The sequence below is a fragment of the Dasypus novemcinctus genome, chromosome 21 (assembly GCF_030445035.2).
Source record: "Dasypus novemcinctus isolate mDasNov1 chromosome 21, mDasNov1.1.hap2, whole genome shotgun sequence".
Taxonomy (NCBI): domain Eukaryota; kingdom Metazoa; phylum Chordata; class Mammalia; order Cingulata; family Dasypodidae; genus Dasypus; species Dasypus novemcinctus.
Window position 1 is genome coordinate 82,167,612 of NC_080693.1, and position 485,551 is coordinate 82,653,162.

Consider the following 485,551-nt stretch of genomic DNA (forward strand, 5'->3'; position numbering starts at 1 on the left):
ATGGGGGATGGCCTTCCAATACTTGAAGGGCTGCTAGGTAGACAAATGAAGGGTCCCAGGACCCCATGGCCCCAGGGCCCTCGGGGGATGGCATTGGAGGGAACAGCTTTAGCACAATGACTAGAACTTCCTTGTACCTAGAACTGACTCACCCTAGAAGGGCTGTCTCCACCAGGATTGAGGTCTGCTCGCTGAGAATATTCAGGCGGAATGCGCTCCCACCTGCCAGGAACAACGTAGGTGGCGCGGGATCAGCCATTGCTTCCAAGGTCCACCCAGCTGCCCCCAGCATTCTTCTGGGGCTCTTCCTCGCATAACCAGGCCCTGCTCGCGTCTCAGCTTCCTCGCCGGCCGCACGTCTCTCTGTGTCCCCCCTCCAGAGCCCCTCAGGACCACGTTCCCTCCCTTCTCCCGGCTTCACACCCACTGACCCCTCCGCCTCTCTCCTACTCCTTTGCTTTTCATCATAGGTATCACTTCTTCCAGGAAGCTTCCCTGACAGGGCTAGCGACGCCCCCCTTTTCCTTATCACCTGGAATTCTTTTTGCTTGTTTAAAAGCCTGTGTCAGGGGAAGGGATGTGGCTCAAGCGACTGGGCTCCCGTCTACCCCATAGGAGGTCCATGGTTCAATTCCCGGGGCCTCCTGGGAAGGCAAGCTGGCCTGTGCCGCAAGCTGGCCCAAGCTGAGAGCTGGCACACACAGGAGTGCTGGCTGGCACAGGAGCGCTGGCCCACATGGACAGCTGGCCCAGCAAGATGATGCAACAAAAAGAGACACAGAGGAGAGAAAATAAGAGACACAGCAGACCAGGGAGCTGATGTGGAGCAAGAGACTGAGCGCCTCCCTCCCACTCCGGAAGGTCCCAGGATCAGCTCCTGGTGCAGCCTAAAGAGAAGACAAGTAGGCACAGAAGAACACACAGTAAATGGTCACGGAGAACAGAGAGCAAGTGCAAAATAACAGGGGGGGATAGAAATAAATAAATAAATCTTAAAAAAAATAAAATAAAACCTTGCATTACTACAATAAACCCCAATGGTCATGGCATATTACCATTAAAAACAAGTGTTGCTGGGGAGCCAATGTGGCTCAGCAGTTGAGCACAGGCTTCCCACATACAAGGTCCTGGGTTCAATCCCCGGTCCTGGTACCTCAAAAACAAAAACAAAAAAGCCTATGTCCCTGTGTCCCTGTAGACCTTCAGCAATGCAACTTGGGTCAACTCAGTCTTGACCTGCCCAGGGAACAGCACAGGACCTGGCACGCAGCAGACACTCAATAACACTGCTGAATGAATGAATGATGTCAGGATGGTGCCCCATTGGTCCCTCTGGATGCCTTTTCACCCCACCGATTCCTCTTGGGAACCTTAGATCAGGAAGATGATCTCAACAGAGGGAGCTTCAGAGCAGTGAGGGTTGAATGAAGCAGAGGTTGCCGATGGGGGCGGGGGGCACAGGGAGAGGGCAGAACTGAGTAGGAGGCAGGCAGCTGGCTGAAGCCTCCGTGAGTTAGTCCACCATGCATGTGATTTTCTTGTTGTTTTCACCTTTCTATTTATTTATATATGAACCCTCGTCTTTTCCCAGAGGCTCCGAGGCCAGGCAGCCTGGTGTGATGGATAGCACTGCCCAGGAGTCGGGCAGCACAGGTGCTAGTTAGGGACCGGTTCCTGGGGGGGCCTAAGGTGATGACAGCCCCTCTCTCTGGAGTTCAATGTCCCTGACTTCAAACTCCCAGCCCTGGGCAGGAGGATTTCCCAGTCTCACATCCTGGGCTGGCGGCCATCCTTGGGATGGGAAGGCCGAGGCTGAGAGCGCGTAGGGTCAGGGCCTGGACCGGGCTTCTGGCTTCCCCACGGTTCTTCAGCGCCGCTCTCTCAGACCACCTGAGAAAACACTGCCAAGTTCCTGTCCAGGAAATGGGCCTGGCTCCCAGGGTGCCCGTCCTCCCCGGAGTTAGCAAAGCGGGACAGGGAGCATCTGCGCTCCCAGGCCCAGGGGCCGGGGCTGGGGTCGCTCGAGCCCTGTCCTTCTCCACCATAGGCAGTGTGGCCCAGGGGCTTGGCGCGGGGCCCTGGCCCAGGATCCCTGCGTTACTCCCACCCCTGCTTCTTACCAGCTGTGAGACTGCGACACCGAGGGCTGATGCTGCGTGGTTGTGGGTGTGCATGCATGCAAGGCCTTGCGAGACGGTCCCTGGGAGCACCAGACTGCACAGCTGCATCAGGCAGGGGAGCTGCAGCGTGGCTGTTTGACAAGCTTCACAATGTGCGTGCTCCCCAGGATTCTAATTTATAACGACTTATGCTCCTATCTTTTTTTTTTTTAAGATTTATTTTTTATTTATTTCTCTTCCCTTCCCCCTGCCCCCATTGTCCATTCTGTGTCCATTTGCTGTGTGTTCTTCTGTGTCCACTTGCATTCTTGTCAGGCGGCACCAGGAATCTGTATCTCTTTTTGTTGCGTCACCTTGCTGTGTCAGCTCTCCGTGTGTTCGGCACCACTCCTGGGCAGGCTGCGCTTTTCTTTTCACACGGGGTGGCTCTCCTTGCAGGGCGCACTCCTTGCACGTGGGGCTCCCCTACGTGGGGGACACTCCTGAGTGGCACAGCACTCAGCACTCCTTGCGCACAGCAGCACTGCGCATGGGCCAGCTCACCACATGGGTCAGGAGGCCCGGGGTATTAAACTCTGACCTCCTATGTGGTAGGCAGACGCTCTATTAGTTGAGCCACATCCGCTTCCCTCACTCCTATCTTGAAGTGCAAGCTGCGCCCCCCCCACCTCCTTCTCCTGGGCTCTCCTTCTCGGGTCTTGTTGGCCGAGCTTTGGACCGTGAGCTAAGATCCAGCTCCTGATCTCCAGGCCTTCCCCACCCAGTGGGGGGACAGACACCTGCGCAGATCACCCGAGGACTTGGCAGACCCTCGAGAGCCAAGGTGGGGGCCAAGGGAGGCCTGGGTGATGATGGCGGATTGGGGGTGCTTGGCAGGGGAGGCGGGGCTTGGGGTGCATTTTGAAAGCTAGGTGATGGGGGTCCCAGATGGCTCGGCTGTAATGCAGAAATCTCCCTGCATCTGCCCTCAGCACCCTGGTACCCAGGGGGCTCTCTCCTGGGAGGAGAAACTGGTCATGCCTAGCCTGGCTGTGGGCGCCACAGGTGCATCTGGGAAACTGGGCGAGGCGGAGAGGAAGGTGAGGAGGACCCAACAGCCCTGGAGGGGGCCTGGTCCCCAGAGATAACGAGGTCCGTACTCGAAGGCTCCAGACCAGGCTCACCTGCGGGCATGTACCTGCCTTGGAGCCAGGTAAATGGTTCTCCTGCACCTGCACCTCTGGAAGGCCAGGCAGCCCCACTCTGGGGCCCCGTGTGGCAGCAGAACACAGGGGCTGGGCAGAGTTCCTGCTCTTCCCGAGAAGGCAGGTGAGCATCCATGGTCCTGGCACAACGTCAAAAGGGGAACGGAGACGGAGGCCAGGAGTGGAGGACAGAGAGCAGGGCTACCCACTGAGGGCACGCGAGGGGCCCCGGGACCCCCAGGGACACTGGAAGGGGAGAGAGCCTGTTCTAAGTGAGCACACAGGCGGGGGTTGACACGCCAGCACCATTTGTTGTGAAAGTTTCTGTGACCCATTTATTCCCACAGGCTTAGAAGAATTGGCGACACCCGATACTGAGAGGCGCTCCATTTCAGTGGGTTGACATGAAGGGAGGAGTTTCCATGTGGAAGACAGAATTTCAAAGTCCATTAAATTCACAAGAACTCCTTCTTTTTTAAACCAATGTAGATGAACAATGTAGATGCTTGGTGCGGTAGGTTTAAAATGACCACAGTTCACTGTAGGTGGGAATGCAGAATGGCACAGCCCCTGTGGAGGACTCTTTGGCAGTTCCTAAGGAAGATGAATATAGACTTGCCACTTGACCCGCCAATACTACTACTAGGTATATACCCAGAAGAACTGAAGCAGTGGCACAAACAGACACCTGCCACCAATATTCATAGCAGCGTTATTCACAATTCCCAAAAGATGCAAACAACCCAGGTGCACATCAACTGAAGCATGGATAAACGAATTGTGGTGTATACACACGCTGGAATACTATGCAGCTGTAAGAAGAAATGAAGTCGTGAAGCATATGACAGCATGGATGAACCTGGAGGACATTATGCTAAGTGAAGCAAGCCAGACACAAAAGGACAAATACTGTACGATTGTCCTTTTATGAACTAAACATGTTGTGTAAATTCATTGAGTTAATAACTAGAATATAGGTCACCAGAAAATAGAATGAGGCTAGAGAATGGAAAGTTGAAGGTTAATCTGTGCAGAATTGGTTAAAAGGTTGTTCATAAATCTTTAGGAATGAATAGAAATGGTGAAAGCACATAATAGTATTTGTAACTAGGCGAGCTAATATATGGGTACATCAGTGGTTGAAAGGGAAAGTCTAAGGTCACGTATATTACCAGAAGGAAAGCTAAAAAATGGAAGATGGGACTGTAGAGCATAGCAAAACCTCATGTGAAATACGAGTATGGGTAATATTGCATATAGAAGACTGTTTTTCTTTGAAACCAAACAAATGTATGTTAATGTTACAAGATTTTAATATCAGGCGAAAATACAACCAAAGCAAATTATGGACAGTAGTATATAGTAGTGTATTAATAATCCTCCTGTAAGGGTTAAAAAGAGAGAGAGAAAAAACTAGACACAAGGTACTACATACTGCTTGACTCCATCTACACAAAATATAAAAACAAATAAACTAGAGAGACAGAAACAGAACAGCAGCTATGTGCAGCAGGCAGCACAAAGAGATTGAGAGGTGATGAGTTTTTCTTTGTTTTTTGTGTGTTTTTTTTTTCTATTTTACCGTTATTATCATTGGAATAATTAAAATGGTCTAATAATGATTGAATTGATGAATGCACAATTAATGATTACGCCAAATACTATTGTTTGTACACATTGGATGGATTGTATGCTTTATTAATATGTATCAATAAAATTGAATATTTTTAAAGAAGAAATTTTGCCACTCCTCCTATTAAGAGGCAATGTCTGGTTCTTCTCCGGGGAACAAACTCTGGGAAGAAGCTGCAAGGCTTTTTATGCCCAAAACATCTTTATATTGGTCGAGGAGTCACCAGGACTTCCCAGATGTCTTGGAACACTTGCCTGGAAGAAGGCAGCCGCCATGTACGAAGCCCAGGCCCTCTGAGACTGTGTGCTGCGAGGAAGCCCCAGCTAGCCATGTAGAAGGGTGTGTGGAAAAAAGAGGTGACTGGCCAGCTCCAGATGTGCCAGGGAGCCCAGCCCAGGTGACTGGTGTGGGAACGAAGAAGCCACCCTGCAGCCCCAGCCGATGCAACATGGACAACGAGGAACTCAGAGTACAGCCCAAAGCAGTTTTAGCTGAGCCATCCCAACCATGGCCAGCTGTTGGAACCCCCGCAGCTAAGAGCCATTCTCTCTGCGCCCTGCCTCAATTCCAGACCCACAAAATTGTAAACACAACAAAACAGCTATTTTATACCATTACCTTTTGGTGTTTTTACAAAGCAATAGAGAACCAGGTACTAGGTAAGCAGGAAAGAGAAGACCCACAGGCCACTCCAGGTGGGACTGACCAGCATAGACCAGGCTCAGGCTAGGGCAATCTAAATCCTTCCAAAAGCAGCACTTCCGGAATGGCCCTGGATGTTCAACCACACCCTTAGCCCAGGGTGTGGGGGCAGGTTGTACAGGAGGGGCTGGTCAGGGGACCCAGGGGGAAGCATCTTCCCGGAAGGCAGTCTTCCCCAGTCAGGATCCTTCTCCCAGAACAGGGCCAGCCTCAGCCTGCATATCGTCCTTGGCTTACAGGTAGAGCAGCACCGTGCCAGGTGAGTTCTGAAAGAGGCTTTCACTTGTTTTCTTACCTCTCTGCAGACACAACCCTCCTGGCCTCCCTAGAGTCACCCTCCTCATCCCTTTACCAGGCAAAGCTGCTTCCAGAACTCTTCTTTAGTGGCCAGGGGAATTTGTCCCTACAGGTCCCTGGTTTGTTTGTTTTTTTGACACTCATTTAGATATATACCCCAGCACCTGTTTTCAGGTCAGTTCTGAATGTGCCTTTTATATTTTAGAGGAATCTTTCTTGTGCCACCCATAGCCTTGTTGTCCTATTCCTTTATTCATTCATGGGAAACTTGCAAGTGAAGTCAAGGAGTTCTCCCCTCCAAACCCAAACAGGGGCTCACTCATTCATCCATCCAACCACCCATCCACCCATCTACCCATCCATAGACCCATCCATCCATCCCATCCATCCTCCACCCATCCACTCATCCACTCACCCTTCCATCCACCCATCCATCCACCTATCCCCATACTCAGCCACCCACCCATCCATCCACCCATCCATCCATCCACCCACCCATCCCCACACTCACCCACCCATCCATGCAGCTAGCCAGCCAGCCACCTATCCATGTCTACCCTGCCCTTTACCTCTGACCTAGGAGAGCCACAGCTGAATCCACCATCATGGTACTGACATCCAGTAGGGGAAAGTGACATTTCATATGCAAATGGGTAAACAACTATAAGCATTGAGGAGTGCATAAAGGAAAAGCCCCAGGAGCTGTAAGGGGAAGCCCCAGGGAGCTCATCTAGACTGGACAGCAAGAACAGCAGCTGCTCGGGAGTATCTGGGTGCTAACATGGCACCCAGCAAAATGGAAGCTGTGTTTTCAAACCTGCTTCTTCACAATGCATAAGCAACCTGAAATCACTCAATAAATGGTCTACAGTGTCCCAAGTCCAAGTCCAGCTTGTGAGCGGCTTTCAGACAGCTGAAAGCCCGCTGAAGCAGGCAGGCGGCGATGCCGAGAGCCAGAGGCAGCCTCTCCAGATGCAAAGAGCGCCAGGAGCCCCGGCCCACCAGGGCCTCTTTTCCTGCAGTTGCATCATGGGCTGAGCCCTCTGTGCCAGCAGGAGGGCGGGAGAGGGAGGAGGAGGAGGGAGCGCTGGGCTGCGCACTCCCCAGGGAGGCAGAATGCTGCTGTATGCATCAACCCACGTCGAATCTCAGAGCGGAGCGATGAGGAAAAGAAGGATCCGACCTGTTTCCCAGCCTTTTGCATTTTCTGCTCTGGGATCTAAGAGGAGCCCAGAACATTTAAAGGGTGGTTCTGTCCGTGGTAGAAGCCCCTGCACCACCGTCACACCTCTGTAGGTTACCTGGCTGGGCTCCAGGAGGAGGCCCCGCGAGCTCAGCCTGCCAGGTCCCTGGGCTGGGCAGAACTGGTCCGACTCCCCAGGCGCCCCACCCCCACCCCGTTCCCGCTCAGCAGGTTGGCAGTTGTCATCCACTCTTCCCTCCCCGCAGCCCACCACCAGCCGCGGCCCTTCTCCCACCTTGCCCAGGACAAGTGCTCAGAATGGCTGGTGGACCCCCCACACCCAGTCTTTGCCCACCCTAAACCCTCACCTCCGAATTCTCCTAATCCTTAACTTGATTCCATCCGCAAAGAGCCTAGATCCAAAGAAGGTAACATTCGTCCTTCCAGGGGCTGCGACTCAGACACGTTCTTGGGGGGGAGGGGGCAGGGGGGCACTGTCCAACCCCTACAGTGAGCAGAGCCCTCGTGGCAGAAGCCCTCACTCAAGACACACACAGCTCGCGCCAGGGAGGGCTGGCCGGGCCGGGCCGGCCTCTGCGAGCTCCGGAGCAATGGGCGGCGAGTTGCTGGCTGCTGGCGGAGCAGGTCCCAGGGGTCGCAGCTGGCCCTCCGCCCCGCCTGTCTCATCAGCCAAGGACGACTTCCGTCAGGGTCCCTGCTCACATCCTGTCTGCTTCTGCTGGTCTCATCGTGACCGAGGGGCAGTGGGTCGCAGGAGTGGGTAAGTATGCGGAACACAGGATGGGGTCTGGAAGGGATGGCAGGTGCGCCCTGAGGGCCACGGACCCCTGGGGGGCTGCAGAGCCTTTCCACAGAGACCACAGTCCACACCCCCAGCCTGCCGGGGCAGACCGAATAAATAATGCTGATAGGCGGGCTTTTTTCAAATGCATATAGACACAGTTGAGAATAATCAAATACAAATTGATTTTAAACTGCCACTGAATTCAAAGCAGCTTTTTGTCATTGTGAGTTTTCTCAACCAATGAATCCTAAAAATAAAAGCATCAGCGCGTGGGAGATCCTCAAAGGGTTTGGACATTAAAATGCAATCCTCAAGCTCGGCGAGATGGGAGCCAGGACTTCACTGCAAATCCCTCCAGTTCTGGAAACAATGGAGCCCAGAAGGGTGTAGAGGGCCACCCCTGATGAGGGCTGCGGGCGTGCACCTGCCCGGACTCACTTCAGACCAGGGCGAGGACTTCAATTCCTCTGCATCTCCATTGCCTCCTGCGTAAAATGGGACTGTAGGAGGATTCAATGAAATAATCTGGGCACAATGCCCAGCACGGAGGAGACTCTCAGTACACGGTCGCCATCCTCCTCGTCGCCTCCTGCACTTGCCCTTTGTATCTAAGCCACGCCAACCCTGTGAATCAGCCAGCCACACACGCACATTGGAGCTGGGCAGGCAGTGTGGTTGGATGGCACGGTCCCCTTTAGCACCACCCCATGTGGGAGGTGAGAAATCAACATCCTTCAGCAGGGATCCCTTGCTGCGAGCTCCCATGGCAACCAGTACTTTTTGTGCAGTGACACAGCTCAGTTCAGATTGCCTTGGACTGGGTGTCGGTCTGGGCCCCACAGCAGGGAGCAAGCAGAATGGGGTGGGGAGCCACGCCAACAATTCACTGGCTAATGCCTGTACTTGACAGAGTGACGGATGGATGGGTTGGTGGATGGATGGATGGATGAATGGGCAGATGGATGGATGGATGGATAGAAGGAAAGATGGATGGATGGATGGATGGATGGACAGACGGATGGAAAGATGGATGGATGGATGGATGGATGGATGGATGGAAGGAAAGATGGATGGAAGGAAAGATGGATAGATGAATGGATAATTGGATGGATGGATGGATGGAAGGAAAGATGGATGGATCCAAGGAAAGATGGATGGATGGATGGACTGATTGCTCAGGATACTCACTGCAACTCTGGAGAAAAAGAGATTAAGCAAGAGGGTGAAGAAGTCAGCCGTGGCACTTCAGCCAGGCTTCAGATAACATTTCCGGAGAGGCTAACACTGCCAAGCAGCTGAAGTAGGCGGTCAACTGCCCAGATTCTAATATCTCTGTCCACCCACTGGGTGGTGCTGCCTTGCAGATAAGGACTGAGGGTCAAGTGAGGAATAGAAGGAACCCGGAGAACCCCAAGTCAACCCTAGGAACAAGCCACCTCCATCCTGAACAGCGACAAGCACGAGAGGCGAGGCCTGTGCGGCCGAGGGAGGAAGAAGGCCTTTGGTGACGGGGGAATAAATGCGGCAGGCAGCAGGTGGGGAAGGGGACCTGAGAAGGACCTCCTGGCCCCGGCCCCGGGCCTGCATTAAGGTTGGGGTGGGCCTCCCCCCCCAGCTCAGGCCACAGAGCTGTCCCTGCCGGCCGCGGCCTCCTGCAGGCTCCTCGGCCAGCGTGTGTCTAGCCCAGCCAGCTTGCTTTGTTTGCTCGTCTTTTTGGCTCCTGCGTCCCAGAGGCCCCGCGTGCTTGGTTCTGATGGAGTGTGGATGCGCGGGCTCACTGCCACCGCTGCCTCGGGCCCCACCGCGGCAATGACAGCTGGAGGCCACCCCACACACACGCACAACACATGTGCACAGTGCACGCGCACCCGCAAGGTGCCCACCCACTCCTGCGGCCCTTCCCCCCTCTGCCTGCCCCGCCCATCCTGTACCCTCTCCAGTCGCGCCCCAGCCCCTAGCCGCCCTCCCACCCGTGCTGACCCATGTGCTTTTACCCAGAAACTTGTCTCTGAAACGGCCGCACTGGCATCGGATGTTCCAAATCAAATCCCTTTAGGGGCTGAAGCTCCACCTCCTTCACAAAGGAAACCTTGCAGCAAGGTCACGGGCGAAGCGAAAAATCCGTTTTGTACGCAGAGACTTGGCCCCTCGGTAACCTATTCTGGGGGCTCAGAACAGGGGACATCAGAGGCTAATCATCTCCCAGAAATGGTCCATCCTGGGAGAGATTTGGGGGACCTCGAGTCTCACTGTCAACTCATAGGGGTCTCTCGTGGGCTCACATCTGGACTTTTGGGGGTGCTGGGAGGTGGCCCTCCCGTGTCTGCCTGGGTCCTCTTGGAGCAGACCCTGGGAGGGTTTGTCCAGCCCAGCCACGTGCTCCCTGGGGTTCAAGGTCCCTGAACCAGACCACCTCCCACCCGCCTCAGAGAGGAGGTGGGCTCCTGCCACCCATCGGGGGAGGGTGTCCCTGAGAGGAGTGACCTGCCAGCAGAGGATATGGGGGGGCAAGGGGGACAGGGGCAGGCTACCCAGACCTTCCAGGGAGCACCGAGAGTGGGAAGGAGTAAAATTGGGGTAGGCATCTTGGGACACCCCCCCCCCCACCTCACGCAGGAAAACCCGGACCAGGCCCAGACATTGGCAAAGGAGATGAGCTTGATCTAGAAACTTCTTGGGTAACCCTCCTTAGCAGGCATGGGCAGGTGGCCTGGGCAGTCCCACCAGGGGAGAAGCTCAGGTTGGACTCCAAGGGCTGCGCAACATGGCAGGAAGGCCTTGGCGAGCACGGCGGGAGAGGGGTCCGCAGACCCAGCACCCTCCGCCAGCGCCCTGGGCGAGCAGGGACAGGGCAGGCGACTGTCCCCTCTGGGCCTCAATAGAAGGTTGGACAAGGGCCCTCCCGTCAACCCAAGTGGAGAGTGCAGGGTCCTGCCAGATGCCCATCTAGCAGAGACGGGGAGTAACGGCCCGTCTGGGGCAGGCCTGGGGCTGCCCGCCGCGCTCAGCCCGGCCTCCCCCCAGAGACCACCGCTTTCTCTGCCATCAGAACCCTCGGCCACAGGTGCCGCCCAGCCCTCCTGGGAGAGGAGCTTCAGGGACCCTGGCAGGAGAAGGAAGCTTAGCGCATGTGGCAAAAACAAGCAAGACTCCTGGCCACCAGCGGGAAGAGATGCCAAACTGCAAAGGCCCACCCAAAATGGACACAAGTTGCCCCACTTCTCCGTCTCACCAAGTGCCCGGGGGGGCCCCAAGGCGGCGGGGGTCTCGGCCCTGTGTTATGGAGGCGCCCCTGGGCTGGGCTGAGTAAAGGTCTCGGCGTCGGAAGGGGGATTGGGGGCCCTGAGCTGTAGGATATCCCAGGGGCAAGGTGTCCCCTGAGAATTCTTGGAGCGGAGATTGGTCTGGGTAGAAGCGCTGTCTCACTCGCACCTATGGGCCCGGAGGGGAGAGCTGAGCTCCCTGCAGCCCCCCACCCACAGGCAGAGGGGTGCCGCACCCCCCTCAACTGACCCAGAGGCCCCTGCAGCCAGAGTGACTCTCCAGGGTGGGGGCCGGGGGGACACTACTCAGCCAGGCATTCAAGCTGATGCCCCCCCCCACCTGGCACCCAGAACAGACCAGGCCTCTGAGCTGCAGAGATTCAAAGACGACCCACGACGGGGGCACAGAAGGGAGACGCGGAGGAGCTCCAGGGCAGCTGGTTCAGCTCGGGCGGGGGTGATCGACGTGGGCGCGGGCGCCGAAGGCTTTTATGCAATAGCCAGGCTCGTTTTCCCTTAAGTCCACCCGCCGTGCACAGACCTGACGCTGTGTGTGTGTGTGTGGTGTGTGTGTGGGAAGTGCCTCTTGACCATTTTTTCCCAGGAAGAGAAGAAAATTACCAAGAAAACTGGCCACTGCAACACAGCCCCTCTGGCCAGTGCTTCCACTAAATTAAGTAACCCCCCAGAGAACCTTGCAGGTGTGTGGGCGGGTCTGTGCGTGAGTGTGCGCCTGCGTGTTTAGAGGCAGGCGGGCGCTCGTAAAGATGCTGCTCTTAGGCGGACACTGATGAAGCTGCCGACAGGTGCCCAGACCGCGGCAGGAAAAAAAAATGAAAACCCCTTCGGATGCACGGCGAGGCTGGCAGAGCCGCCCGTCGAGAGGAAAGAGCTGGCGGCTGCAGAGCGGTGGGAAGTGTGATAAACCCGTCGCTCTGAAGCCACCCGCTCGCCGAGACGCTCGTGGCCGATCGCACTGGACAAGACTCCGAGGGGCCGGGGCGGGGAGGACCCTACTCGCCCTGCTGCGTGAGGTCACACCTCAGTGGCCGCCATCCCCCTCCCGGGGCCACCTCCAGCTCCCGGCTGAGCCCATTCCGCTCAGCCCCAAGTGCTGGCGGCTTGGGGCGCTCCTGCGGGAGGGGGCCGGGCCCAGCCGCTGCCTCCAGGACCCCCAAGAGGACGGAGCCGCGGGGAAGCCGCCAGCCCAGCATGAGCGCGGAGGAGGTATCTGCAGGGCGCCTCCCCTCCCTCTCCAGCTGGGCTGACCCCAAGCCGGCCCTGGGCGCCTGGGGGGTCTTTGTCCTCACCCATCCCCTGAACTGCTCGCAGCTTGGGGTGAGCGGTCTTTCTCAAGAGGCAGGAGAAAGCAGCCAACCTTGTAAGAATGCTGCTGACCAAGGCCGCGGGAAGTGCCACGGGGGCTCCCAGGCCCGCCCGAGTATCAGGGCCACCAGGAGATTCTGTTTTTTAAGATTTATTTTTTTATTTTCCCCCCTTCCCCTCCTCCTGCCCTGCTGGTTTTTTTTGTTTGTTTGTTTGTTTGTTTTTTGCTGTCTGTGTTGTCTTCTCATTTTCTCTCCTCTAGGATTCACCAGGATTCAATCCTGGAGACCTCTGATGGGGAGAGAGGTTCCCTGTCAATTGCACCACCTCAGTTCCCGGTCTCTGCTGCACTTCACCTTGACTCTGCCCTTGTCTCTCTTTTGATGCATCACCATTTTGCTACATGACTCACTTGTGCAGGCACTGGCTCACCACTCAGGCACTCATACGAGCACTGCCTCACTGTGCAAGCACGCTTTCTCTTCTTTTTCACCAGGAGGCCCCAGGGACCTAACCCAGGTCCTCCCACATGTAGGTGGAAGCTTTATCACTTGAGCACATCCACTGCCCGGGAGATTTTTTAAATACAGATTCCCAGTCCCAGCCCAGGCAGCATGCTCAGAAATCACCGGAGATGCAAAGGGGCATTTTATTTGGGACCACAAGGCCGAGATGATTCCCAGCTCACTCACCCCTACCCTACCACCGACCTGCCAGGTGAGCCAGAACGAGACCCCACCTGCTCGCCATCTCAGCTTTCCGCCTCTATCACACAGGAATGGCCATTTCCCCTCTGCCAGCCCTGACAGGCTGTGGGCAGACCAGGGGAAAATGGGACATGAATGTGTTTTGTAAACATCTGGTGCTGGGCAAATCTAAGACACTGGTGTGGTGGGGTCACCTCCCACGTGCGGTGCTCAGAGCAACGCCAGCCCACCTGGGGCCAACCCACCTGAGCGCTGAAAGACCAGCCCCTCTGCCAGTGCCTGGCTTCCCAGCCTCCCCTGCCAAGGCCGTGTCACCAGAACCTTCCATACCCTTCTTGCTTGCATTTATTCTGCAGCAACTGATAACAGTAATAATGTGAATAGCTGACCTCTGTCAAGTGCATGGCACACATCAGCACACTTCATTCTCCCAACAGCCCCATTTTTCAGATGAAGAAACTGAGGCTTAGAGAAGATCAGAAATTGGTCAGGGTCACAGCAGGCCAGGGGTCCAGCTGGGTCTCGGCCTCAGATCGGCGCCTCTGACCACCATGCCAGACTGTGCAGCATTTTTCCTTCACCTGATTTTTACCAGATCCATTCCCACCTATACAACTATCTCATCCATTTATTCATTCACTCTCAAAAAATGTTTTTCGAGGACCTACTATGTACCAGGTGCTGTTTTAGGGACTGTAGATACAAAATGCAGAAACCAGACAAAAACGCCTTCCTGCGTGGGGCTTACCTTCCAGGGCTAGTACTATTTTCAACCTATTCTTTTTTAAAAATCACAGTTACTTTTAAAGAAAAGTTCACAGTGCTACTACTTGGATTTTCTGAGTCTGAGGACCCGTGTCCTCAAAATCTTGCTACATACCGGTGCCTCCTGTCAGTCTGGGTCCTGAAGCCGGCGCCCGTTTGATTAAAAAGGGAGGTTTCAGGAAGCAGACGTGGCTCAAGCGCCTGGGCTCCTGTCTGCCCTACGGGAGGCCCTGGGTTCGATTCCCGGGACCTCCTGGTGAAGGTAAGCTGGCCTGCGACCGCAGAGAGCTGGCAGCCCACACCTCAGAGACCTGGCACAGCAGGGTGACACAACAAAGGAGAGCCACAGGGGAGAGACAGTGAGAGATGCAGCAGACCAGGGAGCTGAGGTGGCTCAAGCAATTGAGTGCGTCTCTCCCACACCAGAGGTCCCGGGTTCAGTTCCCAGTGCCTCCTAAAGAGAAAGATGAGAAGAAAAGACAAGCAGACTTGGAAGAACCCACAGTGAATGGACATAGAGAGCACAAAAACAACAGACAAGTGGGGGGAGGCAACAAGGGGTGGGAGGGAGATTTCCGTGCCTCTAAGTTAAACGTAGACTGGCCGTAGCATCCAGCTATTCCACTCCCAGGTATGTACACATCCCAAAGAACTGAAAACGGGTATTCAAACAAGCCCTCGTCCACCAATGGCGTGGAGGTATGATTCACCAGAGCCAGAAGGTGGGAACAACCCCAGTGTCCATCAATAGATGAGTGGATAAGGAAAGTAGGGTCCAGCACACAGTAGGACAGTTTTCAGCCATAAAAAGGAAAAGGAGTAAAGTTCAGCTCCACATGACAAGTGGATGCGCCTTGAAAATGTGATGCTGAGTAAAATATCCAGGGGAGGCAAATCCACAGAGACAGAGAGCAGATGGGTGGCTGCCAGAGGCTGGGGGACCAGGTGGGGAGTGGCTGCTCACGGTGCAGGGTCTCCTCTTGGGGTGCCTTGGATGTCTTGAAACTAGATGGAGGTGATGCCACACAACACGCCACTGAACGGTACGCTTGAAGGCGGTCCCCTCTGCTACGTGAATTTTTTCTCAACAAATGATGGAGGGAGATTGCCGTGTTAGCAAGCTATTAGACCATCCTTCTCCGACTCAGGCTTCTCCCTTCGTGGAATAAAAAGGCAGGAAAGGAAGCGGACTTGGCCCAGTGGTTAGGGCACCCGTCTACCACATGGGAGGTCCATGGTTCAAACCCCGGGCCTCCTTGACCCGTGTGGAGCTGGCCCTTGCGCAGTGCTGATGCGCGCAAGGAGTGCCCTGCCACGCAGGGGTGCCCCCCGCATAGGGGATCCCCACGAGCAAGGAGTGCGCCCCGTAAGGAGAGTCGCCCAGCACGAAAGAAAGTGCAGCCTGCCCAGGAATGGCGCCGCACACATGGAGAGCTGACACAAGATGACGCAACGAAAAGAAACGGATTCCCGTGCCACTGACAACAACAGAAGCGGACAAAGAAGAACAGGCAGCAGATAGACACAGAGAACAGACAACTGGGGCGGGGTGGGGGAAGGGGAGAGAAATAAATAAATAAATAAATCTTTTTTTTAAAAAAGGCAGGAAAGAGCCTTCTGTGTTGCCGCCACATCCCCATGGGCCTCCTGCCTGCAGGGCCTCGTTGGCGCCTTGTGAGCACCTTAGACTTGGAAGGAGCGCTGGTTTCAGGTGCCTGAGGAGAAGACGCAAAGAGGCCAGGTCCAGCCCCAGCGCTGGGGGCAGAGGCCAAGTGCTCTGAGCCCCCAGCTGAAGATGTCCTATCCCCGCTGCACCTGGTGGAGTGGTCGACCGCAGGGGCCACCAGTGCTTTCCCCAAAAATGCCCCCGTGGGAGCAAGGACATCCCAGCTCCCTCGAGCAGCCCCTCCCGACCCCCGCTGGGCTTTGTGAGGCTCCAATCCAGGCTCAGGAGGGGTGTGGGATTAACTAATCAGATTTAATGACCTGCAGGGAGACTCTCCTTCTGTCCACATACCTGGTGGAAAGGTGCCGGGGAGGATGCACGGGCCAGCCCAGGAGGTTCATTTCCTGCGTTGGCACCTGGAGAAATTGATAAGTAACAGCCGCGCGTTCAGAATGCAGAGTCAGGTCTTTGTTTAATATGCATCTTTCTTCTCCAGGCATCAAGGAGATTAATTTCCTAGAATAAACAGACATCAAAACAGGATTTCGTCCCTGGAAGCCTGTACCTGATTTGGCAGGCCTGGCTCCCGCTGCCCGGAGCCTAATCATAATCACGACGTGAGTGGATGAAAGAGAGGGGAGACAGCGGAGGGGACGCAGGGGAGGGGAGCGGTGGTGCTGCGGGAGCCGCGCAGGGGCCAGCCTCGCCGGCTCTGTCCTGCCGGGGAAGCACAGACCAGAACCGAGACTGAGCCCGAAACAAAAGGCACTCAACAGCCAGAGTGTGGGGCTCCCCCTGCTTCTCCCAGCCCCGCTGCCTGCAGCCATTCCCCAAGGGGGCCAAGGAGGCGCCTGTTCCATCCTGGCTGTTTTAAAGGACGTCGCTTGAAAAGATGCTCTTCTGGGGACAGGACTTTTCTCGGGATTAGCCAGTTCGCTCCACCCCACGCAGTGCCCCCCTTTCCTCTACAAACGGCCCCTCCATTCTGCTCAAACCAGAAACCTCTCTGTGTCCCTCACCCCTGCAGCCAGCCACCAAGCTTGCAGTCTTTCCCTGGGCAATTCGTATAACGCCCCTCGTTCCTGCAGGGCCCCTGCTTGCTCACCTGCCCCCCCACCCCATGCCTCTGGACCTGCCCTCTCCCAGCCCCCACACAGCCAGTGCCTGGGCCCTTCTGTCTTGAACACACTGAGCTGCCTCCCCAGCCAACTCCTACCCCTCCTTCAGAACCCAGCTGGACCATCGCCACCCCCAGGAAGCCTCCCCACACCGGCCTGCAGGCTCCTGGAGGACCTGCACTGTGTGCTGCTGGCTCTGTACACCCCTAGCACCAAGCACAGCTGAACAGATGCTTGATGAATGAGTGAGTGGATGAATGAGAAGACTTGTCTGCTCAAAGACAAGGCGTCGGAGCATAGTGGGAGTTTACAGACGCCGTCAGGGTCATTGGGTGCTGGGCTCAGGAGTGACCGCCCCTCGCCTGTGAGGACACGGCTCGTCAGTAAAGGGCAGCCCCCTGGTCACCCTGGCAGGTTTGGAAAAGGACTGAAGACCAGCCCGCCCCAGCCACCACCCCTCAGTCCCTGGGTGTAAACGCCACACAGAGGCTCTTCTCAGGCACCCCCTCCAGGGAGGTCCTTTCGCTGGCAAGTCCCAAAGTGGGGAGGACTCTTAGGAAAGCGGGTCTGGTTCCCTTCTGCTCAAACATCTTGAAACAATTGGAGGGAGGAGAAAGCTCTTGGCCTCTTTAAAAAACAGTTTCGGGCTGACGTCCTTGAGGCCACCCGCTCGGGGCTGTAAAATGCCAGCTGCTCCGCCCGCCGAGGCTGAGCGCCTGCCCGTCCTTGCCAGCGAGAAACCAGCACCGGGGCTGGCTGCAGCCGGCGGCCACGCCCCGACCTCCTCCCAGCGTAGGTGCCGGGGGCCGCGGAGGGGCCAGCAGAGCGCATGGGGGGAAAGCGGCCGGCAGGAAGCTGCAGGAACAGACCCGGGGTTCTTTCATGATCCCAGGCATGGCCCCACCATGCCCTTCTGTGTGATCCTGGGCTGCTGCCCCCTGTCCTGGGGTTTTGCAGGCTTTTGCCCTCTCCAGATGCCCCGGAGGTGGGACTTGCCTGCTCCCTGCTCACCCCTGCATCCCTTCTGCTGAGCTCGGGACATGAATGAATGAGGGACTGCAGGAATGAAGGAATGACGTAAAGTAGTAACGAGGCATGCCGAGAGCGAGCCCCTGGAGTGTGTCTGCCCAGGGCTCGGAGGGGCGCGGCGGGGAGACTGGTCACTGTGGCTCGAGACCAGAGCCGGCTGTGGAGCAAGGACCAGAGGGGGCCAAGCCGTCCAGCAGGCTCGGGAAGTCCAGGGAGCCTTGTGTGGCCGCGGGCGGGGGCCCAAGGCCGAGCAACTGAGAGAGCAGGCTGGGAAGGCAGACCCACCGCTGCGTTTCCCCGGAGGCCCCCTGGGCTGCTCGTCAGAGGTGCCGAGGCCCTGGGGGGCGGGGGCGCTGCCCCTGCTGAAAGGGCAGAGGCAGGCTGACCGCCCGAGTGCGAAAGGCCGCGTCCAGGACTTTTGGAGCTTGAAGCTTATACACACGCGGGGGCTCTTTAAGAAAAAACGAGCACAACACCTTACTTCTCCAAATTTTACCAAACCGTACACCTGAACTCCGTGCTGGGTGCCACCCGAGCTGGGGAGCCCAGGCGCATCGAGCCCTGGAGCTCCTGCCCTGCGTGGTGGAGGGGGCCGCCTCGGCCTGGCGCCTCCTGGGGACGGCGTGGTTTTCTCCTGCTGACCCCTCGCCCGGCTCGCCCCAGCTGGGAACACAGCGGCCCCCCTTGCTTGGGTAATGTGCTCCGCTTCTTGGATCCTCGGTTTCCCCACTCATGAAATGGGTACAGTCTTAGGACCTGGGTCGCGGGTTTGCTGGGAGGCCTGCGTGAGTTCACACCTGGAAAGGGCCTGGCCCGAAGCACACAGCCCCTGGGAGCCGTGGGTTCCCGGCTCCTCCAGCTCCCCTGGGTCCCAGAGGCGCTCGCTGCTGCCGGTCACCTGACACTGAACTAGCAGCGAATCATTACCTGGTGTTCACGGGGCCACACCTGCTCGCCAGGTGGATGTTTACTTTGAGATCTTTTTATGGAGGCTCTTGGTGTACATTTTGTTCTGGTCTTAACTCTGAGACGAGCTGTCCCCATTGGTTTCTAGCCTATAGATGTGGTGAAAGGTTTAAGGGACCTGGTTTCCAGATTTCCTTGACTCAGTAAATCCGGGCCCACATTCCGAAACAAAAATGAAAACCTAGCCGGGTTGTGGTAATGATCTTTAAAAGCGGCATTATCTTTTAGAGGCACAAACTCGAGCACCTATATATTATCTGACACGTGACCTGGGATTTGACAGGTGTGGCTGCAACTTGACGGCTTTTGGAGCCCAGTGACGGGACCCCTCTCAAGTCTCTCTACTCTCATCTGTTTCAAGCTTCCCTTAATTAGAAGTTGTTGTTGTTGTTTTTCAGATTTATTTATTTCTCCCTCCCCCATTGTTTTGTGCTCGCTGTCTGCTCTCTGTGTCCGTTCGCTGTGCATTCTTCTGTGTCTGCTTGTCTTCTCTTTAGGCAGTTCCGGGAACCGATCCTGGGACCTTTTGGAGTGGGAAAGAGATGATCACTCTCTTGCACCACCTTGGCTCCCGGATCTGCTGTGTCTCTTATTGTCTCTCCTCTGGGTCTCTTTTTGTTGCATCATCTTGCTATGCCAGCCTCCACATTTGCCAGCACTCCTCATGGGCCAGCTCTCCACTCGGGCCAGCTTGCCTTCACCAGGAGGCCCCGGGAACCAAACCCTGGACCTCCTACATGGTAGACGGGAGCACAATCGCTTGAGCCACATCTGCCTCCCAGAAGTTTATTTTTTAAATTATCCACGTCGTCGTGTTTCTGCACACCTTGCTCTCAGCAGTACTAATTCTGCTTCTCCCTCCTAAGTGGTCAGTACTTATATCAAACAATGATGCACACATGTAAAAAGCACCAGTGACTCAATCACAGCCCGTTGTCCCGATGTTCCCTGGCCCATCATCCCATACGCCCCAAGGGCGGTCCCTAGAGCCGGGGCAAGTGGGGTGCCCACAGAGGGGCAGTCTCCCACGAGCACCTGTGCCATCACCATGGGTGGATCCGGAGCCCCTAACTCCTTTCTCCTCCCGCCCTCTGGCCTCCACAGCCTTGGCTTGGCTCGCGCCTTCTTGAGGATGGGGTCCACAGTGGCGGAACACACCGCGTCACAGCAAGACCAGCACAGCCAAACTGGTGGAAGCCCCTCCATCTTCCCTGGTGGGCAGCCAGAGGCTGGACGGCGCTGCACGCCAGGCCACGCTCCCGCAAGGCCCAGGGCCCGCCGTGCCTCTCCCCCAGGGCCTAAGCGCCGCGGGCTGGTTTCCTCTTATGAAGGACAGAGACGCTGCCCGCACCGCCCTCGGGATGGCACGGCGTGGTGGGGTGGTGGAGACCGCCTCGCACAGAAGGAGGGTGGCATCACTAACTCCTGCCTTTCTGCCCTGTGCCTCCCGCCCCGTTCCTAGCTCGGCCAAGCGGCACCCTTCTGGCTTCCGGCCTCCACGCGGAAGTTCCCCCTGGGACCTTCTGCCCAGGGACGCTGCCTGCTACCTGGGCTCCAGCCGGGCCCCCCGAGCCCCTGCTCATGCTAATTCTGCCAGAAAGACCTGCCTGCAGTTAGAACAGCCTCGAGGCTTCTAGAGAACCCACCTGAGAAGCGGAAGCTGTTTGCCAGTCCATGAGTCAATGGTTTTCCAGTTGATCTGGGCTGTGCCCTGATGGAAGCAACCACCTATCTGCTCTCCTTCTAGAAGGAAAAAAAAAAAGTTTTCAAGCCAGGGACACACCTTTTCTTTTTCTAAATAAATGACTCCGGTTGCTTTTTTCTGACTACCCAGGTATCTGGCCCTGAGCTGGGAACCGGTGGGGGGCCTGGGCTGGGCTGGAAGGGTGGGTGGGTGAGGCAGAGCAGGCATGGAGCCAGCGGCGGACTAGGCAGGGAGAAACGAGTTTGGGGCCGAGGGCTCTGGGTCCCCTCCAGCTGGACGACGTGCCCCTCAGACGCCTTGGAGCAGAAATAGCAGGGAGATAGGTGGCCGCGTAGGGCTGGCTCTCAACACGGCAGGAGGGGCAAGGCAAGAGGCGGTCAGCCCCGGTGAGGCACCGCCCACATGGGACAGGATGCACCGCAGGGAGCGTGCGCAGAGTTGAGCACGTGAGAGCCACGGATGGAGCAAGGAGAGGGAGCCTGGAGAAGGGAAAATGCCAGAGCAGTCTGGAGAGGATGGGAGGGAGGAGAAGCCGCGGGAGGGCCCGTGCCCAGAGGACAGTTTAGCTGAGGCCTGAAGGAGTCCGTTGGATTCGGGACTTAAGATGTCATTGTCATCGATGAGTTCACGGCCTCATGGCAGTGGTCACCTAACTAGAGAGGGGTAGAGCATGAGCCGGTGTGCGTGGTGTGTGTGTGTGCATGCGCGGTGTGTGCACACGGTGTGTGTGCTAGGTGTGTGCACATGGTATATATACACATGCATGCGAGCGTGCAGAGAGTCGAGGCAGCTATCGGATGCCCTCTATTGGGGAGCTGGGCCTGGAGGGAAGAGCGGGTGCTGCTTCCCATCCTTACAGACTCCTTTCTCGCCAGGGCTCAGCCACGAGCCCACCCAGCAAAGCCCACTCCCCTCCTCAGCAGGCGCATCCATCAGAGAGCCGCGCAGGGGGCAGGAGCCCGAAACTCTGCGTCGTCGTTTCCTCCCTTAGGAAGTGGAACGAAGGACACGGAAGCTGCCCGCGCTTGAGGAGCACTGCTGGAAAGAAATAAAATGGAGGACTGAAAAACTAGCAGGCCAAACACGAACCTAAGGAAGTTTCCTTATTAATACTGCCATTCAAAGGCAGGAGGAAGTTGGGGTCCCTGCAGGCACCCGCACCCCCTAAAGTGTATATAGAAAAGAAGCTTTAGAACTCCAGGCTCGCCCGTGCACAAGGCTCTGAAGCTCCCCGGGACCCGAGGCCCTCCCCATGCCCACAATCAAAGGCTATGCTAACAGCCTGCCCAGCCGCGGCCCCCGCCAGGATTCCTCCGATTTGTAGGTAAAGCTGAAGACGGCTTCGGCGACTCAGAAGGAAAGCTGTTTCTACTGCTTATCGAAATCCCATTTTCTGCCTCCACCATCGGTGGCTTAAAATCAGTGCTGCGTCCTGGACCTGGAGGAAAGGGCAACAGGAAATGAGCCTGAAAACATCTTAAAAGTCGTAGCTCCTGGAGTCAGATGCCCGGCAGGCAGGTGCCTGAGCGGGGCTGCGGCTAACCTCAGGGAGAGGGGCCAAGGGGCCGACGGAGGGCAGAGCCCCTCTCCTGCCGGCTCCCGCTTCCAGGGGCATCCACGTGGTCTCCCCGGCACACGCCCCTCCCTTATCCTCCCCCAAGCAGCTCTCCTTCAGCTCACCTTGCGTCCCGGAGCCAGAGGAAGAATGAAATGAGTGTGACAAATATGCAGAGATGGAGGAAGGCGTGAATATGCATGCATGTGTGTGTGTGTGAGAGAGAGAGAGAAAAGGGGAGACAGAGGTGGGAGGGGGCTGAGGAGAGAGGCAGAAACTCAGGGTCACCCTCCAGGGCAGCTGGCCTGGGTCCCTCCCGGGGCCCTGCAGGCCTTTCTGTGAATGCCCTGGGAGAGCTGAAATAAAACCCACGACGAGCCAACCTAAACTGAGCCCCCAGGTGACCAGAACCGGCTGCAGACTCCTCTCCTGCCTTCGGGTCTTCTGTGCCCCCTCGCCATCCCCTCATCTACTGGTCCCCGGTGAGTCTGGTCCCCCACCTGATCTTGGCAGAAATCTGTACCCGTCTGTCTCTGCCTCAAAACCCTGCGGAGGAGGAGGTAAGGAAGAGGCCCAGGAATTCAAAAGGGACTACCCAGCCCCTCTGTGTACGGGGGGCGGGCAGAGGGGCAGCCCCGGAGCTGGATTCCCACCAGAGCCACCTCCTGTCATGGGCAGTTTGAAGCCAAGTCTCTTTGAGCCATTCGTCTCAGATGCGGTGAGCATCAGTGATTAAAAAGGACTTTCAGGCATTTCTCTCCCCTTTGATCCTTTTTTTCCTCCCTCCCCTTTATTTTCTTCTTTTTAAAAATGCTCATAAAAAGTTAGCATGAAAAGGGGTGAAAATGAGACTCAGAAGGAAAGCATCACGGAAGTGGATGTGGCTCAAGCAATTGGGCTCCCGCCTACCACACGGGAGGCCCCTGATTTGGTTCCTGGTGCCTCCTGGAGAAGACAGCGAGCTGGTAGGACGGGCAGGCGTGGCGAGCTGACGCAACAAGAGGTACAAGAAGAAAACACAATGAGAGACACAGCAAAGGAGGGAACAGAGGCATCTCAAGGGATTAGGCATCTCCCATATCGGAGGTCCTGGGTTCGGTTCCCAGTGCCTCCTAAAGAAACAAGATGAACAGACACAGTGAGTGCAAACAATGAGTGGATGGGGAGAAATAAATAGATAAAACAAATCTTTTTTAAAAAAGAAAGAAAGAAAGCATCGGGGGGCAGGGGCAACAGCTCTTCCCCCCTAGAAGGAGCCCCGGCCACTGGCCATTCCCGTCCTGGGCCTGGGTCCGGCCTCCGCGCAGGGCCGCCCCTGGCTGTCCATGTGCAAAGCAATCGCTCGCCTTTGGGGATCTGGGTCCAGGTGCCCACGGGGTGCAGGGGCTGCTAGAGGGTGCAATGCTGGCTAGCCGCAACCTGCCCAGTGGGCAGAGCATGGGCTCTGCCTTCCCGGGGTTCACGTACCAGCCCCCCGCTTACTCGTGCTCACTGCGTCATTGCAGAGCTGCCACCTGCAGAGCACCTGCACGGTGCCTGGCCCCAGCAGGAGCACGGCAAATGCGTGTGGACAGGGGCCCAGGGCAGCACCTGAGCTCTGCATCGGTCTCAGCCAGGACCCCCAACAAGCCCCGGCCACGCCTGGCATGTACCTGCAGCCCCCTGGCCCAGCCCCTCAGCTCCAACAGCTCAGCCTCCACCCCCCACTCCTGCACCCAAGGCCTCCTCCCCTGGGACCAAGGCAGGGCCGGGCACGTTACCCCAAAGAACGTGGTCATCGGACCAGAGACAGAAAGCGGGCTGTGGGCCAGGGGGCTGGGTTGCTGCCTCGGGTTGCCCACACTGCGCAACGCCAGGGACACCATTTACACCCTGTGGACAACCTGAGCAACAGGACACGGAGGCCCCTGGAGAAAGCCAGGGCTCGCTGGACACCAGAGGACGCTGGAAGGGCCCAGGGTCCCGAGCAGGAGAACCCAGGGCAGGGGCGAGTGGTGCCCACAAGCCGTTTGCCAGCCCGGGAGCGGGGGAGAACGTGGGTTTTCCTTCTAGAGCGGGACAGCCCAGCTGAGCCACTGAGGCTGAGAGGAGGCAAGGAGCAGCAGCTGCACACACTGCTCTTCCCAAAGCGGGGCTTCTTGACCTTTTCTGGTCCCCGGACCCCTCTGCCTGCCAGGCGAAAACCGCGGGCCCTTACTAAGAGCGCGCTGCCCTGGGTATTATCTAACAGCTACATCACACCCGCACCCACACATCTGCCCCACAAGAAGAATGTATTTTTAAATTTCAATTCAAGACCCCTGGTTAAGAGCCCTTGCCCTAAAGCCTTTTGCACCCACCTCGAAAACGGCTCTCACATGCACACTGCCCCAGCACCCCAGAGAGGCAGGAGCTGCAGGGGCCCCAGAAGAGGCCTCCGCCCCGAAAGACTTCCCCTCCACCACGGCCAGCTGGGGCCGAGATGTGCGCCAGTCCCCATGAAGCCTCCTGCACTCTGGGGAGGACAGACACACAGACAGGGCGCCAAGGCTTGGCGGGCCCCTGCCTGGGAGGGGGTCGGGGACCACAGGTAGGAAACAGTGGCTTTGAGCCGGCAGGAGACGCGTTTCCTCGGGCAGTCGTGCGCCCTTAGGAGCATCCGCAGCTGCTGCCTACGCCCAGGGCCAAGGGGGTGTTGCTACAGGTGTGTGTGCAGGGGGAGGGGCGAGGGGAGGAGAGAGGAGCAGGCAAACACCCTAGGTCCAGGCCATGCTGCCCGGCAGAGCGGCAGGGGCAGGTGTGCCAGCTCTGCTGGCCATGCCCCCCAGGCCCCCTCAGCTCCTGGCACACGGTAGGGGCACAATGAAGAGCCACCCGTCAGCTCACGCAGGTCAGACCGGAGGTGCAAGGCCACCCGGAAGTCCCTTCCGCAGGATGTGGTCGCTGAGCTTCCTCCCACCCCCAGCTCCCCCTCGCCTGCGCCAGCCTGCCGTCCCTTCCCGCGGGGTCAAGGCCAGCATGCCCAGGCCTCCTCCTCCGAGGGGGGGTCTGCTTGTCTTCGCTCAGTGGCCAGCTTCTCCTGGCCCAGGAACAAGGGGCTTCCTGACAGTGTCTTTAGACAGGGTGACTCCAGCTGTTTTCCCAGCGTTTAGCTGAGGAACCTTCCAGGCGCCTGTGGATGAACGCGGAGGCCTGCGCGGCCTCCAGAACGGGGAGAAGATCGTTTCTGTTGCTTTAAGCCCCCAATCTGTGCTAACCTGAAACGGGGTGAAGTGCGCAGGCTGCTGCGTTCACCCTCCTTCCCAGGACAGGAGAAGGGGCCAGCCTCGGAGCCCCATGGGGGACAAGCTGGGGGTCAGGACAAGGGCCGAGTGTCCCCTCCCCACACCACCCTCTTCATTCCCTACTTAGGAAATCACTTTCAACTGATTTGCGACAGTTAAGTAAAACCCACGAGAAACTTCTGCCTTCATTTTAAGAGTCTACTTCAATAGAAAAAAAAAATAGAGGGAGGAGAAGGGTGGGAGAGGGGCAGGTGCAAGCTCTAGGGGTGTCCCCCCTTTTCTCTGGCTGCTCTGCCCCTTAGCACAGCTCTGCTGAGGCCGTATTAGAGGCTAGGGGAGTTGAGAGAACCCTTGGGAGCCCCCCTGGTTCTCAGGCCCTCCCATTCTTACGTCCAGGCCCCAGTCCCTCCGGGCCCTACTTGACTCATCTGCAAAATCACTCGTTTTAGCAGCTACTTCCCAGGGCTGCTGGAGAAAGGACCCTGGCAGATGTAATGATGGCGGGATCATCCTCGATTACCCAGGCAAGCCCTAAATCTGATAACACATGCCCTTACAAGAGTGAGACAGGAGGAGATTCCAGAGAGAGGAGGCAGTGGCTGTGCCCCCAGCAGGGCAGCGGTCAGTCACCGGTCGGGCCCATGTTCGGAGCCACCCAGAGAGCTGCTTTTAGAATCCGGGAAGCACAGCCCCAAGAGGCCCAGCAAGACTGGATTCTCCCAAGGTGCCCCGGAAGGATGGGGTTTCTCCTGGTACAATGAGGTTAGGAACTGAGCTCTGCAAGGGCCGGAGACACCCCACACCCAGCCCGACCGCCGACCCAAGGTTTCGCAGCACTGGCCTGGGACGTGTGCCCTGGGCGCTCCTGAAATGAACCAGGGAGGTGTGCCCCAGGCAGCCCTGGGTGGTAGAGGACAAGCAAGTGCCCCCCCCCGCCGAGATGGCCCTGCAGGCAAGGCAAGGGGCTCCTCCAGGGGCTCCCCAAGGGGTGTCTACACAGCCCCCTCTCCTATCAAAAGCCCACCCCCTGGACTATCATCCTCGCAGTCGAGGACTTGTCATGGGGGAGCTCCCGAGACAGTATCCTGGCAGGCCCCGCAGTCCCCTCCCCTCCTACTCTGGGCTCCAGGACCCAGTGATCTGACTCAGCCCTGCCCAGAAGCGGCTGCCACTTAAGGCAGGAGGGAACCCGGGCCCTGGTGCCTCTGGTGGCATCACAGACAGGAGCCACTGCACGGGGCGACTCTCCTCGTTGCCAGGACGTGGAGGACGGGTGGAGCTGCCTCTACCAGGGCGGCTCCCAGGGCCCCATCGCGGCCTGGCCGCGCAGGCCCGGCCGCGCAGGCCCTTCCTTCTTCAGATGTAACACAAGGCCTTTCTGTGTCGACCTGGGCCTGGAGTCTCACCTCCCTCCAGCTGCACCTGAGCAAGGACTGGGGGAAGATGGGGCGGCCCAGGTAGACAATAGAAAGGTCAAAGGCACAGCCCCTCCACCCAGGAGGAAAGGCTAAGCGGATGAGGTGACCTGCCAGGCTCACACACCGTAGGAAGGAGACATGGTCCGAGCTGGTTGTCAGGCCAGCAGGAGGGCAGCGCCACTGAGGGCTGGCTGGTCGCCATGGCAACAGTGATGCACCTGCATCTGCTGCTTGGTGGAGCCCCAGCCTCCAGGCAGCCTGCCTCGGGGTGCAGCGCTGGCGGGGCCATGACAGGGGGCTGCTGGGTGGGCGTCCAGATGGAGATGTTAGCTTCCCTATCCAGGCAGGCGACCGGTCCAAGCTACACTCCCCAGGCCCCGCACAGGCAAGTCGGGGCTGCCAGGCACGGGGCACAGCACGCTGCGCTGGGAAAATGGCTTTAGTCCGCAGGCACCCCCGTCCAGGCACGGGTCGGGTCTCCAGCCTGCCCCCCGGGGGCTTGTCCATCAGGGAGAGAGGAAGGCAGCCAATCAGCATCTCCCATCCTCCAGGATCAACGCCGTGCTGGTGGGAGTCCGGGTGCTGCACCAGCCTCCCGGAAGGAGCACCCTCATGCCATCTGAAGGATGAAGACAGCGGTGGAGGCGGGGTGAGGAGCCCAGGCAGAGAAAGTGCCAGCAAGGTGCACCTGGGATGGGCAAGGAGCTGAGTGCAGGGAGATCAGCGAGAGGGGCGGTCAGGGGGAGGGCGGCGGGTGCATCCTGGGGTCCAGGTAAGGAGAGGGGCAGGTCTGTACCTGAGGCTCTTGAGGACAAGAACATGTCGCAATTCTGCCAGGGGCTGGCTCCTGGCTCCAGGGAAGTCGGGGCTCCGGGGCCAGCCCGGGGGGGAAGCGTGCTCCCAGGGTGGGGCTGAGCGCCTGCAAAATCCACCAGCATCTTCTCCCCAAGGCTACCTCAGGCCTGCTGCTGGGCAGGGGAAGCTTGGCCGTTCATTTCCAGCAGGAGATGGGAAGCTGTCCCTTTCATCAAGTGAACGCATGCCTAGGAGGAAGGGAGGGAAGGAGAGAATGAAAGAATCCTTCTTGGAGCGAAGGCCCACAGATGTCATGAAACCATCTTTCAAAATTCTGCCTCCCCTCCCTCCCTGTTCCCCAGCCTGGAGAGAGTTGGGGGCGGCGGGAGGGGGGCTGCCCAGGATGACGGAGCCTTGGAATCCCAGGGCCCAGTCCTCTGGAAGCTTCTACGGTAGAGAGTTGAGTTGAAGAGGAGGCCACCCATAACTTTGCCCCTTGGGTCCCTCCTGAAGCTCCCCACACCATCAGGGTCCCCCCTGCTGCATGGAAGCCAGAACCCTGTACCCCTGACCCCCAGGAAGGAATCCCTGCCCCCCAAGTCGCCCCAGCCCCACCACCTCCCCCACCCACAGCCCCACCCTGCGAGGGCCAGGACTCATTATCCGTCTAAAGAGATTCGGAATGATTTCATTAACATCCCGGCCGGGGCAATCAAGACGAAGTGACGCGAGGAAAGGAAAGGAAGGCGCTGCCTCTGCAGGGTGCAAGGGGGCGCGGGCAGCCCTCCGCAGCGCCGGGAGGGGCTGTGAAAAGACACGCGGTGTGCGCCCCTGCTCTGCCGGGATGGACAGAAAGGTGCTAGGTAAATTGAGAGCAGAGGTGACTTGGTGAGCTCCCTGGTGAGGATAATGAAAAGAAAGAATCGCCTCACTCTTTTAGACCAGCTAGCTGTGTAACAGCCCAGAATTATATATTTGAATGGTGTTAAAAAGGGGAAATTTTAGGTTGAATACATGTTACTGGAATAAAAATGTGAAAATAAAAAAATCCAAGGAACTGCACAGCACAAACCATGGCCCTGCATTAAGCATGGACTGTAGTTAAGAGGACAAGTATGAAACTGCGCTTTCATCAGCTGTGACAACCGTACCGCGAAAATGCAAGGTGTTACTAGTAGGGGGCAGATGGGAATCCTGTATTTTACACACGATTGTTCTGTAAACCCACAACTTCTCTAATGAAAAAATAACTAAAGGAGCAGATGTGGCTCAAGCAGTCGAGCGCCCACCTCCCACGTGGGAGGTCCCAGTTCCAGTTTCTGGTGCCTCCTGAAAAAATAAAAAACAAATAACAAACAGAAACAAGTGTAAAAACCAATTCAGGGAAGCGGATGTGGCTCAGTGGTTGAGCTCTGGCTTCCCACATACAAGATCCTGGATTCAATCCCAGCCTCCAGTATCTCAAGGAAATAAATAAGTAAAATTTAATTTAATTGGGAAGCAGCTGTGGCTCAATCTGCTGGGCTCCCATCTACCACAGGGGAGGCCCTGGGTTCGCGTCCGGGGGCCTCCTTGTGAAGGCAGGCTCGCCCGCACGCTGTGGAGGGCCAACTCAGCAAGGTGACACAACAACAACAAAAAAGGGGAGACAAGCAAAAACAGAGAAAAGCACACAACGAATGGACACAGAGAGCAGAGAGCAAGCAAAAAGCCGCGGGGGGGGGGGGCGGTTAAAATTTTTTTAATTTAATTTTTTATAAAAAGACCTGCCTGCTTCCCGAGGGCTTTATTTAACCGCCAGTGATCTAGGAGCTGTGCCTGTACCGGCTCTCGCAGGGCAGGGCACGGAGCCCCTCGCTGAGCTTTGCCTGTGGCCAGGGTGCGCGCGCAGCGGCGCCAGAGTCTCCACAGAGAGCTCCGAGCTTGGTCAAGTTCCTCCCCACAGAGCCTGGCGTTTTGACCGGTTCACATGATCCACCCTGTCTGTCTCACGATGAGAAAACAATGGCATCTGGCATGATTAACGAGTTGGTTGACAGCTTGCTCCTAAACAGTGGCCTATCTTGGAAGTTTTTATTTTAATTTGTCTCAAAGCACTTGCAGACACCCACTGGCCAATGGGAGCCGGCATCGTAATAGCCGTAATCCCTAACTGCTGGCAGTGGGCGTCTCGGGGAAGAACCGACGACCCAGGGCTGCCCCCATAGGCGCACAGAGCCTGGTTTTCAGATCAGCAGAGCAGAAGGGAGGGAGCAAGCCACCGAGGGTCTCCTGAGCCCGTCCCTCTCCTCTCTTGGCCTCTCTTTCTTCAAGAATGAAATGAAGGGGACCTGATGTAGCTCAATGGTTGAGCACCTGCTTCCCATCTACAAGGTCCCAGGTTTGATCTTCGATACCTCCTAAAAGCAAACAAGTGAAAAAAAATCAACTCTTATTGTGGAGTGGATGTAGCTCGGTGTTGAGCACCTGCTTCCCATGTACAAGGTCCTGGGTTCATTCCCCGGTACCTTCTAAAAAACAAGAGAAAGAGTGAAATGAAGAGGTCATAGGCGGCGGACTTGGCCCAGTGGTTAGGGCGTCCGTCTACCACATGGGAGGTCTGCGGTTCAAACCCCCAGCCTCCTTGACCTGTGTGCAGCAGGCCCATGCGCAGTGCTGATGCGCACAAGGAGTGCCCTGCCACGCAGGGGTGTCCCCGCGGAGGGGAACCCCACGCGCAAGGAGTGCACCCCATAAAGAGAGCCACCCAGCACGAAAGAAAGTGCAGCCTGCCCAGGAATGGCGCCGCACCCACGGAGAGCTGACACAACAAGATGATGCAACAAAAAGAGACACAGATTCCCATGCCGTTGACAACAACAGAAGTGAACAAAGAAGACGCAGAAAATAGGCACAGAGAACAGACAACTGGAGGTGGGGAAGGGGAGAGAAATAAATAATAAATCTTAAAAAAAAAAAAAAGAGGTCATAAAACTAGATGGCCAAGGCCTCTCCCAGACCTGGAATTTGAAAACGAGAAGAAAGAGGAGATGGACATTGCCACACACCCAAGGACACAGCAGGACGAGCCTGAGAGCTGGGGCAGATGTCCAGGTCTTCCTCAGGGAAGCTGTGTGACCTCGGTTTCCCCATTTCTGACCTATACCTTCCTCCCAAGTGCTGTGCAAATTTTGTTTTGTCAGGAGAACCTTTTGGAAAACACCATCTTACTCAGGACCCTGATATACAACACAGATTTTAAAAGAGCATTCTGGGTGAGAGGTGGGGCATCCCAACTCTGCTGGGCCCCTGAGCTGCAGGGTACAAACTTTCTCTTGTCTCCCCACAGCTTGAAAGCCACTGCTGTGTTAGAGCAGAGTCCCCTTGAGGCCCCTTGCTTTTCCAGCTCCTCGGGGCAGCATTCCTGATATATGGAAGGTACTTAGTGTTTGTGGAGTGGATGAATGACCCATGAATTAGTCAGCTATGGCCACATACTGCTGCGTAACATACAATCCCCAACATTGCAAAAGTTTATAACAACGAACATTAATTTTTCTTCTTATTTGTGATCTGCAGGTCAGCAGGGTCTGGTTTCCAGGTGCAATTCCAGGGTTGAGTCCTTCCTGGAACTCGTAGCTCCCAGGGGCCAGTTCTGCTCAAGGTGAATGGAGAAGCACACAAACCCAATGTGAGCACATTTTAAACCTCTGCCTGGGTCACATCCACAAACATCCCACTGGCCAAAGCAAGTCATGAGTCACGCCCAGCACCAAAAGGGCAGAGAGCCATACTGCACCCCACCCAACCTGGTGCAGGGTGCAAATGTGAGGGAGGCCTTGGAAACGAGAATCCAGCTTCCACAAGGCGTACAATGGAAACAACGACACTCCAGTGTCCCAGGCAGCCCGCTGTGGTAGAGCACACATCAAGTATGCCGTAAATCACCAAGCACTTGAGAAATGCTAGCCTTTTCTTTTATAACAATGTATTGTCATTACAAATGTCCCCTCCACTGTGGTCCCATGACCACACAGAGATCCCACTCTGACAGGCGGCGCTGGGCGCTGGACAGAGGGGCTGCCTCACATGGGGCCTGATGCTGAGGATTTGGCCCAAAGCCCCTGAGCTGCTGGCTCCTCCAAGAAGCACCTGCTAGGAGAGGAGAGCGGGGAGCTGGCCTGGCCTTTCAAAACCCGTTAGGATGGGGAAAAAGGGGCGGGGGTAAGCATGGTCATGCACCCTCCAGGTCCAGGAACCCCTGAATTGGGGTGTGTGAACATTGAGCTGGAAGGGCTGCCGCTGGAATCCCGGGGGTGCCCAGGGCTGTGGCGAGGGCAGGGGGCCTGGCCCACCCTGCCCGGGCCGGCCCCTCCTCCCGGCCCAGGAGGCACAGCACCCAGGGCCCACGGTGCCCTTCGGGGGCCCATGGACATGTTTTAATTTCTTTCAAAATCAGAAGAGGGAAGTGGATGTGGCCCAGCTGATAGAGCATCCACCTACTACATGGGAGGTCCAGGGTACAAATCCAGGGCCTCCTGACCCGTGTGGAGCTGGCCTGTGCACAGTGCTGCTGCACTCAAGGAGTGCCATGCCACGCAGGGGGCCCCACACGCAAGGAGTGCACCCCGTAAGGAGAGCTGCCCAGAGCGAAAGAAAGCGCAGCCTGCTCAGGAATGGCGCCGCACACACGGAGAGCTGATGCAGCAAGATGATGCAACAAAAAGAAACACAGATTCCTGTGCCGCTGACAAGAATACAAGTGGACACAGAGGAACACACAGGGAATGGACACAGAGAGCAGACAACTGGGGGCGGGGGGAATGGAGAGAAATAAATAAATCTTTAAAAAAAAAATCAGAAGGAAAAGTGAATCTCGTGAGAGTGACTATGCGGAATGGCTCAGGCTGCGTGCTGTGTGTCTGGCCGTGACGTAGAGCTACACGATGCCACACAATAAAGCTTGCCATGGCTTTCACGGAGGAAGGGACCCTGAAGGCAGAAGCACCCACCTGGCCACCCCACCCCTTCTGCCCGGCGCCACCTCAGGTTCCACGGCCAGCGCTCGCCGCCTCTTGCGCTGGAGTCCTCTTCTGTCCATCCTCCCCCATCTGCTGCCCTCCTGCCCCGCACCTGCCAGCACCCGTCCTGATTCTCCTTCCAGCCCGAAGTCCCGACCTTTCCGGCTCCTTGCTTTCCCCTCACCTGGAAGGCAGGTAGCCCCAGAATTCCATCCTCCTTCCCTTCTTCACACCTGCTTCCCCCAACAGCCTCACCTTCCCCCAGCCCTCCACGCCCCAAGGGCTTCAACTCTCACCTCCAAACATGTGGCCCCCAAATCTCTTCCCCAACCCCGCTCTCTGGCTTGGTCTTCCCTGGGGCTAAAGTTACAAGCTTATCCTGTGAGCTGGGGTACTGGGTTGCATGGTGGCCCCCCAAAAGCCATGTGATCTTATTTGGGAAAAGGCTCTTCACAGATGGAGTTAACCAAGCTGAGGTCATCCCTCCCGGAATCGAGCGGGCCCTAAATTCAACAACCGATGCCCCGTAAAGAAGAGCAAGATGTGGACACAGATGGACACGGGGCAGAAGGCCAGTGGGCAGTGGAGGGCCACCGAGGAGCGCCGAGACCCCCCGGAGGCTGGACGAGGCAAGGACCAGACCCTCCCCTCGAGCCTTCGGAGGGAGGCGGCCCTGCCCCCAGCTGGGAGAGCCAAGGAGCACCTGCTGTTTTCCGTGACGTGCTACGCGGCCCTGCGGAGCCCATCTACCTGGAGGCCTGACTTCTAGCTGCCTGGACAAGAGGGTTTCCCAGGGCAGCTTGGCCCCCCAGCCCTCTGTGGGGGTCAGAAGCATCATCTCTGTGCAGGAGGTGGAATGAGCTGACATCGTCTCTTACTTGCTGGGTAAGCCCCAGATGCTCACCCCAGCCAGTTCCTGTCTACGAAGTGAGAGCCACAAGACATGCCTGGAGGCTGTGCCAAGAATGCACAATGAAAGCCTCTCGGAAAGCAGAAATGGCTAAGGCAACTGGGCCCCTGCCTACCACACGGGAGGTCCCTGGTTCAGTTCCCGGTGCCTCCTAAAGAAGACAGTGAGCTGGTACAGTGGGCAGGTGCGGCAAGCTGATGCAACAAGAGACACAAGAGAAAACGCAATGAATGAGAGACAACCAAGCGGGGAACAGAGGCAGCTCAAGTGATTAGGAACCTCCTTCTCATAGCAGGAGTCCTGGGTTCAGTTCCCAACACCTCCTAAAGAAACAAGGGAGAAGCAGATGTGGCTCAAACAACTGGGCTCCTGCCTACCATACGGGAGGTCCAGGGTTCAATTCCCGGGGCCTCCTGGTGAAGGCGAGCTGGCCCACATGGAGTGCCGGCTCAGCAAGACCCAGCAGACCAGGGAGCTGAGGTGGCACAAGAGACTGAGCCCCTCTCTCCACTCCGGAAGGTCCCAGGATCTGTTCCCGGTGACACCTAAAGAGAAGGCGAGCATTCTCAGACGAACACACAGCAAATGAACACAAAGAGCAGACAATGGGGTGGTGGTGGTGGTGGGGATAAATACATAAGCAAATATAAAAGAAACAAGGAAGACGAGCAGACACAGCAAGTGCAAACAATGCGGGGGTGAGGAGGAATAAATGAATAAAATAAATCTTTCCCAAAAAAAAAGCCTCTCGGTCAGTGTCCAGCAGGTGAGTGTTCTTGCCACCGTCAGTGCTGTAGTTACAATGTCTCTATACGTATGAAATTATGAAATAGGACCCAAGGGGACGAGGCACTCGTGCAGCTGATCTCTTTTGAGGTACCGGGGCCAGAAATTGAACCCAGGACCTCCTATGTGGGAAGCCAGTGCTCAACCACTGACCACATCAGCTCCCCCAGGCTGGCTTTTTTGTTTGTTTACTTGCTGTTTTGTTTCTTCGTTTTTAGGTGGCACCGGGGACCAAGCCCAGGACCTCCCAAGTGGGAAACGGGCGTTCAACCGCTTGTGCCACATCCGCTCCCTGCTCTCCCTTCGCCAACGGGCTGCCAGGGGCGGGATCCTTCGGAAGCTTCGTCTGTCAATACTCGGGAGGAGAGCTCAGAAGAGCCAGCAGGCACGGCCCGCCGGTCCGGGATCTCGCCCCTCTGAGCCAAGGGTCCCCTCTGGAAAGTGCAGGTGAGGTTCACGCAGCCGCGTGATGAGCTTCAGAAAGGCCGTGGCCGGCTGCTGATGCCTTTGAACTTGCCCCAGGCCCCGCGTGGGCTCATGAAATCCTCCCTCGTGCCCGGGAGGTGGGGGACAGAGGCACTGTGTGGCACCGGGCCTGGCTCGGCCCAGAGGCCCTGCCTAACCCCTCCGTGCCACCTGGCCGTGCCCGCGGAGGCTCGGCAAGTGCGTGCCAGCCTCGGAGCAGAGCTGGCCCAAGGTGGTCCCAGGCAACCGGAGGCAAATGGAGCAACCGCTGTGCACCGCGATGGTACCAGCGGCTTTCGGCTTCACCGCTCCTCAGGAAGAGCAGAGCGGGGGGCTCTGCGCGCGGCGGGCGGGCGGGCCAGCCTCCCTCGGCTCGAGCTGCCCCCTTAGCACCTGCAATCTGGCCGAGCCCGCAGTTCCAGGGCCCTCGATGTGCAACCGGGCCCACGCCCTCCTCTAGGGCCCTCCCCTGGGTGCCACCCCGAGACCGCCACCGCTGGGCTTCAGCGACGGGGCCCCCTCCCCATACTGTGCCACCTTCAGCCTTCCCTCCTCTTCCTCAGCGGTTGCCCACCTCCTTACACGCTCTGCTCACTGACGTGTCCTCCCCGATGCCCGGCAGTGAAGTCCAGCCTCCAGTTCAAAGCAGGTGTTTCAGGGCAGTTTCCCTACCTTGGGAGAAGGGGGTGTTGGGGGGGGAGGATGGTGGCTATCGAGCCCCCATTCTGTACCAGGCACCACACCAGGCACTTCCCGGCCATGGCAGCCTCTCACCCTCTGTGAGTCCTGGGAGGTGGGAGTTACTCTCTTTTTACAGATGGGAAGATGAGGCTCAGAAGCCCAAGGATGGCGCAGGGTCACCCTCTAATAAGAGGTGGAGTCAGGATTCGAACTCGGGTCCACCTGCATCAACACTGAAGCTCCTGCTCCCCATTGCTCCGCCTCTCCCCGAGGGACAAGCAGGTCCCTCGGGTAATAGACGAGCCCACCGGGCGGGGTCCTGAGTCAGTGGGCTCCAAGGGCAGCCTGAGAGCCTGGGACTGATGCCCCTTTCCGCTCTCGCAGTGTAGACAGGGCTCTAAGTCAGGTCTGAGCTGGCTCCAGCTCTGCCCTGTCCCACTTCCTCACTGGCCAGGGACGCCAGCAGTGGCCTCTCAGCCCAGGTGTCTCCCACTGTGCCCCAGTGCGGGCAGAGGGGCTCCCGGAAATCCCAGGACACTTGGCACATCTTGCTGGGGTACTCCTTATTCTCAGAAGACGGGGTGGAGCTGATGATGTAACTAGAAATAGACCTTGAATAAAAGGGTCAACTCAGACCAGCAGGATAGCTCAGCCTACATGTAATATCAGGTGTTAAAAACTGCTTTAAGACTTTGGATAAAAGGGGGAACTAGAAAGGACAAATGCGTTCATATGGCTATGAGTCTCCAAAAAAGAGCCGGGAGGTCATCAGAGGGGTCGCCCTTACACACACCTCAGCAGAGTTCCAGAAACAGCTAAAGCAGATACAACCCCAGGTATTGGTTCTTCTGAGGGCTACAGAGACCCACAGGTTCTATGGTCATGGCAGATGGCTCTGGAGTTCAGGGCCATGTCAGTTGGCCATACTTTGGAGTTTGTGTTCCTGAGTGTGATGGAGCTGGACTCAGATATGACCTTTCTACACATGCCTCTTCTGTTACTTTTACTAGACCTATGGTTGGTGCTGGGGTTGGTGTATACTCAGGAGACCTGAATCTCTGGACCGTCCATGTGACAGCCAGGCCCTGAGCCTCAGCAGACTTGCAACTCCTACTCTCTGGTTTATTGGACTTGCGGCTGGCCAGCTAACAGGGAGGGGAAGAAGGTCGACCACCACACCAGGGAGCCAAGAGTGCCTACAACTGCAAGCAGGAGAATCTAAGCCCCCTCTCGATACAGAGGTGGAGTGGACATAACCATCCCAGGGTCCACAGAATGGAGGAATAGAGTATGGGTTAGAGTAGACTTACTGATACTCTATTCTGGAACCATTGTGATTAGCAATGGAAGTAAATGTAGCTTTGATGTGGAGAAAGTGGCCACGGTAGCTGCTGAGGGTAGGGAGAGGGAAGAAGAGATGTGGTGTGGGGGCATTTTCAGGACTTGGAGTTGTCCTGGGTGGTATTGAAGGGACAGATGCTGGACATTGTATGTCCTGCCATAGCCCACTGGGTGGACTGGGGGAGAGTGTAAACTACAATGTAAACCACTATCCACGTGGTGCAGCAGTGCTCCAAAATGTATTCACCAAATGCAATGAATGTGCCACAATGATGAAAGAGGTTGTTGATGCAGGAGGAGTGGGGTGAGGGGGTGGGGGGTATAAGGCAACCTCATATTTTTTTAATGTAACATTTAAAAAAATAAGAAGAAGAAGAAAAAAAAGACGGGATAGGTGGTGATAGATAATTCCATACGTAAATAATGTAACGGGTTGAACCATGGCCTCCACGAGCATATATGAAAGTCCTGGACCCCAGGTCCTGTGGATGGCGACCTTATTTGGAAATGGGGTGTTTGAAGATGTGACTAGTTAAAATGAATCAAACTGGATCGGGGTGGGCCCAAAGTCAACCAATGGGTGTCCTTAGAAGAGGAGATTTAGACACAGAGATAAATGCAGAGAGAAGGTGACTTGACAATGGACACAAGAGATCAATGTGATGCGGCCACGAGCCAAGGAATGTGCCAAGGAATGCCCAGGAATGCCCAGGAATGCCCCTCCAGCTCCTTGAGTTCAGACTTCCAGCCCCCAGAACCAAGATAATCAAATTCTATTGTTTTAAAGTTACCGATTCTTCATGCCTTGTTAGGGCAGCCCTGGGAATCGAACATGTAATTCTTCTACTAAGACACAGGGGAGGGAGCAGGTGTAGCTCAGCAGTTGATCACCTGCTTCCCAGATACGAGGCCCTGGGTTCAATCCCCGGTACCTCCTAAAATTAAAAATATATAAAAATTTAAAAGTTTTTTTTCTTAATTTTTAAAAAAAGAAGACATGGGATGCTATTAGGAGGCAGGATGTAAACAGCACATGAATTTTAAAGACAAAACGGTCTGTCCGCTCTAGCCTGCCGCTGCAGACCCATGGGGGGGGGGGTCCGTTTCCGCTCCCTTCTGCTAGAAACACCTGGCAGAAGCATGAGGCGCATCCGGCCCCCTGCAAGGGGATTTTTCCTCTGCAAGAGCAAGGAGCCCCTCGGCCCTCCCTCCAGGCCCCGTCCCAGACCCTCAGCCTCCCCTCGGCCCAGGAGAGCTGGTCCCAAGAGCCCATCGAGAGCAACCAGAGGCACCTTCCCAGTGCAGCCACTGCGCCCCCGGTCACGCTTCTCCCGGTGCTGGCAGGCCTTGGGCCTCCCGTGGGTGCCATCTAAATACACTTAACCAGGAAGCGGATTTGGCTCAATGGATAGAGCATCTGCCTACCAATGGGAGGTCCAGGTCCAAACCCAGGGCCTCCTGACCCATGTGGAGCTGGCCCATACACAGCGCTGCCGCACGCAAGGAGTGCCGTGCCATGCAGGGGTGTCCCCCGCGTAGGGGAGCCCCACGCACAAGGAGTGCGCCCCGTAAGGAGAGCCACCCCGCATGAAAAAAGCGCAGCCTGCCCAGAGAACTGACACAACTAAAAGAGACACAGATTCCCAGTGCCACTGACAAGAATGCAAGCGGACACAGAAAAACACACAGTGAATGGACACAGAGAGCAGACAACTGGTGGGGGGCGGGAGAGAGGAGAGAAATTTTTTTTTAATTAAAAATATTAAAAAATAAAAAATAATAAAAAATTGGGTTAAAAAAAAAAACACAACTTTCAGCAAGCCTGGGGGCCCAGGTAGGGGGAGCTGGGAACCCTCCCCCACGAGGCAGCTCCTCCTCTGCTCCTCGCTCTCCCCGGCCATCAAGGAAGAGGAGAAAGTTTAAAACAAGGAAGAAGAGCTCGAGGTAAACTTAGCCCCATCCCTCACACTGACCGCGCTCAGCCACCAAGAGGCCCAGGGGAGGTTTTCCGGCGGGACAAAGGCCGATGAAGGGTGTTGGGGGTGACTGAGCTGGCTGTCGCCATCACAGGGGCCTTCCCGGGGCGGGCAACTACAGAGAGGGTCCCGAGCTGGGGCAGGGGTGCCGCCTGGGGCCTGACACCCCGGGGGCCTGTCTAGCTGGGCCGGAGGGCACCCCCCTCTCATCCGCCTTTCCCACCTCCTTCACTCGTTCCAGCCGTGGCGCCGGGTTCCGGGGATTCAAGCAGAACGATTTACGGCCTCTGTCCCCAGGGGACTCGGGTGGGCGTGGGGTGGGAGGTCAGGCCTGTGAGAAACCATTTCCAGCAGGTGCAGTTAGTGCTGCCATTCCTCCCCTAGACAGATGCAGACCCCAAAGAACCGAAAGCGGGGGCTCCAGCAGGGAGCTGCACCCCGATTGCAGCTTCAGTCACGGCAGCCAAAGGGAGAAAAAACCCCCGTGTCCATCAACGGATGGGGGACGAGCAGAACGTGGTCCAGCCACACGAGGGAATATTTTCAGCCTTAAGAGTGAAGTTCAGCTCTGGTCACAGCATGGCTGAACTTGAAAACATGACGCTGAGTGCAAGAAGGCAGACACGAAGGAGAGATATTGTATTCTTTACTTACGTGAAGTATTTAGAATAAGCAAATTCACAGAGACAGAGAGTAGATTACAGGTCCCCAGAGGTGGCAGAAGGGCGGGTGGGCCGTTAATGTTTAGTGGGCGCAGCGTTTCTGTTCAGGGCAATGAAAAGCCTTGGTAACGGGTGGAGGTGATCGTAGCGCAATATTGGAAATGTCACTGAATTATACACCCCAAAACAGTGAAAATGGCAGATTTTATGGTATAGCTATGCTTCCACATTTTATAAAAATTAACTACGTGCTAGGATGGGGTAGGAACAAGGCAGCATGAAGAGGTGACAGGTGGCGTCGGAGGTGGCATTTGAGTCGGGCCTCGCCGCATGAGGAGGAGCCCACCAGGCAGACCAAGGAAACTTGAGTGGAACGGCCGGGGTGCAGGTGGCAATGAGATGGGGGCCATGGCCCGAGCCCTAGCCTGCCCTCAGGCCAGCAAGCCAGCCCTGAACAAGGCCACAGGGCAGCAGTCACCGGGCTGTCCCTCCCATGTCCCCCTACGATGGACGAGGGTTTGTCCCAGTGGCCAGGAGTGGTGGCACAGGCGGCCCCCCAGCTGCCAGTGCCCAGGGATGGCGTCAGCCGCAAAGAGGCCCCTCGCCCAAGGTCACACGCCCACGGCCTGTCTTCGTGGGGTAGGAAGGACAGGCCATCTCCATCCAGCTCAGGACAGCACTGACGAGCCCTCTCCTCCCCGGCCTCCCCCTGCCCGCACCTGCTTCCTTCCACTACTTCCATTCTCTACTAAGATCCTGCAGGCTCTGAGGCCGCTTCCGGGTAAACAAACCCACGACACAAATACGGAGCGAAGGAAAGGCCGTCATTTAGAAATAAAAGGTTAATAAGCCAGAAATACAAGTTCCCTCTAGGTACATACCCGAAGAAAGGGAAAACGGAGTCGCCAACAGATTGTTGCATGCCGGTGTTCATCTCAGCCTTGCTCACAGCAGCCAAAAGGTGGAATCAACCCAGATGCCCATCAACAGAGGACTGGGTAAGTCAAACGTGGTAGATACACACGATGGAATACTACTCGGCCCAAATGAAGAACGAGGTGCTGAGACCTGCTCAGCACGGAAGAACCTGGAAAACACCATGCTCAGTGAAATAAGTCGGACATGCAAGGACAAACATAGTATGATGTCACTTCTAAGAGATGGCTAGAAATAGCAAATTTGCAGAGATAGGAAGCAGATTCGCGGGAAACAGATGTGGCTCAAGTGGTAGAGCTTCTGCCTACCATATGGGAGGACAATGGGTTCAATCTCTGGGGCCTCCCGGTGAAAAAGAAGAAGAGAAAGCGTGCCCACGCAGTGAGCCAGAGCCCACGCGAGTGCCCGCATGGTGAGCCAGTGCCCCACACAAATGGGTCACGCAGCAAGATGATGGCACATCAAAAGAGAGACAAGGGAGAGTCAAGGCGAAGCGCAGCAGAAACCAGGAACTAAGGTGGCACAATTGACAGCGAACCTGTCTCCCCATCAGAGGTCTCCAGGACTGAATCCTGGTGAATCCTAGAGCCAAGAAAATGAGATGACAACACAGACAGCAAAAACAGCAGTGGGAGGAGGGTAGGGGAGGGAATAAATAAATCTTAAAAAAAAAGGAAGAAAGTAGATTCACGGTTCCCTGGGGATGGGGGAAGGAGGCTATGGCGTATGTGTAAACAAAATTAATAAAACGGAAGTGGACTTGGCCCAGAGGATAGGGCGTCCGCCTACCACATGGGAGGTCCGCAGTTCAAACCCCGGGCCTCCTTGACCCGTGTGCAGCTGGCCCATGCGCAGTGCTGATGCGCGCAAGGAGTCCGTGCCATGCAGTGGTGTCCCCTGCATAGGGGAGCCCCACACTCAAGGAGTACGCCCCGTAAGGAGAGCCACCCAGCACAAAAGAAAGTGCAGCCTGCCCAGGAATGGCGCCGCACCCACGGAGAGCTGACACAACAAGATGACGCAACAAAAAGAGACACAGATATCCATGCTGCTGACGACAACAGAAGTGGACAAAGAAGAACACACAGCAAATGGACACAGAGAACAGACAACTAGGGCAAGGGGGGGAAGGAGTGAGAAATAAAAAAATTAAAAATTAACTAATTAATTTTTTAAAAAATTAATGAAGTACTTTTGAAAAAGAAAAAAATGTTTGCATAAAGCAAGCACAAACCTATTTCCTTTTTTCTCTCTTTCCAAAACACCCTCCTTGGAGAGCAGCCCGAGACGGAGGCCTCCCAGGGAAAGCTCCGGGCCCTGGGTCCCCACACCCCATCCGTTCCCCGCACAGGCAGGACATTTGCACTCAGCGAGAGGCCGTGTCCCCTAGCAGCACAGGGATGTCAGGATCGTGGGTGCCAGAGATGGGAATGATAGTTCCCCATGACGATGATGCAAGGGGTGCAAACGGATGTGCCCCCCAATCTTAAACGTGCGCAACATCTCAAAAACACTGAGGGAGCCACGGGGCTGCTGCCAAACGCAGGCGTGTGTGCACACCTGGCTCCAGCTTGCTCCACGGCTTGCTCCCCCGACTCCACTCCAAGGGCCAAGGGGGTCACCGTGGCAGCGAGGAACCAAGAACCAGCGGGGACCCTCAGGGCAGGGAAATCCAGAGAGAACAGGGTTCACCTGCTCTCCACCCTCTCCTCCCCAGAGTCCCGGCTGAGAAGCTCGAGGTTGGAGATGAATTAATTTGCCCTCAGGTGCTTGAGGTGCCCACCCAGCCAGTTCCTCCCCTATGAGCCCCCCACAGCCTCCCGCCCCTGGGTGAGCGCCCACCCAGGGCCCGGCTCCAAGCGTTCGCGTGTTTATCGTGAGGCGGCCCAGCGGCCGGGGATGTGTTTGGTAAGGCCCTGGCCTGCTGCTCGCTGACCTGGGCCACCTGACCCGCTCTGCCATCCTGCCTCACCTGCCGAGCTCACCAACAGCTGGCAGGTGCCAAGCCCTGCAGGGAGGCAGGGGGCACCCGTGACTTTGGTTGGTGGACACGGCTTTTTCCCCTTCTCCCCTCCTCCCCGCCAGACCTCAGGGGTCCCACAGGCAAGAGGCATGATGAGCCACCCAGGTAGGGGGGAAGAGGCCCACACTGGTGAGACCAGCCAGGGGACCCGACCTGGGCCACGTGGGCCCTGGGCGTGGGTCTCAGCCGCCGCCCTCCCAGCTGGGGCGAGGCCAGGGTGAGATGCTCCCAGAGCAGCCCGGGGCCCGCAGAGGGTCCCTGGAGCTGGAGATGCATCCAACGGGCCACCACGGAGCCCGAGCACGAGGCCTGGAAAACCACTGGGACACGGTTGAGGGCCACAGAGGGCCACCCATGATATGGGGTGGCAGAGTGGGCAGGGCGAGGGGAGTAGGTCCTTCCTGTGGCATGGGTGAACTGCAGGAGCAGGTGTGGTGTCCCCTGGGGCCACCATGGGCAGGTCCCACTGTGACAGGCAGGTGAGCACAGGAGGGGCCTCCCAGCAGGTCCGGGCCTCACCCGGGGGCTGCGCTTCAGTGGGGGAGACCAGCCAGCCAGAGTCTGGACATCAAGCACCCATCCCAGAGGAGGTGGCCGGGGCCAGGGCCGTGGGGGCCAGGCCTGGGAACAATGCAGGAGGGAGCGAGAGGGCCTTGCCTTGGGGACCCCCACATCCAGGGTGGGAGAGCCAGGCAGGACGCGGGGCGTGAGCCAGAGCCCAGCACACAACTTCTCACGTGTAGCCGTCACCAGAGATGCTCCTGAGAGAGGGCCCCTTCCCACCATGCCGTCCCCAACCCTCAGCAACCCCAGGTGTGTGGCCTGGGAGTCCGCTTTTTTTTTTTTTTTTTAAGATTTATTTTATTTATTTCTATCCCTTTTCCCCCTCCCCCTCCCCATTATCTGCTCTCTTGTGTCCATTTGCTGTGTTTCTTCTGTGTCCGTTTGCATTCTCCACGGCACCAGGAATCTGTGTCTCTTTCTGTTGTGTCATCTTGCTGCGTCAGCTCTCTGTATGTGCAGCACCATTCCTGGGCAGGCTGCACTTTTTTCGCACTGGGTGACTCTCTTTGTGGGGCGAACTCCTTGTGCATGGGGCTCCCCTACATGGGGGACATGCCTGCGTGGCATGGCACTCCTTGCATGTGGCAGCACTGCGTAGGCCAGCTCATCACAGAGGTCAGGAGGCCCTGGGTTCAAACCCTGGACCCTCCAGGTAGTAGGTGGGCGCTCTATCAGTTGAGCCACATTGGCTTCCCCCAGCTTTTTAATGAGCATCCCCCAGGGGGCTTCCGGAACACGCTAACGTGTGAGGACCAACGATGCCAAGCCTGAGCCACAGGTCGCGCCTGGGTGCAAGTGCCCCACCAGGCCCTGAACCGCCTAAGCTGATCTGAACCTTCACTTCCCCATAATGAAGTAAGGAATATTAATTATTAATAGCTACCTCCTAAGGTGGCTGTGATGATTTTTAAAAGGGTTTACTCATCAAGTGCTTAGCACAAGGTCAAGCAAATGGTAATGCCCCAACATGCTTTATAATAGTAATAATTATTATTGTTACTGCCAGCTCCCTAATGGCAAGCCCTGCAGCACAGCCACGTTCTCGCTCCGTATTTGTCTGAGTCTCGGGTAGAATGGCATTTGGAGGTTCAGGGGTGACCGGCGACTCCGGATCAGAAGAGTTGGGAAAGAGACGGGCCGAGAAGCAAGGCTGACTCCACTAGACCCGGAACCTTCCACGCTTCTGTCCCTCGATGGGTGGAGGCATTAACGCCAGACGTGGCAGCGGCTGGCCCATGGGCCGCTCCAGAGCACAGCCAGGGACCCGTCTTGGGGCTGGGGGAGCAAGACCAGGCAGCACTCTATCTCCTTGGAGACTTACCTTCCATTCCCAAGAAAATGGAAACTGCTTGGGACAGGCGGGGAGCCCCTGCCGCCCCCTCTCGCACCTTACTTCTTCCCATCTCGCCCCTGGGGAGCCGGGAGCCAGTAGCTGGAGGGGGCTATGCCGGGCCCGCTGGCCGGGGTCTGTGCCCCTGGGCCCCTGGCCGGCGGCTCCCCTCCCCGCCTTCACACGACCCCGAGAGCCCACTCCAGCCTCGCCCTCCCCCGAGTGCCCTCCCAGCCCCCACTGTCAGCCGGGGACCCCGGGAGCCCCTCCGGGGAGCGTCAGGAGCCTGGCTCGCCCTTGGCTCCATGGAGCCCCTGCCACACCTCCCGGGCAGTTCCCCGAGCGAGGGCAGACTTTGCCGGCTTCAAAAGAGACACTAGAACAAAAACACAATAAAATAAAACGAATGTTTTCTCGGTAAAAATCCATTAGATGAGTTACTGCTGTAATTTAATAATGAGATGGGAAACTACAGCAAATTACCGAAGTACATAATTAAAGTAAATCTATTTTAAAGTCCTTTATTGCTTGGTATTTTTCAGATCTCACCCTCGCTTTCCTCTCCACCCACCCCTCCCTACACCCCCGGCACTCCCCTTCCCTCTTCCCCTGCGTGGGGACAGGATGGGAGCTGGGGAGGCCTCGGAAGCTGGGGCCACCACGGTGGCAAACGCCTCTTCCCTGCGCTTTCGGATGCAGAGGACGATGCACCTGAAGCCTCAGGCGCCCTGGACTGGCCCCCCTGGCTGCCCAAGGCGCCCCGAGACCTGGACTACTTCTGCTAGCTGCTCGGAGGGAGGGGGCATTTACCCCAAATGCTGAACCGACCAAACTGCTAAACTGATAGGTTAGAATGTCCACCCCAAGGTTCCCCTTCATAAAGGACAGGGCCCCTGACCCCTGGATTGGTTCCCCAGTCCGGGAGCTCAGAGAGGTTAAGTGCTTGCTCAAGGTCACACAGCCATCATCTGGCAGAGCTGGGATTTGCTCTCCAGCACTTGACACGGGGCTGGCTGTCGCCCAAAGCTCCCAAGTCTGAGATTCCTGCCTGCCTGGCTGGAGAAGCCCTCCTTGTCACGAGCCTGCGAGCCTGCGGGTGACAGTCCGTTTTCAAAGGGAGGAAAGAGCAGAGCTGAGAGCCTCCTTCCTACACGTGAGGTCCTGGGTTCAATCCCCAGCACCGCCTTAAAACAAAATAAACAACAAGTAAATGAAAAAACCAACCCGGGGAGCCGATGTAGCTAAGAGGCTGAGCACCAGCTCCCCCCATACGAGGTCCTGGGTTCAATTCCCGGCCCTGGTACCTAAAAAAAAAAAAATTGGGCAGCTAAGGTTTCTATGATTTTTCTCTCTTGCTAGAACTCAGTGTAAGGGGGTGGGTGGGAGCCCAGGGTTGGCACCAGCAGCCAAGCCTGTCACCGCTTCTACATAGGCTTCTCTCCCTGGCACGGCCTTCTCCCCACCTGCTCTGGTCCACCTGGCGAGGCTAATCACCTTGGGCCCTCGGGGGTGACTTGCCTCCCCACGAAGGCCCAGCAGAGGTCCTGGAGCTCCCAGACCTTTAGCTCGGCCAGTCCTGCCCTGGGAAGGGTCTCCAGCTGCCAGACCACCTGGGGTCACCCCAGGCCCTCGACACAAGAAGGTTTGTCGTTCACTCAAACCCAGGATGCTGCGTTTCCCCCTTTCTACGCCCTTGGACTAGACAGAAAAGCGAGTGACCCGAGCAGAGGTGCAACCGCAAGGGCCGCTTCGGGGCCACAGCAAGCTCTTGGCTTCAGAGAGAAAATGACCCCAGACAAGGAAGGGCGGCTCCGCAGCAGGGCTCCCGGGGAGAGGGGGACCTCAGGGAGCCCACTGCACCCAGAACACCTCGCCCTGCCCCCTCCCCGGGCAGGACCCCTGGGACCCTCCCGGCTCCTCCAGCAAGAAGGTGGGGAGCCTCCGGGCAGGAGAATGGGGGAGAGGTGTGGGCTTTGACAGGCTGAGTCCTATGCAAATGAAATGCAGAGTGCATGCAAATCGGAGCTGGCTCTCCTGTGGCCATCTGGCTGCTGGGACGCTGTCTCCTTCCAGCTCTCATCCTGCAAGGACAGGGAGCCCTGGCGGGTCGGGGGCAGGTGAGCGTGGCTTCCTGGGGGATGCCAGAGCCGGCTGCCACCTCCTTCTCGACAGCCCTCCTTTCCAGCGCCACCCCCAAAGACCCGGGGGAACGCCCCCCCCATCCCGAGGCGCCTCTGTGTGGAAGGCACCATGGAACTCAAGCGCCCTCCCCGCCCCTCTGCAAGGGGGAGGTGCTGGCCACTGGGTGCAGTGCTGACAGTCAAGTTCCCAGAGGGCTCGGGGCTGCCAACTGGGGGAGCAGCCCCCACACCAGGCCTCGCGTTCCAGAAACCACACTTCAGGGGTGCTGGGCCACGCCCTCAGGCCTCAGTCCCCAGGCCACCTAAACCTGCTAGAAAGAGCTGCAGGGCTCTGCAGGGCAGACAGAGCCGAGACAACGGTGCTTAATGACCAGTCGTTTTCAAAGGTGCTGCGTGGCCACGCTCACGTGGGTGGGGACGGAGGAGGCAGAGGCCGAGAGGAGAGGCCAGCCTTGGGCTGCCGTTGGCAGGCTTGGGAAGGGGAGGCCCTGGAGGGGAGGGGGCTCTGGGGGCAAGGAGAAGCAGACAGTGGAAGAAAACTTCAAAGGGAGGGGGCCCAAAGGCAAACCCCTCCCCCAAGGCCCAGCATTGTCTTGAACCTGGCTGCAGTGCCTGATGCATGAAATAATGAGGGGCCACAGCCCTCGGGGTCCCAGTGCAGCTCGGGCTCCCCAGACAGGGTCAAGGTTCCAGCTCTGCTCTACACCCAACCCCCACTTCCTTGTCTGCAACCAGAAAGCGGTGGGGTTGGAGGGCAGATGGTGGGAGAACAGGCCCAGCGGCCTCTCTTTCTTTTTTTTTTTAATTAATTAATTTATTTATTTTTACTGTTACATTAAAAAAATATGAGGTCCCCATATACCCCCCACCCCCCTCACCCCACTCCTCCCATAACCACAACCTCCTCCATCATCATGGGACATTCATTGCGCTTGGTGAATACATCTCTGAGCACCACTGCACCACGTGGTCAATGGTCCACATTACAGTTTACACTCTCCCCCAGTCCACCCAGTGGGCCATGGGAGGACATACAATGTCCAGTAACTGTCCCTGCAGCACCACCCAGGATAACTCCAAGTCCTGAAAATGCCCCCACATCATATCTCTTCTTCCCACTCCCCACCCTCAGCTGCTACCATGGCCACTTTCTCCACATCAATGCTATATTTACTTCCATTACTAATCACATTAGTTCCAGAACAGAGTATCAGTAAGTCCACTCTAATCCATACTCTATTCCTCCATTCTGTGGACCCTGGGATGGTTATGTCCGCTCCACCTCTGTATCGAGAGGGGGCTTAGCTTCCACGTGGATGATGGAGGCAATTCTCCTGCTTGCAGCTGTAGGCACTCTTGGCTCCCTGGTGTGGTGGTTGACCTTCTTCCCCTCCCTGTTAGCTGGCTGGGGTAAGCCCAATAAACCAGAGGGTAGAGTCGCAAGTCTGTTGACTGCCTCTCTTTCTGATACTCAGCCTTCACTGAACCCCACAGTACTGGCTTGGCTCTGGGGGGTAGGGGGAGAAGGTTGTAAAAGCTACAACCCCTCCCCTCAAGGGTCCCCCAGCCGCTGGCCTCTTGGAGCTCCAGACAGCCTCAACTCTCTGTTCCACGCTCTTCCCAATGCGCCAGAGCACGAGGGAGCTTGTCCAGTCGGTGGATGTGAGCGCTCCCTGCACCCCTAAGCTCTGCACAAACAAGCCTGTGCTGAACCCCCGCATGCCGGCCGGCCCCGGGGGTCCCAGACAGTGGGAGATTTCCTGGGACACACCCCCCCCTCCCTCCCACCAAAGCCAGTGCTGGCTCCACGCGCTGCAGCTAATTTCCAAAAGCAGGAGATTCCCCGCTGCTCCAGGGCGAGCACCGCAAGTGGGGGCCGGCACAGGCACAGCCCCCTAAGTCAGCGGGAAGAGCACAACCCGCCAGAAAGCCAGGTGCTCCCCCAAACCAGAGGATGGGGAAAGCTTCCTGAACGTTGGCTGTCGCAGACAGGTCTAAGCGTGCTTTTTAGAGCTAATTAGTGCAGACGTAGAAATTAGGATTGATCCAGAAGATGGTCCCATCTCGAGAAGCAGATCTCATCTGCCCAGAAGCCCAGGGCAGGAGATGGCCTGGTGGCTGCCCAGAGCTCGTCTTCTCTGCCGCACCGCGGGGCATGCTCTGCTCAGGTCTGGGCACGGCCGTGCTCTGCCTGGGGCAGTGGCTGCCAGCCAGTGTGACGGGGGCACAGCCCAAGATGCGTGTCCCTGCAGCCGCAGGGGGCTTTCCAGCCCAGCCGGTCCTGCATTACACAAGGCAGAGGAAGGACCCACAAACAAAGCCTGAACCACATGCCCCACTCCCACCCCGCATGCGCAACCCACCTGGGCAGCCCCTGTAAACCCTGCAGCTCGTGCCTCTTGGTTTGGGAAATGCCATAATTGTCCCCACTGTAAACAGGCTGGGTGCAGGAGACAGCTCAGGGGACACACACTGTTAGGAGTGGGGACGTGAGGTTCTAGGCCAGCTGCTCCTCTAAAGAGTTGTGTCACCTTGGGTGTGCTGTTCAACCTCTCTGATTTTACGCCAGCTGCTCCTCTAATTAGCTGTGTGATCTTGGGCATGCTGCTCAGCCTCTCTGGATGCATCTGTAAAACAGGTGAAATCCTACCTTACAGCTTTGTTTTGTAGATGATATTGTTAACTATGCAACTAAAACTGTGCTTTACTGAGCCCTTTCTTTGGACCAAGCACTTCCTTATACCCATACATAATGTTTCATTTATTCACGAGGCAAGGAAAGCTACTATTTTTACCTCTATTTATGTGTGAGGAAACTCAGGCTCACTGAGGCCGGCTGATTTTTCCAGTACATGCCCCTAATAAGCTGTCGAGTGGACTCCACACCTGCTCTCCTGCATCACCGTCTCCTGTTTAAACACCTGGACAAGCACCTGGTACTAGAAAGCTCTCACAAAGGGTGGCCACTGTTCCCATCCCCGCCTTGTTGTGGCAGCGCTGCCTGCGGTTTAACCCCTCGCCTCCACGCAAGACTGAATTTATTGGTTTATTGGTTTCCTCTTGACACATAACAAATTACCCCAAAATTTATCAGCACGTAACAACACATGTGGTATCTCGGCACTTCCATGATCCGAAGCCCAGGTCTGGCTGAGCTGCATCTTCTGACTCAAGGTCTGACAAAGGCACAGTCAAGGTGTGAGCTGGGGCTGCGGTCTCACCCGAGACTCGACTGGGGAAACCACGCGGCTATTGGCAGAATTCAGTACCTGCAGGCTGTCGGACTGAGGGCCTCGGTTCTTTGCTGGCTGGAGGCTGCCATATGGCCCCCTCCGTAGGGCACCTCACGACATGGCCACTTGTGCGTCCAAAGCCAGAGGAGAGAGCATTTCCTGCCAGACGGCACCGTGATCTTACGTCGCGGGGTCACGTGAGCGTAATCATCAACATCCCGTCAGTCACAGGTCCCCCCCCCATGCTCCAGGAGGGAGGATCACACAAGGAGGTGATCATTAGCTGGCAGGACCACCCAAGAGTCAGCCCACCAAAAGTGACATGGTGACATGGTGATCACAGATACTCAAGGTCCTGGTGGAGTAGGAATGGTAAGGGCAGGTGAAGGAGTCACCCAAGGCTGTCTGACCGCTTGGCTTCCGGGGGTGACTATTTCCAGGGTTCTCACCAACACCTGTGATATTGCTCAGGTGTACAGAAACATCTAACGGATAAAGGCGGTGCCTGCTATGGCGTCCCGATGGAGGCAAGCCAGGACCAAAAATGGTCAAGGTCACTTACAAATCCCAAGGCAGCCTACCCTAGACTATAAGCGCCAAGAGAGCAGGAAGCATGTTGGAATCACTGCTGTATCCCCAGCACCTAGTAGTGCTAGCATGTCGTAGGTGCCCAATCAATATTTGCCAGATAAAAGGAATGGATTGGCCAACAGTAGCAGGTGGCTGTTGGACTGGCTTCCGTCCAGATGGTGGTTTGTGGGGAGGGGGAGAAAGACAGAGGCGGGGGTTGGGGGAGGTGGTCCAGGGCCCAGGTCTCTCTCCCCAGGCCCATCGTCACAAGTGAGGAATAAAAAGTGAGTGGATGATTCAAGAAGCCAGATGGTTCTCCCAGCACCTCGTCAGTCTGGGCTGCTTGGGAAGGTCCAGAGGTATACTCCAAACACAGGTGACCTCAAGTCGAGGAGGACAAGCAGGGAGTTGGATTTCCCTGGAGCCTCAACCACCCTTCCAGCCACTAGCAGGACCTCAAAGGAAGAAAGAAAAGGCTTCGGCTCTCAGAGTCCCCTTTAATGAGAAGGAAATGCAGTCTAGTCAAAAGCACAGGGTGGTAGCACTTCCCTAAGACAATACACGCTGGGGACAACGGCTAATGAAGACTTTTATGATAGGAATGTAATTGTGAAAAAAAAAAAATTTTAAATTGGATTCACTGCTTTGTGATCCGGGTTCATTTGTTTCCTTATTCATGCACTAAATAAGCCCCTAATTAATCTTGAACCTTGGAGAAAGGAGACTAGATTGCCATTTTCTCCATAAGGACGCACTTCACATTTCGGAAAGTTTGAAGAGGTTCTTAAGAGTTTTCCTTTAGTGGTATTTTATCAGCATTTCAGAGAGGCTTCATCAGGCTGCCGAAGCTGCTAATTGCATTACCATATTTTTAAACCTCACGGGTGCAGGTCAGGATCCTCAGTCTCCAAATTCTCCGATGAATTCGCTGGTTTGATGTGTCAGAGACGGAACACTCTGGAAGAAGGGGAGATGAGATGGGGGCTAATGCCAGCTGCTCTTCTCCACTGCTTTTTATTTTCGGCAGAAAATTTAGCTTCAACTGCAATGTTGCCTTTCCTAGGAAGGAAATAAAAAGTACTCCAACTTCCTAGCCAAAAAAGTGAAAAAGTGTGTGTGTGTGAGTGTGTGTATGGTGTATAGCGATAAACAGATGATATTGAAAGACGTATGATAGAAAAATAGGTGGGTAGATAGATATTGGTATAGCTATAGATACATATAGAGAGAAATGGACAGGTAGGAATATACATGTATACATGAACATGTACGTGTGTGGGCACGTGTGTGCATGTGTAGTTAGCCACGATGCTAAAGTTTTATCTGGCTTTCCCCCCTACCCCCTTTTTAAAGAAAATTTTGGTGGAAAACTCCCCCAATCCTGGGCAGCTGGACAGACGGTTCACACGCTTTATTCGTGTAGTCCTCACTAACCCTTCTGAAGCCGTGGCTGCATCGCCTTCATTTTACAAAGAACGAAATGGATTCTCAAATGGTCATAGAGACATAAGGACTGGGCCAAAATCTGAAGCAAGGCCCTCCGCCTCGGACGCCCGCAGCTTTGCTGCTGAGAGCACACACAGGAGCCGGCAGCCGGCCCACACCCCAGCCCTGGCCCTGGAGCAGGGGTCTTCACCCTCGAGCCTCAGTTTCCCTCCTGTAAAAGGGGCTCGCCATGCCCACCCCATGGGGAAAGGACGTCGGACCGCAGTAAGAGCGCGCAGTGCAGGCCCCTGCACTGGCCTGGACCCGCCGGCCTTGGGCCAGCCTGGCTGCTTGTCCCGGAGCGGCCTGGGCAGGCCACCTCCAAGCAGCCCGGGGACTTCCCGATGGCAGACGAAGGCACCACCAGCCTCCCTCGCACTCGAGACACGGACGGTCCCTGGCCCCTGCCTGCTTCTCCCCCGCCCTCATCCCTGGGGTCCAGGGGATGCTCTCCGGGAGCAGGGACCCTGCTGGGCGGGGGGACTTCTTGCCCTCCGTGCTCACTGTTGGTCTCCTGGGCGCCCAGGACCTAACGGCTGTCCTTCATGCACAGCGCCCGCCCTTGACGTCCCTCTGCTTTCCCTCTGCTCTAACCCCACCCTGGGTCCCAGGCACCTGCAGAAATCCTGCAGCTGGGGTTCCAGGACCAGAAAGGGGCGACTGAGGACCTCCTCAGCCAGGCCACGGCCTCCTGCTCCCTGAGGTGACAGCCTAGGGGCCGCCGGCAACACCTGGGGAGGGGTTTTGTCTTTTTTTTAAAGATTTGTTTTATCTATTTCTCTCCCCTTCGCCCCCCCCCCGAGTTGTCTGCTCTCTGTGTCCCTTCGCTGCACTGTGTGTTCCTCTGTGACTGCTTCTATCCTTATCAGTGGCACCAGGAATCTGTGTCTCTTTTTGTTGCGTCATCTTGTTCTGTCAGCTCTCCGGATGTGCAGCCCCACTCCTGGGCAGGCTGCACTTTCTTTCACGCTGGGCGGCTCTCCTTACGGGGTGCACTCCTTGCGCGTGGGGCTTCCTTACGTGGGGGACACCCCTGCGTGGCAGGGCACTCCTTGCGCGCATCAGCACTGCGCATGGGCCAGCTCCACACGGGTCAAGGAGGCCCGGGGTTTGAACCGGGGACCTCCCATGTGGTAGGCGGAAGCCCTATCCATTGGGCCAAGTCTGATTCCCACACGGAGGGTTTTAATCACCCAGACAGGGTGGGGGAGGAAGCGCCTAGCCCAGGAGAAAGGCTCCCTGCGATGAACCCCAGATGCAAGCCCCTCCAAGCTGGGAACAAGCGGCCTCCAGGCCAACGCTGCCGAAGGGCCGCCGGGCTGGCTGCTCTGCCTGGGGAGGAAGGGACAGCAGGGCCGGGGGAGTGTGCAGGGAGCCCAGGACATGAGTCCTGACCTCCAGCTGCTGGCCGCTGGCTTGGCCCAAAGGGGTAGGGGGTCCGCAGGGGGTCTGATGCCCTGGGAGCCTCCAGCTGGCCAGACTCACCTGCTGGGTTAGCAGTACTGAGGAGTGGGCAGGGGCTTTGCAGGGAGCTGCCCAGGACCCCTGCGCCCCCGTGTCTTACGGGGGAGGTGGCCTGTAAGCCCAGAAGCCTGCCTAGGATCCCGGGATCAGAGAGGGACGGCGTTTCCAGCCTGAGCCAGGCAGCCCTGGGCACAAAGGAGCCTCCGCCACGTCCTACCCGGGTGGCCTTGGCCAACCAGGTCACCCTCCAGAATCCTGTTTCTTCACTTGCAAAATGCAACTAAAGGTCATTGCCACCCCCAGGACTGCAGTCAGGAGTAAACAAGAGCAGGCCTTCAGCAAACCTCCGCTGAGCCCCCTCCCTGTTCAGGGCCGGGGACACGGGTCCCTGCGTCCGGCGAGGGCACAGTCTAGGGGACAGTCAGGAAAGAAGCTGCAGGGGTTGCATCGTGTCCCCCCAAGAGACATGTCGAAGCCCAGACCCCCGGTACTTCAGAACGCGGCTTTATGTGGAAACAAGGGCATTTGCAGGCAAAATTAAATTAGAACGAGCTATAGCGGGCTAGGGTGGGGGCGAATCCAGCATGACGGTGTCCACCAAGAGGAGCTCTGGACACAGAGACAGACGGACACGGGCTGCCGGGAGCCGCAGGGGCAGGACGGAGCGGGCTCTCAGGAGCAGCGCCGCCGGCCGGCCGGGGCTCGGGTTTGGCCTTCGGGCTCCCACACCGTGAGGGAGCGTGGTCCCGCTGCCCCGGAACCCGCAGCACCTAAGAACTAACTGCAGGGAGCACAAGAGAGCCAGAGAGCCGAGAGACAGTGGCGAGTGAGGCGGGCCGGGCTTCCCGGGCTCGGGGGTCAGGGAAGGCCGCGGGAAAGGGTGCGGGGCGCGGCGGGCGCGGGAAGTGGGCGGCGAGCCATGCCCAGGCCAGTGGAGGCAGCCAATACCGTGCACCCCCCCTGCAGCAGGAGCTCCTGGACAGCCGCCGCCGCCCACCCAGCGCCCCGACCTCTGGAGTCGCCAGCGCCAGCCCACACCCCAGCTCATCCAGCCTCAGGGAGGGTCAGCAAGCCCTGAGCCCAGGCGTGTGTCCCCAAAACCGTCCCCTTTCTCCTGTCAGGTCTATTTGTTATTCCGAGTTCTCTTTTGGCTGAGCTCAGTAGGAACTCAAATTAAACAAAAAAGGAAAGGAAGGGAGGGAGGGAGGGAGGAATAAAGAGAGAGAGAGAAAGAGAAAAGAAAGAGAGGGAGGGAAGGAGGGAGGGAGGGAAAGAGAGAGAGAAAGAGAAAGAGAGGAAGGAAGGAGAGAAGAATGGAGGGAAGGGAAGAGAGGAAGGAAGGGAGGGAAAAAACAAAAACCCGGCCCGGTGCAGTGGCGCAGCCCTGTCCTATTTATTCCTGGCCGCCTGATCCCTCCCGCTCCCTCTCTCTTACATACACAAAATCGAGGCCAGCCGTAGTGGAACATCCACCCTAAGACTCGGCGCGACACACCCATTTCCACACCAGGGCCACGGTCCCAGCCTCCCCGTGCTTTTTTCTCCATCGCAGGATGCTTTCTAAAATGCGTGTCTCACAGCTAAAGTAGATAAAACCCCAGGTACTGGTGCTCCTGGGGGCTACAGAGACCCACAGGTTCTATGGTCATGGCAGATGGCTCTGGAGTTCAGGGCCATGTCAGTTGGCCCTACTTTGGAGTTTGTGTTCCTGAGTGTGATGGAGCTGGACTCAGATGTGATCTTTGTTCACAAGCCTCTCCTGTCACTTTTACTGGACTTGTGGTTAGCGCTGGGGTGTAATGTATACTCCAGGGACCTGAATCTCTGGACTGTCCATGTGACAGCCAGGCCCTGAGCCTCAACAGACTTGCAACTCCTACCCTCTGGTTTATTGGACTTACCCCACTCAGTTAACATGGAGGTGAAGAAGGTCAACCACCACACCAGGGAGGCAAGAGTGCCTACAACTGCAAGCAGGAGAATTGCATCCAGCATCTATGTGGAATCTAAGCCCCCTCTCGATACAGAGGTGGAGCAGACATAACCATCCCAAGGTCCACAGAATGGAAGAATAGAGTATGGATTAGAGTGGACTTACTGATATTCTGTTCTGGAACTATTGTGATTAGTAATGGAAGTAAATGTAGCATTGAGATGGAGAAAGTGGCCATGGTAGCTGCTGAGGGTGGGGAGTGGGAAGAAGAGATGTGATGTGGGGACATTTTCAGGACTTGGAGTCGTCCTGGGTGGTACCACAGGGACAGATGCTGGACATTGTATATCCTGCCATGGCCCACTGGGTGGACTGGGGGAGAGTGTAAACTACAATGTAAACTATAATCCATGAGGTGCAGCAGTGCTCAGAGACGTATTCACCAAATGCAATGAATGTCCCACGATGATTGAGGAGGTTGTTGTTACGGGAGGAGTGGGGTGAGGGGGGTGGGGGTTATATGGGGACCTCATATTTTTTTAATGTAACATTAAAAAATAAATAAAGACAAAGAAATTTTTAAAAATAAAATAATTAAGTAAAACGCATGACTCTAAGAGAAAGAAGCCAGTCTGAAAAGGTTCCACATTGTGGCAGCCTGGAAAAAGTCAGAGTGTAGAGGCAGAAAGAGAGAAGAGAGAGAGAGAGAGAGGGAGGGAAGGAGGGAGGGAAGAAGGAAGGAAAGAAGGAAGGAAGGAAGGGAGGGAGGGAGGGAAGGGAGAGATCAGAGGCTCCCGGCAGGGGGACGGGGGGGGGGGGCAGGGTATTTTTAGGGAGTCAAAACTATCCTGTACGACACAATACTGGTGGATTCCTGATGTGGCACATTTGGCAAAACCCTTGGAAGTGCCCTCGGCCAGGGCTCAGAGACCACCTGCTTAGGAAGACGGCCCTCCCCCGTCTCATGGGGGCAAAGGCGTCAGGCCGGGAAGTATGGGGGGCAGGAGACGCTGCTGGGGGCAGAGGCTGAGCTCCTGCCCAGCGCCGGCCAAGCGTCCTCACGCAGAGCCCTGCTGCCCCCACACCCCTGGGCGTCCGTCACCGGGCGCCCCTCTGTGCCCGCACTCAGCCGTCTTCCAGCGAGGACCCCAGCTCGTGGCTCTTCCCCCGCTGCACCCTGGGGGGGAGAGAAGACCAGCTTTGAGGCTCTCCCGCCCGGCCGTGCCCTCGGCCCTCCACCCTCCCTCCTCGCAGGGGTCTCAGCCAGCAGCCGAGAGTGGAAGGTCCTCGGGGTGAGCCACTGGCCGCTCCACGGAAACCGTGGCACTGAAGGCCAAGTAGGCAGCCACCCTGGACTGGAGAGAGAACCAGTCACCTCTGAAGCCTGGGCAGCTGGACGTCGGAATCCAGGGTTTTACGCGCTGCAGACCAGGGAAGCCGCCCCAACACTTGTCCTTCTGAAATGAAATGTCCCTCAGTTGGTTCAGAGCTGGGGCCGGCTTCGAGCCCGACGCCCTGGGTCCCAGTGCTCAAAAGGACCGCTCGGGGGCCAGGCCACTCCCAGGCTGCTCGGGAGGTTGGAGGAGACGCCGATGCAGTCGGCTTCCTCGCCCAGCGCGGGGCTGTGCGGGCTCACCGGCTCGAAAGACGCAGCTGCAGGCGTTTCTCTTTCCAACGCCCCATCTCTCCCTTCCCGCTCCTCTTCCTGGGTCCCCCTTTGCTGCCCACCAGCGCCTCGGCTCCAGGAGAGCAGGCTTGTCGCCAGATCCCTGCCGGATCCCCCCCATCCAACAAATATACGAGGGTCAACTGACTAAATACATGCACTCAGGTACATGCACCCCCATGCAGTGCCACGTCCCCCAGGTACTCCAGCTGCGGCACGTGGCGCTGTCTCTACCCTTCACTCTCTGCCCCACTCTCCCCAAGGGGGACACCCTACCTCCCATAGGTGACGGCCCCCTGCCACCTCCACGCCACTCTCTGAACCTGGCTTAGAGGGTTGCTCTGGAGGTGCTTTGTGGATCGGTTGGCATCCACAATCAGTTGACTTTAAGTCAACGAGGCAATGAGGGTGGGCCTCACCCAACCAATCGAAAGCCCTAGGAGCAAAATGGGAGGGCTCCTGGGGGAGAAATTCTGCCTCTGCATAAGGCTGCAGCATAAAATCCCACCTGGGTTTCCAGCCCTACGGGTTTCAAACTTGCCAGGAGCCAACTCCTTGAAATAAATCTACTCGTTCTGTTTCTTGGAGAACGCTGACTGGTGCTGCCTCCCTCGGGGGCTTCCTGTCCAGCATGTATTCCTGCAGTGTAAAGTGCAGGTCTAACCGCGGGGGTGTGGCCGTGGGATGACCCCGTCACGCAGGACCTCAACGGGTCTCAGTCTCCTCATCTGTAAGATGGGGTAATAATGGCACCTCCTCAATGGGACCTTTTAAGAATCTATGGTTTGGTATGTGTGAACCCGTGGAACAGTCCCTGGTCCATTATATGCGTTAACTATTATTATTATCATTGCTTTTATGCATGCACAGAAAGGGGGGCTGAGAGCACAAGTCCGTGCTGTAGCCCGCTGCACATCTGACCATCTCTTTCCCCTCCGTGGTAAAGTTCTGGCACCACACTACAAGACGGGTAAGCCTTGAAGATGTCATGTTGCAACAAATAAACCAGGCACAAAAGGACAAGTATTGTATTAGCTTGTGTATCTGAAATATCTAGAACATGCAAATTTATAGAAAATAGACTAGAGGTTCCCAGGAGCCGGAGAGAGAGTGGGGAATGGGGGGCACGGAGCTTCGGTTTGGAATGATGAAAGTTTTGGTACTGGATGGTGGTGAAGATGGCACGGTGCTGGGAATGAAATTAACATCATTGAATGGTACACGTGGAAGCAGTTAAAACAGGAAATTTTGTGCTGTCTATGATATCACAATAAAAATTAAAACTATCTGAAAGGCTCCGCAATGCCCTGAGGTCAAGTCTGTCAGGCCTGTCCTTGCTGACCTCAGCAAGCTCCTTTTGCATCACTCTCCCCACCCATGCAGCTAGCTGCACCAAACAGCTCCATGTTGGCGGGGGTGGGGGTGGGGGGGCACGGGGCGGGGGGAGGATTAAGAATGCAGACATCCTGATTAAGTAGGGGCGAGGAGCTAATGTACTCAAGTTCTTTTTTAAATGCACGTTTTTTTCTTTTTGCAAATTGTTTTCTTGGGTGTTTCTTGATGACTGATATGATGTGTTCTTGGCTTTCAGAACAAGAAAAGTCCTCTGGGTTTCATTTGTTATGTTTCTGCCAATAGAAATAAATCTCAGCAGCCGCTGAGGCGGTTTCTCACACCCTCGGAGCCCCTGGGGGTCTGAAGGGACCCATCCGTCGTGGGCAGGCCCAGCAGATACGGGGTAAGATACTCTTTGGCCTTATTGATCACCAGCCTCCTTCATTACTTCTATGAGGCTGCAGATCAATAGACGGGCCCACAGAAACATAATAGATTTTTTAGAAAAATCAATTAAACAGAATATTTTTACAGAATCGGGTTGGCATGGCTGTTGTCGTTGCTGGGCAGTTGAGCATTTTAAAGGCAGTTTCCCTCGAAAGGCTGCCTTAGAGTGAAGAAAGACTTGCTTAAAAGTTCATGCATTGCAGGACAAATGGGTGGAATTTGAGGAAAGGGGCGAGAATTCCTGGGGGAGCAGGGGCCCCAGCTCCTCACCGAGACCCCGGCTCGGGGCAGCAGCTTTGCTAGAAAGCAGCGGAGTTGGGGACCCCGCCCTCTCCCTTAGCCTCCCCATGTGGGTGAAGTCTGCTGGCGTGCCCCTTCTTGGTCTGAAAACGTGGAAGGGAACATTCTAGAAAGCCCAGCCACTGCCTGCGTTCCCGCCTCTGCAGGCAGAAGGAAGCCGTGGGCAGCGCCAGGCAGGTGCAAGCAGCAGCTGGAGGCTCAGGACAGCAAAGGGACAGCCGCTAACCCCGGAGCACTGGCCCACGGGCCATGCACGGCTGGCCTTTTTTAGGTCACAATTTACGCAAGCAAACCTCCCCCCCACCAACCCAGGCTGGCGGCCGGCAGGTTTCGGCCAGCGCGGCGCTCCCAGAGCGTGGTCCCGAGCCATCGTGGCTGACACCGCTTGGCTTCGGCCTTCCTGCCGCTTTCTCCTGGTCTGGATGATCCTGAAAGACATCCATAAAAATGTTCTTTCCTGCAATTGATTCTCCTTCCGCGTCTGGCGACTCTAGGAAGGACTCCCATTTGCGTGGCGACACAGTATGTGCCTCGCAGGATAGCTGACCATAGGGGACTCTCAGCGCCGCCGCGCACAGGAGCTTGGCGTTCCTGGAGGTCCACGTAAGCACCAAAGCTGACGCTGCACGTGGGCGCCGGGGCGGAGCCGAAGACCCTCCCTCAGGCTCCCTCGGGGCTCAGGCCCCCGGAGCACAGGATGGAGACTCAGCTCTGATTTACGCCCTTTGGGGGTGACTATTATTTAACACCGTTTCCTTTTGTCCATCTCTTGTCATCTCCAGTCTAGTCTTTCAATAAGGCGGGGGGTCCCCACTCCCGGGGAGGTCCTGGCCAAGCCCCAGGAGCCGTGCTCTCTGCCTCCTTAACAGCAGAACGACGTGCATGAGAGTCACTTCCCTGTGCGTTCTCCCCATTTCCAGTTTTTATGGGTTTGTGTGTGTGTGTCTTTGTTTGCCACGAAAGTTGAAAGATTCTGAATTGAGTCACAAAATCTGGGGCGAAATATGAAATCCTGATTCCTTTACGCAGGGCCAAAAGGAAATCAAAAAGATCCCCAACCCGGCCCGGGCAGCAGGCTGACCCTGCCTGCAGAACAAGGTCTGCGCGGAGTGGGGACCCCCTTCCACTCGCTTTGCTCTGTTCCTCTAGCCCCCCATCCTGATGGAGAGATGGGCTGGGCCGGGTTTCCAAGGGTAGGGGGCAGCGGGCCTTGTTTAGAGAAAATGGAGCATTTGAAAGAAGAACCAAGTGTGAGGGCCGAATGGAGGTTTCTCAGAGCCAGTGATTTGGGGAAATTACTCTCAGATCACGTTTTCAGTCCCGTTAGATTTCATGGTCCGGGGCCAAACGCGTCTCAGCAAACCACAAATGGTTCCTCCAATGAGCTGCTTTAAAACGCCCACGTGTGACTGTTCAAATTTCCAACCTGGAATCACCATAGACTCAGGATTCCAAGACTTTTAGGGAACTTTAAAGGAAAAACACCGGCATTGCCACAATAAACAGTGTGGAAGCAAGAAAATCCCTCTGTGTCATCTGCTGAGATATTTTTACTTGGAGAGCCGTAACTCCAAATTCTTAGGTCTCAGAAACAGCCCCAACAGGGCATTAACTCATTCGATAAATATTCACTGAGCCCTGCTGCGTGCCAGGCACTGTTCTAGGGAGACGGCAAGCAGCTAATTAGCCAGAAAAAACGTGCCTGCCTATGGGTGAAGCAGATAATGAACAAGTACGTAGATGGTACGATACAAACTCCAGGAGCGCAGGGGTTTTGTCTGTTTTTTCACAGCTAAATCCCGTGTCTGGGCACAGAGAGGGCCCTTGATAAGTTGTGGACCTGACTGAGTCTATCAGTGTGTAACGAAGCATGAAGGTCCTAGGGGGGCTGAGCTTAAATAACCTTGACCTGGGGGTAGGACCAGCTTTTAAAGCCCTCCCAATAGCCCCACACCTGCCCTATGCAGACCAATTAATCAAACCCCACAGACCACACAAACACACACACACAAATACACACACATGTATCTTGGCTTGTATCAAAATACTTCACCCAAACCTGGGTTTGGTTCCCAATGCCTCCTAAAGAAGATGAGCAAGACAGCAAGCTGACTGGATGGAATGGCATGGTGAGCTGATGCAACAAGATGACAAAACAAGGAGACACAAAGAGGAAACACAATGAGAGACATAATAAGCAGGGAGCGGAGGTGGCTCCAGCGATTGGGCACCTCCCTCCCACCTGGGAGGTCCCAGATTCAGTTCCCAGTGAAGAGGACCAGACACAGAACACACAACGAACAGACACAGAGAGCAGACGGTAAGCGCAAACAATGGGGGAGGGGCAGAATAAATAAAATAAATAAATCTTTTTTAAAAAGACACAAAAAACCTCACTCCATCTGCAGCAGAAGTGTCCCCCTTGGCAGCCCTGTGCATTTCACACTTAGGACGGATCTTTATTTAGCCCCACTTCCCACCCTCTCTTAGTTTGCCAAAGGCTGCCGATACAAAGTACAGGAAACGGGTTGGCTTTTATAATGGGGATTTTATTTCGAGTAAAATTTACAGTTTCAAAGCAGTGAGATATCCAAATCAAGACATGGAAAGAGATACTTTCTCACCAAAATCAGCTGCTGGTGGTCCTGGCATGCTGCCACATGGTGAAGCAAGATGGTGGCCAGTCTCTGCTGAGGTCCCTGCCTTCCCCTGCAGAGTCTACCAACTCTCGGAGCTCAGCTGTGGGCAGCCAGGCATCGGGCTTGTCTCCTGCCAGTCCTCCTTTCTCAGTCTCCCGGGGCTTCTCTGCCTGTCTGAAGCTGTAGGCAAACCTGGAGTCCTCTCTCAAATGGCAGGATCAATTACGGCAGCTTCCTTTCCTCGCTGTGTGTCTCCACCTATATCAGACCCAGCAAGGGGGCGGAGACTCAACCTGCGTCACGCCTCACTGACAGTCCAATCAAAAGGGCCTCACACCCACGGCAATGGGTTAGTTCAAAAACAGAATCATTTTCTTTCTGGGATTCATAAAGGAACTTCAAACTGTCATACAACCCCTGCCACCAAATCGCTTTTGGTAACTCTGGTAGGCTAAAAAATGTGTCTAAAGATACCCGAATCCCTGGAACCTAGGAATGTCACCTTATGTGGCAAAAGGGAGTTAACTGGTGTGATTAAACCAAGGATTCCGCCCCCACCCTCACCCCCAGATTGTGGGAAAACAGCTTGAATTTGAATGTGGGAACCTGGCCTGAAGTTGAAATGTTTCCATAATGCAGATAAGAAGTGTGGGCTTAGGAACCCCGGCCTTGACTAGACAGAACGCTGTCTGGTCAGCATGAAAATTGTTTGCACATGGAGACGTTTGAACTTTGTTATGGCCTGCTCCCTGGCATTGCCGGTGCTACAGCTTTAATAATAAGCAGGCTTGAAAATAAACATAGATGACTACTGCTTTGTAATTTCTAATAAGTACGACGTGGAAACTTGGGTCGAGGCTCTCAGTTCCAGAAGCTGTTGAGTCCCCTGGTCCCATCTGTAATTTCTCTCTTGTGTCTTTCTTTCTGTCCTTTTATTTCTTCAGTTCTGCATCGCCTTCCCTTCGTGCAAACCTATTGCTGAGCTGGTCTCAGCACCAGATGGCTCCCTCCTCTGCCTGCTCATTGTCAGCTCGCTGCATTTGCTCACAGGTCTGCTGGTCTTTTTTAGGAAGTGTCTAGAACCGAACCCAGGACCTCCCACGTGGGGTGGGTGCCCAACAACTTGGGTCATATCTGCTCCCTAAATCAAGGATTTTTGAGATAAGAAATTTTATCCTGGATTATCTGGGTGAGCCCTAAATGTAATCACAAAGGTCCTTAAAAGAGGAAAGCAAAGGGAGATTTGACAGTAGAGGAAAAGGCTCTGTAATGACGAAAGCAGAGACTGGAGTGACACGCTCTGAGGGTGCAGGAAGGGGCCACGAGCCAAGGAGTGCAGGTGGCCTCCAGAAGCTGGGAACGGAAGGGAAATGGACTCTCTCCTAGGGCCTCCAGAAGAAACAAAGGCCTACCAGCATCTTGATTTTAGCCCAGCGAGACCCATTTCAGACTTTCAGCATCCAGAACTATAAGACAATAAATTTGTGCCGTGTAAGCCACCAGATTGGAGGTAAATTGTTGCAACAGTCAAAGGAAACTAACACAGTAGTAATGTATATAATGGTCATTATTTTCTTGATTTATTTAAAACAATAGTTTTAAAAGAATAAATTTTAATTTTAAAGGTATTAATCAAATTCAGTAAAATATTTCATGTTATGAGCTAAAATTTTTATTTCCAAACACAAGTACAACTTATCATAGTTCTGCTTCACCATGTTTCATTTTAAACAGAAATAAAAAGTGTATGTAGTCCTACAGTCAGTCCTAGGACAGAATTGATATAAGTCACGTTTTGGTTTTTCACTTTGATAATCACTGCACCATTATTGTTTATTTCTAATCTACTGCTTAAACGCAGGAAAATGCAATACAGAAGGATTGGAAACCCAAGCTACACCCAAAGCCATCTTGAGCAATTCCAAACTGTTATGAACTTACTGTCAGAAAGATCACGTGTGGTCAAGTCTGTGTGGGAGCCAACTGTGCAACTGGACTTTTCCAAATTAACTTCCACAAAGGCTAAAATGTTTATGAAAGGATAAGTGATTTTTAAGAAGTGCTCATTTGAGGCTTACATGTCCATTATTAGAATTGGACAGTCAGTAATTATTTAGAACTTAGACCAATAAAAAAATATTTCTAGTGAGTATTTTATCAGTGACACTGTCTAGAATTCTGGGAGCATGACAGCAATAAAAGCAGACCAGAGGAGCGGATGTGGCTCAAGCAATTGGTCTCCCACCTACCACATGGAGTCCCTGGTTTGGTTCCTGGTGCTTCCTAAAGAAGACAGCGACGTGGCGTGACAGGCAGACACAGCAAGCTGATGCAGCAAGCTGATGAAACGAGAGACACAAGAGGAAAAATATAAGGAGAGACACAACAAAGCAGGGAAGGGAGGTGGCTTAAGCAATCAGGCACCTCCCTCCTGCGTTGCAGGTCCCAGGTTCAGTTCCGGGGCCTCCTGAAAGAAACAAAGACAAACAGACACATCAGGTGCAAACAAAGAGGGGATGGTGAGAGGTAAATAAATAAAATAAATCTTTAAAAAAAGAAAAAGCAGATGAACTTTTAGCCATGTTTATTATTGTTGGTAAATTCCCTTAGCCAGAGGACATCTCCTGACTGCCTGCAGGCGGAACAGGTGGTTCTCCTGCCCTGCTGTTGGCACACCTCTGATTTCTCAGTCTGGAAAAGGGCAAGGCCATCCTATTGGCTTGATTGGCCAACCCTTCCTCTCACCCCACTATGCCAGAGGGCAGAGCAGCACATCCAGGGCAGTGCCAGGTCCTCCAGGCTTATTTGTGGCCAAAGCACAGGTGAGAGGAGGAGATTCCATAAAAGGACCCCAAAGCCCCTGCTGGCTGCAAAATAGAAGCAGGCCCCCCTCTCCTCCCAAAGGGGGTGGTTCGTGTGGGGCAGGAAGGAAGACCCAGCCTAGACAAGCTAGCACGGGTTCTGGGCGGATGCATCCTCACCTTCTCCCTGGGGTCCCCCAGACCTACTGAGCCCGGGCTCCTGAGATCCTTGCCAGTCCCTGCCCAGGCCCAGATCTGGCCCACACTGGCCTTCCCGCAAGGGACGTACCCTCCCCAGCTCAGGGCTCAGGTGGCCACTGGCCAATCACTGTGTCTTTAGCCAGGTGTCCCTCCCCCAAAGTGGCTGGCTCAGCAAATTGGGGGGACCTAGATGTCTCCACCTGCGGCAGAGCCAGGCTGGAGGGGGGAGGAGGCCACCAGGGGGCAGAAGCAGCAGGGGCAGGCTGCCGGCAGGGGTGAAAGCAGGCTGGCACTCATGCCCGTCAATGGCATCTGCCCAGCGCCCGCATGCACCCTCCACCAGGCCACGGGCACGTGGCTATCACAGGCCACCACCACCCACTGCCCCTTTGTCCCTGATACACTTGGGTTCAGGTGGCCTCTCTGCACCTCCGAAAACTTGGCAGTACTTGTGGATTTTGGAGTCAGCAGCACTGTATTCAAGTCCTGCTTCTCTTCAGGCTGTTTGCCCTTGGGCGCTGTCCCTTTCTGGTAAACAGGCTGGGATCCTGAGCCTGCCTGCGGGTTGACGAAAATATGGTGTCCAGGAGGGTGCCAAGCTTAAGGGCAGAGAGTCGCCCCCCCCCTTTCCTCCTCCAAGCTGCCCGAATCCTCACTGGAACCCCCAGTGCCGTTGTCCGGAGCCCGCTCCTCCCCCCAGGACGGGTCTCACTTGCCCCTTCGAGGCAGGCAGCTTTGTCTGTTTTAACAGGGGCCTTGCGGCACACGATGGCCATTTTCAGCAGGGCTGGGCAGGGTAGGCGTTCCCGCAGTTCCGGCGCCTAAGGAAGGAGAGGGAAAGGATGAGCAGGGGAGCAGAGAGCCGAGACGCCTTCCCGCCCCTCCAGTATGCAAATCACTCCCCGCAGGAGATGAATGATCCGGCAGGAAGGCAGGCAGGGTTCCCAGCGGGAGCCATTTGTCATCTCTCCTCCCGAAGACCCGAAGCGAGCCAGCGCGAGCTGTCCCCTTCCCTCCCCCTCATCCAGGTACTTCCCTCCCTCCCATCCAGGTAGCCGCCCCAAGGCACAGGTGCCCCAGCTTCCTTGACCTCTGCCTCCCAGGGCTGGGGAGGGGCTGCCCATCTCGTGCTCGCACAACTTTACACTTGAGTTGCCACCCACAGTGGAAGCCGCTACTCGGCAGCGGCAGCGAGTGGAGTGGGCCCTTTGTTTCCTGGAAGGACACCATGGAAGCACCAACCCCTTTCTCCTGGTGGTCAGCTCACCGGCTAACTGACAAGTGTGTGTCCTGTGCAGGCGCTGCTGAGAGTTTCCCTGATGTCAGCGGACGGCATCCGGGCTTCACCCCGCAGGCCTGGCACGGAGCAGAGGAAGGGTCAGGCTAGGTTCTGTTCCAGCGAGATTTTGTGCGATGCTTGGACCCCGTAGGCACGTTGATAATGGTCGATGAGCTGAGAGGTGAATCCATCAATCCTGGAGATTTTGAAATTGCCAGAAATCCAGTCCAAGCCACCCTGTCCTTTCCTTTTTGGGGCTCCCCGTCTTGAGAGCAAAGGCTTGAGAGCATCACACTGGGCAGGACTCCGAAAATTTTGTCTGGAAACAACGAATGCCGGGTGGTAATGATTTTGAAAGCCAGAAAATGGGCAGCCCTTCCTCGCTCCTGGAGGTGGCTCTGAGGCAGGTTAGGACAGGAAACAAGGAGAAGATGAGTGAGCCACAACATGGCCAGCAGACCTTGACCTTGACCTTGACCTTGAGATCCCAGTTGGGACTCTATCCGGGGTTGAGGGGAGGCCCTGGATAATCCCAAGCAGGTCTCCCCATTGGTCCCGGATAACCCCCCAAAAAAGGCCTCCCCATTGGCCCTCACCATTGGTGGGGTAACCAGTAACAGCTAGGGCCCCTCCCCTTAGCATGAGCAAAGGGAGGGATAATTATAGCTTAAAAGGTGACCACCCGAGCCAGGGCTCGCTCACTCTGCCTAGAGGAACCCGCATCAAATCTCAGTGGGTATTTCCTTCTTTCTCTCCTGCAAGCAGTCAGAGAAAGCCCCTTGTCGGACCAAATAGCACGAACTTAATTCCAGAAAGGAGTAGAGCTCTTTAGCACAGTCAGGGGCTGAACCCACACCCTTGAGACTGAAAGCAGACGGCCCCCCTGGCCTTTCATTCATTCATTCAAGAAGTATTTATTGTGTGCTCAGCACTGGACGGTGATGAGTCCCCGGGGTCATGGGTTGCCAACAAAAAGGATCCTCGACAGGGGTCCGTGAACTCTGCTATCCTTAGCTAGTTAGTGCCAGGAGCTCCAACGAAGGGCCCATGGCACACGGTGACCCTGGACACCGACAGGCTCTGCCAACGTCATGGAAAATCTTAGCAGCCCATGCACAGCACACACACTTGCCCATTAGCTGGCAAGCTCACATGCCAAGAGAAAGAGACTGATGCTATCACATTGCCCTTCCAAGGGCAACTTGCCATGGCCAGTGACCAGCACAACCCTGGCTACCTGCGCAGTGGGGCTGTAGCAGTTTGATATGGTTATGAATTCCAAAAATAGATATTGGATTATGTTTGTAATCTGGTCTGTACCTGGGCGTGATTGAGTTATGATTAGGGCTTTTGATTGGGCCACTGTCATTAGGGCATTGAGTCCCCACCCCTTAGTGGGTAGGGACTCACAGATAAAAGGCATGGCAAAGGACAGAGTTGAGGGTTTTTTGATTTTGGAGTTTGATGCTGAAGCCTTAAGCTGGAGCCCCAGGAAGTAAGCTCACAGAGGAAAGAGAAGCCAGCCCCAGGAAGAGAGGATCTGAACCAGGAGAACACAGAGGAATAGAGAAGACTCCTTAGACACAGCAGGTACCCCAGGGAGAGAGACTGAGCCGTTTGCCTGATAATCTACAGCTGACCTTGTGGAGAAAACAGAGTAGCTGAGCCCAGAGGAACCCAGGAAGCCTGAACCCTGGCAGGTATCGGCAGCCATCTTGCTCCAACACGTGAAAATAGACATTGGTGAGGGAAGTAACTTACGCTTTATGGCCTGGTATCTGTAAGCTCCTACCCCAAATAAATACATAAAAACCAACCAATTTTGGTATTTTGCATCTACACCCCTTTGGCTGACTAATACAGGGGCTCTTCCCTTTCTTTTCTTTCTTTTTTTTTTAAAGATTTTATTTTTTATTTATTTCTCTCCCCTTTCCCCACCCACCCCCTCCCATTGTCTGCTCTCTGTGGCCATTTGCTGTGTGTTCTTCTGTGTCCGCTTGTATTCTTGTCAGCGGCACCAGGAATCTGTGTCTCTTTTTTGTTGCGTCATCTTACTGCGTCAGCTCTCCGTGTGTGCGGCACCACTCCTGGGCAGGCTGTGCTTTTCTTGTGCGGGGCGGCTCTCCTTGTGGGGTGCATTCCTTGCGCATGGGGCTCCCCTATGCAGGGGACACATGAGTGGCACGGCACTTCTTGCGCACATCAGCACTGCGCATGGGCCATCTCCACACGGGTCAGGAGGCCCCGGGTTTGAACCATGGACCTCCCGTGTGGTAGGTGGACGCCCTATCCATTGAGCCAAATCTGCTTCCCTCTTCCTGTTCTTAATGGGAGAAGACCAGATGGGTTTGATACCAAGCAAAAGTGGGTTCTTTTCAGCAGATACATCTTCAATTTTTTTTTTTTTTTGAGGAACAAGGGGCAGGGGATTGAACCTGGGACCTCGCATATGGGAAGCTGGCACTCAACCACTGAGCCACATTGGCTTCCCTGGGTTGGTTCTATTGCTTTTCATTTGTTTTAAATATATTTTTTATTCATTTTTAAAAGATACATAGATTACATAAAATATTACATTAAAAAATATATAGGAGATTCCCATATGCCCACTCCCCACACCTCCCACTTTTCCCACATTAACAACTTTTTTCATTAGTGTGGTACATTCATTGCAATAGATGAATACACTTTGGAGCATTGCCACACAGCATGGATTATAGTTTACATTGTAGTTTACACTCTCTCCCACTCCATTCAGTAGGTTATGGCAGGATATATAATGTCCTATAATTGCCTTTGCAAAGTCAGTCAGGATATTCCAAGTCCTGAAAATACTGCCATATTACACCTCTTTTTCCCTCTCCCAGCCTTCAGCAACTCCAGTGGCCACTGTCTCCACATCAGTGACATAACTTCTTCCATTGCTAGAATCACAATAAGTGTATAGTAGAATACCAATAAGGCCACTCTAGTCCATATTTTATTCCCCAGTCCTGAGGATTCTGGGAGGGTGATGCCCACGCCACCTCTAATTGAGAGGGGCTATCATTTGTTTTGCTTGCAGTTTGTTTTTGTTTTTTTTCAGGAAGCACTGGAATCAGGACCTCCCATATGTGAGGCAGGTGCTCAACTGTGTGAGCCACATCTGCTTCCCCCCATATGTCTTTAAAAACAATTCCTGAGACACTGGGGTTTCGACGAGAGGAAGAGTTTATTTGGTTGTGCAAGCAAAGGCCTACAGGGGCCTCATGGCCCAAAACAGTCTCCCTGATCTTCAGAAACTCAAATCTTTTAAACATTGGGGTACTAATGAATAACTGGGGTGGAACTGAACACAGGTTCCCTCATTAATAAACATGAAGGGCTGAACGGGATGGAGGCAAGGGCGGGCGTGAGCTCTGTCTGGGATAGGGCTATGCAAAACAAAAGTTAGTTACAGGGTTTTTCGAAAGATTAATAAACAGAAGGGCGGAGCGGTTCCCTTCCCAATGGTAAGCAAGCACAAGGGTGAGCCTCATCCATAAACCAGGGTAAATGCTGTCTAGATTTGCCAACACAGCAGCAACCACTGGGAAGCAGATGGGGCTCGAGTGACTGGGCTCCCGTTCACCCCAGGGGAGGTCCCGGTGTTACTGGATTTTATGTAGGTTCTTGGCTACGCTGCAGAAATGAATTTCAAGAGCAAGCCAGGTGAGTTAGGCCAGTAATTCATTCAGGTAGGGAGGGAAGAGAAATGGGAGAAAATAACAGATCAGGGGTCCCAGGTAGAGAGGAAGGGGGGGAAAGAGATGAAGAGGGCTGATTTACAGGCTACAATTCCCCATTATAGAGTATAAATCCCCAAGTTTACTTGCGTGGCCACATGGCAGAGGAAAAATGGTGAAAGTGGCGCACAGAGGGCAAGAACGGGTCCAGAGGCAGGGAGTGGGGCGACAGCGGGCTCCGGTCTCATGGTTTGCTTTATAAACTATTAATTATTCTGCCCCTTTGCTAATGGCAGGGGAGGGGCTCTAGCTGTTTGCTGTTTTGATTGATCACCCCTCCCATCAATCCCCTAGTGAGGACCCAATGATAAAGTCCCTAGGGAACATCTGGGGCTTTTCCTTGCTCCCAGGAGAAACCTTTTTCTGGATAGCAGAATCCTGGGGGTGGGGGTCCTCCAGCAGCCATCTTGGGGGTGATGTCCACATGGACTCTCTGCCAGGTTCCAGATCTGTCTATTAATTCCCTATCTTACTAGCCTGCTTCACTGGGTTCGATTCCTGGGTCCTCCTGGTGAAAGCGAGCTGACCTGCGTGAAGAGCTGGCACAAGATGATGCAGCAAAGGAGACACAGAGGAGAGACAATGGGAAACGCAGCAAACCGGGGAGCTGAGGCGGCTCAGGAGACTGAGTGCCTCTCTCCCACACTGAAGGTCCTGGGATCAGTTCCCGGTGCCTCCTAAAGAGAAGAAGAGAAGAGAAGCAGACACAGAAGCAAATGGACACAGAAAGCAGTGAGTGCAAAAACACAACGAGGCAGGGGGTGGTGGTGGTGGTGAGATAAATAAAATTAAAAAAAATAAAAAGTAAACATACACAAGGGTGAAAGGGTGAGCCTAATCTATAAACAAAGGTAAGGCCAATCTAGAATCACCATCACAAAGGTAAGAATACGCAAGGGTGAGGTGAGGTCTAAAGTATAAACAGGAGTGGGACCACTCTAGCTAGCTTCGGTAATTTCAGATATTAACCTTTGACTATTTTATAATATAAAGGCATCTAGATAGTGATTTCATAATCATAATTATTTGTTAATTCTCAACCCTCGGTTACAGGTTTACCATGTCTTACCAGAACACCCTGAACCTCTCTACCCCCGCAAAATTTGGGAGAACTCCAGATACGCAGGGCTGATTCCACTTGCACCAATGACACGTTGGCACAGGGTGCTAAGATTAAAACCACCAAAGATCAGGCCTGGAGGAGAAAGGCACCAACGAGAATCTCTCGTCTAACACTAGACTCCAAAGCGGGTGACTCAGTGCTATAAAAGGAACACACCATAACCAAATAGCACAGTTTGGCAATAATGATGAACGGCGACATTACTGCGCGCTCCCTCAGCACGAAGCCTTTTACAGGCGTGGTTCACTTCCGTTCACGGGAACTCCGTGAGACGGCGCTCTCATTGCCCCATTTTATAGAGGAGGAAATTGAGACTCAAGAGGTCAAGCAATTCACCCCAGGTCAGACAGCTAGTGACTAAGCCCTTTGACTTTAACTGATCTCAGCTGCCTGGAAAACCAGATGGATCCACTGGCCCAAGTTTGAACACGGCCTGGCCAGCCAGGCCATTGCTCTGATAATCAAGGAACGTTCTGGGGGTGGACTTGGCCCAGTGGTTAGGGCGTCCGTCTACCACATGGGAGGTCCGCAGTTCAAACCCCGGGCCTCCTTGACCCGTGTGGAGCTGGCCCACGCACAGTGCTGATGCGTGCAAGGAGTGCCCTGCCACGCAGGGGTGTCCCCCACGTAGGGGAGCCCCACGCACAAGGAGTGCGCCCCAAAGGAGAGCCGCCTAGCGCGAAAGAAAGTGCAGCCTGCCTAAGAATGGCGCCACCCACACGGAGAGCTGACATAACAAGATGATGCAACAAAAAGAGACACAGCTTCCCATGCCGCTGACAACAACAGAAGCAGACAAAGAAACAAGATGCAGCAAATAGACACAGAGAACAGACAACCGGGGTGGGGGGGAGGGGAGAGAAATAAATAAATAAATCTTTAAAAGAAATGTTCTGGGCTTGGGAAGTGGATGTGGCCTATGCAATTGGGCTCCTGCCTACCACGCGAGAGACCCCTGGTTCGGTTTCCAGTGCCTCCTAAAGAAGAGAGTGTGCTGGCGCAGCAGGCAGGCGCAGAGAGCTGATGCAACAAGAGACACGAGAAGGAAAACATAATGAGAGAGCAACAAAGCAGGGAACAGAGGTGCTGAAGTGATTAGGTGCCTCCTTCCCACACTGGAGGTCCTGAGTTCAGTTCCTGGTGCCTCCTAAAGAAACAAGGACGACAGACACAGCAAGTGTAAACAATGAGGAGGTGGGAGAAATAAATGAAATAAATCTTTTCAAAAAAAAGGAACAAGGGGCTAGGCTTTCTGGAAAAGCTGGGGAGCCCAGGATGTGACCAACAGGCTGGGGGAGAGTTGAGCAATAAGGGAGGAAGGTAGAGGAGGAGAGAAAGAAAGGAGGGGAAAGGTAGAAGGAAGGGGGTCTTGGAGTCTGAGCTCATGGGATGGGGTGCAGTTCTTAAGGACAGTGGGGCAACAAGGGCCCAGCTGTGCTCTGTGGCTGGCATGGAGAATGGAGGGATTAAGTGACTGAGATAGTGGAGGCTGGAAGCGACTGCGAGAGCGCCGCAGCAGGAGGTCTGCAGGATGCCACTCTCCAAGACAAAGTCAGCAGATGATAGAGATGACAGTGATTTCCTCAAAGGCAGAGGGGCTGGGAGCTGGGAGCAGCGGGAAGCACCCATGGGAGGGAGCTGTCACGTGTCTGTTCCCACCCTGGCGGGTGCGAGGAACAGAAGTGACATCATCGCCCAGGCCTCTCCTGGGGGGGAGGTGCCGCAGGTTCCCAGGAAAACGGAAAGATGGGGCAGCTCAGGACAGAAGGGGTTGGCGGGTGGCCCAGGCTGGCAGGTTGGAGGAAGACGAGCTGGAGAGGGGCAGGGGGACTTCAGTACACCAGGTAGCATCGCCTGCTCCCTCAATGCCACCCCCTACTGAGCTCTGGCAACAGGCACGCACCCTGTCCAGCTGGGATCCCAAAGCCACCCGGGCAGCCAAGATAGCTGCCCTCTTGGAGCTGCCGTTCCACTGGGGGAGACAGGCAATGGGCAAATAAACCTACCAAGTTTAGTGATTGTACCTGTTCTGAAGATGAGCCAGCAGGTAAGGGAGGTGGGCCAGCCATGCGGGGAAAGAGGATAGAGATGCACGTTTGAGGGACTGCAGAAAAGGTCTCCTGTCTGCTAAGACAGAATAAAGCTGCCGAGACACTGGGCCTGCCAGCCTCCTGGCGCTCCTCTTGGGGGCCACACCACCAGCCCACCCCAGATGGCTCCATGAAGGCGTAAGCATGGAGTAGCCGGCTTTGCACTGGGCTCTTGCTCTCTGGGACTCTGGGGTCCCGGCTGCCCCCAGAGGCCTGGCCGTTGGCCCTCCTCGCTGCCCCAAGTGCCCCCACGCCACCGCAGTTGGGCCCACTGAGTTTGATCAGAGCCCTGCCCCAGTGGGTGGCGGTGGGCCCGGCAGGGCGCCCCAACTCCAGCCGAGACAAAAGGCCCTTCTCCAATCGCGGCCTCCCTGCGCCCCGAATGGACGCCAAAGCAGGCCTGCGGCTCCAGGAGAAGCAGCCGCAGGAAGCAGCGCTCCTTCCCAGGTCCAACCTCAAAGAGGCCCGGGGCGGAGCAGTTCTCCCTCAAGGGACCCAAGAGATGAGGCTGGGGAAGGTGGGCCCCGCCGGCCTCTCCAGCAGGGATGCCATGGAGAGGTGAAGCCACAGGCCCAAGGCCACACAGCAGGCGAGAGCTGGCGTCAGCTCCAAAGCCCGGGCTTGGGCTGTGCTTGGAGCCGCTGCAGGACCCTCTTCGTTCTTGGGCACCAGAAGCTCTGGAGTGGGGGTCCTCCGGCTAGTTCAGCCCACCGGGTCTCTCCCCCGCCTCACCCAGGCCTGACGCCCCTGCGGGGTTGAGGGTGTGGCCTGCCGCTCTCTCCGTGCCCAGAGTCTTGGGCTCGGAAACCGGGGCCTGCGGCCTCCGTCACAGCTTCCTGGCTGCCCCGCAAGGCTGGGCGTGTGCGGGAGGCCCCTGGGGGGCACAGTGACCAGAGGGCGGGAGCGACCCCAAGGCACGCGGCAGCAGAGGGCAGCCAGGGGCAGCGGGCCACCTTTCTAAGGAAGGCCAAGGACCCGGGGCTGGGCTTCCACCCCCACCCACCAGCCTCCTTCCAGGAGCCGGAAAGAGTCAAGCCCCCTGCCGCGCCTCAACGTCCCTTTTGTGAGGCAAATGGTTCCAAGGCCAGGGCTGAAAGCCCGGCTTTGAGGGTACCCGTTTCCCAGCCCCCGCATTTGAATCCTCCTAACACACAGTTCCTCCGCTAGCCAGGCCGGCCCAGGCAGCCTCCCTCCCCACCCCGCCCCCCCCACCGCCGGCCTCGGCCCCGCCCCCACCGGCCCACCCCACCCCACTGCCTCGGCCCCGCCCCGCCGCCTCGGCCCCGCCCCTCTGCCTCGGTCCCGCCCACCGGCCCACCCCGCTGCCTCGGTCCCGCCCACCGGCCCACCCCGCTGCCTCGGCCCCGCCCCGCCGCGCCAGCCCCGCCCCGCTGCCTCGGCCCCGCCCCGCCGGCCCACCCCACCGCCTCGGCCCCGCCCCGCCGCGCCAGCCCCGCCCCGCTGCCTCGGCCCCGCCCCACCGGCCCACCCCACCGCCTCGGCCCCGCCCCGCCGCGTCAGCCCCGCCCCGCTGCCTCGGCCCCGCCCCACCGGCCCACCCCACCGCCTCGGCCCCGCCCCCGCCGGCCCCGGCCCGGGCTCCCGCCCCTCCGCCTGGTCCTGCCGCCCACTCCGTGGGGAGGCCCCGGCTTGGTGGGGATAATTACTGCGTTAGCCCAGTGGCCTGAAGAAAGAGGGGGTGGGGGTGGACTGAGAACGGGGAGAGGAAGGTTCTTTATTAAACGCAGATGTTTTTAAATCACTGTAATTAACTGGAATGGATACCGCGAATCACAGGCATAAAAGCTAAATGGGCTTTTGTTTTAACTGTTTGTCATATATTTAAAAGGGTCATTGGAGAATATAACACAGAGAAATGTTCTTGCCCTCTTCCTGTTTGCTTTTGCCTGGCAGACGCCTTTTTTGGGCACGTGCCTGTGCACACTCACACACACGCGCGCGTGCCTCTCGCTCTCAAACGCGCACACATACACGCCTCCCTCCCTCCCCTCTCGTTCGCGGCCTCCTCTCCCTCCCTCCCTCCTTTTGTCTCCTCCCCCTTTCTCTCTCTCCCTCTTACCCTCCCTTCCCCCTCCCCGCCCTCGTTTTGTCTCCCCCCACCCCCGCCCCCTCTCACCCACAGGCAGCCCCACCAGCCCCTCAGGAAAACTGCCTCAAAGCCCTCTTTCTCGGGGTCAGCCAGTGGTGACTGCAGCCAGGGGACGTTGCTCCGGGCAGTTAAACTGGACACGGTTCCTCAACATCATAACGTCATGGGGTGGGGTGGGGCTGGCAGTTTCCACTCCCGCTCCTGAATGGGGTCTTTGTCTCCCCGAGGTTCCAGGAATTCCAAGCCCGCAGTCCCCACACGGGCTGGAGAGAGGAAGTGGGCTCCCCTCGCCGAGCTGTGGAGGAATCTGGCAGCGCCCCGCTGGAAAGCTTCCTCAGAGCCAGGTGGCACGCGCTGCGCCAGAGGACGCTCGGGGCACCGGGCGCTCCTCGGAGGGGCCCAGCTCGGCCTCTGGTCGCAGAGGGGCAAGAGGCACGTCCCCGGAGACTGGCCGCCCCACCCCCTCCATGTCCCATTATAAGGTGGAGGATGACGCAGCCCCCTCTCTCCCCGGGGACGTCGCGGCCCCTTTGGCTACTTGGGCACGTTCCTTCTCAGCTTTAGGGGAAGGAGGCAGGGCCAGGCTGCAGCTGCCCCGCAGGGCAGGTGGGCTTCAAGACACTGGCAAGACCCCTCTGGCCGAACACCTCTCCCAGGGCCTGTACCTGACACCCTTGGAGGAGGCAGGGCCCGCAGCAGCCCAGGCTCCTGGGAGAGCGGGAGAACCCCTGGGAATACTGGGCAGGCGAGCCTACAGCTGCAAGGGCGGGGTTCTCCTGGGCATCTCTGGACCAAACAGGAAAGAAGAGCCTCCGTCAGCCCTGCCCCCCTCCAGGAGACCACGCACACCTACCCACCCACACACACACCCAACGGGCCAACGTGTCCTCAAACCACGCGCCTGCCGCTGGACGCTGCCCGAGGCCCTGGGACCTGACCAGCATCCCAAGCCCCTAAACCCCCACCCCTCTCCAACCCCTACGCCTGTGTCCTCCTGGAGCAGCTAAGTTTCCCCCTTTATACTCTCTCCCTCTCCTCCCTCTCCTGGGCCTTGCCAAACACCAGCCAGTGGAAAAAGAGAGGGGACCGGGAAGGAAAGTGGGGTGCGGCTCCCTAGACTGTGGGGGAGACTGGGGATGGAGCTGTCCCCGGAATGCCTCTTGGAACCCCTGCTTCCCATAGAATCACATCCTAAGGCTAGGTCCTCTGGTATTGCATTTAAGGTTGCAATTTAGCTACATCCTGAACCACGCCAGGTCCCCAACCACCCCCGAGAACGAGCACCGATGGGCGATGAATTCTGGACACACTCGGTGGCACTTCCAGGCCTTTCCTTTGTGTGCGATCGGCAGAGAAACCCAAGTTTCCAATTTCCAGGTCTGTTCCCCAGTTTCCCTCCCACCGGGCTCCCCTAGTCCTCCCCCCAACCTTAAGAACTCCTTCTTTTGAGGCAAAATCTTCTGTCTGGGTGATCTGGGCCAGTAACTTTCCAGCCTTCTTGGCAGAGACTCACACTCAGAAATACATGTCACATCACCGCCCAGGAACACCTGCGTCGTGGATGTCACCACCTGAACCCACACGTGGGAGAAGGGCTCGCCTTAGCCGGACCTGCTTTCTGTTATTCCCTGTTCTGCTTTATTTTGCTGTATTTGTAGCATTCGCTTTCCTGTTCTGGACTATTACTATTTTTTTTACAACCCACCACATGGATTTCACCCCCTCATGGGCCGTGCATGAGCCGCTGTCTGAAAACCACTCCTCTAAGCCCGTTCTTCACGTTCTCAGGGAAGCAAGCTCCAGAAAGGTCTCTGGCTTCAGACAATGTCACTGCTTATAGACATCTTGCAATCCTGGTTTTTCTCTTTCCTTTTTTGTAACCTAGTCCAAACACCCCAGGGACAGTACTTACTTTCAGAGGGCAGGTCACCCTTTTTATTTTTCGTCCTTTCTCTCCAACAGTGGCTGCCCTTTGTTCTCCCGGCATCACTAAGCTCCCTCTGCGTTGCCCCCTTCTTCATGGTTCCTTCCAGATTTCCAGACTCTTGGCAAGCTTCTCCGTTATTCAGGGACTATGACTTGGGTCTCCACACCCTTGAGATCTGATGGTCAAGAAGTCCAGCTTCTTTTTAATATGGAAACAATATATTTGCCTGCCTGATGCCCGTTAAACTATCCCAGGCCAGGCCTGCAAGGAGTTGTTCTCAATACGTCCAGGATTTTGCAGGAAGGAGAAGAGCAGTTACCATGTGCCTGGCGTGCGCTCTCCCTGGAGTGTTTTTGTTTGGTTTTGTTTAAAGATTTATGTTATTTTATTTCTCTCCCCTTCCCCTCCCCCCCATTGTCTGCTCTCTGTGTCCATTCTGTGTGTTCTTCTGTGTCCACGTGCATTCTTGTTAGCAGCACCGGGTATCTGTGTCTCTTTTTGTTGCGTCATCTTGCTGTGTCAGCTCTCTGTATGTGCGGTGCCACTCCTGGGCAGGCTGCACTTTTTTCACGCAGGGCAATTCAATGCAGGGTGCACTCCTTGCACATGGGGCTCCCCTACGTGGGGGACACCCCTACGTGGCACGGCACTCCTTGTGCACCATAGCGCTGCACATGGGCCAGCTCACCACACAGGTAAGGAGGCCGTTGGTTTGAACCCTGGACCTCCCATGTGGTAGGCAGAATGCCCTATCCTTTGAGCCAAATCTGCTTCCCATCTCCCTGGAGTTTTAAAAGTATTGTCTCCTTCACTGCTCTAAGATTTATTTTTATTTATTCTATCCCCCCCACCTCATTGTTTGCACTAGCTGTCTGCACTCTGTGTCCATTTGTTGTGTGCTCTCTGTGTCTGCTAATCTTCTCTTTAGGAGGCACTGGGAACCGAACCTGGGACTTCCCATGTGGGGGAGAGGTGCTTAATCACTTGAGCCACCTCAGCTTCCTGCATTATTGTGTTTTTCACTGTCTTTCCTTTTTGTGTCTCCTTGATGTAGCATCTTGTTGTGTCAGCTTGTCGTACCTGCCTATCGCACCAGCTCGCTGTCTTGCTCAACTTCTCCAGTAGGCACCGGAAACCAAACCCAGGACCTCCCGTGTGGCAGGTGGGAGTTCAATCGCTTGAGCCACATCCGCTTCTCTCAAGAAGATCTTTATGAAACAGGATCTCATTACCTGGGCTCCATCAGGAGTCACGGAGAAGGGACATCAGTTACCCAAGGCCACCAAGCTAAGGCAGGGATGGCAAAGCCATGTTCTTCCCAGTGGGAAGGTGGTGGGGGGAGGCAATCGGATGGCAGGACTGGTCTCCAGGCAAGTGGAGACCATTTTGCTAAGTGAACATGGACCGTCCTACCTAGCAGCTCCCATGCATTCCTCCCAGTCGGGAATTTCCAGGCTGAAGTCAACTGTTCAACTGTTGTTGAATGACAACAACAAAAAAGAAAAGAAGGAAGAAGGGAGGGAAATAAGGGATGGAAAAAGGGAAACAGTGAGAAAAAGAGAAACTCTGAGAGACAGTGACAAAATCATACACTCATACCTTTTCATATCTCATTTCCTAAGTTTGAAACTGAGCATTTTTTCACCTTTTAACGATCATGAAATTGAGGTGCATCTTATAATCAAAGTCAAGGGAATCTCGCCCGCTGGTAGTACGTCTTACAATGGTGGTGAATTGGAATTAGAGGGAAAAGAATGTAGTTCAAGGTCACCTCTGGAGCTCACCAGGTAAACGTCACCGTTGGTGGTCTACATTCCTGCAGCTTCCAGATATGTGCAGACTTTCCTAGACTGTCATGCGAAGGGCTTAACATAATCTGGTTATGTGCTTTTAACCACGCTGATTTAGGGGGAAGGCAACTTTGGGGACAATTGACTTGCATGGTTTATATCTATTTTCAAATGTATGTTCCCGGCAATTTTTTTTTTCCTTTGGTAGCAGCAATTAACCTAATAAGCCCCCTTTTCATTGCTCTGCATGTAAATTAACCACTTCAGAGAATACCAGATAAACATGTTGCTTTGCCTTCGTGCACCATCTGAGAGAAGGCGGCTGTTTCGGGAGCCGGGCAGAACAATGCGGGTTATTTTAACTGCGCAATCCTCATAATTAGAGCGAAGAGGCCCCTCAGGTAACTGCTGAGAAAGGTCCCTTAATTTGACCCCGTTTCACACAGTCCAATTTTCAATAAAATGAGGCTCTTCAGTGCAGTCCCTGAGGAAATCACCTCAGAGCCTATAATCCCTAGATCTTCGCAGGGTTTATTCCATCTCAAGTCCTCTTTTCTGATCTGTTTGCATCAAACCGAGCGGGCTCTCCTCCTGCTAGGTATTTACTGAGGGCCGCTTCCCTGACCCCAGCCTCCGTGCCCTTTGGCAATTTCAGTCGAGCCGCAGCCGCGTTTATTTTCCTCCCTCGGTTGGCACCACAACGTCCCATCATTATTTTTGATGATCTGCTTGGATTTGCTTCTCTTTCAGGCTGTCAGTGCAAACCCAAAGCAGAATTTGATGGTTTATTCATTATTTACTTATTTATTGAACGGTACTTCTACTGCAAAGGCTTTTCTACCAGAAGTAGAAAAATACCCCGGCTCCTGGCCCCCAAACTGCCCTCCCCTGCCCAAGACTGGTACGTGGTGGAGATGCTTGTGACCCACAGAGCCCGCACTCCCCCTGAAGTGCTCGGCCCCCCGGTGCGTTAGGTTCTACGCTGGACTTTTGTCCCCAGCTTTCCCTCCTTGAATCCTGATCTGCTGGCAGCCTTGGACCGTGACAGCAGTCAAATACAACCTCTCTGCAGGCAGAATTCTCTGCAGATGAGCCATGGAATTTTCCATTCTGGTGCCCAGGAAACACGGGCTCTTTCTCCATTCGGCCTCAGCGCTTGCCGCCGTGTGCCCGGGCTGCTCAGACAGGCCCCTCGGCCCCCTGGGCGCCAGGTGCGAAGGAGCACATCAGGGAGACCGGCCCAGCTGTCCCCGGGCCTGACACGCACTGCCCGGGACTGGCCGGCTCTTCCTTGATGAAGATGCCCGGAGCCAACCAGCCGCCGTCGCCATTTCCTTGACCCCTGCCATCTGTCCCAGCATCGGATGCTGGAAACGCTCTGAAGGTCAGCGAACGCCGAATCCATTTGCGATTGGTCTGTGCCGCACCCCACATTCTTGGACACACAGGTGGGAGCTCCCTGGGCTAGAATGGGGAAGATGATGGCGATTATCTCATGTTTACCTAACATACTCGTCTTTTTGCTTTCATTCATAGAAATGAGTCGTTCCTTAATCAAAGCAGCACACTGGAAAGAAATCTTTCAGAACACAAGGGTCCATGCAGCTAAAAGTACTGCCAGACACCTTTGGTGGTGAAAGGCTGGACACAACTAATCTGTTAGGAACTTTGAATCCACGGAGGCGCGTTCTCATCACCGACTCCCCCACCTGCCTTGAGCTGCCCCTGCCCTCCCATGCATCTTTTTAAAAATATATATTTATTTATTTATTTCTCTTCCCTCCCCCCCCCCCCACCGCAGTTGTCTGTTCTTTGTGTCTATTTTGCTGCGTCTTCTTTGTCCACTTCTGTTGTCGTCAGCGGCACGGGAATCTGTGTCTCATTGTTGCATCATCTTGCTGTGTCAGCTCTCCGTGTGTGCGGCGCCATTCCTGGGCAGGCTGCACTTTCTTTCGCGCTGGGCGGCTCTCCTTACGGGGTGCACTCCTTGCGCGTGGGGCTCCCCTACGCGGGGGACACCCCTGCGTGGCAGGGCAGTCCTTGCACGCATCAGCACTGCGCATGGGCCAGCTGCACACGGGTCAAGGAGGCCTGGGGTTTGGACCGCGGACCTCCCATGTGGTAGACGGCCGCCCTAACCACTGGGCCAAGTCCGCCGCACCCCACTGCATCTTTTGATAACTGCTCCCTCTCCTCTCCCTTGCTCAGAATCCTCAGTCTCTTCCTGAGTGCCTGTCCTTAGCCCCACAACGTCCACGCTGAACAAGAGGCCAGAGCACCCATCCCTGCCACCTCAAACCACCCCTCCTTCGGCTGCACCACTGCCTATCTCTCTCCTTCCCTTCCCGGGTGCCTAACTGCCCATGAACTCGTCACCCCATGCTGTGGACAGCCCCCTCCACTGTACCCAACTGTCCTGGCTTTGGGCGCCCCTGACCCGAAGCCGCCTCGTCCAGGGAGCGCTGTCCAGTCCTCATGTCGCAGGGCATCCGGCACTGCTGACAACTCACTCTGTGACAATCCCTCCTTCCTGTCATCTCCAGCACTCGCCTCTGCTCCTCTCCTCACTCTGGCCATTCCTCCCCCTCCTGGTGCTGGCTGCCCCCTCCCTGCTGGCCCCTTAAACTAGCTGTTCTTTAGGGGTCCCCTGTCTGAGTGGCCCCCCTCATCACCCCATCTCTGTGTGTGGATGGCTCCCTCACTCTCGTGTTAAACCAGCACTTCTGCGGCGTGGCCTGGTCCTGACGTGGCCCTGGGCCCCCCACGGCACTGTCTCGCCGCGGTCTTGATTTGTAAGGCTCCCGGGCCCTCCCCTCCTCAGGGCCTGGGGTTCCCCCAATAAATGTGAACTTGTATCAGTGTGTTATTTCCCCTGTCACTAGACAGTTCCCTAAATGATGTGGAGCCTGCGGACCTCAGTTGTACAACAAGATGATCTAACTTCACTCTAGTCCAGCAGGTTGACTCGAGGCGCAGCTGCCCTGGGTGGAACGCAAGCGTGCGGGAAGGTTCCCCCAGACACCTGGAAAGGACCGGAGCAGGACAGCCCGGGCTGCCTCTGCCGGTGCAGCCCCCTTCCCCAGCACCAGCCCGGGTGGCACCCTGCCTTCTCCTTCCCTCTCTGGCAAAGGAACTCACCCCACTTTTCCCCAGAACTAGGTAGAAAGGAAAGCCACGTGGAAACTTGCCCGTGCTTCCCGTCCTCTGCTTTTCACCCTTGTGGGCACAGACAGACAACCTGCTTCTGCTACACTCCTGGAACTACACGCCTCGGTGGCGTCCCGCCCCCACACCGCACACCCCGCACTTCCTCCTTCCGTCATGGGCGCTCAAGCCCTAAGCCAGGCTCGGGCCGGCGGTCTCCAGGCCCTCCTGGCTTACATCCTGGACACCTGGACGTTTCTCCAGCTTTCTCCTCCTCGCCGCCCTGGGCCGGTCCTCGTGGCCTTCAGCCTAAACCTTTGCCTTCTAACTCATCTCTTCGAGGCCCTTTTGAGCCCGTCCTTCAAGCTGCTGGGAGCCCACTGCAAACCGCGTGGCAGGATGACCACCTGGGCCCTCTCAGCCTTTCCCAGCCTTGTGAAACTCATCTGCACAAATGTCTAATGAAAGGTTTGCTGGAAGCCCCAGGTCCCCAGCAGTCACCACTCAAGAGGGAAACAGGGGGGAGCAGATTTGGCTCATCGGATAGAGCGTCCACCTACCACATGGGAGGTCCAGGGCTCCTGACCCAGGTGGTGAGCTGGCCCATGCACAGTGCTGATGTGTGCAAGGAGTGCCATGCCACACAGGGGTGTCCCCGCATAGGGGAGCCCCACGTGCAAGGAGTGCACCCCGTAAGGAGAGCCACCCTGCACGAAAAAAGCACAGCCTGCCCAGGAGTGGCACCGCACACACGGAGAGCTGACGCAGCAGGATGACGCAACAAAAAGAGACACAGATTCCTAGTGCCACTAACAAGAATACAAGCGGACACAGAAGGACACACAGTGAATGAATGCAGAGAGCAGACAACTGGAGGAGGGGGGCAAGGAAAGGGAGAGAAATAAAAAATAAATCCTTAAACAAAAAAAGATGGGAAGCGGACTTGGCCCAGTGGTTAGGGCGTCCATCTACTACATAGGAGGTCCATGGTTCAAACTCCTGACCTCCTTGACCCGTGTGGAGCTGGCCCATGCGCAGTGCTGATGCGCACAAGGAGTGCTGTGTCACGCAGGGGTGTCCCTGCATAGGGGAGCCCCATGCGCAAGGAGTGCACCCCGTAAGGAGAGCCACCCAGCGCAAAAGAAAGTGCAGCCTACCCAGGAATGGCGCCGCACACACAGAGAGCTGACACAGCAAGATGACGCAACAAAAAGAAACACAGATTCCCGTGCTGCTGACAACAACAGAAGTGGACAAAGAAGAACATGCAGCAAATAAACATAGAGAACAGACAAGGGGGGCGGGGGGGAGGGAAAAGGGGAGAGAAATAAAAAAATAAAATAAAATGCAAACTTTTTTTTTTAAAAAAAGGGGGAACAAAGAATGCCACTGAAGGCAGCTGGCTCTCAGGAACAATTTCCTTTTGGCCACCAGGATTTTATGAACAACAAGCATTCAATCTTAAAGTGGACTCAGGAATACAGTGGAATATTGTTATTAGCTACTTTCGTCAAGACTCAGTTCTATAGCAGCTATTCATTAAACACTTGCCTTTAAAGTTTACATTTTACTAAATAAAAACAAGCATATGGCTTATTAGATAAACTTTTAAAGCAATACTTTCTCGTTCTAGAAAGTCTTAAAAATACAGGAAAGCATAAAAAATAAACAGTTGTCAATAATTTCACCACCCAAAGACAACAGCTACTAATACTTTTTAGATTTTTTTCCTGAGAGTATTTTTTCTGTATATAGATATTTTTACCTATATGAGATTGTTATCTGTATGTTCGATGCCTTTTTTTTTTTACTTACATTAACTTCTGTAAGCATTTAACAGCTGAGTAATAATACATTGAGATGATATATATTAACCTATTTAACCATTTTACAGTATGCTGCTTTAAAATATATGCTATGGTAATAATGCAGCCTGAAGCATTTTAAAAGACTGAATTAGGTATAAGATGGAATTCTTTATTGGGCAAAAATCTGTCCACAGAAATCCATCATGGAAGACTTAGATTTCCTGAGACAACTCCTCAGTCTACCTCCTCCTGCTTTTCTTAGAAGTGTGCTAAAGAGAGGGCCTTCTGGGGGATTCTGAATATTCCCAGACTCATCCAGGGAACCACACTGGTCTCTCTGGTGAAAAATTCATCTGAGGGATGTGGTTTTGCCCCTAAAATTCTATTCAGGGAACCATTGTCCAAGGCCATCCACACTGCTTAATTGACAACTGTCTTTAATGGGCTGGGATGATGGGACAATGGCTCTTTAAGCCACAGATGATGACTGATGGAGTTCCAACAGGATAAGGTCCTCACTTTATTCTCTCCTTCATTATTTTACTATCTCTCCGAGTGATGGTCGTTAATGGGTTGGTATTGCTGTAAAACTCCATGAATGGTGGGTGGGAGTCTACAAATCCCTCAGAATCACGCGAGGTCCCCTCCATTTGATTAAGGCGGCTACAAAGAGACTGGCATAAAAGTCTGCCCAGCCTCAGGAGGTTGAGGACACTTGGAGAAATGTGCATTAGGCATGACAAGATGGACTTCAGCTTCTCCCAAATGGCTCCGAAAATCGTCAAATTGTATTTACTCCTTGTGGGTTGGGGTAAGAAGCCAAGTTAAAAATGGCAATTTGGAGATTGAGAAGAATACAAAGGGTTGTGAAGAATTCATCACTAAATTGCCCGTTGTTGATTCATTCACTCCTTTCACATTTTATTGAGCCAGTTGGTCTTTGCCAGGTGCTAGGGCGGGGCCCTGGAAAACCAAGATAACCAGCATGTACCCAGGCCTCCAGGGTCCCACTGCCTCGAAGTGGAGGAAATACCTACTATCCAACAATGACCAAAATGACAAAAGAGCTATTGACATGCCAGCTTTATGGGCACGCGCCCCATGGAGTCACACGGGCCCCGCACTCAGAAGGGACTCGTGCTGCAGTTAATGCTTTGCTGTCAGCATCCTGAAATCCTGAGTCATGTTTAAACAAGGGACATCCCCCACCCCACCCCCAATTTCATTTTGCACTGGGCCCTGCACATTACGTAGCCAGTCTTGCAAACAGAGGTCACGGAGGCGCGGATAACTACTTCCTCTTCAGGTTTTACAGAGGGAAAACCTGAACGGTCTTGAAGAATGGCAAGGCCTCACTGACACTGGACCTTCCCTGGCCAACGTAACCAAGACCCAGTGACCTCCACGTTGCTAAATCCGGCAGTCAATTCTCCGTCTCATCTTCCTTGATGTGTCCGCGGCGTCCGACAGGCTCCATCCCTCCCCGCTCCTCAGCACACTTCCTTCACTCGTCTTCCAGGATCCCACACATTCCGCCGGGCTGTCCATCCTTCTCAGTCTCCGTGGCTACTCTTCCCATTCCCCCCAGCCCTCTCACAGCTGGTGGGATTCAGAGCTCAGGGCTTGGTCTCCTGCTCTTCTTCACCTACATCCACTCTCTTGTGGTTTGAATCCTAACCATGCACTACTGACTTTCAGTATATATCTCCAGCTCAGTTCTCCCTCCTGAACTCAGATTTGCATATCCAACCGCCTTCTGAATATCTCCATTATCAGATACTTGGAGCCATGAGAGTTGATAAGAACCATATCACCTGGAAATACATTTCGCTACTAGAAACAGAACCCAGCTGGCAGCAGCTTTAACAAATAAGAACTTATTTTCCTCTTCTGAGAAGTCCAGAGATAGATGCTTGCTGGCCTTAGTTCTTTCTATCTTTCCAACATCCTTACTTAGCGTGTTGGTCTCTTACTTCACAATCCCAAAAAGCCTGTTGTGATTCCAGCCATCACATCCACATTCAGGCAGTACAAAAGAGGTAAACTTTCCCAGAAACCATCAGCAGACTTCATCATATGGCTCATCGGTCAAAACAGTCAAGCAGCCACCCATAGCTGCAAGGGAGGCTGGGAAGGCAAGTATTTAACTAGATATTTTGCCATCCTACACAAAACTGGGGCCCTTCTGGCAAAAAAGAAGAGGGGAATGAAATTATTCCAGGGCCAGGTATGTCCTAGAAGAAGTACCAGGAGAAGCATGAGTTCAGTTGCAAAGGTAGGGAGGAGTCAGATTGTAAAGAACAATGACTCATGGCAAAACATCTGAAGAGCAGGCAGAGGGAGGTGATTCAGGAGAGGCTGAGCAGGAATGGCCTGTGGAATGGGGGAAGAATCAGCCTGGAATCATCTCAGGCCACACTGTGGTTTCCAGGTACCCCCCTTGGTTGTTCTGCTCTGATGAGTAGAGAGAGATGTGAAGGGGAGCGCTGGCTCTGCTCCCCGCTCTTGCCCTGCTTCCGTGTCTTGACTTCCAGCTACAGGGCAACAGGTGGCAATGGATCATCAAAGGCACTCCTGCCCACGTGGGAAATTCCTATAGTCACTTCTCCCAGATAAAGCAAGACCACAGCCTCTTTGAAAGGTCCTGGCTAAAACGGCTGGAAACCCCACGCAGAAAGCATTTTGGTAAGCAGGGCCCTTCGGTGTGACAAAGAGTACCGTAAGCACAGGGGGAAGTGAGTGTATGCATCTCCTATTGCTGCCGTAACAAATAACTCCACAGCGAGAAGCATAAATTGACAAAAATGTGTTACATTACCGTTCTGGGGACTCTTTGGACTAGCAGTGCGGTGGCTGCAGGGCCGCGTTCCTTCTGGAGCCTCTAGGGGAGAATCCGGTTCCTTGCCTTTTCCTGCTTCTAGAGGCTGCCCGCCTTCCCTGGCCTGGGGCCTCGTTCCCCCATCTCCAAAGCCCACAAGGTCACCCCCCTCAGACAATTCTTCTGTAACCACATCTCCCTCTGACCACAGGCAGGAAAGTTTCTCCAGTTTGAAGGACTCGTGGGATTTGACAGCCTGGGTCAATCTCCCCATGTCCGGGTCCTTAATCCCATCTGCAAAGTCTCTGTGCCAGGTAGCATGTTCACAGGCTCCCAGGATCAGGGGACTAGGGTGTGGCTGTATCTGGGGGCCCTTTCCTCTGCCTCCCACAGAGAGCTGGGATGTCGAATGGCAAAGACCAGAGCCATAGGGTAGAAGGAGAAAGATGGCTGGGAGATTGGGAGCCTGTGTGTGGAGCCCTGGGAGGCACTGCCACCCTCCAAATCATCCGTCATTCCACAAGGACTTATTGAAGTCTCCTCGGTGCCCAGCCCCTTCACTCTGCTCTTAGTGCAACAGATGACAACAAATAACTAAGTGGAATCCAGACCAGCGTCAGATGGAGCAGGTGCACGGAGGGGAAGGGGGCAGACCATGGGCTGAGGGCAAAGTCCTACTGACCCCCTACTATGTGCCACTGCCCCTTGCATCTGGGCAGGGCACAGGGCACAGTCACCCTCTTAGTTCCTGGAGCCACCAAAACAAAGCACTCCAAACTGGTGACTTGAAATGGCAGAAACTTATGCTCTCCAGCTCCAGAGACCAGAAGGCTAAACATCAAGGTGTCGGTTGCACCTGGCTCCCTCTGGCACCTGTTGGGGAGGGTTCAGCTCCAAGTGGGGGATGCTGGCCACCCTGGGTGTTCCGTGGCTTACATACCTCTCACCCCAATCCCTCCCCCTGGCTTCACTCGTGTGCTTCTGTGGCTCTTCCCTTCTTACGAGGAGAAGCTTTCGAATTAGGTTAGGGCCACCCTAATCCAGGCTGGCCTCTTCTTAATTAATCACATCTTCGAAGACCCTATTTCCAAATAAGGCCATATTCATAGGACCAGAGGTTAGGACTTGTCTCCTTTTTTTTTGGGGGGGGGGACACATAACCCGTAACAGGCGCTGACTCTGCCATTCTCCCCATCTCCAACCTTCACTGGCTGCCAGAATCAGGGTACAAAGGGAATGGGGACTACTGGCCCCAAGAATGCATGGAAAGACTCGCCTTCTGGAAGTTTCTACCAAACAGCTGTGGGAGCCTCCCTACCTGTCCCAATAGTCTGGCCATAGGTACCTTCTCATTTCCCTCTTTCCAAGACCCCCATCGCTCAAGCCCCGCACATCTCACTGCACCAAAGGAGGCTGCTGGGACATTTGTGTGCATAGAATGGTTTTCTCTTTCTTCCTGGCTGCAACGCTGCTTGGTTTGAGTTGGACCCCAGGATGGAGGGACCTTGTGGTAAAAAGGGCTCTTAAATCAAGCTAGGTCATACCTTTGACGCTGCTAATCAGTGCCACGGTTTGGCACTTCCAGCACTTCCAGAATCACTACAAAGCAACTGTGCCCACTGAATGCAGGGAGGTTATTGCCGGAGTTGTTTGAACAAGGTATAACAAGGCCTTTTAGCGATAAGTACAGGACTCTCCAAAGAGATCCGTCCTGAAATGTCAGACTCAGATATATACATATTTTTTGTACATTGAAACACGTGTCTTTGCTCTAGAACTGTGTTGTCTTCTGGGAACACACACAGAGGCCCATTGTTTATGCTGCCAATTAGGAACCACGTTTGACCCCAACACACAAAGGCTCGGTTGTGCCCCAGCGGCTAGGGGAAGTGTCTGGGACTTTTTGACACAGGTCCTTCCACTGAAAGGCCTGGAGGCCCCCGGCTGAGCCGTGTCCTGCTGCCCAGCCGAGCTGGACATCCAGCCTGGAGCTGGGGGAGTCCAGGTGAGCGCCGGTCCCCTGTGGCACTGCTCAACTGCCGGTCCCAGCCCTCAGCTGGGCTGTTCCTGGGCAGCCTCTCAGCACGGCGGCCACTGTCCCCAGGCCATGCAGCATCTCCTCCCTGCAGAGCTGGAGAAGGAAGTTGGGTTTTGAAGGAACAGCAGGTAAACTGAGCCTGCCCGAGGCCCCCTGGCCCAGCAGGGGGACTATCTGTACACTCTTGACCAACGGGCATCTATGGCCACCACAGGGCCGGCCGTCGAGGCCACACGCGGCCTTCGTGAGCAAGGCCCTCAGCGTCCACCATGTCCTCGGCACGGGAGCCAACCCACTTCTCCGCCTGCTTTGGAAATGACAACTAAAGGGAGTAAGATTTTCCCAGACAAAGTGCAGCCATTACTAAAGCAGGCTCGTCAGGGGTAAATTTCAATTGTTAAATGGGTGGAAGAAAGCAAGGGGAGAATATTTTTCTAAAGAAATTCTTGCGGTAAGACAGTACTGACCCCACAATTCATCATCTCCATCCTTTGTCAGCATCCGCACACTATGTGGTCCAATTGGAGATTGGGACTTGGATCCAATATCCTTTTCGCATCTAGTAAGGGATAAGTTAAATAAATTATGGCAATTTCATTTGATAAAACAATACGCTTGTCATTAAAACGGCTTTATACAGAGTTTATTACAGTAACATGAAAAATTATAATGTGAAAAAGTTTCTTGCTCCTAGATTAAGCACGTTTCTTTTTTCCCCAGCGAGAAATTCAAAACGATATGTACAGAGCAAACATACCTGTGAGGTTTTTTGTTTTTAAGTTATGCTAAGAAATGAATCTGGAAAGAAATACTTTTAAATATTAACATAGGCTTCTTTGAGGATTTGGACAATGTGATGTTTTTCTTCTTTCTGTCTTTTTATATTTTCTACATTTTTCATAAAGAGTGTATATTATTTTGTAGATGGAAAGAATAAAATAAACAAAAATTTTAAAAAGCTACAATGAGGAGAGAATAGGGTGGGAGCTCCATTACCTAGCCTGTCCCTTGTTTCCATGTCATGCTGTACCCATGGGCATGACAACCCTGCCCAGGCCACACTCGATGGACATCCAGACCTCATGGCTGACAATCACACCAGAAGCCAAATTTAGAGGCATGGTGACCCCTGAATCTCACCAGGTTTGTTTTTTTCTTCAGCCCCCCCCCACACACATTTGGCTAGCTATGCACACACACACATGCACACTTACCAGAATCTACAGGGTTTTGTCTATGGAGTTTAAAATGGAAAGAGCAGGTTTTACAGGGAAACTTACATGGCCTCTTTGCAGGAAGATGGACCATTTTAGCAGTCACTGAAAGCCCAGTTCTGATCTTCTCCAAGGAACACTGAATTCCTGCAGATGAGACAGATTCCACCAGTAATTCCCAAAGAGACATGCTTTCCAAGATAAAGGCTACGTGCCAGGGACGTCTTTGAGAGTCAACACAGGTACCTCCCCAGGACTTCACCCCATTTGTCTAAGGGCACACTCAGTGCCCAGGAAGACAGGAGCATACTCATATCCCAGAGTATGAGCACATACCGTGGCAGACTCCAGGTAAACCTGCCATCGTGTCTAACCTTCAGTCTGTAATTTGGGCAGCTGCAAGAATGCTCAGCCCTGCTCCTCCAATTATTCTACCTATTGACTTCAGCAAGAACTGCACCTGAGGATCTGAGGTCAGTATCGCTTTCAAGTACCCAGACTGCAGAGCAGAACCTGCTTCTGTTATCCAAACCGGACTTCTCACCTTCACATACGTGGAACCCTGAGCCTAGCAGGCTTGTCTACCCTCATTTCCTGCCTACACACCTACACCTCCTTTCCATGGTCATCTCCTGAATGCAGCCTTCCCTGATGTCCACACGCAGAGGTAAGCCAGGAGCATCTGGTGTATAAGATTCTTTCATTCACCTGGCAAATATTGCTGAGCACCTGTTATGTACCACGCACCAGGGTTGTGACTCTGAACTGGTGAGACATGGTTTGCTCACGTGAAATCTGTTAGACGTTTAACAGAATGGCCAAAAGGAAACAACAACAAACAAAAGGCCAAAAGCAGGAATCCAGCCCTCACTGCCACAGCATGGCAGGGTCATCGAGGGGAACCTGACTCCACTGGGGAAAATAAAATAAGGAAACATATTGGTTCGGCCGGGGCAGAGGCTCCCTTGGCTTGACTTTAACAACAGACTGAAAGTGGCCTGTGGTTTGCTTAATCAAATATTATTAAAGATGAACCCACCAGTCTCCATCACACCCTTATTCCAGCTACTGGATCTGCCATTCTCTTGACAACACAGGCTCCTCATCTAGAGTCACTTTAACTCCTTGTCTCCTGCGTTGGCTGCAATTAGCAGCCAAGGACACATCTGTCTCTGAAATGTCTCCAACCCTTTTCGTATTCCCACGACCACTTATCTCCACATTGCCAAGGTCCATCTTTCCTCCCTTCAACCAACGTGTATTAAACACTCAGTGCAGGCCAGGCACTGGGCCAGGTGCAGGGATAGCGCAGCGAGCCAAAGAGGGAGCACTGCTTCTGCTGCCGTAGACATGCAGACCAGAGGGAGAGAAGGGCATTAACCAAGGCTCATTCGTAACTGTAAATGAGAAATTTAATAATGAAAGGATGGACAGATGGACAAATGGACAGATGGATGACCACTGCTTGGGCTATCATCTGATCCCTGCTCTGATCCTGCTCAGGTCACTCGTCTGCCTAAATCTTCCACCAGCTCCTTTCTGCACACTAAACCAAGCTCTCATTCCCTGCTCTGGTCCCAACCTACCTTTCTAGCTTTATTTTCTTCAATCCCTCTAGGAGGAGCCTGTGGACTCTTTTAACTATGGCTATGATCATTTGTTTTGGCTCTCCAGAAAGTTCACCCCCAACTGTGCTGTTGAAATCTTATCTATCCAAGAGAAGGGAAGTGTGTGTGGTGGAAGACGATGTAGACAAGCCAAATTCTCATCTATGGCAGGAAGTCATCAATTATGTTAAATTGAGAAGTCAAGAAGGGGGAGTGTGGGCTATTATTTAGAAATATGCAGGTAGCAGTTAACGCAGAAAGAAGAGCGAAAGGAGTTGAAGGTGGTTGCCTCTGGTGACAGCAATCAAGAGTAAGCAAGGATGAGGCATGAGACTGTTTTTGTTTTGCTTTGTTTTGTTTTAGGTACCCGGGGCCAGGGATTGAACTTGGGACCTTGTGTGTGGGAAGCTGGCACTCAACCACTGAGCCACATCCGCTTCCCTGAGTTGGTTTTTTCACTTCTTTTGCTTGTTGTTAGTTTTTGGGTTTGTTTGTTTGTTGTATTTTCAGGAGGCACCAGGAACCAAATCTGGGAACTCCCCATGTGGGAGGAAGGAACTCAACTGCTTGAGCCATACCTGTCCCATGTTTTTTGTTTGTTTTAAGCCGTGTAGTATATAATCACCTTTTAAAACTGTGAACATTAATGAATTTGTTTTTTAAAATTATCTTTAATGCATACCATGTAGCAAGACAAAAATATAAGTAAGAACTAAAAATGTAAAATGAGGTGATATATATAAAGTGCACAGTGCAATGCCAGGCAGGTAATAAGCTAAGAATAAAAGGTTTTCATTATTTTTTTCTCTTCTCTGAACACTGCCACTAAACAGAGGTGAGGATGGGAAGTGCTTCTTCACATTATATCATGTGTAAATCACTGCAACAGCTTCCTAACTAGTTGCTTTACCTAGTTCCTCTCCCTTTATTATAGCATACCAATGGCATATTCATCTTCCTGAAACTCTTTTTCTTTTGAAATCCCTAAAGACTCTACAACGATACTGTGTGCTAGGGTATAGTAGTTCCTGTAACAAACTCCAGACTCTCAAGTGCTTTCCCTAATATAAGTGCATTTTTCACTCATTTAATAGCCCACTTTGGTATCCCTAGCTTGCAGGAGATTTTCCTCCTCTTGGTGTCTTAGGAAACAGGCCCTTTTCCATCCCTTAGGGTCTTGGTGTCCCCTGTATCCAGGCAGAAGGGGAAGGAGAGAGAGATGGCTCAACTGCTTCTCAAATTGCCTTCGTGTAGAGTATCTCTTCTGCTCATGTTCCATTGGCCAGAACTAGTCACATGACCCCCACATTAGAGTGGAAGGGGCTGCTGGGAAATGTAGTACCTGGCTGGACAGCCCCCTTGTGAAAACTCACACTACGCAAGGGCCTTCTCTCTCATTCAATACCTGTAGAACCACGCCTAAACTCTTGATTCAACCCTATGCTTCACTCACTTATTTGAAATGACAGGTTCCTGCCTGCCAGCGGGAGTCATCTCTAGTTCCAGCTGCCAGATCTTGCCATTCTCTTTCCCACATAGTTCTGTCCTTCAATGCAGCACATTCTAAACCAACTAAAGACTGTGGGATTTCTCAAGCACAAATCCCATCTCCTCCTTGAAAACTTTCATTTCTATAGCCATCACTGACGGAACCACATGTTTTGACACTGAACTTCTGAGTCATAGAGCTTGAGAGTTGGATGAGTCCTTTCCGATGCGCTTTGATCCTGTTGATATGCAAGTGGGGAAATGAAACCGAGGAAGGTGAAGGGACCCCGAAAATCACGGCACACACAGCAGACCTCTGTCCCTTGCATGTCAGCTATTAGGCAGGAACCTCAACGTCCCTCGCAGCTCAAGACTTGACTTTCACAGAGCCATGAATCTGAAGCTCAGGTGGTGCTCAAGAGCCTCGCTGGCCTCCGGGCATTTGCATCTCAATGTGGATTCGCTCCGTCGTAGCCAGACGCCACAATGGCCCCCATGAGGATACCCGCCCTCGTGTAGGGTTTCCACTCACGTAGTGCCCCTGTGGCCTATGTAACCATAGAGTGCAGCCGCCGAAGGGAGAGGATATCTCTTTGGAGATTAGGTTATAAAAACCGGCTTCTGTCATGGAGCCTTTTGGAGAACCCTCGTGGCAAGAAAATAAAGTCAGCCTCCTGCCAAGAGCTGAGTCAGTGAGTGGGGAGCAGATCCTCCCACCGCAGTAGATCCTGTAGATCCGACAGCCAGACTGAAACCTCAGGAGAGACCCTGAGCCAGAACCGTCCAGTTCAGCCGACCCTGGTTTCCTGTCTCAGAAACTGGGTTCCATAATAAACGTCTGGTGCTCTAAGCTGCTGCATTTGGGAGGAATTTGTTACTCAGCAATAGATAACTAAGTCATTTCATTTTTGTTGTCTGTTCACAATCAAGGATGCATTTTGGTTGACTTGAGGGAAGGGAAGAAAATTATATATTAAACTTTCTGTAGAAACAAAAAAACTGGGACTTTACCAAGGCCTCAGGAAAGATCTGTTGTAAACATCAAATGTTCTCCCAAGAGTTATCCTAAATCCCCAAGTAGTTGGTAAACTACTAAGAAAAAAGAGGAAGAGAAAGAGAGGAAAGGAGTGAGGGAGGGAAAGGAGAGATGGAGAGAAGGAGGAAGGGAGGGAAAGAGGGAAGGAAGAGGAAGGAGGGAGGGATGAAGACAGGCTATCTTGAACATCACCTCCTTTATGGAACTTTCCCTGATCCACCTCTCACACCTAATTTCTAGATGTGATTCCTTGTATTGCCCTTTGATTTTCACTTTCTTAGGGCATTTATCCTCATTTATTATTGTTCATTCATTAACTCAACAAAGAAATATTTACTGAGCACCCCAGTGACAGCTCTGTTGTAAGGGCTAGAGGTATATCAGTGGACAAAACACAAAGATTCTGGCACTCTGGCACTCGTGTAGTTTACATTCTGCTGGGGAAGGCAATAAACAACAAACACAATAGAAAGTAAATTACATGGCTGGGAGGGTGATAAGTACTGTAGACAAAAGAAAAAGTGGATCAGGGAAGTAAAATGGTTTATATCTTTATTGGGTCCTCTCTCAGATTATCAGCAGAACCGAGCCACCGAAGGCTGGAGAGGATGTTGGCCCAGCCAGCTTGGCGCGACTGCAGAGCTGTACGTATCCTAGGTGCTGACGAGTATTTGTTTAATTAGCGCAAGGATGAAGGCGTGAGCCCTCGAATGAGGCGTTCACTCAGACCAAGTGGGCGAGTGGCTGGCTGCTGACCTAAAGCCGCACTCGCTGACTTGGGATAAAAAGGAAAAAGGGGATTCCAAGTTATCACCAGATCTATCAGCAGGATTGGGGCCAGAGCGAAGCTGCTGCCTGACCTTTCCTTCTGCCCCAAATGAAACCCTGCAGCTGCAACCGCCTTATCTTTCTCCCTGATGCACCAGATTGCCAGCTTGGCAAAAGAGGATGAAAGAAACAGCCGTGCCCTCAAGCCACCTGGACGGCATTGAAGGGCCTGGAAAAAGGAGGCCATTTAAAGGCTGGAGCCCCTTGTAGAGGTGACATCCCTGTGCTCCCAACCCAGATGACCTTGCACAAATTTTCACCCCTGAGTCTCAAAGGAAAGGGCGCAGGAGAAAGAGACCACTGTTCAGCACCCACACGCCCGCCGACCCAGGCCTGCCTCCAAGACATCAAAATGTCTTTTTATGACTCAGACCCAAAGAAACAAATGCCAAAGAACTATGCCTCCCATGCTACGGGTGATTTGGGGGCTGGAATTATTTTTAATAGCAGGCAAAATACAAACAATGAACTCTAATGTAAACTATGGACTATAGTTAGTACAATTATAATAATATTCTTTCAGTAGTTGTAATGAACGTACCACATTAATACGAGGTGTTTATAATACGAGGGATGTATGAGAATTCTGTATTTTCTTCATAATTTTTCTGTAAACCCATAACTTCTCTAATAAAATATACATATGTATATATTTAAAGACTAAGTAGTAATGGTCTCCATTTTTTTTGTTGCAAATCACCCCCCTAACACATACACACACACACCTGCCCCTGCAGCTCTTTCTATTGCCTCCCTCTGGCCTCAGAAAGAACCGTCCTCTCCCTGCCCTTGGGCACAGCCCTCCTCCCCCCATCCCCTCCATCTTCCCGAAGTTCTCTCTTACTCCGTCACTCAACCCCTTTAAAAAAAACACAGGGGTGGGAAGCGGCTGTGGCTCCATCGGTTGGGCTCCCGTCTACCACATGGGAGGCCCTGGGTCCGCATCTCGGGGCCTCCTTGTGAAGGCAGGCTCGCCCGCCCGCTGTGGAGAGCCGCCAGCCCGCAAGCACCACGGAGAGCCGACTCAGCAAGGTGACACAACAAAGAGGGAGACAAGCAAAAAAAAAAAAACATACAGAAGAGCGTGCAGCGAATGGACACAGAGAGCAGACAACAAGCAAGACACAATGCGGGGGGGGGGGGGATTAAAAAAAAACAAACAAAAAACGAAGGGGAGCCAGTGTAGCTCAGTGGTTGAGCACCGGCTTCCCACATACGAGGTCCTGGGTTCAATTCCCCGCTCCAGTACCTCAAAACAAAAAGCATACCAACTTCCTCTCCGCTGCTTCCCTTCAACTGACCCTTTCTGCTCAGCATATTAACAGGCTCCAATCTCTTCTGCCCAGAGACAACATCCCGCCACCCGAACAGAGCGAGACTTAGAATCATTCCAGGACTCTATGCTATGTTCAGGATAAAATCCAAACTCCTTGGTGTGACATGAGATGCAGGTGTGATCTGGCCCCTGGTGGCCCCTTGCAGACACCCGAAAGCACCGTGTGGCCCTTAGACTGCCAGACCTTCACAGCCGCTCTTCCTTCTCTCCCCAGTGCTTTCCCACTAACTTCTGACCATCACTTAACTTCCATCCTCCCTGACTCAGATCACCGACCCCTCCGCAGGGGATGGGGGTGGGGGGTCTGGGTGGGAGCAGGGGAGTCTTCCGAATCCCTCCAGAGCGAGGGGGACATCTCCTCCTGCCTCCATCAGCACCCTATCCATCTGCCTACGTTGGCCATCAAGATTCACGCATGGCTTTCAGCCTTAAATCTCCAGCACCGAGTCCATGGCCTGGCACATCATGAACGGTCAGTAAACGCCCAATGAATGACTCCAATTCAACGTGGGAAAAGAAGTCCAAGGCCCAGAAGAATGCCCAAGGTCAAACAACTAGTGGCTGGTAGAGCTGAGATTCATCTTTACTCTTATTTTAAGGATCTTTATTCCAATATTCCTCAGTGTAACAGAACAATTTGCATCAGAATCACCTGGGAAGCTGGTCAAACATGCAGATTCATGGGCGGAGGCCCTCAGATCTACATGAATCTGCATTTTAAACAGGTTACCTGGGTGAAAGCCCATCTCACTTTTTAGGGCCAAATCTGTTGCTGTCTCTTGATGACAAGCAGGGAGAACAGAGCCCCACAATACCCACTCCTCCTCCGTCATTCCATCATTCCAGCTTCATTACCTTTTCATTGAAAAGCAATCATTTGTTTGACTCCCCTTGAGAGCCCACCATTAGAATGCAAATGCTGCTCGCTGAATCCGGGGCTGTAGAAAGTGGCTGGAGGAAGCAGGGCAGCCCTGTGGGTGTGATAGGACAGGCTGGGAGGGGAGGGGAGGCAAGCCTTGCACACACACAGAGTGCCAAGCAAAGATGCCCTCTTTTAACAGCTAGAGCGGGGGTCTCCAACTTGAGCATCAGAATCACCTGGAGGCCCCCTCGGCCCCAGCGCCAGGGCTTCTGATACCGGAGGTCTGGGTTGGGAGCCTAGAAACCACCTTTCCGACAACCTGTCAGTTGCTGATGCTGCTTGTCCAGGACCCTACTTTGAGAACTACTGTGCTCGTTGCCTCGTGTTTCTTCCCCCAATGCAGTAATCTACTCTGCACTACCCATGGAGAAATGGGTGGAATCACCAGGTTTTCCCACAAGTGTGCATCTTCTCACAGGTCAAGATGGAGTTCCTATGGATAATTCTCATGGTCCATCCTTGACCTGAGCCAACATCTGTCCCAATACCTTCCACTCATGGCCCTGGATCTGCCTCCCATGTCCTAACAGAACACATCTCTGCCTCGGTGTAGGTGGGAGCTCCATAAGTGTTTGAAGACAGCCAGCATCTCTAGCCTGTCTCGACTCTACAGCAACGTTTTCTGCTCTTGCAATCGTTGCTCAAGGACTGGAGTTTTCCACCATTAACCACTGCCTCCTTGAGACAGTCTCCAAGTTTGTCAATGTCTTCCTTTCAAATCATAATGCCCAGAACTGGACAGAGGACCCCATAGGGGGACTGGTTCGCTCGGAGAGCAGTCTTTTGAACTGGACACTATTTTAAGGTAGCTTGTGTTTCTTAAATGAAGTATTTTGCATGTTTAGTGATGTTGGGAGCACGGTCACTTACAGTTAGATCTTTTTACATGAGCTACATCTCCATCCTGGCCTTAACTAGTTGATTTTTTAACTCAAGGACTCCACATAGCTTTTATTTCTCTCAAGCACCACTTTATTAGTTGCGTCCATCTTTATACATTAAAACGCCTTCGTGATAAGGTAGTGGAGGCAGGGCTAAGGGGATCACAGATCGTAAATCTGAAGGAACCCATTTCACAGTTTTGTCTAAAACAGCCACCAGTCAATGGATGTTTTGCTCTGCATTCTCCACACCACGGCCATCACGCGCAGCAGTGTTTCCTGGTCAGCTCTGATTTCAAACGTTCTTTTCTACTGCCACAGGCCCACATGCCCAAGCACGGATCTCATTTTGGGGTCTGAAAATGTGGTCTCTAGGACTCTGCCTCTTCTCCAGGTGTTTATAGTTTAAGATAATAGGAGGAACGTAAGTATTTTGCTGGTTTAAACTGAGGGAGGGGAATAATAAAGGAAACCAGGCAGAGAAGTTGAGAGGTTAAGGTCACAAATTCAACATCAAGGAAAAGGATTAAATAATGTAATTTGGGTTCCATTTCTTTAAAGGCGATGTTCCGTTTATGACAATTCTTGATCCACCCAGAGACCCAGACCCCTCGTCGATTTAGCAACTTTAGTGGATGCTGTGTGTTTTGAAGATACAACTTTGCACTCACTCCTGGACTCTGACAACACATCTACCTTCGAGAATTACAAAAGATGCAGGCTCCTCACAGCCAGGAGTTAAATTATTATCAATCAAATGTTGAGTACAAAGGGCAGAAACCTCATGTCAGCTCTCTCCGGCTTCAGGTCCTTCGAAATGATGTAGGTTTGGGGGAAAGGAACCACACGATGTGGACATTCGAATACTGGAGAGAGAGGTTGGTGAATCTGACTACGGGAAGCTTCAAAACACTGCAACAAGAAAGGCGTGCGCCGAGCTCTCTGGGCCCTGAAGGGAAGAGGGAGCCGGGCATTTGTCGCTTGTCTTTCCTCCACAGACTTTTCAAAGCATGACACGTGGTAACAAAACTGCATTGAGAAAGAAGTGCTCTTCCAGATGGGGACACGGGGCAGGGAGTGGCCTCTCTCAACAGGAGCAACTTTCGAGCAGCCCGGCGCCGCGCGAAAGGCGAGCCTGCGCCCCCGGCCCTGCAGGAAAATGGAGAATGTTCTCGTGGACTGACCCTAAATTCAAAGGGACTTTTCCAATGAAACCCTGCGCCCGATTAATGAATAATGTATATACAGGAAGGGCTGCGGGGTGGGGGGGCGACGACGGTCACCCAGCACCGGGAAGACGAGTGCCGGGGCCTGCGTGCCCGGAGGGAGCTGGGGTGCTGGCGCCGCGGGGAGAACGGATGTCTCCCGGGGATCCGTTCCGCAGCGAGGCTGGTTTGGCTCGCGGCGGGGAAGCCCCCGGGCAGCGGCTGCGCGCAGGGACAGGCGGGCGGGAGGCTCCGCGAGAGGGATGCTTCGGGAACCGGGATGGTGTGCGTGCGTGTGAGGGCACGGCGGAGAGGGCTCGGGGCGTGGGCTCGGCACGGGCGGGCGCCGCGCGCGGCTGCACGGCGAGGCCGGAGCTCGGGGTGCAAACGCCGCGCAAGGCTCGGGGCGGGCGGCCGTGTGGCCTGGGTGCGCGCCTCGACCGCGCCACGCGGTACCGCAGGAGCCCCAGTAGGGAGGGGGGCGGTGGCAGGGGATGGACACCGAGCGGGCCCCACACGCGGCACCGCGGGAGCAGACAGCACAACCAACCTTCGGCGCGCTCCCCGCGCGGTCTGGGGAGCCACCGCACGGACGGGTATTAAAAGGGGCGACGGGGGCGTGGCCCTGCTGGAGGGAGCCAATGGGACGTGGAGGGGCGCGCGGGGGCGGAGCCCGAGCGCAGGGCGCCGGTTGGCCGGCTCGCCCTCGGGTATGCAGATGCGGCGCGGTCACGTGCCAGGGCCCTGGACGACTTCCTGTTCGCCGGCGGGGCGGGGCGGGGGCGCGAGCGCCCCGTCTGGCTGGAGCGGGGGGAGGGGGGTTCTTGTCAGTTAGAGCAACAAAATGGCCGCGGTGGCAGCTCCGCACCTCAGCGCGACGGCCCCGGGAGCCGCAGCCGCCGCCGCCCGCGCCGCCGCCGCGCAGCCCTGAGCGCCGCCGCGCCCGCGCCCGCCGCCGCTGACAGGCCCGTCCCCGCGCCCGCCGCGCCGCTGCCGACGCCGCGGGCCCGCCCGAGCCGCCGGCGCAGGGAGCGGAGCCGGCCCCGCGCCGAGCGCACCCGCCGCCGCCGCCCGCCGCCCGGGGCCGCGCCGCCGCCGCCGCCGTCCCGCCCGCCGGAGCGAGGAGCCGGGCGCGTCGCGGCGTCGCCGGGCTCGGACCTGGACCTGCCGGGCCGCGCCGCCGCCCACCCGCCCGCGCCGCCGCCGCCGCCGCCCGCGCGGGGACCTGAGCCCGCGGCGCCGGGGCTGAGCCGGCTCCCGCCGCCCGAGCGCGCCCGAGGCCTCCGCGCCGCCGCCGCCAGGCCCGCGCCGCCGGAGCCCCGCGGAGGAGCCGCCGCCGGGGCCGGAGCCCAGGTGAGCGGGCGCGCCGGGGCCGGGCCGCGGGCCCCTCGTCGCGCCGCAGCTTCGCCCGAGCCGCTCGCGCTCCCTTTGTTCGGCCCGGGCGGAGCGGGAGACGGCCCCCGCCCGAGCGCGAGGGCAGCCGGAGGGAGAGCGCCGCCGCGGGCCCCGGGCCCGCCGCCCCGAGCGCCGGGGGCGGCCGCGGGGGCCCCGCTCTCCCGGGGATGCCGCCGGCGCGTCCGCGGAGGCGCGCGCCGAGAGGCGGCCCCGCGGCCCCTGGCCTGCAGCGGATTTTTTTGGTTTTTTTTGCTTTTCCTTTTTTTTTTTGTCTTCGAGAGGGAGCTTTGGCAGATGTGGAAGTGTGCGTTCGAGGCCAACGTGATTGGAATGGAGGGTTTGGAACTAGATCGCTCCCCACCTCCTCTTTTTTTTTTTTTAAACTGATGCAGTCGGTGGAATTCGGCTCTTCCTCGGGGCGGGCACCCCCGGCGCTCGCCTTTCCCGAGGCGTGCCCGAATCCCAAGCCTTTTAGGTGTAGGACCTCCTACCTCCACGGCCGGGGGGCGGGGGGCGGGTTCCGGGCGACCTCCGGGCGGCGAGGAAGGACCTCCGGCGCCCCGCGGGTCGGAAATCAGGTGAATTTCTAACGGCGCTGCAGACTGCGGAGTAATGCGTATGAGGAAAACGAGCCGTGCGACATCTGCCCGCTCTCGCAGAACGTAACCCGAGCGCCGCGGTCCCGCCTCTGCTTTAAGCGACGCCTCATTTGCACCTTTACCTTGTGGGGCGGATTTAATTAATTGGTTGATAGCGATTAAAACGGGCGTACGTGAATAGAGGGGCTCTCAGCGCCCTAACCTGGGGGGGAAACAGTTCGCTGGCATGTGAAACGGAGCTTGAGGAATCTTCCCAAAGGTGAAGGAGGGCTCCTTGGGTGTTATGCTGGGGCGGGGGAGGAGGGGCCGCTAGGTCTCGGTGGGATTTTTAAGGCGTTGGACGGTGTCAGTGGTTCTACCCATCAGGAGTCGAATGGTCTCAAACCTTGGCCTCTGCCAGATTCAACCTCCATTTGAGTGGTCTGCTCGGTAATTTCTAGGCATGAACTGCAGATTCCGAACTCAAAATGGTGCTCCGTAGATGTCCAACTAAGCGTCTTGAAGGAGTTGCAAGTTGGAAGCTTCGGACTGGCGTAATCCATTGTGTGGCCGAAGCTGGTTTTCCAGCAGGATCTGGTGTGCACGTCCGGGCGCAGCTGCCGGAATCGGTGGTCAGGCTGGTGATGTTTTCTGTGTAGAGGCTCCTCCGTCTCTGAATGTGTTTTATGCAAGTTGTTTCCTACGTTGAGATTTGGATAACTGTGGGAATGCAGTGAGACACTGGAACAGTGCCAGAGGGGATTTCAGGGGACCGGGTGGCCAGGTTGATCTCAGCAGGGGTTGCTGAGGGGTGTATGCATACGTTCCAGAATTCCTTCCAGACGAGTGAAAAAGCCCACGATAAGACCCAGCCCCAGGCCAGGTGAACTGGGCTGGCAGAGGGCACCTTGAAGGAATTTATGTTACTCCAGAAAAACAGGTGGTGACGGTCCTTGTACACATTTCAGTATGTGATGCAGAATGAGAATTTAAAAATGACTAATTCCGTTTTATTATCTGAATTCCTTTGGTGGTTAGTGTTTACAGGCCATAATAATGGTCTGAATTGCTGTTATTTTGCTTACCTCTACTGGAAATTTTTAGTATTTGTATTTTCTTAAGAATAGAGGTTCTTGGACTCTGTTTTTCTTAGACTTGTTAGGGCACAAGAAATTGATAGCCCAGTAAATGACAGTGGTCAAATATTGGTTAAGTTAAATTATACTTTCTTATGGTGATACAGAATAATTTCTTAAGGGCAGCACTTCCTCAGGTAGCAGAATGGGTCTGTAGGTCCCAGATGTATATAACTTTGAGATATATAGATTTTATTTTACTAGGAGGATGAAGTTTTACTCTTTACTTCCATATTTCTTGTCCAAAGACGTTATTGGCCTGTACTTCAATATTACTATTAAAAAATGAAATTAAAGTAGACACTGCAGTTGTCATAGGGTGTAATTGATTTATTTCACTTTGGATTCTGACATTTAAATATTCTGGTAATGCCCTGGGGTACATGTAAAGGTGGATTTCAGATTTGCCCCCTTCCATTGTTTTTTGTTGTCTTTTTTTTAAGTGGCATGTTTTAACACTTTAACAAAGATTATTTTGTAACATGTTTACATTTTTACTTAGTTGGTTCAGGAATTTGGAATAAATAAATAGTTGCCCTTTAAATGCTGATTATGAGGGGAAAGTGAAATAAATTGTTTCATGTGACTCTCCATGATTAAAAAATAACAAAACCACGTGGGAAATATATAAAACTTTAAATTACAGTATTTCCCGCCACTATTGCCACCACCTTTTTGTTAAACATCTGGCTTTGCAGAGATAAATTTCTGCTTTTTTCCAAATGCTGTCTTCTGGCTCACTTCCAAAACGAAGTTGGAGGAGGAGGCCAAGGGTGGAGTAGGGCAGCCTTCTTCCTTAGTGGAAAGAACTGGAAGATAACATGCCTGTGTCCTGGCTGAGAGTAGGGTGGACCTATCCAGTGTGCCCGCATGCTAGGGGGGATATGGGCCTAAATATAAACTTACTCTTCGTGGGCACAAGAAAGTGATGCTAGTTTTAATATTAAAAATGATTGCCAATTCAAATTGGGTTTATTTAGCCATTATCTGATAGGAGTATTTAGAACGTCCTTGGCATATAGAACTTCCCAACATTTCAAGGTTTTAAGGCCATTTTAAGACTATCAATTGGTCCTTTTGGCTTTCCCCAGTAAGAAATAGTTCCTTTAGATTACAAGTTTGTGTTTTAGAGGACTTTGTACCACTCAGTTTATTGTGTAAAGGTAATATTTGAGAAGACTTTATAAGAAAGAAATTAGATTGGCTGTGAAGCCTGAGGCTAGTTTGCATGCCAGGATAACACAGGAGACTAAGAATTGCAGATGGAGCAAGTAAAGATGATTTAACCAGAACTGAAGCCTCTGGGCCAGCAAGTATAATGGAGAGGAGACAAGGTAGAGAGGTTGACAGATGTCCTGGGAATCCGGAGGATGTTGAGAGGCAGCGGGAGGTGGGGCTTCGGACAAGCAGTGCCTGGAAGGGCCTGAGGAATTGGGGAAGTACCAGGTTACTTAGTTTGACTTGTCTGTTTTTGTTTTCTTTGAGATTGTTTTGGCTTCCCAGTTGTGACTGAAACAATCTAATGGGTGTTTAACCTCTTAATTTTGTTTGAGGATGTCAGCAGAAAGTCATTTGAGAACTGACCAAAATTTTTGTTGATAGACTTTGCAGGTTTTCTTTCTTTAAGCCAGTCTAAATACTTTCTAAATTTGTACATATTAATATTTAAATTACTGTGCAGTCATGATTGCATTCTTTATTTTGCAAAATAATATACACTAGCCTTTCTCTAAAACAACTTTAATGCAATAAAATGGTCCCCATTTATAAATATTCAGTTTATGTACAATTTTCAGGAATATAATTACTTAAAACTATTAAAGGTTACTTGTCAGAAATTACTATATAACCTTGTGTAGAGATAGTGTGTGTGACATTGAAACTGAGAAAGGTGTAATCCTTACCCAGCTAGAGTCTTTGAATAACTCATTAAAATAATCATAGAAGCTTTCTGTTGTACAAACCATGCATTTGAACTGTAACTTGTTTAGTGAAAAGTAGATGTAGCACAGTTTTGCATATTAAAAACACATTTAAAATCCATATCCCTTGTGCTGGTTTTTTGGAGTTCTACTAAAACAAATTCTTTTCTTAGCCACAGTTGCTTTCAGAGAGTGAAGAAGCTGTTGCAGGGATGGAGAGCTGTTTAAGAATGCATTCCTCCTCTGTAGCCCTCAAAAGACCATAGCCCTGTGTGCAGAGCTAGACAGTTTGGGCGTCCAGCCATGAAACATCCTCGCTGTGGCGCAGATAGCTGTTCGCACTCTCTTAGCCCTCCGAGGCTGCAGACCACAACAGAAGGAATGGCCTGGGGAAAGGGTACTCGCTGTGGTTTTGAATGTTCTGGGTGGTTCTCTGAGTCCTACCTATGCACTGAGACTTCAGTTTTCCAAGATTTAGTAAAGATTACAGTTGGGCAAGAATACAGCTTCTGGGATATATGTCTTATCTAGGTAAATGAGTTTAAAACTTTGCTCTAGGAAATAAAGAATTAGCGAGTTATCCATCCCACTGTTTCCCTGACCTCTTGCCTCTTTGTCACAATACTTCTTTCCTGTTGGACGAAGATTCATTGACTCACTGGGTCATCTGGAATCTGTCTTTTCAGGGAGCCTATGGAATGGATTGGTCTGATGTGGCTCGTTTCCATTCTATTTCCTCATAAATCTTTTTTCACACAACAGATTTTAAAAGTTATTTTGCAAAATATATGAAAATGATCTAGAGTGCACAAATAAGTCAGCTTACCATCATTGTGCCTACAGCATTTTCTGCGACCGGTATCTATTTGTATGAATCCCAGTGGTTCCTGTGATCCTCCAGAATGCAAACACCTTGGCAACTGATGTTTCTTTGAAGACCCTCTCTGTGTTCCTTCTTTAGAATGCTTTTGTGGAAATTAACCCTCAATTATATTTTTCAGTGTCCTTTGTCTGGAAGCATAAAGTACAAACCTACAATATCAAGTCAAGTCATTTCCAGCCATTGTATAATCCCTATCTATAGTTGAGTCCTTTATTAACTGTAGACTGTCTTTGACGTGACCACTGGTGCCAAATGCAGATTGATGCCTCAGTGGTTATTGGGAATGTGTGCTTTGTTTGATTCATTATGTGTACAGTCTAGCTTATTAAAAATAAGATCTTTCACACTAAGTCATTTGTTTGGTTTGAGCCTGGCACAGGTATTGTTTACTTTTTATTCCCAAAGCTAATTTCCTTTTAATTGCTCTTTTAATAAGCAAGAAAAACCTCAGTTAAAATAGCAAGCAGGCATTGAATTTAGATCTGAAATTGGGCACAATATACCACCTTCCCAACCATTCTTGCTTTGAGAGGATATCTATAGCAGAATTGTGCAGAAATGACAAAGGGGGAATACAAAATTACTTTGTGTTTTGTTTTCTTGTATTACAAATGAAAGATGAAATGCTGAGGGGGAGAGAACTATGTAGGGAGGGAATTTAATAGGCTTTCTTCTTCGGAGGCTGTGGGCTGATGTTTCAAGCAAGGTGTTTTCTTGGGGGCTAGGGAGGTGAGGGAAGGGAAGCATGTGATGGTAGTGTGGGACCAAGTCTATTTATTTATTTGTTTGTTTATTTATAGGAAGTACTGGGGATTGAACCCAGGACCTTGTGCATGGGAAGCAGGCCCTCAATCATTGAGCTACTTCTGCTCCCCAGTGAGAGTTCGGTTTTGTTTGTTTTTTTTAGGAGGTGCTAGGGATTGATTCTGGGACCTCATATGTGGGAAGCAGGGGCTCAACCACTTGAGCTCCCCAGAACAAGTCTATTTGACATCATTCAAGATAATTAGGAATTGTGAGATGGGGTGGGAGTAGTTAGAAAGCAATCTTTCAGTTAAACAAATCTCCATTTAAAAATAATCTTTGAATAGGTCCAACCACTGTTTGAGCATTTACTGTGTGATAGTATGCCACATACATGAATATTATCTTATTTAATCCTCACAGCACTTCTGTAGAGTGGCCACTTTATTATTCCCACTTTACAGCTGAGGAAACCAAGGCACAAAGAAATAAGTACCTCCCATGAGATCCTGCAGCTTGTGGGAGATGAAGCCAGGATTAAACTCAGTTCACTTCAGAGCCCTGACACAGGTAAAGAGTTAGGATTATGCAGTGGCTCTTAGTCTCTTCCTGTGGCCTCCTGTAATAATGGTGGTCGCGGCAGCAGCTGCTTCTGCTAATGTTGACTGCATGCTTTCTCCTGGCCTGCTGCTCGTCTGAGCACTTTACCTGTTATCTCAGCCATTCCTAAACAGCAACCCGGAAGGTAGGTACTGTCGTTACGTTCAGTTTTTAAATGAAGAAACTGGGCTGGTGGAGGTTGAATAATTTGCCAAGTCAGGGCCTTAATAGACATGTCTACATCCTCTGAGCGTGGGCTCTTTATCATCCCAGTGTCTCTTTCATAAGCCCAAGCCTGGCCATTCTTCCTTCCCTCCACAAAAACTTAACACCTTCCATGGGCAATTGCAACAGTGAAATTGACCAGCTTCTCCCTGCTGCCCTAGAATCATCCTTCTGGTGAGGGAGACAAGTGCCAAACAAGTTTAAAAAAGAAAAAAATGAGATAAATTCTGTAAAGGAAATAATATGCACATGTTTAAAAGTTAGTGTATTAACGTTTAGTATATTATATATTAGTATATTAGGGGAGCGGATGTGGCTCAAATGATTGGGCTTCTGTCTACCATATGGGAGAACACAGTTTCCATCCCTGGTAAAGGCGTGCCTGCGTGGCAAGCCATGCAGCAAGATGATGATGCAACAACAACAAAAAAAGACGAAAAGGAGAATCAAGGCAAGAAAGAGAGACAAAGGGGAGAGTCAAAGCAAGACACAACAGAAACCAGGAACTGAGATCGTGCAAGTGACAGGGAACCTCTCTCCATCGGAGGTCCTCAAGATCGAATCCTGGTGAATCCTAGAGGAATAAATGAGAGAAGACAAAAAGAGAAAGAGACGCAGAAGATCACACAGTGAATGGACACAGATAGCAAAAACAGGAGGGGGGGGGGAGGAAAATATATATACTCTTAGTGAAGTATATAAATAGCTATATATCCCTTTTTCTCCCCTTGAGGATTCATATTAACTTACTAGATGTTTGAAGAAGTCTAGCAGCAAAAGAAATGCCCAGCATTTCCCAAAATTACGTGATTGCCAAAACGTTTTTTCCTCCTTTGTTCCATCTTTTAGCTTATTGGAATGGACTTCAAAAAATGTATAAAGGGAAGCAGACTTGGCCCAATGGATAGGGCATGCGCTTACCTCATGGGAGGTCCACAGTTCAAACCCCAGGCCTCCTTGACCCGTGTGGAGCTGGCCTACGCACAGTGCTGATGCACGCAAGGAGGGCCCTGCCACTCAGGGGTGTCCACCACGTAGGGGAGCCCCACGCGCTAGGAGTGCACCCCGTAAGGAGAGCCGCCCAGCATGAAAGAAAGTGCAGCCTGCCCAGGAATGGTGCCGCATACACAGAGAGCTGACACAACAAGATGATGCAACAAAAAGAGACACAGATTCCCGGTGCCGCTGATAAGGATAGAAGCGGTCACAGAAACACACAGCAAATGGACACAGAGAGCAGACAACTTGGTGTGGGGGGGAAGGGGAGAGAAATAAATAAAAATAAATCTTTTTAAAAAATGCATAAAGATTAAGTGCCTAGGCATTCAGAAGGAGGGAGGACCTGTTGATTGCAGTGGTCTGCCAAGAGTTCACTTGAATTGATCCTGGAATGTTGATAGAATTTTGTTGGATAGAAGGGATATTCTCCTTGGAAATAGAGACATGGGGAGAAGAGGGGGCATTCTATGTTTGGGGAAATTTTGGAAAGTGCCTAGCATAGTAGCTGAGACATACTAGGCATTCAGTGATAATTTCTTGAAAGAAAGAACACTGAGACCTAGCAATAAGAGGAGGTTTGATGTAGTAGTAAGGTTCAGCAGAGGCTGTATTGGGCAGAACCTCAATTCTTAGGCTAGTTAGGAACTAGTGGTTGTCATTGATGGGCATGACGTGAACCAAGATATAGCAGATGGTTTCAGAAAGGAAGTCAGAAGCTTTAAAACCATAGCTATTGTAGTTATGCCTGTGAGACTGGAAAACCTCAGCTTGCCTCAAGCTTGGACTAGGTGATGAGGAAGAATCAGCGGGACAATGTGATGCAGGATCGTCGATGTGGGTTCTGAGAGGGTAGGTGTATGGTACTTGATGCTCTTCCTGCACTGTGCCGCAGGGGCTTTAAAACAGGTAATGAAAGATAGGTAATGAAGCATCAACTATTAAAATGTTTGGTTAAAAACATAACAGTGAGTCCTATTTTACTGCCAATAGGGAAAGCACGTAAGAGAGCAGTTTCAGGAGAGTATTGTATGAGGTTGGGTTGTGTTCTGGGGTAGAGATTTGACTCAGCATAAATCAAAGTATGTAATAAGCTATGTGATGATAGGGTTCTATTAATTAGAGTGAATACCCTCAAAGAAATAGAAATTTCTTCATATCATACCCCCAAAAATACTTAACTCAGACTTTATGTAACAGTCCCAGATACATTGTAAACTTTATGAGATACTGACAAAAGAGAAAACAAAAATCTCCAATGTCAAGGAAACATGAGATCAGATTATATTATAAATAGTATGCCAGTTTTAGTAGTGGCAGTGTAGGAGTTTGTAGAACTTTTTATTTTTATTTTATTTTTAAAAAAGATTTATTTATTTAATCCCCCCCCCCCCCCCCGGTTGTCTGTTCTCTGTGTCTATTTGCTGCGTCTTGTTTCTTTGTCCGCTTCTGTTGTCGTCAGCGCATGGGAAGTGTGGGCGGCGCCATTCCTGGGCAGGCTGCACTTTCTTTCATGCGGGGCAACTCTCCTTACTGGGCGCACTCCTTGCGCGCATCAGCACTGTGTGTGGGCCAGCTCCACACGGGTCAAGGAGGCCTGGGATTTGAACCGCAGACCTCCCATGTGGTAGACGGATGCCCTAACCACTGGGCCAAGTCCGTTTCCCTGTAGAACTTTTTAAACATTAAATAAATCTAAGAGATTCCTTAAATTTAAGTGATAATAGATTCTTTTTAAATTAAAAAAAAATAGACTTTTTTATTCCTTTAGGGTGGGGTAGGGAGAGCTTTAAAACAAACTATTATTTATTTTTACAAGTCAGGTGATGAATTCATGTTGTATTTTTTTATATATTATGGTTTTGTATTTAATTGAGCAAGCATTATTTCTTCTTTCCTATTCATTTTCTTTTTTCTTTTTTCCTATTCATTTTAGACTTTAAACCCTAGCATAGTCTACTGCAGATTAGTGCTTTACAAAAAAAATTAATTATTATGCTTTTTTTCTCTATTAGATTTTGAATTACTTGAAAGCAGAGATAATGACATGTTCACCTTTATAGTCCCTACAATATTTACAAGTATGTTAGGGATAAGATAAATATTTTCATTTTTATTTTGAGTCTTCTGGGGTTTTTTGCTATTCTTTTGTTTATTTTCAGAGCTGTGCTTCCATAGATGGAAGTGGTAGGGAAAGGAAGGGAATTGGTAAGGGAGCCTTTTTCCTCCTCTTTTTTTAGTCTTTTAGAATAAAATTATCACATTTTCACTTAGTCCACGATGTGGGGATGTGCCTGCAGATTTGAGGACATGAGGAGAATGGCGCCAAACCACCAGTCTTGAGCATGGCCCCTGGCACTGGGCTGTCTATGGGGCCCTTGAGAATGAGGAGCTCATTTTCCCTGAGCCCCCTGGGTACCTTTAGTAAGTGCCACTGACCAAATTGTGAGTAATCTGTGATATTTCTGGACATTTAAATTGTAGTTATGATAGGTGAATTGCAAGATAACTCCTTGTTTGCCTTTTGCAGATTTGGTGACTGTCTTCAGATACTAGCCCACTAGAAAAATTGTGTTATGACTAATAGAATCATTCTGACAGTCTGGTTAGAATATCTTAAACTTATTCTGTTCTCCTTTAGGAAGGACTCCGTGGAAGCAGGATAGGAGTTAGGTTGTTGTTGGTTTTTTAAAGATATTTTAAAAAGATGTTAATAATAGAATGGTATATGGGAAAAAATACACCTAATGTAAACTATGGACTATATGGAAATAACTAATATTTCATGTTTTTCATCAGTTGAAAAAAGGTACCATGTCAATGCAAAGTTTCAACAGTAGGGGGAGGTATATGGGAATGTTACCAGTTTTACATGACTTTTGTGTAAACCTACAATTTCTCTAGTTAAAAAAAAATTATGCTAAGTGAAAAGAAACTAGGTACACAATACTACATATAGTATGATTGCATTTGTATAAAATGTAAATATAAATAAATCCATGGAGAATTAGATTGGGGGTTTTGTAGGACTGGGGAAGAATAGAGGGATTGAGAGGTGACTGCTGGGGGGTATGGGGTTTTTCTTTTTGGAGAAATGAAAATGCTCTAAAATTGATTGTGGTAATTATACTAAAAGTCATTGATTGTATGCTTTGGATGAATTGTATGGTATGTGACTATATATCAATAAAATGGCTTTAAAGTGTTACTTTAAAATGATAACAAAAATAAAAATACCCAAATTGAAAATAATGGATAAAGGCATTAACAGACAATATAGATGAGGGGGGTGAGGGGGTATATGGGGACCTCATATTTTTTTAATGTAACATTAAAAAAAACACAAATTTTTTAAAAAACCAAAAACAGACAATATAGAAATAAAGAAAAATAAATGGGCAATGAAATTAGGTAAAATACTGTTAAAACAAACTTGTAATAAAGCGTTTCGGTTTTTAAAAAAAGATACTGGGGAGAAAATCCTGAAATCAGTTTATTTTTACTAGTAATTTAAATTATTCCTTAAAATTTTGAGCACCTATTATATGACATGATTTTAGTACATATTTAAAAAATTAGATGTAGCTGTTTAAATAGCTTACATACATGCCTATTTAACCTTAGATGGCAGAATTTTGCTTAGACCCAAAGTCTTAACAAAATGAGTTTTTATCTTTAACCTGTTACCTTTCCACTGGATCTCAAATAAATGGACATTGATCTCAGAACTCAGCCTTTAGGAACACTCTAAAAAGTTGTCATTAGTTTCTCTTGCCTTTTATTTGTCTTTCCCACAACCTTTCCCCCTTTTTTTCATTTGCTCTTTTCATGTTCCCCATTTTTCTTATTCGCTCTCCCCAGTCTCTGCACTTTAGGCCTGTTTTGGAAGGAGCAAATCAGTGGTCTGCTTTCTTACATTTCTGTGTGTTGTTGTATGACTAATCCTGTAACATCTAGGCACAAATTCACAGCTGGAGAAAGGATTCCAAACTTCTAGCTGTAGTTGATGGAGTGCTCATGATGTGCCAAGTACAGAGAGCTTAGTATATTATCTCACATACCCTCACCGATAGATAAGAATCAAGGGGACCCTCTGGGAGCCTAAATACCTGACTACAGTGACCATGGTCTCGGCTGCCGTGTCAGCCACTTCATTCAAACTGACTGACTGCTTTTTATTCTCTTTAAAATTCTGAGAGACTTTTTGGGTTTCAGATTTGACCTGTGACCTCTTACCTATTTAAAAATACATAAAATATTACATAAATAGCCTGTGTCTAATGAATTAGACGTTCAGAGACCCAAATAGTTTCAGTTGGAGCTCTAAAAATATCTTAAGAGAAAATGAGCTTTGATGTGTTTATAAGAAGCATTTATTTATTTTTGAAAGACATGATGGTAAATTGCCTTTTCTTCCTGATTTCTAAATTTCCTTTTCTCCCTAATTTCTAACTCTGGCATCTGGCATGCAGCTTCTGCATGAGTGTGCCTGTGAAAAGAATAGGGTTTTTTGTTTGGTTAGTTTTGCTACAGCAGCAGGTTTTTCTTGGAATATTATTTGAAAATTAACTTTACCAAAAATTGTAGACGATTTAAAGAGATTATAGTTTTGATCTGAATTATAAAAAGAAATCAGAGGACATATCTGTAAAATTTTTGTTACCTTGAAATTAGAAGGCTTTAGTTAATGAAGTAAAGCTAGACATAAGCTGCTTTTGATTCAGAAGAGCAGCAAATGCATAGGTGATAAACTGTCTTTCTAATGTCTAATTCAAGGACTTCCTATTCCATCTCAAGGGAGAGAAGCAGTTTCCCTTACTTGACCCATTTCTCTTCCGCATTGTATCTTTTTTCTGGGTCTTCTACACAGAAAGTTTGAAGGAATGGAATGGTGTAAACCCTTACAACTAAAAGGTTTAGGCATCTAGTTTGGGATAAGCATATCCTATTTTCTGCTTTGTTATTTGGCTGTCTGGTTAGGAGATAACAATTTCGCTTCTTTTGATATCACAGTTTTCAGGAAAGATGTTGTTATGATTGTAGATAGGCACATGGGTGTAGAAAAATACATGGTAAAAGGCTCTTGTTTTAATAACATGGGCAATTTATGGATATTTTAATTTTAGTAAATGCGTACAGAATAAGCTTACTATTAGTATGTCCATATTGTAAATGCCTGTTTCTCTGGAGTCCTGGGTCTCTTGAATTTGTCCCCAATATCAGTCTATTAGTGATATCAACACCTCCATTAGTCACGAGTGTGGCGTGCTTTCATGTGATAACATTTATTTCACAGCCATGGCTTATAGAGTGCTTGAATTGGCTTCTGTCCTTGCCAGATCACATTCTCAACTTCCTAAAATACCCAACATAAAATCAGTCTCCTTTATGAAACCTTTTCTTCACTCATGGTAAACCTTTTCTTCTCTTCCCTGTCTACATTCATTCCTTTGATCTCATTCAGTCTTTTTTTCCCCCTCCCCCCTTCTGTTTTGGCTGTCTGTGTCCATTCACTGTGTGATCTTCAGTGTCTGTTTCTTTTTGCCTTCTCTTCTTGTTTTCTCCTCTAGGCTTCACTGTGATTCGATCCCCAGGACCACAATCTGAATCTGTCTATTGCGCCACCTCAGTTCCTGGTTTCTGTTGCTTCTCACCTCGCCTCTCCCCTGAATCTCGCTTTTGTTGCGTCATCATCTTGCTGCATCACTCACCATACAGGCCTGGCTCTCCTCACAGGCATACCTTTGCCAGGAGGCCCCGGGGATCGAACCCTGGATCCTCCCATATGATAGACGGAAGCCCAATTGCTTGAGCCACATTCGCGTCTCTCATTCAGTCTTGTGACTTTACATACTATTACCTTAAAGATAATTTGAAAATAATAATAAAAATAAATAAATACTACACTGAAGACTCCTAAATTTTATTTTGTCAGCCTGGATTGCTCCTCAGACTCTATTTGCATATTCAATTAGCTACTCCATATGGTTCTCCTTGACTTCTCTCTTTCTCACCCTGTGTCCAGACCATCAGGAAGTTCTTTTAGCATTCTTGCCTTCAGGATGCAACCAGAGTCTATATCCATCACCTCTTTTGCACCACTAATCTCACCCTATCATTTGTTGCTTCAGATGTTGTTTTTACCAAGCCGCCAGAGTGATCCTTTAAAACTGAAGTTACATCATGCCACTTCTCTGCTTAGAGCCTTTTGGTGGCTTCCTGTCCATTGAAAGAAAAATTGTACAGTAACCTATACGCCCTTAGCTATCTGAATCCCTTCCACCCCTTTACCTCTAGGACCTCATCTCTTATGCTCTTTCCCTCACTCTGTTCCTACCCTGCTGGCCCTTGCTGTTCCTTTCATCTTCCAGGTATACTCCCACTTTAGGCCTTTGCACTGGCTTTTCCCTCTGCTTGGAACGCTTTTCCTCCATGTCTCCATGGCTCCTTCTCTCACCTCCATTAAGTCCTTGTTCAGAAGTCACTGCAGTTTAGTCTACCCTGATCATCCCATTTAAAAGGTCAGATTTCTCCTATTTTTGCCACTCTTGCATTACCTATTTCCTTTGTATGCTTTACTTTTTGCCCTAGAACCTATCACTTTTGTGTGTATGTATATAATTTAAATTAAATTATTAAAAAAATCACCTCATTCCCCAAACCCCATCAAGGGCAAGGAATTTTGTCTGGTTTACTGCTGCATCACCAGAGCCTGGCTAGATCAGGGGTTCTATTTTTTTTAAACATTTATTTTTTATTTCTCTCCCCACCCCGCCCCCAGTTGTCTGCTTTCTGTGTCCATTCACTGCATGTTCTTCTGTGTCCACCTGTATTCTTGTCGGCAGCACCTGGAATCCTTGTCTCTTTTTGTTGAGTCATCTTGCTGCATCAGCTCTCCGTGTGTGCAGAGCCATTCCTGGGCAGGCTGTACTTTTTTCGCACTGGGCAGCTCTCCTTACGGGGCGCACTCCTTGCATGTGGGGCTCCCCCACACTGGGGACACCCCTGCGTGGCACAGCACTCCTTGCGTGTATCAGCACTGTGTGTGGGCCAGCTTATCACATGGGTCAGGAGGTCCTGGGTTTGAACCCTGGACCTCCCATGTGGTAGGTGACGCCCTATCCATTGGGCCAAATCTGCTTCTCTGATCAGGGGTTCTTAACCTTTTTTTAAAAGATTTATTTATTTCTCCCTACCCCCATTTCTGCTGTTGTCTGCTCTCTGTGTCCATTCATTGTGTGTTCTTCTGTGTCTGCTTGTATTCTCATTAGGCAGCTCCAGGAACTGATCCTGGGACCTTCTGGAGTGGGAGAGAGGCGATTACTCTCTTGCACCACCTCAGCTCCCTGTTCTGCCTCATCTTCTTATTTTCTCTCCTCTCTATCTCTTGTTGTGTCATCTTGCTGTGTCAGCTCTCCGTGTTGGCCGGCACTCCTGCACAGGGCAGCAATCCTGCTGCATGGGCCGGCACTCTGGTGGGCCAGCTTGCCCTCACCAGGAGGCCTGGGCATTGAACCCTGGACCTCCTGTAAGGTAGATGGGAGCCCAATTGGTTGAGCCACATCTTTTTCCCAGGTTCTTAACCCTTTTTGTTCCACAGACCCCTTTGCCCTTCAGGTGAAAACCACAGACCCCTTACTAAGTCCACACTAGGTATTGTTTAATAAATGTATCACCCACACCAACACGTCCCCCCAAGAATGATGTTTTTTTAACTTTAATTCAAGCTCACAGATCCCTTGTTAAGAACCCCTGGCCTAAATGGTGCCTAGCATGTAGTGTGTATTCAATATTTATGGGGAAAAATTGTTTTTAAGGTTTATTATATAACCTATATGCTTTAGGGTAATTTTATTTACCAAGAGTTCAGCTTGGTAACTAACATTTTCTTTCAAAGTATGTCTTCCCTCTCCCCGCTGTTTTGTTGTTTTTGTTGTTTTTGGTTGTCACCACCCCCATCCCCCGCATGGCTCCCTTGTCTGTTTGTTCATTGTTCTTTGTCTCTCTCTCTCTCTCTTTTTCTTGCTTGCTGTTTTTTTCTTTAGGAGGCACCAGGATCCAAACTTGGGACCTCCCATTTGGGAGGCAGGCACTCAACTGCTTGAGCCATATCTGCTCCCTTCCCCCTAATTTTATTTTACTCTTTTTTTTTTTTTTAAACCATGAAGGTCAGACTTGCTTCTCCTGATCTGGTTGGGGCAAACAACAGACCAGCCAGAAATTTAGCCTCGAGATCCAGGGACGAGACACCAGAGTGGTAGTTTATAAGCTTTCACTTATTCCTGGTAGTCTGGAAGGCTGCACACTTGTGCAAGGTTATTCATACCCTTGAAAGAGACTGCAGAGTGTCCTGACTATATACTGATACAAGGCCTCTGTGCATGTGCAGAAAGTAAAAGTAGGAGCAGATTTGTAAACTCCTGAACTTTGAATGTGTTACTTCACCCATGTATGTATCCACTACCTCAAGATGTTAAAGCACACGTCTGACCAATCATTCACTGATCTCTAAGCTGTGCTGACCCGTGTGCAACCCCTAGGAAACCAGTCTTAAAAACAAAAGCAAGATTTTTTCTTTTTAATTAAATAGAAATGTTTGTGACAACATACTTCATGGAAGACAGAGTTCAGAAAAGTCAACAAACAGAAGAGCAGCAGCAGCAACAGCACTTGGAGAAGAGAGGAGCTCAGAATTCAGAGTTGCTACCATATATTATCTAAATTGTCCAATTTTCAGCCAAAAGTTAGGGATCATGGGGAAAAAAAATTTTGGTATGATCCAGTTACTGGGGAGAAATGGCAGTGAATTGAAACTCTCTCTTAGGATCATAGATGTTGGACTTAGTAGACAAAGACGTCAAAGCACCTATCATAAAGATGTTTAAAGAACTAAAGTCAACCATGTTGAAAGAACTAAAGAAAAGCATATGACTCATCAAATAGAGAACTTTTTTTTTAAATGATAAATTATAAAATCCAAGTTGAAATTTTGCAGTTAACAGGTATAACTGAAATGAAAAAGTACTAGAAGGGGCTCAACAGAACAAGAAAGAATAAGCAAATTTGAAGATAGAAAGTTCTCAATCTGAATCACAGAAAGGAAAAAAAAACAATGAAAAAATGAATAGAAGCTTACAGATGTGTGAGGTACCATCAGGCATGCCAGCATATGTGTAATAGGAATCCCAGAGGAGAGGAGCTAAAGGGACAGAGAGATACTCCGAGGAATAATAGCCCAAAATTTCCCGAAATTGATGAAAATCAGTCTACAATTCCAAGTAGGAGAAGCTCAAGTGATCCATACCTAGATGTGTCATAGTCAAAACTGTTGGAAGCGTAAACAAAAAAGAAAATCTTGAAAGCAGAAAAAGAAAAATGACTTATCACATCCAAGGGAACCATGGAACTGACTTCTCAGTGGAAACACTGAAGGCCAAAAAACTATAGGGTGACATATTCAAAGTGTTAAAAGAAGCAGGGGGACAGTGTTCTCTAGTCAGCAAAAACTATCCTTTAAAAAAAAAAGGTGAAATAAAGACATTCCAGATTAACAAATACTGAAAGAATGCATTGCTAGCCGACTTGCCTACAAAAATTATTAAAGGAAGTCCTGCATGCAGAAAGGGAATAATGCCAGAAAGTAACTCATAACCCATGCAAAGAAATAAAGAGCACCAGTAAAGGTAATTACATAATTGTAAGAGATTATAAATATTTTTCTCTTCTCTTGACTGATTTAAAAGACAATAATGTAGAATAATTATAAAATTGTATTCAGCTTTATCAGAGTAAGATGTAATATATATGCCAATAATAGCACAGAGGAGGAAGAAGGAAATGGATGTATGTTATAAGGCAGAGTGACCCTATTTTATTAGAATCAAGTTAGTATTAATCTGAAGTCAGGGAAACGGACTTTGGCCCAGTGGTTAGGGCGTCCGTCTACCATATGGGAGGTCCGCGGTTCAAACCCCGGGCCTCCTTGACCCGTGTGGAGCTGGCCATGCGCAGTGCTGATGCGCGCAAGGAGTGCCGTGCCACGCAAGGGTGTCCCCCGCGTGGGGGAGCCCCACGCGCAAGGAGTGCGCCCGTGAGGAAAGCCGCCCAGCGTGAAAAGAAAGAGCAGCCTGCCCAGGAATGGCGCCGCCCACACTTCCCGTGCCGCTGACGACAACAGAAGCGGACAAAGAAACAAGACGCAGCAAATAGACACCAAGAACAGACAACCAGGGGAGGGGGGGAAATTAAATAAATAAATAAATCTTAAAAAAAAAAAAAATCTGAAGTCAGTTGCCATAGTTTAAAATCTATAATTTTTAGTGCAACCACTTTTAAAAACCCTAAAAGATATAGTAAAATAACAAAGAAATTAAAATGGTACATTAGAGGATATCTCTTTTACATGGAAAAAAGAAAAAAGGACTAAAGGAGAACAAAGAATAAGAGACATGAGACAGAAAACCACAAAATGGAAAATGAAATTACATTAAATGTAAATGAATTTTAAAAATAATCAAAAGGCAGAGATTGTCAGAATGGGCTAAAAATACACTGTACATTGAAAGACGTAAGTAGATTGAAAGAGAACGGATGAAAAACTATACCATGTGAGCAGTAGCCATAGAGAATTGGCAAGGCAATATTCATATTAGAGTAGATTGTTACGGTTAAAAAGTTACTAGAAACATTTTATAATGATAAATCATCAATAAAATAGGAAAATATATTTACACAGCTAATAATAGAACTCAAAAATACATGAAGTAAAACTAATAGAATTGAAGAAAGAAATGGACAATTGAATAATAGTAGTTGGAGACTTTTCATATCTCACTCTCAATAATAGATCCACTGGACAGAAAATCAGCAAGGATATAGATGATGGGAACAAAACTATCATGTCAACCAACTTGATGTAACATCTGTACAACATACCACAACAGCAGAATATATATTCTTTTCAAGCACACATGGAACATCCCAGAATAAACTACAAGCTAAGACAAAACCTGTCTCAAATTTAAAAGGATTAAAATCATGCAAAGTATATTCTTCAACCACAATGGAATTAAATTAGAATTCAACAATTCAAAAATTGGGGAATTTCAAGAGGAAATTGGCAGGGAACCCTGGATTAAAAAACAACAACAACAGTATATCAAAATTCATGTGATAGAGCCAAACAGTACTGAGAGGGAAATTTATGCTTTAACTATCTATATTAGAAAAGCAGAAAGATCCCAAATCAAAAACTTAGCCTTCTACCTTAAGAACCTAGAAAGTAAAGAACAAACTAAACCCATCGCAAGGAGAAGGAAAGAAATGAAGATTATAGTGGAAATCAATGAAATAAAAAATACAGTAGAAGATCAATAATACCAAAAGCTGGTTAATTGTAAAGGTCAGCAAAATAGCAAACATGTAGATAGACTGACCAAGAAAGAAACAGAGAAGGCTCAAATTACCAAAATCAAGAACCAAAGAGGGGACATAACTACTGACTGATCTTACAGAAATCAGATGACAAGGATTATAAGGTAATACTATGAACAATTTATGCCAATAAATTAGACAATTTAGATGAAATGGACAAATTTCTAGAAATAGACAAATTACCCAAACTGACTCAAGAATAGAAAATCTGAATAGACATATAACAAGTAAAGAAATTGAGCTAGTAATTAAAGATCTTCCCACAATGAAAAGTCTAGGGGAGCAGATGTGCCTCAAGCAGTTGAGGGCCTACCTCTCACATGGGAGGTCCTGGTGCCTCCTAAAGAAAAGAAGCAGACAACAAGCAAAAACAAATGAGCAACATAGATGAGGGAGCCAACTCAGGGAAGCTGATGTGACTCAGTGTTTGAGTGCCATCCTCCTACATACAAGGTCCCGGGTTCAATCCCAGTCCTGAAAAAAGCCTAGGGCCCAGATGGCCTCACTAGTGAATTCTTTCAAACCTTTAAAGAAAAAATAATACTGAGTCTTCACAAACATTTCCAGGAAATAAAAGAGGGAACACTTCTCAGTGGTTTCTGTGAGCCAGTAATACCGTGATATCAAGCCACAGTGATCACAAGAAAATAAAGCTATTGTCTTAATACCCCTAATGAATTAAAACAACCACCATCCACTCTGACTTATTACTTCATAAAATGAAGAACATTCCTATGCAAGGAAGTATAAGGGAAACCATAAGAGGAGATTAATCTCATGAAAGTTTATCTCATCCTGTGTAATTATGAAAACTTTCCCATCAACTGATAACTAGCATTTGAGAGCAATATGTATATGCATAGTCTTGGAAAATGTCAGTTCTGGGTTAGATTCCTGGGAACGCCACTTGTTAGTGAGGTGACTGAATTTATATAATTTCTCTTTGTCTTTGTTTGTCTGGAATAATTGGATAATAATGGCTGCTGGCAGCCAAAGTTATTGTAAGGATTAAATGAGATAATATATAAGTTTGGCATATTGGAGGTACACATTAATCTTCTTTTTATCAGCCTTGCAAAGTCAATAACTTACTATCACATATTTGCTCTGTAATTACTTATTTGTGTGTATAAGACTAATATCAAAGGAGTTATTAAAATATAGAGAGTGGAATTATTTAAATCCTACCATAGGCATGACTGTGTTAATCTCGTTGGTATGTGTAAGGGATGGGGGAATATTATGTTTTTGGTTGTTTTTTTTTGTTTTTGTTTTTGGTCAGTTGTTTTTTAGGAGGTACCAGGGAAGCAGGTGCTCAAACGCCAAACTACAGCCATTCCCCAATGAGAGTTGGGTTTTGTTTTATTTAAAGATTGACTTATTTATTTCCTCCCCCTGTCCCCTTCATTGTCTGCTCTCAGTGTCCATTCACTGTGCATTCTTATGTGTCTGCTTGTCTTCTCTTTAGGCGGCACCAGGAACCGATCCTGGGACCTTCTGGAGTGGGAGAGAGGCACTCAATCTCTTGCGCCACCTCAGGTCCCTGGTCTGCTGTGTCTTTTATTGTGTCTCCTCTGTGTCTCTTTTTGTTGCATCATCTTGCTGCGCCAGCTCTCTGCTTGTGCCAGCACTCCACTTAGGACAGCTTACCACTAGAGCCAGCTTGCGGTGCGGGCCATCTTGCCTTTGCCAGAAGGCCCTGGGAATCAGACCCTAGACCTCCCATATGGTAGATGGGAGCCCAATTGCTTGAGTCACCTCTGCTTCCCAAGAGTTGGGTGTGTTTTTGTTTTTAGAAGGTCCTGGGTTTGATACTCGTACTTGGGGTGGGAAGCAGGAGCTCAACCGCCAAAGCTACATCTGCTCCCCCTGGAATATTACCTTTTACTCTGAAAACACCCACTAATGTTGCATATAAAATTATTGTTTGAGCAGAAGATGTGGGATAGAAATTGAATTTGGGTTATTAGGCTATTAGGATTTGTTCTTGTGAGGATCATATTTTCACTGTATTTCGCACAGAGCAGCCCTAGTCAGAGTTCTAGAAGAGTGTATTAATCTGTCTTCTGTGGGATTGAATTATCATAGTGGGGTGATGTTGGGATCTTCATCATCGAAGCCAATTATTCAAGTAAAGCTTTAGTCAGTAAGATCAGATACTTAAGAAATATAGTCAGTTACTTTGTATATATAAAGCTCAGTTTCTCCCTTCATTTTTTAGAGGTAGGTTAAAAAGAAAAGGTAGAATGCTTAACATATTATGTATTGGCATACAAATTGTATAAATTATCAGATGACAGGTGTTTCCAGTTAATATCTATCTTATGGTGCTTATGGCTTTCTCCCTTTTAAAATGTTTATAGACATACATTTTTTTCTGCAACTAGATTTTAAACTTCTTAGGGTTAATGTTTGGTTCATCTTTTCATTTTTATAATATTTAGCTTATTTAAATATAGTGAACACTCACTGAATATTGTTTGGATGATTGAAAACTAAATCTTACTATGTATTTGACTTCTGTACTGGTTGCTACTAGACCAACTCTCTTTTCAAAGTTTGATAAGATTCCTGGTGAAGAGGAAATTATAATAAGCAATAATATCGCCCTTTTCAGTTCCACTAATATCTTTCCCAGATCTTAAACTCTAGTAATTGTAAAGCTTTGTATAATGAAAAGCAATTCCCTTTCTCAGAAATGGTAGATTTGTTTTTATGACCTGATACAAAAAGCAAAAACAATTTTTAGGTCAAAAGGAAACCAGTATTTGTGGAGCCTTGGCTTTGTTCTAGGCCAGGATCTTAACTTTTTAAGTAGCATTAGACCCTTTTGAGAATCCAGTGCACCTGAAAAGGACAAGGAAGAAATTCTAATTATAAAAGAATTTCTCTGGGAGCGGATGTAGCTCAAGTGGTTGAGTCCCTTACCAGGTACAAGGTCCTGGGTTCAAGCCCTGATGCCTCCTTAAAAAAGTTTTTTTTTCCTCTTAAAAAAAAAGATGGGGTTTCTCCTTTTCAGATAGTTTTAGTAGATTAATTTTTAAATACTTTTTAATGTTTCCTGTGTAAATTGTTTTAAAACTTAAGAAAGCTCATTTTATGTAGCTAGCATAACTATGATATAAGAACTTGAAAAAGGTAGTCTCCAAAAGCTAGCTTTGAACTTTTCTCATGTAAATATAAAGAATTGTAAGTAATTTGCTAAAAATATAAGTAATCAATTTTGAAATTTTTTTTTTTTAAAGATTTATTTATTTATTTAATTCCCCACCCTCCCCCGGTTGTCTGTTCTCTGTGTCTATTTGCTGCGTCTTGTTTCTTTGTCCGCTTCTGTTGTCGTCAGTGGCACGGGAAGTGTGGACGGCGCCATTCCTGGGCAGGCTGCATTTTCTTAAGCTCTGGGCGGCTCTCCTTACGGGGCGCACTCCTTGCGTGTGGGGATCCCCTACGCGGGGGACACCCCTGCGTGGCACGGCACTCCTTGCGCGCATCAGCCCTGGGCGTGGGCCAGCTGCACACGGGTCAGGAGGCCCGGGGCTTGAACCGCGGACCTCCCATGTGGTAGACGGACGCCCTAACCACTGGGCCAAGTCCGTTTCCCCAATTTTGAAATTTATTTAAAACTTCTTTCTAAAGAAAATTTAAGACAAATCCAACAGCATATTAAAACAATAGAATATTAAGGCCAAGTAATTTCAGATAAGAAAAGTAGGTCAAGTAAGAAAAATCATAAAATTTTCCCAGTTGCTACCAGAAAAGTCGTTCAGTAAAATTCAACATTCTTTTGGACTTCTATGTCTGGTCAAGGCCTACTAGTTATGCCAGATAAACTCTGCAGCCAAGAACTAGAAAAGCTAGGTAGAATATTAAAAGAAATTTGAAGACCACAGAAACTACCAGGACAGCAAGCACTTGAGATGAGATCTGAGAGAGAAGTCCAAAGAGGTGAAAAAAAATACTTGGTACCACATGGCTCCAGAAGCATTCACTGATTTTACGGTTGTGCCTAGAAGCTGAACAGAAAACAGGTTGAGAAACAGAGTAGAGTTTTCAGCAGACTTAAGAGACTGGGGCACAAAAACTAGAGATCAGGAGCCACAGGGGAGGCAGGTCTCTGGTAAAACATCCCAGGTTTTTGGTTGGAACCACCTGCTCCCTCAAAGAGTTTTACCCTAGGGTTAGTGGTGAAAAGAAGGGTGACCCTGAAATCCAGACCTCTCAAAAACTAGAACTCAGTTTAGATTCAGATGAAATAGATTAATGTGATTCAACCCTACTCTTAAGTATGTGTCAGAAGCAAAAGTAAATATTTTCTAAAGGAAGAAAACATCATTCAGGGCCTCAGATTATCTCCACAATTTTTTATATGCAGTGACTAGCATTCAGTAAAAAAAATAGGCACTTAAAAAGGCAGAAAATTAAGAGAAACGTCAGGCAATAAGGACACCCACAGGAGATCCAATTTTTAGGGTTATCAAACTCAGACTTTAAGATAAACCTGATTAATATATTTGGTAAACTAGCTGACAGAGGGGGAGCTTCAGCCAAAAACTGGAAACTATGAAAAAGTATTAAATTTTTTTCATGGAAATTCTGTAATTGAGAAATACAAGAGAGAATTAGTGAGCAGAAAATTTGGTCAGAAGAAAATATCCAGGCTGAAGCAGAGTGAGACAAAAGGATGGCAAATGAATGAGAGAGAGAAGAAAAGAAAAACACATTAGAGACAAAGGGGTCACTGTTAAAAGTCTAAATTACTTATAATTGGAGTTTCAGGAAGAGAGGAGAAAGAATGGATCAGAAGTGATATTTAAAGAGATAAGGCTGAGAATCTTCTAAACCTGAAAACTATCAAACCACCATTTTAAGAATCACTGTGGACCTAACCAAAATAAACACAGAAACATAACATACAAAACAAACAGAAAAATCATTTAGGCACATCAGAGGAAAAAATGCTAAAACAAAGAAAAATATTTTCATCAATTTTTTAAAAGTTATTTTTCTTTATTAGAGCAGTTGTGCATTGTGTATTTATGTAACAGGCATAAAATACAGGAATCCCATATACCACCCTGTATTAACACCTTGCATTGCTGTGAAACATTTATTATAGTCGATAGCACATTTTTATAATTGCACTATTAACTATAATTCATGGTTTAACTTAGGGTTCACTGTATAGCTCCAAAGATTTTAAGACACTTTTATTGTTACTGTAAATGCAGCCTAACATTTCCCCTTTTAATCACACATTCACATACATATTTCAGTACTGTTAATTACATTTAGTGTTGTGCTGCCATCATCACCATTCGTTACTAAAACATTTCCATTGTTCCAATAGGAACCCTGAATATACATTTTAGTACTTAATTTCCCATCCCCTAGTAACCTACAGAAAAATTTAAAAGTAGCCAAAGGAAGGAAAAGATACATTACCTTCAAAAGAGCGACAATCAAAACTGGTAACTGTCAACCTAGGAATCTAGCAAAATCTAGCAAAAATCTTTCAGAAATGAAGGCAGAATAAAGATATCTTTAGACAAAGACTTGAGAGAATTTGGCTCTAGGGATTGGCATTGGGTGTCCTGTTAGTGCTCACCTCACTGGCAAACTCATGGACCAGCTCTGGTGAGGGGTTCTCTTCCAAGTTCTTAGCACCTTCCTTAGTCACACACCCTCACCTTAGAGGCCATGGTATCTGCTTTCTGTATTTGCTACTTCTGTACCCTTAAATACCTCTTTTTACTCTTAAAACTTAACCACCTTTTACTAGTTAACAAATCTTTATGACATTTACCCTGTGCAGATTATTGGCATGGTTTCTAACTCCTGAGTGTTTCCTGATTGCTGAGATTCACCAATAACATTATCTCATCTTTAGTATTGCTCTCAAGTCCATACCAGTTAAATAAGACATGTACATTACTTTCCTGTTGATGCATTACAAATTATTAGAAACTTTATAGTTTAAGACAAGCAATTGGGGAAGCGGATGTGGCTCAAGCAATTGAGCTCCCACCTACCACATGGGAGGTCCTGGATTCAGTTCCCCATGCCTCCTGGAGAAGATGAGCAAAATAGTGAGCTGGTGCAATGGACAGCTGATGCAACAAGGGGACACAAAGAGGAAAGACGAGGAGAGACACAACAAAGCAGGGAACTGAGGTGGCTCAAGCGATGGAGCACCTTTCCCATATGGGAGGTCCCAGGCTTGGTTCCCAGTGCCTCCTAAAGAAAAGATGAGCAGACACACAGAGCACACGGCAAATGGACACAGTGAGCAGAGAGCAAGCGCAAATAACAGGAGGGGGTGGGGAGCATAAATAAATAAATCTTGAAAAATAAATAAATAAATAAAACAACCAGTTGTTGGTTCACAATTCTAGGGAGCAGAAGTCCAGTATAGCTGGCGGAAATCAGGTATCAACTAATCTTTGGAGGCTCTGGGGAAAAAATCTGTGTCTAAGCTAATTCTTTTTCTTTTTTTTTTTTTTTAAGATTTATTTATTTAATTTCTCCCCCTCCCCCGGTTGTCTGTTCTCTGTGTCTATTTGCTGCGTCTTGTTTCTTTGTCCACTTCTGTTGTCGTCAGTGGCACGGGAAGTGTGGGCGGCGCCATTCCTGGGCAGGCTGCACTTTCTTTCACGCTGGGCGGCTCTTCTTATGGGACACACACTCCTTGCGCGTGGGGCTCCCCTACTTGGGGGACACCCCCGCGTGGCAGGGCACTCCTTGCGCGCATCAGCACTGCGCGTGGGCCAGCTCCACATGGGTCAAGGAGGCCTGGGGTTTGAACCGCGGACCTCCCATGTGGTAGGCAGACGCCCTAACCACTGGGCCAAGTCCGTTTCCCTAAGCTAATTCTTATTGTTAGCAGAATTCAGTTCCTTGTGGTGGTAGGACTGAGGGCCCTGTTTTCTTGCTAGTTTTCAGCAGAGACCCACTCTCAACTCCTAGAGGCTGCCCATGTTTCTTGCCACATGGCTTCCTCCATCTTCAAGCCACCAGTAGCCTACTGAATCCCTCTCACACTTAGAAATTCTTTGGTGTCTCTGACCTCCCCAGATTTCATGAGCTCACATGGTTAGGCCCACTTGGATGGTCTCCCTGTTTTAGGGCTTTAATTACATTGCAAAATCTCTTCACAGCAGTACCTAGATTAGTGTTTGAATAACTGGGAGAAGGTGCATGTATCCCAGGGCCATTCTAGAATTCTGACTACTACACGTAAAACAGAAATAAGAAACCAGGAGATGAAAATGGTTATTATTTACAAAATATATGCCCAGAACACCTGAAATGATCACTTAAAAAATGGGGAAACGGACTTTGGCCCAGTGGTTAGGGCGTCCGTCTACCATATGGGAGGTCCACGGTTCAAGCCCCGGGCCTCCTCGACCCGTGTGGAGCTGGCCATGCGCAGTGCTGATGCGCGCAAGGAGTGCCGTGCCATGCAAGGGTGTCCCCCGCGTGGGGGAGCCCCACGCGCAAGGAGTGCGCCTGTGAGGAGAGCAGCCCAGCGTGAAAGGAAAGTGCAGCCTGCCCAGGAATGGTGCCGCCCACACTTCCCGTGCCGCTGACGACAACAGAAGCGGACAAAGAAACAAGACGCAGCAAATAGACACAGAGAACAGACAACTAGGGGAGGGGGGGAAATTAAATAAATAAATAAATCTTTAAAAAAAAAAAAATGGGGCAATCTAGATAAATCAGTAACTTTACTCGGTACCTTGTAACCATTTAGGGAATGTAGTAAAAATTTGATTCTTTGCATAGTAACAATAACATAAAATACCTTGAAATAAGCTTAACATGTATAGGACATCAATATGAAGAAAATGACAATTTCACTGAAAGAGGAAAGAAACAGAAGTGTTCTCAAATGGCAAAATCAAATCCTGCAAACCTCTCAGGTTAATTAATTTGTAGGTTTAAAGCACCTTTAATTTTTAAATAATAGACTTTCTTTTTTTAGAGAAATTTTAGGTTTACAGAATTTGCCACCATCCCACAGCTTCCCCTATTATTAGCATCATGCATTCCTGTATTGCACTTGTTACATTTGATGAACCATCATTGACACATTGTTTTTAACAAAAGTCCATAGTATATAGGGGGGCTTATTCTTTGTGTTGCACAGTTTTGTGGGTTTTGTCAAATGCACAAGGCCATTTATGCACCATTATAGTATCATACAGAACAATTTCACTGCCCTAAAACTCCCCGGCTTCCACCTGTCCATCCTCCCACGCCCACTGATTTTTTTTTTTTTACTTTATAGTTTTACCTTTACATAGTCTTTATAGTTTTACCTTTTCCAGAATGTCTTCTCATTGGAATCATACAGTAGGTAGCCTTTTCAGACTGGTGACTTTCACTTTGCAATATGCATTTAAAGTTCCTCCATATCTTTTTGTGACTTGACAATTCATTTCTTTATATCACTGAATAATATTCCATTGTATGGATGTACTGGCAGTAAAACCATCTGGTCTGAAGTTTTCTTTGTTGGTAGGTGTATTAGCCAAAGGGTGCTGATGCAAAATACCAGAATTCACTTGGCTTTTATAAAGAGTATTTATTTGGGGTAGCTGCTTACAGATTCTAGGCCATAAAGCATAAGTTACTTCCCTTACCAGTCTTTTGCCACGTGTTGGAGCAAGATGGCTGCCGACACCTGCCAGAGTTCAGGTTTCCTGGGTTCCTCTCTTCCCAGGTTTTGCTTCCCTCTGGGCTCAGGGTTCCTCTCTTCTCAAGGCTTGTTTCTTTCCGGGCTCAGGATTTTTCTCTTCCTGGGGCTTGCTTTCTCTTTCCTCTGTGTGCTTGCTTCCTGGACCTCCTTCTTAAGAATTCAGCATCAAACTCCAACGTCAAAACCCCAACACTAAAAACCCTCCAACTCTGTCCTTTGATATGTCTTTTAACACCTTACTGATGTGCCCCAATCAAAGCCCTAATCATAATTTAATCAAGCCCAGGTACAGAACAGTTTTACAAACATAATCCATTATCTATTTTTGGAATTCATAACTATATCAAACTGCTACAGTAGGTTTTTGATTATTGATTCAATCTCTTGTTATAGATCTGTTGATTTTCTATTTTTTCTTGTACTCTATTAGGTAATGTGTATATGTGTCTAGGAATTTTCCCTTTTATCTAGGTGTTCTGATTTGTTGATTTATAATTGTTTATAATACCCTCATATAACACTTTTTATTTCTCTAAGGTCACCACTTTGGATCCTGATTTTAGTTACTTGTATCCTCTCTTTCTCTTTGTTAATATGGCTAGCAACATCTTATTGATCTTTTTGTTAAAAAGCAACTTTTTCTCCCCCAAAAAACTACTCTTTATTCTATATTTCATTTATGTCTGCTCTAATTTTGACTATTTCGTTCCTTCTACTAATTTCAGGTTTAGTTTGCTCTGCCTGGTCTAATTTCTTTAGGTGTGTGAAGTAAGGTTATTGATTTTTGATCTTTCTTTTTTAATTGTCATAGAGCTATAAATTTTCCTCTAACCACTCTCTTCATTGCATCCCATAAGTTTTGGTATGTGTTTTGTTTTCATTCATCTCAGGATATTTTCTAATTTCTCTTGTGATTCTTCTCTGGCCCATTGGTTATTAAATAGTATGTTGTTTAATCTCCATTTGTAAATTTTCCTGTTTTCTTTATGTTGATTTCTTGATCTATTCCATTGTGGTCCAAAAAGATACTTCATATGATTTTTTTTTTTTTTAATTCGTTAAGAATTGTTTTGTAGCCTATCATGGTCTCTCCTAGAAAATATTCCATGTGCAGTTGAGAGTGCCCATTCTGTTGTAGTTGGGTCAAGTGTCCTATATATTTCATTAGAACTAGTTGGCTAATAGTGTTGTTTAAGTCCTCTTTCCCTTATTGTTTTTCTGTTGTGTGTTCTATCAAATATTGAAAGTAGTATACACAAGTCTCCAACTATTATTGTAGAACTATATATTTCTCCCTCCATACTGTCAACTTTTGCTTCATATATTTTGGGGCTCTGTTGTGAAGTACATATATGTTTATAATCATTATAACTTCTTACTTGATTGAACCTATTATCAATATATAATATTATTTTCTCTTGTAATTGTTTTACTTTTAATAAAAGTCTGTAAAGGACAATAATATAGCTACTCCAGCTCTCTTTTGATTATTGTTTTCATGCAATATCTTTTTCTACTGCTTTGCTTTGTGTCTTTGTTTCTAAAATGAACCGCTTGTAGACAGCATATAGATGGATCATGCTTTTTCATCTAACCTACCAAACTCTGTCTTTTAATAAGGGAATTTAATTTATTAAATTTGACAACTGAGAATTTACTTTTGCCATATAGCTATTTGTTTTCTGTAGTCTTCTATGCTTTTGTTCCTCAATTACTCCCATTACTGCATCTCCTTTTTTGTATTTAGATGCTTTTTTATAGTGTGCCATTTTCATTTCCCTTTTTCTTTCCTTTTCTTTATGTTTTTTTTAGTTATTTTCTTAATGGTTTGTAACTATAATGACTGTCTTAAACTAATTACAAATTAGTAGCAAGGTAGTTTCAGTAGTATACAAACTCTCCACCCCTGTATATCTCTGTCCTTTCCTGTTCATACTGTTATTGTCTCAGATTACATCTTTATACATTATGCCCATTAATATAGAATTAAAATGCTGTTTAACACTTTTGCTTATTAAGTTATATGGGAGGAAAAAGTAGTTCCAAACCAGAGTATAATAATACAGGATTTTATATTTACTTTTGTATTTACCTTTACCATTGTTCTTTATTTCTTCTTACGGCTTCAAGTTACTGTGTAGAATTTTGTATTTCAGCCTGAAGGACTCGGACTCCCTTTGACATTTCTTATAGGGCAGGTCTTTTGGTAATGAACACTTTCAACTTTTGTCTATTTGTAAATGTCTTGTCTTCTCTTTTCACTTTTGAGATATCATTTTGCCAAATATAAAATTCATCGTTGACAGGTTTTATTTTTTTAGCAGTTTAAGGGTGCCACCCCACTGTCTTCTGGCATCCTTGGATTTTTTTGTGTTGTTGTTGTTGTTTTAAAGATTTATTTATTTATTTCTACCCCCCGTTGTCTGCTCTCTGTGTCCAATCGCTGTGTGTTCTTCTGTGTCCGCTTGTATTCTTATCAGTGGCACTGGGAATCTTTGTCTCTCTATGTTGCATCATCTTGCTGTGTCAGCTCTCTGTGTGCAGCAACAGGCTGCACTTATTTCACACGGGGTGGTTCTCCTTCCGGGGCGCACTCCTTGCACTCCTACACGGGGGACACCCCTGCATGGCATGGCACTCCTTGCGCACATCAGCACTGCGCGTGGGCCAGTGCAGCACACAGATCAGGAGGCCTTAGGTTTGAACCCTGGACCTCGCATGTGGTAGGCAGATGCTCTATCCATTGAGCCAAATCCACTTCCCTGTTTTGTTTTGTTTGTTTTTTGTTTGTTTGTTGTTTTTGAGGTACTGGGGGACAGGGAGTGAACCTGCGTCCTTGTGTGTGGGAAGTTGGCACTCAACCACTGAGCTACCTTGGCTTCCCTGAGTTGGTTTTTTTCATTTGTTTTGCTTGTTGTTTGTTATTGTTTTTCTTGGGAGGCATTGGGAACCAAAACTGGGGCCTCCCATATGGGAGGTGGGCACTCAACCCCTTGAGCCATATCCACTCCCCTCCTTGGTTTCTGATGAGAAATCTGTTGATCTTATTGGGGAATCCCTTGCCTGTGACAAGTTGCTTCTCTATTCCCACTTCCAAAATCCTCTCTGTCTTTGAATTTTGACCATTTCATTATAATGTGTCTCGGTGTAGATCTCTTAGAGTCTATCCACTTGGAGTTTGCTGCATTTCCTGTCTTTTGTTATTTTGGGGAAGTTTTCAGCCATTATTTCTTCAAATACTTTTTCTGCCCCTTTCTCTCTTGTCCTTCTGGATTCCAGTGGTGTGTGTATGTTGTTACACTCGATGGTATCCCACAGGTCCTTGAGGCTTTGTTCATGTTTCTTCGTTTTTTCTTTCTGCTCCTCACACTGTTTAATTTTGATTGTCTTGTCTTCAAGTTTGCTGATCCTTTCTTCTGCCTGTTCTAATCTGCTGTTGAATCCATCTAATGAGTTTTTCATTTCAACTAATGTACTTTGCAGCTTCAATTTTGTTTATGTTCTTTTTTTTTTTAAAGATTGATTTATTTATTTCTCTCCCCTCCCCCCCCCCCACCCTGGTTGTCTGTTCTCTGTGTCTATTTGGTGCATCTTGTTTGTCTGCTTCTGTTGTCATCAGTGGCACGGGAATCTGTGTTTCTTTTTGTTGCAAAATTTTGTTGTGTCAGCTCTCCATGTGTGCGACACCATTCCTGGGCAGACTGCACTTTCTTTCACGCTGGACAGCTCTCCTTACGGGGCGCACTCCTTGCACATGGGGTTCCCCTACGCGGAGGACACCCCTGCATGGCAGGGCACTCCTTGCGTGCATCAGCCCTGCGCATGGGCCAGCTCCACATGGGTCAAGGAGGCCCGGGGTTTGAACTGCGGACCTCCCGTGTGGTAGACAGACGCCCTAACCACTGGGCCAAGTCCGCTGCCCTGTTTATGTTCTTTTTGTTCAGAAACTTCCAAATCTACTTTAGTTCTTTGTATATGGATTCCTTTGACTCATTGAACATATTTTAGACATTTGATTTAAAATCTTTGACCAGTAGTTCCAATGTTACGAGCTTCCTCAGGGAGGTTTTGGCACATTCTTTTTTTCCTGTAAATGGGCCATACTTTCCGGTTTCTTTGTGTGTTTTAAAGTTTTTTTTTTTTTGTTGAGAACTTGACATTCTGAATATTATGTTCTCCCACTCCTCTGGGATTCCTAGGAGTGCTGGAGTTATCAGTTTGTAAATTTTCCAAACTCCTTTTGTTCCAAATTAGAGAAAAGGAGAGAGAGAGTTAGTCAGAAAGAGAGTCTCTAGCAGCTGCTCCCTCTTTTAAGACTTCTGACACTTGCCTGGGGGAGTTGGAATAATGGCTATCTTTAAAGCTTCCCCCCATTTCCACCCCCAGTGATCTGAAATAGCTGATCAAAAACAGTGATCCACAATCTACCATACACACCCAGCTTTTTAAGTCCTAGATCCTTGTGGTGTGAATTTGGGTAGGTTATGCTGTGCAATTTTTTGATCAAGCAAGCACTGGTCTGATTGTTACTATGAGGGTATTTTGTGGATTTAAATCATTACTCAGATTTTATCTATGACTGATTACTTCTATAGTCAACAAAGAAGATTGCCTTCAACAGTGAGAGAAGTCTCATGCAGTCAGTTGAAGGCCTTGGGGAAAACTGATGACTTCAGCAGTCTTTAGGAAGAATTTTTTTCTCTATTTCAGCCAACCAGATTCTCCTGGGGATTTCATTGAAACCTTCATCAGAGTTCCCAACTTGCATCCTGCCCTTTGGAATTCAAATTTGCCAGTCCTCACATTTGCAGGAGCCATTTCCCATGATAATCTTGTAATATTTACATACATATACATGTACACATACATATATACATGTGTATGTAGGTATCTCCTGCCACTTCTGTTTCCCTGGAGAGCTCTGACTAATACAGCCCTTATAGCTCACCATGGCACCAGCAGGCTACACCATGAATCCATGCTGCAGTTTCCATTGCTGCCTGCCACACAATTGGGGCATGAGGGTTGGTAATGGCTATGCAGAGGCTGAAATTCACTGATATTTGCCAATTTTTCAGCCCCTTCCTCCACTTCTTCCCTGGATCCTGCACAGTGTTTTACTAGACTCCAGACTTCCAAAATAGTTGATTGAGATGGTCCCAAGCACTTCAATACTTTTTTTGGTGGAGGGACTGATTCCTAGAGTGTCCTAGTTCCCCCATCTTCCCACAGTCCTCTTCAAGAAATATATCCAGAGGACACTGTATTTTGGGGTCATTTTGTTCTAGCACCTTAGCCTGTACTCTCACTAATATATCGTCCAAGAGTGTCTTTTTTAGGCTCTTCAGTTTCCCCAAAAAATGAGATCAGTTCTTTGACATCTGAAGCATATATGGCTTTTCCCTCTCGGTCTACAGTGAAGACTGCATGCACTTTAGGGATGCGGTGTGGGATAATGGATGGAACATATGCTTGGGATTCAGTCCAGCCTTCACTTGATTGACAGCTGTGTCACTGTGTGTGTCACTTTGGGCTACTCTCTGAGGATCTCTGAGATCCTCTGAGCTCCAGACTCCTCTCCTTTCAAATGGGATGAAGTCCCCTTCAGCAGGATTGTTCTGAACAGTCTTCCTGGCCCAGTGCTTAGGAAATTATAACTATTTTGATAGTCAGTTTTTCCAAAGAATATAGTCTCACACTGCCTTAATTCAGTTGGAACTTGATACTTATAGAGAATTGTTTGATTTTCTAGGTTTTATCTTTGGAATAAGCCAAGCTATCAAAAATGGTCATAACTGGACCATGTTGCCTTGGTTCCCCAGATTAATTGCTCAGTTTTTGAGAATTCAGTGATTTTTCCCATTAACCTTTTGGCCTTCAGGATGTTAATGCTGCAGGAGATGGTTTAATTAAGCCTACACTTGCACATGCTCTAGGGCAGGGTTCTTAACCTTTTTTGGCCCATGGACCCCTTTGCCAGTCAGGTGGGAACCACGGATCCCTTACTAAGTCCACACTATACTGTGTATTATTTAATTAGTAGATCACACCCGTACCAACATGTCCCCACAAGAAAAATGGTTTTCTGAATTTCAGTTCAGGCTCATAGACCCCTTGTTGAGAACCCCTGCTCCAGGGTGTGAAGGAAACTGACCAATGCTTTACTTGTCACCTGTGCCAGGTATACCTGAAAAACTTCTTTTTGGACCTGAGTGCTAAGAAAACCTTTCCTTCTCTTATAGACACTGGTGTGTGTTTTCATGGTTAATGAGAGTCCACAAAGCAAATCCACAAAGAGAATTCCACAGAGAGAGCAGTTGAATGTAAATACTAAAACATAATTTGGTAAATTGCTAATTGTTTTTCACTATAGGATACAGGGATAGGACTAATTGTTGGCTCTGAGTATATTTATTTATCAATATAGTTATTAGTTAGATGTGGTTCCACTAAGGTCTTTTGAATAAATAAGCTCTAAACTATTTTTTAAAGAAATCAGAAAGCCAAAGTGGTGGCAGCAAGCAATAAGTTGACTTCGAGGGCAGTAGGACTTTTGCCTTTTAAAATTGTCATATGGGGAAGTGGATTTGGCTCAACTGATAAAGCGTCCGCCTACCATATGGGAGGTCTGGGGTTCAAATCCAGGGCCTCCTGACCTGTGTGGTGAGTTGGCCCACACGTGGTGCCAGTGTGTGCAAGGAGTGCTGTACCACGCAGGGGTGTCCCCCATGTAGGAGCCCCATGTGCAAGAAGTGTGCCCCACATGGAGAGCTGCCCTGCACGAGAAAAAAAAGCACAGCCTGCCCAGGAGTGGCGCCGCACACAGAGCTGATGCAGTAAGATGATGCAACAAAAAGAGACACAGATTCCCAGTGCCACTGACAGGAATGCATGCAGACACAGAAGAACACAGAGAGCAGACAAGGGGGGGATGGGGGATTGGGGGAGGGGAGATAAATAAATAAAAAATCTTTTAAAAAAAATTGTCATATGAGCATAGTATTGGTTATACAGTCCATACAAGTTTAAATACTTTGGGTATTAGAGTTGTTGATTTAAGACAGTAGTTCTGGGAAGCAGATGTGGCTCAAGTGATTGGGCCCCCGTCTACCATATGGAAGGTCCAGGGTTTGATTCTTGGGGCCTTCTAGTGAAGGCAAGATGGCCCGAGCAGAAAGCTGGCCCAAACAGAGTGCTTGCCCGTGCAGAACTGCTGGCTTGTGCAGCAAGCTGGCCTGAGTGGAGAGCTGGCACAGCAAGATGCTGCAACAAAAAGAGACACAGAGGAGAGACAATAAGAAGCAGCAGACCAGGGAGCTGAGGTAGCACAAGAGGTTGAGCACCTCCCTCCCACTCTGGAAGGTCCCAGGATCAGTTCTTGGTGCTGCCTAAAGAGAAGACGAGCAGACACAGAAGAACACACAGCGAATGGACACAGCAGACAATGAGGGTGGAAGTGGGGTGGAATACATAAATAAATAAATAATACAAAGAAAAGACCATAGGTCCCATGCAGTATTTTAAGTTACAGAAACAATTTGTAGCTCCTACTTGTCAGACAGTGTACAAAGTGTGGGATTAAATAGGTTGGGGTCTCCAGTGTGATCTGTTTGGTCCAAATAAACATGACACTGCTCTGTGTTTGTTGAATGAATGACTACAGACTAAAGCTGATGACATAAGGACAGTATGGCAAATTATAGGATACTTGTTTCTCTTAATTAGGTAGTTCTCCTAAACCTCTACCTAGACATTTTTCTTATCCTGCCAACCTGGTATGTGCCTAAAAAATAAAATAGAAGATTAAACATCTTTCTGTAATTAATATTTTTCAGATAGATTTTCTTCCCCATCCTTATAAAATACAGGTTTTTACATCTCCTATTCTCAATGTGAAGTATCAACAAACCTTTAGCACCTGTATTATTATTATTTTTTTAGCACAATTATAATTGGGACAAGTTTTTTTACTTGTGTCATCCTAGAAGCTGCTCAGGCTGGCATGTGAGAGCTTTACAGCTTGTAGCCCCAGCTGCAGCCTTGAAGCCTTCTCTCTCACTAGCCTTACACACAGACCCCGGGTTTCTCTGTCAGGAGGCTTGGGAGATAGATGGTGGCATTGGCTGTTATATTTAAAGATTTATTTATTTATCCCCACCCCCCACCCCCATTGTTTGTACTCATTGCCCACTCTCTGTGTCTGCTGGTCTTCTTTTTCTTAGGAGGCACCGGTAACCAAACTGGGACCCCCCATGTGGGAGGGAGGCACCTAATCGCTTGAGCTACCTCTGCTTGCTGTTTGTTGTGTCTCTCATTGTGTTTCCTTGCTGTGTCTCTTGGTTGTGTCCTCTCATTGTGTCATCTTGTTGGGTCAGCTCACTGTCTTGCTTATCTTCTTTAGGAGGCACCAGGATCTCTGATGTGGTAGGGGGTACCCGACTGCTTGAGCTACATATGCTTCCCATCATCTCTCTCTCTTTTTTTAAAGATTTGTTTATTTCTCTCCCCTTCCCCACCAACCTCCATCCCCCATTGTCTGCTCCCTATGTCCATTCGCTGCGTATTCTGTGTCCGTTTGCATTCTTGTCAGCAGCACCAGGAATCTGTCTTTTTGTTGCGTCATCTTGCTGCGTCAGTTCTCCGTGCGTGCAATGCCACTCCTGGGCAGGCTGTGCTCTTTTCGCGTGCGGTGGCTCTCCTTGTGGGGATGCACTCCTTGTGCATGGGGCTCCCCTATGTGGGGGACACCCCCGCGTGGCATGGCACTCCTTGTACGCGTCAGCACTGCACTTGGGCCAGCTCACCACATGGGTCAGGAGGCCCTGGGTTTGAACCCTGGACCTCCCATGTGGTGGGCAGATGCTCTGTCGGTTGAGCCAAATCTGCTTCCCCCATCATCTCTTTTTATACTTGTCTTTTCCCTTGCATGGATTGTCATAAAACTATTTCTGCACAGGTCTTGTACACTTGCCTGCTTTCCCAAATTAGAGTCCTACTTTGAGCACAAGTTAGTTTAATGGCTCCTGAAACTGAATCTGCATAATTAACAGTCATTTTACTTCACAGAATTGCAGAATTTTAAAATAGAAAGTTACTCTAGCGATTATCTCCAGTTCAGTTCTCATATTTGGTAACTGCCTGTAAATCTCCATTTCATCCCTGAAATGAATGACCTGCAGTTAAACTTTGCTGGGACTTTGTCCTTTTTTTCCCATAATCATGAAGGAAAGCCTTTTCTACACTTTCCCAAACATGCCACAAGTTTTGGAACATAGAAATATCATGGAGTTAGCAAAATTCAGGCAAATAGAGTCCTTTTACCCTGTGTGTCAGGTTTGATGTTTTAGTCCAGTGTGTTATTAATTAAATTTAACTTTTATATGTTGATGTAAGTTATTCATCATTTAGGCAAATCTGTGAACTTTATTGGTGTACTAGTTATTGTAAAATGCCTCCAGTTTATTGGCAGGGTTGAAATGGCCCTAACGTAGGGATTCCTCTATCAGTCTAGGTCCAGTGGAGTTATCAGGGAGACAGAGTCATGTTCTGAAACGGGTTAGAGTGAAGAGGGTCTGGGGAGTAAGAAGTGAAGAGAATTCTAAAGAATGTGGGATGGACACATAAGAAGTCCCCCCTGTGCCCTAGGGCTGAAATGGACCCCCCATTGAAGAGGCCACAGATGTGATGCTATGCCTGTGGAACGTTCCGGAATTCTCTCTCTAGGGTAAATGCCGTTCCTGGGAGAGTCTCACCAGAACCACCCTGCTACAGAACTATCTGAGCAGGAGGTGACAGGGGAAGCTGCCAGCCACTAGGTGCTAGAGAAGTTGAAGCAGGAGCTGAATGCTTGGGACACTATGCCTGTTGCAGGAGCCCGCCAATAGGGGGCACATTGGAGCCACAAGCCATGCCTTTTCTCCCACCATGTCTCTCTCGCTCCCTCTAGTGGAAAAAAGCTTAACCTGCCAGCTGCATCCTGAATTTTCAGAGCAGGCAAAAAAAAGTCGAGTTTGGAGCTTAAGAGGCAATTAATCAATACCCAGCACAGTTCCCCACCTCCAAACTCCTTAGTAGTTGCAAATAGACATTTTTTGGGAGAATATGCTTATCTTTTGTCACAAAGCACATATTTTAACATAGTCTACCAAATAATGAAATCTTTTAAAACACACTTGTATTCTGTTCATTGTTATTAACTATTCTAGCACACTATGACACAACAATAAGGACTTCTATGTCTGAGAGACTAGTCAGAGTTTTTCCTATTATTTTAAGCATATAAAGTACATATATCCAAGTGTATGTAAAGCAACTAAGAAAATTGAGCTCTATTAAAAATTATAGTGTGTATCTATACCATTTAATGAATCTCTGGTCATCTTTGTATCTTTCTGAACTCTAGAAAAACAACTGAATTAGCAGTTGGAATTAGAGGCAATTTTTTAGGAGCAATGTTTCCGTAACTTTTTTTCTGTTCTTTGTTTTTTTGTGGATTTGAGATAAGGTTGTTAATAAATAAAGTAATACAATTTTAAAAAGCATTGTTTCATTTTTTGACTAAATTTGAGGCTCCTTTAAATTCAGAAGTGAAATTTTAAAAGATTTTTGTAAAACAGAACTTAAAACTTATACTGTGACCTGCTGACTGCAGCTTGGTGGCTGTGTGGTCCACTCCACAGATGGACAGATCAGCTTGACCTTGTGACGTTTGGGGTAGAGAGGTGCATTCGTTCCAGCTGCAGTGGAATAGAGATGAGGAAGCCTTAGGCTGCAGAAGAGACACCTTTAGAAGGTAGACTTAGCCAAGCTGTAGCTCTGCTTTCTTCCCTTCTACAATGGCATTCCCCCATTTGTTGTCATCATCTTCACTACACTGAGTGTATATTCATTTGGGGATTGACATTTGAGGAAACAAAACACAATTAGCACCCTAAGTCAACCCCAGTAAGGGTCAGTCTTTGTTGATGATTGATCAGGTTTGGAGATTTGCTGAGGTTTGTATTGGTAGAGGTTTTCTGCATGTGATGCATCAAATCCTGTCCCTCACAAAGACGTGTTCTAAGCCCAGTCCTGTGGGTGTGAATCCATTTGCAAATAGGACCTTCAAAGATCCTATTAAGAGGAGGCCAAATTGAATGGGGGGGGGGGGGGGGGAGGGTGCTTAATCCCAGTGTGGCTGAAGTCCTTAAAAGCAGTAGAACTTTGAATGCAGTCAGTTACTAAAAACCAGAGGAGACATGTGATGGAGGGTTGCTGGAAAGCCAGCCCCAGAACACTGCAATGTGCTGTGAACTTGAGGGCACTTTTTCTTTAAAAAAAAGATTTATTTATTTATTTATTTCACTCCCCTTCCTCCTCACCTCCAAGGCCCGGTTGTGTGTTCTCTGTGTCTATGTGCTGCGTCTTCTTCTTTGTCCCCTTCTGTTGTTGTCAGCGGCACAGGAATCCGTGTTTCTTTTGGTTGCGTCATCTTGTGTCAGCTCTCCATGTGTGCGGTGCCACTGCTGAGCAGGCTGCACTTTCTTTTACTCTGGGCGGCTCTCCTTATGGGGTGCACGCCTTGCGTGTGGGGCTCCCCTATGCGGGGGACACCCCTGTGTGGCACTCCTTGCGCGCATCAGCACTGCACATGGGCCAGCTCCACACGGGTCAAGGAGGCCCAGGGTTTGAACTGTGGACCTCCCTTGTGGTAGACGGACGCCCTAACCACTGGGCCAAGTCCACTTCCTTGACGACACCTTGATTTTGGACTTCTGGCTTCCAAAACTGTGAGACAATAAATTCCTGGTGTTTACCAAAACAAAAAATAAAAAAACCACCAACCAAAACTAACTTGTAATTAACATGTTAATATAATAATACTGAAAAATTTTTAAAGTGGTAAGAACATTTACCAAACCTGATTAGTTTTGAGACAAATCATAATTAAATTGTGCTGAACCCCGTCAGTTTTTCCAACTGCTGAGTAAGCCTAAGTTTAAATAAATAGATAGGCAGAAAACTGTATTTATCAGGGCGCTTCAGATATAAGCACCAGAAAGTGACTTTAAAATTTAAGGGTGGAAAAGAACTTTTGGGGAGAATACGAGATAGCTGACAGAATTGAAGGATAAGCGGGAAGAGCTGGGCTCAAAAAGGATAGGGGCCTGTAACAGATCTAGGTAGCAGGCACTAGTAGACGGTCATTTTAGGGTGAGTCTGCTCCATTCAGGATGCAGATTCCAAGGAGTGTCTTGGTTGACCAAACATGAATCTCATACTCACCCGTTGGCCAGGGCAGAGCAGGGCAACCAGCAATTCAAGGATCTTGAATACGTAAGTTTATGTTTGTCATCAGATTTGGGGAGTTTTCAGCCATTGTTTCTTCAAATATTTTTTCTGTACCAAAATGTTTTTTCTGTACTTCTTTTCCTCTGTACTTCTGAAATGCCTTTCCTCTGTACTTCTGAAATGCCAGTGAAATGAATGTTGGACCATTTGACATTGACCCACACGTCCCTACAACTCTGTTCATTTTTTCCCCCAATATTTATTTATTTCTTCAGATTGGATAATTTCTATTGCTCTGTCTTCCAGCTCAAAGACTCATTTCCTCTGTCATATCCATTTTTTTATTGTTGTTGAGTCGTCCAGTGACATTTTTAATTCAGTATTTAATCTTTTATTTCTAAAGTTTCCATTTGGTTCTTTTTTAATAGTTTCTATTTCTCTGCTGTGAGAGCCTTATTCCCATTCATTTCAAGTATATTTACCTTTATTTACCTCTTGGAGCAGAGCATAGTTAAAATAACTGTTTCAGAGACTTTCTTTGATAATTCCAACATCTCAGTCATCTGGGGCTCGGTTTTTGATATGTCTTTGTCTCTACATTGGTCACATTTTCCTGGTTTTTAAATGAGGAGTGATTTCGGATTATTTTTCCTGGACATTTTGAATATTATGTTGTGTAGTCTTTGAATCCTATTGAACTCCTCCGGAGAATGTTGATCTTGTTGTTACTAGTTTTGTTTTTGTGTAGCAGGCAGTCAGCCTGGTTTGATTCACACCACAGTCTGTTTCGCCTTCCACGGGCAGTGGTCTCAATATCAGTTCAGTTTTCAGAGCCTTTGCTTTGCTGGTTTGGGTCTGTCTCTCCCATGCATAACTCAAGGCTAAGCCCAGAACTTATGAAGATTCACACACAGAGCTGGAGGGTCTCCATCTCCAGCCTGTTCCTGTCTGGGATTCCCAGACGCTCTCTGGTTCACAGGCACTCTTCACTAGTCTTCCAATCAGAAAGGTGGGCATTCTCTCGCTTTTAGCTGCGTGAACCAGCTCTGCCTCAGTGCCGCTCTGACTGGGGCCCACTCCCTAGTGAAAGCTGGGCGCAAAGGAGAGGGTGAGGGATGAAAAGCAGGAAATTCATCCCCCATGCAGGTCACTTCTCCAAGTTTTGACTCCTCTCCCCAGTCGACCTGCTTTTGTTTACTTTTTATTTGTACTTTGAATTGTTTTTATGTTTATATTATATTTTTCCCAGTTTTTGTTTTAACCGGTGGGAGAGGCTGTAATGGACTTATTCCTTCTAGTTTGGCACCAAATGTCCAAATCCCCACCTGTAATTTTTTTCTATGCTATACAGCTAGTTATCATGAACTTAATGCCTTAAAACAATACACGTTTATTATTTCACGGTGTCTGTGGGTCCGGAGTCTGGCCATGGCCTAGCTGGGTCCCTTAAGGCTGCAGTCAAGGCCAGAGGTGGGTTTTCATCTGGAGACTTGAAGGGGAAGGCTTTTCTCCCAGGCTCACTCAGGTTGTTGGCAGAATTCATCTCCTTGCAGCAGGCGGCTTCACGACAGCTTGATTCTTCAGAGCCAGCAATAGAGAGGGAGAGGCTGAAGGCAGCCTGCTAGAAAGAAGAAGTCTTAAAGGATTTGGCCAGGGAGAGATGTGCCGTCACCTTTGCCGCATTCTGAGGTTAGAAACAGGCCCCGCCCATACTTACGGGACGGGCCTATCCCAAGGCGGGAACATCAGAAGTGGGTCATGGAGGTCCCCTTATTGTTTCTCAACACTACCCTTTGGGGCTCAAGCAAGACTTCCCTGCCCCGCCTTCTGTTTGTCAAGTCCGTTTGGTGTAACTTCCCTTTCCCACCCCAAGTCCTGGTGTCATGAGTGACTTAATGGTTCCTGTTGGCAGTCGTCCAATATCAGGCCTGCCCGGTTTTGACCTCCTGCATTCTGCTGACCTTTGCTTTAGAACCCATTCCTCATGGCTCTAAATCCAAACACATTCTCTCCCTTACAACTGGTTTCTTTCCTTAGCCTATATGTAATTCATGCCTTACCCTCTCTTTCCTGTTAGATTATATGCCCTTGAGGTCTAAGACTTTTTTGTTGTTGTTCTTTTTTTTTTTTCAAGGTACCAGGGTCCGGGGATTGAACCCAGGTTCAGGCTTCCTGGGTTCCTCTGGGCTCAGCTCCTCTGTGTTCTCTACAAGGTCAGCTGTAGACTATGAGGCTCTCTAGGCTTTGCCTCTCTCCACAAGGTCAGCTTAGACCATCAGGCGAACAGCTCTCTCTCTCTCTCCCTGGGGCTCCAGCTTTAGCATCAAACTCCAACAGCAAAACTCCAACATTAAAAGCCCACAACTGTTTCCTTTGCCATGCCTTTTATCTGTGAGTCCCTACCCACCAAAGGGTAGGGGCTCAATGCCCCATTGGCACAAGAGGTTTACATGATTACTTAATCAAGCAAACCTCTGAATCCAATAGAATCTAATATGCCCAGAGGAAAAGACCAGTTTACAAACATAATCCAGTATTTCTTTCTGGAATTCACTAATAATATCAAACGCTATACCACCCTTTTTAATTTTTTTAAATTTTTTTAAATTTTTTAATTTTTTAATAGTACATAGTATTTGATATTTATTTATCATGAGAAATTATTCCATAGCCTACATATTCAAGTTACTTAATTCAGGAGAATAGACAGGTCAGTGACAAACATCCACAGAATTCAATCCAAAGAAATTCTTTATGTCCCAAAATCACTTTGCATTCAGAAAGATACCAGCTTTCCTCATCTCCTCAAAATCTTTCATGGAATCATAGTTTCTGTAGAAATCTGCATATGCCTTTTTTCTTGATTCATCCACACCAAACTTAGAGAAAGCTGCAAACCTCTGCTACACAACAAATGCTCCAACAGTATGAATTCGCAGTTGCTTGGCCAAAAGGCACTGGAAGGTATGGTAGTTATTCTCCCTAACACCAGTGTCCTTCCCTACAGACAGAGAGACACCCTTTTTTAATTAAATCCTGTTCTTTTGCAAATACAGGGAAGTGGTCAATTAACAAAATACTTTAGAAACTTAGAACATTTTTCACCCCTGATAGTTTTTCATGTGATGGCTAGATTCCCCATCCACCTACATAATTACATCTTTTAAATCACTGTTCATCTAGGAAAATGGACAGTTTTAACGGGAACACTTAAGATGGTACCCACTGGAGGCCTGTTGGAGCCTCTCCTACCTCCTTCCCTCTCCCTTTAGCTGCCTCTGAAATGAGTGTTGCTTTCTTTCTCTACCCAAAGCTACCTAATCTGGTGATTGCTAAACTATTTGGGAATAAAAGAAACATGTATTAAAAGCCCAAATTATTAAAAAATTTTCTCTCAGTACAGTAGGGACCCACTACAGTATGAATTGCCATACAAAGCATAGGTAATTTATGTCCAATTTTGCCCTTGAGGCTTGCCCTAGGCCCAGAAATTGATCCCCAAAGCAGAATTTCTCCTTTCCTTGTTACTGCTACTATTGAAACATAAACTGTTCCACCAGCCAAGGCAATGCTATTTTCTTAGCAGCAACCTGGATAGAAAAATTTCAGTTAATTGTAGTGGCAATAAACTTGAAACAAAATGAATGCATATCAGTAGAGAAGTGGTTGAATAAAATATAGACATTCACACTATCATATATTATGTAGCCATTAGAAATAATAGATCTATCAGTTGGGGACTGGGGAAGGAATTTTTTTTTCTCCACATGCATTGAATGACAAGAGCAAGATGCAAAAAAGCTTATATAACATCCCAATTTTTAAAAACAAAATCCTTTTAAAGACGTTTATATGTATGTTTGCATATAATTATTTGAGCATGGAGAAAAACCTAGGAGGATATGAGCTAGATGGTTAATGTCGGTTACCTGAGGGGGAGATGGAGAGAGTGGCCTTTTTGATGTAGATGTAGAAGGAGAAAAAATGGGAAAGTGATGCCAAGCAAAGCAGATAAAATAAAAGCAAAGATTGTATGGAAAAACAACCATAAGATTACATTTGTGGACATATGTGAAATTGTGTACTTAAATATCGTTTTTGAAGGAAAAAATCTTATGATTAAAAATATTGCTCTCCCACTCTTCCCACCTCTTTTCTTTATTCTCTTTACAGATTGACTTAGAAGTCCATCTCACAGCTTCTTCACATAGAAAAACTGTCAGTTGATTCTCAGTATAATAGGTACATATTTGTTTTTACCTCCAACAGTGGATCTAAATTTATATAATCTTTCTAACCCTTCAAGGCCAGGACACATGGTCATCCTAACTCTAAGAGAAATATAATATGGGCAGGAGAGTTTCAACAGGTAGACTTTGGTATTTACTCGTTTATGTACTTACTGCATTTTATACATATGTCACTGTCATAGTCATGATAATTTCTTTTGCTCAGATTACTTATATGAATATCCTTGAGAGTAAATGCACTATCCCTTAGACACTATTGTAACCCAGACTCATTGTTAAAAAAAATATATAGGGAAACGGACTTGGCCCAGTGGTTAGGGCATCCGTCTACCACATGGGAGGTCCGCGGTTCAAACCCCGGGCCTCCTTGACCCGTGTGGAGCTGGCCCATGCGCAGTGCTGATGCGCGCAAGGAGTGCCCTGCCACGCAGGGGTGTCCCCCGCGTAGGGGAGCCCCACGCGCAAGGAGTGTGCCCCGTAAGGAGAGCCGCCCAGCGCAAAAGAAAGTGCAGCCTGCCCAGGAATGGCGCCACCCACACTTCCCGTGCCGCTGACGACAACAGAAGCGGACAAAGAAATAAGACGCAGCAAATAGACACAGAGAACAGACAACCGGGGGAGGGGGGGAAATTAAATAAAATAAATCTTTAAAAATATATATATATATATATATATTTCCACATTAAATTTCTTTAATTCATGTCTTAACTATGCAGCATGACTGGTTTAGCTAGATACCAATGAACCAATCACAAACACAGGGACCTTGCAACAGTGGCTAGGTTGAGAATTAATAGTAAGAAGAATGAGTTGAATAGATAACTAAGAAAGGAAGTAAAGAGAGAAAAAAAAAAGAAGGAATAGTTACAGTTAGAAAACAGAAAGAGAGGTAGGAAGAGTAGAAGTCAAAGGCACAGGGAGTGGCAGAAAGATAGAAGCACTGAGAAGTCTAGTGTTAAGACTCTAATGTCAAAATATTTGTATTTTGAACTCAGCATTCAAAAAATATTTGTAAATGAATCAGTCATTCCTCCCTATTTTGCCCCTGATTTCTACCACAGTAAACCAGCTATATATACATTAGTTGTATAGTTTCTTAGTGATTGAATTAGTGGAGGTAAAAAATTACCTTGAGATTTGGGCTTTCTAGGAAAGAGGCTGGTGAAAAATAGCTTAGAAGGCAATGGGAGAATCAGGAAACAGGAGGGGTCAATGTAAATAAAGAACAGATATGGTAGGAAAAGAGTAGAGATAAGTTATGGTCAGAAGGTAAGATAATAGCATGTAAAGTTTTAGCAGTGGAACAATTCTGGATGGTTAAGGTCTAGTAGCTAATACTATAGATAAAGTACCCTGGTAATCACAAAAAACCTTTATGTTTTGGCATTTGAGGCTCCTCTAGCAAAATAGCCAGCTCCCTACCTGATCTCTATAAATCAAAGCCTCCTGCTAAACAAAGTCAAGCCCGTGCACAGAAAGCTCTAATTGGTTTTCTTTGCCTCACTTTTAAGCCTGAACTGACCACCAAGGATTACCAGACAGTTGAGGAAAGGCTTTTCTCCATCAAGGAGTCTAAAAGCCGAAGAGAGTCTACAGAGGAAATAGAGGTAAAGCAGGAAAGAGAAAATACCTCAGAAAAACCCTAGTCATTATCCTTAGATATATAAAGATGATCGTGCATCCATAAAATCAGGAAAAGATGTTGTGGGAAAGGAACATTCAGAGAAAAAGAAAGTTATTTAGAAAACTAAATTGAGTCAAGTGCCCAGAAAACAGAACAATAACAACAAAAAAAGATATAGAGCAGAAAAAATAAACGTTATAGAGTAGCAATCCATAAGGTTCAATTTGTCATTATTTAAAAAAACAAAAGGGAAGACATGTTCAAGAAAATAGCTGAAAGATGCATCTCTATTTTGAAAGTGTTAACCAAATGCTAAGTACAAATAATGCGGGGAGGGGGGATGACACCAAGGCACATACTGAAATTTCAGAACCCTAGGAACCATAGGAAAAAATGTTTACATAACCTCCAAAGAACTGAGAAAATGACAACAGACTTTTCTTGAGTAGTACTGGATGCTAGACCACCGTGGCACAATGCCTTCAAAATTCATTTCAACCTGGCATTTTATACTTAATTAAGACACCAGTCAAAAAAAAAAATTAGCCTAAAGCTATTTTCAGACATGTATGATCTCCAAAAATTGACCTCCGATGCACTCTTCCTTGAGGAGATTCTTGGGGATGTTTTCCAGCAAATTGAGTAAGAAATTAAAGGAGGAAGAAGACCAGAGAAGTCAAGGTGATTGAGTTAATAAACTCAGATCAGCTTTAATAGATGGATGGTCATGTTTTGCTGAGTTGTTTGCAGTGTTGTTCCTTCTGTTTAGTCTTGATTCTCCTTTCCACGTATTTGTGTGGTTTCATCCAGGAGATAGAACTCACATAGTGATACAAACAAAGTTTAATATAAAGAATAGTTAAACTGTGATAATAGAGTGACTATATAGGATATAAGAAAACTCTAGCAGAGATTGTTCCTAGCCTAGATTGAGCTGAACTGAAGGTTCCAAAGAGGAGATGGGGTGGGGGTGGGGGGTAATTTTTTAAAACTTTGGTGGGAAAGCATAAAAAACAAATACAGGACTTTTATAAGGGAAATACTGCGAGAGGAAAAGAAAAACAATTAACAACTAGGAAAAAACAGCTACACAAAAATCACAGTATATTAACTCTGCAACAAACATTTGCATACTCTTTATAAAGTAAATGCTGGTGGTGGACTTGGCCCAGTGGTTAGGGCGTCCGACTACCACATGGGAGGTCCGCGGTTCAAACCCCGGGCCTCCTGACCCGTGTGGAGCTGGCCCACGCGCAGTGCTGATGCGCGCAAGGAGTGCCACGCAGGGGTGTCCCCGCATAGGGGAGCCCCACGCACAAGGAGTGCACCCCGTAAGGAGAGCCGCCCAGCGCTAAAAAAGTACAGCCTGCTCAGGAATGGTGCCACACTCACAGAGATCTGACACAACAAGATGATGCAACAAAAAGAAACACAGATTCCCGTGCCGCTAACAGCAACAGAAGCGGACAAAGAAGACGCAGCAAATAGACACAGAGAACAGACAACTGGGGTGGCAGGGGGAAGGAGAGAGAATAAATAAATAAATCTTTATAAAATTTTAAATGCTATTACAGATTTAAATAAAAGTAGCGATGGGCTGGAAAATAGGTACTGTAAGAGCCAAATCCATGTCTAGCATTACAGGAAACATTGCTAATATTTCAAATAGGTAGGTCAAGAAATAGCATTCCAAGCATATTATTTAGAGACACAGAAGAATTTATCCTCCTTGTCCATATTGGAGTGTATAATTAAGTGAAAAAAAAATAATGTAGAAGAAATGAATAGTATGCTCGAATTTGTTTGTTTTTAAAGAGGCATATATGCGTAGTCATATAAAGAGAATTTTCATAAAAGACAACCAAGAAACTTAACATTTGTTATCTCTATAAAAAGATGACCTGGGGGCATGGGGAAAAGCAGTTTTACTTTTTATTATATATTTATTTACTGTGTATGTTTTTCCCAGGAGCATGTGTTACTTTTATGAAGTGAAAATAATAAACTGTTGATTTTTAAAAATTATTAATGAAAAATGGCAGAAATAGAATACCGGGAGTTAAAGGAAGAAGAGACTGCTAGCTAGGGGAAAATTAGATAAAGCTTTGTTAAGGAATATATATTTGGATTCACTTTTGTCATATAGACATGAACACAAGCAGAAGGGTGAAAAATATCTGTGACTCCTTTTTTATAGTATTTTATTTTGCTGTTACAGTAAAATCAACTATTGCTAAGGGAATAGCTGGCTCTAAGTCAGAGATTAGAAGAGTTAAGCAAAAATCCTTTTTATACATCTAATATTATATATTTCTTAAATGTAGCCTGTATTTGCCTACTTTATTAGGCTTAATATCTGAGGATAATTTAAGGGTCTCATCTCCTAGTAGGTGGGTGACTATTATGTACCTGGTCTTCGCTTGTTCACTTCTCTAGGTGGGGGGCAACAGGTGTGATTTCACTCCCAAATGTTGCCACACCTTCTAAGAATGTTGTAAATGCAGATTTCTTAGTGTCTCTTACCTTTGCATATGAAAACATTCCCCAAAAATAGCATTTCTAATAAGGAATAATAACTTTTTCAGACTTGGAAAATGTGCAGACCTTTAAAACCAGTATTTCTCAACTTTGGCTGAACATAGGAGTCATCTGGAAGCTTTAAAAAATGCTAATAACCTAAGTTATATTCCCAGAGATTTAATTAACATTGTTACAGGCTTGGTATTGTAAGTTTTTTAAGTGGCCGTAGTAATTTTGATGGGCAGCCTAGGTCGAGAACCATTGTTTTAAAGGAAGAATATTCTTACATACTTGCCTCCCTATGCACCCTTACCCTTGTTTAATTATTTAAGGACCATTAAATAAGTATAAACTAATACTAGGTTGACATTCCTTTTGCATATAGTTGTAAATAAGACACTTTTACAAATTAAAAACAAACTCCAACATGAATAAATTGAAAAGCCACATCAATGGATGGGTGATGAAGTGTTAGTGAGCCCTTTGTGTATAACTCGCGTCCCTACCTCTGTCAATCTAGGTCCAATCAGGAGATAGAGCCATACAGTGATATAAACGGGGGGAAATAATATAAAGAGTAAACTGTGATAAGAGAATAACTAAAGAAAGTATATGGTACCCTAGGGCTGAGAGAGAGTAGCCACACAATGACAGACTTGGAAGGGGGACCCCCTCTCCTAAGCTGAGGTTGAGACCTCCTTGAAGGTGCACTTGTAGGCAAGCCGCGGCCAGATGTTCGGCCTGGGGGTGTGCCGAGGGAGTGGAGGCAGCAGGTGGCAGAGCATGCAGCGTCCTTGTCAGGAGGACCCCAAGAGAGAGTCCTGGCAGGGGCAAGTGGGCAGGAGATCTGAAGCTCACAGTGTCTATGACCAGAGGGTCACAGGGCCAGGGCTGTGGGGTGCTGAGGGACCTCACAGTCTGGGCACACGGCCAGGGCAGTGCATCAGAGGTTGTCCTCACCCCGTGGCATCCAGGAAGGCTGGAGAGCCCCTTCCTCCCACGCCCTCTACCGAGAAGGCCTGGTGCTCACTCCTACCACAGAGCATGTCATGAAGAGGAAACTTGGAGCTGACAGTAAAACTGGAAACAGGCACAACGGCTCTTGCCAGCCCGATTCCTTTACAGCTTTGACCTTGGTTCTCGGGCTGCCTGATTTGGGGCAGCCACACTCTCTGTTGCGTTCCAGGTAGACCTTCTGGACACGCACAGTACTGCACAGGAATCTGTTCAAAGAATGGTGGTTTATCGAACAAACATGTAATTTAGTTCCACAAAAGAGTCCCTTCCAAAGATTCTGATTTGGTTGGACTGGAGTAGAACCCAGGAATCAATAGTTTCAGTTGGTACCCAGGTGGTTCTGATGATGGTACCTTGAGCAATACTGGTCTGGTGCTGGACAATTGGAGCTGCGTCTTGCTCCCTTTTGCTCTCATCTCCTGATACAATGTTTGATAGTAGGTTGGTGCTCAAGAAACGTGGGCCAAATGAATGAGACAACTTAGCCATAACTTGCCATAGTCCTAGAGAAATTTATCCAGATTTGCAGGGAAATGGCCATTTCTAACACCTCTTCTTACAGTGTCCCGGTCCGTGTGGGACTCTGCCCAGCTTACAACTTTCTAGAGCTAATACTTTTTCATTGTTTTATTTAAAATGGGTGTCATACTAATACTACTTTTCTATTTTCAGGGAGAAAGAACAAGAAACACAAGGAGAGGAACGTTTGATGGAAGAAAAGAAAAAGAAAAAGCAGGAAGAAAAGAAAAAGAAGGAAGGTGCTCAGAAAAAGGTTTGACAAGAGTCACTCCTAATCTTCATTGTCTTTGTAATCATCGTGTCTCATAGACATTATCATAGCCATTGCGTGACTAAGTTTAATTCTATTACTTTTGAAAATCAATATGCTAAATTTATAATTAATAATAGATACTGTGTAAGTGGTATTTTACTAGGGTGACAGCCACAAATTGGCTTTCTTAAAGAGCAAAACTAGAAATACTAGAGCTGTGTTTTAGAGAAGTTTCATTTAGTTTGTGACAATAAAGAATGTTCATGACATTCTACTAGAAAGAAATTGTATAGAATAGCCATATCTAAGAGATGAAGAAAGGCCATTTAACTGATTTCATTAGAAAAGATAGAAATGTTTTGTAGTTTTTGTCAGATTTTCTTTTATAAATTCTGTTAGTAAATATTAAAAAATAAAATGTCCCACTATAAACTTTGTAGTCATACTTTGAATTTTATGGCATTTAAAACTAACTTATGCCTTTATTTTTGTTGTTGCCTTGTGTAAATATATTTTGTAATTTGAACTGAATGCCTTTTAGACAGTATAATATAGAGCTCACATGGGTTCCATAATAGAATTTTTTTGGCCTTTAGAGCATTTTTGACATGTAATTAATAGCATGTAGACAATTGTACATTTTTTCTCAGTAATAAATTATAATAAATCAACTGGGACAAAACTTGTTTATAAAATTTCTAATATTAGAAATCTGCTTATAATTTTCATAGATGTTTATATCCTACACATTATTCCTAAAGAGTTTCTGATTTTTTTTTTCAGGCTGCTGATCAAAAAACCAAAGGTAAGTTTATTTCTATTTGGGGGAAAACATTTTATGGCAGCATAACTTTTTATGATGAAGGTGACTTATTTTTTTAATTGATGGTTAAAAACAGAGAATCTAACTCAGCTTTTCAGTCTACTTTTTATTATTCACTGTGAAATTCATCATTTATCACTGGTTTTACATTTGCATCTCATTGGCATTTACTTAATCTAAAAATGCCTGAAGAATGTTGTTAGTTTTGTAAACCTGATTTTTAGTTTTCCTTTGGTTTGATTTCCACCAAACAAGGATTCAATTTATAAAGTTGATAAGGACTCAATGTATAAGTTAATAAAAACGAAGAATACTGATTTTTTTTTAAAGCTTCCAATTTCTCGTTGTCCCCTCTTAGGGTAAAAAGAATTATTTTCTTTCTTTATTCCCCCTTTGCTTACTGATATGTAAGTTTCCTTTTTTTTTTTTTAATCCTCCCAAGTTCAGAATTTCTTATTCTTGAATTTGTGGGTATATTGATTGAAACATATGTCGTTCTCATGATAACTTTGGCATCCCTGTGATTTGTTGGAGATGTAGAAGGAGCGAAAATGGAAGCCACTCTCTAAGCCTCTTCATTTTATATTTGATATGTTTAGGAACCTTTGAGTGGTTAATACAACTCACTCCGGAGTCACTCTACCAGTTCTGTTTAATTTGGGGCAAGCTACTTCACTTCCTTAAGCCTCAGGTATTTCCTATTTAAAATGAGAATGGTAATGGGACCTGCCTCAAAAAGTGTTATGAAGACTAAATGAGAGCATGCCTGAAAAGCACTTAGCTTAGTGCCTAGCACATAGTTGGTGCCCAATAAAAGTTAGCTGTAATCAATAGTCTTAATTATTTTAAATTTTTTACTTTAAATTGGACCATCACATGTTTACAATTGTACATGCAGACACATGCACTATGAAGATTTTTGTGACATCGTTGCCTTAGGCAAAACCACCACTAATATTCTACTTGTGTTTAGTAGTTTGTAATTTAGAAAGTGTACTTTATGTGTATTATCTTACTTGAACTTCCTAATTGAGTAGGACAGGTATTATAATTTACAGATGAAGAAACTGAGGCTCATGTTATGAGTTATGTGGCCTATTCTTGGTCTTGCAGTTAGTGGCAAAGATGGGATTCAAGTGAGCCCACACCTCCTGACCCTTGGCCTTGATGCCTGTATACTAGTCACATTAAGAGATATATAAAATAAATATTAAAGGACAACATAATGAAACAATATTTTCTGCCTTCTACTCTCAAGAGCACCAATTTTTCATAAGACTTCTTTTTAGAAGTGTACATAGGGTCATAGTATATAGTTAAATTTGAATTTATGATCCGGAATGTAAAAACATTGATTTCTTATTGATATTAAAAATACAGAATTATTGAATTGTTATCCATTTCCTTTTTCTTTTTAATGTTTTGAGTTTTTAAACCTGATTCTGTTTCATTGTCCTTATAATTGTTTTCTTCTCAAATTGCATATTGTTGTATAGTGATCATGAATTGCATTGCCCTGACATTTTATACAGTTATTTTTTTCTGTTACTGTTCTGATGAGTATTTTCATTGCTTACTCCAAACTCTACTGGGTTTTTAATCTTCTCCTTTTATCTTCTCTAAAATACTGCTCCTTTGAGTACAGTTTGTCAGTAACTGTGCTAACTATAGCCTTTGAACAGGTTGTAATAATGATTATAAATATCCTTATAAACAAAAAATGCTCTTCAAATTAAAAATAGCAGTTCTGCTTGGTAGTTCGTTCATGAATACAGCAGCATCAAGGTTTATATTATTCTCAGTTTCTCCATTATTACTGCCTCAAATCAATATTAACTGCCTGTGAAACAGTGGTTTTGAGTTTCCAACTGGACATTTGAATTAGACAATGCAGGATGGACCTGACTGAGTATATGGAATACACAGTAGGAATAGTATGAATACTCATATTCACGTGTAAGATAGAAGCACTTTTCCAGCCTCCTAGCATTTGAGTCTGTTTCCCTGCTCTGTCCTGTAGGCCACAGGCACTGGGGCTGCATGGTCCTTGTCACTCTGCACCCCCAGATCCCAGGACCACGTACCATCAGCCAGTCTTCGATCCGCATCCTCATTTGTCCACCACTGTAGGGCCAGCCTCTGCCCCTTGCTTGGCCCTGCTTGTTTCTAATTGTCACAGCTGTGTACTGGTGAGGACACGCTCTCCAATAAGAAAATGAGTAAACTGGAGCTGTGAACGCTTGCTGAGTACCCCCAAGGCTGCCTAACTGGTGAAAAGCCGGTATGATGAGCCCAGGGTCTTCCTGCACTTACAGCATCCAGGAACGGTGCACCACAGCAGGCATTTCAGTGTCTACTGTGGCTCAAGTATCTACTGTGTTTCAGAATGACCTTGTAAGACAAGAAAAGGAGGCTCAGAGGAAAAATAACAGACCAGGTCACTGTGCTAAGGGGTGGCAGAGTTGGCCAGATCACACTGCCTGCATGAGGAGGTGACCCGCCCCAAGTAATCACCCAGAGCTGGAGAGCACTGCTTTCTCTAAGAAGTAGCTCCTATAAGTCTCAGTCCCCTGAGCTGTGTGAATGTGGAAAAGAGTTAGCCATTTGAGAGAGCCCAGGAGTTGAATACTTTTAAGAGAGAGGCTGGAATTATGAATTATATTGTACAATATACTGAATCCAATCTGTGTAGTAGAAAGAAGTTTAAATTGCTTTGGTTTTGATAATTAGCTTAAACTAGACCAAACCAATTAATACTTTTTTGCTCTATGATATTATACCCCATTCTCTTGATAGAGCAATAGTTGTATTATCCAGCATTGTATTTTATTTAATTTTCTCAATAAGTGAAACTTAACCTCTTTAAATATTGTTTTATTTTAAATACTTTCAGAATATATTAGACACACATTATACCTCTCTGCTTTCTTCCAGAGAGTATTAGCTAGTCTAGTCTGTTCTTTTTTTTTTTTCCTCTCCCCTTCATCCCCGTTGTCTGCTCTCTCTGTCCATTCGCTGTGTGTTCTTCTGGGTCCACTTGCATTATCCGGTGGCACTGGGAAACTGCATCTCTTTTTTTGTTGGTGTGTCATCTTGCTGCGTCAGCTTTCCGTGTGTGCGGTGCCACTCCTGGGTGGGCCGCACTTTTTTTTTCACACGGGGCAGCTCTCCTTACGAGGAACACACCCCTATGCAGGGGTGCCCTTGGGTGGCATGGCACTCCTTGCGCACAACCGCACTGCATGTGGGCCAGCTCACATGGGTCAGGAGGCCCTGGGGATCAAACCCTGGGCCCTCCGTATGGTAGACGGACACTCAGTCAAGTCACATCTGCTTCCCTAGTCTGTTCTTGATAGATCAGTCTTCACTATAATGTTAATTATGCTTATGAGCTTTTAAAAAAATCTGGCTGGGAAACGGACTTTGGCCCAGTGGTTAGGGCGTCCGTCTACCATATGGGAGGTCCGCGGTTCAAACCCCGGGCCTCCTTGACCCGTGTGGAGCTGGCCATGCACAGTGCTGATGCGCGCAAGGAGTGCCGTGCCACGCAGGGGTGTCCCCCGCGTGAGGGAGCCCCACGCGCAAGGAGTGCGCCCGTGAGGAGAGCCGCCCAGCACAAAAGAAAGAGCAGCCTGCCCAGGAATGGCGCCGCCCACACTTCCCGTGCCGCTGACGACAACAGAAGTGGACAAAGAAACAAGACGCAGCAAATAGACACCAAGAACAGACAACCAGGGGAGGGGGGGAAATTAAATAAATAAATAAATCTTTAAAAAAAGAAAAAAAAATCTGGCTATAACCACTGAACTTGAACTGTGAACCTTCATGTAAAAGACTAATGCAGAACTGAATTAATTAGAAATTTATCTTTTGTGAATAACTTATTCTAGTATATAGTATGTTTTTCCCCTTTCCACAAATCTAAAAACTAGGTTTCTAGAAAGTGTGCTTTGCAAAATTACAAATAAATCAGAAGTTGTATCCCCCAGTGGTGTTTCTTTGTAGAGGTATTTCTCTCTCTTTTGAAGTTTCTAGTCAAGAGAGCAAGTTTGTGTGAAACACTAAGCTGCTGCTCCTTGCGCCCTGCATCCTGCCCTGATGTGGCAGTGGGAGTGACGTCCTCTACAGCTCCGAGGTCTCAGTTCCAGTAGGGAGGGCACGCTGGCCTCCACAGGTCCTGCCTCCTCCCTTTCCGCTGGAATCTCGGTGCAAACGCACCAATAAGAATCTTCCTGTGGGTGGGCCATGAGCTTATTGATATGTCTGAGGTCCTGTCCACCTTCAGGCCCTTCATTGCAGAGGGGGTAGTTTTGTTGTCATCTTGTCCTTATTTATTTTTTCTCCACTAATGAAGGCATGTAAGTAGTATATTGCCACTGAAAATAATTAGAATATTATCTAAAAAGAAGAAATTAAAGTTTATTTGAAATCCCTCCATCCTGAGGTATTCACCAGTTAACCATTTTGTTGGCCATCCTTGAAAGCATCTATTTATTTTTTAAAAAGATTTGTTTTATTTGTTTTTCCTCCCCATCCCCCTCATTGTCTGCTCTCTCTGTCCATTTACTGTGTGTTCTTCTGTGTCTGCTTCTATTCTCATTAGACAACTCCTAGAACTGATTCTGGAACCTTCCAGAATGGAAGAGAGGAAATTACTCCCTTGTGCCACCTCAACTCCGTGTTCTGCTACATCTTATTTTCTCTCCTCTATGTCTCTTGTTGTGTCATCTTGCTGTGCTAGCTCTCAGTGTCGGCTGGCACTCCTGCATAGGATGACTTTCCCATGCTGGGCGGCATTCCCACGCAGGGTAGCACTCCTGCGCAGGGCAGCATTCCCACGTGGGCCAGCTCGCTGCGTGGGCCAGCTTCCCCTCACCAGGAGACCCTGGACATCAAACTCTGGACCTCCTATATGGTAGACGGGAGCCCAATTTGATTGAGCCACCTCCGTTTCCTGAAAGCATCTCTTTATTAATGCTTTATTAATGTCCATATCTTTTCATATGGACTCTTCACTGTCCCCCAAACTTGCATTCTCCTGGCCCCAGCCACTCAACAGCAATTCGAAAGCCCCTGCACTGGTGTATTCATAAACAGAATAGCCCTTCATAATGCCTCCTGAACATAGTCTTTGCACTGGGAAGAGAGAACTGTCTTGGTGACTAAGATCCTAGGTGCTGTCACTCTGAAGAGGAAGAGGAAACAGGTAGAAACCTCTTATGAAATAGCATTAACTTGTATATTAGTTTTTCTCTCCTGTGGCACTCATGGTGCTGGACACTTTAGACTCTAATTGGCTTTGTTTTGGTAACCACTAATTTCTTAATTCTGGGCACTGTCCTTAATTTTGGCACAGGTAGTAACTTTATATGTGATATAATGACTGTGAGCCGAAATTCTCCATATTGTTTTCTGGGGATTTGTAAAGGATTCATTTTTATTTTAAGATTAACTAGAATAATACACTTAAATGGGAATTTAACTTAATTCAGTGGTGATGGCCAGATTTTAAAAATTCATAAAATAGGAAAATTTTTCCATATAAAAAATTCAAAGTTAAGTCATATCATATATGAAAACACATATCTTGATGACCCATTATGATTCAAATTCCCTATGATGTATGATTTTGGGCTATGTACTTTTATTAATTCACATACTTTAATTGTATCCTGATCATGCTTGTAAGAAGTTGAGTTTCGGTTTTGTAGCCAAGTATCCAACTTAGCCATGCACCTAGTTTGTAATTGTTAATTTTAAGAAAACCTTCTTGTGTCCTTGTTAATGTGATCAATTGAAAGCATATTCTTTAAATAACCTTATATTGAACAGTGTAGCAGTTTAATATTATTGATGAATTCCAAAAAGAAATATTAGATTATGCTTGTAATCTGATCTGTAACTGGGCACAATTGATTTATGATCAGTTTGGTGGGTGGGGACTCACAGATAAAAGGTATGGCAAGGACAGAGTTGAGGATTTTCTGATGTTGGAGTTTTGATGTTGAAATTTAATGAAGACTTAAGCTGGAGCCACGGGAAGTCAGCACACAGAGGAAAGAGAAGCCAGCCCCAGGAAGAAAGGAACTTTGGACCCAGAGAAAAGCAAGCCCCAGGAACTTCGTAGGAACCCAGGAAGCCTGAACCCTCGCAGATGTCAGCAGTCATCTTGCTCCAAATCAACTTTGGTGAGGGAAGTAACTTAGGTTTTATGGCCTGGTATCTGTAAGCTCCTACCCCAAATAAATACCCTTTATAAAAACCAAACCAAGGAAGCGGATTTGGCCCAACGGATAGGGTGTCCGCCTACCACATGAGAGGGCCAAGGTTCAAACCCAGAGCCTCCTGACCCATGTGATGAGCTGGCCCATGCACAGTGCTGATGCAGGCAAGGAGTGCACTCTATAAGGAGAGCCGCCCAGCGTGAAAAAAGTGCAGCCTGCCCAGGAATAGCGCCGCACACACAGAGAGCTGATGCAGCAAGATGACACAACAAAATGAGATGCAGTTTCCCAGTGCTGCATGACAAGAATGCAAGTGGACACAGAAGAATACACAGCGAATGGACACAGAGAACAGACAACTGGGGTGGGGGTGGGCAGGGAAGGGGAGAGAAAATAAAAAAAACAAAACAGAAAACAAACCAATTTCTGGTATTTTGCATCAGCACGCGTTTGATTGACTAATACAAATGGTAAGGGTTTTGGGGTCACACACTGTAGGGCAGTATGCTATCCTGCTCTTAAGGCTCATCCTGAACGTATGTTTATGAAGCTTTTTCTATGACATAAGTGAAAAGTAGTGAGAACTGAGGTTTGAAACATGCCTTTCCAATTTCATAGATTAAGATGAAAACAAAGAGAAATGAGAGCTCATTATGTCTGCACTTGACTAATTAAGTGGTACTCCTGTTTTGCTGAGGCAATGGACTGCTCTTTGCCAGTCTCTCAGGAATGTCAGTAAAATAATCAGCAGTTAGTATTTGTGAAGCTTCAGATGCATGTTTCCCTGGGTTACACAGTATAATAAAATTGGGCAGTTTCCTTGAGGATTTTCGTATCCACAAAATCAAACCAAATGTTACTTTAAATATATGAGTTACCCTTAGAGGCAGTAGCTGAAAGTCTATTCAGCAGTTAATTGTTTGGTACAATATATATATTTTTTCCAAATTTATTGATACATATTAATAAAGTATACAATTCATCCAAAGTGTACAACCAGTGGAATTTGGTATAATCACATAGTTGTGCATTCATCACCTCAGTTAGCATTAGAGTATTTTTTTTAAAAAACAAGTATGTTTTATTGACATCTTAATAAAGCCCACACATCATCCAAAGTGTATAATCAGTAGTATCTGGTATAATCACATAGTTGTGCATTCATCACTTCAATCATTATTAAAAGTATTTTCATTATTTCAATAATAGAAAAACTAACAAAATTCTTCACCCCTCAATCTCTCTATGCTACTCCTGCAGTACATAGCTACTATTTCTGGCTATTCTTGCACAATAAGTTATTTATTAAGCAATTTTATTAAGATATATTCCTATACTGTATAATCTATCCAGAGTGTATAATCAATGGCTTTTAGCATAATCAATGTTATGCATTCATCACTACAAAATTTTAGAACAATTTCATTACTCCAAAAAGAAAAACTCCATACCGCTTAGGAATCCTTCCCCAGCCCTATATAACCACTAATCTAATTTCATCTTTACCAACTGATTTATATTTACCTTTTATATAAACGGAATCATACAATATGTAATACTTTGTGCCTGATTTCTTTTACTTTGCATAATGTTTTATATCTGATATTAACATCTTATAGTGTTAAAATGTATTTGTTCAAATTCAAAGAAAAAGAGTCATATATGTAATTTTACTCATTTCACGTGCAGTTTTACTATGCTATAGTCATGTTCCATTTTTTATCTTTCCTTTTAATAATATACAAAACCTTAGATTTTCCCTTTAAACCCCTTTCATACCCATATAATAGTACTGCTAGATACAGACATGTTGGACTTTCACCTTTTCTGTTCATTTCCATAGATTAACACACGTCCTTTTTTTACCAATTCTGCGCAAGTTAACCCTCAGCTTTCCATTCTCTAACCTCATTCTATTTTTTAGTGACCCATATTCAAGTTATTACTCCAAGAGATCAAGCAATATGTTTAGTTCATAGTAGTGCAACCATACAGTATTTGTCCTTTTGTTTGTGGCTTGCTTTGCTCGACATAATATCCTCCAGGTTCATCCATGTTGTCAAATGTTTTAGGACTTTGTTTCTTCTTAGAGCTGCATAATATTCCATTTGTGTATATACCACAATTTGTTAATCCATTCATCAGTGATGGACACCTGGGTTATTTCCATCTTTTGGCAATTGTGAATAATGCCATTATAAACATCGCTATTCAGAAGTCTGTTCATGTCATTCCTCTCAGTTCTTCTGGGTGTATACCTAGTAGTGGTATTGCCAGGTCCCTGGCAAGTCTGTATTCAACTTCCTTAGGAACTGCCAAACAGTCCTTCACAGTGGCTGTACCATTCTACATTCCCACCAACAGTGAATAAGTGTTCCTGTCTCTCTACATCCTCTCTAGCACTTGTCTTTTTAACAGTGGCCATTCTGATAGGTATAAAATGATATCTCGTTGTAGTTTGATTTGCATTTCATCAGTTGCTAGGGATGTTGAGCATTTCTTCATGTGTTTTTTCACCATTTATATTTCTTCTTTGGATAAATGTCTAGTCAAGTCTTTTGCCCATTTTTCAATGTTTTTTTTAAATCTTTTTATAGTTGAGTTGTAGCATCTCCCTATATATTGTGGATATGAAACCCTTATTGGACATGTGATTTCCAAATATTTTCTCCCATTGAATCAGTTGCCTTTTCACCCTTTTGACAAATCCTTTGAGATGCAAAAATGTTTAAGGAAATCACATTTATTTATTTTTTGTTTTATTGCTCATGCTTTGGGTGTAAGGTCCATCGCTTTCCACAAGGTCTTTAAGATGTTTCCCTACATTTTCTTCTAGTAGTTTTATGGTCCTGGATTTTATATTTAGGTCTTTGATCCTTTTTGAGTTGATTCTTGTATAGGGAGTGAGATAGGGGTCCTCTTTCATTCTTTTGGTTATGGATGTCCAGTTCTCCCAGCACCATTTGTTGAAGAAACTGTTTTTTCTCATTAACATGGCTTTGGTAGGTTTGTGGGAAACCAGTTGGCCATAGAGGTATGGATTTATTTATGGTTTTTCAGTTCTATTGCACTGACCGATATAGCTATTTTTATGCCAGTACCATGCTATTTTGTTTTGTTGGTTTGGGAGTGGGGTGCACTGCTTTGCCGTGTGGGTGTCTGCACCTCACAGCTCAGGTCTGGGATGCCTTTTTTTTCCCTCTTTACCAGGAGGTCTTGGAGAGTGAGACTGGGTCTTCCATATGGTAAACGGGAGCTCAGTTGCTTGAGCCACAGCCTCTTCCCACTGTGCTGGGTTTTTGGGTTTTTTCCCCTTCTTTTTTATTTTTATTTTTATTTTTTTAAATAACACTTTTTAAAATTAAAGTTAATAGATCACACAGAACATTACATTAAAAGAATAAGAGGTTCCCATATAACCCACACCTCACCCCTACCCCCATCTTTTTTATAAATTGTATTTTTTTGAAGATGCATACATCACAAAAAAGGTTACATTATAAAAAACATAAGAGGTTCCCGTATAACCCCATCCCACCACTCAACTCCTCCCATACCAACAACCTCCCCATCATTGTGGCACACTCATCACACTCGGCAAACACATTTCGGAGCACTGCTGCACCACGTGGATAATAGTTTACCCTATAGATCACACTCTCTCCCAGTACATTCAGTGGATTATGGCAGGATATATAATGTCCAGCATCTGACCCTGCAGTATCATTTAGGACAACTCCAAGTCCCAATAATGCCCCCTCATCACATCTCTTCTTCCCACTTCCTGCCCTCAGCAACTACTGTAGCCACTTTCTCCCCATCAGTGATACAATTTCTTCTATTAGTAGTACAATAGTTTTATAGTAGAATATCAGTAAGTCTACTCTAATCCATATTTTATTCCTCCGTTCTGTGGGCCCTGGAATGGTGATGTCCACTCCATCTCTATATTGAGAGGAGGCTTAGATTACACATTGATGATGGATGCAGTTCTCCTGCTTGCAGTTGTAGGCACTCTCAGTTCCCCGGTGTGGTGGTTGACCATCTTCACTTTCCTGTTAGCTGACCTGCATTAAGTCCAATGAACCAGAGAGTAAGAGTTGCAACTCTGCTGAGGCTCTGGGCCTAACTGGCACATGGACAGTCTAGAGAGTCAAGTCTCCTGAGTAAACACCAACCCTAGCACCAACCAAAGGTTCAGTAAAAGTGACAGAAGAGGCATGTGTAGAAAGGTCACATCTGAGTCCCAACTCCATCACATTCAGGGACACAAATTCCAAAGTAGGGCCCACTGACATGGTACTGAAATCCAGAGCTGTCTACCATGACCATATCCCTGTGGGTCTCCATAGCCCTTAGGAGAACCAGTACCTGGGGTTGTATCCACTTTGGCTGTTTCCGAGGTCCTCCTGAGCAGTGTGTAAGTGTGACCCCCTGATGACCTCCTGACTCTTTTTTTGAAGACTCTTAGCCATATAAACTCATTTGTCTTTGCCATTTCCCCCTTTTATTCAAGGTCACAAAGCAGTTTTTAACACGTGATCCTACATGTGGGCTGAGATATTCTGCTGGTCTGAGTTGACCCTTTTATTCAAGTCTTTTTCTATTTACATCACCAGCTGGTGCTTGGTAGTAATCCCTCAGCATCAGGGAGGCTCATCCCTGGGAGTCATGTCCCATGCCATGGGGAATGTAATGCATTTACTTGCTGAGTTTGGCTTAAGAGAGTGGCCACATTTGAGCAACATGGAGGCTCTCAGGAGGTAATTCTTAGGTACTGTGTAGCTCTAGGCCTAGTTCATATTTCAGGCATAAAGACTCATAAACATAGTCATCAGTATCAAGGGCTCATTGTTGGAAAATCCTTCTTTGTTGGTCTTTGCCGTTGCACTTGGGGGCCCACCATGCTGTTTTGACCACGGTAGCTCTGTAATGTGTTTCAGGGTCCTGCAGTGAAATTCCTCTCATGTTGCCCTTTTTTATTTTTAATTAATTAATTAATTAATTTCCCCTTCCCCCCACCCTGCTTTTTTTACTGTCTGTGTCCATTAGCTGTATGAGCTTCTGTATATGTTTCTCTTTTTTTCTCATCTTTCTCCTTTAGGATTCACCGGGATTTGATCTTGGGGACCTCTGATGTGGACAGAGGTTCCCTGTCAGCTGTGCCACCTCAGTTCCTGGTATCTGCTGTGCCTCACCTTGACTCTCTCCTTCATCTCTCTTTTTGTTGTCACAATCTTGCCGCGTGACTCACTTGCATGGGCACTGGCTCACCACACGGGCACTGGCTTACCTTGTGGGCACTGGCTCACCACACGGGCACTGGCTTACCTTGTGGGCACTTGGCTCACCACATGGGCATTTGGCTTGCCTCATGGGCACCCGCTCACTGTGCAGGCATGCTTTCTCTTCTTTTTTACCAGGATGCCCCAGGGATTGAACCTGGGTCCTCCCACATGGTAGGCAGAGGCTTTATCACTTGAGCCACATCTGCTTCCCTTGCCCTTCTTTTTTAGAATGCTTTTGACTATTTGGGTTCACTTTCCCTTCCAAATGAATTTGGTAATTGCCTTTTCTATTTCTGTAAAATAGGCTCTTGGAATTTTGATTGGTATTACATTAAATCTATAAATCAGTCTGGGTAGGATTGACATTGTCACAATATTTAGTCTTCCAATCCATGAACACGGAATGTCTCTCCATTTGTTTAGACCTTCTTTGATTTCTTTTAGCCTTTTTTTTTTTTTTTTTTGTAGTTTTCTGCATATAAGTCCTGTACTTCTTTTGTTAAATTGATTCCTAGGTATTGGAGGCTTTTTGTTGTTACTGTAAATAGGATTTTTCCCTTGATGTCCTCCTCAGTTTGTGCACAGAACTAGTATACAAAAACATTATTCATTATTGCTTGATTTTGTATCCTACCACTTCGCTGAACTCATATATTAGCTCAAGTAGCTTTGTCATCAGCATTTCAGAATTTTCTTAGTATAGTATCATGTCATCTGCCAATATTAAGAGTTTTACTTCTTTTCCTATTTGGATGCCATTTGTTTACCTATCTGTCTATCTAACTACCTATCTATCTATCTAATTGCTTTAGCTAGAACTTCTAGCACAATGTTGATTAACAGTAGTGACAGTGGGTATCCTTGTCTTGTTCCTGATCGTTGAGGGAAAGCTTTCAGCCTTTCTCCATTGAGTATGATGTTGGCTCTGGGTTTTTCATATGTGCCTTTTATCATATTGAGTAATTTTCATTCTAGTCCTATCTTCTTTCAATGTGTTTTTAATCAAGAAAGGATGCTGGATTTTGTCAAATATCTATTTTGTATCGATCTTGATGATCATATGTTTTTTTTCCTTCAATTTGTTAACGTGATCTCTTCCACTGATTTTCTTATGTTGAACCTCCTTGCATACCAGGAATACATCCCACCTGGTCGTGATGTATATAAGTATTTTGATATGCTGTTGGATTCTATTTGAAAGTATTTTGGTGAGAATTTTTGCATCTATGTTCATTAGAGAGATTGGTCTGTAATTTTCTGTTATTGTAGTGTCTTTATCTGGCTTTGGTATTAGGATGATGTTGGCTTCATAAAATATTTTGGGTAATTTTCCCTCCTTTTCAATTTTTCGGAAGAGTTTAAACAAGATTGATGTCAGTTCTTCTCGAAATGCTTGATTGGATTTACCCATGAAGCCATCTGGTCCTGGAATTTTCTTTGTTGGGAGATTTTTGAAGACTGATTCAATCTCTTTAAATGTGATTGGTTTGTTAAGATCTTGTATATTTCTTACAGTGTCAGTGTAGGTTGTTTGTGCATTTCTAGGAATTTGTCCATTTCATCTAGGTTGTCTAATTTGTTGGCATAGTTTCCCATAATATCCTCTTACAACCCTTTTTATTTCTGTGGAGTCAGTCATACCCTCACCCCTTACATTTCTGATTTTATTTATTTTCATCTTCTCTCTTTTTTTCTTAGTCTAGAGAGGGGTTTGTCAATTTTATTGATCTTCTCAAAGAACCAGCTTTTGGTTTTGTTGACTTACTCTATTGTTTTTTTGTTCTCAATTTAATTTATTTCTGCTCTAATCTTTGTTCTTTCCTTCCTTCTGCTTGCTTTGGGAGTGGTTTGCTGTTCTTTTTCTAGTTTCTCCAGTTATTCAGTAAGATCTTTGATTTTAGTTCTCTCTTTTTTAATATAGGCATTTAGGGCTAGAACTTTCTCTCTCAGAACTGCCTTCTCTGTATCCCATAAGTTTTGGTAAGTTGTGTTCTCATTTTCATTCATCTCAATATATTTATTATACTACTAATAATTTCACTTAGAATTTCTTCTTTGATCCTCTGATTATTTAGGATTGTGTTGTTCAGCCTCCACATAGTTGCAAATTTACCTCTTGCTGTCTATTATTGATTTCCAGTTTCATTCTGTTATGAACTATGAAGTGCTTTGAATAATTTTAATCTTTTTATGTTTATTGAGACTTGCATTATGACCTAACTTGTGGTTATCCTAGAGAAAGATCCATGAGCACTTGAGAAGAATGTATCACCCACTGAGTTTGGGTGTAATGTTCTGTATATGTCTGTTACACATCTATTTTATCATGTTTTTCAAGTTCTCTGTTTACTTGTTGATCTTGGGTCTAATTGTTCTATCTAATGATATAAGTGGCATTTTGAAGTCTCCAAGGATTATTGTAGAAATGTGTATTTCTCCCTTCAGTTATCTCAGAGTTTGCCTCATACATTTGGGGGCACCCTGGTTAGTTGTATAGATATTTATGGCTGTTACTTACTCCTGGTGGATTGTCCCATTTATTAATATATAATGGTCTTCTGTATCGCATAACTTTTTTGCATTTAAAGTATGTTTGTTTTTTTTTTGTCTAATATTGATATAGCTACTCCTGCTCATTTTTGTGTACCATTTGCATAAGTATCTTTTCACAAGCTTTACTTTGAGCCAGTTTGTATCCCTGGGTTTATGATGAGTCTCTTGTAAGCAGCATATGGATGCCTCATGTTTTTTATTCATTCTGTCAGCCTATATCTTTTGACTGGGGAGTTTAATCTGTTTACATTCAGTGATATTACGATAAATGCTTATTTACCATTTTACTCTTTGGTTTTCATATGTCATATCTTATTTTCATCTTTTTACTCTCTTGGTTATCCTTTCTTCTATTCTTTTTTCTATATTCTCCTCTAAGCCTCTCTCTCCTGTCTTTTTCTTTCAGGTTCTAAAGGCTTTCTTTAATATTTCCTGCAAAGATGGATTCTTTTTTACAAACTCTCTTAGTTTTTCTGTTGGTTTGTGAAATTACCTTTGTATTTCAAGGACAGTTTTTCTGGATAAGAATTCTTGACTCACAATTTTTCTTTCGGTGTCCTAATTGTATCACACCTCCACCTTCTCGCTTCCATGGTTTCGATGAGAAATCTGCTCTAAGTCTTACTGGGAGTCCCTTTTATGTGATGGTTTGCTTCTCCCTTGCTGCTCTCAGAATTTTTTCTTTGTCTTCGGTATTTGACATTCTGAGTAGTATGTGTCTTGGAGTAGGTCTATTCATATTTATTCAAATTGGAGTACACTGCTTCTTGGCCATGTAAATTCATTTCTTTCGTGAGAGTTAGGAAATTTTAGGGCATTATTTCCATAAATACTCATTCTGCCTCTTTTCCCTTTTTTCTCCTTCTGGAATTCCCATGGCACCAAGGTGGTTAAGCTTCATGTTATTCTACTTTCTGAGCCCCTGCTCAATTTTTCACATTCTTTTTTTTCTCTGTTCATCTCTCTTTTCAATTTCAACTGTTTCCTCTTGATCACTTATTCTTTCTTCTATCATTTTGAGTCTGCTGTTGTATGCCTCTAATGTGTTCCTATCCCCGCTCCCCCGTGATGGCTCCCTCATCTGTTTGCTCATTATTTTTGCTCATTGTCTGTCTGTTGTCTGCTTGTTTTTTTCTTTAGGTGGCACTGGGAACCAAACCTGGGACCTCCAATATAGGAGGTGGATACATAAGTGCTTGAGCCACATATGCTCCCTCTAACTTGTTTTTGATCTCATCTATCATGTCTTTCATTCCCATGAGCTCTGTTAATTTTCTATTCAGGTTTTCAAATTCTTTGTGCTTGCTCAGTGTCTTCTTGATGTTGTTTATCTCTTTAGCCATATTGTCTGTCATCTCATTAATTTGGTTTTGGAATTTTGACACGTGTCTTATTGTGCCTGGCTACAAATTAATAAAAATCTTAACAGTTCGAAGGATCCTTAGAAATTATCCAATTCCTGTGTTAGATAAGAAAAAATCTATAAGGATTAAATGATTTGTACAAGATGCAATAGGTCAGTAGTGACAGAACTAGCAGAACTAGCAGTATAACAGTTCATTTTAGGAAGTAATTTAAGGACATGGGATCTTTTCAGTAGCAGAAAGAGATTCCCAAGAGAGTTAATGTATGAGGGATCGTTACAGGATGTCTTCTTAAATATTTTTAAATATTAGATGTATCTTTCTTTAGTCGTGTTTGCTCTATGTTTAAAGTATGTATTTAATTTTATTGTTTAATCCCAATGGTACAGGCTAATAAATTTCCCCCTAGGAACAAAAGAAAGAGTATGAAGATGTGTGTTTTCCCCTAATGTATATATAGTGTGTTCTAGGCAATTTAAAAAGTTGAAAATTTATTGTTGGAAAAAAAAGTCCTAAACAGGTACATGTTTGCACAAATTCTTTAGGCAATAATCCAGCAATAAGAGGAAAGCAGCCCTCAGTGCTTCTTTGTTACAAATTCCTCCAACAGCATGTTCCTTAGGGTGCTTCTGTTAAGTTTCAGATAAAGTGAAAGTGTACATCTCTATTTAATATAATTTTTCAGTAAAAAAAATAAAAATCTTTAAACATAATGGCAGTTTCCAAGTTTAGAGAAAGTAATAGTATATAGTTCTAAAGGCACCTCTCTAATCTGCTTTTTTTATTATCTGTATTAGTCAGCCAAATGGGTGCTGATGCAAAATATCAGAAATCTCTCGGCTTTTATAAAAGAATTTATTTGGGGTAGAAACTCACAGTTACTAGGCCATAAAGCATAAGTTGCTTCCCTCACCAAAGTGTATTGCTATGTGTTGAAGCAAGATGGCTGCCCATGTCTATCAAGAGTTCAGGCTTCTTGGGATCCTCTCTTCCCAGGGCAATCGACTTCCCCATCATTTACTTCTAAGACTTCATAAAGTCTCTTTAGAGTCCATATCCCTATCATCAGTCTCTGCCTTTTCCATCAAGCATTCACAATTCCTCTAAAAAATGCCCCTTGCCCATTTATAAAACTGTTCCAGCATTTTGGTAATTGCAAAGCACTACCCCCACTCCTGGTACCAGATTCTGTGCTAGTCAGCCAAAGGGGTGTTACAGGTGCAAAAATACCAGAAATCTGTTGGCTTTTATAAAGAGTATTTGTTTGGGGCAAAAGCTTACAGTTATCAGGCCATAAAGCATAAGTTGCTTCCCTGACCAAAGTCTGTTGCCATGTGTTGGGGCAAGATGTCTGCTGATGTCTGCCAAGAATTCAGGCTTCTTGGGTTCTTCTCTTCCCAAGGTTCTGTTTCTCTGTTTGCTTGGCTCCTGTGCTCTCTCCCCAAGGCCAGCTGTAGACTATCAGGTGAACAGCTCTCTCTCTCTCTCCAGGGCTTCTGCCGCATCTAAGAGGCCATCTCTATTCCTCTGTGTTCTTCTCCTGTACATTCACTTCCCAGACTCCAGCTCAAAAGCTCCCAACTCTGTCCTTTGCCATGTCTTTTATCTGTGAGTCCCCACTCACCAAGAGGCAGGGACTCAACACCCTACTGATGCAGCCTAGTCAAAGCCCTCATCATAATTTAATCAAGTAAAAGTGAAACCTCAGACAGACCAGTTTGCAGACATAATTGCATAGTTCTTTTTGGAATTCATCAATAATATCAAACTGCGACATTTTTATTTTTTAAGGAGCTTTAGATTACATAAATGTTACATCAGCTATACAGGGGATTCCCAAATATCCTACCCCCGCCCCCTCCCACACTTTCCATTAACAACATCTTTCATTAGTGTGGTACATTTTTTACAATTGATGAACACATATTGAAGCATTGCTACCAGCCATGGTCTGTAGTTTACATTATAGTTTACACTTTGCACCTTATAATTTCATAGATTTTAACAAAATGTATAATGACCTGTATCTGTCATTGCTTTGTCTTGCAGGGTAATTCCAGTGTCCCCAAAATGCCCCATGTTACACCTATTCTTTTCTCTCCCTCCCTCAGAACCTCTGCCTTTATATCAATGATACAAGTTCTTCCATTGCTAGAATAATAATAAGTCTACTTTGGTCCTTAGTTACATTCCCCACTTATGTTTGTTCATTCCTCTGTCTTGAGGATTTGGGGATGGTGTTGCCCACTCTGCTTCTGATTGAGAGGGGCTTAGGTTCCTTGGGGAAGATGACTGGAACTGTCTTGTTTGCAGTTGTAGATACTCTGTTTTTTGGGGATGGGTATTATCCATTATCATCCTTTAGTTAGTTGTCCTGGGCAAGTCCAATGAGCTGGAACAATCTGCTTTCTGAGAAATAAAATGGCTTTACTGAGTTATAATCAGTGTACAGTAAACTGAACATATTTAATGAACAATTGGAAAGTTTTAGGCCTGTATACACCTATGAAACCATCACCACAATCAAGATAATATATCCATTACCTCTGGAAGTTTCCTTGTGTCCCTTGGTAATCCATCTCTCCCGCCTCCTTCCACTGTCTAGCTCTAGACAAATTTGATTGCCTTTGTCACTATTGAAAAGTTTTTATTTTTTAGAGTTTTATATAAATGAAATCATACAGTAGGTACTCTTTGCTTCTTTGACTCAGCCTAATGCTTTTGAGATTCAACCTTGTTCTATCAGTAGTTCATTCCTTTTTATTGCTGAGCAATATTTCATTGTATGGATATATCACAATTTGTTTAACATTTGTTCATGGACATTTAAGTTGTTTCTAGGTTTTGGCTACTATAAATAAACCTTCTATGAATACTCATGTACAAGTCTTCGTGTGTACTTAGACTCTCGTTTCTCTTGGGTACATTCCTAGAAGTGGAATGGCTAGATCATATGGTAGGTTTATGGTTAACTTCCAAAGTATTGTACCATTTTGCATTCTCACCCAGAGTACATGAGAGTTCCAGCTCTTTACATCCTCACCAAACTTGGTCTGGTCAGTTTTTATGACTTTAGCCATTCTAATAGGTATGTTGTAGTATTTTATTGTGGCTTTAATTGGCATTTCTCAAATGACTGTTGACGTTGAGCATTTTTTCATGTGCTTATTTGCCATTTCTGTTTTGTTTTTGTTTTAGTTTTTTGATGAAAACTCTGTTCAAATATTTTGATCATTTTTATTGGATTATTTGTTTTCTTATTCCAGATTAGTTTCTGATATTAAATTGGCATCCAGTGTTGACAGAAAGACCCAGCATTTTAGTTTGATTGTCTGTATGACTGAGTGAATCCCCTTTCTTTCTGTTTTCAGTTTTTTGTAATAGAGTATTATCAGAAAATAAGCACTTTTATATATGTACAGTTTATCTAGCTTTTAGCATGCCTATTGTTTTAGTTTCCTATACTGCTTTAAGCAGATACCATGAAATGGTATTAGCTTACAGTTTAAGACTGAGAAAGTGTCCAAATCAGGCCATCATCAAGGCAATGCTTTCTTCCTGAAGACCAGCTTCCAGTGATCTGTGACTCCTCTGCCTGTGGCAAGGCACATGCTGGTGTCTGCTCTTCTCTCCTTTCTCTTCCAGGTTTCATTGCTTTCAGCTTCTTGCTTCTGTGACTCTCTCTCTCTCTCTGTTTATAAAGGACTCCAGTAAGAGGATTAAGTCACATCCTGATTGAGGTGGATCAAACCTTAACTAAAATAGCCTCTTCAAAAGATCCTGCTTACACTGGGTCCGCACCTACAGAAATAGATTAAATTTAAGGACATCTTTTTCTGGGATACATACAGCTTCAAACAACCACACCTATCAAAGATTTCACTAATAAATGAACTAAATATTAGTCACATTTTACTACCTAGTTGGCTAATTAGTTAATTAAATAAAGTTAATAAATACCTGCCAACTTGTCATATACCAAAGATAAATGAGGTGAGTTCCATGTTTTCAGAGAAAACAAAGCAAATGAATGCAATAAAATGTTCTGGGTGTTATGATTTATTTATTCTACATCTTCTACCTAAAAGAATTTGGTCATCTTTTCATCAAATATTTATATCAATAAAAATAATTTGAGAAAGCTGGGGGTGGGGAGGAAAATACTGCTAAGAATTAGATAAATGCTTGCTAGAGATGAGCCGTCTACCAGTAGAGCCCTAAATTAGCTAGTGAAAACAAAGACAAAGGGAGATTCCTTGTCCCAGTCATTCCAAACCATCCAGTTAGGCCATTAGCTCTCTTAACAGCCTCTCCTACCCAAAAATGGAGTCAACACTAGAGAGGTGGAGGGCAGGGAGAATTCTTTTCTGCCATCTTAAGGATTTTAGATTTGATCTTATAGACTAAATAGAGCAATTAGAGAGTTTTCATGGGAGAGTGACATCAGAAGATTTATATCCTAGAACAATCACTTAAGACTTTTAGGGAAGCAGATATGGCTCCAGCAATTGGGCTCCCATCTACCATATATGAGGTCCAGGGACTCCTCGTGAAGGCAAGCTGGCCCATGTGGCAAGCTGGCCCACAGAGTGCTGGCCTGCACAGAGTACTGCCCTGCACAGGAGTGCTGCCCTGCGCAGGAGTGCTGGCCCATGCAGAGAGCTGGCATAGTAAGAAGACGCAACAAAAAGAGACATAGGGGAGAGATAATAAGAGACACAGCAGATCAGGGAGCTATGGTGGCACAAGAGAATGATCGCCTCTCTCCCACTCAATACAGTCCCAAGATTGGTTCCCAGAGCCCCCTAATGAGAATACAAGGAGACACAGAAGAATACACAGCAAGTGGACACAGAGAGCAGATAAAGGGGGGGGGGGTTGTAAATAAATAAATCTTTTTAAAAAAAGAATTTTAGAAAAATCACTCGAGATGCAGATTCGAAGATGAATAAGGAAGCATACATGGCTCAACTGATAGAGCGTCCCTCTACCATATGGAGGGTCCAGGGTTTGATCCCCAGGGTCTCCTGAGCTGGTGGTAAGCTGGCCCATGCATAGTACTGCTGTGTGCAAGGGGTGCCATGCCACGCGGGGCACCCCTGTGTAGGGATGCCCCATGCACAAGAAGTGCGCTCCGCAAGGGAAAAAAAAAGCATAGCTCACCCAGGAGTGGCACCGCACACACAGAGAGCTGATGCAGCAAGATGATGCAACAAAAAAGAGACAGTTTCCCAGTACCGCTGGATAATGCAAGCAAGCAGACATAGAAGAACACACAGTGAATGAACACAGCAGACAATGGGGGAAGGGGAGAGAAATAAATAAAAAATACATTTTAAAAAATGAATAAAAGAACTTGGGAGTGAGAGGACTGGGGGCAGTGAGTGCAGTTAGACTTAGAGTAATTCAGACTCCAGATGACTAAGCTCAGTGGTAGGGATGGAGAGGAGAGGATAGTGTTGATGGAATAAATTGGGTTTTTGATCCAGTGGATATCCACTGGATATTGACTCTACTGTGTACCTGGTACTATGCTGGTTGCTATGGAGATAAAATGGTTTAAAAAAATAGATATGCTTCCTACTCTCCAGATTTAAAGTCTAAGGGGAAATGGACATAGTCATTAATCCCAACAATATGTGAGATTTTTATTATGAAGGAAAGGAACATTGATTACCACCAAGAGCATAGAACAAAGAAACCTGAACTAGGCAGAGAATTAGAAAGGCACCTCTGAGTAATGCTTACATTGAAATCTGAGCAATGAATGTAGTTAATGAGGCCAGAGAGACTAGAGAGAGGGTTAAGGATGACTTCATACAGAGGGAACAGCATTTGTAAAGGGTGAGTGGCTGGAGAGAGAGTGGCAATTTCAGGAACTTAAAAAAAAAAAAAAGCCAGTCTAGCAGTTGAGTAGTCAGGAAGAGAGAGTAGTATGAGATGAGGCTGAAATGGTAGAAGGGAACTTGCACCTACAGACCGTGGTAGAGATGTTCTTCCTAAGAGCGATAAGAATGGTTTAAGTAGAAATCTGACATCACCTGATCCGTGTTTTGGAAAGCTGAATCTGGCTTCAGTATGGAGTATAGCTTGGAGGGGGTCCCAGTACTGACAGGGAAGTCTGAAGGCTGTTAATACTAATCCGTGTGAGAGTGCATGATGTTTAGACTATTGAGGTGTATGGTAAGGGTAATAAGAGATGAGAGAGGTGAACAGATCTGAGAAGTATTTGAGAATATTTTAAGAAATATTTAACTTCCCTTGGTGATGGATTGAATATGGAGTATGAGAAGAAAAAAAGGATTATTTATGATATTGGATGGATGGTGATGTTTACTGAAAGAAGAAATACTGGAAGAGGAACAGAATTGGTAAAAAGAGATTAGTTCTGTTCTCTACGAGATTAGTTTAAGATGCCTCTGAGACATCCAAATGGATATCCAGTAAACAGTAAGATACATGGTGATGGAGCTCAGAAGTAAAGATCTGCCCTGAAGAGAGGTTTTTATCATTTCCATATGATTAGTCATTAAGGCCATGGGGTTAGATGAAATTGTATGGACTAAGAAGAGGATTGAAGACCACATTTTAGGAACATCAATATTTGAAGAGCTGGCAGAGGATGCCTACAATGGAGTAAACATCTTTCCCCTGCAAGCCATGGCTCATATCAGCTAGCCAGATGTCTTACTAAAACAATGTTATATTTTGACCAGAAACCTTTGTTAGCACCTCAGTTCCTTCAGATTGTACTTCTAAGAAAGGTATTTATCCTCCATGGTTGCCCAGCTTAAACCTTTCTAAATTATATCGCTCACAATTATTAAGTTCTCCAGCCAAGTTGGCTCCCTAAGTACCATGCATACACCTTTGACTCTGCATATGTGCTCATTTTGTTCCTTTGACCAATTCCTTACTCTTCCCTATTTCTGTTTAATTATTTTCTCTCTGAATAGCACTTTTCATATTGTTCCTTGCTATGCTTCTTATACTTTTTTTTATTGTATTTCTGTACATTTGTGTACTGAGATTATAAGATCTTGAAGTGGGAAAGCAGATGTGGTTTAAGCATTTGGGTACGCACCTACCCCATGGGAGGTCCTGAGTTTGGTTCCCAGTGCCTTCTAAAGCAAGACAGCAAGCTGATGCGACAGGCTGGCATGGTGAGCTGATGCAACAAGATGATACAACAAAGAGACACAAGGAGAAAAACACAATGAGAGTACAACAAGCAGGGAGTTGAGGTGGCTCATGTGATTAGGCACTTCCCTCACATGGAAGGTCCCAGTTTCAGTTCCTGGTGCCTCCTTAAAAAAAGGAAGACAAGCACATAATAGCAGACAGCAAGCGCAAACATTGTGTGTGTGAGGGGGGTGGCGGTAAATAAAATAAATCTTTAAAAAATAATAAGATCCTGAAGGGCAAGATGCATCTTAATCTTTTGATGTCTGCACAGTTTTTCTTAAAATAGTCACTCTGTAAATATTTTTGTTGTTGTTTGGGATTTTAAAGTGGAAGAAAGTTTTAAGAGCATTTCAATTTCCAGTAAAGGCAGAGTAGCTTGATCAGACTAATCCTACTGTAGATGGAAATTATATTATAGAATATTTAAAAACAGCTAATTGAAGCAGTTCAAAGCAACCCGAAACCAGGCATAAACTTCAGAGGAGTCTTCCTTTGAAAGATGAGAGCCTCAAAAATGAGATTTGCTATTTGTGACTTTTTGCCTAAAGGCATCCCTCATTCTGCAGGAGGTGAGGCAGCAGAATATCACAGCACACCAGCTTGACATGTGGGAGGACAGGTGTCTGGGCTGAAAGAAAAGCTGGAAGTTAGAGGAAAAGAGGAGTGAAACCCTAAAATCTGTGTATAAACTCTGTCCAAATCCTTTGCAGATTTCTAAACTATGTGTGCACAGGGAGGAGTTGGAACCCGATGAAAGAGATTAGGTATCTGGAAGCTGAAAAAACTAAGCAGAGATTTCAGCTGCTATCCATCACAAATAGTTTAAAATTTGAGTCCATATAAGTTAATTGCCTGCTTGAACAAAAATTACTCAACAGGGCATAGCAGAATCTAGAATCTCTATAGTGTATCATTTATAATATTCCGTTTATGATAAGAAATCACAACATATGCAAAGAAAATGGAAAATATAACCCATACTAAAAAATAAAACAGTCCATAGAAGTAGATCCCAAGATAACCCAGTTATTGCAGAAAGCAACTAAGGACTATAAAGTAGCAATTATAAATGTGTTCAGTAACTTAAAAATGTAACAGATAAACAGATGGGGAATCTTAGTTAAGGTGTGATCCAACTTAACGAGATTGGGTCTTAAGATGGATTACCATAGGCCTTATGTAAAAGAATGCCACAGGGAGAACCTGGAAGAAAAAGAAGTCTTATCACCATGTGATGTGAGGCAGGGCTTCAAGCCGAGGAACCCCAAGGATTGTGGCAAGTCAGCACAGGAATGCTGCCAACCCCAGAAGGAAGCAAGCCTTTTCGCTTCCAAAACCATGTGTATTAGTCAGCCCAAGGGATGCTGATGCAAAATACCTGAAATTGGTTGGTTTTTATAAAGGGTATTTATTTGGTGTAGGATCTTACAGATACCAGGCCATAATGTGTAAGTTACTTCCCTCGCCAAAGGCTATTTCCATGTGTTGGAGCAAGATGGCTACCGATGTCTGTGAGGGTTCAGGCTTCCTGGGTTCCTTTCTTCCTAGGGCGGGCTCCTCTTTCCTCTGTGAGCTTGCTTTCTGGGGTTCCAGCTTCAGGTTTCAGCTTCAAACTCCAACACTAAAAGCCCTCAACTCTGTTCTTTGCCATGCCTTTATCTGTGAGTCCCCATCCACCAAGGGGTCAGGACTCAACACCCTAATCGTAATCATGCCCAGGTACAGATCCAATTATAAACATAGTCCAATATTTCTTTTTGGAATTCATCAGTAATATCAAACTCCTACTTCGTGAGACAGTACATTCTTGTTGTTTAGGCCAATTCATTGTGTGGTATTAATCATAGCAGTTGAGAAGACTAAGACATTAGCAAACAAAAAATATTTAAACAAATGAAATTCTAGAGCTGAAAAGCACTTCACTGGATGACATGGGTTTATAAGGAAATAGAAGATAACAAAAGAGTTAATGAAGGAACATAGAATAGAAATTTTTCTAGTCTGAAAAACAGAAAAAAATATTGAAAAAAAATGAACAGAGCTTATGGGACAGCAACAGTGATGTAGGTATCTCCATAATCTTCAAGCAGTATTCTCTCTGTCATACACACATACATACACACACACACACACATGCACACACATATAGTGGAGGCCAGGAGACCAGAAGGACATCCTAAAGTCCTGGGGGATGGGGATTTTGGAGGGAAATCTCTCAATTCAGAATTTCATATTCAGTGAAACAATTCTTAAAAAATAGAGACAAAATAAGGAGGACTGTGGTGGTTTGGAGAAAAACATGTTCTTAACCCATTCCTGTGGGTGTGTGCCCATTTAAAATTGGATCTTTTGATGATGTTACTTCAGTTACAACGTGGCCCACCTCAGTCAGAATGGGTTATCATCCTATTACTGGTATCCTTTATAAGAATGAAATTCACACAGGGAGAAAGTCTCAGAGGGAACAGCCAGAAGCCAAACATCACCGGAACCTGGAAGAGAAGGGAAAGACCAGAAAATTTGCCATGTAACTAGCTAAGGACCAAAGATGGCTAGCAGCCAGCCCCAGAATGCCACAGTTCTCAGGAAGAAAGCATTACCTTGATGACATCTTAATTTGGACTTTGAAATGTTAGACTCAAAACCATGAGCTAATAAATTCCCATTGTTTACCATGGCCCATTTCATGGAATTTGCTTGAATGGCCCAGGAAGCTAAAGCAGGGACATTTTCTGATAAATAAAAACTGAGAGAATCTGACACCAGCAGATCGTACTATAAGTAATGGTGAAGGTAGTTTTTTAATCAGGAGGGAAATTATTCCCAATGACATCTTGGACCTTAAAAGAAATTATGTGGAACACCAGGAATGGAAAATATGTGAATAAATATAAAATACTGTGTTTTCTTTTTCTTTGTTTACCTTAAAGGTGCATTAGTGTTTAAAGCAAAACTTGTAATACCATATTATATTTATGACATGAATATATACAATAACAATAAAACAAAGGAATGCGGTAGAGTACATTATTCATATTTTATTCATATTTTACATGGAGATAAAAAATATTCTACATAGATTGTGCCAAGCTAAAAATGTATATTGTAAACCCTAGAATAGCCACTTAAAAATAATGTGAAGAGGGGTATTGATGTGGCTCCAGTGATTGTGTGCCTGCTTCCCATGTATAAGGTCCTAGGATTGGTCCCCCGTACCTCCTTAAAAAACAACAACAACAACAACAAGAAAAACCAACTCTGGGGAGCAGAGATAGCTAAGTAGTTGAGCAGCTGCTTCCTATGTATGAGGTCCTAGGTTCAATCCCCAGTACCTTCTAAAAAAATTTTAAAGTGTGAAGAGATTTGGCTAAAAAACTAAAAGAAAAAGAAAAATGGGATACAAAAAATAATAGAATAATCTAAAAGAAGCCTGGAAAGAAGGAACAGAGAAACAACTGATGAGACATATATGAAATACATAGGAAAATATTATACCTAAATCTATCCACTGCAATAATTTACATTAAATGTAAATGGATTAAACACACCAATTAAAAGACTTCAATTAACAGATTGTCAGACTGGGTTGGGGGGGGAATCCAATTTTATATGCTGTATATAAAAGATGTATCAAAATATATAAAGCAAAATAGATTGAAATTAAAAGAATGAATAAAGGTATACCATGCAAACAGGAAGCATAAGAAAGCTGGATTATCTTTATTATTATTAGACAAAATGAACTTCAAGGTTGCATAACTATGAAGACAAAAAAAATTTTTTTAATTTTTTTTAAAAGTTGCATAACAAAATTACCCCAAAATTCAGAGTCAAAATCTAGCCATTTATTAGATTCGTGGAATCTGTGGCCAGTAATTTAGAGAGGACACATCATCATAGGTGCTTGAGAGAAAGGTTGTCTCTGCAGCATACCACCTGGGACCTCTGCTGGAAGATGCAAAGGTTGGTGGTAGGAGTCAGCTGATGAGTTTATCTAAATTAATGACCACTGCCAGCTGATTTTTCTTAGATACTCTCCACATTGGCCCCTCCATGTGGTCTCTCAGTGTCAGCTACTTTAGATTTCCTCCTAGCATAGATGCTGACTTCTGCTAGAGTAAGTGTTCCAAAGAGAGAAAAAGAAGCTGGTCACATTTTATGATCTAGCCTCAGAAGTCACAGAGCATCACTTCTTCTGCTTGGTTAGATGGAAGTAAAAGGCCTGTCCAGATTCAAGAGGAGACATGGACCCCTCGGTGGGGGGAAGGTCAAAGTCACATTGTAAGAATGGGAAATATTATGGTCATTTAGAAAAATAGTCTGCCACTCACCCCTTTCTCAGCAATTGATTGAATAACTAGAAAAAATATTAGTAAAGGTATGAACAGCTAAACCACCTTAACCTAATTTATATTTTGGAGACCATTCCAGCAATTACAGGATATACCTACTTTTCAGATGTGCATAGCTTGTTCTCTAAGGTAGATTATATACTGGGCTATAAAACAGTTCTCAAGGAATATAAAAGGATAACAATTTTAGACTACGTTTTGTCCCACAAAAGAATCAATTAGAAATGAATAATCTAGAAAATACCCCAAACTTGAATATTAAACAATATAATTCTAAATAAGAAATTCAAGGGAAATTAGAAAATATTTTTACTGAATGGTAATGAAAGCACAAAATACCAAGATTTGTGGGATGCACCTAAAGCAGTGCTTACAGAGAAATTTATAGACTGTAGACTTATAGGAACATGCTTAGGATATTCAGAAGAAAAGTTCTTTATGGATTTGGCTGCAGCTGAAAATTTGTGTGAAAAGTAGAGGGAAGGACTCTCTGAGAGCATGAAATGCCTCAGTCTTTAAACTTGAGAGCAGCATATGGAAGTCATTGAGAACAGAGGCAAGGAAACAAAATGATTAGCCCAGCAGAAATGTGGAAAATAAATAGAAAAAGCAAAACCAAACAAGTTGACAATTTAGGGAAAGGGAAAGGAAATTTAGCATTTATTAGGCAACTTAAATACATTGTCCCATTTAATAGTGAAATTTTAATACTTTTAATAATGGGTTGGACTTTTTATCTGTCAGGGTCCTGGCAGGGAAAAGAATGCATCACACTGGCTGTTATCAGCCCATAGGTAAAGGCTTTTACCACATCTAGGCCAAAAGGGTGATGGAGGGCTGCGCCTGGAAGAAGAGAGTAATGTGTGGAGGGCCATCTTGACACAAGCTGTTGCCTTTGGTTAGGGGACGCAGTGGCCCAAGGTAACCCTGCTGGGGCTTGCCATTGGCTCACTCCAGCTAGACGTGGGAAGGCAAGCGTCCCCATGCACACCCGCCTCCCAGTGCAGAAAGCACAGCGAGAGTGGATCTGGAAGGCAAGCAGAATACCCAGCATCTCTCACAGAACCAGTTGGCATGAAACGGGAAGGCCATGAGCTTGCGGTGGTAAGTTTGGTAACTAACCTGTTGAGGGAGGGAAGAAGCATCATTGTAGGTGCTTGAGAGAGTGATCATCCCATTGACAGAGATCAGGTAGTTTGTTGTTCATACGTGGTTGTCAGTTCAGGTTATGTGCCCCTTCCGTTATAGTTTTATGAAGTATGTGCATTTCACTTTATAGATTGTAGTCTAAAACTTCAATTAGAAATCCATAATTTGGAACCTGGAATATATTTTCCTTTGTCATAACGGTGCTTACCTTCCCAGGCTAGCCCCCAGAAGTCTTTTTAACCCATAAATAGTTGATCTGTAGGACCCAGCACTTCAAAACATGGTTCCTTCTGTAAAAGTGCTTTCAAGTTTCAGTTTTAGGGCATGAGAAACATTCTCTTCCCACCATAGCATTCAAAGTAATAATTGGTAGGTAGTTCTTCAGTATCATTTTGCTTGGATTAGTACACATACACAATCCAATGTTATGTTTCTGCTTAGATAGTACTAAATTTTCATTTGTGTTGCCTGTGCATATCAACTTTGCTAAGTGGTAGCCCAACTTTAACAATTGCTGTGGATAATACCAGTGTTGAGCCATGTAGTTAATACGAGTTACCATTTAATAAGCACTTGATATTGGGGAGGCCCTACGTGAAGCACTTTTTATATGGATTAACTCATTTAATCCTCACAACAACGTAACAATATGCTGTAGATGCTATTACTGTAGCTGCCTTATGGAAGAAAAAAATAAAACAGGAGCTGAGCCACAGAGAAGTGACTTGGCCTGAGCACACACAGCACACAGAGGGCAAAGCTGGGATTTGACGCTGGCTGCCAGGCTCCTGACCCTGTTCCATATCACTCTGCTATACCACTTAAATCCTAAATGGCATGTGTTATTCATACTTTGCCTGTCTTCAAAACAGCTTTGAGGCAGTGCCTCTGGCCTTAGAGAATTTTAACAGCCTTAAGTAATTTGTTCATGCTTAGAGACCAAGTTGGTGATAGAACTGATCTCAGGATTCTTGGTTTCTGAATTCTCATGCTTAGAATTAATGTTCTTCACTCCTGAACCTTGTCATTTGTACAACTGAAATACTTATTTCTCTATGTGTTGCAAGAAAGAAGTGGCCTCCCACATTCCCTTGGGTATGTTAAGGAGTTAAGGGTACAGCAGCCTCTCCAGCAGCATGGCTCTTGGAAATCTGGTGTCAGGGCACAGTTGTAGCTTTGATCTTCTATACAGTCAGCTTTGATGGACTTTTCTGTTTTTTTTAGATTTATTATTTATTTACACACACTCCCACCCCTTTGCGGCTTGCTTGCTATCTGCTTTCTGTTCTTCTGTGTCTGCTTGTCTCCCTTTGTTGTGTCATCTAGCTGCGCTAGCTCTCCGCAGGCGCAGGCCATCAGCTCTCCATGGACAAAGACCAGCTTGCCTTCACAAGGAGACCCTGGAACGTGAATCCAGAGCCTCCCAAATGGTAGACCGGAGCCCAGTCGATTGAGCCACAGCTGCTTCCCAGCTTTGATGGACTTTTTTTTTTTTTTAAGATTTATTTATTTATTTAACCCCCCCCCCCCCCCCCCCCCCGTTGTCTGTTCTCTGTGTGTATTTGCTGCGTCTTGTTTCTTTGTCCGCTTCTGCTGTCAGCAGCAGCTTGGGTGTGTGTGGCGCCATTCCTGGGCAGGCTGCACTTTCTTTTCACGCTGGGCGGCTCTCCTTACGGGACGCACTCCTTGCGCGTGGGGCTCCCCTACGCGGGGGACACCCCTGCGTGGCAGGGCACTCCTTACGCGCATCAGCACTGCGCATGGGCCAGCTCCACACGGGTCAAGGAGGCCCAGGGTTTGAACCGCGGATCTCCCATGTGGTAGATGGACGCCCTAACCACTGGGCCAAGTCTGTTTCCCTTGATGGACTTTTAAAACCAATTTGGGTAATTTTTCTCCCCTACCTCACTAGCCCTCTTGTAGCTAACTGTTGGATTCCTTCCCTTGGCAGGTTGTAGGATTCTGCTTTTAAAAAAAAAAATCTTCGGATTATTGCTATTCTTACACAATGTATTAATTTAGAAAAAACACATACACAAAATCCTTCTGTAGAAGGCAACATACATGTCTTGAGAGAACACATTTGGGACATAATTCCAATTAAACCTTCAGATAGTTCTAGTATGAAAAGAGAATGAGTCAGGAAGTAGTTCAGGGAACTGAAAAACTACACTTGGTGTACTTTCTTTACCCTTAATGTGTTTTGGGTGCTGTCTAATTTGGGGACTATTTTCATTGACATATAGATGGATCTATATAGACATATAGATGGAAAAGGTTACAGCAGAGCCAGTTTGTGTTAATATATCTGTTAAATTGGCTTTAATATATGCTGTTATCAAAATTTTCTATTTTAGTCTTCTAAATTATCCTGTTGTTGTTTTAAAAAACTTAGAAATACTTGCCTGTAGGATTGTACATTTTCTTAGAATAGAAGAATCCAAGGGCCAAATCCAAGTAATTTTTAAATGAAATGATTCTTATTCTTCATGATCATTATTAAAACAATTTTATTTTCTTTTAAATTTTGTTATACTTTATGATATATTAGGAGTGGCATTTAAGGCATTTAATTTTGTTTAATTTAGTATCTTTTTAGAGAGATAATTGTCATACATTAGATAGGAAATACCTCTATATAGCATTTCTCATTAGCAGCATACTCCTAAGGTGATGTAGTTTATAGTTAGTAAGTTTTTGTTCATTCTAAGTTGGGCTCCAAAAGTTGTTGTAATAAGTAGATCAGCCAGAAGCAGGCTGCTGAACAGACAGAAGGCCGCCACACTGGCCTCACAGGACTGCTGGTCAACACGAGGACTCATTGCTCGCAGCCACCTTCTCCTGCCACATCATGGCTCCAAGGAAGCTTGTAGACTTGAAGAGAAAAATCTTAAATGATGCCTCTCTGCATCCTTTAGCTATATGGCTAAAATATGCTACAAAATACTTTTTCTGTATGAGAGTTTTCAGTCACTGCTCAAGAAAGCCAAATAAAGTTTTAACTTAGACATAGGGGTCTGAAGGGATTCCTTGTAAAAGAGTTCTCCAGGAATCTGTGCCGTCTTCCTCCTGTAGTGTTTAAAAGAGGGCGAGTGTTAAGGTTAGTGATGAAAACACTACATCTGTTCCTCTTATCTGTGCACTTTTAGTAACAGTGTTTCAGCTAGGCAGTCAGCACTTTGAAGTTTCCTTCACAAATTCCAGAATGTTCTCATGATTCTGAGGCCAGGAAAGGTACTCCTTTTACTAAAGGAAAATATGATCTTACAAACAGGAAAATAAGAGATAATAGCCTTGTCAATAAATTGCTTTTCAATTTACAAAAGGGTGTATTGACATTCCTTTCAGGGGTATATTTACAGGCTTCATGTGAAATGTCCCTTTTCTGAGCATATTTGTCTTGTAATTAATTATATACTTTAATTTCTATTATAGGTTTCCTTATTTGGAAGAAGAGGGTTGTTTATTGTGATTTGAATTATGGAACTCAAAAGATTTTTAATCAAAGTCATGAGGAACTTAGTGATTGTTTCAGCCCATCCTCTTTTTTTTTTTAAAAGATTTATTTTTATTTCTCTCCCCTTCCCCGCCCAACCCCCACCCTCCCACCCCCAGTTGTCTGCTGTCTGTGTCCATTCGCTGTGTGTTCTTCTGTGTCCACTTGTTTTCTTCTCAGTGGCACCGGGAATCTGTGTCTCTTTTTGCTGGGTCATCTTGCTGCATCAGCTCTCCGTGTGTGCAGTGTGGGCAGGCTGCCCTTTCTTGATGCTGGGCAGCTCTCCTTATGGGGCACACTCCTTACACGTGGGGCTCCCCTACGTGGGGGACACGCCTGCATGGCTCAGCACTCCTTGCGCGCATCAGCACTGCACGTGGGCCAGTTCATCACATGGGTCAGGGGGCCCTGGGTTTGAACTCTGGACCTCCCATGTGGTAGGTGGACCCTCTATCCATTGAGCCAAATCCACTTCCCTAGCCCATCCTCTTTAGATTCTCAGGCTTTATTTGTTTGGTTTGGTGCTTTAAGCCACTTGTGAGCTCTAGCAAGTTATAGCAAATAGCTGGAAATGGGAGACCCAAATTCTGGAGGGGGCGGGGGTTGAGGGCCAGACCAGAGATCTAACCCTCTAATTCAGGCACTGTTCTAAGCACTTTGCATATATTAACATTCAGTCCTCAAAGAACCCTGCAGTGAAATATTTTATCTTCCTTCTATCCTTCACTTACCCACATTTTTCAGATGGGACAAGTGAAGCACCCATTGGTTAAATAACTCACTCAAGGTCACCAGCTAGTAAGTGGCAAAGCTAGATTTAAACTTAGAACCCATACTCCTTCTCAAGAGAAGGACTACATGAAAATGATAAACACAAATTCAGGTTGGTGGTTTTCTCTGTAGGGAAAGGTGGAGTACACAGTCAGGGCATGGGGGTGGGAGTCTCGTGGGTTGCCCAGGAGGCTTTGGTAAAATTGGCGTCATTTTATTTCTTAAGCTGGAGAGCAGTTACATGAAAGTTTGTTGATTATTTTTTGTCTTTTTGTACATCTTAAATATTTCCAGGTAAATTGCTTGAGTAAAGAACCTCCTAGTAGTATGAACTGGGTAGTTTAGTGAAATGAAAATACCTCAGTGTGCTGTGTACCCCATGCTCCCCTGCTGATAGGCCCTGGTGAGGAATGTGAGGTGGACAGTGGTGGAAGCTTATCCCCCAAGCACAGCTTGTGGGCCTAAACGAGGAGGGTGCTGCCACTGGGGGCTGTGACTCCCAGGTTGAATCCCTTCCCCGTGGAGGATGTCAGGCAGGACTCCACGGCTCTGCGGCCCGCACAGTCTCTTGACCAATGGTGGTCACGCCAGGTCAGCTCTCTGCAGATTTTCCACCAGGTATCATAAGGAAGAGCAGGAGCCTGTGCCTAGAGAACTTCTCCCTGGAATTGGAGGCTCCAGACTGCCAACCTGAACCAGCTTCTTAATCTTGTGCAGCCAGAACAGGGATACTGTGGAGTTGCCTTTTGTCGGGCTGCGTGCAAGGGCTGTCCCAGCTAGTGGCCAAGTGATGGGGTCCAGAGTTCTTACAGGGCCTGTGCCTCTCCGGCCTCTTCTCAAAGAGCCCTCCCCCAGCCACCAAATGCCAGTCACCCTGGCCTTGTTTCTAGTCCCTTGCACTGTGCTCCCAGGCACACAGACACACGTGCCTCACTGGGTTAGCACTGTCACACTTCTCCAGAGTCACCTTAACTGTCACTTCCCCAGAGGAGCCTTCTCTGAGTCTCTGGCCTAAATTAGACTCTTTTGCCCCACAATTACTTTTATCGTACTCATCACAATTTCTAATTGTGTATTTGGGGAATCAGTTTTGTTTTTTTAGGCAGTACCAGAGATTGAACCCGGGACCTCATACATGTGAAGCAGGTGCTCAGCCACTGAGCTACACCCACTCCATGGGCATCGTTTTTAAAATAGCATTTATCTCTTACTGTATTATAAAACTCTATAAGGACAGGAACCATTTCTATTTATTTCCCACAGTACCCCCAGTGCCCAGCACAAAATAGGCTCACATTAAACATTTCCTAAAAAATGAGCAGGGGTAAAGAGAGTATGATGGGGAGGTAAAGTGAGAAAACAGGGCTTTTTTCTGAGCCCTCATTTATTCTGCCCTACTTTCCCTTCTTCCACAGCACTTAAAGCCTTCTGGTGAACTATATATCTTACTTAGGTATCACGTTGTTATTTGTCTTCTGCTGCTAAAATGTGAGCTGCTCTAGGGCAGGAATGGCCTTTGTCAGTCTGTCCGCAGCGCCAAGAACATGCTATGGACTGAGTGCGTAGCTTCTCTCTCAGTTAACAGACATTCAGATCATACATTGAGAGGGGGAGCTGGCTAGTACTGGCATTTTGCAGAGTGTAGGAAAGGTTTTAAGCACTTACCATGGGGGATTTTCAGCAGTCCACCATTAGATTAATATGAGAAATTCTTAGTAGCAGCGAGGGCTTCTGATGGCATAATAAGTGGATCTCTGAGACTATGTGGCAGTGCTGGGCAATCTAGAAACCAAACCTGAAGATTGGGTTGAAACAGAAGTATGGATTGCATAGTGCAAGGAAGGGAGGTCAGGTATCCTAAGGATTATAGACAGCAAAACTGAAGCTTCTAGGTGGGGGACACAGGCAAGGCACCAGCCAGGGAAGCAGAGCACGTAAGAGTCTTTCGCGCCTGGTGGGGTGGAGGGAAGTTGGAGGAGGCTGCCAGCAAGGGGAGCCCTCTACTTCCACCTCTGAGAGATTGCAAAGTTTGGAAAGGAGCTCCTTCAAATCGACTGCCAAAGCTCTGAGGCTTTGAACTTCCTGTCCAGACTGTCATCTATTGTTCTAGAAAAGCAACAGCAGGAATTTCTAAACTATTTGGACTCTATTATGACGGTGCTACCTGAAAATTAAGTGAAAGCAGAGCAATGTTTCTTGAAAAGAAAATTGTAAAAGATTGTTGCTCTTTTATGTAATGATTTATCACCTACCTTTTCACCAGCAGATGTCGCCCTCATTTTTTCAAAAAAGATTTAAATCTTACTAAGCAAAAGAGACTAACCAAAATTTGACTTGTTGGACTTTTTTCAAAAGCTAAGTAGTTCTTAACTGGTTGCTATCTTAATTTTTTCTATATAAAAATGATTTTTTTGACCATCCATCAACAAAATCAAGCACAAATTCCCATTGTCTTACTCTGCTTTCTTCTGTGTAAAAAATGACATGAAAAAATATACTCATATGTGAGCCTTTATCATTGAGGGGTAGCCTTAGATTGGGTTCCTTGGAAGAAGAGGAAGTCAAGATTTGCTTTGTTGCTTTATTTCTTTGGGCAGCAGTTTGGATCTGAAGAGAGTGTATAGCTAGTCAGAAACTGCACATTTGATTTATCTGTAAGTATAGACCCAAATTTTGAGAGCCTCCTATTACTTGTTAGAGTGATCATAAATTCATTTTAACAGTGAGATTATGTTGGTTGTCTGCTAGATACAAAGAGCTGAAAAATATTGGCTTAAACTAGAGACAGTTTTTCAATGTCTCATAAAAAAGAGGCCCACAAGTACAGTGACCATGTCAGAAGGACCATATCCTTCTGTCTCACTGCTCTGCTAAGTGGGGCTTCTTTCCTTTCCTTAGAGTCCAGGATGCTCGTAGACCTCCAGCCCTTGCATTTCCATCCAGGCACCTGGACAGGCTCCTGAGTGTCCTGTGCTTGCCTTGTACTCCAGGAGCCCTCGGCTTTTTCTTGTTTGTGGGATCATGTGCCTAGGTGCTGCAGTATAGAATACAGTGTCCTCAGGGGAAATCCTTAACCTTAAAAAGTGTATAATCACCACAACTGCTGGTTTCTTGATCTCTGTTTTACTCTCAACCCTTGGGGAAAATGCCCTCTGATTATTTAAAATTTACATATTTCTGAGGAAGCAGCTTGAACTTTGTTTCAAGCAGTCATTGCCATTTCCAAACCAGTGCTCTCTAATAGAAACATAACATAAGCCACAAATATGAGCCATGTAATTGTAAATAATCTAATAGCATTTAAAAAGTACAAAGAAACAGATAAAAATACTTTTAATATAGTTAACTCAATCTATCCCAAGTATTGTTATTTCAACATGAAATCAATATAAAATTATTAATATTTTACTTTTTTTTTTTTTACTAAGTCTTCAAAACACAATGTCTTAAACACCATAGCACATCTCAGTTTGGATGAGCCTCATTTCACGTGGTCAAGTGTGGTTAATATAGCTGCCATGTGGTAGAGTGAATGGTCCTCTCGCCTCTCTAAACCCCTATGAGACTTCCAGCCAATTCCATAACTTTTAAATACTGTCTTGCCGTTTTAGATTCCCCAGTTGATTGCTGTTTCATTTAGGTGAGAAACCATATCTTATGCTTCAGGGCCTCCTACCGCAATCAACACAGTCCTGGGCTCAGACCCAGGAAGTTCTTGTTTGACTTCAGTATTTTGAGTTTGAAGGGTAACAGTTTCCAAGTAGCATAGTCTAGTACCAGCTGAAGAGTGAGTCTTGACTTAGAGCTAGAGGGCAACACTGAGGCAGTGCTGGGGACCAAAAGCAACATAGAGATGGTTTTTTAAATCATGATACAAACAAACAAACAAAATTTTTGAAAAAATTTAAAAAGGACAACAAAAAATAAAAGTCATGAGACTAGATGACCTCTCCAGAGAGTCCAAGGCAGAGGAATGAGTGCAGAGATGCGATGCCTGTTTGGAGTGAGAGGGCCAGAGGAACACAAAGAGCCTCTGAAGGAAACCGGAAGGAGCTGGGCATTCCACCCAGGCAGTCTTCTACCAACAAGTCTAAAGTAAAGTGAATTTTATTTTATTGTAGCTCAGTGCTGTGATATACTAAAAGTACCTGGATTTCCAAGAGAATAATAATCTCTAAACTTAAAATGTTTCTATTTTTTCTTGATTAATAGCATCATTGACTTTTGATTCAGTAACCATAAGAAAGATTATCCTCACATTTAGAGAGGGCATGGAACAAAGTATAATCAAAATAAAACAACACATAAGGGAAGCGGATTTGGTTCAACTGATAGAGTATCCGCCTACCATTGGGAGGTCCAGGGTTCAAACCCAGGGCCTCCTGATCCATGTGGTGAGCTGGCCCATGCACAGTGCTGATGAACGCAAGGAGTGCCCTGCCACACAGGGGTGTCCCCCGCGTAGGGGAGTCCCACACGCAAGGAGTGTGCTCCATAAGGAGAGCCACCCCATGCGAGAAAAGTGCAGCCTGCCCAGGAGTGGCGCCACACACATGGAGATCTGATGCAGCAAGATGACACACAAAAAGAGACACAGATTCCTGGTGCCACTGACAAGATTGCAAGCGGAGTCAGAAGAACACACAGCGAATGGACACAGAGAGCAGACAACGGGGGGAAGGGAGAGAAATAACAAAAGAAACACATAAGACTCTAGAGTCATTGATGGGATTTCCAGTATTAAAATTAGTTTCTATGCCCCACATCAGGGGCCAGGAACCTTCTGTAAAGGGCCAGATAGTATTTTAGACTCTGCATACCGTATACAGTCTCTCTGTCACGTAGTTGTCTTTGTTTTCTCCCCCCACCCTTTAAAAATAGAAGCAGCATTTTTAGTTCACCTGCTGGCCCCTACCTTACTCAGATTGCAGTTATCCAGGGAGGAAAGGGTGTAACACTTTACATACCACTAAGAAAGGAGGGAAGGAGGAAGGGAGGGCATCAATTATAACATGCAACTATGTTGGTTCCATGGAAGGGGGGAGCACAGTGACCCATAGGCAAGAAGTTCAGAATAGTGAAATTAGAGGAAAGACAGGCAACTGGGAATTAGGGGCCTCTCACTGCTCATAAGGAATTTGGTTTTTAGCCTAAAACCTTGGAAGGAAAGAGTTTTAAACTGGGGTAAAGGTCTGCATTTCAGAAGGCTCCCACTATAGATGATGGACTAGACAAGAAAAAGAGGTGACCTGGGCACTAGTTGTGGCAGTGAATGTGGAAAACGGGTAAATTTGAAGGATGTTTAGGAGCTGGAAATGACAAGGTTTGTGATTGATTAGATGACATACTTAAAAGGAAGAATTACGACTGAAGCGCAAGTTGCTTCTCCATCTACCAGAAGAGTGATAGAGTCAGGTAAGAAAGCCGATGAATAGTATTTGGGACATGTTGACTTTGAGGTGCCTGTAAGACATCCCAGTGTAGAATCTAGTAGTTATTGGGGGCTCAGATCATGACCACAGGGGTCTGACAAAGCCGCAGGTAAAGATCAGATGATTCAAGATGAGTGTACCAAGCTTTGTTGGCAGCAAAACCCTAGAGAAGGGTAGAGAAGAGGAAGCCTGCCACGGAGACAGGAAAGAGTGGCCTGAAAGACCAGAGGAAATCTAAGAAAGGATTTCCAATGTCATGGAAGCCAAGAAAGTGAGTGTCTTAAGAAGGCAAGAGTGGCCGTCTCTGATAAAGACAACTGAGAGGTCAAGAAAGATAAAGAGCAAAAAGTGCTATTGGGTTTTAGCATCAAGAAAATAATTGTTAACCTTGGGTGGTGTGGTTTCCATGAAGAGTAGGGTGAGAGGGAGTGGATGAAGGAGCAAATGAGTGAAGGGGAAACAGTAAGAAACAGTGTAAATAAACCCTAAGAAGTTTGACAACAGGAAAGAAGAGAATGGAGAAGTAGCTGGAGAGGGATTGGGAGTCTAGGAGAGTAATGGTTGCTGCCATTTTTGAAGATAATGGAGATTTAAATATGGTTAAATGCTGATGAGAAGGAGCTAGATACAGAGTGGCCACCACACAATTTCTAGACAAGTTAGAAATTGGAAATGTGCTGTCCTCTACTTTGCACACAAGCACTGGTGATCAGAATGTCTTCTCTTGTATATTCAATTTTGTGCATCATAATAAAGCCCTAACTTGAAAAAAAAATTTTTATACAACAAAGAATTAATCTAAGACAAAATTTTATGCTTTGGGACTTTGTGTCCTCTCTGGAGACAGTCGTGGGTTGAAGCCCAGGGCACTCAAAGCATTTGAAGCCTCTGAGAAAGGGCCTGAGCCTTGGCTGGAACCATCCTGCATTACCTCTCTGATCCCGTGGATTGTGGGATGCAACGTTATTTCATATACCACTAAGAGAGGGAAAAAAACAGTGCCTAGTAAAATGACATGTCACTGATTGCCAGCCTGATTTAAGAGATGGTAAATGGAAAAATGTGACTCTTAGAATTGATGAACTACAGTATTAGCCTTAGACCGGAGTCTTGGATGCGTGCGTGGGACCAAGAATGTGGTAATGCTTGGGTATTTGTAGTGGCAGGAATTGAGGAAGTTTTTACCCAGAGGCATTTATTTCTTCTGGACAGTAAAGATGGGGTGGGGGACGTGGGCATAGGGAGGCAAGGCGATCCAAGGCCCCAGAGTGGAAGACCTTTAAAGAGTCATTGACAGCAGCGGAAGAAAGCAGACCCAGGAAACTGTAGAAGGGAGGGGACGCACTGAGGCTATACTTGATGTTAGGGACCAAAAATTCATGGTGGTCCCAAGCTGCATGGTTGTGTGGTTTTCTTGAGTTTCTCCACATCTGAGTCAGGTTGTGGAGAGAGTGGACGGTACCTTCATCTAGGATCGAGGTTAGCCAGACAGGGGTGACAAAGGCCTGAGGTACTGACGATTAGTGGAGTCTTTATGGGAGAGACAAGTAAAGAACAGACAGACTGGAGCTGATAGTATAAAGGACAGAAAAGAAAATCTTATGGACCCCCAGGGCTGACGTAAAATATTTTTTCTAATGTTACCTACACATATAATACATAAACAAAACTAGGTTTAAGCTGCTTTTGTACATAGCTTTTATTCTACTATAAAGCCAAAGATATTTACTAATCAAGGAAAGAAAAACACTGTCTAGTGTAATCTTCTGGATAAGGATGTTTCACTTTCAGATGAACGTGGGTCCACCTGCTGCTGCTCAGTTCTCCTGCGTCTGGCCTGCTATACCATCCAACAGGCTAGCACTGATCTCTCCTGCTCCTTTTTTCTTCTTAAATTTCTGTGAAGCTTCTGTTTATGCTACATACTCTGACATCATTTTGGACCGTCACTTAATGCACTTGCATCATTTGCAAAAGATTGCATTCTTTTCCAACAAATCTGTGGTAAAGTATAGTAGTGTTACCAGGTACCAACACCACAAATGCTGACACCTATGCTTGGTAGTATTCAGGTTTCATTATTTAAGTAACCTAGAATGTCCCAGTTTATTTATTTTTTCAGATTTTTTGTTTCAGAATTAAAACAAAAATAAATAAATCCTTATGAAGAGTTTGTGGACATCTCAAGGTCTCCTGAATGAGGGCACTGGTTCTCAGGCTGTGGCCTGGGACCAGCACCTCTTTCTCAGCCTCTCTCCCCCTCCATCCTGCTGATGATCTGAGCTTTAATCAGCCGCCTAGGGATGAAGTATGATAACTGCTCCTCAGCTGAAATTTCTTCATCCTTATTTTACAGATAAGGAAACTAAGGCACAAGAGAGGGGCAGTAGCTTGCTGCAGATTGCAGCTGGTTTATAGGAAATCTGGGCTTCTAACCTGGGACTCTCGCTTCAGTCCAATTCTGTATCCAAAGTACTACATTGCCGTTTTTCTTCTCAGTTTTGTGTTTTGTTTGGTTTCAGTTGGATTTTAAGGAGGTGTTACTAAAGTTTTGGAATTCTTTTTCATTTCATTCTCTGTAGTGCCAGAACCTACTAAGACCTGTTCAAGCCAGCCCCAACCTGCCGGTACCGGTACCAGTCCTTCCACCAGCACACTCTCCAGCAGCAATGGCAAACGTGCATCTGCCAGTGGCCAGCAGCCAGCTGCATCCCGTTACCTGCCTCGCGAGGTGCCTCCACGCTTCCGCCAGCAAGAACAGAAGCAGCTATTAAAGAGAGGTCAGCCATTGCCTACTGGGACTCTGACCAGTGTAAGCCCATCCCAGGGTGCCGGGCCCGCAGGGGTAAGCCCTCCTCCCCTCCCTGGAGCCGGTGTGCAGCAGCAGCCCAGTAAGCTCCCACCAGGTAAAAACCACAGAGAACAAGACATTCCTGCTATCTGAGAACTGGTGTGCTATTTCTAAGCTTTGCTGCTGAGTAACAAATTAGATAGATTTTGGTCCATATTCACTATGGAGCAGACAGACTGAGAGATAGATACTTATTCCTAAAAGTTCCATTTCAACTAGGTTTTAAATTTTAATTGTTTTCCCCTGTTTATGTTTATTTCTCATATACTTTCAGATGGCATTAGTTCCTAGTGCTACTTCAGCTAAGTTTGTTTCTACCAGAAACTAAAGATCTGCACATTAAAGCCTATAACTCTGTCAGGGCAGAGGCTTTAGAGTCCTGCCGTCAAGCCTTTCCTCTCGGTTTCTTAGGCTAGCTCAAGAACACACAGGCACCTTCTTTGCAGAGAGGTGGTAGAGAATGTTCGGGTTCCTTATTCCGACGCCTTGAGCCTTGAGCCTTGAGCTCCTGGCCCTGAGCCCCATTATGTCCAGAGCTCTACTCTACATCTCTCCAGACAGCTTCCTTGCCTAGCCACAATGAGGTGTTGCTTTCTCTTGGCACCAAAAAAGTATCACCACTTGGTCATTTGCTTTCCAGCTTCCAAAATGTTTGCAGATCTCATCTCTTTTCATCTCCTTTTCTAGTCTACTTGACCTTATGGATTTAAACTTTTTAAAAAATCTTTTTACTGTCATTTTAAAGGAATTTGGGGGGAGAAAACAAAGCAAAGAACATTTATCCAACGGCCATGTTTCTGTTACTGATTTTTTGTTTCAAGTAATTTAACAATTAGCACTGGTTCTAGAATAGAAACCATATTTGCTGATGGAAGTAAAATTCAGGTCTGTAATTAGAGTAGCAAGGAGGCTTCTTGTATTAGATTGGAATTTTAAAGCAGTTCCCAAGTCATGAATATTTGTTTTCTTGCATGTGCTGCCTTTTTATATAGGGAATAATTCTAACACGACCTGGAAGTATTTAGAGCAGTGTTTTTCAAAACCATGATTTTGTGGTATATTAGGAGTTAATATTTTTAGAAGGCTCTGCCATATCGGGTTGTCTTGCCCCTCATCTGCTAAATGCTTGATAGAGGGGATTAAAGTCAATGATTGTTCCCTAAAAAGCAGTGAAGAAAGGAAATAAATATCCTCATTGTCCAAGAATGTAGTGTCACCTACTCAGCTGCAGGTAGTTTGTAATCAAGCATACTGGTTACTTTGTACACTGAAATATCTGAAAATAATACTCTTTAATAAAATATTTGTCTCTGTAAATGTAATATCCTTCTCCAGGAAACTATTTCTAGTTCATAGTTCACTGTCCTTTTAAAAAATATGTATCAAAGAATATAAATTATTTTATGTATAAAAATTGAGAAAACAAGTGTGATGAGCATAAAATATCATTAATTCTTGTTTCCCAAACCAAAGTCTTCATTTTATACAAAATCCATCTCTTCCCCAACAGTCTCCGATTTTACAACCAGGTGAAGCTTTCTAATTCAGCCCCTTTCACTGATGAAGAGGGCCCTACCGACACCTGTACTAATCTCCTGTTCCCTAATTCACAAAGTCTCTGGTTTTCTGCCCTGATCTCAGTCTTTCACGGTCTCGTCTGTCCAACATTTTTTCCTTCCTATTCTCCATGTGCCTACTTTTGTTCTACTTGGGACTATTTCCTTGCTTTCTCACAAATAGGCTATGCTCAACATCAGGTTTTTCCCTATAATGCATACATTTGATTACCCTTCCCCTTTCTTTCTCTCCACATCACTATCATGCTCCTCCTTGAAGCCCCTAGATACCTTTCCATCTTCATTGTTCTCTGTGGAGACGTAAGGCACTGAGTCAGCAGCATACAGCTTAGACTCATCACATACCTGTATGTTTTGCCAGTTAGTTGGGAGTCTGTATTAGTCAGCCAAAGGGGTACTGATGCAAAATACCAGAAATTGGTTGGTTTTTATAAAGGGTATTTATTTGGGGTAGGAGCTTACAGATACTAGGCTATAAGCATAAGTTACTGCCTTTACCAAAGTCTCTTTTCACATATTGGTGCAAGGTGGCTGCCGACGTCTGGGAGGAGTCAGGCTTCCTGGGTTCCTCTCTTCCCAGGGCTTGCTTCTTTCCAGGCTAAGGGTTCCTTTCTTCTTGGGGCTCCAGCTTAATTAAGGCTTCAGCATCAAACTCCAACATCCGAAACCCTCAAACTCTGTCCTTTGCCATGCCATTTATCTGTGAGTCCCCACCCACCAAGATGTGGGGACTCAATGCCCTACTGGCATAAGAGGTTTACCTGATTACTTAATCAACTAAACCTCTGAATCCAATGTAATCTAATATGCCCAGAGGAAAAGATCAGTTTACAAACATAATCCAATATTTCCTTTTGGAATTCATCAATAATATCAAACTACAGAGTCTTACCTCTCAACTAAACAAAGTATCCTGTAAAGAAAGCACCTGAGCTTTGTATTGTATGACTAGCTTAGCATAGTAGAAAGAACTTGGAGTGTAGGTAAAGACCTGGAAGCCAGTACTGGTTATGCCACCAACTGTACTTCCCATTTTCTCATACAAAATGACAGTCTGAACCTCGCATGACCTTTGATCTCCCTTTAATTTCTGACTCAAACACTATTCCAGAGAATTTGTTGATTTTGTTGACGGCGTTGCCGAGAACACGCCCCGTGTTGTTGTGGAATCTGCGCAGGGCTCCCAGCTGAATGTCAGCATGCGCGGAGGCAGTGTGGCAGAGGAGGCAGAGTGCACGTGCCTGATGCCGTTTCTAAATCTGCAGCCTCCTGTGTGATCTTTTCTTATTTTTTATTTTTTTATTTCTCTCCCCCCATCCCCTCCTTTGTCTGCTTTCTGTGTCCATTCGCTGTGTACTTTTCTGGGTCTGCTTGTATTATCAGGCAACACTGGGAAACTGCATCTCTTTTTTTGTTGCATCGTCTTGCTGCATCAGCTCTTCATGTGTGCAGCACCATGCTGGGCAGGCTGTGATTTTTTTCACGTGGGGCACACTCCTTGTGCCTGGGGCCCCCCTTCACGGGTATGTCCCTGTGTGGCACGGCACTCCTTGTGCACAACAGCACTGCACATGGGCCAGCTTACCACACAGGTCAGGAGGCCCTGGGGATAGAATCCTGGATGCTCTATCAGTTGAGCCATGTCCACTTCCCCCATGTGATCTTTTTTTTTTTTTAAGATTTATTTATTTATTTATTTCTCTCCCATCCCCCCTCCTCCCCCATTGTCTGTTCTCTGTGTCTATTTGCTGCGTCTTCTTTGTCCACTTCTGTTGTTGTCAGCAGCATGGGAATCTGTGTTTCATCTTGTTGTGTCAGTTCTCCGTGTGTGCAGTGCCATTCCTGGGCAGGCTGCACTTTCTTTTCATGCTGGGTGGCTCTCTTTATGGGGTGCACTCCTTGAACGCGGGGCTCCCCTATGCGGGAGACACCCCTGCGTGGCAGGGCACTCCTTGCACGCATCAGCACTGCACGTGGGCCAGCTCCACACTGGTCAAGGAGGCCCAGGGTTTGAACCGCGGACCTCTCATGTGGTAGGCGGACGCCCTAACCACTGGGCCAAGTCCGCCTCCCCCCCATGTGATCTTGACTGAGTCACTTGGACTCCCTGCACTTTAGATTCCTCATCTGTAAGTTTAGGAGAATTCCTCCATCGTAGGAATTGTTTCCTTTCCAGAAATTGTTTCCTTTCCAGCACAGGGTCTTTCCAGGGAAAAAAGTTGATGGCTGTTAATGCAGGACTTGTGAGAATTGGGAACAGGAAACAAATATGCACCCATCTTTGAAACACTGTTATGAAGCAACAGTATTTTTCCTTCTAAAAAAACTCACAAAATCTTGAATTGACTAAATTCTACAACAGTGCAATAAAACTTCCACATTACTCTATGACGTGTGTGTATTTTGACATTTTAAATTGTCCTTCCTAGACTTAAGTATTCTATAACCTTATATTTCATGGCGCGAGTTATTTAATGAATTCACATTCGAGTGAAATTCTATTAGTGTATTCCAGAAGAGGACCCGCATTTTTTGCTGCAGTGAAATATTATTCTAGTACTGCTTGAAGTAAAAGTTCTTGTAACAATCTTTAAATTAATACATGGGTTTTCATTGTCTGTGTAAGCAGGTTTAACTCCTGTAGTCATTCCTGTGTTAATATGAAAAAATATTGTTTTGTTGATGATTACATTCCTCTAACTGTATGGTTAACTTTTTAAAAAAGTATGAATTCTGGGTCAGCAGAACTAACATTATATTAACCAAGCAGGCAGCAGGTAAGTAATTTAACAGCAGGCCATTTCTAGTGAAGGGGAAAAAAAGTGAAATTGGGAATTATTTTAGTCCAGTATATTAATTTCCGTGTTTCCCCCAAATAATATGTGTATTTGGACTCTTTTTATCCCCCTAAGTTTTGTGGTTTTTTAAATATTTAATAGAAGATTGTTAATATAATACTGTATACTACTGTCCGTGGTTTACTTTGATTCTATTTTTGCCTATTATTAACATTCTGTAACATTAACATGCAATTTGTTCAGTTTCAAAGAAAAGCAGTTTTATATATGCAGTATTACCCATACTCATTTTACATGCTATGCCATACAGTCAGTCCTATGTTAAATTTTTTAGTTTTCCTTCTAGTAATATACACGACCTTGGACTTTCCCTTTCAACCACTGTCATGCTGATATAATAGCTCTGCTAGTTAAAAACACTGTTGTACCTTCACCTTTTCTATTCATTTCCAAAGATTTATGAACAACCTTTATACCAATTCTGTGCAGATTAACCCTCGGTTTTCCATTCTCTAACCTCATTCTATTTTCTGGTGACCTATATTCTAGTTACTAACTCCATGAGTTTACACAGTATGTTTAGTCCATAATACTGCAATCAGAGAGTATTTGTCCTTTTGTGTCTGGCTTGCTTCACTTAGCATAATGTCCTCTAGGTTCATACAAGTTGTCATAGGTGTCGCGGCTTCATTTCTTCTTACAGCTGCATAATAATCCGTCATATGTTAACAGTACAATTTGTTTATCCATTCATCATTTGGCAGACACTTGAGTTGTTTCTAACTTTTGGCAATCCTAAATAATGCCACTATGAACATTGGTATGCAGATGTCTGTTCATGTCACTGCTCTCAGTTCTTCTTGGGTATATACGTGGTCATGGTAATGCTAGGTCATGTGGCAAGTCTATATTCATCTTCCTTAGGAACTGCCAAACAGTCCTTCACAGTGACTGTACCATTCTGCATTACCACCGACAGTGTTAAGTGTTCCTATCTCTCTTCATCCTTTCCATCACTGGTAGTTTTTTGTCTTTAGTGGCCATTCTATTAGGTGTGAAATGATATCTCACTGTAGCTTTGATTTGCATTTCCCTAATTACTAGTGATTTTGAACATTTTTTCATGTTTTTTTTTGCCGTTTGTATTTCTTTTTTGGACAAATGTCTATTCAAGTCTTTTGCCCATTTTTTAAATTGGGTCATCTTTCTTTTTCTTGAATCGTAGTATTTCTTTATATATCAAGACTATTAAACCTTTTTTTTTTTTTTTAAATATGGAACGCTTCACGAATCTGCGTGTCATCCTTGTGCAGGGGCCATTCTAATCTTCTCTGTATCGTTCCAATTTTAGTATATGTGCTGCCAAAGCAAGCACCAAGAATATTAAACCTTTATCAGACATGTGATTTGCAAATATTTTCTCCCATTGAGTCAGCTGCCTTTTAAGCCTTTTGAAAAAGTCCTTTCAGGTGCAAAAGTGTTTAATTTTGAGGAGGTCCCATTTATCTGTTTTTCTTTTATTGCTCATGCTTTGGGCATAAGATCCAAGAAACTACCACCTGCCACAAGATCTTGAGGATGTTTCCCTAGATTTTCTTCTAGTAGTTTTATGGTCCTGGCTTTTATATTTAGGTCTTTGATCCATTTTGAGTTGATTCTTGTGTAGGGAGTGAGATAGGGTTCCTTTTTCATTCTTTTGCTTGTAAATATCCCATTCTCCCAGCACCATTTGCAGCACCATTTGTTGAAGAAACTGTTTTGTCCCAGTAATGTGGACTTGGTAGGTTCGTCAAAAACAAGTTGGCCATAGAGGTGAGGGTCTATTTCTGACTCTGAATTCTATTCAACTGATCAATGTTTCTCTCTTTACGCCAATACCATGCTGTTTTGATCACTGTAGCTTTTTAATACGTTGCAAGGTTGGGCAGTGAGAGTCCTCTCACATTGCTCTTCTTTTTAAGAATGTTTTTGGCTATTTGGATACCCTTTCCCTTCCAAATGAATTTGGTAATTGCTTTTTATATTCCGTAAAGTAGGCTGTTGAACTTTTGATTGGTATTACATTGAATCTGAGATCAGTTTGAGTGGAATTGACATTTTCACGGTATTTGGTCTTCCAATTCATGAACACAGACTGTCTTTCCATTTCTTTAGGTATTCTTTGATTTCTTCTAGCAGTGTTTTGTAGGTGTTTGAATATACATCCTGTACATCTTTGGTTAAATTGATTCCTTAGGTATTTGAGGCTTTTTGTTCTACGTAAATGAATTTTTTTCCTGACTTCCTCCTCAGATTGTTCAATACTGTATAATAGTGTACAGAAACATGTTGATCTTGTATCCTGCCACTTTGCTGAACTCATTTATTATCTAAAGTAGCTATGTCATAAACATTTCAGAATTTTGTAAATATTGGATCATGTCATCTGTGAACAGTGAGAATTTTACTACTTCTTTTCCTGTTTAGATGCCTTTTTTTTCCATGTCTAATTGCTCTAGGTGGGAATTATAGCACAGTGTTGAATTACAGTGGTGACTGTGGGCATCCTTGTCTGGTTCCCAATCCTAGAGGGAAAGTTTTCAGCCTTTCCCATTAAGTACAACGTTGGCTGTGAATTTGCCATATATGCCATTTATCATATTGAGGAACCTTCCTTCTATTCCTATCTTTTGAAGTGGTTTCATCAAGAAAGGATACTGGATTTTGTCGAAAGCCTTTTCTGCATCAATCGAGATATTTATGTGGCTTTTTTCCCTCCAGTTTATTAGTGTGGTGTATATTATGCTAACTGATTTTTCTTATGTTGAACCAGCCTTACATACCAGGAATAAATCCCACTCAGTCATGGTATATAATTCTTTTTCTTTTTTTTTCTCTTATCAGTTTTATTTATAAACATCCCAATATAGAAATATTTGAAATTAGAAGATAAGAAATGGCTAATGCATCTAGATACTGCTTTAAATAATGGTCAGAATTGTGTTTTAAGTTACAGCAATTTTGGGGATGAAATTTAATATTTTGTAACTTGCTGTGATGATACATTTTCATATGTAAATACAGTATAATGTTTGAACATGAACTATAAAATACATGGTTCAATACTGACAGCTAGGTATTGCTTTAAGCATTTTGTTGGAAATACCAGTTGCTCTTGCCTCAATAAAGCAGTTTCTCAAGAATAAAATTCATAAAACTAAGAACAATAATCACTCAAGGAATTTGGTCTAATTTGGCATTACTGTCAATAGAACAAAATTATATGAAAAGCTTGATAACATAATTAGTAAATATTCTGAAATTAAGTCAAGAAAAGTAAATTCTACAGAATAAATATGACCATTTATGAATTACTTATGTCTCCATTTTATTACTCTTCCTAATATCACCAGACCTTCCGCAGAACACTCAGATGTTTCATGTTTGATGCTTTGCCAACTTTCAGTTAAACCAAAACCATAGAATTCCAATATCTTTTTATATTTTGTAGGCATAAAGATGTATTTGTCAAAGTAGGAAGATAGAACATATTTTACTTAAAAATGTGTAGTATGAAATATAACTTTGAAATAATTAGACACATGGTATGTGGGTCTCCGTCTGTATTCTTACCCTGAGCCCTGCAACTATTACAGGTGGCCTGGTGTAGCCTGATGACATTAGTGGCCTCACTGTACATGGCAGTGTTACAGGTCTCACCACTGGGGAAATTAGGGGTGTGACGGGAGAGAAGAAAAAGCACGGGCAAACCATCCTCCTACATAGTTTGTTTTTCTGCACAGCATCATGGAGTTTCAGTCCATGAAGGATCCTCTCCTCTTTATTCACTCAGTTGATTCCTGTTCATCCTTCTTGTGCCACACACTGTTTCCAGGAAGACTCCGTTAACAGCCCAGGTCTGGCTTTATATTGTCAGAGGAAGTGGACTGAAAAGTAGAAAGTGGCCTGCTAGAAGCTTCTAATTCAAAAGTTGTTTCTTCTCTGCAATTGGGAAGAGCCACATGCAGACTCACAGAAGCAGCGAGCCCTCCTGATATTGTTCCAGTATCCAGCTGTCTAGTCAGACCGGCAGAGCCATGGCTGATTCCTGGTCCCTTCCAATTCTCCCCTTTTGGAAAGCAGCAAAGTTGGCCAGCAGCTGCGCGTGGTCTAGGAAAGGCAGCTGATCCTAATGCTTGTTCATCTGCAGAACAGACCCGGCCTTTGGCTCCGGGGTGATTCCACCAGATGCAGCGGCTCAGCCTTCCTGTGAGCGCGGGCATCCCCGGTGCCCTCTACCTGGCCTATAATTCTTTTAATATGCTGTTGGATTCTATTTGCAAGTTTTTGTTGAGAATTTTTGCATCTATTCATTAGAGAGATTGGTCTGTAATTTTCTTTTCTTGTAGTATCTTTATCTGGCTTTGGTATTAGGATGATGTTGGCTTCATAAAATGTGTTGGGTAATTTTTCCTCCTCTTCAATTTTTTGTAAGAGTTTAAACAGAATTGGTGTTAATTCTTCTCAGAATTCTTGGTAGATTTCACCTGTAAAGCCGTCTGGCCCTGGACTGACTTTATGGGATTTTTGATGACTGATTCAGTCTCTTTAAATGTGATTGGATTGTTGAGTTCTTTTATTTCTTGTAGAGTCAATGTAGGTTGTTTGTGCATTTCTATGAATTTGTCCATTTCATCTAGGTTGTCAGCATACAGTTTCTCATAATATCCTCATCCTTTTTATTTCTGGGGTCAGATGTAATATCCTCTTTCATTTCTGATTTTATATATTTGCATCTTCTTTTCTTTGTTAGTCTAGCTAGGGTTTTGTCAATTTTATTGATCACCTTAAACAACCAGCTTTTGGTTTGTTGATTTTCCTTTTTTTTTTTTCAATTTCATTTGTTTCTGCTCTAATCTTTACTATTTCTTCCATTCTGCTTGCTTTGGGAATGGTTTGCTGTTCTTTTCCTAGTTCCTCTAGGTATTGAATTAGGTCTTGGATTTTAGCTCTTATGTCTTTTTTAATGTAAGCATTACATTAAAGGCATTAGCACTGCCTTTTCTCTATCCCATAAATTTTAATAAGTTGTGTTTTCATTTTCATTCATCTCAAGATATTTACTAATTTCTCTTAAATTTCTTCGGCTCATTGATTGTTCAGGAGTATGTTGTATTTACTGAAACCTGCTTTGTGACGCAACATGTTGTCTACTCTGGAGAAAGATCCATGAGCTAAGCACTTGAGAAGAATATATAACCTACTGATTTGGGATACAAAATGTTCTATATATGTCAGTTACGTCTAGCTTGTTTATCATATTGTTCAAGTTCTCTGTTTCCTTGTTGATCTTCTGTCTAGTTGTTTGTTCTATCTAATAATGTGAGTGGTGTATTGAAGTCTCCACCTATTATTGTAGAGATGTCTATTTCTCCCTTCAGTTTTTGCTAGAGTTTGCCTCATGTATTTGGGGGCACCCTCGTTAGGTGCATACAATATTTATGACTGTTACTTCTTCCTGGTGGATTGACCCTTTTATTAATATATAATGGCCTTCTGCATCTCTTACAATTTTTTTTGCATTCAGAGTCTTTTCTATCCAATATTAGTACAACTACCCCTTCTCTCTTTTGGTTACTGGTTATGTGGAATACCTTTTTCTAGCCTTTCACCTTCAACTGATTTGGATCCCTGGATCTAAGATGAGTCTCTTGTAGATAGCATATGGGTGGCTCATGGGTTTTTTTTTCCCCTTCTGTCAGCCTATATCTTTTGATTGGGGAGTTTAATCCATTCACATTAAATGATATTTCTGTAAATGTATTATTTCTACCATTTTATCTTTGACTTTCATATGTTATAGCTTATTTTCATCTCTTAACTCTTTTGGTTTTCCTTTCTGATAGTCTTCCCTTCTCCACTTTCCTCTAAGTCTCTCTCCTGTCTTTTGGGCTGTAAGATTCCCTTTAATGCTTCCTGCAAAATCTGATTCTTTTTTTATGAATTCTTTTAGTTTCTATTTATTTGTGAATATTTTAAACTCACATTCATATTTGAAGGACAATTTTACTGGATAGAGAATTCTTAGCTTGCAATTTTTCTCTTTCAGTATACTAATTATATCATAGCATTGTCTTCTCACCGCCATGGTTTCTGTTGATAAATCTGCGCAAAGTCTTACTGGGCATCTTTGTATGTGATAGTTTACTTCTCCCTTGCTCCTTTTAGAATTTTCCCTTTATCTTTGGTGTTTGACGTTCTGAGTAGTATGTGTCTTGGAGTAGGTCTATTTGGGTTTATTCTGATTGGGATACGCTGTGCTTCTTGGCCATGTAAATTCATTTCTTTCATGAGAGTCAGGAGATTTTAGGACATTATTTCCTCAAATACTCTTTCTGCCCCTTTTCCCGTTTCTTCTCCTTCTGAAATTTCCATGACACGCAGGTATTGTACTTCATGTTATTCTACTCCCTGAGCCACTGCTCAGGTTTCCCCATTTTTTTCCTCTCTGTTCATCGCTCCAGTTTTAACTGTTCTGTCTTCAGCATCACTTATTCTTTCTTCTATCATTTCAAGTCTGCTGTTGTATGCCTCTACCTCTGTTGTGCTTTTTATCTCACCTATTGTGTCTATTATTGCCATAAACTCTGGGTTTTTTTTCTATTTAAGTTTTCAAATTTTTTATGCTCACCCAGAGTCCTCTTACTTTTTTTTTTTTTTTTTTTTTTGAGGTACCAGTGGGCAAGAAACTCCTATGTAGCAAACCAGAGCTCAACCACTGAGCTACATTGGCTTCCCTGAGTTGTTGTTTTTTGTTTTGTTTTGTTTTCATTTGTTTTGCTTGTTGTTTGTTTGTTTGTTTTTCCAGGAGGCACAGGGAACCAAACCCAGCACCTCCTGTGTGGGAGGCAGGCGCTCAACTGCTTCTGCCACATCCACTCCCACCAGTGTCCTCTTAATGTCCTTTATCTCCTTAGCCATATTGTCTTTCAACTCATTGATTTGATTTAGGAGATTTGTATGAACCTTGCTGATTAGTTGTCTCAAATTGTGTGTCTCCTCTGGGGCTTTGATATGTTTCTCTGCTTGAGCCATATCTTCCAGTTTCTTCGTATGGCTTTTAATTTTTTGCTGATGCCTTGGCGTCTGATTATGAAGGTGAGTGTACTCTGATGCTCAATTTATCTCTCTTGCATTGGATTTTAGTGATGGGTTTTAGTGTGTTACTGCTGTTTTTTCGATTCTTGGTTCAGACTGTTCTAGCTCTTCAGGATTATCCATGTTTAGTTGCTCGAATCTGGGCCATGGGCCTAGTAATGGGTTGCAGACCCACTTTCAAAGGACTTCTGGAGGAAGGCTGTAAGGGGCCAAAAAAGCCTTCCGTTTTTTAATTTTTCATTTCCTAACATGCACTTCCTTCGTCTGCCAGCAGATGGTGCTCTTCAGCAGCCCTCTGATTTCAAAGCCTGGTCAGGGTGTGTTAGCTGCTGTTGATCAGATCATTGTGCCAGAGGATCCTACCTGGAGGCTATTCAGAGCCTCACAAATCAAACTTCTCAGAAGCTACTTTTCCCCAGGCAGTCTCCCAAGGTAAACAGTGATGCTCCTCCCACCCTCCCCCCTTCCCAGCCTGAGGGCTCGTGGGACATAGTAGACCAAATTTGTTGGCCAAAAGCGGAATCATCCTTAGGCTGTATCCCTGTCTGTCCTGTTTCCCGGTGAGGTGGATCCCTGCAGTCAGTCCCCTCTCTGTGTAGCCGCTGGCCCCAGGCCGGAAAATTCAAAATTATCTACTCAAAAGGTGGGGTAAGGGCGAGATTTTTTTGCCTGTGCCCCTCTCTCTTCTAGGTGGTGTCCAGCCTTCCCCTGGTGTCCTAAATCCTAGGACATTTTTTGCAGGCTGTTTCTTCCTGTCCTCTAGCTATTTCTCTCGGAGAGAAGTGAGTTCTGTGTCTCTCTAATCCTCTGTCTTCCCAGAAGTCCCTCTCTTCACTGTCTCTTAATCAATTATGATTATTTTCCTCTCCTTAATGCGACAGAATGTCTAGGTTGCAGTGCCTCTCTTAGCTTGTATACCTCTGAGAAGAGAGCAGAAGACACTAACCTTTCAGAGATATAGTTTCTTCATGACTGTTTCCATTAATTCATTGAGCAAAACATGTATTTAATGCCTATTAGATATCAGATACTATGCTAGGCATTAGGGATACACAACTCAAGACTAAATATATTGGATGAGAAACTAGTAAAATAGGAAATTTAGGTACCCTCTGTGGACGGCAAGTTGGCAATATTTATCCAAAATTTAAGTGATCATTTCTTTTCTTTTTTTTAAAAGATTTTATTTAACACCCCCCCCCCCACTGTTGTCTGCTCTCTTGTGTCCATTCGCTGTGTGTTCTTCTGTGTCCACTTGCATTCTCTTCAGGGGCACCAGGAATCTGTGTCTCTTTTTGTTGCATCATCTTGCTGCTTCAGCCCTCCATGTGTACGGGTCCACTCCAGGGTGGGCTATGATTTTTTTCACGCGGGGCGTCTCAATGCAGGGTGCACTCCTTGCGCATGGGCTCCCCTACACGGGGGACACCCCTGTGTGGCAGGGCACTTCTTGTGCGTGGGCCAGCTCACCACACGGGCCAGGAGGACCTGGGTTTGAACCCTGGACCTCCCATATGGTAGACGGACACTCCATCAGTTGAGCCACGTCCACTTGCCTAAGTGAAGTATTATTTATAAAAAATTAGAAAGAACCTGAGCTTTCATTGGTGAGGGAATGGTTAAATTTTAGTTCTTCACACTAGGTATTGACATTTAAAAGAATGAGGAGGATATGTTTGTACCACAGTGAAATCATGACCATGCTACGCTTTTCATGCTCATAATAGCAAGTTGTTAAACCAGATGTGTCATCTCATTTGTGACAGAAAAACAAAAAATCCTGCCATGTGGATCAGGTGAGCGATTAGGTTTGGGGTTCTTAACCTTTTTTGTTCCACAGACCCCTTTGCCAGGCAGGTGAAAATCATGGACCCTTTCTCAGAATGTAGTGGCAGATAGTTTTATGACAGTCAACATGAGAGGTCAGAAAAAATAAAGATAATTTGATTTTTTTTCAATTCAAGCTCACAGACCCCCTGAAATCTTTAAAGGACCCCTTGGTGGTCTGTGGACCCCAATTAAGAACCCCTGGATTAGATGGTAGCTGTGCCCTGTGATTACCTTTGAAGAGGAGAAGGCTTTCACTTTTTACTTTATAACTTTTTAATTTTTATATTTAATTCACATCTGTTCCTTTTGTAACCTTTTTTAAAAAATGAAATGATAAATGTTTTGACAAATCTCAAAATAAAATTTCTTTCATATAATGCAATTTTTATATTATCTGATCCAGATTCCAAATCTAAATCAGTAATATGCCTTTAATTTATCAAAACTTATTTATGCCACAATTATCGTATTATTTTCTCGTAGCTATTGCTATGAAAAGATAACTTTTCTCAGAATCGTTTGTTTCTTCCACAGTGAAACTGAGATTTTATTTCATGAATTGTTGCCTATGAAAACATGACTGGAGAACACCAAAGCATCATTTGAAATCTGGCTGCTGCTAGTCAGTCACTAGTTAAATGACCAGTGGGATTCACCTTGGAACAGTCACAACATTGTGTATTATGATGTGACCTCAGAGTGAGCAGGGTAGGGAGGACGTCCCTGCTGGGATGGGGTGAAGCAGTGGCAGCCTGGCACCTTGTTTCAAAGACCAGGCAGCCTAAGGAGAACTTCTTTGCAGGGCAGTGGCCTGGCACAGGGGTTCATAGCCTGGGCAGGCTGAGGAGGATATCACAGTGAGGGCCAGTAGCAGGGCCCATGTGGGGCATTGGAGCCTGAGAGGGATGAGGCCTTCACTCAGAGGGCAGCACAGCACCCAGTGTGAGCGGTCAGCGCCCAAGCAGGGTGATGTGGGTACCCATGGGGATGGAGGGAACAGCAGCAGTGGAAGATTGTCACATATGGAGGTGCTGATCAAATGAAAAATCATCTAAGGAGATAGATATATAAATAATATTTTGGAGAAGAGAGTTATGAAATGGAAAGGGCAAAAGCTAGAATAATCCCTGTAGTATTAGATTGCAATGGGAAAAATCAGTGTTTTTAATGTACGTAGTATTAGAAATAAAAATAAGTATAGGTATGAACGTTTAGATGTATGAGTATAAATACATGTATGTATGCCTGGGTGTATTTATATACATATGTTCTCTCACTCTGTTCTCTGAGAGGGCCAGTAACAATGAGCACACTCACACTCAAATGCTGGTTTCCATACCCCATTCTCCACTAACAGGAACCAAGGCTCTTTAGAGAAATTACAGATCCCAGAGATAGCACAGGGAAAATACAAGATAAGCCTGGAAGCCAAGAGCCAAGAAGGTGGTCAAGTAATGCTGAAGATATGTCAAAAGGACACAGAATCCATCTTGAAAGTTCTCCTGGTGGTCAAATCCGGGACAATTTGAGCATCAAAATAAGTAATGTTAGTAACAATTGAATAAACTCACGGAATTAAATTGGGATCCGTGAATACATTGGAAGTTTGATGAAGAACAGAATGTTCTCTCAGAGTACCTTCCCCCAGAATCCAAGGGGTGAAGAACAGCCTCACAGCAGAGAAGCCCGGCCAACACCATTTTAACCTTAGGTGACTCAAGGAAGCAGCAAGTGACACAGGCTGAAGTCCTGCAGAATCTGAAGCCAACTGTGAGAAGCATCAGACAAACCCAAAGGGAGGAACTTTCCACAGAATAACTGGCCTGTAATCTTCAAAGGTGTCAGGGCCATGAAAGTCAACCAAAGATTGAGGGGGGCTGTTGTGGACTAAGAAGACTAAAACTGCATGACAGTGGAATGCCACATATAATTCTGAACTGGATCCTTTTGCTCATAAGACCTTATGGAGACAACTGGTTCCCTTGAGTGGGCTGTGAAGATTAGGTGGTGGTCATGGAGAAGTGTTAATGTCCAGATTTTGGTGGTGACTTATTGGCATCCAAGAGTTTTTCCTGTTTGTAGGGATTGCATACTAATGTATTTGGAAGGGATGGGGCAAGGTTGGCACTTATTGTAACACAGGTGTAAAAGACACTACCAACTGCCAGTCCCGGCAGAGAATATTCTCACAGGCCAAAACTGGTCATCAGGGTATAAAGGGTGTTTGAAAGGAAGAAGATGGAGTTGTCACTCACTGTGTGTTATGCGTGGGGAGGCCAGGTGGCTGAGAGTAGTGGTCATGAGCCTTGTTTGGGCCACAGGACCCTTCCTCCTTCCCCTGTCTCCCCTCCACTAACCCGCCTGTCTTTACATGCCTGCAGTGGAGCTCTGGATTTACTGTTGATTAGCAGGGACTTGAGCTCACATTTATGAGCTGGGAAATCATTCAATTCTCCCAACCTTCAGTATTCTCGTCTGTAAAGTGAGGATACTAGTTATATCTCAAGGTTGTTTTAAGGTTTACATGAGCTTAGGTATTTGAATGCACCTTAGCTTAGTAATTGTCATATATTTGGTGCTTAATAAGTGCTCTGCAATGGCCCCTAACATCTAGTTATGTGAAGTACTATTATTCTAAGTATGTCTGCATAAAACTCTCTCTATTTGGTAAGTATAAATATCTATTCTCATAGTTTGTTTTCTTTACTTTTATTTGCCCATCTAACGTGCATCAGTTACTCTTTGCCCTGCAGCATGAACCTAGTGATAGACAAGTGAGATCTGTCAGAATGCAGTAAGGAAAATAACTGAGTTGAATGTTGCCTCTTTGAAACATTTATGGGTATAGGTAGGATTAATTTTCCAGTGACCAACATCTTGCTTAAAATGTGATAGTAGAGAATACTTGGCGCTTTAGGACCTGTTTTGGACTTGTGCTAGGCCTCGCATCCCCACAGAATGACCATGTACATACTCTCTCCCATTGCCCATGAATTTCTGGCATAACTGCCCCTCTCTGTGTTGGCCCCTTGTTGATTCAGTTACCACGTTAACTCTGGGCTCTGTGGACAGGCTCTGTCAGTCTTACAGCATTCAAGTCAACATTGAACACATTTTTTAAGGTAACCAAAATTTATGATACTAGCATGCAAAACTAAGTCTTGGCTAGGTTTTAAGGTTCGGGAATGCTAATGTTGAAGTGAGACTCAACCAAGTTTAAAGCAAAAACAGGCTTTTTTTAATGGACGACCACTTCAAAATAAGGAAAATTTTCCAGCGCCAATACTATTGTGCTTCTACTTTTAATATGTCCTTTGGGTAACATCTATCACAGAAAACACATGTTCTCAGGAGGACACTGACGACCAAGTGTGCGCAGAGCAGCCACAGCAATAAAGGCCCAGAGATGCCTTTATGAAGGGGGACTCCAAGAGGAGCTTCAGCAGGAGGAGGGCCTGCCAGCACGGCGGTTACAGAAGGTTCCTCTGAGAGCCCAGGAGGTAGCTGGCTGGGGTCTCCACAGGTCAGAGGGGCGACTAGTGGGGCAGGCTTCAGCCTTGGGCAAGAGAACTTTGCGTTCCTTCCCTCATCACTGGCAGTATCCAAATGGAAATAATCATGTGATGCCACTAGTTGAAAGTCTTCTGCCAGATAGAAAGGCCAGTGTCCCTCCCAGCCCTTGTTCCAGATTCTCTTTAAATAATGACAATATATCTGGGAAAAAGCCATCTAATAAAATAATACAGGAAGAAATGGACTTGTAAATTCATGTAGTGATTTGGAGAAAGGAGCTCATTTAGCCACTTGGTAGACATTTTTTTTTACCAGGAAGATCAATGTTAGTCTATAAATGTGTAATTCACTCTGTTAAGGTCCCCAAAAATGTCATTTTATCATGTTGTTTTTTATTCTATCTTTTTACAAGTCTGCAAGATAACTCCAGCTTGCAACACTTGAGAACTTTTTTTTTTTTTTTAATCTTTTTTTCATTGTGCCCAGAATAGTGTACTATTTTGGGTGGCTGCTTTGTACATTTATAAACACAGAGGCTTTGATTAATATGCAGTAGTGTTTGCTTAGATCTTTTTCAGATAGAGGCAGGAAAGTAATTAAGAAGCTGGAAACTTGCCAATTACATACGGGGCTCATTAAGAATATTATTGCTAGTGTTGGTATGCCAGGTGTTTAGGAGTGATTGAGGAAAAGAGAAAGAGAAGGAACGTAAAACAAAGGCAACACAAAAGAGCAGCAGTTTATTTGTGTGCAACCAATATGCCGTTATTCTTTTGGCTGATTTTCAGAAACAGAAGAAAAGCAGCCATGGTGCTAATTGTAACTGGTTCCTGCAGTGAAAATGTTTGTGACAGTTGGAAGAATTTAAAGAGGAGGGGAAATTGGTTTAATGTCAGCCGCAATTAGATAATCAAAGCTTTAAAATTCCATATGTCAATGCCACCACCCCAAGCTGCAGGAGATGAATCAGGTACCTCCCTGTGTGGACAGGGCAGTGCCAAATCCTGCCCAGCTCATGGCCTGAGCGCGCCTGCAGGTGGTCTGGGCACAGGCTTGCAGCGGGAGATTTTCTTGGCAGCTCTACAGGATGAGGCTCTTGCTGTACACAGCCGACATATTGGAGTTGAGAGCCCAGACGAGCCTAGATGCAGGCGTGGAGGCAGCTCTGCACGCAGGGGAGCGTCCCCTAGGATGGTTGGGCGGCACCTTTCTGCAGGTATTTCATTACCCGTCAGCCCCTTGTAGAACAGGAGAAGCAAAACAAGCAAATAGCAAATAGCGTCTGCTTCTGCTAGATGAGCTTATGACGTAACATTCCAGAGTCTGAGCAGTAGCTCTGTGTCCTAAGCTCTTGGCTGCAATTCAGGTTTGATAAAATGGCGTCTTCATAAAGAGCTGCTTGCTAAAGATACGCTGTACCCAACAGAAACATGAGAATGGCATTTCCACTGCCGCTTTCCTCTGCTTTGCTGGCCTCTTGCCAGCCCTCACAAGTTACAAAGCCCCCAGTTTTATTATTGTATTAATTAGGTTCTTAACCTTGAGGAAACAACATCATTTTACTGCCATTTTAAAGAAAAAGAAGGAGCAAGAAGCTTGTTCTTTTGAACATGATCATGGTTATGTCCGGGAAACATTTTATTCTATCTGCCTTTCATAATTCCTTTCATTTATAGCAGTTGACAGATGAGATGTTTAGTTGGAGTCTGCTCAGCAATGGAATTTTATTTTCAAAATCTTTCTCCACAAGATTTTTACACACAGTACATGCAGAGGGGAAAAGGCATCGTTGGTTCTTAAAAGCTGAGAACTATTATAGTGTTTTCCTGCCCCTGAAAATCAAGTAGCAAGTAAATTGTATTAGTCAACATTTATTTCCAACTATTTAAAATTTTAAATTATTTTTAATAATTTTTAACTTACTATTTTATAATTTCACTTAATAGGACTGTGTGCAAAAAGAAAGGGTGTACGTACAACTGGTCCGTGTCTGTGCCAATTAAGCAGTCGGCACACTTCTCCTGAGTGAATCTTGTCCACACTTCCCTAAATGATTAGTGTGATACCTAATTAAAATTTTGCTTACTGTAGCTTTTAGAAGTTCTTGGTTAAATACTATTCATGGGGGAAACAATCTTTATATGGTAATACCTTGGAATTTTAAAAAAAAAAGCTCTCTTTAAACCATGCTATTACATAATCCTTTTTAATTTAATCACTTAAGGCAGTTATGTTACTTAGATTTTTATAGAGGCACCTATTTATAGACTGTATAAACCATTTAAACAGTAGTAGGAAAGGTGATTTAACATTATACGTGAACTTCACTTTTTTTTCCTTTTCTAAGGCTTTTGTAGGAAAAATTATTTTGAAAATTGAGTAGCTTAGTAGAAAGACCACTAGAATTTTATTCTAAAAATGTTGAATTTCAGTTCCATCCTTACTGCTCATTAGTTATTGCACCTTGGCAAAGTCACTTAACCTCAGTTTCCCTACCTGTAAATGGTCATTTGTTTGTAAGGTTCAGTTAAGCCAGTGTATATAGAAATACACGAGTTAAAAGTGCTATGAAACATGTCTTAAGGATATGAAGATTTTACCTCTAAACTCTTTTGGACTTGCTCTTGTCAGATACATGTGGACTCAGCGTTTTAACACTCTGGTGAGATACTGGCAAGTCTAGGATACCTACAAAAGAGTTCAGCCTGGTTTCATTCTACTCTTGCATTCATTTCAGAATGCCTGCCCTTAGAAGTCACTTATCTCTACATATTCTCATATAGTAGTCTTAAAGACTACTTAGGGCCTTGACTTAATAACACAGTCAAGAGACTTCTATTCCTGAAAAGTGTGTTACTCAAAAAATTTTTTTTTAATTTAAGATTTATTTTATTAATTTCCCTACCCCCTCGTTTACGCTTCTTGTCTGTCCGTCTTCCTTTTTTGGAGGTACAGGGAACTGAACCAGGGTCCTCCTGTGTGGGAGGGAGGCGTTCAGTCACTTGAGCCACCTCCATTCCTTGCTTTGTTGTGTCTCTCATGTTTTCCCCTTGTGTCTCTTGTGTCATCTTGTTGCGTCAGCTCACCGCATCAGCCCATTGCATTAGTTCATTGTCTTATTCGTCCTCTCTAGGAAGCCGCGGAACCAAACCTGGGACCTCCCATGTGGTAGGCAGGAGCTCAGTCTCTTGAGCCACATCTGCTTATCTATTCAAATTTTTTCTCTTCCTGCCCCCCCTGCATCCCGCACTGCTGTTTTTGCTGTCTGTGTCCCTTTGTTGTGTGATATTCTGTATCTTTCTCTTTTTGTCTTCTCTTCTCATCTTTCTCCTCTGAGATTCACTGGTATTCGATCCTTGGGATCTCTGATGTGGAAAAAGGTTACTTGTCAATTGTGCCACCTCAGTTCCTGGTCTCTGCTGCGCTTCACCTTGACCCTCCCCTTTGTCTCTCTTTTGGTTCATCATCATCTTGCTGCATGACTCACTTGTACAGGCACTGGCTCTCCGCATGGGCACTTGGCTTGCTGCGTGGGCACTCTGTTCACCATTGGGCACTGGCTCATCTCACGGGCACTCACGCGGGCACTTGGCTCACCACGCAGGCACTCAGCTCACCACATGGGCACTGGCTCACTGCGCAAGCATGCTTTCTCTTCTTTTTCACCAGGAGGCCCCAGGGATTGAGCTCAGGTCCTCCCTTATGGTAGGCAGAGAGAGACCTTATCGCTTGAGCCACATTGTTTTCTTATTCAAATATTTTTGAAATTATATTTTCCTAAGATGAATGCTTTAAACATAAAGAGAATAATAGGGTTTTGTTTTTTTTTACATTTTCATTTAAAGAAATCCTGGTGTTCCAATTAAAAGAATATGGCATGGTGGAATGATGGGTGGTGGTAGAGGTGTTGAGACAATGATGATGGTGGTGATAGTTCAGTGACTGGCCAGAACAGAGCTGTTCAGGCTGTACTCCTCAGCCCGATGAAGAACTTGAGTAGCATCTAAGTGGGGAGGCACAGTGGGGAGTAGGGAGAGCCCAATTGTTCCAAAGCACTCCAGGTTTGACTCTTTCATGTGTGGGGCTTCTTGTAAGATTTGATTGGATATGGGTTCTGCTGTTTTGCTTTTTGTGTTTGTTGTGCTTTACCATGGCACCCAGAAAATGCCAGCGAGTGGTATTTTCAAATTTTCAAATCGACTTGAGACTCCATTTGAAAACCATAAATATTGCATTAATATCATAACTCTGCTTTCTCATTTTTAGAATTTCCAGCTTTTAAATACATTTTTATTTTAAAAAAGATTTATTTATTACTGCCCATCCCCTTATTGTTCCCATTTGCTGTGTCTCTTTTTGTGTGCTGGTCTTCTTTTTAGGAGGCACAGGAAACTGAAACCAGGACCTCCAATATGGGAGGGACTTGCCTAATTGCTTGAGCCACCTCTGCTCATGCTTCGTTTTATCTTTCATTGTGTTTTCCTCCTTATGTCTCTTGTTGCATCATCTTGTTGCATCAGCTCGCCATGCTAGCCCTTTGCATCAGCTCTCTCTCTTACTTGTTCTCTCTAGGAAGCACCAGGAACCAAACCTGGGACCTCCCATATGGGAGGCCAATCACTTAAGCCACTTCCACTTCTCTTAAATACATTTTTATGTTTAAGATTTTTTAATATATATATTGAAGTACATAGGACACGGTTGATCCATATCTTAAAACTTCTTAAGAAGGATAAAAGGGTAAAACAAAATAAGAGCAAAAGAATCAGAGACTCTAAAGCAAGGAGTGGAGCCCACATGTATCATGCATTTGTCTAGCATGGCACAGAAAGGTCTTTTGAGAACAGAGACCAGGTCTTACTCATCTGTGCAGTCTGTGGAATATCAGGTTCAACTGCATGTCTTGGGGAATTTTTAGATGAGGACACTATACCCAGGAGTCAAATGGGTCCTCAAACATAGGAGAAAGGAATTTGTAAAGAAAGCTCCTGGGGAACTAACCAAGGAGCAAGGCCAAAAATGAGAATTGTAGAGACACATCGCAGAGCATTATTTACTGTGCATTCTTACCTTTTTGGGTTTTATATTTTTAATGTTAATTTTGATTCTCATAGTGCCCCCAAAACTACTTTTCCTGGGAAAATGCTTATATTATTTTGAGGTTCTTAAAGTTGAACCACAATGAAATGCATCATAGTAATTCTCTTTCATTTTTTGCCCTTATATTTTCATTATACCTAAAAACACATTTAAATGGAAAACTGTTGTTAACATAGCAATGACACAGATCACATGCACAGCAAATTAATTTGTTGGCCCCATCTTAAGCCCCTTCAAAGAGTTCCAGATATAAGGATTGCCATTCTTTGCAGACTTTAAATTCCTGTGGACAAAAGTCTTCATTTCAAAACAGACTCTGGAATTTTGACGCACTCATTGGACTTGATCCTCTCGCAATTTCTACAATAGTAGTAACTTGCTTTGCTCTGGTCCTTCTATGCCAAAACACTGGTGTAGACAACCTATTCAAGTATAATACTTTAAAAGTTTCTTTAGGCATTTCATCATCCCTGCTTTTATCTCTTTCTCTCCTTTTGCTGTCTTTCCTGGACTTTGCTTTTTTAATCCTTCCCACCATTAGCATCCAGTTCCAGAAAGTTTCATTCACCTCTGCTTATAAGCCACTTATATCTTGACGTGTACTATTTGCAGATTTGTTCTTCCTTTTGAGACACGGGGTACTCCTAAACTAGGAAATGAAAATGCCTACATGTCTCAGTTCTTTTTAGGTGTATCCCCTACTTGATCAGGCTATTTCATTTAGGGAGGAAAGAGGTACTTGAGGGTGATAGAGAAAGGTGAAGACGAATGGAAGGTGCCGTTATTGGCCTTCTGCGAAGCTAGATAAAGCACCTGCGAGGAGCGTGTTCATTAGTGTATGGGGGAAAGGGGGGCGGCAGGACGACAGGGACAAGGGCACTTCACTGTGCTCATGGATTCTGAGCGTTTGTCTCCTGTCCAGACTACAGCTGAGCTTCAGGCTTATTTCTCCTACAATTTTTGGATGAGTCATAAACACCCCAAACTCAGTTTGTCCAAATCTGAAACCATCGCCCTCCCTCTTTTCACTCTCAAAATTGCCTTTCCTCCGTGCTCCATGCTCAGTGGCCAGCACTGTGCCCATCATTCTTGAATTTTTCCCTCTTGGGCTCCCCATATCTCATTTTTCACCAAGTCTTGTCAATCCTGCCACCTAAATACTGTTCCAGTTTCCCCATTTCCCACAGTAGGTTCCCCAAGTCAAGTTGCCATTACCTTGGCCTAAACCCTTGATACCAAAGTAGAACTTATTTTTATCTTTTAATATAAAAAGTTTGAAATTTTGTGTTTTTTTTATGCTAATATTTACCTATGGCCTGATGTGTGGGTCCTCCATTGACAGTCCAGTCCCGGGTGTCACTCCCCCTCTAATTGGTGAGGCCTCTGGGTAGGCAGAGTTATCCAAAGGCCACACTGACCCCTCTGTGAGCTTTGGGTCAGGGTCAGCTTGGACAGACTCAGGAGTTTTCAAGGATTTTATTGATCTAAATGGCAGGATCCTGGTGGTACTACCTTGTGATAAGATGGGGAATAATGTTGAAAATCTTTTGCTCCAAATAGGCTCTTCTGGCAGTGTCATGGTCAAGGAATCAGGCACCGTCAAACTCATTTATCTTTGACAAAGAATTAAGTGGTCCAAACTTATTGTGTGGGGGTAAATTAGAACTTTTGTTCATTTTTAATATAAAACTACAGAGACAAAGCTTCACTAATATTTGCTATACGGCCCGGGCCTTCTAGTTAGTCACCCAGACCCAGGTTTCATTTCTTATATATGCTTGTTTGTGTGTTTAGTGGGAACAGCACTTGAAAGTAAATTGCATATGTCTTCACCCTTTCCTCCAAAATATCTCCTAAAAACTAATATTTTACATAATCACAGTACAATTTTAAATTTAGGAAATTTGACATTGATATACTACTAGTACCTACTATAACATTATCTAATACTATTTATAGTATTTCTAAATTTATACGCTTAAAATTGTCCTAATAATGCCCTTGATATCAATCAAATTACCTACGTATGTTGTTGCCCATCCCCAAAACTGCAAAGTAAAACAATAAAGAATACTACCTTAAAACTGTTTCTGGTAATAAAATAATCACTCACAATAAGGTTTCCCTGGGAAGCAGCTATGCCTCAAGCAGTTGGGCACCCTTCTACCATGGCGGGGTGGTCCCCAGATTCCGTGTCCCTGGTGCCTCCTAAAGAAGACAAGCAAGGCAGCAAGCTGACCACCTAGATGACACAACAAAGAGACGCTATGAGAAAGTACAATGAGTGGTGTTACAAGCAGGAGCAGAAGTAGCTTGTAGCAGTTTGATATGGTTATGAATTCCAAAAATAGGTATTGGATTATGTTTGTAATCTGGTCTGTACCTGGGCGTGATTAAGTTACGATTAGGGCTTTAATTGGGCCACGTCATTAGGGTATTGAGTCCCCACTCCTTGGTGGCTGGGGACTCACAGATAAAAGGCATGGCAAAGGACAGTGTTGAGGGTTTTTGATGTTGGAGTTTGATGCTGAAGCCTTAAGCTGGAACCCCAGGAAGTAAGCTCCCAGAGGAAAGAGAAGCCAGCCCCAGGAAGAGAGGAACCCTGAGCCCAGAAAGAAGCAAGCCCTGGGAAGAAAGGAAGGAACCCTGAGCCCAGAGGGAAGCAAGACCCTAGAAGGCAGGAACCCAGGAAGCCTGAACCCTGGCAGATGTCGGCAGCCATCTTTCTCCAACACATGAAAATAGACTTTGGTGAGGGAAATAACTTATGCTTTATGGCCTGGTATCTGTAAGCTCCTACCCTAAGTAAATATCCTTTATAAAAACCAACCCATTTCTGGTATTTTGCATCAGCACCCCTTTGGCTGACTAATACATAGCTCAAGCCATTGGGCACCTCCTTCCCACATGAGAGCTCCTAGGTTCGGTTCCTGGTGCCTCCTAAAAAAAAGATGAATAGACACAGATCACACAACAGACACATCAGACAGCGAGCACAAACAACAGGGGCAGGTGGAGGGGCAGGTGGAATAAATAAATATTTAAAAAAATAAATAAGGTGTCCCTGGTTTTGTTTTGGTTTTTTATATTCATAATTTTCAGAGAAATACATAGAATGTGCTCTTGGAAAGAGAACTTTTCAATGTTAAAATAAGCATAAGAATAACTTCTCTTTCCTATATATATATTTTTGTCTCTATGTACTGCCACTGAATTTTCAGTAAAATTATTTTTTGGAGACCTGGGTTATTTTTATGTGATCAAAGAGCCAGCAAAGGAAGAAACAAGAGAACAGCTGTTCCCTATACAAGAATCAACTCAAAATGGATCAAAGACCTATTTATAAAAGCCAGGACCATAAAACTACTAGAAGAAAATGTAGGGAAACAGCTTCAAGACCTTGTGGTAGGTGGTGGTTTCTTGGACCTTACATCCGAATCACGAGCAACAACAACAAAATAGACAAATGGGACTGCCTCAAAATAAAACACTTTTGTACCTCCCAGGACTGTCAAAAGGGTGAAAAGGCAGCTGACTCAATGGGAGAAAATAGTTGGAAATCACATATCTGATAAGGGTTTAATATCCAGGATATATAAAGAGATGTTACAACTTAACAATAAAAAGACAAACGACCCAATTAAAACATGGCCAAAAGACTTGAATAGACATTTGCCCAAAGAAGAAATAAAAGTGACAAAAAAACACATGAAGAAATGCTCAACATCACTAATGATTAGGGAAATGCAAATCAAAAATACACTGAAGTATCATTTCACACCTATCAGAATGACCACTATTAAAAAGGCAGAGAACTGCAAGTGTTGGAGAGGATGTGGAGAGATAGGAACACTTATTCACTATTGGTGGGAATGGAGACTGGTACGCCCCTGTGGAGGACTGTTTGGCAGTTCCTAAAAAAGTTGAACATAGACTTGCCATGTGACCTTGCAATACCATTACTGGGTATATACCCAGAAGAACTGAGGGCAATGACACGAACAGACATCTGCGCACCCATGTTCATAGCGGCATTATTCATGATTGCCAAAAGTTGGAAACAACTCAGGTGTCCATCAACCAATGAATGGATAAACAACTGTGGTCTGTTCACATGATGGAATATTATGCAGCTGTAAGAAGAAAGGAAGTTGTGAAGTATATGACAGCATGGATGAACCTGTAGGACATTATGCTAAATGAAGCAAGCCAGACACAAAAGGACAAATACTGTATGATTGCATGACTATGACCCAAATATATTGTGTAACATATTGTATGATTCAAAAAATTTTTTATGTATCCAATACATTTAATTGAGTAATGGAGGTTTTTATTCAACTGTGGGGGAAGAAAAGATAACAGCTGAAATCAGGGAAAGAAGGAAAAAGGAAGAGTGGACATCCCAACGATGGCAGGCCAGCCCTGTGTGCACTCTGGCTGCACTGGTGCTTGCCTAGAGGCTGCAGCCTTGTCCCAGGAGAAGACAGGAAGGGTGAAGAGAAGACACAGGGTAACTGCTGGAATGGTATATCATTAAGGAGAATGTTTTAGATAAAGATTTTAGTTTCTCGGTTGAATTTTTTTTTTCTAAATAAGAATTTGAACTACCAGTTCTTTTTCTACTACTTTGTCTGAAAAGATAACCAAGTGGTTTTTTTTTTCTGTATTAGAGAAGTTGTGGGTTTACAGAACATTCATGCATACAATATAGGCTTCCCATACATCACCCTATTATAAACAACTTGCATTGGTATGGAGCATTTGTTAAAACTGATGATAGCACATTTTCATAATTCAACTATTAACTCTGGTCCGTGATTTAACTTAGAGTTCACTGTTTATGTAGTATAGCTCATAACTATTTTTAAAATTTTTATTGTTACCAAATTATACCATCTAACATTTCCCCCTTTTAAGCACATTCAGATAAATACTTCAGTGCTATAAATTATATTCACAATGTTGTGCTATCATCATCACCATCCCTTATGAAAACATTGCCATCATTCCAAATAGGAACCCTGTATTTTTTTTTTAAGATTTATTTATTTATTTATTTTTCTCCCCTTCCCCACCTACCCCGGTTGTCTGTTCTCTGTGTCTATTTGCTGCATCTTTGTCTGCTTCTGTTGTTGTCAGCGGCACGGGAATCTGTGTTTCCTTTGGTTGCGTCATCTTGTTGTGTCAGCTCTCTGTGTGTGCGGCACCATTCCTGGGCAGGCTGCACTTTCTGGAGAGGCTGGGCGGCTCTCCTTACGGGGTGCACTCCTTGCGCATAGGGCTCCCCAGCGCGGGGCCACCCCTGCGTGGCAGGGTTCTCCTTGCGCGCATCAGCACTGCGCATGGCCAGCTGCACATGGGTCAAGGAGGCCCGGGGTTTGAACCGCGGACCTCCCATGTGGTAGATGGAAGCGCTAACCACTGGCCAAATCCACCACCGGAACCCTGTGTTTTTTAAGCCTTAACTTCCTATTCCCTATCTCTACCCCATCCCTTGGTAACCTATATTCTAGGCTCTGACTCTGTGAGTTTGCTTATTCTAATTGTTTCAGATCATTAAGATCATACAGTATCTTTTTTGTGTCTGGCTTCAACATGATACTGTCAAGGTTCATCCATGTTGTCACATGTATCAGGGCTTCATTTCTTTTTAAGGCTAAATAATATTCCATTGTGTATATATACCCTATTTTGTTTATCCATTCATCAGTTAATTGACACTTGGGTTGCTAGTTCTTTGGGGTATATACCTACGTGTGGGATTGTCAGGTCATATAGTAGTTCTATACTTAGCTTTCTAAGGAACTGCCAGACCATCTCCCACAGCACTATTTTATATTGCTACCAGCAATGAATCTGTGTACCTGTTTCTCCATATTCTCTTCAACACTTGGATAAGCAGATACTTTTTTCCAAATAACTCCAGGTATGGTGGAGTCAACATGACAACCTCAGCTTAATCATTTCCTTGGCCTGCTTCTTGGGCTGCTTCAGGGGCTTCTTCTTGCCACCTTCACGGCCGGACATGGCACCTACCATGCCTTCCCCAGAGCCTGCTGCTGGAAGCCCGCGTCCTGAAACATTTTAACCTCTGGCCATTTCTCCACAGGGATTTCCATATGCCCCACTACCTGCCCCTTCCACATTTTCCCATATTAGCAGCATCCTTCATTAGTGTGGTACATTTGTTAAAATCGATGAGCACATTTTGAGGCATGGATTTAAGTGAAAAAGTTGTAGAGTCCTCCAGTACTTAACAGGCCTGACTTCATCGGGCATGGGGTTTACTTGGGCTTTGGAAAAGTGACCTTATGTCCAGCCGTTATTGCCACATCAGTGTTGATCTTGCTGTACCATACTTGAGAGCTTTATCTCCAACCCTAGGAAGGAATGAGCAATGGGAACTTTATTGCTGTGGTGATCATTCCTTCAAAACATGCACAGACTTGTTATAAACATCCCACACAGAGATACCTCTGCACCCTGCATAAACCTGGTGTCACTTCTTAAAATTACCCAATGTTTATAATATTTTTCTTGAATTTGGGATTTTTTAAAATTTATATAAATGAAAAAAATCCTGTTTCTCACAGGATTATCTGCCTAATTCTAAAATTAGCCTTTGTTTGGTCCTTGTCCCTTATTTGTTTTTGTTAAGCTCTTAAGGGCAAAGGGCTATTCATCAAAGTACAGAATTTAAGGTATATCAGCACATTGATAGTTTGCCCAATTGTCTACCTAATTTTCCTTCTTCTTTTTTATTCTTTCTACCCTTTTCTGCCTTGGTTACTATTTTTTAGTTACAATTTTATATTTTGAGTACAAATATTTGCAGAAAATCCCAAAACAAAATCATCTGAGTTGGAGGATGGCATGTGTTGGAATTGGTTAATAGAAAACGATTGGTTTTGTTGTTTTTTATCTCTAAACAATGTAGATCTTTGTCTTTGGCTCTGTTCACTTTAAACAGAATAAGTAAATTTGATTATAAAAATATCTTTTATTTAATGTTGTATTTAAGATTGTGCCAAATATGTTGCTTGATATTTTTTGTGATTATCATGTTATTATGCAATATGCATAAGCTCTAGAAATCAAATTTTAGAGCTGAGGGCCTTAAAGGTTATATAGTTCAAGATCATCTTTTTAGAGTTGAGAAGTGACTTACTTCAAATTGTTGAGCTACTTGATGACTAAATTTAGGTGGAACTCAGATTTGGGGTATATACATTTATTCTTTTGTTCAGTTAGGAAGCAATTATTGGGTCCCTCATGTGACAAGCATTATGTGTATAAAACTAAAAGATACTATCTGTGCCCTCAAACTCACCTCAAGAAATTAGATTCTTGGGAAGCGGACTTGGCCCAATGGATAGGGCGTCTGTCTACCACTTAGGAGTTCCATGGTTCAAACCTCAGGCCTCCTTTACTCATATGGAGCTGGCCCATGCTCAGTGCTGATGCACGCAGGGAGTGCCGTGCCATGCAGGGGTGTCCCCCGCGTAGGGGAGCCCCACGCGCAAGAGTGCGCCCCATAAGGAGAGCTGCCCAGTGAGAAAGAAAGTGCAGCCTGCCCGAGAATGGCACCGCACATGCAGAGAGCTGACACAACAAGATGACGCAACAAAAAGAAGCACAGGTTTCTGGTGCCACTGATAAGGATAGAAGTGATCACAGAAGAACACACAGCGAATGGACACAGAGAGCAGACAACTGGGGGGAGGGGGAAATAAATAAAAAATAAATCGTAAAAAAAAAAAGATCACTCTTGTATCTCTATAGAGAATGGATTAGGGGACAAAAACAGAGAAAGCAAAGAAAACGGGAGGCTGCTGTCATCCTTCAAGCAGAAGTGATGGTGGCTTGGTCTAGAATGATGGCAGAAGGAAGAGAAGTGGATTGGGTGTGGGAGTAAGATTAAGAGATAAAAAGAGGAATTGAGGCTTTTTTGCGGGCCTCTCAGTGGGTGGCGGCAACACTTACAGAGATGGGGACGATGGCTGCCACATTCAAGAAAAGAACATTAACATTACTGATGCTTCCAGCACTGGCCAAAATAAGCTAAATCCACAATAGCTTAACCCTCCCACTGATTCCAGTTAAAAAGTTTAGAAACAGGGGAGTGGTTGAACACCCGCATCCCATGTATGAGGTCCTAGGTTCAATCCCTGGTGCCTCTTAAAATAATAATAATAATAATTAGACATAATACAAAAAACAACTATCTGAGCATTCTGAAAGTAAATAGTAACCAGCAAATTGGGGTAGATAAATCAGAATTTTAAGAACAACTGATACAGCAGTGAGTTTCTTGGTAGGTTTTCCTCCCTCTGTCTCCTGGTCTTGACCTGAGTATGGCTCAAGTTGTGGAAATGCACAGTGGGTGCAGATACCACAGACTCCCAGAGAAATTCATTTTCTGACCAGCGGATTGGGGGAAAGGAGGCTCTATAAGCTGGGGGTCTCATTTGCTTTCTTTGTTTCTCTTTTCTGTCTCCCAGCCCTGCCCTGGGGTCGTTCTCAGCTGTGGAGATGCACAGTAGCAGTGGCGCCAGCACTGAAACCCTTGTCCAACCAGAGGGGCTGGGAAGAGTGGCCCCTGTGCCCAGCATATAGGAGGAACCCCATCATGTTTTCTCTTTGCTCTCCCCGCTTTGCCCCAGGGGCAGCCCTAGTGAGGGAAACTGTGTGATAGTGCTGGTAGTAAAAATTCTGAGAGAAACTGAGTCTCCTAGGACTGCCCTAAAAAAGGAACCACAAACTTAATGGCTTAAAAAAAACAGAAATTTATTCTCTCACAGTTCTGGAGGTTAACAGTTCAAAATCGAGGTGTCCAACAGGGTCACACTCTCTCTGTCACCCCAGCCCCTGCTTCCGTTTTCATATGACCCTCTCTCCCTTGTGTCTCTGTGCCTGTGTCTCTTCCCTTTTTATAAAGACACCCATCATAAAGGTTTAGAGCCCACCCTAATTCACTGTGACCTCATTTAACTCGACTGTATCTGCAAAGGTCCTGTTTCCAAATAAGGTCACTTTCACAGGTACTGGGAGTTACAACTTCAACATATCGTTTTGGGGGACACAAATCAACCCATAGCAGAAACCCATCTTTCCGACCAGAGAAACCAGGAAATGGGGCTTATGGGAACCATAGAGTTTGGGAGAAATCCCTGATTGGAGAGCACTGGGAAGAAAAGGATCCTTTCATTATTTGTTTGAACTCACACATCCCTGGGCTTATTGCCAAGCAGCACATATGCAGAACATTCAAAAAAACAAAGCAAAGATTTTGAAAACTCAACTATGACATAAACCACTTCCCAGGCCCTCTCAAACCACTGAGTGGTGCCTGGATGGGGACAGACCCATGCAGCATGGCAGAGTCTTCAAAATTTTTCCTTAGAGGGAAGTGGACGTGGCTCAACTGATAGAGCATCTGCCTACCATAGTGGAGGTCAGGGTTCAAACCCAGGGCCTCTTGACCCGTGTGGTGAGCTGGCCCACACGGGGTCCTGCCATGCACAAGAAGTGCCGTGCCACGCAGGGGTGTCCCGTCCCCTGTGTAGGGGAACCCCACGCGCAAGGAATGCGCCCTGCATTGAGCCACCCTGAGTGAAAAAACTGCAGTCCACCCAGGAGAGGCACCGCACAAACAGAGAGCTGATGCTGTAAGATGACGCAACAAAGAGAGACACAGATTCCCAGTGCTGCCAAGAATGCAGGCAGACACAGAAGAACACACAGTGAATGGACACAGAGAACAGACATTGGGGGGGTGGGGGGAGAAGGTGAGAGAAGTAAATAATAAAATCTTAAAAAAAAAATTTGCCTTAGAAGGCAAGGTAGCACTTTCAATTTGAACCTAGCTGGTTTGATTGCCTGCTTTAAGAAAAATAAACAAACTTTGTTTCCAGAAAACTTTAAAGGGCCCAGATACTCATGGCATAATATTCAAAATGCTCATTATACAATTCAAAATTACATGTTAAAATATAAAACCAGGAAAATGTGATCAGTTCTCAAAGGTAAAGACAATCAACAGATGACAACCCAGAGATGAATCAGATGTTGGAATGATCAGACAAATCTTAAAATAGTTGTTATAACTGTGCCTCATAAAATAAAGCTAAACACTTTTGAAATGAATGTAAATTATGTTTTTGGCAGAAAAACTTTTAAAAAATGGAAACTTTAAAACTGAAAAATACAGTATCTGTCATAAAATTGACTGGATGTGCTCAAAAGGAGAATGGAGATGATAAAAGGAGTAGAAATTAATCTGAACGAAAGAAAAGGTATGAGAAAAAAAATGAACAGATCCTCAGGAACCTGTAGAACAATAACAAAAGGTCTAACATTTCTGTGATTGGAGTCCTAGAAAGAGAAGAGAAAGAATGTGGTTGCTAGAGAAAAAAAAAAACTGAAAAAATAACTGAAACTTCTGATGTTGACAAAAGATAAAAATCTGAGAGAACCACAAACAAGATCAACTGAAAGAAATTCTCAAATACGCGTGTCATCATCAAACTGCTGCAAAATCAAGAAAAGTAAAAATCTTGAAAGTAACTAGAGAGAAACAACATATTACCTAAAGGGGAACAACTATTTGAATGACCAGAGATTTCTCATTACAAACCATGAAGGCCATAAAAAGTGGCACAATGTTTTTAAAGTGCTTAAATGAAAGAATAACCATCAACCCAGAGTTGTATATCCAGTGAAAATATCATTCAGGAATGAAGATGAAATAGATGAAGAAAATCTAAGAGAATTCATAACCATTAGACTTGCACTAAAATTATTGCTAAAGGAAGTTCACCAAACAGAAGAGCAGTGATACCAGTGGGAAACATGGAACTGCAGGAAGGAAGAACAGCAGAAATGGTAAATATCTGGGTAAAATAACAAGACTCTTTTTTTCCTCCCGTGCTTTCTAAAATATTTTTGATAACTGAAATCAAAAAGTGTAACATTGACTGATTTCAGTGTACAATAGGTATAATGCAAAAGACAACTGTAGCAGAAAGTTGGGAAGGTAAAGAGATCTAAAAAGTGCTAAAGTTTATACATTCCACTGTAAATACTGATTCTAAGTTGATCATGAAAAGTTAACTGTATTTTGTTAAGCCCTACAGCGACCTCTAAAAAAAATAGTGCAAAGAAATATAGTTAAAATCACAATAAATATAACATGGAATGTTACAAAAATTTTCAGGTAACTCGAAATGAGAAACAGGAATAAAGAAAGAGAAAACAAGCAGAATGTAGTAAATTTGGATTTAGGTAGACTTATTCCAAACAAATCAATAATTATATTAAATGCAAATGGTCTAAATGCACAATCAAGAAAAAAATTCTCAGAATGGATTAAAAAAAAATGACCTCACTGGATGTTATCTACAAGATACTTCAAATATAATGATATCAGTAAATTAAAAGTAAAAGGAATTATCATACATTGCAAAATGGTAGAGCGACTATGAAAAACAGTGTAGTGGTTTCTTACAAAGTTACGCATGCACTTTTTTTATGCCCATCAATTTTGTCCATGGGTATCTGTTCTAGGGAAATGAAAACATGTTTATACAAAAACCTACACAAGGGGGAAGTGACTATGGTTCAATCAGTTGGGCTCCCATCTACCATATGGGAGGCCCTGGGTTCGTGTTTGAGTGCCTCCTTGTGAAGGCAGGCTCGCCCGCATGCTGCAGAGAGCCGCCCGGCCCGCAAGTGCTGACTCAGCAAGGTGACTCAACAAAAAGGGAGACAAGCAGAAAAAAAAAACAGCGCAGCAACGGACACAGAGAGCAATGCAGCAACGGACACAGAGAGCAGATAGCAAGCAAGCTGCAAGGGGGGAAGGGAAAATAAATAAAATAATACAGACACAGAAGAACGCACAGCAAATGGACACAGAGAACAGACAGCACGCAAAAAGCCACAGGAGGGGCCAAATTATATATATATATATATAAATTATTTGTTAAAAACCTACACAGGAATGTTTATAGCAGCTCTATTCGTAAGAGCCAAAATCTGGGGAAAAAAGTAAATGTCAACACATGAATACTAAACAGATTATGATATGTCCACTCAAAATAATATGACCCAGTAGTAAAAAAGAATGAATTATTATTGATTCACACCACTGATATAGATGAATCTCAGAATAATTACCCTGAGCAAAAGAAGCCAGACAAAACGAGTATAACTATGTGATTACATTTATATTATCTATAGAATGCAAACTAATCTATATAATAACAGAAAGCAGATCAGTGTTTGCCTAGGGGTTTGCCTGAGAGTTGAGAATGGGAGGAAGAATGGATTACCTAGAGGCAGAAGTGAACTTTCAGGGGTAATCGATATTTTCATTATCTTGACAGTGGTGAAGGTATCAAAAATACGTATACATGTTGAGATGTATCGAACCATACACTTTTTTTTTTTCCCCTTCCCCCCACCAGTTGTCTGCTCTCAGTGTCTATTCTGTGTTCTTCTGTGTCTGCTTTTTTTTTTAAATTCTTGTCAGCGGCACCTTGAATCTGTGTCTCTTTTAGTTGTGTCATCTTGCTGCGTCAGCTCTCCGTGTGTGCGGCACCACACCTGGGCAGGCTGAACTTTTTTCATGCGGGACGGCTCTCCTTATGGGGTGCACTCCTTGCACATAGGGCTCCCCTACACGGGGGACACCCCTGCATAGCAGGGCACTTCTTTGCACTCATCAGCACTGCACATGGGCCAGCTCACTACATGGGTCAGGAGGCCCTGGGTTTGAACCCTTAACCTTCCATGTGGTAGGTGGACGCTCTATCTGCTGAGCCAAATCCACTTCCTAATACACTTTAAATATATGCAGTTTATTATATGTCATCATACTTGCATAAAACGGCTTTGTGGTGTTTCACCCCATGTTAACACTGATCTAAAGAATGCTGAAGTGACTCAATATCAGTTAACCACTGGTCTGTCAAAACCCACAGAACTGTACACTCCAGAGTGTAAAAAAAAAAAAAAAGATATTTTTAAGAAATGTTACAGGTATCCCAATCCACTCTCTCCCCAGAAGGAACTGCTGTCCTCAAGTTAGCATGCGTCATTTCCATCCAATGTGCAAATATCTTACTGGTTTAAATTATATTTCATGATTGTTAATGTTGATTATTATCATGTCAGCAGTTTTTCTGCTTTCCTTTTCTCTGAATTACCTGTTCCTATATTTTTCCCATTTTTTGTTAGATTATTAGTCCTTTTTCTTATTGATTTGTAGGAGTTCTTTATTCTGATAATCATCCTTTATCTGGTATATCTTTTCCCTCTGTGGCTTGTTTTTTTAACTTTCTAGATGGATTATCTTTTGCCACACATAATCAGATTTAATATTAACATAGTTTTTTCAGTTTTATATCGCTTAAGCATTTTATGTCTTCTCCAAGAAGATACAGCATCCATCATCTTAGAGATGTTCTCCTTTATTTCTTTCTTAAGCTTAAAAATGTTTTGATTTTATAATTAGGTCTTTAATCCCACTGAGGACTTATTTTTTATATGATATGAGGTAGGAATCTATTTTTAGTTTTTCTATGTGGAGTCAGTTGTCTAGCAGCATTTAGTAGCTCAAGTTTCCCTCCTCCACTAGCTTGTCATGCTAGCCTTCAAGTACATCAGGGTTTTCCGTATGTAGGATAGAAGCACATTTTTTAAACCTGTTGTACAACTCATGATCTCTAAAGGTACTATGTGATAACCAAATGTGAGGCTATCAAATTGGGGGCTGAGGAATCATCAAATATCCAGGTATACCACTGACAAAGTGCTGATCCTTTCACAATATGGCATATTATGGAATGGAAAAGTTATACTGCAAATACAGTGCCCACACTCACAGATAATGAGGCCTGAAAAGGAAGGTGTGGGTAAGCCAGGCCAGGGCCCTCCTGCCTTCTGGGTGTGGGATATGGTGCCTCATCTAGAGGCAGGTGCCTAGCCCCCGGGAAGCCCTGTCCCTGTGGGCAGCATGACTGACGCAGAATGAACTGTTGACGTTTTTGCTGATAATAAGCCATAATCTGTTTAACTTGATCATATTTTCTGTTATATAATGAATGGCTCGTTTTAACCTCTATAAATTAGTTATTACATAAGCTAGTTTTTTATAGTATATGCAAAACCAAGGGAGCAAGACATCAGAGACCAGGGCTGTAGAACCAACACCTACTCTTGGGCAATAAAAATTCTAATTGTCCTATACAAGATATGTATGTAAAGTTTCTGTTGTCCATATTCATTTTTCCTTTGTAGGTTTCACCTACAGTTATCAACCTATCCTGGAATCTCCTAGAGCGTAATTTAAAATTCATTACATCCCTTTAAAATAGGGCAATAAAAATTGCTTGTTTTTTTCAAAAGGTTGATATTTGCTTTAGAATGTTCCTTTTAGTGGTAGCAATAGTTCTTGGCATGTTTCCTTTTGTTCCTTTAGTTCAATCAATCTTTAAAAGAAAATTTCTTTGGGAAATCCATGTTTTACTGGCCATGAATAAAATTCTTCTCATTAAAGTCAATCTGAAGAGAACATAATGAATAAAATAGCCTGAGTGGGGAAAAAAAAATTTACTGCAATTTATCTTTGCATCGTAATGTAAAGAAACTCTGCCAAGGATTTCTTTGGTTGTATGAGTTTATTGTATGTTTAGGTAAAATGATTTTTTTAAGATTTATTTTATTAGCCACCCCCCACCCCACCCCCATTTTTTGCACTCGCTGTCTGCTCTCTGTGTCCATTTGCTGTGTGCTTTCTGTGTCTGCTCATCTTCTCTTTAGGAGGCATCGGGAACCAAACCTGGAACTTTCCATGTGGGAGAGAGGCATTCAATACCTTGAGCCACCTCCACTCCCTGCTTTGTTGTCTCATTGTGTTTCCCCTTTGTGTCTCCTTGTTACATCTTGTTATATTGTTGTATCAGCTCACTGTCTTGCTCATCTTCTCCAGGAGGCACCAGGTACCAATCCTGAGACCTCCCATTTGGTAAGTGGGAGCTCAATCACTTGAGCCGTATCTGCTTCCCTTAAATGATTTTTTTTATCCCACAGCTTGCTTGCTGTCTGCTCTCTGTGTCCATTTCACTGTGCATTCTTCTGTGTATCTGTGTTTATCTCCCCCCCCCTTGCAGCTTGCTTGATGTCTTCTCTCTGTATCCATTTGCTGCTCACTCTTCTGTGTTTTTACTTGTCTCCCTTTTTGTTGCGTCTCCTTGCAAAATTGGCTCTCCGCAGCACTTGCGGACTGGGCAGCACTCCGCAGCTCTCCATGGCGCGCAGGCAAGCCTGCCTTCAGAAGGAGGCCCGGGAATGCAAGCCCATGGCCTCCCATATAGTAGATGGGAGCCCAACTAATAGAGCCACAGCCGCTTCCCTCCTTAAATGATTTTTAACATTACTTTTACCTTTTTTTTTTATTTTTTATTTTTTTAGTGAATAAAGTCTGCTGGAAAAAATTATTGGAATATAAGATTGATTACAATGTTGGGAAAACTGATGTAAGAAATCACAGGAGATAAGATGTAGATGCTAAGTACTAAATTCTTTAAGGGCTCATAAGAGCAATACGATATATATATCCTGTAGGAAAAGTCCATACAAAATTATTCTGGGGCTCTCTAAAGAAAAGGCTCTAATTTAAGGAAATGAAAAGTAAGTATAGACAGAAACCTTAGAGATCTAAGAAGATACCAGCTATAGGGTTATAGAGTTGAGGATTTTTTTTTTATTAAGCACAGGAAATGGTGATAAACTATAATTGCTGGTAAGAGGAGATACAGTGGCATAAAATGTAACCAAATGTTTCTAACCCTTAGCATCCTTGATAACATAAGATAGTAATCTCTCATGTATCTTTTCTCTCTCTTTTCCTCCCCCCACCAAAATATCATTTCTCAGTTTTATGACTCTGCAGTGCCTTTACAGTTCTGTTCTAAAAAAGCTGTGTGAAACCTCTATAATACAGTGCTATAATTAGAGGTCTTGAAGGGAATCACAAGTTGCATTCAAAAGTCCATTTGAGCTAAGTGTCTTCTCAGTTAGTGTTTCCTAGAGACTGAGGTCTTGACAAGTGTAGCAAAGCTGCACAAATCTAAGAACTGGTGTATTCTTTACTACAAATGATTTCAGGGACATCCATGTGCTAATGTGTATTGGGAATCTTCTCAAGAGATATAATAGTATGGTGTAATGGTAAGAATTAATATAATCTTAGAAACATTAACTGTTTTTAAAATGAAGGCTATTAAGAAGACAACTTTTTCTTCCAAGTCATTTTTCAGCATTTGTTGTTCAGAATTGAAACCTTGAAATAAAGAGCTTCCCCAAAAACTAGTTAACAGTTGATTCATCAGCAAATGTGAGGAAAATCTAATTTTGAAATTTGTGTCGTCTTTTTCAGATCTCAGTCATAGTGGATTGGCAGATCATTATGAAAATCCCCACTGGGGGCAGCAGCCCACTTACAGAAGTGAAGCCAACTGCAGCTGGGATAAAGTAATAATAGACAGGACTGACAAGGAGGCGTGGCCTTCCATCACAGGAACAGAGACTGAATCTGCCTCAGAATGTACTACCGACACTGACTCTGCCTCCAACTGTGGCTCAGAGAACAGTAGCATGGCTACAGGGAGTGCCCAGGGCAGCTTCACTGGACATACACAGAAAACAAACGGCAATAATGGCACCAACGGAGCACTCGTCCAAAGCGCTTCTAATCAGAGTGCCCTTGGAGCAGGTGGAGCAAATGGTAATGGAAATTCAGCCAGAGTGTGGGGTGTAGCCACAGGCTCCAACTCTGGCCTAGCTCACTGCTCTGTCAGTGGTGGGGATGGAAAGATGGACAATATGATTGGAGATGGTCGGAGTCAGAGTTGCTGGGGGGCTTCCAACTCCAATGCTGGCATTAATCTTAACCTTAACCCTAATGCCAACCCAGCTGCCTGGCCTGTACTTGGACATGAAGGAGCTGTGGCAACAGGCAACCCTTCCAGTATTTGCAGTCCAGTCAGTGCCATAGGTCAAAATTTGGGCAACCAGAATGGGAACCCAACAGGCACGTTAGGTGCTTGGGGAAACTTGCTGCCGCAAGAGAGCACAGAACCACAAACGTCCGCTTCTCAGAATGTGTCTTTCAGCGTACAACCTCAGAACCTTAACACTGATGGACCAAATAACACTAACCCCATGAACTCTTCACCAAACCCTATCAATGCAATGCAGACAAATGGACTGCCAAACTGGGGGATGGCTGTTGGTATGGGGGCCAGCATCCCGCCCCACCTGCAAGGCCTTCCTGGTGCTAACGGATCATCAGTTTCTCAAGTCAGTGGGGGCAGTGGTGAAGGAATAAGCAGTTCTGTGTGGGGTCTATCCCCAGGTAACCCTGCCACAGGAAATAGCAACTCTGGGTTCAGTCAGGGGAATGGAGACACTGTGAACTCAGCATTAAGTGCTAAACAAAATGGATCCAGCAGTGCTGTGCACAAGGAAGGAAATGGAGGAAATGCTTGGGATTCGGGGCCTCCTGCTGGTCCTGGAATACTTGCTTGGGGAAGGGGCAGTGGCAACAATGGTGTTGGTAATATCCATTCAGGAGCTTGGGGCCACCCCAGCCGAAGCACCTCTAATGGTGTGAATGGGGAATGGGGAAAGACCCCAAACCAGCATTCCAATAACGACATCAATGGGAAAGGATCAACAGGGTGGGAGAGTCCTAGTGTTACCAGCCAGAATCCTGCCATGCAGCCTGGCGGTGAACAAATGAACTCTTGGGCCAAAGCGGCGTCTTCTGGAACTACAGCAAGTGATGGAAGTAACGATGGTTCTGGTGATCGCAATGAAGGAAGCACTGGGAGGGAAGGAACAGGAGAAGGCCGAAGGCGAGAGAAGGGGATTATAGACCCAGGGCACATCCAGCTGCCAAGGAACGATCTTGACCCAAGAGTTCTGTCTAATACTGGTTGGGGACAGACTCCTGTAAAGCAAAACACTGCCTGGGAATTTGAAGAATCCCCTAGGTCTGAGAGAAAAAATGACAATGGGACAGAGGCCTGGGGTTGTGCAGCTGCTCAGCCTTCAAACTCAGGGGGGAAGAACGATGGGTCCATCATGAACAGTACAAATACCTCTTCAGTATCTGGGTGGGTCAATTCACCACCTGCTGCTGTGCCAGCAAACACAGGATGGGGAGACAGCAACAACAAAGCGCCAAATGGCCCAGGGGTTTGGGGGGACTCGATAAGCTCTACTGCTGTTAATAATGCTGCTGCTGCTGCTGCTGCCAGGAGTGGCCATGCTTGGAGTGGGACCATAAATCAGGAGGACAAGTCCCCAACCTGGGGAGAGCCTCAGAAACCCAAGTCTCAGAACTGGGGAGATGGACACAAATCTAATCCAGCCTGGAGTGCAGGAGCAGGAGATTGGTCAGATTCATCCTCTGTCCTTGGACACTTGGGAGATGCGAAAAAAAATGGATCTGGATGGGATGCTGACAGTAATAGATCGGGGTCTGGTTGGAGCGATACTACCAGGTCTGGGAGCAGCGGATGGGGCAATGGCACAAATGCAAAGGTTAATCCAGGTACCTCCTGGGGGGAGTCTCTAAAACCTGGCCCCCAGCAGAACTGGGCCAACAAACCCCAAGACAACAATGTGAGTAACTGGGGAGGCGCTGCTTCTGTTAAACAGACAGGAACAGGATGGATTGGGGGGCCAGTACCCATCAGACAGAAGGACAATACTGAGGCCACTGGCTGGGAAGAACCTTCTCCACCATCCATTCGACGCAAAATGGAAATTGATGATGGTACCTCCGCTTGGGGTGACCCAAGCAACTACAACAATAAAACTGTAAACATGTGGGATAGAAACAACCCCGTCATCCAGAGTAACACCACAACCAATACCACAGCCACCACCACCACCACCTCCAGTAACAACACGAACACGGTCGAGACACCACCGTCGCACCAGGCCAGCACTCAGCTCAGCCGGCCACCGTTGCTTGGTCCAGGTATGAAAGGTACTTCAAATTTCTTTAAAACTTTTTTTTAAAAAAGATTTCTATCCTCATTACATATGCATACATAACTCTGACTGGTGTTTCTATAACAAATGAAATAATTAAGTACTCTGTGGTATTGGATGTACCTATTTTACAAAGAGAATAAGGCCGGATTCTCTAATAGTTTTCTCTCCAAGAAAAAAATATATATATATTAAGCTCCTTCAGTAGAACAAGGTTTCCCAACCTATTGGTCCTTTCTCATCAGTGGACAATTTACTTTGAAATTGTATTATTGTGTTGCGTCAACATAACAGATTTTTTAAAAGTGGGAAACATTCAACTTCACTGTTTTTACTTGACCGTGTGCCTTATTGGTTGTAACTTACCTAGCTGTTGGACAGCTTAGATTTTTTTATAGAAACAGTTTTAAGTTCTTTTTCCTTTTTAATCACATTCTTCTGAGTGTTTTCCAGTGTGACTTCATGCCATCATAAATACCATTTCAGAAGTTGCCTCACATTCCATGCCAGCTTATACCACCATTTATTTAGCTCTTGCACAAAAATGGAACATTTAACTAATTGATCTCAGTTTTCACCCAAATTGGTTGTGGTTATGCAAGTTATAGCTACATTCCCCTTTCTGTACTTTGCAGATAGTTCCCCACACCACACCCCAAACCCTTAACTACAATGTCGACACTACTTCTCATTTTCCCCTAATCATCATAAAATGTGAGAAGAAGAAATTAAATCCTCTTCAGGAATGATTGAGAACCATCATGTTAGTGTATGTTAATACACAAAAACATTTGTTTGTCAGAAAAACCAATGGTTCTCAACCCTGGCTTTCATTAGAAATACCTGGGGGTTTGGTGCAGGGGTGGGCAGAAACCAGTCTCCAGAGAGTCTTATTTAATGGGTCTTGAATGAAGCCCATTTGCTGGTATGTTTTAAGTTTCCACAGATGTTTCTGGTGTGTGGTCAACACCAAAATGAAATATTTTTTGTAAAATATGAATGGCTTGTACAATGCAAATTATCTTTTGATTTCAGTTAGAAGAAAAATTATGTGCATCTAGTCTTAAACTTGCATTTTGAGTTCCTGCTTTGTACAAGGGACTGCTGTGTAAGGAGGTTAAGTGTGCCTAGACTTACATCTCTCTTTTATGTATGCTATGGTGGGAAAAATGGCTCCAGCTGGGAGTGGAGCTTGCATTGTAACAGAAGATAAACACCCAAAAATAGTCCTGTTCAGCATCAACCATGAGGAATAAAAATGAAAGTCAGCTGTACTTTGTAACTAGAGAAGGAACAGTGGCCCCCCACCTTACTAACTGGAATGTCGGTCCACGGTAAGAAGCATCCCTCCAGGCATAGCATCTGCCATTGTGATGGGCACGAGGACCCTGCTCACCAGATCGGAGAGTACCCAGCTAGGAAGTGACTGAAGGGAAGCGCGTTCTGACTTGGCATGGATGCAGTCCCTCTTCTACATGCTGACTAAGTAAGGGGAGCGCTGCATAAATGTCCCCATACGGTGCCAGGGAAGGAGGCATCCGTGCCTCCTGGCCATTTTAACTGCTCGAATGTTCTTCCTTGAATTGAGCCTGAATCAACCTCTAACTTTATCATTTGTCTTAAAATTTTGTCCTTTAGGAATTAATTCCTGTCACCTTACTGCAGAATTTCAAACAATTGGTAGTTCCTTACAACTTGTCTTCATCGTAATGCTTTTAAATCCTGTTTGTTGTCCTCTGGAAGAGCTATCACCTAGAAGACCCAGAACTGACGTCATTGCTCGAAGGATGGTTTAACCAGTCCACAGTTAGTCAAGACAGTAACCTCCCTCTCTCCTACAATCATGCTCCTCATAATACATTATAAGTTTCAGTTAGCCTTTCTGAGCCAGGTCACACTGTTTTTTGCAAAATGAGTATAAAATCTGAAGTCTTTTTTTTTTTTTTTTTTTTTTAAGGGCACTATTAAGCCATTCCTCCCTCAGGGCTGTTCTTAGGCAGTTTGTTGCTTGGTCCTTGCTTGATCCCTGGTAAACTTTTAGGTTCAGTTCCTCCAGCCTGGTGCGATCTTTCTGAGCTGTGATTCCTGTAATCAGCGTGTTAGTTATTCTTCCCAGTTTTATGCTATCCCTAAATTTTATAAACATACCATAAAGAAAAGACTGTGGATAGAGTCTTTTCTCCATGGCCTTTCAGTAATCGTATATGTGAAACCTAATTTGCATCCAGAACTCTTACCGAGAAAGGAGTTTGGAAGATATAAGTTTTAACTTTTAGCTTCTGTAGTATATAGCAAGTCTTGTCAAAGGCAGTACATACTGAGTGCCAATCAACTCAGTCACAGAGACACTGGGTAAAAGAAAAATTGTTCTGATAAGTCAGACATCATTGAAACAGCTGTGACTAAGGAATTTCTGGCATACCACCACTGCCTCATACCAAAAGTGCCCCTGGAAAGTGGTTGAAGACTGTCACTTCCACTCCTTGGCTTCTAATCCAGCTCCCACCTCCAGGAACCTTCTCAAGCCCATGAGTTATGATCACCCAACAAAGCCCTATAGTTTCTCCTGCTCTCATGCCCATTTCCATAAGTGCTTCTGGAACCAGCACATTTATCCTCTTGTTTGACATTCAGTCATTTGACATGTATTCATTGAATGCCAATTATGTGTGAGGCTTAATGCTAGATGCTTAGGATACAGCAGTGTAGAAGACAGAAACTCTCCCCTCTTGAACCTCCAGTTGGACAGAAGGACAATAATCCAGACAGTTACAGTGTAATTCCAAACCATTATGACGGGGAAATTATGGCCTATTGGATGATGCCTAACCAAGGTGTTAATATGGCCTGTGGATCAGGAGTGAGCAGAGAAGGCATGTTGGAAGGATCAACCTCCTCTGGGGAGTATAGTAGTACAAAAGAGCGTTTCCGACAGAGGGGTTCACATATAGGAAAGCCTGTAGGCAAGAGAAAAGACGGCGTATTTAAGGAAGAAAAAAAAGTTCAGCGTAGTTGGAACTTGCGGTAAGTAGTGGGAGTGACGATGGGAAGGCCTTGCAGATTGAGGAAGCTGGAGAAAGAAGCTAAGCAAGATCGTGCAAGGTCCTTTACACTAGATTAGGGAGCTGGATTGTATCCACAGGTCTGGAAAGACACTGAACACTTTTAAGCAGAGATTTAAAGATCAGGCTTAATTTTTATAGTATCATTCCAGCTATGAAATTAAGAATGGAAAGCAAAGCTAAAGAAAGGGGGTGTGCACTAGGCTGACATTTTGGTGCTGATGGTGGAAGCCTGGATTAGAATCATAGCAGAGGGTTGGAGACAGAGAAGGATTTGAGAGATGTGACAGTGCTAGAATCAGCAAGACTTGAAAACTGCTCAGATGTGGTGAGCAAAGAAGAAAGATGATATATGAGCTTGAGCAAGTGGGTAGTGATTGTGTCATCCACCGGCACATCCAGGTATGTGGCAGGAGGCACAGAATTCAGGCATGTCCTGTAGAGAGGGCACAACTGTTGGTACAAAAGACTGGATGTCAGCCAGAGATCGGGCTCTGGGGAAGTGCAAGAGTAGAGGGCCAAGGTAAGAGGAGATACTTGAAGTTTAAGATGGTAGGTTTTCTTGTTTTTTGAAGATTTATTTATGTATAACTGCCCACCCCTTTGTCTGCTTTCTGTGTCCATTCGTTGTGTATTCTTTTGTGTCTGCCTGTATTCTCATTAGGCGGCTCCGGGAACCGATCCTGCAGCCTTTTGGAGTGGGAGAGAGATGCTCAATCTCTTGCGCCACCTCAGCTTCCTGGTCTGCTGCGTCTCCTGTTGCCTCTCCTCTATGTCTTTTTTTTTTTTTTTTTAAGATTATTTATTTTGTATTTATTTATCTCCCTTCCCCGCCCCCCAGTTGTCTCCTCTCCGTGACCATTTGCTGTGTGTTCTTTCATGTCCGCCTCTATTCTTGTCAGCAGCACAGGAATCTGTGTCTCTTTGTTGCGTCATCTTGCTGTATCAGCTCTCCATGTGTGCGGCGCCACTTCTAGGCAGGCTGCACTTCCTTTCGCACAGGGTGGCTTTCCTTACAGGGCGTAATTATTGCGTGTGGGGCTCCCCTACGTGGGGGACACCCCTGCGTGGCACAGCACTCCTTGCGCGCATCAGTACTGCACGTGGGCCAGCTCCACTCGGGTCAAGGGGGTCCTGGGTTTGAACCGCAGACCTCCCATGTGGTAGATGGACACCCTATCCATTGAGCCAAGTCTGCTTCCCTATGTCTCTTTTTGTTACATCTTCTTGCTGCACCAGCTCTCCACTCGGGCCAGCACTCCCATGCTCGCCAGCACAGCTGCATAGGGCAGCACTCTGCATGGGCCAGCTTGCCTTCACCAGGAGGCCCCAGGTATTGAACCCTGGACCTCCCATATGGTGGACAGGAGCCCAATCACTTGAGCCACGTCTACTTCCCAAGATGGTAGTTCTGGGCATGCTTAAAGCTGATAGAAGGGAGAAAGTAGAGAAGACTGGATGCCAAGGGAGGAGGTCCATACAGCCAGTAGGAGGAGGGCACTTCATCTATCCTGTCAAGAAGGGAAAGACAAGAGTGGGTGCAGAAGCAGGCAAGGCTGTCAGGCCAGAGGGATTACCAGTAATCAAAGGCTCCTGGCCTCCCAAGCCTGTTCCACCAAGCTCTTCTTTAAGCGGGGGACAGGTAACATAGGACGTGCATACCAGTTCCTTTCGTGGTACTACCAACATGCTCATTCCTCTCGACCCTCCATGTTCATTACCATGAGCGTCAGCCCACGGCCATCAGCCCACAGCCCTGCTTGTGCTGCGTCGCGAGGTCTGGTCATGGGGTCAGCGATGAGGGCAGCAGTCACTGCCCCGGCTGGGCTGCTTGCCGGTGGTTTGAGCATGCACACACTGCTGTTCATAAGGGCTGGAATTCACTACTCCACACGAAAGCTTTCCCTTCTTGACTGTCCTAGGAAGTGTTTGCTGTTTATAAAGTTGGTATTTTACAGGTATTCTGGAATTTTGCACTGACCCCTGCAAGTTGTACAGAATTTTCACTTATGTCAATTTTTATTTTAAATTGTTTTTTAAATTGTTGATCGTGCAATGATACTGATCTCAATTGCATATTTTTGTATGTCCAATTTTATAGGAGTAAATACTACAGAACATTTACCTTTCATATTTGTAATGTTGATCTTAATTAATTTTCTGATGAGCCTGAGGAAAATTGATATTATTTTAAGAAATGTAATGTTGCCTCATACATTATTTTTGGACCTGGTTCAAACCCAATCTGGAGATTGAACAACAGTAATTATCTCCAGAAATGTCCCCATGTCCAACTTCTTACCACCTGAAGAGAAGTCCTGAGGCTTTTCTCACACAGTGCCTGTCAGGTTGTATAAATGGCACTGCACAAATCCCTTCTGTACACAGCACTACCCCAATTGTGTCCTCTGAGATAAGAGCCAGACTTGCAGAACTTGCTTATTTGTGCTATACGTAAGAAACCGTTAAGGGAAGCAGATTTGGCTCAATGGATAGAGTGTCCGCCTACCACATGGGAGGTCCAGGGTTCAAACCCAGGGCCTCCTGAACTGTGTGGTGAGCTGGCCCACGCACAGTGCTGATGCGCACAAGGAGTGCCCTGCCACGCGGGGAACACCAGGATTGCACCCTGTAAGGAGAGCCCCCAGCACAAAAAAAATGCAGTCTGCCCTGGAGTGGCACCGCACGTACAGAAAGCTGTTGCAGCAAGATGACGCAACAAAAAGAGACAGTTTCCCGGTGCCGCTGACAAGAATACAGGCGGACACAGAAGAACACACAGCAAATGGGCACAGAGAGCAGACAACTGGGAAGGCGGGGAAGGAGAGAGAAATAACAAAAAATCAATCTTTTTTTTTTAAAAAAGAAGCCATTAAGTCCTTGGAGAACAAGTCTCATTTTGACAACTAGTGGCGGTGTGGCCAAAAGTGAGAAAGTGCAAGCACAGCATTTACTTAAATCTCTAAGGGAATGAAAGGAGATTCTAAAAGTACTTAGCAGCCTGATTACCTTTATAGTAAATATTCTGGAACTCTTAAAAATCGCTTTGCAGGCATACAGGAGATTATTGAATATTAATAAACTGTTTGATGAATAACAAATCCTCATACTTAAAATCTAAATCTAACAATGAGGTTGACAGAGAACGTCCAGAGAGTTTCTTTCATCCGTGAACTCTGTCAGGTTTCACTGAAACATTTAGATAATTTGAAAAGGAATGTTGGAGCGGTGGGGGGGGCTGGGGGGGCTGTTGGGGAGAGTAGTGTAGGGAGGTTCCTATACAATTAAATTAAAATTAGAGTGAAGGCTAGTATAGACTTGTGCCAAGTTAAACCAGCAACCTAATGTGGCCATGTAAGACATGCCCATTGATGGGAGTAAAATATTAGTATCTTATGCCTATCAGAAAACATGAAGAATACTGCTAATATTCCAGAACATCATTTTATCCCTCTTACTACCTGTCTTCAGCCCCTCAGGAACATCTCTCCTTAACCATAGTCAGGCATTCCACCTGCTCTGGGGGTGATGATTCTTCATTGCCTCTGCAAGTGGAAAAGGCTCTAATAATCGGGCGATACTGTATTTGCTTTATATAATAACTTAGTTTCCTGGCACAAATAATATAAACAAAGACAAAGATCATGTGAGTTAACCACCAAAGAGGCGTAGTACCCCTTTACTAAAGTAAAAAATGGAAAAAATGTTTGGATTCAGGCAAGCTCTACCTAAGATCCCGTCTGTACGTTGTTTCTCAACATCTCATCAGTACCAGGAGATAGAGAACACCGTCCTTCCTGTAAAGCTCCCTGTCCTGGACACACACCTGGTCATCACCATTCTTTGGTATAAAGATGGTAAAATAGAGTCACCTGCAGAGAGAGTGAATCAGCAAGATGTTACAGCACAACTGTTTTCACACCATAACTTCAGAAATAGCTCTCACTGACCTCAAGCCAGAAATAATTTTGTTTTAAGCACCATGCAATAGTGATTTAAAGAGGAAAAAGCTGACTGACCTAGACTTTCTGTAATTATGGGGTTTTTCTTTTGTTTGGGTTTGGGTTTAGTTAGGGTTTTTGTTGCTGCTGCTGTTTTTTGCTTCCTGTGTTTTGAGGAGCTTGACGAGGGGGTCTGGAATTGAAATAAGACCCAGAAATAAGAATTTCCCACTGAAGAAGCCAAAAGAGATGCTTATCAATCCAAGTCATTTGTATAAAGCAAGTGGATCCCGTGCTAAGGTTTCAGCTCTAGATAGCTTCCATTAAAAATAAATCAATAAAAGAATAAGACAATTAAAAAATAGAGTTGGCTTTCCAGGTACCAATGAGAAAGAGTTGGCACATTTAAAATCTGTATTCTTCCCTTGCTGCTGACGACAACAGAAGCAGACAAAGGAAACAAGACGCAGCAAATGGACACAGAGAACAGACAACCGGGAGAGGGGGGGAAATAAATAAATAAATAAATCTTTTAAAAAATAAAATAAAACCTGTGTTAATGTACTACAATTAAAGCTAAACCTTTTTTTCTGGTTTCTAGTGCCTCTCCCCTATTTGATGATCCAGTAAGGCACGCAAAAGAATCTCTTCTTAGAGCACTTGTTGCCTAGCTTACAGCCACATTCTAGCTCTTCAGAAGGACCCTGATATCTGATCTCAAATAAGAGTCCCTGGATTTGGAATAGAGGTGTCGATTGCCCACGAGACAAGGCCTTCTGATTGCCATGTGGCTGAACATTTTCTTCTATGTAAAGCTCCACAGTGTATATAAATACTCTTCTTGATTTTAAACATGAAAGATTTTTGGTTGCTGCCAATACCTGTCCTGCTAAGTCCTTCCAATAAGCTGGTAGACAACCAAGCATTATAATAAACTTAAGTTTAAGGCCATCAGTGCGAGTACAATCCCAGCTCATTAATCTTTAAATTAGCACCTAAAAATGCCCAGCATGTAGCAGGCCCTCAGCAAATGCTTCATGGGTTGGATTTTTAGTCCTTTATTGTTATCTTTCCTTCACCTAATTTTAATTGGCCACTTGCTTTTCTTTTTTCTTTTTTCTTTTTTTTTTTTTTTTTTTTTCAGTACTGAGGCCAGAGATTGAACCCTGGGAAGCTGACACTCAATCAGTAGCCACATCACCTCCTCTGAGTTGGTTTATTCATTTGATTGACTCTCATGTGGGAAGCAGGCATTCAACCACTTGAGCCACATCCACTCCCCAATTGGCCACTTTTTTAAAATATTTTTTTTTAAAGATACTTAGATTACACAAAATGTTACACAAAAAAAATATAAGGGATTCCGATATGCCCCATTTCCCACACCTCCCACCCTTCCCCATATTAACAACTTCTTGTGGTTCATTCATTGCAATTGATGAACACATTTGAAGCATTGCCACTAAACGTGCATTATAGTTTACATAGTAATTTACACTCTTTCCCACTCAATTCTGCAGGTTCTGCAGGATGTATAATGGCCTGTATCTGTCCTTGCAGTGACATTCAGTACAATTCCAAGTCCTGAAAATAGCCCCCCATATTACACCTCTTTTTCCCTCTCCCTGCCTTAGCACTTCCAGTGGCTACTGTCTCCACATCAATGATATAATTTCTTCCATTGCCAGAATCACAATAAGTCTATCATAGAATACCAGTAAGTCCACTCTGGTCTATATTTTATTTTCCAATCCTGAGACTTCTGGGATGGTGATGCCCACTCCACCTCTAATTGATAGGGGGCCTCAATCACATATAGCTGATGGATAGGACTTTCTTGCTTGTAGTTGTAGACTCTCTCAGTTCCTCAGTGTGGTGGTTGTCGTCCTCACCTTCTTGTTAGTTGTCCTGGATGAGTCCAGTGAACAGGAGAGTAGGCTCAGGGCTGAGCTGGCACATGGACAGCCCAAATATTCAAATCTCTTGGATGGATACCTACCAGCTCCAGCACCAACTATAGGTTCAGATAGAAGGGACAGAAGAGGTACATTTAGAGAAGTCACAACTGAGTCCAACTCTGTCACACTGGGGAGCACAAACTCCAAAGTAGGGCCCACAGGCACGGCACCAGACTCCAGAGCTGTCCGCCATGACCGTAGGACCTTGGTGTCTCCAGAGCTCTCAGGAGCCCCACTATTTGGGGTAGTAACTACTTTGGCAGTCTATGAGATCCTGCTGAGACATGCATAAGCATTACCTCTGGGATGACTTCCTGATTCATTTTGAAGTCTCTTAACCATATAAACTCATCTGTCTTTGTTTTCCTCCTTTTACTCAAGGTCTTTTTCCAGTTATATTGCTAGTTGGTGCTTAGTAGTAATCTCTCAGTGCCAGGGAAGCTCATCCCCAGGAGTCATGTCGCACGCTGAGGGGAAGGTAATTCATTTATATGCTGAGTTTGGCTTAGAGAGAAGGGGCAGTTGCCTACTTTTTAACTTAGCCTTTCTTTCCAAAAAGGACTGCCTTTCACACTTACAAAACTATATAGGTAGCATCCCTAGAATAAGCTAGAATTGGTTTCTTATTTCACAGAAGAAAGCAAGCCATCTACTCCTTAACTGTCTGTAGTACTTGAAATGGAAATTGTTGACTCAGTCTCAGAGTCTCTTTTCCTATGGTCTTATTTCTTAGCCTTCTATCTGCTTTGTGTTTGTTTTATACCAGTCTTCTGCACACCACTTGGGCACTTTTGTTTCCTCCATTCTAATAGAAAGATAAGGAAGGCATGCTTTAAAATAGAATGAAAACTGCATATTCTGGCAGTGTTTTGTTACCGTTGCTGTCATTATTCCCAACTCTGGATTTGTTCAGATGAAGGAGGAAAATGATTCCTAAACCCTATAGATCAGAAATATTTTATGGACAGTATTTGAAGGACCTTTTTATTAGCTTAAATATCAGTATTTTAAATATAAGGTAGAAATTTGTTCTACCTCAGTAAGCGTAACTTTAAAAGAAGAAGCTGTATAAAATTATTAATGGAAAGGATACTGGATCATGTATGAATGATATACTTCAATAAAAAATTGAAAAAAAAAAAGATACGAGTCACTCCAGCATCAGTGAGCAATATAAAGATTATATTTTAGTAGTATGTATTTAAAATTATTTCCTATCTACCAAAATTGTTTGCTTTGCATCAAAATTATGTAGTTAAAATGTAAATTATAATCCATGCTGTGTAGCAGTGTTCCAAAATGTATTCATCAAATGCAATGAATGTGCCACACTGATGAATGAGGTTGTTGATGTAGGAGGAGTGGGGGGAGGGTGTATGGGAACCTCTTATATTTTTTAATGTAACATTTTATGTGAACTATGTATCTTTTTTTAAAAAGATAATAAACTTGTTACTTATTTAAAATTTTTTTAGTTATGTAGTGTGCCTCCACTTTTAGCATCCCTTGCAAGTCTTTTTTTTTTTCCAAATTCTCAATTTATTCATTTTTTTAAAAGATATTACATTAAAAAATATATGAGGTCCCCATTCACCCCCACCGCCCCCACCACCCCACCACTCCCCCCCCCCCCCCCCAGTAACACTCTCCCCCATCATCATGTCACATCCATTGCGTCTGGTGAGTATATCTCCGGGCATCGCTGCACCCCATGTCCCGTGTTCTACACCATAGCCCACACTTTGCCACGTTCCATCCAGTGGTCCATGGGAGGACACACAACATCCAGCCATTGTCCCTGGGGCACCACCAAGGACAACTCCAAGTCCCGAGAATCCTTGCAAGTCTTTAGAGTATCAAATGGTACACACTTCCTAGATGTAGTACTTTGGCATTGTAGATAAATTATATTTCTTGCCAGAGATCAATTTAAAATGAAAATGCAGTTTTCTTGATTTCTGAAGAAGCAAGCATTCTTCCATTTATTCCTAAGATTTTGAAATAAGATGGTTGCAGTCGTTTGCCTTCTACCTAAAAATTCTCTGTAGACATTTCTACTGCCTTAACAGAAATTAGAAACTCTTTACATGAGTCAGTTGACTGTAATTATCATCATCTTAACTTTTATCCTTGGCTTGGACTTAAATTAGTTGTAGTATTATCTTTCAAAGATATGTCAGTACAGGAATGACAAACAGATTTCAGGTAAATTCATTTACTTACCAACAATAGAACAATATTTTTACACCTGATTATTTTTGGCAACATCTAAATTGTTTTAGCTTCTCAAAGCATGCATAATTTTTTATCAGTTATGTTAATTTTCCTGATTTAATTTGTACCTTCAATTTGGAAAACTACTTCTCCTAATATACATTATTGTTTCCTGTGTGATCATGGGCAATATTAGAGTTATCAAGGGCCGGCAGTCACTGATTAGGGCCAACTCCCCTGTTATTGGTAACAAATTGCATAATAAATTGCTCAGATAGAGCTTGTAATTTAAGGTGATTCACAGGGTGAATGTCCTTTTATTATTAGTCAATATTATTGTATTTTATTAGAACAGAGAGCCTCAAGGGAACTGATGCCTTGTTATTTTTTGTCAGAAAATTAATAAATTTTATCACCGAAATTGTGATATCCATATTGAGATGAAATAATTTAAAATTTGTGGTTAGCTGTTTGCATTTTATATCCTAAGCTTTTCTCTTGCAGGCAAAGTCTTCAGTTAGTATTTAGAATATTTACAGTTCTATCTCTGAGAAAATGTTGGAAAATTACAAATGATACAAGCTATCAATATGACTGTCGATACCGTCAAGTGAGCTTTTGGGCAGAAGTAAAATGATCAGGTCAGCTCTTTCTGAAAATAATTTGAGTTCATTGGGAAGAATAAAGTTTCCTACAGAACGTACAGTGCTCTCCCTCTGAGGCGTAAGGGGGGTAGGCAGGTCCTCGTCGTGGCCCTGATGACGTCATCTCTTCTTTGACTGTCGCAAGTGGTCCATCACCATTCCAGATTCCTTACACACCTGGATTCTGTTTCCTTCAGGGATAAGCCCCTGGTCAGGACTCAGGAGCAGAAGGCCTGGGCAGGGAGGAGTTCCTGAGGCTCCAAGGTCCCCATCCCTGCCTCCTCAACTCAGCCTCCGCTTTTAAAATGTGTGCACAGATAGTCCTCAGCTCCTGGGTTGTAGCGTGGAAACTGTCTGCATCCTTTGGTTAAGACTGTCTTTCCGTGTTCGTTCTGCTAACTTCTCATTTCTTTGCCCAAATTGATCTTTGTCCTTGATGGTTGGTCAAAAAGTAAGCAATAATTTTTCAGCATTTATTAGCAACTTGTAAATTTTTCTTAGTAAGAGTAATGTGGCGTAAAATTTCTTTTAGGCCGTTGTATATAATACCAGAAGCAAAACAAGCTCCTTCTTAAACATTTGTTTTAAACTGTTCTTTTACATAATAGAGATCCTGTTATGCTGTAAATAGTGTGCATTTAATGATCTTTAATAAACTTTTAATTTTAAATGGGTGGGAATCAAGAGTGAGAAAAATCTCAGCTTTAAAAAGTTTATTCTGATTAGATTTAATACATTTGTCAAGGTCCTTTTGAGTGTCCGCTAAAAGTCATCCTAAAAATAGATTATCTAAAAATTACTTGGAGCTGGAAATTACTGTTTTTACTTTCTCTCTACATCTGACTTTTATAATTTTCTCTCCCTTGTTGCTCTTTGCAGTTTCATCAGGTTGGGGAGAAATGCCTAATGTTCATTCAAAGGCCGAAAATTCTTGGGGAGAGCCACCGTCCCCTTCTACCCTGGTTGACAATGGCACAGCAGCGTGGGGGAAGCCACCCAGCAGTGGTAGCGGGTGGGGGGACCACCCTGCCGAGCCGTCAGTTACGTTTGGAAGAGCTGGTGCCCCCGCCAGTGCCCCAGCCGTGTGCAAACCAGGTGAGCCTTGCAGTGTTTGCCCTGATTTGGCAATTTAGGAGTCGTTCAGGGTATTTTAATTGGAGGAATACTTCTCATTGAATTTTAAGAATTCATGTGTAGGACACTGCTCATCTTCTTCGCACATTAAGACTACCTTTAAACAAAGTCTAAAAAGAAATATTTGCATTATCTGTTACATGAACACAAAGGAGCTGCTTTAAAAGAAGTCCATATTCTCCCCTCTCTTTTTTTAAAGATAGATACAAGAATCAGTCCTGCACATATATTTGTTAGCACCAAGAGCATCCACATTTCAGCAGTATTCTTGTGCCTGCCACTAAATAAATAATTCAGATTTGCTATTTCCCTGGGAAGGTAGATACGAAGTGTGCCTTTTTTGCTTCTTGAGATTTCTTTGGGAAACATAGTACTTCTAAACCCTCAGACACTTTTCTTACTATGCTTTTGTCTTGTAAACAGAATTCCACTTTGAGTACTCCAGATTGATGCTTAATCAGCTTTTAAAACTGGAGGGAAATGTGCTGCATTTTCTCCCCATTGTCTGAAAATGTAATGAATAAACGTGTAAAGTACACATTCTTAAAAATGTCCAGATTGTGTTTATCTAATGGGATTCCTGTAATGTGTAGGTAGGTGTTTTCCACTGTAATACTTATGATATTAACGTAAGGTGCTAATTTCAGTCAAGTTTGATATTAAGATTAATTGTTCTGATAGATGCAGAACCTTTTCTTTGGACATCATTAGATGTCTTCGCTCTTGGAATACAACTTTACTGCTTTTACATTTTGTTATTTTGGTAGCACTGGGAAGTGTGCTCTGTATGTCCACCATTATTTATTTATTCCATTCTTATCACTGTTTTTATAAATCTAAGGGAACAAAGCATCTTTTGTGTGTTTAGATTCACATTCCATTTGAGGGCAGTATATTCTGTTTATGTAATCTGTCCTTGGGAGCCTGGTTATGCCTGTCGGCCTTGTAAGCATCTCATCTACACCTGTGTAAGCAACCCGGCTAACTGCTACCACTTACTCTTTGGCCTTCTTCAGGCTCTTCCCAGAAGTGAAAATTTGGGATAACTTTTACACCAAAATTCAGACTTTGAATGTTTAGAAGATAGAAAAACAGCATCCTGAGGTTGAAACTCAGGCTTTAATTTGTAGCTGATCTGCCCCAGCCTCAGCAGCTGGTATCCTGCTGTTGCCCATGACCGCACCTGGCAGCCTCAGCCGCCGCCTCAGAAGCGCAGGCCCTCAGGCCCCGCCTTCAACGCAGCCCCCAGGTCGTCCACACAGGAGTGACACACTGCCCACAAGTTTGACCCAACCCAGTAGAAAGAACCCCAAGGACAATGAGGCATTTCTCAGGACACCACATTTTAGTAGCCATTTCATACCAGATGGAGGCTGCTGTCTTCTCCTATAGCCGCCCCAGGATTTATTTTTCTGAATATCTCGGTTGCAGAATGACCTACAGTCAAGTCTGTTGAGGGAGTTTGGAACAACACAGACTGCAAATAGCTGGAGTTGGGAAAAAAATAGTTGCACATATACATACATATTATATATCTTATATATCTAATAGGAGAAATTAAGTAGTAAATGTACATAATGCACCCCTTCCTCTCTACCTCGCCCTTTACTTTATAGTGAAGTATTGCCTATGTTAGGGGCAGTGAATGTGATGAGTTCATGTTCACTCTCTTTCTAGCTTCAAAATCTATGCAAGAAGGCTGGGGCAGTGGTGGGGATGAGATGAGCCTCAGTACCAGTCAGTGGGAAGACGAGGAAGGAGACATGTGGAACAACGCTGCCTCCCAAGAGAGCACCTCTTCTTGCAGCTCCTGGGGTAACGCCCCCAAAAAAGGACTTCAGAAGGTAAGCAGCAGCTCTGCAGAATATAAAACCCATGCTGCTTAAAACACTCTGTGTAACGGTGGTATCTCAAATGGATGGTGAAAAGATAGACCTGAGATTCTCCAAGATAGTCTGAGGAACCCTGGAGGTTTCTGGGACCCTTTTGGGGGTCTGCAAGGTCAAAATTGTTTTCATAATGATATTAAGACTTTGTCTTTTTCACATGCATCCTTTCTTAAGTGCAGAATGGGATTTTCCAGAGACTTCATAGAATTGATATCACAGTAGCATGATCACAGAAACAGGCATGAAAATCTAGCTGCTTCCCTTAAACCAGACATTAAAGAGATTTGTAAAAATGTAAAACAATGCCACTCTTCTCATTTAAAATTTTTAGTTTTACAAAATACAATCATTTTTCATTAAATATCTATATTAATCTAAAATAGGTTAATTATTATTTTTAAACAAACTAACATTTTTTAGATTTCTCAGCAAATACCAATAGATACAGCCCAATAAACAAAAGCATTTTGGTGTTCTCAATTTTTTTTTTTTAATTAGAGCAGTTGTAAGTTTACAGCAAAACAACGCAGAAAGTACAGAGTTTCTCAGATGCCCCCACACACACAAAGACATGCACAGTTCTCCCTATTATTTTTACAGTTGATGAAATAATATATTATGAACCTTGCTCCATAATTTATGTTAGGTGCTGTACAGTTTGGTAGAGGGTTGTTTTGTTTTTTTTTTTCTAGTAACATATATACAACCTAAAATTAATCATTTTACCACTTTCAAGTATCCAATTTAGTGGTGTTAATTATATTCACGATTTTGTTCTCCCATCACCACCATCCGTGACCAAAATTCTGCACCAATTAAGCATTAACTCTCTAACCCCCACTCCCACCTGTGCTCCTGGTAATTTGTAGTCTTATTTCTTTCTATAGATTTGCATATTCTAATTATTTCATATAACTGAAATTGTGTAATATTGTTTTTCTATGCATGGTTTATTTCACTCAAGGGTTGTCAGTTTTTAAGAGGGCATAATGGGGTCCTGAGACCCCAAGCTTGAGAACAGCTGAGGTCAACCTTAAGTAGTCTTAAAACAAGTGGGCAGCCATCTGAGAAAAATTAAGTTAGATCCACAACTCATGTGTACATGTAAATAAAGTCAAAATGGAGCACATATTTATGAAAAATAAAAAGATGAAACTGTGAAAGAATTTTTTAAATGATCTTAGAGAGGGAAAGCCTTTCTAACTGACCAAAAAATCTAAAATAAAATGAAAGATTCAGAAATTTCTACAGATAAACCTAAGAACTGTGCCCGACAGAAAACGCAGTAATCAAATGACAAACTGAAAAAAATATTTGTAACTCATCATAAAGAGTTGCTCTGCCTAATACATAAAGCAGTCCTAGAAACTGGTTTTAACAACCACCACCCCAAAATAAGTAAATAACAATAACCCAATAGAAAAATGAGTAAAGAAAATGGATAGATGATCCATAGAAAAGAAAATACATGCAGCTCTTTAACATGTGAAGGCTACGCAACTTGACTTATGGAAAGGGAATTCAATTTAAAACACTAAGACACCACTTCTCACCTTTTAGACTGGAAAAAATCCAAAAGTTTGGGGATTCCAGTGTCCCCCTAGGGTTGCTGGGAGGATAGTGAATTAGTGTCACCAAATGGAGGGCAGGTCAGCTTTATCTGTCGAAATTAGAACCACACAGACCCTTTGGCCCAGCACTTTTCAGTGTCCTGGCTACAGCAAATGGTGTTAATGCGCAGCTTTTGTTGCAGCATTTTTATAATTTAAAAAGTGAAAATGTGTATTCATGTGGTTGCTAGTTAAATTATGGAGCATCCGTATTGTTGGAAACATTTTCTTTTTTAAAGGAAATTCTGGGGTGTAGATATGGCTCAAGCAGTTGGGTACCTGCTTCCCACATGGGTGGTCCCTGGTACAGAGTCCACTGCCTCAGGGGAGCCAATGTGGCTCAGTGGTTGAGTGCCGGCCTCCCATACACATGGTCCAGGGTTCAATCCCCAGCCTGGTACCTAAAAAAAAGGAAAAGAAAAGAAATTCTGTATATATTCACATGAAAATACACTGTAAAATGAGACGGTACCGGAAAAATGTGTATAGTGTTCTATAATTGTTGGGTGAAATAAGAGAGTTGTGTGTATATATACACTGTGTATATGTGTAGTGGCTTCTATAGACTTAAAAGTTCTCTGGAAGGATAAATAAGAAATTCAGAGTGAAAATAAATCAAAGTAAGAGTGGTTTCATCTTGGAGAGAGCAGGACCCAAGCAGATGGGGGATTGGGTAGGAAGAAGACTCTGTACCTTTTTATACTTTTGAGTCATTTGAATGTATTATCTATTCAAATTTTTTTAATTAATAAAACTATCAATTAGCAGTAAGCAGAACCCAGAAAATAAAAATCAAAGGACTCCCTTCATAAGGAGTAGAAGTGATTACAGACAATTTTTACACTGAGCCTGGCAAATAAGTCAAGTCAATGATGGGACCAGAAATGCCAAATTAGCAAATTAAAATATTGTATAATCTCAGCTAATCTGACTCTGGTACCTTAGTAATGATCCAAACAGCCACCATAAAAGCCCAATATTTAAATGTAGTGCTGTGTGCTTTGTTATATGGTTATAGCAGGAGCACTTTTGAAAAGCATGGTGAGGAGTATTTTAGAGGAGACTTTCTGCGTCGTTGAGTCTTTGTAGTTACAGAACACGGTGACAGTCCTGAGGGACTGGCCTGCCTGCTGCCCTCGCCTCTCCTCCGTGGTCCCCTTGGCCTCCTGCATCTTCCGCTGCTCTTTCTTTTTGGACTTGACTTCTCTTTTCTTTTTTCTTCATCTTCTCCCTCACTGGCATTTTCCCATTTATCCCCTTTTTCCTTACCTTAAGGGTTATAAAAAAATGCATTGTTAATAATAATGACACTTTTTTGGTTGTTGTTACTCTCTTGTTTCTCTTTTATTCTATTGGAACGAACACCCTGCATTTTGACATCTTTTAGAATAAAGCTTATAAAAGGGCGGAAACCATGTCAGTTTTTAGTAAACCTCACGTAGTGTTAGCAAAGGCCCATGTTCAAAGGAGCATTTATTATGATTATTGAAAAATAGAGTAGTTCATATTTGTGATGAACTGGATTCTTTGGGGAAGAAGAGCAGTGATTAGCCTCCTTTCTTAAAGTCCATAAATGGCATGCATATACCAGCCACAAATGCAGCGTGAAGCATTCTGTAGTATTGGCCACAAAAGACTGTCAGGGGCTTTCTGGAGTACAGAACTACTCCGTGTGAATACAGGAAGATGACTGTGACTGACAAAGACCTTGAATTTACACCCTGTCCCGTTTTTAGAAGAAATGCATTATCATGTAACTAATGGAAAGGTTTATGGGAATTCTATTTTATGCATGATTTTTCTGTAAACCTACAACTTCTCTAAAAAATAGTAACTGTTTTACAAAGGTAACGAATGGTCTTTTGCCTTGCCCACACTTCACCCTAGGGCACGAAGACGTCCGGCAAGCAGGACGAGGCCTGGGTCATGAACCGGCTGATGAAGCAACTCACAGACATGGGCTTCCCGGTGACTCTTCTTACTGCACTCTGCTGCCAACCCTGTTTCCCAAAACACATAACCCAATTTTTCTTTTATCCATGTTTGTTACATATAAATATGGAAAGAAGACTATTTTTTCTATTCATTTATAATTGGAAGTTAGTTTTCATTCGTTTTTGCAGTAGATTGACCAAGATCACAAGATAAAACTTGGTATGACATATGAAAACTCTGTCCAGAAAAAGTATCCTTACCTACCCCATTTACCTCCTGGGTTTCAGATAAGGTATAGGGAGAGTTCAGATCCCAGGATATTTACCTGAGAATGTGTCACAATCAGTTCAGTTCCTAAGATTGGATAACAGGAATTCTGATAGCGAGGGATACCTATTTTTGCCATTTATTGCCTACACAAGTCTTCTTTCCATCGTTATTCTAAGGAGTATCTACCTTGGATTACTGTGGATATCCACAGAAGGGTGAGTCCAGAATGGCCTCTGGAGGAAGAGCACGCCCCCTGGCCCGGGGCGAGGCCCGCGTCCTTACCTGGGGAGGTTGGGCTCGGGCTCTGGTGATTTACCTTGGTAGCCCTGGCTGCTTTTGAAGTACCTTAGTGTCTTCCAGTCTTAGGGAGAATTATCAAAATGAACCTACTTTTTTCTTTTGTTATGGTTTGTTTTTATACTTCTTGGTGAAAAGTAGTTGGCTGTAGAGCTTTGGGGTCGTGAAGTAGCTAATGAAGCCCTACCTCTCTGACTCTTAAAATGTCTTGAACGCAACTGCTGGCCCCAAAGAAAGGCAGATGGAGCTGGGACTTGTGGTGGCTCCTGCCCTCGCTGTATGCGTGTGCAGGTGGCGGTGGCTCTGCTGTCCAGGCTTCGATCTCACCCATCCTGAGTATCGCTGCCCAGTGTCGGCCTGGCGGTGATTATAAGAGGACACACAGAGTTTTCTTAGAACTAGACATTTTATTTGTAACTTGTTGAATAGTTTCTTTACTCAAAATCAATTCATGCATTTTCTTACTGCCAGTATTTTTTAAAGCAATTTTAATGAGATATATTCACAAACCATACTATCCATCCAAAGTATACAATCAATGGCTTTTAGTATAATTGCAGTGTTGTACATTCATCACCACAAAAAATAGTAGAACAATTTCATTACTCCTAAAACCATCGTGAAAGCTCATGTAAAATATGAATATGGGTAATATTGCACATATAATAAATTGGGAGACAGGTTTTGATTCCCTGAGTTGGGAGTGGCCATGGCAGGGAATAGCCCTTCCCCTGCTCAACTTTCTAATTTTCTTTTGAGATGTCTTCCATTTGAATAACACTCAATATTGCATAAATGACTGTTTTTGCTACCGCATATATGACTGTTTTGCTACCAGAATTTTTTTTAGTTTAAAAGACATCCATTGCTGAACTCAACAGCAAAGTGTTTTTAGTTCCAAATCCCAATAACTCTCCTTTCTCCAAGCTGATGGTGATTAAACTCTTAACAAGAGGTTCCTAATGGGTGTCCATTCCCTGCACAGAGAGAGCCAGCGGAAGAGGCCTTGCAGAGCAGCAACCTGAACCTGGACCAGGCCATGAGTGAGTAGTGAGGCCCTGGGAGCCAGGCTCTCAAGGCCTGTCGTGAGAGTCACAGCCCAGTGCTCGGCACAGGCTGAGGGGAGAGGGCCGGGCGCTGTGGAGGCAAGGCAGCAGAGCTTCCACTCACCCTGCAGCGGGGTTCTTGGGGACAAATAGCCAGTGGCCCATTTGAAGCACGTTTGCTTTTTTGTTTTTTCTCAGTACTTCAGCAAATTGATGTGTCCTCCCATCTGATGTGAAGGGAGATGATACCAACCTTGTCCACGGCCTTCAGACCCTGGCCAGGGCTCTTAGCCTTCCCAAACACATGCCTTGTGCCTGCTGGGGTCAAGGCAGCAGGGCCGTGCTGAGTGCTTACGCTTGTGGACAGAGAGCTTTTGTTGTTAAGGAACAAAGAACCCAGTTCCTGAACTGTTTTTAAAGTAATAATAACTACTTTTATATGTTTTTGTATGTAAAATTTAAACAGGCCCAAATGCATGGTACGTGCTACCAGGATGGAGAGGAAAAAAATCACTGTGACCTAGAGTTATTGGAAGATTAACTTCTCAGAGTTGTGCAATGGTGCTGTATTCATATGAGCTGAACTCATACCAGCCATGAGACTGAGAGACCTGTGCGGACAGGCGCTCTCTGTTCTGTACAGCATTGTCACCCCAGCAGCTAGAAGAGGCCCTGCAAACAACAGGGACTCAGTAAATGCAAGTGATGGCTGTGAGGCGGGACAGGGAAGGCTCTCTGAAAAAGTCACCTTGACCACCTATATGATGACGTGGGAGGTGCATTCCAGCAGGAGCAAGGAAGGACAGAGCCCCGGGCACACGGGCCAGAAGGACCAGAGTGGGGTCAGCGTCACTGGAGGGGGAGCAAGCGGGAGGGGAAACTGGAGGCGGGCCGCTGTGCTGAGCAGTCCAAACCCAGTGCTCCTTCAGCACACTCGCCTCCCAGTTGTTGGAGCTGGCACCTGCCTTGCACTCAGGACTCAGAACCTCACTCGTCACCATGTGTTTTAAGAGTGGCTTCTTTTGTCATGCTCCAGGTGCTCTGCTGGAAAAGAAGGTGGACATGGACAAGCGTGGCCTGGGGGTGACCGACTACAATGGAATGATCACCAAACCCCTTGGCTGCCGCCCACCAATCTCCAAAGAGTCTTCCGTGGACCGCCCCACCTTTCTTGACAAGGTATGAATTTAGGTGGTTTGTTTGATCTTTTCAAACGGGAGTTCTTTTTCATTGTAACTGTATCCTTAATGCAAGCCTGATAAAAACTTGCTGGACTTTTACCCGTGTTTCTAATATATAGAGATGTTTATTAACTCAAAGGGAGTAATGTTGCGTTTCATGTGATGTTAGTAGGAATGGAATGTACTGAAATCAAAAACCAATCTTCATTTTTATTCTGTGAACTTGGCTGGTTTTCAGCTTAATTTGTCCAAAAGACAAAGGTCATCAAATTTCTATTTGACTCTCACTTAAAATACGCAGCTTTCTGATTGGAAATGATGTGTTATATATTTGATTTCAGGAAAGAGGGTTAGAAGCAGGGTCAGCTTTGGTGCTTAGGCTTGTTTGGCCCCTGCTGGGGCCAGCCCTGCAGGGGTCTCTCAGGAAGCCCCCTTGGATGTTCAACAAGTTCACCTCCAGTTCGGTCCTTTTAGCATCAGTGTCTTCTCTTCAGGTTGGGGTGAATATAGAGGGAGAAATTTTCCATCAGAATGTTGACCATGACAGCAAGAAAGGACACATTAAAATTAATGGAAAAGCTCACAGGAGAAGGAGACTTCATCTCACCCGACAGACCTGTGCCTGCCCTCAAGTGAAAGGGCCCCCGTGCAGGCTCACTACAGAGAGCTTTAGCTGTGGAGGGGAGCAGAGCTGGGCTCAGAGCCCTGGGCTGCCCTTTGCTAGGGTGGGGAGGGTGCCCAGACAAAATGCAGAACACCCAGTTAAACTGGAGTTTCAGGTAAACAGTAATTTGAGGGGCATAATTTTAGTAAAAAAAATTGTTGTTCATCTGAAATTCCAGTTATCTGTATTTTATCTACTAAATCTGTCAACCCTAAGTAGGAACCCTGGCCTATTTCCCTGCCTTTAAAGGGTAGAATAATATTACAGACCTCACATGCTCTTTGTGGGACAAGATAAGGCGGATTTGCAAAGGGTCTTGCACCTAGTGTGACCTCAATAAATGTTATTTTTTTAAAAACCTAATAGAATTCTGTCAGTCTTTATAGTTTGCCGTATAAAGAACATGTGAAGTTGCTGGGTTTGTAGGTCAAAAAACAGTTGAATCTCAGCAGAATTCAACCATATACATGCATAAAGCCTTGGAAAATAACTTCGCAAAAAGGACCTGTTAATTTGAAAATAGTTAAGTCTTATCCAAATACAACTGTTGGCAGTGTTTCTGTCCCTTTCTCCTTACTCCTTCCCCTAGCAGGGTCAATAGTGTATGATAATATTACAAGTTAACATATGTGTTTGTAAAATATTTTTAAAAATGAAAACAACATCTTAATCCTATTTCTCTTTTTCTTTTTCCTCCTCTTCCTTTCACCCATGTTCTCCATCCCCTTATTATCCATACTTTTTTGATCTTTTAATTCTTTATCCATCCATATCCCTTTATATTTCCTTGGGAAACTGTTTTGTGCTTCGTCTGCGATGGACATTGCACACAGCTCACCCTTTCTTTCTCCAATCAGGATGGCGGCCTAGTGGAAGAGCCCACTACTTCACCATTTTTGCCTTCACCAAGCCTGAAGCTCCCCCTTTCAAACAGTGCACTCCCTAATCAGACCCTGGGTGGGATTGCCTCAGGGCTGGGCATGCAGAACTTGAATTCTTCTAGACAGGTGAGGCTGTTGGGAGAGATCCAAATGTGGTTTTTGTTCTAGCTGCCTTGAAAAAATGTGTTTGAAAAACAAAACGTTCTTTTTAGTTAATACCTGTATTTAAAATTATAAAAAAACATCTAGAAGTAGTTAAAAAACTATCAAGATTTTCTTTCAGATGATTGACTGGAGTCAGGAGTGGAATAACAAAACAGTTCTTGAAATTACTCATGTCATAGGAAATACCTCAAAGCTACATTTAGTTTTACCCTTCACTGGAAAGTGCTCGCATTCTCTACGCTCTTGGTACTAGCATAATGCTGGTTTAAGTGATAACGTACTGCAGGGTAGCGTTCAGTCGCCACCCTCCTTCCTAGATGTCAGCAGCACCAGTCCTCTTTCCCATGGCGATCAAGACTAAATATGTCCATCTGTAAGAAAATGCCCCATTCTCCTTTATCCCCCAATCCAGAGGTGACATCTCTTGGAAGGTTCTTGGCTTTTAGAGTCACTGGCGTTTTTCCCTTGCCTTTACCCCACTTCTGGGAAAGATGAAAATCACTGAAGAAGTTACCAAAGGGAGAGCCTGAAAGTTTTGATTGCTTCCTGCTCTGTCACACTTCTGTCTGGTAGATTTTCTAATGTGAAACAATATACAAACAAATAATGCTTTTCCCATTTGTAGAGTGTCCCTTTGGACTGTTTTTCGTACAAATGAGGTTTACACAGACACCTTTGAGCCTTCTCTTTAAGGAGATGCTGTGGTGTCCAGGGTCACTGAACAATCCCCAGGGGCCCCCCCGTCCTGAATTAGGACTGACATGTCCCCCTTCCACGCTCTCCAGTGCCCCAGTTGCTTGGCCTTTGGTGACCTCTCATTGCTAATCTGGCAGGAGTTATGTGGAAATCTGCATCTGGTGTTCTGCCCTCTCAGCGACCCAGCAAGTGGCCAGAGGGGAGCTGTTAGCCAAGAGCAGTGTGCGAGAGGGTCATTGCCTTCATGCAGCCTTTCCAGAGAGAAGGCGCCAGCTAGCTGATTTCACCTGTTTGTTAGATAACTCACTGCAGCAGGCCTGAATATACAACTAAAATGTATGGAAAAAAAGAACTAACTTGTAAAAGTAATTTGTCAGATTATTAAATGCCAGGGTTTGTTGAGGTATTTTTTTTCCTCTTTGACAGTTTGCTGTTCCCACACTCTTAGCATACATGTTCTTTTAGAAATGTACGTTGTCCCGAGAGTTATGTATGTTGCTGTTGTTTTGAAACACTGTGCTATTAAAGACTCTCTGAATATGATAGCCTTGGTTGGGGACACTTGAAACTGGCATGCCACATGGCTCCATGGGCTGATCTTCCCTCGGGAACCAATATGGATAAAACAGCCCTCGCTCAAAGTGCAGCCTGTGCAAGTCAACCCTGGTAGGAAGGAGAAACCACGTTGCATTTTTATTTAGGAGAAAAATTCATTTCACTCCACCTCCCAACGCTGTGCCTGCCTCCATCTCCCCCCAGATCCCGAGTGGCACTCTGGGTGTATTTGGCAGCAGCGGAGCAGCACAAGCCAGGACCGCGCAGCAGCCGCCGCCGCCGCCCGTGCAGCCTCTCGGCTCCTCCCAGCCCGGTCTCCGTGCTCAAGTGCCTCAGTTTCTATCCCCTCAGGTCAGCACATTCCCTGGCCTCCCATTCCCAGGGCTGGTGTCTCATGCCCGGGGCAACCGCTCGTTTAAAGCGAGAGCCGAATTAGCCTGCATCAAAGAGGAGGCTTTCCGGTTCTCCCTCTGTGGAGTGCCTGAGACCCCTGAACCAGGGTTAGCACCTGCCTGGTCAGGGCACCGCTGGAAGGCGCGAGGCCTGGCACCCAACACACCACATCAGTGGGGTCTCGCCCTGATCTTTCTTGAAGAAGTTATTCAGGCAGACCCAGTGACTTGTCCTGGGTTAGTGGAAGAGGAGAGTGGCAACCTGAAGCACTCCTTAGGGGGTAAAGGAATCAACCAGGGAATGACAAATACTTTAAGGAGAAACTCAATAGGATCCTGTGTAATAGTAGCATATGTATTATAGATTTTTCCATCAAGTTTACTCTGTAGTATGAGATCATTTCTGCCCATAGAGAGTCTTTGGGGAAAAAAAAGGGATAGAATTAAGAAAAAGGACATCACTGTTTTGCAGTGCTCTAAGGTTTGAGATCATTTTTTTCATGTTTATATTGTTTACTTTTAGAACATGTCATAATTTTAGACTTTGGACTGAATTTTTAATTACAATGTTAAGCCTTTACCACTAGTAAGACCATTCAGTGATCACTCCTTTATTATTCATAAAATTTAACTTAAATTGCAGTTTAGGTTGTTGAAGTATGTCAAGACATCAGTACTGGAGTATGAAAGGGAGTATGGCTATTGGTAATTGGCACTCCAGTCGTTTGAACCCAGGTTTGTGCACTGAGTCGAAGTGGCCATAATCTCATAAAATAATTATCAGATGTAATAGTTAGAACACAAGGTAAGCTGCTGTAACGAGGACACCTGACAGTACAGTAGCCTAAACAAGCTAGACTTTTATTTCTCTTATATAACAGTGCAGAGAGAAGTTGTCCATGCTTTGTGTGGCGGCTCTGCCATAGCCATCTCCCAGCTGACAGAAAGGAAGGCGAGAGAGAGCCCGGGCCAGCGCCTTTAAGCAGATTACCTGGAAATTTGCACAGAGGCTTCAGCTCAAGTTTAGTGGCAAGGCAACAGCCAAGCTACCAGGGGCCAGGAATGCAGCCTGAGCTGTGGGGGGGAGTAACTAGTCAGCCATCCTCTCTCCACCTGAGCAGTCGTGCCTTGCCCCAATTTCCTAATCTACACCCCATCACACTGTTTTCTCTGCACCTCCATTTATTACTTAGTTTTTTTTTAATTGACTTCCCTCTTAAATTTAAATCATTTTATTTTTGGAGAAAACTTTTTATGTTACCATAAATAGAAAAATCAGTTTTTTTCTAATATACATTAGGTGTAAGGTAACAATGTTTTTAACCCTTTTCTACCTAAACTCTTGCATAATACTGCAAATGTGCTTATCACACTTTGAGAAGCACTGCAGGAACCAGTGCCAGGCCAGGCTGGATTTGCCTTTGTGTACCAAAGGGAGGCAGAGGCAGCAGGGCCTGCTGAGAGGGGAGACGGCTTACACAGCACGTACAACTGTGAGGGGGCCGCACTGGGGAGCCTTGACGGGCTGAGGGTGTGGGGCCCATCTGCCCGGTCAGAGCACCCTGCTGGTGGTCTGCCAGCCAGGGCTCAAGCCACTGAGCCTCACAGCTTCCCTCGATCCCACCTGCACCCTCTCCACACCTAACTTTCACCAGCAGGGAGCCCTGGATTATTTTCCTTTGGACAGAACAGGAAATCAGCGCCTGAAATGAATGACCCAGAACCTGAGAGAGTGAATTTATAATTAAAATGTTTAGAGAAATGCTTTTACTTTCTTACTTTCTTCCTTCCTTTCTTGCTTTTTCTTCTTCACAGAAGCATGTTAACTACTGATATTAAAATGTCCATAAAATTTTTAATAGCCTTTGAAATTTACTCATGAGGCAAATGTAATTGTCATTTAACTAATACATTTTGAATCTCGAAATCTACATGGACAAGTAAATATTTTAATAGAAATACAGTTGCTTAATGGTATATTTTATGTTGAATAGGTTCAAGCACAGCTTTTGCAGTTTGCAGCAAAAAACATTGGTCTCAACCCTGCACTATTAACCTCGCCAATTAATCCTCAGCATATGACGATGTTGAACCAGCTCTATCAGCTGCAGCTGGTGAGTGGATGGATCTATTCAAGTTATATTACAGAGCAAAGTGCTCTCCTTACATTTTGGTTTTATGTGCTGGCAACATACTGATAAAAGCAGCCAATAATAAAATGCTTTTTTTCGTGTTGGGGTGTGTACTTGAGACATTTACAAAGATCTCAAGCTATTAAAGGATTCAGAAGTTGTTGACTTAAAGGTGTTTTTATTAAGCTTTGTCAGTTTGGCCCCTTCACATTCAGGAAGCCTCACAGGTACTATACTTTGGCATGTTTCTTAGCTTGAGCTCCCAACAGCCTTTCTCAACTAAAGTTTCTCCTCACACGAAAGTTACTTGCCTGGCTGTTTTCTCAGTCCCCTTCTAGGAGCATAGGAGCTACCTCAGAGTTCTAGGACATGACTCTCTCATTGTACCCGCTAAAGAAAGGCTGGCACAACTTAATCATTCTTAAAAGTTTTATAATTCAACATATCTTACATATTTTTAAACATCTAACATGGTTTGTCGTTGTTGTTGTTTAGGAGGTACTGGGGACTGAAACCAGGACCTTGTTCGTGGGAAGCAGGTGCTCAACTACTGAGCTACATCTGCTCCCCAATGAGTTTTTCATTTGTTTGCTTTTTTGTTTTTAGGAGGTACCAGAGATCAAATTCGGAACCTCTTATGTGGGAAGCAGGTACTCAACTGCTTGTACTACATCTGCTCCCATGGTTATTTTTTTATTAGAGAAGTTGTGGGTGTTTGAATAATCAATCTTATTGCCCTTACCATGAAATGCCATGTCATCGTATCCCTAGATGCATGCTGAATTCATCATGCAAAGGACCAAGGGTGTTCTTTCATTCTTTAATTTGTTGATTTATTTAGAAGTGTTATCCAGCAACTTATTCCTAGGAAATGACCAGGAATCATGAGGAAAGCAAACCTGAAGGCCTCTGATAGACAAAACTGTTAATGGCTGCTCAGCAGGTGCTCGGCCCCCCTTCCTCTTTTTCAGACACACACCTAACAAGTTCCAGTATCTGGGCCTCCCAAAGTGCAGGGAAGAATGGCGAGGGCTGAAGGGAGGAAAGTACCCCAGAAGCAGGCACGGTAGGGTGCAGCTTTGATGAAGTACACAGGGCTCTGGACAGGGGTGCCTGGTGCTCAGGGTCCATTCCCGTGTCCGTGAAAAAGGAGAGTGGCCCCTTCCAGCCTGCGGTGGGTGTAGTGGCAGCGCTGCAGGTGGGTGGCTCCTGCACAAAGTGTTGCACGTGAACCCAGCCACCATGGGCCCACTAACCACAGAGAAGGAGACACCAGTATCCCTAAATAGCATACCAGTTTGGACCTGCTCCTACAGAGGACAGTAGCTTTGTGCCCCCCGAGGACACTGAAGACGTTGCCGTGGCACAAGGGCCGGTCTTCATGCCGATGTTCGAGAGTCTTTATTTATGCTATTATTTATCCGTCCATAATTTCCATGCAAATGAAGCATTTCTAATAGTAATCTCCACCTTTAGATTTTATTTTAATAAACACTTTTGTCAGAAATGACCAAAAACTCCATGTTAAAAGAAATATTTTAAAATATTCAACTAACCCTTTGAAACAATAAAATCATCAGACCCTTCTGAATCAGTATACCAAAGAGTATCACAGTAATTTTCACCACGTTTGTGGGTGTGCGTTGAGTTCCCCCAGTGTCAACTGGATGGCGCCATTGTCTCCTGCCACAGGAGAGCTGTGGAGTCTTTAATATTCTTTGACTGCTCAGTACAGCCTCTTACCAGTGTTCTACCAAATTGTCTGCACCATTCTAGACAGCTTCAGTCTATGCCAACAATAATTTTTTTTTAACTTTCCCTTATTTTTTTATTTTTTATTTTGTATAAATCAAGCAGATGAATTTTTATCTCTTCATTAACTGAAAAATATTTGCTGACAAACCTCATTACCAAAACTAGAAAGTGATATTAGCTTCTTCTAAAATCTGTGCACTGAAAAATGTGTTCGTAAGATATCCTTTTAAAAATGCTTTGGAGAGAAGCAGACTTGGCCCAATGGATAGGGCGTCTGCCTACCACATGGGAGGTCCGTGGTTCAAACCCCAGGCTTCCGTGCCACACAGGGTTGTCCCCCGCGTAAGGGAGCCCCACGCGCAAGGAGTGCACCCCGTGGGGGGAGCCCCCCAGCACAAAAGAAAATGCAGCCTGTTCAAGAATGGCACCACACACACGGAGAGCTGACACAGCAAGATGACACAACAAAAAGAAACACAGATTCCCGGTGCCGCTGATAAGGATACACATGGTCGCAGAAGAACACATAGCGAATGGACACAGAGAACAAACAGCAGAGGGAGGGAGAAGGGGAGAGAAATAAATAAAAAATAAATCTTTTTAAAAAAAGAAGACACTGGGAGAGCATAACAATTTGAAAGCCTGCAAAGAAAAGTAACAGGCCTTAGGGGAATGGAAGACACAAGGGATGGGATTAAAAATACATTAGGTTAACAGATGAGGCTTAATCATTTGGGCTCCCATCTGTCATATAGGAGGTCCAAGGTTCAATGCCCTGGGCGTCCTGGTGAGGACAAGCTGCCCCATGTGGTGTGCTGGCCTGCGTGGGCATCCGCCCAGTGCAGGAATGCCGCTCTGCTCAGGAATGTCAGCCAGCATGGAAAGCCGGTGCAACAAGAGACACAGGAGAGAAAAAAAGACAGCAGAACAGGGACCTGAGGTGGCGTATGAGAGTAATTGCCTCTCCTACTCTGGAAGGTCCCAGGATCAGTTCCTAGAGCCATCTAATGAGCATACAAGCAGACACAGAAGAACACACAGCGAATGGACACAGAACGCAGGCGCGGAGGGAGCAGGGGGAAGAGGGATAAATAAAACAAAATTTTAAAAAATACATTAGAAGGGGGAGCAGATGTGGCTCAGGTCATTGGGCATTCACCTCCCATTTGGGAGGTCCCGGGTTCAGTTCCCAGTACCTCCTGGAGAAGGTGAGCAAACAGTGAGCAGACAGATGAGAAAACCATCTGGTGGGGGTGGTATTTGAGGACAGAACATCTTATCTAGAAAACGGGAAGAGTGGAAGAAGTGGAACTGAGTTCTCAAGGAAGTCAATGACAATGCAAAACACACAAACATTTGCATTACTGGTGTCCCAGAAGGAGAAGAGAATGGAAAAGCGGCAGAAAGAATATTTGAGGAAATGACTGAGAACTTCCCAACCCTTACGAAGGACACAAATATCAACATCCAAGAAGGACAACAGAATAACTCTGAATAGGGAAGCAGACTTAGCTCAATGGGTAGAGCATCCGCCTCCCACATGGGAGGTCCCGGGTTCAAACCCAGGGCCTCCTGACCCATGTGGAACTGGCCCACACGCAGTGCTGATGCACGCAAGGAGTGCCGTGTCACACGGGTGTCCCCCGCGTAGGGGAGCCCGTGCTCAAGGAGTGCACCCCGTAAGGGGAGCCGCCCAGTGGGAAAGGAAGTTCAGCCTGCCCAGGAGTGGCACCGTGCACACGGAGAGCTGATGCAGCAAGATGATGCAACAAAAAAGAAGCACAGATTCACAGTGCCACTGACAAGAATAGAAGCGGACACAGAGGAACATGCAGCAAATGGACAGAGAACAGACAACTGGGGCAGGGGAGAGAAATAAATAAAAAATAAAATAAAAGAGGTTTGAAAAACATTCATTTTAAAAATAATAAATCTGAATAGACCTACCCTAAGACACCTACTATTCAGAATGACAAATGTCAGAGATAAAGAGACAGTCTGAAAGCAGCAAGAGAAAAGCAAAGCATCACATACAAGGGAAACTTGATATGATTAAGTACCAACCTTTCATCAGAAACCATGGAGGAGAGAAGAAAGTGGTAGGATGTACTTAAGGTACTAGAAGAGAAAAACTGCCACCCAAGAATTCTGTATCCAGCAAAGCTGTCCTTCAAAAATGAGAATGAGTTCAAAGTCTTCACAAACAAAATCTGATAGAATGTGTTACCAAAAGACCAGCTTTGCAAGAGATAATAAAGGGAGTACTGCACCCTGAAAGGAAAAATCAAGGGTGAGAGATTTGGAGAAGAGTTTATCAAAGCCCAATGAAGGAAAATATATAGCGTGAATTATTTCACTCTGTCTTTTTTATTATCATTTAAAGTTTTATACACAGGGACATTTTTTCTGGGGAAACAAGACAAAACTCCTGTATGTAAGATTCTTTCAGATGAAGCATATAAATCTAAATGGTAGCATTTTTATATAGCATTTAGACTGTGCTTTAGTAAGTTATGGTTTATACTTAAGATTAAAATTCTGAGCATATTTTTGATGTACAAATTTAATTTAATCCAAGTATATGGATGGATATATTTTAAAGACAACGTGAAAAGCAAGTTCTTAAATTGAAAATAACTTGGTCAGTATCATTAAAATGCTGACTCATTGGCTTTTGTTTTATGATAAAGGAAATAAGTGATTGCTTTCTCTCCTAGAAATATACTGTTACTATTCACTCTGTTTTCCTTGCTTCTGTAGAGTAAGTTTGTCACAAGACTGAAATGTTTTTAATATTCATTTTGATTCAAAGATGTGGATTTGTTATATGTGGAGTCATTGAAACTTCAGCAAAAAAATGCATGCAAATGTGAATACTCTGAAGTTTCTCTTAATTCTGAATTTTTGCTTAAGTTTTTGGCTTTAAAGAAGTTATAACAATGGTACTTGTTAGATGTGTGAAGTACTGATAAATGTCCCAGTGATGGTTTTATTTTTCAGATTATCACTGTAGGTAGTTTAGTCCTTACCACAAGTGAGTCATTTTTTTAATGAGCAGATTTTACAGAAATACTATAATAAAGTATACCGCTATATATTTTCTTTAAATAGGGGATGGTGCGGCAGAAGGAGGGGGATACATTTTGATGTAACTTTTCTGTAATCTAAAACTTCTTTAAAAATAAAGTTTGTTATATTAAAAAAAAAATGCTTTGGGCTTCCACAGTATACTTCACCCACAGCATGGTTAGGAAAATCAAGAATCTTGGTTGTTCCTCTTTCTTCACTTTTTAATTTCTGTCTGGATGTGGGACCAGTGGTCAGTGGCTCGCTTATAAAACCATGACTTTTTTCCTCCTGTTATCAGGCGTACCAACGTTTACAAATCCAGCAGCAGATGTTACAGGCCCAGCGTAATGTCTCCGGACCCATGAGGCAGCAGGAGCAGCAAGTGAGTGCCTTCCAGAAGGGTGTTCATCACTCATGGCAATTGTCACCTCAAAGTAAAGAGATGCCACTTGATGAGCTATTATGTCATTGATGACTTTCCTCAAGTTAACCTTCCCTTAAGTTTGAGTGGAGGTTAGCACAGCCAGTGCAGTGTGTCCCCTCTCTCTAGGCAGGGGACGTTACTTTCCACTTTGCTAACGTGCACGTATGTCTTTCTGGCCACCAGGTTGCACGCACAATCACTAATCTGCAGCAGCAGATCCAGCAGCACCAGCGCCAGCTGGCCCAGGCGCTACTCGTGAAGCAGCCGCCCCCGCCGCCCCTGTCTCTGCACCCCTCTGCAGGCAAATCGGCCCTGGACAGCTACCCCCCTCACCCCCAGGCTCCCAGCCTACCCGACCTGCAGACCAAAGAGCAGCAGTCTTCACCCAACACCTTTGCTCCTTACCCTCTCAGTAAGTGTCCCCGTGGTTTGCACAGTCACTCCAGGTGGAGGGGGCATGTCTGGAGTCCATATGGGACGACGAGGACTGCACTTCCGGGGTCAGAACGATTGGCCAGCACTGATACATTATGTCAGAAATGCAGCTACAAACAAAAGCAGAGAGGAGGTATCTCAGGAGTTCTTAATAAGGACAGAACACTGACTGGTTTCTGCAGAGCAAAAGTTTTGCTGCTAACCGTAAACACTTTCATAAAATCTTTTAAAGTAGTACCGTATGATGAAAGCCCCCAAAATTATCTCATGACCCTTATTAAGCCTGTAGATTTTGTTCTTTCCCTGGTTTATTGTGTACTCTTCTTTGGTAGCCACTGTCCTTCAGCCCAGGTTTCATGGAAGAGTTTGTAACAGTCCTGCCAATAAAGCTATTCAGGTTTATATAAAGCAGACATTTTTAGAAGCAGTGGTTGTTCATACAACTCCTGTGGTGTAGAATGTGATTCATGTATGTAATCACACCAGTGAGGAGGTACTGAGAACCTGACTTGTGGAGGACACCCCAGTTCAGTGGGAACGCGGAGCCACCCCTCGTTCCTGCAGGGAGGGCGCTACACGCTAGTGAATCTATTCCCGTGGAGTAATTTGCTGCAAGAGTCCAGAAGCTCCTGAAAGGGCTCCAGGTTCGTCTGTGGATTGGCTGTTAGTGTCTGCAGATCCAGGTCATTTCGAGAGTCAGTCATTTGATAGATGCATGTCTAAAGGGGCAGAGGCCGGTTGAGCGATAGAGAAGTTGCTACCAGCTGATAACATCCATTCCTATAACCTCACTAAATGTCTCTGAAAAGAGTGGTATATGCTAATCACATGGAGACTTGCTCCTTGAAAGTCTGTGGCGCCCGTGACGCTGGTGAACCCCAGCGTGGTGACCCTCGCCCTGGAGTCCTGCTCGTCGCTGCCCTTTCTGCGCACAAGGCGAGCGAGTCCAGGACTTACGAGTTGACTGAGGAATTAAGTCTGTAGTTTGAGTTTTAGGTGCACCACTGTCTAGCTCACACTCATACAACTTGCCTAACTGCTCTTTGCCTCAGTTTCCCCATCTGTAAAATGGGAGTCTGTATCTCCTAGGGTTCTTGTAAATGAATTAATACATAGAATGCTTAGAAAACTCCTGGCACAGAGCAAGCACTTTATAAATGTTAGCTATTTGTGTAACATTTTGGGGGTTTTTTTTTCAGCGATTTATTTTTATTTTGGGGGGGGGGGTTTGTTTTTTTTTTTTAAGAGATTAATTTATTTCTCCACATCCTCTCGTTGTTTGCATTTGCTGTGTCTGTTGTGTGCTGGTCTCTTTTTTTTTAAAGATAGTATACCATGTGCTCTATTTATTTATTTATTTTTAAGATATGTTTTATTTATTTCTCTCCCTTCGGGCCCCCCCCCCCGTAGTCTGCGCTCTGTGTCCATTCGCAGTGTGTTCTTCTGTGTCCGCTTGCATTCTTGTCATGCGGCACTGGGAGACCATATTGCTTTTTTTGTTGTTGCATCATCTTGCTGTATCAGCTCTCTGTGTGTGCAGCAACACTCCTGGGTGAGGCTACAGTTTTTTCACGTGGGGCATCAGCTTGCTGTCTTGCTTATCTTCTTTAGGAGGCACTGGGAACCAAACCCAGGACCTCCCGTGTGATAGGTGGGACCCCAATTGCTTTTGCTACATCCACTTCCCTAAGCACTCCTTTTTTAGAAATAGTTGTCTTAGAAACAGTTTTCAGGGAAACGGACTTTGGCCCAGTGGTTAGGGCGTCCGTCTACCATATGGGAGGTCCGCGGTTCAAACCCCGGGCCTCCTTGACCCATGTGGAGCTGGCCATGCGCAGCGCTGATGCGCGCAAGGAGTGCCGTGCCACGCAAGGGTGTCCCCCGCGTGGGGGAGCCCCACGCGCAAGGAGCGCGCCCGTGAGGAAAGCCGCCCAGTGTGAAAAGAAAGAACAGCCTGCCCAGGAATGGCGCCGCCCACACTTCCCGTGCCGCTGACGACAACAGAAGCGGACAAAGAAACAAGACGCAGCAAATAGACACCAAGAACAGACAACCAGGGGAGGGGGGGAAATTAAATAAATAAATCTTTAAAAAAAAAAAAAGAAACAGTTTTCAGGGGAGCGGATGTGGCTCAAGCGTTTGAGCGCCTGCTTCCCACATGGTGGGGGGGTCCCGAGTTCAGTTCCCGGCACCCTCTTTAAAAAAAAAAAAAAAAAACATTCAAACAAGCAAAACAAACTAAAATAACAACTCGGGAGCTGGTGTGGCTCAATTGTTGAGCACCAGCTTCCCACATATGAGGTCCAAAGTTCAGTCCCTGGACCCCAGTACCTCAAAAAAAAAGAAAAGAAATAATTTAAATAACATCTATTATCTGAAAATGCTTTACCTCAGTTTCCTAGTATCCATCTGTCCTCCTCCTATCCTTACCTGTATTTGGAGAATAGAGTATACTAATCTTTACTCTTAAAGATTTGTTTTCTTAGTACAAATGAAAGAATTAGTGAAGTGAATATAATTGGATGAAAAATAATTTTAATGTTAAAATATTCAAATTGAAGTTATAAAATATATTAAAAGTAAATATCTCATAAAGCAATAGAATAAGTCTCTAATAAAGTTGGCCTATGAAACTGCCTGTTGGATTGGTTCTCAGCATTTTCCTTCAGTAGCACCCCTGTCTAAAAGCCCGTTGAGATCCAGTTGCTGTAAAGAAGCCGACGGCACCGAGCTGGTGTCCAGTCAGCGGGGGCTCAGTAAGGGGACTCCTTCCACCTTGCCTTTGCACTTGTTCAACTTCTCCTTGTTTGTTCAGCCCCTCTCTCCTGGAGTTCATTGTCTAGATGGGAAGATCAGGCATGTGTAAACAAAAAAATTACTTAGATGCCCAGGGTGGCGTGCTCATTCCAGGCTGGGAGAAGGGAGCATTCAGTTCCACCTGGAGTGGGGAGAGAGAAACCAGAGAATAGGCGTTAGGCTTGAACCGCAGGTGGAATGGTAGGGTTCTGATAAAGAGGAAGCCTTTCCAATTTAAGAGGAAGGAAGCCTTGCACAGAAGCAGGCAAGGAAGGGCCACATCCCAGGTGTTGTGAACCAGTGTGTGAGGCCACCCAGCCGGCTAGAGGGAGACCAGCGGCCAGGGAGGCATTTGGAGCATTGGGCTGAGACCAGAGTGTAGAAATGTGGAATGCCTTGAAGACGAGGCTGCAGCCTGAACCCTGTTGTCGCCTCACTGGTGAGACCCAGATAACTGGAAGTGAAGGGAACCCATTGAGCAGAGTGGACAACGAGGTAGCTCCTTGGCAGAGGTCTTTTGTTAGGTCTGCAATGTGTGTGCATTTATTGCCAAAACATTTACAAATTGGAAAATAGTCAAGTGAAAATGACTCTGGCTTCTCTTAAATGTCTGCACTCCAGATGGCAATGGCTGGCTGGTACCAGTAGCACCTGCTAATGTAGACAGGACAAACATTCCAGTTTGCCACAGCTCCCACCATGTCCACTTCTCTCTTAATGGCATTACCCTCTTGGGCTTTAGTGGCCTTTGACTTTGCAGCCCCTGATTTTAAGTTAGCCAGTGTCCAATGCTTTGCTCAGTAGCAGAGGTCCACCTGTGCTTCTCTGCTGGGCTGTGTGGGAACTGCCACAGTGAGAGAGCAGCTGGAGAGGATTAGCGTCACTCTTCTTGGCTGGTTTGTCCAGCTCCTAACTGGCCTCCCCGTCAGGCACTCTTTACTTCTTCCTTCCTGCCACCATCCTCCTCTCTTTAGTACCGGGGCAGAGTGCACTACATCAGATTCTCCCAGGACCTGCTTTTCACTTAGGAAATAAACCTAGAAACATCCACTCACCATTCCAGCCGGGACCAGTGGCGGCACCCACACCCTCAAATACTTGAATTCCTTGAAAGTAATTTGATAATTTAAGAGCAGACTTAACATGAAGTAAACTCACCAAAGGTAGAATTAAACGATGCCTGCCAGCTTGTGTTCTGTAGGCGGTACTTTAAAATGCTAATATTTAGAACTCTGAATAAGGTGTTTATTTTTTTAATCTAGCGAATTTCCATAAGATTTCCTAAAATCAGAAAAGATTTACGTAATTGCATTTGTCCTGTTTTTCTGTGGTCTCTAATTGAGAAGCCTTGAAACAAGTAAAATGAAGAGAATTTGAATTATGTTTTATTTAATCAAAGGCTGTCAGTATTTTCATCTTAATTCAGTAATAATATTCCCATGTGTTAAGAAACAAAGTATTTATTTTTTGCCTGTAGTAAAGTTACGGTTAAAATTTTGACCTCGGCTGAAGATTTGGATTGCCCCCTGGGGGCTCTGTGGAAACGGCGTGTTTAGAGCGGGAGCAGGCCTCTCCTAATAGTGCCTTTACCGTTGGCTTTAGCTGGACTGAACCCAAACATGAATGTAAGCAGCATGGACCTTGCTGGTGGTTTATCCGTGAAGGACCCTTCCCAGTCCCAGTCCCGCCTTCCTCAGTGGACACACCCCAACTCCATGGATAACTTATCCAGTGCTGCTTCTCCTCTCGATCAGAACCCTAGCAAGCATGGTACGTGTCCCATAAAATGCCTGTGGTTTGGGTTACTGCTATTTCATTAACTGATTATCCATCTAATTGTATCACATACTCGTTTTATAGATTTGTTTTCCAAGAATTCAGTGCTGGACATCAAATAAAAAATATTCCATTCCGTTACAGAGTAATGGAAGGTTCCAGCAGTTCCATGATCAAACTCATTTGAAACCTCAACCTGCAGATCTTAGCTTTTGCCTCAGAGCAACAAAGAACACTTTTTATTTATAACTCTGCTCTTCAACAAATCATCTGAGTCTCCTGAAAAGAAATGTTTATAATAAAATGATAAAACAGAAATAGAAACTCAGATGTTTGGACAGGAGGAAGAAGGGAAAATGCTGATGTAGGAGTAAACAGCACTGTCAAGTATTCTGTTTAGCTCTGAACTTCTGGTGGTATAAAGAGCAGTGGAGACTTAATGAGTTATACAATTCTCTCTTGATAGAAAGCATCCCAAAAAGAAAAAGTCTTCCCAATGGTTAATTCTACAAGAAGACCATCACAAGATACCTGGGCACTTTACCTGGCAGGAGAAAGAGCTCACCCATACTCTTAAGTTGTCCCCCAAAAAAGTTAATTGCGGGCAGCTTTCTGTGGTATGGATATGCACTATATAAAGATTCCTAACTCAACAAACTATAACAGTCTTCCTAAAGGGTTTCAATCTTTAAAGGACTAAATTTTGGCTAGGTGGAACATTCATTCACTTATTCTCTGAAAATGCTAGATAGAGTTTTATCATTTGTGTTACTTTGAAAAAAAAACAAAACATACTCAGAAGTAAAGGTTCTCAGTGTATCCTCTGGCATCATGAGTAAGGCGTATTCCCTTGGTTCTTTGTTTCTTGTCTGTCCCCATAGGTGCTATCCCTGGAGGTCTAAGCATTGGCCCTCCAGGTAAATCCTCCATTGACGACTCGTATGGCCGGTACGATTTAATCCAGAGCAGTGAGTCACCAGCCAGTCCTCCTGTAGCTGCTCCCCACAGCTGGTCACGTGCCAAATCTGACAGTGATAAAATCTCAAATGGCTCCAGCATCAACTGGCCCCCAGGTGAGACCACACAGAACTTGTGTGGGACGGTCCTCCAGAACGTGCTCCCAACCCAAGAGGGATTAGGCATAATCCTGATCAGAGAGATCGGCGCCGAGACATCTGTAAGCCTGCCGCACCACTCTGGCTTTCTCATTGGGAATCTGTTTGTGTGATAAATTTTGGTTATGGTTGGCTGCCAACTGTTTTCCGTAGTTCCTTATTTCAGATAAAGGAGTAGGTGGGGAATGGCACAGAGAATGGGAAGTGGCACTGCCTGCCATCTTGTAAAGTTCTTTCAAGGCTTTATCTATACCTGGTGTGAAACCCAACTGGGCTGCTGGGCTGGTTGTTCCAAAGGACTGATGATTAGATGAAGAGAGTCTAACCTATGCCTCTTAATTTAATTAAGATGCGCTAATATGTGGCTTCACGTTTTCTTTTCATAAACAGAATTCCATCCAGGAGTACCTTGGAAAGGTCTTCAGAATATTGATCCCGAAAATGACCCTGATGTCACTCCTGGAAGTGTCCCCACTGGACCTACAATTAATACCACCATACAGGATGTTAATCGCTACCTCCTCAAAAGTGGAGGTAGGAGAGTGGTGGCTTTATCTGCATTTGTGTGGGAAAGTCTCTCTAAACGCATTCAGAGTCGTCAGGGATAACGATTTCTGTTGTAAGGTGGTGTAGGATAAATAGGTCTTCTGACAGGGTGCCTCCTCTAGTCATCTTAAGCAGTATAAGAAGATGGGTAGTGCATCTTGTGAAATGGAAACTGACTTTGGGTAAGTGTTTTTGCAGGATTTTATTAGCATATCATTTTTTTAATCTATTTTAAGCATTGTGCTATAAACTCACAATATTTAACCATTAAATTTTTTAATGAAAATGTTTCCACTTGAAATCTATTTAAAAGAGTAAAAATGAGTTGACCACCCACACATCCATCCGAATCTATTCTTCCTTTCCACGAAAACTCAGGTGACAGCCTGAGATGCATGCCAAGGACTTATTTCCTGGCACAAACTCAGCATGATGCTTTTCGGCACAATATTTGTCAGACTTTTGTTCGGATTGCAGGATGCAAGAGAAGGAAGTGATAAATGAAGCTGTGAAGTTACAAAACAAAAAATAGATTTCAAATACAATTTTGAAAAGGACAATCTCTTATTTTCCCTTAAGGCATGCAAATGAAGAAGTGCCACTTTGATACAGTTTTACCGTCAATATGCCAATACATGGAAAGAAGAGCTAGATTGTCCTAGATGCTTATCACTAGCAAGGCCACTGGGCTGGCTTAGGTTTCCCACTTAAAATAACACTGTTGGAGAGATGTACTTGTCCTTATGGTTCTTTAAAGTGATGGGATTCTGAAGGTGTGTCTACTGTGGATAAAAACCCTCGCCCATGTGGCTCAGTGGTTGAGCACCGGCTTCCCACATACAAGGTCCCAGCTTCGATCTCTGGCCCCCGGTACCTAAAAAAAAAAAAAAGGCAGCATAAATAGAGATTATCCTTCCTTTTCTGTGCGATGCATTCCTCGTATTTGATGCAGCTGCTTCTGGAGCACAGGGATCACTGCAGCCCCTCTGCTCTCAGGGCCTGTGAGTGACATGGGAAATGCAAAACTGAGACATGAGGGGCAGGACGGGACACCGCCAGATTCAGAGCCCTGGCCCTCACTGCTGATCATACCTGAGTGTGGCAGCATGGTGGTGCCAGAGCAGGGAAGCAGCTGTCCGTGTGTTTTGAGGATTGCCCAGATATGTGGGATAAGTTGCGCCGATCATGGTCTGCACAGAAGTTGAGAAGACTCGCAGTGGCTTGGGAAAGAGCACAGCTTCCCAGCCAGAGCCCAGGTGGACGATTGAGTGCTTGGTGTGACCCCTCAGCCTGTGGTGGCACCTGGGGCGTTGCGGGCAGCCTCTGCCATTATACCATCATGGGCCATGACATGACAAAGGAGGCTTAGAGAAATAGTTAGGAGGGCAGAGCTAAGCAGTTGTTTTCTGGTTCCATACAGTACCCAATAAAGGAGATAGACTTAAAGGCAGAAGAGGATTTAAGCATAAGATATGCATTGGCTGTCAGGATACGATAAGAATGGACCCTCCAATTCTGGGATTAAAGTAATGAGAGAGGCGTCTCACCAGGGCAGTGGGTGTTCCCGGGACCTGTGAGCATGACGTGTCCTGGACGGGTCTCCAGCCTGGCCTTGGCACACGTGCCTGGGTGTAGGTGCTAAGTGTTGGCACACTTGGGCGGCCGCGCTGGGCCCCAGCATGTGCTTGCTCCTCCAGCCCAGTGTCCCTCATGGTTGTGCTAAGGGAGCACGGGAGGGAGGAGAGCGCAGTTAGCATGCCTTCTGCAGAAGTCATAAAAACCCACCCCACCGCCCCTCCGCCCTGCCTCATCACTTGCCACCCACGGGCCGCCACCACACAGTGTCTTCTGCCCTCTCCAGCTGGGCCCAGCCACAAAAGGCTGTTGTGTTGTTGAATGACCAGCTTGATCTTAGATGACAGAGGGAAAAAACGTGACCCAGAAGGAAAAAAGTTACTAGTAGTCACAAATTTCTTGATATTGGCTTATTTGGTTTACATATTTTCATAATGGAATATTCTATTTTCTTTTATTGAGAATATTGGGAGTGGGTTTTTCTATTTACATTTTTTTAAATTTATTGCCATCGGTATTGAGTTCTTATTTTATATTAAAATTTTACATTAGCCCACTATTTGTTTGGATGGCATTTACAGTTTTAACTTTCATGAAGTGAATATTGACCAGAATGGTGAAGTGGCCAGGCTGTTTTAGAACATATTTGTACTGTGTTTCATCTAGAAAAGAAAATTCACTGTAATTTTATGGGACAAATTCCACTGTTAAACCAGCACCTTGTTGTTAATTATAAAAGTACCACGTAGGGTTAAAGAATCTATAATCTTAGGATCCTAGATTGATTATATTTTGTTATTAAATCTAAGAAGGTTTAGGATGTCAGTAGAGCTGACATCTTTCTCTTAAAATTGAAAACCTACAGGGAAACGGACTTTGGCCCAGTGGTTAGGGCGTCCGTCTACCATATGGGAGGTCCGCGGTTCAAACCCTGGGCCTCCTTGACCCGTGTGGAGCTGGCCATGCGCAGCGCTGATGCGCGCAAGGAGTGCCGTGCCACGCAAGGGTGTCCCCCGCGTGGGGGAGCCCCACGCGCAAGGAATGCACCCATGAGGAAAAGCCGCCCAGCGTGAAAAGAAAGAGCAGCCTGCCCAGGAATGGCGCCGCCCACACTTCCCGTGCCGCTGACAACAACAGAAGCGGACAAAGAAACAAGACGCAGCAAATAGACACCAAGAACAGACAACCAGGGGAGGGGGGGGATTAAATAAATAAATTAAAAAAAAAAAAAAGAAAACCTACAGATTACAAATAAATTTTAACTTTTGTCAACTCTGCACCCAGCTGTGCCGGTTTTGCACTGAGGATCCTGGAAGGTGCCTGGGCCTGGGGCCCTGTGTGGAGGCTGCTGGCGTTGTGCAGCCCACACCCCAGTGGACAGTGCATTGGGGGTACCGTGTTTGGGGAGCCGTGGTGTTCAGCCTGTGATAGTAAACATAACCCTGGCCGCCGCACACCCGCCAGCAGAGGAGCGTTCCAAGCCAGAGCCCTCGGGCCGTCCTGCTCCCGCGCTGCTTCGTCCTCGTGCTGCACCCCCAGCTTCTTGCCTTCTACAGAGGCTTCTGAAGAAGAGGGACTTTAAAAACCAAACTGAGCGGCAACGTGCGCTGCCCTCTTCCACAAGGACAAGCAGGGTTGGAGTCCCCGAGGTCTGCAGTGATGGGTATGCAGCAGCCTGGGGCCCTGCCCTTAGAGGACAGAGTTTGCTGCCACTGCGTGAAAGAGAAGAGAAATAGGATTGGGGGCTGACGGGGTACCTGAGATGTGGGAACGTTTTGAGTTGAAGAAAGCATCTATAGGCTTGGCGTTTTGTTCTGTTTCTTTACTGGTGGGTGTTGGCGGTTGCCCTGTGTTGCTGTGTTTATCTGATTTGGAAGGGGAGATCACTGCGGTTCTTTCAGTCCCTGGCGTGAGGCTTTACACCTTCAGCAATCACTCTCCCTTCTCCTAACTTGCACCCTGTCTCAGAAGAGTTAGTATGCTTTCTGGTCTTTGCCTCTTGGCCTTACAGAGCAGCATGGGCCCCTCCATGGGGGCGCGGAGCTTGGGCCTACCTGTCTTCTTTCCCTTGCCGTGGTCTTGACCACGTCACACCATGATTTTCAGCTGTCTACCCAAAACAGCAGCTTAGGAGGAGATGCACTCTTGGTTTTAGAATCCCCAGTGCTCCCGCCGTTAGTGCTGCGGGCCCGCCCATCTGCCGCCCTTTCTTAGCGCTTGTTTGGTTCTGCAGGGTCCTCCCCACCATCATCTCAGAGTGCCACCCTGCCTTCCTCGAGTGCCTGGCCGCTCAGTGCCTCCGCCTACAGTAGCTCTTTCAGCAGCATTGCATCCGCACCTAGCATTGCAGGTACGCAACTGGCCTCACGACGTGCAGGTAGCATTTTCTTTCTTTCCCCAAACAAAACTTTGACAGGCCCTAGCTCTTCCTCTCGGACCGTTTCCTTCCTCCCTGAGCTGGGAGGCTGTGTGGTGTCGTGGAGATGGGCAGGGCCTTGCCCTGGAAGCTGCAGGACTTGGGCCCATCCGTTTCCTCCCGTGTAGGATGGGAGCAGAAGATGCTCCTCCACAGGGTTACGTGACGACCCCGTGACAGTGTCACATCAGCACAGGATGGGACACAGCTCCTGGCCAAGCAGGTCTGCCTTATTCTCTCCTCCCCACCCCCGTGGCCGCCCGACAATGGCTGTGCAGCATTTAAACTTACCAGGCAGCTGCCTGGAGCTTGCCGTGGAGGATGCAGGGAGCAGGCGTAGGTCGCAGTAGCTGAGGCTGCTGTCCATTTTCTAAGAGACATGTTACCTGAAATACTTCCAGCAATAATTTATTTCCAGCTTAGAGGAGAATTAAGAATGTTCGTGAAAATGTTGGAAGATTTTGAATCTGAAACGGATAAATAGAGATGTGGACCTACACCAGCAAAACTCACAGCAGACTTGTGGCTAGATGCAGGGCTTGCTTAGGGGGTGTTGTGTGCACACTACTCCACACACGTCTGCTCCATTGAACCTTCTCATCCAGGTTTTTGTTAACCCATCTAAGAAGGCTGTGGTTCTTGTGATACCATATGTGAGGGAGAAAGTAATCTTGATGTAGTTTAGCATCTCAATTTTAAAAAAAGGGAAGAGAGAGCATCTGGATTGTTTTTATTCCTTCTCATGTTTAAGGGGGGGCATGTTTAAACCTTTAATCTATAGTCATTCAACTAAAGAGAAAGGGCAGATGAAATCCTCTTCCCTATACCCAAAGGAGTTTTTCGTGGCATTTTTTCACCTTTCTGGTCTGCTGTGAAGTAGCAGTGGCGCTCAGCAGCCCTTCCCGCCTCGGTGGGTCAGGCTTGGGCGCGCGTGGGCGTGGGACAGCCGAGAGGCAGAGGTGGCGGGGCTCTGCGCAGCTTCTGGGCGTCCTGACAAGCTCTGGGTGTGCACAGGCTGCTGGGGGCGGCGGAGGGGTGCCATATTTGCTTTTTTCTCCCATACTGTTCAGAACAGAGCTTCTTCCCCCAAGCAGGCAGCGGGGCTACCTCCATTCTCCATGATGTGACCCTAAAAGCGCGAAGGAGGCTGATATCCATGTAGGAGAGGGTGGCTCGTTTGGGGAGGGTCCCTCAGTGGGGAGGGTCCCTCTGTGGGGAGGGTCTGGAGTGGAAGGAGACAGGGTGGCAGGAGCACTGCGTCACACCCTTTACCAGCGGACACTCCATTTCAGGCTGTGTCCCCACAGTGTGTGTGTTGATAAGTTAGCTTGGACGTTGAACTTTAAAAATGGCAAGTTTGGGTCTGGTACAGTTAGCAGATTGATGGAGCAGGTATTGGAAAACAAGGCAAATCCTGACCCAGGCCTATGCAGATCAGCTTCCCCGACAGGAGTTGAAGAGTGCGCACTCTGGCCCTCGCCTCCAGGAGCGTCACCTCGTGTCTCTTTTGACCACAGCAGGCTCTGGGTTCAGGGATCACTTTTTCACCCACTGGTAGTTTGTATGGTTTTCCAGATGTGCCGTGGCTTTTCTTGCTTGTCTCGAGAATGTGACTGCTCCGTGTCTCTGCCTTTGTAGGTAAACTGTCAGACATTAAATCCACGTGGTCCTCGGGCCCAGCCTCCCACACACAAGCTGCTCTGTCTCACGAGCTGTGGAAGGTTCCCAGAAACGCTCCTGCACCCACGAGGCCACCTCCAGGGTTAACCAATCCCAAGCCTTCCTCCACCTGGGGAGCCAGCCCCCTCGGCTGGACCAGTTCTTACTCCTCAGGTACGTGCAGTTCTCGTTCTTGTTCACCTGCTCTGCTGTGCTCTTTTAGGGACTGTCTTTATCACTGTCCCTGCGGCTCCGGTGTTAGGACTCCCCACCTCCATTCTGGATACGGGCAGGCCTTAGGAGAGGCCACAGCCACCCTCCCTTCAGGGCATTGGCCGGGCGAACCCAGAGCCCCAGCCGTGAGGGGTCCCTGGGCTTCACAAAAACCTCTCCGTTTCTCCTTTTTGTATTCACCTCTCCACGAGATGTCGTTTGAACATAGGGCTCAAGTAAGTAAGTAAGTAACTAGCCCGCAGGTTTGGGAGCCGCTGCTCTCTCATGATAGTGCATCCTCAGAGGCTTCCATCACGCACAACATGCTAAACCTTAAGGTATGAAAGGTATGAGAAAAAGCTCCTCTTCAGAAACTAAAGATTTAAGGCAGCTATAGGTAGTTTGAAAATAATTCTCTTAACCTTTTAGAAGGGCGTTGGTTGTGTATGTGTTTGTTTTTAACAAGGAGGCTACTCAAACATGGATTTTCAGGGGGACAGGCAGAGGCCGAGACCAGACCAGGCGACAGCTGGGTCTCTGTCATCACACCATCCCTCGCAGCCCAGACGGGATGCACGGGTCCCTTAACCAGTGGGGCGTGCACGGGGAGCCCGGGCCCTGAGGGGCACGCAGGGCTGGGGTCGGCAGAGCTGTGGGGTCTGCGGAGCTGTGAGATATGGTTTCTCCCAAGATGCACAGCCCTTGGGGCCTGAGCAGGGCCGTCAGAGCCCACAGCGACAGCCACATGGCCGTGAAGCCTGGCAAGTGCTCGCTGGGGTTTGAGCGTGGGGCCCCTGGACTGAGTTCTTCCCCTGGGCTCGTTGTGCAGGTTCTGCCTGGAGTACTGACACCTCAGGAAGGACAAGCAGCTGGCTCGTTCTTCGTAACCTCACACCCCAGGTAAACGCACCTGCACGGTGGGGGGAGCAGCCCGCCCAGCTCCATGGGGCAGGCTGGCCACCACTCGGCCAGCAGGGTCCAGAGGTGTGAGCAGGGAGCACAAGAGGACAGGCACTGTGGGGCATGGGCTCAGGGGCCGCCGAGGGCCTAGGGGAGCAGGCTCCTTACAGCTGTGTCCCTGGAGTTCTCACTTCTGCTGCTTGGTGAACGGACGTGCTTTCCTTGTAACTCGTTTGCTAGTGAGTGGGTCGTCCGGCTGTGCGGGCCCCCACGCCTGCCTCTGTCCCCCTTCCCTGGGTGTGCAGCCACACACCCCTGCCGCAGCTTTAGTAAACCAAAGGCTACGTGTGATGCCCTCTGAGGGACTCACGCCTCTGATTAACTCAACTCAAAGACTACAATTGTGAAAGTTCACGATTTCAAAATTTTATGGCCTCAAAGGTATAAAATCTTAATATAAATTCATGTACTATTAAGCCCTTTTAAAAAGGTGTTTTTCTACTATCCAGTGTATCCAGATTTCATATACTTGTTTTTGAAGAAAGTAGTTAAAGAAATGATAGGAAAATGCATTCCTGCCCTTGTGCTCCTTTTGGCCAGATCGATGGTTCTACTCTGCGGACGCTGTGCTTGCAGCACGGCCCTCTCATCACATTCCACCTGAACCTGACCCAAGGGAACGCCGTGGTCCGCTACAGCTCCAAGGAGGAGGCAGCCAAGGCCCAGAAGTCTCTGCACATGTACGCCCCGCACTGCCCGTCGCCACCGCACCAGGCTGGGTGGGGGGTGGAGGGGGTTTCCTCTGCTGGCAGGTGGCTGTGCTTACGACCCCAACTCAGGAAATGCCTCCCAAGGAAGCCAGGTGTCCACCCTGTTGGTTAAAAGAAAGCACACCCTCCCCAGGTGGAGCGCAGCAGCCGAGTGTCCTCCCTGCCAGGCACAGTGCTGCTCCTTATGGCCGCTCCTCGTCCCCCTGGACGAGGCGCTTGGAGACCCCTCGCCCAACCCTGGCTGAGAGGCGGGAGTTAGAAATGGGATGAGGAAATCTGTCCTTCTTGTGTTGGGTGGCCTGCCAGAGCTGCGCCCAGAGCCCCGGGATTAGCAGTCGTCCGCGCCCTTCCTGAAGAGCGCGGCTGCCCGCCGGGCAAGGCTGGCAGTGGAGCGTGGCCTGCAGCCTGCTGCTCACTGGGCGCCGGCCCGGCCGCACGCGGGAGCACAGCTCACGCAGCCTGTCTCCGTTTCAGGTGTGTTCTGGGAAACACGACCATCCTGGCCGAGTTTGCTGGCGAAGAAGAAGTGAACCGCTTCCTGGCCCAGGGCCAGGCACTGCCCCCCACCTCCAGCTGGCAGTCCAGCTCCGGGACCGGCCAGGCGCGGCTGGGCGCCTCCGGCAGCTCCCACGGCCTGGTACGGGGCGACGCCGGCCACTGGAACGCGCCCTGCCTGGGCGGCAAGGGGAGCAGCGACCTGCTGTGGGGCGGGGGCCCCCAGTACTCGAGCAGCCTGTGGGGCCCTCCCAGCACCGACGACGGCAGGGTGATGGGCAGCCCGACCCCCCTCAACACTCTCCTTCCCGGCGACCTGCTCAGCGGGGAGTCCATCTAGGGGACTTGGGCGCCCTCAGGAGCCCCGGCCCTCGGCACCAGGAGGAGCACGCTTGGCCCTTCCAGCCCAGCTGCCCGCCCGCCCCGGCACCTCACCCAGGACTGACGGCGGGTGGCCGCCGCCCTTGCGAACTGTTCTTGAAGCAGTGCGGGCAGCGTCCAGTCAGTGTCACACGCTAACGACAGGATTTCTTTCATAGCTTTTTATTTTGTGTTGTCTTCTGTTTGTATGGCGTGTCGTCGTTTTAATTCTTTAAGTATAAAAGCTGCTTAGAATAGTTCTATCATGAAGGGCACTTTTCAGATTGTGGGCTGGAAAGGGTTATTTTGTCAAGGGGGGGGAGCCGGGAAAGCCTATTTAAATGAGCCTGTGACGATTATGCACATCACCAAGGTGGACCCAGTAATCAGGGCGGCTGGCGCCAGCGCCCGGGACCCGGGCCGGGGCGGCTGCGAGCTCTCTGCCCCGTCCGTCCGCCTATGCACATCACCCTTGTTCCATTACTTTTTCATGTCGTTTTTTTTTTTTATCCCAAAAAATATTTTTTAAAAGTTTAAAAAAAAAAAAAAAGACATATCAAACATGCAAATACTTGAATCCAGCAGGCCAATAATGAAATGTGAACACTTTCTAAGTCGAACTCTACACTTCCAGGTTGACATCAGTACACAGAAGCAGGCTCGAGGAAACATGTCTAAGTTTATCGCCTCCGTGTGTATGTCGGGATGGGTGTGTGCACACTTCCTGTGTCTGTGTGTTTGAAAGCATGTAAGGGATTTAACTGTGGGTTTTCCCTTTTATTCAGTATATGCTTTTTTTTAATTGGCGCATTGGTCAAACGTTTGTTATTATTAGCTTCTAACTTTGCACTGAGTGTCCCAGCCCTCCCTGTAGCTAATCCTATACATTCAAGAGAATTCATAGGACAGGGCATAGGACAATTCACGTGTAAATGTTTACTCAAGGACTCTGTTATTGCGTTTGAAAATTACAGTGTATATCTCTGGAGAAATAATATGTATATCTACCTTTAGCAGCTTTTTATTGTGGACTAATGCAAGAAAATTATTACCAGAGTATTGCACCATTTTTCCACTTGGAATATAAAGTTAAAGAGAAAAAAAAAAACTGTTGTTGAACTGTGGCCATAGATACTTGTAAAGAATGGTGGTTCGCGGGAGGAGCAGAGCAAGCACTTGGACATGGCGGTGACTGCTTTGGAGGAGCCTATGGCTGGGCTCCCACCTGTTTACAGACCTTTTTTTCTCCTTCAAACTTTAAAAAAAAAATAAAAAAATTTAAAAAGGAACTTAAAAAAAGAGAAAAAAAAAGACTCAGTCGTAAAGAAACCTATTTTCAGAATGCAGACGCTACTTCAGAGCTCTGGGATTGAACAGTGTTGTGCCCCGCCTCCGCCAGCACCGTGGACCTGTCCCGGTTTTCCTCCTCTTCGTCAGTGGCGGGACGCGGTGGCCGCTGTCTTGCACATGCCGGGCGCGCTCAGGAAAGCCAGGGTTCCCGAGGGGCAGCCCCACACCATTTCATGTATTTCTAAACCCAACTCCTAGCACTGAAGATGTTATGGGAAAAAAAATAAAAATTAAAAAAAAAATAATAAAGAAAAAAGAAAAAAAAAAGGAAAAGGAAAATACCTAATCTCTAATGTGTAGCAGTTACATATTTACCAAATAATGGACTCAAAAGAAATAGATGTTTGAAGAGTGCTTTATATATTAAAAATTGCTTTATGTTTTAAAAATGATCAATGTTTTGATTGTTTTGAAAGGAAGAAAGACAATGGAATAACATACCCTCAAGTATGTTTTAAAAAATATATAGGAACATTGTGCTCCCTGCCTGCTTGATCAGGAAACTTGTGCATTACATTTTTTTTTTAATTAGCTTTTTAATGGTTTTCTCAAAACAAAAACAAAAACAGAAAAAACAAAAGCAAAAAAAAAAAAAAAAAAAAGAGGGTCCTGCAAGATTGCAGATCAACAAAAGCTGGTTTTATAGAGGATCATGAACTATGCACAAACTGGGTTCAAGACTTTTGTTCTCAAGGTTTAGTAGTGTGGTTAGCTAAACAAACTTCCTCAGAGTAATTGCATCTCATTGCCGTTACATGCATTCTCTATATTTGATGAATACATACCTGCGTGTGTATATCGAATATATGTGCATGTGCGTGTGTGCGCACAGACATACAGCTTTCCATACTGCCACTTAGCAGTGAGTTGTAAAAAACTCCTGATATTTTTTAATTAGGGGTGAAAGTAAAGAATCTGTTCGTTTTGGGTTTTTGTTGAGTTTTGTTTCTTGTCGGGTTTTGTGTTTCGTTTGTTTGTTTTGGCCTTTTATTTTGAATTAAAGATGTCTGTAACTCTGAGATTAAAAAAACAAGTTTGTGGTTTTTAATGTTTTTCCTCATAGAATGTGATTGTCGAAGAACATGCACCGAAAGTTGCTTTCCGAAGTACAACGCTTTGTTGAATCTTAATAAATTGCAATTTTTTTCTTGGCTGTTCAAATAAATGTGTTTTTTATTTTTCAAAGATGTATATCACCAGTTTTCACTGTGTACGCTGAAATTGGAGAAAGAATTGTTCTGCCCTCCCTAAGTTCCCAGCTCCTTTCACATATTTAATCGGTTAAGCTCAGAATTGCAGGTGTTTGACTCATAACTATCTTTCATCGTGTGTCAACATTTGCGAGGCACAGGAGAGGTGCCAGCGCTCACCTCCAGCAGCTGCCTGAACCCGGAGCACCTGAGAACCAGTGTCGGCAGCACGGGCCGGCCGGCCACCTACCTAGAGTCCCAGCTCCCTCACCTCTGCTCACTCTCACCTGGGACATGAAAAATATTAACCAAGGCCTTTTGGTCTCATAGGCCTTTTTCTAAAATCGCCTCAGCTAACTTTTACAGAGCATTTTGTGCAAGCATAGTGAAACTTCCAATGCAGGATGAAGCAACAACATTCTCACCACAGAATTTCAGGTTGCATTTCCAAGTCAGAAAGCTCAGGTTTGTGTTATCACATCCATCCCTGGAACACACGCCAGGACCTTAAATAAAAGTTAGATGGCAGCGCTTCTATTTCATCAACATAATGAAGATGACCGTCTCTTGGACACTAATCAAAATGTCCTCTGCAATTTGCTTGGAGTCTCGATTCCGTGGCATCATGTGGGCCCGCCAGGCCATGGGTGGTGCACCTCGCCCAGGAAAGGTGCTTGGACTGGCTCAACTTTTGAAAGCTGGGGAGAAAAGCACTGAATGGGCCGCTACAATCAAGAAATGCAATGCAAGACCAGGAGGAGGGATCAAACTCAGAAACTGGACAGACTGCATGTGAACTTCTCAGCCAGCCCCTCCGCTCAGCAGGCGGGCCCTTCAGCGTTCCCATGAGCCGCGTCCAGGCACTCGGGGAGCAAGCGGTCCAGCAGGGCACGTCGGGGCCGCAGGCCGGGGCGCAGCAGCCTTGAGGGGGCAGGCGGCTCTGTCGTGGGCCGGGGAGGCCAGATTGGGATTTGACCAGTGGGGAGAACAGGACAGACAAGTGGGTGCCCGCTCCTTGCTGTGGGGCCCATGCGGTTGGCCATGGGGAGTGGGGCAGCCCTCAATGGAGAAGAGAAAGAGCGGGCTCCAAGCAGCGTTTTATTCATTGTTGTGACGCTGCCATCGAGAGTTGTAGAGGCAGGGCCGGGCACTAGTGAGGTATGCCAAGAAAGGGGCCGGAGCAGGAGCCTGCAGAAGCCCTGCTGCTAGGGGCACCAAAACCCAGGACGCGCCGGCGCGAAGCACGTTTGCTGGCAAGAGGACAATTCAGAAGATTTCGCAAGAAAACACTGGAGGTGGCTCGAGGGAAACTGCCCCGGAGTCCTGACGGGAACACGCTGTTGGTCTCCAAGCTTTGCCTCTCAGTGGCTGAGGGACAGATCTTAGGGTAGGCCTGTTCCTGGGCGATGGCCTCTGAGCCTGCACTTCAGTTGTCACCAACACCAGAAGCACGCACCGGGTGCTTCAGGCTTCAGTGGCTCATTTGTGACCGACCAGGACTCTCGGCCTTAGCCACAGGGTACAGGGGCCTGGAACAGCCCAAGCACAGGTGTCCAAGGCACACCCCAACCCGGTAGATGAGAAGCTCTGGGGCTGCACCCGGCAACCCCGAGACCTTGGGAGAGAAGCAGTGCCCGGAGGAACCTTGTGCTTCCCCAGCCTTCAGCGGCATGGGCTCATCGGGCAACCGCGGCCAGCTTTCCTAGCTTTTTTTTTTAGCACAATCTCTGTGCTATGCACGGTGCTAAGCAGGTGACAAGCCCCGTGGAGCAGGGCCTGGGAGAGGCCACGGCACGCAGCCAGGGCCACTGAGCCCACGGGAGCAAGCGCTGGCTCCACCAGCACCATCCACGGGCCCTGCTATGGAGGAAGCGGGGGACCACACGAGCTGGAGGGTCTGGAGGCCACAAGGGAACTCTACAGAAGTATTGAGGTACATCCTTCCACTTCTCTGATGGAAGTCACCTGCCCCCACCTCGTAGAGTTGCTCTGAGGCAGGTGATGCCGGTTTGAGGAATCTCTGCTCTGACGGCCTGTGGTCAGGTCTGTCCTCCCAGGGCGGCAGCGAGTACAGGCACACCCGGCTCTATGGCGCGTCGCAGTGACTGTGTCTCTTACAAACCGAAGGCTTGTGGCATCTGTGTCAAGCAAGTCTGTCGGCACCGTTCTCCCATCAGCTTGCGCTCATTTCGGGTCTGTGTCACGTCTTAAGGTATGTACGTTATTTTAGAATATTCTCGCACCCTTGACGGACTACAGTGGTGTCAGCAGGCTTTGCCGGGAAACGTGGCAGTTGGTGCCATGGCCATGCAGAGGCCGCCCTCCACCCCCCACTTCCCAGGCGGCTGAGGTGGCCCCCACCTGGTCTGGGGGTCGTCCAGGGGGCAGCAAGAGGAGGTGGCCCCGGGGAGGGGGTTCCACCAGGTCCAAAGCAGATGCCCAAGACAAGCCCCTTCGGCAAAACACATTTAATCCGAATAAATAAGAGTCCCAGGCAGGGCGAAGGCCCACTCCGGGCGTCCCAGGCGGGCAAGTGCGCGAGGAGAGCTGGCCAGTGGGCCGCTGCCGCCTTCCTACAGGGCCTCCAGCTGCTCTGCGGGCAGGGCAGGGGGCACTGCGGCCCTCGCAGTCTCGCCAGCCCTGCCAGGAAGCAGAGTCAAGGCCCCGCGGGAGGCTGTGCCGTCCAGTGGGCACCAGCCTCCCCCGGGCACCCAGGAGCCCCGCTCAGGACGCCCATTTCAAGTCCCGAACAAAACCGTCAGGCCCACAGAGGCTAAAGGTGGCTCCTGCCTGCCAGGGCTGGACTTCACTCCAGCCAGGAGGCAGGTTGCCAGGGGCCACCAGGAAGCACCAGGACGGGTGGAGGGGGGCTCTCAGCCCCACAGGTAGCAACTCCCCATGGTCCAGCCCATGGGGAGGTTGGGTGCCACCTCAGGGCAAGCCGGAGAGTCAGGGGTCCCAGGGGGGTGCCTGGCACTACCACAGACCCCAGGGGTTGAGCCCGGCAGGGTGTGCCCTCGGATGTGCCAGCACCCGTCTCCACCGCCTCACCATTCCTCAGGCACACATGGGTAAACTGAGGCTGGGGCCCTTGCAGAGCCTCCAAAAGGACTCCCCACCCACTGCTCCCCCCAGAATCCTCCCTGCCTGGGGTCCTCAGGACCTAGTTCGGGCCCAACAGCACGTTTGTTCAGTGAATGGGGAAAGGAACGACACTGGAACTTGCTCAGGGTCTCCTCCCCAGGCTGCCCAGCACAGCGAGGCGGCACCGCCGCCGCCATGCTCCAGAGCCCGGGACGGTGAGGCCCAGGCGGGGGCAGAGGCGGCGCGGAGTGTCTGCCCGTCCACCAGGCAGCAGGGGAGATGTCGCTAGGCCGCCGCCTCCGTGGGCGCCCGGGAAGGGAGGACAATGCCTTGAGCCACACAGGTGTACTGGGAGGTCCCGCATCTCACCGTCCTCAGCAGAAGGACGTGAAAAGCAGAAAGCAAAGGGCGAGAAAGGGGGCCACTGGGTGTTGCCAGGGAGGAAGTGAAGCCTGCCCTTTGCCCCACGTGTGTGACCACAGCGGAGGTGGCGGGGCGTTTATCCCCTGGGGACCCCAGTGGGGGCAGCAGTTCTCGGAACAGAAGGGAGAGCACGAGCGGCCCAGGCCGTCCCGGCCCCTGCACACAGCTCTCCAGTTTCTCGTCCTCCCCCAAATCCCTACACCTGAGGAGGGAGGGTGGGAGAAGGCAGGGGCATTCCAAGAGGAAGGGGCCTGGCCGCTGGCACGAAGAAGCCCCTGGCACGGGAGGCGGCCAGGCCCCACACCCACAGCAGCCCAGCCGCCCTCCCACTCCCACCCGGGGTGGCCGCCCCCACCACGGCCCTCACCTGCTCCGCTCCTTCCTCTCGTAGACCGAGTGGAGCTTGTTGATTAGGAAGATTTTGTCCTCCCCCTCCTAGAGTGGCCAGAACAGAAGAGGCGAGAGAACAGTGTCATCCAGCCAGCCACGACCACCCTGCTCCCACTGCACTTGACGAGTTACAAGCTGACAAGGTGTACTCAACTTCACAGGTAGCAAGAATTAAAAGAGACCCCAAAACAAGGAGGAACAAGTCGAGCCAGGAAGGGGTCTAAATGTGGCTCTCAGGTTCCTAGCAGCCAAGGTGAAGAGCGAAGCATACTCAGCCTCACAGGGCAGGCCCAGGCCCCAGCCAGGCCGCCTCGATTTAAAACGGGCCCTGCCACGCGCTAACTCTGCCTCGGTGCTGACATCTGTAAAAGGGGGGTAAGTATCACTGTGTCCTGGGGCCCTGGACAACTGAATGTAAAGAGCACATGGACCCCGAGGGAAGGTCAGCAGTTACCGGTACTCGGGTCGCACAGGAACCTTAGCACAGAGAAACAGAGAAAAGAGCAGTTTTGTCAGGAGCCCAGCAAGTTGGTCCTGGACACCGGGCCCCCGGCCCAGCCCAGCACCGACTCCCCGCCACGGGGTGGCCGCCACGGCCCTCCCCCACGCTGTTCCGCTCAGCTGCACGTCCAGAGGGGCTTCGCCACGCCGCCCTGCCCTGCCCATGAGAGCGTCTCCGGGCGGCCGCCAAGGTCAGTCCTGCAGTCCCCACAGCCTCGGGATGGGGGCAGGCCCCCCCAGCAGACGGCCGTTCTGCAGCGCCTCCCGGCACGGCTGGACCTCACCCCCCCACACCGGCGTCCCGGGGCCCTTGTGTGTCCCCGCAGGGCAGGACGGGGAGGCCCTCGGCCCGCCCCAGCGGCCGGCCGGCTGTGAGTGCTGCCTTCCGAGGGCCCGGCCGAGAGGCACGTCGGCGGGAGGTAACTTGGCCGCACGGCTGCTCATAACCCAACAAGACATGGGTGCCGTCTCTAAGGGGGTCCTGCCAGAAGTCCTGGCAGGGAGCCCCCCCGCCTGCACTGGGCAGACACTGGCGGCACCCTCCCTGCCCAGCGCCGGCTGACCTCCGCGGGGAGGCGCCCGCACAAAGCCTTGGGCGCAGTCCCAGGCGGCCGCCACCAGCGCCAGGGACACGGCACAGGGACCCAAGTTCCCAGCCGGCTAGCAGGCTCGGTCAAGAAGGACACAAAGCAAGAACAGGGCAGGCTGTGCCCTGGCAGGGGAGATGGCAGTTCCCTGAGCTCTCTCTGCAGTTTTCCTGTAAACCTAAAGCTACTCTAAAATTAAGGTTTACTATTTCTTTAAAAAAGGTGGCAAGGAGAGGCTGACGGCAGGGCTGGGAGGGTATTTCTAACCCCTTCTTCAGAAGAGGCCCCTGGCAGGTGCCCGCGGAACAGCCTGCCTCAGCAGAGAGGCCAAGGGCAGGCCGGAGGCACCCAGGCCAGTGGGCAGCGCCACCGCTGAGACGCGCCAGCCCCTCCCCGGGCAGAGGGGGCAGCCCATGGGCAGGGGCAGGGCCTCCTGCCCTCGTCGCCTGGCAGCTGTCAAGCACAGGTCAGCCCTGTGGCTCCTTCCGCTTATCCCGCCTGCTTGCACCGCGAGGCCGTGGAGCCTGGGAAGTCCAAAGCCACCCCCAGCACCTCTGAAGTCCCAACACCCTAGAGGACCGCGCCCCCCCAGCCGCAGCAGGACCCAGGAGCCCTTGCAGAGCAGCGGCCGCGGCGGTCCCTCGGGGCCGCGGGTCACCGGGTGGTGGCAGGCGGGGCGGGGCACTCACGTTGCTGATCTGCTCCTTGAGGAGGCAGATGACCTGCCGCTGGCCCTTCACCACCTGGGTGTTGAGGTAGATCACGGCCCTGCGGAGGACGGGGGTCAGGCTGGCCCCGGGGTGCTGCCCCCACCCCCCGCGGCCCCGGGGGCCCCACTCACAGCAGCAGGGCCGACAGCAGGAAGGCGAGCACGGGCTTCTCCACCAGGTAGCGGTGGACCCAGGGCAGCCAGGAGACCCCGTGGCCGCCCTTCTCCAGCTGGCGCACCCACGCCTTGCCCGCCTCGTACATGGTGTCCAGGCCGCGGAAGGGGCCGCAGGTGTCCGAGGGCTTCACCCTGCGGGAGGGGGCGGCCCGGAGCCCTCAGCCCGGCAAGGCCCCCCCACGCCTGCCCCCGCTGCCCGCCCGCGGCCGGGCCGCCACTCACTGCCAGATGACGAAGCAGAGGAAGACGGCGGCGCCCAGGAAGGAGGGGAAGCAGAGCAGCGTGACGAAGACGGTGCTCATGTGCGATGCCAGCCAGGGCCGGCGCGGCGCCTGGCAGTTGGCCATCAGACTGGCCTGGGGGACAAAGGTGGGCTGTGCCAAGAGGGCCGAGGACGGGAGGTGGGCGCAGACCAGGGCAGCGGCCCTGCAGGGGGTGGGGTCAGCTGCCGGGAGTGGAGGGCAGACCCGCTCAGAACCCAAGCACGCGGGGTCAGGAGAGCCGGCTGGGCCGAGGGCCTCGCTGTACAGAGGGGAGACTGAGACACAGGGGACGGCGTCTCCAGAAGGGTCGACAGCTCCACCGGCCGAGCGCCTCTGCCCCCAGGCCCACAGGGACACGGGTGGGGAGGAGAGACCCAGAGGGGAGGAGTCTGCCCAAAGCGGGGTGACCAGGCTGCAGAGCCCCAGAACCCGCTCTGCTCCCTGGGGAGCAGCAGGCGCAGCCAGGCCGCGGGGGGGCCCTACCTTCTTGACATAGAAGAGCAGCAGCAGCTTGACCGTCTGCACGGCAGGGAGGAGGGGCGAGAAGAGGACCCCCAGCCTGCGGGGGGGGACAGGGAGCTGCAAGGCAGGCCCCGGGTTCCGAGCCCTGCGCCGCCACGGTCTCTCAGCATGCTGCCCCCGTGCCGTCCCCTCTGCGTCCCCAGGCCCCACGGAGGCCAGCACAAGGGCCCGCAACACTCCAGGGCCCGCGATGCTCCAGACTCCCCAGGCTGGTGGTGCAGGGGCTCAGGCCCAGGACGTGGAAAGCGCGGGGTCTGCGGGGCAAGTGGCCACTCACCACGTCAGGGTCTGCCCGTAAATCAGCTCCAACACGTTCCCGGCGATGTCAAACTCCGGCTTGCGCCTCTTCTTGAGCTTCTTCTCGGCGACCAGCCTGGGGTGGAGGCGCCCGAGGGTCAGACTGGAGGAGCCGGCCGGGTGGGCCAGGGTCCCCTCCGACCCGTGGCCAGCACCCCTGCTCCCGTGCCTCGGGCAGCCGACGTCAGAGGCAGGGTCCACCCTGGGGTCCCCGCCCTGGGGCGCAGGCTGTGCCAGGCTTCCTCGCAGCCTGTGCTCTAAGCAAACATACAACCCACACCTAAGACGCATGGGATGGGCAGCAAAAGCTCCCCAAAACAAAGTTCTAATTCTTCTTATTACCAGATGTGTTCACAAAGAAAATAAACACAAAATGCAAGAAATAAAGCCCACCTGACACGCCAGTGCCGACGCGCAGCATTCTGGACACGTACGTCCAACTCCTACTTTCCCCCACCCTTTTCCCTGAACAAAACTGGTACTGTGAGGTGCCCGGGGGGCTTCGAGACCTGTCTTCCTCTACAAGCTAAGAACTCGCTCCCCATCCATGAGGGTTCCCCTCCATCTCACACGCCTTTACTCAATAGCCACAGTTGGGAGGTCCGAGGACAGCCGAGAGCCTCCCAGGTGCTGCCCCGGCCACGCCCGCAGGACAGGTGAGGGTGCTTGCCAGCCCTTCTTTGGGTGGGGGGAGTTCAGCGTCCCCAGAAGAGTTGGGGCCGGGGGGGGGGCTATGCTCACGGAAGTGGGTGGCGCCGGGGCCAGCCGCACCCCAGCCCCCACCACTCACCTCCACACGAGCTCCCCGAGAAGCGTGTCCAGGAGCACAAAGAGGAAATCCATCACCACGAACCGGTACAGCTCCTGGCCCACGAAGTTCTCCCAGCACTGAGACAGAGAGGGCGCCAGGCCCCGCTGGCCCTCGCCCACGGCACCCGAGCACCCTGCTCACCCCCGCCCGCGGTGGGGCCTCCCATACGGCTTCTGGACCAAGCCAGGTAAAGTCAGGTGGCCCAGGTGAGGGCTCACCTCTCCACCGACAGCCTCAGGGGCCTGGGAAGCCCAGGGCCATGGGAATGGGGGGCTGGTTGGTGGCTACTCAAGCCCCGCCCACCCTACCAGGCCCCACCCTCACCTGGCCCTCAGGTGCCCTGCCGGGCCCCGCCATCACCTGGCCCTCAGGTGCCCTGTCGGGCCCCGCCATCACCTGGCCCCTCGGGTGCCCTCCCGGGCCCCGCCCTCACCTGGTCCCTCGGGTGCCCTGCCCGGCCCCGCCCTCACCTGGCCCCTCGGGTGCCCTCCCGGGCCCCGCCCTCACCTGGTCCCTCGGGTGCCCTGCCCGGCCCCGCCCTCACCTGGCTCCTCGGGTGCCCTGCCCGGCCCCGCCCTCACCTGGCCCCTCGGGTGCCCTGCCCGGCCCCGCCCTCACCTGGTCCCTCGGGTGCCCTGCCCAGCCCCGCTCTCACCTGGTCCCTCGGGTGCCCTGCCCGGCCCCGCCCTCACCTGGCCCCTCGGGTGCCCTGCCCGGCCCCGCCCTCACCTGGTCCCTCGGGTGCCCTCCCGGGCCCCGCCCTCACCTGGCCCCTCGGGTGCCCAGCCAGGCCCCGCCCTCACCTGGCCCCTCAGGGTGCCCAGCCTGCGGCCCAGCCAGTGGTAGCAGAGAACGCCCAGGGTGACCATCTTGAGGAGGAGGTTCCTGGGGAGGGGAGCGGGAGGTGCGGGGGCTGAGGGGGCAGCCTGGGAGACAGGGGCCGCCCCGCGAAGCCCCGGCCCTGCCCGCCGCGCCCACCTGCACACGGCCACGTAGGCCTCCAGCACGGGGGACTCGTGCTGCTCCAGGGCGGCCAGGCCGCGGTACAGGTAGGCAGAGCCCAGGTGCAGCAGGCCCACCACCAGGGGCAGCGCCAGCAGCCGCGCCTCCTCCAGCCGGGCCTCCAGGCTGCCCTCCGCGCGGGCGGCCACCCCCGGGCTCTGCCAGGGCAGCGGGGGAGAGCAGGGGTCACGGCAGGGGCCGTGCACCTGCGGCAGCCACGGGGAGAAGAACCCAGGGGCCTGGGGTGGGGGGGGGGTGGAGACTGGTGGGCAGCACCTCCCACACACCCCAAAGACCCAGCCGCCCTGGGCCTCCCGCTGACCTGGGCAGGAAGCGGCCAGAGAGGGGTTAAGGGGCAGGTGACAGAAAACAAAAAGGGAAACCAAGAAAACAAAAGGAGAGGGAACTGGGGTGGGGGGGGGTAGATGGGAGGTGAGGACCAGGCCAAGGGGAAGCCAGAGGCCCGGGGGGGCTTCCAGGGGGAGGAGGGGGACCAGGGCTGGCCCGGGGAGGCTGACTCCTGGGCCTGGGGCCCCCCGTGCCCCCCCACAGCCCGCCTCGCACACCCAGCCCACACCTGGATCATGGACTCCGAGAAGGCGTACACGGCCACGGCGCAGCCCAGGACGGTCCCCAGGCACAGCAGCCAGCCGAGCCCCAGCAGCGCCGCCCGCCGCAGCGCCGCGCACACGCTCCGGGGGTCCCGCCTCACCTGCCACTCGGCCAGCAGCTCCTGCGGAGGCGCGGTGGCCCGTCACCCACTCACGGCACGGGCGCGGGGGGCCGGCCACGTGATTTTTCTCACCTGCCTCCCCCCCGGGCCCTACCTGACCAGGAGGCCCCCCACGCCCGTGGGACCACCCACCGGGAGGACCACATGGCCCACTGGCTCCCCGAGGCACGAATCCCGTGGCACAAAACCCCAGAAAGGCAGAGAACTTTCCACGAGGCCCAGCTCTGCCACTTTCTAGTCCCGAGACTTGGAAAAGTGACTTAACCTCTGTGCCTCAGTTTCCTCACTTGTAACATGGGGCAGAGAACAGTTCCTTCCCCCTGGGCTAAGGGGAGGATGGAATGAGCATCTGGCCTTCTCCCACCCAGGCCGGGGACAGACACACGGACTCCCAGAGAAAGGCTGCAAGAGCAAACCTGACTGTCCTACTGGAGCTTCAGCCCCGGGCTCTCCAGCCTGGGGTAAGGATGGACGATGTGCCAAGTTCCCACAGAGACCACAGCACAGACCCACCCGAGCCCGGCGTCCGGCAGAGCCCGACCCCCCGCAGAGCCCGGCGCCCCGTAGGTTTCCCGCTCGTGGTGCCTCTGCACGTTCATCGCCACCAGTGAGCAGAGGCCGCCCGGAGGGGAAAGCGCATGGGAGAGAAAGCAAGGGCAACTCTGCGTTTCCTCGTTTTCTCGGGGCCTGGGACGCGCCATGGGGCCACTCTGAGCAGGGAGGACACCCCCGCGCCCCTGTCCCGCCCAGGACGCCGAGGGCCTCTGGAGCACAGTTCCACCCGTGTGGTCCCGAGCAGAGCTGGGCCAGGTGTGCAGAGGCCCAGGACACCTGGGCGTGGCATCCAGGCAGGCAGGTGGCCCGGGCCCTCCCGGCCTCTCACCTTTAGCTGGGTGCGGATGTTGTCGTGCTGGAGGCGCGAAGCCCACTTCTGAGTCACCTTGTAGTCCCAGGAGCAGAAGACAGCGACGGCATGGGCGCCCAACGTGCTGCCCACCCGGTAGCTCTCCCCAAAGGAGCGGGACATGCTGGGGGAGGCAGAGCCCGGTGAGGGGTGGACCAGGGCCAGGAGGCAGCCGAGGCAAGGGGAAGGCAGATGGGGCATGTCTTGCAGCGGAAACCTGCCACCCACGCCTGAGCCCTCCCAGACCGCGATGGCCACCCCGTGGCTCCTCCTGCCCCGCGCCCAGCCCGGGGCCCCTGGCAAACCGCCGGTCTGCACGTCTCACCCTCTGGGTCTGCCCTGTCCAACAAGGTACCCTCCGATCACAGGTGGCCCCACTGACCAGCCTGTGGCCAGCCACCCCCTACCCAGATGGCAGACGTAGAAGATGCCAGGCCCACCACAGGGCCTTTGCACAAAATGCCCTTCCCCGCTTCTTCCTGCCCACACTTATTTAACCTCCTGAAGTCAGGGCAAGTGCTTCCTCCCCTGGGAAGCCGGCCCCAACCCCTTGTTCTTTGCAAACTTAACAACTAGGCAAACACGTCTGGGGATCCTGAACTTTCCATCCTGGGCATTGGTTTGTCTTCTCCCCTAGACAGCTCCTTAAGGACAGAACCTGCTTATTTACCTTCCTGCCCCAGGCTAAGCAAAGCAGGTGTTTGTGGAATGGGCGGAGGGATGGGTTAGGGGCTGTGGAGCAATGTATCAGTGGATGTGTCGGTCACTGATGGACACATGGGTTGTTCAATCCATTGAAGGACGGATGGGATAGACAGAGAAGTGTATGGACAGATGGATGAAATGATGAGCAGATCAATAGATGTCTCAATTATTGATGGATGGATAGGTGGATGGATCAATAAATCAATGCGGGGAGCATATGCGGCTCAAGCACATGGGAGATCGATCCTGGGTTCAGTTCCCAGTGCCTCCTAAAGAAGATGAGCAAGACAGCTGACATGCCCGGCTGGTGTGGTTAGCTGACAGAATGAGATGACGCAACAAGGAGACACAACAGAGCAGATGTAGACCAAGCAATTGGGCACCTCCCGCCCACATGGGAGGTCTGGGATGTGGTTCCTGGTGCCTCCTAAAGAAGACGAGCAGACACCGCACACGACAAACAGACACAGAGCAGACAGCGAGTGCAGAACAACCAGAGTGGGGGTGAGAAATAAAATAAATCAATGGGTGGACAGATCAGTCGATGGATGGGCAGATGGTCAAGGGATGGACAGCTGGAGCTCAGAACCACAGCTGCGCTGGGGAGAGCCCTTACCTGTACACCAGGGTGATGCAGGTGATAAAGAAGGCCACGCCCAGGGTGAAGAGGTAGGCCAGCGGCATGCTGTAGGGCAGGCCGCCCGCCCCGGGGGCGCACTGGCCGCCGTCCTGCGCGGGCTCGCACGGCTGGTTGAGCGTGGCGTTACTGTAGTAGCCATAGTACATGACCGTGTGCGAGAAGCTGCCCTGGGGGGAGCAGGCCTGCCGGGTCAGGGCCTCTGCCCACACCAGCCCCAGGTCCTGAGGGCACAAGAGGCAGAGGGCGGGCACCCCCAGCGGCAGGGCAGTGGAGGGCCAGGCCATCCTGGAGCCTCCAGGCCCCCCTCCCCGAAAGCAGGGCAGACTGACGAGAAAGGTGGCCGGGCCCGCGGCATGCGGCCACAGGAGCCACAGAGCTCAGGGCCTCCCGGGCAGGAGCTGCGGCCAAGCGGGGGACAGTACAGGCCGGAGCAGGACACGGGCCCCCCACGCCCCCGTGGCCCCGGCCCTGCCCTCACCCCGCCCGTGAGGAGCTCCAGCCCCGTGAAGGCGGGCGGCGGGCGGCGCGGAGGCGGCGGGAAGGCGGCCTGCACGGCCACGGCGAAGGCCAGCAGCGGCAGCAGCAGGAGGGCGTTGAAGGCCAGCAGCGCCTTGAGGAACACGAAGTAGGACAGCACGCTGGAGCCGAACTGGCCCCCGATGCGCTTCAGGGCGTAGCGCCACGGCGTCAGGGCGTGCAGGCTCGAGAGCAGCCGGAGCCCCAGGTTGTGCAGGGCCTGTGGGGACAGCAGCCGGACAGTCCCCCCCGAGGTCCCGGGCAGCCAGACCCCAGGCACGGGACTCGGTGGGGGAGGGGCTGAGGCTAGAAGGCCCCCAGGAGCAGGTGACAGGGTGGCTGCGCCGGCCGGGGGCTCCTACCAGGACGCAGCCGTATCTGAGGCGGCTGCCGCGGGAGACCCCGCCGCGGCCCTGCTGGTCCCTCCGCGTCGCCCGCGGGCTCCGGCTCTCCTCTCTGCGGGCAGAGGTAGCGTCTGTGCCTGGGCAGGGGGCCCAGCCCCTCCCCAGGGACTCTGCAGGGTGGGGGCCCAGCCGAGCCCAGCGGGCACTGACCGCAGGCAGCGCTTCTCTGCCAGGCTCAGGGGCATCCCCCGGAGCGTGTGGTCCCGCTGCGCCCCCGGCAGGGCCTGGAGCTCCTTCACCAGGAGGCCGCGCTTCTCTGCGGGGGATGGAGGAGGGCGTCGGGGGCCCCGGCAGCGTGGCTCCCTCCAGCCCAGGGCCCCAACCCCCCGCCGGAGGCCTGTCCACGCGCGGGCCGCCCCACCCCCCAGCGCCTCGGGCCCCTGCCCACCTGCTGCACCCTGACAGCGCCCGCCCTCCCCTCCACTCCCCCGGGGCGGCCGGGAGCCCCCTGCCCCCCCTTCCCACCCACCTTCCTCCTGGGCGGCCGCGGCGTCCAGCTCCAGGTCGCGCCGGGCCGAGCGCGCCGCGTCCCTGAGCAGAGGCCGGCCGCTCCTGCGCCTCAGCCTGGCCGTCCGGTTGTAGTACTGGGAGATGATGGCACCGCGGCTGCGGCCTGCGAGGACCCCGGTCAGGGCGGGCCGGGAGGCCCCCAGCCCTCCCCCGGGCCTTGGGCACCTCTGCCTTCCCAAGAGCCTATTTTTACCCCGCGCCAAGTCGTTTTTAGACCAGCCAGTGCCCGGCGGGCCTCAGGGCCGCGGGCGGGGGTGGGGCGGCGCCAGGCTGCCCAGATGCCCGCCCGGCCCTCGACCCGGCCCGGGGCCACTCACCGATGGTGCGGCTGGGCATGCAGGCCAAGATGCGGAGGGTGGCCGCGCCGAGCTCAGGGCCGCCCAGGGGGCTGCCGCCTGCAACGTGAGAAAGCCTGGCTACAAAGGGGGGCGCCGGCCACCCCCACCGCAGGCCGGCAGCCTACTGAGAGGGCACTGGCCCCTGCCCACACCATCCCGGCCCCCGGCCTCACCTGAGACCTCTGGGGGCACAGTCCCCGGGCCCATCTCCTGCAGCTCCAGCCCCTCCTCGGCCCCTGCGGCCACCACCCACTGGCTCTGCTCTTGGATGAGCTGGTGGAAAGAGTCGTGCACCTCACTCTCATCGTACGGGCTGGGATCCAGGCTGCGGGGAGGGGGATGGGCGCTCAGGCAGGGGCGGGGGTGGGGCCAGCCCCCTCCCCCACCAGTTTCCTCCCTCCCCTCCCCCCCGGCCACCTAGACTGCTGGTGACAGTCTAGAGCACCTACCCCTGGTCCTCAGGGCTCTCCCGGACATCGAGGACGAAGGCCAGCGGCCGGGCCATGTCCGCGCCCCTCGCCCCGGCCGGCCCACGGTCCTAGGGCAGCTCTGGGCCTGAGCACGGCCTCCGCAGCCTCCGCTGGTCCATCTGCCAAGAAGGAGCACGCTGCCAAACGGCAGCCTGCCTCCAGGGCCTGGCGCCCGTCCAGCCCGCCCGCTCCCTCGTGGCCGGGGAGGGGTGCCACCCACAGCCCAGGTGGCCCGAGCCCCGCCCGGCCCCCATCCACAGCCAAACGCAGGCCAGGTGAGTGGCCCCAAATAAACCCCGCCCCATTCGGGAGTGGACGGCCGGGGAGCCCCTTCCACTGCTGGGGAGGAGGGAAGGAGAGGAAGGAAGGGTGGGGGCGCTGGCCAGCTCCCCATCTGTTTCCTCGATGTCACCAGTCCCTGGGAAATAGGGAAGGGGTGGGGTGTCTGTCATCCAGGACCAGGGTTCAGGGCCAGAAAGGGCAGGGCAGCTCGGGGGCCTCCTCCTTGCAGGAAACCCTGCCCAGCCGTTACCCCCAGCTCCCAGGCCTTGGGGCAGGAAGCCTCGGGCTGCCCCAAGGTCACCTCATTCCCTGGAGACCAGGCTCCCCCGCTCCCACCCCGAGGGCTGGGGGCAGGGCCTGGGGCTCAACAGGCCGCCTTTGTGCCTGGCCCCTGGACCAAGAGGGCCTTTGTCTGGGGCTCGGCCGGGGCCACCCACCCTACGGGGTGGGGGTGGGGACAGCTGGCTCCCGCCCACGGCACTGACTCCTGCGGGACGCCATCCGGCCTCCCTACCCTGCGCCCCAGGGCACCGGGAAGGTGGGCCCAGCTCAAGGGAGCTTGCCGGGGCGCGGGTCCCTCTAGAACGGCCACAGGCGGCGCCCAAACTGTGCCCTCACAGTGTGTGTGGGGGCAGACCCGGTCTCTGAGCCAGGCCCCTCACTGCGCACCCCTCCCTCCCCGTCCGGGGGGCCAGCAGGGACATTAGGTCGAGAAACCAGTGGCCAGCTGGCTGGGCCCCGAAAGGCAGGCTCCGTGCCCCCCACCCAGGCCCCAGACCTAGAGCTGGAATTTCCCCTCCACCCCCCACCAGAAGCCCCTCTACACAGACTCAGATCCAGACCTTGCCAGGTGGGGACTTCAGGCCTGGGACCCCCAACCCCCCACCCCAGCGCCGGCATGCTCGGGGCTCACCCAGGCACCCACCGGGGACTTCAGCCTCCCCGGTACCTGCCCTCTTCCGGTCGGGGGAGGGCCCTGGGAGTTTCCGGGGTGCACCATTCCTGAGCTCTGAGCCAGGTGGGGAAGGGCAGGGTGGGGCCGGATTCCAGGAACCCCGACCCAGCCCGCAAGTCCCCCAGGAGCAGCCGCTACCCAGAAGAGCCGCAGCCTCGGGGCCAGGCGCGGCGGCAGGCTTGGGGGGGCGGGAGACCTCGTTCTCCGACGCCGCTCCCGCCCCGGGCCAGGGGTACCTGCGGCGCGGCCGCCCCCACCCTGCGCGCCCCGCCGCCCCCTGGGGACTGCAGGCCGCCCACCCCGCCGCTCCCAGCGCGGGCCTCGGGGTGCCCCCGCGGGCAGGTCCGGCAAAGCCGGGGAGGCGGCGCGGAGGCAGCGGAGGGCGGAGCGCGCGCCCCCTGGGGATCCGGCCGGGCGGCGAGGGACGCCCCAGGACCCCGAGGGCGCGGAAGTCGCCCGCGAGCCCCGGAGCTGCGGCCCCGCGCCCGGGCTCCCCGGCCACTCACCTGGGAGGCGCCGGGAGGGGCCCCCGGCCCAGGGCGCCTCACCTGTCCCCCGCAAGGGCCGCCGGGAACTGTGGTCTCGGCTGCACGGTCTGGGGGAGGGACCGCGCGGCCGCGAGGGCGGGGTACAACAGAGGGCCCCAGGGGGCGACCGGTGGCCGTCGCCTGCCCCAGCGGGGCCCGGAGGGGGCGTGGCGGGTCCGCGGCGGCCGCAGATCCGGCCCACGTGGCGGCGGGCCTGGGCGGTCACGTGACCCGGGCTCCCGCCGGCGGGTGCACCCCACCCCGCCCCCTGCCCGCCAACTTCCCCACGCCTCCCGGCACCCCATTCCACTCTCCCCCTGGTTGGAGTCCCCAGCTTCTGTGGGACTCAGTTTCCCCAAGTTACAAATAGGGACGATAATTCACTTCGCAGGGCGGTCGTCAAGGCGGGATGAAGCGCCTTGCGACACGGGATAGGGTGACCGCATCCTGCGCCACCCCAGGCGCTCGCCAACGCGGGCCCCGGGGCTGCCGCCCCCTCCCCCCCGCGCGGTTTCTGCTGTTTATCAAGCAGGGCCCCAGAGCACTTCCTGTGTGCTGGCTAGGGGGAGGGGGCGACGAGGAGGAAGGGCCCGCCGGGTGCCGCCCGCTGCTGTTCCCTCTAGCCCGGGGGTGCGCGCACACTTCCAGGGAGTGGGACCTGGGGCTGGGAGCCGCTCGGCAGCCCCCAGAGCGGCGGGCACGAGTTGCAGGAGCCTGTCTAGGAGAGGGTGCCGGTGGAGTCCAGGGGACGGCAGCCCTGGACCGCAGGGGCAGAGGTGGGCAGGGGCATTCCTGGCCAGGAGAAGCCATGAGCCCGGCTCACAGCACGGTGGGGCGGGACGCACACCCGAGGAAGGGGAACGGAAGGCGGAAAGGAGTGGAGAGGGCCCTCCTGGAAGGGAGCGACGTGGGCACAAAGGCAAGGCTGCAGGGAAAGGGTCCTGGCACCCACGGCAGGACAGGCAGGGCGGTGCCGTGGGGCTTGTTTGGGTTTTTTTGGCAGCTGTCAGAACCGTCCACCACTGGGCCGTAGGCCCAAGACACCCAATGCCCCAGCCTGGAGGCTCAGCCCCACCCTGCCCTGCCTCTCCTCCCACCACTTCTCTGCACTCTGCACCCCCCACCCCATCCCCACCCCAGCCACCCTGAACTTGCATGTCTCCAGGCTCAAGTTGAAGGTCACCTCCTCTAGGGAGCCTTCCTGGGTTGCTCCAGGCCGTTAGACCACCTGCAGCCTCTTAATGACATGTGCATTTGTTTGTGTCTGTGTCCCCTGAGGCCCCTGTGTGCCCAGCAGCCAGCACTGGGCCTGCCAGAGGAGGGGCTCCAGAAACCCGGTGGGTGGCAGGCAAGGGGGCAGGGAAGCCGCTGGGGCATCTGGACACGAGATGATGGGGCCCTAGAGGAGGGGGAGAGGGGCTGGGAGGACGGGCAGGGCTGCGGGGCCTCGCGGGGCCGAGATGACTCCTGAGCGCCCTAGCCTGGAGGGCAGGAGCAGCCCTGAGGCTCCTAGAACGGTCGTCAACCGCAGAGGCCAGCGGCTGAGAAACGTCCCCGGGGGAACCGGGCGGCCGCCCTCTCGCGGGGCCTGCTCCTAGAAGAACCTGCAGCAGGCAGATAAGGGGCCCGGCCTCCCCCCGGCTGCTGCCCCGCTGGGCTCAGGCCGCCGCCTCCAGGCGCTAAGGGGGGCAGGTGGGCGAGGAGCAGCCACAGGGCCAGGAAGGCGAGAGGCCCCGGCCACGCGGGCCTTCTGTGCCCCGACGCTGCCGCAGCTCGCCCCCCGCCCACGCAGGTGCTGGGGGGGGTGGGGCCCGGGCCCCCCGCCGGCACGAGGTGCACGAGGTGGACGGCCTGTGCCTCTCACCTGCGGGTGGCACCGGGCGGCACAGGAAGTGTAGGCTCAGCCTCAGTTCGGAGGGGAGGAAACTGCGGGGGGCGGGGAGGGGGGCCCCCCGGGGTTCCTGTCATGTGACACCCCCCCCACCCCGGCTCTCTCACAGCCTCGCCTGGCGTGGCGGGCGGTTGGAGGAGGCCCCCACTCGGTCCCTGAGTCTCAGGTGAGCTGGGTGCAGGAGGGGGGAGGGGGTAGCAGGAAGGAGGGTAAGGGCCTGGTGGGGGGAGGGGGGGGAATGGAGCCTCTGTGCAGGCTGCAGAGGGGTCCCAATGGCCCCTCCCCGCCGCTGGGTCTCTGGAGACACGCCCACTCATCGGGGGCCTGGGGGGTCCCAGGGCAGACCCAGACCTGTGAGGCGGGACCAGTCGGAAGGCGGGAGGGGCTGGGGCGTTTGCACAGCAGGGGAGTTTGCAAAGGGGTGGCCACTGCACAAGGGGACTAGCGCCTGGAGAAGAGCGGGAATCGGCTCTACCCAAAGGGAGGCCAGCGGGGCAGGGGCGCCAGCGGACCTGGCCGGGAGCTGCCCTGTGGCAGCCCCATTTGTCCATGCCCTTTGGATCTTTCTCCCCATTTAACAGACAGGGAAACCGAGGCTGCTGGCCATGTGTTGCTTTGAGAGATGGAGCGGCCTGCGCTCTGGGGCCAGCTGGGCTCTTTATTTTTTATTGTTTTAAAGATACTTAGATTATACAAACGTTACATAAAAAATATAGGGGATTCCCATAGGCCCTGCTCCCCACACCTCCCACTTTCTTGCGCGTTAACAACATCCCTCGTTAACGAGGTACGTTCCTTGCGGTTGATGACCACATTTTGGAGCGTTGCCACTGAGCGTGGACTGCCGTTTACGTTGTAGTTTACACTCTCCCACCCACACGGCAAGGTCTACAGCGGCCTGCATCTGACCTTGCACTGTCATTCAGGACAATTGCCAAATCCCCAAAAACAGCTGGGCTCTTTCCCTTCTCTTCTGCTCAGGCCAGCGCCGAGGCCTGGAGGCTCACCCAGGCGGCGCCCCGAGTCTCCGCGGCCACCCGCAGAGATGCTGCCGCAGGGGTGGGAGCCGGCCGGACCGGACCCCCGGGCGCGGGGCCCCGAGCGGGCAGGCGAGGAGCTGTGGGAGCAGGAGATGGAGCGGCTGTGCTCCTCCAGGGCGCCCGTGCGCACGCTGCCCTACGCCATGGTGGACAAGCGCTTCATCCAGTGGGTGCTCCCACCCGCGCTAGGGCGGGAGGCAGAGGGCGGCACCCAGAGGGGGCCCCTGCAGGATGGAGAAATCAGGGACAGGGGGGAAACTCCCGGGGCAAGGGCCCTGCACTCCCGGCTCGGGTGGGCACGGCAGCGACTCCGGGCCGCCCCCCTCACCACCCCTATCCCAGGCAGCTGCGGGAGCCCGAGGGGGTGCAGAGCTCGTGCTGGGAGCGCTGGCGGCGCCGGCGGCGGACTGCAGGGCGGCGCCTCTGGGAGGCAGCGCGGCGGCTGGCCCAGGGCTTTGGGCTCTGGGAGGGGGCGCTCTACGAGATCGGGGGTAGGTCCCACCCCCGACCCCCCACCTCCCGCCTTCCCCCCTCCGGAGCCTCAGTGTCCAGCTGGGAACCCCATGAGGGCATCAACCTGCCTGCCAGTGCCCCGACTGGAGCACCCCCAGCCCTATCCCCTCCCCCAGCACTCCAGCCAGCCTTGGTGGTGACAGCACCCCCTGGTGGCTGTCAGAGGTACTGCTGGAGCGCGCCCCCCACCCCGAGCAAGTGAAACAGATTTGGGCAGGCCCTGGGGCCTGGCGACCCCCGCCACCTCCCACAGGCCGGGCAGGCTCAGCCTGGGCCCGTGGTGGCTCGGGGCCTCCCCGGCCCACCCTGCTGCCTCCCACCAGGCCTCTTCGGCACCGGGATCCAGTCCTACTTCACCTTCCTCCGCTTCCTGCTGCTGCTCAACCTGCTGACCCTCCTGCCGGCCGCCGGCCTCGTGCTGCTGCCCCTGGCCTGGCTCCGCCTCCCGGCCCCGGGCCCCACCCTGAACCTGAGTGAGTGCCTGGCCCAGGGACCCCCGGCTGCCCCCAAGGAGGCCCCTGCGCCCCCGCCCGGGCCTGCCCTCGGCACGGCCCGCCCCCCACGTGTCCCCGGGCTGGGGGGTTGTTTGGGGCAAGCAGAACCGGAGCCTCCCCCGTGCCAGGGGGCCCCTCCCTGGACGCCCCCTCCCTCCTCGGCAGCCCTCCAGTGCCCTGGCGACCACCCGCCCCAGACCGCCCTTCCGAATGTCCACGGCCGGTTCTGGGACGTCTTGACTGGCAAGGTGAGTGAGGTCTGCCCAGCCCTGACCCCGAGGGCCCCACCCCTCAGGGCGTCTCGGCCTCTGGTGGGACGGTCCCCCACGGACAGGCCGGCTGGGCCAGTGACGGGGTTGGAGAGAGGCTGGGCCCGCTGTGCCCAGCTTACTCCCCAGGCCCGTGACGCACGCCCATGACCTTGGGAGTCCCGCTGGGGTGCAAGGCACAAGAGGGGACACTGTCTGGGTCTTTGGAATAAGCCCTGCCTCACCTTCCTGGGAGCCACTGAGTGCTTACCGGTACCGGGCACCTGGGTTCAAGTGCTGGCTCTAGGCCCCAGAGCTGTATGGCGTTGGGCAGGTTGTCCAACCTCTCTGAGCCTCTGTAAACGAGGACTCTTCCTGTGAGGTTGAACGAGCTGGGCCATGTGCCGTCTTGGGGTCCACAGGCCTTCGCCAGCACCTATCTCTTCTACGGCGCCTACCGAGCGGGACCCGAGAGCGGCTCGGCCTACAGCATCCGCCTGGCCTACCTCCTCAGCCCCTTGGCCTGCCTGATCCTCTGCTTCTGCGGGACGCTGCAGCGGTGAGGACTGAGCCACTTTCGGGGGTCTTCTGGGGTCACCCCTCCCTCGGCTAATGCCCCCCAGGTGGCTGGGAGGCCCTTGACCCTAATCAAAAAGGCTCCTCCGGGGCTCCGGGGCCCGGATTCTGCGCCTCTGGCTGCCGCCCCTGCCCACCCCCTGCCCCGCCCCAGGCCAAGGCCAAGGCCTGCGCTTGGCCGCCGGGCCCTCCCCACCCCAGAGCCCAGCCAGGGCAGGGGCCGGCGGAGGTGCCCCTGTCCGGCAGCCCCCGGCCTCGCCCCCGCAGGATGGTGAAGGGGCTGCCCCAGAGGCTGTTCCTGGGCCAGGACTACCGGACGCCGCTCAGCGCCCAGCTCTTCTCGTCCTGGGACTTCTGCATCCGCGGGCGGGAGGCTGCCACCATCAAGAAGCACGAGATCAGCAACGAGTTCAAGGTGAGCGGGAGCGGGCGCAAGGGTGCAGAAACGTGTGCGCGCACGCAGGCTGAGAGCGCTTGTGACCACGCGTGTGCGTGCGTGTCTGTGTGAGTGGGTGTGAAAGCACGTGTGACCGGGCCTGTGGGTGTGTGCGCACCTGGGGGCTGCACGTGTGCTTGGGCGCGAGCGCCCACCTGCACGGTTGCAAGGCGGTGGTCTGTGGGAGCACGACCTGCCCTTCCTTTGCCTGTCCCCGTCGTGCCCCCTGACCGTGCCTGGATCCTGACAGCCCCGCCCCGTCCCCCCGCGCCCCCCCGGCAGGTGGAGCTGGAGGAGGTCCGCCGTTTCCAGCTGGTGCAGCGGCAGTCCCGGGCCCAGCGCGCCTGCCACTTGCTCACCTACCTGCGCGTCAACGTCCTCATCGGGCTGCTGGTGGTCGGGGCCATCAGCGCCATCTTCTGGGCCACCAAGTACTCGCAGGACAACAAGGAGGTGCCCGGAGATGGGCGTGTGCTGCTTGGGTGCAGCCACGGCTCTGGCGGGGGGCAGTGAGGCCGTCTAGCGGTCACCCATGGGCTTCCGGGTCCCGGGCATGGCCCGGAGTTCTCCTCTAGGGAGCTGGGGGGAGGTGGGGGACCTGGCAGGGCCCCCCCTCACCGGCTTCTGTCTGCAGGAGTCCCTGTTTGTGCTGCTGCAGTACCTGCCCCCTGGGGTCATCGCCCTCGTCAACTTCCTGGGGCCCCTGCTATTTGTGTTCCTTGTCCAGCTGGAGAACTATCCTCCCAACACTGAGGTCAACCTCACCCTGATCTGGTGGGTGCCCCCCTCGGGGTGGGGGACAGGCGGGACAGTGGGTGTGCAGGGGCTGGGGGCACCCAGCAGTGACCTGCGCCTTGTCTTGAGGGCGGCTGGTCTTACACTCCTGACCTGGGCGGCCTGCTCAGCACCTGGGAAACCTGGACCGCCACCCTCAAGCCTGCACCCAGGCCACGCAGCCGGACGCAGCGGGGCCTGCGGGCAGTGCTGCTGGGGGCGGGTTCAAAGGCAGCCCTCCTGCGCACAGCACGCCCCATCCCTGCAGGAGTCCTCACCTGCCACCCCCCGCAAGCTCTAGCCCAGCATCTCCCCCCACCCCAGCCCCAGCTCAGCTCTGCTCCCTGGAGCAGCTGTCCAGAGGCCGTTCCTTTTTTTCCAACATTGACTTTGCTTGGATTGGTTTTAAACTTTTATTTTTTCTGAGTAGATAATAGCGCATGCCCGTGGCAAAAAAAAAAAAAAATTTCAAAGTGCTCAGAAAGATGAAAGATGGAAAAATGAGCCCCCACCTACCCACCCCTGCCACCCAGGCCCCTCCCTCAACAAAGGAACCCAGTCTCTTGCCACTCATGAGCACTGAAAATGCCCACGCTTCCGTGGCACGGGCACGCCAGGGTTTCGGTGTGGGCCATCGTGCCTGTGTGGCCCAGAGGCGTGTCCAGCACGTGTTTCCAAGATACGCGAGGGCGCAAGCAGGCAGTAGAGACCATGTCCATGAGCGCACTGAGAGGTCAACAGGTTTCCCCACAGGGCTCCCTGCGCACGCCCGGGCGTCTTCACGGCAGGTGGGGTGGCTCACCTGTGCGGTGCTTTCCAAACCGCCTTCGAGCAGAAGCCTTCTCCACTTTGGAAAAAGCTGCCACGGAGGGAGCAGGGTGGAAGCGGGTGGGCGGGGGGATTGGGAGGGGCCTGGCCCGGGAGACACCTGGCTGGCCCCTGGACGTCAGCCACACCTGTGCCCTGAGTGCGCCCCGCCCCGGCCCCCAGGTGCGTCGTCCTGAAGCTGTCCAGCCTGGGCATGTTCTCCTTCTCGCTGGGCCAGACCATGCTGTGCCTGGGCAGGAACAAGACCAGCTGCGAGCCGCTGGGCTACGCCTGTGACTACCAGGTGGCGGGCGCCCGCCCTTCAGCCCTTCCGCAGAGCCCCCTAATCTCCTTGTCCCTCTCGGGGTGGAAGCTGCGGACAGGCCACCCCTGTGGGGTTGCCCTGCACTCATCTTAGCCTCGAGGCCCGGGTTTTAGCCCCTTCAGACACCTGCCCGGCAGGTGGGGGGGCAAGGCTGGGGGCCGGCGCTGGTGACGCTGCGCCCTTCTGCCCCCAGTGCTGGGAGAACTCGGTGGGGGAGGAGCTGTACAAGCTGAGCACCTTCAACTTCCTGCTGACCGTGGCCTTCGCCTTCCTGGTCACCCTGCCTCGGAGGTGAGCCGTGCAGGGACGCCGCGGGGGAGGCCTGTGCGCGGGCGGGAGCCCGTGGCCCGGCGAGAGCGCTCGGCCCTGGGCTCCCGGGACGCCCCCCGTCCCCCCAGGCTGCTGGTGGAGCGCCTCTCGGGCCGCTTCTGGGTCTGGCTGGACCGCGAGGAGTTCCTGGTGCCCAAGAACGTGCTGGACATCGTGGCCGGGCAGACGGTCACCTGGATGGGCCTCTTCTACTGCCCCCTGCTGCCCCTGCTCAACAGCATCTTCATCTTCCTCACCTTCTACATCAAGAAGGTCGGAGGCCCCCGCGGGGTGCGGGCCTGGCCGGGCGCCACGAGCCCTGGGGTGGGCAGAGCTGGGCGCACCCGGGTCTCCCCCGAACCTGGCCCCTCTGGGCCCCGGACACTGCCGTCCGCCCCCCGGGACCAGCCCCTGGCCTCTGTCTCGCTCCGCAGTACACACTCCTGAGGAACTCCAGGGCGTCCCCCCGCCTCTTCCGCGCCTCCAGCTCCACCTTCTTCTTCCAGCTGGTCCTCCTGTTGGGCCTGCTCCTGGCCGCAGTGCCCCTGGGCTACGTGGTCAGCAGGTGAGGGCGGCTGGGCACCGGGGCCGTGTGGTCGGCAGGTAGGGGCCGCTGGGCCCCAGGGCCAGCAGGTGAGGGCAGCTGGGCCCCTGGGCTACGTGGTCAGCAGGTGAGGGCGGCTGGGCCCAGGGCTGGCAGGTGAGGGTGGCTGGGGCCTCAGGGCTGGCAGGTGAGAGTGGCTGGGGCCTCAGGGCTGGCAGGTGAGAGTGGCTGGGGCCTCAGGGCTGGCAGGTGGGGGCAGCTGGGCCCAGGGCTGGCAGATGGGGGCAGCTGGGCCCAGGGCTGGCAGGTGGGGGCAGCTGGGCCCAGGGCTGGCAGGTGAGGGTGGCTGGGGCCTCAGGGCTGGCAGGTGGGGGCGGCTGGGCCCAGGGCTGGCAGGTGAGGGTGGCTGGGACCTCGGGGCTCGCAGGTGGGGGCGGCTGGGCCCCAGGGCCGCATGGTCGGCAGGTGGGGGCAGCTGGGCCCAGGGCTGGCAGGAGAGGGCAGCTAGGCCCCAGGGCTACACAGTCTGCAGGTGGGGGCAATGGGGCCCCTGGGTTGGCAGGTGAGGGTGGCTGGGCCTCTGGGTTGGCAGGTGAGGGCAGCTGGGCCCCAGGGCCACGCAGTCTGCAGGTGGGGGCAACTGGGCCCCTGGGTCTGCAGGTGAGGGTGGCTGGGCCCTGAGGCTGCATGGTCGGCAGGTGGGGGCCCCTGGGGCCCGGGGCTGGTGGGAGCTGGAGCCCCAGGGGCTGGCGGCTGGGGCCTCCCACCCCCCACCCTGACACCTGTGGCCGTATCTTCCCAGTATCCACTCCTCCTGGGACTGCGGCCTCTTCTCCAACTACTCGGCGCCCTGGCAGGTGGTCCCGGAGCTGGTGGCCCTCCGGCTCTCGCCCACCACCCAAAGCGCCCTGTACTACCTGGGGTCCCACGCCTTCAGCTTCCCCCTCCTCATCCTGCTCAGGTGCCTCTCCCGGCAGCGGGGGCCTAGGGTGGGAGCACCTGTCATGGGGTCCTCCCTCCCAGAGGGAGGGGGTGGAGGCATGGGCACCCCCCCAGGCTCACCCCATGGGAGGAGGGGACCCCCGGAGGTGGCCTGGGCTCTGCTTTCTGGGGACCTCACCTATAAAGCCATCGTGGCCACGCCCATGCCACGGGGGCTGGGAGGAGTGGGTGACCCCCGGGGTGACTGGTGTGCCCTGGAGTTCTTATTGCCATGCCTAGGGGACAGAGGCTGAGGGACCCGGGAGGAGTGGGAAGGCAGCGGCGGGGAGGGAGGGAGTTGGGGGAGGCGCCAACGGCCGGAGGGACAACCCGTGACCTGGGGTCCCCCTCTGCCCACAGCCTGGTGCTGACTGTATGCGTGTCCCAGTCCCAGGCCAACTCGAGAGCCATCGAGGGCCTCCGGAAGCAGCTGGTGTGGGTGAGCGGCCGCGGCTGGCGGGGGACATGGGTCCCGGGGCTTTTTCCTGCCGGGGGTGTGGCCTCGGCGAGGGGCGTGGCCTGGGGTTGGGAAGTGGGCGGCTGGGGGCGGGCCCGTGGGCGTGGCCGCGGGCTGGGCCGCGGCTCGGGGGCGGGGCTTCGGCCTGGGGGCGGGTACAGGCTGGGGCGTGGCCTCCGGCCCGCTGTGATCCCGGGGCCAGGGGGCCCCGCTCGCAGCTCGACCCTCGCTCCCCTGCAGCAAGTCCAGGAGAAGTGGCACCTGGTGGCGGACCTGTCGCGGCTGCTGCCGGAGCCGGGCCCGAGCAGCTCCCCGGGGCCCCAGTCCCCTCGCTCCCAAGCCTCGCATCCACGGTCCCTGTGCCCCGGATTCCCGTGCCCTGGCTCCCCGGCTCCCAGGTCCCACGGGCCGGGACCCTGCCCCCCGGGTGCGGCCGCGCCGCTCTCCCCGCGCCATGGACCGCTCAGCGCCCCGGACCCCGCCTGCAGATTCCGCTTCCCCAGCGCCGCGCAGATGTAGCGCCGACCCCTCCTCCACCCGGAGCCTCCTTGTCCCACGCCCCTGGCCCTTGGGGACACTGCCTCTCCGAGGCTCCCGGGCCTGGGGCAGGCGTCCCCGAAGAGTACCGCACCCACCTAGGGACAGCAGGAAGAAAATGTGGGAATTTCTATTTATGGTTTTACCTCATCCCTTTGAGACTTCTATTTTTGTATTTTCTATTTTGTGCAGGGTTTTCTGTTAGCATAGTAACCCACGAATACAATTTATAAACATGAACCTATTGGGAAGGCTCAGAAGTTGTTTGGTGCCGGGAGCAGCCCCGTATCGGGAGACTTCCACCTGGGGGAAGAGGACGACCTGGTCACACCTGGAGCTGAGGGCTTGGGCTCCGCCTAGCTAGTATCTCCCCACGGGTCAGCCCTCACACCTGCTGTTAGCTCTCCTTTATGCAGAGAAAACTGGGGACCACAGAGGTTAAGGGGCGGATGTGCCCAAGGCCACAGAGCCTGCAAGGACGGAGCTGGGGCGTGAACCCAGGTGCTCGGCTCTAGGCCACTAGCACCTCGTGGGGGCTCGAGGGCACTCCCAAGCCAGTGCTCGCTTGAGCCTGAGGAAACCCGAGGGTCGCGGGTGGGCCCGTCCCTGGCAGGATTCCTTCCGCACCCCAGCAGAGCCCCGGCCGTGTCTTCTGCAGGACCCTGTTCCCCCCACGTCTCTGTGTCCCCCGAAAAGACATCATCATGCCCTAACCCCCGGTCTTGTGACCTTGGCCTTGTTTGCAGGATCTTTGAAGATGTTAGTGAAGATGGGGCTAAACTGGCTTGGGGTGGGGGACCCCTCGGCCAGGACACCCGGAGGCCTTCGCAGGAGAGGGAATTTGGACGCAGAGGCAGAGTCAGGGTTATGGCACAGGCCAAGGAACACCAGGAATTGGCAGCCACCGCAGAGGCCCGGCAAGACGTGTGGAAGGAGCACAGTCCTGCTGAACCCTGGGCTGGACCTGTGGCCCCCAGGGCGGAGACAGCACATTTCCGTGTTGTAGTACTTTGCGACCGCAGCCCCGGGAAACCAAGACACCCCCAGCCCCATGGCTGCAGGTTGAGTGACACCCCAAGGAATGGTGGGGTGAAGGCGCCAGGGGCCTCACTGTGTGAAATGCACAGAGGGCAGGTGGCAGGAGGGGCCATCGGAACCACGAGGCCCGGCTGGGATGAGAACAAGGGTCCGAGAGTCCCGAGCCTGCTCCGTTCAAGGCCCCATTTCCAAAGCCTCCCGCCGCTGCTGCTGCGACTTTACACCCGCAGCTCTCGGCCTTGGAGACACCTGAGAAGCTGCCAGAACTGGCCCTATCCCACAGGTGCTGACGGAAATTGGTCCGGGTGCAGCCTGGGCGCGGGACTGCCTCCCAGGTGGCCGGGCTGGAGAACTGCTGCTCTGAGGATGTGTCCAAGGAACGGTCAGAAGTCCCAGGACGTGCTCGGAAAGCCTCCAGCTCCGCCAGCTTCTGGGCCGGGTGCAGCCTGGGGGCGGCTCTGGACTGACCCTGGGGGCGGGGGGCTTCTCCAGGGGCCACTAAAGCCTTGCTCAGTCCAGCAGCTCCTGTCACTGTCCCTGCCTCTCGCTCACCCTGCTGTCACATGACCCGTCGGTCAGTCAACAAATACACATAAAATCCTGCACAAAGCCAGGCCCTGTTCTGGGGGCGGGCGGGGAGGCACGGAGGAAACAGACGGAGCTCTGTCCTCAGTCTCGTGAAGACCGCAAGACTGGCCCCGATAAAAGTGACACATGTGAATTAGCGGCTTAGGGCCAAAGCCTGCGCCCCACTGCAGCAGCATCGGCCTCCCCTGGGGACATGTAAGACATGCAAAGTCTCAGGTCCATCCAGACCAGCTGATCAGAAACTCCAAGGGTGGGGCCTAGCCGGCACCATCCTGTTTTTTTGTTTGTCTGTTCTTTGTTTTTTGGGGGGGTTACTGGAGTCAGGGAATGAACCAGGGACCCCCTATATGGGAAACTGGCGCTCAATCACTGAACTAGATAAGCTCCCCTGAGCTGGTTTTTTTTCATTTGTTTGCTCATTTGTTTTTAGGAGGCACCAGGGACCGAACCTGGCACCTCCCATATAGGAAGCAGGCGCTCAACCGCTTGAATGACATCCACTCCCACCATCCTGTTTTGTTTTTTCCTCTCGCCCCACCCTGCTGTTTCTGTTGTCTGTGTCTATTTGCTGTGTGATCTTCTGTGCCTGTTTCTCTTTTGGTCTCATCTTTCTCCTCTAAGATTCACCAGAATTTGATCCTGGGGACCTCCAATGTGGAGAGGTTGTCTGTCACTTGTGCCACCTCATTCCTGGTTCCTGTTGTGTCTCACCATGACTCTCTCCTTCATCTCTTTTTGTTACAGCATCATCTTGCATGACTCGCTGCATGGGCATTGGCTCACCACACAGGCCCACCTTTTACCAGGAGGCCCCGGGGATCGAACCTGGGTCTTCCCCTATGGTGGACAGAAGCCCTATTACTTGAGCCGCATCTGCTCCCACCGTCCTGTTTTAACAAGTTCAGCTGGGGCCGACGGCCCGTGGACTGAGGACACTGCACTGAAGAAGGGTCCTCTCCATATCGTCTTCCGTTCATCATTTACTGAGAACCAGCCACGTGCAAGAACTGTGAGGAGCTGTGAGGTTGACGAGCCTAGAGCCCTGGGGACAATCATGGAACTCCCGGCCTCTTTGCTCATCCAGAATGCGGGATGACTCCGCCCTCCGCTGAGTGGCTGTGGGACTCGGGGCGCGGGGGCTGCCTGGCCCCTGGGACTCTTGCAGTGTGGTCACTGGCTGCCGAGCGGAAGAGATAGGAAGCAGCCACAAGGGCCCCCGTGATCAGGACAGCCCGAAAAGGCAAGCTGGGGTCTCGGGATGTGGCAGGGGGAGTGGGAGGTGAGGGCAGCAGGCGGCCCTGCGGGCAGGGGTGTGGGGATGGCCCCGGGGGACCTGGGGATCCAGGCAGCCGAGGATGCTGGAATGTGAGACTCACGGGCCAGTCGTGGGAAGATGGAGCCGTGCACCTTCCTCGCATGCCAGGGGTGCAGGGGACGGGGCTGGAGGCCAGGGGCAGAGGTGCCCGCTCTGCAGCAGCCCAGGCCAGGGGGACACCTGCGAGCGGTTAGTGCCATCTGCACAGTGAGGGTCCAGCCAGGGGCTCGAATCCACTGCAGGTGAAGTCCCAGCCGCCCCAGCTGTGGGGATTCCTGGCCTCTCCGCTGCCCAGCCCCGACGGGCCCCTGTCCATCTGGCTGTCCAGGCAGCTCAGTGCAGGCTCCCCCTTGGAGGCGTCTCCCCAGAGCCTTGGCCATGAAGGAGACCAGATGACACCAGTTAGGCTCCTCGATTCCAGAGATGGGCCTCTGTGGGTCAAAATCACAAAACACCAGCACAAAGCAGATGGACCCCAAACCACCCCTCCATGGCAGCCCGGGGGGTCTCAGGGGGCATCCCGGACAACCATCCCCCTCCAGAAACAGCACCCCCAATGTGAAGGGAACAGGGTGATTGCTAGAGGGGGGCAGGGTGGGGCGGGAAAAGAAGGCCCTGGAAAACATCCCCCGAGCACCCCACTTCTGGCTCGGGCTTCCCCAAGACACCCGTCAGAGGCCAGAGGCGGGCATAGGGACTTCAGACCCGGGAGAGGACGGCCCCTCCCCTAAGTCAGCCTTCTCCCGGGCCACCCCAGCTCATGTGGGCTCCCCTGAGCACGGGGTCCAGGCAGCCAGCCTCCCCCACTCCTTCTCCACCCCCGCAGCAGAGGCGAGAGAGGGCTTCTGGGGAGAGAGGCCCCTGCTGACCTCAAGGGAGAAAGCCAAAGCACAAGGAGGGGGCCCGGGGGCGCAGGGCCCACTCCCAGGGAGAAGGGTCAAGAATGGGGGTGGCAAGTGACCAGGCCGGGCTCCCTGGGGAGGCCAAGGGCATCGTCCTCCCTGCTGCCCTCCTTGCTGGCAGGTCCCCCTCCCCGAGGCACCCAGACCCCCCGAGGAGGCCCAAGCCCCCCGTGGGGTAGGGGAGGCCCTGGGCCCCAGCCCGGAGGGGTCCAGGCCTGGTGTTCCCCACCCCCCTTCCCACCCCCGTGGACGTGGCCTTAGGGCAGTCAGGTTCCTGGGCCCCGCCGGGGGGCTCCTCATGCCCACCCTCCTCTCTCCCAGGAGGCCGTTAGCCAGCCCACACCTGCACCGTGGCTCTGTCTCCTTGTCGTCTGGGCCAGCGTGGGACAGGAGGCCCTTGGGTGACCCACCATCGAGGGGCATGGGGAAGCCCCCTCCTCTGAGCTCCTCAGGGTCAGCATGTGGTCACCACGGCGGCCACAGCACGTCACGCCCAAGGGTGACCAGTCACGCCCCGGGGCCAGGGGCCTCCTCCAATCGGAAGTCTAATTTCGGGGCTGAGGCGGGGTGGGCCGCCTAGCAGACCCCCAGGAGGTAGATGGAACTTGCTTCTCCACTTGCTTCCCAGAGGAGGACCCAGCGCCCCGGGTCAGATCCCCCCTTTTAGGGGACCCTCACATATATCACGCCACCTGGTATTCAGCTGACAGGCAGGCTTAGCTCCCCCTCCCGCGGAACCCAAGGCCCTCCCAGGTCCTGGGGGCCAAGGCGGCCCTGGCCCCCCCAGCTTGCAGGGACAGCTGAACTTGCACACTGGTTTAAACTCACTTTCCGGGGGGGCAGCAGCCCTTGGGAGGGGGTAGGAAGGACAGGCCCAGGTGGCTTTCTGAGCACGTCCTGGGATCTGAGCTTATCTCCCACTGCAGGCACCCCCACAGCGAGCGTCCCTGGGGCCCCCGGGGGAGCAGCAGAGGGCTGGGGAGCTCCGGGGAGCTGAGCAGAGGCTGCGCACAGGGGGGTATGAGGCTCCCGCTGCTGCTCTGCTGGGCCACGCTGGGTGAGCCCGGGGGCACCGGGGTGGGGCCTGCAGGCAAGCCGTGAGGAGACCCGCTTGGGGTATGGGGGGCTGGGGGGCACAGGAGAGGCAGGAGCTGAAGTCGTGGGCACCCCGGGGTCACCGGGCAGGGCCTCAACCACCCCCGTGCGCCATCCAGCCCAGAGCTGCAAGGCTCCGGAGAGCACCTGTGGGTGCAGGTGCTTCGGGGTCTCTCGAGGCCCCCGATCCCCCGTCCGAGGCTCCCTGGGCTCCCTGCGCCTCCCCTCCACCTGCCCCCTCCTTACCACCCTCCCCTCTTTTACAGCCACCAGCGGCTTCTCCAAAGAGCAGGCAGAAGGTGAGTGCTCAGAGCCCACCCCGTGGGTGCCTTGCCCGGGGGCGAGCCTGCGGGTTGGGGGGCAGTGCAGCTGGCCGGCAATCGGATGGTTCTGGAACCCCGCCTGGGGAACAGGGCCCCAGCCCAGGCAAGTGGGAGGGCCTTGGAAGAAAGGGGAAGTTGAGGCTCCCACCCCAAGAGGGCGTCGGCGACATGGGTCCCACAAACCGCCCACGGGGTCGGGGACCAGGGAGGAGGGGACGCCGGGAAAGGTGGCCGCCAGCCCCCGCCCCGCGTCCCCCCTCAGGCTGTCCGCTCGGCTTTTCTGCGCGTCCTTCCCTCTCCCCCTCGCCCCCAGCTGTGGCCCTTGGGTGGGTTAAGGCTGGGGGTTACTCTTCCTCCTCCTCTCGTCCCTGCCAGCCCCCTGCCCTGTGTTGCCGGGCCAGGCATCCCGTCACCATTTCACTTAAGGGCAAGGACCAGGAAATGTGAGGCGGGTCTTGCTTGAAAGAGGTGCAGGCTGAACTATCATTTCCTCATTTGTTTTAAAAATAAGCCCCCTAAAAGGAGCGCGGAGCCGCAGCTGCTGCAGCTGGGGAAGTACCTGGGGGGGGGGGGGGGGCGCCAGCTTCCCTTCCTGGCCTCTGACTTCTCGACAACTGAGTCCTGCTAACTAAACTCCTAAGAGACCGATAAATCACGCACATTGGTTGAGCCCCTGTTTTGGGCCGGGCGCTGTTCTGGTCTCTAAGGACACAGGGGGCCCAGCAACAAAACCAAGACGTCCGCCCTGGCGGGGCTCACATTCTAGGGGCCGAGGGGGGCAGATGATCGCAAGAGAAAATCGTCTGGCATGTGATAGAGCCGGGTCGGTTACAGAGAGAAACCAACAGGGAAGAGGGAGAGGGGCTGTGGGATGGGGGGCATTTCCTGGGCGAGGGACGTTGGGGAAATTGTTGCTAAGAAGGGGACAGCCGAGCAAGGACTACGGGAGGTGACCGAGCAGGATGGGAAGGGCGAGGGGCCCCGTGGGGCCAGATGTGGGGCGGGGGCTGGGTGAGGTTAGGGGTGGGCACACATCTGCTGTGGAGGGCCCAGGGGGTAGAGCAGGGGATGTGATCTGATTTGCCCCCGATGGGCTCATTTTGGCTTCTACGTTGAGAAGAGACAGGAGAGAGATGGGGTGATGGTGCAGGGGTGGGGAGAAGGGGGTGTCCTGGGGGGCAGGCAGCAGCTGTTGCTGATGGCGGGGATGGGAAAGAGCAAGTAGAGGCGAGGCCAAAGGGACTGGCCCGATGGACGAGAGGGGCAGCCTTAGGGGAAGACTAAGTGGGAGCGAGGGCCTGGGCACAAGGAAACTGGACTGCTGGGAACCAAAGGGCCTGGAGACTGGGCCAGTTATCTCTGTGTGTGCACTTTTCAGCAGTCGAAGGTTTACAGAAAAATGATGCAGATACAGAGTTCCCGAATTCCCCAGTTATCCCTGTTAACTTTTTGCATTAGTGTGGTGTATTTGTTATAACTGATGAACCAGTATTACTAGAATGAGATTATCAGCTCAAGTCCGTAGTTCATAGTCACATTGGGATTCACTCTCGGTGCCGTATGGTTCTACATTTATTTGTTTGTTTTTAATTTTGTGATTGCGTATGTACAGAAGAGAATTTCCCATTTTAACCATTTTCAGATATCCAGTTATCTCTGTGTGTTGTGAAATCCCCAAGAATTTCAGCAAGTGCCCTTTTGTGAGTAGTAGGAATCGGTAAAAATCTTCATGGAAAGGTGGGAGTGCCCGGAACTTTCTAGATGACTAACCCGGAAGGGCAGATGGACAAGCCTGAAGATGTGAGGGCCAAGGCCGCTGTGTTAGGGGGGAGGGAGGTTGCCCACCCTTGTCCCAGCCCGGTGCCCTGGGACCCTGCTCTGGGCCGGTTTCCAGGAAAGGTGGGGGAGGGGGGGCGCCCAGGCTGGCATCCAGAGACCTGGAGACAGGATTTGGGGGTTGGGGTGGCTGGGAGGTGGCAAAAGGGGGCCTGCAGGACCCTATAAGGCTTGGAGCGCGGGCGAGGGGTCCTTGGGGACTGCCGTGAACTCGACACCCAGTTCCCTTCCCGAGGGAGGGACACGCGGCAGGAAGACAGATTTAAACTGGAGGTTCTCGCCTGAGAGGGGGCAAGGCCACTGACGATTAGCCTACACTTCCTCCTGAACCAGCTGGCTGTGCCCCAGAGCAAGGTTCTAGATCATTCCACGACTCCCTTGCAGGGGTGGGCTGCTGGTTCAAAAGCAGATCCAGATCCCCAGGGCCTTCCTCAAGTCTCAGGAGCCGGCATCTCCGGGAGCGGGATGCCGGGAGCTCCGGGCTGTCCCTGGAGGGAGGGGCCGCCCCGCTTCTGGCCGCACCTGACGCCCCCTGGACGCGCCCCCTCCCCCCTCCTGCCTGTCCCAGGAGACCCGGGGCAGCAGCCCAGGGCTCTGCACAGGTGATGGAGTTTAAATGGTCGGCCACCTTTGATTGGTGGGCCCGATCCACAGACTGACCAATCAAAAGACACAGAGGAGAAGAAGCGAAGGCTCAGGGCAGGTCAAAAAACCACCCTGGGATTCATGCAAATCGGCTTCTATGAAGGACCCGTGAATGAAAACGAAGGGGCCATTTTTATCTTTTTAAGTCATATCCCTTCACGAAGGGAGGGAAAAAAAGGGGGCACCCACACTTTGCCCCTGGGCCCCGTGGCCCCCCGGGGAGGCAGGGTTTTGGCCGTCGGCTCCTCCCGGGCTCTGAGCAGGCCTTCTGGCCCCACACTCAGCACCTACTAAATTAACAGCAGCAGTCAGCAAGAGGGGCGTGTAGCTTTCGCCCCGATGATAATTTTATTTTTTTCAAAGACTTTGCATGAAAACCCATTTGGAAAAGAGAGAGAGAGGAAGGGGGAGGGAGGAAACTATATTCAGAAGAAAACAAGTTACAAACGGTGTGGGCAGCCCTGGGCAGGGAGGAGCCCTCATTCTAGAAGGCGGGGAGGCTGCTAGACCGCGGGTTCTCCCGCCTGTGGGGTGGGCTGTCCGCCCTGGTGAGCACTCAGGGTGCTGAGCAGGTCCCCAGCCTCCAGCCCCTGGTACCAGTGGCGCCCCCCAGCTGGGTGTGGCACACACCCGTCTCTGGCATTGCCAAATACCCCCCGGGCGGGGAGCACGGTCACCCCTGGGTGAGACCTGCCGAGCGGGAAGGAAATAGGCTGAGTGGCCAGAAACGCCGGGATTCCCAGGAAACGGCTTTCGAGAAGGCTGGAGTCCGGCTGGTGGGTTCTCTGCTGAGTGGGCAGTTTGGCCGCAGAGCAGGCAAGGTCAAGGCGGAGGAAGCCTGAGCTCCTTCCACCACGGCAGGCCGCTCATGCCTTCCGGCACCCGGGCGCTCTCGGCCCTTGGCTCGCTTTGCCCCCCAAGCGCACTCTTCCCGGGCACACACCGCCCACAGCACACGTCCTCCCCTGTCACCCGCGGGGCCGGCCTGCTCCCCACGGGCGACACGGGGCCCTGACTTTTTTTTTTTTATCTTTTAATTTTTTATTATCTTTTTTAAAAAAAGATACGTAGATCACACAGAATGTTACATTAAAAAACATTAGAAGTTCCCATATACCCCACCCCTCCCACATGGACAACCCCTTTCATCAGTGTGGTACGCTCGTTGGGTCCACGGCCCCTACATCAAGCCGTCTCCTGCCTCGGTGGACACCAGTGCCTGCCCACAAAGCAGGAACGTCCCTGGCAAGCAGTTGCAGGTCTGGACCGCGCTGCGGGACAAGTGGGGGGGAGCGGGGGTCCATCCCGGGCCTGGGGAGGAGAGGTGTCCGGGTGGGAGCGCGCTCTGACCCTCTGATCGCCTCCGGCTCTGCAACCCCACCTCCCCCGGGGGCCTCCTGCGGCCCTGGCCCTGCACCTCCGTGGACCCCCACCCACCCCCGCCCTGCCTGCCCCCGCCTCTTTTAGCCCAGGTGCCCACCGCCCTCCGTCCCAGCTCCCAGGTGAGGCTGGCGGGCGCTGAGGTCCTCGTGGCTCTGGACCCCCCTCACCCCCTGCTGCGAGGAAAGCCCCAGCTCTGGGGTGCTGCTCCCCAAGGGCGACCTGGACTCCTCGACTCACGTGTCGGCCCTCATCGCCCACCGGGGCGGGCGCCAGACTTCAGCATCCAGCCTGAGGATTTCGCTTGAGTGGCTCACCTGGCCACCGCGGTCCCTGTCTGGTCTCCTGCCACGGCTAGGGGTGTGGGGGGCAGAAGTGAACCCCCTTTCCCTGCCACCCACAGGCCACCGCCACCAGCTGCCCAATGAGAGGCCAACGTCCCAACCTCCCAGCCCAGGCCCCGGGCCTTTTACCCAAGTCCTAATTCTATTTTATTGTCACAGAAAAATACTCTGGGCAGAAAGGGCCTAAGCCCCGGAGACCGTCTCGCGGCATTTTCTTGGTTTCTTTTCTTACTGAGGTCAAAGTCGCGTAACATAAAACGAACCATTCCGAGGTGGCCTGTAGTACATTTACGATGTTGGGCAACCATCGCCACTATCTACTTCAGAACATTTTCATCACCCCAGAAGGAAACCATGAACCAGCTCAGCAGTTACCCCCCCCCCAGCCACTGGCCACTGGCCCCCCGATAGACCTATTGCGGCCATTTCATGTAAATGGGATCCTACACCAGGTGCCTCTTGTGGGCCAGGCTTCTTGCCTTTAGTGTAATGTTTTCGAGTTCACCCTAGTTGTGGTGCAGGGCAGAACGCCATCTTTTTTTTTGAGGTACCGGAGCTGGAGATTGAACCCAGGACCTTGTATGTGGGAGGCCTGAGTTGGTTGTGTTATTTGTTTGCTTATTGTTTCCTTTTTTTTTAGGAGGCACCAGGGATGGAACCCGGGACCTCCCTTGTGGGAAGGAGGCGCTCAACCACTTGAGCCACATCCACTCCCCCATTCCTTTATTTATTTTTAAAAAGATTTATTTCTCTCCCCTTTGCCCCTGTTGTCTTCTCTCTGTGTCCATTCCCTGTGTGTTCTTCTGTGTCCACTTGCATTCTTGTCTTGCAAGAATGCTTTTTTTGTTGCTGTCATCTTGCTGTGTCAGCTCTCAGTGTGTGTTGCCGCTCCTGGACAGGCTGTGCTTTTTTGCATGGGGCGGCTCTCCTTACGGGGCGCACTCCTTGCGCGTGGGGCTCTCCTACGCGGGGACACCCCTGCGTGGCAGGGCACTCCTTGCACGCATCAGCACTGCGCGTGGGCCAGCTCCACACGGGTCAAGGAGGCCCGGGGTTTGAACCGCGGACCTCCCATGTGGTAGACGGACAATCAGTTGAGCCAAACCTGCTTGCCCCCCATTCCTTTATACCGCCGTGTAATACCCCGTTGTCCCGACAGAACGCATCTTGTTTATCCACCATCAGCTGATGGGCACTCAGGTTGTCTCCCCCTTTTGGCTATGGGGGATCCTGCTGCCATGAGCATGTGTGTGCGTGTGTGTGTGACTCGCTGCTGTCAGGTGTGCAGTTTGGGTAGCTACCTGGGGGTGGGATCTCTGTTTCACTTTCGGAGGAGCTGCCGACCCAGTGTCTTCGCATGGTCCTTACTCGGTGCTGGCTTCCTCCTCCCCAGAACTCCTCCCCGAGGTCTTCATCGCCTACGAGGTCCTCGAGGTCTTCCCCAAAGGCCGCCTCGTCATCATAACGTGCCACGCCCCCCAGGCGTCCCCGCCCGTCACCTACTCACTCTGGGGGACCCAGGGCATCCAGGTAACCAAGAAGACAGTGAAGACCAGGCAGCCGACCTCCTTCGCCATCAACGTCACCCTCAAGTCCAGGCCCGACCTGCTCACCTACTCCTGCCAGGCGGCCACCACCTCGTGGGCGGGCAGCGTCAGCGCCCCGCTGCAGATGTACTGGGAGCTGTGGGCCAGTGAGTGCGGGCTCAGGGCGGGGAGCCGGGTGGGGAGCCCGGCGGGGGTCCTCCGACTCCAGGACCCTCAAGCCTGCAGGGCCAGGTCACAGGGCCGGGGGGCCCTGGCTGAGCCGCCCTGGAGGGCAGGGGCGAGGTTCGGCTCTAGAAGTAGAAGCTTTTAAAGCTGGAGGAGGTGAGAAAGTTGCCCCAGCAGCAGCAGCAAAGCAGCTCCGGGCCCGGGCTGCTCCCAATCTCCCCACCCCTGCTCAAATCTTAACCCCATGTCCTCATGTGTGGGAGCCCAGATGTGTTCCCTGACCTACGGTGGGACAGAGACCCTGACCTCCACCCATTCCTTGTCCCTCTTCCCCCATGAAAACACAGGGGGCACAGCCTAGGCTGGGGGCTCAACTCAAGTCCTGCAGCCTCTCTGGGCCCCTTCCTTTGGGAAATGATGGCACAGAGTCCTAGTGATGTTGACCAAATGACAAAAAAACCATGGCAGTACTGAGAAGATTAAATGGAAGCTTTTGGTGGGTGGTGCATAAGGGACAAGGGGTAATGACTGCTTTGTGGGTTTTTTTAGATTTATCTCTCTCCCCCTCCCCCGTTGTCTGCTGTCTGTGTCCACTCGCTGTGTGTTCTTCTGCATCCACTTGCGTTATCCGGCGGCACTGGGAAACTGCATCTCTTTTTTGTTGCGTCATCTTGCTGTGTCAGCTCTCCATGTGTGCAGCACCACTCCTGGGCGGGCTGCGCTTTTTCATGCAGGGTGGCTCTCCTTACGGGGCAGACACCTTGCGCATGGGGCTCCCCTATGCGGGGGACACCCCTGCGTGGCAGGGCAGTCCTTGTGTGCGGCTGCACTGCACGTGGGCCAGCTCACCACACGGGTCAGGAGGTCCTGGGGATCAAACCCTGGACCCCCCCTATGGTAGGCAGACGCTCTACCAGTTGAGCCACGACCACTTCCCATGGGGCAATGGTGGTCATGCTTAGGCTGAAGGCCAGGAGAGATTCCAAAATCTAGACAGTTCTTGTCTTGAAGGAGCCAAGGCTGGAAGAAATAACCTGGATTGCCAGTTGAATTTTGCATAGGCCATACCTATTAGCCTTACATTTTTCACTGTTTATCTGAAACTTAAATTTAACTGGGTGTCCTGTATTCTTATTTGCTAAATCTGGCAACCCAAGAGATAACACACAGGAATAAACCCAAATGTGATGTTGCGTGGTACCATCTGCAGAGTTGACATTCAGACACCAGGCAGAGGGAGAAATCCAGACGGCTGCCTAGGGGAGGCAGCAGCAGAGCTAAGCCACTAGGCTCCTGCCACTTTTGTATTGAGGGGAACTTCTTTGCGGTCTGGGAGTGGGGGCAGCACAGAGTGGCCATCCATGCCTGTGCCACCCTCTGCCACCCCACCAGAGCCGGTGTCCCAGCCACAAGCCAACTTCACCCTGATGGACCAAGAGTCCGACCTCAGGATGGAGGTGTCTTGCTGGGTGCCCTCGGGCAGCCCCCCGATCACCTACAGCCTGGTCGGGAAGGACGGGCGTGTCCACCTGCAGCAGACCCCGCGCCACGGGCAGCGCGCCAACTTCTCCTTCCCGCTGACCCAGACTTCACACTGGCTCCAGTGCCAGGCCCGCAACGACATCAGTATCGAGTCCAGTGCCTTCGAGCTGGTGCCCCCAGGTGAGAGGGCCCCTGACTCCCAAGGGGCAGCTGGCCCTGCTGGGGTGGGAGGGGGCCGTGCTGGGGCGTCCAGGAGCTGGGCTGGTAGCAGGCGCAGCAGCTTCTCCCCTGCTCCCTGAGCAGCCGTGCCTGCCCCGACCAGTCGCCTCCCGCACAGGAGAGCTGCCCCGGGGCCCTGCCGTGCTGCTGGTCAGCAGCCTCACCTGCATTGCCGCCATCACATCTGGAATGCTGGGCTGGGCCCTGCGGCCCAGGTAGGAAGTGGGTGCTGGCCCGGGAGGGGCGAGGACTGGCGGGGCTGCTGCCCCTGGCAGTGGGGGTGGGTCTGTTGGTCAGGGCTGCTCTGGGGACAACCTACGGCCGTATCCTGAGGACCTGTGTGTGCCAGGTACCAGGTGCTGGCCCGCTGGCCCTGCTACAGTCAGCTGCCCTCCGGGCGGGGCACTGGCCCACCTTCCTTCGGGGGGCTGAGGAGGGAGGCTGGCGGAGCCAGGGACTTCTGCCCTCTGGGAATGGCGTCGGTCAGGCGGTGGCAGGGGCCGGCCCTGGGCCTCCCGGGGTCCCCTCTCCAAGGCCATCGCTGCTTTGTAGAAGTGGCCAGGGCTTCAGTGCTGTCCCACCTCAGGTGCCACAGGTGTGCTGCACCTGCCCGTGGCCTCCCTCCTGGCTCTCCCCCTCCCTGCCCAGGAGCCTGCCCTTGGCACCCCAACCCCACTCTGGATTCCATCCTCCCAAGCCTCTGTCTTTCCCGAGGCCAGGTTCCCCCTGGGCCAGGCAGATCACCTGTCTGAGCCCCCCCGTTTGCCCTTCTCAGTGGTGCAGCTGCCCCTGCACTTTGCGGGGTGACTCAGCCACACGCCAACCCCCCCTCCAGCCAGGCCCCCAGATCCACTGGCGGCCTCGGAGGGGTGGCTGAGAGGCGCTCCTAACCTGGGGTCTTGGTTCCCTTGTCATCAAGGTTGTGACCAGAGACGCAGGCTGGCAGAGCCCTCCAGGGGAGCGGGTCCTGGCCCCCCTTCAACAGACCGGCCCCTGTAGAGAAGCCCAGCCCCCGGATTCTCGGCACCCCGCTGCCTTCGGCGAGCCCACAGTGCTGGCTTGGGGCGGAGGTGGGCTGCAGAGGGAAGGCGGGGCCAGGTGGCTGGAAAGGGGGCTGTGCGTGGGCCCCCGTCCTCACCTCTCAGCGGCTTTGTCGCCACCCAGGTCTGGGGAGGGGTTGACGGTGAAAAGGCCACCCAGGTCTGGGGAGGGGTTGACAGTGAAAAGGCCCAGCCGCTGGAGGGTCCAGGTCTGACCTGGTCATCCTTTTCTCCCCCACACCCGCTCCCTCCCCCTCCTCCAGTGGCACCCCATCTCCTGGTGGGGTCCTCTGGCTCCGCCTTCTCCCCTCCCCCCGCCCCTGCCTTCCCTGTTCCACCGGCTCTGGACCCGGCTTTGGGGAGGGGTGGGGGATGAAACTGGATTAAACTCTGCCCCCTGCATGTCACCCTGGGAACTTCTCTTCTGTTTTTCCACCATCTTGGGACATGGGACATGGGAATTGGGGCGGGGGGCGGGGGAGTCCTTGATCCCAGGGCATCCATCAGGGAGAAGGAAAGAAAAGTGCCACCGGCCTGGCAGGGATGGGGCCTCCAGCCTGGGCAGATGCTGGGGCTCTGAGTGGAATGGGGCGCCGAGGGGCCCGAGTGCTTACGGGTCTGGGTCCGGGCTGGTTAGGTCCAGACCGGATATCGGGTGGGCTTCCAGGAGGAGGAGACGAGGGTGGGGGTGGAGCAGGGGGATGGGGGACCCCCAGACAGTTCTGGGGCCCCAGCGGCAGGACCCTGAGCCCAGCTGGCCACGCCCTCCCAGCCCCCGATCCTCGAACCAGATCCCAGGGCCCACCCCCAGCGCCCCGAGCCCAGCCCGGCCCGCCCGCTGAGGGCGGCACTTTGCCCTCGGTCCCTGGGGCGCGCTGGCCACGCCCCCGGGGCGGGGCGGGCTCGGGGCGCCTGCGAGGCTCCCCGGCGGTCCGCGGGCGGCGGCGACGGCGGCGGAGGCGGCGGCGGTGACATGGAGAGCGGGGCCTACGGCGCGGCCAAGGCGGGCGGCACCTTCGACCTGCGGCGCTTCCTGGCGCAGCCCCAGGTCGTGGCGCGCGCCGCGTGCATGGTGAGCCCCGGGCGGGAGCGGGCCCCGAGCCGCGGGCAGCCCCCCGCCCAGGCCCCGCGCGGGCCTCCCGAGCCCTCCCGGCGACAGGTGCCCCGACCCCGGGAGCCCGGGCCCCGCCGCCCCCCCGCCCCGAGCTCTCGCCCGGGCCCCGCCGCCCTGCCCCTGCGCCCCGTTCCCGCCGCCCCCCGGGCACCCTCCCCTGACCCCGCGGCTCCCGGCCGGTCCCCGGGTCCCGGGCCCCGCCTGCGGCCCAGCGCGGGGTGGCGAGAGGCGCCGGGAGCAGGCCCGGCCGCCCTGCTGGCAGGGGGAGGGGCTGGGGGCAGCGCCGGGACAGGTGGCGGCGCCGCCGCTCGCAGCCGCGGGAGGCCGCCGGGAAGGGGCTTTCCGCGGCCACGTGGGGCGGGAGGGCGGGCGGGGCGGCCTGGCGCCCCGAGAGCAGACGGCGGCCCCGCTTCCCCGCCCAGGCCCGTGACCCCGGAACTTGCCCCCTCCCCATACACCGGGCTGCCGGGGACGTCCGTGACCTTGGACGACCGGTGGGCACAGCAGGGGGTTTCGCCGGGCGGCAGCGGGGCGGGCGCGGCCTGGGCCTTCGGAGGCCCCTGGCGGCGCCGCCCCCTCCCTGCCCGCCTGCGGGGTCTGGCCCGCCCGGCCCCGGGCTGTGTGCGGGGAGATGCCCAGCGGGGCGGGATGGCAGTGCCAGGCGTGGGGCGCCGCTGCTCCCGCGTCGCGGAGTTCCGGCTTCTCCCGGTAGCTGGGGGTGGGGCTGGTGGCCGCTCCTCCAGGTCCTGCCGAGCAGGGCCCTGTGCGTGCCAGCTGTGGGCAGGCCCCCACCGAGGGAGACGGGCGCCAGTGACCCCGGAGGTGGGATGGGGGCTGGGCAGTGACCTGGGAGTTAGGGGACGGGATGTGGTGACCTGGGCCCTCCAGGAGTTCTGCCGGGGGAGCCCCACCCCCAGGCCCCCTGGAGGTCTGAGTGTAGTACTCGGAGCCAGCGCCCTGTGCAGGCCAGACCCACTTCCCAGCAGGGGACCCACTGGAGCTCCCTCGGAGGGGTGGGACCAGGGTACTAAAGAGTCCGCAGTCTGTGCAGGGGAAGCTGGGGATTTGGGCCTGAGGGGGCTCCGGGGGGGGGGGGGGGAGCCCAGGTTTCAGCTGGGTGCACGGTCGGGGGGTGTGGGCAGCGCTTCCAGAAAGGCGGGGTGTTCTCCGGGGCTGGGGGAGAGCCCTAAGCCACATGCTGTCCTAATGACGCAGCGGGCAGCCCCTCCGGAGAGTCCCGTCTGCCCCCCTCCCCCGACCAGGCCTCCTGATGGTGACCTGGTGACGCCCAAGAGCCGCTGGCCCCTTGCCCCTGCCGCCCGGGAGGAGGGACCCGCCCCCGGAAGCACCGAGGAAGTTCAGGGGGGGCTGTGGGGCCTCCTCCAAAAGGGGAAGAGGAGGGGGGGCTCCTCAGACACCCCCGTCCCCGCAGGTCTTCGCCCTGATCGAGTTCTCCTGCATCTTCGCCGAGGGCTACACCAACACCCACGAAACCTCCGAGAAACACTGCGTGTTCAACCGCAACGAGGACGCGTGCCGCTACGGCGAGGCCATCGGCGTGCTGGCCTTCCTGGCCTCCGCCTTCTTCCTCGTGGTCGATGTCTATTTCCCCCAGATCAGCAACGCCACCGACCGCAAGTACCTGGTCGTCGGCGACCTGCTCTTCTCAGGTGTGGCCCGGGGGCACCTCCGTGGGGTCTGGGGAGAAGAGGGGCGCAACGTGGCCCTAGACCGGGTGCCCCCGGGGAGGGGGGAGGGGCTGTCCGTCTCAGGCGCGAGGGTTTCTCTCTGGCTGCTGGGAGCCGCTGGTATGGCGTGGGGAGCACGGGCTGGAGCCAGCCCCCCTGGAGGTGGACCCCCGGCCCGGCCAGCCTCGCCATCTCCCCCTGGTGCCCTGTGCTTCCGCGTGGGGCCTTCGCCTGACCCAGACGCTTCTGGGAGACGCCGGCCTTCGGGCGCTGACCCTCCCCTCCCACCAGCTCTCTGGACCTTCCTGTGGTTCATCGGCTTCTGCTTCCTCGCCAACCAGTGGGCGTCCACCAAGTCCGAAGACGTGCTGGTGGGGGCCGACTCCGCCCGGGCGGCCATCGCCTTCAGCTTCTTTTCCATCTTCTCCTGGGTAGGTGGTCCGGGGAGGGCCGGGACGGGCGGAGGGCCCCCTGCCCCTCGGCGCCCCCCGCAACCCCAACCCTGGTCTCGCGCAGGCCGCGCTGGCCTTCCTGGCCTACCAGCGCTACAGGGCGGGCGTGGAGGACTTTCTCCAGAACTACGTGGACCCCACCCCGGACCCCAGCTCGGCCTACGCCTCCTACCCGGGGGCGTCCGTGGACAACTACCAGCAGCCGCCCTTCACCCAGAACGCTGGGAGCGCCGAGGGCTATCAGCCGCCCCCCGTGTACTGAGCCGCGCCGGGACAGTAAGGGGCGGGGGGCGCCCCGGGTCCCCCCCCCCAGCCTGGACTTTCCTGAGCTCTCTGTGGGCTGGAGACCCACCCGCCTTCCTGGACGGGCCCAAAGCTCCTGGCCTGGGGGGGCGCCGCTCACACCTCAAGGGGCATTTTCTAGAAGAGGGTTTTTAGCGGAAGCATTTTCTCCTGGTTTTTCCTGACCCAGCCCAGCCTGGAGTCCCTAGAAGTGCCCCCATGCCGCCTGCCAAGTGCCTTAGCTTTGCCCCTCGGCCCAGGAGCTGCACCCGGGCCCCGGCTGCAGTGACCCAGGACCCTGCACCCAAGGTGGAGGGTGGGGGGCCTTTTCCTGCCTCGCCTGCTGCCGGAGCTGGGCTCTGAGCCCGCCCCCATCACTCAGGTCAGTCCCACCCACCTGGCTGGGTGCTGTGCCCCCAGCCCCCCCCCCACCCTGGGAGGGAGCAGCCTACCCTGCTGCCCGGTCCTGCTGTGTTGTCTGCCCACGCTGGGCTCACCTCTCTGTGCCAGGTGCCTCAAGGGCTGCCTTCCTGGCGGCCAGGGGAGGGGCAGCGGCCTCCGCTCCTTGCCCCCACCCCCTGGCAGCAGGGGGTGCTCTGCCTGACTGACCACACCCAGCTTTATGTAAATATTCTGCCACTTAGGTCAGGACCTGTGGGAGGGGGGCAGGAGGGTCCCGCCCCCAGCTGCCCTGAGTGACGGTGGGGGGGGGGCAGCAGGACACCCCTCAGGTTATTAAGCTGGTTTGGAGATGGAATAAAATAAACGTTTTTCTCATTCGTACTCAGTAGTCCAGCCTCACCCCATGGAATGGGGGTAGAAATCCCACCCAGGGTCTGCCTTGGGGGGTGGCTCTACGGAGGAGGGTGGACCTGGCCCCCCGCTGTGCCTGCGCCCACCCGCTCTCCCCTCCAGGGTCCCCGTGCTCATGCCACCCTCCGTGAACATCCTAAAATAGCTCTGTGCTCAGCTGTAAACACGGCTGGTGTTCTGGATCCTCGCCCCGGGCCTGCTGCTCCCTTCCTAGAAGTGCTCCCCGGAGCGCCCCCTTCCCCAGAGAGGGGGCTCAGCTGCCCAGGGGTCCTCCCCAGGGGGCAAGCCCACCCGTGCAGGAGAGGGCAGCAAACCCCAGCTTCCCCTCTGGGTAGTGATGGGCAGCTGCCAGCAGTGGGCCCCAACAGCTTCAAAACCCTGTGCACAAGAGAAACATGAGCGTGTGCGGTGAGAACTCAAAACCCAACGAGCCCTGCAGGAGCAAGCCGGGCTCCGGGACTTGCCCGCACTAAGGGACCACCAGGCCCCCCGGGTCAGAGGGGCAGCCGCCAGCCTGAGGTCCAGCTAGGGCCGGGGGCACCTCCTCACCCCGTCCCCAACCCCACACCGGTGGCTCCTGACTGCACCCGCCGGCGCCCACTTTCCGAGACATGGCAGAGCTGTCTTCTTGGCACCTGAAGTATAAAGTGTCCATTTCACAAACAGAACCCAACCGCGCAGCCCCAGCTGGCGGCGCCCAGCACGGCCCGGGTCTTCCCAACCTTCGCCGCGGGCTCCTCTGCCCACCGGAAGCCGGCCCAGACAGAAGCCTCCAGGGTGCACTTGGTGGTACTGCTTGGTTCAGAGCGAGCTGTGGAAAGAAACCGCCCCCCGGGCCACGGCACAGCCCACGCTCAGCCCAGACGCCAGGGACACCCGGGGATTAAGGGGACACAGAAACGTGCCTCTGAGGACCACTTTATTTTAATATTAGTTATCAATTCCACATGCTCCAACGGAAGAGTCCTGGATCCTGCCCCTGGCACACACGCACACACTTAAAAGACAGCCCTGGGCGCTGAGCCCTCGCAGGCGAAGTGCCACTCACACGAACGAAACCACGGTTCCAGAGAAGGTGGGCCCAGAGGGAAGCTGGGGCGCTTCCGTGGGAAAGAGAGGCCATCCCAGGCAGGCGGGGGGCCTGTGTGGGACGAGGCTCTGGGGGTGGGGGAAGACTTCCCAGGACTCCCCGCAAGAACAGAAACTCAACGGCCCAGCCGCAAAGGGGGAAGAGGCCAGCGGCCCTGATGTCACAAGAGCATGTGGCTCTCCCCCTCCCGGCCAGAGGAGCAGGTGGGAAGGGGACGGAGGGGAGGAGAGCAGGGCCATGACGTGCACCCTGCCAGCCCGGGAAAGTACTCCTCTCACGAGAAAGTCCCTCAAACGCAGCGAAACCTCAGCCGCCCCCACTTCCTCCTCCGAGGCCAGGCGGCCTGTGGCCGGCGGGCCCACGCCAGGGGGCAGCTGCGGCCAGGGCGGCGGGCGGGCCTCCCCCCTCAGTTGGCCGGGCTGCACTGCAGGATCTGGTGAGGGGCAAAGAGCTTCCGGACCCCCACGGCCTCCCCTGGCCTTCCCGGCACCGGGCAGTTCTCTTTGTTGTCCAGCCCGGCTGGCGGCCCCACGGCCTTCTTGAAGTAGCAAAGGCGGCACACGGACTGGTACTTGTCTGCTCCGCCGATGACCTCGACCTGGCCGCGGGGGCACCGAGGGGTCAGCGGGGAAGGGCCTGGGACCCCCCGTGCCCCACCCCGGCCCCAGCGGGAGAAGGCAGGCGGGGGCTACCTCCGTCTCGGCGCCCAGCCTCTTGGTGTAGGAGGCCTCGCGGAAGCAGCCCATGCACACGGCCGTCAGCTTCACCACGCTCTCCGCCAGGGGCACCAGGTTCAGGATGTTCCCAAAAGCCTGTGGGTCCCACGGGAGGGCAGCAGGTGAGGGCCGCGTCTCACCAGGTGAGCTCTGAAGCCCTCGCGGGAGCACCTGCCCGACCGCGCTCCCGGCGACGGCACTGTGCCCAGCTCTGCCCCTTGGCCAGGTCAAAGCACCCGCCTGCAGCAGAGGGCGTCCTGTCTGGGACATCACTCCTGGGGAGACCAGGGAGCTGGCAGCGGGGAGAGAGGGGTGGGCTGCGGTCCCCAGGCGCGGGCAAGGCCTGGTCTGAGCGGCTCGGCCCTGCCCCTCAGCACCAAGCCCCCGGTCATCCCAGGACCGCCATCTTTGCGCATTGCCGCGTGCCTGCCAAGAGGGCCCCCTCCCCTCCCAGGATCCCCCCAAAGCCCAGCTCAGGTGTCTCACCTTCCTCTGGAAGGTTCCATCCAGCGCAGCCACAATCACAGTCTTCCCAGCGTTGGCCATGGCCTCGCTGAACTCCACGATGTCAGGGAACTGGAGAGGGGCGGGCAGAGGCGAGAGGGGTGTCTGCACTGAGCGGTGCGGGGGACATTGCCAGCGCCGGCCCCCATGGGCGACAGGCTCTCCCGAGGCTGCCTGGCGCCCGCCTGCCCTCCCTCCAGCGCCTGCTCCTCTCCGTCCCGCCGCGCAGTCAGCGTCCCTGGCACAACCGCCTTCCACCCGAGGCCCACACACCCAGGACGTGGCCAGCTCGACGCGGGCCCGCAGGGCAGTCCACTCCCCACGTGGGGAGAAGCCCGGGCGAGAGGCTCCCGTGCGACGAGTTAACCTTCCCGAACCGGTTTCCTCGCCAAACACAAACACTTGGCAAGGGAGGCCCTTGGCGCGCTGAAAGACGCACTTGAGTTTTCTATGAACTCTTTGGCTGCTCTTTGGGGCCCTTTTGTGTTCTTGCCTTTTTAAAAACAAAACAGATGACGCAGGGGACACCAGGGGTAGGGGCCACCGGTATTTACACGGCAGGATGACAAGGCACACCAGGGCCTGCCGAAAAGGCCTTTTCCTCTGAAATTCGAGTTTTATTTCAAGGGGCCCGGGGCTGCCGCTCCAGTGCGCCTCCACTGGTTGAGCCGCCGCCTTTCCAGGCATCTCGGGGCCTCTGGGCTGGTCGTGGGGGGATGCTCGTCTTTGGGTGGAGGTGGCTCCTCTAGCCGCTGAAGCCTCACTCAGCCGCACCCCTGAGGTTCAAGGTTACTGAGACTTCCCGCTGGTGAGGCAGGGACCGCGACAGCGGCTGAAAGCAGAGCGCCATCCAACAGGACACAGCCAGGCCCGAGCGACCACACACCTGTTCCCCCCACCAGGGGCCTCTGCGGGGCTCCAGCACGAGGAGCCCCTCTTCCCCTCTTCCATCTAAAAGACGCGTCGTCTGTCACGGATGCGGGTCCCGGCATGCCCTGCACCCCCGGCTCTGCCCGTTAGGCGCCAGCGGCGCCCCTACTACAGGAAATGTCTCAGATGCTGCCAGGTACCCCGGGGGACGAATCCGACCCAGCTCCTTCACCCCCCACGTTGGCAGAAGCCAGGACGCAGGTGCTCCCACGCCAGGAGCTTACCCCGGGCCCCACCCAGGGCCGCCTGCAGCCTGTGGAAAGGCCATTCGTCATTTAGGCTGTGTTTAAAAGGGAACTTCAAGGTACTTAGTAAACGTAGGGTCTTCTTGGTAGATGGAAATAATGGTGACCCCAGAGCCCTTGGAGAAACCTAACAGGAAGGTGCTCGACGGTGACAAGTGCGCAGGCTTGTCTGCGCCCCCAGCAGCCCTCGGCAAGGTGGGGGGAAGCCCAGGAGACTTCCGCCTCCTTCTCGGGCACCACCAGGGTGAACCCCGTCTCTGCCCACTGGCACAGACATGGCACCCAGGGCATGCCTCTGCGGCTTCAAAGGCGGAAACCCTCAAGCACCGGAAAGAAGGATGTGACGAACTCAAGACGGAATTCCAAAGGGTCAAGGGCTAAATCCAACGCCGCAAAGTTCAAAGACAAATAAATGGGAAAGAGCTGTGTCCAGCACGCGACGGGGGGCACCGGGTATTTCAAATCCATGAAAACTGAACAATGGGTGGAAACCCTAAAAAAGCATTTTACCAAAGGCAAAATGAATAGAAGCGGCGAATAAACACGCAGGAGAAACGCAGATGTCAAAACAGGACGCGTGCCACGCGGCCAAGCCTCCTCCTCTCCCGGCGGTATTTCTGCAAAGACCCCCCACCCTGGCCCCCGCCCTGGCCCCTGCAGTCCTTTCTTCACACGTTCTCGTCCGTCAGATGAGGCAGCCGCTCACCAGCTTCCGGCCTCGCACAGGGTCAATTCCGAGGTCTTTACTGGCCCACCTGCCTCTCCACCCACTGGCTCCGGCCATGGAAGCACATCCTGCCACGGGACCTTGCCCTCCCCGGGGCGCCGCCCGCGCACTCCCGCTGGCCTCTTCTGACCATCCCACCTCCCCTCATGCTGCCTTTTCCCTCTGGTCCACGACAAGCGCCGCCACCGGCGCATTTTTCTCCCCGAACTAGAACGTAAGCTCAAGGGCAGGGGCTCTGGTTTGCAGGCTGCCGCCGGTACAAGCTTCAAATCCATTTGTTGGAAGCAGCCCCCCGCGGATGGGAGCTGCCTGGCCTCACGGGTGGGCCTCGTGTTCTCCTGTGGGATTTCACGGAACAGCCACGGCAGGCCACGCCGCAACCAGGGTGAGTCAAGACAAAACAAGAGCCCCCCACAATCACGAACAAAGCCAGAAAACGAGCACGTCCAACCGCCAAACCCCCAAACTCCCCCTCCCGCTCAGGAGCACCTGCTGCTGCTTCCCCCGAGGCCCCCTCCTGCGGGGAGGGATCACCCCTCATCCCCGCATCTCCCCACCAAGAGCAGAGCCTCGCCTCCTTACGCCCTCCGCGAACCAGCCAACACCGGTCCAGATCCTCCAAGTCCTCCCCAAGATGCCGTCGCCTCCCCTTGGGGGGATCTCCTCCACGGCAACGAGGAAGAGACCCGACTTCCCCGCTAGGGGCTCATCCCATGGCAGTTACAGGTTCCCTTTTTCTAGATGAAACTGCTGTAGTAAGCCAGAAACAGAAGAAGAAAGAAATTTTGAGAAACCTCAGCTTGCAAGACCTCCAAGCCTGCGGGTCCTTGGCTCACGTGCGGAGAGCACACGGGGTGGGGTTGCAGCGGGTCCCCCAAAAGTGGCCTGATTTGAAAATCGGAACTTTGAAGATGTCGAGTTCGGATGAGGCCAGGGTGGATATGGGTGGGTCTCGATCCTATAGGACCGGCACCTTTATGGGAAGGGGAGACGAGACACGCCGACAGAGAGAAGACAGCCCCGTGGGCGTGGAGGCAGGTCTGCGTTCTGCTGCCGGAAGTCAGGGAACACCGAAGATCGCCAGAAGCCAGGAGAGGCACATGCAGACCCTTCCCTGTAGACGACACCCTGATTCCAGGCTTCTGGCTTCCAGAACTTTCTGCCATCATAAGCCACCCAGATTGCGCTTTGTTACAGCAGCACAGGAAACGACGGTGACTGGTGTGCTCACCACCGCCAGCAGCGCAAGCGCAGCGTTCTCAGAGCGTCATTCTGGGGTTTTCGGAGGCACCCCGCCCAAACGCCAACAACTTCCAGGCGGCCACACTGCAAAGCCACCTGAGCGTCTCCGGACCTTCCCTCGAGTCACAAGTAAGCACCTCCGGTTCCAGGAGGCTCCGACCCATTAGGAAGGTCCTTTCCCCCTGGCCCAGAAATGGGGACGAGTGGAGTAGAAGGCCGCTCCCTCCACCCTCCCCAGCTAAGGGCACAGGATGGGGGTCGTCTGCTGGGTTCAAAGTTAAAGGTCAGCCTCCCAGAACATGTGGCAAAGGGCAGGCACTGAACTTCCTGCAGAGCCCCCAAAGTGAGGTCAGAATTTGAAGAATAGCAACTGTTCTAATAATGGGTTTAATACATACTTGTTGAATGAACTCAAGCTTTACGTGCCTGCCAGCAGGGACGTCGGCAGATCCCTCGCGCAGGTTAGAAGAGCAGCGCTTGGCCCAGCGCTCCTCACCCGGGGTGCTTGGACATCAACCAAGGAGAAAGAGGAGAAGAGAAAAGCCCCTGCCAGAGGCTCGGCCCTTGTAAACACGGTTCAGATGACGCCGGGAGAGCAGGGCTGGGACACAACGCACGGCAATGGGCTGGAAGGCAGGGAGATCCTCCCAAAGACCAAGCTGCTTGTTCAGAGAGGGCCGTACCCCCAAAGCTGAACCATGGCCACAGATCTTGGGACTGCCCTTTGGAAGAGAAAGGAAGGAGCAGCATGCACTGCTCCCACCCCAAGCTGACTTCCTGGCCCAGGCGTCCCTCAACTGTAAAGCAATGAAAGGAACCATCCCGTATCTGTGTGTGTGCGAGATGGAAGTTCAGACTTGGTTGTGCTCATGGGGGAAGCGGATGTGGCTCCACTGACAGAGCGTCCGTCTACCATATGGAGGGTCCAGCGTTCGATCCCCAGGGCCTCCTGACCCGTGTGGTGAGCTGGCCCACACGCAGTGCTGCCGTGCACAAGGAGTGCCGTGCCACGCAGGGGTGTCCCCTGTGTAGAGGACCCCCCCCACTCAAGGAGTGTGCCCCGCAAGGAGAGCCGCCCCACGTGAAAAAAAACCGTGCAGCCCAGCCAGAGCGGCGCTGCACACAGAGAGAGCTTGATGGAGCAAGAGAACGCAACAAAAAAAGAGATGCAGTTTCCCAGTGCCGCTGGATAATGCAAGTGGACGCAGAAGAACACACAGCGAGTGGACAGAGAGAGCAGACAATAGGGGGAAGGGGGGAGAAATAAACCCATGGAGGGTGAGCAGATGCAAGCCACCAGGTGTTCCAGAGCTGCGGCCAGCTCTGGCAGCCAGAAGCCCATCTCGGCAAGAGGGCAGAGCAAACGGTAAGGGACGCGCCAGCCTCCCCGTGTGGCAGTTTGATATTATTTATGAATTCCAAAAATAGATACTGGATCAGGTTTGTAAACTGGTCTGTTCCTCTGGGCGTCTTAGATTGCATGAGTTCAGAGGTTTCACTTTCACTTGATTAAATTAAGACCGGGGCTCTGATTCAGCCACGTCAGTAGGACGTTGAACCCCCGCCCCCTTTTCTTTGAGAAAACAAGGCAGAGGAGAAAGTTTTAGTTTTGATGCTGGAGCCTCCGAAGTAAATACACAGGAAAAAACAACCCAGAGGAAAAAAGCTCTGTAGACGGCCCTGGAAGAGAGGCAAGCCGTTTGCCTGATGGTCCATAGATGGCCTTGTGGAGAGAGCCGAGCAGCTGAGCCCAGAGAGAAACGAGGCCCCGGGAGAGACGAGCCATCCAGCCTCCAGCTGCGATCAGAAGCAGCTGGGAACACAGAGCCTTAGGAGGGAGAGGAAGCCTGAACCCTTGCAGAGACCGGCAGGAGTCTTGTTCCAACACGTGGCAACAGACTTTGGTGAGGGAAGTAACTTATGCTTTATGGCCTGGTAACTCTGAGTTTCTACCCCAAATAAATGCCCTTTATAAAAGCCGACAGATTTCTGGTACTTTGCATCAGTGCCTCTTTGGCTGTAATCCACCATGGGAATGTGGCTTGAGGTTGTGGCTAACATGGGGCGGTGGGCATGAACAACAGGCCAGAAAGCCAGGAACCGGCCTGGGACGTCCCTGAGGACATCCCAGTCCAGGCCTCCTTGTTCTGTCCTGGGAACCTGGCAGGCAGGCGAGCAGGGGTTGTTACCCACGCACCAAAAAATCAAAACCGAAAACAAAATCTCCTCTTGCAGTGCAGGGCTAGGCTGGATTTGCAGTTAAGGGAGGTGTGTCCGAGTTCCCATCGTCAGCAGGTCAGCAGAGGGGACGTGTGAGCCTCAGCCTGGCCCGTGAAAACCTGCCAGAGGACCCACAAATCTTTTCCCTCCCGCTGTGTGGGTGCCACCCTCCAGGGTTGCCTTTCCAAGGCATGCTGAAGAGGGTGAGCCTCGCTGGCGCCACCCCCCACTGACCCGGAACCATGTGGACCATTACGTGAGAGCAAAGTCAACCTCTGCTAGGTGAGGTCACTGAAATCTGGGGCTCTTTGTTACCGCAGCTTGCATTTACCTCACTAATGTGCTGAGTGAAGGCAATCAGCAAACTGCCCAGGAGTCAAGGGAGCCCCTTTGAGAGTGATTTTAGTTTCATTTAGCAGGATGAACCTGCAAAAAGGGAAAACTACAAAGCACGGGAGGAACACTTAAACCACAAAGACAACCAACAAACCCAACCAGAACACACACTCCTGAAGAAATGGAAACAGAGTAAGCTGGAAGGCTTTTAAAACAAGACTTCCAAAAAGGAAATGAAAGGGATGGCACCAATTTAAAAACAAAACAGTACAGTGTTAAGCAAAAATGAGTATTTATGAATTAAAGAGTAGCAGATAGGAAAAAGAACCAATCAGAAATCTCAGAAATGAAAGAATGACACAGAATACACATTGGAAAAGAGTATCCAGAACACCTGGGCAGGGTGAGAAATAAAGTGATAATGGCAAATTCTATCCCCTGGCCGCTCCCTTCCCTCCCAAATGAAAGCACGAGTATTCAAATTTAAATGGCACAGCAGGAAAGCAGATGTGGCTCAAGCAGTTGGGCGCTCGCCTACCACAGGAGAGGTCCTGTTCAGTTCCTGGTGTCTCTAGAGACGAGCAAGATGGTGATCTGACCCAATGGGCCGGTGCAGTAAGCTGACGAAACAAGATGATGCAACAAGGAGACATAAAGAGGAAACATAATGAGAGAAATAATAAAGCAGGGAGCTGAGGTGGCTCAAGCGATTGAGCACCTCTTTCCCACATGGGAGGTCCTGGGTTCAGTTCCCAGTGCCTCCTAAAGAAAAAAAAGACAAGTAGACACAGAGAGCACACAACAAATGGACACAGAGTGCAAACAATAAGTGTAAACTACAAGGGGAGGTGGGAAGTAAATAAATAAATCTTAAAAAAAAAGGTACAGAAAATATTAAACAATATTTTCATTTGCTATTCAGCTTAGAGGACAAAACAGACATTTTCAGACAAAGAGAGCTTAGGAGAGCTTCCTATCTATATATCCTGGATGCAAGAATGACTCAAGGATGTACTTCAGCAAGAAGAAAAATAAACCCATAAGGAATGAGCAAGAAGCAATAATGAGACAAAAACCAAGCAAAACACTCCTTATACACCAGTGTCAAGAAGCTGAATTCTTAGCCAAGTCAACTTTCTTTGTATAATCCCCACAGTATCCCACAAAAATATTTAAAGGATTATATGACATAAAAGGTTAAACTGTAAAGTAAATATTACACATATACCTTTTAAAAGTAAATTAAATCCCATACAACAGTAAATGGAAACTAAAAAGGGGGTTCAAAGGCTGTTCAGACATGAGTTAAAAGCAAATTAAGGGGGAAGCAGATTTGGCTCAACGTATAGAGTGTCCGCCTACCACATGGGAGGTCTGCGGTTCAAACCCCGGGCCTCCTTGACCCGTGTGGAGCTGGCCCACATGCAGTGCTGATGCGCGCAAGGAGTGCTGTGCCACGCAGGGGCATGTACAAGGAGTGCATCCTGTAAGGAGAGCTGCCCCAAGCAAAGAAAGTGCAGCTTGCCCAGGAGAGGTGGCACACACATGGAGAGCTGACACAACAAAGAGACACAGATTCCTGTGCCACAGACAAGAGCACAAGCAGACCCAGAAGAACACACAGCGAGTGGACACAGAGAGCAGACAACAGCGGGGGGGAAGGGGAGAGAAAATAAATTAAAAAATCTAAAAAAAAAAAGCAAATTAGCTTACCTTTTTTTACTCTAAGTGTGAGAGTGTCAGGGTAAATGTACTACAAGAACAGAGAGTGGGACCAATAACTTCCAAACCAGCAGAGGAAAAAGAGGGACAGAGAGGGGGCCCGTAGGAGCGAGGCTGGGACAAGCCGACTTACAAACTGGCCTTCGTCGACACCGATGACGGCGACGCCCAGGGCCTCCTGGGCCACGTCGCGGAGCAGGCAGGCTGGCAGCGCCTCCATAGTGTTCCTGCGGAGGGAAAGCGGCGTGAGACCAGCGCGCAGGGGCTGCGCAGGCCGCAACGGCGCCGAGCAGCGCTTCCGGAAGTGAGTGCCTGCGGGAAGTGACCCGGGGAGGAAAAGCAAGGCCTTGGCCCTAAAACTAGATCTTCAACTCAAGACACTTGGCTTTGGACTGGAGATCAGCAACGCCCCCTAAAATCTCAACGAGCTCAAAAGCTCCGCTCTACTCCCTGTCTGCTCGGTGGGCTGCGGGTATCAGGCAAAGGAGGTGCAGCACCCCTGGGTCCACGATACCTTCAGGGACCAATCAAAATGCTTTTGTTTCATTTTTAAAATCAGAAGAAAAAAATATAGCCCAGCCTGGATTTCTATGTCTATGTCAAGTCATAAAAAACAATTTTTAAATTATTATTAATTTTTTATGCAGAGGAAGGGGCTCAAGAAAGCCAGAATGTGGCCGTGGGGGTCTTTAGCAGAGGTAAGCCAGGAACCTGGCCTGGCAGCGCCAAGACCCAGAAGAATTCCGTCTGTTTGGCTCCTCCGGAGAAGCTAAGGGTCGCCAACAGGGCCATGTGGCTCTTCCCTGGGACTGGGCAGATCTAGGACCTGGGTGGGGGTCTGTGGTTAGGCTGCTGCCTCGTGTGTCCTGCAGGGAAATCCTACCCCACCCCCGGGGACACGCAGCAGGAAGGCCCAGTGCCACTGAAGACAGAGCCTCGCCGGCGCCCACAGCCAGAGCCGGGGATGAATGCTGCTCCACGCCCTCTGACTTTCCAAAGTTTCTGGGTTTTTCGACAATGTTGCTTTCTTCTGTTCCTTTTTTTTTTTTAAGGAGGTACCAGGAATTGAACCCAGGACCTTGTACATGGAAGTAGGTGCTCAACCACTGAGCTATAGCTGCTTCCCAATGACAGTCGGTTTTTTTTTAGAAGGCACCAGATATCGAACCCGGGACTTCACACGTGGGAAGCAGGTGCTCAACCACTTGCACTACACCCGCTCCCCTCTTCTGTTCCCATTTTTGCCTGCTCCTCTGAACTGGCTAGGGAGGAGCGGCCAGTTTCCTAAAGGCTCAGCAGTTGGTAGCTGTATTGATGAGAAGTAATAAAACATTTTACAACCACTGCTTAGTCTCTAGCCATTATCTTGCTGTGACCCTACCTCAAGATCTGGTTAGGCCATTAAACAGACCTTCACATATTTTAAAGCCCCTCTTCCCTCTCCAAATGGAGGAGCAGCAGAGGGAGGGCAGGCAGCAGAGAGGTTCTGGCTTCAGTACAAACGGCGCCTCGGGGGCTTCACTGCCAAGTGCTCGGTCACTGCGCAGAGCCCGTCCCCGGGCCCCTACCAGCCGTGTTAGAGATGATCTGATGATCTGTGACTCACGAGGCACTGGCTCAAAGCCAGGACCTGCTGGACTCTAGCCATGGCCCCCCCGATCACTGTGCAGAGCTGCCTCCTCGGCTTTCATCCATCCTGGGTGCTCATCCAGTGCACTGGCACCAACCATCACGTGGCTTCAGAGACGAAGCCAGCTCACGGGTACAAACGTCCTGCCTCAGACAGCCCTGCCAGGAAGTCAGCTGGGCTTTCAACTCCAAGGCCAGGCCCTCCGCCCCAGCACCCCGCCTCGCTGCAGCCACGGAAGCCGCTGGAAGCTCCCGCCCAGCTACAGAAGCCCGGATTCCACCCCCAACGCCACACCCCAGCTCTGAACCTGGAGCAGCTCTGGGCCCGGGCTGAGGCCACCAGCCCTGTGTGTGGTCAGCATAGCTTTGCCACCGGCGGCTCGGGTGGACACGTTTGGGGGACCAAGGAAATAGGGCCCCAGGCTCAGAAACATCACACCTGAAGCTGCTGCCCCAGGAAACGGGCAGAACAAAACTCAATTTAACCCTCGGCCTCTGGGGTTGGAGAATGAGAAGTCTGCAGGGCTCAGGGAGATAAACGTGAGGGCCTCATGCAAATGGAAAAATGGAGAAAATGTACAAAAATCCCTGTGCTGGCCCAGCAAAAACAGTCTGGTGCCTGTGGAAAGATGCCAGCTCCGGAGCAGGGACCCTCAACTGTATCAGCCGTTCATTCCTTGTTAGCAGGGAGTCCTGGGCATTTCAGGGTGTTTAGCAGGATCTCTGGCCTCTACCCTCTGAGTGCCAGGCACACCCCTTCCCCACCCTGAGGTTGACAACTAAAAATGTCTCTGGACATTGTCAGACAGATGTCCCCTGGGGGGTAGGCGAAACCCCCTCCTGTTGAGAACCTCTGCTCTAAAGCCCCGTGAAAAACCAAGTCCCCAGGCCCCCTGGAAAGTCTGATCTGAACCGTCCAATGCCAGGCAACAGTATTTTAACCACCTCAGGGAGCCCTGACAATCTCTTCTGTGTCCTGTGACCCTTCCCTGGCCTTCCCGGCTGGAGGTGAGTGGACCGGAGAGGCGGGAGCGGGGACTGACCGGTCGTGCGTGGAGAAGCTGCTGCTGTAGCGCGTGTCTTTGGCGTACTTGACCACGAGGCACTTGTACTGCGCGATCTGGAAGCGGCGGACCCGTCTCATCAGCTCGGTGCTGCAAGAGCGGACTCCGTGAGGCCCTCGGCCCTGCAGCGGGAGGCGAAGACCCCGCTGCTCCCCGCTGCCCTCTCCAGAGGTTCACAGCCGGAGACCCCCAAAGGCCGAAGACAGCAGAGTCGGGGAGAGGAGGGGTGGGACAGTGGAGAAGGAAAGGGCCTGTGTGCTGATGTGCACGGCCTCCAGGTGGGAGGCATGCCAACAAGGGAGAGCTCTGGGCAGCAACGAATGGCTCCCAGCTGGCCTTGGGATGGGTCTGAGGCAAGAGTAAGTTTCTCAAGGGCACCGTGGAGGAGGCAGGGGTGAGGCTGGTGCTCCCGGCAGAAGCAAACGCCACAGGTGGAGGCAACCTGCCCAGCTGAAAGCCCCCCCCCATTGGTCCCATCCCAGAGTTCTCAGCGCCACCCAGAGCTGCACAAGGAAGGCACTCTCTCTGCCTCCCGGTGCGAGAGGCCTGGGGACCTGGGCCAGGGGAGCTGACTCTGGGAGGGTCCTGTCACAGCAGGGCACCCCGGCTCCTCAGTGTGGAGCATGTTTTAGGAAGCCCTGGGGACCTGCCTCCTCCGAGGGGCCTCTGTGTGGGTGGGGTGAGCTGTCACCGCGCCCAGCTCAGGAAGGGGGTGCCTCAGGCGGCCCTAATGGAGGAGGAGCTTGACCTGGCGGCGCGGGAGGACAGGAGGCCCGGAGGCCCGGAGAGGCGGCGGGGGAGGCCGAAGCCCGCGCCGCGCCCCGCGAAGCCCTTACCTCTTTCCTGAGAACATGGGCCCGAGGATCACCTAGGAGAACGAAGGTGCGGTCACTGGGGGGCCCGCCCGCGCGCAGGCGGGGGCCCGGCTGCCACCCCCACTCCCCGCAGCCCGGACCCCGCCCGCACCCCGCACCTGGATCTGGCCTCGGGTCTTGCTGGGGGAGCCGGGCAGCACGGTGGGCAGGGTGATGCAGCTCATGGCGCCTCCGGGAAGCTCGCAGGACCAGGGACCCTCGGCCGCCGCCGCCCCGCAAGCTCGCGCGGGTTCCCGCGCCGCTCGTCTTTATCCCGGGCGCGCCCGGCCAATCGGGAGCCGGCGCCGGCGCCCCAGGGCCAATCAGCGCTCGAGTCAGGGATTGGCGGGCGATTTGCCCAAGGCCCCGCCCCAATTGGGGGCGGATCCCGGAGCGGTGACGCGCGGGCGGGGCTGGCTCGAGCACGGCGAGCCGTGGGCGGGGCTCGTCAGACTATAAAAGGGCGGGGAGCGCCCCTCGGCGCCGAGAGCGCGATGGCTGCGCGCGGGGGGTCCCCGGGCGGCGAGGCCCCCTGGAAGAAGATGTCCGCGGAGGTAGGCGGGCGGCGGGAGGCCGGCTCGGGGCGAGGAAGGGTCGCGGTCACTTGCCGGCTGCTGGGAGGGTTGGGAGCGACACGTGCCAAGCGCCCGGGGCGGCGCCCGGCGCACGTCCGTCGCGGTGGTCATCCCAGATCCTGGCTTCCTCCGTCGTTTTCCTGCCTTTCGGGCAGGGGGGCTCGGCCCTTCCCACTCCGGAGCCCCTGGTCTCTGGGCGAGGCCATCCTGTCCCCAGATTTCCCGGCCCAGCCTTGACGCTGATGCCTTTGACCCCTTTCTCCAAAGTCTTGTCCCTTGTTGCTTCTGCCTTCAGACCCCGGCCTCCAGCCCCGCCGCGTAGCCTGGACTGGTGGCCTCGGCGTTTCCAGGCGCCCTGTGGTTCCTCCCTCCCACTTCCTGCCTCCCTCCGGGCTGTCTGCTGCCTCTTGTGCCCTTCCTCCCAATTCTGCCCTCTGAACGGTCCCTCTCCCTGAGACCAGCTCCACGGGCGGCCGCCCCTGCAGGGGCTACCCTGCGCCCGTGCTAGTCGCTGTGGGAGCTGCACGTCGTCCCACCAAGTCTGCTGGTTTAGGGCATGGGGGGCTCTGGTTGTTAGGTTCGGAGGGAAGCAGAGGAAGGAGGCGCTTTAGAAATCATGCGGGGAGTCAGAGTCCAGGTAAACAAAGCCTTTGATGAGCTAAGGCAGGTGGCCTGTGTCTGAAAGAGCCGCAGTTTCTGTTAAGAGAGTTTTTATAACTTGCTCTGGGGCTAGACAACAAAGGGGCTGGTTTGTGATGGTTTATGCTAGCTTTGCAGTTTGAAGGTCATGGTGAGATAACTCATATTGGCTCCATGGTCCCATTAGTGTCCCTCGGCGGGTTGCCACTGCCCTGTCCGTGGGAATGTTTAGGGAGGGAACTGAAAAAGTCGGGGCTCTGGTTTTCGATCAATTAGGAATGCGCACCTACCGGGAGAGCGGGAAGGGAGGGGGTGCAGCAGGGCAGGTCGGGAGCCCCGAGCCTAACCCTGGTTTCCCTCGGGACCCTGGAGCAGCCCGGCTGGACCTGAGAGCATCTGGGATGCTGGATCTCGAGCACCTAATTAGCGGAGGGAGAGTGGGGCGGGGGTTGCCAGGGTAGAAGTTGAGCTCTGTTGGGGAGAACCCGGGACTTGGGAAGGGGGCTTTTCAAGGGAGAGGGGACCATCCAGCCCTGGGGGTAGGAGGGCAGCTCCGTGTTGCACACAGCCCTGACGGCACCTCGCGTCTGTCTGCATCCCCAGGAACTGGAGACTCAGTACAGCCCCAGCAGATGGGTCGTCCGACTGGGAGCGGAAGCAGCGCTGAGGACCTACACAGAGATGGGCACTGAGGGTACCACGTGACTGTCCCCTGGGGTGGACTTTGGCCTGGGATCAGCAGTTCTGAATGCTGGGGGAGGGAGCACCACAGCCCCAGCCTCCCGGGTCATCTCCCAAACCCCGGGCACTGTGGAAGCCCCTGCTCGGGGCCAGGCGTCCAGGGACCAGAGCCAGGGACCCAGGGAGGCAGGAGGTGCCCTGGGGGAGGGCAGCCACGCCCTGCCCTTATGTCCCCTGCTGTGGTTTTACAGGGGAGCCGAAGAGGAAAAAGGAAGGCCCCACGCAGCTGCTGAGTGTAGGGGTGTCTTTGGTATTTATAAAAAGAAAGCCTTTTTAATTTCCCTTAAAGAAATCGGGACTTGGGAACTTGACGCTGATGAAGTCTTAGGGTTAATTTCCATCCCTGCCCCTCGTCTCCAGAGTGCTATACTGTGATTTCAACTTTTCGCTTAAAACATTTGTGACTTTAAAATGTCTCAAAACCAGAATTGGTAGTTGCCCGTTTATTTATAAGGCGCTGCCAAGGTTTCTTGATCACCCCGCTGTACCCCCAGCCCTCCTTATCCCCCTCGTGTTTCTCAAGGGAAGGGAAGGGAGGGCCAGAACCAGGGGCCTGCACCAGTGCCCATTTGAGCCCCTCTAAGACCCCTATTTCCCATTTTTTCCATTTTAATTTGTCAGGCTCTTCCTCCAACAGTTTTTTTTTTTTTTAGATATATTTTTTCTTTCTTTCTTTCTTGCCCCACCCCCACCTCCATTGTCTGCTCTCCGTGTCCGTTTGCTGTGTGTTCTTCTGTGTCCGCTTGCATTCTTGTCAGCGGCACCGGGAATCTGGGTCTCTTTTTGTTGTGTCATCTCGCTGCGTCAGCTCTCCGTGTGTGTGGCGCCACCCCTGGGCAGGGTGTGCCTTTTTTATGCGGGGCGCACCCCTTGTGCGTGGGGCTCCCCTATGCAGGGGACACCCCTGTGTGGCACGGCACTCCCTGCACGTGGCACCACCACGTGTGGGCCAGCTCACCACATGGGTCAGGAGACCCTGGGTTTGAAACCTGGACCTCCCACCTGGTAGGCAGACGCTCCATCAGTTGAGCCAAATCTGCTTCCCAACGGTTTTATATAATCCCTTAGATTGGGATGCATAAGAGTCTATCCATAATCTATAATACCCCACCAATCCCAAGAGTTTCCTTAGTTCTCTTTTTGTCCAGGGAAGAGGTAATTCAATTACGGCCTGAATTCTCTCTAGATTTATCTTCCTCCTTCCCTCACTGATGAGATGGCCCAGGTACTTGACATCCCTTTCTATAAACTGTAATTTACTCTTTGATACCCTTAACCCTTGATCTCCCAAGAAGTTCAATAGGTTCTTTGTGGTTTGGGCCACCACCTGCCTTTCTTCACCTGATACTAGCGGATCATCTACATGTTGTAGAAGGACGATTTCCGTTGTTACCAAATTGGTTTTCTAAAACCCAAGGAGTCCCTCCCTGTTGACCTGGGAAAGCAGTAACTGAGGAGGGAGCGTGGGCTGGGAAGCAGCCAGCCTCCCCTCCCTTCACAGGTGTCTGTCTGGCTTTGCGTGGTGGCTGTGTCTCTAAACGGAGATGCCCCAGGAGGGCGGGTGGGCCCCGGGAGCCTTAGGAAGGCACGTTCCACCACCCCTCCCTTGCTGGGGTGTCTCGTCATGCCCAGCCCCGTGCCAAATATGGCTCTGCTCAGTAAAGATGTGGGTGTGTGGTAAAGCCGACGTGAGTGGTAGAAAACGTGCTTGTCTATTTGAGTGTTTTGGAAGGATAAAAGCTGAGCCCATTGAGAAAGGGGAGTCAGACGTGGAAAGCAAATCCAGGGCTGGGAAGAGGGCGGCAGCTGTCGTGCTCTGTCCCCACAAGCCGGCCAGAGTGCTGTGTAGGGCACATGCTCTCATCTTTGTTCCCTTTTCCCAAGGACGGGGCCAGGATAAGGGCAAGGAGAACGAGGCAGGGTTGTGCACGAGCAGGGTCGAAGCCTTTCTCTATTTGAAATGTTCTTATTTTATATTTTTGTTTTATTGTTTATTTTTAATAGGTTTAAAAATATGGTTATTTGTTCATGCTGGGGTTTTTTTTGGCAGGAATTTAGATTTTTTTTTTTTAAGATTTATTTATTTATTTCTCGCCCCTCCCCCCCCCACCCTGGTTGTCTGTTCTTTGTGTCTGTTCGCTGCGTGTTCTTCTTTGTCCGCTTCTGTTGTCAGCGGCACGGGAATCTGTGTTTCTTTTTTGCTGTGTCATCTTGTTGTGTTGGCTCTCCGTGTGTGCTGCACCATTCTTGGGCAGGCTGCACTTTCTTTTGCGCTGGGCGGCTCTCCTTACGGGGCGCACTCCTTGCGCGTGGGGCTCCCCTACGTGGGGGACACCCCTGCGTGTCAGGGCACTCCTTGCGTGCATCAGCACTGCGCATGGGCCAGCTCCACATAGGTCAAGGAGGCCCGGGGTTTGAACCACGGACCTCCCATGTGGTAGACGGACGCCCTAACCACTGGGCCAAGTCTGCTTCCCTAGATTTTTTTTTTAAATCATGCATTAAAATATTACTTACCTTGGCCTCCGAGGTTCTTGGCACCCCCTGAAATTTTGCACCACAAGGGAGTGCCTTGGTTGCCTCACCCTCACCCCAGCCCTGCCCGGTGAGGTTTACCTAACCTCTCCCAGCCCCTCGTGAGTGTCAGAACTGCTTCCTGGAGCTGAGCTCCCCGGTGGGAGTGGAGCAGGTGGAAAAGGGAGCGATGACAGGTCGGGAAGGTCCAGAAGATAGTCCACGAGTAGCCTGGCCCGGTGGAGGCCCCCAGGCCCCATGGGTGCTGTGTGTGGTCCACAGAGCTTGCCCCGTTGGGATCCAATTCACAGGAGACTGAGGAGGGATGGAAAGCAGACGTTGCTGGGGAAATAATTAAAAATAAAGTCTCCAGCTGTCTTAGTTTCCCAACTGCTAAAACAAGTACCATACAGTGGATTGGCTTAAACAATGGGACTTTATCAGCTTATGGTTTGGAGGCCAGGAGAAGTCCAAAATTGAGGTATCGGCAAGACGATGTTTTCATCCCAAAGACTCTGGGTCTGGCTGCTGGCAGTCCTTGCTCCTTAGCTTTTTGTCACGGAGACGCACATGGCAGCCGCTCCTGGCTTCACCCTGTCGGCCTTTACTCACTTATAAAGGACCCCAGTGGTCCGAACTAAAGCCTAGCCTCATTTAGTGGGGCCGCCCTTTAACTAAAGCGACAGCTCCAAGAGACCTAGTACAAGGGGTCCACAGACCCAGACTGAGAATTCGTCCAACCTGGGGTCGTGTGATTCAATCTGCCACACCTGCTGTAGCGGTTTGATATAGTTATGAATTCTAAAATAAAAATATTGGATTATGTTTGTCAATAAATCTGTACCTGGGCGTGATTAAATTACGATTAGGCTTTGCTTGGCCACATCAGTAGGGTTTTGAGTCACCCACCAGTGGGTGCGTGGGGACTCACAGATAAAAGGCATGGCAAAGGACACAGTGAGAGATTTTGATGTTGGAATTTGATGCTGGAGTCCTAAGCTGGAGCCCCGAGAAGTAAGTACACAGAGGAAAGAGAAGTAAGCCCCAGAAAGCGAGGAACCCTGAGCCCAGAAAGAAGCAAGCCCGGGAAGAGAGGAACCCAGGAAGCCTGAACCCTGGCAGACATCGGCAGCCATCTTGGTCCAACACGTGAAAATAGACTTTGGTGAGGGAAGTAACGTATGCTCTATGGCCTGGCATCTGTAAGCTCCTACCCCAAATAAATGCCCTTTATAAAAGCCAACAGGCTTCAGGTATTTTGCATCAGCACCCCTTTGGCTGACTAATACAACTACTAACCCAGAAAACCTCTCCCCAAAGACAGAAGATAGGCCAAACAGTTCCATTATTGAATGAGCATTCGTCCAGACGGCAGTGTGCCTCGGAGACCATTGCTAAAGAGGTTGCAAAGCCAGAGAGGAATCCCACCCTTTTACGTGGACAGGCAGGCCTGCCCCATGGCATGCACTGACGTGTATGTTCTGAAAGTGAACAGCAACTAGTCTTCAAGCAAGAGGCCTCGGCAGCACCGATCCACTGGGCAGCTGGGGTGGCCATCCGTGTTAGCTAATGATCTTTACCAAAAGAAGAGTAATTTTATTTATAATAAAGCAGGAAAGGAGTAGATGTAGCTCAAGTGGTTGAGCACCTGCTTACCATGTATGAAGTCCCAGCTTCAGTCTCCAGTACCTCCTGAAAACAAACAAATGAAAAAACCAACTCTCATTGGGGAGTGGATATAGCTCAGTGGTTGAGCACCTGCTTCCCATGTATGAGGTTCTGGGCTCAATCCCTGGTACCTCCTAAAAAATTAAAACAGGAGGTAGTTTTCCAACTTGGAGGCAGGTATCCACCAAAGCTAGGCTCCTATCATGGAAATGGTGGGGTTTGGGGGTGCTATCTTCTTCCTTGATTACATTTCCAAAAAATGTGCATACTTCTTAAAGGGACAGAGAAAGAATTTATAATTACAGGTTTTGTAAAAGAAGTGCACTGAGCAGAGAGGGTAGTGGTGATGCAAATTCTCTTCCCCATTTTTATATCAGGAAGACTTAAATCTTTTTCTTGCTTTTGATTTGTTTTCACCCTAACAACGTGGATCCCAGATCAGGTAACAGTTGTCTTACTTCTGTTGACTTAAAATGGGTCCCAATTATGAAAGGACTGACTTGCAGTGAGGACTTGTCTTCTAATGAGTAGCCGGCCACGGCCTGGCCTCCCTCCAGCCGAGCTGGACTCGCCCTGCTGGGTGAGCGTGGACAGAGCAGAGTTTTTAAGAACTGTTCCCGGGAAACGGGTGTGGCTCAAGTGATTGGGCTCCTGTCTACCATATAGGTGGTACAGGGCTCAATTCCCAGTGCCTCCTGGTGAAAGGCAAGCTGTCCCGAGTCAAGAGCTGGCCCACATGGAGTACTGGCCCACGCGGAATGCTGGCCCCTGCAAGAGTGCCTGCCCACGCGGAGAGCTGGCATAGCAAGATGATGCTACAAGAAGAGACACTGAGGAGAGACAATAAGAGACACAGTAGACCAGGTAGCCGAAGTGGTGCAAGGGATTGCATGCCATCTCTCCCATCTGTTCCTGGTGCCACCTAAAGAGAAGAAAAGTACACACAGAACAACATACAAACAGCAAGCGCAAACAATGGGGGAGGGGATAAATAAAAAGGTCTTTGTATTAGTCAGCCAAAGGGATGCTGATGCAAAATACCAGAAATGGGTTGTTTTTTATAAGGGGTATTTATCTGGGGTAGGAGCTTACAGTTACCAGATCATTAAGCATATGTTACTTCCCTCACCAAAGTCTATTTTCACATGTTGAAGCAAGATGGCTGCCGACGTCTGCGAGGGTTCAGGCTTCCTGAGTTCCTCTGGGCTCAGCACCTGTTTTCTCCATGAGGTGGGCTGTAGACTATCAGGTAAATGGCTCTGTCTCTCTCCCCGGGCCTATAACTCAAGACCAGCATCAAACTCCAATATCAAAACTCCAACATTAAGAACCCCTAACTCTGTCCTTTGCCATGCCTTTTATTTGTGAGTCCCCATCCACCAAAGGGTGGGGACTCAACGCCCTACTGGCACAAGAGGTTTATGTAATTACCTAATCAAATAAAACTATGAAACCAGTATAATCTAATATGCTCAGAGGAAAAGATGAGTTTACAAACATAATCCAATATTTCTTTCTGGAATTCATCAGTAATATCAAACTGCTATATTCCACTCTCTGAATTCCAAAAAGACATTATACAATATTTTTTAAAAAACACCTTAAATCAGTTACAATGCAAGTACTAAACCATATCACAATCATTTAAAAAAATAAAGTTTGTCTTGGGACAAAGCCCAGTCTGCTGTAGACCTCTGAAACTTACAAATCAATTCATCTACTTCCAACACACAAATGGACAGACAAAGGATAAATATTTGCATTACAATAAGGAGAAACTGGGAGGGAAACATGAGTCACAGTTTGTCTACAGTTTAGTAGACCTGCAGGGAATCCTCTGTTTGATTTCCAAATCTGGGAGTCATTCTTAAGAAGATGGTTTCTTCTCCTTGGGGCCTTATGGGAACCCACCCTTTCCACAGGCTTGCCCAATGGCCATTTTCTTGGTTCCACCCTCATCAAGCATCTGGGTGTCGACCAAGCTCCAGACCTCTCCTTCCAAGAGTGTTGGGGTGGTTGCCATGCCTTACCCAATTTTTGGGTTAGAGTCTTAACTCCCCTAGTACAGTGATGTGAAGACAACATTTCCCCTAACCTTTGGCAAACAGGCTCAACCCTCTCAGAGCAACAAGTTGACCACCTGGCCTTCCCTAACCTTTGGGGGACAGGTCCACACCTCTCAGAAATGTGGGGTGCTAACCTTAACCACCCTAATCCTTGGGGAATGTGCTCCACCGTCTCTGTACCCTGGGGCAGCAAAACTCTCCCAGAACATTGGTCAGAAACATACACCCTCTTCAACTACTGGGGAAAATTCACCCTCTCTGTACACATGGGTGGGGTTCCTCTCTTGGCCCAAGGTGATGTCCTAATTCCAGATCTCAGTTTCCATGGTTTTCCTCTTGAAGTCATTTCCCCTTCTATCTCTCCTTACATGTCCCTTTCATTCCAGACCGACACTGGTTTTGTTCATACAGCTCTCTCAAAAAGTCTGTTGGTTTAGTGTCCTAGAAGCAGGGGTCCAAGCCATCAGACTGTAAGACTTTCCACAAGTCTTTCCAACATAACTGCATCTTCAATCCTGATTTACAAGTGCCAAGTTTAGTTAAGTCCTCCAATAGGGCACTTTCTTCTGAGAGCTTGATTTTCCAGAGGCTTGGAATTTCCAGAATCGGTTTCTGGTTTCTCTGTGCCCAACAGTTCAGTCCTCACCTTATCTTGCTCATCTAGCATCTGGCTATAAGCTGCACGCAGAAGCCAAGCTGCATTCTCCAGATTTACTTTGGAAATTTCTTCAGCTAAATGCCTGGGCTCACCATTTTCAAATTCTGCTTTCTGTAAAATACCAGGAGTGAATCTTGCTAAGTTCTCTGCAACTTTAAAACATGGATCACCTTTCCTCCAGCTTCCAATAATAGTTTCATCATTTACTTCTAAATCATCATAAAAAGTCTCTTTAGCATCCATATTACTATCAACAATTTCTTCAAAGTGATCTAGGGAAGCAGATTTGGCTCAACTGATAGAGCATCTACCTACCATGTGGGAGGTCCTACCACATGGGAGGTCCAGGGTTCAAACCCAGGGCCTCCTGACCTGTGTGGTGAGCTGGCCCACGCACAGTGCTGATGTGATCAAGGAGTGCCGTGCCACGCAGGGGTGTCCCCCGTGTAGGGGTGCAAGGAGTGCGCCCCGTAAGGAGAGCTGCCCCATGTGAAAAAAGTGCAGCCTGCCCAGGAGTGACGCCACATGCATGGAGAGCTGATGCAGCAAGATGACACAACGAAAAGACACAGATTTCCGGGCCACTGACAAGAATGCAAGCGGACACAGAAGAACACACAGCGAATGGACACAGAGAGCAGACAACTGGCAGGGCGGGGAGGGGGGAAAATAAAAAAACAAACAAAACAACAAAGTGATCTAGGCTTTTTCCATCAGGCATTTCACAATTCCTCCAAAAAATACCCCTTACCCGTTTATCAAACCATTCCATCATTTCAGTAATTGCAGAAGCATTTCCCCTCTCCTTGGTACCAAACTCTGTATTAGCCAAAGGGATGCTGAGGCAAAATACCAGAAGTCTGCTGGGCATTATAAGGGGTATTTATTTGGGGTAGGAGCTTACAGATACCAGGCCATAAAGCACAAGTTACTTCCCTCAGCAAAGTATTTTCGTCTGTTGGAGCAAGGTGGCTGCCGACGTCTGTGAGGGTTCAGGCTTCCTGGGCTCCTGTGGGCTCAGCTCCTCTGTTTTTTCCACAAGGTCAGCTGTAGACTATCAGGCAAGTGGCCCTGTCATTTGGGCTGTTTCCACCTTTGGGCTATTGTGAGTAATGCTGCTGTGTGTAAAGGTTTTTGTTTGAAAGCCCCCATTTTTAAATGGTTGAACTCAATAGTCATTCTGTCAAACTGCACAGATTCTAAATGCTTCCTCTTACCTTTGGCACATTCCTTCTCATGGCCCAGCGGCTCTGCGTGTGGCTCTCTCCGTGCACACAGCACACCTTGAGTGACCCTGCCGGGCACCACCTGTGGTTGGCTGTTTTCAGGCGACATTTATTTTCTAATTTCCAAGAAGCATATGCTTGCTGAAAATGATCGATGAAGGTGAGGTCATCAAAACTTCCACCACACATTGTTCCCATTTTGGTGTGCGTCCTCCTCTTCCTTTTCTCCCAGGAGAAAGTACTCTGCATTTATTATGTGGGCCCTGTTTGGTTTTTTTTTTTTAAGATTTTTATTTATTTTTCCCCCTTCCCCTCCTCTTGCCCTGCTGTTTTTGCTGTTTGTATTGTCTTCTCTTCTCATTTTCTCTCCTCTAGGATTCACTGGGATTCGATCCCGGGGTCCTGGGTTCAGCTCCCGGTACCTCCTAAAGAAACAAGGAAGATGAATAGACTCAGCAAGTGAAAAACAACAAGGGGATGGGGAGAAAGAAATAACTAAAATCTTATTTTTAAAAAAGGAAGGTCTCCATGTACTGATAAGGAAAGTCTAGAAAGTAAAACAAGCAGAGCAGAAATGTGCTTTATTTCCTGCCATTTAGATTCAGGGATGTACAAAGGGAGTCTTTGTAAGCATCGGTGAGAAATTAGTAACTGGTTTCCCCACGGGCGGGGGGCGGGGGGGCGTTGCGGAACTGGGTGGACTGGGGAGGAGGTGGGAGCATTTTGCCAAAAACCTTTTTGTGTATTTTTAAATCATATAAATATTATTTTTTCAAAAGAAAAATGAACGGCAGTCATTTTTTGTTAATGCTCATTTAGCTCATAATTTTCACAGATTGAATTTCCCTAAGTTTTTTTTGTTTAGTTTGTTGAACGCTGCTGGGAGCAATATACCAAAAATGAGCTGACTTTTACGATGGGGTTTATTGGGTGTACTAGTCAGGGTTCTCTAGGGAAAGAGAATCAGCAAGAGACATCTGTCAATAGTATGTGATTCTGTAAGAGTCTCTCACCAGCCGAGGGGATGCACAAGTCCAGGTGTCGCAGGCAGGCTGCAGCCAGGGGCTCCGGTGAAAGTCCAGTGAAGGTTCTTGACGAGTTCTGGGAGACTTTGGCTGTCCAAAGACGAGCTGGGAAATTCTCATTCAATGCTGGAATCACTTTCCCGTTTAAGGCATTCAACGGATTGGGTTAAGCGTCCCTCGTTGCTGATGGCAAGCTCCCTGATTGACGTAATTATAACCAGCTGTCTCTGATTTACCACTGCAGTGAAGTCAATAGTGACTAAAGTCCATAAATGCCCTTGTATTACTGTTAGCCCAGTGCTGGCTGGACCAAACAACTGGGCACAATTACCTGGCCGAGGTGACACAATAGCCCTAACCATCACATTGGGGTAAAAGCTTAAGTTCCGAGGCTGTGAAAGTGTCCAGATCGAGGCACTGTCAAGAGCTGCTGTCTCCCCAGGTGTGGCCGTGGGCCGTCAGGCACAGCGCAGGGCCTGCTGGTGCCTCCTCCCCCCCAGGCTCACTTTCCCCCAAGCTTAGCTGTGGGCCATCAGCCACAGGGCCCGCCTCTCCCCTCTCCTCCAGGCCTGCTCTCGTTCAGCCTCTCAGGGCCTCTTTCTGTGCCTCTGCTCCGCTGATTCCAGCCTCCAGGACTTCTCTTTCTTGGTGTTTCTGTCTTTGCCACTTTTTCTGTGTCTGTTAGCTTTTAGTCCTCCATTATAAAGGACTCCAGTAAGGGGATCAAGACTCACCCTGGGTCCTGCAATCTAATCAAAGGTCCTTAACTGAAGCCATCTAATCAAAAGTGATCTAATCCAAAGGTCCCTTAACTGGACCTAATCCTAAGACCCCATCTTCAGTGGGTTACAGGTACAGAGATGGATTTGCTCTAAGGACATGATCTTCTGGGATCTACCCAACTTCTAACTGTCACACATTTCAACACAGTTTACAAAATGCATAATCACAGATATAATACATTTGATTCACTTAAGTCCACCAAATAAGCAGGTTTACATTTAAGTCTAACAGAATTTGGTGGTCCTAATAAATGAAGACTTACATAATCAGTTCATTGATTCTGTTAAGTGGCTAAAAATCACATCCTACAAAATGTGTCCCATGTAGGAGGGCAGCGCGCAATCGCTTGAGCCACTTCTGGCAGCTCGCTTGTTGTGTCTCCCATTTTCTTGTTGCATCACCTCCTGCACCTACCTGTCGCATCAGCTGGCTGTCTTGCTCATCTTCTTTATTTTCCCCTCCCCCTTCTCCCCACCCTTCTGTTACTTTTTTGCTGTCTGTGTCCATTTCACTGTGTGATCTTCTGTATCTATGTCTCTTTTTGTCTTCTTGACTTTCTCCTCTAGGATTCACCAGGATTCGATCCTGGGCACCTCTGATATGGAGAGAGGTTCCCTGTCAATTGCACCACCTCAGTTCTGGTCTCTGCTGTGCTTCGCCTTGACTCTCCTCTTGTCTCTCTTCTGTTGAATCATCATCTTGCCTCGTGACTCATTTGTGTGGGCACTCGGCTCGTCACACAGGCCCTCATGTGGGCACTCAGCTTGCCGCATGGACACTGGACTCACCACATGGGCACTCATACAGGCACTTGGCTGGCTGCGCGGGCGCTTGGCTCACCATTGCAGGTTACACATTCTCTTTTGTATCAGGAGGCCCCAGGGATCAACCCGGGTCCCTCCCATATGGTAGCGGAACCCCTATTGCTTGAGCCACATCTGCTTGCCTCTCATCTTCTTTAGGAGGTACTGGGAACCAAATCCAGGGCCTCCCATATGGTAGGCAGGCGCCCAACTGCTTGAGCCACATCCACTTCCTGAGTATTGTTTCCATTACACAGTTTTAAGTGCTCACTATGTATCAGGCCCTCCTTGGAGCACAACAAAGCACGTGATTTCACAGAGCTGACATTCTAGCAAGGGTGACAGTAAACAAGTGAAAAACATATCAGGGATGCCGTGCTGAAAAATAAAGGCGGAAGAGGGGGCGCACCATATGTATTCCGCCAGTCTTCTGCTGTGGACACCTTGGACTGTGCCAATATTTGCTGTGCATACCCTTTGAAAGAAGTCTCTGGAATATTTCTGTTATTTCTTATGATAAATTCATAAATATGGACTTATGCTCCAAGGAACATGGACATTTTCAGGCTTTCATGCATAATTCCAAGTTGCCCTCTAGCAGAGTCCTTCTAATTTGCACTCTGTCCAGCACCCGGTGCCCAGGGTGGAGTCCTCTCCCACCTTTGCCTGCGGCGGTTTATTTCCTTCAAATGCTCTTCTACCTACCCTTCCATTCTGCCTTCCCAAATCAGAGCAAATTCCCAAGGACCAGTGCTCATTCATCTCCCTCCCCGTCAAGGCATTCAGTTATATATTCATATTCTTAATTCATTTTCTCTATTCCAAGTGAGCTTATATTGTGTTTCTCCAGGTTATTTTTTTCCAAAAACTTGGGAAAGTTTTTTCTTCCTATAGCATGTAGCAAAGGTAGGGCCCATAATAAGCCTGGAATAAAGTGGTCCCAACGACCCTGGTCTGAAACTAATAATGGAGGAGAAAAGGCCCAAAAGGACATTACTGGGACAAGTGGAAAAAAAAAAACTGCAATACAGACTGAAAGCTTTCTATCCATGTTAAAGGACTCGAACTTGATAACTGTACTTAAGGTGGTTACATGAGCAAGTGCTTTTGTTCTTAGGAAATGTACGTGGAAGTGCTAAGTGGTTCAAGGAAAGTGATGTATACAACCTACTCTCAAAGGCTTAGAAATAGAAAGAAAGAGTGGTAACAGCTATGGCAGGATGCTGAGCGTTGGTAAACCTGGGTCTCTAAGTGAGGGGGACTGTTGGAGTTCTGTGTATTGGCGTATTCTTTTTTCATTAGAGAAATTGTGGGTTTACAGCACGATCATGCATGAAATACAGGATTCCCATTTACCACCCCAGTAAACACCTTGCATATTTGTGGAACGTTTGTTGCAGTCAGTGTTAGCACATTTTTATAACTGTACTAATAATAACCTAGTCCATGGTTTACCTTGGGCTTCACTGCATCGTGTAGTTCTAAGGATTTTTTAAAAACGTTTTATTCTGTTACCATATACACAAACCTAACGTTTCCCCTTTTACCCACACTCAGCTGTATATCTCAGGGTCATTAATTGCATTCATGATGTCCTGTTACCATCACCACCACCCGTGCCCAAAACATTTCCGTTGTCCCATTCCCAACCTGTTTTTCTAGATTCTGGCTCTATGAGTATGCTTATTCTAATTCTTTCAAACAGTGTCTCCTTTTTTCTCTGGCTTATTTGTAAAAGAATAAGGCTGAACAGAAACAAGGCAGAAAGGAGCCTGCCTGAGCGTCGCCTAGGACTGGCCCACTCGGATGACCGGCTCGTTTTCATCCAGCCACGGGCCTGCGGGCCGCTTCCAAACAGGTGTTAGGACTCAGGCGGGGCTCACAGCTGAGGCGGCCTTTTCACCCAGGGGGCGGTGTCAGGACGGTTCCCCCCAGGGGTGGACTAGAAGCCCCCCGAGCTGGTGCTGACGGCGCCGCCTCTGTTTCCCGAGCCAGCCACCAGGAGGGCGCGCACCACGGGGAGCCACCTGCTGCACGTGGCCTATGGACAGGGCCCCGGGGAGAAGCTGGACATCTACCTTCCAAAGAAGCGTCTGAAGGTGAGTGCTGGGGGGTGGGCGGGAGGCCTCAGGGCTCAGCCCCGGCCGGCCTGGTCCACAGGTCCCCGCTTTCTTTTCCAGCCCTGCCCTTCTTCATGTTTTTCCACGGAGGGTTCTGGCAGAGTGGAAGGTGAGCCGGGGCACGGGGCGGCTGGACACAACACACCTCGGGAGGCCTGAATCTGAACTCAGGTGTCAGACTCCTGGTGGCCCCCCGTGCCATTAGCTGGCGGCTGCACCCTCCGCTCTCTGCCCCGTCTTCCCCCTGCCCTTGTCCCCTGTGTGTCTGCCTCTAGAATCTTCTTATAAGGGACACTTGTTTTAGGTTTAGAACCCGCCCGAAGTCCTGGACGATCTCATCATGAGATCTTTAACCCTTTCCATATGCAAAGACCTTATTTCCAAATAAGGTCCCAGAGGTTAGAACTTGGGCATGTCTTTTTTGGGGGACACTTCGACCCCTACACCTGTGAGAAGCGTGTTCAGGCCCCCTGCACCTCCGAGGCACAATGACCAACTGTCCCGGTTTTCCCAGGACGAGGGGCTTCCCGGGATGTGGGACTTTCAGTGCTGGAAAGGGAGAGGCCCCGCACACCGCGATGGCCCGGTCGCCCTGAGCAGAGGGGCATTGGGGTGTTTGGGGACATTGCCCTTCTCTAGACCTTCCCAGGGAGGTACCCATCGTGGGACCTGCCGATGCCCAAGCAAGTCCTCTCAAGAGCTTTTCTTCTTGCACCCTTGCCCTCTGCCACGCGAAAGATCTCCTGTTACTCCTCAAAAGTAGCCCCATAAGGGAAGCGGATGCGGCTCAAGTGATAGGGCCTCCGCCCACCATATGGGAGGACCTGGGTTCAGTCCCTGGGGCCTCCTGGGGAAAAAGAACAGAAAGTGTGCCCACGTGGCAAGCCAGTGCCTGTGCAAGTGAGCCACGCAGCAAGATGATGACGCAACAAAAGAGAGACGAAGGGGAGGGTCAAGATGAAGCGCTGCAGAGACCAGGAACTGAGGTGGCACAATTGACAGGGAACCTCTCTCCACATCAGAGGCCCCCAGGATCGAATCCCAGTGAATCCTAGGGAGAAAATGAGAAGACCGAAAGGGAAGGATACTGAAGATCACACAGTGAATGAACACAGAAAAACAGCAGGGCTGGGGGAAGGGAGGGGGAGGTAAAGATCGCCTGGCAGGCATGGAGTGTGGCCAGGGTTGAAATCAGACCGTTTCTCTCCAGCACCTGCCCCGGCCCCCGTGCCCCTCAGGGACGGACAGGGCCGATACTCTGGGTGGACAGGACCCGGCGGAAGTGGCCGAATCAAGCCCTGTCTCTTTCCCCAGTAAAGACACGTCGGCCTTTATGGTCCACCCGCTGACCGCTCGGGGCGTGGCCGTGGTGGTGGTGGCTTACGACATCGCACCCAAAGGTAGGGGTGGCCGCTACAGGTTGGGGACGGCGGGCTTCGGAGGGAGGGCACCCCTGGCGGACCCTGACCCAGCGCTTCTCCCTGGGCAGGCACCCTGGACCTGATGGTGGACCAGGTGACACGGAGCGTCGTGTTCGTGCAGCAGCGGTACCCGTGCAACAAGTGGGTGTCCCTGCAGAGTTTCTTCCTGTTGGACCAGTGCTGGGTGGGGGGGTGGTGCATTCAGCCCTTTGGAAGTGGCCACGCTGGCCCCCTGGCCAGTTGAACCTCCTCGATACCGGCCCAAGGCTTGGGGAAACCGAATGCAAATTTGGCTTCAAGGCAAAGTGCCCCGAGGCCTCAGCCCCTTCTGCCACCCTCCCAGGGGGATTTACCTGTGCGGACACTCGGCAGGCGCTCACCTGGCCTCCATGATGCTCCTGGCCGACTGGACCAAGCACGGAGCCACGCCCAACCTGAAAGGTTTCTGGGGCCCGTGGCCCGGCCTGACACACCAGGGGTTCCGACCCAGCGCTGGCCCCTTCCCCGGGCCTTGTCCGTCTGGCCCCTGGTGGGCAGGTGCCCTGTCTCCCCCCCCCGGGACTCCTGGAGTGCTGGCCCGGCCGTTAGCTCGGCCCCGTACTTTCCCTCAACTGCACAGGCTTTTTCCTCGTGAGTGGGATCTACGACCTGGAGCCCGTTCTCCACACCTCCCAGAACGCCGCCCTGCTCCTGACCCTGTGAGTCGCTTGCTCCCCGCTCCCCGTGAGTTGGGCCAGGGGTGAAGCGGAGGGGTCCCTCTGCTTACCTGCACCCGCCCCCGGCACCAGGGAGGATGCCCAGAGGAACAGCCCGCAGCTGCGGCTGGCGAGCGCCCGGGAGCGGCCCCCGGCCCCTGGCCCCCACGTGCTGGTGATTGTGGGGCAGCACGACTCCCCCGAATTCTACCGGCAGTCCAGGGAGTTTTTCCAGGTACCCCCAGCAGCCGCTTTTGGAGCGAGGTGGAGGGGTCGTGGGTCTATGCACCTTCCTCTTTTTTTTTTTTAAAGATTTATTTATTTTGCTTTATTTATTCCCCGCTTGTTGTTTGTGCTTGCTATCTGCTCTCAGCTCTCGGTCGCATGGGCCATCAGCTCTCCGCGGCGGCACAGGCCAGCTTGCCTTCACCAGGAGGCTCCGGGAATCGAACCCGGGTCCTCCCATATGCTAGACGGGCGCCCAACCGCTTGAGCCACAGCCGCTTCCCGCCTTGCTCTTTATTTCACCCACACCCTCCGTCATTTCTCCAGTAACTAGCTGGTGGGCAGTGGACGGGAGGCAGGTGCGGTGCCAGGACGAGGGAGTCCAGCCGCCCCCCTGCTGCCCTTTTCTCGTCCCTCCCGCCCAGGTCTTGTGCCTCGGAGGGTGGGACGCCTCGTTTGAAGAAATCTGCGACGTGGATCACTTTGAAATCGTGGAGCATCTAACCCAGATGGATTTTGTGCTCACCCAGGTGGGGCTGCATCCCTTCCGGCTCCTTGGCAGTCACCTTCACCGGGGACACCCAGGTCCTATTGCAGCCCCTTAAACGGGAGGAGAGGTGGGTGGGCACCCAGAAGGTTGTCAGACCCGCCGGGTTCTCCCCGGCTTCCTATTCTTAACTCCCTCTGAGAAGAGGGCTCTCTTCCCAAGCCACACCCCAGGGGCTCTGCCTGTGAAGTGCACGCCTGGCCCAGGTGGGGTCCACAGGTGGCCACGATGTGGGGGAGGAGAGGCAGGTGGGAGAGAGTATTGGCCTGCTTCTATGCGTAAAAGCAAATGCCATGAAAGAAAGGATGGGTAGATTTAGTACATAAGAGTTTATTAAAAATACAGCAAACACCATAAAAATTAAAAATCAAAGGTTGAGTTGGAAAAGATTTGCCACAGATCTGATAGATAATAGAGATAATATTCTATTTTGTTGTTGTTGTTCCGTTGGTTTTGTTTTGGGAAAATGGATACTCAATTAGCTCTTGTTTTGTTTTCCTTAAACTTTATTTTGAAATAATTTCATATTTACGGGACAGTTGCTAAAATAATAAAAATCTCATACATAGACTAGCCCCATACCCAAATCCACCAATTTTAACATTTTGCCACTTTTGCTGTATCAGTCTATGTATCGACCTATCTAGCAATTCATCTATTTATCTATTAGCTTTTCTTTGAAGACCAGCTGCCATCTCGGTAGGGCTTTTTCCCCAGTTTTAATTCACATAGTTAATATCTTTAATATTTGAAAAGCCCTCTCAAATCAATAAGAACAGTTCTTATTTCTCCCTAAAAATAGAAGTAAGTAGGAAAAAAAGGACAAAGAATAAGAAAATTTTTAAAGAAATAGAAGTAGCCAATAAACATGGGGAAGATTAAACTGCATTAATGGTTATAGAAATGTAACTTAGCAGGAGATTCTTTTTTCACCTGTCAAGTTGGAAATGTTCTAAGAAGTACAGCTCCAGCTCTGCTGGTGGAAGCACAGTCTGGCAATATGGACCCAAACACATTGACACAATAATTCTGCTACTTGGAATTCATCTTATCGATCATCAAAGAAACACACAAAGATGGTCTTTGCAAGTTTATTCATAGGTTGTGCATAGAAACAACCAAAATTCCAATGTGGTTATATTATGGTACAATTAGGCAACAAAATCAAATTTGTGCAAAATACATGAAATTGATTCACATGTGACAGATGCAAAAACGCAAGAAATAATTGACCCAGTATAGTCCCAGTTTTGTCATACATGGACAGCTAGAGCCACAGTGCGTGTGCATGCATATGAGAAAACTACCAGGGCATTTTCAGCCATTTACTTTTTTTCAAAGTAATGTAATTTACTTTCATTTATTTTTCATTTGTATTTTCTTAGGAGGTACCAGAGTTTGAACCTCGTACCTCATACATGGGAAGCAGGCAGTCAACCACTGAGCTGCATCCTGTACATTTTAAAATCTTTTTCCACCACAAGCATGTATTACTTTTTTTTTCCCTTTAAACTTTTAATTTTGAAATCATTTTGAAATCATTTGATAGTTGCAAAAATAATACAAAACCCATATGGAGAATTCCAGCACACCCCTTCTCCCAGATACCAATTTTAATGTTTTGCCCCATTTGCCATGCCATTCTATCTCAATCCATCTGTCTCTGTAGTTTCTAAACATTTGAGAGTAGGTTGTATATATACACAGTGCTCCTTGAACACATAATATTTGCTTATGCGTTTCCTCAGAACAAGGATATTCACTTAGGTAACCACCTTAATGCGGTTATCAAGTTCAAGAACTCTAACCCTGATAGAAACCTTGCAATCTGTATTCCAGCTTGTTCATATGTCCAGCAATGTCCTTTTGAGCCTTTTCTCCTCCATTCTTAGATCAAGTCCAGTATCAGGTACTGCACTTGTTAATCTCTTAAGTTGTGTGTTTGTGTTTTGTTGTGGGAACACGCGTGCAGCATCAACCTTCCCGTGCCAGCCAGGCCCCAGCACGCGGACAGTGGGATTCATCACATTCTCAAGTGCTACCCTCACCACCATCTGTTCCGAGAGCTTTGTATGTGTATTTGGGGGAAAACCAAACTCCCATAGGGGACTTCATCTCTTGAAAGAACCTAAGACAGGCCGGCCCATGTCTGTAATCAAAACCTGCCCGCACTGAGCGAGCCTTACAAGAGCCTTCTCCAGTCTCGGGGCTTCTGTTTTCTTCTTGCTCCAGGTGATTTTGAACACGATCTTCCCGGAGTTTTGCCGGCACTGGAACCCCAGCCCAGACCTGTGACGGCTCCAAAGAAGACTGACCGTGCCCCCCGCGCCCCACAGAGCCGTCGTGTCGTTCGGCCACCCACCCTGCAGGGAAGCGTCTTCCTGCGGCTCTGGTCTCTGATGAGGATCCCCGTGTCCCCCCCAGGTGCCACAGGCTCCAGCACTCGGGGCTACCCGGAGCCGTGACAGGCAGGTTTGCCTGCAGCCTACTGCCCAGCCTTGAGTGACCCAAGGCTGAGGATGGTTTTTCTGTTTTAAATGGTAGGAAAAACTCCAGAAAAGAATAATATTTCATGACGTGTAAAACTGACCTGGAATTGATACTTCAGGACCCATAAATAAAGCTCACACACTACACATTGTCTGGGGCTGCTTTCCCAATACAGTGGCAGAGTTGTGTGGTTGCAAGACTCTGATGGCCTCCAAAGCCTAAAATAGGTAAAATATTCTGACCCTTTACAGAAAAAGTCTGCTGGCAAGTTTGCATTAAGACTTCCTGGGGGATTTTGTCCATCCATCCTGCCTTCCAGTGCTCTGTCCACTAGGAGTTTGGGTCTGTCCCTGAAAGTGCTGGATCTTAGCCTGGCCTCAGCACCTTGACCCACAGCTCCTGCCCTGCTGGGACCACGACAGCCCAGGGGTGTGTGCAATTCTCAAAGAGCCAGCAGTGGGGATCTACCGCCCACCGCACCCTACTGTCTTCCTTTCACTCTAAAGAGCTGGCAGGAAGTGGATGTGGCTCAAGTGATTGGGCCCCGTCTACCATATGGGAGGTCCAGGTTTTGATGCCCAGGGCCTCCTGGTGAAGGCGAACTGGCCCACACAGGAGTGCTGGCCCAAGCAGAGAGCTAGCGCAGCAAGATGATGCAACAAAAAGACACAGGAGAGACAATAAGACACACAGCAGACCAGGGAGTTGAGGTGGTGCAAGAGATTGAGCGCCTCTCTCCCACTCCAGAAGGTCCCAGGATCAGTTCCCGGTGTTGCCTAAAGAGAAGACAAGCAGACACAGTGAATGGACACAGCAGACAATGGGGTGGGGTAGAATAAATCTTTAAAAATAAAAAGAGCTGGCAGTTTCCACTATGGCATTATGGATAATAGCAAAAAAAGAAAGAAATGACCTGAATCGACATTGGTAGGAAACATCTGTGCAACAGATGTGTCACCATCAGAAAGAGATCTGTTTACCATGTGGGAAAATCCCCAAGATGTATTGTTGGGTGACAAAAAGCAAAATGTTCAACAAGACAGTGTAGTACCATACCAAGTATATTGTCACAGGTACACAGTCCCCAGATAGCCATGCTTCTGTCATATACACACCTGTGTGGGTGTGTTGCAAGGGTCCACAGCTAGCGTGGCCTGTATACCTCTGGGGAGGGAAGGTAAGGTGGAAACACGAATCTGCAATCTTTGAGTCTTTTCCTCTAAGACTGCAATGAGCGTGTACCTGGAGCAGGCGATTTAAAACACGAGAAGGTTGTCAGGATGCAGGTCAGCAAGACCAAAACTATGGGTCCAGCTTGACTCTGCTCTAGATTTTTAAAGGAAATGACTCACAAACCCCATGGCTCCATTCAGTATTTGTCACACACTGGAGAGGCCTGGTGGCTGCTGGCAGGAAGCCCAGGTCAGCGGGGCTGGGAGTCCTCCCCTTCACGTTTGCCCCCAGGTGAACAGCAAAGGCAGAGCACGGAGCTGGCACGGGAGCTGGAAGGGCCACCGCCACCTCCACAGCAGTTAGCCTCCAGGGCGGGCCTGTGGGCAACTACTCTTCCTTCTCTCTCCCGACTGTGACAAAAAGTCCCTAAGTTATCTCACCAAGACGCCGTCTGCTGCTAAATGCCCGGCGCTGCACCCCGGCGCTGGGGTTCTGTAAGAGAAGGAAGTGTTTGGGGACCAAGCGGAGGTTGCCTTCAGCCTCGAGGGCTTGGCAAAGAGAAGTCATCGACAGAGACCGAGAGAACACAAACAACTGGAAAATCTGGGCAAAGGGTCGATGGGAATTCCTTGTACAACTCTTGTAACTTCCCTTGCGTTGAAAATGATATCAAAAGTGAAAGTTACAAAAAAGTTATTACAGAAAAAAAGGAAGTATGGGAAACGGACTTTGCCCAGTGGTTAGGGCATCCGGTCTACCACATGGGAGGTCCACGGTTCAAACCCCAGGCCTCCTTGACCCGTGTGGAGCTGGCCCACGCGCAGTGCTGATGCGCGCAAGGAGTGCCCCTGCCACGCAGGGGTGTCCCCCGTGTAGGGGAGCCCCACGCGCAAGGAGTGTACCCCGTAAGGAGAGCCGCCCCAGCGTGAAAGAAAGTGCAGCCTGCCCAGGAATGGCGCCGCCCCACACTTCCCGTGCTGCTGACAACAACAGAAGCGGACAAAGAAACAAGAGGCAGCAAATAGACACTGGGAACAGACAAGGCGGGGGGGGGGGGGGGGGATTAAATAAATAAATAAAATCTTTAAAAAAAGAAAGAAAGAAAGAAAGTAGGAGTCAGCAGGCCCTTGGACTGGAGGGCTGATGAGGCCAAGCCCCTCGTCTCTGGCTGGACGTGAGGCCCCCTCTGCCCACTCCTTGAGCTCAGAATTGACTCAGAACATGCTGGGGCCGGCACAGACGGGACAACAGATCTCTAGTAGGCTGCAGCCTGTCGCTGGGACACCTGCCCTGCGGCTCAGCCCCTCCCCTTGCCTGGCCTCTCCCGTGACCTCCACGGGGTCTTGGCCCTCCTTCCCTGCCCTTCCAGTCGCCTTGGAGCTGTCCCTCCCCTGGCTTCTCCCGCCCTCCGGCCTGCCCTGCCCCTCTCTGGTTGCTTGGCCCCCAGAAGCTGTTCAAGGATTCTTCTCAGCACCTGCTTTCATGCCGACTCCCGGTATCATTTAGACTGTGCCAGAGGCCCTGGACCTCCATTTGCTCACCCATAAAATACGCTGAGTGGTGCTGGAATAGACAGATCGGGGACAGAACCAGTGAACTGTGGACAAACCCCAACCCATAAGGGAATGTTCGCATGAGGTGGTGTTTCAAGCCAGTTGTGCAAATCTGATTATGGGGCCAACTGGCCAGACCGGACCCTTCTGCATTCCTTCCATTGCCATGTGCCCCAGAGGGGTCAAGACTTGAACATAAAAACCCAAACCTTAAATGTACCAAAAGAAACTTCATAATCATTTTGGTTGGGAAAGAGCCTTCCAAAGCATGGTAAAACAAACAAAGGAAAACGAAACAACCAGAAACAGAAAACAGGAGACAGAAAAAAGTAAACAGTGATAAAGATCACTACAGGACAGTTAAAAACTTCTCTAAGAAAAACACTGTCCCACAAAGTCAAAAGAAATCACAAAACCAGGGGGAAAATATGGGCAAGCGAAGCTGAGTCCCGTATGTATGTAAAACCTTTCCCAAGCAATAGGAAAAATATCAGTAATCCAACAGGAGAGCAGGCATAGGATATGGACAGGTAATTCACAGAAAAGAAATTTAAGTGACCATGGACTTAGGAAGAGATGGACAACCTCCCTTCTAAATAAAGAAATAGAAAATAAAATAAGAACATGGTTTTTTGCACTCAGGGACAGATTTTTTAAAAGTTGGAGTTGGGCAGTTTGTGAGTGTGTGGGAAAACAGGAATTCTCAGGGTATCGGAGGGGTCTTGCCCCCCTCATGTTGGAATTTGACCCCAAAAGCTCAGTGAGTGATAGAGCCTCCACAGCTCTCCCTTGCCCCTGGGCAGAAGACAAGCACAGATACTCAGCCTAAGAGGACCTACAGATGGCCAATGCGCACATGAAAAATATATTCATTATTAATCACTAGGGAAATGCAAATGAGTACAACAAAGGCGATATAACTTCACACCTACTGGACCGGCTAAGATTAAAAAGTGAGGGGGGGGAAGCGGACTTGGCCCAGTGGTTTAGGGCGTCCGTCTACCACATGGGAGGTCCACGGTTCAAGCCCCGGGCCTCCTTGACCCGTGTGGAGCTGGCCCATGCGCAGTGCTGATGCGCGCAAGGAGTGCTCTGCCACGCAGGGGTGTCCCCGTGTGGGGGAGCCCCACGCGCAAGGAGTGCGCCCGTAAGGAGAGCTCCCCAGCGCGAAGGAGGGAGCAGCCTGCCGAGGAATGGCGCCGCCCACACTTCCCGTGCCGCTGACGACAACAGAAGCAGACAAAGAAACAAGACGCAGCAAAAAGACACAGAAAACAGACAACCGGGGGAGGGGAGGGGAATTAAATAAATAAAAATAAATCTTTAAAAAAAAAAAAAAAAGTGAGGGGGAGCAAATGCGGCTCAAGCAGATGAGTGCCCACCTCCTACATGGGAGGTCCTGGGTTTGGTTCCCGGTGCCTCCTAAACAAAAAAATCACAGACAGACAATGAGCACAAAACAACAACAGAAGAGGGAGCCGTCTCGAGGTAGTGGGAAGAAGAAATGGGCAAAGATTTCAATGAGCACTAAAAACAACAACAAACAACCATATGACCAATAAGCACAGGACTAGATGCTCAATTTCATTTAAAAAAAAAGGCAATAGTGGTGGGAAGCAGATAAGGCTCGAGTGGTTGAGTACCTGCCTCCCACACAGGAGGTCCTGGTTTCAGTTCCTGGTGCCTCCTGAAAAAACAAAAACAAACAGCAAGCAAAACAAATGAAAAAACCAGTTCAGGGAAGCCAATATGGCTCAGTGGTTGAGCACCAGCTTCCCACATATAAGACAAAGTCCTGGGTTCAATCTCTGGCCCCTGGTATGGCCAAAAAAAAAAAAAAAGATAACATCAAATGCTGACAAGGATGCGGAGAAACTGGGTCACTCATCCATTGCTGGTGGGAATGTAAAACGGTGCAGCCGTTCAGAAAACAGTCTGGCGATGCCTTTCAGAACTGACGCTGGAGTTGCCATACAACCCACGACCCAGCAACTGCATTCTTGGGCATTGCTTTAGTTTCTCAGCTTCTAAAACAAATGCCACACAGTGGGTGGGCTTCATAGCAGGCTCGGGGGTTCCCAAGCCAGAAGGCTGGCTGCCCCCGCAGGTCAGGGCCTGCTGACCGGCAGGGATCATGGGGGTTCCTTGGCACTGCCCGTGGTGGCCTCTGCTTCTGTCTCGTCCGGGTTCCGTGGACTTGCAGCTCCCAGCTGCTCCCCGCGTCCTTTCTCTCCACCTGGCTTTCATTCCACTCAGACCGGCCTCTGGGTTAGCTCCCAAACTGAGCCCGGTGGGCCGTGCCCTATGAAGTCCTGCAGTGAAGAGGTTTTCTTTACAAGGGGCCACACCCACCAGATGCCGGCCAAGAACTCATCAGACCGGGGTGTGCTTCAAAGTTATTCCTGAGAAACGAAACTCTGTTCGTGCAGGAACTTGTGCGTGAATGTTCATAGCAACGCCCCTTGTAAGAGCCCCCAAACTGGAAACCCCGCAAGTGCCCTTTGGTGGGTGACTGGTCAACCAAACCGTGGTCCCTCCATGCCACGGAGCACTGTCAGCTTTTAGAACCAATGAGCTGGTGAGACACACGACCGATGAGAAGAACCTCAGGGAAATTAGGCTGAGTGAAAGAAAAAGCCAATCTCAAGAGAAAGCATACCATATCATTCCATCAATAGAGCATCTGTGGAATAACAGTCACAGAGATGGAGAGTAGATTAAAGGTTACTGGGTTCCGGGTGGGAAAGGGGTGGCTGTGGTGGTGAAGGGTCTCTTGATAGCCCAGTTACGTGTCCTGATTGTGATGATTACGCAAAGCTACACGCAATGGAAGTGCACAGCACTACACACACACACACGTGCATGTGTAACTTGGATTGTACCGAGGTTGTACGATTGTACTACACTGGGGGAGGCTCAGGGAGGGGTGCATGGCGCCGCCTTGTGTATTTCTCTGCACCTTCCTGTGAATCTGTAATTATTCCCAAATAAAGAGTTAAATACATTTTTCGAAATCGGGACCACTGTGTTATTTCCAGGGAGAACCAAGCGGCCCATTTTGCTGGAGGAGACGTTGCCAGCCTGGTCCACTTCTCAGATGCCGCCGTCTCTTAGGGCCCTTCCCTAAGGATACTGGGAATAAGCCAGAGCTTGGCGTTGTGCCGGGGCAGGTGCTGGCTTCAGGGTCCACTAACAGTAAGCCCAGTGCAGCTCAGGAGCTTCAGCCGCATGGCGGACGGAGAGCACCTTTCTCCTCAGAGATCGATTTGATCACACTGTAGAGATACTTTTTTAAAGAGGAACAAACAAAAGAGATCAGGAACTTGCTGTGTTTATTTTGGAACAGAAACCAGATTCTTTTCCATAGATGTTTCCAGATGCTTCTAGATGTTTGAATACTAACTCTAGAATCAGTATTTTAATGTGGCATAAAGCCTTGGGTAACTTTTTGGCCACTTAGAGAATAAAAAGCAACGATTGAATAAAAGACTTTTCAGTGAAAATCAGTCTGGCAATTTGAGCCAAAATAGAATCAGTATTTTAATGTGGCATAAAGCCTTGGGTAACTTTTTGGCCACTTAGAGAATAAAAAGCAACGATTGAATAAAAGACTTTTCAGTGAAAATCAGTCTGGCAATTTGAGCCAAAATTGGTTTACATATACCTCTTACTCAAGACTAACTAGCTGGTGCTGCTTATCAAAGCACAGATGAACCCCAGACCCTCCATCCTTAGTCCCCGTCTAAGCTGTCCCTAACATTGCAGACACTGGCTGTCTTTGGTGACCACATACTGCCTCTTTCAACTGCCTCATGCAGTTTTCCATGTACACATTAGCACTTAAAAGTTTTCTCTCCTTTTTCAATTCAGAAGCCCATTTTGCTTCAATAGCTGATAGCATGATTCCCATTAGCACTGTTTAATAGCTTTAAAAAAGAGACTTCAAATAAGAAGCATATTTTTTTATGTGATCATTTTCCTGCCAATAGGTTGACATAGATAAACCAGCTCCAAGTTTCTAGATGTACGTAAATGAGTGACTAAAGTATTATGTGAACAAGCCCGAGATGTGAAAAGTTTCTAAATCAGCTTATCAAATAGTTCCTGTCTGCCAATGAAAAACTGCAGGAAAAAAACAGCTGCATCAAAAAAGTCAAAAGATAAACAACAAACTGGGGGTGGGGGGAGGTGGAAAACATGACAGGGGACGCTAAGACTACGTATAAAACACCCTCAGGAAGCACTAGGGAAAACATTAGTAATCCAACAAAAAGTGGCAAAGGGTGTAAACGGTCAGTTCATAGAAAGGGAAGGTGACACACAAATGAAACAAGTTCATGCTGTTCTGCCTTCTCAGATAGCCAGAGGTCAAAGGCTGCAGTATTACGCATTGGTGAGGGTGTGGGAAAACAAGAACTCTGGGCCATCAGAGAAAGTGGTCTTGAACTTGCCACTTTGGCATTTGACCCTGAGAGCTCCACAGCCAATAGCAGGCCACTGCCTCGCCTGCCCTCCATCCCGGTTTGGGATTTTCTGTGTTAATCTATGTGTCTTTCTCTTCATTATTTTCTCTCCCCACTCTCTTTCACAAAATTGCTAATTGTTTTATGAATTAAGTGGAGAAATAAATCCAAGCTACTAGCACTAATCAGATTCATAAAGAATGTTATTGGTGGGCTAAAACTTCCCTTGGTAAATGTTTTTACTAAAATTAATATAAGCCTCGAAGTTTTTTGTTTTTGTTTTTTTTTAGCTACTAAATTTAGATGTTAAAAATGTGACCCCAGAAAACTGGAATTTGGTAGAAATAATGTAGAGGGCTCAAAATGACAGGAGCTCTTATTGGTAAAATTCGATATGCCAAAAGCTGATCTATGAATTAAACATTTGTTGCAAAATCTTACAAAAGATCTAAGCAGTTGATATGTTCTGTAAAATAAAAATTCAAGTGGAAAAAAACTGGAACTTGCTTGTGTTGACTAGAAATGAATCACAGAAATATATTGGCTTGGTGGAGTTTACTCTAGAAAATATTTTTTTCCAACGAATGTCATCAATATTGGTATGACTTTGATTAAAATATCCTAGGGATGAAAAAGGCAGGGTCAGACAGCCGCTGGGGCAATGTGGCAGAGCAAACCATCTTAGCCTGCTGCTGTGCTGCGGACAGAGACAGTCACACAGCTTACGAGGGCAGGCTGGAAGTTCATAAATATTTTGAAAAGGAGCACACATACTTTCCAGGAATTCCTCTTGTAGACGGTTATCTTTCAGACATAGTTCCACACGTGTGTGCCTGTTCACAGCAGTACAATTCACAACAGCAAAACACTGGAGACACCTGATGGGAGATGAGTTCATTACTCAGAATTCAGGGGAGCAGATGTAACTCCAGTGGTTGAGCACCTGCTTCCCATATACGAGATCTTGGATTCAATTCCCCGTAGCTCCTAAAAAAAAAAAAACCAGAATACAAGATATAATGAGTCCCCTGCAGGCATCACAAAAAAAATGGTGGCAACTCTATAAGTTAATAAGCTGAGATGGCTGCTACATGAAACAGAAGGGTGCCAAACTTAAGAGCTGCTGTTAGTTTTATTTTGACTACTTTATTTGGTAAAAAGTAATGTTTTTTGAGGATATTTATTCTACTCTTTCAAAGCATTGTAAGTACAATGATAAACATTTGAGTAGTAAAAAGTATCTTGCTTTATGAGTTATTGTTAACACACCCAAGGCATATTATTCACTGAGGTAGTAGTATGCGATCCAATTATAAAACAAAATGTAAGCGCAAACACACACTGCAAAAAAAGAGGATTAATCAAAAGCATTGTTTTAAAAGATTAAATTCAAGTTATGTGGAAATTTTATGCATAAAAAATCATATTGTATAAGCAGAGTGCCTCTCTGATGGTCATTTCTAAAAACAAGCATCAACTTATTCAAAAGTTAAACTTTTAACTCCTCCTTTTCAAAGTACTTTACAAACTTTGCTATTCATATTAAAATATTTTAGCAATTCATTCCAAAGACATGTTATATACAGTTCTTACTCCAAGAAATCTTCTTGTCATGCATAAATAAATCTGCTAAGGTAAAAGCTGTAAGAAAAGTCAATCTAGAAAAGAAAACAGTTCAATTAAGTGAGAGCCAAAGTATAATCTCAAATTATTCTTTTCCCCTTCCCTGTCATTTCTTTTCATATTGCCTTTCAAGTCTGAGAGCAACATGTAGGTTTTCTCTCTCAAATGCCCTCTTGTCTGTGATATAGGATGGGGCAGTGTTAGTATCACCTTCTTGCCACTTCACCAGGACCTGAATATCCAAGTCCCAACTTCACTGCTATCTCTGGGCTGCAATAAATAGCATTACCAAAGTCCCTGGAGTCTATAATTATTTCAGGAACAAAGTAGACTTCTCTGGTAATTATTTTGCTGCACTATTTTGTTTCCTTAATACCAAATGTATCAGTCAAGTTTCTCCAGAGAGGTAGAACAAATAGGATCTATCTATCTATCTATCTATCTATCTATCTATCTATCTATCTATCTAGTGAGAGAGAGAGAGATTATAAGGAATAAGGAAGTGGCTCATGTGATCATGAGGGCTACAGGTCTAAACTAACTCCTGAGGACAGCCACACACTGGAAACTGATGAAGGTAATGCTAAAGTCTGAATTCCCCAGGGGAAGCAAGGTGGCGGGAAATTCCAGCAAAAGCCAGAACTGAAATTGAGGCAGAAATTCGTCTTCTGACCTCTGAAACTCTGAGTTCTGACTTTTTTTTTTTTTAAGATTTATTTTATTTATTTTCTCTCCCCTTCCCCGCCCCCCCCCCCCCCAGTTGTCTGTTCTCTGTGTCTATTTGCTGCATGTTCTTGTTTTTGTCCACTTCTGTTGTTGTCAGCGACAGGGAAATCTGTGTCTCTTTTTGTTGCGCCATCTTGTTGTGTCAGCTCTCCGTGTGTGCAGCGCCATTCCTGGGCAGGCTGCACTTTCTTTCGTGCTGGGCGGCTCTCCTTCCGGGGTGCACTCATTGCGCGTGGGGCTCCCCTACGCAGGGACACCCCTGCGTGGCAAGGCATTCCTTGTGCACATCAGCACTGCGCGTGGGCCAGCTCCATACCAGGTCAAGGAGGCCCGGGGTTTGAATTGCGGAATCCCATGTGGTAGGCGGACACCCTAACCCCTGGGCCAAGTCTGCTTCCCTGAGTTCTGACTTTTAAGACCTCCAGCTGTTTGGATGAGGAAATTACCCAAATTACTGAAGGAACTCTCCTTTGTTGATTGTAAATGAAATCAACTGTAGATGCAAACCCTATCCTTGCAGAAGTGCTTGTGCTTGACAAAATATCTGGACACCATATCCTAACCAAGTTGACACATGTAATTAACTATCACACCTAAACTGAATATTAGAGTTTAATTTGGGTACCTGTTGAAGGGCAGTTCACACTGTCTTCCTCTTCATTTAAAGTTATCGGTCACTTTTCGAATTGGGTCCATGTGTCACAGGCTTCAAAGATAAGGCCACCCTTCCCGGGTCTATATTCTTTTCTTTTTTTTGAGGTACCGGGGTCAGGGATTGAACCTGGGACTCACATATTATATGAGAAGCTGGTGCTCCACCACTGAGCCACATCAGCTCCGTTGGGTAGGTTATTTTCGTTTGTTTGCTTGTTGTTGTTGTTTTTAGGAGGCACTGGGAACTGAACCTGGGACCTCCCATGTGGAGGCAGGCACTCAACCACTTGAGTCATAATCTGCTCCCTGGAGTCTAACGTTCTATCAGCTCATGAGGCAACCTCTAGTAGGCTACACCTTTTCCTTCCCAGCCATCAAAGGCACCCATCACTCTCAATTCTGCTGGTAAATAATTGCTCCATGGATATTGAACATTACTATCTACCTTTAAAAAAAAAAACATCACTTTTACTGCAACTTCTTCCTCACTGCTCTTTATTAGTAGCATCTGTTCCATCTGCTTTTGTGGGTTTCACACCAATGATTCCACACTCACCGCTTGTACCAGATGTGTGAAGATAGTGTAGAACCCAAACTGTTGGTTTTGTACAAGTGAAGCCTTATGCATCACAGAAGTTCATTAAAGCCTTAAAGACTAGGACTCCATCTCACTGGCCGCGTGGTTAGGGAGGCTGCATAGATAAGGGGCGCTGCAGGAGCAGCCCCTTCCTGCAGGGCAAGAAGGGTTTGCTCATCTGTGGTAATCCAAACATTCCCGTGAAGAGATTCCAAAAGGTGTTTACGCAGATGTCCCTTATGGTCAATAACACACAAGGCTCCCTAACCTCAGCCCAGCTGTGCCAGGAAAAGGCATGAGCAGTTCCCAGCTAGAGAGGCCCCCCGGGGCCCTAGCCACCCTGGCCACCATGTCTGGGGTTTGGAATTGCTACTTTGTCACTTTGTACTGTGAGAACCCAATTCATCCCTTTTTAGAGGAAAATGATGCCAGCACCAAAGGAGCAGCACAGGATGCAAGCCTGGCAGAGATATGTAGTTGCCCAGTCGTACTGTCCTATTTACCCATTCATATGGCACAGATGTATTAGTTGCCACCATATTGAAATGCTTCCACGTCAGTGGGCAATTAGCACTAGCCTGAGCCTTCAGAAAGGTCCCCCATTCCAGCTGGCTGGCCCTTCCCCAGAACTTCTGCACCTCCCCACAGTCCAGCAGCTAAACAGTTTACTGTCTGCTCTGCAGAGGGCTTCCAGCCCTAGGCCAGAATCCATTCTAATTGATTGAGCCCATTTTGACTGGCACCCTCCCAACCTCATAAGGCTGCCTTAGGACAAGATTAAGCAATGAATGCAAAATCACTAGCAGCTATTAGCCAACCTCACGTCACATCAAAGGACAGTGTTGAGAGCAAATCAATAAAAACAAGAGAAATTGTTCAACAGATAAATGCACCAAAGATATACCTTGGCAAAATTGGTGAGCATGCAGGAAACACAACATTCATGCACAGCAGGTGGGAGGGGAGACTGCTGCAGCTTTCTGGAAAGATATCTGGCATTAGGTATTAAGTTTAAAATGCATATTTGAACTGGTAATCCACTTTTAGAAATCTAGCCTATGAAAACACAAGGATTTTCATACAAGGATGTTTGTTGCAGTATTACATGTAAATTGGAAAGCTGGGTGAATAAGTAGGCATTTGTTCATGTCTAGCAAGACTATCTTGCAGCTTTTTGCAGCCTAGTTAGAGCTCTAGCTATTGACCTGAAGAGGTTTCCAATTCTGGAACATACGTTGTGCTTGCATATTCTAGCAAAAAAACACAAATCAACAACAACAACAAAAACCTCAAAATATCTCCTTGTGAGTGTATCCTGTGCCAGAGTTCCCCTGATGGAAGGTGAGGAGAGCCACAGCAGACATGACAATGGTTACCCGAGTGGGAGTGAGGCAAGGAAAAGGGACTGTGGGGAGGAAAAAAAGGCCAAAAAATAAATAAAAACGAAGAGTTGGACTAACATGATCTCCGAGGTCAGAACAACGTCATTTTCTGTCCAGCCAGGCTGGTTAGTGCTAGGCTAGTACCCAGGTAACCGGATATACAAGAACTTCCCACTCCACTGCGTTGATCTTTAAGCCCCCGGGGCAGAGGTGTCAGGAGAGGCTCCCCCACTCGCCCCACCGCCGACATCTGTCCAGGACAGACGCGCTCCCCTTCCCCACCCTGCCAACCGCGGCAGCCTCCCCGCTCATCCGGGGTTTCCTAGGGCTCTGCCGAGGGTCCAGGTCTCCTTCCTTTGAGAGGTCGCCGCCATCCTCGGCAGAAACAAAAGCGGGAACAGTACCCCAAAGGTCAGGATCTGGACTTTCAAGAAGCTTCGGCCAAAAGACTTGAAAAAAGAAGAGCAGACTGAGTAGCTCACGCGAGCGTGGAGGGCTAGCTGTGGATTTAACCTCTCCTGAGCGGACGCGAGGGCCCCTCGTGGGAAGTTAAGAGGGCAAACGCCCTCCCCGGCGAGCTGGAGGAGAGGGGGCCCTCAAAAGTGGATAACGGCGGCCTTCAGGTTGAAAGGCTCAGTAAACGTGCCCGAATCCACTCCGGGGCCTCCGCCCACCCTCACGCCTGTCCCCACCGCCCTCTGACGGCAGGCGGGAGGCGCCCAGCGCCGCGACCCAGCCACCACGCGCGGACCCACGGGGCGGGAGGACCACAACTCCCAGCAGGCTCCGCGCCGCCCAGCCTCGCAGTCCCAGAAGGCTGCGGGCGGCGACCCCGAGCAAGGGGGCGGGGCGTTCCCGACATGCCCCGCGGCGCGTCGCTAACCGCCGGATTTGAATCTCCGGACCGGCGGCGGCGGAATGGGCGCCCCGTCGTTGCCCCCCGCCTGGCAGCTCTACCTCAAGGACCACCGCATCTCCACCTTCAAGAACTGGCCCTTCTTGGAGGGCTGCGCCTGCACCCCGGAGCGGGTGAGGCTGCCCCGGCCCGAGCGCGGCCTGCCCGCCCCTGCCCCGACCCCCGCGTCCCGGGCGCCCCGGGCCCTGGGGAGACCCCCCCCTCGCGAGGGGCTGCGGGCCCCGCGCGCCCTCCCCGCCCACGAGCTGCACTCTCCCTTGCAGATGGCCGCGGCCGGCTTCATCCACTGTCCCACTGAGAACGAGCCCGACTTGGCCCAGTGTTTTTTCTGCTTCAAGGAGCTGGAAGGCTGGGAGCCAGAAGACGACCCCATGTAAGTCCCTCCTTCCAGGTATTCCACAGAATTCAGGAGCAGGTCCTGTTTGTTGTGCATCTCTGGGAATGTCCAAGTGCCCTGCATGTTTTGGATTTTTTTAAAAAACAGCTTTTAAAAGATAAATTCTGCAAGCCCTTTTAAAGCGTTGTTTCAGATTTTGTCCTTCAAGACATCCAGTTATTAAAAAAGAAAACTGAGCTCTGTATATATCCAGATAGACAGCTCTCTTTCTGTGATATAATGCCGTATTCTTCTCTTACCGTTTTTTCCTGCCAGAATCGATTACTTCCACTTTAATTTTTTTTCCCCTAGAGAATTAGCCACGGTGTCTCTCTTCTTGGCTAAGACAATGTTGCCGTTTTTTTCCTACTGTGTTTGCTGTTAGGATCAAGTATTGATAACAATACCAACGATGACTGGAAAAATACTGACTGCTTTATTCTTGGGATTGAATTTCTAAGTGTTATAAAACTTTCAGGTTATAGTTGCTATTGACTGTCCTTTTGTGGCTGTTTTCACTCTGAAAGTTTTTTGGTTGGAGCCAATGTCAGCTATTCAGGAATAATTCCTGTTGCAAAGAATGATGTTACAATGTAGAGGAGTTCCCCGGAAAACCTAGCCAACTTGCTCTTATTCTGAACCAGTAGATTATGTAACAATTCCAGTGAAATGAAATTAGTTCAAATAGTTCCTTGAGAAATTGAGAGGGATTTGATCGTAAAAGAATTTGACTTGTAGCATCTCTGGATTTATACTGCATAACCTTTTCCTACTAAATGCTAAAGGACTCCAGATACCTTAGCTACCAAGATGGGGGAGGGGGACACAGTGAGAAGGTGCTGGGACGAGCTGTGTGGGAATGTGGTTTGGGACATAGCTCTGATTGCACCTCAGGCTCCACGCTTTTGCTCCTGGCATAGAATAAGCTGTGCCTGCATGAGACTGGGAGGTGGGCGATGGGAAGTGGGCATAGTGAACTCCTGTTTTTCTCCTTTTACATTACCTCGCTCTGTTGACGTATTCTTGTATTGAATTTTCTAGAGAGGAACATAAAAAGCATTCATCTGGTTGTGCTTTCCTTTCTGTCAAGAAGCAATTTGAAGACTTAACACTCAGTGAATTTCTGAAACTGGACAAAGAAAGAGCCAAGAACAAAATTGTATGTATTATTGGAAGTAAGAATTAGAAGCAAGCCCTTTTCCATACCTTTAGTACTGAACTATCCCAGTCCCCCATAAGCATTTTTAAAGCCTCTGTGATGTGTATGTGAGGACACAAATGGACAGAAAAGCATTTGTCTGGAGTGTGTTCTTGGGGATTGTGCAGTCACCAAAAAGCATGTTCACTCAGGAAATGCATTCAGTGCAAGTTGTGTGTCAAGTTACCTTAAGTGGTGGGGACATGATGACAGGAGACAGTCAAGATGGGAAGTCCTTTAAACTGTTGTGTGGTATTATGTTTTTAGTAGTGTGAAAAAAGGGATTTGAGATGCATAGTAGAAGAGTGTCATGGAAGAGATTGAGTTGAACTCTACCTTGAAGGGCTTTCTGCAGGTGAGGTTTGACTCCTTGACCAGTTGTGCTGGACTACTGGAAGGACAGACAGAGGATGTCCAAAATTTTCCATATATGTTATACTAAAAAATTACTTGTTGTTTATCTGAAACTCAAATTTAACTGGGCATCCTGCTAAATCTGGCTGAATAAATGCAGAATAAACAGGGCATTTCATACCCTTGTAACAAAGTTCTGGCTGGGAGTCAGAGGACATGTTCTGGTTTTTCTCTGCCGTTAGCAAACCTTGTGGGTTTAAGCCAGTCTTGATCTCACTTCCCTTCTACAAAATAGAAGTTAGGCCCCGTAGTTTCTGAGGTCTCTTTTGGGCTTAGAAGATCTTGTAACCTTTTAGAGGTTGGTTTAAAGTAATTCTGTTCAATATAGTAGCTTTTAAATGCTAAACTTTAAAATTATTTTCCTCCAAGAAGGGGAAAGAAATCAATGGTTAGTAGAGAGTTTTGTGTAGGGGCTATTTATTTAATTGATGTCTTGGAAACTGCAATGATTGAATTGGGAAGTGGGGTAGGGAGAGCTTCTAGGTCAGGGGTCAGCCACCATCTTTGCTGTATTTCAGCCTCTGTGGATGTTTGAATTAGAAAGTGGGCCAGAGAGAACTTCTAAGTCGTGGTCAGTCACCTCTCTCTTCTAGCCTCTGTGGGCTCTCTTCTGTTTGTTTTTTTCTCTATGTTTTTGTTTAAGCAGCCATTTGAACCATTCCTCCTCGTGGACTGCACAGGAAACAGGCCATGGCTGTATGTGGCCTGTGGGCTACACTTTGCCCACCCCTGGTGCGTCTGAAGTAAAGGAGAGGAAGATGGGGATGTGGCCAAGGGAGGCAGGAGCCAGGTGGTGGAACACTGAGAAGGAAGAGCTTAGGTTGCTGCTACTGGATGCAGTCCAGTTCCTGGGTGCTGCTTAGGTGCCCACAGGGGCCAGGGACCATGCTGAGCTCTAAGGTCACAATGCTGAAGGCGGTGTGGTCTGGCCTGGGGGAGGAAGTGACTTAGGGAGACCAGCTGAGCGGCAGCCTTGCAGGGGGTGTGAGCAGGAAGCCCACCCGGAGACCCTCTCCACCATCCCAGTGCACAGCCCAAGGGGCTGGCGCCAGACCGAATGAGTTGTGAGCAAGGAGGCGAGTAGAAGGAAATATTTGGCCCTCATTTTGTAACTTTTTTATTTTCCCCAAATCAGAATCAGAATACTTTTTAATCATGTATTTGTTTTTATTTCTTTGTTTAATTACTAAACAAATAGATGTTTGGTATAAGAAATTCAGATAAAATAAGCGTCTATAAAGAAAAATTCAAAGGTTCCTCCTCTGTCCCAGCCCTAAACACCAATAACTGTTTGATGTACTTCCTTCCAGATCATCCCCCCGCCACCTTTCTGCTCTCTGTGTCCATTTGCTGTGTGTTCTTCCGTGGCTGCTTCTATCCTTATCAGTGGCACCAGGAATCTGTGTTTATTTTTGTTTTATTTTTGTTGTGTCATCTTGCTGTGTCAGCTCTCCGTGTGTGCGGCGCCATTCTTGGGCAGGCTGCACTTTCTTTCGCGCTGGGCGGCTCTCCTTACAGGGTGCGCTCCTTGCACGTGGGGCTCCCCTGTGCGGGGACACACCTGCGTGGCAGGGCACTCCTTGCACACATCAGCACTGCGCGTGGGTCAGCTCCACATGGGTCAAGGAGACCCCGGGTTTGAACTTCAGACCTCCCATGTGGTTGGCAGACACCCTATCCATTGGGCCAAGTCCGCTTCCCCAGATCATTTTAAAATTTAAATATTTTAAAGAAGAATAAAATGCATAAGTACATATTTTCCTTAATTGGTTTATAAAAATAAGGTCGTTTTTCAGCCAGTGGCACTCAGCTGTATTGTGATATTCTTGCCACATGTGGCTATTTAAATTAAAATTAAACAAATTTGAAAATTCATTTCTTCAGTTGCACTAGCCACTTTTCAAGTGCTTGATAGCCATACATGGGCCAGCGATCACCTTACTGAGCAGTGAAGATTATAGAACATTTTTGGTGTCACTACAGAAAATTCTAGGGTATCACAATCAATTGTGAGGTTTGTTGCAAATAATTTATAATTAATATAAAAACTTAGTAGTGAAATTTGCAAATGATTTGCTTTACAGACTGAACACCCCTCATGGTCCCTCACTTGCCTCAGGTGCTTTCCCAGGTGAAGGTTTGGGAAGGACTGGGTCACAGCCAGGATGCAGGGAAGGGCCGAGCCAGCACCTAGGGTGGAGACCCTCCAGGGCTGGCACTGCTGGCAGCTGTGAACTCCAGCTCTGAAAGGTAGATAAGCAGTCTGCTCTAGATGGGTGAGTAAGGCTGGAAACGGTTGTCTTAAGCTATTGAGTCAGTTACGTGACTGCAGTACAGCAGCTGAAAAGAACTTGAAAAGAACGTATCAGGCATACTTAAGGAAAAGGAAAGAATGTTGTTTGTCCTGGTGGCGCTATCTCTGAGATCCCAGATTTCAGTGGAGATGCTGCTGCTGGTCTGTTGGATGGCGCCAGCCGGCGCAGCCCCCGGGTGTGGGTGCTGGGAATCAGCGCGCCTGGCTGGGAGCAGAGGGCAGCTGTGCTGCCTGCAGGGCCTGGGCCTCTGTTTCCTGACTGCTGTTCCCTCTGTCTTTTAAAAAATCAAATTAAATTAGTACCAATCTAAAAATTAATTCGTTCAGGCAATAAATGTGGGAAAAAACACAAGAAACTCACTTCTGCATAAGAAGTAAATGTCCATGTAAGAAGTAAACACATTTGTAAATGCCTGTGGTAGGGATCAAATGAAGCACTAGAAGAAGCAGAGCTGAGCAAGTCCACACTGAGGTTTTTGGTTTTGTTTCGCCCCTCGCTTTATTAGGAAATGCATAAAATGGAGACAATTTCTCTGTTGTGGTACTGGCTAGATTATGGCATATGTGCAAAGGGGCACTGATTTTAGACTTTTTTAAAAGAGAAGAAAAAAGAAAATAATCTGTAATTTTCAGGAAGGGCCATGCTTTCCTCCCCACATGACCGAGACTGAGCCCAGGGGCTGCAGAGTCACCTGTTTCCAGGTGCCCCATCTCTAGCTAGAGGCTGCTTTTTTGTTTGACAATTTATTGTTTTAAAAATTAAGTTATCTTCTAATTAATAATTTTAAAGTAAGTGAGATTTATACATGGAGCAAAATTTAAGTTACACGAAGAAATGCACCTTGTAAAGCAATTTTTAAAATTTAGCCTCTCAAAAAAAAATTTTAGCCGCTCTTGCTTTTCTTATTAGAAAACAAATTTAACTTGATAAAGTTCTTCTGTGTTTTAATGTGGCAGGCAAATCAAGAGGATAAAAATTAGGAGAGGGAAGGAGTGCCTGAATTTGCCAGCATGATTGTCATTTGCACTTTTAGCAGAATGAGAGGGTTGGGGGCCAGATTCAGGGAGGAACTGGAGTCCAAAAGATTTTTTCTATGATTTAGGGAAAAGCTGTTGTTCACAGGGTGTCTTAACTGGACCAGGGAAGCAGGGCCCTGGACTTGTCCTGGAGTAGTCTCAGAAGCGATGCAGGATGGTGGCTCAGAGCAGAGGTGTCCCTGTCCCAGCTGAGTGACCTGGAGCCAATCACTTGCCCCAGGCACGGGCGGGGTGAGGCCAGCGCCACCTTGTGGAAGGAGTTTGAGCTGTGCCTCTTGCGGTCAGTGTTAGGAGCGCAGCAGAGTGGAACCAGGATGTTTTTGCAGTGTAGCCAGGGCCTCCGCCCCTCACACATGTCCCCTGGAGACCTGCCTGGCTGGCACTATGCCTGCTTCACTTAGGTGCCCAATTAAGTGGTCCCTTCTCTTTTTTTCTCTTGGTCTAATCTACAGGGTGTGATGTAGAAGCTCTTGTTTCAGCGTCATATGTCTATTCTTTATTTCCAGGCAAAGGAAAGCAGCAATAAGCAGAAGGAATTTGAAGAAACTGCAAAGAAAGTGCGCTGTGCCATCGAGCAGCTGGCCGCCCTGGAGTGACCCCTCTTGCCTTATCCGACTGGCTCCAGAGCTGAGTACCTGGTTCCCAAGGCTTGTTCCCCAGAGGCACGGCCTTCCTGGGGGACTCCTGAGCAGTGCCTTAGGAAAGGAGGGCTTCCAGAACTGGAAATTAGGATATTCAAACTGTATTTTGTTTTTTCTGGAAGGTGGCACCAAAGGCTGTTTCTGTTTGTGCAGCTGGTACTGCTGATTATAGCCTGATTCTCTCTCTTTTTTAATAGTTTTTGCTTTATTGATTCCTGGACTTACCAGGGTGAGAAGTGGGTGAGGAGGAAGACAGAGTACATTTTCCAGAACTGACAGCTTTGTCGTGATGCTCCTGCCCTTTCAGAGGGCATGTGGCAGCGCCAGTTTGCTGTCCGGCCGCCACCCTCCATCCTGAGGTCAGATATGTGCCTGAGAGCACAGTTCCACTCTGCCTCCCCAAATAGAGAACTAAGGAGGAGATTTTAAGGTCATTTGTGTAGCAATCTAAATTTATATTGTGCATTTCTCGCCTTGTGTTCCACACATTGTGTGCTGTCTCATTTTTGGCCTTCCTTTTACCCCGTTAGAGCTGTGGAATTACAGCAGCCTCCCTTTGCCCACAGTGGACTGTAGGACGTCGCCTCACTTCCCAAACCTCCGAGGGTGCTGTCCATGGAGCCTCCTTGCTTCCCTGGGTGTCTGCCTTTTTCATCATTTAGAAGCACATGTATTTTGCAACCTTAAGCTTCCACAGGTGGAGATACTGCCTCAGGAGTAATGTGTGTGATGAGAGGCCCTTTCAAGTGACAAAAGCATGAAAAGTGAAAGGGTGGGGGAAGAGGACGAGGACTGGAGGCTCAAGACCAAGTAAAGCCGACCTCTTGCTTTGAGGCCAGCTGAAAATAATTATTTTAATATAACTTACCTCCAACGGCATGTGGCAAAGGCTGCAGTATCTCCTCAAACCAGACAAGGAATCTCTCCTAAATGCCAGACAAGGTGTTTTCCAAGGCCCAGTCCACCCACCACCTTGCCTTGCTATTTAGAAGCTGCCCAGGCCCCAGCACCCCTAGCCCTGGGGCTGAATCTTCCTGGGAGCCCTGTTCTGGGTGAGGCTGTGATTCATCTATGGGGTGGGGGCATGAAATTCCTGTGTAAGGATTTTCCCGTCTTAGGATGCCAGCCCTGCGAATAGCTACTTCCTGCTGAGGCCGTGGACTGGACCGCTCGGGACACCTGTCTATGTGTGACTCTTCCTAAGGGAGGACAATGGAATAAACTCATTTAGAAAGTGGACTGGAGAACTTTTATCTTTTTGGGAAACTGAATTTTTTATAATAGGTAACTTGTTTATGTTTCCCAGTTTTGCAAAATCGTAAATTCAGCAGTGTTCGTCTTTCAGCTGCTGCCTGGACTAAGCCGTGGGTCTGAGCAGCTGCTGTGACAATGAACAAGGTGACGATGACTTGGGCAGGGCCAGGTGCTGCTCTCAGAGGGTGCAACACGGGGCAATAAACCTGTGCTGCCGCCTTGGAATGTGCTTTGTTTTCTCGTGATAAATGCTCTAAAAATGCTCTACACCATACACACGAATCTGAGAGATGAGGGGCATCGAGACAAAGTCCCCAGTTCTTACTAAGGTTTTGCGATCTGTGTTTTTCATTTTGTGTGAATTATTTCAGAGAACAGCAATTACAATGAAAAGTAAGCACAAAGCCCTTCTCCTTGGAGAAGCCAGTAGGTGCGTCTCTTGGTGGATCTGCAGACAAAGCTAGGTAGCAGGAAATGGCATCGAGCAGAAACTGCCCTTCATACAGGAGCTGCGTGATCGGTAGGGCCATGGGGGCCACACTGCACTGGTTGTCCCCTCCCTGAAATGCCGTGACCCACGTCCTCTTAGTCTCTTGGCCTGTGCCCTGCCCACCTGCTGGGCATCAGCCACGATTGGTGGTATAAGCACGAAGCATTTTGTTTCAAACATGCTGTACACCCTACTGGATTCCTTATTGTCACCTTTTTGCTGTGGCACCTTCTTGGCCTACCATCTGCTCCTGCTCACCCCTGATGGCTGATGAAGGGATGTGCACCCTGGCAGAGCAACCAAACCAGCCTTGGACTTGTCTGCACACGCTCCATGGACCTGGCCATTTTGTTTGTGTCATCTGGACTTGTCCCACGCTTGAGGCTGGTTGTTAGTAAGAGAAGAAAGCACTCCAGCCTCTGTGCCCTAAGCTGTTTATTTTTTTTATCTTTGTGCTAGTCTGGAAATGGGTACTTTAATGACTGGTCCTTATAAATTGGCCTTGCAGAAAAACTAAGGAAAAAAACGCTCTTGTCCTCAGTTCCTTGCACAGTGGGCAATATGGATGCAGTTCTCAACTTCCGTCAGTGCCATGGTGCAAAGCCACACAGGAGCTGGCTCCTCAGTCCACCTGACTGGGCAAGTATCCTCTTTTTTTTTTCAGGCGGTGTCAAGATTGAACCCAGGACCTCATACATGGAAAACGGGTGCTCAACCGCTGAGCTGCATCTGCTCCCCCAGAATTCCTCTTCCAAAGTCCTGCTGGTCCTGAATGACTACCAGCATCCGTTAGTAAAGCTGGGCCCTGGTGTGTTGGGACACGTGTGCCCTCTTCTCAGAGGTTCTTGGTCCAAGGTTGGCGTCTGGAAAAGGTTTTACCCGGGTGGCTGTGGGCTGTCAGCTGGGTGGGGTCGGCCATGAGCTACCTCATAAGGTTTGAGTCACAGGTGAAAGCCCTGTGAGCTAACCTCAGGACCAGAATCCTTTGTCTTCTGAGGTTGGAGGGAGCAGAAGGCTGTGAAACACAGAGCACCAGCCAACTGGAGCAGGATGCCAGGGGAGCCAGAGGAAGGCAGCAACTGGGGAGTTGCCACCCCTTGGGGTGCTGGCCATTCTTGGCAGGATATCTCACTTTTTAAAAAAGTTAACAATTGCAAGAAAGTCTAATGTGTTATGTGCATTTTTCAATGTAGAAATGAGATGTAAAGAAGCAAAATAGCTTGCCCAAGATTATACAACTGGTAGGTATTGGGGCTGGGAGTTGAGCCCAGTGCTTACACAGCTCAACAGCACTGTCCAGCTTCAGCTGGAGAGCCTACCTTTAGAGCTCTCAAAGGGGCAGCCGTGACTGTGAGCCCTTCCTTACACCAGGCTGAGCGCTGCCTCCCCAAGACATACGCTGATCTTCACGATACATTTTTAAATTGTTAGAGAAGTTGGAGGATTACAGAAAAATCATGTATAAAACACAGGCTTCCACCTTGTTAACACCTTGCTTTAGTGTGGTACATTTATAATATAACATTTTAAAAACTTTCTATTTGAAGGTAAAGATCCACAGGAAGTTGCGAGGACAGTACGGAAGGGTCCCGTGTCCGCAGCCGATTTCCCCCATGGTGACCACAGTTCAGTATCTGCACTCACTTTCAGCACCTGGGGGCTGAGCCCAGGACTGCTGTGCAGCCTGCTTCTGGGCCAGTCTTGCCATTCCGATGGGTTTCTAGTCTTGACTTGGGCGATCTTAGCTTTTAAAGGAAAGAACCCATTGAGCTGTCGGTTTGCTCTCCACTGGGCTCAGCCTGTGGCCTTTGAAGCTGTTTTCACCTGAATGGGACCAAACTAGGGCCATGGCACCTGAGGTTAAGCATCCATCTCATCGCCCGAGTGGTGACCACATCCTCCCTTTCAGCCAGAGATGTGCTGAGCTCTCATTGTGTGCCAGAACTCCATCTCCTGCGATGAGCTCACCCGACTTCTTGTTTGTCTTTGTTTTCTGAATGGTAGGAAGATAAAGGTCCGCAAATAACCACCTGGGTGCAGCTATTATCAGGGAGTACCAAGAAGAGGGCAGCCAGCCCTGCGCTGGGTGGCAGTGGCGCTGAGCTGTTTGCAGGATGAGTGGGAGGCTGCCAGGTAGAGCAGAGGGAGCAGAAATGTGCCTTCTGGGAAGGGCAGGTGAGACTTGCAGGTGTGGGAAGGGGGTGGCACTGGGGGCTTGTGCTACTTTCATGTCAGAGTCTGGGTCGCTGCCAGGCCTTCCAGATGCAGTGAGCCATTCCCAGAACTGGGGGTTCTGCTTGGAGCTGAAATCACCCCAGCCCCTGGCTATGAGGCTGCCCCCCAATTCTGGCCACTTCTCACAAGGGGTACCGACTGTCCTTATACAGTTAAAGGCACAGGTTTCCAACCTACACTCTCAGCCATTTTAGAACGCTTTAGAAGGTGTGGTTCTGCTAGAGCGATGTCGAGTCGACGGGGATGAGGGAGCCTCCTAAGGCCCCCGAGAGAGAATGAACGGGCCTCTGGGCAGGCGGCTGGGTCGGTTCATTTTCCGCTGGAGGATGCTGCCAAACTCAGGGCTGCGTGAGCAGCAGCTCGCCGCCCCGGCCCTCCTCGGCTCAGGCCTGGTCTCCTCTCCCCACTGGAACGAGCTGGTTGAATGGAGGTTTAAAAGGGAAAAAAGCTTGGAGACTTGGGGTCATTTGTAATTGGAATTTCTCTGTCCAAGCCCACGCCTGCCCCTGGTTTTGCCAGCCTGGAGAAGGGCACAGGGGTCTGTTGTGGAGGAGAAGTTGGTGCAAGGCGGGGAGGAGTTCCCTTCCAGATGAGCTCGGTATAATCTGGGTCCCTCCCAAGGGAACTTTGCTAGTGGAATTGTCAGCATCACCTGCTGAGTTCCACTCCCCCCCACCCACTCAGGGGACCTCTAGCCCACGGCCTCCGGGGTGCGGGGCCGTGGGCCCGGCTTGCCATCCTGGGCGCCACACACGCCGCCCCCTGCTCCCCGCTGCCCAGGGCTCTCGGCGCCCTCAATCTCGCCCTCTCAGACTAGACTAGGCCCCCCACCCCCGACCACCCTGGCTCCCCCACCACCCCGGCTCGCTCCACTTCTGTTCCCCCTACTCCTCCCCTGGCTTTCCAGCTCCCTCCATTCTCCAGGCCCTACCCGGGATGACCCCACTTCCCCCCCACCACTCCCCCAACCTCGGCCTTTTCCCTCACTGCCCGCGGCTCCCCCCACCCCTCCATTTCCCCCCTCCCCCCTCCTGCCCCCCCACTCTCCAATCTCCCCAGCTCTCCACCCCCTCCTCCTGGTGTCCCCCCCACCCCTGCCAGTGCCTTGTGGAGGCAGTGGCCCTGACACCGTCACCGGGACCCCCAGGCGGGGCAGTGGGGGGGGCCTACATCTTAGGGCCCTGTTTTCTCTTGGTTTTTGGTCACATCTCGCCCAGCCTCTGCCTGGTTATTTCTGGCTGCGTGGGGACAGCACGTGGCAGATGCTGGAGGCCCCGGGTGGGGTCGCCTTCCTGTGAGAAGCAGGGCCCCTCCCCAGCAGTCCCGCTTCCCAGCTGGGCCTCTGGGTGGGGGGGGATATTGCCAGTTTCTCTTACTCCCTGTGGGCTGCTCCGAGGGTCCCCACCCCAGGGCCCTTGGGCAGGCCCTGAACTCCAGCTGTGCCCCTCAGCCCTGCAGGGCTTCTGGCCTCTCAGCAGCTGCTTTACCAACGCAGCAGGTGCCTGGAGGAGACGTGGCCCCGAAGGGCAGGCCACCTCCCCGGGCTGCCCCCTTCACCCAGAGCTTGACTTCACCGTCTGTTCCTGCCTCTCAGGCTCCCCCAGACCTTCAGAGAGGTGTTAAAATGTATATATTTGGTCCGGTTTTTCTAGCTGATCTTGGCAGGGCCATCGGTTTTACCCAGGGTAGCAGTGTGATATGGTTATGAATTCCAAAAATAGATAGTGGATTATGTTTATAATCTGGTCTGTACCTGGGCGTGATTGAGTTATGATGAGGGCTTTGTGGGGACTCACAGATAAAAGGCACGGCAAAGGACAGAGGTGAGGGGTTTTGATGTTGGAGCTTTGATGTTGGAGATTGATGCTGAAGCCTTAAGCTGGAGCCCCAGGAAGTAAGCCCACAGAGAAAGAAGGTGTCAGCCCCAGGAAGAAAGGAACCTTGAACCCAGAGAAAAGCAAGCCCCAGAAACGGAGGAACCCAGGAGGCCTGAGCCCGCGCAGACGTCGGCAGCCGTCTTGCTCCACATAGACTTTGGTGAGGGAAGGAGCTTATGCCTTATGGCCTCATGTCTGTAAGCTCCTACCCTAAGTAAATACCCTTTGTGAAAATCAACCAGTTTCTGGTATTTTGCATCAGCACCCCTTTGGCTGACTAATACACCCAGTTTGCCCCAGGAGAAGCCAAAAGTGAAATCTAGTCCAAAATTATCTACAATAAATCCAAATCACTTCATAAGCAAAAATTTTATTTTTTAGAAAAGGAAAATGTAGGGAGTGGATGTGACTCAATCGGTTGAGTGCCTGCTTTCCACAAGGGCGTTCCCGGGTTCAGTTCCCGGTGCCTCCTAAAAACAAAACAAAAAAAATAAGCAAGCAAACAAATGAAAATACCAACTCAGGGGAGCCCATGTGGCTCAATGGTTGAGTGCCGGCCTCCCACATATGTGGCCTGGGGTTCAATCCTCAGCCCTGGTACCTCAAAAAAAAGAGGAAAATGTGCATTAAACGACTACAAGACCAAGTCTAAATCTCACCACGGCCCTTCAAGCCCCTTGACCTTCAGTCCCCAAGTCCCTTTCCAATTTCCTCTCCCTGCCCCACATTTGCTTCCCTGGGCAGAGGCGGCCCGTGGAGGCGCGGCCCTAGCTCACGGCCCGCGTTTCCTCCTCTCATGGGGGACGGGTCCCGTCCAGGCGCTGCGGGGTGGTGACGAGGAGAGCAGCACGGCACCCCACCTGCTTCGTGGGGCACACGGGTTTACTGAATGGAGCAGGTGAGAGGCCTCCCCATTGTGCAAGGTAAGGGGTCCCAGAGGAGGTGGTGACTGCGGGGCGGGGCTGGGGTGTGGCCCTCGGGTCGTCGGTCCTCAGGGTCTCGGCTGCCTCAGCACGGACGCCCAGTTCCCCCCGCGCCAGCTCAGTGTAGTGCCGAGATGTTGTGATGCACAAGGTGCGTGCTGACCCCTCTGCCCAGGGGAATGTGTCACTGGGGTCCGGGCCACCTCGCTGGCGCTCACGTCCCGCAGGTGCCAGCCCAGCTCCTCGGGCGGAAGCCCAGGCACCCCACCACGGGGGCCTCCACGGCGCTGAGGTCCACGGGGCAGAGGGGTGCCGCCAGGTCCCTTCCCGGGCCCAGGTCCTGCGGTGGGGGGGGCAGTCGCCCCGACTTGGCTCGGCTACCTTTTGACTGTGAGACCTTGAGCAGGTTCCTTAACCTCTCTGGGCCTTTTTCCATCATCTGTAAACTGGGAACCTCAAGGGGTTCTTGTGAGGATTCGGATGTAAACCTAGAGGCTACCCTCTGCCCAGTTCTGCAGAGAGCAATGATCGCTGGCCGCCGAGTGCTGTCCACTGCCAGCTCTGACACGGCCCACGCCCTAGACCCTCACCCTGAGGACCCCTGGGCAGCGGGCGGAGCTGCTGGGAATCGAGACCCGCGGCAGCGCCGGCTCCAGGGTGTCCCCAAAGCCACAGTCAGAGGGGCAAAGGAGGCGGGGCGCGGCCAGGCACACTCGGCAAGCCTTGGGGCACGCGGTGCCTCTGCACCGGCCAGTCCCACCAGGGCAGCAGTGGCCAGCACCCCGCCCGCCTCCTGCGCCCTGGGCTCTCCGGAGGCCTAAGATTTCTTCGATGAAGGCCCCGGGCACCCCAACCAGGGTCCCCACCCGTGACCCAGGGAGGAAAGGAGGAGCGAGTGCTGCCTGCCCGTCCACAGGGTAGCAGAGAGCAGTTGTCTGCTCTCTGTGTCCATTCACTGCGTGTTCTTCTTTTTTTTTTTTTTTTTTAAAGATTTATTTTTATTTATTTAATTCCCCTCCCCTCCCCCGGTTGTCTGTTCTCTGTATCTTTTTGCTGCGTCTTGTTTCTTTGTCCGCTTCTGTTGTCATCAGCGGCACGGGAAGTGTGGGCGGCGCCATTCCTGGGCAGGCTGCTCTCTCCTTCGCGCTGGGCGGCTCTCCTTATGGGTGCACTCCTTGCACGTGGGGCTCCCCTACGCGGGGGACACCCCTGTGTGGCACGGCACTCCTTGCGCGCATCAGCACTGCGCATGGGCCAGCTCCACACGGGTCAAGGAGGCCCGGGGCTTGAACCACGGACCTCCCATGTGGTAGACGGACGCCCTAACCACTGGGCCAAAGTCCGTTTCCCTGTGTGTTCTTCTGTGTTCACTTTTATTCTTGTCAGTGGCACCGGGAATCTGTCTCTCTTTGTGTTGTGTCCTCTTGCTGCATCAGCTCTCTGTGTGTGCGGCACCACTCCTGGCAGGCTGTGCTTTTTTCACACTGGGCAGCTCTCCTTGCGGGGTGCACTCCTTGCATGCAGGGCTCCCCTATGTGGGGGACACCCCTGCTTGGCACGGCACTCCTTGCGTGCATTAGCACTGCGCATGGGCCAGCTCCGCACGGGTCAGGAGGCTCTGGGTTTGAACCCTGGACCTCCCATGTGGTAGGCGGACGCTCTATCTGTTGGGCCAAATCCGCTCCCTTGGTAGCAGGTTTGACCTTGGGGCCAAGTATTTATGGCAAGAAGGGACAGTGGAGGGGGGCATGTGGCCCTGTCTAGAAAGGAGATCAAGGAGGCCCCGGGCTAGTGACTGCTGGCACAGGAGCTTGGGCCTCCAACTCTACCTCCCACCGTGGGCACCTGCACCCACAGGTTCTGGGAAGCCAGTGAGGAGTGGCCTCCTCGCCTTGGAGAAAGAGCCGCAGTGCTAAGGACCAGGAAGAAATGAGGGTCCAACAGTGAGCCCCTGATACTAATGACTATGCTTGTGAACCTATATGCCTGAAATAAGAACAAGGCCTAGACTTCATGTTACTCAAATGTGGCCAGTCTCGAAGCCAAACTCAGCATATAAGTGCAATGCCTTCCCCCCAGCATGGGACATGACACCCGGGGATGAGCCTCCCTGGCACCAAGGGATCACTACCAAGTACCGGCTTATGATGCAACTAGAAAATGACCTTGAATTAAAGGTTCAATGCGGACCAGCAGAATATCCCTGTCTACATATAATAACAGGAGTTTAAAATGCTGTTTGACCTAAATTAAGGGGGAAATGGAAAGGACAAATGAGTTTATATGGCTATGAGTCTCTAAAAAAGAGTCTGGAGGTTGTCAGAAGGATTGCCCTTATGCACACCTGAGCAGAGTCTCAGAGACAGATAAAGTAGATACAACCCCAGGTATTGGTCCTTTTGAGGGCTACAGAGACCCACAGGTTCTATGGTCATGGCAGATGGGGTTCACTGCCATGCCAGTTGACCCTTCTTTGGAGCTGGTGTCTCTGCGTGATGGAGCTGGACTCAGATGGGATCTCTTTTCACAAGACTTTCATGCTACTTTACTGGAATTGTAGTTGGTGCTGGGGCTTAAGATATATCTAGGGGATTTGAATCTCTGGACTGACAATATGATAGCCAGGCCCTGACCTCAACAGACTTCAGCTCCTACATTCTGATTTATTGGACTTACTCCACTCAGCTAACATGGAGTTGAAAAATGTCAACCACCACACCGTGGAGCCTAGAGTGCCTACAACTGAAAGCAGGAGGATTGCTTCCAATATCCATGTGGAATCTAAGCCCCCTCTTGACATAGATGTGGAATGGACACAACCAAGCCAAGGTCCACAGGAAGGAGGAATACAGTAAGGATCAGAGTGGACTTAATGATATTCTATTCATGAACTATTGTGGTTAATAATCGAGAAAATGTGGCATTGATGTGGAAAAAGTGGCCATGGTGGCTGCTGGGTGCGGGGAAGGGGAGGAAGAGAAGAGATGTGGAGGCATTCTCGGGACTTGGAGTTGTCCTGGGTGGTGCCCCAGGGACAATTGCCGGATGTTGTATGTCCTCCCATGGTCCACTGGATGAAACATGGGAAAGTGTGGGCTATGGTGTGGAACACGGGACATGGGGTGCAGCGATGCCTGGAGATGTACTCACCAGACGCAATGGATGTGACATGATGATGGGGGAGAGTGTTATTGGGGGGGGGGAGTGGTGGGGTGGGGCGGTGGGGGCGAATGGGGACCTCATATTTTTTTAATGTAATATCTTTTAAAAAAATGAATAAATTGAGTAGAATTTGGGAAAAAAAATTAAAAAAAAAAAAAAGAGCCGCAGTGCTGCACGACGTGGGCAGGGGGCTGCGCGGAGCCACAGCTGCGTTCTTCAGCAGGGTCCTGTCTAGGTGGACAGGGACCCTGTGGTTCTGGGCCAGGAGATGCACCTGGGGGCAAGGTCAGGGCCAGGTGAGAGGGACCGGGCCTCAGGGAGGAGCGGGAGGGAGGGCGGCATCTCCAGAAGGGCCCGCGCTGGGTTCCCGGAGGAGCCACCAGCACCAGGAGCCCAGAGGCCATCTGTGACCAGCGGGCCCGTCCCTTGGTGCTGCCTGGGCCTCGCTGTCCCCCTCTGTAAAATGGGGTGACAAGGAGTCTTTCACGCACATCTCCCGAGCGCTTACCTGGCCCAAGGGCACAGATGTTTACCCCGCGCGGACTTCACAAGACCCCCAGGAGGGAGAAGCCATTCCCTCGCGCTTCACAGGCAGGGAACGCGAGGCGGCTTGTGTTAGGCGACTGGCCCCCAGGTCTCATGGCCGGCCGAGCACAGACCCGGCGGCCTCCCCAGCCCGTGCTCGCTGCAGCTCAGCACCAGGCAGAGGCGATGGGAAGGGTCCAGTGCTGACGTGGGCTTGTTCCTGACAGCGCGTTTCCAGGGGAGGGGGCTCTCTGCTCTTTCCAGGGGTCTGAGGACTAGGGACCCTGGACATGGGGCCACAGCTTGCCTTGCCTCTTTATGCCCAGGCCATGGAATGTCCCTTTCCTAACAGTTCCGGCTGCTGACGGGGGACCCCACGGGAGTGTACCAGGGGGCACTGAACCTGGGCCGGGGGCTCGGGGGGGGGGGGAGCTGAGCCTACCTGGTGAAGGTAGTTGGGGGGGGAGGACCTGGCCCCCCGAGCTGCTGCTGTGGTTCTTCTCGGGCAAATGAGCTCACTGGTCCTCTCCGGGGGCCGCCATGGGACCTGATCTGGGGGCGCTGCACCCCCAGTGATCTGCAGGTACAGGAGGGGACGAAGGATGAGCTCCTTCCAGGGTGGCGGACCCTTTTGCAAAAGGAGCCCTGCACCCGGCCCCCTTCCCAGCTCTGGGCGCTGGAGCCTTGCCCTTGCCCCTGAGCATCTGGACGCAGACAATCCTGGCTAAGGACAGGGAGAATCCAGAAGGCACCGGGCGCTTGACCTGTGGCTAGAAGTGCTTTCTGTGCCCCACGAGGGGGCAGCAGGGTGTGCCAAGCACCAGCCCGGGAGGCCACCCCATGTGTGCCTGTGTGGCGGAGCTGGCCTGAGCCGCTGCTGCCCCCCTGGTGGTAACTATGGGCACCTGCTCTCCGCCTCCCCTGGAGAGGCCAGCCGGCTTCTCTGGGGCTCTCTCCTTCTCTTCCCTCTGCAAATTCCAATCCATTACCCGGGGAACAGCTGAGCACCTTGTGCTGCTAGGAGATGCGTAGGGCCCCAGGAGAGGAGTGCCCGGTCCTTAGCTGAGCCGCCCCCCCCTGCTCATAGATGTGGAAGTGACTCTTCGCCCCAGGAGGTAGGTGGGAACCCCAGCACCAGCAGTGAAACAGCCCTGGGGCAGATGGAGAGGGGGCAGATCTTGGCATGGGGTCAGATGGGCCCCGTCTGCCCAGCTCAGGCTCGGCCGGGCTGAGCCCCAGGGTCACAGCTAGCTCTCAGGTGCCCTCAGGCCACTTAGAAGACAACACCCCTTCAGGATGCTTGCTGCCATCTGTTGAAAACTGTAGCCCTAAGTACCCTACCTATGAGGACTTTTCGTGAATTGTTGGGTCACGCAGAGCCTGCACACCTGTGCCCCATGGCCCTGCTCCTACAGCATCTCCTCCAGATGTTGCCCCCTGGGCGGCAAGCAGCCCAAGGCCCTGGCAGGAAGCAGATGGGACAGGCCAACGGGAAACTGGAGGAGGAATTTCATAAAGGGACAACTTACAGGGGGATGGGCAGGAAATTGCGAGGCCGGGAAGGGCAAGAGGAGGGTGGGGTCACTGGAGCCAGGTGACAGGGCTGCGTGGAGTGGGTGCTGGCCCAAGGAGCCCCTCCAAGGAGGGAGCTGGCCAGGGGACATAGGTGCACTGCCCTCACTCTCCACTCGGGGCTCTGTTGATGCTGTCCACCAGTGTCACAGCACCCGGGCACAGAAGAAGTGTGGCGGGAGGATGGGGGCGCAGCCCCGCCGACTCAGTGGTGAGGTTGGCCCTGGTGGGCACAGAGGCAGCTCCACCCCCAGCAGCTCTCCACGGCCTCGCCCTGCAGCTGTGAGGACAGGCCGGGGGTCAGGGGCCAGGAGCCTCCGTCAGCACAAAGCTCACTCCCTGATGGTCGCTTTGCAAAGCGCTTTCCATGTGATGCTTCCCAACCAGGCTGGAGCCTGTCCTGAGCGGCCGGGCCGGTGGAGGCCCAGGGGCTGGCTGGTCTGAATCTGGGCCCAGAGGGCCCGCAGTCAACCCTCTGCCCCCCGCGCCCCACCTCCCCCCATGCCGCGGTCTCCCCCCCCCCCAACTGTGAAACTCTCCTGCGGTTTGAACCCCCCATCCCCCCCAGGCCTCACACCTGTCTCACTTCCTTTCCCATCAGCCACCTGCAGGTGGGGCCCTGCGGTTTCTCTGCTGGCTTCCTCTCCCACAATGAAGGAAAGCCTGGGCGAGGGGAGACTCTGGTGGGCTGGAGGAGGGCACGGGGGGGGGGGGGGGGGGGTGGCTGAAGCATGGGGCTCGTGGCTCCTGCTTGAAAGCCCGCCGTGGCTCCCTTCTGCTTGCGGCATCAAGTCTGAAGCCCTTCTCCTGGCATTCAAAGCCCGCTGTGATCTGGCCTCCCCCTCCACCCCCCAGCGACACTGTGCCTGCCCCGCCCCCCGCCTCCCAGCCACAGTCTTCTACCAGGGACCCTGAGCAGCTCTCTCCCACTCTGCTTTTCCTCCTGCAGTCCCCCCTGCTCCCTGGGCCGGCAGGCCCTTCCCTGCCTGGACCGGAGACCTCGATCGTCCTTTGGGGAGAGCTCCGCTGTGAGGGGCCCGCAGGAGCCACGCCCCTCCCCCCAGGTCCCACTGCGCGCTCCCCTCCTGGCGGCGCCGGCGTCTCCCTGCCCCGGTGGCGGTGACTTGCTGCATCAGGCGTGCATCTTTTGGATGCAGGATCAGCTCGGGTTACTTCCGGGCCCCACAGACGGGCCCTCGGGGCTCGAAGGAGACCCTGACCCCAGAAACAAGAGTGGTTCACGTGGCGGCAGCCATTAGCCGGGAGCAGGGGTGGGGTCCCTGTGCCTTGAACACACTCCCCGGCTCTTGGAACCCACTCTCAGGGATGCACTCTGTCCAGATCCGTTTGTTTTCACCGGGAAGGCAGTGGGTGCAGGAGAAGGCAATGGATTTTGGAATGAGAAGAACTGGGTTCAAATCCCAGTTTTGCCATTTACTGGGTATGGGGCTTTGAGGAGTCCGTCAGCGGCACAGACCCTGCTCTGTAGGATGGGGTGATAGCCATCTCGCCGGGGTGATAGCCATCTCGCCGGGCGCCTGGGCGGCACTTTAGTATGTGCGCAAATCACCGGGTGATCCGGTTTAAAAAATGCAGATCCTGGCTCAGCAGGTCCGGTGTGGGCCCGAGAATCTGCATTTCTGAAGGGCTCCCAGGCGATGGGCCGCACGTCGAGCAGCAGGGACGCAGCGCGCAATGCCCCGCCTGCGGCAGGTGCCCCTCACCGCCAGCACCACGGACAGCGCCCGGCGGGCGCCTCGACGACCCCGGCCGCGGGCTGCACGCCGGGCTCGCCGCGGAGGTGGGGTCCTCGTGGGAGCCGTCGACCCCCACGGCCTTCCCCCAGGGCGCGCCGCATGGCCGGCCCGGGCCTGGTCACCGTGTCCCCGCGCAGGTCCAACACGTGGGCCGGGACCCCCGCCCGGTCGTCCGGCCCCCGCGTCCAGGGGGCCCTGTGCCTCTGGGCCCCGGCCCGGGCCGGCCCGCCGAGCAGGGCGGGTGCGAACCTCGGCCCGGGGCCGCGAGCCCCTTGCTGGCGAGAGCTGTGCGGAGCCGAGGGGTCGGCGCGGCCGGACTCCCCACACCTGGGTGCCCGCGGAGCACGGGCGGGCGGGGAGGCCCCGCGGCATGCTGGGAGTTGTAGTTCTACCTTCGTCGCGGCGGGCACGCGCAGCCGGAGCAGGGGCCCGGGGCATGCTGGGAATTGTAGTCCCGGCTTGATCTCAGTGCGTTCCTCGCGGTCTCGGGATGCTGGAGCGGGAGTTTCTCACTCGCTGCAAAAGGGGAAACCGAGGCTGGACGGGGCGGGCATGGCAGCTTCCCTCTCGGGCCAGCTTTTATAGAGAAGACGCTTATGTGGCTCTTTCCCGGTACTTTACAAATGTTAACTCGGTTAAGTCTCCTGAAAACCTAGGTTTTTCAGATTTTTCAGGTTTTTATTCCCGTTTTTCAGATGGGAAAACCGAGAAACACAGAAACTAATGACCCTGCTTAAAGCCACTGGGGAGGAAGCGATGGGGCTGGGGCTGAGCTCTCCGGCTGTCTCCGCTGGACCCCTGGGCTAGCTGACTCTGAAAGTAGCTTCCGTCCCTTACTTCTTATATTCAGTCCACAGCAGGTGGATTTCTTGGGCGCCTGCTGCGTCCCAGCCTTGAGGGGGGCACTGCAGTCGGGCCCAAGCACAGTCTCCTGGGCAGAATTGGAGGGGTGCATAGAACAGCCTCACTCTACCTTGTACCTCCTTTCTTTGAGGGGTGACTTCCTCCAAGCAGGGACCATATGGGGCAGGGGTGAAGGACTCCAACAGCTGCTCTGAAACTTGGGTCCCCCACTTAGCATCTATGCGGCCTTGGACAAGCCACCTAACCTCTCTGTGCCTCAGTCCTCGAGCCCCACCAGCCCTGGGCAGAGACACCTTTGCCACCGTGCAATGTGGGGTCCTTGGGTGAGAAGGCTTGAAGGACTTCCGGAGGCAGCCAGGCTAGCGGCAGCCAAGTGGAACTGCCCTCCATGCCCTCCTCCCCCCAGTCGGGGAGACTGGCCCTGCCCCACCTCAACTCCAGAACCTGTCTTGGCTCCCTATTGCCTCATCCCACTGCCTCGCTTTCTAGCTCCTCTGTCTCATTGGGCTGTCCTCCACCTACCAGGCTAGGCCCCCCTCCAGGTCTCGGCATGGAGCAAGTGTAGCTCAGTGGCCAAGCACCTGCTTCGCATGTATAGGTTCCCGGGGTCAGTCCCTGGTACCTCCTTAAAAAAAAAATCTGATTTCTTGGACCTTGGCTAGAGCTGGCCCCTCTCTCCCCGCACTCACGGAATCCCAGTCCTCTCCACCTGGTGTCCCGTCTTCCATGCTCAGTGTTCTCCTTGTCGGCACAGGTCTTGCCTAAAGCCCTGCCCAGGGGTCCCGAAAAGGCAAGGTGCAGGTGTTGCCTCGTGAGGGTCCCAGGACGTGGCCTATGACAACACTGTCCCTTCTCCGCGGGCCGCTCTGAGGTTTGAAGTCAGGCCAAGGGGCCAGTCCAGCGAAGGCATGGGCCGGGTGTGCTGTCGGGGCTGCTGGGCTGCAAGGAGGCTGGAGCCCCGGGGGGACGTGAGCAGGGGCCCAGATGCAGCCCAGCAGCCCATCCAGGGTGGGGTGAGCTCCCCAGAGCGTCCCCCCTCCCCAGCCCCACGACCCGCCCCCCGCGGAAAGGCCCTGCACCGCCCCCTGCCCCGGGGCCCTGACCAGCAGTCTGCTCCAGTTCCGGGCCCTGGACAACGGGCCCCTTATCGCACTGCCCCGCTCCAGCCCCGCTGCTGGGAAGTGGGGGGCGGGGGCGTGCGGCCTCGTGGGAAGGAAGGGAGGTGAGGGGCGGCAGGGTTGGGAGCAGCGGTGGCAGCTGGAGAAAGGGATCAAAGGGGTGGGGCCCTGGGCAGGACGGCGCCTGTCTGCAGGCACTTTAAAGTTTGTAGCGCCCTCCCCGCAGCCTGCTGAACTCGCAGCAGCCTTGGGGGAGGGGGACTGGGAGGTTGGGTAAACCGAGAAGACACACCAAGGCCTGTCCCCAAACCAGCCCTGTCCCCTCCCCAGGGAGGCGCCCCTGCCCGGGGCAGGTTGGGGCAGAGCAGAGCTTCCCCCTGCCAGGTGGCTGTCGTCACCTCCTTCCTAGTCCCCAGGCACGGGCCCACCCCGCCTCGCCCCAGCCACAGTGGAGGGTGGGGCAAGGGCCCCCCCCCCGGGCGGTGTGGCATGTTTCTCAGGCCTTGACGTGGGGGACCCTGCTCCAACGGCTTGTCTGTCCTCATGCACACGTGCACATGTGAGCACACGCCTCCGTGCACGCGCACGTGTGTACATGGATGTACGTGTGTGTGTGTCAGTCCGCTGTGTGCCGCGTACGTGTCTGTGCACCTGTGGGGGTATGTGGGGTACGTGTGTGTCTGCATGCGCCTATGTGTGTGTGCGCAAGTGTAGGTGTGTGCATGTGCGTCTGTGTGTCTGTCCCGTCCTGCAGGCCCCGCCCCCTGCCCGCCTTTCCCCGACCTGCCTGTGATTCTTCTCCAAAGGAGATTCCAAAACTCCTCACCGGATGCCATCCCCGGAGATCATGGGGTCCCGTCCCCTGCCTCGGCAGGCCTGCCCTGTCCACGTCCCGCTTCCTTCCCTGCCCTTGGCCAGGCCATCCGGACCTGGCCTCTCTCGGGGGCTCGGCCCCTGCTGCCCGCACCGCGCGGCTCCTCGTTCTCTCTTGGAGTCAAGTCCAACCCCCTCAGCCCCGGCCTCCCCAGCGCCCCTCGCAGCTGCCTCCATGCCAGGCTCCAGCCCCAGGGGGCTCGTTTTGGCCTCCCCTCCCCCCGCGCCGGCCGCCCGCTCGGCCCGGTGCCCCGACCATCGCCACCACGCTTCCAGTCTCCACCTTCTCGGCCTTTGGGGCTCAGCCGAGACCCTCTAGCTGGGGAACGCCCCCCACCCAAGCCCCATCGCCTGCTCCCACAGAGCCCGTTACAGCTCTGCCCTGGCTTCTGGGACCTCCCGCCTGCTGTCCCGCGGGGCGCCTGGCAGACCCGGCCGGTGGCTGCCCAGTCAGTGCTCGGTGAACAGGCCAAACGGCTGCACCGGGGGACACACGCAGGACAGGTCCGCTGAGCCTGGAAGCCCTGAGCGGCGCCGGCGCTGTCGTGGGTGGCGGGAACTGTGCAGCAAGGGGACAAGGAGAGGGACAGGGTCGCTGCGTGGGCGTCGGGTGCAGCCACAGCCTCTGCACGGAAGGCGTCCCCGAGGTCGCCCGGCTGGCCTGTAAGAGGCCCTCTGGAGGTGGACATTTGCTGCTCCTGGGTAGCGAGAGAAGGCAGGGCTGGCCCAAGGGCCCTGGGCTGGCCGCCTCCTGTGGCACCCCCGGGCTCCCTGGCACCCCTCCAGAGGCACACCCACATGCACTCACACACCCTCACACGCCGGGTTCAGCCGCGTATTCCTGTAACGCTGGGCCGCTGGCAGGAAGTGAGCGGCGGGAGGTTGGCTGCTGGGAACCCGGGGCTGGCCCCGCTGAGATAAAGGGAGGCAGCAGATTGGAGCTGGAGATAGCGGGTCCCGGTAAACAGGTTGGGGGAAACGTCCTTTCCATCCCATCCCCTCGGCCCGGCGCCCGCAGCATCTACAGGTCGCTGGCCTGGGCCAGGGGCAGGAGCCCCGTCGAGGGGAAGGCTTCGGGCACCACCAGGGCATCCCCAGCGCAGGCCGGGGGCCAAGGGCGGGGGGCCGGGGCCTGGCCGGGCACGGCAGGGGCGCGCGCCTGGCCCGCGCGGGGGCTGCCCATCAAGGCCACCTGTGCCGTCCGTGAGGGAAGGGGAAAGCAGGGGGTCCTCCAAGTCCCCAGCTTCCCCCGCGGGACCCCCCCCACCTTGGGATCACACCTCTGACAGCGTGACAGAGTTTGCCTTCGGCACCATCTTGCGGGAGGTAGACAGGGCCCTGGGGGAGGAGGGCGGGTGGCGGGGAGAAAACGGGGCAGGGGGAGGAAGGCACACAGGCAGGCTCTACGGACAGCCACGGGGGAACCCCGCCTGCCCAGGCCAGGGGGGCCGCGGGAACCTTTGTTCGCCTCCCCTAGCTCACGGCTGGCACAGCAGTGGGCACTCGCCCACTGCAAAATACAACACAGTATTTTAATTGTGAATCAATGTAACACACTTACAGAAAGGAGAACGAGACAGAGTCGCACAGTCTTACAAGTGAATGTAAATTAAACCCCCGTGTCACTGCCAGTCAGATCAAGAAATAGAACATCAGTAGACTTCCAGAAGCTTCCGTCCCACTCACAACCCCTCCCTCTGCCAGAATCTGCTGCTGCTCTGACTTTTATGGTAATTACTTGCTTTTCTTTGCAGTTTTGCCACTGCATGTGTATCCCTGAACAATTATGTTACTTTAAAAAAACAACAACAACTTTATATACGTGAATCAAACTGTGTACTCTTTTATGTCTGGCTTCTTTTCGTTGCGATGACGTTGGAATGATTCATCCGTGTCACAACTTGTTCTCCGTCCTGGCTGTGTGGTATTCCACTCCATGCCTAGAGAAGTTTCTTTGTCCTTTCTACCTGTCCAGGGGCGTTTGGATTGTTTTCAGATTTGATGTTTACAAACGTCACTTATTCGTGTATCCTGGAGCACTTCTGTGCGTGTTTGTGTAGAACAAACACGTAGGGAGCAGCTGCTGAGTCATGGGTGATGCTTACTTCTGCCTTTGTTAGATAATGCCAAACTGCGTCCCAAAGTGGTTGAAATGATTGACACTCTCGCTTTCCCATTGCCTGTCATTCCTTCCAGCCCTTGCCATTATCAGACTTCTAAGTTTTAGCCATTCTGGTGGGTGTGCAGTGGTAGGTCAATGTGATTTTAATTTGCTTTGTCTGCCAATGAACGAAGTTGAGCACTTTTCCTCATGTTTGAGCCATTTGAATTCTTTTTTTGCTTGTATGTGAAGAGCCCATTTAAGTCTTTCTGTCCATTTTTCTGTTGTCTTCCCATTGATTTGTTGGAATTCTTTATGTATGCTTTATACTAATCCTTGTTGGTTATACGTGTTGCAAATTTTCTTCCTCTCTCTGGGGCTTGCCTTTTAATTTTCATGGTATTTTTGATAGCTTAGAAGTTCCAATTTATTGGTCCCCGCCCCCAGCGCCCTCTGGTTAGGGTCCTATTGAAGACCTCCTTCCTTCAAGGTCGTGGAGAGATTTCCCTCCATCATCTCCTAAAGTTCTGAAGCTTTGCCTTCCACGTTTGAGTTGATACTTGTTGTCTGACCGTTTCCCTACAACCCCTCTCATACCCTGAATTTCACTGAGGAGACAGCCCAGCGGTGTCCCCTCCGCCGCTTGCCTAGCAAGGTGAGGCCCCGTGGGCTGGCGGCTCTCTTCTCAGGCAGCCACCCAGCCTTGACCCAGCCGGCTGGGCCGCTGTGGGGGTCCGGGTGGGGTGCAAAGGTGTCCTTTGGACAGTGGAGGTGGGTCTGGGGAAGGTCTTAGCTGCAAAGGGGAGGGTGGGAGGCCACCACTGCCTGGGGAATGGAAGGCGGCCTTCCCCGTGGGCGGGCGCCGCTGCCGTGTGGCTTGGAACCCTCACACTGCTCCGCCACTCACCAGCTGCATGGCCTTGGGCCAGCCTTTGAACCCCACTGAGCCTCAGAATCCTGGCAAGCCTAAGCGAGTGCTGGTGGGTGCAGAATAGGCGCTCCCCTCCCCCCTCCGGCAGGGCCGGGTGGTGGGGGCCCTTCCTCTTCCCAGCACCGCCCTCCTCCCCCTCGAGGGCCACCTGGGGAGGCCATAAACTGCTGCTGCCTCTTCAGCACCCCCTCCCAGGCCGTGCCAGGCTGGGTGCTGGGCCTCTCGGAGTTGGAGTTGCTGTGGCCAGGGTCTGACCCTTTCCAAAGAGGCGGCAACAACTGGGGTCTGGCGGGGGACAGGGCTCAGAAGCTCGGGCTCTAAGGGCCCCTCGGGGTCAGAGCCCCCAGGCGTCGTAGCCGGGCAGAGAGGGCCAGCACCGAGGCCTGACAGCCGGCGGGCGGCGCGGCGGAATCCTGGGAAATCCGCTGGGACGGTAACCCCAGGGCTTACTCGGCTCTGCTGGGAAGCAGCCAGCCTTCCAGGAATAGCGGCTTTGGGGATGGGGGCAGGGAGGGCCGTGGGGGAGCAGAGCAGGCCCAGGGCTGGGCCCCCACTTCCAGGGCCTCCGTGGGAGGGTGTGGCATGTGGGAGCAGTGCGGGTAGGGGGTAGGCACCCGGCTTGGAGACCTCCCACCGCCCGCAGGCCCCACCGGCTTGGGCCACAGGGCCCTCTGCAGGCCCCCCCCCCGGCCCCCCAGCTTGCTGAGGCCCTGGCAGCCCCGGCTGATAGCAGCCTCCCTCCCCAGCCTGCACGCACAGCTGCGCCCCGGCAGCATCAGCACATGTGTTCAGGGTTTGGCTTTATTTACGGCTGCAGCTTCCTCCTCCTTCCAGTAACTTGTCCTCTGACTTCGGGCGGCTTCTGATTAGGCAGGAGACCTCTAATCTCCCGGATCTCTCTTACCGGCACTGGCCTCTGGCTTCCTGTTACTGGGCCGGGACTGAGATGCAGGGTCAGCTGCGCCGGCTGGGCCCACGCCTGTTCCCGGGGTCTCTGCTTTGGCCCCTTGGCCCGCCGGGCAGGGGCATCAGGCAGCCCGTCTAGGGTCGGCGCAGCCCCGCGGGCTCCGGGCCCGGAGGCCCCCGGGGGTGGGCAGACCCACGCCGCCCTGGCCCCCTGGGGCTCAGGGCCCAGCGCCAGAGGACCCTGCTCACCCCCTTGTCCACCCACGCACACAGTCACCGGGGCCGGCACCTTTGTGAGAAGGAAGGGCAAGGATGGTTCCAGAAGGCGGGCCTAGGGCAGAGCCCAGGTGGGCAGGAGGAGGTGAGGCTTTGGGGTCTGCTGCCCTAGAGGCTCCCCCGGCCCAAAGCCCTGGGAGGCAGGGATGGCACAGGGCCTTTGTCTCCGAATGCTGGCGCTGTCCCCCCTTGTCCACCCTGAGCGTGTCCTGGTGTGGCAGGGCCCCCGGGGCGTGGGCGAGAACAGCTGCCCAGCCCCCCCAAGTCCTGGGTTCCAGAACAGACAGCTGGTGCGCCAGGGGTAGGCCCTGCTGGGCTCCGAACTCCCACTGGGCGCTCCGGGCCCTGGCCCCCTGGCCGGCCACTGTGCCAACACGGGGTCCGAGCGTCCATCCGCCTGTTCCCATGCCGCCTCCTGCGGCCACCGTGTCCTTAGCGGTGGAGCAAGTTTTGCTTCAGGACGAAGCCCACTCCTTCTGTGATTTTGTCCCCAGGGGGCCTGTTTCTGGCCCCCGTGCTGGAGACGGGGCTAAGGTCGCCCCCCCGCCAGCCCTGCTGCCCTGCAGGGGCCTAACCGCTGGTGGGGTACCCTGGGAGCCCCTGGGCTGGCTCTGATGGGGCGGCTGGGGGTGGCAAGAGCACACTCTTCAGCATGGGGGTGGGGTGGGAGTCGGCAAGAGAAGGGAAGGTTGGAACTTGAAGCTAGCGATGGCCCCCTCAGAGCTGGGGCGGGGGTCCAAGGGGTCTCCGCCTGACTTTGGTCTCCAAAGTGGGGCTACCCAGGATGGTCCAAGGGGGTGAGAAGTAAATCTCATCCTTGAAAAAAAAGTCTCCCTCCTCTGAGTGTTTTGTAACGCAGGTAACCTGTCTTACAGTCTCGCTCTCCTCATTTATAAATGACCGGGCAGGTGCTCGGAGCTGCAAGCCCAGGCGTTTCTGGGGGGTGGGATGCACAATCCCAGCAGTGTGGAGGCCAGGGTCCACGGCTCTAATTCCCCTACCCCTTGCCCTTGCCTGCTGAGTTTCCAGTCCAGGATGGCTGGGTGAAAGGAAGTCCAAGGTCCAGGGAGCCGGAGGGCTGGCTGCCCGGAAAACCTCAAGCTGGCTTGATAAGGTGGGGTGCGGTGCCCTGGAAGGGGCGTGAGTGCAGATGGGGCTCGGGCCTCTCCCTGCCGGGCACTTGCTCCCACTGGGGCCAGAGACAAGACGGAGCCTGCCCTGGCCCTGGGGGAGGGGCAGCCCATGGCTGGGCCCTCGGAGCGGGAGGACAACCTGCAGAACTGGCAGCTGCAGAACTGCTTGCTGTCTCACCAGCCTTAGGGGCCCTGGGAGGGCTTCAGCGTTGCAGAGTGTAATCCCACAAACAAATATTTTTGTGTGCTCAGGGCCCAGGGCAGGGCAGGATGCAGCTTGCACAGTCCGGTGTCCCTAGCCTGGTGACACAAGACCCCAGTGGCCCTAGAGTAAGGTGCATTCCTCAAGTCCTGGGCGAGCAGGGGCTGTGGGGGAGGGCGGTCCTGGGAGAGAACTCAGGCCTTCCATCCGCACCATCCCCCGAGCACCCGCTGGGGTTGCCAGCCCGTACTGGGCGCTGGGCGCTGGGCTGGGGGCTTCGTCTCCCGCTGCTGCTGGAGAGCCCAGGAGGACCTTACCAGAGCCTCCGCAGGCAGTGCCGTGACCCCCGTTTTACAGATGAGGAAACAGAGGCTCAGGGAGGTGGAGGAGCTTGCCGGTAAGTCGTAGGGCCAGGATTGGAACCTGTGTCTCGAGGTCCTGCTCCAGGCTGCCCCCGGGGAACATGCCGGAAGGACCTGCCTGGGCTGAGCGCACAGCGGGTAGAGAGCCGGCAGGGGGCAGCATGGGGGGCAGGGGTGGAGGTGCCGTGCAGCCGACCCCTTCCTCTGCACTTGGACAAACCCCCTTGGCCTTTGAGACTCGGCTCAAGGTGCCTCCTCTTCCAGGGAGCCTTCCTGGATCCCCAGCCTTCCTCCTCCAGCCTGCGGAGAAGGGACAGTGTTGTCGTCGGCCACTTCCTGGGACCCTCGCGAGGCAAGACCTGTGCCTGTCATTCTCGGGACCCCTGGGCAGGGCTTCGGGCAAGCCCCGAGCAGACGAGGAGAAAATTGAGCACGGAAGACGAGGACACCAGGTAGAGAGGACCAGGATTCTAGGAGTGGGGGGAGAGAGGGGCCAGCTCCAGCCAGTCCTGCAGGGGGCTGAGCCCTGTGTGTGGAGGACAGCCCAGGGGCACAGAGGGGCTGGAAAGCAAGGCAGTGGGATATGGCAATAGGGAGCCAAGGGGGGTTCTAGAGCACACATGGGGGGACGGCCTTTCTTAGTCCAGGGCAAACCTGGGCCGCCCCCCTGCAAAGGAGAAGGGCATGGAGGGCAGGCTGCCCCTGCCTTGGCTGCCTCTGGAAGTCCTTCTAGCCTTCTCACCTGAAGCCCTCATGCTGCACAGCGCAAAGGTGTCTCTGCCCGGGGCTGGTGAAGCTCGAGGACTGCCTGGCCTCAGCCAGAGCTCAGGACTCAGAAAAGTCCCTCCTCAGCAACCCGCGATGGGTGTTAGTTTGTCGTTCATTCGTTCATCTGGTCAAGGAGTGTCTCCGCCTGGCAATGGGGTGGGGGTCTCGGCCTGGCCCCCAGGAGTGCGTGAGAGCCACTGCCGTGCTGAGGCCGCTCTCCCTTACCCCACCTGGGCCCAGGGCCCCACGGCCACCACCCTCTCCAAGCCGCTCTGGACCCAGGACCTGGGGGAGGAGCCCCTCGCTGGGCCTCCCCGGAGGAACGGGGCGGGTGGGGGTGGGCCTCAGTGCTCCCCCCCCCCTCGGGCCCCACGCAGGCAGCGGTTCCCGGAACGGGGGTTTTAAACTTTTTTTTGTTGGCGAATATGCATGTGGTCTTAATTATTTATACGCAGCACTTATCTCCCCCAAATGTTTTATCGGGATTGGGCAGATCCGAGAGCGCAGCAGCAAAGCCCGGGCGGGCGCGGGGGTGGGGGGAGGTCCGCAGGGGGAGCGGGGAGGAGGCTGGAGGGTCCCCCCAATCCAGGCAGGGGCTGAGGCCCGTGGAGAGGGGGATTAACCGTTTCGGGCACCGACGGGTGTTGGCAAAGCTTGGTGCTGGCTGCGGAAGCCAACACCTGGGGCAGGTGGACCCTCCGGGCTCGGGCCTGAGCGACTCCACCGGCAGGGGGCGCCTCGGCCAGGGCTGCTTCTCCCCAGGGTGTCCCTGGTGGACTGAGGGGTGGGCAGCCACGCTTCTCAGCAGTAACCCAGGAGGCCTCGTCCCACCCCTTTTCTAGTGGTGGTGGGGGGGGGGGGCCGACGTGACCTTGGCACCAAGCACGTGGCTCTCCTTTAGTGCCTGCACTACCCGGGGGTAGGCGAGGGCTGATGTGCCCATTTTACAGATGGGGAAACAGAGGGTCAGAGAAATTAGTCTTCCAAGGACCCTCAGCAGAGCAGGGACTAGAGCCCACGTGGGTTCCAAGCAGGGTAGCTCCTTCCTAGCAGCGCGCCAAGGGAAGGGAGCAAGGGCCGTCCCCCTTCCCAGCCTGGCCCTGCCTGCCACTTGGGGGGCCTCCCACGCTACCAGGCACGGTGCTGGCCTGTGCGCTCTGCCCCCGGCCCTTTAGGCAGCACCACGGGATTTCTTGGAAGACCGCCCCCCAGCAGGCTTCCCCCGCCACCCGGCACCTGCAGGGCGCATGCGCGCTGGCGCCCTCCGGCGCTACAGCGGCAGGATTTGCGGGGGTAGGGGGTGCCCAGGCCAGCCCGTGCAGCCCTGCAGGACCCCGCAGGAACTTGAGCCCCACACCCCTCCCTCCCGCAGTGTCTGCTCCCAGGTGCGCATCCCTGGCCTGACCCCTGGTCCCCGACTGGGTCCGCACGTGCTCGCCCTGCACTGAGTAGCCCTTGGGGGCCCGGTCTGAATCGGACCCCGGGAGTCCACGAGGGCAGAGGGCAGGCGGGGTGCATCGGGGTATGGGGGTGCACCTAGGAGCAGTGCAGGCCCCTTGCCCCCCACCTGCGACACCACGGTTTCTCTAGCAGGGACAGGTGTGCGAGCTTGTGTTGGGGAAGGACAGATCTTGAACTTGCTTGGACCCCCTGCTTGAGGGCCAGCTCTTGGGACCCTCCCCCCAATCCTACACTATCCCCGATGGCGGGACCCGAGTGTCACCCCAGGCCACAGAGTGGGAGGCTCAAGCCCGGGGTAAAGCTCTTCCAAGGGGGGATTCCGGCAGCTCCAGGGCGGCCACTTGGTAATGGGTCCACTGATGAACAGCTCTGGTGTGGGGGCGCTTCCCTGGGGGGTGGGCCCTGACTCAGGGAGCTCTTACTGCCCGGAGGAGGGGAGATGGGTAATTCCAGGTTAGAGAGGGTTTCTCTGTCTCCCCCAGATGGCGAGGACCTGGGGAGGCAGCCGTGGGGTCCCTAGGGTGTCAACCGCCTGCAGGGCCCCTTTGGGCCCTTGAAAGAATTGGTTCCCACAGCCAGAAGTTGCCATAGTGACCCCCCCCCACCTTCAGCTACAGCTTTTCCAGTAAAACCACTGCAGAAATCCATACTTCCCGACAGGCACGCCCCCGGCCCCCCACCCCCCACCCTGGCGGCCCGGGAGCGGCTGGGAGTTAACCCTGTGCATGCCGGCAGGTGCTGTTTGGGGGAGTCAGGGGAGGGAGAGCGGCCTGGGGTGTCCCTGGACAGGAGAGGAGAAGGGGGGCTGGGGGGCCAGGCCTACTGCCCTCTCCCTCCAGGCCCCCAGCGGGCAACTTGGGTAACTCTGGGAAGCTGGAGGGAGAAGTGACGCTGGCCCCGCGCCCCGCCACCGGCCCAGGGCTTCTCCCTTCGAACCTCAGGTCTGACCCCGAGGGACCCTCCCTGGGCTCCAGGGCCCACCAGCTGCCCCTGCTCCAGGCGGGCACTCAGCGCCAGCCTGCCCTCGGCCGCTGCCACCTCCGCACCCTCCCGAGCACCCACTTCTCCTGGAGGCAGGCGGGGTCCAGCGCACGCACCTGGCAGCTCCCCGGGGCTGCTTGCAGCCGGTTTGTGTCCACCAGTCAGCTCTGCTGAGCTGCTGAACCCAGAAGCCTCTGAGCCGCTGGGGTCCAGGGTTCCTCCCCCAGAAGTGGGGTGATGCAACTAGCCGCTGGCGAGTTGGAGGAACAGAAGGAGGCCCCCGTCCAGGGGAGGGCCCAGGGACGCCTGGGGGGCCAGGGGACTCGGCCGCTTCTGCGAAGCCGATGCTCTAACCTTCTCTCTGAGGCCCAGGATGAATAATTGAGAGGCCTTTGAAGAGAATTAATTAGCCCGTTTATTGACTGCAAATGCTTTGCTGCAGATGATAAAGGGAAGGCTCCTGCCCCCGCTGCCGGGGCCTGACGACTGGAGCAGACATTTAATTTGCACCCAGGGCTCCCTCAGCAAGACCCCGGGCTCAGCCTTGGCCCGGAGAACCGCCCCCTCCTCCACCAAGGGGGAGCCGCCGGGCTGGGCCTCAGTCTCCCCGAGGCTTGCTGCGCTGCTGCCGTTTTCGGAATGGGGGGGAGGCAGCACCCCTCAGCCACGGCTCAGCTCCTTCTCTTCCCAGGAGGCAGCGTGGGCCCCTCCCAGGAGGCTGAGTGGGGGCGTCTCCCACCACGGGGAAGACTCTCCCTAGCACCTTGCGGGGAGGGCCCCCCTGCCCCCAGCGGAGCACCTGGCGCTGGGGCTGCCGGTCTCTGCCTCCACCCATCCCAGCTCTCACCGGAAGGGCAGCCACTGGGTCCCAGCCCCTGTGCCGGACACGGGACGGTGACGGAAAGGTAAGGTGGCATTCTCGCTCTCCAGGAGTCTGACGTGGAAACGGGCCTGCTGTGAGCCAAGGGAAGTGGGGAGCCGAGAAGGCGGGCCTCCCGGGTGGCCTGGGGACTGCCAGGCCACTGCTGGACTGCCAGGTGGGTCCCAGTCAGGAGCGCAAGAGCCGACATTTCCACAGCGCTGGCTCGGCGCCAGGCCCTGGTCTAAGCGCTTTGTGCATTCACGGCTGTCCGGGCCGCCCCTCACTGATAGCCCGCAGGGCCGTCGCCTGGGCCCGAGAGCCTCCGCGCAGCGCGGACGGGCGGACGCGCAAACGAGCGGGCAGCTGAGCGGCCGAGCTGGGCTTCTGCGGCCTTTCAGCCTGGCTGGGCCGCGCTCTGACGTGTGGGATGCGGCGCACCGCCAGCTCAGGGAGCGGCTGCCGGGGAGAGGGCCACAGCAGGCTCAGCCCACGTGCAGGGTGGCCGAGAGGTGGGCGTCCTGGCTGCGGCCTCCTCGTGGCTGCGGTGCCAGTGGGGAGCGAGCAGGCTCGGCGAGGCCCGGGGTTTAGAGAAGGCTCTGGTGGCTGCAGGGCTTGTGGGGAGCCGGAAGTGGGGAGCGGTGAGGGCCTGCACCAGGGGGGACAGAGTGCCCAGATTCAGGTCCTCCTGGAGCCTCAGAACATAACTGGTTAAATGATGGGAATGTATTCATTCACGGATTAGAGGCCGGAGAAATGTCCAAACCAAGACATCGTCAAGGCAATGCTTTCTCCCCAAGACTGGCCGCCGGGGATCCTCGGCTCCCCCACCGCATGGCCGGGCACGTGGTGGCGCCTGCTGGCCTCTCCCTCCTCCGGGGTTTGTGGATTTCCACTTCCCGCTTCCCCGGCTTTCCCACACTCTGAATTTGGTTGTCTTGGAAAGGACTCCACTCACGGGACTAAGACCCATCCTGACGGCAGTGGGCCACGCCTCAACTGAAGTCACAGCCTCCAAAGGTCCCCACCCACCGCAAGGGATTAACTTTGTGAACGTATTTTTCTGGGATCCATCCAGCTTCCAAGCACCTGGTTTAGAAACGGAGTCCTTGCCAACGTGCTTAGTTCAGGGTGGGTCCTAAATCCTTGGAAGAGGAGGGTTAGGGTAGATGGAGACGTGACACGGGGGACGGGCAGGTGACAGCAGGCAGAGGTGACGCAGCCAGGAGCCAACGCATGCCAAGGATGGCCGCGGCCGGGAGAGGCCAGGAGGGTGCCTCCCCTGGGGACCCCGCAGGGAGTGTGACCCTGCCCATGCCCTGGGGTCAGACTCCTGGCCTCTGGAACCAGGAGAGAAGGATTTTGTGTTGTCTGAGGTCACCCAGGCCGTGGGGACACCGAGCCTTGGCCCAAGTCGCAGAGGCTCTGCCAGGCGGCAGGTGGCCAAGGATCTCTGAAGGCCTTGCTGGGGCTTCTGTCATCTCTAGAGCTGGGAGAGACCAGCCCACCTCCCCCCTGGCTGGATGTGCGGCCAGCGCAGGACCGGGCGGTGGTCCCGGCCAGGGCACCATGGCAGGAAGGGGCGCCTGCTTGGAGCCGCGCTGGGTGCAGGCAGCCGGGCCGGGCAGGGCAGCGCGGAGCCCCTGGCCTGCCTTCTGTACCCCCGCTCTCCCGCCCGGGGGGGGGCCTCTGCCCTTCTGGCTGCATGGGGTCCCTGCCCATGTGTGAGAACTCTGGGGGAGGGGGGTGAGCATGACAGCGCACGTGTGAGCGTGTGACAAAGAGCGTGACCCATGGAGGCTTCCACCTGGGACTTTGATGCTGGAGACTGGGGTGCCTTGTACAGAGTCATTTCGGGGCTGCCCCAGGGGCTATGGGGGGCCAGGCAGCCCGTGACAAGGGCCCAGCTGGGACCTGCCGTGCAGGACCTTCCTGTCTCGGCTGTGTCTGTCCGTGATTTCCCACTGCTGTGTGTTGTACAAACTTGGGAGCCCCAAGGCGAGGTGATGACCCCAGGAAAGGTGGTGGTGGGGGGCTGCTGATGGGACAGGGTGGCCCCTCGGTGGCAGGCCCCTGTGGCTGCATACGTGGAGGGAGGCCTCCCCAAGATTCCCAGCCACTGCTTCCCCAGTGCCAGGTGTAACTGCTGTGTGTGCCTGGTGCAGTGGGTCGAGTAGACACGCAAGTCACACCCTGCTGTCCCTGTGACCGTGGCCTGACTTGGAAAACAGGTCCTTAAGTTGAGGATGTATTTAAGGGTAGGGCCGGATTGGGCCCTAAATCCCATGGCAGTGCAGGTGGCCTTCAAAGTTAGAGGCAGGAAATTTGAGGCACAGACTGCAGAGAAGCCCCTGTGACAATGGACACAGAGAGGGGAGTGCGCCTGCCCCAGGCCGGCCTCAGAGCTCGCCAGACCTCCTGGTGTCTGGGTACCTAACTCCGACTCTGGCTAGCCCGTTTGCTTTGCCCTTGGGACCTTGACCTCCAGCAAGCTCCCTGGGCCACCTCAGCCTGAGACAGCAGCACAACCACGTTCCCCGGTGAAATCGGGGTCCCTGTGGCCTCCCTGCGCAGAGCCACCCGGCCCCTGGCTGGGCCCATGGGCCACTCCCTCCATCTTCCCTTCACCCACAAATACTCGGCAAGTGCGGTTTGGGGCCAGGCCTGCTCTGTGTGCTTTGGGTGAGTACATCGGGGCTGGTGCCAGGGGAGGAAGGGGCTGGCCATGAACTCAGATCAAGAGGATAACCGCTGCAGGAGCTTCCTCTCACTGCAGGAACAGATTTCCACAAAGTCAGTGGCTTCGAGCAACACAGATTTGTTATCTTGTAGTCCCGGAGACCAGAAGTCCACGACTGCTCTCGCCGCCGGGCTGACGCCAAGGCGTTGGCAGCCCCGCGTGCCTCTGGATGGCCCCAGGGAGAAGCCGTTTCCCGGCCCCCTCCGGCTTCTGGAGGCTGCCCGCAGCCCCGGGCTCGTGGCCCCAACCTCCGTCTTCAGGGCCAGGAGCATAGCGTCTGCCAGTCTCTCTCTCTCTGACCCCTGCTCCATCTTCACGCCGCGCCCCCTCCTCCCCTCTGTCCCTCCCTTCCTTCCTTCCTGCCTTTCCTTTCTCCCTTTTCTCCTCTTTCTGGACACTGAAGTGAAACCCTCGGATTTTTACCTAGTAATGGCCATTTGCCATGTTCTCTTTTCTCCCTTCAGCTGATATTTCTGTGAATACTTTCTGTGCTTAGTAAGCACTTCCCAGAATCCATACCTGGCCGGTCTTGTCCCATTCTGCAGTGGAGAATGCAGGTGCTCAGAGGGCCAGTGAGGGCCCGAGGCCACATGACTGTTCCCAGGCTCCGTGGGCCCTGTGGGAGGGGAGAGGGAGGGGGCTGCCGTCCCACCCTGACGCTGTGACCAGTGCCGGAGGCCCGGGTCCTAGCGGGGTGCTCTCATGCTTATGCTTCTGGTACCCCCTTGTGCTTGGCGAAGCGGGTGCCCTCCTTTGGGAGACGCTGCCGACTTCTTCCAAGCAGCAATCCCAGCCCCCAGACGCCAGCCTCGCCCTGGGCCGGGCTTCCTTCCTCAGCTCCCCCTTCTGGGGTGCTCACGCCCCTTCCCCTTAGTGCATTCTGGAGCCGGGCACCCTAGCTGGCCCTGAGCTCCGTGGGGACGGGGACCCACTCTGCTCTAAAGCAGTGAATGAATGGAGGGATGAATGAATGCAGGGATGGGGGCCTGTGGAGGGGTCAGCTGTGCTTGTCCACAGCCCCCGGAAGTGCCTCCCCCTCCCGGCTGACGGCATCCCCAGGAGACTCCCAGGCTCTCCAGGCTGGGCTCAGCCCCTCCTTTTCTTTTTGGTATAAATGTGTCCCAGATGTGGAGTATATCTTTATTCGCTAAGTCTTGCTGCCCCAGGCCAGCCCCTGAGGGCCGCGGCCCTGCTTTGCCGCCCAGCTTTTGCCTTAACCCATGGGGCTCGGGCAGGGCCAGGTCCTGTCCCCCCCCACCGCAGACTCCGCTTCCTCCCTCTGAAGCGAGGGGGTGGGATGAGCCGCTCACAAAGCCTCTTTCCTTCACGTTCTGGCTCCTTTGTTCAGCCTCCAAGGACTCCTCGGGCACCTGCGCCGTGGGCCGCGGGGAAGGAGCAAGTGCTGGCGCGTGGCTCCCAGCCCTGCTCTCCCCGGGCAGCAGGGCTCCAGGGGTCTCTGGGCGGTGCTTGCCCGTCCTCTGCCACCTCTGGGTGGCTGACCGCAGTGGGACCCCAGCGGACCAGGCCCTGGGCCTTGAGGCTCGACTTCGCCCCTTCTTGGTCTGGGCACCTGTGCCCGCCCTCAGCTCGGGCTGGTGCCCCGGATGAGCAGACCCGCTCCTTGGCTGCAGAGCGCGCCCTCTCCCAACGCAGTTTGCCCTCTCCTTCTGGCTGACGCGTCTTGAGAACCTACCAGATGCCCGGCTGCCTGCATGATGGCCTAGTTCAACATTCCAGCAACCCCCTGGGATGGGTGCGGCTCAGGGTGCCCCCGTAAGGTGGCACGTGAGGGTGGAAGGAGGTCGAGGACTTGCCCCAAGTCCTCTGGAGCTTAGCCATGGGTGCCGACAGCCAGGGCCGGTGGGCGTCCCCGGGTCACTGCCAGGGAAGGCCTGCCTCTCTCTCCCTGATCACACAGCCCTCGTGGGGGAGGCTGGGGGCGGTGGGGGAGGCCCCGAGACTCAGGGCCTCTCCCCCAGGCGGGCACTGGGAGGCCGATGACTTCTTGGAAAAGGGGAGTGTGTTGCCCTAAAGGGCTGCTGTGGCATCTGAAAAAAACAAAAACAAAAACGGCTTCCTCCCTTCTGGGAAGTTGGGGTGGAGAAGGAAGCAGTGGCCCCCTCCCCAGGCCACGGCTGCCCCAGCCCCTACTTGCCAGTGGGCCTGGCCGCCCCTCCTCCTTGGCCAAGCGGCCTGACCTGACCTTGGGCATGGTCTCTCTCCTGTCTGGGATGTGGGGGTGCCGTGTGGCCCCTGAGGAGACTTTCCGGGACAGCGGGGGTGGGGGGTGGGCCAGGCCTGACTGCGTGTCCCTCACTGGTTCTTCTCCCCCACCCGGTGGAAGGAGGCGCATCGTCCCCTTTTCAGCTGGACACACTGAGACTCGGAGTTTAAGTCGGTCCCAAGGGGGTCTGCTTGGAGTTGGGCAGGGCCGGGCAGGGCCTCCATCTGCTCCAGGGGTCCACGGGCCACACCCACCCTGCCTGTTCCCTATAAACCAGGGGTGGGCGGAGGCGCCCCAGCAGCAGGAGGGCCCTGAGTGGAGGGGCAGAGCCAGCGGGACCCGGGCGCCCATCTCCCCCCGCCCCCCACGACCCAGGAGGGGGCTGCGGGAGCGGGCAAGGGACTTCCCAGGGGTAGCTCCGCTCAGACCCAGGAAGTGTCCTTGTTTCCATGAGAACAGCACATGGGTGGGAGCGGCCCAGCGGATGACCCGGGTGGGAGGGGCCCAGCGGATGGCCACCCCGCGTGCCTGCGCCCCATCTTGACCAGCACCTGCAGCCTGTCCAGTCCCCTGGCCCTGCCCTCCGCTTTCTCCCACCCACTCGCTACCCTCACCAGGCACCTCTCCCCTCCTCCTTCCCTCCGTCCCCCATCAGCCCCTCCCCTGGCAGGTAAGAAGGGCCCGCAAGCAGGCCTTTCTTCATGACAACTGGGAAGAGAAGTCAGCAGCCGGGGGGGCTCCAGCCCGGGCCCCACCTCCAGCCTGGCCGCCAGCCCAGACACCTGCCCAGCCGGGCCCAGCCAATCCCTGCCGGCCCGCAGCCACAGGAGGCCAGCGGGGGTGGCCGGGTGGCCCTGCTCTGCTCTTCAGGGAAAGCTCCCCACCCTGGGGTGGGGCGTCCTCCAGGAGGCCTCGTCCAGGGGCTGAGGGGCGTGGAAGGGAGGGGACACTTCCTGGCCTCCCGCCTCCTCTCAGCCCAAGCTTGGAGCCCTCTGAGCTCCAAGCTGACGCCCTCCCTCCCTCCAGCCCACTCGGGAGGGCATTGGGGCAGGTTCCTGGGGACTGCAGGGCAGCCCCCTTTGCCTAAAAAGAGGCAGGGGGGAGCAGCACCTGGGTGGGGGCGACGGCTCCATCCCGGCCTGCCCTGTGCCCGGAAGCTCCACCTGGCCACCTGGCCGCCGGGAGTCGGGCCAGCGCTGGTGGAGCCCTGGGGAGGCCACCTCCTTCTGTGCTGCAGGGGCCAGCCCTGGGGGGGCCCAGGGAACCACCCGCTCTGTGCCCTTCCTTCCCTGGCCCAGCATGGCCCGCTTCTCCAGGGCCCCCAGTGGACCTCTGGTCACTGGCCGGCGCTGCAGGTGTTGCCAGCGCCTGAGCTGGCGGTCCTTGGACGGGCGTCCCAGCCGCTCTGCGTGCCCCCTCCCCATCTGGGGATGCAGAAAAGGACCTTCTGTTTCTCCTGGCCCAGCACCCACCCCTTCATCAGGTGCAGTTCCAGAAGCTGCTGGAAGCACTGTCTTTACCCTCCCACTCTGGAGACCAGAGGCATTTATGCAAATAACTATGCAAAGCACATGCAGATGAGACCCCTCCCCAAATCCCTGGGGTGGCCTGAGACGTGAAGGGCGGTTTGGGCACAGAGACCACTGAGAGGCTCTAGCAGTCCCGATGGGAGAGGCCAGGGGCTCTGACCAGGCGGGCGCTGAGAAGGGGCTGGACCCAGGAAGTCGTTTCTGGAATACTATCATATTTCCATCTTACTGGTGTTAAGAAAAAGCAAAAAAGCCCAAACAAAGCTCTGTGTGTCTAGGGGCTCGGGTGCCTGAGAACGCAAGGAGAGGCCAGGTGCTCGCGGGCGCACCTGCAGCCGGCGCGGGATGCCGAGAGGGGCGGGCGGAACGGGGCCCCCTCTTCACGACACCCCATGGCCCGCTGGGGTGCCACCCACGGCCACCACCCCGATTGGGCCAAGCCCCAGACAGGCCTGCTCCAGGGAACTGGCCCGAGGCCAGCCCTCTCCTCAATTCCTGCTTTCCTCACCAGGTTTCCGGAGGTGGGCACGGGCGAAGCCGCCCCTCCGGAGGAGCCCCTCGCCGCCGCCCAAGGCTTTTGCTACCAGCCTGGTTAATCGCGTGATTAAAACTGCATCATCTGACTTTTAATCCCAAACAAGCACTCGCTCTTGAAGTCCCCGGGCTGGTTCTGGAGTGACTCAGAGGCCACTTCAGAGGCCAGGCCCTCCACCAGGCTTGTAAGCAGCGGCAGGTGGCCCGGGGCCGAGGGCGTGGCCCCCAAGGTAAGGTGATCTGGAGCGAGGGTGGAAGTGCTCCCGGCCACCTCCCGGCAGCCTCCCCGTGCAGCCTGGGGGGGCAGGACCGGGGCTTTCCCCCAGACCCCGAGCCAGCTGGGTGGGTGCTCCTGGTGTAAAACGGGATTCCGAACACCCCCAACTTCCGCTGCAGTTGTGCGGCTGAAGTGTGGGGCACAGCACCCCTCAACGCCCTGAGTGTTCTCATTCGCAGGAAGGATGCTCGCGGAAGCGCCATTAGTGGCTGCTTAGCCTTTTGCCTGGGAGACACCGTTCCTGAGACCAAACGTGGGCTGCCCTGGCCCCAGGGCCCCTCAGCCGACCCTACCTGGCCAACCCAGGGTCTCCCTGTATCCCCACCCCCTTCCCACCCCTGCCCAACAGTTCTTCACTGAAAGGAGTGTACCTGGGGGGGTGGGTCCCAGGCCATCCTTTGTTCTCCAAGTCCCACCGAGGGTTGCCAAATTTAACAAAACAAACACAATCCAAGACTCCTAGTTAGGTTCAGATTTCAGATAAACTCTGGTTTTTTTTAGTACAAGTATATCCCATGCAATGTTTGGGACATACTTATACTAGATAGATTTATTCGTTGCTTACCTGAAGTTCAGATTGGACTGCACACCCAGTCTTTGATCTGGCACCCCTGGTCCCACCCCTTCCCCGATCTCCCCCGTCCCAACCACAGTTCACGTTGACGAAGTTGCTTTTTATCGTTACATCTTTCGCAGAGCTGACATAGCTTCTTTCTGCATTTTATAGTTTGACATTTGCAGCAGCAAAAAATTCTTGCCAGCAGGATGATCGAAGGTTTAACTATAAAGGGAATCTTTTGTTTTATTCGTCAGAGACATCAAATGGGTTCCCAGACATATGACTGCAGTTTTTGACTCTTATCTTGGTGTTTTATTAGAGTTACCAGGATGAGACCCCTTTGCAGCCAAGAATGGAATTAGTTTGTGTTTTGGGCACAGCAATGACATTTATTCCCAATAATCTTTCTGCGATGGGTTCTTGGTATTTTACAGTTATTATTGCAGTAAAGTTTATATTCCACAGAATTATGACAATATTCAGCTACTAATGGGATTATGGTTTTCATTTGTTGGTGTTTTAGAGCCATGGAAATAAAATTTACTCTCAACAATACGGCTGCAATTTTATGTCCCTAAACCTGGACTGTAAATAATAAATACAATGACAGAAGTGTCTGTGAGCACATAAACTTCTTTCATGGAAAAAAGCCGGCTGTCCGTTTCTAGCCTGACATTCCTGCGCTAACGGACGTCAAAAGGATGAAGCAACTTGACCTTCAGTGGCCGCCCTGGAAGTGAGGGACTTAGCGCTGCAGAGTCCTCCGTGGCCTGGGAGACGGGAGCCAGGCTGCCCGGGACGGCGGCTGCGGCTGGTGGGCTGGCCCCCTCTGATAATGGCCTTAGCTGCCCGGCAGTGCCGCAGCGCAGGACCACCAACCGGGGGCCTTCCCACGCCAGGAGCGACGTGGTCGGGGCCGATGCCCCCGTATTTGCAGGCCTGGTGCAGCCGGCCTCGGCGCGCCTTGGCTTGCAGCGGCAGCTCTCCCGTCTCGGCCCCCGTCTTCACACGGCCTCTCCCTGTGTCTGTCTGTCCTGTGTCCACGGGCACTCGTCTTACAAGGCCACAATCGTATCGGGGCAGGGCCCACCCGGGTCCGGTGGGACCCCGTTTTAACACTCACAACTTCAAAGATGCGCTTGCCAAGTAAGGTCACCTTTAAAACAGCAGGTCTCGGACATGTGGTTTTGGGGGAAGCCAGTTCAAGCCCTGGCGTGGGGGGTGGGGAGCTCCAGCGCTCAGGCCCGCGCTCTGTCCCGCCGGCGCTAGGGAATGCTGAGGACGCAGCTGGGAAACTGGGACACGATGCGCTGGTGTCTGCCTTCCCCGTGTTTCCACCTGCCATGAAACGAGTAGGAAATAACCCTAAAAAACGATGGGGACTGCAGGGGCTCAGGAGGGAGTCCCCAGAGAACAAGCTGCAAGGACATAGGGGGGCGAAGCTTTGGAGAATGGGGGTGGGGGTGGCTGGGGGCACCGTTAGCTCTGCTGGGGGTGGACACCTGGGCCTGCCCCCTCACCGCCCGGGGGGCGCCTTAGCCTACTATGACCCCATTTTATGGATGAGGAAATCTGGACAGAAACAGGGCCCAGCTGAGGTTCCACGTGGACCAGGGCCACACTTCACGTCGAGAGGTCAATGTGTTTATCATCCCCACCTTACAAGTGGAGAAACTGAGGCACAGAGAAGCTGCAACTCCTCCCCGAGGTTGGAGGTAGTACTGCTAAGTGCTGAGCCGGGATCTGAATCCAGAGCGAGATTTCTAGACCGTTCTATTCTGCTGTGGCTGCAAGGCACACAGAGGCCCTTGGTCAATATTTGAGGAATGTGATGAAGACCCCGTGACCTCTGACCTTTCTCTGCTCCCAGCTCCATGACCTTGGGCAAGTCTCATCTCCACCCTGGACCTCCCATTCTCTTGGGTTTTTTTTCAATCTCCACCCCCGTCCCCCGCGGCTTTTTGCGTGCTGGCTGCTCTCTGTGTCCGATCGCTGCACGTTCGTCTGCGTTTTTGCTTGTCTCCATTTTTGCTGTGTCATCTTGCTGAGTTGGCTGTCCATGGTGCTTGCAGGCTGGTGGTGCTCTGCAGCGTGCGGGCGAGCCTGCCTTCACAGGACGAGAACCCAGGGCCTCCCATATGGTAGGCAGGAGCCCAACTGATTGAGCCACAGCCACTTCCCTCCCATTCTCTTCTGAAAAGAGCCTGTGGGCCACCTCCACAGACCAGGGCTCAGGAAAGCAACTGGAAGTTGAACCTTTTGTCCTCCGTGGGGGCACATGAGATACCATTTAACCTAAGCCATTCGGCCATCCCCAGTTTTCAAAATACAGGGTTAATAGAGGAACAAGAATTGAAGGCTAACTATCAGGGCTGCCGGATCGGCAGCTCAGGAAATCCTGGAAGCAAAGTCTGGGGCTTGGGGAAAGCAGAGGGGGGTGCAGGAACCCGAGCTGGAGGCCACCGGCTGCTCGGAATAGACGCGGCTCCATCTTCTCGCCCTGGCTACCTGCCCTGCTCCCGGGAACATCCTGGCCCCTGATGACTTCCCAAATCCTGAACCCTGGGCCTCCGGGCTTTAGGCAGGCTGCACTTTTTTTTCACATGGGGCGGCTCTCCTTACGGGGCACACTCCTTGCACGTGGGGCTCCCCTACACGGGGGACACCCCTGCGTGACAGGGCACTCCTTGCGCGCATCAGCACTGCGCGTGGGCCAGCTCACCATACGGGCCAGGAGGCCCTGGGTTTGAACCGCGGACCTCCCCTGTGGTAGGCGGACGCCCTATCCATTGGGCCAAATCCGCTTCCCCCCACGGACTTTGATGAGCCCCACTTAATGAAGAGGCTGAGGGTCTGGGAGGGCAAGCGAGTTTCCGGGATGCATGGCTGGTAAGCGGCAAACGCAGAAGCCAGGGAATTCGGACGCCACTTCCGGCCAGCGCCTGCGCAGGCTGGGACCAGTGCCTCTTCTTCTAAGCAGGTCCAGAGGTGCAGGCGGTGCGGATGGGCCCAGGTCCCTGGTCCGGTGAGTTCCCTCTTACCTCCATTAGCCCCGGGGTCCTTCCTGACAGCCACCCCCAGTTTGGTGTAGCTTGAGGTGCCACCCCCCAGCACCTGTGCAGCGGCTCCTGGCCAAGCCTGGGCCTCCCTGCTCAGACCCTGGGCCTGCACCTTCCTGTTCTCTCCTGCCCAGTCCAGGTCAGCAGGTCTGGGGGGCATCCCTTGGAGTCCACTGCTGAGAAGGGCCCCAGGTCCTCTTGTGGTGCAAGAACGGCAGCAGCGCTTGTCCACACCTTCACTTGGTCATCCATTGCCTCCATCCGTTGGTACCTCCCCCCACCCCACCCCGTCCCTGTTACATTTTAGCAAAGCCACAATGCCTCGAGACCCCAAAGACTCACGCGGTTCGCGCGGCCACGCACCACGCTCGCGCTTGCCCACGCGCCTGCTTCCTCCAGGGCTGCCGGAGCACGCGGAGCCCCTGCTCGCTTCCGGCTGGGGACAGAGGTCGCCTCCCTCGCCTCATCCCACCCCCACCCCTGAGCCCATCGCCCCCTGGCTGGACCCGTAGGAGGAGTGAGCCCTGCGGTGGCCCTCAGGGCTGGGATGGTGGCCGGGGACCCCCTGGTCACTCTTCTGGTAGATGCCTCCCCTGGCCGGGCCGTGCTGGACAGCGCGGCTGCCGCTGCTCGGATGAATGAATGAATGAACCCAGGCCAGTCCAGGCAGAGCTGGGCGCCGGGACCCCGCGGATCCTGCCGCAGCCCGCCGGGGCAGGGTTCCCACCGCTGCCGCCGCTGCTGGAGGGCTGAGGAAGTCAGGCCCGGCCCGCAGCTTCTGTTTCTGGGGCCGCTAGAGGGAGACCTCCTGGGCGCAGCCTGGAGCGCTGGGCCAAAGCCCAGGAGTAGGCTGCGGGGTGTGCGCAGAGGGGAGCGTGAGGGGGAGCGTGCGCGCGCGTGCACGTGTCTCGCCTGGGCGGGGGCGGGGTGGGCACGGGGCGCTGAGCTGCTGCAGGTGGGGGCTGCTGAGTTAAATAAATCGACATCAATGGTGGACACCCGGTGTGGTTACTCTGACACCCACTTTACAGACGAAGAGACTGAGGCCCAAAGCTATCCCTGAGCCAGAGCAGAGCTGGGGTTTGAAGGTACCCAGGACGGGAGCTGCCTTGCGCTCCTGGAGCTGTCCCAAGGGGCCTGGCTTTGGACTCCAGTCCTGCTGCTGCCGGCTGGGTGTCCCTGGGCCAGCCCTTCTCTCCGAGCTTCACTTCCTCCTCTCTTGGGGTTACTTAGGGTTTAACTGGGGCATGGTCTGTGAAGGGCCCGGCACACAGTGAGTGCTCAATAACGAAACAGCTGTTAAAGCACAGTCCCCCGGGCACACTGAGATCTTCCCAAGAGCCCTGTTCATTAGGAGCCTCGATGAGAGGGCACGGGGCCTTTGCACATACCGTGTGTCCGCCAGATGCCATTGAAAGTTCTTGCTCCCCTCGTCGTGCTGCAGGATGTGGGCTCACAGGACCTCTTCCCAGAATTCCCTGCCTCCAGAAGGGCACAGCCTAACTGTGGCTGAAGGCTGAAGGCCCCTGAGTTTGCCAGTTGCCACTGTGGCGTCCCCAAGTCCACACGCGGCCCACCCTGGATTGCTCGCAGGGGAACCCTCGTGGCGGGGGGCTCACCCGGGCTGCTCGGCTGGCGCCGTCTGTTCTCCTGGGTAGGTGGGAGCTCCAAGGCGGTCCTGTCTGAGCCACAGCCTAAGCTACGCACCATCTGGAAAGAAGACCCCAGCTTCCGTGCCCCTCAGGGCCACCGGCCTCCACCTTCACACCCATGTCTGGGCTGTGAGGGCCCCTGGGGGAAGCGTGACCTCTCTGCCAGCACCTCGTCCCCTTCACCCCTGACCCCTGGGCTGGGGACCAGCGCTCTGGCCCCGCCTGCCCGGCCGGGGTGAACAGCCTCTCGGGCAGGCCACGTTCTGGGAAGAGGCCGTGTCCCGGTGCAGCCGGGGCCCGGAGCCGGAGTCCAGCCCGAGGCCTCTCCAAGGTCCACCCTGGGTGGGCAGGGTTGTGCCTTCTAGACTTTCCCTGAGCACTGTGGACGCCGCCACCGGGTACAGGTCGTCACGGGTGAGGACCGAGCAGGTTACTGTGGAGGAAGGGACAGGGGCGGTACCTTCGCCTAGAAGCTGACCTGCTGTGCCCTGCACTCCTGGCTTCTTCTCTGCTTCGAGAACATGCCCCCAGGCCTGCAAAGCCAGCAGGCGGGCAGCAAAGGAACACGGGGCCAGTAGCCCCGAGAAGAGCCCCCAATAGCCCACCGTTCTCTAGCTTTGGTTTGGCATCTCCTTCTCAGGGAAGAACGAGCTGGAACCGCTGCTCTCAGAAGAGACTTTTTCCATGCCCCTGGCGCCTTTTACGCTTGCCGTTCCCCGGGGCCTTGCTCCTCATTCCACGGGGCTCTGGGATGCCGGACTGGGACTCCTCCTTTCCTCCCTCCCTTGCTTACTTCCCTTTCTCTCTTGCATTTATTCATTCAACAACCACTCATTAAACATCTGCTACTGATGTGCCTTGGAGCTTATCATCATAGATATTTCAGACTCAACCAGTTCACCTTTTACTTCTTTTGAGTGGACTTTGCTGCTTCCCACCCCACCATCTACTTCTGTCCATTGTCACCTTGGTCACAGCAATAAAATCATGACCCATGTCCCAACTCAGGCCAAATGGGCCCCTTAAGATGTAAACCTAGGACTTCTGCTTTAACTGGGAGTAGATTCATTCTTTCCTGTTGGATTTGGACCCAGAGGCACTACCCTGGGACTGCTCACCAGCAACCGGAGACCATGAGGGAGAGCCTGCTGACACTGGCAACCGGAGACCACGAGGGAGAGCCTGCTGACACTGGCAACCGGAGACCATGAGGGAGAGCCTGCTGACACTGGCAACCGGAGACCACAAGGGAGAGCCTGCTGACACTGGCAACCGGAGACCACGAGGGAGAGCCTGCTGACACTGGCAACTGGAGACCATGAGGGAGAGCCTGCTGACACTGGCAACCGGAGACCATGAGGGAGAGCCTGCTGACACTGGCAACCGGAGACCATGAGGGAGAGCCTGCTGACACTGGCAACCGGAGACCATGAGGGAGAGCCTGCTGACACTGGCAACCGGAGACCATGAGGGAGAGCCTGCTGACACTGGCAACCGGAGACCATGAGGGAGAGCCTGCTGACACTGGCAACCGGAGACCATGAGGGAGAGCCTGCTGACACTGGCAACCGGAGACCATGAGGGAGAGCCTGCTGAGCCAGTCCCCGGGAAGCAGAGCTTGTCTCATTGTTTGTAACTATGGATCAGGTCCCCCCTTCCCCAGACCCCTGGACCTCTCAGGCATATGAACAATCAATATCCCTCTGTGTTGGAATCCCATTGAATTTGGTTTTCATTCTACTTTAAACCTGTAGAGTCCCACATATACAGTTGTCTCCAACAGTACCAAGAGTAGTTCTGGTTTTTCTCGAGTGTCCTCGCCACAGGGAGCTCACCGCTTGGTGAGACAGCCCACTTGATTTCTGGACTGTTCTGCCTTGACAGAGTATTTACATTGTACCAAGATCAGCTCTTTACTTTTCTGAGCTTTCTGCCCTTGGGTCTGGGGCCAATTATTCCCAAACGCAATTCTACGCTGTTACCACCCGGGATAACATCGGAGGGTGCCTGTGCCTCAGAGGCCTTGCTTTTGGGCCACACCCCTTCCTTCTCTCCAGATTTCTCTTCCAGGGGGTCTTTGGTTTGTCTGGGGCAATCTCCTAGGGGGATTACACAGGTGATGATGCTTCTGGGAGGGCACGAGAGGCTCCTGGAATATTGCAAGCGCTGGAGGCCTTCAGAGGGTCAGCAGCTGAAGACAAACAGCGGTAAATGAAGCCGAAGGGGCCCATGGACTTCAAAGAGGGAGGCAGCACCCCCAGGAAGTCAAGGGAGAAGCTGCAGTCTGGAGGGAGGAGGCACGTTGGGTTGGACATCACTGTGAATGTGGGGACAATAAAAACTGGACCTCATGAGGCTTCAGAGCCAGGGGCCTGAGCTGTGAAATGGATGTGAATCCCTGCGGCGAGCCACAGGAAAGGGTCTCACTCCTGACAATGGGGAGAAGATCTCAGAAATAAGACCAGCACCCCACACCCATGACCTTGGGTCTGTTGCCCCTGGACAGTGAAGCTGGCTGGGTGAGTGTTTGTAAGGAACCCCAGGGCAGGCCCGCAGTGAGGAACCCTTCCTACACGTAGTACTTAGCAACCCAGTCCAAGGGACGCTCTCCTTTGTGTGACTTTGTTTTATGGTGTTTGACATGGGGACGGGAACCTGAGTCACAGCCTTCAGAGTCTGAGTCATTAGATGTACAAGGGCTGTTTGAGCATTCAGGAAGAATTTGAATGTCGAGTTGTAAGGATCCTGCCTGAAGCTTGGGAGAATTGGTCCTATTGAATTTGGGATTTTAGGTAGGCATGTTATTTAAGAAGGTAAGTGTAGTTATAGACCTATATGGAGAGAAGGAGGGAAGCAGATGTGGCTCAAGCAATTGGGTTCCCATCTACCATATAGGAGGTCCGGGGATCGATACCCAGGGCCTCCTGGTGAAGGCGAGCTGGCCCGTGTGGTGAGCTGGCCCACGTGGAGTACTGCCCCATGCAGGAGTGCTGGCCCATGTGGAGAGCTGGCGCAGCGAGATGATACAAGACACACAGAGGAGAGTCAATAAGAGATGTAGCAGAACAGGGAATTGAGGTGGCACAAAGAGAATGATCGCCTCTCTCCCACTCTGGAAGGTCCTAGGATCCGTTCCCGGAGCTGCCCAATGAGAAGACAAGCAGACACAGAACACGCAGCAAATGGACACAGAGAACAGACAACTGGGGCCCGGAGGGGGGAGGGGGGAAATAAATAAATAAACCTTAAAAAAAAAGAACCTAAGGAGAAGTTAATGGGAAATTTATGAGTTGATTGAACTTAACTCAGAGTGAAAGTGATTGTTCCTATTTTAAGACCATAATTAGATTTATAAAGAAAATACTAAGCCTCAGTGCCCCCCTCCCTTCCGTCCTCCCCCGAGGGGCTCAGCCTGAGGGTCGTGGGTAACCAAGATGGAGAATGCCATGATGCTATGGGGCAACCCCACTGCCTTCCAGATTGTTTTCCTAAAGATAAGCGTTAACATTTATCCATTGTTTAAATAAAAGGGGATTGTCTGAGTTTGCCAGGGCTGCTTTGACAAGTAAGAGCCACCAGTTGTCTTAAATATCAGGAATTAATTGCCTCGCAGTTTTGGGGGCTGGAAGTCCAGCGGGCCAGGTTTTGTCTCAGAGTCTGCAGCACTCTGTGGGGGGCTCAGCCTCGGCCTCCGTCGCGGCCTCCGTCGCGAGGGGCTCTGTCTCTCCTCTGGCTTCCGCTTCTGCGGCCACATTTCCTTGGATTGTAAGGACTCCAGTCATACTGGATTAAGGCCCTCGTGGCGTCTGTGACTGCATTTTCTCCCCCGTCCCTCTGGGTCTTCGCCCTCAGTTGCAGCAGCATTCCATTCCTGAAGTGTTAACAGGCAAGCCTCGGGACCTGGCTGTGAGCTGGCGACTGTCAGGAAACCTTGCAACGCTGCATTCTTGAAAAGTCCTGCTGCCCCTCGCGGCCTGGCCTTCCCATCTGCACGTGGACATGCGTCATGAAAGACCCGTCTCCAGGGGAGCGGATGGAGCTCGGTGGTTGAGTGCTTGCTTTGCATGTACAAAATCTGGGGTTCAATCCTGATACCTCCTGAAAAAGGAAAGAAAAAGGACCCCTCTCATTTTGCGGCAAGCAAGGACAATCAAGCTCAGAATATGTTGTCTCTCCTCCCGCCACCGAGGATGGAGACCCCATGTAAGCCCCCTACACGAACGCTCTTTACTCGCCACGCTGGGCTTGTCCGAGTCCTTCTTTGGTAGGATGTGTCCCTTCAGTAACGGGGGAAAGCTGTCCTTTTACACAGCTCCTCGCCACTCTCGGGTCAGCCGTGCTCATTCAGTTTGGCCTCACATTGACCCACAGCCTCGTCGAAGGTGCTCTGTGCACGTGGGTTCACACCAGGCCTGGGGGTTCAGACTTGAACCCAACTTTTGAGGGTCATGATTCTGTTCCTAACAGGAGTCGTTGTATTCAGTCCGTTTGGCAGCTTGCTCTTCCCCTTAGGAACATCTTTGAACACCTTCCAATGTCCAGCCATAAAAGGTGCCCTCCCCAGGCTCCCAATAAATGCAAGTGTAATGAAAGATGGTGTCAACCCCAGGTGCTCTCTCCTTTCATTTCAACAGTAGAGACCCCGAGAGTAAGGGATGCCACTTCCGCGCCTGAGACGATGAGTATGCTTGCTCATCACAGAAAGGAAGAATGGTCATTCTTCCAAAGAGATGCATGGTTTTCTTTCATTCATTCGTAAGAATTCATGGCGCACCTGTTGTGTTCCAGGCCTCGTTCTAGGCACAGGGATGCAGGTTGAACAAGGAACAGTCTTCGTGGAGCCTAACAACAAAAATGTATTTAAAAAAATAATGTTCATAAGTAACAAGGCCATGTAGAAAAATAAGCAGGGTAAGAGAATGGAGTGAGTGATGGGTTGGGGGAGCTGCTTTGTTTAGGGAGGTCAGGGCAGGCAGGGCAGATGACGTGTGAGCAGAGCTTGAGTGAGCCATGCAATGTTCCGGGAGGAGAGCAATCCTGGAAAAAGGCAGAGACAGGGCAGAGCTGAGCCTGAGAGAGGAAGAAGAGCTCAGTGTGGCTGGAGCAGGCGGGGGTAGAGGGGGGGAGACGGGCAGGACTGTCCCGGATGCAATGGCAGCCTCGGGGCATCTTCTTGCTCCGATTTACTTCTTAAGGGGGCCACTCTGGCCTCTGGGGTCTTAGGATGACCTGATTTGTCCTGAGCAAAGCAGAGTGGAGCTGGCCCCTTTGAGGTGGGAGACATATGGGGAGCGGTCAGGGTGGGGGGGAAGGGCGTGGCCTGAGCGGGCCAGCTGGGTCGGAGGTGCCGTGGAGCCGCAGTGGCTCAGGGCACGTGGGCCGGGGCGGGGAGGGGAAGGCCGGCTGGATGTGAACCTGGGACCCATCGGCTCAGCCCAGGGATGGACTGAAAGGCGAGGGCTGGACGAGGCCCCGTGGGGTGAACACAGAGAGAAGGAGGCTCAGCCTTGACTCTGAGGCACTGGCCTTCCGAGACTGGGAGGAGGAGGGGAAGGAGCGAGTGGCAGTGGACCGAGGAAGGGGTGTGGCTCCCAGGAGAGGGTGACAGGACCTCCAGGGAGGGCCAGCTGTGCCAGCTGCTGCCAAGAGGCCCTAGGAGGCAGCCCAGAGACGGGCCCATGAGCTGCAAGCCACAGCGCTTTGGTGGCCGAGGGGACAAGAGAGGACGTTAGTGGGAAGAAGAGATGCCAGGAGAGATGGCTCTTCTAGGAGCTTTCTACAGCAAGGAGCAGAGCGCCAGGAGGGAGGAGGGAGGAGGGACGAGGGGGTGGGAGGAGGGAGGGGGAAGAGGGAGGAGGGAGGGGGAAGAGGGAGCAGAGGGTAGGAGGAGGGAGGAGGGGGTGGGAGGAGGGAGGAGGGGGTGGGAGGTGATAGGAGGGGGAAGAGGGAAGAGGGGGTGGGGAGGAAGAGGGGGTGGGGGTGATAGGAGGGAGTGGGAGGAGGGAGGAGGGAAGAGGGGGAGGGGTGGGAGGAGGGAGGAGGGGAGGAGGGAAGAAGGGGAAGGGGTGGGAGGTGATAGGAGGGGGTGGGAGGAGGGAGGAGGGGGTGGGAGGTGATAGGAGGGGGTGTGAGGAGGGAGGGGAAGGAGGGGATGGGAGGCGGGAAGAGGGAGGAGGGGGTGGGAGGAGAGAGGAGGGAGGAGGCCCAGCCCCCCTGCGCAGGCAGCGCTAAGGCAGCTGAGGTGACAAGGGGAAGGCTGGGAGGAGCTGCAGGGGCAGGTAGTGGGAGGTGGATTCGCTGTTTATTGTTGTGGTTCTGAATGATTCAAATTAAAATCTTTAAAATTTAGAACAACACTAAAGAGCAGGTTAAAACAACACCTTCACAAGTCAAGAGAGACTGTGGAAGAGGGGGAAAAGCTTTGTATTTCAGAACCTTTAGGGACACTTTCCCCCTGCCTTTGGAACCAATTATGCAAATATGTAGCCCCCTGGCTGGGACCTGCTGCGGGCTTGCTTCCCTGTGGTGACTTACTTCTCCAGACTTGGATTTCCTCTTCTATGAAAGGGGAACCCCAGTGCTCGCGTGGCAGCACATATACTAAAATTGGAACGATACAGAGAAGATTAGCATGGCCCCTGCGCAAGGATGACACGCAAATTCTGTGAAAGGGCGACCCCAGTAGCACATTTCCTATGACGTTATTGGAAGGATGAAATGACGAGAGACTTGGAAACTGTTTGGTGGAGGCCTGCCTGGAACAGGCGGAAAGGCGATGCTGCCCTTGGAAAACCTGCTCGAAAGAACCACCTGGTCATGAGGCGGGGACGTTGCCTCCCTGAGAACACAGGTGAGTCCTTTCTCGGGCAGGCTGCTGTGGGAGAGCATAGCCCGGGAAGAGGAAAGCCCACCGTCCTCAATTTATAAAGACAAGGACACTTGGGATCATCTGTTCCAACATTTTCATTTACAGATGGGGAAACTGAGGTTTGGCAAGAAGAACTCATGGCCCTAGGCTGCATGGTCAGCGACTGTCAGGATGCAGGTAGAATGGCTAGGATTGCTTTTTTTTTTTAAGATTTATTTTTATTTTATTTATTCTAACCCCCCCCTCCCCATTGTTTGCACTCACTGTCTGCTCTCCGTGTCTGTTCATTGGGTGCTCATCTGCTTTTTAGGAGGCACCAGGAACCAAACCTGGGAACTCCCATGTGGGAGGGAGGTGCCCAATTGCTTGAGCCACCTCAGCTCCCTGCTTGTTGTGTCTCTCATTGTGTTTCCTCATTGTGTCTCTTTGTTGCATCATCCTGTTACATCAGCTTGCTGCACCAGCCGGTCCCATCAGCTTGCTGTCTTGCTCATCTTCTTTAGGAGGCACTAGGAATCGAACCCACGACCTCCCAGGTGGTAGGCAGGCACTCAACTGCTCAAGCCACATCCGCTTCCCTGGGGTCGCTTTTAAGTTCCTCACTGGATGAAGCAATGGGCGTAGCAGCTGGGAGGGAGGCAGAGGATGTGTGAGGGACAGAGTCTCTCCTCGTGAGCAACGTTCGCAAGAGACGAGCTGTGAGGGAACCGACTCAGGAAATGGTGCAGGATTTATTCCTTGGGGGCCCCACAGCCCCTCCACCTCTAGGGCCAGCCAGCCAGCCAACTCGGGATCTTCTTCTAGCCAGGCTTAGCCGCTCAGGTGCCCGGGGGGCAGGTGAGGAGCTGGGCTTGAGCAGGAAGTGGTGAGGCGCTGGCAGCCCCCCTCGAATCCAGAGCGGGTGGGAGCCCTGCAGTGTCCCTAGAATCCGGCCACGGCCACCTGGGCTGCCGGGGCACCATGGGGTCCCCCTGACTCCCGCCCGTCCCCGGGCCTCGTTCACAAGAGCAGTGTGCACTGGGGAGGGGCAGCCTACCTGAAGGTCCCGGGCAGCACGCCCGGCCCAGCGTCCGGCTCTGCAGGCTTCAGGCCACGGCGGGGGGCCCAGGGCACCCGCTCCCAACCTTCGTTCCTACTGCCTGGAGCGGGCAAGGAGCTGGGCTCCAGGGACGCGCCAGCCCAGGCCCTGCCCCCTCATGGGCTTCTGGGACAAAACATCCTCAGAGCAGTGGTCAACACTTCCTCACTGATGGCATGCCAGGGCCTGGGTCTCGGGCCTCTGACTTCTCTTTTGGGCACGTTCCAGGCTGACAGGAGCTGGCTAAGTTACTAGCAGTGGCAATCCCTGAGTTTCGGTAAAGTTTCTACAAAGGGGCCTAGAAGGTAGCACTCCAGGGGCAGGTGGGCTCGGGGACCTTTCTTCGGCCAACTTGCCAGCCAATCGTGCTGTTTTACTTAGAATGGTACGTCCTTTGGGGGAGCACTGGAGGATATTTGGGAGTGAGCCGAGACCTTTTGAATCATTCGAAATTGATAATACAAAATTGCAATTTGTATATTTGACAAAGGACCCATATCCAGAATATAGAAAGACCTGAACATCAGTGCAACAAAGATGGACAATCCAAAATAAAATGGGCAAAAGATTGGAACAGGCACTTCAAAAAAGAGGACACCCAGGAGGCAATTGGCCCATAAAGAGAAGAGGTGCCCAAGTGAGTTAGTTATCAGGGGAATGCAAATTAAAACCACCCTGTGATACCACTGCCCACCTACCAAAAACGCCGAAATGAAAAAATCAGAAAAGACATAGTATGGGTGAAGATATAGAGCAACTGGAACTCTCCGCCATTGCTGGTGGGAGGGTAAATTGATACAACCACTTTGGATCATGTTTCAGAGCCTCTATCAAAGCTGAACATACAGCCTCTGACCCAGCCAGTCCACTCTATGGAATATACTCAACAGAAGGCCACATCTATTCCCCAAAAGACATGTACTAGAATGTTCTCTGCCCTCAATCATATGGGAAGATCTCCCTAGCATGCCGTTGGGTGAAAGAAGCCAGCACAAAAAGGGTTCACACTTTTGATTCCATTTATATAAGAAGTACAAACAAACACAGTAGAAACTAACCTCCAACGTGAGCATAGGGGTGGGGTGATAACTGGAGGAGTTCCTAGAGCGTGTCTCAGGTGGCTGGTGACATTTGAAAATTGAGCCGTTTGTTCACTTATGATGTCTGTGCTTTCTGTGTGTAAGTTTTACTTCCATAAGAAGATAGAAAAGCACAACCTGCTGGGAAGCGGACTTGGCCCAGTGGTTAGGGCGTCCGTCTACCACATGGGAGGTCCGCGGTTCAAACCTCGGGCCTCCTTGACCCGTGTGGAGCTGGCCCATGCGCGGTGCTGATGCGCGCAAGGAGTGCTGTGCCACGCAGGGGTGTCCCCGCGTAGGGGAGCCCCACGTGCAAGGAGTGCACCCCGTAAGGAGAGTTGCCCAGTGCAAAAGAAAGTGCAGCCTGCCCAGGAGTGGTGCCACCCACACGGAGAGCTGACACAACAAGATGACACAACAAAAAGAAACACAGATTCCCGTGCCGCTGACAACAACAGAAGCGGACAAAGAAGAACATACAGCAAAAGAGACACAGAGAACAGACAACTAGGGTGGGGGGGAAAGGGGAGAGAAATAAATAAATAAATAATAATAAATCTTTAAAAAAAGAAAAGCACAACCTGCGCCATTCTACCGGCCGTGGCGCCTGGATTCGTGGTGCGGCGCCGGTGTCCGTCTCTGTCCAGCCCTTCAGGCGCCCACTATTTTAATCACGCGCACCCCCTCCTCCCACACTCTTCCCCAGCTCGGGAAATGGCAGCTCCATTCTTTCCATTGCTCAGACCCCAAGCCTGCCCTTGTCCTTGACCCTGCTTCTGGCTCCTGCCATCAGCTCTGCCCTCCGAGTCCGCGCAGGAGCCAGCCTGCCTCCCCCACCGTTCCCACCTGGCCTGTGAGGGCTCCTCCCGCCGCCCCCTCCCCGCAACTCCCCCAGGGCGCACCCATCGGCACCAAGCGCTGACTTTCTCAAACGCAAACCTGGTGGTGCTTTGAGTCCTTCTCCCGTGAGTGCAGCTCCAGTGGTTTCGGGCTCCCCCGGGGAAGTAACCCAAGCTCCTTGCGAGGGTCTCCAGGCCCCGCAGGAGGTGGCCCCTGCCCAATTCCGGAAGCATCGCCCTCTTTCCCCTCACACCCCAGCCGGGTGCATCCCCAGCTCAGGTCGCCCCGTTACTTCTCCTCGCATCCTCCTCCCCCTCTTCCAGAACCCCATGGCCACCCACCTCCCATCACGGGAGCCCCTCGAGCCCCACCGTGAGGGAGACCCCCTTTGCCTCAGTGTGGAAGGACGCCTCTGCCTTCCCATGTCCCTGCTTTGCTGGGCAGACGACCAGCGCCCCAGCCCGTGTCCCCGCTCCAAGAACCTGACCTCACCCACCACGCTCACCCACTCCTCCTAGCCCTCACCGCCTGGCTACAATGTCACGCTCGGAAGCCCGGCTTTCGCTGCCCTCATCGGCCGAGTGGAGCCCTCCGTCCAGCTGGGGTGAGATGTAAGCAATTCGACTCCCCAAATGGGCAAGGTTTGAAAACTATTTTCTTTAGAAAAAGTCTACAAGGTGGTTTTACTTTTCTTTTTTTATGCATTTCAGTGTTTTCTACAAAGATCATGTGAACATATATATATATATCACATAAAATAAAGCACTGTTTAAAAGTCCATTCTCACTAAAACCATAAAACCCTTAGAAGAAAACATGGGGGGAAATCATCAGGACTTATATTAGGCAAAGGATTCTTAAAGGTGACACCAAAGCATGAGCAACACAAGAAAAAATAGGTAAATTAGACCTCATCAAAATTAAAAACTTCTGTGCATGAAAAGTCATTATCAAGAAAGTGAAAACACACCCTACTGAATAAAATAGTTGCAAGTCATATATCTGATGAAGGTGTACGAGCAGAATATATAAAAAAAACTCTTAAATTCAACAATAAAAAGACAATCCAATTAAAAAACTGGGCAAAGGACTAGAATAGACATTTCTCCAAAAAAAGATACATAAATGGTCAGAAATTACATGAAAAGATGCTCAGCATCATTAGCCTTTAGGGAAATGCAAACCAAAACCACAATGAGATACCACTGTACACCCACTGGAATGGCCACCATTAAAAATGAAAAAAAAGGGACGTGGATATGGCTCAAATGATGGAGCGTCCACCTACCATATAGGAGGCCCAGAGTCCAAACCCAGGGCCTCCTGGCTTGTGTGGTGAGCTGGCCCATGCGTAGTGCTGCCACATTTGGAGAGCCATGCCACGCAGGGGTGCCCCCCCGGTAGGGTAGCCCCATGCACAAGGAGTGCGTCCCGTAAGGAGAGCTGCCCCACGCAAAAAGCGCAGCCCACCCAGGAGTGGCGCCACACGCACAGAGAGCTGATGCAGCAAGATGATACAACAAAAACAGACACAGATTCCCGGGCCGCTGACAAGAATATACGCAGACACAGAAGAACACATAGCAAATGGACCCAGAGAACAGACAATGGAGGGGGTGGGGGGAAGGGGAGAGAAATAAATAAAAGTAAATCTTTGAAAAGAAAAAAATGAAAGTAAGCATTGGTGAGGAAGTAGAGAAATTGGAACCTTTTGTACAAGGTTGATGAGAATATAAAATGATGTCGCTGCTGTGGAAAACAATTTGGCAGTTTCTCGGAAACTTAAACATAAACTAAAAAATGACCTGGCAATTCTACTCTTAGGTATATCGCCAAGGAACTGAAAACTTGGACTCAGATGGATGCACCAATGTTTACAGCAGCATTATTCACAATTGCCACAAGCTGGAAACAACCCGAGTGTTAATCAGATGACTGGGTAAACAATGTGATCCAGCCACACGAGAGTATTACTCAGCCCTCAAAAGGAATGGGGTCCTGATCGAGGCTACCTCAAAGCCATTAGGCTGAGCACAGCGAGCCAGGCACAAAGGCCCACCAGCGTATGACTCTGCTTACACGACATAGCTAGAGCAAATTCACAGGCAGGAGGCAGGGCTGAGGCAGCTGGGGTTGGGGGAGGGATGGGAGCTATTGTTTAATGGGTTCAGAGTGTCTGAAAAAGTTTGGTAATGGAAGCACAACATTGTGAATGTAATGAATACCTCTGAATTGTACATTTAAAAATAGTTGAAATAGCCTTATGTACATTACCACATTTTAGTTTGCCAGGTCGCTCCACGCAGATATCATGAGATGGATTGGCTTAACAATGGAAATTTCTTGGCTCACAGTTTTGAACCTGGGATAATGTCCAGACTGAGGCACATCAAGGCGATGCTTTCTTCCCAGAGCCTGGTGACCCTGGCCTCCTCTGCCACATGGCAAGGCACGTGGCGGCGCCTGCCGGCTCGCCCTTCTCTTCTGGCTTTGTTGTTTTCAACTTCTTGCTTCCTTGGCTTCCCTCTCTCTCTCTCCTTCTCTTCCCCCTCCCTGCATCTCTCACTCTCTCTTAATCCCATTTATAAAGGAATCCAGAAAGAGGATTAAGATCCACCCTGAGTGAGATGGGTCACACCTTAACTGAAGGAGCCACGTGAAAAGATCCTTATGTTTGGAAATGAATAGAAGTGGGGAAGGCAGATCATAGGATTTGTAATTAGTCATGCTAACATAAGGGTACAATAGGGTTTTTTTTTTATTTTTTGGAGTAATGAAAATGCTCTAATATTGATTGAAGTGATGAATGCACAACTCTGATTATACCAAATGCCACTGATTGTACACTTTAGATAAATTATATGGTTTATGAACAAAAAAACTAATAGGGTAGTCTGGGAGAAAAGTACACCAAACATAAGCTAGGAACTATAGTTAGTTATACTTTGATGGAGCTCTTTCATAATTTGTTACAAATATTTCACAACAATGCCAGGTGGTGGTGGGCTGATGAATGGGAGCTCTGTATGATGTTATGCATGTTTGTTTTGTAAGTTCACAACTTTTACCATACACCGATTGTTTACGTATGTTCATGGATGAATGCTACACTTAAAAAATGTTTTTAATGAACAAAAAAAAGGTAAACACAAAAATCAATAGTAAAACAATGACATATTAATATTAGTCGCTAAGAAAGATTACATCAAAGCAAAATTTACCCTTCTGACCCTAAATAGAGATGGAAAAATTACCATCTCTGATGGGGGGCGGGCGGGGGGAAAGACCCTACTTACAACGGTCCACACCCTCAGGAATGGATTGGATTTAAGAACAGGTTTTTCTGGGATACATACAGCTTTAAACCACCAACCCACAATAAAATCTAGAGGGGAAAAAAGTCCACTCACTTTGATTCCATATTTAGTATTTGTACTTTGGGAATGTGCCCCAAAGAAATGATCCAAAGTAAAGGAGAAGAGTTATGCAGAGACAGAAAGACAAGATGGAGCAGACTCGAAGCCCCCACCCGACGCCCCTCCAGTGTGCCCCGGGGGCGGGTGGGGACTGCGCTGCGCCGTCTGCCATCTTGGCGAGGGGCGGGCTGGTCCACAGCAAGCCCGGCCACCATTTTGATTCGTGTTTGCCAGCCACTGCGCCCTGCGCTTCCGTTCTCTCGTTGGATCTTCCCAGGAACCCGGGCGGGGCAGGCGCACTTACTCTCCCGCTGCTTCAGGTGAGGGATGCGAAGCTCGCTGGGAGCAGGTAACTTGCCAGAGGCCACGCGGCAGCTGACTGGGGCCTCCACGCTCCTCCCCAGCCTGCGGCTGCCCAGAGCCATTCCCGGGGAGGCCCCCGCCCCAGGCGATGAATCCGTGATTCGTCTAAGCCAGTCACACACACCTTTTTATTTTTTCTGCCAGGGATTGGTTTAGGGGTGACCATGTGACCCGAATCTGCCAAAGAAATGGAAGGGGAGAGTCTCTGGGGATCAAGGAGAAATCCGTTTTGCTCATATCCCATTACCTTATGTGAGGGTGTGATGCTTGGAGTTGCAGCAGCCATTTTGTACCCATGAGCAAGCCCTCAATACTAGGGTGACCAACTGTCCCCTCCTGGCCTTGTCTCACCTGTCCTGTCCCAGGCCACCTCCCCACCCACCTCCTGGGAACCCTGCGGGTGGGGGTGGGCAGTGCCGCCTTCTCTTGCCTGCGGGGACTCCAAGCTCTTCCACCTCCTCTACCGACGTGCAACGTGCGCCTCTCCTGCTGGCTTCTGGACCCACGCGCCAAGCGCCCCCTTTGACTCAGTCTACCTTGCGCCCAGGAGGTTTTGCACCCCTGCCCCTGTGCCCGGGGCCCTCTAGCAAACACGGAGGTGGGTCCTTACGTTGATTCGGACCCTGGTGCCAGGGAAACCCTGAAGAGGCCAGGGCTGGACCTGCCCCTGCTCACAGCTGCTCCGTGTCCCCTTGTCACTCCCGTCCCCTCATCTGGCAGACGGGGACTCAGAATTCTCAAAGGTCTTCTGACGAGGCCGGGGCCTGTGGAGTGCCGTGGCCGGTGTTCTCAGGTGGGGGCTTCTAGAGACCGGGAGGGAAGGAAGGAAGGAGGGCTGAGCCGGGGGCAGGCGCGGGTCAGCGGCCTCCACGCCCACGTCAGGCCGGGGGCCCCAAACCAGGGTGGGCGACGCGCCGGTGGCCTGCAGCGCTCCTGCGGCGGGTGCCCTCTTCCCCGGGAGCCAGGCTGGGAGGGAGGGGGTGGCCCTGCCTGGAGGCCACGCTGGGTCACGGTGGGACGGGAGCCAGTGGGCTTCCAGGAAGGGAAGCTAAAGATACCCCCTTCCCGGCACGGCCGCAACCCCGAGAGGACAGGGATCCAGTTCCCCAGCCTGTTGTCGCCTGGGCAGGGCTGGTGACCAGGAGGGCCCCCAGGGCAGCTGGGCCGGGGCCGGGCACTCCAGGGGCCGGAGCCGGGGGGCGGGCACCCATTGGCCGGGACTCTGGGCCGGTGGGCGAGGCCAGGGCCGGGCCGGCGTGTTCCTGGAAGCCAGACCAGCCCTGTCCCTCTGCCAGGCTGCCCACTGCATTCTTCAGCCCAGTTTCCAGGCAGCCTCCAGGAGAGGTCCCCCCGCCGGGCCCACCCTGAGCCTGGGTGCCACTGGCCCACGTCTGGGGTCACGTTGGTGGTGGCGGGGGTGATGCTACAAGGGGAGCTGGACTCCCCCCGGGGGGTCACTCTCCCCCGCGCCGTGCTGGGAGCCCAGGTGAACCGGCCAGGGACGCTGGGCCATGCAGGCAGCTGCACGTCAGCCCGGGGCCGCAGGCCCGCACTTGCAGTGTTTCCAGGACGCCTGGGCGCAAGAGGAGGGCGTGTGCGTGCCTGCCTCCAGGGCGCGTGCCTGGGGGAGGCAGTGGGCCCTGGGGTCTGGGGCGGGAACGGCTTGGGTCTGGCTGCCCACAGCCTCTTCGAGGCTCCTGGGGCTGCCGCTCCTGGGGTCTTGCGTCCCGTGGGTTGTCTGTCCTTATCCCACCCCGCCCCAGTCCCCAGGGCTGGGCCATGGGGGGACAGCAAGAAGCCAGTAGCCTGCTCCCGTGCAGTTGAGTTGTTGTGTCATGGACTCCGGGGCCGATGCTTGGGCGCTGAGCAGCAGTGGGGACCGGGGCACGCTCCTGGACCCGCCTGAGCCTCGGTTTCTCCTTCTGTGAAATGGGATCCATGCCAGCCCCTACCTCAAGGCTCCTGTTTCAACGAGGTCCTGCAGGGGAGGCGCCGAGCACGGCACCCGTGCAGTCTTCCCCCGGTGGGTGAGGAAGTCAAGTCCCGGCTCCACGACTGTGGGCCCCTGGCGGGCCGGGTCTGCACCTCTCACAAGCCTGTAAAATGGGGGTGGGGGATCACACCCGCCTCCTGGGGCCGCAGTGAGGCTGTGTTCCGACTCACCAGGGTCTCCAAGCAGGCGGGACTTGGCCCCTGGGCAGCGGGTGGCGAGTGCAGCCCTCTCCGGCTCCAGCTTTTTCTCTCTCCTGCGCCCCTCCCAGCTCACTCGCTGGGCCTCCCGCGACGGCCCCTGGAATCCTCTCCTAAAGCACGGTCCACCTGCGCTCCCTGGCCAACAGATGCTCCTGTGCGCCTCTGGAACTCCCCGTCCACAACGTGTCCCTCGAGTCATCCCTGTTCCACTCCAGCTCGGCATCCCTGCCACACCCGCCCCTTGAAGCTCGAGGACCCTGAGCCCGGGGCCTTCCAGGAGCAGAGAGAGCCCCAAATGCACAGCAGGCTCCTGGGGGCCCCAACAGCCCCTCCTCCTGGCCGTGGGGCCCCTGAGGGAGCAGCAGGATGGTTCCAGGAAGCCTGTGCAGCTGGGATGGGAGACCGAGCCCCCCAGATAAATGGGGGGAGGTGGGCAGCAGAGCTGGGTCTCGGCCTGCCTGGGTGGGGTTTCAGCCCTCTTCCACCCGGCAGCCTACCGACCTCCCCAAGGGCTTCCCTCCCTCTCCCCCCCTCCCCCCCCCTCATTCAGTCCCAGGCACAGAGCCTTGATCAGAACCACCTGAGCCATCAGGAGAGCAACTTCCCCACCCCTGCTCCACTCGCTACGGCCCCAGGCAGGTCACCCACCTCTGACCTCAGTTTCCTGGTCTGGATAACACAGGTGGGTGCACCTAGCACAAGGTCACTTGAGGGTGAAAGGCGAGTAGGTGGTAACAGGCCAGGCACAGGGTAGCACACAGCGCCCCCCACTCCCTCCCAACGGCCCCCACCCCGGCATGGAGGGAGCATATCCATGAGGGCCGGGATCCCCGCTCAGGGCCCGGAGCAGCCAGGCAGGCCCGTGCGGCCAGCGGGCAAGGGCGAGTAGTCTGCAGAGGGGCTCTCTCCCCGCCCCTGCCTCTGCTGCCGGGCCCTGGTTCCCTGCAGGTGCAGAGGGCCCTATGTGGAGAGCTCCGTGGCGGGGGCTGCCCGTCTTCCCAGCCACCCCATGTCCCCGGGATGGCAGGCTCTCTTTTCTGCTCTGTGGTTCCAGAAGGCGGGTGATCGTCCCTCCCCACCCTACACTGGCAAGGCAGCTCCTGATCTGCTCAGGACCTGCCAGGTTATGGGGGGGCAAATGCTGGCCCTGCCCTGAACACCAGCTCAAACCCCCTCACAAAACCCCCAACCAGGGTGGGGGGGTGACGGTTCATCTACCAAGAAGCAGGCCTGGGGCCTGGGAGTGTTCTCCAGCCAGCGTTCCCTGGAACCGCACAGGAGGGAGCTGGGGGTAGGCTTGAGGTATCCTCTGAGAACTGCCCAGCTTCTCAATTCCCCCAATTTCCTCCTGTCAACCTCTTCGGGTCCCCACCAGCCTCTGCTCCCACTTCCGTCCATGGCATGGTAGCCAGTCTCCAAGAGATCCCATCTCCTGCAATTCACACTTTGGGGTGACCCCTCTCCCAGGCACTCAGGCTGATCTGAGTGGCCAGTGGAGTATGGTGGAAGCAATGCTTCTCCTGGGAGAAGCCAGTTGCCATCCCATGAGGATGTGCAAATTGCTGGATGGAGACGCTCCTGTGGAGGGGGCTCAGGCCTCCAGCCACCAGCCACGTGGATGACCCATCTTGGGAGTGGACCCTCCAGCCCCCACCAAGCCTTTAGATGATGGCAACCTCGAGAGAAGGCCAGGTCAAACCGCTCCCCAACTCCTGACACACAGAAACCGTGGGAGACAATAAATGATCATTACTGTTTTCAACCACCGAGTTTTGGGGTGAACTGTGAGGCAGAACGCCTTGGGAAGCTGTACCCCGACTCAATGAGAATGGCGCCCTGGCCCCCAGAACTTTCCAGTGCCTCTGCCCTCTGACTCCTCGGACCTCAGCAGGTGCTGACGACTTCTCTCTGTGATGGAACAAAGTACCCCAAGTTTCGCGGCTCGAAACGACACACACGTCTAGTATCTCACGGTCCCAGGAGGTCAGGCGTCTCACCCGGGCTTGGCGGCTGTGCCATATTCTCATCGGGAGCCTTGAGCAAAGAAGAATCCATTTCCCAGCTCATTCCAGTTGTCGATAGAGTTCATGTCCTTGCAGCCAGGCGGCTGACGGACGCAGGCCCCCCGCAGCGCTGCACCGTGGGGGCTTGATCCGCATGGCTCCTCGCTCGGGCACGCCAGCCGAGAGAACCCTGCTTCCCAGTGTGCCAGGACCGGGCCTCGTATACGAGGTGTACGCGAGGGCGTCACGTCCCACCGCTGTGCCGCGGCATTTGGTCAGAAGCAGGACGCCAGTTCTGCCTGCACTCACGGAGAAGGGGCTCCACCAGGGCGGACACCCACTTAGGAACTTGGAGTGCTCACCTGCCTCAGGTGTGCCATCAGCCCAGGGCGTGGGTTTCATCGCTACACATAGGTGAGGTGCACTCACCTGAGAGCTATTTGCCGGGACTGCTTGGGGGTGAGTGAGAGAAGCTGGTTTAAAGTGAAATGAGGAGCGGGTGTAGCCTGATGGTTGAGCACACACTTCACATGTATGAGGTCCCAGGTTCAATTCCTGTACCTCCTAAAAAAAAAAAAAGAAAAATGCAAAGGGAGTTATGTCGTGGGCTCACGTGAATAAAACGCCCTGGATCCAGGTTCACCGGTGTCGTTGCCTGGAAACAGTCTCTGCCCACCCCCCAGCACTGCTTTCCCCTGTGCTGGCTGTCCCTGGTGATGGCAAAAATGGCTACAGGCAGCTCTAGGAAATGTCCAGGCTGTCTGGCCTTGGGGCGTCCCCAGGCTCAGACCACCCAGGTGGTGGGTGTTGTGATTGGCTAGGCCTGGTCATGTGATCTCCGTACATGGGACAGCTGGGGGGGCCATCACTGAGCCCCATGGGCCAACAGAGGCCAAGGTGGTAGAAACTGACGGCTCCTACCAAGGCAGGGCAGGGTGCTGGGCAGGCAGGGGCAGCGGAGGCCGGGCTGGGGACGGCGCCAGGGTGTGCGTTCCAGCCGGAGCCTGCTGTGCCACCTCGACGAGGGGTCCCGGGACCCGAGAGCGTGGCTGGGACGTGGCCCTGACTCCCCACAGGAAGGGGCTTCCCTTACCAGATTGCGGGGGGGGGGGGGCGGGAAGGGGGAGACTTGAGGGTCTGCAGGCCGGATTTCCTCACCCAGGGGTGGCAGGGCCCCACCTGGCGACAGGTGCTGGCGTCCTCATCAGCCACCTGTGCTAAGTGCCTCTGGCTCACTTGGGGCTCCTTTGTTTATCTGTCTAACTTACATGTACTTTTGAGTAACTCATACATCCAGATGGTTCGAATTCAAAAGCTGAGAGGGAGACCTCTCCAGAGACCCGGTCCCCTCTAAGGAATGCCGCCAGGGCTCGAGTCCCCAGCCTGCCATCTTCAGACACCTGCGATGATGGACCTGCTGGGCGCGGCAACACCTCTGGCTGTCCCATTTCCAAACATCCCACTCCCCTGCCCCCAGCCCCACTGAGCATTTGCTAATTACTCACACCCCTAAAAAAAGGTGGGGGCAGCAATGGCTCCAGCTGGCGGGAGGGGCTCTCAGGCTCAGCTCTGGGGCAGTGGGCCTGGCAAGTGTAGACTGATGCCCCTCCTAGGACTCCTGCGTCTAATGGCCCGTGGGGGGTCGAGGGGCGGGGTGCTGGGCGCTTTGCGCGGGTGATCGATAGGCTTTATTCACGTCTACAGCCGGGCAAGGAGGCGCAGGGACTTGTCCAGCCAGGAGAGAGGGGTAAAGCGCGGCCCCGGCTGAAATGAGCCTGGAAGCCAAGCCCAATGGGTGGCGGGGGCGGGGAGAGGGGCGCCCCGCAGGCCCCCGGGCTGGGGCGCGGCCTCGGGGCTCCTTCCCTTCCATTAGGCCGGAGCAGAGCGACCGGGCCGCGGGCGGCGCGCATTGATCTGCCCGCGTAGACGCGGCCGCGCCTCGGCGGGGCTGTCGGGAACTCGGCCCGGCCCGGCTGGCGCTTCCAGGAAAGGTGCTCCCGAGCGAGGAGAGGTTGCGAGGCTGCAGCCCGGGACCGCCTCGGCCCGAGGGCAGCGCCCGGGCTTCCCCGCCCCGCAGGACCGCCCTGGGCGCGGGCCACCCCGGGGGACCGGCCCGTCGTGGGGCGCCCGGCCCTCCCAGGCTGCGCGCCCCGGGCGGGGAGGCGGGCCGGGGAAGACGCGGGCGGGCGAGCAGCAGCTGCACGGCGAGCCCGCCTCCCTTCCCGGTATCCTGGCCACCACCCGTGGAAGGTGGCGGCGCGCCAGGAGGAGGCGGGGAGCGCGGGGAGCGCGGGCCGCAGCCACGCCCGGCCCCGGGGCTGCCGACTGGGTTTGTCCCCCGACTCAGCGAGACCCTCCTCCCTGCCGCCCCCAGCCAGCGCAGCCGTGGACCTGCGCGCGTCCCTGCGCAAAACTGTCCGCTGAGCACCTACTTGGACGCGCGGGACCCAGGCCGTGGGGGCCGCAGACGGGGGGGTGGGGGGGGGGGGGGAGGAGACAGGCAGTGTTCCCCAAACGTTCCAGAGCGTGTCTGGTTATTTATTTATAAACTCTAGGCACTTTATCGCTACGTTACACATTATGGACGCACAAAACTTGAACTTTAAAAAGGATGAGATAAAATCTAGAAATAGAGGAGCTGGGCTTTTCTCCACACGACGCGGGCTTGTCTTGCACACAGCCCACTTTGGGGGCGGAGCTTTGGGGGCTCCTGTCCAGGCCTGGTCTGCAGCTGGAGAAAACCCGCCCCCAACTCCGGCTGGTCAGGTTCTTCCCCTGGTCCCGAGACCCCGGGCCCAGCTGTCTTGGGTACTCTGCCTCCCGCCTGGTGGCCCGGCCATGGAGGAGGGTGGCAGATGGCAGGCCAGGGGTGGGGGCGGCAGGCTGAGGTCTGGGTTCGAGGTTGAAGTCTGCATCTTTCTGGCTTGGGGACCGTGTGCCTCTCTGCACTCCAGTTTCCCCCAGGCACAGGCGGGCGGTGGGATGCCGAGCGGGCCTGGATGGCAAAGCAGGGTCCCGCCAGGTCCCGCGGATTCAGAGGGAGACCGCTCTCAGCCGTCTGGCATGGGACACGGCTCCGGTGAAAGGCTAGTAAAATCCACGCAACTGCGAGACTGTGGGAATGGGAGGGTTCAAGGAGGAGCTGGAGAGAGAGACCTAACAGTCGGTCAACGAACATTCACCGGGCGTCGAGGCTTGGCCAGGGGCTGTTCTGGGCAGTGGCCTGGGCCCTCCTCATCAAGGGGAGGCGCAGTGGAGCCCCCTCCTGAGGCTGCTACGGGACGTCCGCCCCCTGGGACCTTGCTGAGAAGCCCCCAGAAGAGGAGCGGGGGTGGGGTGTCGGGGGGCCCCCCCCAGGGGGCCCAAAGTGACTCAGGCCCCGCCCAACCTCCCCACCGCCTGGGTTTGGTTTAAGAACAAATTAGTCACGGAGCAGGCAGCTTTCCCGAAAATAAAATGAGAATCCCCAGGAAACAGGGAAAATCGAAGGCAGGCGGGTGAGTCAGCACGTGCAGCCCCCAGGCGCCCCTTTCCAAAAGACCACGCCCTCCACCCGCAGCCTTCCCGGGGCGCCCGTTCTGCACCCCGCGTCAGCAAGTTCTCTCCCCTCCCCGCCCAGGTGCTCCCCATCTCCTGCCCCCCCCAACTCCTCACCTGGCGCCTCCCAGCGCTCTCCAGTCCTGTTTCCTCCTTCACGAGCTCATTGACCTCATCTCTCTCTGTTTGTCCCTTAGCCTCTCGTCCGTCATGGGTGTTTCCTGAGCTCCTCCCAGTTTCCAGGCGATGTGGGATGTGGACGGGAAGGAAGGAGAGGAAGAGAAAGCCTGAGCCTCCCCGCCCAGAACCTTCCTTTTTGGGAAAGGAGAGCCATGCCTGGGAAACAGACGGGGATGTCACTGGCGGTGCCCGTCTGGGGCAGGCAGAGCTGCCCCCCAAGGAGGGGGGTCCAGGGGCCCCTAGACCCGGGGATCTAGAAGGCTGCGTGGGTGGAGGCCAGCACCCCCACACACACACCCCCTGGAAGAGGCGTGGAGCCGGGGGCTGCCCTTGGAATCGGAGGGACAAGTTGTGATGTTCACCTGTTCCCCGCCCACCCCCCATGGCTGAGCTTCCCCTGGGACCAGGGGGCCAGGCCCCCTCCCACCCTAACCCCCCAGGTCAGCAGGGAGGGTTCCAGGCTGCAGAAGGGAAACAACATGGGGGAGGGACAGTGCCAGCCCGCCGTGGGCCTGGGGTCCCAGACTCCCCCATCAGCACCAGTCCCTGCGGGGCAGGGACACCTGTCCGTGTGGAGCCCCAGGCGCCAGGGCCCTCTGTTTCCTTCTCATCTGTCCCCACCCCCATCTTCCAGCTGGGATGGGTGCTCTCCCACTCCCTGCGGGGCCCCAGGCCCCTGTAACTGGGTGCTGGCCCCTCAGGAGTCAGGGCAGGCAGCCCCATGCCTGGGCCACGGGGCTGGGCTGGGGTCTCCCTTCTCTGCAGTCACGGTCCAATCACTGTCTGTTGCTCTTGATGAATAATTTAGTTGTTCGAATTACAGTAAAGAGCTATTCAGCTTCCCTTCCCAAATCGTTAAGAGCTGATACAAGACGTCTTGGTTCCTTCTAAGGAAAGTCCCTTTCCCAGTGAAACAGAACCTCGTGGGCGGGGATTGCTCCCCCTTCCGCCCCCTCAACCATTCACCAATATCAGACAGTAATGGGAGATTGGTATTTTAAAAAAACAACAACTCAGCTGCAAAAGATGGATTGAAGCATTAGCTGCCAGTTCTTGGGAGCAGAAAAGTAGCACTGACTGGAGGGGATGAGGTGGGGGAGTGCAACTCTGGAACGAGCCTTGGGGATGCTCAAGGTCAGGGTCCCCCACTTCTAGCAGCTCACTGGAGCTGGATTCAAGATGCAGGAAGGAGCATTGCAGAGCCTGGGATATAGGCGCATGGCTGTGAAACAGACTGGAGGGTGCAAGAGTGCATGCATGGGTGTGCATAGGTGCATGAGTAGGTGTGAGCATGTGTGTATATGTTTATGCATATGCACTTGTGTGCATGCAACTTGGGCGTATACATGCATGAGCACACACTCATGTTTGCATGTGCACGACTGCACGTCTGTCTGTGTGCATGCATGTGTTTGTGTGCATGCGTATGTGTGCACGTGTTTCTAGGACCCCGGGGCATGTGTGGGGCTGGGATATGCCTGGGGCTTTTGCCGTGCAGGGACAGCATGGGAAAGACTTCCAGAGCTCTCTGGGTGTTCAGAGCAGGATTTGGGATGGGGAATCTGGGTGAGGCAGGGAGAGGAGAGGCTCTTGAAATTTGGAGGGAGGGAGGGCGGAGTGGGAAGGCTAAGGGGGGACCTCAGGTTGAAGATTCAGGAAAGAGTGAGGCAACATCCAGGAACTGGAGCGCTCCGCCTTCCAGAGCCTGGGAGGGCGGGAGATGGGGTTCCCCGGCCAGGGTAGGGTGTGTTAGCTAACAGCAGCTGGCTGTGCTGTGGGAGGGGCAGCAGGAAAACAGGCCCAGGCCAGGGTGGGGGGTTGGGGGGGTGGGGGAGTGGGGGAGTTGAGGTCCGGGCCTCTGAACAGGTTGCAGGTCCCTGCACTGGGGAGCTCGAGCTTCGGCCTCCAGGGCTCATTGGAGGATTGTGTCTTGTGCCTCCCTGCCGGGCAGCAGACAGAAGAACGAGTGTTTAGCAAGATGTCCACTCCCCTCCCCGCCGGGAGCCGGGTAACCTCCAGCCTGAGAGGTGACTCCTCTGCTCTCTCACCACACCCCAACTTTAGAGAGTCCGGAGGTGACTGAAGGTGGGGGTACTTTCTAGAATCCCCAAGGGGTGACCCTTGATGGTCAGTTCTTGGGGGACCACCCAGGTGCCCAGAGCCTCTGGAGGGAAACTCAGAGGCAGGAATGTGCAAAGGGGTGTCTCCAGGAGGCACAGCACCCCCCACGACCCCCCACCCCGGGTTTGCAGATCTGGAGGCGGGGGCTGAGAGAAGCTCCCAGGTGCCCTCGACGGGCAGCCCACGCCTGTTGGGGTGGCAGTGATCACCAGTTTCCTCCAGCCAGACAGTGTGGTCTGCCCAGAACCTCCCAGAAGCCTCCTCTGCAGGCCTGGAAGATATTCAGTCCCCCCCACTTGGCAGCAATTCCTTTCCCTTCCACAAGACCTCATGGGGGCCAGCTGTGGCCTCAGCACCCCTTGGCCAGATGTGGGCCCTGCCCCAGGCCCTGGGGGCTGCCCTTGACCTCGCCCCCAGGCCTCATCAGCTCTGCTCCAGCTGCTGCCGATCGGGGGTCCCAAGAGGGGAGAGCGAGGGGCCCGGTGGCCTCATTAAGGACCCCTATAGAGTGGGGACAGCTGGCCCTGGTGACCTTCCCCTCCTCCCCTCTCTAAACCAGTCTTGGTCTCTTGGGAGGTGGGGGGTGGGGAGTAGCTGGGCCCCAAAGAAGGCTGAGGACAGTTCTCCCAGTTTTCTTGGAAAGAGCTGGGACTGTCCTGATTTCCAAGCCTTCAGTGCCCCATCTGCAGCTCCAGCTTCCTGGTGATAAGGACACCGCTTTGCTTCTCCCCACCCCACCCCCACCTTGCCTGGACACTTGTCGACCAGCCACTAGTGCCGGTGGCACCTCTGGTGGCAGCTGCAGAGAGCCCCCCCACCTGGAAACTGATGGGGACCCCCTCTGGTGTGGACTTTTTTGTTTATAAATAATAAGCAATAATTTAATAGTTCTGACACTGGTTGAGGCACAAGAAATATTTGCCAGCTCCCCAGGGCAGCAACGTCACATCCCTGGGATTCCGGGGACTCCTGTGGATTTGACAAAGCTAGAGGTGCTCGTGGGAAAACCGCGCGCAAGCCACGACTGACGTACAATTTCAGGAGCTCCGCAAATCGCCCGTGGTCTGCCGACGGACCCTAACTCCAGGCTGGTCCTGGGGATCCCGGGTGGAGGCTCCGGGGCGTCCTCTGGGATCAGACGTGACACGCAGTCGCCTCCGGGCCTGTCCTCCTGCCCGCGCGCACCATCTCTGCCCCAGCCCCCGCAGGCGTGGCCCGCGTCTGGGGAGTTCCACGTGTCTCTCGCCCCCTCGACAGACCTTTTCCGCAGCGGGCCGCATGGTCAGCCTTTTAGGGTTTGCCGTTCTAGAAGGAAGGCAGCCTAGACAACCCGCAGGCAAACGCGTGTGGCTGCGCCCCTGTAAAATATTATTCATGGACGCTGAAATTTGTGTGTCATATGCACTTCCCTTGTCGTGAAATAGTCTTCTTTTTGCTTTTCAACCACTAAAAATGCCAAAGCGGTTCTTTGTCCACAGAGCGTACAAAAGCAGGCCGGGGGCGGGATTTGGCCCAGGGGTGGCGGTGTGCAGGCCCTGGGCCCCTCCCCAGGCCACGGCCAAAACGGCACATCCCTGACCAGGTGAGTGTCTCAGGAGGGTCACATGCTGGACCTCTTTCCTACCGGGCCACCTAGCCCAGGGCCTGGCACACAGTAGGCGCTCAATAAAAACCTGTCAGTTGGACGACGCAGGCGTGTGCTCAGATCCCTAAGTCTCGGGGGCCGTGAGCTCCCGAGGGCCAATTCCCCGCCAGCACAAACCTGCGCCGCGGCTCGGAGGATGGAGAAGGAAGGGGCGCCGCCACCCTGGCCTTCAACGCGGTTTACGCGGTGTCCCCCCAGCTTTCCGCTCACCGCAGCCCCGAATTCTCCCTGTCCTTGCTGGCCTCTTCCCCTGGGACGCCCCCCACCTACCCTCCTGCTGAGGTCCCAGAGCCGCCTCAAGGCCCACCTCCTCGGCGAGGCCGTTGGCTGATTGTCCATCCCGCCCCGCCCAGGATGTCCTCCCGTTGCCCCATCCAGCCCCGCCCCCGGCCCTCCCTCGTCCTGGTCCAGGCCTGGGGGGCTCCTTGCCCTCCGGCTCCCCCTTGGGTTCAGCCAACAGAAGGTGCCAGCAGGAGACTGGGGGGGGGGAGGCGCGAGGCTGCGGGGTGCCCATCCCGTGCACGGCCTGGGCTCGGCCTCGGCTGCCGCTGTACCCCTGTACGCGGAGACCCCGCTCCCACGGGGCAGCCTCCCGCAGCAATCACTGGGTTCGGTGACCCTCCGTCCCCTGGCCCCTTCCGTTTGCGGGGTGTGGGAGGGGTCTGCTGGCTTGTGCCGCTGAACCCCGCCTCCTTCCCCACCTACTGTTTTCTCTAAACGTGCCCACACCTTTCTAAACAGCCCTTCATGGAAGGTTCTTCACACACACATCTCTTCCTCAGCTCCCGGAGCGCTGGTTTTGTTTGTGGGCGTGTTTTTTTCATTTTTTTTCTTTTAAATGTTATATTCAAAAAATATGAGGTCCCCATATACCCCCCACCCCACCCACACCACCCCTCCCACACCAACAACCTCTTCCATCACTGTGGCACACCCACTGCACCTGGTGAATACATTCTGGAGCACCACTGCAGCACGTGGACAGTGGTCCACCTTGTAGCCCACACTCTCCCCCAGTCCACCCAGTGGGCCACAGCAGGACACACAATGTCCAGAATCTGTCCCTGCAGCAACACCCAGGACAACTCCAAATCCTGAAAATGCCCCACACCATCTCTCTTCTTCCCTCTCCCGACCATCAGCAGCCCCCGTGGCCACCCACCACATCACGACTACAATTTCTTCCCTTACTAATCACAATAGCTCCCCAGCAGAACACCAGTAAGTCCACTCTAATCCATACCCTATTCCTCCATCCTGTGGACCTGGGATGGCTGTGTCCAGTCCCGCTCTACATCAAGAGGGGGCTTAGATTCCACTTGGATGATGGATGCGATTCTCCTGCTTGCAGTTGTAGGCACTCTTGGCTCCCTGGTGTGGTGGTTGACCTTCTTCACCTCCCTGTCAGCTGGCCGGGATAAGTCCAAGAAACCAGAGGGTAGGAGCTGCAAGTCTGCTGAGGCCCAGGGTGTGGGCGTGTTTTTTATTTCTCTAATGACCCCTGTTCCAGCCAGTCCTGAATTATTATTACTTGGGTGCATTTCAGAGTGGGGACACCAGTACATAGTAGGTGTCTTGTGATCAGTGCTTAGAAGGCAATGGATGGTCAGCATGTAGTAGCGGGAACAACAATAAGCACATAGTAAATGTTCTAGGGTCTGCACATAGATGCTTTTGTGATTGGCACATAGTGGGTGTTTTTTGGTGACCAGCACATAGTGGGTGTTTTGAGACCAGCACTCTGTAGGTGGCTCACGAAAGCTGTGGGATGCACCCCAGGACAGCAGTAGTGCTCTCCTCATGTGTGACCATGTGCTTGTCTCCGGTGCCATAATCGTCCCCACTGTCAGATGAGGAAAATGGGGCTGCAGAGGGCACAGGAGCTCCAGGAGGGGCAAGCTTTGAGCCCCTAAGGTCTGCCTCCCGGGCCTGTGCGCCACAAGGTGGTGTTGGGGTAAATCCAGATGAGGAATGAGGAGAGGTGCTACCCCAAAGGGCTTGTCCCACAGGACCACGGCCCAGGGAGGTGGGACTTTGGTGCGACCGCCACCTGGAAATGCCGATTACTCAGCAGAGAAGCCAGGGGTTCCTGCTGTCCCCCGAAATCCAGGCGCCCTGGAGGTTTTCTTCAGGACAGAATGGCAGCGGCGGGAGGGGCCAATTTGCTGGCCTCACCCGGGCAGAAGCACTACCTGAGCTTGCGGTTCCAGTCTCGGGAGGGGTTTGGGAACTGGAGACCAGGAGCGGCGTTTTAGCCAAGGTCCTGGGAGAAAATGAGGAAACGAAGAATCAAACGGGAAAACACCTGGAAGCAAGTGCTTTGGTGAGAATAAAGCAGGTGGGTGGGTTGGGAAGTGAGCAGGCAGGGCGGTGGGGGGTCAGGAAAGCTTTCTCGGAGCAGGTGCCCTGGGAGCTGAGACCCGGAGGAGATCATTCCAGCGTGGGGACAGCGGGTGCAAGGGCCCCCCAGCAGGGAAGGGCCAGGTCGGTGGCGCGAGGCCAGTGCCGCGTGCCCAGGGCTCAGCTAGAGGTGGCCTGGGAAGACCAGAGCCGGCTACGCCGCCTGCCTCGGAAGAGCCGACCGCACAGGTGGGATGGGTGCCAGGCGAAGTCCTCCCGGGCTCCACAGGCCGGGATGAACGGGGCTCAGGCCCCTTCATACGGCCCCAGCCGCCCCTCTCACCCGTGGCAAAAACATCAGCTTCAAAGCGGCTGTGGCTCCATCAGCGGGGCTCCCGTCTACCAAATGGGACGCCCTGGGTTCGCGTCCCGGGGCCTCCTTGTGAAGGCAAAGCTGGCCCTCGCGCTGCAGAGAGCTGATGGCCCACACGCCGTGGAGAGCTGGTGCGGCAAGATGACGCAACAAAGGGAGACAAGCAGATACAGAAAAAACACACAGCAGATGGACACAGAGAAGAGACAGCAAAGAAAGGAACAAGCCGCAAAGGGGGGGGGGATAAATAAATACATAAAATTTTAAATAAACAAAAAAAACCCGCTTCAAAATGATGATAGGGAGCAGACGTGTTTCGAGGTGTTGAGCACCTGCTTCCCACACAGGAGGTCTTGGGTTCAGTCCCCGGATGCCTCCTAAAAACAGAAAAAACAAACAGCGAGCAAACAAACGAGAAAACCAACTCAGCAGAGCCAATGCGGCTCAGAGGTCCCAGTTTCAATCCCCGGCCCCGGTACCGAAAAAAAAAAAGTGACGACCCCCTGTTCAGAGCAGCACTGGTCACCACAGCCTAGAGGCAGAGCCCCCGAGGTCCAGGAATGGATGCCTGGAGAAGCCAAATCGGGTCTGTCTGTTCAACGGACTAGTATTCAGCCAGGCAAAGGATGAGCCCTGGTGACACCGAGCTGAGTGGAGGCAGCCGGGCCCAAAAGGACAAATACTGTGTGAAATACCTAGAATATGCAAATTCGTAGAGGCAAAAATTAGAATCCAGGTCAGGGGTCAGGGCGAGGGGAGTGTGGGGAGTTATTGCTCATGGGTACAGTTTCTATTTGAAGTGACAGAAAAATCTGGTCATGACTGGTGGTGATGGTGGCACAACATTGTGACTGCAATTAATGCCACCCAACTGGACACTCGAAAGGGGTTAAGATGGCAAAGTTTATGTTGTATAATGTTACTACAATAAAAATTTAAAAATTAAAAAGCAGTAGGACTGTGCAACGCAGAGTATCCTGATGTAGACCATGGATTAGAGTAAGTGATGCAATGATAAGCACATTAGTTCACCAATTGTACCAAAGGCACCATGCTAACACAAAACCTAAGCCACAGGGAAAGCAGCATGTTTGGGGGGCGGGGCTTGGGGAACTCTACTCTCTGCATGATTTTTCTTTTTATTTTTCCCCTGCCCCCTCCCCGCCCTGTTGTCTGCCCTCTGTGTCCATTCTCTGTGTGTTCTTCTGTGTCCACTTGCATTCTTGTCAGTGGCACCGGGAATCTGTGTTTCTTTTTGTTGCGTCGTCTTGCTGTGTCAGCTCTTATGTGTGCGGCGCCATGCCTGGGCAGGCTGCGCTTTGTTCGTATGGGGTGGCTCTCCTTGCGGGGTGTCTTTCTTGTGCGAGGGGCTCCCCTGTGCGGGGGACACCCCCGCGTGGCACAGCACTCCTTGCGTGCAGCAGCGCTGCCCATGGGCCAGCTCACCACACAAGTCAGGAGGCCCTGGGTTTGAATCCTGCACCTCCCATGTGGTAGGTAGACGTTCTATCCGTTGAGCCACATCTGCTTCCCTGCATGATTTTTCTATAAACCTACAGCTGCTCTAATAAAAAATGACAACTGCCACCTTTGGCTGAGTGGCCCCTGTACATTGTCTCATTTGATCTTTATGACAGTTGCACCTGAGTGGGGCAGAGCTACTATTGCGAGCTAAATGAAGTACAGAAAGGGTATGCTACTTGCCCAAGGTCACCCAGCTGCCTGGGGCAGAGCTGGGAATTGAGCCTGTGCCCTAACCTCTGCGCAGCTGGATGGCAGGGACCGTAGGCCTGGGCCTCTGTTCGAGGGACCAGGCCAGGTTGCTCCAGGGGGCAGGGAGCCCCATCCCAGCCCCCATTCTCTGGGGTGGACTTACTCCTGTCTCTCTGGCCAGGAGTCCCGTGCACTGTGGGTCCTTGGGACCCCGTCCCAGGGCTGCCCACTGGTGTGAGGACCCCAGCCCTCTGGGTCTCCCCCAGGGCTGGACCCTGCCGTTCTGGACCCCTGATTGTGTAGCCGCCCGCCCTGCCCCTCCCGGCCTGCGTCTGAGCCACCACTGAGCCCCCGGAGCCAGGAGCCGCTGCACCCCGCCCCCACGCCGGGCTGCGTCCCCTGGCCGCGTCCACTCGGCTTCCAGCCCGGCCCCTCCTCCCCAGAGGTCAGTCTCTCCATTCGTCAAAGGAGGACAGCTGCCCCGACACCTTCCCGCTCCCAGCGTCAGCCTGGAAACTGGGGCGCCCTGGGGGGGGGGCGCGCCTGGCTCAGCGCCGGTCCGGCTGCGGGCTGCCTTCCCACCTTGGGGCGTCTGGGGAGGTTTCCGAGGCTGGGGGTGGAAGAGCCCTTTGGGCGCACGGGCACCGACCCCAGGACCAGCTCAGCCAGCCCCGCGGCTCAGCCCCCGCTTCCAGCTCTTTCCCACAGAACATCCTGGCTTCAGGGACTCCAGCACCTCGGCTGGAGTTCATCGGAAGTGCCCCGTCCTGCCCCTCCAGGGTCCCCTGGGGGAGGTGGAGCCCAGGGCCCTCCGGCCCAGCTGGAGGAGAGGAAAGTTGGGGTCTGGAGACAGGGGTTGGGTGGGGGAGCAGAGCCTCAGGGAGGTCAGCTTGGGGCAGCCACCGTGGACATGGCCATCTTAGTGGCGATGGGATGATGTCACTGCCGTCACAGGGGACACGGGCTCTCCAGCACCAGGAGGATGCTACTGTCCCCCCGCAGCGAGCCCCCGCTGGCCCCGCCGGGTGGCGTGTGCAGAGGAAGGGGCCGCGGAGCCAGGAGGCAGCGGAGGGTCACAGCCCTCTGCTCTTTCCCCTCCGACCTTCCCCACTGCGGCCTGCATCCAGGGTCCCCGAGCCACCAGCGGCAAGCTCCACCCTCCCAGAGCCGCCTGCCAAGTGCCACCATGGCCAGACAGGGACATGGTTTCCTGGCGGGGGGGGGGGGCACAAGGCTGGACACTTGGAAGGAAGGAGGGAGGAAGGTGGGGGGAGGGAAGGAAGGAGGGATGGGGAAGAGGGGGCAGAAGGAAGCGGGAGGGAGGACGGGAGGGAGGGAGGGGGAGGGAAGCAGAGAGGGAGGAAGTAAAGGAGGAAGGAGAAGGGGGTGTGGAGGGAGTGCCGGTCGGCTTCTTGGGGCTCCCCGGCAGAGGCTCCTGTGCCTTCACCCGCCTGTCCTGGTGGCTTGGCCCCACGACCTGCTGGGATGGGCAGCGCCGCGCCCGGAGGCCGGGTTGCCTGGGCAACGCACCTCTGTTGGGGACCAGGATAGGAAACATCAGGACATCTCCAGGGGGCGGGTTTGGCTCCCTCCCTCTTCCCCTTCTCCTTTTTCAATCCCAGTCGCTGCTGCCCAAGTTGCAAACTTCCTCTGTCTCCATGGAGACGAGGAGGGCTGGCTCTTTTTCCGTCCCAAACATCTGTCTCTATAAACAGTTGGGCCCGCGGCACCTCCGCCGTCGGCCGCCGGCTTTGGGGGAGGAAGTGCTTTGTTTATCCGGAGGGGGTGGGTTTCCTCGCTCCCCTTCGAGGCTGGCCGGCCCCAGCTACAGCCACTCGGGGCTGGGGCTGGACTCGGGGCACCCCAGGCATCCCATCAGCACCATCCGGGCAGCTCTGCTCTGTCATGATAGACCTCAGCTCCGCTTGACTAGCTGGGCTGCTGTGGACAGGTTCCTTAACCTCTCTGAGCCCCTGTTTCCACCTCCCCCAAACTGGGATTCTACTGGTGCCTGCCTGGCAGATTTGAGGAGGGCATCCGATGAGGTGACGTGCACATGTCAGAAGCCAGATGGAGGCTGTCAGCCCCGTGCCCTTGTATCGAATGTCCTCGGCGACGCGTGTGATCAGCCCCATTTAGGAGGTTAGCTGGCTCGGGGCCCCACGAGCCGAGGAGCTGCCGGGCTTCCGCTCCAGGAAGCCAGCCCGGGCTTTCTCCCAGCCGCCACGACGCCTGTCCCAACCCCTGGACCTCGATTTGCAGATTGAAGAGAGAGCTTCGATTGAGCCATCTCCTTCCCAACTTGAAACCTCTTGGATTTAGCTCAGGGAAGAGGGTGGGGCGAGCTGAGAAGTCGGGGGTTCCGGCCGGCAGCCACGACGGGAACGCACCGTGTGGGGAGTGGGGGACAGGGCTCCCCGGACTCAGACCCGCCCTGGGTGGAGACGAGACCCGGGCCACGGAGATGAAGGCAGGGCTGGCGCCGCCTTGGGGAGCCCGGCCCGGGCCGGCCGGGACGACGCCAGCATCCGGCCATGGGGCTCCCGAAGCCCAGCTCCCAGCGCCTTTCCCTGTGCCCGTAACCCCTGTGCGGCGCAGAGAAAGGGCTGGGGGAGCGCGTCCCAGGTGCTCCGAGGGAAGCCGGGGTATCGCACAGGCCAGCGACGACCAGCTAGAGCGTGGGAGGGGGTTCGGCGGGGACGGGGTTCGAGCCCCAGCTCTCCTAAAGCCGGCTGCCCTCGGGCACGTCAACCTGGTCGGGACTCAGCGATCTCACCTGTCAGGTGGGCGGCAGGAGAAGAGTCCCTGGAGGTGCTGCGGGCAAAGCGCTCCGCACGCAGCCTCCAGAGCTGCTGTATTGAGAGTGACGCCATTGGGAAGTGGACGTGGCCCAGGGGTTAGGGCGTCCGTCTACCACATGGGAGGTCCGCGGTTCAAACCCCGGGCCTCCTTGACCCGTGTGGAGCTGGCCCATGCGCAGTGCTGATGTGCACAAGGAGTGCCCTGCCACGCAGGGGTGTCCTCCGTGTAGGGGAGCCCCACGCGCAAGGAGTGCGCCCCGCAAAGAGAGCTTCCCCACGCGAAAAGAAGTGCAGCCTGCCGAGGAATGGCTCCGCACACACGGAGAGCTGACACAGCAAGATGATGCAACAAAAGGAGACACAGATTCCCGGTGCTGCTGATAAGGATAGAAGCCCAGGCCCTGAGCGTCAACAGACTCCAGCTCCTACAATCTGATTTATTGGACCCACCTCACTCAGCTAAGATGGAGTTGAAGAAGGACAACCACCACACCATGGAGCCTAGAGTGCCTACAACTGAAAGCAGGAGGATTGAATCCAGTATCCATGTGGAATCTGAGCCTCCTCCTGACATAGAGGTGCAACGGACACAACCAATCCAAGGCCCACAGAGAAAAGGTGGCATTGGAATGGGAAAAGTGGACATGGTGGCTGATGGGTATGGGGAAAGGCAGGAAGAGATGAGAGGTGGAGGCGCCTTTGGGACTTGGAGTTGCCCTGGGTGGTGCTGCAGGGGCAATCACCGGACATTGTTAATCCTCACAGGGCCCACTGGATGGAATGGGGGAGAGTATGGGCCATGATGTGGACCATTGACCATGGGGTGCAGAGATGCCCAGAGATGTACTTACCAAATGCAATGGATGTGTCATGATGAAGGGAGTGAGTGTTGCTGGGGGGGAATGGTGGGGTGGGGGTGGTGGGGTTGAATGGGACCTCATATAATTTTTTTTTTAATGTAATATTTTTACAAAATCAATTTTAAAAAAAAGGATAGAAGCAGTCACAGAAGAACACACAGCAAATGGACACAGATAGCACACAAGGGGCAGGGGGTGGGGAAAAGGAGAGAAATAAATAAAAAAAATAATAATAATAAATCTTTTTTTTTTTTTTAAGAGTGACACCATTACTACTGGGATTGTCCAGCTGGCTCGGGCAGGCGAGGCCCAGGGCGGGAGGCCATGGTCACTGTGCTGTGCTGGCCTGTGCCCCAGGGGAGCCGCACCAAGCGATTTGGGGTCCCGGCGCCATGTGCACACTGCACAAGGTGGAGGGCACAGGAGGGGCAGCGCAGGCACGTCACGCCCTCCCTGCCCTTCTCCCAGCTGCGCCTCCGTCTCCTCGGGGGTACAGTGGGGATCACAAAGACCTCACCCGGTGTCACGAGGGTTCACAAAGACAGGCGAGCCCAGACCTGCACAGACACGTGGGGCGCGGCTTGCCCTGCACCCGTGTCCGGATGTGCCAGCAACGGAAGGGGCAGCGGGCGCTGGGGTGGGGGCATGGGAGCCGCACCCGCGAGCCTGTCCTGGGGAGGCAGAAGGCAGGACCCCGAGGCTCTGAGACCCCGTCCAGGCTCCGTGGTCCCATCAGACTTCTCTTACAAAACACAAACTCAAGGATAAAATCTGGAAGAAATTCAAGGCGATGGCGGAGCACTAGACCCCTTCCGCGTTTGGGGTGCTCTGCGCCGGCGCTCGACACCAAGTAAACTGCCTCTGAGGACAGGTGCCAGGGAGGGGAGGGGAGAAGGAGGATTTATCCACAGGTGCCCATCTCCGCTAGTCCAAGGTCCATCCTATAAAGCATCGGCGTCCCTTGATTTCACGGGTGCCAAGTGGCCCTTCAGCGTCCCAGGCTCAGCGGTAGCAGGGAAACCCCTGGCAGGAGGGAAAAGAAGGTGGAGGTGGCCCAAGGCCAGGTGCAGCCAGGCGGATCCCGGGGAGTCATCTGGAGCCTGAGCAGAGCTGGCCCAAAGGCAAGTGAGGCCGGCAGCAGGTGAGGCCGGCGGCAGGTGAGGCCGGCGGCAGCGTGCCCCTCCCGCGGCCCGGCATCATGCTGCGATGCCCTTGGTTTTAGCGAACACACAACGCGAATTTGGAGGGAAAGCGGCCTCGTATCTGCAGCCTCCTCTTGAAAGGCCCAGAAACAAATAGGATACGGGGAGGCAGGGAGAGAGAGGAAACGTTAGCGCAACGTGGTACACCGTGGGGGATCTGGGTGAGGCGCACACGGGGCTCCTCTGCCATATTTTTGGAAATTTTCTGCAAACCTGAAATTATTTTGAAATAAAAAGATCTTGGTGAGGGCAGGATCCCATCCCCACGGCCGGGGAGGAGAATGCCCACCGAGAGCCGGTCCTGCGGGCACTGGGCCTGCTGCCGCCTGGGGGACGCCCATCCCTGCAGGGAGCCTCGGGAGCAGGGGTGCGGAGGCACCCGCAGAGCCAGTGCCCCCCCTCCTGCCACCGCCGGGCTCCAGCTTTCCGGCCTTGTGGCCGGCCTTTCCCTTTGGGGGGCCGGTGACTCAGCCACGGGCTCCATGTGGCAGGAAGTGGGCACAGTGACTCAGAGAAGCGGCTCTGTACCCTCCCTGCAGGGGCCGGGATGGCAGCTGAGGGCCCCGGGCCCCGAGCAGGGGGCTCCGTGCCCGAGGGGGCCCGCCCCCGGGGGGGTTGCTTCAGGGAGCGGGGGGCCCGGCGCACCCAGAGGGGGGGACCCTTCCTTGCCCTCTTAGAGCTTGGCCGAGTCTGCGCTCGGACGGCGCTGCCCGCAGCCTGGGGAGTTTTCCAGACGCTTGGCACGTCCAGCTTAGTGCTGGACACTCCCGAAGGTCTCCCCAATGTCGGCCGCGCTGGGCGCTGCTGCCGAGGTCCCCGACCCCTCTGGCCACCCCCGGTGCCAAGACCCCGTTAGCCCCCAGCAGCCGCACTGGCAGGCCCGGGGCTTGGCCCGGGTAGAGCCGCTCGAGTGCCAGGGCTTCCCAAGCCGCAGGAGCATCTCCTCACTGGCCCGAGGAGCGGGGGCCGGGGGCTTGTCCATCGGCAGAACAACGAGGGGACGAACACCCCTTGGCCGCCCAGCTCTGTCCTTCCTCCAAGATGGTGCCCACCTTCCAACCTCCCTTCTCCGGACTGCGGGAGCCCCCGGGGCGGGGGTGGCTCCTTTGGAAATGAAGGCCCACGCTGGCATGAGGGGAGGACCCCGGGCTTGTTCATCCACTGTCTCCTTTATCCTCGTAACTGAGATGGAAACGGAGATTCAGAGAGGTTCGGGAAATTGCCTGAGGCCACACAGCACCAAGGGAAGCTGGGATGAGAAGCTGGGGCTTCCTGGCTCCAGGGCCCACCTGCCCTTGTCCTGCCTGGGGACGTGCTGTGCCCCAGCTCAACAAGGGCCTCAGTACCCCGAACGGTTTCCAACACATCCGAGTGCCCGCGCAGGCCCCCCAGGTGGTCCGAGGGATGGAGGGTCTGATGGGTCCAGACCTGCTGGGAGGACTCCGGCCACAGCACCTGTTGCCTCTCCTCGGGGTCCTGCTCTCTGCAGCAACCCCAGCCCACACCTGCCCCACCCATCGTGGCCCACCCCACCCTGCTGCTCTCCTTAGAAACGACCCCCCCAGACCCTGCCCACCAGCCTCTGCCCATCCACCCTCTCATTTCCTGATCTGTTCCTGACACCCCCCACCACCCCGTGTGTTTCCCTCAGTTCCCCTTTTGGTCCTTTTATTTCCCTTTCTGCTCCCTTTTCTCCTTCCCTCAGGGCCCCTCCTTGGGCTCCCATCAGGCTGCTCTCGCTCCTGCACGGGGCAGTGGCTCCTGCCTCCCAGGCCCCCCTCTGGACCTTGGAAGGGGCCTCTGGGCCGTCTGGTCCAGCTCTCCCACCCGCCAGCCACCTCTGCCGGGACACGCCCCCAGCCGCCCGGGTCCCCTGCTGTTTGGTCTGTGCTGGGCAGTGAATGCCCCTGGGCAGTCCCCTGGGAGTCCCAGCCGGTGTGTTCCTGGAACTCAGAAGGCTCCCGATGAGTGGCGTTCCCTCCCCCTGCCCTGTCCTGAGCTTTTCCTTCCCTTGTGCTTGCCTCCTGGGAATTTCCTTCTCTAGTTCTTAGATCTGGGGGGAAGTCGGCTTCCCATGATCACCGGCTAACTAGTCAACCCATTCTTAGAAACATCCGGGTGCTGCCCACCGTCCTCCGGGGGCATGTGCGTCCCGCCCTCCTCCCCTGAAACCCTGCTCTGCGGACGTGCCCTCTGCTGGCCTCAGGCCCCTGGAGACGGCTGCCTCCTGACGAGGGCCAGGAGGACGTGGGGCTCCCCGGGCTGCCATGGCGTCCCAGCATGGGCCCGTTGGCAGACAGCTGACAGCTCCCCATCTTTCCTCCCCGGCTGCCCATTTCTGGTGGATCTGTGACATCTGATGATCGGACTCAGGATTCGATCCTGTCAAATTCCATCTGGCCTTTCCACCTAGTGTTCTAGCCGGTCGTCATTTCTTAGTTCAGATGGGTGGGTTATACCGATCAAGTCTTGTTTTATCAAGTGTTTTTATCACAGTCTTCATTTGAGCCGTTGAGAACCAGCTGAACCCAGCTTGGGGCAGAGTCCTGCCTCACACCTCTGGAGAGTCACCTGCAGGGGGGAATCATTTGCTGATCAATAGCTTCTGTTTTGTTCTGTTTTCCAAGAAATTTTACTACCTGCTACAACCTCATCGTACCGTTTTCCAGGCTACCTGTTCACGTCCTCCGTTAGGCTATCACAGGAAGGCCAATGTTTTGATGGAAGCAAAGTGTTCTACTTCCATAGCATTTCTATGATCTGACAATCCTGTCAAAGAGGAAAGGAGGTAATTTTAGCATGAGTTGCTATTATCCTTTAAACAAAGGATAGTACATATTCATTCTATCAAAATTCACAAATACAGATAAATGAAAAAGAACCCTGAAGCACGCAAAACCTCCCTATGCAGAGAGAATCACTTGAAACACTTCGGTGTATTTTCCTAGAGGTTTCTAAACAACATCTAGAAGTACATACACCAAAATCTCATAAAAATGCCATCAGACCTAAATTCTGCTTTATCTGCTTTTTCCACTTACTAATATTCTGTGAACGTCTTCAAGTGTGGATGAATGCACAGCCCCATAATGTTTTCAGTGGCTGCGTAGTTTCCGTTATCGGGCATGCCCTCTTCAATCAACCCTGTATTGTTGGACCAAGTTTTTGCGTCTATTCGCATTGTTTTACATGCCTGCTAGGAGCGTGTCTTGCGCCTTCCCTGAAATAAGCTCCGAAATGAAAGTCCACCTTTCCTAAACCTCTAAAACCTTGCTCTCCTTTGAGTGCCATAGCTTTTTATCTGGACTCACTTCCCAGGCAAACACGTTTTCCATTGCGATAATTTTATCCTGCGATCTCACCGCTTAGGATCCCACGGGAAGAGGGGTGCACCCGATTCCCCTTCCAGAGTCACGCCTGCTCACTCTAACTTGCTCTCAGAGGCACTCTATAAATATTTGTTGAGTAAGGGCATGAATAGGTGAATTTGTCTAGTGATTCATTGAAGAATTTTGCTGGTGATTAACATCACACGCACTGCCTTCCAGTTTCCCGGGTCCAGTCCGCAAACCTTCTCCTCCTCTCCCAAGGCCTGGGTTTCTCCGGGAATGTCAGAAATGCCCTGCCCCCCACCGACACTGGGTGTGGCGCCCCCCCCCCAGCCCGGGATGCCGTTGGCCTGCGCCCCACTCTTGAGCTGATTTAGAACCTCGTGGCCCACTCTGACCACCTCCTCCATTCTCCCAGACTTCAGTTCCCTCTTCACTGCCCTGCCCCGCTTTCTTTCTGAGTTTGACAGAGAAGTGAAGAGGAGTCGGAGTGGGCGGCCTCATGGAGTGGTGGCCAGGGTGCAGCCACCTTGAGTTGCTCCCTTGTGGAAAGCAGGCACCTGCGCCTGATTGGCAGGGCTTTGGGGAGAGCGGAGGCTGTGGGGCCCCCAGGCCTCCACATTGTGCTCCGGAAAAGCACTTGGGCATTCTCCCTCCACTTGCTTCTCTCCTCTGGTGCAATTCAGGATTCTCAGACAAGACCTGGGTCTCTTCTTTGCTTGTTCTTCTAGTGCAGAGTCCTTCTTTTTCCTTAGAAGTTTTATTAGGACAAAAGGTAAGCAACCCCTCCCCAACCGCGCACCTGCCTCGAGATGTTCCTTTACATTCATGTGTGCCTGAGGGTCGTCCCTCCTGCCCTGCCTCCCTCTTTCTTTCCTTCTTCCCTCTTCTGTCCTCGTCCTTTTGATGAGCTCAATTCCCTAGAAGGTTCCCGGGACTGTGACACCCGCCCACACACCCACGTCCTCCTCATGGAGATTCTCTGTGACGTCTCATTGTGGATTTTCCCCCCAGTTTACCATTTTCCTTGACCCATTTTCACTCTTACGACCTATAGATTGTTTGATTTTTTTGTCCAGGGTTCCCAGGACTTTTGTTGGGGGAAAAAAAGTCCTCTCGAGTCTAGGGGCCCCATCTGACAATTTCCAGTATCGCTCTTATAAACCGTCAGGGAATTCCCATGTGTGAGAAGTGACCCTGGAGTGAAATTCCTCTCCTGGAGTTCAAACATTGGCCCTCTCCAGGAAGCAAGACCCACTGGCTGTGCCGGTCCAGCAGAGGCAGCTGCAGGATGCAGGGTGCCAGAGCCACCCACTGAATCCTTGGAGGGCAACAGGCTCAAACTTACCCACAGGGGGATGGCACCCTCCACTCAGCCCGACATGAACTAATGATGTGCTGCCTGATGCTCTACGGGGTCAGCTTTCTAAACAGCGGCCGAGAAGGACAATGCAATCCAATACGACGAGACCCATCGAGGGCCAACCTGGTAGCTATGAACGAGGGCCTTGGTGGATGAGGCTAGACCAGATTCATTCCCAAAGAGCCAGCATAGAACCTAACCTTAGAATCCAATGACAGTTTTAGGATTTAGAGTGGGAGCATTTACCACGTCGAGTGAAGGGACGTAAAGATGAAGAAAGTGAAAATCAGGAGATATACATGTATATTTAGGTTGTATATATGGTATTTGAATAAAAATTTGAAGAACAAGAATTTTGAAACTGTGCTTCCTTCCTGTTTCTTCACCAGGGGTAAATAATTCCCAGTCATCCCTTGCATTAAGGAAAAACGTGGGCCAAGAACCTATTGTGTGCGCGGCTGTAAGGCGCAATGGACCCATTTGGGGGGAGCTGCGTTCTGCCCCTTTAGAGAATGCAGATGGGAGGGAAATGACCAGCCTCTCCGGTGGGAGTCACCTTGAGTTTCACTTGGGGGCTCAGCGTTGGGTCATCGAGAGTGGAAAGCTCTGGAAAAACCCTAACACCCCTGTTGCAACATTCTAGGAAAACGGGCTGAATAAGGGTGAATCACCCAGGGGAGGTCTGAGGCAGTCGACTCTGTCCCACGGGCACGCAACCCCCACCCTTTGGTTTCTCCGAGATGCTCCAGTGACCCTCTGGGTCTGTGGGGTGAAGCAGGTGACACCCGGACCCGGAATGCCAATGAGACATATGCAAATGGCCGAGCTGTCCTGGGGAGGAAGTTATGAGATGTGCTGTGGGCAGCTCCGCGTCTACTCTCCGCAAAGCAGAAGTGAGAGTGGGTGAGATTTCCCAGATGCCCCCCCTTCCCTTCTCACTCTGCCCTCTTCTCCTTCCCCACGTGGGCCCCTGCTCCTTCCCTCTCCGAAATGAGGTATTCGGCTTTTACTGGATTAGTCACGTCTGAGAAAAATGTCCATCTTCTAGGGAAGCCAGGGGAACGGATGTGGCTCAGGCGGTTGAGCACCTGCTTCCCACATGGGAGGTCTCGGGTTCGGTCTCCAGTGCCTCCTAAAAACAAATAAGAAAAAATAAACAACAAGCAAACAAAAGAGGGGACCAACTCAGGAGAGCCGATGTGGCTCAGTGGTTGAGAGCCAACTTGCCATATATGAAGTCCCAGGCTCACTCCCAGGCCCCAGTACCTCAAAAAAAAAAAAAAAAAAGAAACCAGACAGGTAAGGCTCCTTTCAGCTCCAGAATCAAGGAACAGGCTTGGAGGCACCCTGCGGGGCTGGAAGCTGGTGAGAGAAGGAATAGCACTCGTTGAGGCCCTGCTGTGGGCCAGGCAGTGAGCTCACCGGACCTCGTTTTCTTAGAGACAAGAAAACGGCAGCTCGGTCAGCGCGAGGGGCCGCTTGGATGGCCCGTCTGTCCGGTGGCAACTGTTCTTGCCCCAGCGGTGGCCAGCAACCAGCTCCCGGGGCAGCCGCCCTCCTGCGCTGGGCACAGGGCGCACTTGGTGTTTTGGTCGCAGCTCTGGCCTCCATAGCAGATGCACTTTTGAAAAAGTGACAGCGATTCTGGATTCCCAGTAACTTCCACTTCTAATTAGTCTTCAATTGATTCCTCTCCCCCGTCCACATCAGTGTGAAAGCTCTAGGCTCTCTGTCAGGAAGTTAACGTCTATTGACAAGTGGGTCAAAGCCCTGGGAGCCTCTTACTTATTCATGAGTGAGGGTTCAGGCGTGTCTGGGAACCCCCTCACCTGTCCCAGCTGGCCCCTGGAGAAAGTGGTTTCCTGCCTCTCTCAGCAAGTGCTGTTTGGCAGGCTGGCAGCTCTCACCAGAGTTCCAACCCATTTTGGGTGCCTCTTGCACCCTAGAGCCTTCACCCTGGCTAACCTCAGGTGTAAACAAAGCCGAACGACATCAAGAAAAGAGTCAGCAGGAAATTGTTGAAATGATTTCTTTTTCCGGGGAGAGGGTAGAGTGGGGTTGTGCTTGGGTTTTTTACAATTTTGGTTCAATAGAACTTATTTTCGACTTATTCTAATGAACAGTAACTATATATTTTGTACACGTGTTTTGCAAGTCACAAGTATTAGTTCAATAATTTCAAAGGAAACAAAAATTTGAAGCTGAGGGGCATAAACAGCAGAGGGGAGACTATCCCCTCTGGGGCTAAAGGTAGGGGTGTCTGGAGGACACAGGCAGCTACGGGAGGGAGGGGTCATCTGGGTCATCTGGTCTTGCCACTCGAGGCAGGACACCACTGAACTTCTCTAACTCTCGTGGCCATCATGACAGCTTAATGGCTGGGCACTGGGGATTGAACATGGAATCTGAGAGGCCTGGCAGGGGAAGGGGCCCCTGGCCAGGAAGCGCCGTGTGACAACGGCGGCGGCCAGCCCACTGCAGGGTGCTGGGGGGACCGCCCAGACAGAGAGGCTCCGGTGGAAGGCACCAGCCTGGTGGGCACTGGCCGAGGTGCCCGCGTGGTGCTGGCCGGGGCCTCTGGCCACGCCACCAGCAGCCTGGCACGCGAAGGTCGCCGGCCTGGGGCAGCACTGGGTCCGGCCTGAAAGGGGCGGAGCCGGGCGCGGGCCTGGGAAGAAGGTGGAGCGGCGCGGCGGCGCCCCTGCCCTAGGGTGCCCTCTGGCCCGGCGCGCACCCTGCCGGGAAGCCCGGGGCCCGCAGCTGCTCCTCGAGCCGGCCGAGAATAGCCTCCCTTCCGGGCAGGGCTGCCCGGCCCGCAGCGCCAGCGCCCGAAATAGGGCTCGGCCCGGAGGCCCGCGGGCTGCGGGCGGGCGAGCGCGGCGGCCCCAGCCCCGGGACGTGCCGGGGAGCCCGCACGCGGGCGCGGGACCAGGGCCGGGGCCGGGGCGGGGTCAGGCCGGGGGCCAAGATGAGGGGATCAGATCGGCGGAGCAGGGTCCACGGGGGCACCGGGTGGGGGGCGGGGCCGGGGCGAAGGCGGGGCTCCCTGTGGGAGGCGGGGTCGGGGGAGCAGACCCGGGGCGAGGGCGGGCGCGCCCCGAAACTCCGAGCTCACTGCCCCGGGCCTGGGAGCACGGCCGTCGGGGCGGCGGGGCCGACGGGAGGACCGAGGAATCCCCGGCTGGCGGCGCGGTGGTGGGTGCGCCCTGCGCGTCCCCCCTGCCCCTTTCAACGTCGCGGGGAGAGGGAGCGACAGCCGAGCCCACACAAGGCCCCCGGGCGGGGTCGGGATCCGAGAGACACCCCCTCCCGCCTGCACCCTGCTCCCGCATCCCTTGGAAAGAGGTGGCCCCGCTGCTCCCTCTTCTCTCTGATCAGGATTCCCTCCTGGGGGCCACTCCTCTCTGCCCCCTGCCCACCAACCAGGGAAACTGAGGCTGAGCAAGGCTCTAAAACGTGCCTGGCCTCACGTCGGTCCCCTCTACCAACCCCCACGACTTCGCCCCCACTTCTCCTCCCCACCCACCTCCTTAACCTCTAGGGGATTCAGTTCCCTCATCGATTAACCGTGATTAGTCACATCCACCAGTGGGGTGTTAGGATTTAAATAGATTAATTACATCTTGCGCCCCTGCTGGGCTGGGCCGGGTGCCTTACAAAGGGGTCCCCTCTTCCTTCTAGCACCTCCTTCTCCCTCCTTGGGCAATCTGGACCGGCGTGTTAGGCTTGTCCACACACACCAGACCTGGCGTTGTGGGTGCCAACGCACGCTTGCCAGGTCCCTCCCCTCCCCTTGGGGTTACCTTGGAGCCCGCCTGCTCACAAGGGGTGTCCAACTTGTCGTCGGAACCTGCAGGGATCCCAGGCGGGGGGCCAAGAATATTAGCAGAGGCCCAGCCTGGCTGGGGGTGAGTCAGATTCTCCCTCTGAAATGAGCTGCTGCTTCAGCTGCCCTTTGCGGCTGGGACGAGGGGGGCTGCCAGGACGGGGCGGCCCCTGGAAATCGCCGGGAGGATCAGCCTGTCCTGGGGTGGGGGTCAGCGCCGAGCCGGGAAGGGCTCTGGGTCTCCCCTCCCCTCCTCGGGGGACACTGAAGTTTGGGGTCAGGGGGCCGGGGACTGTAGCTTCCCACCAAAGCCTACTTGTCCTGTGGCTGGACAGGCCAGCCTGAGAGGGGCCGCGGTGGAGGTGGGGGGTGGGGGGGGCGCAGGCCCTCACATCAGCCTCTGGCCCGTGTGGCTCGGGCTCCACTGGGGTAGGGGCGGGCTCCCTGGTTTCCAAGGCGACAGGTGGGCTGCCTGAAAGGTGGCCTCTTCTCCCCCTGAGCAGGTCAGGCCCCCACTTTAATGCCAGATTATTAGCAAGAGGACAGGCCATGTGTGCTCACCAGGCACTAGGTCACGAGGGCCCAGTCTTCCATCCACATCGGCTCACTGCACCGGCCCGGCCACCCCAAGAGGTGGGGCCGAGGTCACCCCCATTGCGCAGACTGGGAAACACGTTCAGAGACCTGCCGGACTCCCCCGGCTGCGAGTGGCCGGAGCTGGGCTTCCAACGCGGGTTGGAGCTGGGCCTCCTGAGAGCGGGCGGGGGGCCCACTCGCCCAGGTGCCTGAGCCCCTCCCCCGCAGGCTGGCTGCTCGGCACTCAGCTGACTTCCTGTGCCTGGCGGAGCAGCTGCCGGTATGCAGGGGCAGGGCGGTCCCCTTCCTGTGGCTCAGGTGAACCGTGCCTTCTTAGCACCCTCCCTCTCTCCTTCCAGGCTCCAGGGTCGTACCCCCCTGGCCAGATGTCTGTCCAGAGTCCTCTGTGCCAGGATGAAGGGGGGGGCGACCCGCAGGCCCTGGCGGAGGCGGGATGGGCCAGAGCTGTGAACCTGCCCTTCAGCTGTCAAGATCAGCCCCTGGAGCCTTTGCGTTCTCTCTCCCGGTGTGAGCCCCCCTAACCTCCTGGCTCCAGCTCTCCAGAACCTCCCCCTGGTCATCTGGACATGCAGGAGCATCTGAGAGATGGAGGCCCCCCCATGCCTGTGCCCACCTTGCCGTCAGAACCCCCAGGGCTTCGGGAAGACCCAAATGGGGGGCACGGCCTGGGCTTTCCTCCAGGTAGACGAGCCCCAGGAGCCGCAGCCCCGGGGAGGCCACCGGCTTTCCCACGTCCATCTCCACGGCGCCTCCTTCCTCCCTCTTGCCCACGGGAGCTCAGAATGAGCTTTCCAGAGGATGACGCTCCGTGTGCCAGGGTTCAGCTGAGGTTGCTAAGGCCGGAGCTGTCCGCTGGAGAAATGCAGGAAGTATCCCTGCAGCTAAATGAGGCAATGTCTGTGCAGCTCCAGGCCGTGCCAGGCAGGCTCCAGATGTGCGCTCCCTCCCCAGGCCGGGCCGCCCGGCTGGCCCCTCGGCCCCACAGCCCGCTGGCCACTGGGCTCCGACTCTGGGCGGCTTTAAAGGGGCATCATGGGGCACTCCACCTGTCCTTCCTCCCAAGAGCAAGGGAGGACACAGCTCTCAGGCTCTTCCTGACAGAAACTGGGGAAGAAAACCTGTTCTGAATGTGAGATCCCGAAGAGCCACCAAATGTCAAGCAGAGGGCAGTTGAGGGGAACAAGAAGGAAACGCACCAGGCACATAAAGAACAGGCTGGGAAGAGACCGAGGGGGGTTCAGGAAAGAACGCTTCCTCAACTCCTTCCTCTCGCCCAGACAGGAAACCATGGACCTAGCTGCTGAGCTTTGGAAGTTGCCACTTTCCTCCTAGCAGGAGTGCCTCGAGCGAAGAGGAAGCCTGCTGGTGCCGATAAACCCAGGACATGCGCTGGGCTCGTCCTCACGGCCACGCAGGAGGCAGGTGGACTTGAATCCCCACGTCTAGGTTAGGAGCTCCGAGGCAGGCCAGCGAGGTACCCGCCTGCCCAAGGCCAGGCTTCAGCAAGCAGCGATCCGGGGCATGCGCCCAGCTTTCCGGACCCACAGCCCGCACTCTGCCCTCTCCTCCCCTGGGCCCCCCGAGCCCCTTCCCGCTGCCACAGTGGGGCTGGGCCGAGAGGCCGGTGGCGAGCAGGGGCCCCGGAGCCCCACTGCCTGGCTCTGAATCCCAGCTCCGCTGTGCAACCTTGGGCAAGTTCCATGGTTTCCCTGTTGTGCAATTTCCTCGACTGGAAAATGGGGACAATAATAGTATCTGACTCTTGGGCTGCTGGAGAGTCAAGCGAGTTAGGACTTTTCAAGGGCTTACCATAGTTGGCAGAGTAAGCACTACTCTGAAAAATTGTGAAATAAATAAAACGTGCTGGGTGGGAGCTCTTTTTCCTCCAGGACTGAGGCCAAGGGTTGTAGGATGGTCAGCTAGTCTTATGCTTACTCCACCGACCAGGGAGAGACCAAGGCCAAGAGCACGCTCATGCAGTGCTCATCTGTTTCCCATCGAGCCCTCCAGGGACCCGCGAGGACGGTGCCTGAGACCAGGGAGCTGAGCTCTGCCTGCACATTGGGCCGGCTGACTCAGTTGCTTGGATTGTACTGCTGCGGCCAGGGTCACTTTTTTGACCTGTCTGGCCCAGGTTCCTCCTCAGCCAGTCCCCTGCCCTTGCCTCCACATGAGTCCTCATCAGCCACCTCCCACTTAGCTGTCATGGCTCATTAGGGGAACCCAGCAAGAGATGGGGTGATTCACCGTCACTCATCACCCCATGGAAAGATAGGCCAAGCACACATCCGAGGGGGTACGGTCTGCACCTTTATGGACGGAGCCCCACATGGGCGGGCAGCAACTCGTCCACCTCGGGCACACCCAGCAAGTACCAGTCATTGCTGGCCACCTCCCCATCCTCCTGCCAGGGGCCTGCGCCTCCACCCGGCATCTGGCAGTGGCTCCTCTCCAGACGGCTCTCCTCCCAGCCCCAGAGCCCGGCCTGAGGGCCCCCAGGTTCTGGTCCCAGGGCCGTGCGTGCTCCCCGGCTCCCTTCCCCCGCTCAAGTCCCATTCTGCTCGTCCTGATCCTGCTGCGGGCACCGGGACCCGCTGCAGCCGGGCCCCTTGGCTGACCTTCTCGGCTCCTTGTCTTAGACTGGAGAGGCCTGGCGGCGAGCCTGGGGGAGGCCCAGCTGCGCTCCGGGGCCCTCCCCTTTCCCTCCAGGGCTCCGGCTGGAGCCTGGTCAGGGTCCTTGCGGAACTCTCAGCCAAACCCCAGTCCCGGGAAGGCCTGAGGAGTTCCAACGGGGAAGCCCCAGTGTATAGGGCAGTATTCCGTAGCATGGCTGCCCGTTCCCTGCCTCGGGCAATGCTGGCTGGTCTGAGGCTCTCCTGGGTGGACTTCCCCATTGCCCACTCTCACCAGGTGCCACCAGAAACCGAGAAGAGCAGTGAGTAGCCGAGGGACCAGGCTTGGAAGCCTGCCTCCCTCCCGGGGCTCACTGCTCTCCTTTCAGCTTCCTTGCCGTAGAATTCTACAACAGCAAAGAACATGGAGGTCATTTCAACCCATCCCTCCCCCAGCTTCCCAGAAACATAACTTAGAGGGATATTGGAGTTCTCTTGAGGCTCCAAGCAAAACCCTGAGATCCAACTGGGGTCTCCTTGGGAATTGTCCACCACCAGCACCAGCCCTGAGCCAGCTCTCACCCACTGGGAGATGGGGCAACTCTAGCATTCTTGCAATCACCTGGGAGCCAGGTGGATAGAATGGTGGTCCCATAATGACATGGACTCTGATTGGAGCCAAGGGTTGACCCAGCCACCATTTGGGTCCCTTGGGAGTCTTCATGGTAGTTGCTCAGTAGTGTGGCAGAGAGTGGCATTGGAAGGTACCGTTGGAGTGTGGGGTTGGAGGGTGGGAATGTATGGAATAGGTGGGTCGTGGAGGTGGATGGAGGTGGTGGATGGAGGTGGTGGATGGAGGTGATGGATGGTGAACCCTGGATAGAGGTGGTGGGATGGTGGCGGATGAAAGTGGTGGATGGTGGTGGATAGTGGTGGATGGAGGCGGTGGAGGTGGTGGATGGAGGTGGATGGAGGTGGTGGATGGAAGTGGATGGAAGTGGTGGAGGTGGTGGAAGTGGTGGATGGAGGTGGTGGATGGTGGTAGATGGAGGTGGTGGATGGTGGTGGATGGATGGTGTTGGTATATGGTAGCAGTGGATGGTGGGGAGTCTCCCACACAGGTGCAAGCAATTGTGGAAAGGATACTGGATTTGAAGTCAAGTGAAAAAAAGTTCTAGTTCTGGTTCTACCACTCATTATCTGTACAACTTGGGACAAGCCTAAATCCCCTGTATACCTTAGTTTGCTCACATAGAAAATGCAATTACTTCTTGCTTGCCTCACAGCAGAGGCATGTAATGAGGATGGAATGATATCATGTTTTGGAATGCATTTTGAAAAAACAAAAATACTGTTTATCTAAATTATTTTTTTAAATGCCTCCTTTGCTTTGAAGTAAAAAGTTGTGAGTAATCAATAAAATTGATTTGTTTTTTTAAAAAAATGTGCTGGGAAAACTGGAATGTCTATGTGCAAAAGAAAGAAACAGGACTCCTACCTCACACCATACACAAAATTAACTCAAAATTTCACAAAAACTTAAATATGAGAACCAGAACTATAAAACTCCTAGAAGAAAACATAGGGAAGCTTCTTCAGATCTTGTTAGGCAGTGGTATCTTAGATTTTACAACCCTAAGTACAAACAACAAAAGAAAAAATAAATTTGACCTTGTCAAAATTAAAAACTTTTGTCCATCAAAGTACTTTATCATGAAAGTAAAAAGACAACCTTCCTCAATGGGAGAAAATATTCAGAAACCACCTATCCAAAAAGAGTTTAATACCCAGAATATATAAAGAAATGCTAAAACTCAATAAAAAGACAAACAGTCCAATCTAAAAATGGGCAAAATAATAATAAAAATAATGAACATGCTCTAAAAATGATTGAAGTGACAAATGCACAACTGTGTGATTATATCAAAGACCACTGATTATACACTTTGGATGGAGTGTATGCTTTATTAATATGTATCAATAAAATTGATTTTTTTTAACTTGTGAGTGGCGTGATTTTTCTGTTACCTTACAACTTCTCCAAAAAATAAAAATAAAAAGTTGTGAAAGAATTAGATAATATTTTGATGCCTTCAGAAACCCTGTGACTTAAAGACATTTCTTTTTTTTTTTGTACAGTCATGGGTCAAGTGTTCTTCACTTTTGGTGAAGAACATAAAAAGGTGGAGGATATAGTGCTTGGTATGTGCACTGTAACAATACATCATTGTTAAGAGCGTCTTCCCTCAGAGAGTTTACAGTCCAGTTTGGAAGGAAATCTGGAGACAGCACCCTATAACCAAATGTTCAATGAATGGTGCAAGCTACAAATACAGGGCGTGTTTGGCGGGATCATCAGACCTGTGGGAGCCAAAGAAAGCTTCAGGCAGGCGGCGGGAGAGAGGGCAGCCTCAAAAGAGGCAGAATTTGGAGAGAAGGAGAAAGGCCGAGTGGGTGGACGAGGACAACCCCTTGGGGTCTTTCAGTCCCAAATAGACTCATAAAGCAAAGGCTAGGGGTGCCTGAATGGTGGCAGGTGAGGACACCCCATGGAGGGAGGGGGCGCATCTCCCCGAGTGGAGGTGGGATCGGGCAGGAGAATTAAAGAGGAAACGGAATGCTTTCCATGGGACTTAACGCTGCGGGTTGTGGAAAGCCTGCGTGGTGGAAAGTGGATATAGATGTTTTGGGGATGGATTGTGTGTGTGACATGACGAAAGCAGTATTTTTAGAAGATGAGTCTGGCAGTGCCCAAGGGGGACATAACCAACCTTCTTGAAGTTCCCCAAAGTTTCCCATTTCTGGGCCGTTTCCCTGTTTCTGCTGTTTAGAACGCCCCATTCTCCCGCGCCCGTCGAGGGAGTGCCTGCCGTGCTGCCATAGCTTACATGTCATCTTTTCTGGGAAGCCACTGCAGATGGCTCCCCCTCCCCCCCGCACACAGGCTGTACCCTGAATACAACTTTATTTTTGCACCCATTCCTTTCTGGGATGCTTCTTGTTTCTTATGCCTGGTGTCCCTTTAGACTCCTGGGATTTTTGCTGGTTGTCAGTTATCTCCACAACAGTCTCACCAGGCTGGTATGACCCCAGGTGCCAGTCAGCCTGGAGTCAGGTCCTGCTGATGCACCCTAAAGTTCAGGAACATTGAGCCCACCGTCGCACAAGCTCCTGGCACACAGTTCACGAAGTCCCTATGGTGAAGAGCGCCCCCTGGAGTTGTGCAGCACAGCAGCTTCCTGGAGGACGGGGTCCTTGTGGCTTTTGTATTTCGTCCTGTAGAGATACCAAATAACTCACGTTTTCCGCCTGACAAGAAGAGGCTACCATGTGAGATTTGGGGGAGGGGAGGTGAAAGAGAGGAAATGCATTTTCTTGTGTAACGTGAATAACGACCTTGTATTCTATTTTTTCAGTCTGAGTTGCCGGGCAATTTCCCGAGACTGGCCCTCAGGATGACCATGCGTATGTCTTCACCAGGACAGCACGTGGTTTTAGCACCCAGAGCCCTCGCTGCTTTTCAGCAAAGAGCCCAGGACCTCTGATCCTGCCTGTAGCGTGGCCTTCCAGGCCGTGGCTGTTGCTTAAGGCTGTGCTGCAATCGGAGCGCTCAGGAGTGGGAAGTCCAGAGTTCTCCCCACTTCTGGGAACAGCCCCCCACCCCCCTCCTCGCACCAGCTCCCACAGGCGGTCCTCAGGACAGCGGGCCCGGCTCACCCAGGGATTTCACAAACTGGCTGGCCTGTTCCCAGCACCGCGCAGCTAGGAGGAGAGGCGGAGAGGAGTCCTCCGGCCGGCCGAGGGGCTGGAGCCCAAGGGAGAGGGAAGGGCTGCGCTTGTCCGTGCTTGCCCTTCCACACGGCTGCTTTCCCAGCTCTGGCTTAGTCAAGGTTCAAGGAGGAAATTCCGTCCTAGGAAGAGAGGAGAATCTGGGCTGGTCTTCCCGGAAGGCAGCGGCAAGTGGTCTCCGTGCCCCCTGGGGAGGGTGTTGACCATTGCAATTCCCCCACCATCCTCAAGGCTTCCATTCAGGGGAGCTGGGCCCGAGTCCAGGAATCGGCAGCTTCACCCGCACGCCCGAGGCCAGCTGCCTGCCGCAGGTGGCTCACTGCACTGTCAGGGGCCTTTGGTGGGGGCGTGGGGGTGAAAGGGTTGAAGCAGAAAGAGCCCTGGATTCTCCCTCGAACTAGCCCCACAGACCTGTTTCTCCATCTCTAGAATGGACTTTTTCTGACCTGGGGGTAGGCAACCCACTGTCCTGGTTTACTGGACTCTCAAGGTTAAGATAAGAGCAGTCCTGGGCAAACAGATGAGGGTGAGATGGGATCATGAAGCACAAGGCCACGGAAGTGGGATTTGAAGACACTTCTCGGGAGCATGCATGACGGCCTGTGCTTTATACACATCTGTTCTCTCATTTATTGTCTTTTTGCTCCCGAACCTCGCCAGAGCTCAGCCTTGTCTTGATTGACACTAAATCCCCTGGGCCCAGAACAGTCCCTGGCACAGAGGATGTGTTCAATCGATATTTGTAGAATGAATGAATAAAGTGAATGAATTAATGCGACCCAGAGGGGAGAGGGCTGTGGGGTTCCAGGGCAGCATCCTGAATAGAAAGGGGGTGGGAAGTTGGGGTGGGGGCTCTGGACTCCCCTGGGACGAGAAAACTCGATCCACTCCCGGCCGGGAAAGAGAGGGCTTTCTGAGCAGCCTCCCCTCGGAGGGGTCAGTGACCCCAAATGACGAATGCCTGACGCCCTCCCTCCCCTCCCCCCCGCGAGGCCAGGACGGGCTGGTCCACCCTCTCTCCTCCCTCTCCCGCCCCCCACCCCAGGGAGGTGTGCCTGGCAGCCTCCCGGCCCAATTTCCTGGCACTCGGCTGAGAATAAACAGCGCTCTCGGCCTGTAATCCCGTCGCCAAGGCGACCCGGCCGGCGCGGGCGGCGTGGCGCGGCAGGGCGGGCCGGGGGCGGGGCCCGGGCGGGGCCTGTCGGGGGCGGGGCCTGTCGGGGGCGGGCCCTGTCGGGGGCGGGCCCTGTCGGGGGCGGGGCCTCTCCGCCGCGCGCACGCTCGGCTCGGCGGCGGCCCTGGTGGCGGCAGCGCGGGCCCGGGAGGTGCCACCCCGGGTGCTCGGCGCGGACATTCTTCGCATAGCTTCGCCAGGGCTCCCGCGGTGTCCGGGAAGTGACTCTTCCTGGCAGAGGGCGGCCTCGGGGCGAAGCGCCCGCCCGCCCGGCGGCCGCCACCACCGAGGGGGCGGGGCGGGGGGGGGGGCTCCCGGCCTGGGGCTGCAGCTCAGCCTGGCGTGGACCCCCTAACCCGCCCCCAGCGCGTCCTCCACACCCCTCTCCTTAGCCTTCAGGCTCCCAGGGTGACTCTATTTTTCTGAAAGGGAAGCTCAGTTCCTGGTACCCCGGCGGTGCCCCCTCCCAAACATCCTTGCTCATTCGGTGACACACGCGGGTTTCCTTTCCATCTCCAGCTCCCCCTTCTGGGGCCTCCTCCTCTCCCTCCCCCACAGAGCGGGCCTTAGATTTCCCACTCCTGGCCCTGCCTCATCAGGAGGCCTGCCCAAAACCAGTACGTGGGAGAGGGCAGGGGCCCTTGGGGTGATTCTTACACAGACCTGAGAGCAGTGGCACCCCGTCCCCCAAAGCCCCACTTTCTGGTGGCCCCGAACCCCCAGCTCTGTTCTTCCAACCCGTGGAGGCTGAGGCAGGGAATACCGGCTCACTGGAGGCTGGACCCGGGACCCTCCACTAAATCCTCTGGAGATGGGGCAGCTTCCCTGCAAAGAAGCAAGAAGCAGAGGTGCACCTCTGGAAGGGCGCTGGGGTGAGGACAGAGAGGAAGGGGCTGGTTGGTGAGCAGAGCAACAGAAAGGTTCTTGCCCTGTGTGAACTTGAACAAGTTGCTTTCCCGTCTCTGGGCTTACTTCCTTGGCTGCAAAACTCATGGGGTTGCTGCAGATGGTTTGGGAAGAAAGCTGGGGTGGGCACTGAGAAAAGAGCCAGGCATCCTGCTGCGGCCTCCCCAAACCACGGGTCATCGTCCAGGGGTCAAGCAAGAAGAGCTGCTTCCTCCTGGGCCAGAGAGCAGCCGGCCTGTGAAAACCGGCCCCTGACAAAGCAGCCCTACCCGGTGCTCAGGGTGCAGGCTCGGGGCACTCCATGTCCCCTGGTTCCAGGGCAGCTGTCATCACTCCGCAGGTGTGGTGTTCCCGCTGCGGAGCTGGGAAGGGCCTGCCTGCTTTCCTGGGATCTGGCTCTTTCTCCTGGGGGCGTTGGGAAGCAGGGCTCCACCCGGCCTCCTCACCTCATGTGTGTCCTGGGCTCTCTGATGTGGTCCCACGTGCGGTGTCCACTCTGCCACCTCGTGCCTGGCCTGTTCTTTCACATCACTTTAGGTCATTTCCCTCAAGTCCAGGAAATGGGAAAGAAAAACGACTTTGTTTATTTACTCTCCCAGCTGCCTTTTGGACACTGCATTCCTGGAGCAGTTTATCAGGTGCCGGGGGCCCGGAAGAGGGCTCTGGCTTTTGTTTCCGGATCTGATGCAAAATAATGAGGGGCTACAGCCCCTGGTTTGGGATGACACATCCCCCCAGCTGTGGGGTGTGGGGGGGTTCAAGGAGGAGGTGGCACAGAAGGAAACTGTCACAGGGAAGGTGTAGGTGTTTTTTTGTTGTTTGTTTTTTGTTTTGGGGGGCGGAACCCGAGTGCTGGAACCGTGGTGGGGGGTGGGCAGGGGAGAGGTACGAGCTTCTTGGCTTTTAGGGAAAACTCACCTCTGGCAAAGGGCGACGGGGGTAGGGGGCGTATATGTAGCACACAGGGAGGCAGAGTTCATGGGCTTTGGAAACGAAATGCTCTTCGGTTTCCACTCTCCCCTTCCCCGCTTTCCCAGGGCGAGTCCCCGGCCGGCTTCCTGCCCCGCCTGGACTTCAGCCGCTGAGCACAGTGACTCCAGGTACCAGGGGTGCCCGGCCCAGCCACCAGGTGCATGAAGGGCAGGGTCCGTCTGAAAATACGGGCTGGTAGCACCTGCCGTGTGGGGGTGGCTGGGAGTTCACAGTGGCGCTGGGTAGCTGGGCAACACCCACTGCTCAGGCTGGGGCCCCTAGGAACGGGGGAGGGGGGCGAGCAGGGGTCAGGAAGCTGGGGACCACCTGATCCCCTGGGGAGTGCCCCACCTGCTGGCAGGGTTTGCGTGGGGATCACCCCTCTCCCACCTCCCAGGAACCCTGCTGGGCGAGGTCACCGGGTCACCGCCAGGACCCAGAGCGCCTCTGAGAGCTCTGAATACAGCCCAGCATGCTCGGCAAGCCCTTTGATGCGCTTCCTTCGAACTTGCTTTGCATATTCTGGTCAGATCTGAATCAGACTAGCAGGAATTACCCTTCTTGCCAACAGCGAGGTGGCCAGTCTTTGCTGTCAGTGACACACAGGCACACAGGCGCGTCGCTGACGTGAGAGCGTGTTGGATTCCGCCGCCAGGGCCCGGGTTTCCTCGCGGCTGCTGGTAAGGGGGTGGGGAGGGAGAAACCCGGGCCTACTGGCCCCCTGCTGCAGCCTGGCGGGTGTGAAAGAGAAAGCAAGGCAGAGGAGGGGCGGGGCAAGGAAGCGCCAGGCAGGTTTCATTAAAAAATAGTGCTCTTTATTATAAATTACTGAAATGTTTCTTTTCTGAATATAAATATAAATATGTGCAAAGTCTGACTTGGATTGGTATTTTGTTGAGTTCTTCAAGCATCTCCTGACAGCCTCGAAGGCCTGGGTGGGGGGAGAGGACTGGAGGTGGAATCTTTATAAAAGACAGAGTGATTGAGGCAGATTGTAAACATTATTTGAAAAATAATAATTAAAAAAAAAAACGAAAAGGAAAAAAACCACCTTAACACACAACTGCCCCACGCAGCCCAATACCGAACACAGAATACTGTGTTCCAGGAGTTTTCCACCCAAAAACAAAAAGCAAAAACAAAAAACAGTTCCAGGTAACTCCCTTAGCTGCTACATTCCTGTACGTTTTCATTGATCAGTGCTATCGCACAGCAGGGCAGCTGGGGGGGGGGCGGTGTCCTTGCCTCTCCATGACTTCCTGCTGCCCCCCCCCAGGTGAGAAGGGAGGGCTGTGCCAGACCTGGGGGTGGGGTGGGGTGCTGTGGGACCTGATGGGCTCTGCTGACCGGGACTCCAGGCACCGCAAAGGCCCCTGGGACCGGCCCATACCCAGGCCCTCCCTGGGGCTCAGCAAAGGGGCTAACATTCCTGGAAGGCGTGGATTTCTGCCCCCCACCCACTTTCCGAGGGAGGGCTCTGAGTGGGGGGGGGAGCATGCCCTCGGGCGAATCCCTTGGCCGCCCTGCCTAGACTGGCCCCGTGTGTGGCTTCTCGTGGGCCAGCCCTTAGCCCTTGTCCGTGGGACAGGAAGCATTTAAGGCAAATCCCTGAGCCGGACAAAGTCAGGAGGCACAAAGGAGGATCCCCCATCTTCTCTATGCACGGTCTGGGGTCAAAGAGGCACCCCTGGCCCAGAGGCCCAGAAGGTCTAGCATGGGAGGGGAAAGGGGAAAAACTGACTGGCCTGTCCACCCCCCTGCACATGCCACTTCCCCCTTAAAACGGGGGAAGCTCCCTGGGTGTCAGGCACTAGGTGGGCTCTAGGACCTGCACTTCTGGTGACCGTCCCCAGGGAACAGGGCAAGGGGTCAGTGAGCCTGGCACCAGGGTCCCTTCCGGAGGCCCCTCGCCCCTCTCTCCGGGGCCAGAAGCCCACCCTCCTCGCCTGGCCCTGGGCGGTGGGTGTGTGCCATCTTCAGCCAAAGGCCCCAGGTGCTTTGGCCGGCTGCAGGCCTGGGACCCCCGGGACCCCGCTCTCCTCCATCCTTTCCCAAGTCCCACAGCCTGCTCAGGCTTAAAGCTCCATTTGACACCAAATCAAAGCGCAAACAAGTTCCTCTGGAAAGTTGCAAGAGTCCCGGGCAGTTCTCTCGAGTTCAGCACTCCACGGCACCCCGCTTGGAGGCCGAGGGGCAGTCGCCAAGGGGGGGGGGGCAGAGGAGAATCCACTTGCAGTTGCTATTGTCCCATGGCACCCACCCGCTGACACCTCCCTAGAGGTTGGAGGGGGAGGAGAGCTCAGGTGGTACCACCCTCTCCCCTCAAACACCTGCCAGGTCCGCTGGCCCCTTCCCGTGGGGGCAGAGGGCCAGAGAGCGGGGTCTGTCCACCCCTTGGCTCCCCAGGGCTGCAGGGCTCTTCCCAGGGTTGGGTTCTTGTGCTTGTGCCATGTGCCGAGGAGACGGGGACGCCGGGCCCCCTCTCCCAGACCCCTGTCCTGACTTCTTAAAGTGGGGCATCGTACTGGTCCAGGAACTCCCGAATGGGCCCAGGCAGCTGGGTGGCTTTCTCATAGGAGTCCAGGTGGCCGTTGACAGTCTTGCGACAGAGATGCTGGAGCGTCGCCACGTTGGAGGAGAGGGGCCGGCTCAACACGAGGGGGATCTTCTCGCCCCCCGAGTAGATGTAATAGGCTCTTCTCGCGGGCATCCCCCGAGTCTGGGCAGGTGGCTGCTCTGGCACCTCCGAGGGCGAGGAGGAGGGCTCAGGGGTGGGCGAGGGGGCGCCGGAGGGCGGCATGTAGTGATGCACCAGCTTGAGCACGCAGTCGAAGCGGGGCACGGGCTGCGTGCTCCGGGGGTCGCTCTGCAGCGAGAAGCTGCCGCCCTCGCACTGGATGCGCAGGTTCTTGGTTCCCGACTGGGTCTTGACGCTGAGCGTGAAGAAGTGGCGCTGGTCCGAGCTGTCACGGATGAGGAAGGTGCCCGCGGGCTCGGCGCTGAGCAGCAGGTTCGCCTCGCCGCCGGTCACGGCGCTCCAGTAGAAGCCGCTCTCCTGCAGCTTGCGCACTGCGTTCACCACCAGCTGGTACTCGGTCTTGGAGCTGAAGGTCTTGAGGCGCAGGCTGGTGTCCAGGGGGCGGCTCATCCCGGCAGCGGGAAACTTGCTGTGGGTGACCATGGCGCACGGAGCCAGCGTGGATCTGTGCGGCGGCGGCTGCAGCTGCTTCACGGCCTCTGCACAGCGGCCGCTACCACATCCCGGGGGGCTGCGGGGAGGAAGGGGCGCGCGGCGTGAGTGCCGGGAACCCTCCGACGCGCCCGGCCCGGCTCCCCGCGCCTCGGTCTCTTCCCGGAGGTGGGCCTCAACGGCCCCCGGGGGTCCTCGCCCCGCCCCATCCCCACCGGTGGAGTTGGCCCACGGGGAAGGCGCTGAGTGGGAAACTCGGGCGCGGAAGTTGGGTGTCCAGAAGCGCGGTCGGGGTGGGGAGCGCAAGAAGGGCTCCGGGGACGCTCGGGGCGGCGCTCAGCCCGGCACCCCGGGCGGTAAGGACCGAGGGAAAGATCCGAGGCAGGCGGCTGGGGGCCACGGGAAGCCCGAGGGCCCACGCCTAGGTGTTCCGGGAACCCGGGATCTCCGGCTTCCATCCGCCTTGCCCCCTACCCCGTCCCCTCCCTGCTGCCGGGAATGACCCGGGAAGGGGAGGGGAAACCGGGAAAAGCTCCCGGGACTGGCGAGAACCCTCCCGCCCCCCACGGCGCGCCGCTCCTTCCTACCTGGTCCCCGAGCGAGGACTCCGACCCGGGGGGCTGCGCCTCCGACGGCCTCCCCAAGGCGAGGCGTTGGCGGCGCGGTGGCCAGGGGTGGCCCGCGCGGCGCCCAGAGGTTGGCGGCGGTGAAGTCCACAAAGGCGCCCTAGCGCGCGCGTCCCTCGGGCTTGGCCGGAGCGCCCGCCTGGCCCCCTGCGCGCCCCCGGGCCGGCCGGGCGGGGGGCGAGGCGAGGGGCTGTGGCTCGGGAGAAGGGGGCCCGGGCTGGGGCCGGCGGCGTGCGGGGCCCAAAAGCGGCGGCGGCGGTGGCGGCGGCGCGGGGAGTCCGGAGTCGGAGCCGCCCCGGAGCCGCGCTCGCGGGTATATACGCGGCCGCCGAGCCCCGCCCCCCGATTCCTGGAACTGCGCGGCCCGTCTTCTTGTAATGTTTAGTCACTACTCGCAGCGCCGGGAGGCCGCGCGCGGAGGGCGAGGGAGGGGCCGGGGGGGCGGGCGCGGGGCGGGGGCTCGGCGGCGGGGCCGCCCGCGCAGACAAAGCGCCAGCCCCGGCGGCGCGTTCCTGGCAGCGGCCCCTCCCCCGCGCGCGCTCCGCCCCCCGCTCCTCGGCCCCCCGCCGCGCCCCCCCCGCCCGCGCCCTGCCGAGCCGGCGGGAGTGTGCGGGCGCTGCCGCGAGGCCGCGCGGGAGAGGCTCCCCGGCCCTTCCCCGAGGACCCCGCGGGGACATCCCCCCGCCCCTCCCCCCCCCGCAGGTCCCGAACGCGGTTCCCGGCAGCCCGAAGGGGACTGGGGACACCCCGCACGCTCGGCCGCGGGCCGGGGTCGGTCCCGGGAGGCGGGGGCGCGCGGCCGCGCACGTCCCCGAGGCGAGGCCGGGAGCACCCGGCGGTGGAGGGGACGCAGCCTGCGTGGCAAGTGCGCGGCTGGTCCCGTCGGCCCACTGCCAGCTTCTCGGCCGACGCTGAGGATGCTGCCCTCACCCCCCCCCCAAAAAAAAAAAAATCACTTTCACTTAACTCGGTCTGCAAACCCGTCCGCGCGGTCCGCCGTGGGTCTGGCGAGGTGCTCGCGGCGCCGCGGGACTCGCCCCCGGGAGACGCCGGCCCCGCCGCGCCCGCTAGAGGGCGCCCTGGCGTCTCGCGAAGTTCGGGGCTGCGCGCCCGGAGCCCTGGGATTGCAACCCGAGAGGGCTGCGGGAAAGGCTGGGGAGGGAGCTGGGGAGGGGGGGGGGGGTCATGCCTGGGAATAAACTCCAGCAGGGGAGGGTTTCCAGAAAGCGGTGGACCTCTCCGGATCGAGGGGAAGCCTGATGTGCTCTCGGTGCCGTTGGCAGCGCCGTGGGTGGGGACCCGGGGGGCAGCCTCTCCGAGGATGGCGAGCTCTGGCATCTGTCCCTAACGGGAGACACCTGAGAGCCAGCGATGTGGCTTTTAGATGGCTAGCTCTCAGGGCGCAGGGGGCTGTGGACTTGGAGGAGCCCTACCCCCTTCCCAGAGGCCGGTGGGAAGGCAGGAAGTGGGAAGGCAGGGGAGGGGGCCAACAGCGGCGACTTTGGGGTTCTACAACTCAAGATGGGGCACCTTGGTCTCTTGGAACGTCCATAGGCACCTCACCACCTTTGCCACTGCGTCTTCAGTCTCCGCCCCCACAGACTTTGGGGAACTGAGATTTGGGAAAGACACACTGCCTCTCTGGGCCTTAGTTTTGTTTTTGTTGTGGTTTTTATTGTTTCTTTTTAAACATAAAATCATCCATTTTAAAGTGTGCGCTTCAGTGGCGTTTTGGACATTTGCGCTGCTTTGCAGCCACCACCTCCAACAAGTTTCAAAACATTTTCATCACCCCAGAAGGAGACCCCGTATCCTCTCACAGTCACTTCCGCTTTCCACGTCCCCCAGGCCTTGGCAACCACTGACCTGCTTTCGGCCTGTGGATTTGCCTATTCTGGATGTTTCCTATAAATGGAATCATACAGTATGTGGCCTTTTGTTCTGGCTTCTTTCCCTCAGCATCATGTTTTCAAAGTACGTCCACAAGGCATGGGGCAGGACTTCGTTCCTTTTTATGGCTGCATAATGCCCCATGGTGTGGACATATGGCATTTTGTTTATCCATTCATCCCTCAGTGAGCATTTGGCTTGTTTCCATCTTTGGCTGTGCGTGATGCTGCTATGAACAGCCATGTACACGTACTTGAGTAGGAGCTTCAGTCAAATAGGAATAACTTTTTTCCCCCATCAGAGATCTCAGGTCAAAATAGCATGCTTGAAGTCAAAGTGTGATGGATGTAGGGGTCATTCAGCCCAATTCTCCCTTCAGACTCTATTAGGAGAGCAGTGCTATAAAGAAGGAGCCCTCCCAGCCACTTCTGCAGAGGGAGAAGTGGGCTTATTCAGGGTATTTCACCAATATTTATTGGGCTCTAACCACGTACAGAGCTGGTGCTGGGCACTGGGATAAGCCGTGTCAGACCCCAGCTTTGCTCTCGAGACGCCTGCAGTCTGGTGAAATGGACTCTCTGCTCTCACCAGGGCTTGAGGGCAGCCTATTCATTGCTTTCCTGTCCATTGAGTCCTGGGAGGCGGAGCCCCAGGGAGGGTGAGGACGGCTCTCCAGAACAGCCCTGGAGTTAATGGACGAGATGCTCTGACGCCAACCGGGCTCATTCATCCATTCCACAAACCCTCCTTGAGTGCCTGCTTTTGCCAGGCATCAGGCGACCTGCTGGGAATACTGAAATGCTGGGTGAATCCTTCAGGGAGCTGGGTGAAGAGACAGCAGGGAAATCCCAAGTGAGGAGGGATGGTTGTTCCGAGCCTGGGAGACCTGAGTCAGAGAGCCCATGGGGGGAGTGTTGGGGAAGGGGGTGAGAGGTGATACCTCTGAAGCAGGTAAGTCCTAATGCCCACAGCATCGTGCCCAGGTGAGCCTGCGCTCTGAGGAGGGGGCAGCAGCAAAGGCCTGGCGGGGAGCATCCTGTGGCCCAAGGAGAGGAGGAGGACAGGGTTGGCGGGTAGGTGCAGGGCTGTCACCGCGGCCACCGCATGCAGTGAGAAGGTACTCCGGGCGCCCCGCCCCGCAAGCTGATGCGGAGACCGAGCCACTCTCCAGCGCCACCACCCAACCTCACGCAAGCCACTTTACCACCCGTGCCTCAGTTTCCTTGCTTGTAAAATGGGCTGAGAATAATCCCTACCTGATAGGGTGGTGGGGAGAACTAAGTGAGCTAACTCACACGGAACGCTTAGAACAGGGGCTCGCACGTGTTAAGGGTTCAAGACGAGGTGGCTGTCCTGTAGAAAGCGCTGGGGGTGTCTGGGGAGAGTTGAGGAGGACAGGGCTGGGCGCTGCTGCGTGGACGCCAGGGTCTGGAGGGGACCATAAGTTGCCTTATGCTTCAGGGAACTGCGCATCTCATCTCTGAGAAACATTCCAAAGAGCCGCTTGTCTTCGGTCTAGGCAGCTCTGCCAGCCAGCTGCCAAGTTTCCCTTTGGCTCTCTCACATCCTCAGTGGCTTCCCGTTGTCTGCAGATGTGTGTCCAGGGCTTGCTGCCCCATGTCCAGCCTCACTGCCCCCCTCAACACCTTTATGCCCAGCCACGTGGAACTCCAGCCTGTCGCCAAAAGGTGTCATTTCTCCAGGCCCAGGTCTTTCCCTTCCCTATGGGGAGAAATACCTTCCCCACAGTGGCTGCTTTCTATTTTTCCCTGAAGATTCTGTAAAGAGTCAGTGTAAACCTCGAGGGTGGCTCATAGCACATTGGACCAATGTGTCCTGACCACTCGCCCAGTGAGAAGCTTGAGTGCAGGGACTATATGTGATTCTTTTCTTTTCAAACTGGCAGCTGGTACATAGAAAGTGCCAATAAATCTTTACATAAATAAAGAATTGTGCTGATTTCTACGTTTGATCGCTTCTTTCTCTGTCCCGCAGCCTGATTTCTTCTAGAGTAGCTCTTGGTCTCTTCCTTCAGAGCTCGGAAGTGGCTGTATATAGGGGATGGAGGGTGTGGGCACTGGGTGGCCCCGATGGGCGAATGGTTTAGTGGGGATCATCGGGTCGGCCAATCTGAAGACAAAGATCAAGGACGTGCTGTTGCTGGAAAAGAGAGGTGGAGGCTCTTCCAGGGACCCTGGACCTCCGGGGCCCTAGTAGACGGACCCCAAAACCAGGAGGCAGCCGCAGCTTTGCTCTCTCATCTTTTGCCCTCTGCCCCCCGCTGCTGTTTTCCAGTCTAAGGGATTTAGGAGGCTCCTGTCACCTCTTCCTAATCTCTCTCTTTGCAGATTGCTATGAAGTCAGAATCCCATTTCCAGGCAGAGGTGCTTGGTCATAAAGATAACAGAGATATTCATTTATGAGGGAGGGGAAGTACGCAGTAGTTTCAGCTCCCTGCTCCCGGAGGGGGTGTGTGCGGGGGCGGGGGGGGGGGGGGGGGGCTCCAGTTACTCAATGCGTGCGATGCTGCTGGGCCCTTCCGCCAACCTCGCAGCTGGGAACCCTGGCGCCAGCCTGAGGAGAGGCCCTGGGAAGCTGCCGGGGCCCCGCCACCTGGGTGGACACAAGGCCCCACGCTTGCAGAGACAACCTCCCTGCCCTGGCCAGCCCAGGTGGGTGCTCAGTTGCCACCGAGCCCACGGGTGAGGACAGGCCTCAGAGCACAGCCCAAGGGCTCTGCAAGCCTGGGGGACTCAGGCTGCTCTGGGGAGACGGGGACTAGGAAGGGGTGCCCACCGGCTGTCCCTGGTGGCTGTTGCTCCAACTCCTTTGACATTCCCCCTCAAAGTCTGCGTGCCCCTAGCCCTGGGAAGCAGTGGGGAACTTGCTCTTTTTTGCAGAGTGGCTGGAGATTTGGGGGAGGCTGCTGGGTTTGAGTGCCCCCATGGTCTGACATCATTTTTTGGACATTTACTGCCATTCTACTTTGTGCCAGACCTGGGGACATGATGGTGGAAAAAAGTATCTGGTTGCTTCGCTTAAGGAACTTCTAGTCTGGTGTTGGTGGCTGGCTGGGAGAAGATGCTGAGCAGCCTCATTTCGCCTGGACCTCTCGGAAGCCCCCTTCCCTGCTTCTCCAGGGTGCTCTCCGGAGGCCGAGGCTTGTCCTTGTTAGGGCTGGGGTTCCTGGCACGGCTCAGCCTCAGGTGCTCCTAGACCTGTGCTTATGCACAGCCGGGCCTGATGCTGGGAAGCCTGCTGGGCTGGCTGCGGGGTAGACCACGTGACCTTTCCCGCAAGGGGGGAAGGGTTCAGGGGTCAGGGGCCAGAAACCAGGTTGCCCCTGATGGGCTCTTTCCTGCTTCCGGACAATCCCGAGGGGCGGGCCGATGGAGGCAGGGACAATGGCTGGTGACCGGGAAGTGGGATCCCAGTTTGCAGGCCTTTGTTCGGGCCGGGAGGGGTGGCGGACTCAAGAAAAAGTCTGCGGCTCGCCTGGCTGCGAGGCGGCGGCGTTCTTTCAAGCCTGACATTCCAGGCCGGGCTGGCCCCTGGCATTTCCCAGAAAATCTGCTGAGGGGGAGGGGAAAGAAAACACTTTCCCGGCCCACCGGGCCACCCGGCCTTCTCAGGTTCCTCCGGGGAGGGAGCTGGGCCCGAGTGCAGAGACCCTCTGCCCAGGGGGCGCGTGGCGGGGCGAGTGGGGAGGTGGGAGCAAGGCTGAGGGGGGCCAGTTGGGTGATTCTAGCCCGGAGCAGTGCGAAGTGTGGGGGTGCCAGGAGGAGGAGAGGGACGCTTCTCCCCACCCTCTCCGGGAGGAACCCACATCTGTTCCAACTTCAGTTGGGGGCGGGGACGAGGCGAGTTCGCGTCCAGCCGGTGATCTCCCCTGACCCCAAACCTGCAGCCCGGGCTCTGTCGGGGGCTGGGGTGGAACTCGTTCTCCTGCTGCCCCGCAGCAGCGCCCGCGCCTGCGCGCTCCGCGGGGAGCGGACACCCGGGCAGCGGGGCAGTTCTGGGAAGCCGGGCTGCGGTCGGCCATCCGGGCTGCCATGCTAGGGAGGCTTGGCCGGCGTCTGGGCGCGAGCGGCAGTGCCCGGGAGGAGAGCCCGGGGAGACGTGCGCCCCTGGCAGGGGCCCCCGGGGTGCAACGCGGCCGGCTAGCCCGGCGGCCCGGGCCCGCGGGCATCTTGCAGCATCTGAGCCCACCACCGGGAGCCCCCTCTCAGGCTTCCCTGCTGAACCCCCCATCCAGCTGTGTGACCCCGCTGGGAACACCCGGCACCCCTTCTCTACCGAGAAGCCCATACTGGCAAGCATTGTGCCCTGTCTCCATTTTCTGGCAAGTTCAAAGGGATAATGAGATACCTCTGGCTGGCTGGCAAGTCCCACGCCTGCCGCTTGGGCAGAGAGTTGGGTCAGGAGGGGAGGGGGCGTCTCCAGCAGGCACAGGGATGGCGATGGTGTGGGGCTGCACACTTCCTCCCTGCTGTCCTCGCCTCACAGGGGCCTGGTTCCCAGTTTCTCAATGGTGGGCATCAATGTCCCCTCCCTAGGGCTAAGGCCCGTAAAATTGTAAGCCAAACGCTGGTGTCCATTCCATCCTGAGCATCTACGTGTCAGGGACGGAGGTAGGGGCCAGGACTTTCTCAGTCTAGGCCCTCAAGGAGATTAGATTCTTGTTGGGAGGACAAGACCCTTGTATAATCCACCTCACGATTAGTTAATTTTGACTGTGCTAGGTACAGTAAGGAAGTGCTAGGAGCGGTGTGAGCATATTATGGGGAGACCTAGTCTACCGGGGGTGGGTGGGAGACATTCACAGGGGCTTCTCCAAGGAAGTGGCACATTTTGGCCAATAGGAAGCTGAGGTCCAGGGAGGTCACCCCCCCCCCCCCGGATGTGGCAGGGCCGAGGCTGGCCCAGGTCTGACTGGCTCTCCAGGGCTTTCGGCACCTGCTGGTTTACCCTCCCTCGTGGCTGCTGACCTCTCCAGGGTGAGAGGGGGCCTGGCAGCAGGCAGAGCAGAACTTTTCCACTGCTCTGCTCTGCCTGGCCCACCTACCCACCTAGGCAGGCACAGCTGAGAAGAGAATATGCTACGCCCCGTGGGAGGGGGATCTGGCACAGCCCTGAATTCTGGGACTTTCTAAAATTAAGAAGCATTTTGTGGCTAGGTCACACATGGTTCCACATTTCAGAGGTACAAACAGGAGAACTGTGACCTCCCTCTCACCCTGCCCTCCGTGGTACCTGGGATGTGACTTAAGAGAAAGCTTAGCGTGACCTGCAGGCGGAGGCAGTCCACAGATGCACTGGTTGGCCTGTACAGAATTTTTTCAAACGTCGATCCAACAATGACAAATCAGGAAATGTCATCCACCAACCTGAATCTGGGACTTTTTTGGGAAAAATAGGATGATCCGGTAGCACTGGGCCTGCATTCCGGCCTGATATCCGCAAAACAAAACACCTCTTGCTCAACCAGCCCTTGGCTTACGGTGGATCTCCAGCTCCCCACAGGCCCACCTGCTCAAGCCCAGTGCCCTCCCCCTCCTTCTCTTCCCTCCTGGGCTCTCCTCTGCCCCCCCCCCACCACTGTCACCCTACCTTCAGGCTAAAGGGCAAAAAGGACGATTGTCTTTTGGGGATTTCTTTTGAGTCTCTTTCCTAAGTTCCAGGAGGGTGGAAATAAATCAAAAGTGTTCACATCTTCCTATCTCACCAGGATGGGCCCGATTTGGCCTCAACCCAAAGACGATGCCAGAGCCAGGCACACTCAGCTTCCGGCCTTGACTCCCCTGTGGGTGCTGGTCAGGGAGAAGCAGGGGAGGTGACAGAGGTGGGGTTCTGCCAGGGAGCCCCCCCCCCACTGATGGCCTCAGCAGCCCAAGCAGGGCCTGGGGAGCTGAGGATTCTCTGGGACAAAAGTGGCCATGGTTACCCAACATATATCAGAACATTAAAAAAAAAAAAAGTGGCCCTGGACTGCCGAGCTTCCCCACGCTCTGGACTGGATCACGAGGCCTGCAGCTCCTCGCCGGGGCTGGCGCTGGCCGCCTGCCATGCCACAAGAGGCTGAGGTTCCCCTGAAACCCAGGGCTGCATTTATCTCTCACCGGCGGCAGAGAAACAAACCAGCAGGCTCTGCCCAGGAGGCATTTCCAGAAATTTGGGCTCTGACTTCTTGTTGGTCAAATGCCAGCTGATCCTGGGCCTCATTGTGGCCAGGGGGCCATTGAGCAATAGGTGTCTTGTTTTGCAGATGACAAGCTTTTCGACAGTTCAGTGTTTAAACCATACATGCAAAAGCCTCGACTGGCTCCCCACTCATACCCAGTGAGGTTGCTGATTTGAACTTTGGAGCTTGGCAAATTTGTACTTCACAGTCTTCAGCACTTCTGGGCCTCCCGCAGTGCCAACCAACTCCGGCTCCCGGCTCCAGGGGGACCCATCCCTCCCTGCTTTATGGCCTTCCAGGCCTGGCAGGGGCTGTCCCAGGTACACGATTGCAGAGTGGGGAAAGCTATTTTCCAAGGCAGGGGTTGGCAAATTGCATCCCATGAGCTGATGGACTGTTTTTGTCAATAAAGTTTACTGGCATGCAGCCAGACTCATTCATCAATGTATTATTCGTGACTGCTTTTAGGAGGTACCAGGGATTGAATCCGGGACCTCGTGTGCATCCCAAGTTGAGTTGTTGATGGAGGGACCATCGGGCCTGCAGAGTTGAGGACATTGACTATTCGGCCCCTTACAGAATAAGTTGGCTAATCCCTGTCCTAGGGGAATGGAAGCTTGCCTTTTGCCAGCGAAGGCAGGGGTTAGGTCTTATTTTGGGGGGAAGGGTATCTGGGACTGGAAAAGACCAGAGAAATGGCTCAGTGGGGAGACTCTGTCCAGGAGAGAATGAAGGCAGGTACAGGGCTAGGAGCTGAGGGGAGGCTCGGCAGGGCTGAGGCAGGCTCAAGGTGAAGGGCTGCAGCAGGCAGTGCATTGCATCCCATCCTCAGTACCTGGGCTGTGCTCCCCGGGAGCTAAGAGTGTTCTTAGAAACAGCAGATTAGCTCCGATAGCAAACTAGAATAGAAAGCTTTCTCATCTCTGGGGGCAGGAGGTGGGCTGGCCAGCCTCTTCCTCTCTTGAGGTTGCCGATGGCCCATGCTGGGGAGACCCTCGCTCAAAAAGCCACGTAGGGGAGGAGGGTCTCCTCCTGCGCTGGCATGGTTCTTGTGCAGGGAGTGAATCACAGACAGCGAGGCCCGGGCCGTTGGCTCAGGATGTCCTGGTGTTTCCTGCCTGGGGGAGCTGCCCCGGCATCTGGGGCAGGGGGCCCCTTCTCCATGACGTCAAATCTCCTTGAAATGAATGGGTTTCCTTTTCCGTTTGGGAAGACATGATATCTGTCATCAGTCCCATCGACCCTGTCTTCCTAACCCTGGCACCTCCTGTTTGGGAAAGCGTGAGTGGGACTAACGAGAAGGCAGTGGGCGAGGGTGAGAGGAGGGGACGGACTCAGCAAATGGGCTCCTGAGGCGCCAGGGGGTCTTGGCGCTGGATCCCCTCTCAGAGACAGATGCCTTCTTGCCTGGGGTCATCGGGTGGGAATTCAGGAATTCCCTGCAGCTGTAGCAGTATCTGCACCTGATTGCACACCCTCCAATCAGCTTTGGGACGTGCGGAGGGCTCCCAGGCAGGCACCCAGGCCGTCTGTGTTACTTGACTACGTTTTCCCTCTTTTAATGACTCTGACTAAGAGCTAGGATGAGCCCTCCTGGCAGAAAGAGGGTGTGCACTATCATCATGTAGATGTGAACATTTAAAAAATTGCTCAATCTCTGAAAACCATCCTTTAAAAATTTTGCAACTCTGAAAGTACGTGTCCCGAGGCATAACCAGAGGCTCAGTGTGTGGCTTTAGGACGGACTGGGTCATCCCCTGCTGTTTATACTTAATGTAAATACTTGCTGGTTTAACTTAGCTTGCTATCAATATCCCTGTCGGTTGCTACAATTTACGGGAAAATTCCCAGTGGGCCAGTGCTGTGGCTGTTAATCTCCTTTAATACTTCCCTTGGCCAAGCACCGTGTGCACCTAGAAGATATGAGCTCTACTCATGGTGATCACTGAAGACAGCAAGCATTTACAGAGCCACTTCCATGTCCAAGAACTGGGCAAAAGTGGAACCATGAGGGAAGTGGATGTAGGTCAAGTGATGGCGCTCCCACCTACCGCTTGGGAGGCCGGGGTTCAGTTCCCAGTGCCTCCTAAAGAAGACAAGCAAGACAGCGAGCTGACGTGATGGGTTGGTGCAGTGAGATGATGCAACAAGATGAGACAACAGGAGACACAAGGAGGAAAACATAATGAGAGATACAAAAAACCAGGGAGCAGAGGTGGTTTAAGCGATTAGGCGCCTTGCCCCCAACATGGGAGATCCCAGGTTCGGTTCCCAGTGCCTCCTAAAAAGGAAGACGAGCATACGACAAACAGATGCAGCAAGTGCAAACAATGAGGGGGTGGGAAGAAATAAATAAATTAAATAAATAAATCTTTTTTAAAAAAACATAAAAAAGTGGAAGCATGAAATGGAAGATCTCATTCTACTTACTGGAAGTTAGGAAATTTGATGACTCACTCTTTCTAACTTGGAAGGGCTGAAACGAATACCACCTTGCATTGTAAGGCTTTTTCAACTTAAAAAAAAAAAGCAATCTGAAATACTTGTTGTCAACCACGTGGCAACTCCTGAAAAGCACCCAATCACCCACATTAACCTGTTAGCATATTAACTTTGCCTCTGTTCACATATACATTTAACAAAACGAGATCGTCTCTATGCTACTCTTTGCTGTTTAACTTACTGTCATTAAACATTCTTCTACAGCATCATTTTTTATGGCTGCTCGGTCTTCCTACATATCAATATACTATTGCTGACTGAACCAGCCCCGCTGTCGATGGCTTTCAGCGTTGGTGTATGAACAATACTGAGGGAGCATTCTTGTGGAGCTCCGTGATTAATTTCCATGGGATAAATTAGTGGAAGGGAATGTTAACTTTTTTGTTTTCACAGTGTGTCCATGGCATTTTTCTCTCAAAACA

General features: G+C 51.5%; 9 protein-coding genes, 5 long non-coding RNA genes, 1 other non-coding gene and 1 pseudogene across 29 annotated transcripts; 8 read left to right on the forward strand and 8 right to left on the reverse strand.

Moving 5' to 3' along the window:
• Nucleotides 1-88,747: 88,747 nt before the first annotated feature.
• On the reverse strand, nt 88,748-100,818 carry LOC131275102 (uncharacterized). Its single transcript, XR_009182556.2, has 3 exons — nt 100,684-100,818; nt 89,561-89,641; nt 88,748-88,839 (listed from the first exon to the last, which is right to left on the reverse strand). It is a non-coding gene; the product is annotated as an uncharacterized lncRNA (long non-coding RNA).
• TNRC6C (trinucleotide repeat containing adaptor 6C) lies at nt 100,014-280,961 on the forward strand. 9 transcript variants are annotated; one of them, XM_012525907.4, is made up of 24 exons: nt 141,345-141,366; nt 143,851-143,919; nt 149,761-149,860; nt 150,644-150,665; nt 191,080-191,403; nt 229,748-232,369; nt 245,073-245,288; nt 247,005-247,171; nt 250,714-250,794; nt 252,314-252,371; nt 253,411-253,553; nt 255,053-255,226; nt 256,721-256,867; nt 258,903-259,022; nt 264,163-264,246; nt 264,472-264,700; nt 269,122-269,289; nt 270,177-270,368; nt 270,801-270,944; nt 274,765-274,881; nt 276,586-276,780; nt 277,649-277,719; nt 278,320-278,459; nt 278,964-280,621. In XM_012525907.4, the coding sequence occupies exons 3-24, from the start codon at nt 149,798-149,800 to the stop codon at nt 279,322-279,324; spliced, it is 5,838 nt and encodes a 1,945-aa protein (XP_012381361.2). In that variant the 5' UTR covers nt 141,345-141,366; nt 143,851-143,919; nt 149,761-149,797; the 3' UTR covers nt 279,325-280,621. The 9 variants fall into 9 exon arrangements, with proteins under 9 accessions (XP_012381364.2, XP_058140785.1, XP_058140783.1 ...); XM_012525910.4 differs by lacking the exons at nt 141,345-141,366; nt 143,851-143,919 and adding an exon at nt 100,014-100,150; XM_058284802.2 differs by lacking the exons at nt 141,345-141,366; nt 143,851-143,919 and adding an exon at nt 100,713-100,770 and having other exon boundaries at nt 229,748-232,360.
• On the reverse strand, nt 196,992-197,098 carry LOC111764621 (U6 spliceosomal RNA). Its single transcript, XR_002797195.2, has one exon. It is a non-coding gene; the product is annotated as a U6 spliceosomal RNA (small nuclear RNA).
• An 888-nt stretch (nt 280,962-281,849) lies between the features above and the next one.
• On the reverse strand, nt 281,850-297,792 carry TMC6 (transmembrane channel like 6). 3 transcript variants are annotated; one of them, XM_058284805.2, is made up of 21 exons: nt 297,614-297,792; nt 295,850-295,989; nt 295,574-295,725; nt 295,380-295,457; nt 295,022-295,165; nt 294,703-294,808; nt 294,511-294,604; nt 294,111-294,368; nt 293,609-293,799; nt 292,267-292,411; nt 291,228-291,383; nt 290,627-290,808; nt 290,452-290,533; nt 289,628-289,725; nt 288,818-288,913; nt 288,502-288,577; nt 287,978-288,111; nt 287,711-287,887; nt 287,559-287,637; nt 285,759-285,826; nt 281,850-284,524 (listed from the first exon to the last, which is right to left on the reverse strand). In XM_058284805.2, the coding sequence occupies exons 2-21, from the start codon at nt 295,903-295,905 to the stop codon at nt 284,458-284,460; spliced, it is 2,439 nt and encodes an 812-aa protein (XP_058140788.1). In that variant the 5' UTR covers nt 295,906-295,989; nt 297,614-297,792; the 3' UTR covers nt 281,850-284,457. The 3 variants fall into 3 exon arrangements, with proteins under 3 accessions (XP_058140788.1, XP_058140790.1, XP_071066930.1); XM_058284807.2 differs by lacking the exon at nt 297,614-297,792 and adding an exon at nt 297,078-297,143; XM_071210829.1 differs by lacking the exon at nt 281,850-284,524 and having other exon boundaries at nt 285,755-285,826; nt 297,614-297,757.
• Nucleotides 297,793-299,645: 1,853 nt separating this feature from the next.
• TMC8 (transmembrane channel like 8) lies at nt 299,646-307,810 on the forward strand. The gene is made up of 16 exons (XM_058284809.1): nt 299,646-299,691; nt 300,507-300,731; nt 300,908-301,056; nt 301,402-301,551; nt 301,738-301,820; nt 302,243-302,379; nt 302,664-302,811; nt 303,115-303,285; nt 303,467-303,606; nt 304,597-304,717; nt 304,932-305,029; nt 305,137-305,320; nt 305,482-305,612; nt 306,394-306,552; nt 306,933-307,011; nt 307,270-307,810. Exons 2-16 carry the CDS (start codon nt 300,571-300,573, stop codon nt 307,546-307,548), a joined length of 2,190 nt encoding a protein of 729 aa, XP_058140792.1. The 5' UTR covers nt 299,646-299,691; nt 300,507-300,570; the 3' UTR covers nt 307,549-307,810.
• A 4,532-nt stretch (nt 307,811-312,342) lies between these two features.
• C21H17orf99 (chromosome 21 C17orf99 homolog) lies at nt 312,343-321,933 on the forward strand. 2 transcript variants are annotated; one of them, XR_009182558.2, is made up of 7 exons: nt 312,343-312,466; nt 312,771-312,803; nt 318,426-318,725; nt 320,137-320,406; nt 320,564-320,660; nt 321,365-321,609; nt 321,646-321,933. XR_009182558.2 is itself a non-coding variant. In XM_004460430.4 (6 exons), exons 1-6 carry the CDS (start codon nt 312,430-312,432, stop codon nt 321,369-321,371), a joined length of 744 nt encoding a protein of 247 aa, XP_004460487.1. In that variant the 5' UTR covers nt 312,343-312,429; the 3' UTR covers nt 321,372-321,933. The 2 variants fall into 2 exon arrangements, 1 of the variants encoding a protein (XP_004460487.1); XM_004460430.4 differs by having other exon boundaries at nt 321,365-321,933.
• Nucleotides 321,934-322,404: 471 nt separating this feature from the next.
• Nucleotides 322,405-325,804, forward strand: SYNGR2 (synaptogyrin 2). Of its 2 annotated transcripts, none has more exons than XM_004460431.5 (4): nt 322,405-322,557; nt 324,032-324,269; nt 324,579-324,718; nt 324,804-325,804. In XM_004460431.5, the coding sequence occupies exons 1-4, from the start codon at nt 322,459-322,461 to the stop codon at nt 324,999-325,001; spliced, it is 675 nt and encodes a 224-aa protein (XP_004460488.1). In that variant the 5' UTR covers nt 322,405-322,458; the 3' UTR covers nt 325,002-325,804. The 2 variants fall into 2 exon arrangements, with proteins under 2 accessions (XP_004460488.1, XP_071066931.1); XM_071210830.1 differs by lacking the exon at nt 322,405-322,557 and adding an exon at nt 323,233-323,421.
• Nucleotides 325,805-326,739: 935 nt separating this feature from the next.
• Nucleotides 326,740-339,393, reverse strand: TK1 (thymidine kinase 1). 2 transcript variants are annotated; one of them, XM_058284812.2, is made up of 7 exons: nt 339,233-339,393; nt 339,096-339,127; nt 338,239-338,349; nt 335,700-335,793; nt 328,127-328,216; nt 327,617-327,736; nt 326,740-327,522 (listed from the first exon to the last, which is right to left on the reverse strand). In XM_058284812.2, the coding sequence occupies exons 1-7, from the start codon at nt 339,296-339,298 to the stop codon at nt 327,331-327,333; spliced, it is 705 nt and encodes a 234-aa protein (XP_058140795.1). In that variant the 5' UTR covers nt 339,299-339,393; the 3' UTR covers nt 326,740-327,330. The 2 variants fall into 2 exon arrangements, with proteins under 2 accessions (XP_058140795.1, XP_058140794.1); XM_058284811.2 differs by lacking the exons at nt 335,700-335,793; nt 338,239-338,349; nt 339,096-339,127; nt 339,233-339,393 and adding an exon at nt 328,418-329,919.
• A 162-nt stretch (nt 339,394-339,555) lies between these two features.
• On the forward strand, nt 339,556-359,453 carry AFMID (arylformamidase). Its single transcript, XM_023589385.3, is given in 13 exon segments — nt 339,556-339,667; nt 340,931-341,021; nt 353,807-353,893; nt 353,896-353,910; nt 353,992-354,040; nt 355,246-355,331; nt 355,421-355,493; nt 355,696-355,793; nt 355,972-356,050; nt 356,141-356,282; nt 356,698-356,802; nt 358,659-358,728; nt 359,052-359,453. Coding segments are annotated over 13 exon segments (1,188 nt in total). The 5' UTR covers nt 339,556-339,607; the 3' UTR covers nt 359,285-359,453.
• Nucleotides 359,454-364,072: 4,619 nt separating this feature from the next.
• LOC131275104 (uncharacterized) lies at nt 364,073-372,170 on the reverse strand. Its single transcript, XR_009182559.2, has 4 exons — nt 371,865-372,170; nt 370,983-371,058; nt 367,273-367,485; nt 364,073-365,321 (listed from the first exon to the last, which is right to left on the reverse strand). It is a non-coding gene; the product is annotated as an uncharacterized lncRNA (long non-coding RNA).
• A 137-nt stretch (nt 372,171-372,307) lies between these two features.
• On the forward strand, nt 372,308-379,596 carry BIRC5 (baculoviral IAP repeat containing 5). The gene is made up of 4 exons (XM_058284813.2): nt 372,308-372,489; nt 372,640-372,749; nt 373,794-373,911; nt 378,223-379,596. The coding sequence occupies exons 1-4, from the start codon at nt 372,379-372,381 to the stop codon at nt 378,310-378,312; spliced, it is 429 nt and encodes a 142-aa protein (XP_058140796.1). The 5' UTR covers nt 372,308-372,378; the 3' UTR covers nt 378,313-379,596.
• Nucleotides 379,597-400,348: 20,752 nt separating this feature from the next.
• LOC131275106 (uncharacterized) lies at nt 400,349-405,261 on the forward strand. Of its 2 annotated transcripts, XR_009182561.2 has the most exons (3): nt 400,349-400,953; nt 401,183-401,370; nt 405,059-405,261. It is a non-coding gene; the product is annotated as an uncharacterized lncRNA (long non-coding RNA). The 2 variants fall into 2 exon arrangements; XR_009182560.1 differs by lacking the exon at nt 405,059-405,261 and having other exon boundaries at nt 401,183-402,110.
• A 15,565-nt stretch (nt 405,262-420,826) lies between these two features.
• On the reverse strand, nt 420,827-424,200 carry LOC131274878 (uncharacterized). Its single transcript, XR_009182199.2, has 3 exons — nt 424,096-424,200; nt 421,793-422,403; nt 420,827-421,659 (listed from the first exon to the last, which is right to left on the reverse strand). It is a non-coding gene; the product is annotated as an uncharacterized lncRNA (long non-coding RNA).
• LOC111764622 (U6 spliceosomal RNA) lies at nt 424,139-424,255 on the forward strand (annotated as a pseudogene).
• A 13,651-nt stretch (nt 424,256-437,906) lies between these two features.
• LOC111764616 (uncharacterized) lies at nt 437,907-439,271 on the reverse strand. The gene is made up of 2 exons (XR_002797190.2): nt 439,055-439,271; nt 437,907-438,542 (listed from the first exon to the last, which is right to left on the reverse strand). It is a non-coding gene; the product is annotated as an uncharacterized lncRNA (long non-coding RNA).
• Nucleotides 439,272-471,533: 32,262 nt separating this feature from the next.
• On the reverse strand, nt 471,534-474,857 carry SOCS3 (suppressor of cytokine signaling 3). The gene is made up of 2 exons (XM_058284814.2): nt 474,518-474,857; nt 471,534-474,009 (listed from the first exon to the last, which is right to left on the reverse strand). The coding sequence occupies exon 2, from the start codon at nt 473,919-473,921 to the stop codon at nt 473,247-473,249; it is 675 nt and encodes a 224-aa protein (XP_058140797.1). The 5' UTR covers nt 473,922-474,009; nt 474,518-474,857; the 3' UTR covers nt 471,534-473,246.
• Between the last annotated feature and the right edge of the window lie 10,694 nt (nt 474,858-485,551).

Coding starts and splice junctions, on each gene's coding strand:
- TK1 (XM_058284811.2), bottom strand. CDS start 328,831: ATGCCTGGAAAGGCGGCGGCTCAACCAGTGGAGGCGCACTGGAGCGGC. Junction 327,737..328,126: donor ATGGAACCTTCCAGAGGAAG/GTGAGACACCTG, acceptor TGGGACCCACAG/GCTTTTGGGAACATCCTGAA. Junction 327,523..327,616: donor GGCTGGGCGCCGAGACGGAG/GTAGCCCCCGCC, acceptor CCCCGCGGCCAG/GTCGAGGTCATCGGCGGAGC.
- TMC6 (XM_058284805.2), bottom strand. CDS start 295,905: ATGGCCCGGCCGCTGGCCTTCGTCCTCGATGTCCGGGAGAGCCCTGAG. Junction 294,369..294,510: donor TCAGATACGGCTGCGTCCTG/GTAGGAGCCCCC, acceptor CTGTCCCCACAG/GCCCTGCACAACCTGGGGCT. Junction 287,888..287,977: donor CTCTGCTTCGTCATCTGGCA/GTGAGTGGCGGC, acceptor CCCCTCCCGCAG/GGTGAAGCCCTCGGACACCT.
- SYNGR2 (XM_071210830.1), top strand. CDS start 323,248: ATGGCAGTGCCAGGCGTGGGGCGCCGCTGCTCCCGCGTCGCGGAGTTC. Junction 323,422..324,031: donor GGGCGCCAGTGACCCCGGAG/GTGGGATGGGGG, acceptor CCGTCCCCGCAG/GTCTTCGCCCTGATCGAGTT. Junction 324,719..324,803: donor TCTTTTCCATCTTCTCCTGG/GTAGGTGGTCCG, acceptor GGTCTCGCGCAG/GCCGCGCTGGCCTTCCTGGC.
- TMC8 (XM_058284809.1), top strand. CDS start 300,571: ATGCTGCCGCAGGGGTGGGAGCCGGCCGGACCGGACCCCCGGGCGCGG. Junction 301,821..302,242: donor GGGACGTCTTGACTGGCAAG/GTGAGTGAGGTC, acceptor TGGGGTCCACAG/GCCTTCGCCAGCACCTATCT. Junction 303,286..303,466: donor ACTCGCAGGACAACAAGGAG/GTGCCCGGAGAT, acceptor TTCTGTCTGCAG/GAGTCCCTGTTTGTGCTGCT.
- TNRC6C (XM_004460423.5), top strand. CDS start 141,338: ATGTGCCGTCACCTTTGCCGCATTCTGAG. Junction 270,369..270,800: donor CAGCATCAACTGGCCCCCAG/GTGAGACCACAC, acceptor TTTCATAAACAG/AATTCCATCCAGGAGTACCT. Junction 276,781..277,648: donor GACCAGTTCTTACTCCTCAG/GTACGTGCAGTT, acceptor CTCGTTGTGCAG/GTTCTGCCTGGAGTACTGAC.
- C21H17orf99 (XM_004460430.4), top strand. CDS start 312,430: ATGAGGCTCCCGCTGCTGCTCTGCTGGGCCACGCTGG. Junction 312,804..318,425: donor CTCCAAAGAGCAGGCAGAAG/GTGAGTGCTCAG, acceptor CCTCCTCCCCAG/AACTCCTCCCCGAGGTCTTC. Junction 318,726..320,136: donor GTACTGGGAGCTGTGGGCCA/GTGAGTGCGGGC, acceptor CCACCCCACCAG/AGCCGGTGTCCCAGCCACAA.
- BIRC5 (XM_058284813.2), top strand. CDS start 372,379: ATGGGCGCCCCGTCGTTGCCCCCCGCCTGGCAGCTCTACCTCAAGGAC. Junction 372,490..372,639: donor GCGCCTGCACCCCGGAGCGG/GTGAGGCTGCCC, acceptor TCTCCCTTGCAG/ATGGCCGCGGCCGGCTTCAT. Junction 373,912..378,222: donor AAAGAGCCAAGAACAAAATT/GTATGTATTATT, acceptor CTTTATTTCCAG/GCAAAGGAAAGCAGCAATAA.
- SOCS3 (XM_058284814.2), bottom strand. CDS start 473,921: ATGGTCACCCACAGCAAGTTTCCCGCTGCCGGGATGAGCCGCCCCCTG.